We start from the raw sequence: 576,716 nt of genomic DNA on the forward strand, positions 1-576,716 counted from the left end.
GAGAGTAATGCCTGATTACTTTCAAAGGATCTCCAATTAGACTCACAGCTGACTTCTTATCAGAAACCCTACAGGTTAGGAAAGAATGGTGAAGTACAGTTCAAGTCTTAAGAGAAAAAAACTGTCAGCCCATAATACTGAACACAGCAAAGCTCTCATTTATGAATTAAGGTGAAATAAAGACCATCCACAACAAACAGAAATTGAAAGAATTTGCCACCACTCACCTAGCTTTACAAAAAATCCTTAAGGATGTGTTACACACAGCAACACAGAAGATGGTCATCATTATGAATGTGAAGGCAGAAAATCTCCCAGTAAAAATACTAAGCAAATCCAAAGCAAACGATAGGAATATTATGGGAAAATGGCAGGGTCCAGTTGTTATTTAACAAAAGTAACGTTGAATGCAAATGGCCTAAATTCTCCAAGTCAAAGATACATGCTGGATGAATGGATTAAAAAACAGGACCCATCAATTTGCTGCCTACAAGAAACACATCTCACCAACAAAGATACATGCAGACTGAAAGTAAAAGGACAGAAAAAGGTATTTTATGCTAACTGAAAGCAGAAACAGCAGGTGTAACCATCCTAATTTCAGACAAAATAGACTTTAACACAAAAACTGTTAAAAGAGACAGAGAAGGGCACTATGTAATGATTAAGGAATCAATTCAACAGGAAGATGTGACTATAATAAATGTACATTCACCCAATTTCACCTTGCTATTTAAAACAAATGTTAATGGATCAAAAAGGAGACATAGACTCCAATACAACAGTAATGTGGTACTTCAACATCCCACTTTCATAAATGATACTTATTCCTAATTTGGAATCCCAGTGATTGGTTCTTCTTGTGACCACATTAACTGTTAATGGAATAAAAACTAGCAAGACCATTGGTTATTTAACCCTACATGCTTATCCTCAACTTTGTACTTTTTTCTCTTGGTAAATTTCAGTTCAAGAATAATCAGATCCAGTTGATTATCAATATCACATGTTTCAAATTCTTAATTTCTTAGCTCTTTCCATATAATTTAGCATTCAATTGGTTTGAGATGAAGAAATTATATTTTTTAAGAAGTAACTCTTTAAAAAATAATCATGACTTGAGGACCAAAATTGTCTTGGCTTTGTTCATCATGGTACTTAAGTTTTGGGGATAGTGTGTGTTATGATATTTTGTGGCTACTATTTTTCCAGTGATTTAAAAACTAAGATACAAAAAGAAAATGATCTATATCTTGGGATCTATCCAGTTAGATGATAAAGCAATGATTGAGCTTAGCATTTTATTATCAAAATGCTGAATAAATATATTTTTAAAGCATCTTGTTGGGGTCAGGGTCAGACCAAGACTTGGGTCCTTATTTATTTATTTATTTATTTTGGACAGGCAGAGTTAGACAGTGAGAGAGAGAGAGACAAAGAGAAAGGTCTTCGTTTTCTGTTGGTTCACCCCCCAAATGGTCCCTACGGCCAGTGCGCTGCGGCCGGTGCGCTGCACCAATCCGAAGCCAGGAGCAAGGTGCTTCCTCCTGGTCTCCCATGTGAGTGCAGGGCCCAAGCACTTGGGCCATCCTCCACTACCTTCCTGGGCCACAGCAGAGAGCTGGACTGGAAGAGGAGCAACAGGGACCAGAACCCAGGGTGCCAGCGCTGCAGGCAGAGGCTTAGCCAAGTGAGCTGCGGTGCCAGGCAAGGGTCATTTTTATTTTTATTTTTTAGATTTATTTATTTATTTGAAAGTCAGAGTTACACAGAGAGAGGAGAGGCAGAGAGAAAGGCATTCCGTCCAATGGTTCACACCCCAGATTGCAGCAATGGCCGGAACTGCCCTGATCTGAAGCCAGGAGCGAGGAGATTCTTCCGGGTCTCCCACATGGGTGCAGGGGCCCAAGGACTTGGGCCATTTTCTACTGCTTTCCCAGGCCAAAGCAGAGAGCTAGGTTGGAAGAGGAGCAGCCGGGACTAGAACCAGCGCCCATATGGGATGCCAGCGCTTCAGGCCAGGGCGTTAACCCACTGTGCCACAACAGCCTCCAAATGTGCTATATTTGTTCAGAGAAGAAAATCATGGAGGGTATAAAAGTCACTCTTTCTTTAGCATATCATTATTTAGGACATAAAATTTCTGAGGTTGCTTGTGGGGAATCAGAAATAAATAAGACAAAGCTCCTTATCTTTAGAAATTCTCGTGTAGGATAAACATTAACAATAATCAATAATGTTATGATATTTACAACATGTTATGGGAAAGATTATTTGTGCCCATGGCGGTTGCGGTGATGTGCAAGGAAGGAGTCATGTAAAAGATGGCTCTGGAGAACAATCCCTTTATGTTTTAGAGGCACCAGGTCACTTATACATCAATCCTGACAGCCATCAGATACTGGGAAACTCTGAACAAAGGAAAAATCTTGTACTATGAATCAGCTGGGAGGATTCTCCAAAGGACTTGAGCATCATTCAGCATATCATCAGAGGTAGGGGCTCATTCCAAAACTCATATAAAATGAACTATTATATCACCGTTAAAGATCATTTGAGGCCTGCGCCGCAGCTCACTAGGCTAATCCTCCACCTGCAGCGCCAGCACCCCACGTTCTAGTTCCAGTTGGGGAGCCGGATTCTGTCCTGGTTGCTCCTCTTCCAGTCCAGCTCTCTGCTGTGGCCCAGGAGTGCAGTGGAGGATGGCCCAGATCCTTGGGCCCTGCACCCTATGGGAGACCAGGAGGAAGCACCTGGCTCCTGCCTTCGGATCAGCGCAGTGTGCCGGCCGCAACACGCTGGCCGTAGCGGCCACTTTAGGGGTGAACCAACAGAAAAAGGAAGACCTTTCTTTCTTTCTCTCTCTCTCACTGTCTAACTCTGCCTATCCAAAAAAAAAAAAAAAGATAATTTGAAATACAGTTTTAATTCACTCATAAATAAGAGCATCCCATTTTAAAATGAATTTATGATGCTAGTGATGTAAGTTGACATAATCTCTTTCTAACAGAAGAAAGTCACAGATTTAACTTCTCAGTGATGTGTGTGGCTATCAATAATTACGATGGGAGGAATTGCATTCCAAATCGAGATCGAAATATCATCACTTAATAGACCTTAATCAAGGTAGGAGAAAACATATATTTATATATCAGATAGAATTTAATCCTGTTGTTTTTAGTTGTTCTGCCATGCATTTTCAGAATATTATTTTTAAAGATCTTACTTTATCATTCTAAAAATACTACTACTAAGCATTTCTCAGTAAGCCTTACATCCCTCATAGGGTAGATCCTGTATGACACAAGGAATAATGTAAATGTACCTTGACAAGTGTAATGCTGGTTGGGGACAGAAATGAAGAAAAGAAATGCTTGATGCTACCTTAGAACTAGAAATATATTCGAGATAGAGTCAGTTATGAAGACATCAGTGTCTTATAGAATAATATGATTCCATTACTTTTTTTCAGAATTTAGCATATTAACTACATTAATGTGGTCTGCACTCCTCAAGGCAGACTTGAATGGAAGCATAATATTGACTCAGAACATTTTAGCTGTCAGGTTAGATAAAATAATTAAATTAGAATTAGATAAGAAGAGAAGAGCTTCAAGAATCCAACTGTAAATAATGGCAAATGGAAAAGCCCTTATTTGATAAGCACACATTTTATTTGTGTATGGAAATCTCATACTATATCTCACAATATGTACAATTAGTGTTAATCAAAAATTTGAATGTTTTAAAAGGTATGGCAAATAAAAATACTTGAAAAATAATTAAAAGCATATTAGAATATAGAACAAAAAAGAATGATTTATGGACAGAGGTTATCAAGGGAGACTCTTGCATCTTTATTCTCTAACACTTTTAAGAATGAGATGAGCTAGTACATGGCTAGTACATGCAGAGTATGACATTGATAAGACAGGCATCATAGGTTGAGTACAGTATGGGTGTCTTAAAGGAAGGTAAGAAGGTTCACTTTTTATTCAATAGGTAAATAGAGAGCGAGTGAATATTTCCAACCAGAGATGCTATATGATTGAAACTGGGCTTTAGTTGTATCGCTATTATATTAAGATAATAATAATAACAATAAATATTCTTTCTGCATTTTGTCTGATTAACTGTGTCAACAAACCTGAAAAAGTTTTCAGGAATTGTCACAATTAAATATTTAAGAAACTCAAGTATAGCCTTTCAAATAAAGCCTTCTTTGCAGTACTGAAGAATTGGAATTCTCAAATTGGATCTCTAACACCTAAGCTGTGAGGATCTGTTAGAAAATGAACTTCTAAGACAAATCTTCCTCTCCAGAATCCTAATTTACACCTTTTTCCTATAATTTGACATTTTGAATTAGGACTTATTTTTCTTATAAGAAATTATTCAAGATAAGGAATAACATTCTTATACAAAAAGGAAAATAAGGAGTTAAACATGAAATGTATACATTGTGTCTAAAAGAAAGTAATGGTACTATTTTTCAGCAATTATTTTTTATTAGCCATTCAGCATTTGCAACAGGAATACACTGAGTTATTTCCCTAAAGCAGATCATTTTTCTCTCCATAAAATGCAACTCTGAAGGAATAAGAATTTTCCTAACTGGGAATTGAAAGTCACATGTGGCAGTAAAGTTAGAGTGCTTCCTACAATACCAAAACCCCAGAATGCACAAGGCAAACCTGTCACTGCTAAGGTTGTGTGCATGCATTCAAAGCACATTGGTGTAAGAAGAAATTATCTGGGAAATTACTTATGCACAGTCACTTTAAAAAAAAGTATTTCCTTGACTTTTAATGGAAAGCCTTGCATAGAAAGGGATTAGGTGATCACGATCTTAGTTTCAAGTTAAAACTAGAGGTGCCAGCGCCGCGGCTCAACAGGCTAATCCTCCGCCTAGCAGCGCCGGCACACGGGGTTCTAGTCCCGGTCGGGGCACCAGATTCTGTCCCGGTTGCCCCTCTTCCAGGCCAGCTCTCTGCTATGGCCCGGGAGTGCTGTGGAGGATGGCCCAAGTGCTTGGGCCCTGCACCCCATGGCAGGCAGCGGCGGCCATTGGAGGGTGAACCAACAGCAAAGGAAGACCTTTCTCTGTCTCTCTCTCACTGTCCACTCTGCCTGTCAAAAAAAAAAAAAAAAAAAAAAAAAAAACAAACTAGAGGGATCATTAAATGCAGCATTCTGAGGCCGCATTTAAACAATGTGGTCAAGAGAGACAGGACAACTCTAGTAGTTCTCTCAAATAAAGGAATTGCAGTAAAAGTTCTTTGTCTAGTCATGTGTAGTCATTGCCTGGGCTTGGACATGGCCCATGATTGCTGCCATCTCTTAAGACAATGTTGTCAATTCCCTTAAGTGTGATGTCTGGGGAAGGAAGGTTCCTGCTAGATCCATTGCCCACAAGGTAAGGGGTAGTGCCTGGTCCGACTGTCAGCACTAAGTAGGTCAATGATTCATTTCTACATCTAAAGCCTCAAAAATGGCCAGTGACTGTGGCATAGCAGGTAAAGCTGTTGCCTTCACTGCTGGATCCAATATGGGTGCTGGTTCAGGTCCCGGCTGCCCCACTTCCCATGCAGCTCCCTGTTACTGCACCTGGGAATGCAGCAGAAGATGCCCCAAGAGCTTGGGCCCCTGCACCCACATGGGAGACCCTGAAGAGGTTCCTGGTTCCTGATTTCAAACCAGCCCAGCTCCGGTTGTTGAGGGAGTGAACCAGCAGATGGAAGATCTCTCTCGCTCTTTCTCTTTCAAATAAATAAATAAATCCTTTAAAAATTAAAGCCTCAAAAACAAATGCGAAACAAAATTTAAAAAAAAAAAAACAGTAAAAACCCCACAACTGGATAATCATGACTTATTCAAACTTACAGCCTTTCGCCTAAATAAGGAAATTGGCAGTCTAAATGCCATGCTCTTTGACTTACACAGCTCTTAAATATGAAGCATTTTGTGTCTTTTCACAAAGATAGGGAAAGAAAGAACAAATGTTCACAGCAACTCCTAACTGCCCTAAATGTTTAGAAACCACAAAACAGTGCACTCCTGTATTCTGCGGCAATACTTTGACCTTGGAAGTTTCCATCACAGATAGCTGACTCATGATATATCAAATTAGATTTATTAATAAGTTATATAATTTTATTTTCTAAAAGATTTGAGGGACCAGAATTGTGGTGTAGCAAGTAATGATGCTGTCTGTAATACCAGCATCCCATATGGGCATAAGTTCACGTCTCAGATGCTCAACTTCCAATCCATTTCCCTACTAAGGGTCTGGGAAAGCAGCAGAAGATGGCCTAAGTGTTTAGGCTCCCTGCCACCCATATGGCAGACTCCCATGAAATTCCTGACTCTTGGTTTTAGTCTGGATCCACCCTGGTGGTTGTGGTCATCTGGGGGAGTGAACCAGTGTGTGGAAGAACTTCTGTGTCTCCTTCTCTTTCTGTCACTCTGATTTTCATATGAATGAATGAATAAATAAATAAATATTTTAAAAATAATTTAAGTATGTGTCATTTTTAAGATACATGTGAGATACATTTCAAAGCAATACAGATAGTGTGAAATTGTTCATATTGTTACAGTTAATTAATTGAATACTTCTTTACATAGCAAACATGATCCCACATGTAACATCATTTAGAAATAGGTGCAACATGTTGGAAGTAAATATGTAGAGAAATTGCATTCATTGAAATGCTAAACTACATGTTCCTCAGTACAAAGAAATATAATAAAGACACTGTTTTTCTAAAATATTAAAAACACACACAAACAAAGTACATGAAAGCAATAGTAAAAAGAAATTCACCAAGTTGAAAAACCCGAGAAAGGAAAACGTTCCAAAGCTCATCTGGAATGGGTATAGATTATTGTCCCTTAACAATATATTCTCCAGAAATGCGGTACATTTGTTGAAAAGGACGCTTTCAGCCCACATAGCATTATTTTAAGAGTTCAACTGAGTTCATGAAACATTATTATTGATGAAAATGTCAGCTACATCCTGCCTCTGACTGACAGCATTGTTCTGTACTTTGCTTTCTACTGCAAAATACATAGTCATTTGTTTAACTTTTGCCAGAAAATTGTCATAGTCAAAAACATAAAGTGGAGTAGTCTTCATAATAGAGAAAATAGAACTTTCTCCATTGTTATGATGTTTAAATGAGTTAATGAATGGAAATACTTGACCTGTGATAAATGTCTATAAAGGGCCAACAACTGTTGTTCATCAAACCAGTGTTCTAAAAGTGAGGTGTGTGAGTCAGATTGTCAGTCTTGTTCTGCATATTCCAACAAGTGTATAACTTGATCTGGTACCCTATTTTCTTCATGTCTTAGATGTGGATTACAAGCAATAACATTTTATAATCAAAAGAACAGTGAGTAGTACTATGTTGTTACTGAGCACTTGAAATGTGGTCAGTCTCAATTATGATATGCTATAAGTGTAAATTGCATACTTGATTTTGAAGACTTACTAATCTCAACACAAAATGCACAGAATCTTAATAACTATTTATTGAAATGATATTTTGTCTATAATAATTGCATAAAATATAACACTAAAATTAATTTTACATTTTTATTTGTATTTAGTTACCAGAAAATTCAGAATATATATGGCTCATATATCTCCATTGGATGCCATTGGCTCAGAGAATCTCAAAGTTTTTTGTTTCCAGTATACTAAAACCTCGTTATTCTACTCTTAATTTTTAAAAAGTACTAAATACAACAAGCTAGAAAAAACTAAGAACATATTTTCTTTGCAATCACTCATATCTCAGATTTTCATTTTAAACTTTTAGGAATCATGAGATTGTGAAATCACCAGCCCATTCCTGAAGTTAGAAACGTCAGGGTTCAGTTGACACAATCTTTACCTTTTCTTCACATCTGAAAGACATTCGTAAAAACTGATTTCATTAATTCTGTTAGATAAATTCTTTTGATGGAATAACATTTCAATACCTTCATTCTATATTTTCCCTTATTGAAACATTTATGTTTATGTGAAAGTAAGTTTTATTAGAAAAATTAAAACTATTTGAAAGTTCTACTTAGTTAAAACCCTGGGTTGGAATCTTGATTTGTCTGTTTACCAAGCTGATTTACAATACTGACTATGTGTGTGTGTGTGTGTGTATGTGTATAAATAAATATATATATATATACATATGAATAGTTGTTGCACATATGTCATATATTATATATATATGAAATACTTGGGAAAAATCAGATATTCTTTACAAGTTCTAGCTCACATCAAGGCTTACTCAGATTCTTAACTCAGATTCCCTGAGTTATAACAAAAAAAATTAAAGATTGAAGTAAACACAAGGCTAATGCTTCTGGCTTTTCTGTAACCCATTTGAGATATGAGTATGAAACAGAGTGTTCTCTTGTTCTTCAAGAAGATGAAATGATCCACCTCTGGAATGAAGTGAGCCTTCAGTTGACTAGAGAATCAAGCTATCAATAGTATGAATATCCAAAGGAGACACCCGGTCTAGTTTGTATGACTTTTAAACGTCCTTTTTTTTTTCCTTTTCAACCTGGCAACAATTATCTTGTTATATCACAAAAACTGGATCTAGAACTCATTCGTAACCTCAATAGATATTTATGGAAAAGTTACAACATATCAGGAGCTGAGAATCTTTACATCTCTCTTCTTTATCTTACTCCAACATTAACTTATCCTGTCAATTTTGAATTTCAAATTCTTCTAAAACCCATTCCAAGTCTATTCCATCCTTAATGTTCTAACTTCTACTAATCTAGACCCAATCACTATTATTTAGCACCTGCAGTTTAATTCTTTACACCAATTCCAATGTTGTCTTTCTACAGTCTCCATAAACAAACAGTAGTGAAGTCATTTTAAATGAAAACTAAATCATTTGCTCCCTTGCCTAAAACTTTAATGTATCCTCATCTGCTTAGGAATTAAATTTGCAGGGCCAGAGTTGTGGTGTAGCAGGTAAAGCTGCATCTGCAAAGCTAGCATCCCATATGGGCATGAGTTCACGTCCTGGATGATCCAGCTCCTCCTGCTAATGGCCTGGGATAAGCAGAAGAAGTTGGCTCAAGCTAGGTCCCTGCCACCCACTGTGGATGACTCAAAGAAGCTCCTGACTTCAACTTGGCCCTGCCCTTACCTGGCCATCCATCGCAGCTCTCTCTCTCTCTCTCCCTTTCTGTGCCTTTGTGTGTGTGTGTGTGTGTGTGTGTGTGTAACTCTTTCAAATATTTTTTTAAATGTCTGTAAAAAAAGAAATTAAATCTCGGCTTCTGATCTTGGTTTGGCTTTCTATGGTCTGGCATCTGCTTTCTTCTTTATGTTCATTATGGTATTTCCCTTGTCCTTCAAATTTTGCTCATACTGCACAGTCCTTCCTTAACTATACATGTAGACTTGTTACTTAGTCACTGTCTCTGAATGCTGTTATATGTGGGTCACAGAAATTCAATCTCAGGTGTTATTTTCTAGTTTAATTGCTTGACTATTGCCTGTCTGTCCCAGCCAGAATTAAAACACCTGGAAATGTGAATCTGAAATATTTCATTCAAATTTTTATGTAAGTAGAAATTCAATAAATGTTGTTGAATAAGTGTTGAAAGCTACTTCAGTCTTTGTACCACATATGACTTTTACATGAGACTTGTAGCTGGAAAGATAATGCTTTTCATTTATATGTTGTTTTATTATTTTAAAAACACATTTATGAGCATTATCTCATTTATTTATGATCACTCTTTAAAACAAATAAACTTGATCCTTTTGTCATTTGTAAAATGTGTATTATTGAAAGCTATATTAATTTTTAAATTTATATATTTCACCATCTTAAATGCAATCAGATTTTTATTGTTTGTGTTTGCTTAGTTATTCAAGGAAAACTTATAGCATACTGCATAAGATACAGCTAGGACACCAACAATCTACATTAGAGTGCCTGGTCCAAGTCCCAGTCGCTATCCTGACTTCTGCTTCCTACTAATGAGCACCCTAGAAAGAAACAGGTGATGACTCCAGTATTTGGCTCCCTGACACCCATATGGAAGACCTGCATAGTGCTATTGGCCCTTGGCTCTGGCCTGACCCAGTCCCATCTGTTGTAGGCATTTGGGGAGTGAAACAGTGGATGGGGGATTTCTCTCTCTCTCTCTCTCACTCTCCCTCCTCCCCTCCCTGTGTGTGTGTGTGTGTGTGTGTGTGTGTATTTATATCTGTCTTTCTACATTTCAAGCAAGTAGATAATTTTTTACCAAAAAGTATTTGCCCTAACTCTATACCTTTACAACAAGAGAGTGCTATTTTTAGAATATCCAATAGAACTCTACTTAAAAGTTGAAAGAGAATTATCATTTGCAATTTCCCCACTTGTAGAATAACTTAAATTGAAGCCCATAGAAGGTGATTTACTTTTGAAAACTTTTTGCTAGCGGATTGAGGACTGAATTTCAGATCTCCTACCTAGTGTTCCTTCTCCATTACTATTCTACAATGCATAATTAATTTTTAAAATTTTGCTCTGATTCTAATTGCAAGTTATTTCATAGCATTTTCTACATCAAAGCTCCTGGAACCATCTGTATCAGGAAAAAACAAGAATAAACTTCTGTTCTTCAGTGACGTTATGTGAAATTTTGGATGCCATTTGACAATAAACACACTCAAAGAAATGTGGTTGTCTAACTGTCACTGTGTATAGTCAAATTCTACTCATTTGAATTTCCTAAATGTCTTGTAACCATCATTCCTGCTTTCATCTCCACCACTATGGAAGAGGTTCCCATTCTTTCTTATCTTGAATTTTCAAGTAGCTTTTAATTCATTTTAAGCCCCTAAAATTAAAGCTTAACACCATCTCCAAGCTCTTATTTTTAAAACAGCAATATTACAGCCCCCTTTAACATATTGCAATGATTCCTCAAAGGGTAGATTCCCCTACATGGTATGTAATATCTTTCAATATACTATTACTGGCCCAAAATTTCTTTTCTTTATCTGCTTACCAAATTTGTCATCTTTACTGACACTTGAGATTTGGCTCCATATGTTTACTGATAAGAATTTGCAATGCTTCTTGTAGATTTGGGTGCCATTTTTCTCTAATGCCATACAATATTATAGATACTTCCAGCATATAATGTATATAAGGTTGTTGTAATGTGGTTATTTAATCTACAGTTTTATCTCACTCTAGGGCCATGCCATCGATATTTTAAATAGCTTTATTTCCTTTACAAAATATTTTCTCAAGGTTAGGGGTTATGTCTTCTGCTTCTTTGTTGACAACTATCTTTGAGTTTATGCTTTTAGACTGCATTTAACAGTAGATGAATACATCTTGAAGTTGTGTCCTTATTATCATCAATTTTCTGAAATTCTTTCCTGATTACTTTCTACTAAAACAGACATGCTTCCTTAACATCACCAGAATGTAAAAGTACACATTATTCTAAAATGAAAATCAAGTGTATTTTATAAGTATTTCTTAAGATAAAGCCTATCTTAATTTTTTATTCTATTAATGCGCTGCTGATTTGGGCAGCTTTATGATTTTCATGATTTAATAATGCAATATTTACTTGATCTGAAATCTTCTGCACTATGGAAGAGTCATTTCACTGCCCATTTACTTCACATTCAAACTCAAATGAGTCGGCGCCATGGCTCACTAGGCTAATCCTCCGCCTAGCGGCGCCGGCACACCGGGTTCTAGTCCCGGTCGGGGCGCCGGATTCTGTCCAGGTTGCCCCTCTTCCAGGCCAGCTCTCTGCTGTGGCCAGGGAGTGCAGTGAAGGATGGTCCAAGTGCTTGGGCCCTGCACCCCATGGGAGACCAGGAGAAGTACCTGGCTCCTGCTATCGGATCAGCGCGGTGCGCTGGGTGCAGCGCGTTGGCTGTGGCAGCCACTGGAGGGTGAACCAATGGCAAAGGAAAACCTTTCTCTCTGTCTCTCTCTCTCTCACTGTCCACTCTGCCTGTCAAAAAAACAAAACAAAAAAAAACCTCAAATGCTGGGTTTTCTTGTGCACTGTGCAAAGTCAGGAGTAGAAATTTTCTTTGTGTTTTTAAAATGCATTTTAAAAAGTTGATCAAAAATAAAATAAGCTTGGAGATAAAAATGAAAAAAATCCCCTTTAAAATAAAATAAATATTATCTTCTAGATTAGACACCCAAATTTGATGATGATGCTTATCCTACAGAGTAAACTGAAATAGCACTCTGTACACATTTGGTTTCATCATATTTCTATATAATATTCAAATTCAGATAAAATAGTGACAAAATCATTTTCACTGAACATACATAGTGTTCTCAAAGGCCTATTTATAAAAGTTAGATGTTGAATCAACTCTTACTAACTTGAAGGCTTTGCAGACATATATAGAGATGCTGATACCAGCTCTCTGGCCTGGTGCCACCATGAGGTCTACTAATCACAGCTTACTCTTTACATGAGAAATAGCAAGGTTCAATGTTATGCTTAGACACTCCCCAGCAATACTGTCTCCTAAACAAACAAAATTTCAGTCCGTAGAAATGAATGTCTGTGCCCAGGGCTAAAGTGGAAATAGGAGTTAACTTCTAAAACACTGACAGTATTAAAGTGAAATATGTCCCAGAATGTGCCAAGAGCATACAATTTGTATCACGGGCTAATAAAAAGAGAGACAAAATGGTGAATGATGTGGCTCAGGTATTTGAGACCATTCAGACTATAAGATGCCTCTACTGGGGATCAGTTGCACCATCTGGTTCTGTAATATGTGCATGTTAGTTACTAAGTATTTCAAAATGAGATCTAATTTTGGAACTCTGCTCTAAAACAAAATTTGTGAAGATATCCAGCTGGAGAGATCCAGTGTTTTTCTGTTTAAATGAGTGGTTTGACTAAGACACCATAAACCAGGATAACTCGATGTATCAAATGGCCTTGACACCGATAAAAGTTGTTGATAGACAATGTCATAACACTGCTGAGGGTGGATTCTTTTCTGCACAGGCCTGTTTTTCACTCTGATGGCCCTCTAAAATCATGGCAAACATAAAAGATGCTCTGGCAGCAGACTCCCATCAGCATTGAATTTTTCTTTGTGCCCTTTATTATAAAATGTTTTCAAAGTCTTCTCACACTGAATGAGCCAAAAAATTAGCTCATGGCCTTTTCTGATAATAAGTACATTCACTAAAAACTAATCTGACATATGGAAATGAAAGCCTCATTACTTCCTTAAAGTTCCCTGGGGTACATCTTTATAATTTACTCAGTGAGAAAGACTGAAATTGAAATTCTTAAAAGATCACTCTTTTAATTACCCCCAAGACTAGCCAAGTCTGATTTCTAGAGCCATTTTCATCTTAGGCAATTGTATTTAATTCCATAGTAAGTCAATGATTGTTATTCACATTTAATGAAGGATTGGAAGAAATAAGTAATATAATAATAATAATATATGTACTATATTATGTATAAAAATAATGCACAAGTCTTTTTAAATGCACACAAGCTGTATTTTATCTAAAGGCAAATTTCAAATTTAAACTTTTATTTTTCATTTTCAGAAAACACTTTCAAGTAATGATATGAAGGCAAATGGTACTGACTGCTGTCATTACATAACTCAATAATTTTCACATTGGTTAATAATACATAATGATGGTGGTTATCAGGACCACAGATGGATGCTTATCCACATCAGCAAACGCAACCAAGCTCAACTGAACTCTAAAGAGAGTAAATGCTGGGGAAAACTAGGAGGTGGGTAAGTAATTTCTGTATGCACTTGCTGAGTAACTGATTTTTATTATGCAATTACTGTACGTGAGACACACATACACAGATTTTTACTTGCTATTTTCACCATGAAATGCTTACAGGCTTCTCATCTCAGAGTGAGCACAGAAGTAACACTGAGGAAACAAATGGGCACACTGAAATATTGTGAATAAAATAATCTTGAACCTCCTATTTACATCGACATTTACATGGTTTCTGAGAAAAAAATGGAAATAAATATGTCTATCCTTATTTCATTTGGGAAGATGGCAAGAGAAGATGATGTGGAGATCACATATTACATAATGAAGCTATTAGAAGTCTGAGACCCCTCCTTAAGAAGCTTTCAACATGGAAGATATTCATCACAGAAAATACCTGGTGTCATTTATACTACCTAGATGTGTTCAGCTCAGTACTAGCGGTTGTGTATATTAATCATCAATTATGTCAAAAGCTCCAGCCCTGATAATGATACCTGGAGCTATTAAACATTATTTAGTACGAAGATTTCCTTTCCTATGTTTCTGCTTTTCTGCTAGCACATGGAACCCTTGCTCCCTCTAAACTAGATGCCTGGCACATTCTGAGTATGTTATTTTCCGTGATTTATTTCATGTTATTTCGTCCATGGCTGATTTGCTTCTAATTCCACCTGTAAGTAGAGTCCCTACCAATTCCTCAAATGTTTCTCAAACTTTACAGTTCTTGTCTTGGCTTCCTAGATTGTGCTACCTTATCTCTGGGATAATTTTTTTAACTTTTATGTAATAAATATAAATCTACAAAGTACAACTTTTGGATTATAGTGGCTTTTCCCCCCCATAACCTCCCTCCCACCCACAACTATTCCATCTCCTGCTCCCTCTCCCATCCCATTCACATCTAGATTCATTTTCAATTATCTTTATATACAGAAGATAAATTTAGTATATATTAAGTAAAGATTTCAACAGTTTGCAGCCACACAGAAACATAAAGTGTAAAATACTGTTTGAGTACTAATTATACCATTAACTCACATAATACAGCACATTAAGGACAGAGACCCTACATGGGGAGTAAGTGCACAGTGACTCCTGTTGTTGACTTAAAAATGGTCACTTTTATTTATGGTGTCAGTAATCACCCTAGGCTCTTGTCATGAGTTGCGAAGGCTATGGAAGCCTTTTGAGTTTGCCAACTCCTATCTTGTTTAGACAAGACCATAGTCAAAGTGGAAGTTCTCTTCTCCCTTCAGAGAAAGGTACCTCCTTCTTTGATAGCCCATTCTTTCTGCTGGAATCTCACTCACAGAGATCTTTCATTTAGGTCTTTTTTTTTTTTTCCCAGAGTGTCTTTGCATTCCATGCCTAAAATACTCTCATGGGCTCTTCAGCCAGATCCAAATGCCTTAAGGGCTGATTCTGAGGCCAGAGTGCTGTTTAGGACATCTGCCATTCTATGAGTTTGCTCTGTATCCCACTTTCCATGTTGGATCATTCTCTCCTTTTTAATTCTATCAGTTAGTATTAGCAGACACTAGTCTTGTTTATGTGATCCTTTTGATTTTAAACTATCAATAGGATCAATTAAGAACTGAAACCAATCACTTTGACTAGTGAGATGGCATTGGTCCATGCCACCTTGATGGGATTGAATTGGAATCCCCTGGCACGTTTTTAGCTCTACCATTAGAGGTAAGTCCAATTGAGCATGTGCCAAACTGTACATCTCCTCCCTCTCTTATCCCACTCTTATATTTAACAGGGATCACCTTTTCAGTTAAATTTAAACACCTAAGAATAATTGTGTGTTAATTAAAGAGTTCAACAATAGTATTAAGTAAAACAAAAAAATAATTAAAGCAATATATATAAGTTGTTCCTCAATAGTCAGGACAAGGGCTGATTAAGTCACCGTTTCTCATAGTGTCCATTTCACTTCAACAAGTTTCCTTTTTTGTGCTCAATTAGTTGTCACCGATCAGGGAGAACATATGATATTTGTCCCTTTGGGACTGGCTTAACTCACTCAACATGATGATTTCCAGAGTCCTCCATTTTGTTGCAAATTTCATTTTGTTTTACTGCTGTATAGTATTCTATAGAGTACATATCCCATAATTCCTTTATCCAATCTACTGTTGATGGGCATTTAGGTTGATTCCAGGTCTTAGCTATTGTGAATTGAGTTGCAATAAACATTGAGCTGTAGGCAGCTCTTTTATTTGCCAATTTAATTTCCTTTGGGTAAATTCCAAGAAATGGGATGGCTGGGTTGTATGGTAGGATTATATTCAGGTTTCTGAGGAATCTCCTGACTGACTTCCGTAGTGGCTTTACCAGTTTGCATTCCCACCAACAGTGGGTTAGTGTCCCTTTTTCCCCTCATCCTCGCCAGCATCTATTGTTGGTAGATTTCTGTATGTGAGCTATTCTAACCGGGGTGAGGTGAAACCTCATTGTGGTTTTGATGTGCATTTCCTTGATTGCTAGTGATCCTGAAGATTTTTTCTCATAGAAGAATTTGGCAAAGTATCAGGATATAAAATCAATGCACAAACATCAACAGCCTTTGTATACACAGGCAATGCCATGGCTGAGGAAGAACTTCTAAGATCAATCCCATTCACAATAGCAACAAAAACAATCAAATACCTTGGAATAAACTTAACCAAGGACATTAAAGATATCTATGATGAGGATTAAAAAATCTTAAAGAAAGAAATAGAAGAGGATACCAAAAAAATGGAAAAATCTTCCATGCTCATGGATTGGAAGAATCAATATCATCAAAATGTCCATTCTCCCAAAAGCAATTTATACATTCAATGCTATACCAATCAAAATACCAAAGACCTTCTTCTCAGATCTGGAAAAAATGATGCTGAAATTCATATGGAGACACAGGAGACCTCGAATAGCTAAAGCAATCTTGAACAACAAAAACAAAGCCAGAGGCATCACAATACCAGATTTCAGGACATACTACAGGACAGTTATTATCAAAACAGCATGGTACTGGAACATAAACAGGTGGATAGACCAATGGAACAGAATAGAAACACCAGAAATCAATCCAAAAATCTATAGCCAACTTATATTTGATCAAGGATCTAAAACCAATTCCTGGAGCAAGGATAGTCTATTCAACAAATGGTGCTGGGAAAACTGGATTTCCACCTGCAGAAGCATGAAGCAAGACCCCTACCTTTACATCTTACACAAAAATTCACTCAACAGGGATTAAAGATCTAAATCTACAACCCGACACCATCAAATTATTAGAGAACATCGGAGAAACCCTGCAAGATATAGGCACAGGCAAAGACTTCTTGGAAAAGACCCCAGAGGCACAGGCAGTCAAAGCCAAAATTAACAATTGGGATTACATCAAATTGAGAAGTTTCTGTATGGCAAAAGAAACAATCAGGAAATGAAGAGGCAACCGACAGAATGGGAAAAAATATTTGCAAACTATGCCACCGAGAAAGGATTAATATCCAGAATCTACAGAGATCAAGAAACTCCACAACAACAAAACAAACAACCCGCTTAAGAGATGGGCCAAGGACCTCAATAGACATTTTTCAAAAGAGGAAATCCAAATGACCAACAGACACATGAAAAAATTTTCAGGATCACTAGCAATCTGGGATAAATTTCAAGAAAGGAAGCTTTGAAATTAAAATAAATAAGTTCAGTTTTTCAAAAGAGCTAATCACCAATGTCTTCTCCTTTGCTTGGTGGTTGGGGGTGGAAAAGACACAGTAATTATTAAGGGAAGTAAAACATAATGCTACCAGAATGCAACTAATTTAAAAATAACCACTTCAGTTTCTTTACACAGTTACATATCTGTAAGTGTACATGTGATGTAGGGAAGCAGGTAGTATTCGGTGGCAGAAATGAGCTGACTTCTGATAGCCATAGCTGAGCCATGGTTTGACAGCTGTAGGGGATCCTCAAAGCAGTGTGGATCACTGATGGACAGCTCTGACCACCACTCAGCAGCAGCACAGGCCTGCATTTGGCAGCTCTGAGGTGATCTATGGTGAGAAAGATTTGAGAGCTAACCACAAAAGGACCACTGTAGCCAGGACCTGCATAAGAGCCCAGACAGGCTGCATGACAGCCAAGCCTTGCTCCCACGACAGCTCCCTTTCAATGCCCATCTAAATTCCCCTTCCTTTCTGTGTACCACTCCCACATCCTGTTCTATGTACCACTCATGCCAGCCTTCCATGCATCACCAAGCCTCACTTCTCTTTCCATGCAGTGGAAAGCACAAGTTCCATAATGTTGTAAGCTTAGAACCATCCCAAGTGTAAATATCTAATATAATTGCAGTATATGCACCTGTGATGACCTTTAGGTCATTACAATGTAATTATAATAAAACCATGGCTGGCACTCCCACTCCCATTAAGTATCTCACACATGATCCTTTCAGTATGTTGAAAAAGAGCATGGGAATAGGCTATATTCAAGCCACACATCCAAAAATTCACCCTTTCTGAATATTCAATTAAGCTCCATCCCAGACTTCATCCCTTATGCCTCCAGATAAAAAAAAAGGACTGCATAGCTTAGTTGAGGGAGTTTTGCTTTCTTTTTCTTCCTTTTGAAATTTTATTTTATTTTCCTGAAAACAAAGATATTAATAGCCCATAGTAAAGGATTCATGCAATGATCATAACATACGGAAATAGGGGTATATGTCATTTACATAGTATGATTCAATGAAGCAATATTCATAATTATACATCAAATGATATGACACCCACACAATTTTTCACAATTAAAAGAAATCTGTGATATTTGTCTATCTGAGACTGGCTTATTTCACTTAGCATAATGATCTTCAGTTCAATCCATTTTGTTAAAAATGTCAGGGTTTCATTATTTTTATGGATGAATAATATTCCATTGTGTCTATGTAACACATTTTCTTTATCCAATCATCAGCTAATGATTGATTGGATAAAGATTGATTTCATATCTTTGCTATTGTGAATTGAACTGCTATAAGCATGAGAGTGCAGTTAACTCTTTCAAGTGCTAATTTCACTTACTTTGGATGCATTCCCAGGAGCAGCATAGCTGAATCATAAAGTAGTTCTATTTTTAATTTTGAGAGGACCCCCCTACTCTTTTTCCATACCTTGTCTATGTCTTCTTGTGCTTTCGCTTTTTGTTCTCTCTCTCTTTCTCCTTCTCTCTCCCTCCTTGCCTACATTTTTTCACTGCTCTGAATTGATCATGTATCCCTGCATATTCATACAACCACTTTGAATTTTTCATGCATGAAGGAAAGAACCTGGAATAAATCCCGCCAGGTACCCTTCTGCCCACCACACAAGTATCACAGAATTCCTCCAGAGGCCATACTGCAGAAGTCAAAATAAAGGGTTTTAATTTTTTTATGTGTAAGTTAGCATTTTTCCAAAAAAGGCCCCCAGGGCTTTATGAATTTAGCAGATGGTTCTAGACAAGGTAGCCCTATTCTTATTTTTGCTTGTTCACTTTTTTTTTCCCTCATCTCAGGAAACAAAATAGTTGTGTTTTCCTTTGTTTTGTTTGTTTTTGCATGGTTATTTGATAATTTTTTAAAGATTTTTATTTATTCATTTGAGAGGTAGAGTTACAGACAGTCAGAGGGAGAGACAGAAAGAAAGGTCTTCTATCCGTTGGTTCACTCCCCAAATGGCCTCAACGGTTGGAGCTGTGCCCATCCAAAGCCAGGAGCCAGGAGCTTCTTCCCAGTCTCCCATGTGGGTGCAGGGGCCCAAGGACTCGGGTCATTCTCTACTGCTTTCCCAGGCCATAGCAGAGAACTGAATTGGAAGAGGAGCGGCAGGACGAGAACCAGAGCCCATATGGGATGCCGACGCCACAGGCAGAGTATTAACCTACTGCGCTGGCCCCGGGCATTTGATAATTTGGCTCACCTGGTTAATCATCTGCCTGCGGTTCCAGCATCCCTTATAGGCACTGGGTTCTTATCCCGGTTGCTCCTCTTCCAGTCCAGCTCTCTGCTGTGGCTTGGGAAAGCAGTGGAGAATGGCCCAAGTGCCTGGGCCCCTGTACCTGCATGGGAGACCACGAGAAGCACCTGGCTCCTGGCTTTAGATCGGCACAGCGCCGGCTGTAGCGGCCATTTGGGGAGTGAACCAATGGAAGGAAGACCTTTCTCTCTGTCTCTCTCTCACTCTCACTGTCTATAACTCTACCTGTCAAATAATAATAAAAGAAATTCCTTTTTGCCTACTCAATTTCTAAAAGTTTCATTATTATTATTATTATTATTTTTGACAGGCAGAGTGGACAGTGAGAGAGAGAGACAGAGAGAAAGGTCTTCCTTTGCCGTTGGTTCACCCTCCAATGGCCGCCACAGCCGGCGAACTGCGCTGAACCAATGGCAGGAGACAGGTGCTTCTCCTGGTCTCCCATGGGGTGCAGGGCCCAAGGACTTGGGCCATCCTCCACTGCACTCCCTGGCCATAGCAGAGAGCTGGCCTGGAAGAAGGGCAACCGGGACAGAATCCGGCGCCCTGACCGGGACTAGAACTTGGTGTGCCGGCGCCACAAGGCGGAGGATTAGCCTAGTGAGCCGTGGCACCGGCTGTAAAAGTTTCATTATTATATGAACTGGTGTTGTTATTTGTGTTTTGCATATTGTTTTGCCCTGCTTGAAGATTTTGAAATGGCAATTCACTACATTTAAAGAGTTACCCAAAGAGGTATGCCAAACTTATTAGAGATTCATCAGTAGTTGAGCATAAACTAGTGCAGACAATAATGGAATGCATTAGTGTAATGAAGGCAGAAAGAATGAATTACATAATGTTAGTCGATACTCTAGAGACAAGTATGCTCTAAGGAGCTGATCAGAGTTGTCAGAAGTAGCTTTTCATGCTGCACTTTTTACTAAATAGCCCTATTACCTTACCCCCAAGTGATGTGGTTGGATGCCAATTTTTCTCTGAACATAGGTGCCAGTGGCATCCTACTTTACTTATTTAAAGAGAACAGTTTTTTAAAAGTTTTTTTTTTATTTATTCATTTATATATATCTATATAGAGAAAGGCAGAGTGACAGAGAGGAAGAGACACAGAGAGATCTTCCATCTGTTGACTTACTCCCCCAATGCCCGCAACAGCCAGGACTGGAGAGGCCAAAGCCAGGAGCCCATAAATCCAACCAGGTTTCCAATGTGGGTAGCAGGAACCTCAGCACTTTGTCCATCATCTTCTCCCTTTCCAAGTGCATTAGCAGGAAGCTCCCTTTCCAAGTGCATTAGCAGGGCTTGAACTGGCACTCTCATATGGGATGCACTTAACCCACTCTACTACAATGCTTGCCCCAAGTGGTAGTTTCAGTAATGATTAAAAACTATGGATTAGATATTTACATAATTTTTGTTAGTAAAAACAGCAAGAACAAAACACAAAACTTACCTAGAGAAATGGTTAAAATATTCATGATGCTTTGGAAAACATGAATTAGTAGAAATATGAATGAGACAGAGTGAAACAAATTATCTAGAGGTGCCTGGGAGAGTACAAACAATTATTAGTAGAATCATTGTGCTTCCATAGAAGAGGATCACTATTGCAAAGATCTTTGGGGCACATTGTATTTGATAGATGGACTGCATCCCAGGCACGCCTGGATGCCAGGTCACCCCTATAACTCTTATTTCCCAGAGTATTCCCGGAGTACATTAACTTAATGTACTCTGCTCCACTCTTTCTTGTTACTTAGAAGAAAATGTCATATAAGACTAAAATTCAGTTTAATCTAACAATTTTTATATAAAGTGCCAGTATGTCAGTCAGTATACCTATTAAATTAACAGTTATTCATTTACTCAGAATCTCCTGAGTCACTCAATAGTAAAGAACTAACCAAGTGCCAAGAATAAATATAGGTTAGAAGTTTTGGGTTTTTGTCTTCAAAGCACAGAATACAGATAAGAAGACAGATAAGTACAATGGTAAATGGCAGTGTGTTGAATGCTAACATATATTGTTATGGCAGTAACATATGATCAGACCCAACTGCTCCTGAGGAGTGATATAGGCACTTCTGGAGGGAATGACATCTAAACTGATCAAGGATACATGAGTGGTCACTGAGTTAAAGAAGAGTAAATAAGTTCAAGTGGACAGACATGTGTAGAAAGTCACAAAGACGTGGGAAAACAAGGCATGGTAAGACATGGCACTGCTGGTCAAAAAAGGATGCCAGAGAGTTTGAGTGATAACCAACAAAGTTTGATAGGCAATGAAGAGCCACGTATGACAAATCAGAAAGCACAGGAAAGACTGATTCATAGAGAAAATTTCCATATTATATATTAAGAAGAAGATATTATTAACTTTCACTAGAACAGGTTAAAGCTAAAGCTTTGAAAGTTCTTGTACAAGATTATACCATTTGCAAAAGTGTTACATGTTTGACTCAATCTAACAGAAGTTTCTGTTAATTATTAGTTAAAATCCTATGTTATAATAGATGTAGAATGCATGTAAAGCATTTTTCAAACCACTCAAAGTGTCTATCTAGATATGTGATAATTAATAGTGGCCCATTTCTCCAGAAAAAGCCTGTAATTGGCTTCAGGAAACTAATGCCTCTATACATGCACCAGTTGCAGATACATGAATATGTACATTTTGCTGGTTCTTTATGCTTGTATAATATTATAGTCATCAATTGTCCCTATCAAGGTCAAGAACCATACTGAATTCAATATTGCATTTAAAGCAAGGATCCTCTCCTCATTTCTCTCATCAGCTTTTTGAAAGCTTTAAAAGTCACTCATGCAAGAGGCAAACCATTTGATGCTTGAGTAAGATTAATTTCTAGGAAATATTTGCTGGATGTTTTTGCATTTAATTTCTGTGATAAAATAGAAATAGGAATCCTTGCAATTATCTATGACCCACCAGGCATTCTTCAATACTAATTTAAGAATCCCAGCTTAACCTTTTATCTTTTATATTTCTTTGTAATTCAACTATTCAAAATTAGATAATATTATTCTTAGTTCTTGGCATGAAGTAATCATTATTTGATGCCATGATTCATTATTTTTAATTTTAAAGTGTTTATCTTTACCCCTGATCCTAGTCCCATTCTTCCAACTCATAAATGTTCATACATATACTAAAGTTAAAAATAATTTTCTAATTTTATATGATTCTAATTTATATAAGTGGAGTTTCCCTGTTTATCTCATTCTTATTTTTAAATTTTTACCATGGTTTTAAAATCACCTATCATGTTACTTTTTATCAATTTAGGAATTTAGCATTATAGAGGAAAGCTGAGTTAAGCTTTGATTTTGCCACCAACTAGCTATGCATTTTATCAGTCTCCTTATGCTTCTTGAATCATTATAATATTTGTGACATTCATTCCATTCACTTATTCCCTTGAACGTTCTTGAATCCAATGATTGTCTTATAATGATGATTTTTGTGTACTTTATAAAATCCAAAGTTTTCACTAGCTCCAAAATATATTACCTCCAACATTTTACTTTGAAATGAATGAATTTATTTACTTAAACTTTAAAAGATTATATGGTGAACTATCATCTAACTACCACCTAGATTATTTAGTGAATAGCTTGCCATATATGTTTTATCAAATATGTCCCTATCTACCTGTCTATTCTTTTACCTATACAACATTTCCTCTTTAATTTTTGTGTCACCCAATTTAATTTTGTGGGATAGCTTTATGTCCACATGGATTGTAGTTAAATGAAACAGGAGTGCTCTGAGTTAACCCACCATCTCTTTTAAATTAAATAATCAGCTCCTTGTATACAAGGCTCTTAAAAGTATCATGGGAACCTTCTTCCAAGAAAATCAAGCATTGAAGAGACTGTGAAATGGTAGAGGGAGAAGAGCAACTCCTCTGAAGCACCATTAATCAGGAGGGAGAAAAACAGCAGGGAAGGATTTTACATACACACACACACATACATATATATATATATATATAATGTGTATATATATATATATATAATTTTTCATTGGGCAACAAAGATTAAATGATATTCCAGTAGCATACTTTGCTTTGCTATGACCTTTAGACTTGAAATGAGTGTATATATATATATATATATATATACACTCATACATACATATATATATATATTTATATATGGCTTTAAAAAGCAACCTCTGGGATATAAGACCTAATTTTACACCCACAATTCATATACTCTTCCTATCCACTACCCACTCACAATTTGTCTTACATCCATATTTAGCTCTTCAGGGGTTTCTCTAAATAGCTTTAGAAGATCACATTATCTAATCAATATCCATCTGAGGTAGGCTCATTACCATTTCTACACTTGAGGAAACAAATGTACAAAGGCTAAGCAGAGATATAGACAAGGTCATCTCACTCAAAATTACAAGTGACCGTTTTCTCTTTGTTCCAGTAGTATGCATCTATAATCTATTCTAATAATACATCTTGCCAGAAAAAAATGCAAAACATTCCCAGGACATGATCTATGATAACCAAAGCCTTGGGTAATTTAAGAAATTGAGAAAAGACTTAAATACATGGCAGGAGCCTGAAGAAGCCTAAGATAGGCCCATCAAACACTTCATGCAAGTGAACTGAATGATAATTGAGGTGTATGGAAAACTTAACTTATCGTCTCATCCTTTGAAAACTTCTCTTCTACTTATGAAATGCTCCCCACTGCTCATCTGTGTGTGTGTGTGTGTGTGTGTGTGTTGCCTGAAATTGAACATGTTCACGTTTTCAGCTACAAGGGCAGCTCAGGTATGGGAACATAAGCAAGGTGAAGCTGGGCAAACATATGCATTCCAAATGTTGAATTTGTGATGTTGAAGTAATAATGACACAAAAGAATAAAAGAGTGACTGGAGACTTATTTGTGGAGATGATGGTAGTGGTATTTTCAGGCTGTTGCTATGGCATGATGATTAAGATTTATCATCCAGTGTCTGGAGCTGATGGGATTGGTGAAGCAAGCTGTACTCTTCTAAGAGAAGAATGCTAGAAACTCACTGAAGACAGAAGGAAAATTATAGCATATGGCAACTTAGATCTACATAAAAATAGTTAATACATGGTGAATTGTTAAAATATTTGGCTTGCTATTTTAAACTGCATAATCAAAGTTTCAGAGTAAAAGCAGCAGCAATGTACAGGATTTTTATAACATACATAGAAGTAAATGTATAAATAATAACCGCACAAAGGCCTTGAAGGAAGAAATGGGACTTCATAATTGTAGGACTCTCATAATAAATGTGAATAATATAACTTGAAGGAAAAAGAAATACATGTGAAGATACTTAAAATATTTATGTTAAATGTGAATTATCTCTTAATTCCATTTTTCCATGAATGCTTTGAAAAACCTATATAAAATTAATGCTAATGCAATGGCCAGAGCTGAGCCGATCCAAAATCAGGAGCCAGGTGCTTCTTCCAGGTCTCCCATGAGGGTGCAGGGGTGCAAGGACTTGGACCATCTTCTAGTGCTTTCCCAGACCACAGCAGGGAGCTGGTTAGGAAATGGAGCAGCCGGGACTAGAACCAGCACTCATATGGGATGCTGGCGCTTCAGGCTAGTGCTTTAACCTGCTGTGCCATAGCACTGGCCAACTGTGCCTTTTCATATAAGAGATTTGAGCATCCATGGATTTTGGTATCCATAGTGGGTCCTGGATCCAATCCAGCATGAATGTAAAAGAGACAACTGCGTTTACTCAATACAGTTGGGAACTTAAGCCCACACGAGAACCTGCATAAGGGTGTTCATTATAGCTTTATTCATAATTGCCAACAATTCTAAACCACCTTCAAGAGATAAGTGGAAAAACAAAGTGATACATTCACTCGATGGATGTTATTCAGCTCTAAAAATAAATGAGAGATCAAGCTCTGAAAAGACATGGTGGGAACTTAAAAACATATAACTTAGTGAGAAAAGATAACCAGAAAAGTCTACATATAAGATTTCCAAATACAGGGCATTCTGTAAAGGCAAAATAATGAAGACAGTAAAAAGTTCACTGGTGGCCTTGGTTTTGGGGGGTAGGTAGGGAAGGACAATTAAGATTTTTAGAGCGGTGAATCTACTCTTTATTACTAACACTTTATCACTAACTTTGTTACTAACACTAACTACAGCGGTGGATACAAGCCATTATAGCTTTGTGAAAATGTACAGAATGTACAATACCAAGTCTGAATCTACATGTAAGCTGTGGACTTTGGGTAATAATGATGTGTCACTGCAGCTTCACCAGTAATAACGAATGTTCCACTCTGGTGAGAGGTGTTGCTAATTAGGGAGAGAGAGAGAATGTGTGTGGGGGGGGGGGTGTGGAGTGAGGGCAGGAGGCATTGCAGAAGTCTCTATACCTTCTGCCCATTTTTCTTGGAACATCACATGCTCTAATGACATCCAATAAACAAGAAAAATTTTTAAAAATTAACATCTTGTGGATCCTAAAGAAATGAAGTGGTGGAGTGAAAAAAATGCCTTCTTCATTGATGATATCTTAAGTTTCCTTATTGTTACTAATTACTTAAAAAAAAGAAAACTACCTACACAAGTAAAAGGAAAGCTTGATCTTGGACTACATTTCTTTTTTTAAAGATTTATTTATTTTACTTGAAAGTCAAAGTTACACAGAGAGAGGAGAGGCAGCGAGAAAGAGAGAGAGAGAGAGAGAGAGAGAGAGAGAGAGGTCTTCCATCTGCTTTTTCACTCCCCAGATGGCCACAACGGCCAGAGCTGCGCCGATCCGAAGCCAAGAGCCAGGAGCCTCCTCTAGGTCTCTCATGCAGATGCAGGTGCCCAAGGACTTGGGCCATCCTCTACTGCTTTCCCAGGCCACATCAGAGAGCTGGACAGGAAGTGGAGCAGCTGGGACTAGAACTAGCATTAACCTGCTACGCCACAGCACTGCTCCGCTACATTTCTAAGTCTTGATATTTTCATGTGTAGTCTCTTCTACTGTTTTTCTTGGGTATATAATTTATTCCAGCTACTTTACCAAATCTAATTGAATAAAAATACCATCAGATTCAAGTGAGAGAATCAGAGGTACACAGTGTGTTTATCATCAATCCTTTATCTGTCTTGTTCACTGCTATTTCTTATACCCTATAGTACCTAAGTGAGTGACTCATGCTGATTCAGTAACATATGATGAATGAATAAGAGGTATTATGGCAGTGTGTGTGTGTGTGTGTGTGCCCGTGTATAATCTCTCAAGTCGTGGTTTTGTTTTTAATTCTTATGAGCTCTTTATTCCTGTTTTCTCTTTGGCAGAAAGATATAAATATGAATTTTGGATTCAATATTAAATTTCTATATAGTAGTCATATGAACTCTAATAGTTTCCCCTGAGTCTCAGTTTTCACTTCAGTAAAAACAGATAACACTTACCAAAAACAGTGGTTGAAGGGTTAAATGTGATAATTTTCCTAAACATTTCTATTGCAGCTGTGGACTACAACTACATATTCCTTTAACACATATTTCCTTTCATTCCATTTTTGTCCTTGTCCATGACTGACTGTGAAAAAAAATTACCTTCTCCAGAGTCGCTAAGACAAGATCATATAAATTTCTAACTCTACTGGGCTTTTAGGTCACTGCACTCTTCAAGTTTCCTGCAACGTTTTAGCTCTCAATATATCTTCCACTTGTTCCATTAGTGTCTTGCCTTCTGCCTCCTGACTCACCCTAGTCTTAATTAACTCAGTTCTGGGATTTATCTCTTTGCTGACTCATTTTTATCTCCTAAAAAACCTTAGTCCTTTTACTTTGTGCACCTAGATTCTACTTATCTATTTTATATGTTTATTTTTTGCATAATACTGGTCTGATGAAGTAGTTATTTAGTTCTTCAAAATGAAGCATACATCCACTTATAAGAACAAATTTAATAGTGTAAGATCATCAGACACTCTCACTCTTACTATTTAAAAAAGTGTAAAGTGTCCTCAACTGTGATAACTGGACACCGAACATCTGAAATCAGGGAAGCTAGAAAGAGGGACTGAAATAAGAAAACATGTTAAAAGCAGAGAAGAGAGAAACAGCTTAATTACTTGAAGGCCATTAAAGGGAGAAGATTTGGGATCTGGGAATAAAAAATATACAGGAAATTGTTAAAAGTCTGACCAAATAACTGTTTCTACATGTCCTCTGCTATCTTCCTTGAACGTCTGAATAGAGAACTCCTTTTTAAATGATTTATTTATTTATTTGAGAAGCAGAGTTACAGAGGTGGGAGAAATAGAGTGATTGAGATCTTCCATCAATTGTTTCACTCTCCAGATGGCTGCTTTGGCCAGGGCTAAGTGGACCCAGGACCTGGGAGCTTCTTCCAGGTCTTCCATATGGGTGCAGAGTCCCAGTACTTGGGACATCTTCTGCTGCTTTCCCAGGACATTAGCAGGGAACTGGCTTAGAAGTGGCACAGACGGGTAGGGAACCAGTGCCCATATGGGATGCCTGCACTGTAGGTGGAGGCTTAATCAGCTAAGCCACATCTCTGCCCTCTAGAGAACTCTTAATGTTAAGATTGAAGATGTGTGCGACAAGAATGATTCTGTGTGAACTGAGGATATCCTGGCTGTAGCTGTAGAGGGGTGAAAACGCTGTGTCTGCACAGTTGATTAGAAAGCAAAATGTAAAATAATTTGTGCGTGTACACATGTGGATTTTTACTAATAATGGGATCTGCCTGTTACAATAACAAAGTAATGACTTGTAAGTCTCAATTAAAAATTTTTACTAGATTTTCTGTAATGCATAACTAATCTTGCAAATTTTAACTCAAATGAAAGTGTCGGTTCTAGAGAATCAGTATTTAGAAACCAGCTTCACTTTCTCCCCTCCACAAAACAGTCATTCTTAAAGTGATGTCTAGGAACTACCTAGTTACTGCACTCTGAGTGTTTACTAAAATGATGCTCTTTTAGAATGTTCTTATTTTCCAGAGTCACTGACCTCACTTATATGGGGGAAAAGGATTCCTAAATGTCATAACTAGGACTATCTCTTTGAATATTTGAACAAGAGTGGTGGAGAAGGGATTGCTGACCTCACACATCTTGAAAGGTAGGCGAATCCATTAGCCCAACAGGACAACATTTTATTTTTTAAACATTTTATTAAAATACAGAGCACAGACATACACACACACACACACAAATGCACTTAAGTGTACAGATGCATTAGTTTTTTGTCAGCTGATTACACTCATTACCAACACTTGCACTAAGAATAAAGCGTTAGTACCCCAGGAGTCCTCACTAGGGTCGAATATTAAGCTCAATTTCCTGAAATATCCCCATACTCAGTCTTGTGATGTCTTTGTTTTGTAATATTATTTGTCTCATTAGGTACTTTAGTATTCACCCAAACATTTGTTTATGCGAGGAAATCACCAAAAAGGCCCCATCCTATGTAATTTTGTAATAAAACTAAAGAGAAAAATCAAATCTTCATTATATAAATACTCATCTAATTAACCACTCTTCTCTACAGTACTCCTTCCATAATAAGTGAGGCTCAAAGACTTAACCTTAATGATTTTCACGCTGCATACTTGACCCCAGGTGGATATTAGTCAAGTTGATTACCTGGTGCACACCTGCTAGTATAATCAGGGCTAGAGTATGATGCTTTGATCATCTACAAAATGAAAAATAGATTAAGCCAAGTGTAGCATCAATTTGCAACAGTCAGAGGTATTTTGGGTGCTTGAAATTCATGCTGTCAGGGCATCAATTACTACCTTAATTTAAGAATATGGCCTATATTTTATGAATGCACACTTGTTTTCATTCTCTCTGCTTGTGCACATTCTTTGCTTTATTAAATAAATGACTAATCTATCTCCAAATACACATTTTCTTTAAGTTCAAATATTCACCAGAATTTACCTAGTCACTTCCATATCAGGCAGGAGATTTGTTTTTACACTTTGGTGTTTATCCAGTCCAGAATTGGGCAATCATAGCGACATGATTATAAATTTCATTGCCCCCTCTCTGCCAATCGTGTTTGCTAAAACTCCAACCAAAAATATACCTTTCCCGTGGATTCTTGATGCCTATCGGCACTGGTTGAGTCTTACTAGAGAAAATCTCATACAACTGTGCCAAATATGTTCATTGAATGGAGTCATCAATAAAAGTCAAGAGGACACTTGGGTGTGGCCAACAACTGTACAATTTTATCTATGAGGCCACCTTTCTCACAATTTTGATTCCATGCATTTTCCCTCCATTAACAACCAATCTCCTCCATTCATCCATTCCTGGGAATGACAATCTGGTCTCATACTTGATGTGAAAGTGGGAATCACCTTATGTAAACTGCTGCACTTACACGCCACCTTTGACATTGTTATCATCACCACCACCATCACCATCACCATCATCATCATCCTAACAGCAACAGCAGTAGCAACAAGATTTGCACCTAGCATGTTTTGTATCTCTTACAATGGGAAGTCAGTTCTACTGGCATCCCTGATTCTACCTTTCACTTTTTAAAAGCTTTTTATTTGCCTATCAGTTATTCTGGTTTTCCTTTGGTATAAATCTTTCTTCTGGTGAAACTGATAAGATACATGCAAATATACTTAATATTTTCAGGCAGTATATATACAGTTGTCCCTTTTTGTTCGTGGGAGATTAGTTCCAGGATCCCCCAAGTTTTAAAGTTTTGCAGACATTCAGTCTTTTACATTAAATGGCATAGTATTTGCATCTAACCTACACACATCCTCCTGGATATTTTAAATCATGTCTAGACTACTTATAATACCCAGACAATGAAAATACTATGTAAATAATTGTTGCACAGGTTGAACATACTTAATCCAAAGATTAAAAATCAGAAATGCTCTAATATCTAAACTTATTGAGAACTGACCACACACCACTAGTGGAAAATTGCATACTTGCCTTAATTATACAGGTTGCAATAAAAATATTGTATACAATTTTTAGGCTATATGCATTATATATATTATATATGAAATGTAAGTGAAGTTTGTGTTTGGAATTGTGTCCCACGGGGCTGGTGTTGTGGCACAACAAGTCAAGTCACTACTTAGAATAGTAAAATCTCATGTGAGAGACAGTTTGAATCCTGTCTGCTTCAGTTCCTATCCAGCTCCCTGTTGATGCATCTGGGAAAGCAGTAGAAGATGACCCAAGCAAATGGAAGTTTTGGATGGAGTTTCAGGCTACTGGCTTTGGCCTTGCCAAGACCTGGCTGTTGTGGCCATTTGGTGATTGAACCAGTGGATGGAAGATCTCTCTCTCTCTCCCCTCCCCCTCTAACTCTTCCTTTAAAATAAATAGATAAATCTGAAAAAAAGGAATCATTCCCCATCTCACGTTATTTCATCATATGTAAGTACATGAAAATATTAAAAAATCCAAAAGAAGTTCAACCTCTGAAACATTTCTTATCCTAGGGATTTCAGATAAGGGATACTCAACCTGTACTGTATTGTTTAGGGAATAATGGTAAGAAATAAAGGTCTTGACATCATCAAAGCAGTCACAGTTTCTTTTTCAAATATTTTCTATCTGTGGTTGGCTGAATACACGGATGCCAAACCTGAGATACAGAGGGTATAGAACAATATCTAAGAGCACAGATTACACTGTTATTTTGAAAGTTGTCATAAGAAAACATTGAAGAAGAAAGAAAAGTTTATAAATTACAAAAAGAAAATACATAAACTCAGGAATCCCACTGAACCAGAAAACCTATATATTCAACATAAGGAATAATTTATGCATTGTAGCATCATCTAAGATTATTTCATTATGCTGTTATTAATGCCTCCAAGATATTTCTCTGATAGTATATTAACGAAATAGTGACAAGCATCTTAAGCTACAATCTTGCTATAAAAGAAAATGGGGTGCTGGCATTGGCTTTACCCAATATGATAACGCCAGCCCCAACCCATCACTTCTAAGAAGCTTTATATAATTATTCCAGGTGAAGGTAAAATTTCCCCTTAAAATATGTGTAGTCCAGTTTATCTTAGTGTTGGTTGTGCTTTAGAATTGTATAGATACATGTTTTAAAGTCTCAAAGACAAGCCATGTCTAAATCCAATGACACCAGAATCTCTGGGAATAGATTGTAGCATCAGCTTCCCTCATGTCTAATGCATAGCCAACATGAAGGCTACTATTCCAGAATCATTCCTTTCACATTTGTTAATTACCAAGTTAGGGTTGAAATAGTTCATTTCACTTTATGTTTGAAATTTTTGAAAACAAGAGCTTAATATGGTGCTTCATGTCTAGTTGGCATTCACTATAAAGATGTTGATGAAGTATCATAGACTTAATGCTTGTGTCCTTCCAAATCAGCATGTTAAATGCCTGCCCCTAATATGGTGGTATTATCAGGTAAGGTCTTTGGGATATAATTAGAGTTAGATGAGCTTTGGGGGAGAGTCCCTCATGAATGTGATAATGTCCTTGTAAGTATTCTAGGACTTTCTTCCTTCTGCCATGTGAAGACACCATAAGAACAGAGATCTCTGCAACCTGGTGGAGGCCCTCACAAAACCTGGCTGCTCAGGGACTCTAATCTTGGACTTTTATCCTCTAGAACTGTGGAAAAAAATCTTCCTGTAGTTTACAAGACACACAGTCTATGGTAATTTGTTACATTTTATGACTAAGGCATAAATTGATAAAAAAAATAAGATCCATTTTTCATAATAAAGCTCAAAATCACCACAAAAGTTTTAGTTTTAAAAGACTTGTTTATTTATTGGAAAGTCAGAACAAGAGAGAGAGAGACAGAGAGAGGCATATCTTCCATCCAATGACTCACTCCCTGAATGCCACAAAAGCCAGGTCTTTGCCAGGCTGATGTCAGCAACCAGAAAGTTCATTCTGTCTCCCAGACAGCTGGGATGGGCTGAAGCGCCTACACTGTCTTCACCTGCATTAGTGGGGGCATTACTAGGAAGCTGGATCAGAAGTGGAACACCCAGACCTAGAATCAGCACTCCCATATGAGAGGCTGACATTGTAAGAGGTGGCTTAATCTTCTGAGTGACAACTTGGCCCCAGCCATATAAATTTTTAAATGAATCATCTTTTCAAAAAACATAGCATGTTCTTAATTTATAAAATCAGTACATAAATTAATTTAAAAAATATTTCTAAAGTAAACAAATACTGAACATTTGAACATTAATGTATATGTGCTGATGTGTTGATTTGCAAACTTTTCTTCATGTGGATATATTTAGTTTTGTCTTCCAATTGTTACTACATTGCAGAAGATCCTTTATTTATTTATGTTCTCCTGCAACCACTCCCCAATCTGACCTACTATTGTTAGTTAAGTATTTTAAAGATCATGTTTAACTACAGAATTTAAGTAATTGCCTATATATATATATACATATATGTAAATATTATGACACCTCAGTAAAATTAAGATTTTATTGCTGCAATGGCAATGTGGGTAACTTAGAAAAATGTAAATTTCATTTACCTTTAGGCACAAAAATAACAATATTATCTAAACTGCAAATCAAAGGTAGCATACAAATGTACCTTAATAACAGCAGTAGATGATTGACTTAAATTTTAAGTGATTTCAAACATTGATACCAGGGTAAAATATTCCAAAATCGTCCTTACTGAACATCCTTATGTTCCTCCCGCATACTCAGAAGAGAAAGAAATCACTATATAGTCAAAGTGAGTTTCAATACACATGTATGACCTGAATTCTCTCAGAGGAACAGGAATAAGAGACATCCATCATTTCCTGGGAACATACTTGCTGTAAAAAATGAAGATCTTCCACACTGGCTTTAGGTTATTTATTTCCTTATAGTTCAAGGTAAATGATGGAGGGGCACATATAAACTCTGTTTATGTGGTACTGTGGCATGTGTTTGTACATAATTGACCTGCATACTAGCAAAAAAACTACTAACTGCTCAAAAGACACTGCACTACTTCCACCTCCCTTAAAGTGTAAAACAAAGCAAAGAATTCTGAGTATATCTAACAAAAGAGAAGAACAGAGCTGACTAATGCAAAAAGAAAATTTTTTTTTATTTTTTTATTTTTTTATTTTTTTTTGGACAGGCAGAGTGGACAGTGAGAGAGAGAGACAGAGACAGAGAGAAAGGTCTTCCTTTGCCGTTGGTTCACCCTCCAATGGCCGCCGCGGCCAGCGCGCTGCGGCCGGCGCACCGCGCTGATCCGGTGGCAGGAGCCAGGAGCCAGGTGCTTTTCCTGGTCTCCCATGGGGTGCAGGGCCCAAGCACCTGGGCCATCCTCCACTGCACTCCCTGGCCACAGCAGAGGGCTGGCCTGGAAGAGGGGCAACCGGGACAGAATCCGGCGCCCCGACCGGGACTAGAACCCGGTGTGCCGGCGCCGCTAGGCGGAGGATTAGCCTAGTGAGCCGCGGCGCCGGCCAAAAAGAAAATTTTTTTTCTCACTCAACAATGGCCTTGAAGTTCAAGCAGTGACTTCAACAAATATCAAAACTTGATTCAAGTCATTTTACATTTTGCAAGTTTGAATTGAAGAACTTATTTTTCTACCTACATTCATTTTCCTAGACTCAGGAAGAGATGACAAAAATGGCACAATATATTTATAACAAATAGTTGATAGTTGTTTTGCCATCTTTGGCTTTCCATATTTTTGACAATTAGTGACCAATATGAAAAGCATAGACTTGGAATCATTGTTGGGGAGCTAGTTGTTGCTGACTCAGGAAAGTCAAATGTTTTATAGAAACCCTATCATTTTATTACGTGAGAGGTAGAAAAGAGCAACATAAATTTTGAGCTTTTCCAGTCATCTCTACTTTCTCACCAATCAGGGAGCTTCTGCTTGTTTAGAGTCACTAGGATGTTTTCTATGTAGAAAGAAGATAATGATTGAATGCTAAGGGAAATGAAAGATTGGCTATATGGGTTTCATTTTGGAAATTATATATGCTCAGAGAAGTAATCTTTAAACTTGTGTCAAAGGACCAAACACCTGATTAAATAGTAGTAGCTGATTTGGAACTCCTGGAAGCTTCAATTTCTCCAACTTCACAGTTTTAGTTCTGAACTTTTGTTTTTATATCACCTGTCTACAGATTTCTAATGGCACTCACCACAGTAACATTAAAACATTTGACATGAGGTGGGTGTTCCTTTCTACCTTTTTTCTAAAATATAAATCATGAGATAGTAGTGAGCAGTCTAAATCTCAGCTACTGCAGTGAACAAAGCTTTGAGAACAATCTCCAGGTGATCTCCTGCAGAGCCAGCTAGTCCTGAAGATTTTATGATTTTGTGACTATAGTAGGAGATGTTACAGTGCAAGTTCAACAATATGATCTTGCATGACTTCCTTCAATTCTTACTGACTGAAAATGAGCCTAAACTTAAAAGACCAGGCAGGACTGTCAGATTATAGGGACAGATGCTGCTGCATGTCAGAGGAGTTGGACTGGACTTCGAATGACAGCTACAGAGACTCAATTACACAATGCCCATCTCTCTCAGCACACACATTAAGGACCAGAATCTTTAATGGGATCTGTACTTGAAATAAAGGGGAAAGAACTTGAGCATGATGGCGTTCAGAAAACTTCCCCTTTTCAAATAAACTGTATTAAGACAAAGCTCCAATCAAATCTCTCTCTGTGTGTGTGTGTGTTTGTGTGTCAGTGCACTTGTGCATGGTTCATGATGAACTTTACCAACCACATTGTAATTATTACCATCAGCTGAAGTCTTCCACATCCAAGAAGTGTGATTCTAACATTTTAATAATTGACTGTGTCACCCACAGATGTCCTGTATGAGACCCCACTTTTCTTGCACTGGACTTCAGGACAAATTCTGTCAAACAGCATGGTCCCAACTTTGTATACTCCCATCTCATGGATAGGCTTGTTGGAGTTAGCATTCAGTTGAGGGATATTGTCCTTTTGCTTTTTCACCATTTGCGGGACACACGTAAGAAAGCAGCCCCATTACTGACCTGATTGCTCTGCACCAAGAAGACTGAATATGGGGTGTGAGCTGTTCACAAAAGTCATCAGAAATGTGAGGGACCAGCTGCCTGGAGATGATGGCCTAGAGGAATGCTGCAATGAAGAGAAGCCTGCATTTCCCAGGTAACTGGAATTACATGCATAGCTCCTTCCATAGATAACAGACCAGTTCCACCTAGTTCATTGTCCAGGCAGCCCAGGGTAACTTAGAAAATTCTACTCATTGTACCTAAATGATTGAATTTGGTTAATTGTTGCAGTAAATTTTATGCCATGTTTTTCCCATTTAATTCTCATAATTACCCCTTTTCCAATTATGGGAACTGAGGTGTAATATGACTATGTAAGTCTATTATGGTCACACAGGATGTAAGTGGTAGAGCATGTTTTTGTGGCAAGTCTTTGTAAACCCTGCAGCTATATGGATATAGAAGATGAACAGAAGCTCATTTACAAAATATTTGCCATTTTAAAATTTATTTTACAGTGTCCATGTACTACTATTGGTATTTTAAAAATATTACAGAAGTGAGTATTGACATGATATTAGAAAGCATTGCTGGATATGTCACCACAATTTGTCCCAAATGAGGAAACCTCAATATCTTACATTTATTAATATGCTCCTCCATGTTTCTAATTAAGAAATGCCAGAAGGCGAGCTAGGACAAGCAGTGCAACCAAGAGTAAGCCTCATGAGGGCCCTGGGTTAATTTATTGAATAGGTCACTTGTCATTAGTTTCAGGTTCTTTGAAAATATTTAATGGTCTCCCACTCCCTGTGTCTAGCCAAGATCCCTTGCTATGGTGCCCAGTGATAACTAGCCATCCCCAGAAATATCCTCATACCTAGAAGTTCCCTTCAAGTTCTCTTAAAATTTCTTTCTCCTAGGACCTTCCTAGCTACATGTGTTTCAATCCATGTAGGGCACCTTAAGAACCTTCTCACAAAGGAGACTCCTGCTTGTTGGTACAGAATAAGGCCTAGGATTCTGCATGTGTTCAGCAGCAGGCATTGCAAAGTACTCAGGTTACTTGCCCACCACTGGTAGGTGGTCACTTTCATGTAAAGCCCTCTTCATTACACAACTTAAAATAGCAAATCTGCCCACTCCTTATTCTTGGTACTACCTTTCTTCTCTGCAATTTTTAAACCCAAACTTCATATTATTAACTGAATAATTAGTTTTTCTTACTTTATTTTCTATTTCTTCCTATAAGGATGTAAACTCATGTGGCATAAATTTGTTTCCTTGTTGTTCACAGCCATGCCCATATTGTCTAGAGTATTTCTCAGCACACAATAGAAACTGAAGGATTAATTTGATGAATTAATGGATTATCTAAATTCTAGGGAGAATTAATGGCTTAGTTTGACTGAATCTCTAGGGTATCATGTATGGCAAAAAAGAAAACTGACAAAATAAAAGCAAATGCAATGATTAAATAGCAGGAATTACAAGCAAGATGGGGGATATTATGGATGAAAGGGTCATTGGATATCCTTTAGATGTAATCATTCAGTTGACTTCTATGTCTGCTAAGAGAATCTGTTAGTAATGACAGTCAGAAAGCTTCATTAACTAATTAATTTTTGTAAAAATAAGGCTCATATTCCTTCTATTCTTAGGTCATTTTTAATATGTGGATTTTTAATATTGTGGATTCCAAATTTTATAAATCTGATTATAGGAAACCATAGTAAATAGAGTCCAATTTTCTATTTTCAGATTGATTTGACTATTTTCCTGCCTGGCTGCTGCCTCTTCTTACCAATTCTTTATGAGTTAAATAGTTATTTTTATTATGAAATGTAGTATCCTATTGAAATCGGAGAATCTGTTCAGCTGAAAGCTGATTTATAGAAATCCCTTACACATCAGTTCTTAGGACAATGGTTTTCAATCATCTTTTTATGACTAATATTTTATCATGGCCCCATTACTTTCCTCAACTGATAGTAATTGGTAGAATGACATTTTAAAATACTCATAAATATATCTCATATGCGATATGAATTGAGTTAAAATAAAGGTACTATAATAAAATGTTTAACAATTTTAATGTATAAATATTAGCGCACAGTTATATAAAAATTTTAAATCTCATTTTCCTAATACATACCCACATTATCTAAGAGTTGGTACCCATTAGATTGGAACTTTTTACATCAATAATTCTTATAATCACAATGAAAAAATGTATAACTCTTATTAGAAGTTTGCAGTCAAGAGAAAAGCTAGCATTTCAGACATGAGAATACATATACCTTTGACAGCATGTAGGTTTGTGAGTAAACATATAGCATCTTGCAGTATGGGCACACATTGGCAACACTGCACTCTCAATGTTGCTCTATAGTAGCAGAGCCCTCCCTCCAGGCACCAGCATAGCCTGCTCAGGCATTCCTCATCCTCGGTAGGTTTGCCTCTATATGGGTTGAAAAACTGATTTTCATTTATTTTTGTTCCTGAATAGGCTTTTCTCCAGCTTTAATTCTCTGTACATCTTCCTCCCGCCAAAAAAACCACATTGTTCTTGCAGTGAAGTGCTTAGGATTTATAATGATGCTTTTGTTACCATCTCATAGGAAAGAAGACAAAGATAAGTTCTGAAAAGATAGGCACAAAAATTTCTTGATGTTTTCTCCCAAGTTTCCTCCTTCCTAATGTATCCTATACTTCTAATCTGTCGAACCTATATTTAAAGCATAGGACTTCTTTAACCTTCATATTCTTATTGCTGTTATAGGCTAACCATTCCTGCACCCATTTTTATGTTATCTGTAAATATTTTGTGACTTCCTTAGGAATAAAAATATAGTTTTTAGTTATGTTATAAGCAATGGTATGATTGAGAGGATGTGTCATAATAAGAAGGAGATTATTAAAGATAATGAAGTAAGGACTTGATCAGCCCTCACCCTGACTGTTGATGAGCAACTTGATATGTTATCCCTCTTAGTATTTTTTTTGTTTGTTCTACTTAATACTTTTGGTTGAATACTGTAATCAATACACAATTCTTCTTAAGTGCTGAAACTTAACTGAAAAGTGATCACTGTTAAATATAAGAGTGGGAATAAGAGAGGGAAGAGATGTGCAATTCGGGACATGCTCAAGCTGACTTACCTCAAACGGTAGAGTTAGAAACATACCAGGGGATTCCAATTCAATCCCATCAAGGTGGCATGGACCAATGCCATCTCACTAGTCCCAGTGATCAATTTCTGTTCACAATTGATCATAATTATAGGTCTAAGACCCAAAGGGATCACATAAACAAGACTAGTGTCTGCAAATACTAGCTGATAGAATCAAAATGGGAGAGAATGATCCAACATGGGAAGTGAGATACACAGCAGACCCATAGAATGGCAGATGTCCTAAACAGCACTCTGGCCTCAGAATCAGCCCTTAAGGCATGCGGATCCGGCTGAAAAGCCCATGAGAGTATTTCAGGCATGGAAAGCCAAGACACTCTGGAAAAAAAAAAAAAAAACTAAATGAAAGATCTCCACGAGTGAGATCCCAGTGGAAAGAACGGGTCATCAAAGAAGGAGGTACCTTTCTCTGAAGGGAGGAGACAACTTCCACTTTGACCATGGCCTTGTCTAAAAATTATCAGAGTCAGTGAACTCAGGGGGCTTCCATAGCCTTGGCAGCTCATGAAAAGAGCCTAGGTTGATTACTGATGCCATAAACAAGAGTGTCAATTTGTTAAGTCAACACCAGGAGTCACTGTGCACTTACTCCTCATGTAGGATCTCTGTCCTTAGAGTGCTGTACATTGAGATTTAATGCTATAACTAGTACTCAAACAGTATTTTTCACTTTATGTTTCTGTGTGGGTGCAAACTGTTGAAATCTTTACTTAATGTATGCTAAACTGATCTTCTGTATATAAAGAGGAACGAAAATGAATCTTGATGTGAATGGAAGGGGAGAGAGAGTGGGAAAGTGGAGGGTTGCGGGTGGGAGGGACGTTATAGGGGGGAAGCCATTGTAATCCATAAGATGTACTTTGGAAATTTATATTCATTAAATAAAAGTTAAAAAAAAAGATTGTGAAGTAAGGCTTTTAAAAAACATCTTTATAATTTGGGACATGCTCAATTGGACTTGCCCCAAATGGTGGAATTAGAATCGTGCCAGGGGATTCCAATACAATCCCATCACGGAGGCATGTTCCAACGCCATCTCACTAGTCCAAGTGATCAATTTCAGTTCACAATTGATCACACTGATAGGTCTAAGAGTCAAAGGGATCACACAAACAAGCCTAGTGTCTGCTAATACTAACTGATAAAAATCAAGAAGAGAGAGAACGATCCATCATGGTAAGCGGGATACACAGCAGACTCATAGAATGGCAAATGTCCTAAACAGCACTCTGGCCTCAGAGTCAGCCCTTAAGGCATTCAGATCTGGCTGAAGAGCCCATGAGAGTATTTTAGGCATGGAAAGCCAAGACACTCTGGCCAAAAAAAAAAAAAAAAAAAAAAAAAAAAAAAAACACCTAAATGAAAGATCTCTGCGAGTGAGATCCAAGTGGAAAGAACGGGGCCATCAAAGAAGGAGGTACCTTTCTCTGAAGAGAGGAGAGAACTTCCACTTTGACTATGACCCTGTTGGAGTAAGATTGAAGTCCGCAAACTCAAAAGGCTTCCATAGCCTTGTTAACTCATGACTAGAGCCTAGGGAGATTACTGACACCATCAACAAGAGTGTCAGATTGTTAAGACAATCATAGGAGTCACTGTGTACTTACTCCTCATGTGGGATCTGTCCTTAATGTGTTGTCCAATGTGAAGTAATGCTATAACTAGTACTGAAACAGTATTTTACACTTTGTGTTTCTGTGTGGGTGCAAACTGATGAAATCTTTACTTAATATATACTAAATTGATCTTCTGTATATAAAGATAATTGAAAATGAATCTTGATGTGAATGGAATGGGAGAGGGAGCGGGAGATGGGAGGGGTGCGAGTGGGAGGGAAATTATGGCAGGGGAAGCCATTGTATTCCATAAACTGTACTTTGGAAATTTACATTTACTAAATAAAAAAATCTGTAAAATATTTGAGGAAATTGAAGTAACATACCAGAGAGAAGAGGGAATGTAGTACTAAGTGATGACAAAAACCAGGTCCTGGGGGAAAAAAAAAACAAATTGTGTGCCACTTATTCTAAAAGTAAATCTTTATAACCTCTTCACCAGTGTATTTTTCTGTCTTCAGAACTAATAGTATACACTCCCTGCTATCAAAATGGATATTTAAAGCTCCTTTCAGATATATATTTTATCTACATGAATGTCGTGCTCTTTTTGTGCAATTTACGTGAATTGTATTTCCATTTTATGTTATCAGTATTTTAAAGTTTGGTTAACCCCTCTGCTTCTTAAACCAATTCTGGTAGGATCAAGAATTAGAAATTTTCTGCTATGTTTAGGCATAAATTTAGGATAGGATGATTTAACTGAGATGAGATGTATTCCTGGTTTTGGTGAGTGTTCAACTCCTTTAATGTTTTTCCTACTCTTCAATACAACACAAATGAATGAAGCTATTTTTCAAAGTTCCTGAAGGCATTTTCTCTATAACAACATAAGGCTTTGAGGATATCAAATAGTTCATATTTCTGGGAATAGAATACCTTCAACAACAATAACAACAACAAAATGGAGTTTTGCCACCAAAGTAACATTTGTTTTAAAATTAGTATGTTGTGCCAAGACAACAGTCAGGGGTTACTTTAGATAGGCTGTCACAAATTCTTAAAAGTTTGCAAACATAAGCTAATCCCTTGGATAGACAGAACTTTTGAAGTCACTTAAAATGCATGCAGTAAATTTTATTTTTTGCTTTCATACAATATGTGCTACAACTTAAAAAGAAAAAAGGTGTTACCCAAATATAGTCAGGGCCAGAACCTTCTGGGACACATTTTGCTACTTTTTGAATGCATGATAAATTGGTTGAGCTATGTAATGACAAACTTTCAAGAGATTAAGATCTCTACTAGGAATATTTCCCTAATCAATGAATTTCACATTTGTGAAGAAGACAGTAATCTGTAACTAGCCACTAAAAACAAAAACACAAAAATTCTTGGTGAACCAGTTTCTTCCCTCTCTCTCTCTCTTCCTTCATTTCTTTGTTCTTTCCTTCCTTCTTCCCTCCCTTCTTCCTTCTCTCCCTCCCTTGCTTTCTTTTCTCCCTCCTCCTTCCCTTCCTCTCTGCCTTTCTTCCTTCCTTCCTACAAAATCATTCTACCTAGAAAGAAATCTTTAATGGGCTTACACAGAACACATTTACCAAGTTAAAACTAAAACCCTAGTATGTTTGTAATCAGATTTTCTAAGAAATTGTTTTAACAAGGTAGCTTAAAAATCAAAACATGCCAGCATTTATAGCTTGGAGGAGTAATTAACAATAATTTAATAAGTCATTATCTGAAAGTTTACATTTCAAATATGGAGAGATTGCAATCAATGTCATTGACTCATAGAAATTTGGAATGCCCTGTGTAAAGAGCTTTACAAGTAGCCCAAATGGATTTGATTGTTTTTTATGAGTAAAAATAATTTAGTGTATTTTCAGCTGCAAAGTAATTGAACTATTATGACTAAACATCACAGATGTTTATATCTTTAGAGGTGGCAATATATATTATATAATGTATATTTGGAATGTTTCTAGAAGGCCTTCAGAATTGGTTTATGAGTCACACACAAAAGTTACCAGATTTTGTTTTTGAACACAGTAGTGCTAAAGGCAACCTCTTACCAATTTAAGGAAATACACCTGCACAGTTTTGGCTGACTCCTTAAATCTTGACTCTTATCAAGGAAAGATAAATCACTTTTGAGAATACTATGCCAACTTGACATTTTTCTGAATTGAGACATTAAACCTATTTTGATTTATGCTGGCATCTTTGGAATATGTTTTAGTATTTTTAGATGATTACTAGAAGAATGACAATCAGTTGATTCTTTCCTTCACTGCTTACCAGCCAATAGAGCTTTTCCATATTTAATCCTTGGTATGGAGATACATGGAATGTGTATGCTACAGATATATAATGTAAGCAAGCATTTTGCCTGTTAAGTTTTATATGTTTTCTCATAATTATCGATTATGTTAGCTATCAGAATATAATACTTTGAACTATTCAGACTAGCATCTTTTCAATAGAATTGCAGTATGTAAGGTGGGTAATAGAGGGGTAGGGCAAACGACTTTTTAATTTTTAGATGGTGGAAGCTAAGCGTTGAACAAATACATTGCAAGGAGAAAATGAAAATATATTTATCAAATTCATTTTTAATCTTTCAAACATCTTTCAGTGTGTTCCTTCTTCCTTCAAAAGTAAATTTCCCAGGGCCAGCACTGTGAATTGGCTGGTAGGGCTGCAGCCTGAAGTACCAGCATCCCATATGCACACTGGTTCCAGTCCTGACCCAGCTCACTACTATGGCCTGGGCAAACAGTGGAAGATGGCCCAAGTCCTTAGGCTCCTGCACCCACATGGGAGATCCAGAAGCTTCTGGCTCCTGGCTTCAGATCGGCCAGGTTCTGGCTGTTGTGGCCATTTGGGGAGTGAATCAGTGGATGGAAGACCTGTATCTCTCTCTGTCTCTGTGTCTGCCTCTTTTTAACTCTGCCTTTCAAATAAATAAATAAAAATAAAAATCTTTTTTTTTTGTTTTGTTTTGTTTTGTTTTTTACAGGCAGAGTTAGACAGTGAGAGAGAGACAGAGAGAAAGGTCTTCCTTTTTCCGTTGGTTCACCCCCCAACTGGCTGCTATAGCCGGTGTATTGCGGCCAGCGTGCTGCGCCGATCCGAAGGCAGGAGCCAGGTGCTTCCTCCTGGTCTCCCATGCGGGTGCAGGGCCAAGCACTTGGGCCATCCTCTACTTCCTTCCCGGGCCACAGCAGAGAGCTGGACTGGAAGAGGAGCAATCGGGACAGAATCTGGTGCCCTGACCGGGACTAGAACCCGGTGTGCCGGCGCTGCAGGAGGAGGATTAGCCTAATGAGCAGTGGCATTGGCCAAAAATCTTTTTAAAAAAGTAAATTTCGGGCTGGCACCGCAGCTCACTAGGCTAATCCTCCGCCTTGCGGCACCAGCACACCGGGTTCTAGTCCCGGTCGGGGCGCCGGATTCTGTCCCGGTTGCCCCTCTTCCAGGCCAGCTCTCTGCTGTGGCCCGGGAGTGCAGTGGAAGATGGCCCAGGTGCTTGGGCCCTGCACCCATGGGAGACCAGGAGAAGTACCTGGCTCCTGCCATCGGATCAGTGCGGTGCGCCGGCCGCAGCGTGCCGGCCGCGGCGGCCATTGGAGGGTGAACCAACGGCAAAGGAAACCTTTCTCTCTGTCTCTGTCTCTCTCTCTCACTGTCCACTCTGTCAAAAAAAAAAAAAAAAAAAAAGTAAATTTCCTATTCCTTCAAAAATTTAATAGGAACTAAAAACATTTCAAGAAAATTTCATTGATTCTTGAAATCTGTATTTTATCTATAGAAAACTGTTATTAGTTTAGTAAAACTACAATGATTTATTAAAGTCCTTTATTATTTCCAAAACAAAAAATCTGAAAATTTTTAAGTTAATTGCATTCAATTATATAAATCTTATTGCAATATAATAGTTCTTACCTTTTGGAAAATGTCTCCTAATCAGGTATGTTCACTCAAATCAATAATGGCAATCTCTGCTTGAGTATTATTATTGAAACAGTTACAACTAAACAAAATAAAAATAATTTCCATTTGAGTGTAAATGGCCATTGACGATCCAGTAGAAAAAAAAACAGGTCCAAGGAGCGTCCGTCTTTGATCATTTTGCAATGTGGAGCCTCCAGTATGATTTTGGGAAGTCCCTTCCTTTATTCAACACTATTTCATCACTCTTCTCCTATCTTACAGTTTGTAGCTCTTACTTTCTCATATTCTTTCCCTGACACAATATTCCTTATTTCATACAAAGCAGGTAAACTCTGTTTCCTATTTCCATTACCCTATTCAGCAAATCTAGGATTTTTTTTCCCGGTCCAGCATCTTCACCAGGCAATGTAGGATTGTAAATAACCCCCAACTTTTGTTCTGTCCGAATTATTTTATTCCCTATCATAGTAACAATACAGATGTATTTCAACAGGCATCCTCCAGGTTCATAATCTGGTGCCCATAATTTTAAGGAGATAATAAAAGTCCTTGAGGAGGAATTCTTTTCTTACCATTTAACACATTGATTTCTCTTCTCTACACTAAGGACCTTGGAAATAAATTGAGGGCCTCATTTCTTGGATCTTTTCATATTATCATTACATAGTTCTGAAGGTAGAATAGGGCAAATATCAGCAAGGTTTCTGTCTCAAAAACCCCTTCCAATCTTTGTCTGCTCCTGTCAAAACCTGAACAGGAACAGGGCTGGGATTAGAGTGAGCAAGAGAATCAGGGCCCTGTAAAAGCAGAGTTGGAACTGCCTTAATTTGCCTCATCATTTTTACATTAATTTTCAGTTTTAAAGTATTTTTTATTGATTTTTAACAACTCAAGATACATAAATGAGGCAATTGGCTCCTCATGTTACTCTTTTTCTGGACTTCTAGGGAGATAAACTTTTATGTAGTATCAGAGAGAAGACCTTTCAGCCTGAGGAAAGGGGCATGATATCATTGAGAGGGTGGCCAAATTTACTAATATTTTCTTGTAGGCAATGAGTTTTTTCCTGGCAAGATTTGTGACTATGCCACAGCGTTTATCTGACATAGAGGAGATTACACTTTTCACAGCCTGAAGCTAAGGAGAAACTAGGAAAGGACAGCATGACAATTGCTAATAGAAATATCAGTTGCTGAGGGAGGATGGAAGGAAGGAAGCCTGGGGGTAAAATTTCAAAAGGAGAAGAAAAGCAGAACAGGTACTGTGGCTACACTTGCCACTGCATCCGCTGTGCCTAGGCAAGGTAGTACTTCCTTCGTTCCTCTCAAAAGTGCATGTGCGTGTGTGTGTGTGTGTGTGTAGGGGGGTGTCTTCAAGATCAACTTAATAGTTTCTCTGTCATAAAAATGTGGTGTCATTTATTAGAAAGGAAAGATTTTAAATGCTTAAGAAATGCACTGTTTTTGACTGGTGGAAGCTGGCATGGTTCACTTTCAATGCAACAGCAAATCCTTGGAAGAAAATCCCCATGAACAGGACATATTGAATAAATGTAACGAACTGAACCGCAATTTGGTAGATGCAAACTTCCTAAAAATTTTGAGCATTCTTTTCAGATCTCAAAATACCTCAGCATTCAATGATTCTAGAGGGATTATGATTCTTTTGCATGGTACTGCATGAGTGACTGTTTAAAGTAACTGAACTTGTAATAAAAGCTCGTTAGGTGTACTGCATATAAACAAAACAGACACATTTGGGTTTATTGCTTATGCTCTAAAATTAACAGAGGCTTAAGAGAAAAAAATCTGGTCTAAGCAACTTAATATGATTGTTGAAACTGAGGTCCATAAGAGTATAATCAGCAAATATAAAAACAGAAGCACATAAAGAAGGTGTGGAGATTTTTTAGAACTCCTGAAAGATAAAAGATATTTGCCTATATTTTGAAGTGTAAATAATCCAGATTTTGAAATATTTCAACTCCTAATTTTAAACATGTCATATTGTTTAAATCACTGACTTCTTATAGGAATTATTTTAACTTGAGTCGTACTTTGTACTGTCCTGAAAATAGTATGCTTAATTATGTCTGTAAACTCAAAGTAGCTATCTTTTAAAAGAACAGAATTCACAAGGAAATCATTCATTTATGAAAAGGTCATGTAGACCTGGACAAAGACTATTTTTCAAGTGAACAGAATCTACTGCCACTCCTACCATTTATCCTGATTGTTTTCAGGAATGCATCACTAATAGTCTCCATTCATCTCAGGCTTTTAGAACTGATCCAAAATCTACTCATATGGGAGAGTCTATCATTAACCAAAAGCCTTTGCATAGCCCATTATAACACAATTATTTCTCATTATCATTCCAACAATATCACATTGATGACCATTTTGAAACAGCATAACTACCATATACTAAGGAGGTACAGAGCAAAGAATAAAATGCACTCAATGTTACTATAAGGAAAAGATGAAAAAAAGGAATGGTTGGAAAATCCACATTCTATTGATATTCCTCTCTTTCTACAGTAATATAGAATATCTACAATTAATTTTTTGATGATTCTCAAGTATGAGCCTTCTTGGAAATGTTGATATGGAGAAAGACAGAGGCAAATCTGTACACATTAATAAAATAAAACCTTTGTTTAGAGTATATTGAAAAAATAAATATTCATGATTTTAGTTTATTTTCTGTTGAATTTATTAATAATCTTTATATATATTTATATATGTATGGCTTTGAGCAAAGACAAAAGAAATACTCTAACTCATCCCTGATCATACAGTTGTAAGAATCAGCTTTTCTACTATCTTCTCAGCAGCAGAAAGACCAATCTTTTCAATAATACATTTCTTTCTGTACAGATTAAAACTTCATACATAAGGGCTTGATTATGTACAGAGAAAAGAGATAACTTTTCAACTAGCAATGGACCCTTATATTACAGGAATGTGAGTCAATTTTTTCTTAACCTAATTATATATACATTCATAAACATATGTATATAATTTACCCTGTACCATTTTATTATTTTAATGTATAAACCTTAGGTTTTTTTGTCCATTCTATTACAAAGTGAATAAAAATTGTATGGTTGCACTGAAAGACCATGCAATTCAATTTTGCTTATGTTTCCCAATAGTGCTCAAAATAAAAAACCAAAAATTTATATATAAAAATATTTCACTACCAAACCCATTAATCCTATCAAATGTAAACCTTTAATAATTTAAAGGACCCAATACATGATCTTAATAAATTGCATTTGATTTCATATTTTAATAAAATAAAGAAGTTTTGTACTGATATGTAGATGGTCTTGCAGCTTTCCCATAGGTACTCACAAAATCCTGACCTGCCATCACATTTCACAAGCATGTTAATGATAACATCACATTGACTAGCATTGTTGATTACTTCCACACAAGTTGGGATCTGTTAGAAATTAAACATAACAACTCATTTTGGTATTATAGGTATTATATCCATAAAAGGCATAACAGGCAGCATAGATCCACTTAGAGTTTTTGCTTTTGTTTTTGTTTCTTATCCTCAAGTCTATTTGGAGGCCCTGTCCCATACAGTGTGTGATCTTTGTTAAGTTCTTCTTAAATGTGTTGCCAGTGTCAAAGATACTGAAGACCTCCACGTTAGGTCATTCTCTTAACCTGGCTTATTTACAGAAGTCGGTCGCTAGGATTCTTCCAATTGTATTCCAGTCATCCACCACATCTGTGGGATGCATTAGGCACAGACGATTACTAAGGGACTTCTTTGAGAAGACGATGCTCACAGGTCATGGAAAGAGTTAAGGAAACAAACAAAGGAACAAACAAACAATGCTCACAGACATTCAACTTATCCCTTCTTTCTGTTATGATGTTCGTACTATTTTCAGCACATTTAAAATAACAAACCTTCTACCTAAGGTCTATGTTAGTCACCACATGCCTTAAGATTTACTAACCATTTAGTTACAATATACATAGAGCAAAATGTGTGTTTCCCAAACAGACATGATGCTAAAATTTATTTATTTCCTTAAATTAACACCATTGTGAACTACAAACTATGGTGAAGACACAGAACACACAACTCCAAATCAAGCTGTGGTTCACAAATAATTGTTTCAATGATAATATTAAATGAACGTGAAGACCTCACTTCTAGACTTAAGTCAGAGAGCCAAGTCAGCCTTATAAGGATTTTAATTAATTAAATAATTAATTTTAATTAATGAATTGTTATACTTCTCTAAAAAACAAGAAATACTGTAAGCCTTTCCTTACAATGACTGATTTGAACCTATTTTTCCCCCAAAGCATGCAGGTACTATTTTCAGATGCTTGATTATGGCAAGAAGGAAGAAAAGTAATGGTGTTTGGTGTAATACAAGCAATTTGTAGATTCAAGCATACAATTTTGCATAAAACATCGCAGATTAAAATAATATTGTAGATTTCAAGCTATTGCATTACAATTGAGTAATTGTCACAGGTTTTGTAAAATTTAAAACTCTAAGTTTTGAAGTGAAGCAATAAAACTAAATTCTTAAACAATGACTTTTACCTTCATACAACACAGAATAGCTAGTTTTACTTGGGTTGAAAAACTTATTTACAACTAACATTGATTGAGTCTTGGTAAAAGTCCAAAAACACACAAAGACAAATATCCCTTCAGCTTTCGGAAAGATGAGTGCGCATGATTGAGGTTAGAGATTTTCTTCACTGTGGCAATGCTAGTTTCTTATGGGGGCTAAGTATGCAGTGGATTCTTTACCGAATTCAAAATTGAAAGCACCAAAATACAATTTAGATCTACAAAATGAGATTTGCTATCTAATCCTCCATAATCAATGATTAACAATTTAGAGGCAGACTCGCAGCTAATGAAAGAAGGTTATAATTGGTGCTGTTCAGTAGCCCCTTTGAGTTGCCTTTTTAAAATTAGAGTTTTGTTTCCATTGAATCCAAGAACTCTTCATAAAATAGATAAATACATGTATCAAAGGAATCAAGTAAAAGTAGGTTAGAAATAAATAATCTTACAACAACTTTTTAAATCCTTTAATGGTTTAAAGAAAAGAAGACATATAACACTGAATGCTAAACAGGTCTTTTGAACTTCTCTTGGGAATTTAGATATCTATTTAATAGTATATAGTATATATATATTTATTTTTTTTACATTTTGCAAGTAGGACAGAGCTGTCTAAAATATCTCTTCATAGTTATGGGGATCTATCAGGAGATAGAATAAAATAAGATCTGAGAATGTTCTCAGTTTATTGGAGTATTTCTTTCTGCTTCAACAATTAGCAGGGATCATAAATTCGAAGCAAATCGTGGCTTTTCTGCCTCCGGGTCTGTGTTTAAGACTGAGGAAGCCTCTCTCTGAAGAGGGGCTGCTGGTGGAGGGGGTGCCGGAGGCACTCCTCGGTTGGGGGGAATGGCTCCGGAGGACATCTGTCGAAACAGGGTGACTCGCTGAGGGACAGTGCTCCTGCCCGCTGCCTGGAGGCCCGCGCTGTGGACAGCTGCCACGGGCTGGGGGATGGAGGCCAGGGACTCGCCCACAGTGGGATGAGGTCTGGAAATCAGAGTGGAAACCTCGTGCGGCAGCGAAGGCTGCGAGGCGGACAGGGGCCTGACCTCCCGGGTCAGGCTGGTGTTAGGAAGCGCCTGCGTGCTCCGGTGCACTTCGTTCTTCGGCGTGGCGCTGCCGGGCGTCTGCGGCTGCTGGGGCGGCTGCTGCGGCTGAGTCTGAGGTGCCTGGGGCTGCTGCTGCTGCTGAGGCATGAGTGACAACTGGGAGGCAGTGGGGGAGGCGTAGTGGAAAGTTCGAGTGGCCAGCGGGCTCTGTACAGGAGGACTGCAGACCGCAGTGGTGTAGGAGCAGGGCGAGAGGATGGCAGAAGGCTGGGGGGTCTGAGTGCTGGGGCTGGGGGAGTGCAGGTTGCTGTGAGACAGGCTGGTTGCTGTGTACACCGGTGGAGACTGGGTCCTCATGCGTGAGGTCGGGGTAGCAGTGGACGAGGTGGAATTCAGGGCTGTCATTTGAGGATAACTGATGGGAGCGATCGCCTGCACCATCTCCCTGTCATGTTTCACAATCTGCTTCAGGATCTCATTCTCCTGGTTGTTAAAAACACCAGTGTTCAGATCCTTCTGGAACTTTTGCAGAAGAATGGAGTTTTTCTTTCCTGTCAGCGAAACAAAGATCATCATTTAGAAAGCCTACGCGTGATTGAAAACAACACGGAGCCACAGTGGTTCCTGCAAAGGGAAGCAGGTCAGCGTTTCAGGGAAGAGGCATCAAAGCCAAGTACTCTCCTTCAGACTCCAACTAGCAATGTGGCTCTCACCGCTGCTGCTTTCTGTGTCTCTCTGGAAAACCTTTCTTACTACCCAAGACAAGCTGAAAGCCTGGAATGTGGCAAATGCCAACTGGCAGAACAAATACTGATATTTACCATAGGGCTCCTAGAATCAGGATTTGAATTTGAAGTTCCTTTTTCAAGACAGGACAATGGAGAATGGACAGCTATGTGGCAGTCACACTACAAACAACTGTCCGTAGATTATTTTATTTAGTGCCCAATCCTGTGACATACATGTGTCTGGAATACCAATTTAATGGAAAGAAGACAAGGATATGGAGATTAAAAACCGAAAACATGCTTAATAGCTTACAGGATGGAGAAGAGCAAAAGAGAAATCTGATCATACATCCCTGCTACAGGAACAGACCTGCTGCATTCTGCACTACCTGGGTGCTTAACAGAAATTCAGTCTCTTGGGTAGATGTGGTCCACTGGGTTACACCACCACTTGAGATGCGCACATCCCAAGTGGGAGTGCCTGGTTTAAGTCCCAGTTACTCTATACTTCCAATTCAACTTCCTGCTAATGTGCTTGGGAGTCAGCAGATGATGACCCAGATACTTTATTTCCTGTCATCCAGCAAACCTGGATGAGCTGGATGTAGTTCCTGGCTCCTGACTTCGGGCTGACCCAGCCCTAGCCATTGTTGGCATTTGGGGAGTGTACCACTGGATGGAAGATCTCTCTCTCTCTACCTCTCTCTCCTCTCTCTCTATCTCTCTCTCTCACTCTCGCAAATAAATAAATAAATACATAATTAACTAATTTTTTTAAAATAAAGAAATTGAGTTTCTCGGGCTTCACTCTCTTTTGCCGAATGAGATGCTGCATTCTACTAAGATCCCAGACGAATCACACGCACAAGCTTTAAGAGCACTGTGACCTTGGCTTTGATCTTTGCCCTATGCCGGTGGTTCTCAGTCTTAGCTACATATTTTTCTCATCACTGGAGCTTTATTGTTTTAAAGATTTATTTATCTATTTGAAAGGCAGAGTAAGAAAGGGAGAGGGAGAGACAGAGAGAGATATTCCGTCTGCTGGTTCAGTCCCCAAATGGCCACAACAGCCAGAAGCTTCTTCCAGGTCTCCCACCTTGGTGCAATTTCTCGGGCCATCTGCTGCTGCTTTTGCAGGCCCATTAGCAGGGTGTGGAGCACCCAGGACACAAACTGGAGCCCATATAGGATGGAGCCCATATAGGATGCCAGTGTCACAGGGAACGGCTGAACTTGCTATTCCACAACTCTGACCCATCACTGGAGCTTTAAAGAACACTAATGCCCAATTATCCCCTACCAATTAAACATGAATAACCAGACATGGAATCCAGATTTTGCTGCTTTATGTGCAGCCAGATTGAGAACCATGTCATGACCATTCCTTTTATGAGAGCTGTTAAGAGAGCCAAGGGCACACTGCATGGCAGGCTCTCAGTTCACCCCAGGACCTCAATAAGCATTAGCTCTGCTTCCTGCCATCTTCTTTGGAGGGATTTTCAATAACCAGCCACTTACTGGTAGAATAACAATGAGAATCAATAGTTGATTAAAATATGAAGGGAAAGGCAGTGGCTTTTCAATTACATCATTGATCCAATAAAACCCAAGCTAATATAGTAACTGCAAAGTGAATCAATTTGTCAAACCTCTAATAAAGTATCAAATCTAAGGTAAAAATGTATTTCTGAAGTGGAAATATGTGATTTGCTAGAGTGCATGCAATCATTTTAAATGGCTGCAAACTGTTCTAATTTCTCACAGTACCAAAACTCTTCTGTTAGTAATAGATACAAATGCTTATTCAGCATTCCCTCAACTAGCTACATTTATTACGAATAGCCATAAAATTGAGAAAGGTAAAGATTGCGTGAGTGATCAAAATTTAATAATCTAAGTATGTAAAACATACACAGTTATGATTTTATAAAGATCAAAAGCAAAAATGCTTGGTGCTTACTAATGAATTTCTTGAGTATCTGTCAAACATTTAAGGCAAACTTTCCTATAAAACAATTCAATTCAATAAGGCAGCTGAAAGTGAAGCTGTATAAAAATAACAGAAATTCTCTATTGAAATACCCTGTTTCTAAAACTTGATAAAAATGTCCAGCTGCTTTAGGAACAATTCAACTGCTCAGAAATTAGTCTGTCTCATATACAGGAACATTTATTCTTATATCACAAAACGTAGTTATTTTCAAGTAACGATGTTTTTGAGAGTCCCCGAGTACCATACTTCTTTATGGGCACCATCTCCTTGGATGCTTAAGTCCAGTTAAATATCTGGAATGTTAAGTGAGTATCTAATATCTTATCTCTAATGATAACATCCAAATAGTACCTTTACGTCTATCTTATACAGAGCTAAAGGAAGATGTGAAGTGCAGAAAAAACTGGCATATCATGCATCGGTCTGAAGTCCTTACCTTCAGCAAGAAGGAAGTAGCTGAAGTACCTCTGTTTCCTTCTAACCGATCCCAGCCCCACCTCCTTTGAGTTCATTAATTCCTTCCTCCCTCCCTTCCTTTTTTCAACAAAATTCATTGTGTACTGGGTACTGTGAATGTAATGGTGAATTAGACATGGTCTCTATGTCTCTAGAGCAATTACAAAAATAAAAGCACTTGCTGTCATGGGGAAACTTCAGTGGCTACAAGAGAACACATCCAGCGTAATCAGCTCTCTAAAGGGTGGGAGTTAAAAACGTCTACAGGGAAAGTGATACCCAAAATGAAATACTAAGGCTGAGTAGTGTTAAGCTGGGAAACAGGGTAGAGAAGGCTGAGGTGAGTGAAGAGGGCTTAGGTGTGGAAAACAAAAGCATACTACCTCATGACATACCAGAATGTTCCAGCACATCTAGAGAAGTTAATAGCAAAGCCAATCATTTTTAACTGTACTACAGCTATCATGCATAACTTTAAGCTAGCATAACTAAGAAAGTCTAATTTGTATGGTTCTTATTTGCTAGTCTTAAAACACTGCTGATGTTTGCAGAGTAAAATATCTACATAAGGCACTTCTATCAAGGCCTTTTCTGCTTGAGTCTGTATTACAAACATTGCAATGTTTCTGCTTGTTGAAACCAATTTAATGGAGAAGACTGATTTAAGTAAATTAGTTTTCAATACTTAATTTAAGAATAAAATATTAAATTGACCCAGAGAACACACAAAACCCTTGTGATAAAATTTAGTTTGTAATGTAGACTCATGCTATTGCATTTTAAGGTCTATGTTAAATCTATCCAGAAATGATGTCATTGTTTTTTTTTTACCTGAGATTCAAACTGTTTTGGTATCACTCGGAATATCAGATTGTGTAGCTAGTAAAAACAGACATGAATAAATGAAACCAGAATCTTTCAAAGAGATAGATAAGGCCTCAGATATTTCTAGAAATATGGCTACAGTGAAGTACTATTTTATTCAAATTAACAAGCAAGCTATAAACTATCACTTGAGACTTATGATTGTAAACATACATTACTTCACTAGATTACAACTGAATTGTGCATGAAGAAGACAATAAATTAGAGTACCTATTCGATCTAGTCGGTCAATAGCAACAGTCTCAAAGGCTCTTCTCATCATAGGGTATTCTTCCAGGACCTCATTGAAATTGTCCACCGAAAGGGAATAAAGACGACAATAGGTATCAGCTCGAACACTAGCTGTGCGGCGTCCTTTAGTCAGCAAACAAATCTCTATAAAAACAAGAAAGAAATACTTGTTCATTCATTTCCTTCTACAAGCTCTTCAGGTCTCCTACAATGAAAAAAATTCATGATGTGAGAAACCATGATCAGCATCGTTTTCTGTATTACCAGGAAATTCCTTCTGAACTGTCAATACTCAATATTAAAATAGCAATCTTTTTTCAACAGTTAAAGTTAGTTTTTGGTTCAAAAAGAGAGCAGATTTATCTTTCCTTCTTGCAATTCCTACTATAGTCAGATTGAAATGACAACAAAAAAGATGCAAAAGAGGAAAATAAAATATCCGTAGTGAAGTTCAAAGCAGGAAGAGGTTATAATCCCATGGAAATTTTGATGAGTTCCAGAATGTACAATGCTGATGGGATAATCAAGATGAAATCAAAGTGAGTCCGACCAGTGACTCAGAAAGTCTTCTGATGAAACCAAAGTGGACTAGAGGTTCAGATGAATATTTTATAGTCATGTCTTAATGTATTTTATATCTTCCCAGTGAAATCAGAATGAAGAAATTATATTCCAAATATACACAGGGGTTTCTATCTAAATGCCATCTAGGGATGGTTGTTTTTGGAAATCTACATTCTCAAAATATGCTAAACAAATTTTTGAAAATTTGGATTTTCTTACTAGCTAAATATATTATAATGAAATGTAGGTCTTGATTTTTTGTTTGGCAATAGATTGAAAATTTATCTTCAAAACAACAAAATTAAACAAAAAATGGCAGAGATATTTGTGAAATTCAAAGTATCCTTACAAAAGGAAATATATATTGAAATGATAAAATATCTAAAATCACAGTTACTTATGGCTAAATGCAAACTTGTAGTAACCAAGTCCTTTCAGAAGTTATATAAAGGTTTTATTAATTAGTAACTCAAAATCCATCAGCCCTTATCTTATCGGGTCTCCCCAGTGACTTCTTAGAGAGCAACAGAACAAAATAACCCCTCCTTCTTTAAAAGTCTTCATCCTCTTTATTCTATCCTGAATAACATAATTAAGAAATGATACACACTTAGCAATGAAAGAAGTACTTTCTCATAATAAAAGAATCTTAGATGTCAAATGAGTTTCCAGATTCAATATGAATGGAGCAGATGCTCCTCTGTGAATTAATTTTTTCTTGATATTATTTTGGAAATCTACTTATTCAGGAAACACAATCCTGTAGTATGGATTAGAGTTTTCGTGATATTTACTGTGTTTGTATCTTCGTGAGTATGTGTGTGTGCCTGCATGTGTGCTGGAGAGAAGGATGGGAAGAGAAAAAATTCAGTCACTTGTATCTCATACTATCCACCAGGTTTCTTAGAAATTATGTATACATTAGTTTATCCCTACATCAAAACTTTTTTGAACTGAGGTTTCTATTTGTATCCTAATTAATGGCTGTGTAGTGACATTTCAGTTACAAAGTTGTATCCCTCACAATCCTTGCTACTTTGAATTTTGAGGCCAGGAAAAATGATTTGCAAATGCTTATGAATACATTGATGAAACCATATGCACCAAGGCCCACACGAGATTCTACTTCTAAGCTTTGGGTAAGATAATATTGGTTCCCTTGCCAGCATCTCCCCTTTGTAATAGAACTTCCCAAATGCCTCACACAAATTCTTTAAGCAATACAACATGCCTCCAAGATCTTTGTATGATGTGTATAATGAAGATTTGTCAATACGTTCTTGAAGATAGACATATCTTTACTCATTACATAGAAAATTCAGTTGTTTTTGATTGTTCAGGTGATGCTAAATAGAAAATAAACACACACAAATAAAACTGAACTTCGGAAGAACAAGCTAAGTGTAGCTTAAAACTATAAATTTTTGGTAGTTTTTGTCTTGACAAACATTCTGTCAATTGTTCCATCTTTCTACTTTTCTCCTTGTTAGTTTTCTCTCTGAGAACACAGGTAAGAATTTCCTAGTGTTAATCACTGCTTCGGGAACCTTAGTACAAATGTACTTGTTAACAGATCTCTTCATTTTATGTTGTCAAGTGTACTAAAAATGAGGACTTGATATATTAAATTTAACGCAGTAAGATTTTCCCAGTTTCCTTCACAGAGAATTTACGAAATGATTAACAAGCTCCTGGCTAAGATGAACACTGTCAATAATGCACCCTCTCACAGACATATTAGAAAGCTCTGCTTCTGAATTCAATATCAGAAAGAGTGTGGCCTTGGAGATTAGACTTGGCCCAGCACACTATAGGTAAACTTTTAATAATCCTCACGGTATTAGGTATATCAATTGCCCAGTGTTGCTCTTGCTGACATTAGTTAACCCTGATTATAAGCACTTACGTCCACCTGACATTTCTGTCACCTATATAAACAGTCATTTTGTAAGGTAGGGCAAATGGCTTCAAGCATTTTGCAACTCAGAAATACTTTCCTGACCTCTAAACAGAGCATGACATTGCAGTGAAACAGAATTAATCATGAAGTCATGACAAAAAATTGTCTAAAAAATGTGCTTGAGTGTCTCCCATTGAAAGGGGAAATCTTCATTTAGTGCTCACCATGATATAGATCTTATCTGTTTATATACAATATCATGATATAAAAGTGATTCTCTTTTGTGTATGAAACTACCAATTTCCTACAAAATGTTGAGGTTTATAATCCAGTTTCTCTCAATTGGGTGCAAGAATAAATATCACTGTTTAGTTTCCTTTCTGTATTTTTATTTGTAATCTTTCTATGTTCATACTAGTGACCCAGTAAAATACCACCTCTGTTTGACTTGGGAGGTGGAAACATCTGGGTTAAATAATTTTCATATCAAAGCTGCCTGGCAGAAATACTCTAGGTGTCAAATGGATTTGATTAAGGACCTAAAGAAATTTAGACTACAACACAAAATAGATGTAAATTCTACACAACGTTGAGAGGTTTCACTTCTATAAAATTTTCTGAAAAGAAAATACAAATTTCCAAATAGGGATATTTGAAAGGACTGATTATATATTTACTGATGCTAATTGAAAACAAACATAAAAACCAGAATGCCCAAATTTTCTTTATCCTAAAAATATAACTGATGATTTTAATTCACATGAATACAGTTCTATTTGCACAATTACTAGTGTCTTCTATTGATTAAACCAACTGTTAACTGTGGTTGTTTAAATTATCTAAAGTTATCCCTTGTAAAAGAAAGGCCTCAGAATCAGCCCTTAAGGCATTCAGATCTGGCTGAAGAGCCCATGAGAGTATTTTAGGCATGGAAAGCCAAGACACTCTGGGGGGGAAAAAAAAAACAAAAAAACCACACAAAAAACAAAACAAAACAAAACAAAAAAAACAAAACCACACCTAAATGGAAGATCTCTGTGAGTGAGATCCCAGTGGAAAGAATGGGGCCATCAAAGAAGGAAGTAACTTTCTCTGAAGGGAGGAGAGAACTTCCACTTGGACTATGACCCTGTCAGAATAAGATCAAAGTCGGAGAACTCAAAAGGCTTCCATAGCCTTGGCAACTCATGACTAGATCCTAGGGAGATTACTGACGCCATAAACGAGAGTGTCAAATTGTTAAGTCAACAACAGGAGTCACTGTGTACTTACTTCTCATGTGGGATTTGTCCTTAGTGTGTTGTCCAATGTGAAGTAATGCTATAACTAGTACTGAAACAGTATTTTACACTTTGTGTTTCTGTGTGGGTGCAAACTGATGAAATCTTTACTTAATATATACTAAATCGATCTTCTGTATATAAAGATCATTGAAAATGAATCTTGATGTGAATGGAATGGGAGAGGGAGCGGGAGATGGGAGGGGTGTGAGTGGGAGGGAAATTATGGGGGGGAAGCCATTGTAATCCATTAACTGTACTTTGAAAATTTATATTTACTAAATAAAAAATTAAAAAAAGAAAGCTTTCTTCATTATTTGATGAATTCACCTTTTAAAATACATGTGTTCTTCAAATACTCTGCTTGTGGACTTAAAGACAACTCAGAAAACTTCTGCATAGAAAAAAACTTAAATAGCATAAAGACTGCAACTTACCCAGCACAAGCCTAAAACATTGTGCGTATGCTTTAAATATTAGCTCTTTATCTTATTTCCTTATACTCTTTCTCTTCTTCTTGTAATTTTCCTGGTGATTTTGGTTCTAATTCCTAGAACCAAAGATAAAGTATTGCACCAGGTATCAAGGCCCTCTCCAAATTTGGGACACGTTAACTGTCATCTCTCACATTCCATGTTCTCATAAACAATTATCCTAACTCCTTCGATTGTCTCCAGTAAGATGGTTTCACTCTCATGGACACCATTTCTTAATTACTTCAAGCAGGATTTATGTTTGTGGCTCCTCTCTATCCCAAGCATTTTGCATCTTAATCTGTACAACACATTACTGAACTTCTTTGTTTAGTGATATTTCTCTTATACTTAATTTTAAGGTGCTTAGAGAGCAGTGCGGCAATCATGGTTGAAATGTCTAGGCCTTGCCACAGATTTAGTCACATGGTATTTGGCTCAAGGAATAAAGAGCATTCAGCCTTTGACTATATTGTAAATTAAAAATGTTATCTCAAAAATAATGAATAACATCAAATGGAAAACATTTAAAAGGGAAATATGGAATGAACAAATTGGCCAATAAATGAAAAACAGAATGACTGTACCAGAGAGGACCTGTTCTTCATAAAATGATGTGTTCATATTAGAACATCGCTCATATATTCCATACAGCCATATATATTTCAGGAGAATTGGCTGTACATGCCAGAAGTCGCAAAGCCTGTATCTGGTTCCAATGGAATTTAAACATGCTTATGATATGATTGTTTCATTTTGTTAGATATATGGATGTTTTCATTACATAAGTTCATACTTTCCATTTCATTTAAAATTGTTACTTATTAATTTGAGAGAGAGATAGGGAGGGGAGGGAAGGAGAGAGAGAGGGAGAGAGAGAGAGAAAGAGAGAGAGAAAATGCACCCCTCTGCTGGTTTATTCCACAGATGTCCCTGGGTTGGGACAGGGCTAAAGCCATGAGCGCAGAACACAGCTCAGGTTTCCCGTGTGAGTGACAGAAACCCAATTACTTGAACCATCACCACTGTCTTCCAGGGTCTGTATTAGTTGGTATTAAGTGCTAGAATCAGTAGTAAAACTCAAGAACTCTGATATGGGTGGCAGACATCTTAATCACTATGCTAAATGTCTGATTCCTTCTTTCTTCTTCTTCTCACTTGTTCTCCTTCCTTAGCATGACAGTGTCTTTCATTCCCATAGTGATTCCTTCAGCTACCTAATATTTGTGTAAAATCAGCTTCATTGTTACATATACACTGAGATCTGATATATATTTGTATAATACTTCTTAGGCAAGTTAAAACAAATGATAGACTTTCTCCCAGTAATTTCATGAATAAATTTTTTAAAGATTTACTTATTTTATTTGAAAGGCAGAGTTATAGAGAGAGGGAGAGACAGAGGGAGTGATATTCCATCCGCTGGTTCACTCTTCAATTCCCAGAGCTGGGCCAAACCAAAGCCAGGAGGCAGGAGCTTCTTTCGGGTCTCCCAAGGGGGTACAGGGACCCAAGCACTTGGGCCATGCTCTGCAGCTTTTCCAGGAGCATTAGCTGGGGACTGGATGCAAACAGGAGAAGCCTGGACTTGAATCGGCACTCATGTGGGATACTGGTGCTGCATGTAGGGCTTAACCCATTACGCCACAGCGCCCGTCCCCCGTGAATATTTTTTTCAGTAGGAAGGAAATAATTACTGCTGGCTCCATGTTAGTCCATGTGATATATCAGAGTACTTCAAAAACTCATAGGAAAAAACATTCTGAAAATAGTCATGAATAACTTTCAAACATATTTGGCAGCAATATAACCTTATATTTTAAATTCCATTTTCCATGAACTTTTAGTACCCTCCCATACAGAAGATGGTAGGGGATCCGGTTTGTGATTGAGCCAAAAGTACATATAAAATACCAAAGAGGGGTAAGAACAGACTTTCCCTGTTTGTATTTGAATCTACTAGACCACTCCAAATTTTTCCTTTTGATTTGAAATCTACCAACACTCAACTGTTTAAAAGTTAATCAAACACCTTGAATTATAAATGCTTTTAAAAAGCAGACAGCTTTTTAAAAATTCATCAAATGATTTCAGCTCTTAGATACCTCAAATGCATTTTTTGAAGTGATATCTTGACAGCTCCGTTTTCTTTTGTGGCTTAATAGCTTAGACAAAATGAAAAAAAAAAATCACAGCAGATAAAATAGTCCCAGTAGTTAATATATTCACTAGATATTTACAAGGCAAGCCAACTATAGCAAAAGAAGTTGTTTCCAAAACATTTTCCCCAATTCTCAATTGTCTCTCTCTGTTTCTCATATACACATACAACCTCATATCAATCATAGCCACACATGGTAAAGATTTGAACATACATTTTCTTAGTTACTTTAATGTCAAAGTTAATGATCAACTCGTTCTGACTGAATTCTTTAATACTGTGCTTGCTACACTTTTTAAAAACTTTTATTTAATAAATATAAATTTCCAAAGTACAGTTTATGGATTACAATGGCTTCCCCCCCCATAACTTCCCTCCCACCCACAACCCTCCCATCTCCCGCTCCCTCTCCCATTCCATTTGCATCAAGATTCATTTTCAATTATCTTTATATACAGAATATCAATTTAGTATATATTAAGTAAAGATTTCAACAGTTTGCACCCACACAGAAACTTGTAAAGTTTTACACTTGTAAAGTGTAAAATACTGTTTGAGTACTAGTTATAGCATTAATTCACATCGAATTACACATTAAGGACAGAGATCCTACATGAGGAGTAAGTGCATAAAAATCATCTGGGTGTCTTGTTAAAAAGTTGATCAGCGCCCTTGTTGCCCTTGTTGCCCTTGTTGCCCTTGTTGCCTGTGCCTTTGGGGCGGGTGGCCTTCGTGCAGCCCACTCCCTGCTTTCCTGTCTGCATGCTTGCTGCACGTGGCTCACTCCCAGCCTGCTCTCTTTGTTATGGACCCAACTTAACTTTTAGGCTTCTCTTTTTCCCCTAAATAAAGCCCTTACTCTCCTGCTTATTTCTCTCACTGAATAAAATCCTTAAAACTTAAAAAAAAAAGAATCTGTATTTCTAAATTGCTAGTGATGCCATTGATGGCTTTTATTATCAATGTTTTTCTAATTGCTGTTGTATTGTATTTATTTTTTTATTTTTTGTTTTTTTTTGACAGGCAGAGTGGACAGTGAGAGAGAGAGAGACAGAGAGAAAGGTCTTCCTTTGCCGTTGGTTCACCCTCCAATGGCCGCCGCGGCCAGCGCGCTGTGGCCGGCGTACCGCGCTGATCCGATGGCAGGAGCCAGGTACTTCTCCTGGTCTCCCATGGGGTACAGGGCCCAAGCACTTGGGCCATCCTCCACTGCACTCCCTGGCCACAGCAGAGAGCTGGCCTGGAAGAGGGGCAACCGGGACAGAATCTGGTGCCCCGACCAGGACTAGAACCCGGTGTGCCGGCGCTGCAAGGTGGAGGATTAGCCTAGTGAGCTGCGGCGCCGGCCTAATTGCTGTTGTATTTAATTCTACTAGTAGATTGGGCATGTGGGGCAGCAGTTATGACCTTGATTATGATGCCCACATTCCATATCAGGGTGTCTGGTTTGAGTCCTGGATTCATCTGATTCCAGCTTCCTGTTAATGCACAGCTTTGGAGGCAGCAGGTGACGGCTCATATAGTTGGGTCCCTGGCACTCATGTTAGAAAAGGAGATGGGGTTCCCAGCTTCTTGTCTGATCTATTATAGTTCAAGCTGTTGTAGGCTTTAGAAAGCGAATCACAGTGTGGGAGACCTCTTTTGGTTTGCCTTTCTCTCTCACCTTCAAATAAGTAAAATAAATTAATTTAATTTTTTGAAAATAAAATATGATTTCACATTTAGGAGAAATTGAAAAAAAGTCAGCAAAAGGGAATGGAAACTAAAGGATAACCTGAACTCAAGTCAACAATGGTTGCCTGTTAACTACTACCTTGAAGGAACTATGGTGAATACAAAATAAGTGAATAATGTTGATCCTCTCTAAAAGAGTAGACAATGAACAACAAATTCCAGCATTATATTTTCTAAAAGTTTAGGAACTACTAAAAAGCTATTTTTAATTATACAGATCCAAATAATGCATCATTCATCACAGTATAGGACATTGGTTAGGTTTTCAAAGAAGAGTGACGATTGCATTGCATAGGTTATGAAGATGATGAAGACTGGAAAAAAAAAAGTAGGCAAGAGGAATGGAGGACATTAGGACCAAATAGTATGGTGAGCACCGAGAAACAGAAGAGTTTAGAAGAGGGGTTTATAGGGTTGTAGAAAGGACAGCCTCACAGCACGGCGGGAGTTTGGTTACGCATAGGGAATATTCCTCTAAGGGTAGGAAGTTGAGTCTTGACCTACATTGCTATTGCTGGGATCATAAGAAATGAATTTGTGTGTGAAATAATATTTTGGGAAATGGGTTTGTTTGGAATGGACTGGGGAGCTCTATCTACACATTTTGTCATGTATGGGAAAGGAACTCAACCTCTTTCTTTCAATTTTTTTTGTTTTGACACACTAATAAGGATCCATAATTGATTGATAAAATAAACTGGAAGGGATGTTCTTGGTGATTTAAAGATTTGTAGTATTTTTTCCACTTATTTGTAAGGTGTATGTGTGAGTAGTGGGGGTGGAGGGATCTTCCATCTGCTGGTTCAATTCCCATATGCCCACAATAGCTGGGTCTGAATCAGGCTGACAGGAGCTCAACCAACATTTCCCATGTGAGTGTCAGGGACTCAAGTACTTGAGCCATCTCCTGCTGCCTTCATTGTAGGTCTGGAAGCAAACCCAGGCACTCTGAAATGTAATGTGGGCATCCCAAGTTGCAAGGTAACTGCTGCTACCCATCCCTGTAAATAAAGTGGTTTGTGTTTTTTTTTTTTATTTTTTTTTATTTTTATTTTTTTGACAGGCAGAGTGGACAGTGAGAGAGAGAGAGACAGAGAGAAAGGTCTTCCTTTGCCGTTGGTTCACCCTCCAATGGCCGCCACGGCCAGCACGCTGTGGCCAGCACACTGTGCTGATCCGAAAGCAGGAGCCAGGTACTTCTCCTGGTCTCCCATGGGGTGCAGCGACCAAGCCCTTGGGCCATCCTCCACTGCACTCTCTGGCCACAGCAGAGAGCTGGCCTGGAAGAGGGGCAACCGGGACAGAATCTGGCGCCCCGACCGGGACTAGAACCCCGTGTGCCGGTGCAGCTAGGCGGAGGATTAGCTTGTTGAGCCGCGGCGCCGGCCCGTAAATAAAGTTTGATGACAATTTTTGGTATGAAGTAAAAGGGATTTGCCTGAACTAAAGCTGTAGAAGTGAGAACAAAGATGATCTCTTCTAAGACGCAATAAAATGAAGCTTCTACAGAGCGTGAAAATGATGGGGTATCCATGACTTTGAAAATGAACATAAAAGTGAACACTAGAAGCTGAGTGCCCTATGAGTTAAGATAAAGTTATTTTGGGGAAAAAAAATCAAAACTTTGGCATCCAGAGAAAATTTCATTTCATGAATCTCTTGCTGACATTTAAGTCAGTTGCTTCTTTCCAAAAATACCTATCAGAATCCGTGTGTGTGCATGTGCACATGCACTTGCCAACTGGTAAACTTCTATTTTGTGACTTGGAAAATCCATGCTAATTTATTTAACTCAGATTATGCCCACCCTAAAAATCATCATCCATAACCTGGACAGCAGCATGTATGATGGGTAGATTGAGAGTTTTTCCAATATTGATTCTGTATATCATAGTGTAAGTAACATATGTACATAATTCCCTCTTCTGGGGGAGATTAAAAGTAAGGAATGAATACTAGAAAAGTCAGAGAATGTGAGCTATGGGAATGATATTGTCCTAAAATTTTTTTTTTTTTTTTTGCCCAGTAGAATCACCATAGTTTCCTAAAGGGTATTCTTCCTTGCCATACAATCTGCCTCTGACACTCTTGGGATGGTTTCTTGTTTTCTTCCGGTGCTCTCATACAACAAGCTCAATTATCTCAGTTAATCTGAGCTCATCTCTGCTATAGAAGCTGAAATGCCTGACTCATGTACATCTTCATGCATGTCTTTTTAGGGCTAGCAATTCGTACCAGCACATTTAGTTAAAAGTCTGTGTCTTTCTCACGATAGATTACAATCAGTTCTTTACATGTGCATATTAGTAGCCATGTAGTGTCCTTAAAGTGAATAGGATAATAATATATTTTTCATATTCTTCTGAATAATCCAAGATACCAGTATTGTGTCCAGCTGGAAATGTCTTCATATAAAATGACAGCAAAAATTTAGCAAGCATATAAAGCAATATTAGTATCACTACTCCTCAACCAAGAAAATATCTATAATCACAAAAGAATTTTAATGAAGGTAAATATCAGGTGATCTTTTGTCACTCCAAGAAACACCATTCTATATAACAAGTAATGAGCACAGTCAAGAAAATAATTACAATCATAAAAATAAAACTGAGGTTCTAAATTAAAAGTTTTGTGTATGGGTTCAAAAATGTATTAATGGGGGCTGGCGCTGAGGCATAGCAGGTAAAGACGCTGCATGCAGTGCCGCCATCCCATATGGGTACTGGTTCGAGTCCTGGTTGCTCCTCTTCTGATCCAGCTCTCTGCTATGGCCTGGGAAAGCAGCAGAAAATGGCCCAAATCCTTGGGCCCCAGCACCCATATGGGAGACCCGGAGAAGCTCTCGGTTCCTGGCTTCGGATTGGCACAGCTCTGCTAGTTGCAGCCAACTGGGAAAAGAACCAATGGATGGAAGACCTCTCTCACTCTCTGCCTCTCCTCTCTCTCTGTGTAACTCTGACTTTCAAATAGATAAATGTTTTAAAAAAAGCATTCATGATAAATCACCAACATCATTAATTAGCTACTTCAGTTAGAAATACATATTAATCAATAGAGGTAAAATGTATATACAATTAAGGAATGTTAGTGATGGGTAAAATATTTTTTACACAATGATTTTGTTTGCATTATCTTATTCAGAATGAATTAAGTTAGAAGAAAAGTTTAGTTTTGAAATGAGGGACTGGATTCAGAGTTCTTTTTTTCCTCTAAAAATAATATTTTATTTAATTAATTATTTAAAAGGCAGAGTCACAAAGACGGGAGAGAGAGAGAGAGAGAGAGAGAGAGAGAGAGAGAGAATCTTGCATCTGCTGATTCACTCCCCCAAATAACCATAATGGCTGCCTGGGCTGAAACTAGGAACCCTAAACTCTATCTAGATCTCCAACGTGGGAGTCAGGGCCAAGCAGTTGGAACATCATTTGCTGCTTTCCAATGTTCATTAGCAGGACACTGGATCTGAAGCAGAATGGCTGGAATTTGAACTAACACTTTGATATGGGATGCCAACTTCATAGGCAGAAATTTAACCTGCTGTGCCACAACACAGGCTCCAGGAATCCAGAATTTTAGAGCCAAATTCCCCATCTTCTCATAGGAAGGTAAACAGACCCTGTATCCTGTTACTTATAATCTATAATAGTTAAAATAATTAAAAATGTCTTGAAAGATAAAAATTATACAGTTATATAATTCATTATAACACTACATTGCAATAAAAATATATTCATATTGATACTGGACTGCCCTTTTACTGGACTTTGCTGCAATGTCCCAAATATAAAAACCTGTTATGCTTCCCAATTTTCTTCTGGATGTTCCCATGTTTTGTGGTCTAACAATGTTTCTAATCACATTTTTTCCACATTCTTGAATTTTGTCATATGGCTGTTAATGTGCAGAGTGAATCTACAGCAAAGAACTACATGTCAGGCAACATAGGCATGTGCAAAAAAGAAAGAAAATCTAATTGGCAGAAACAACAGAGACACAGCAATGCTGTAACTTGGTGTATCAGAGCCCTTTGAGAGGTCCCTCAAACATGGAAATCTAGAATTAAAATTCATGCACCATGCTGTCTGATTCCAAGCCTCTCCATTCAAGACTTGCCTTGACTGATATTACCACAAACTAATTTCCTTCTATCTAATCTAATTTTTTTTAAATTTTTTTTAGTTTTTGACAGGCAGAGTGGGCAGTTAGAGAGAGGGACAGAGAGAAAGGTCTTCCTTTTGCCGTTGGTTCACCCTCCAATGGCCGCCACGGCCCGCACACCACACTGATTCAAAGGCAGGAGCCAGGTACTTCTCCTGGTCTCTCACGGGGTGCAGGGCCCAAGCACTTGGGCCATCCTCCACTGCACTCCCGGGCCACAGCAGAGAGCTAGCCTGGAAGAGGGGCAACCTGGACAGAATCCGGCACCCCGACCAGGACTAGAACCTGGTGTGCCGGTGCCGCAAGGCAGAGGATTAGCTTATTGAGCTGCGGCGCTGGCCTCCTTCTATTTAATCTAAAACTTTCCCTTCCCCCTAAATCTGATACTTATTCCCAATTCCTTACTGGCAAGTAATAATAATAAACCATTTTTCTCTTTTAAAAAGACCACGCTTATGTAGTTTGACTGGGAGCAGTGGGCAAGGGACCTGTAACAATATATCTTAAAAACAAAATTAAGTTGCATTAAGGATGTTAATTGAAAACAGAAAGGTATTTTGGTTTTGATGCACACCAGTAAATTAACTAAATGCCCTAATTTTGAATGCTTATTTACCAAAGCATATCTTTATTTACTATTTCTGCATCAGCATCACCATCCCCAAATCAAAAGATGGACAACAGTTGAAAATTCAGCGGACCACTATGAATGAAGAATAAGTTGAAAAGATAAGACAAATGCCAGAAAGATAATTTTCAATGCACTTACCTATTATTAACTGTTGGACTGTATTCCAACACACAGAACCAAATGTTCAGTTTCATCATCCTCAATCTACTAGTTGCCCTTGTACCAGAAGTGTCATATGGGCATTGACAATAGTGGTGATAAGGACATACTTTTGGTATCACATCTCTATAAACCTTCTTCTGAAAATCCAAGGTGGCCTACATGCTATTGCTTTATTTCTTTGCACATTTTTTGATCATCTTTACAACAGACGCTTAAAATTATGTTTTAGATATCAAAGCAACTATAATTAAACTCTTTGGGACATTTGCTTTAATTATGCAATCTTTTTTGGATAATCTCTTTGGAACATTGTAAAATGAATGTTAATCACTTAGTTAATGAGAGAAAGCTATTTAAACCCATTATAGATGCTTTCCAAAAACTCCATCTATTTTTCTTTCCCATTCAACTGTCAGGTATCTGTAATTGGTTTACCAGTTTAATTGAGCAATATAAAAATATCTATGCTACAAAAAGAGTCCACAGCATTTAAATGCAGAAAAAAATGAAAAAGAAAAACATTTATATTAGTATAAATAAATAGTATCCAATAGACAAATTATTATGACAGAATGTTTGATTCAATTAGAGCTTTTTGTTTTAATGTGTGAGGACAAGAAAACACTTGAGGGCATGCAGACAGTGAATGTAAAGAGGTTATCCTTTAAAGTTAGTTGTAGCACATGAAGTATATTCAAAAAGTTAATGGAGCAGTGATGGCTCAAGCAATTTGGTCCCTGACATCACCATGGATAACTGGATTGTGTTGCTGGCTCCCAGCTTTAATCCTGGCTCAATCTGGCGATTGAATACATATGGGGGTGAAGTGGTGGATTGAAGTTCTCAGTCTGTGTGTGTGTGTGTGTGTGTGTGTTTGTCTTCTTGCCTCTCAGAACAAAATTTTAAGAAAGTTCATGGGGAAGGAGTATTATGGAAATACTTTGATTAAAGGAATGATAAAAGAGTCATATGTGAGTAATGTTGAAAAGAATAGTTAAATTTCATTGCATTTTCACTGATACAAAAATATTTTAGAAGATGATAAGTGTATTGGAAACTATAAGGTCATTTCTGGATATTATCTGTGGTTAAGTACTGCAGCATTAATATAATATTTTTAAGTGGGTTGGGTTGGGTTAACCACCCATCTACTCAATGGAATTACTCATTATGCTGACAGTAATGATGCTATTGAGGATGTTTTTCATTATATTATACAGTGGCTTTTATGAGTAACCAAGAGATATTTCTTTCTTTTTTTTTTTTTTTTTTTTTTTTTTTTTTGACAGGCAGAGTGGACAGTGAGAGAGACAGAGAAAGGTCTTCCTTTTGCCATTGGTTCACCCTCCAATGGCCGCCGCGGCCGGCGCGCTGCGGCCGGTGCACCACGCTGATCCGATGGCAGGAGCCAGGTGCTTCTCCTGGTTTCCTATGGGGTACAGGGCCCAAGCACTTGGGCCATCCTCCACTGCACTCCTGGGCCATAGCAGATAGCTGGCCTGGAAGGGGGGCAACCGGGACAGAATCCGGCACCCCGACTGGGACTAGAACCCGGTGTGCCGGCGCCGCTAGGTGGAGGATTAGCCTAGTGAGCTGCGGGGCTGGCCGATATTTCTTTTTAATGTATGTAGGGAGTTCAAAAAGTTTGCAGAAAATACAATTAAAAAATAAGCATATTTTGATGTAAAAATACAATTGCATTTTTCATAAACTTTTTAAATTCCTTTCAAATTCATGAGTTTCTAAAATCCATGAATTTCATAGACATACAAATGTGTGTGTTGCATCCATACACACATTTGCAAGCACACACACACACACAGATCATATAGTGGTTCTGTTACCACAGGTCCTGCATCCACAAAGTCAATAAATAGCAGATCCAAAGTGTTTATAAAATTCTCCTATGTATCAAATGTGTACACTTATTTTTCTTGTAATCCTTTACTAAATAATATAGTGTAAGAACTATTAACAGCATTGAAACTTTATAATTGTTAGGCATAAATATTATAGAGGTGACTATCAGTATACATGGGGATGTGCATAGATTATATACAAATATTTTGCCAATTTATATAAGAAACCTGTGCATCAGATGATTTTGTTATCCAAGGAGGGGCCTGGAGATGAGCAATGAATGTATGTAAATACATAATCTTTTATTCCTTACAACTGGTCCATAAAGTATTCCTAATTTTACTAATGAACTTAGACTAAAAGACTTTGCTTAATCTACTTAATGCCAAATATTGAAATAAGAATCAACATTTCATTTCAGTTTTTGTGAAGTTGTGATTGTGATATCATTAAACTATGACAGATAATTGTTTTGGGCTGATTAAAATGACACTCACAGAGACAAGAAAATATTTGAATGTGCAGTAAGTCCTTTCTTTCCCAACAAATATTTTTGAAATGTCTTAGAGGTATAGATGACATCAATATAAAATGTATAAAGATAAAAAATTGAAGAAGCTAAAATAAAAATACATTTATTTGATAGCTAAGCAGGAGCAAAGTGATCCAAAGCACAGCTCCAAAGAGACTTAGCATCTGTGCATGGAAATGCTTGTTTTAACAAGTCCAACTGTGTTTTCTAACTATGCCAATCCTTCCCCTTGGCTAATGCAGAATCCAGTTTACAGAATATATCAAACTGCAGCTTTCTTGCTGAGAAGAGTTGAACACTGCTTTAATTTCCCAGTTGGGAGCTGGTATTTCATCATGGACCAGGCATATTAAGTTGTGTAAATGGAAAAACCACAAAGTAGGCCATATGGCAGCTTTTTTTTTTTTTTCTTTTTTGCAGGAGAGAAGAGACCTTCAAATCACACTGCTAAATCTGAGAATCATTTGATGTCACAGTCATTAGTTTGGAGATCTAGAAAGGAGATATCTTTATCTTTTTGAGTGTTCTTTCCTCTTTAAGCCTCATAAAGTAATGTACCCACTTAAAGTTGAAGAAACAATCTAGGTCAATCCTAAATCTATCACATTCTACCATGGGATTTCTACTCAATAATCGAGGGAGAAATATCTACTTTAAAATCAACTTTTGGAGTCCACATTTAGGATGCTACTACACTTTGGAAGAAACTAGAGATCCTTCAAATCATCAAAAAATGATTCCTGGGCTGAAGAAGTGGAAGTAGTTCCATATACTTTTTCTATAATATTGGGCACACTTTCCTTCAATTTGTCCTCATTATCCCAACTACTACATAACACAGTACTGCTCAGGTTTTACAGTCAGCTCAGAAATTACTTTATTCATTCATCCAACATTTTGCACTATAATCTAATACCTGGCAGGCTTCATTCTAACTGTTGCAAGTATAAAGCGAGATTTTTATTGTCATGGAATTAAATTCTAGAGAAAGAAATGAAAAACCTCAAGTGAGTAAGATAACTTGAATAATGATAACTGCTATGCAAAATAAAACAAAGTAATAGGATAGAATTCTAATGTGCATCTAGAATATATAATCAGTATAGTACTGTTGATGTGTAGAGAATTTCTGATACCTATTTCGATTGTTTCTTATTTGTTTGTTTAATGCTAGAATTTTCTTTCCAGGATTCTGTTTTCATCATTGCAAAATATGTAGAGGTTTCTGAAGCTTTGATTTCCATTTCCTGTTACTCAATGACATATTCATGACCTTATCTTCCCCTCCTATTGCTGTTCTGGCAAATTCTAGTCCAAATCCAGGCAAAGATAGCAATGCCCTTAGATCAGATGAGAATCCATCATGAGAACTTACATTCACTCCTTTAGAGTCACGGCCGAGGAAATCCCTGAGGGTTACCTCTTTCACAGAATAAGCACTTCTTTTTTGCCTGGAGTCCTACCTTCTTTCTTTTGGTGTTTTCTCAGGGGGCTCCAATATTTGGTTCAGGCACAGCAAGTCAACAATGCACATAGTTAATGCAAAGAATTGAACATTAAATGCAAAATATCCTTTTAAAATGTTATCCTCTAGGCTGTAAACAAAATTTCGCATCATCCAGTATCTTCTCTTTTTCTAATTCCACTCTTCTTTTATCATTACATGTTTTCCACTTTGAAACCAGTGGGAATTACATAGTTTCTTAGGTATTCCTGAAGTCCTACAGATTAAACAGTTTCACAACAATAAATTTTATAGGAAAAGTTAGTCTGTTTAAGAATTTTACTGAAGTTTTTCATCTCTCAGTTTAAAGGTATTTGTACTTTGGCTTCATGTTCATTTCTGTGGTCCCTGAGATAATTCTCAAGACTGTGACTGAAAAATGTAGCCAACAGCAATTATCACCAGATTCTCTTTCTTCTCAGCTTCAGTGACAAAAGGGCTTGCTCAAAGATGTTCCAGTGAATGCTGGCAGGAATGTTGAGTTTTGTTTCATTTCCTAAAACAGAACATAACCTCCAGCAAAATTGCAAAGTAGACATCTACAGCCATACAAAAAGATGGTAATTATGGCGAGACAAGTGATTCAGGGGACTTCATGAATAAAAAATGACCAAGGATGTGCTCAGCAGCATATATATCACATACTTGTCATTAGCTTCCCATCCTCTCTGATAAACTTTATATTTTTATCATTTGCGGAGACACACAAACACAAATTTAAGCTTCTTAAAAACTACACAGTTGGGCTAGCATTGTGGCTTAGTGGGTAAAGCTGCTGCCTGAGACAATGGCATCCCATATCCGTACCAGTTGGTGTCCCACCCTGTTAATGGCCTGGGAAAAGTAGTGGAAGATGGCCCAAGTGTTTGGGCGCCTGCCACTAGTGTGGGAGACCTGGATGAAGCTCCTGGCTCCTGGCTTTGGCCTGGACCAGCCCTGGCCATTGTGGCCATCTGAGAAGTGAATCAGCAGATAGAAGATCTTCCTCTCTCTCTTTCTCTGTAACTCTGACTTTTAAATAAATAAATTAAGAAACACTATACAATTAAGGAACTATATAATAGCTAAAGTTTTAGAACTACTAAATTTTCCTGTATAAAGTTCAGATTTGGGAAGAAGGGATTATGGTCAAGTTTCATTATTTCCTTGTTTGATTTTCAAACAATTCAAGATACAAAATGGCATTTTCAGGATGGATTTTCTCAAGTATAGTCATTTCCACTCGTTTGTCTTGCCTAAAATTTCCATTCAAGATTATGTCTGGAACACAAAGAATCATTTTGACATCTACAATACATATAATTCTTCTCTGTAACATCCTCTTGTTTTTCCACACCTGATAATATCATAATTTAAATAAATCAAGCATTGTAAGAAAATTAATCCCAATCTGCAACATAGTATCTTAGTAAATCTGTGTCCACAAAAAGAAAGGAAGTAATCAGACACCTGTGTGTCTAACCCAAGAAGTCAATCAGAAAATTCAGATGCCAAGATGCTCAAATGACTTATTTCAAATCACTTCTATAAATGGAATTATTGTTACAACCAGAATGCCTTTATCCTAAAGGAACTGAAGTCAAAAACAAAATAAGTACCATCAAGTCCAAGATGCTCATGAAGTGAAAAATCAATTTTTCTTTTGATCATTCCCTAATTAGATAATAAAAACATAAGTAAATAGGAACTGAACAAAAAATGAGCCGTTGCATTGTGAAATATATTATATTAAGAATTAAAATGCTATTTCTTTAATGTTTTTGATCTGTTTCGGTCTTCAAATAACTTTCTCATTCAAATCCAGTATGACTGCAGTAGCATAAGTGGCTGTCAATGACTTGATGTGATGGTACATCTTTTGAATCCTCTTTTCTTTGGGGCACAGACATATATCTCAGCAAAGGGAGCTATTAATGCAAGCAATTATAATATTATGTTGGATAATAAGGATGTCTATTAAAATGTGTCAATATGTTTATTACACCATGCAAAAATAGGTTGATGCAATTTTAAATAGCCCAGCTTTTTCTACTTCATTATTTTTTTTTTTTTTGCTGGACTATTCTGACAGGTAATTTTACTCTTCCATGTAAGTGTTTCCATAGATAATAGATAGGTCACACTTAATTGGAACATGTTTAAAATTAGTAAATTTAGATTATTTAGCAATAGGCTTGAAGAAATGTGTATGTATATGTGTGAAATGTGTTTCATAATTCATTTGAAGTGGTAGGAATCCTATTTTCTGAAATGTTATAGAATAACATCATTGGTAAACAACTTGCAGAAAATACAAAAGAAGTGCCTAAGAGTGATAGTTTAAGTCCTGTCACCATCAATTTCCAGGTCCATGTATCTTTTAGGCTTCTCATTTATGCAAGGGTATAACATAATGAATTTGATTTCTCTTAATTCTCAATTTATAAAAAATGTTTCTGGTTAATATAGCATATGAATTATACATTATGTATACTATATATACTATATACATTTCCATTTTCCTTCTAATACATTTTGGCAATTGATGTAGAAAAATGGTTAAAGAATATTTTGTAGTTATTTTCATCAAATACAGTATTATATGGTATATTTGAAATTATATATAACAATACCTAGTGTATTAAGAACTAGTTGCTTTAGAAAATTTGGATTTTATGAAATCCTAGAGTGTTATTACATGTTGTATATGTGTGCATGCATATGTTTGTATATACTCTCCATCCTCTGCCACACACACTTTGATTTAGACTTTCAGTGCTACTAAACTAAGACTAACACAGAAACAAGAGAAAATATGAATTGAGAGTTAGATTCTCCAGTGTTCATTCACCTGACTACAGCGTTGAATCAATAATATGAGGATGCTTCAAAATGTGTATGGAAAATGCATAGTATAAAAAAACCATGAGGTTCTGGCATTCCATAATGGCACTTGTTCAAGTCCTAACAGTTCCACTTCCCATCCAGCTCCTGGCAAGCCGCAGAAGATGGATCAATTGCTTGGTCCCTTCCTTGTACCCATGTGGGAGATCCAGAAGAAGATCTGGCTCCTGGCTCTTGGCCAAGCCCTGGCCATTGTGGCCATTTGGGGAATAAACCAGTGTATGGAAGACCTCTCTCTCTGTCTCTCCCACCCTCTCACTCTAACTCTGCCTCCCAAATAAATAAATAAGTATTTATCAAAATATTATGCATTGATTGGGAATTTGTTTTGCACTACAACAAATTTATAATGTAATTTCCCCATATACATTTGAAGTGTCTTAGTAACTTACTGAAGTCCTTTTTTAAAGATTCATTTATTTATTTGAGAGAGAGAGTTACAGACAGAGAGAAAGAGTGACAGAGAGAAGTCTTCCATCCACTGGTTCATTTCCCAAATGGCCGCAACGGCCAGAGCTGGGCAATCTGATGCCAGGAGTCAGTATCTTCCTCTGGGTCTCCCATGTGGGTACAGGGGCCCAAGCACTTGGGCCATCTTCCTTGGCTTTCCTAGGCCATAACAAAGACCTGGATAGGAAGTAGAGCAGCTGGGACACGATCCAGTGCCCATATGGAGTGCCACCCCCGCAGGCAGAAGTGTAACCTACTACACCACAGTGCTGGCCCCTTAGTAATGTCCTTTACAGATATATACTGCTTCATACTACACCAGCCCCTTTGTTTATGTTAACATTTAATCTTGTGGTACAGATTACAGGCCAGATAGGGTCCTAAGCATTTTAGATATGTTAAATCATCTAATTGTCCCAGGGTTGGGGAATCTTTATTCTGTCAAGGACCATATAGATTTTTTTTATTTTTTATTTTTTTGAAGATTTACTTTTATTTATTTGAAAGACAGAGTTACAAAGACAGGTAGAGCCAGAGAGAGAGAAGTCTTCCATTCTGCTGGTTCACTCTGCAACTGGCTGCAACGGCCAGAGCTGAGTTTACCTGAAGCCAGGAGCTAGGAGCTTCTTCCAGGTCTCCCATGAGGGTCCATGGGCCCATAGACTTGGGCCATCTTCTGCTGCTTTCCCAGGCCATAGCAGAGAGCTGGATTAGTAGTGGAATAGCTGTGACTCGAACTGGGGCCCATATGGCATGCCGGCACTGCAAGCTGTAGTTTTAACCTGCTGCATCACAGCGCTGGCCCCCATCTAGATATTTTTAACATTATTTGTGTTACAGAATTATCAATTTAAAAATCTGCCTGCTATAGGTTTATTGAATTTTCATCTTGCCTGAGGTTGCCTAGACAGAGCCAGACTCAATAATTTCACTGATATACGGCCTACAGACCAGACACTCCCGACTCTTGCAAGCATACCTCACGAGGAAGACATTACTACTGCCCCCATTTTACAGATGTGGATAAAGGAACTTGGACTTGACTTTCCAATGTCCATTGGCATCTCAAGCATCAAAGCCAACTCTTACACGCTTAACCAGTCTCTCCCGTCTCACTGCATTTCATAGAACTTCATGGGTCAGCTCCTGATAATTTCTACTTTTTTTCACTATCCATTGAATATACACTTGTAGATGATTTTTATTCACCAGAGCATGAATCACTACAAATATTATTTGATTCCATTTCTTTAAATGCTAAATGATTGGCCTAGAAAACATCCTCAATGATGACCATAAATGGAAATGCAGTCTTTCTTTAAAAATACTGAGGCCTCTAGAATAGACAAGGAGACATTTTAGATGCTCAGATTGCTACTCAAACAAAACAAGGAAGCTGGCAAAGAGAATACACGCACCGAGAGCCCCATTTCAGCAGAATTGTTGAGCTGGAAGCAGCTGTCTTAGTAAACTCATTTTACAGATGATGATCCTGAGTCTCTGGGTGTTAAACAAGTTGTTGCGGGATGTGCAGTTAGCTCCTACTGTCAGAGATTGAACCAGATACTGCTCAGTGGACAGGCCTGCACCACCACATCATGCTGCCTATAAATCCTCTTATAGTTATGATCCTAAAGATAGAATTTGGTAACTTAATTTATGATATTATGAAAGGAAAACAATAGAACAATGAAATATGCTTAGGGTCTGCAGACATAATCTTTTAAATTGCATGTGGTGAATCGTTCAGTAAGGGCGATCACTGACATAGATGCATAGCTTTAGCAATTTGGACCTTCAGACATGAAGGGAGGTTATATATTTAAGAATAAGTAGAACTGGGCATAGAATTAAAAAGCCTGCATTATTAGGACAGGTGGAAAGCCACACGGAAAAGGAGCAAACTAGAGAGAGAGTTGAAATGAGGACACAGTGAGAAACCAGCCATCTGTCCACCAGCAATGATGCACATAAAGTACCTGCAGGACACCACTGCCTTCCAAATGAACCTGTTCAAACAGCAGATTCCTAAGAGGATGCTGTACTTGTAAAGAACATTTGTTGGGGGGTATTTATCAAATGTGACTTTCAGAATGTTTTAACCTCCAAATGCCACAAAATAAGAAAGAATCCAAGAAATTCCATAGGTAAAAAATTTACTCTTCTTTAGGATAAAAGTGTGACTTTGAGAAAGTTAAAGAATTTTTAATTACTTCCAAATGTATACTAATGCCTGACAGTGGGTGGTAGGGCAGGTATGGTGGGAAGAATTGCTATGTTCCTAATGTTGTATCTATGAAATGCATGCACATAAATTTAAAAAGATAGCATTTATTGTTCCCATTGAAAGATGTTCTGTACTTTAGCTCACCTGACTCTGAATGATAGTGCGTATTTAAAAGGGTGAGAGGAGACTGAGATTATATTCAAAAGTCACAGCCCAGCTCTTTTCATGCAGTTGCTCTACTCGCTTACTTTACTGAAGTGTACCATTTCAGATAAACTTCTCTTATGTTTTCTCTCCTAAACTCTACAAATGCAATACACAATAGGGACCTTTAAATAAAGTGTCATAACAGGATAATGGTTTGCAAAAACTTTACCCAAAGCAAAGTACCTTGCTATTGTTAGCTCATTAATCACACCCGACTGTGACGAGAGATGAACAGATTTTGCTGAAGTAGGACAAGGAGATCTTAGTCAGCAAAGTTGTCCTGGGACTGTGAAAACCAAAATCGAGGCTGGAAAGCAAATGAATAGGAATAGGAAAAGAAGTACTCCAAAGGGAATCTTGAAATTTTTTCAGCATGTTTTAGTCAGTTCAGGCAGGTACACAAATTACCACAGACTGGGTGGATTATAAACAGCAGAGATTATTTCCCAAAAGAGGCTGGAGGTCTGAGGTCAGGGTAACAGGATGTTTGGGCTCTGATGAGGGCCTCCTCCAGGCTGCAGACTGACCCATTAGTGTTCCTTAGTTTAAGTACACTAATTCCATTCATGAGTGGCTCATTATCATGACCTAGTTACCTTCCAAAGATCTCAAAGGTCCTCCGAATAATCACAATGGGATTTTGTTTTTGTTTTTGTTTTTTGACAGGCAGAGTTAGACAGTGAGAGAGAGCCAGAGAGAAAGGTCTTCCTTCTGTTGGTTCACCTCCCAAATGGCCACTGCAGCCAGCAAGCAGCGCCGATCTGAAGCCAGGAGCCGGATGCTTCCTCCTAGTCTCCCAGGTGGGTGCCTTCCCGGTCCGCAGCAGAGAGCTGGACTGGAAGAATGCGGTGCCCCAACCGGGACTAGAACCCCTGGTACTGGCGCCGCCGGCAGAGGATTAGCCTAGTGAGCCACAGCGCTGGACTGGGATTGGGTTTTAAACATATTAATATTGACACACACAGTGATTCTATAGGAAGTACTAACTAAAGCATTATTAAAATATGAAGTCTAATTATTTAGTATACATTTATGACTTCTGTCAAGAACTTGTAGGAATTACAAGGAGGAGTTTGTTTTTATTTATTTGAAAGGCAGAGTTACAGAGAGGAAAAGGAGAGTCAGTGAGAAAGAGAGAAAAAGAGAGACAGACACACACACACAGAGAAGAGAGAGATCTCCCATTTACTAGTTCTCTTCTCAAATGGAGAAAATCAGGAGCCAGGGACAACATCCAGGTTTCCCGTGTGGCTAGTAGGAACTCGGCTGTTTGAGTCATAATCACTATCTGACAGGGTCTGTATTGGTAGGAAGCTGGAATCAGAAGTTGGAGCTGGGAACTTAACCCAGAAACTCCCATGCGGGATGCAGCCATCTTAACCACTACGCAAAATGTCTACCCCCACTACTATATATTTGATTGATTTAGACTCTAAATCTAAATCAATCAAATATATAGTAACTGTATTATCTAATTTCTGACAGTGAAACCAATTTACAATTAGACTAAAAAGTAAATTAAGTCTGATATCTCAGAGGTAGGTAATGCTCGGTGCTCATTGTTTAGTTTGTAATTTATTATTATTATCTGCATTGATTTCCTATCTTGAGTTAAAGACAGTGGGTTTAATGAAGGATTATACTAAAGTGAATTAGGGGATTTATGCTTTTCTAATTTTAGGTCTAGATAGAAAGAAGAAGAAATGAAGGTTAAAGATATGATAAGGGAAATATATTTATCCTTCCAACCATCCACCTATTCATTCATTGTACAAATTATTACTGAGTGTCGTTGATAGTCTAGGCATTGTATTTTAGGGCTGCAGGTTTGAACTTGAAAAAGTTGTGTTTAAATTCATAAATATCAGAATGTAATATGTAATGCTGACATAAAACAACATTTAAAACAATGAAATAATATGTTAAGTTTTGTGAAACACAAAGAGAAAAATCACTTGTCTGTGGAAGATGGAAAATATAATATTTGAAAGACTTTGAAAAAGATGAGAAGCTAAATCAATTGAAAATGAAAAGAACGAGGAGGAATTTTAAAAACAAAATGATCATTCTCTGGAAAGGCAAATTTCGTTAGTTTATGTAAGAACTGGTGGTCTTAGATGTTGGCCCAAAAGTGAATGAAAATGTAAACTGAGATTAAGAAAATAGGTTAGTCTGGACTCTACAGCATTTTGGGGATTTTGTTCAAACTTCTGGATATTCTTCTTCTTCAGATAGAAGGCAGGAGGAACAATCCAGATGGACCTCTTGGAAGAAGAATGGCTGTAGAATGTATGAAACACAGTGAGCATGGTGCCACAGCCGTCTCTTCTGAGAATATGATGATACAGGCATGAAATGGGAAATTTTTAACTTCAAAAAAGGACCATTAATTACTCTCAGATCACATATGGAGAGTTACTCAAAGAGAAATCTTAAAGAAAATATCACTTCAGGGGAGGGATTCTCCTTAGACTACATTTACTGGTGGGGTATATTCTCCTAAAACAGTTTTGCCTCCAGTTACGCTTTACTGAAAGCCTTGCTTCCTTCCACTTCCTGGGATATGCATACAAAAATTGGGGGAGAAATCTGACATTTTTATTACAAGAAATTTCTTTAACAGCATGTAGAGATTATTATTACAAAAGTTGGCATTTGAATAATACAAGTAAAATGTGAATATCCAAGAACTATGAGAATCAAAACTTAACAGTTTTCAAGACAAAGAATGTTTTAAATTTCAAAACAATGTTACATCCTAAAGTGAATCAGAACCTGCTAGATTCACTTAAGCATGCAAGAGAACCCTAGAATTTCCAATGAAGTCATTTTGTACCATTTTTAAGTAGATAAGGGAATTTAGGAACTAGGTAGAGATACTTTTTGAAGTGTGTAGGGATAAGATGTATTCATCAAGCTTAAAGAATATACTTGACTTCTAGAGATGTTATTTTAATAGGCTCAGGATGTAGTCTTGTTCTCTAATTATAAAAAGCTCAAAATGTAGTTTCTTGTGAATAACCCTGGGAATGGAGGAGGACCCACAATTATAGTAAAGAATTTTTGGGTTTCTACTTCTCATTCTCTTCTTTTGCTTTCCTACTAATTTATTAACCAGAGAAGGACACAGCTTGAAAATGAAATGTGTTCTTATGTTCATCCTGTCTTTCATATGTTAATATCAGGTATTTGGATTTAATCCTTTAGAACATGTTGATTTGTAAATAACTTTATAGTATCACAGAACTGTGAGGTGATGATGTCCACAGGGATTAACAGCTTTCGCACAATGATTTAGCAAAACTTCCTCCCGTGGTTGTATATTGGTATTTAAAAGTGGACCAAAGCATTCAGAAAGATATGTCAGAGCTATCTGATAAGTGCTGAAACAATTATTTCACTTAGCCTAGACTAAGATGATAAGAAATGAGGAAGCAAAAGCAAAAGAAAAAAAAGTCTATCAGAGCCATCATTATTCCCTGCTCCAGGCTTTTCCTCTCCACAAATGCAATGGGAACACTGAGCTAATAAAATTCTGCATTTACTGTCAACAGATGCCTCACACCTTCTAGAAAACCAGTATCAACTTGTAAAAATATGCAAAGTACCAGAGGCAGAGTAAATTACAAACTACAGATTGGCAGATGCTTTAATCTTCCTACAAGTAATGAACAATCACCATGACAGGGATTGCTTGTGTTTTTCAAATATATGGCTCTAATTGGAAAAAAAAAAAAAGTCAAATGATTTTTTGTCTGTTCAAATGGATTTGGGCTTAAAAATTCTAAATCCATATATCAGCCATGTAAAAAAATGCCTTGCAGTCTCCCCAAGGTTAGAAAAACATTGGCATTATTCATAATCGTCAAAACAGTATTTCCCTTCTGATAGGCTTGTTTCCCATCACAGTACATGACAGAAGATTTAGTATTTCCATCATAGGAAGACTATGGATTTTCCCAAAATGCTAAGCACCACTGATGATGTGGTTTCATATTTTTAGAAATTTGTGGGATTTTTTTTAAATCTTTCTAAAATACAAGAACCCACCAAAATAAAAGTTACACAATTTGAAGGAATTTGGTTTCTTTTGCTCTCTGCTATGACCCCATGCCTGTCGAATGTGCCTAATATACATCAAGCACTTATCCTAGGTTCCTTCTCTTCCATTCCTTCTTCATGATCCTAAGGTGGGACTTCTCTTATTTTGTTCTTTTGAAGTTCGCTGTTCTGTGCCTGATTATGTCTACTTATTCATGGTGGAAGAGTGGAAAGAATATCCCTCAGGCAACTTCTGGTTCTGCTTAACAGTACTATGAACTTATCAAGCTAATTTATGCAAATTTAAAATCAGAATAATGCAAGAATCAACCCCACTGATTTTAAAATTTAATATTAGACCACGAAAAAGTTATGGGTTGTAAACTTTAGCATGTTAAACTTAATTCATTATTATTATGATGATGATTATATTCTAACTGCCTTATAACATCTTTTTCATTTTTGGCATTTTAACTGAATTGAATTCAAAGCAATGCAGGCCCATTTTTTTTCTGTAAACTATCTGTTGCAGACTTGTTGCTTCAAAAATCTGGAGTCTACTGACAGCCACTTCACATCAACATAGTGAAAATATGGGTGAGGCTAAAAACACTGCATCCAAACAAGATAATATTTTACAGAAAATCTTGGAGAAGTGAATTGAGTTGAGTAAGTAAAAACATTAGAATATATATCCTTCACACAATTGAGTGCCAAAAAACACTCCTTAGTAAATATAATAAGAATCACACAAGGTAATTCTCAGTTAATAATGAAATTATACTAAATATTGATAACAGAAGAATAGACAGAAAATCTCAAATTCTTAAAACACTTTAAATAGAACAGTGCTCAATGTAGATATTTAAAAATACTGTGAAATTATGAAAATTAAATTGTGATGACAAATTTGTAGGAGGTGACAAGGTGGTACTTATGAATTTATACTATATAGCATTAATACATATATGAGAATGGAAGAAAGATAAAAAATCAGGAGTTAAAGCATCATACTTAGCAAAATAGCAAAAGAAGAGCAAGTTAATCCCAAAGCCAGAAGGAAGGTATAATAAAAATTATAGCAGAAATCAATAAAATAAAAACACAAGAGAAGAATGTAAATCAATGATACCAAAATCTAGTTCTTTGATAAAAGTGAAAAAAAAAAAATAACATTGAAGAAAGCTAAAACAGTTACTGGAAAGTATTAACTAGCAAAAACCACACAGTGAGAAATAGATATCAGAATAAATTTATAGCTGTTGTATAAACAAATTGCATTAGTAACAAAATGACCTTGCAAAAAAAAACAAAAACAAAAACAAAAAACAAACAAACAAAAAAAAACAACAAGGCCCAAGTGTGTTTTCACTAGCAGATTCTATCAAAGATTTAAGAGAGCAATGGTACTGATTCTCAATGATCTTTTCCAGAAAATGGAAATAGAAGGCGCTCTTCCCAATTCATTCTATGGAGTAAGTTAGCCTAATACAAAAACCAGAAAAATACATTAGAGAAATTAAAAGGTACAGACCGATATCTCTCATGAAGACTGACACAGAAACTGTGACCAAAATACTAGCAATTCAAATCTAACAATGCTTACACACTTTAATAAATAAAAATTTTTTTCAGATATGCTAGGCTAGTTCAACCTTCAAATCAAAAATCAAAGAGAAAAAAACCTGACGATATGCTTGGCAAAGGGTTAAAAAAAAACATTTGAAAACTTCCACTCATGTTTAAAACAATTCTCAGACAGGCTGGATTTGAAAAAAGTCTCAAACAGGTTTAAGAACATCAAAAATAAATTAAATTTCAATTAGTATCTGACCTAATGATGAAAACTGAATACTTTTCTCTTAAAATCATCATCAAGGCAATAGCAAGGATATCTTCCCTCTGTATTCTAATTCAATATAATACTAGACATCCTTGCCACCAAAATAAGAGACAAGGGAAGGAACTAACATGTACACAAATTGGAAATGAAGAAATAGAACTGCCTCCATTTCTAGAAGACAATAACATCTATGTGGAAAATCTCAAAGAATTAACCAAAAAACTCCTATAAGCAGTAATCGACGGATCATTAGATAAATGAAAACTATTCAAATGTTTAGATTATTTTAGGAAGATAAATTTCCACCCAATTAGAGGCTACATTTTTCAGCCTTCTCTAGACATAGAGATGATCCTATAACCAAATTCTGGGCAATCATATGTGAGTAACAGTGATGTTGTCAACTTGGGGGTACATATGTAACAGGAAATTGCTAGATTTTCATTTCTTGTATTTTCTCTACCCCTTCTTGTAGGCCATAGCAACACATGGTATAGGAGGATCAGAGCCTCTCCTGGAGATTAAAAACAAATAAAACAGAAGCACCGTAGTGGATAAATAGACCAATAAAATAAATTCAATCTGGGTCCCTGAAAAGTGTTGCAGAGAAAGATCTGTGCAAGCCTCCTGGGACTTTGGTGTGAGAGATATATCTTCCATCTGATTTAAGCCACAGTTATTTGGTTTCAGGTACAGAGGCTGAAATGATAGCCCAACCAATGCCAGAGTAAACCTTCATACATTGCACCTTTGACCCTGACATGTAAAAACACACCGTTAAAGACATTTGTATCTGAATTCAAATACAAGTATATGTTCAAAATCAACAATCCAACAATCAGACATCTTGGAAATTCTGACAAAGACACCTATCTCAGACCACTTAGGTTCCATCTCAGTTGCATTTTATATTTTACTAACCTCCAAAGTAAGAGCCATCTGTCAGCTTCATTTCTTTACTTGACTTTGTGATGACACCCGCCACACCATGCTGAATGAAATACATTTTTTTCCCTACAGCTCCTTCTCGTATGATATAATCTCCAGGTTGAAATACCTCAAATCTCAACTTGCTCAGCATGGCAGTCACAAAATTCGGATCTGCGTTAGCAAAAAGAGGCATTGTAGCCACTAGTTTCCGACAGTTGAAGTTGACTATCTCCTAAAGATGAAAGAGAAAACAAATTTAAAGGAGATATTAATCACATCTGGAAGAAAAACGTGCTAAGATCTAAAAATATGGCATAATATTACAATTCACAATCAGAATAAAAAATACATAAATTCTAATAATCCACACATCAAAAATCAGAAATTGGGTTTTGTATCCTTACACCTAGTGTTGTATATGAATATATTATTCAACAAATGTTCAATACATGCTCAGTTTGAAATATTAAATATTCAATGAAAGATTCAAATTTTTAAACTTGCCATTTGTTATTCTATATATGACATTAGAACTTCTATGTGAAAGAATTTTAGTCTTTCTTTAATCTTTCGTCTATGAAGGACGAAAGCAACATCAGTTCACATTGCCTATTGCCTATTGCTTCTATGCTGCTCTGTGTTGAACAACTGACTCCGCATCCACTAATAAGAATTCTAAAACAAAGGCCCAGATGACAGACAAAAACATTTTGATGTATCTTGTTAATGACATTTATATTAGAGCAAGGGCAATGGAGAGTGAAAAAAAAAGTGACAGAAAGGATATTGTCATCTAAAATTATGAATCCAATCTATGCCTATGATGGATTAGAGTATCACTCTTTCCAAAGCCTTGTATATCTCCACTGGAAGTCTTGATCTGCTCAGAGGCCATATTTTCCTGTCTGTTTGTTTCATTTCTAAGGTGAGGTTAATTTTTTAACGATTTTTTAAAATTTATTTATTTAAGAGGTAGAGTTACAGACAGTGAGAGGGAAAGACAGAGAGAAAGGTCTTCTGTCCATTGGTTCACTCCCCAATGACTGCAATGGCCAGAGCTGCGCCGATCCGAAGCTAGGAGCCAGGTGCTTCTTCCTGGTCTCCCATGTGAGTGCAGGGGCCTAAGCACTTGGGCCATCTTCTACTGCTTTCACAGGCCATAGTAGAGAGCTGGATTGGAAGAGGAGCAGCCAGGACTAGAACAGGCACCCATATGGAATGCCAACACTGCAGGCGGAGGATTAACCTACTGTGCCACAGTGCCGGCCCTGAAGAGGTTAATTTTAAATTAGAAGATCTGTATGTTTGATTTCATTCTGTAGTTTTCAGGTCCAGCTTAGACATACTCTTATCACATTGGGCCAAAATATGGATATGGAATTAATGATAACTTTGAAAGTCAGATGGGTGACAAGGAACAGACATTGAGAATCTTAAGTTTTACAGAGCGCTAATTCTCCGAAATGTCTTCACCACCGAAGCTCAACAGAGGTGGGAGCGAATTTGTGATGTCGCTTAAGAGGAACAGAAACTTAAGACACCTTTAAGAGGTGAGAAAAGGGCAAAAACAAATGGAACTGTACTAAGCACCAAATCAGGTGCCTTGCTGAAATGTGTTAAACAGTCTTCAGTTACAAGGCTTGCAGAGTTTCCCAGTTCTTCCTTCATAAAATGTATCATTCTTGAATAGGCAAAAAAAAAAAAAAAAAAAATTCCAGCTGAGATAGAAACCTACTTCAGATTGAAAAGTTGCTTCATTCTCAATAATACCTTGTGCATTCTGCAGACCAGAGAGGTTTCTCTAATATTATCGAAGATGATAAAATACTTAAAAGTCAGAAAAATAACAGAAACTGAACATAGCCAAGACAAGAGAAATACATGACTTATAGAACATGGTGGAGCATTATCCAACTTCCCGCAAATGCATAGTTGATTCCATGGTTGGCTGAATCCAGGGTAATTTTTGCTGATGCCAAATGGATGGCATGTGGGGATACAGCACTGTTCAGCATGTAGTGGGTGCTCAGTAAATATACATGCATATAAAAAAGCAGAGGAAGGAGGAAGGAGGAAGGAAGAGAGGGGTGAGCTTCAGTTGTGAAATAGAGAGCTCAAAAAGATTATTTTTGTTTTTGTTAGGAAGAGGTTGCTTATGATTCTTTTTTTTTTTTTTTTTTTTTTTTTGGACAGGCAGAGTGGACAGTGAGAGAGAGAGACAGAGAGAAAGGTCTTCCTTTTGCCGTTGGTTCACCCTCCAATGGCCGCCGCGGCCAGAAAACTGCGGCCAGCGCATTGCACTGATCCGATGCCAGGAGCCAGGTGCTTCTCCTGGTCTCCCATGGGGTGCAGGGCCCAAGTACTTGGGCCATCCTCCACTGCACTCCCTGGCCACAGCAGAGAGCTGGCCTGGAAGAGGGGCAACCAGGACAGAATCCGGTGCCCCGACCGGGACTAGAACCCGGTGTGCTGGCGCCGCAAGGTGGAAGATTAGCCTATTGAGCCGCGGTGCCGGATACTTATGATTCTTAGAATGCTTTTTCAAGTAAATGTTTGTGAAAAAAATCTCATGCATATATATATATATATATATATATATATTGTGTTTTTTACTATCCAAATTACCTCTATACACAAAACTACAGGAAGACTAAAGGTGAAGTGGAGTTTAAACAAGGCAGAGATATGTCATTAAGATGACAAGATGAGTGGAGAGTTAATTATTTCACATATAAAATGACATACAATAATAATGTATAGGAAAGTGAAAATAGGATTGCAGAGGAAAATAAAGATAATAAAATGGAGAATCCTTTCATCTATGGTCTTTCATATGAACTATATGGGTATTTTCGGGTATTTTCACTCCATTGTTCTATTTTCTATTTCAGAAAATATTTGTGCTATATGTGTATACATACATATATACATATATATATTTATTTTCATTTTAATAGAGAGAGAGAGAGAGACAGAGATTTTTTGAACTCCTGATTCACTCCACAAATAATAGTAGGGCCTAGGTCAGGACAAAGCTGAGAGTTCAGAACTCGATCCAGATTTAACACTAGTTGGCAGCAATCCAAGTGTTTGAATTTTCACCTGCTGCCCCCAGGGTGTGCACTGGTAGGAATATAAAATTAAGAGTGGAGCCGGACTGTGAGTGTGCCTGGGAAAGCAGCCCAAATACTTGGGATCCTGCCACCCTCAGAGGAGACCAAGATGGAGTTTCAGGCTCTCAGCTATGGTCTGGCCCAGCCCTGCCCATTGCAGTCAGTTGGGGAGTGAACCAGCAAATGGAAAATTTTCTCCCTCTGTTTCTCCTCCTGTCTCTTTGTAACTCTACCTTTCAAATAAATAAACAAATCTTAAGGAAAAAAGTGGAACTTGGATTCAAACCCAGACTCTCTGATAGAGGATGTGGGTGTCCCAAGCACTACTTTAATTGCTGTGCCAAATGTTTACCCCTAGAAGTGCATTTTACAAATAATTAAACTATTGTTTATTCCTATGATTACTTTTTTAAAGCAGAGACAGCAAAAGAGAGACAGACAGAGTAGCCACTCACTGGGTCACTCCCCCAAACACCTGTGGTGGCTAGGACTGGACTGGGCCAAATAGGAACAGGGAAGTCAATCCAGGTTTCTTATGTAGGTGGCGGGGGCCCAACTACATTAATCATTATTTGTTACTTCTCAGAGTATACAATAGTAGGAAGCTGGAATCAGGAACACAGCTGGGAGTCAACTCAGGTACTCCAATATGAGATGTGGACATCTTAACTCAGCTTCTAAGCTTCACGTAAATACTATCTGATTAAAGCTGCAAATTCTAATAAAAATATGATAGGGAAAGATACAATGAGACAGAAATGCCTTGATTTCTAAAAGTCTTTTTTTAAATTTTTTTGACAGGCAGAGTGGACAGTGAGAGAGAGAGACAGAGAGAAAGGTCTTCCTTCCGTTGGTTCACCCTCCAATGGCCGCCGTGGCCGGCGCTCTGCGGCTGGCGCACCGCACTGATCCGATGGCAGGAGCCAGGTGCTTCTCCTGGTCTCCCATGGGGTGCAGGGCCCAAGGACTTGGGCCATCCTCCACTGCACTCCCTGGCCACAGCAGAGAGCTGGCCTGGAAGAGGGGCAACCGGGACAGAATCCGGCGCCCCGACCGGGACTAGAACCCAGTGTGCCGGCGCCGCAAAGCGGAGGATTAGCCTAGTGAGCCGCGGTGCCGGCCCTAAAAGTCTTTAATCCTCTCAGAAAACTCAGTTATTTTGAGAATTAGTTTACAACAAAATCATGTGAGTATAGAAGTGAAGCACAACTTTTAAAAACTGTTCTATTTCCTCCTGGAACATTTATTAGAGAAACATATTTAATAAAGTTATTAATATCTTTCCATAAGTAACACAGGGCTTTTAGAGCTGCTACTACGTCAGTCACATCTTCCTATAGCACACCAACAAATAAAACACACAGTTATTAAGAGCTCTAATTTCCATCCGTTTTCTTTATGGCAGTTGTTACAATTAGCTCATTTATAGAAATGTGTGGGCTGAGTTATCAGCATTGTCCATATGCATTAAATTGGGAGAGCTGACTTGCTGAGGAAGTAAACAGTGGTCCTTACCTTCATAATGAATTAGCCTAGCTAAAGGTTCCTTTAAAAATATATATTACTTCTTATTTCTGGTGTGTTTCATAGCATCAGAAAGTATGGAAGTGCCAAAAACAAAGCAACAGACCAAAAAGCAAAAATATCACCACCACCACCACCAATGCCTACAGTGATAAGACAGTTTAAAAGGGACAGTGGAGCACTGAATTCACTAACAATGGTCAAAGTTGGAACAATCTGAGCAACAAAATAAATATAGTATTGAGAATAAAACAAATAACCAAAGCACACACAGGTGCAAATAAATGAACAAATCCAAAAGTGAGAGAAAAAAGATCAACATGTTGAAATTCCAAGTAACAAACAATTCATGAAGCTATTCACCCCTCAAGAAGATGAAGAATAATTCCAGATCTTTTAAGGGTAGACTGGGCAGAGTGACTTCCTTTAAAGGGTATGCTATGGAGAAGGACAAAAGAGTAGCTTTACTATAGGGAAACATGACAAGCAACACTTCAAGCCACTGACTCCATTGACCAATGCTATGTCAACAGTGGTAAGTCATGTCAACAACACATACTCTGGGTATGATGTGATGAGAAGAGCATTTTACTTCTGCAGTGTTCTCCCAAACTCATAATCCAAGTTCTATCTTGTAAATTAAGAGAAATTCACACAATACTTGACCAGTGCTGTTCAAGGCTGTCAAATTCAACAAGAATAGGGAAATTCTGAGGAAAGTGGCACAACCAAGAAGAGACACAATCATTAAATGCAATATGGTGCCCCAGTTGCAAACCTAGGGCAGAAAAAGGGACTTCACCTAAACTAAGAAAATCTAATAATGATTGGACTTCAGTTACTAATGATGTATTGAAGTTGGAAACAACAATCATTGTGACAAATGTATCATATTAATATTAGACATTGATATCCAATGGGGGAGGGGAATTATATGTGAGGATCTGAGAACCCTGAATTTGCAACTTTTCTGCAAACCTAATACAAGTCTAACATAAAAACCTTATTGCAGACATACTCACTCCTATTTAGATTTATGAAAATAAATGTGCCTTTTGGTCTTCGTATCAAAGTACATTTTTCCTCAAATTAATTCATCTAAAAGTAAGGTGAAAATTATCTTCAAATAAATACTTTACAATAGTCATATCATAGAGAAGTGTGATTATAAATATCAGATCCTGGATGTGTCTGTTTCTATTGCTCTAAGATTATTACATGAGTCTTTCAGTAAGAACAGAAAATTATCATATAAACAGCTTATATTTTTCAATATCAGATATATGCTCTGTTAAGTTTATTTTTACTAATGCAAAAATCTATAACTATCATGAAATTTGAAAGATAGTTTACTCAGTTAAGGATACTAAATGAAGAAAAAATTATTTATCCAAAGAAATTTATCCTTCAAATAAACATTATTATGTGACTTAGCATCAATGTAGTTTTTATTTTAGCGCATTTTAAATTGAAAACTTGCAAAAGGATGGTTTACAAATGTTTCTGTTTAAAATATGCAAATTATGACAGATACTAAATGAGATGTTATTAGAAATGTGTAATGGTATATGGGGACTCTGTATTTCTACTTCACAATTTTGGTTTTGTACATTTAAAAACTACACTGTAATAAAATGTGAAAAAAAGTTTTATGAGTTAGACAGTCAGAGAGAGACACAGAGAGAAAGGTCTTCCTTTTTCCATTGGTTCACCCCCAAAATGGCTGCTATGGCCACCGCACTACCTGAAGCCACAAGCCAGGTGCTTCCTTTTGGTCTCCCATGCGGGTGCAGGGCCCAAGCACTTGGCCCATCCTCCACTGCCTTCACTGGCCACAGCAGAGAGCTGGACTGGAAGAGGAGCAACCAGGACAGAATTTGGCACCCCAACCGGGACTAGAACCCGGTGTGCTGGCACCTCATGTGGAGGATTAGCCTAGTGAGCCGCGGGCACCGGCTGCCTTTTACTTATTTCAACAACCAAATACCAATAAAGAACATATGTTGCTCTAACTTTGACAGGATGTCAGTTTATTTCAGATATGAAAGGCTTTGCAGTTAACACTAGTTCCATTATATTGCTAAAGTGTCACAGAATTATGCATGCTTATTTTTCAGTCACAATGTAAGGAGTCCTGTTTATTTGTTTTTAAAGTATAACACCAACATAGTTAAGTACGAAAATTTTAAGTTTACATAAATCTTAACTGAATATTTTCAAATATATGCTCTCGGATAATGACCCAGATCCAGAATACTGCACAGAAAGCTTCGTTTTGCTTCTTCTCTGTCAACCTCGTTCTAGCTATCAGACCTCTATCACTTTAGAGCAGTATTGCTAACTACTGAAATACATGTGAATGAAATCACATACCATGTACTCTTCTGTGTCTTACTTCTTTTGCTCACCATTGTGTCAGTGTGACTCATAAATTGTGTTGCACAGTGACGGTTCATTTAGTTTTGTTTTAATCACAGGCTGTAATTTCTTTTATGACCATGTACCAATTTATTTATCCATTTTATTTTTCACGACGTTTGGGTTCTTCACAGTTTTAGGCTAATAAACTAAAGTTGTTATGCACATATTTGGAGAACATTATGCACCTCACCAGAATTTCTGGGTAATAGAATAACCATATATGGTTAACCATATTAGCAGATATTGCAAAACATTTTCCTAAATAGCACTTTATTTTCCTCTCATTCCCATAACATATGACATTTCAAGCATCCTACATCCTTGCTAATAGTTAATTTTATCACACATATATTTTAGCTGTTGGTGAGTACAGAGAGATGCCTTGTTTTGGTTTTCATTTTCTTATTTTATCTTAATTTGCTTTTCCCCATGCATAATATTGTTATGCATGCTTTATTAGGCATTTGGGTTAGATGATATTCTCTTTGGAAAGTGTCTAGTTAAAAGTTTATTCTTTGTTTCTACTGTAGAAGCTCTTTTTGTACCCCTCACAAAAAATCTGTTGGGATTACAATTGCAACCATTTCCACAACTGTTGCTTGCTTTTTGATTTTGTGATTATTTTGCTGGTAATTTATTTCCTAGTTTTACTTCCTAAGTGCCAGAAAAAAAAATGGGCTATGATACATTGATATTGCTTCTGGAGGGACTTATGTTCATCACAATGTGTGCTTTGGAATCATTTATACTTTGAGACCCCAGGGAAATTTAAGCAATATCTTTATTGGTTATTATAGAAACAGTAATATTTCAAGGTTCTTAATACCATTATACTCCTATATTGATTACCTAAATATCCCTGTGTAAAATACCATTTTGTGAAACATCTAATTCTGCTTCATTCTACATTATTATTATTCTAAACAGTATGTTTCTAAAAAGTTTTAAGCATGGTGGCTATAAATATAATTACCATGATTACACAAATGAGTCACCGTGTAACCTTAACAAAAGAGATGTTGTTCCACTGCTGAATTCCTACAAGCCAACATACCCCATCTTATAGGCAGTGCACAGCACACAAGACTTTCCATCTAAGACCTTAGACAGACATTCCAAAAGCTGGGATTCTCCAGATCTGGAGAATTTCACAGTGACTCTACAAACAAATACATATATTTCAATCTACATCTAGTAAAGCTTCAGCACCCAGACCATACTTTTTTCAAGCATGCTACTGATACCTTTTTTTTTCTTTCCAGTTCTGGAATAGTTATAGTCAAAACAGCAACTGAATGTGGTAAGGGGTTTCATTAAAGCTGGGATGATTAGAAGAATGAGTATAATCAAAAGAAGCAATGCCTTTTGAGTCTCTGCCAGTGTTCAAGTGTTGGTCCGAATGCTTTATAAAAATTTATTTATTTATTCTGATAAGAATCATGTGTATCAGATAATATTACTTCTCCATTTTACAGAAGATGTTAGATAATCTGCCACTGGCCACACACTTGAAAGAGGAAGACAGAGGAAGACGTACAGTTTGTCAGGCTGCCTGATTCCCTTATATAGGTGTTAACAGACAGAGAATTAGGGTTTTGATAAACTCTGAAAAGCACGTTTCCTTTGTACATACCTAGAATTACCTCAACCCTTGATGGCTTAGAGTAATTTTAAATTGGTTCTTTTGAATTGTATACATTTTTAAATTTTGATATGGGCATTTGTTAATGGTAAGGTGGTAAAGTTATAGTGAAACATTTACTTTTTTGAATTTCCCTAGAACAAGTTTTTTTGTTTTTGTTTTTATTTTATTTATTTGTTTTTTTAATGTGATTCTGGGTTGGGTGCTGAGGCACAGCTGGTTAAGCCGCTGTTTGGGTTGCCAACATCTCATATCCCACTGCCTGTTCAACTTATGCCTGTTCCACTTCCAGTCTAGCTAATGCACCAAAGGATGCACCAGGTGATGACCCAAGTACTTGGGTTCCTGCCACTTATGTGGAAGACCTGGATGGAGTTCTACACTCCTGGCTCAGCTTGACCCAGCTGGGGCTGTTCTGGGCATTGAGGGAGTGAACCAGCATATGGAAGATTTCTCTCCCTCTCCCCCAACCTCCCCATCAAATAAATAATCTTTAAAAAGTGTGAATCTGAATGCCTTTGTATGTGGCATTCATGTTCCAGTTTGCCATAGTTTCTGAAAAGTGCCATTTATAGTTATGTCTTTCCACTTTCTAGAATTAGGCAATCTGACTGGCTTTTCAAGGCAACAGAACTAGACATCTCTGGACTGTAAAGCAAGCAATTGCAAGAAAAGAGGGGAGATCAGTATTTGTTCTTTTCGTTTGGGGAAGGCAGGTCACGTCTTTTACCATATGGGACACTGTGAACAAACTAAAAATCCTCCTTTTGGCATGTCAAATTCTTCCCTTTATTTCTTTCTCTTAAATAAATGTTTCTGGCCATTTGTTTCTTCAATGCTATCTGTGGTTTTCCCTGCAAAATCCCCAAAGGAACACTGTAATTTAATTTGAGTATAAATAAGGAATATAGAAGGAAAGAAGAAGGAAACACGACTTGTGAAGCAGCCATTTGGAGCAGAATCCTTCACCTCTTATATTTTATTTATTCCTGAGGGAGGGTTAACCATCTAAGAATAAACCTATACTTGGTTTTATTTCTACACAGAAATAAATACAGAAGAAGAGAGTTGCACATGCAAGAAATGTGTTCTTCGGTCACAGAGCTAGACGACGTGTAAAGAAACTAACATACTTTTCCAGTCTCAACATGAGGCCTCCCAGTACCTGGATCAAAGCCATAAAAGCTTGTAATCTAAAATTAACCCCTAACTTTATAGTTTGCATTTTTTGCTTTAAAATAAAAAAATTCATCACTTTTGACACAATTGCTTTAGCCTGAAACTTTACTCATTTAAGACTAATACTTTTATGTATTATTACTATTTATCTTAAATGTATCTTAGGTTATTTACATTTTAATGAATTTGAATCCCACATTTTATACAGTGTTTTATATAGTATGCATACTTCTATAGGACATATGGAAGATAAAGCTGTCATGGGATGCTAAAAATACATGACTCTAGTTAAAAATATATATAATATACTGGGGCTGGCATTGTGGTATAGTGGGTAAAGCAGTTGCCTGGGATGCAGACATATCATATGGTTGCTGGTTCCTGTCCCAGCTGTTCCACTTTCAATAAAGGTCCTCGCTAATGGTCTGAGAAAGGCAGTGGAAGATGGCCCAGGTATTTGTGCCCCTACCACCCACGTGCATGACCCAGCTGAAGCATCTGGCTGTGGTCTAGTCCTTGCCAATATGGCCGTCTGGGGAGTTAATCTGCAGATGGATGATCTTTTTCTCCCTGTCTCTCCCACTCTCTTTGTAACTCCGACTTTCAAATAAATAAATAAATACATACATAATTTATATAAGGAGAATAGATTTAATGTATTTCATATATACAGTTTTAAGAACATAATGAACAAGGATTTTTCAAAGGATGAAATTTAAATGTCCAACAGACAGAAAAAGATGCTCAGAATCACTAGCCATCACTGAAATGCAAATAAAAAACAACATGAGAGTTCACCTCAGCCCAATTAGAATGGCTATCATTCAAAAATGAAAAATATAATAAATGCTGGTGAGGATGTGGGGGAAAAGATTCTCTAATACACTGTTGGTGGGACTGTAAACTAGTACAATGATTATGGAAGATCGTATGACGATTCCTCAGGAATCTGAAAATAAATCTACCATATAACCCAGTTATTCCACTCCTAGGAATTTACCCAAAGGAAATGAAATGAACACATGAAAGAGTTATCTGTACACCCATGTTCATTACAGCTCAATTCACAATCGCTAAGCTACGGAATCAACCCAGACGTCCTGACTGAATAAAGAAAATGTGCTAAATATATACTACAGAATACTCTTCAGACATTAAAAAATGAAATTTTATCTTTTGCAACAAATAGATATGACTGGAAACCATTATGCTTAGTGAAATGACAGTCTCACAAAGACAAATATATGTTTCTCTGGTATACGGCAGTTAATATGGAATGCAATGAATGTATAAGAATGAAACAGACATATTGTGATTTGATTGTTAATTTTAGCCCTTGTTTATACTCCCATGGAACTGCAGTGTTCCTACATTTTGCTTGCTGAATATTATGGATAGTGGTTAATTAAGCCTGTGATTATAGGGTGGGTTAAAATTATGTCTTTGCAAAAAGTAATGAAAAGTAAGTAAGGGTGGGAAGAAAGTGAACTGGAGGAAGGAGACAGAGAAGGAGGGAAGTGCAATTATCTTCTTAGATGTATTCCTGTGAGATATATGAAATCTGTTCTCTTTACACTAATTTTTTTTAAAAAAGAAACCAAAAAAATATGAGAACTTTCACACAACAAACCTGTCAAAGTGAAAATGCTCAGGTCAAAATAAAATTATAAAATAAAGTCAGAAAATGTGATAGACATGGTGCTGCTTATTTAACACAGAAATGTGATAGGAATCTACAGTAGTAAAAATACCCAAGTACTAATAACATAAGTGGAATACAGTCATAGAATAGGAATCTATACTCAAATATCCACTGTGAACACTAATTCAGCATAATCAATGAGATTAAAATGTGTTAAAATAAAATTTTACCTATCATAGTTACAAATATTAAAAATGTACAGTATACACTACTGATAAGAACATATAAACAGATTCTTTCCTATATCATAAGAGCGAGAGAGCAAGTCCTTGGGCTTTGGAAAGGGCAAGTATGCAAATAATTAATTAAATATAAAAGGTGTCTGACTTTTAATCCAGTGAATCCTCTTCAAACAATGTATTATACATACATAGATGCTTTTGCTGGGTGAAAAGAGAGGAAGATGTTTAATTATCACAACATTGCTTACAATTGAAAATATTTCTCAAAATGTTGTACCTATCCAAATATGAGGACCCTATTTTTTAATTTGTTTTGTTTGTGCACATCAAAGCCATTAAATGTAAAATTGCCTTTTAAAAAGGTAAACTTAGATGTGTTTGTTAGATTTATGAAAACAAGAAAATAAAAGCACTGTGATATGTATTCTAATATTTGACTGTTTAGTTTATTTTTAAAAATTAAATGATGCTATTGTAATAGCTATTTTTCACATATTACCCATTCATGCACATTGAATTTTTATCAATTTATATATCACTTTTGTTATACCAAGAAATAACTGGTTTTCATAAAAGTAAGTAAAATGAAATAAATCAATGCAGTATAAAGCAAAGAAGACTATAATGGCACATCCCATCCTTTCTCCCTCCCTGCCACACTCTCCCCTCCTTCCTTTCTTATTTTTCTATTAATTTTTGGGATAACATATTTTCAACTTACTTTATAATCATAAGCTCAGTTTTCCACGAAATAAAGAATTCAACAAGTAAAAAGTAGAAAGACCACTGTTCTTCAGGAGTATAGATGAGGGGTATAAACAATAAACAAATAAATAAATACAATATATATATTACAGAATATAGCTTGACCTTTATTATGTGTGATATAGCTTACTGAAGAATAATGGATCAGAAATTTTTGAAAACTGGAAGTTTAATGTACAAAACTAACAATCTTCAATGATCAACACACATTTATGTGTCAGGAAAATAAGACGTAGTTCTGTGTCTAACCAGAAAATCAGTGCAAAAACGTAAATGCAGAGAAAAATAAGATCTTTAAATACAATTTTTCAGAATAATTGTAATATATAAACATCCTATTAAACTTGAAGTCATTTTCTCTGATAACTCCATGAATAGACATAAAAAATATAGAGGAACAATAGGGTATGAGTGGCTGGATCTATAATTATATTAACAGAAAAGGTGAAAATTATAAACCTGGGGCCCAAGGATACCAAGAAAAGATGTTAATGGACTTGAGGTAGCTGCTCTACACTTGCTGCATTTAACAGGTGCATACTGTGTATATGTCTTATGTAAAACTTGTGGCAGCTTTCATTTGATTTCAAAGGGGCTATCACTAGAGAGAGTGTAGGCAACACTGACTAAATGCAGTGCTAATGAACCTGGTGATGAAGGCAGCTAACATTTACTGAATGATTTTTGTTTCCGATTTATTTATTGATTTATTTTGACAGGCAGAGTGGACAGTGAGACAGAGAGACAGAGAGACAGAGAGAAAGGTCTTCCTTTGCCTTTGGTTCACCCTCCAATGGCCGCCGCGGCCGGTGCACTGCGGCCGGCGCATCGCACTGATCCGAAGCCAGGAGCCAGGCACTTATCTTGGTCTCCCATGGGGTGCTGGACCCAAGCACTTGGGCCATCCTCCACTGCACTCCCTGGCCACAGCAGAGAGCTGGCCTGGAAGAGGGGCAACCAGGACAGAATCCGGCGCCCCAACCGGGACTAGAACCCGGTGTGCTGGCGCCGCAAGGCGGAGGATTAGCCTAGTGAGCTGCGGCGCCGGCCTCCTGTTTAATTATTATAACAATTCAATGGAATACTTACACTATAGACCAAATCAGTCTCAAAGAGGTCACCATTTAACAAAAATCACATAGCACTAGAAAGTAAAGCAATATCTACAAGTATGTGGTTTGTTCCTAGAGCTACATTTTTCAGTATGGTAGTCAGTAGCATCACGAGGTTACTTAATGCTTGAAGTGCGGCTATTGTGACTGCGAAATTAAGTTTTCAATTTATTTAATTTTGACTCTCAGATTAAAGTTAAAAACTCACAGTTCAGTTACTAGAAGATTTCAAATTAGAAAAACTTGGATAGGTTGAGATACTTTCTCAACTTACATTTTATGAAATCTACATACAGATGAAGTATTTTTGAGGGAAATGTGGCATTCAAATCAAGAATTAAAATATACTTTGGATTATAAGACTATATACATATATAATCTCAATTATATTTTTACATTGATTTTATCTTACAAATGATAACATTTTAGACATATGTGGTTAATAAAATTTACTATATTTCATAACAAGTCTAGTACCTGCTAATACTAACCGATAGAATAAATGGGAGAGTGATCCAACATGGGAAGTGAGATACTCAGCAGACTCATAGAATGGCGGATGTCCTAAATAGCACTCTGGCCTCAGAATCGCCCTAAAGGCATTCCGATCTGGCTGAAAAGCCCATGAGAGTATTTCAGGCATGGAAAGCCAAGACACTCTGGCAAACAACAACAACAACAACAACAAAAACAACAACAAACCTAAATGAAAGATCTCTGTGAGTGAGATCCCAGTGGAAAGAACAGGTCTTCAAAGAAGAAGGTACCTTTCTCCGAAGGGAGGAGAGAACCTCCACTTTGACTATGACCTTGTCTAAACAAGATAAGAGTCGGAGAACTCAAGGGGCTTCCATAGCCTTGGAAACTCATGACTGGTGCATAGGGAGATTACTGATGCCATAAACAGGAGTGTCAATTTGTAAAGTCAACAACAGGAGTCACTGTGCACTTACTCCTCATGTAGGATCTCTGTCCTTAATGTGCTGTACATTGAGACTTTTTTTTTTTATTTTTTTTTATTTTTTATTTTTTTTTATCTTTAATTTAATGAATATAAATTTCCAAAGTACGTCTCATGGGTTACAATGGCTTTCCCCCCCATACCGTCCCTCCCACCCACCACCCTCCCCTTTCCCACTCCCTCTCCCCTTCCATTCACATCAAGATTCATTTTCGATTATCTTAGTATACAGAAGATCAGCTTAGTATACCTTAAGTAAGGATTTCAACAGTTTGTTCCCACACAGAAACATAAAGTGAAAAATAATAGATGATTTTTTTTTAAATGATGATGAAATCAGATCAGACCTATTGTCATGTTTAATCCCAGTGAGAGTCAAGTTGGGAATTGATAGTTTCTTTTCTTTTTTTTTTTTTTAACAGAAGATCAGTTTAGTGTACATTAAGTAAAGATTTCAACAGTTTGCACCCCCATAGAAACACAAAGTGAAATATACTGTTTGAGTACTCGTTATAGCATTAAGCCTCAGTGTACAGCACATTAAGGACAGAGATCCTACATGAGGAGTAAGTGCACAGTGACTCCTGTTGTTGACTTTACAAATTGACACTCCTGTTTATGGCATCAGTAATCTCCCTATGCACCAGTCATGAGTTTCCAAGGCTATGGAAGCCCCTTGAGTTCTCCGACTCTTATCTTGTTTAGACAAGGTCATAGTCAAAGTGGAGGTTCTCTCCTCCCTTCAGAGAAAGGCACCTCCCTCTTTGAAGACCTGTTCTTTCCACTGGGATCTCACTCACAGAGATCTTTTTGCCAGAGTGTCTTGGCTTTCCATGCCTGAAATACTCTCATGGGCTTTTCAGCCAGATCCGAGTGCCTTTAGGGCTGATTCTGAGGCCAGAGTGCTATTTAGGACATCTGCCATTCTATGAGTCTGCTGAGTATCTCACTTCCCATGTACATTGAGACTTAATGCTATAACGAGTACTCAAACAGTATATTTCACTTTGTGTTTCTATGGGGGTGCAAACTGTTGAAATCTTTACTTAATGTATACTAAACTGATCTTCTGTAAAAAAAAAAATGAAGAAATTATCAATTCCCAACTTGACTCTCACTGGGATTAAACATGACAATAGGTCTGATCTGATTTCATCATCATTAAAAAAAATCATCTATTATTTTTCACTTTATGTTTGTTTGGGAGCAAACTGTTGAAATCTTTACTTAATGTATGCTAAACTGATCTTCTGTATATAAAGAGAATCAAAAATGAATCTTGATGTGAATGGAAGGGGAGAGGGAGTGGGAAAGGGGAGGGATGTGGGTGGGAGGGACGTTATGGGGGGGAAGCTATTGTAATCCATAAGCCGTACTTTGGAAATTTATATTCATTAAATAAAAGTTAAAAAAAATTGTCAACTGGGATTTGCGAACTTGCTGTACCATTCTACCAGCAACACCAGAGAATTTCAGTTGTTGTACATCCTCGCTAACCCTTGATATTGTCAGTTTGGTACATTTTGTCTGTTTCACTGGTGTGAGTAAATCTCACTATGATTTTAATTTGCTTTTTTGTCTGACAATGATGTTGAATATTAATATATGTAATTGCCATTTTGGACATATTTTGGTAAGGTGTTAAAATCTTTAACTTGATAGTTTTAAGTGGTAGGAATTCTTTTTTCCCCAAGGTATGTGATTTAAGTTTTTCAGACTAATGTTAATTTTATTGAACGTGGTCTCCAAAGTTGCATGTGATATTTGATTGTGGGATGAAAGTTCTTTATGCATTGACAGTACTTAATTAAAAAGGAAACAAAAAAAATTACTATATTTCATTTCACACTTTGTAAGGTTTATTTATTCATCTGAAAGACAGAGAGACAGGGAGTGACACACAGAGAGCTCTTCCATCCACTGGTTCATTCCCCAAATGACTGTAATAGCAAGGTCTGGGACAGTCCAAAGCCAAGAGCTAACCACTGCTGCATGTCTTACATGGGTGGCAGAGGCTCAAGCACTTGGGCCATCTGCTTCTGCCTTGCTAGGCCCATTAGCAGAAAGATGGCTTGGAAGTAAAATAGCCAGGGCTCAAACCAGCAATACATTATGGGATGCTGGCCTCTGCTATGCCCCAATGCCGGTCCCTGTTTTTATTTTTTTAAACATAGCTACTAGAAAATTTTAAGTCACATAAATGATTCATGTTACATTTTCACTGGACAGTGTACATTGCTGTAGAATCAGCATAATGTCATGGGCAAGTGGATTCAGAAAAAAAAAATGGTAGCATTCATTCCAGATTTTTTAAATCTGCATTTGAAATCTATTATTTGATGAAGCATTCCAAATGAAAAGCATGAAGCACATTTTTCCCTATTTATTTATAAGTTGAAAGAAAAGTGAAAGAGAAGGTGAAGCCTCCATAGACTAATAAACCTGATTTAGTTTGACCCTTGGCAACGGAAGATTTATATCTTAAAGCAGTATCTGGAAACAGCTATCCAAAATAATTTCACGAGACCTCCTGAGAATCTCCAGTGAGGTTACCTTCAGTCGTTACTTCAGAAACTACAACATGTAGTATGTGAAGCTAAAAAGTAAAAATTGAAAACTACAATTAAATATACTGAAAAGTATCCATCCACTTTTTGAGATAAAGGATTCTCAAAGTTTTTCTGCAGCTTCTGAGCCACCCTGACCCGCTACAAGACAGCAGCTCTGAAATGAGGGCTGAGGAGCCCAACACATAGCTTGGCACAAAGAAGTATCAAGGGTATGTTAAAGCTAGCAGGCACAAGGTAGTACCATTTTTGGTCAGTAACACAATATGACCAGGATTGTCCTCTGGACTTTGATTTTGGCTTTCAGGTAGACAAGTATCAAAATGGAAAAAAACAAAAGGGCTTTGACAACCTGCTAAAGAGGACATCTCCCCTCTTTACTTCTTAGAGGACAACAGTGATCCTTTAGACTTACTTAGGACTTTTTCCTAAAATACAATTTATGAGGCTCCAATTTAGACTCAGAGAATCTTTAGGGGTTGTGACTCAATCTTTACTTGCAACAAAATACTCTAAAAATAAGTACTTGGGTGCAGAAACCATGGTTCCTCAAATAAATCAGTCTCTGAAGGCACAAATATATATAATGGAGGAAGTTATAAGATAATTTGAAATGCAGTATCAGATTATTTTAATTAATTTATATTTATATTTATTTATGAGGCACAGACATGAGAGAAAAAGATATCTTCCATCTGCTGGATCATTCCCCAGATGTTATCAATAGCCAGGGCCCAGGATGTCATTGGACTTCTGTAAACTCCAGCACAATTTAGCTCTAGTTGTCTGTAGCAAGGTGTAAGAATTATTTGCAAAATAGGATTTAAACCCACTTGACATGATAAAAACTGATTTGCACTGCCCAGTACAGTAAATGTACATCCAGAGGTGTGTGGAACAAAAAAAAAATTTCCCAAACAGGGCCTCCAGATAGTACAGTGAAAAAGAAAGTTTAATTCTGAGAGAAGGTGATCTGGAGAATGTGATAACCACTTAGGTTTGGAATGCTATGATGTAAAATCCACATGAGTTCATTTTTACCTTTAACCATCCATGCATGACAGTATGTATACATCAGGACAGGCCATAAAACCAGGCAGGTGTTGCAAGAGACATCAAACACTCATTTGTCTTTGACTCTAGTCAGATTTTTATGAAGCACTGTAAGAGGCATGTACTAAGTTTTCCTACTAAAATTCTTACATTGAAGCCACAGTACCTCAGAACATAACTATATAGAGAGATATGGCATTTGAAGAAGAGATTAAGTGAAAATGAATGCATTAGTGTGGGCCATAATTTAACAACTTTGTCCTTTTAAGACTTCGTTAATTAAAGAATAAATTTGGACAAAAAAAAGACACAAATATAGCAGGCATCTGCAATCCAAGTAGAGAGGCCCCACAAGATACCAGACTGCCAACACCTTTATCTTGGATTTCTGGCCTCTTGAACTGTGAGAAAGTGTCTATTGGTTAGGCTGCCCAGTTTGTGAATGTTTTGTTATGGGAGACCTAGCAAACTAATATAGGTAATCATCCAGTATAGGTAATTGTGCTACAAGGATGAAGTCTTGGGGCCAGTGCTGTGGAATAGCAGGTAAAGCCGCCACCTGCAACCAGCATCCCATATGGACTCCGGTTCAAGAGCTGGCTGTTCTACTTCCAATCCAGCTCTGTGCTATGGCCTGGGAAAGCAGCAGGAGATGGCCCACATCCTTGTACCCATGCACCCATGTGGGAAGACCTGGAAGAAATTCCTGGCTCCTGGCTTCCAATCAGTGCAGCTCCGGGAGTGAACCAGCAGATGGAAGACTTCTCTCTCTTTCTCTCTCTCTCTCTGCCTCCGCCTCTCTGCCTTTCAAACAAATAAATAAATCTAAAAAAAAAAATGAAGCCTTCCCTGTGGCGGATCTGCCAAGATGTAGTGAGAGCACTGTTCTCACAGGCCATGGTAGAAGCAATAACTAATGGTGGCACTGTGAACAGATATGGAACACAGTCTACATACTTCAAGAGCTTCTCAGGTATTCAGTTTGGGGAGAAACAGATTTAAAAATGATAATTAGTTATCATTTTTCAGTTAGGACATTGAGAATTGAGTGTGAAGTATCAGGCACTCAGTAGTAGGAAGATGGAAAAGTTCATGGAGATTACAGCATCAGATACAGGACTTTATAAGGCCATTTTGTTAAGCTGTGGTTAAAAACATATAAATATATAATGTAATATTTACAGTTTCAACCATTCATAAATTTGTAATTCAGAATATATTTCCAAAGTTAGAAATCATCACTGCTATCTATACCCAAAAGATTTTCATCATTCCCAACAAAAACCCTGTAACCATTAATAAGTCTCACTTTCCCCCTCCCAATTCCTCCTAACCTCTATTGTACTTTCTGTCTGTATTTATTTGAAGATTATAGGGATGTCATAGTGGAATCACATTATATAAAGATAGCACTGATTTTTGAAGTTCTAGAAATAAACAAATATAATTCAAAGAGTTTGGAAGTGGGAACTGAGTAAGTTAGGAATATGAAAAAGTCCAATATTAAAACAAATGCACACTATTTTCTGAAAGAGATGGTGCTTGGTTAAAAAAATACGATCACAAAATAAATTACTCTTGCAATGATTTATTGTATACACTATAGGTATGAGGAATATATATTGTAACATATTTTAAAAGATTTACTTATTTATTTGAAAGTCAGAGTTACACAGAGAAAGAAGAAGAAGCAGAGAGAGAGAGAAAGAGAGAGAGAAAGAGAGAGAGAGAGTCCTTAATCCGCTGGGTCACTTCCCAGATGGCCGCAATGGCCAGAGCTGCACTGATCCTAAGCCAGACGCCAGAAACTTATTCCGGAACTCCCATGTGGGTGCAAGGGTCCAAGCACTATGTCCATCTTTCACTGCTTTCCCAGGCCATAGCAGAGAGCTGAATCGGAAGTGAGGCAGCTGGGATTTGAACCTGCACTCACACGGGATGACAGCATTGCAGGTGGCAGCTTTGTCCACTATGCCACAGCACTGGCCCCTTCATGTATTTTTAAACACTCATTTGGTATCCTAGTGCACAATCAATATTCTGTTTAACGTAGAGCCTTTGGGGGAAAGTGCACAATTTTTTCATCTTTTCATGAAAATCTAAATTGCGAAGATGCCTTTCAACAAGATTACTTTATAAAACTAGGTTTTATAAAATTCCTCTACACACATCTTATTTAGACTTCATGACAACCGTCTGACACTGAAACTTCTTGCTGATGTTTGGCATTGACCTAATAGAAAAGGCTCATATTTATGTCAAGTACTACAGGATTAATATAGCTCATAAAATTTATATATGTACATCTGAATATCAATATTGAGAATTTCTGGGAGGCTGGCGCTGTGGCTTAGTGGGTAAAGCTGCCGCCTGCAGTGCCGGCATCCTATATGGGCGCTGGTTTGAGTACCAGCTGTTCCACTTCTGATCCAGCTCTCTGCTATGGCCTGGGAAAGCAGTAGAAGATGGCCCAAGTCTTTGGATCCCTGCAACCACATTGGAGACCCGGAGGAGATTCCTGGTTCTTGACTTCTGATCAGCGCAGCTCCAACTTTTACGGCCAGTTAGGGAGTAAGCCAGCTGATGGAAGACCTCTCTCTCTCTCTCTCTCTCTCTCTCTCTGCCTCTCCTTCTCTTTCTGTGTAACTCTGACTTTCAAATAAATAAATCTTTAAAAAAAAAGAATTTCTGGGATAGTAATCAATATAAAAACATGCTACTGAGCACTTATTTCCTTCTGGATTGTTTAAAAAGTGGTGTACTTATGGTAAAGCATAATAATTTGAAACATATATACTGTTTGCTGGGGAAAAGAAACAAAGCTGGTCACTTCTACCTGGAATGGCTTTATTTCCTTTACTTTATAATCATGTGTACATACTGAAGGTGTATAAACACTGTGCATGGTTGGAACAGAAGAAGTATTTTTAAAATCTCAAGCTGACAGCACCTTGAGGATTTCAGAACCATTAAATAGTAGTTTCTTTCCTGTTAGACTTATTAACGTTTGACTTTCAGTTGATCCACATGTATATTTTGTTAAACTGTTGTTTGTGTCTGACACACATGTGCAGATATATCTTTTCTGAACGTTATATTTACTTTATCATTTTATTTGTTTGAAAGGAACAGAGAGAGAGAGATAAACCAGAGAGAGTCACGTGTCACACCATGGCTGTGCCAGGTTGAAGCTTGGAGCTGGGAACTCAATCTGTGTCTTCCACATGGGTGGCAGAGAACCACTGCCTGATTCCTTCAAGATATATATTAGTAGGAAGCTGAAATTAGAGTTGAATCAGAACTCAAATTCTTAACTCCATAATGTGTTGTGGATATCTCAAGCGGTGTCTCACCTACTATACCAACTGTCTGTCCCATGAGTCAGATATTTCTAATGTTAGTACTTTTTTTTGTCACTTGGAATGCTCACGTTACGTTGTTTACATGCTCATCTACCTCTATACCCCTGCACACAGTGCCAGGAAGGGACTTATTGGATGTCTGAAGTTATAGCAAAACCAAACTACTCCAAGACTTGGTATGTTTACAAATCGAGAGGATGTATAAATCAACATCATCATCATCATCATAATTATCATCACTTCTAGGTGCTATACATGATACACATTCCCTTACTCTATTCTGATAAGCAAGCTTCACAATTAAACAACAATATGGTTATCTTAATCCCTTGCATAATTTAAGAATGTTAAACTGTAGGTACATAAGTCAATTGCAGTGTATTTTAAACAATAGAAAATTTATTTGTATAAGCTAGACAAATATATCACACATATTCTCTTTAACATTTATAATTTAAAGTAACAGAATTTAGTACTATCTATTTTGGATTTACAGTTAGCACGTGGTGGAGCCTGCATACAGAATATAAGCTTTACAGAGCACAGGCATTTTTCTAATGTAAATTATTTTGATGGAAACCATTAACACTTGATTGTTGCAACAATCTGGGTTGCTCTTAAGTTTGGTTCTTAATTATCTTAGTTATTTTAGTTTGGCTTCTATTATTCAGGTTCCTTCTCAAATATCACTTAAAATAATATTCATGTTTACCATAACTGGAGTAGACATAATAGTTCCTTTTATAAAAAATAATAATAAAAGAAGCTTAAAAAGGGAAACTTCAAAAAGTCATGAAAAATTGAATTCAAAGACTAGTTTATTCTTCTGCAAAAAGTTTTTAAATCTATGCATCTAGTACATATTTTGATGATATTTTTAAGACCCTCTTTATGCATTCTCAATACTTTACAACAAAATACACATCTTCGAAATCTATTTTCTATGAACTTCTTGAAGCCTTCTGTATTTTAACTGTAGTTGAAAATATTTAAAACTATAACATAATGATTGTATAAGGAAAAGTTCTTTATTTTTCGATTTGTTTTTCTGCTCCTTGGACCAAAAGAGAAGGTGAAAAGAAATTCTTGTTTACCCTATTTTCTTTACTCAAGGTGACATCTTCTATCCTCTATGTCTATTCAAATTTCACATGTGCTTTCAGATAAGTACCAGCCCCTCCCTCTGAGGCCAGTGTAGTCTACTCCAGGCATGAGGAACACATTCTTTCCTCAACAATTTACTAAGTATAGTGTGCTTTACTCTGGCAATCAACCATGTATGATTTCTCTATTTCTAGTATTTTTAGTGATGGATTTTTATTTTTCTTCATAGTTTTTCCCCATATATTTATGTTTTGTTTTGAAAGCATAAAGCACTTTGAGACTGAAAACCACATCTTAAAAATTATCATCCCTGTTATGCCTTGTTGACTGTCTTGCATACATTGAGAAATAGATAAATTTTTGCCTATCTTTCAGAATCTAGGGATGTATGGAAAAAACTTATAGGCCAAACAAAAGAAGGAATAAATTTATAGGCCGATTATTTTCATAGGGTCAGCACATCCACATTCCTTAAGTAATTTTCCTAGTTTTTTGTTACTTATGCCTGTTACATGAGTATTTGGTCTTTTGAAAGATATTGGTGCAACTTTAGAATACTATAATTCTAGCATGTTTTACTTATTTTCAACTAAACACCTTTTTGGAAAGCATTTTAAAAACCAACAGGGCAGGCAATTTGGCAGGTGGCAAGCTGAGGTGCCACCTAGGATGCCTGCGTCCCACATTGGAGTGTGTGGCTTTGAGTCCTAACTCTGCCCCTGATTCCAGCTTCCTGCTAATGGACACCCAGGAAAGAAGTAAGTTCTAGTAGTTGGGTCCCTGCATTCTATATTGGAGACCCAGATTCCAGATTGAGTTCCTGACTCCCTGCTTTGTGCTGGCACAATCCTGGCTCTTTCAGACATTTGGAGAGTGAACCAGCAAATGGAAAATTCTCCTTCTCTCTCTCTGCATCTCAAATAAAAATAAACAAAAAAAGTTTTAAATTAATACATGTATTTTGAAAAATGATTTAGAATTGCATGACATAAATAAATATGAAAGTTATATTTTCTTGCATAACATTGTATTTGACATATTAAAGGTCAGAAGGACAAGATTATACTCTCAGCTCGATCCATGTTCTGTGAAGATGAAATATACTGACGTTCTATATTCTACTGGGACACATGATCTGTACCTATTTTCAGCCCACGGCTCTTCACACTTCATTGTTTAAAAATAGATCAGTTCTGAACTTTGGAGACAAGCTCAGAAGGGCATTAACCTCTTTCTTGACTGTTAAGTTTGCCATTTGCTCTAATCAAATCAGTGTAAGTCTGATCATGTTAAAAATAGCCCTTCTTATTTTGTACACATTCCAAGAGCCTCTCCTAAGCAGAGGAGTATAATTCACTGAGTTTTCCTAATTAGCTTTTGTTTTTAAATATACTGCCAGCATTTATTCAAGTATAGTTCAGTCTTGGGATCATAACGTTTCAATGTCAAGTTTGGGGTGCTAAGGCATTGTATCCAGAAAGCTGGCTCTTAAAATAAAGGGAGAATTTATTAGTAGATTGCTTGAGTAAATTACAAAAGGAATGAAGTGCATAACGGCTGGGCTTGGTGTCCCTTTTGTATACTGGTCTAATACTCTTTAACCATTCTCTCTGAACTTACACAGTCATAGGTGGTTACTTAAAACTCTATGTCTCACCAAACTGTAGGAGCCACGGCAGCTAGGTCTGCAGCCTTGTCTTCATTGAATCATAGCAGCACCAAGATTCACAATCTGCTATACACTTGCTATGTGCTGGCCACTTAACTAATTTTTTATATGTTTTGCTCACTTAATCTCTAAAATAACCCCATAAGTAGTTATTGTGATCACCTTTCACATTTCAAGGTGAGTAGACTGAAATGCAAGTAAGTAAGTTAAGAAAAAAGCCTGAAGCTGTATATCTACTTAGTTCTGGAGCTGGATTTAAATGGAATGGAGGCTATATTTAGCAACTCTGATGCTGCAAAGCCCCTCAGTTGTAGTTTTCCATTCATTATTTGTTACATAGCTGAAATAATACATGCCATTACCAACAGCATTGAGAAAAAAAATCACAGAAGGGATATGAACTCTCAAAGACAATGCAATTTTGAATATTTCTGAGGAGTCATGGAAAAATACTCCTAAACCTATAACAAGTGGATGGGAGGAGAAACTGGGGAAACTCAGGTCTGGCAACAATTGAGGTGAAGGGGAGGTTAATTAATAATAGAAATTAATTAAATACAACTTTTCAGACTCATAAATTTTGCTAGACACAGCCCCACAGCAACTAGAGAGTGAAGATTACCAATGATGAATATATCTCAGAACAAGTTATGATTTAAAATAGCAAGTTTCTGAGAACCACCTTAAGAATTTCCTAAATAAATTTCAGTTACACCTTCATATTCTTATATTCAGTTACTTTAGCTTACAGTGAACTGCAGATTATTTTAAGTTACTTATATATTTATTTTTAAAAAGACAGGCACAGAGGCTCTCCCATCTTCTGGCTCCCTCCCAAAATGCCTACCAAGGTCAGAGAAAGCTCAGGCTTAAGCAAGACAGGAACTCAATCAAGGTCTCCCAAAATGGGTGACAGAGAACCAGCTACCTGATTCTTCCATTTACTGCTGCTTTCCAGGGGTACACAATATGAACAACCTGGAATCAGGATCAGAGCTGAGATTCAAACTCAGGTACATAAAGTTCAGGTACTCTCATACAGGATGTGGGCATTCCTTTTTTTTTTTTTTTTTTTTTTTTTGACAGGCAGAGTGGACAGTGAGAGAGAGAGACAGAGAGAAAGGTCTTCCTTTGCTGTTGGTTCACCCTCCAATGGCCTCTGTGGCCAGCGTGCTGCGGCCGGCGCACCGCGCTGATCCGATGGCAGGAGCCAGGTGCTTTTCCTGGTCTCCCATGGGGTGCAGGGCCCAAGCACTTGGACCATCCTCCACTGCACTCCCTGGCCACAGCAGAGAGCTGGCCTGGAAGAGGGGCAACCGGGACAGAATCCGGCGCCCCAACCGGGACTAGAACCCGGTGTGCTGGCGCCGCAAGGCAGAGGATTAGCCTAGTGAGCCACGGCGCCAGCAGGATGTGGGCATTCTAAGCAGCATGCTAAACTTGATGTCATATGCCCAGCCCCAATTTTTCCATTATCGCTTTTTATTTTTGAGATTTACTTATGTATTTGAAAGGCAAAGGTACGGAGAGGCAGAAGAAAGAGGTCTTCCATCTGCTAATTCACTTTCCAGATGGCTGCAATGGCTGGAGCTGTGCAGATCTGCTGCCAGGAGCCAAGAGCTTCCTCTGGGTTTCCCACGTGAGTTTAGGGATCCAAGCACTTGGGCCAACTTCTACTGCTTTCCCAGGCCATAGCAGAGTGCTAGGTCAGAAGTGAAGCAGCAAGGGCTCAAGCCGGCGCCCACTAGGGATGCCTGCACTGCAGGTGGCGGCTTTATACGCTATGCCACAGCGCGGGCACCTCAGTTATTCTACAGTTACCTCCCAGAATCCTGAGGATTCCAGTGGAGAGCAGTATGCAGGATACAAGGTCTAGTCCAAGGATAAACAACACACAATTTCATCTGTAACTGTGCACCTGCTGCACCCTGAAGTGTCGCACCACTTAGATTTAGACAAGAGACCAGCACCAGTTGTTTGATAAGCCATTGACCATATTGTAGGAAGATCTGGCACAGCAGTTGCTTTAGTCCTTCTGGGCTGCTATAGCAAAGTATGGTAGAGCAGGTGGTTTATAAGCAAAATAAATTTATTTCTCACAGTTGTGGAAGCTGGGAAGTTCAAGCCAGGTGTTATCAGAGATGATGTCTGGTGAGAACTCAATTTCTGGTTCATCTATTACCATCTTTGTGCTGTGTCCTCACATGGCAGAAGGGATAAGGGAATCTCTCTTTGATCTCTTTATAAGGACATGAATTCTCATCATGACAATGCCACCCTAAAGACTGGCCCCAAATTCTAATAAAAACACCTCAGAGGTTAGGATTTCAACATATGAATAGGGGAAGGGGACATAAACACTCTGGCTATAGCAGCAATACAAGAGGAAAAATGTACTTTCTATCTAGCCCATGATGGTTATTAAAAAATAGTGGTTGGTTGGGGCTGGCCCTGCTGCGCAGTGGGTTAATGCCAGGGCCTGATTCGAGTATCAGCTGCTCTGCTTCTGATCCAGCTCTCTGCTATGGCCTGGGAAAGCAGTGGAGGATGGCCCAAGTCCTTAGGCCCCTGCACCTGCCTGGGAGACTCAGAAGAAGCTCCTGGCTCCTGGCTTCGGATTGGCACAGCTCTGGCTGTTGTGGCCAATTGGGGAGTGAACAATTGGATGGAAGACCTCTCTCTCTCTCTCTGCCTCTCCTCTCTGTGTAACTCTGACTTTCAAATAAATAAATAAATCTTTAAAAAAATAGTGGTTGGACAGAATTTACTTTCTATATTGTCATTCTACTTAAATACATCACCTGCCCCTCTCTGAGTTACTATACTGTGTACTAAGTGATTAATTCAGAAATCTGGAGAAAGTGAAAAAGAAAGTAAAAACAATCACATGAAAAATTAGGATGTCCTGGTACACAGCACATTCATTTAACACAATCACAGAAGAATCTGAGAATGAGAATATCCTTTTGTAACACATAAGGAAAAATATTGATCTCAGTATGATCTACAGGATCCTGTTATTTGGAAAGAGCTCTGTATCATTCTGATTATTGCTTTTCTTATTTAATACACGTGACACCATTTTGTTGACAAAATGCTCTCTCAGAGCTCTTACAATCAATGTTCTTTGAGATGATCAGCCAAGTATGTGATCCACATTGAACTTTAATTTGTTTATTTATACAACAGCTAATAATTACATATGGACTGGAGGGCTGAAGTTGTGGTAGAAATCAAGATAGAAACAGTCCATGCTTTTTTGGATCTCGAGTTCATCCATCAGAACAGACAATGAACAAGTAAATATTAAGGGTAAATAAGACAACAGAGTAACGTGTACATACCAAAAAGGATGATGTTTTAGAGAATGACATGCTAACTAATTCACGTTAGTTTTTCAGGGAAGGATTCATTGAGGAGGTAACATTTTTGTTGATATTTCAACAGTAAGGTTGAACCAGTCATTCATTACAGGTGTTATACAAATTTGCCTCTAACATATAAAAATGATAAATCACATAATTTCTACCAAAGAAATGAAATAGGAAAATGTTTTTAATAAAGTATTGCTTTTGAAATATAAACTACCTGAATTAATTTTATATGCATGGTGTGAGATTATTTTGGAGCTTTCAAATGTCATACAAATGAAATTGTTTTGCCATTTCACAAAATCAGGATTCTTTATATTTGACAGTATCCCAACACATTGAAAAGGAGCCTGGGGTATAAAATGGATAAAATATAAAACAGACTTGATTATAAACACAGAAGAATTTTCACTTTCCTTACCATAACATTTTGCTTTCTTTCCCTACATTAAAGCAATAGGTCATTAATGTAAATTTTTGAGAGTCTGAAGGTGTGACCTATCCATCACCTTTATAAGTTTCTGATTTCACAGACTTGTAATAGCTGCAATCACTTCTCTTAAGAATGCATTAGCACCTTAAATTATGTAGAATACTTTTATAAAATTGAGGCTTCTGGACAATGATATGGTTTAAAAGTCCAGCTAGACTACATGGTTGCTGACTGAAAACTGAATATGTTTAGCAATTACATGTGCTAAAATCAATATTATATTTTTACATTTTATTACAAAATAAATGCTAAGTAACCTGCCTTACCTTGGGAATATCTTAGTTTACTAATTTCACATTCATTTTATCAGTAATTAAATGTTGACTCTGAGCTAGGCACTTTCTAGACACTGTAATAACATACCACTGATAGAAACACCCCTTCTCATAAGTTTATGTTTCATCTTCTAGGTGCAAAGAAATGTTTGAAAAGTAGAATGATGCATTTTACTGTTTTTTAGATATTACTGTTGAGCTACCACTATGACTTGAATGGAACATGTATATAGAATACCCCAATTTGATAGACAAAGATACATTTCCCACTGTTCTACTAAATTTTCTTCAGAAACCATGTGCAGCTTTTTTAAACCCAAGTTTTATGTAAATACTGACTTTTATTAATTCTCTTCCATGTTGCTCCATATGCTCTTTTCTAGTAATGCTTTTTTCTTTCTAATAATCACTTAACCCAGTGCAACATTAAATTTAGACTTCATTTATGGTTCTGAAGCCAGAGTAGCAAAAACTGAGGGGTAGGAGAACAAATGGAGAAATGCTGTTTTCACCTTGTAAATATTTTAAATGTCTGACCAGTTCATACTTCCTCTACGAGGCACTCTAATTCTATTATGTAGGGTAATTTTTACTCTGGTTTTGATTCAAAATTCTGTTAAAAAAATCACTCATTAAATGTTTCATGAGTTCCTAATAAATCCTGGTCATTAGAGATATGAAGATATTGACAGTTTCTATCCTCAAAAAATTCATTGGTAACAAATAATAAATACAGTAATACAGATAGTGGTCAAGGACATTTTACAAAGAAGGTAAGATCTGATAAGAATGTTTAATAGAAAGTGAAAAGTACTCTGATTAGAAAGGATTGAAAATACACTAACATAAAGAAAGGCAAAGAAGCTATCAGTAGCAATTTTCCCCATAAAAATTGTAAAAAAAAATACACTATTGTGAGGCATTAATGTAAAAAACCGAAGTTGGAGGCTGGCCATGAAGGATCTGTATCACCTCAAGGAGCTTGGACTTTTTCCTGCAGGGGATGGAAGGTCAAGGCAGGGATCTAACAGTGACATTGTAAAGTTTGGTTTTGTATTTGTATGGCTGTGCTGCAGTGGGATGAATTTGAGCCACTGAGAATCAAGCCAGGGAGAACACTTGTGAGCGCATTTCCTATGTCAAGTTATAAGACGTTGAGACTCTCAGCCATGGAATGTGAATACACCAGAGAAGAAGCTGGTCATCATTTAGTGACTGAATGCAGTAGGACATATGTCTGTGCATGCGGGTAAAAGTGAGAGGTGGAAAATTTCCAGTCAGAGACAGAAAAAAGGACAGTAAATAAAATAAACAGGTCACAGAGAAATGTCTTTTTATCCCCATTTTATATTATATTGAGAATTTCCTACACGGAGGGCAACTTTCCAAAAGGCTGGATTTCTCAGGGTTCATTTTTACATTTATTTGGTCTATTTGTTTCTGTATTGCTGATGAGATTTTACACCAGGATCCTAACTTTCCCTGTCTCTGGAATATATCCTTAGTTTTATTTCCTGCCTTTTGATTTGATCTCCTCCCTGATATTGTCTCTTGAATTATCCTTGTCTCCAAGCTCTGACTTGAATCAAGCTATCTTTGCACCCTCTGCCTCCTGGAGAACCCAACCTGATTCCACTGTCTTGAGCTTCTGCCTTTTAGTGAAGAGAATTTGAATTTAAAATAAATTTTATATTCCAGCAAGATATAGAGCAAACTATCTTTTTAAATTTTTAAAATACAGCTAATATATTGCTTTCTTTAAGGCAAACAAAAGACATAACTGGAATATATTTTCAACACATAAAGGTTGATACATTCTAATTTGATTGAAGAATTTATAGGAAAATTAAGTTCATTAATAGTAGATAGTTAACCTTTTATTTTCAAAATTCCTAATAGGTAAATGGTACTTAAAATTATGTGAATAAATTTTTGTGCATGTAGAAATTTAGAAATGGCTATAAATAAGAGAGAAATTTGTTGTGTGAATATTTGAGTAATTTAAATTATGCTAAATGTATTAGGATTTTCAAGAAAAATTAAAAATATAAACTACATGGCCCTGGGAGTCAGGGAAAACAGAGATCAAATCCAGTCTGGTTTCTGGTCAAAGAAGGTAAAAATAAAGAAGTATTATTGGAACTAGATTTTGTCAACAGATGAGAGACATTTCTGGAAATTGTATGATGCAAGGATGAGAAACTATAATTGATTTTTGCAAGACAGCAAGTTGCACAATTTGGTTGCAGGCCACTTTGCAACATGTAAGGCAACAGTGAAAAGGAAAGAACCAAAGTGAGAATGCAAAAGAGCTGAAACATTAGCTTAAGCAGTCTATATTGAATTTATTTTTAGTGTGAAGATTGATTTTTTTGAGAAGAAAGGCAATCAGCTTGGGTACATAAAATATTAATCTGACACAGGTGTTTTAAGGGGTAGTTAGATAAAAACCTCAAAGGTTGGAAGGCAAACTAAGGGATAGTGCAGATAATATACTTGAGCAGCCTTAGGCTTGGATGACGGCAGAGGAGAAGCAAGCAAGGAAGGAGGTGTGGCATGAATGTTCCAGCATTTGGTGATGATATGTGCAACTATTAGACAGACAAGATTCCAAATAAAACTGAAGCTTTATATCCCAAGTTTACCTCAGAGAATGAATGCAAACTTTATGAACAGACTTTAAATAAGAAAGACTTAATAATGGAAGACAGTGATTTCATGAGATAGCTTACTGTATTCATGTATGTTTGGCCAAGGGGGATATCATGTAGTTTTTGGAATGGAAAGAAGATGCAAGGCAAAGAGACATTACTGATGTTATGAAGTGTTTTAATGAGGTAATAGCAAATGAATTGCTCATGGAAGATCAGTTTGTGATCAGGGTTCAAGAGATGATCAATAAAAAAGGAAGGGAGAGAGTAGAATTCAAAAACAAGAAAAACAGTTCAGGAAGCATAAGCCAGTGGAATACTGGGTAGATATGGACAATGAGGTCATAAGAAGGAAGTCTGAGAACCAGTGATGGAAAACAGAATGGTTCTGAGAGTCATAATTCATAGAACATTACATAATGCATTAAAAAGCAATTAAAAGCCTTTATACAAGAAATACTTAAAGGAGAATAAGGTCAAAAGTTATCTTCTCATTTAGTTCAGATTTTTTTTTACAGAATTTCTCATGAAAAGAGAAAATAATGATCATGTGTGATGGAGATTGAAGAAAATAATCCTTACCTCTCTCAGAGGATCATTCAGTTCATTGAGAATATTTTCCTCATCAAAGATTTTGCCTTGATATCTGTGTTCATAGTAATCATGTATCTTCTGACGCATATCAGCTGGTAACTTATGGAATGACATGTATTGTTCTACTTGCTTATACTGCAAGAAGAGGAAAAATAAAATTAGGAAACATCATTAGGCTATATGAAAAATTATTCAATACTCTGATGTACCATATGCACTAACATTTGAATACTCAGTAACAATTAAAAAAATGAGATATTAGAGTGGGCCCTTGGTGCAGTGGTTAAGGTGCCTCGTGGGATGCCCGCCTCCCTTACTGGAGCGCCTGGCTCTGCTCCTGCTAATATGTACACTGGGAAGCAGCAATAATGTCCTAAGAACTGGGTCCCTGCTACATGGGGGACCAGGATTGGGCTGTGGCTCATGGCTTTGGACTCACCTAGCCCCAGCAGTTGGAGGCATTTGGGGAGTGAACCCATGGATGGGAGATCTGTCTGTCTCACTTTGTCTCTGGCTTTCAGATAAATGAAAATAATAATAATAATAATAAAAATAATAATCCCTTTAAGAGGAAGGAAGTCATGTGCTAGGTTCTACTCCATCCATTCTGTGGTGCATATACAAAGCATTTGATTTCGGTAGCCATTTCCTATAAAGAAATAAGATACCATGGAGAGGAGGCATGAAACGATTTCAGAATGAACTTAAGGGCATAGTTCTAAAGAGCCAGTGACTGATATAAGGAAAAAAAAATGTAATCCTATATTTCTTTACTTGAGTTCTAAAAGTATGAAGTCATAATTTGGCTCTTCATTTGGAGGAAAAATCTCATACTTCTGATAGTGCAAAAGTTTTATCTTAGATCTTCCAGCAAAGGATCAGAACCTAATTAAATTTTGAATCTAGAGGCAAGAGAGCTTGGCATCTGTTTGCAAATCATAGATACGTTAAGCAACACAGATGCCCTAACAGTACTGAGAACTCAGAGAATATGTCAGGCTTCCAATTTAGGATATAGGAGAGTATCAGAGTGAGACAAGAGCTACATAATTTTATAGTTGTAGGTTAACTCAGATGTTGAACTTTACTCTGGCAAGAGAGTGTTAAACTTAATTTACAAAACCTGAGGATGTGTTTGCTTCATGGGAATGCAGATGTTTAGGTTTAATCCTAGATATGATTCTATTTTTAAGATTAATTTATTTTCATGAAACATGGGGTAGGGGTGTTGTAGGAGGAGGGAGAGAAATCTGTCATCCACTCGTCCACTCCTGAATTAGCTACAATGGCTGTGACTGGCCCAAGCCAAAACCAGGATGTTGGAGTGTCATATGGGTTTCCCACACGGACGGCAGAAGTTAAGGTGCTTGGGCCATCTTCTTTTGCTTTCCAAGGCCCATTAATAGGGAGCTGGATAGAAAGCAGAGCAGCCAGGACTCCAACCTTTGCTCAGATATGGGATGCCAGCATCGTATCCAGCAGCTGAGCTCACTATCCCACAATTTTCTTTTGATGTGCCTGCCTTTTTATATTTAAATACATATACATATACAAAGAGAAGTGTGAATTATTACCAAAGAGGCTATAGAAAGTGAAGACCTGTGAGATCAAAACTTGTGTTTTACAAAGATCCCCAGATGGGTCATGTACACATTCAAGCTTGGGAAGCTTTCTACAGTTGTTTCAATGCAGGTTGTCATAAGATCATCCTTTGTGAAAACTGAATTAGATACTCAAAAATTAGTTCATTGTGCAAATGGTAGAATTGAGCACAAATAGAAAAGCAAGTGGTAAAACTGAATAAAGACACTGGGATAAAAGTCTTCCCTCAAATAAAGCACACTTGATATATGTGGAAATTTTCCTGAAAACAGAAGATTGAATAGAAGATCTAGACGTTCTGACTCCTTGTGAATAATGATTATATATCTTTAATTTTTTCTTGCATACTTGCACACATTTATGTTGTTTGGACACTCCCATTTGGAGATTAGTGTCCTCCAAGAAATACCACTTTGACACAAGATTCCTTAATTTGATAACCATATTGCCCCCAAGGTACTTAACACATGCAGGTGTGGGCACTGTGGCACAGTCGGTTCAGTCACCATTTGGGATGCCCTCATCCCATATTGTACCACTTGTTCGAGTCACGGGTTCTTGGTTTCCAATCTAGTTCCCTGCTAGTGTACCTGGGAAGCAGTAGATCATAATACTTGAGTTCTTACTGTCCACATGGGATGCTTGGGTGGAATTCCTGGCACCTGGCTTTGGCCTGGCCAGGCCCTGGCATTTGTGGTCATTTGGAGAGTGAATCAGCAGATGGAGTCTTTCTCTCTTTCTCTCTCTGTCCCCATTTTTGTAACTTGAATTTCAAATAAATGAACAAATAAATCTTAAATCCTGCATACCTATGTACATCTGTCTGAGTCAACTTGATTATGATGCAGTAATTAGAGTGTAGGCACAAAAGCATCACTGTCATTATGTACAAGCTGTTTCTAGTACACAGTGAAGAATAAGTGCATTACTTTTCCCTGCAGCACTCAAAACCGGCATGTCTACCTTGTCGCTCCCCCTCTTCGTGGAGGAACGACACAAGACCCTGCGCTGTTCTTTCGTCTGCTCGGCCCTCCCCGGGTTTGCTGCTGGTTCTTCCCGGGTTGGCTACTATCCCTTCCACCTCCGTGGAAGGGCAGTTCCCCCTGGCCACATTCCCCACTTCCGCAGGGGAGCGGCACACCGCCGGCCGGCTCTTCTCGGGGGCTGCACGGGTTCCCTTAGATGTTCCCCTTAGATGTTCCTGGTGAATGCCGTCTCTCTCCTCCTTTATAGTCCTCCTCCGCCAATCCTAACTCGGCTGCCCACACGCCGAGTACGCTGCTCTCCTCCAATCAGGAGCAAGTCCTACAGTTTATTGGTTGAACTGGAGGCAGCTGCGTAGAAGCTGTTTTCTCCTCTCCCAGCACCATATTGTGGGAGAGCAGATGCATAGAATAAGTCTTAATTCCAGTAACAGTATAGTCCGAGTTGCTCCCCACAGATCCCCCTTTCTTTTTATTTTTTGGCGTTGATACGCGCCTGTCTTCGGTGTCCCGCGGCACACACTCTGCTCTGCTTGCTAGAGTTGCCACAGGTTCTTACAAGTCCTATCAATCAGGCAAACCGAATCCAGGTCCTCTCTTCGCCATGTTGTGAGGAGGTTTTTAGGCGCTGATGCGTGCCTGTGTTCGGTGCCCCGCAGCGCATGCTCTGCTCTGCCTGCAGGGGCTTACAAGCCCTAACAATCAGGCAAACCGAATCCAAGCCTTCTCATTGCCATATTGTGGGGAGGCTTATTGGTGTTGATTCGTGCCTATCTTCGGTGACCTGCAGCTCATACTCTGGTCGAGCTGCTTGCTGGTGCTTACCGCCTTAAATCAGGCAGACCGAATCCAAGCCTCCTAATTGTTATATTGTGGGGAAGCCTTACTGATGTTAATTCGTGCCTGTCTTCGGTGACCTGCGGCGCATAAGCTGCTAGCCGCCCAGGTGCTCATCGCCTCACTTAATCAGGCAGACCGAATCCAAACTTTCTCGTTGCCATGTTGAGGGGAGGCCTTTCTATTTCTCTATTTCTCTATCTCCGGGCATTCCTATTTCTCCCATTTTACTTCTATCTCCCAGCATTCTTATTTCTTCTCATTTTATTTCTAAACTTCTATTTCTCTTATCCCTGCAGCTTCCCGGCGCCTCGCCCTGACGGCAGCTTCATGGCTCCGCGCAGCTTCCCGGCGCCTCGCCCCGCCCCGAGGCTGCTTCTCGGCGCCTCGCCGGCTCTGAGCCGCTTCAGCCTCTCTCATCTGCACGGCTCGGCTTTGCGCGGCTTGGCTTCGCGCGCTCCGCGGTCTCCACGCCTTTCGTGTCTGCACCACGGCCTCGCGCCAGCCCCGTTCCCTATCTATTCACGCCCCGTGCTCTCTCTGCACGCGGCGGCTTCCGCGAGTAACACAGCGTAGCTTACGTGTCCGCCACTAGCATTCAATCTAAGTTCCCCGGGCTAGCCTGGCGAATTCAACCCAGCTTACGTCTCCGCCCCACGGTTTGGCTTCCCGTCCTTTGCTCCCCGGGCTAATCAGACGGATCCCAATCTGGCTCACGTTTCAGCTTCTGGTTTCAACTTTTCGCCCCCTATTCCCGGGCTAACTTGAGAATCCCAAAGTGGCTTTCGTGTCCGCCTTGGCCTGCCCCCCACGGCTTCAATTTCCCTAACATTTTTCTCTACCCGGTATGTTTCCCTAAGTTTTCTTCCAACAATATTCCTCCCTCATTTCTCCTGGCCTCTCCCCACAGTCCGCGTCCGAGTCTGTTTGTTCTAGCTTTCACTTTCGCTTTCGACCTTAGAGATTTCTCCCAGCTTCCCCCCGTAGTCCGTATCTGAGTCTATGCCTAGGCTTTCAATAGCTTCTTCCAGCACCCTTTTCGTCCGGCTTTTCCCTAGGCTGTTTGCTAGTCTCTCTCTCCGATATTTTCCCTAGGCTGTTTGCTAGTCTCTCTCTCCGATATTTTCCTGCTTCTTCCCGTTTCTTCCCTCCTAGGTTTCCTATCCGTCCTAGATTTCCTATCCGAGTCAGGTTTCCTATCCGAGTCACGGCACCATTATGTCGCTCCCCGTCTTCATGGGGGAACAACACTAAACCCTGCCTAGGCTTCATATCCGAGTCACGGCACCATTATGTCGCTCCCCCTCTTCGTGGAGGAACGACACAAGACCCTGCGCTGTTCTTTCGTCTGCTCGGCCCTCCCCGGGTTTGCTGCTGGTTCTTCCCGGGTTGGCTACTATCCCTTCCACCTCCGTGGAAGGGCAGTTCCCCCTGGCCACATTCCCCACTTCCGCAGGGGAGCGGCACACCGCCGGCCGGTTCTCTCTGGGGCTGCACGGGTTCCCTTAGATGTTCCCCTTAGATGTTCCTGGTGAATGCCGTCTCTCTCCTCCTTTATAGTCCTCCTCCGCCAATCCTAACTCGGCTGCCCACACGCCGAGTACGCTGCTCTCCTCCAATCAGGAGTAGGTCCTACAGTTTATTGGTTGAACTGGAGGCAGCTGCGTAGAAGCTGTTTTCTCCTCTCCCAGCGCCATATTGTGGGAGAGCAGATGCATAGAATAAGTCTTAATTCCAGTAACAGTATAGTCCGAGTTGCTCCCCACATACCTCACTCAGCGTGCTTCTGCAGCCACTTCTTGAGACCTGTGACTCAATCTCCCCGGCCCCTCATGCAGCTGCTCAACAGAAAAGAGAGCTCACTGGCTCTCTCTACAAGACTGCCAAGCAGCAAACAGCTGGACTAGAAAATTCCATCTTTATTTCTGGATACCTCTGTTATATCTTGTTTTTATTTCTGGCAAAAACCAAACAAATGAAAAAAAAAACAAAACAGTAATGGGGCATGTGATATACTGTTTAGGGTCTGAAACCCCACTAGAGACTCCCAGTGACAGTTTCTGCGTTAGTGTGAAACTAGCCTGCCCAGTTTTAAGAGTCTGCTTTGACAATTTTAAAGAGCCATTGAGAGCTCTGTGGGCGAGCTCTCCCCAGACCAACATTTCTTGCCTAGATCTTGGCAGTTCAAGCCAGAGGCTAAGCATTCTCCAAATGCCCAAAGTTTGAGCCCATGGGAAACTCATGCAGTGGAAAGACTCTGGAAACTCTGACGTCTGTATTCTTATTCTCTTGCTGCAGTGTATCCTTTGATTTAAATAAATGCTTTCTATAAGTATACTGCATGATTCTTGTTGGTTCTGCAAATATTTAGACTTCAGAAAACAATCAAACACCTTGAATAACAAGACTGCCACAGCTTTGGCACTCACTGCCTAAATGACTTAAGTGCTATCACTTTGCTTCAAATAAATCATTTATCTTTCTTTAAGATCTGTAGGTCTGAAGTTATCTCTGCTTACTTTCCTCAAAAAAAAAAAAAAAAAAAGTTTGACCAAAACAGCTTGGTGTCGTAAGAATGAGCTTTTCTGTCCCCCTACCCTGTCCCTGCCATGCACAACAGGACTTTGGGGAGAAGCACTAAAAGTCAGTATTTATTCACTTAGGGGAAATCAGTGTCTGAGCACAACAGCATACTCATCTAGGGAAAATACATTCTGCCCTTTCTTCATCTCTGCAATTGGAAAGCTAATCATTGCTTAGCTAAATACAAATGTTACATATAAATTTATTTTATTTTTCTGGAAAAAGAGAAGTAGTTTAGTCCAGTTATTTTCCCTCACACATGTTATTTAACACCTCTAATCAACCATAAGTAGGTGTTTGAATGAGCTTCCTTGTTCTTTCAGACTAAGTTCTAAGATAATTTCCTGTGATTTACTTGTATTAAGTAAAGTTCAATGTTTGAATCTATGTGACTTATTTTAACTATACCTCAATACATAATAATTACTGATTTAACAAATATTATTTTTGTGTGCCAATGGATCTCAAAGCATAGTTACCAAATTCCCAGCATCACCTGCTAGAAATGTAGTTTTTATTAAAATCTCTGTTCCACACTTACTGAATCAGAAACTGTACATTTGATATCCAGCAGTCTATGTGTTAACATACTAAAATTCCAGAGCTACTATTATATATCAAGTGAAGTATTAAGATATAGGGAGGCATATTGGAAGGTCAAAGAAAATAAATTCAGCTTTTGACAATTTAAGTTTAGGATGCCTATGAAACAGCCTAATGCCATGGTACATTCTTTTTTTTTTTAAGATTTATTTATTTATTTAAGCTACAAACAGAGAGACAGAGAGAAGGGAGAATAGAGAAGGGAAGGGAAGGGGAGGGGAGGGGAAGGGAGGGGAGAGGAGGGAGGAGAGGGGAGAGACAGGGAGAGAGAGAGATTTTCCATTAGCTAGTTCACTCCCCAATTTACCACAATGGTCAGGGCTGGTCCAGGCCAAAGCCAAGATCCTAGGGCGTTACTGGGGTCTCCCAAGTGGGTGGCAGGGGCCCAAAAACTTAGCCATTTTTGCTGTTTTCCAAGGTGCATTAGTAGGGAGCTGGATCAGAAGCTGAGCATCCAGGACTTGAACCAGCACTTTGATATGGGAGGCTGGTATTGCAAGCAGCGGCTTAACCCGTTGCATCGGACTTTTTTCTCCTTTTTGCCTTACATATTTTCTTTGAGCAATCTTTCCCACTCCTATGACTTCAGTTATTTTCAATATACCACCATTCCCCAAGTCAGAGAACTCTAGTAGAGAATTCACTCTTGATCTCCAGAGTCTTATGCTCTTATTCCCTTTAAATATACATCCTTGAAACATGTCTTAAGAGCACATAGTGGCCGGCGCCGCAGCTCACTAGGCTAATCCTCCGCCTTGCGGCGCCAGCACACCTGGTTCTAGTCTGGGTCGGGGCGCTGGATTCTGTCCCGGTTGCCCCTCTTCCAGTCCAGCTCTCTGCTGTGGCCCGGGAGTGCAGTGGAGGATGGCCCAAGTGCTTGGGCCCTGCACCCCATGGGAGACCAGGAGAAGCACCTGGCTCCTGCCATAGGATCAGTGCAGTGCGCCGGCCGCGGCGGCCATTGGAGGGTGAACCAACGGCAAAAGGAAGACCTTTCTCTCTGTCTCTCTCTCACTGTCCACTCTGCCTGTCAAAAAAAAAAAAAAAGCACATAGTAGGTCTAAAATTGAAGCAAGTTCTTCCTCCATGCTTCCTCTAACCAGCAGCCTGAGCTCTCTACTTGGTTTTAACTACACCCATCACTGAATCTAGAAACCTTTAGCTTTACCACTCACATTTTTAAATCTTTATCTGTTTTGCTATTTGGGAGTAAATTTTTAACATGATTTTTTTCTGAGTAGTTTTCCTTGAAACCTGGATCAAGCATTTGTTTAAATAATGTGTATGGTTTGTTAACAATGAAGATCACACACCCATGGGATTGGAAGTGAGACTGTAGTGCTGTTAACGAGGTTCTGGATGATGCTAGTGCTGTTATTAAGTGAACCACAGTAGTAAGGAGCTAGGTTCCATCAGATGAGCCATTTGTTCTCTTATAACATCAAGTGCAACAAATATTTCCCAGGCACTGGCTCTTTGCTCAAAAGCATAATTTATGATTGAATTGCTAGTATTCTCTATCAGACTATAGCTTTTTGAAAATGTTCAATAACTGATTAATGTGTTCTCAAATATTTTCAATGTAATCTATGTTGTTTAGTCTTTATTGAGAGCTAGCTTTCAAGCACTTTTTAAAAGTTCTAGGAAAAATATCATTTTCTTTAAGTTCAAATATATATGTAAAACATTTAATCTGATTAATCTATTTTATAAGACTGCTAATGATTAAATACAGACAAAGAAAAACACTTTTTCATTGTCAAAAAGTGCCTGGGCTTCTTTTTCCCCAAAGGAGGATAATATTCTCCTTTGAAAGACCGTTAACTTAATTAATGAAATTCTAACTTAAACATATTTTCATTTAAATTTTTTGAAATTAGATGGTGAAGTAGACTATTTCCTAAACTACGACAGCAAATACTCCTAAATCTAAAGGATAACTGTACTAGCCTATTCTTGAGTGCTGTTTCTTAGAGTGCAAGCTGACTGAGTTTGGAGTGATTAAAAATGGTGTAACTACATTATATAGTTAGGTGGAGTTTATTTTCACATTGTATTGTGTGTGTGTGTATGTGTAATTTTTCAGTGAAAAGTTTCATGTTTACTTATGTTGAACCTCTACTGGGAAGATATCTTCACTCTGCAATAAGTAAGCTTTTTAAAAATAATGTATTCCTGGAGCACACAATGCGGTGTAGTGTGTTAAGCTGTCACTGGGGACATCTCATCCACATTCCATGTCGGAGTACAGGTTTGAGTCCAATATCCTCTATTTACAATCCAGCTTCTGGTTAATGAACCGGGGGGTGGCAGGTGATAACCCAATACTTGGGAGATCCAATGGAGTTCCTAGCTCCGGGCTTCGACCAGGCAGTGCTCAACTGCGGCAGGTATTATGGGATGAATCAACAGATGAAATTTCTCTCTCTCAATCTTTATCCTCCCTCCCTTTCAAGTCAATAAATATAATAAGCATTTAAAACTAAAAAAATTAAAATATTGTGTTCCCAATATCCTTTTTCCATATCCCCAACCAACTTTTTAAGCTTCTAGTGATATGTGATGAATTATTTATGTAAGTTGTGTATATATAAATGCACTGAAAAGATTAACACCTTGAAACAAGATGTTTAAATATCTCCGATAGCGGCTGGCTTTGTGGCTGGCCTGTGACATCAGCCTCCCATATAGGCATTGGTTCAAGTCTGTCTGCTCCACTTCCAATCCAGCTCCCTGCTAATGCACCTGAAAAAGCAGCAGAAAATGGCCCAAGTCCTTGGGCCCCTGCACCCACGTGAGAGACGTGGAAGAAGCTGATAGCTCCTGGCTTCAGTCTGATCTAGACCTGGCTGTTGTGGCCATTTAGCGAGTAGACCAACAGATGAAAGATCTCTCTCTGTCTCTCTCTAACTCCGTCCTTCAAATAAACAGAATAAATCTTTATACACACACACACACACACACACACACATATATGAGATACTGTTTCTTTTTTTGTCAAAACATTTCTTAGCATTAATAATAGCTTGATATACATTTGTAAGTCTCTAGTTTGTTTTCAAAACAACTGACTTATAGCATTGTTTATGGCTTTCCAAGTCTAAAGCAACTGAATGTCTGAGGATACACACAATTACAAAGAGTAAATGTCATCTGGAGAAGAATTAAAAGAAAACAGTGAATTAATGACTCACCAGCAATTCATCATGGAGAACAACACATCTGATGCAAATAGCATCTTATACAATACTTAACTTTTGCCCTCCTTTGGAGTAATTTGTTTTTCAAAAGCAAACAATGCTAACAAAGATATTCCCTTAGTACCAATGAAAATTATGATTTTCCTTATTGCACAGTATACACCAAGTTAAATGAATGTTATTGTACTTGTAGTCTTATAAAAGTGTTATTAGGAAGCAATAAAGCTGCATGCACATATGTAAGCATAATTAACCAAAATCCATGCTTCAGATTCAAGTATTGATTTGTGTCTGTCTCATCATGAAACAATTTAAATTCCTATGTTATTCTAATGGGGAAAGTTCCATTATATGATCACTATAATAACCTTTGTTAAGTACCTGCCAAAAGTAATAAGATGTTATTAGAAGAAAGTGCTAGGTATAAAACTGTGGAATGAGGAAAAACATGCTCTTGATTTTGGTTTAAGTTAAAAATAAGTATTTTTAATTAATATTCATATGTGGAGAACTGATTTATTTTAAAAGAAATATATATACACAAGTATGTATGTATTTTTATATATACATATCAGCATATAGGATTATGATTTCTAAAGGAAGTTTTTATGTGTGACAAAAACTTAACAAGAATAATTTGAACAGGCAATGATTAATTAGTATTTATCATCAAGCCTTTGAATACAATCATGCCAAGGGAAAGTGAATATTTTCAGAAACTCATGCATGGGATTTATAAAAGTAAATGTATCTATACTCCCTCAATTCAAGTATGAAATTAATAGTCCCTGTTTGATCTAAATCCAATATGCAACTGGTTTTTCATAACTAAACTCTATTAATTTCCAAAACATATTTCCTGAAGTAATGAGAGAAAATGAAAAACTTACTATAAACCTAGCATGAATTATTAAGTATTTAATTAATTTAGACCCATTCTTCAAGGGAAAAAAAAACAACCTTGTCAGGGAAACATGTTAGTAATGGTTGACAGCAACTGCTTACCAGAAAATCAGGGACCTAGTACAAGATCAGTTGTTTTAGATACAACATGAAGGTGAGTCAAATCAAATGTGTTATTAAGCAAGGGGTAAGTCTGTTGTTATTTGCATATTAAATGTGGAAGTGGCACAAAACAAGAACATCTGTGAAATATGGCCAATAAATTCAACTACAAAAGGTTAAGAAATTTAAGTATTTACATAAACATTAATATTTTAAATAAGAAGGGACAAGAAAATATTTTTTGTCTTCCAAATATCTCGAAATTAGAGATCTCTGCACTCCACAACTGAAATATTGCTAGCAGCTTTAGAACTGTGGTTCTAAATCATTCTCAACACCTTCCCTTCATGGCCAGAGTTCACAGAACCTACTGAATGTAACAATCTTTTTCTGGATTATCATGGTAATCTTTATCAACAACGTGTTCTATTCTACACATAATGAGGTAGTTTTTACCTGGATAGTTTCATTTCTGAGTTGCTTTATCTTAGGGCTTCCATTTAACTTAATCTCTCATTTCATAGCTTAGAGCACTGGTTTCTACATCAAATTTTCCTTGCCATCAGTTGCTGGTGTTTAACTTTTTTCTTTGTGATTTAATGCATTTTTCACCGTAGGGATCTATTTTGCACACACTCACCTACAACCTAACTTTGGAGCCTTAGTTGTCAGACTGCTCAAACTGACCTACAGCGAAGTTCTTGTGTGTTTTTGGTAAAACCAGTAATAAAAATGTTGTTATATATTGAAAAATGTTATATATTTGAGAAGTTACAAAATTCAAACAGTCCTTTTATCTCTATGTTGACATCTATTTCCATAAGACTCGGTGATGTTTGTAAGTTTAATTGCTTCTGCCTTCTGTATTTACTCTTAGGAATAATTGTTGGCATAATCTCTGAAAGTCACTGATATAGAAGATAATAAATCAGCTAATTTTAAGAAATGATATTCCTTTTCAATGTACATGCAGCAAGTCCTACCCATTAATGAATTATGTATATAAAGAAGACCCCAAGGACTTTTGAAGTACCATCTGTGCCAACCAAGGCGATTCACTTATACTTAATATATAAAGAGGCATTCAGAGCTGAAGGGCACCACAGAGATAATTGTTTGCAATCCTCTCATTTCACACATGAGAAAAAGAAGCCCAGAGTGGCAAATTCATTTTCAAAAGTCTTCATATCGAGTTAGTAGGTGTCAGGAATGAAGCCTGGTCTCCAAATTCCTAATGCAGTCTTTTTCATCATATTCATGGTCACCTTACTCTTCCACATGTTTTATTATTTGATTTTTATAAATCCCTGAGTCAAGTTTTTATATCCCTGCTAACTATAATAATTAATAACATACAGAACAAATTTATTTTATGATTTTAGGTAAAGAAACATTTAAAAAAATGTGTGTGGGAAGGGAGAACTATTCCCTTCTAGAGCATTAGTGTGTGTTTCATCTGAACATGAACACGAACCTGGAGCCGGGTCACATCAAAACACTCAAGGGTCTTCAAAAATTTGATGGAAAAATGCATATTATAAAAAAACTGTGTGCAATTTTTCAAATTTTCTTATACAGAAATGAATTTATCTTTTAATTTAACTTTTCCAAGAATGTTTGAAAATCCCTTTGTAATTTTCAGCCCTATTTGGGAGTTTAACTGTCTTTCTATGTGGAGGCTATAAATGATTTTTGTCTATCCATCTATCCATCAATCCATCAATTCACTACTAATTTCCTAATTTGGGGTCACTGGCATTTTTAAATCTTATTTACATTTTCTATGATACTGATTTTTCATCTGAACACTACTTGGAACAGTTTTCATTTCACATTTATTCTGAGACTGTATAACTAAAAAATACCATTTATGAAAAACAAAATATATATTTAATACTTTATGTTTTCATGTGTATGAAACCACATAAAAGAAAAAGAATGGCTTCAGTGAAGGCTAATATGATACAGTCCACAAAATAATTAACATTTATTTCGGGCGGTGCCACGGCTCACTTGGCTAGTCCGCCTGTGGCGCCAGCACCCGCGGTTCTAGTCCTGGTTGGGGCATCGGGTTCTAGTTGGGGTGCTGGATTCTGTCCCTGTTGCTCCTCTTCTAGTCCAGCTCTCTGCTGTGGCCCGGAAGGCAGTGGGCCCTGCACCCACATGGGAGACCAGGAGGAAGCACCTGGCTCCTGGCTTCGGATCCACGCAGTGCGCCAGCCGTAGTGGCCATTTGGGAGGTGAACCAACGGAACAAAGACCTTTCTCTCTGTCTCTCTCTCTCACTGTCTAACTCTGCCTGTCAAAAAAAAATTAATATTTATCTCTGTAATGCAAAGAAATGATGTATTTCTTGATTGTCATGAATGTCTTGTGTGTATTCTCTATATTTGCCATTTCAAGGAAAAATATATAAAAATCCTTGTTACCATAAATATATGTCAATTTATTTAGAACGTTTAGACGCACAAATATATGGAAAATTCAGAGATGTGGACAGCATCATATAACACAGACTAACCTAGGTTCTCTCATTTTATTTCTATTTCTTACTAATTTATTGAACTACTAGAGGACAGCAGACATATAACTTCATCTAAGAGATAATAATATAAACTAACAGACAGCATTATGAATTATTGCTTAATGGTAAAATAACTTTCCTTTTAGGATGATGGGAATAACTAAAAATTCACTATTTATACGGCAAAAAGCATGTAAATAGCACTGTAAATAATGAGAAGGTTTTGGAAATGAGATAGTGGTAATGTTTGCATATCATGGTAAAAAAAGTCCATTAGATTTATCTGCAGAAATATGGAAATATATTCAAGATACATTATTAATTAGAAAAGGAAGAACTTTGAGAATAAATTTGAAGATTATGAATTAGTCTTTTTAAAATCTATGGATATTTAACAAAGGCTGAAAAAAAATTCTGGAATAACTTGGGATATTGAAGCTTAGGGGGATAATAATGTTCTCAATTGCTAAGTTATTTGTTATTGAAAATATTGGCAGTATATATGTTTTTCATCCTAAATAAATGTTGTAATGGTAAATTTAATTTTATATGCATTTTACCATAAATAAAAAACAACAGGAAAACTAAGGACCCCGATTTCAGGTCCCTGACATAGTAGTTATAAGAGAACTACTAATCCCCTGTAGATGTTACGCCCTTATTAAACCTGTGCTTCTCTTTCACAAACTATGAACATAGAAACATTCTGTATTTTAGTGGCAAAGACTTATAAGTAGCAAGACAGGGTATTTTGGGGACCAAGAGAAACATCCTATGGCTTGTCCAAAGTGAGGGTAATTCCTTCACATTAAGTAAAATTAGAAAAAAAATTAAATCCCATTTTTATCTTCAAGAAAAATGTCACAGTGAGATAAGTGTACTGTGAGCACGGTAATTATTAACAGCTATCTTCAGCTGCATTGAATCATACAGTGTTTTTCATTAGAGGAGAGTTGCCATGATATTGCAAAGTTCTTTTCAAGGGCTAAAAGCTATAATACTTACAAAATTTCTTAAAACTAATTTATGTAAGAATTGCAATGATAAGGTTAGCAGGTACAGAAATGAACACAGCCTGTTAATAAGCTGTGTTAATAAGGTGGATGGCCTGCAAAACCTGATACTTTTGAAGATAGTTGAATATTTTTTCTGAAAAATCTCAGAGATTCTTGGAACTGGTGGACATCTATGCCATAATAATAAATTCAGATAAGTTTCTTCACAACATCTTGATCCGCAGGTGCCCATAAAGTCATTATAGAACATTCAGGTTAAATCAATTTTCTAATGTCTACTACAATCTGTATTCAGATGAATTATATATTATAAAGATAAGGTCATCAGAATTTTGAGACAGAATTAAAGCAAATGCTACTTAGGAACTTTGCTTATCTTCTCAGTTCTTACAATCTTATTAAATAAGATGATTAACTGTGCTGATAGAAATGACACAAAGAATTCTTCAAGACATTATACTACTTGCTGTGCTGGAGTTCAAATACCATAGTCTGAAGCTATACATTGCACACTTTCAATTATAACAACTGATTCAAATGGTTATACTAATAACATTTTTAAAATGATTTTTCAAAGTCTACAACTAAATTTAAATTCCATGACAAAACAGGAAAACTGCTAATTTTTCATCCACTTAGAATAATGTGGGTTATTTCCAGGTAATAGAAAATATCCTTCATATTTTTCAGTAACATTTTAATATTACAATATAAAGAAGATCATCAGGTTTCTTTTGTAAACCAGTATTTTTGTTTTTCATAAAAAAGAATTATATTTGAAAAGCTGGTAGTAAAAATCCATGTAACACTGTATTTATTTACATTCTAAAATAGCACAATATGGTGTACCCCGAGAAAAGTTTTATAATCCATGTACATAACCCTACCTCTGTCAATTAGCTAGGAAAAAACAACTGCTATAGAAGTTGGCCGTGAAACTTCTAAGGACACAAACCAAACAGCGACATTATTTATTCATGAACCCCTTTAGATCTCCATATAGCATTAGGTATTTTTGTGAAGTTTCTCAGAATGCCAAGTGCATTTCCTTTTAAGAATATCAAAGCATTGTGTACAAATCTCATGGGTGAATGTACTAGATTAAAAACCTCTAGAGCTATCTGAATGATGCCAATATTACACCAAAGTCAGTGAAAAACTTTGTAACAACATGAAATTGTTTAATCAAAAAAATCTTATGGAAATTGACATTCCTAATTAGGAATTCACTATGTATACAGCAAAAAGCACATAAACAGCACTGGAAACCACACACCCTTTTAATTGAAAAGTTGTTCATACTTAGATCTGTTTCCACTTGAGATTCTAGTTTACTCTAGCAAACTGGAATCCAGTGATCTATCAGGAAAGAAATGTGGCAGGAAGAAATGCTCATATATGGTTTGATCTTTTTTGAATAAAACTTTATATAAATTTCATCAATTTAGACTAATAGTTGTAGCTACAGTGAGACAATTGAATTTTAAGATCTAGTTTTTGGAGGTTGAAATAAAAATGCAAAGGTTGTTAATCAAAGTATTTCCACAACCTTATTTATTCAATATTATTTAATTTTAATTGACAAATAATAATTGTATATATTGAAGAGGTTGATCGTAAGAAATCAATATATAAAGATAAAAAAGGGTTAATGGTATATCCACCATATTAAGTAACTGTCATTTATTTTGGCTGAGAAAATTCAAAATCCTCTGTTCTGGCTATTCAGAAATAAGTGTTTTTAACATAGTTACTTTACAATGCTATACAGAACATTACAAGTTAAACTCATTAGCCACCTATGCATTTCTCCAAAACACATTGGGTTGGAAAACAAGAGAGCTGTTGTATATCTTTGCCTCTTTGTAAGTCAGATTTATGAAAATAAAACATAATTTCTTTGGACCTCAGGTTTGTCTCTGAAGTTCAAATTAAGAATAAAATTGGGAGCCGACGCTGTGGAATAGTAGGCTAAGCTTCGGCTTGTGGTGCCAGCATCCCATATGGGTGCTAGCATTGGAAGTGGCTGCTCCACTTCCAATCTAGCTCTCTACCATGGTCTGGAAAAGCAATAGAAGATGGCCCAAGTGATTGGGCCCCTGCGCCTACATGGGAGACCTGGAGGAATCTCCTGGATCCTGGCTTTGGATGGGCCCAGCTCTGGCCTTTGAGGCCATTTGGGGAGTGAGCCTAGGGATGAAAGACTTTTCTCTCTGTCTCTCCCTCTCTCTGTCTGGCTCTCAAATAAATAAATAATTCCACAAAAGGAGAAAAGAAACAATAAAATGAGTAAAATCATCGAAAGTGTATTGTGATACATTAGGTTAATATGGGTGCTGCACATTGCTATTGGATGGATCAGCAGTTTTGAGTTCCAGCTACAGTAGTTTAGATCCAGCTCCCTGGTAATGCACCTATGGTAACAGCAGATGATGGCCCAAGTGCTTGGGCCCCTGCCACCAATGTAGGAGACCAGGATGGAGTTCCAGGCTCCTAGTTTCAGCGTGGCCCAGCCCCAGCCACTCAACCAGTTGAAGAGTGAATCAGCATATGGGAAATCTCCCTCTCTCTTTCTGTCTCTGCCTCCCTCTTTTTCTATCACTTTGCCTTTCAAATAAAATGAACAATTCTTTTTAAAACACAGTAAAATAAGGATACCTGAACAGGAAAGCCATCATTCTCTGCACTGAAAACATTAAAAATTTATGTTGAGAGCACTTAAGCTAAGAAAATATTTTTTATTACTGTTGCCTATATAGCATCAATTGTCTCAATGATAATTTAGCAACTAATGTAGAAATTCTAGTATTGGTGAGCCCTGTGCATATCATATTCAAAATGCTATTTTCTTTCTTCTGATTCTTTAGCATGTATGGATTTAGATTATGGTTAATATCTTAAATGTGGGCTGAAAATGAGTTACCATTTACAATGTTTTACAAAATAAATATGGTGGTTTCCTATTCTTTAAGTTAGATTTTGTTAGATTTTTCAGATTGCTAATAGAAGGAATAGTGACAATAACCGGATAAAGTTTATTAATTTTTTGAAGCTGATCATCTGAATGACTTGTAAAAAGAAGAGAATATTGAATTTTAGATTACTCCAACATATAACATCCTGGAGCTTGCATGACTGGGAGGCTATAATTCTGTTGCCAAGACGTCAGGAAGCATGAGTCATTCAATGAGGGAACAAAGTGTTCTAGTAAGAAAAACTTCCAGGCAATTAAGGCTTTTACCTTTTCTCCTCTTAAAAACATTTTAACATATTTCAGCATAATCATATCAACTGTGGATTTTCCTGATGTTTAAAGAATGCTTACCGCCATGTTACAGTATGTTTCAGTGGTTATCAAAATTCCTATGTTTAAAATATTTGAAATACTTGGTAAAAATTGTGGAGAAATTAAATGGTAAATGCAATTAAGAATAAAGGGTCAAGTTTGAGAGAACTGGAAATAAAATTCCACACTGATCATTTTCTTCTTGAGTATCAAGGTGTCATGTGGCTGCTGGGAATGACCTCATTCTGTCCTGGATACAGCCCTTCTATGGTTCTGTGTCTTTTCACCTCTGACCGTACAAGTGACCCCATCTTCTCTAGTTTCTTGGAACAGCTCAGCTCTACACTCCACTTACCAGATCACAAGCAAAACTGAAGTAACTCTCATTGTAGGAAATATGTGTTATCAACTGATCACAGTTTGGTGGAACACACAACAAGGGTTGGGAGTCCTTCAATCAGAGCCTTATCTAACTCAGTTGAAAGAGACATGAAAGGTTGTGCCACCAGTGGTGCAATTTTTTTCTTTAAATATTTACTGATTTCCTTGAAAGGCATTATGACAAAGGGAGGAACAGAGAGAGAGAGAGAGAGAGAGAGAGAGAGAGATCTTCCATCCACTGGTTCATTTGAAGCCAGAAGCCAGAAATTCCATCTTGACTCTTCCACATAGATGTCAGGAGCCTGACTACTCAGACGATCCTCCAGTGCTTTCTCAGACTCATTAGCAGGGAGCTGGATCTGAAGCAGAACAGCTGGAACTTGAACAGGCCCTCTGATACTGGATGGAATGCTGGTTACAAGCCTAACCTGCTGGGCCAGAATAACAGCCCCAGTGCTGACTTTTTAGTTGCTAAATATTTTATTTACCATTTTTCCTTTCCTTTCCTGATCTTGCTTGTAGATTTTTTTTTTGGTATTTCTTAATATGTTTCTATCTTTAATAGTTCTGACTCTGCTTCCAATTTTGTGGGTTTTTTCTTTTTTCCCAGTACCATCAGGGGGAGGGGTTTGGTTTGGAGATATTGTTTATAGCAAGGTGACCTCCAAATATGTGAGATATTTCTAGAAATAACAAAAAACTGATTCAGTGCTCTAATGATAAACCCACCACTTGAAAGTTGAATAAAAAAGTCACCACATTAATATGTAATTTAGTACTTATGTTCTCATGAGATGAAATAATTGAAATATTCTGCTCATATTATATTCATTTAATAGACATCTTGGATTCTCTTTAAATATCAATTAATAAAGCTATAATGCTAAAATTGAAGATCATTTTATTAAATATGCTGCTAATATTTTAGTAGAGGCTTTTTTTCAATTGCTGAAGTTTCCAAATTTTATAATAACTTAGGTAGTAGTATAGTGAGAGATATTTTAAAATGAACATACTATTCTAAGATAATTTCACTCAACATGATTTTTTTTTTTGACAGGCAGAGTGGACAGTGAGAGAGAGAGACAGAGAGAAAGGTCTTCCTTTGCCATTGGTTCACCCTCCAATGGCTGCCGCGGCCGGCGCACTGCAGCTGGTGCACTGCGCTGATCCGATGGCAGGAGCCAGGTACTTATCCTGGTCTCCCATGGGGTGCAGGGCCCAAGCACTTGGGCCATCCTCCACTGTACTCCCTGGCCACAGCAGAGAGCTGGCCTGGAAGAGGGGCAACCGGGACAGAATCCGGCGCCCCGACCGGGACTAGAACCCAGTGTGCCGGCGCCACAAGGCGGAAGATTAGCCTAGTGAGCCGCGGCGCCGGCCTCAACATGATTTAATCAATGAATGCTGAATGTGATCCTGTGTCTTATACTATAATATAAATATATGTTTGCCTCTGATAAGTAAAATATTCATGTGGTCAGATTAAAAAGCTAAAAATATTTTGAACCAGAGTGGTTTACAGTTGCTTGATTTGTCTATCAAAATTTGAATTTGTATTTCAAATTCAGACTATCAATACATTCATGTTCAAAATTCAAGAGTTCTTACCACATTTTAAAGAAAGATTCTGACTTCTGAAAGTGTATTATAATACTATTTCTGATAATATGGAGTGTAATTTTGTTTTACACGAGTTGCCTTTCATTAATAATGACAGATATCATCCATGTTACCAATTCAATAAATGATCAGATCACAATGAAAAAGTCAGAGGAAATAAAGTTGTTATTACATAAGTTTTACAAAATAGATATCTTAATATCAGTGATTCTTTGTTAATAAACAGACTATTCTACTAATTTTTATTTAAATACTCTTCATCACTCCTGATAAGATATAGCACATGAGCATTCTGGGTAAGGCATTCCAAGTTACTAATTAACTGATGATTTAATGGAAGGAGTATGTTCTTCCTTACCTTTTATTTATTAATTTATTTTTGCAACTTGCTGTTCTGTATATCTCCACATTCTTTAATATGTTACAGATATTACTACAGAGTCAGAACATATAATCCAAAGTCTCAGTGCTCCTCTTTTGCTTACCAAACACATTCAAATACCTTGAGTTTTTATATTTACTACTACTTTCAAAGTATGTGTTTCCTAGGAAACTCCAAGCACCTTCCTGCCTCCTCATCTTTGCTCTTGTATCTCTTGCATAAGCAATTGTTTCTTCCCTAAATTTGTTCTTTGTGTCCTACCTTTGGATAGACTTGGTAGCTCCTCACAGAGCCGCTAGTTACTCAATTCTTTTAGCAGCAATGTGACTAAATTCTCATTAATGAAACAAGACTAGAAGGGATGTGTGTGATTTTCCATGTTCTCCTTCTTTTTCATGAGCTGGAAGACAGAGATGTCCATGGAAACAGCTGCAAATATGAAAATAAGAACAATGTCCTAGAGCAGTGGTGATTTCTCCAACAGCAGCCGCAGCAGCATCTGAGATCTTATTGGAAACACAAATTCTCAAGATCCACCCCAGACCTCAAGAACCAGAAGCTCTTGGAATGGGGCCTGTGGATCTGCTTTCCAGGTAATCATAATGTACACTACAATTTGAAAATGTGTTGTCCTAAGGAACCAGGGAAGAACAACTTGAAAGAACCTGTGTCCACAAATGGCCATCTGGAGCAGAGCCAACCCACTGAACTGGTCTCTAATCTCCAAAGTTTAGCTTTTTTTTTGTGGAATCACATCTTCTTGAAGTCACTGAATTATTAGCTCTTTTTCACAGAAGCTTAACATTTTCCCTGAGCAGGGTGCTTACCATTTCAGCCATTAAAACTGCAATCTAAGGACAGAGACATGTAGGATCTCTGTCCTTAATGTGCTGTACAGTGTGATTTAATGCTATAACTAGTACTCAAACAGTATTTTTCACTTTGTGTTTCTATGTGGGTGCAAACTGTTGAAATCTTTACTTAATATATGCTAAACTGATCTTCTGTATATAAAGAGAATTGCCAATGAATCTTGATGTGAATGGAAGGGGAGAGGGAGCGGGAGAGGGGAGGGTTGTGGGTGGGAGGGAAGTTATGGGGGGGAAGCCATTGTAATCCATAAGCTGTACTTTGGAAATTTATATTCATTAAATAAAAGTTTAAAAAAATATAAAATAAAATAAAGAAAACAGGGAAATCTGTGAGAAAATCAAATGAACTGGAGAAAATGAATAAATGGTTTTGGATATATGGAAAAAAAAAAACTGCAATCTAATGGGTGTTTACAAGCTAGCACTGGATCATTTGCCTAATGCCGAAGAATACCAGACCAATCTTGTTCTCCTTTCATCTATTATAATACATTAAGTGACATTCATTTAAAAAAAGATTCAAATCTAATTTAACCAATGTTTTCTTACAAATTCTTACTAGATTATAATCGTATTATGCTAAAACTCAACATGGTCAATTAGGCCTAAAAGGTCCCACTTTCTGACTCTGACACCTCTGTAGCTCTCTCTGAAGCCTTCTCCCTGTGCTCCCCACCTTACTCATACTTTCCATCCATCTGTTCTTGAATCATGGCAAATTTTCCATATATTATTTTTCTTCTCCCCAGGTGGATCACTTCAATATCTTACTTCTATACACACTTTATGTCTCTTCTTAACTATAATTCCTTCTTCTCTCTGCCCCACTCCACTGCATCCCATATGAATAAAATCAAAGTCTAAAAGTATCTCATCATGCCTTCACATTTCCCTTTTCATTGTAAACTTTTATAATAGTGTGATGCTTTCTATGAATATTATGACTGGGTATTGTGATCATCTCTTCTCTACCCACTATAAGATAAGAAGCTTGATGAGGGATGCTTTCATATCTATTTGCTCACTATATTCCAGGCATTTAGAACTAGGTCTCACACATAATAAGTATGCAATAAATATGCATTTAATATAATAAAATGATAATGTGACACTCAATTCACATTATGTCTTTTCTCTGAAAATTGGATTCTACTTAATATAAAATAGTGCTTCCAGCGATTTTATTTATCAGAGTTGTCCCTTTGCTGAAGTTCCAGCTTACTTGGTGTAGATGATTCTATCAGTAAATGTTTATGAAGTCATCTGTTTTGGCTTGGGACATTATAATCTAGATCAGAAAAATACTATATCTAACACCTTGTTGCAATATCGTTTTCAAAAAATAGCCTGAATTAGAACATTTCATTGCTAAAGGGATGCAAGGACTCTTCTTTTTATACATAAGGTATAATCTCACCACTCCAACATGCAAAATTATTCTTAGGTGAACCACACCTGGGCTTATTTCAACATCTCTACCTCTGGGCTATTGGTACACTTGTTCCTACCTACTAGAAATCTTATTAAAAATCAAGATTCTTTTCTGGAACATTTCTCTTATGCTGACTATATCTTCCTGCTGATTCCTCATCTGTTCTTCAAAGCCAGTGTCCAGTGCATCCCAGTGATCTGGCAAACCAAAAGCAAGTTACATGCAGGGTGATTCTTGTCCACTGTGGTTTCTTATCAGATTAGTGGCTCCCTGGCCACCAGCTTTTGCCCTGTAAAAATGCTTAACTGTGTATTTACATCTTATGACATACAAGGGCCACAAATAAAAGTGAACACTTTAAAGAAAACTTCAGGAAGTACATTCAAATGAAAATTCCAACATTTCTAAAAGCTGAAATCTAAAGAGCAATAAACAAAAGAAAATAGAAAATGGAACTCTGGAAAAATACAAGAAGCTGCAACATGTATTGTAAGTGGTAAATGTAAACTGCAAAGACATGCGTGTAGGCTGTAGGACTCTGCACAGGCCTGAAGCTGTGGCTGCCTACAACAAAAGTCACGGCAATTTCCGCATGTAACATAGACTATTGGTATAGAAATTACAACTGAGGAAAATATGGGAGGTATCAAATTGGAAATCAGTGGTATCTGTGATTTACAATTGTAAAAATTATATTTTATCTCTTTTAAAAAATTAATAGCCTCCCTATTAAAATAAATCCCTTTGATTCAATCTTTATAACAATATTTATTTAACATAAGAATTACTTTTTCAGATGAAAATGGAAAATGTCATTGCTCTCCCAGGAGACTGATTTGTTAGCAGTTCCAGTTGCTACATTAAGGTAAAGTAAGAGTTAACATAGAGCTGCTTTCCTGAAGAGAACCTCAGATTTCCAGTCTTATGGCCTCCTTGGCTTTAAAACATTTGGCAGTACTACCTGAACATAACAGAGTACATTAAATTCACTTCCCAGGAAGCAAAAGTATATGGTGTAACCCAATGGAAAATCTAATTAAAGAATCATGTGGGAGTTGTGCTCATGGCATTCTCATTTGTAAAAGAAGAAAGCCTTTACAAATTATAAAGGAAACAAGTTAAACATTTTGTTCAATGCACATGGATTTCAAAGCTACCTCTCCATGCTAAGAATTATCCCAGTGAAAATCAGAGCATCAAACCCATTTTTCATTTTAGCACTGGATTGATAATGTTTTCCAGTATCAAGATTATTGTACCTTCAAAGTTCTGCTCTTCTGATGATGAATAATACCATATCCTACAAAATTAGTAGACCAAATGAGCAACTCAAATGAGTGCTTAAGTATATTTATATAGTGAAAATGAGCTGTAAAACAGGATGAGACTATTTTTTTTCTTTTTCTGTCTTAACTAAATAGTAGCATTATTTGTAAATGACCATAGTCTTTTCATTAAACTGTCACTCTTTGTTCAGCCATTACTCTGGTCATACAGAAGATTTTCTATATGTTTGCTTTTCTTTTTCTTTAGATCTATATATGCATTTTATTTCAGAGACAGAGAGACAGAGAGAGACACACACAGGAAGAGAGAGAGCTTCCATTCACTGGTTCACATCCCAAATGCCTCAGAAAACTGTGGCTGGGCCAGTCTAAAGGAAAGAGCTCAGAACTCAATCTAAGCCTCTTACTAGAGTGACATCTTTACTGCAGGGCCGAATGCCCACCTTTCGCTTTGTTTTGTTTTAGCCGAAGTCTCAGAATTAATGAGACCAGTGACAAACTCTTCCACCCACCTTTCTGACACAGTCATCACCTGGAGCAGAACACCTAGTCCACAAGCAGCTACAAATCCTAGAAGCACCTGGACAATACATCTGTTATTTCCAGGGAAATCAATCTCAGAAATCAGAAAGGAAAGTAGATTGAAAATGTAGTTTTTAAAAACTGATATGTGTTCAAGTAAACTAAACATAAATAAGTAGTTGTAAACAAAGAAATAAATAAATCAGCACTTTTGGAAACACCCAAGACTGTATGTTTGTACTTATGTAAGTAACAACAGTGTGGGATAGGCATCTGGTATAGCATTTAAGATACTACTTGAGATGCCCACATCCAATATCAGAGAGTCTGCGTTTGAGTCGCAGCTCTGCTCCCCATTCTGGCTTTCTGCTCATGTTATACCCTGCATGGCAACAGATGACAGTTTAAGTAGTTGGGGTCTTGCCACCCATGGGAGACCTGATTGGAGTTCTTGATTTCCAGCTTCAACTGGGACTCACTGGTCAGTAGCTGAGGGCATTTGGGATGTAAATCAGCTCAAGGCAGTTGTCTCTCTCTTTTAAATAAAAATACAGAAAAAAAATAAAAAAAATTTAAGGGGTGTTTCATATATACTCAATTGACAATATTCAGAAAAATTCAAATTATAAATTTCTATTCCTATCTATTTTAGAATAAAGGTTGAACACCTGTAAACATCCTTATCCTCACTGTCTCATCTGAATAATACTGCATCTCCAGGATTACTGTACTGAGGTTTCTATGTGTGAGGGTGAAATACATAATAGCAGAGATAAAGTTTCCATCATGGTGCTTCCATGCTTACTGGAGAGAGAGAGAGAGAGAGAGAGAGAGAGAGAGAGAGAGAACAAGCAACAGATGACCACAAGCTGGCACAATCAAGCAAGACCCCACAGCATATTAAGCACAAAACCTATGTAAAACAGTGAAAGAGGTACAAGCAAATAAGGGGTAGTGGGGCTCTGAAAACCACTTGGGTTGTTCAGAGAACAATGTCTAACTGGCAGGAAAACAAATTTGGCTGAGATTTTCCTAAATGTTTAAAAGCTGACTTGGGGTCAGAAATTTGGCTAAGCAGGAAAAAAAATGCAGCTTTTTATGCCCCCACTACATACTAGAGGGCCTGGATTCAAGTCTGGGCACTACTCCCAAACTCCAGCTTCCTGCTAATGTACATCCTGGGAGGCAGCAGGTGACAGTTCAAGTTCTTGGGCCCAGGATACCACCGTGGGATACTTGATATTTGGAATGAGTTCCTGCTTGCTGACTTCGGCCTGATGCAGCCTCTGCTGTTGTGAATATCTGGGGTAGTGAACCAGCAGAGGGGAGAGCTTTGTCTGCTTATCAGTCTCTCTGTCTCTGTGTTTCTGGGTCTGGGTCTTTTAAGCACATTAAAAAATATATAAAACCAACTGAGTATAACTCTTCCTCTGCCCAAATTCTTCCAGAAGGGCATATGTTACCAAGAAATACACCTCAACCATATAATCTGAAATCCACCATATTATGAATGGGACTTGAAGAGCTTGAAAAGAAAGCAGGTTTTGGTACCTATGTAGCCTTTTGTCTCAGAAGACACCACGAGCTTATTCAAATTTGGAGGATTAGGCTGAATAAAAAGGGAGAGATGAACTTCTACGAAATAAGGAATTACATGAAAGTTTCAATTATAACTATTATTTATAATGAAAGAATAAGAATGTATAGACCATAAATAAGACAGACAAGGTTTATGACACTACATTTTTGTATGATTACATAAAATTATATAATTCAAGAATAGGTTCATACATGAATAAGTATAACTCTCTTGTATGGTTGAGAGATTAGCTACATAAACTGAATTCAGATGAGCAAAATTTTATCATTCTGCCTTTTTGATGTTTAGACTTTGTATTTCATATCCTTGATAAACTGTGATTCAATATAATTTTTAAATTTATATAGCATGATAAATTATAGAAATCAGGTATATTATTATCTCAATGTCTTGTGCTCCACCAACAGAAAGTAGAGTCTATTTAAATAAGCCAACCTACACCTGCCTTGCATTTATATAGTGTTAGATTTATGCAGGAAGCTATTCAATGTATAAAAGTTATTTGGAGTTATAGTTTCCTCACATAATTAAAGCGATGCTTTGATAATATTAAAATTCATATTAAAAAGTTTTCTGTACAGTAAGTATACCAAGGTGAGCTGAAAATCTCTTACTCTAAATTCACAATGTATATACAGTGTATACACATGCTAAAAGTCTCAATAATTACAGAGAGAAAGCTGCACACATAAAGCTGTTATTAGAATAATTATTTGCCAGGAAGTTGATTGACAAGACTAGAAATAATAGTAAGCTTCCCAGGGTGCCCCCATTTCTGAACTAAGATGCAGTAGCATAAATACACCAGGTAATCAAAAGCTGTTTCATTGCATGAAAGCGAGATCAACTGCAAGCATGTCTAGAAAAGAGGGCAACCACCCACATTCAAAAATGAAGAAATGGTCTCTGTGGGGAGTTTTTCTAGATAGGTATTTTCTAACATGAATACCTTTGGTCAGGTATAATTTGAAATACACGGAAGGTTGGCAGGGAGGGCAGAGATGACATGTTAACTATTCAGGGTACACACATCTACACCAACAACACTTCAATAACATTGTTTCAATCAACATTTCTGGACAATTTGTCCAGGGCACTGTGTGTGTGTGTGTGTGTGTGTGTATGTATGGTGTACTCACTGACATTATTTGTATAGGAAGTTTTGAGATGAGAGAAAGTCTACAAATATGCAGATTGGGACTGACTCTGCGGCACATCATGAGCTGCTGATCTGAGTGACAGAGCACTAGTATATAAAATCCTGTCACACATGCAGGTTTACAGGTGTGAACAGCGACTCAAGGCCCACGATTCTTGGAGGCCTCAGTCTCATCCGTGTTATATAAACATGAGAAGACGCAGTGAGAATTTTCCTGTCTGCTTTAGTGAACAGATTTGTTTGGTGAAAGTGTTTGCTCTGTGGGAGTCCCTTCCCAGATCTTTTCAGGACAAGAGTGTGAAGAAACTGCAACCTAATACCTGACCTGTGGGAGGAACTTCCAAAAATGAACGGGTGACTTGATCAGCATAGACCTGATTGTTAATGAACAACTTAATACATTATCCCTCTTAGTAGTTTTTTTGTCTGTTCTACTTAATATGACTGGTTTAATTCTGTAATTAATACACAGTTATTCTTAAGTGTTGAAAATTAACTGAAATGTGATCCCTGTTAAACATAAGAGTAGGAATAAGAGGGGGAAGAGATGTATAATTTGGGACATGCTCAAGCTGACTTGCCCCAAATGGTAGAGTTAGAAACATACCAGGGGATTCCAATTCAATCCCATCAAGGTGGCATGTACCAATGCCATCTCACTATTCCAAGTGATCAATTTCAGTTCACAATTGATCATAATGAAAGGACTAAGAGTCAAAGGGAGCACATAAACAAGTCTAGTACCTGCTAACACTAACCAATAGAATAAATAAAGGGGAGAGTGATCCAACATGGGAAGTGAGATACTCAGCAGACTCATAGAATGGCAGATGTCCTAAATAGCACTCTGGCCTCAGAATCAGCCCTAAAGGCATTCGGATCTGGCTGAAAAGCCCATGAGAGTATTTCAGGCATGGAAAGCCAAGACACTCTGGCAAAAAGATCTCAGTGAGTGAGATCCCAGTGGAAAGAACAGGTCTTCAAAGAAGGAGGTACCTTTCTCTGAAGGGAGGAGAGAACCTCCACTTTGACTATGACCTTGTCTAAACAAGATAAGAGTCGGAGAACTCAGAGAGCTTCCATAGCCTTGGAAACTCATGACTGGAGCATAGGGAGATTACTGATGCCATAGACAGGAGTGTCAATTGGTAAAGTCAACAACAGGAGTCACTGTGCACTTACTCCTCATGTAGGATCTCTGTCCTTAATGTGCTGTGCATTGAGATTTAATGCTATAACGAGTACTCAAACAATATATTTCACTTTGTGTTTCTATGGGGGTGCAAACTGTTGAAATCTTTACTTAATGCATACTAAACTGATCTTCTGTAAAAAAAAAAAAAAAAAAAAGAAATTATCAACTCCCAACTTGACTCTCACTGGGATTAAACATGACAATAGGTCTGATCTGATTTCATCATCATTTAAAAAAAATCATCTATTATTTTTCACTTTATGTTTCTCTGTGGGAGCAAACTGTTGAAATCCTTACTTAATGTATACTAAGCTGATCTTCTGTATATCAAGATAATCGAAAATGAATCTTGATGTGAATGGAAGGGGAGAGGGAGTGGGAAAGGGGAGGGTTGTGGGTGGGAGGGACGGTATGGGGGGGAAGCCATTGTAATCCATAAGTCGTACTTTGGAAATTTATATTCATTAAATAAAAGTTAAAAAAAATTAAAAAAAAATCCTATCACATAGCTGAGAGACACACACATAGCTGAGAGACACACATATAGGCTATGAATCATACCTGCGAATATTTGAACAGTGGACACCGAGGTTTGACCCAGGCTAGATGAAGGCACCTCCTTGGGTTGGTGGAGGCAGGGGATTGCAAAAAATAGTCTAAGAAAAGGATGCATAAGTGCTTTTCTGTGGCCCACATAGGACCCATATAGAAGGCCAGCACTGCATCTTGGGTCCTGTGCAAGAGTGCCTCCTGGTGGAGAAGACACAGGATGGTGCTGAATTGCCAGATTCTCAGGGCTCATCCTGAGAAGGGCAGGTTTACATCAGAAGCTCAGAGGATCCCACCAGGAAAGCAGGACCCATCTGCAGACCCACCTAGTGCAGTAGCTCAGCACATGTACCTTCCCTTTCTTTTCTTTCTCATTTTGTCTTCAACCCTGATGAGAAGATACAAAGAAGCTCCTAGTAGGTTTATGTTGGGAGAGACAAGACAGCTTGCGGACAAAGCTGGCATTTGAAATTCCTCTTTACAGCCACCAGAAGGCCCGCATTGGATTGGGAAAGCATTTATTTGCCCATAACAGAGGAATCTCACTGTGTAAAATTAAAGAGATGACTAGAGGCAAAAATGCTATTGTTTTTCAGTTATTTTTGAAGTTGTGTTTGTTCAGAATGCCACTTAGAGTAAATATGCAACCCTCCTGGTAATCTGGAACAGAACATTAGTGGAGACACATTTTAGAAACCACCTCTCTCACAACAGAAAGTCTCTGAGAGAAGGAGAAAATGTAGTGGTCTGAAATGTAACAGAATACAAAGCATGATAACCCATGAAATCATCAGTATAAATTGTGATTTGTGTTAAAGTTTAATCTGCAATGTGACAGTATAAAGATCATCTCATATTTTTGGCCATGAGAGAGAAAGAATAATAATGACAATGGATAATGATAAGATAATGATGGTGAAAACATGAGAGCCCCATTAGATTATTAGTATTGGTATACTAAGTTATACAGTTTACTGTCTCATCATCTGAGGACCTTACACCACTGCTTAGGGTGACAGAACTACTTAGGACTGGGAGATTCAGATTGAACAGCTGTGTCCTTAGAAGTATTAAAAGACCCAGATTCCAAAGTAAAAATAGGCTGCATGAGTTGTAGTAAACTGGATTCGATCAGTATGTTACTATATAAAGTGACAGTAAATAGTATTATGTCTACAAATGAATTTTTCCTTGAATATTCATATACTCTTAATGAACCCTAAACATGCTTTTAGAGTTTGCTTGTTTTTCATAAAAACTCATGTTATTTCTGGGCACATTGGAGTTAAAATAATACCAATATTAATTGGGCACTGTGGTGTAGTAGGTAAAGCCTCTGCCTGCGATGCTGACATCCCATATGCTCCACTTCCAAACCAGCTCCCTGCTAATATACCTTGGAAAGCAGTGGAAGATGGCTCAAGTCCACGCTCCTGCTACCCACATAGGAGACCCAGAAGAAACTCTTGTCTCTTGGCTTCAGCCTGGCCTACACCCTGCTGTTGCAGCCATCTGAACAATATATATTTAATTTTCAATTCAGTTCTATAGGTTTGCTGTACATAGTGTTTGATTCATTTCAGCTTCTGTAATTTGGCTACTTTGTTTTACCTTTTATTTTTTTTTTTTGCTTAATTAGTGCAATTTGTGTTAGGTCTAATTCTCATAAAATTTAACATTAACAGTTTTAAAGTGGCAATTAGTCCATTCACAATATTATTAAATCAGCACTTTTAGTTACTTGCAGGACATCTTTACCCTCCCCAAAAGGAGCTCAGTAAGCACTCATTCCCCATTCCCCCCCTCCACCAAGTCCCAGGGCAACCACTGGTCTGCTTTATATTTACACAGTTCCCTGTTCTCAATATTTCATATAAATGTAATCATATAATATATGACCTTTATTGAGCTTTGTATCCACATTGTATCATGTATTAATGCTACATTTATTTTTATAGCTGATTAATATTCCATTGTATAGATATGGCACATTGTGTTCATTCATTCATTCATTAATTGATGGACATTTGCTGTTTTCCCATCTTTGGTTATTGTGCAAGTATTTGTGTACCTATTTTCAGTTGTTTTGTGTACATGTATAGGAGTGGAATCTATGTTTAACATTTTGGGAAAGATTAATTACTCTTATAGATAATGTTTGTCTTTAGATGTGTTGATATCATCTGTTACAGATGCCTTGAATTTTTTTTTTCAGGATTTATTCATTTATTTTGGAGATAGAGTTACAGAGAGAAGGATAGACAGAGAGAGATCTTCCATATGCTAGTTCACTCCCTAAATAGCCATAACAGCCAGAGCTGGGAAGAGCTGAAGCCAGGAGCCTGGATGATCCTCCAGGTCTCTCATATGGGTACAGGGGCTCAAGTACTTGGATCATCTTTCACTGTATTCCAAGGCCACTAGCAGAGAGGTGGATGGGAAGAGGAGCAGTCTGGATTCAAACCTGACCCATATGGGATGCTGGCTCCGCAGGTGGAGGCTTAGTCTACTATGCCAAAGAGCTGTCCCCAACATGTTTGTTAGATCTGTCCTGAATTAAACTGACTACAAAATGCATACAGTATTCTAGAAGCAAACTTTTTGACAGGTTTTGGTTTGGAGACCAACAAAACAAAGAGAAAACCAAAATACCTTTTGATCAACTCCTCCTGACTAAATTGCTTCAAATGTCAAAAAATAACAAAGGGTTAACCCTATATCCTTGCCATCTATCAAGTATTTGTAAGATCAATAACTCATTGACTTGAAGTGTAACACTTATGACATAGTATATTTAAATCCAATGCCTATGATTACATAGTTAACAAACTGAGTCCCAACTTAAGGCTGACTTACATAGCAAAACTAAAAAGATAAAACTGCTGGTGCCAGTGCTGTGGCACAGTGGGTTAACGCCCTGGCCTGAAGTGCCAGCATTCCATATGGGCTCCAGTTCTAGTCTTGGCTTCTTGGCTACTCTTCTTCTGATCCAGCTCTCTGCTATGGCCTGAGAAAGCAGTAGAGGATGGCCCAACTCCTTGGGCCCCTGCACCTGCGTGGGAGACCGGAAGAAGCACCTGGCTCCTGGCTTTGGATCGGTGCAGCTCTGGCCATTGTGGCCATCTGGGGAGTGAACCAGCATATGGAAGACCTCTCTCTATATATCTCTACCTCTCTCTGTAATGCTGTCTTTCAAAAATAAAATAAATCTCTAAAAAAAAAAAGATAAAACTGGTGACAATATTAATACAATCCTAGAAAACTGAAGACTTGTTTGTTTTTAAGAAATGTGCAGTGATGCTTCACAGAAGTAAGGCAGTAAGTTTTTTTTCTTTTTTTTATTAAGCAACATCAACTGAAAAGAAAAAAGCAACAGTGTAAGAGAAACATCAGATTTATCATGCTGTGGTCTTACCTTAAGTCCCCATTAAATTGGCCCAAATTCCTTTGATTATTTTCAAGTTTACTATTGTATAAAATTCTTCTGTCTTAGGCTCCTCATTCTCAACTTCAATGGATTCTTATTTTTAAAATAATGCTTAAAGCAAATTAAACCCTAAACCTTAAGGAAATAGTCTTTTCAATATCTCAGTAATTAAATACCAATTGACTCACTGTTAACTGTGGTGATATCATTATAATCAAGGGAAAAAAGTATCTAGATTTCCTTTACCCTATTGTAGGAGTAAATGTTGAAAAATTCTCTAAAAAAGACACAGCTGAAATGAAGTTAGTCTGAAAAACATTTGTGAGTCTAAGCTGTAATAATTTACTAAATGAAGTATTGTTGAACTACTTAAACCCTTACTTTTGGAAATGCTCTTTGATAGGGTTCATGTTATATACTACCACAATCAATGGAGTCTATTGTTATGCATTTGTTCAGTTATAAAATATTTGTCAGAATGTTACTGATGCATAGTCAGAAATATTAGTTCTTTCCAATTCCCCAATGTGTAGTCCAATCCAAAGTAATTCAGTATATGAAAAAAAAAAATCTGGTAAATAAATCATACCATATACTTTCTCTCTTTTGACAAAAGTTTAGAATAATAATCATTTTAATTAACACATTGTGCTTAAGAAAGAAAGACGGGGCCTGTGTTGTAGCATAGCAGGTAAGGCCACTGCTTCCAATGCCCACATCCCATACGAGTGCCAGTTCATGTCCTGGCTGCTCTTCTTCCTGTGCAGCTCCCTGCAAATGGCCTGAGAAAGCAATGGAAGATAGCCCAAGTACTTGGGCTCTGTCCCCTTTGTGCGAACCCAGATGAAGCTCCTGGTTTCAGCCTGGCTTAGCCTTGACTTTTGTGGCCATCTGGGGAGTGAACCTACAGATGGAAGATCTCTCTATATATAGATATACATCTATATATCTCCTCACTCTGTAACTCTTGACTTTTAAATAAACGAATCTTTTATTTTAAAAAAGGAGAAAGATAGCAGCAATGATAGCATTTTTTAACATGATGGTGTGGTGAATTATCTAGATATAATAGCAACATATATTCAACTGAGTATATGTGTTGTAATATAAATTATGGCTTTATCATGAGAAAAGGATCAAAGGAACATGTGCAATGGTTGCTACCTCATTTTATCACCTAACATTTCAGAGGATATAACAGACAAAGGCTTGTATTATATTGTTAAAATTGTTGAAATATAAGATGACATGAACCATATTTACACCTTATTTCAGCTTCAAACATTTCATACATAAAGTAGCTTTTCTGTAGATTCAAAATCTGTAGATTTATTTATTTATTTTTGATTTTTTTTTTTTTTGACAGGCAGGGTGGACAGTGAGAGAGAGAGACAGAGAGAAAGGTCTTCCTTTGCCATTGGTTCACCCTCCAATGGCCGCCGCAGGTGGCGCGCTGCAGCCGGCGCACCACACTGATCTGATGGCAGGAGCCAGGTGCTTCTCCTGGTCTCCCATGGGGTGCAGGGCCCAAGCACTTGGGCCATCCTCCACTGCACTCCCTGGCCACAGCAGAGAGCTGGCCTGGAAGAGGTGCAACCGGGACAGAATCCGGCGCCCCGACCGGGACTAGAACCTGGTATGCCGGCGCCGCAAGGCGGAGGATTAGCCTAGTGAGCCGTGGCGCCGGCTCTGTAGATTTATTTTTAAATTAGTTATTCCTGAGAGAAATCAAGAACTAACAAAAGCTATAAAGTCCATCTTGAAGAAATGCTGGCATACTAAAACAGATAGTGCTTTCTCACTTAAGACATTTTACCTATTATATTTTTGAATACGGGAGATGGCTTAATTAGGTTGAACACTAATTCAACCAGCTGATTGAGCTGGTTAGAGATAAAATAAATTACCTTCTCTTGATACTGCCGCCTTGAAGAATCCAAAGATTGGATTAAAGCAGTGGCATGGCCAACAAACATGGCGTAGCAGGTGGCCCCGACAATCATGCTCAACATGGTAATCCAGAGGTCAGACATGCTGACTGGGGCTTGGGCTCCATACCCAATGCACAGCATGTGACTCATAGCTTTGAAGAGCGCGTATGAATACTGCTTTCCCCAGGAATCATTCTGGAACAGGAGAGAAAAAGAAGACATGCGGAGCTATCAGGAAAATCTGAATAAAAATTACGTATGATCTGCACACAGAAGCATTATAGCACAGTGAATATGTAGGGGAAAATATGATGGAGCATTTATGCACATATTTCTCACTAACTGCTAATAAAAATGTGGGAAAGATCTACTGTTAGTATTTAATCAACTGAAATGCCTTCTGTGAAAATCTGTTAAAACAACTTCTTGATTAGTTTTAAGTTTGCTACTTTAAAAATTAAAATTCCTGAGGGACCATGGTGTTGAGTATAATATAAATGTGCCAAGAGTGAATGTTTATGGAATCATGTTAAAGTTTCAAGGAAATCTGGTCATTCTATAGTAATATATTTGCAAACTGAGAAATGTAGCAGATGGGTGTGAAACATATGAGCCTAACTATAAAAATCTTAACAAAACTATGGCATTCAAATTTTAAAAATCCTAACTGATATATCTGTGCAGTCCTTAATCCTCTTATCTTTTGTAAATGAAAAATAAACAAACATATTTTAAAATACAACTTTCATCATGAAAAGATTTCCCTGAAGCTCTGTCTTGGAGCAATATATTTCTTCAGAAATTAAAATGTAAGAATTGATGTTGAATCAATTTTGTGGTGTTTTGTAAAACAATAAAATGAAATTAAAAAGGCAAAGAATATCTTGGCAAATCTTCTGAAAATAAAAAGGCTGACTTCTGATATTACTTACTAGTTGTAGCTTCTGATGTATCCTAAGTTTACTACAAGATCAATTCTGTAGAAATAAATTGTCAAATATCTATTTCAAGTATTTTTGGTAAAACTTAAAGTGTTTTTTTGGTCCATTTGTATCAAATTTCCTTGTCTTGGGCTTAGACAATTTCTGAGTGTTGGTGTAAAACAAAAGTTTGGGGTCTCTAGTTCAACACATTGGGAAATAAAGGTGCTATTGAAGATAAGAAACTATAATGACTTTTCCTTTAAAAATGTTTTGCTAGTTATAACACATAAATAAATAATTGCCATAGAAAAGTAACTGCACAAACGGACAAATTATAAAAAAACTTTGGTGTCATAACTATACAGAATGCAATAAATAATAGTGCTACATTATCATTACATGTTGATTGATCATAAAATTGTTGGCTTACTTTTCTTCAACTCCATTTCTTAGTTCATCAAATTTTTATACAATTAGCAATTTCATTTTCAATGATATAAATGAAAGTTACATCAGTTGCTCTTGCCTAATACAAGATTACAAATAATTGATTTTTAAAATTTTCAGGAATATCTTTCTGTTGATGTAACTATTACCAGAGCTATTAAGAGTATTTGACAAGCTGTGACAACACTGAGACAAATTTTCAATAAATTACTTTTAAAATTTTAGTGCTTCTAAAGCTGATGATTCACATGGAAACCTTTCTCTATAAAGATTTAACCCTTTGTACAAACCAATTCCATGTATATTTGAATTTGATTTTTTGAATTTAATTTTCTGTTTTGAGAAAACTGTAGATTCTCATGCAGCCTGTAAAAAATAATATATAGAGAGATTTTATACAGATTTCATTCAGTTTTGCCAATAATCATCTTGCAAACTGCAGTCAATAGCACACCAGGAAATGCACACAGACAGAATCCACTGGTCTTACTCACTCATTAACTCCAACGTACATATTTGTGTGCATGTATATTTAGTTCTTTGCAATTTTGTTGCATTTGTATGTGTATTGTTTTATCACAACAGTCAACACATATAATTCTCTACACTGAATAATTCTATCAGAGCAAGGACCACTTATTTTGTCTTTATATTTAATTTAATGTTAAATACACATATTGGAATTATAAATATTCTGACATTTCCTATAACTTATTAGCTTTGTTCAAGAAACAAAATGTAATTTCGAGTTCGGGACACCAGCAGCAGACTCAACACACCAGCGCTGGAACGCGAGGTGAGCCGAACCTCAATAGCCAGAGAAACCAGCAGGCAAGCAGAGAGAGGAGACTAGAGGGAACGACCCCCGGGGTGGGGGTGGAAGTTCACCAGGCTAACTGGAAGAGAGAGAGAGAGAGAGAGAGAAAAAAAAAAAGGTGACTGGTACGGACACGGGTTTCTCTCTCTCCGCTCACCTCTCAAGGGCGAGCAAGACAAAGAGCAGGCGCCATCTTGGACATATGTCATAAGCAGAGCGACCTCAGGTCTGCACCGGCCCTGAGCCTAGCAGAAAAACCTGACTCTGGGTGGGGCGAATTAACAGGAGATTAGGACCTAGTAAATTTGTGGTGCTACTGAACTGAGACTGTGAAAAAAGAGACGGTGGGGGAGAGAACTCACGGAATTCACGTGAGCACTCTCCAGAGACGCTACAATTCCGTAACTTTGGCAACCCAGTGGGAGACTGAAGGAGACTTTGAGCCCACTCTGAGGGCCGAACAGATTCCCTGTGTGGTCCTTGGGAAAGAGCTTCTGATCTCTGGCTCCTGTGGGTATATCATTTGCCTGCTAACTACCTCCAACTTCGTTCAGCTGTGCGGAATTACTTCCCTTTTGAATCAAAAAAAAAAAAAAAAAAAAAAAAAAAAGAAAGAGAGAGAGAGAGATTTACCACGCCTAACCTGGGAGTGTCACCTTTGGCACACCAAACAGAGCTCTCAGGCCACACCCATCTCAAGCCCTAAGGCTCCATCAAAAACAGATAGTCCACTTAATCTAGAGTCATAGTATAACAAGAAAAAGCACCACAGTGAAGAAACCAAATATCTCCAATATGCCAAATAACAAACGCAAAAACCGAGGTAATAAAAACAAGGAAGTCACCATGACGCCCTCAAATGAAAAAGACACCCCAATTCAAGATTATGAAGATGATGACATAGAAGAAATGCAAGAAGCAGATCTCAAAAAATTGATAAGAACATTAAGAAGTTCTCAAAAACAAATTCTTGAACTACAGAAATCCTTAATGGACAAGATAGAAAATCTCTCTCGTGAAAATGAAATATTAAGGAGGAATCAAAATGAAACGAAACAACTAGTACAACAGGAAACTGTGATAGTGACTGAAGTGAAGAATTCAATAGATCAAATGAAAAACACAATAGAGAGCCTTACAAACAGAATGGGTGAAGCAGAAGAGAGAATATCGGACTTAGAAGACAGAGAACAGGAAAGGATACAGTCAGACCAAAGAAAAGAAGAGGAAATTAGAAATCTAAAACATATTGTTGGGAATCTTCAGGATACTATTAAAAAACCCAACATTCGGGTTCTAGGAGTTCCTGAAGGCATGGAGAGGGAGAAAGGATTAGAAGGCTTTTTAGTGAGATATTAGCAGAAAATTTCCCAGGTTTGGAGAAGGACAGAGAAATCCTAGTACAGGAAGCTCACAGAACCCCGAATAAACAAGACCAAAAGAGACCCTCACCACGACACGTAATTAAACTCTCCACAGTGAAACATAAAGAAAAGATCCTAAAATGTGCAAGAGAGAAACGTCAGATTACTCTCAGAGGATCTCCAATCAGACTCACAGCTGACTTCTCATCAGAAACTCTACAAGCTAGGAGGGAATGGTGAGATATAGCCCAGGTACTAAGAGAGAACAACTGCCAGCCCAGAATATTATATCCTGCAAAGCTATCATTTGTGAATGAAGGTGAAATAAAGACTTTTCATAGCAAACAGAAATTGAAAGAATTTGTTGCCACTCGTCCAGCCCTGCAAAAGATGCTTAAAGATGTGTTACACACAGAAACACAGAAACATGGTCATCAATATGAAAGAAGGTAAAGGAAGGAAACCAAGGAAGGAAACCTCACAGCAAAAGATCACAGGGAATTCAAAGCATATATTAGAACTTATCTTTGGCAAATGTCAGGGCAAAGTTACCACTTATCATTAGTCACATTGAACGTGAATGGCCTGAACTGTCCAGTTAAAAGACACCGATTGGCTGATTGGGTAAATGAACAAAACCCATCTATTTGCTGCTTACAAGAAACACATCTTTCCAACAAAGATCCATACAGACTGAAAGTGAAAGGCTGGAAAAAGATATACCATGCCAACAGAAATGAAAAAAGAGCGGGCGTAGCCATCTTAATATCGGACAACATAAACTTTACCACAAAAACTGTTAAGAGAGACAAAGAGGGACACTATATAATGATTAAGGGATCAATACAACAAGAAGATATAACAATTATCAATGTATATGCACCTAACTACAGGGCACCAGTTTATCTAAAAGATTTATTAACAGACTTAAAGGGAGACTTAGACCCCAATACAATAGTACTGGGGGACTTCAATACTCCACTCTCAGAAATAGACAGATCAATAGGACAGAAGATCAACAAGGATACAGTAGATTTAAACGACACTATAGCCCAAATGGATCTAACAGATATATACAGAACTTTCAATCCTACAGCTAAAGATTTTACATTCTTCTCAGCAGTACATGGAACCTTCTCTAGGATTGACCACATACTAGGCCATAAAGCAAGTCTCAGCAAATTCAAAAGAATTAGAATCATACCATGCAGCTTCTCAGACCATAAAGGAATGAAGTTGGAAATTAGCAACTCAGGAATCCCTAGATCATATGGAAATACATGGAGATTGAACAACATGCTCCTAAATGAACAATGGGTCATAGAAGAAATCAAAAGAGAAATCAAAAACTTTCCGGAAGTAAATGAGGATAACAGCACAACAAACCAAAACTTATGGGACGCAGCAAAAGCAGTGTTAAGAGGAAAGTTTATATCAATAGGTGCCTACATCAAGAAATTGGAAAGGCACCAAATAGATGAGCTTTCAATTCAACTCAAGGATCTAGAAAACCTACAGCAAACCAGACCCAAATCTAGTAGGAGAAGAGAAATAATTAAAATCAGAGAAGAAATCAACAGGATTGAATCAAGAAAAACATTACAAAAAATCAGCCAAATGAGGAGCTGGTTTTTTGAAAAAATAAACAAAATTGACACCCCATTGGCCCAACTAACTAAAAAAAGAAGAGAAAAGACCCAAATCAATAAAATCAGAGATGAAAAAGGAAATGTAACAACAGACACCACAGAAATAAAAAGAATCATCAGAAATTACTACAAGGACTTGTATGCCAGCAAACAGGGAAACCTATCAGAAATGGATAGATTCCTTGTCACATGCAACCTACCTAAATTGAACCAGGAAGACATCTAAAACCTAAACAGACCCATAACTGAGACAGAAATTGAAACAGTAATAAAGGCCCTCCCAACAAAGAAAAGCCCAGGACCAGATAGATTCACTGCTGAATTCTACCAGACATTTAAATAAGAACTAACTCCAATTCTACTCAAACTATTCAGAACAATCAAAGAAGAGGGAATCCTCCCAAATTCTTTCTATGAAGCCAGCATCACCTTAATTCCTAAGCCGGAAAAAGATGCAGCACTGAAAGAGAATTACAGACCAATATCCCTGATGAACATAGATGCAAAAATCCTCAATAAAATTCTCGCCAATAGAATGCAACAACACATCAGAAAGATCATCCACCCAGACCAAGTGGGATTTATTCCTGGTATGCAGGGATGGTTTAATGTGCGCAAGACAATCAATGTGATACACCACATTAACAGACTGCAGAAGAAAAACCATATGATTATCTCAATAGATGCCGAGAAAGCATTTGATAAAATACAACACCCGTTCATGATGAAAACTCTAAGCAAACTGGGTTTGGAAGGAACATTCCTCAATACAATCAAAGCAATCTATGAAAAACCCACAGCCAACATCCTATTGAATGGGGAAATGTTGGAAGCATTTCCACTGAGATCTGGTACCAGACAGGGATGTCCACTCTCACCACTGCTATTCAATATAGTTCTGGAGGTTCTAGCCAGAGCTATTAGGCAAGAAAAAGAAAGTAAAGGGATACAAATTGGGAAGGAAGAACTCAAACTATCCCTCTTTGCAGATGACATGATTCTTTATTTAGGGGACCCAAAGAACTCTACTAAGAGATTATTGGAACTCAGAGTTTGGCAAAGTAGCAGGGTATAAAATCAATGCACAAAAATCAACAGCCTTGGTCTACACAGACAATGCCATGGCTGAGGAAGAACTTCTAAGATCAATCCCATTCACAATAGCTACAAAAACAATCAAATACCTTGGAATAAACTTAACCAAGGACGTTAAAGATCTCTACGATGAAAATTACAAAACCTTAAAGAAAGAAATAGAAGAGGATACCAAGAAATGGAAAAATCTTCCATGCTCATGGATTGGAAGAATCAACATCATCAAAATGTCCATTCTCCCAAAAGCAATCAATAGATTCAATGCAATACCAATCAAGATACCGAAGACCTTCTTCTCAGATCTGGAAAAAATGGTGCTGAAATTCATATGGAGGCACAAGAGACCTCGAATAGCTAAAGCAATCTTGTACAACAAAAACAAAGCCGGAGGCATCACGATACCAGATTTCAGGACATACTACAGGGCAGTTGTAATCAAAACAGCATGGTACTGGTACAGAAACAGATGGATAGACCAATGGAATAGAATTGAAACACCAGAAATCAACCCAAACATCTACAGCCAACTTATATTTGATCAAGGATCTAAAACTAATTCCTGGAGCAAGGACAGTCTATTCAATAAATGGTGCTGGGAAAACTGGATTTCCACGTGCAGAAGCATGAAGCAAGACCCCTACCTTACACCTTACACAAAAATCCACTCAACATGGATTAAAGACCTAAATCTACGACCTGACATCATCAAGTTACTAGAGAACATTGGAGAACCCTTCAAGATATTGGCACAGGCAAAGAATTTCTGGAAAAGACCCGGGAGGCACAGGCAGTCAAAGCCAAAATCAACTATTGGGATTGCATCAAATTGAGAAGTTTCTGTACTGCAAAAGAAACAGTCAGGAGAGTGAAGAGACAACCGACAGAATGGGAAAAAATATTTGCAAACTATGCAACAGATAAAGGGTTAATAACCAAAATCTACAAAGAGATCAAGAAACTCCACAAAAACAAAACCAACAACCCACTTAAGAGATGGGCCAAGGACCTCAAGAGACATTTTTCAAAAGAGGAAATCCAAATGGCCAACAGGCACATGAAAAAATGTTCAAGGTCATTAGCAATCAGGGAAATGCAAATCAAAACCACAATGAGGTTTCACCACACCCCGGTTAGAATGGCTCACATGCAGAAATCTACCAACAACAGATGCTGGCGAGGATGTGGGGAAAAAGGGACACTAACCCACTGTTGGTGGGAATGCAAACTGGTCAAGCCACTATGGAAGTCAGTCTGGAGATTCCTCAGAAACCTGAAGATAACCCTACCGTTCGACCCAGCCATCCCACTCCTTGGAATTTACCCAAAGGAATTTAAATTGGCAAACAAAAAAGCTGTCTGCAGCCTAATGTTTATTGCAGCTCAATTCACAATAGCTAAGACCTGGAACCAACCTAAATGCCCATCAACGGTAGACTGGATAAAGAAATTATGGGATATGTACTCTTTAGAATACTATACCGCAGTAAGAAACAACGAAATCCAGTCATTTGCAACAAAATGGAGGAATCTGGAACACATCATGCTGAGTGAAATAAGCCAGTCCCAAAGGGACAAATACCATATGTTCTCCCTGATCGGTGACAACTGACTGAACACCAAAAAGGAAACCTGTTGAAGTGAAATGGACACTATGGGAAACGGTGACTTGATCAGCATAGCCCTGACTGTTAATGAACAACTTAATACATTATCCCTCTTAGTAGTTTTTTTTGTCTGTTCTACTTAATATGACTGGTTTAATTCTGTAATTAATACACAGTTATTCTTAAGTGTTGAAAATTAACTGAAATGTGATCCGTGTTCAACATAAGAGTGGGAATAAGAGAGGGAAGAGATGGATAATTTGGGACATGCTCAAGCTGACTTGCCCCAAATGGTAGAGTTAGAAACATACCAGGGGATTCCAATTCAATCCCATCAAGGTGGCATGTACCAATGCCATCTCACTATTCCAAGTGATCAATTTCAGTTCACAATTGATCATAATGAAAGGACTAAGAGTCAAAGGGAGCACATAAACAAGTCTAGTACCTGCTAATACTAACTGATAGAATAAATAAAGGGGAGAGTGATCCAACATGGGAAGTGAGATACTCAGCAGACTCATAGAATGGCAGATGTCCTAAATAGCACTCTGGCCTCAGAATCAGCCCTAAAGGCATTCGGATCTGGCTGAAAAGCCCATGAGAGTATTTCAGGCATGGAAAGCCAAGACACTCTGGCAAAAGATCTCTGTGAGTGAGATCCCAGTGGAAAGAACAGGTCTTCAAAGAAGAAGGTACCTTTCTCTGAAGGGAGGAGAGAACCTCCACTTTGACTATGACCTTGTCTAAACAAGATAAGAGTCGGAGAACTCAAGGGGCTTCCATAGCCTTGGAAACTCATGACAGGTGCATAGGGAGATTACTGATGCCATAGACAGGAGTGTCAATTGATAAAGTCAACAACAGGAGTCACTGTGCACTTACTCCTCATGTAGGATCTCTGTCTTTAATGTGCTGTGCATTGAGATTTAATGCTATAACGAGTACTCAAACAATACATTTCACTTTGTGTTTCTATGGGGGTGCAAACTGTTGAAATCTTTACTTAATGCATACTAAACTGATCTTCTGTAAAAAAAAAAAAAAAAAGAAATTATCAATTCCCAACTTGACTCTCACTGGGATTAAACATGACAATAGGTCTGATCTGATTTCATCATCATTTAAAAAAAATCATCTATTATTTTTCACTTTATGTTTCTGTGTGGGAGCAAACTGTTGAATTCCTTACTTAATGTATACTAAGCTGATCTTCTGTATATTAAGATAATCGAAAATGAATCTTGATGTGAATGGAAGGGGAGAGGGAGTGGGAAAGGGGAGGGTTGTGGGTGGGAGGGACGGATGGGGGGGAAGCCATTGTAATCCATAAGTCGTACTTTGGAAATTTATATTCATTAAATAAAAGGTAAAAAAAAAGAAACAAAATGTAATTTCATTATTTCTAATTCAAAATGCCTGTTTATGTATTCTATTAGTGGCTTTAGCTATAGGAAGATATAACCTTTTTTTTTTATTTGACAGTTAGACAGTGAGAGAGAGAGACAGAGAGAAAGGTCTTCCTTCTGTTGGTTCATCCCCCAAACGGCCACTATGGCTGGCGCGCTGCGCTGATCTGAAGCCAGGAGCCAGGTGCTTCCTCCTGGTCTCCCATGCAGACGCAGGTGCCAAGCACTTGGTCCATCCTCCACTGCCCCCCCCCCCCCGCAGGCCACAGCAGAGAACTGGACTGGAAGAGGAGCAGCTGGGACTAGAACCTGGCACCCATATGGGATGCTGGCACTGCAGGCAGGGCATTAGCCTAGTGAGCCATGGCGCTGGCCCCAGAAAATATAATCTTAAGGTACATTCCTTCTTAATAGTTGGTTCATTTAAAATTTCACATGGAAATAGCATTTAAATTTAATTTGTGTTTATAAGCTTGTAGATAATTGCTTTGAAATGTTGCATCCATTTCAAAAGTGGCATATGTAAACTCTAAGGAATTCTAACAACTCCTGGATGTTCTTATTGCAATGCACATGTATATACCTGTTTTTAAAATAATTTGTTGATAAAAATTATTGTCTGAGTGTTGCAGATATTGTCTTGTAACTTAGGTGGGAAATTTAACTTTTGTGTAGATACTGCGTTTATCTCCTTGAGTGTATAAAACGCATGCTGGAAATGATGGACAAGAAAGCTTTTCAGCATGGAAGCTACTCCTGCCTGCACAGGGACTCATTTGTCTCTCATATCACTGCTCTCACTGCTGCTGTTGCTGCTGCTCCTATTGCCATTGTGTATCATGGTTTAGCCATGATTTGGCCACATTAGGGACACATAACGTCCCAGGCTGCTGAGTCATGCATACTCAAATGTGTGACTTGCTGCAAGGTCCATTGTTTGGCATCTGTCTACCTGCTATGCCTGCAGGCAGAACCTGTGGGTACACTGCTTCCAATCCACAGCTCTTCTGCTCACATCCTCTCTTCCTAGTCTCACAAGAATAAACTTACAAAACAAAAGTCCAAAGGCAAATGATTAAAAATTTCAAGATGGCAATGTTGGAACACCAAAGCAAGCACAGGATCCTTCCGATATGGAGACACCCAGGAGGCTGTCCCTGCCTTTGTCAAATTAAGCATTAAATTATCTAAAGTTAATTATTTATTGAATAGGTATATTTGTTTTATTTTAAAGGAATTTAAAAATAAAATTTATAGATTTTTAAAAAAAATAGAACATGATTAAGTTAACAATACAAACGTCAGAAACTCTGGAATTCCATGAAGCTGATGAGAAATAAAAAATAACTAACCCCATGTAACTGGAAGTGTTAAGATTCTTAAAGTGACATTCATTGTTATTTATTTATGACATAAAAATTTTGCTGCCATCCTAAAAATGCCCTAAATTATAGTACCTATAAAATACAAGTGAATATGTATACAAATGAATACATACAGTGTAAAATAACATTTAATTTTAAGGCAAGAAAATGATTTACATATTGTATTATTTAGACAGTATAATGAACTCCCACTTTTTCTTTTGGATAATGATATTCCTGGGAATAAACTCAAGGTTCCCCAAATTCTAATTTTCCCACTGAACAAGAAATAGAGTACTCAAAGATCAAAGCAGTATGTTCTTCAGCATCTCAAATGTATGTGTCATACAAAATGGCACATTTAAATTCAAGAAATTCAATTCAGTAACATACCAGTCTACTAAAAATAAATTCAATACAAATAATAATACTACAAAATAAAGAATTTTTTTAATCCCTGTGATCCATTTAGATAATAATTAAGCTTGATTTCTTTCTTACTGGCTTTAACTTCTTTTCATTCCTGCAGAACTTCAAGTATGGAAACTTCCATCCTTGATGTGATCCTATCATGTACCAGTGTATGCTCAGATTAGGACAAGAACCAGGTCTCACTGATCATGTTCCAAAGTCTACACTGCATGATTCAATGACGATGCTCACCATTTTAATTCTTGTTGAATGAAAGGGTGAATCAATAATCAATTTTGACTATGACGTTAAATCAAATACATGAGGATTTACTTCCTTCACACAGGGCATAGAGAAGGCATATTGTTAAGTCATCTTGATATATTTATATGTAATGGAAGTAAGTTAAAAGTCCAATGAGGGTCAAGAGTATTGTTTGTTTATTTATTTATTTATTTATTGACAGGCAGAGTGGACAGTGAGAGAGAGAGACAGAGAGAAAGGTCTTCCTTTACCATTGGTTCACCCTCCAATGGCCACTACAGTCAGTGCACCATGCTGATCCCAAGCCAGGAGCCAGGTGCTTCTCCTGGTCTCCCATGGGGTACAGGGCCCAAGCACTTGGGCCATCCTCCACTGCACTCCCGAGCCACAGCAGAGAGCTGGACTGGAAGAGGAGCAACTGGGACAGAATCCGGTGCCCCTGTTGGGGAATAGTAAGTTGGTACGGCCCGCCAACTTACTTGCAGCCGCTTGCAGGCGGCTTGCTTAATAATTCCAGCAGTTGTAACCTTTTCATTGCATGCCTGGCGGCGCTATGCGTCTAGCCTGAGGTTAAATTGCAACTTAGTTCTCATAGCCCTGGTTCCTGTTTTGTTCTTGCTGTGTTCCTGTTTTCCACCAGTATGTACCTGTTATCCTGTTGTTTGGACACTATTTTTAGCATGCGTGCTATGATATATAAGCTTAGAGGTTCTGTTAGTGGGGGAGAGTAGAGAGAGAGTCAATCAGGAGTGTTAACGCCTGATGAACAATAAAAGCTGAAAAGCCGATAAGTGTCGTTTGTCCTTTTCTCACCCAAGAAACCGTTGTCGCGGGCCCTGGGTTGAGTCTGCTGGCCAGACTCCCTGAGACGCTCGCGGCATGCCCGGACCGGGACTAGAACCTGGTGTACCGGTGCCACAGGCGGAGGATTAGCTTATTGAGACACAGCGCTGGCCAAGAGTATCGTTTAATTTGTATTTGTGAGGGGAAGCAAAGTGTGGAACTAAAGACAAAAGTTTGCATCAGTATCCTAAAGTAGAGGATGTAGATAGTAGCCAATTTCTTCAGTTTAAAGAATGTGTATTTATGTTCATTTTTAATTATCTTTTTAGCTACACAAAACATATGCACACACTCTTAAGCCAGTAAAAATAAATACATATAAAATGTTTTATTATTTATTCAAACTATAGATAACTTTCCTATATTTTAATGTCCTAATATCATTCTCCTTTTATCTCCACCTACATCTCCTAGAAACCAGGTGTGGATATTTCTGTACCTTTACCTATGCTCATGTAGTTATAAACCCAGAAGCAAACACATTAATTCTGGCTTTTGTTTCCTAAGAAAACTGGACCATATTCCATGAATCTACCTGCATATTGGTTTTATTATACTAAAGTCCCTCCAAATAATCTAGTGCTCATAAAACTACCAGGTAGAAGAGTATTTTTTTGGTTCAAAGACTAAGATTTTCAAGATGATTTAAAAACGCATTTCCAGACTGTTTAAAAACGACAAAATATTATAAATTTTCAGTTATATATAATATTTTACTATGTGAAAATATATAGCATAGCTTTCTTTAGTAAGAAAAAATAATCCATTTTAACATTTATTTGCATTTCTCTGAATAGAGAATTTGAGAAAGTGTTTATATATTTCCTACTAAACTTTCTCATCTCTGATAAAATTCTCATTTCTCTTTATTATTTTATAATTCTTTTCTGCATATTGCATACCAACTCCAACTCATGTCATAAAAGATATCAATTCCTAATTTATAATTTGCCTATTGGTCTTTTGATGATATAATTTAAAGTGTATGGTTCTGGCCTGTGCCGCGGCTCAATAGGCTAATCCTCCGCCTAGTGGCGCCAGCACACGGGGTTCTAATCCTGGTCGGGGCGCCGGATTCTGTCCCAGTTGCCCCTCTTTCAGGCCAGCTCTCTGCTATGGCCCGGGAGTGCAGTGGAGGATGGCCCAAGTGCTTGGGCCCTGCACCCCATGGGAGACCAGGAGAACCACCTGGCTCCTGCCTTCGGATCAGTGTGGTGCGCCGTCCACAGTGTGCCGGCCACGGCGGCCATTGGAGGGTGAACCAATGGCAAAAGCAAGACCTTTCTCTCTGTCTCACTGTCTCTCTCTCTCTCACTGTCCACTCTGCCTGTAAAAAAATAAATAAATAAAAAAATAAATAAAGTGTACGGTTCTGAATTTTTGTGTAAAAAATACATAGGTAGTTTCCTCAAAAGCTGCTAATTTCTTGTGTCGATTAAAATTATCTCCCTAGATTTGAGATTATGACATGTGCATTAAATGCTTTTTTAAAGAAAATCATTTATTTGAAAATGAGAGAGAGAGGAAGAAAGAGAGAGAGAAAATTATCTTCCACTCATGTTTACTCCTCAAGGGGCTGCAACAACCAAGTTGGGCCAGGCTGAAGTCAGGAGCCAAACCATTGGTGGCAGGAGCCCAGGAGCCCACATACTTTGGCCATCATCCTCAGCCTTCCTTGACACATTAATAAGGACTTACATATGGGATGCTGGTACTACAATGCTGGTCCCCTAATTGCTTTTTTGAGATTTATTATTTTTACATCTACTTGTATTTACCTGTATGAACTTTTTTTCTGATGCATGAAACAATGTCCAAATTTTATTTTAAAAGGACTATCTCTTAGGTAGGTATACATCTCTGAATGAACTACTGGTCTCCACTGCCATAAAAACACTTAATTTTTAAAATATTGTGTCTACAAACATCAGCATTTATTTTTGGCCTCCATATTTCTTCACTCATCTGTTTGCTATTTCTATGTAGATATAGTTTAATAATAACTTTATAATTTATTTTCATATGTATATAAAATGAAGACGCCTCTCCCAACAGAATTTAAATTGAGTTACTGTGTGCAGGAATGTGCGCAAGTTAATAAAAATATTGTATGTTGGATAAGTGAGTATATGAAAGGAGGGTATATTTGAAAACTCTTCAATTCTAGAAAACACACACACACACACACACACATGCATTTCTCATAAATCACTGTAAGTTATAGTGAAGGCATATCAGAGAAAGAGGAAGGAACATATTCTTAAAAACACAATGATAGAGTTTGGGGAATCAGGATGTTTTCATTGCAAAACGATGCCCCATGGAACATTTTTTCAAGAGAGAATGACATGATCTAAACTGTTCTTCAGGAAGACTGATGAGGTCCAATTGTAGGTAATGTTTCTTAACCAAGGATGTCCTCCTGATTACCCAGGGTACATGTGGCAATATTTGCAGCTTGTTTGGTTTTCACAAATGAATGTCCTCAACACTCACAGGACAACTCCCAGGTCCCAGCACCAAAGGAATTATCTCACCCAAAAGTGCTGACAGTGTGATGCTGAGAAATCCTGATGAAGAGGATTGCTGTGACAATGACTAGAAGCTGAGGTCGGTTTAAGTACTGTTAAAAGTTTAAGAAAAGTGAAAGGAGAACTGAAATAGTACAAGAGCTTAAAGTGAGAGAATAAGATCTAAAGAAATTTAGCATATTAAATTTTTAAGAAATGGTAAAATATAAAGAAGAAATAGTTGAAGGAGGAATAACTAAGAGGTATAAAAAATTCTGAAAGATTCATGAAGTACTAGCCTTTTTTTATGGACAGAGTGTTCAGGTACAGGGCTCTTGTTGTTCTACAGAAAGAGCACAGTCACCTTTGGACATGGAATTCTATGCACATTGCTTACGTGTGCAAGGCGCGTGCCACACATTGGTTGGCAGCTGTTTGATTCTGACATTATTGCTAAAAGAATCCCAAGTAGATGAATTACATTTTATATCTCCTTCCTCCTTTTAAACTTCCTCCCTCCCTCCCATCATTGTAATCCCAGAAACAAAAGGCTCAGGCACAAAAACTAGATTGACTGAAATTAAGACCCACTTAGAACTATCCCTGGAAACAGTATGGTTATAACAAACAAAATGCATGTCTTCACATTTTACAAGGCTCCAATAATTACACTAGACAAAGTTAGTCTAGTTAGTATTCTTATCAGTACATCAGAAAAGGTGATAGAGAGGCTGGTTAAAAGTTTGCAAGTGGAACAAACAATGCTTTGAATCCTGGTAATCTGGCTCTAGAGACAACACTATAAGAACTACATTTGGGGACCGGCACTGTGGCATAGTAGGTAAAGCCAATAGGAAATTCCAGAAATAAGCAATTCATATGTTTACATAACTTTAATTGCAGTATATTGTTGCAATTGTTTTAATTTATGATAATTTATCATTGTTAGTCTCTTATTGTTATTCATGTAGTAGGTATAGAATCCAACAGTGTATACAAGGTTCAATACCATCTGCTTTTTCAGGTATTCCCTGTGGGTGATGGGGGATGACAAAGTAAATAAGCTTGCTCACTCCACCTGTCTACACTGTTACTGACTGTGGATCAGAGTGAAGGGATATTTGCCAATAAAAATAAGATTTTTTTTCTAGAGTGTCCCAGACATCCTAATATACAACATTCAAATTCAACCCAAAGCTTCCTAGTCTGTCGGCTTTCACATGAAATGAAATTTGATAATGTAGGGGACCTTGATATTTCATTATTTAATATCTTATTTAGTTCATTCTCATTTGTTGGCAGATATGAGAATGAGTATGGTGAGTAGGTAAAATTTTAGCAAAATCTGAAATACATGGATCACAGATTCATAAGCACATACATAAACTACTGAAGTACTAAAGAATCAGAGGGAAAATGAAGTGGTAAAAACATAAAGAGCATAAAGTCAGACAGAGAAAGAACTCTGCATAGCTAAGCAACCAAATTTGATCAGCGGGTGCAATTTACTTCTGCAATCACAGAAGAGACTTATAATTTGAAATAGAGATCATCAATGAAATAGAAAGTTGCATACTTGTATTACACTCTTCTCAAGACAAGGTATATGCCAGATCAAAATTTGAGGTCACAAGAACAGGTGTGGGTTCCAAAGGGTTTGTGTTCATTTGTGTGATAATTTTACTTTATTTATAAGAGAACCGAGTCAAAGCATTGAATAGCTGCTTCCCATCAATTTCACAGTGAAGTATAACCATGAATAGATTTGGAGAGTGAGATTTACATTGATTAAGAACTGAAATGTAGGGGGCCTGCACCATGGCTCACTAAGCTAATCCTCTGGCTGCGGCGCCAGCACCCCAGGTTCTAGTCCTGGTCGGGGCGCCGGATTCTGTCCCGGTTGCTCCTCTTCCAGTCCAGCTCTCTGCTGTGGCCAGGGAGTGCAGTGGAGGATGGCCCAAGTGCTTGGGCCCTGCACCCCATGGGAGACCAGGATAAGCACCTGGCTCCTGGCTTTGGATCAGTGCGCTGCACCAGCCGCAGTGGCCATTGGAGGGTGAACCAATGGAAAAGGAATACCTTTCTCTCTGTCTCTCTCTCTCTCACTGTCCCTGTCAAAAAAAGAGAAAAAAAGAAAAGAAAAGTAGGGGCTGGTGCTGTGGCATAGCAGGTAAAGCCGCTGCCTGCAGTGCCAGCATCCCATTTAGGCGCTGATTCAAGACCTGGCTGCTCCACTTCAGATCCAGCTCTCTGCTATGCCCTGGGAAACCAGCAGAAGATGGCCCAAGTCCTTGGGCCCCTGCACCTATGTGGGAGACCAGGAAGAAGCTCCTAGCTTCTGGCTTTGGATTGGCTCTACTCCAGCCATTGTAGCCATCTGGGGAGTGAACCAGCAGATGGAAGACCTCTCTCTCTCTCTGCCTTTCTTTCCCTCTGTGTGTAACTCTGATTTTCATATAAATAAATAAATAAATAAATCTTTAAAAAATTGAAATGGAATTATTTAATTTTAGAGGATTTTGGTTTGTTGTTTGATGTATGTTCCTTAGAATTACAGTGTTCATATATATATTACAAATACAACCATTTGAGAAACACCTTTGAGACAACCTGTGTCTGAGTTGGATGAAAACATTACGTGTGACTTTTTGCTACTGATAGATCAGCAAGAATACAGTAGGATCAACTTGTTAACTATTCAGTAGCAACATGTGAGCATGCCAATATGGCATGCTGGGAGTTAGCCCAAATGGAGATAGTGAAAGCAAAGAATATTTAGAATATTTCTTTTAAAAATTTATATAATAGAAGAAAATTTAAAAGTATATCTATATCATGCACTATTTCCATGGTACAGTGCAATTCAAAATAAGCCAACGTAGGCAGCAAGAAAGAGAGCCTAGCAAACACTGTGCATCTTTTGACTTAATGACCCATTTGAACCTACTGTATAACTTTAGAACTAAACTCCTGTTTTTAAATGTATTAGAATGTTATGAATTATTTTATCAATACAGACCATAGAGGCTTGTCTTCTTAGATTTCTATCAGCAATATTGATAGTGCTATTTCAAATTATTTAAATGCCATGGTTTTTAGTAATTTTTTAAATAATAGGTAGAATTAAAAAGGAGAGAATGATCCAACATGGGAAGCAGGCCACACAGCAGACTCACAGAATGACAAATGCCCTAACCAGCACTCTGGCCTCAGAATCAGCCCTTAAGGCATTCAGATCTGGCTAAAAAGCCCATAAGAGGGGCCAGCACTGTGGTGCAGTGAGTTAACACCCTGTCCTGAAACACCGGCATCCCATATGGGTGCTGGTTCAAGACCTGGCTGCTCCACTTCAGATCCAGCTCTCTGCTATGGCCTGGGAATGCAGTAAAAGATGGCCCAAGTCCTTGGGCCCTTGCACTGGTGTGGGAGACCTGGAAGAAGCTCCAGGCTCCTGGCTTCAGATCGGTGCAGCTCCGGCCATTGCAGCCATCTGGGGAATGAACCATCAGATGGAAGACTTTCTCTCTCCTTTCTCTGTGTAACTCTGACTTTCAAATAAGTGAGTGAATCTTTAAAAAAAAGCCCATGAGAGTGTTTCAGGCATGGAAAGGCAAGACACTGTGGCAAAAAATGACCTACATGAAAGATCTCTGTGTATGAGATCCTAGTGGAAAGAAGGGGCCCTCAAAGAAGAAGATACCTTTCTCTGAGTGGAGGAGAGAACTTCCACTATTTTTTAAAGATTTTTTTAAATTTATTTTTTGACAGATAGAGTTACAGATAGAGAGAGACAGAGAGAAAGGTCTTCCTTCCTTTGGTTCACCCCACAAATGTCTGTTACAGCCGGCGTGCTGGGGCCGGTGCACCACGCTGATCTGATGGCAGGAGCCAGGTGCTTCCTCCTGGTCTCCCACACAGTGCAAGGCCCAAGCACTTGGGCCATCCTCTACTGCCTTCCCGGGCCACAGGAAAGAGTTGGAGTGGAAGAGGAGCAACTGGGACAGAATCCGGCACCCCAACCGGGACTAGAACCCAGGGTGCCGGCGCCGGACGGGGCGCCGGATTCTGTCCCGGTTGCTCCTCTTCCAGGCCAGCTCTCTGCTGTGGCCAGGGAGTGCAGTGGAGGATGGCCCAAGTGCTTGGGCCCTGCACCCCATGGGAGACTAGGAGAAGCACCTGGCTCCTGCCATCAGATCAGTGTGGTGCGCCAGCTGCAGCCATTGGAGGGTGAAGCAACGGCAAAGGAAGACCTTTCTCTCTGTCTCTCTCTCTCACTGTCCACTCTGCCTGTCAAAAAAAAAAAAAAATTAAAATGAATCTTAATGAAGAATGGGATGGGAGAGGGAGTAAGAGGTGAGACGGGAGTGAGTGTAGGAGGGTGAGTATGGGGGAAGAATCACTATAATCCAAAAACTATACCTATGATTTTATATTTATTAAATAAAAGTTTTCTAAAAAATCAGATACATAATTTTACATATTGAGAAAATTTTTATAGCCAGTGCTATTATCTGCTTACAGATGTTTGCACTTTTGACATCAAGCTGCTGCAATACAGCAAGTTCAATTTTTTAACAGTATAATGTAGATATAGGATTGTTGCCATAGACAGTGATGATAGGTCATTTTGAAAGTTTGTCCTCATTATGTTCCCTGGTCAATTAATTCCTTGAGTTCTCCATGTACTTTTCCCTGTTTCACTAATGATGATAAAATGCAAAGTTTGCAATAACTAAAATTATAAATTAAAATGTAATGATGCTTAATATCATGGATTTTCCATTATATTTTCTTTAATATTGTTCCACTATTTTAAAATAAAAATTATACAAATCAATACATTGCATTAAAGTATGGCTTGTCCATTAAACCAACTTTTTCATACAAAGAATACTACTTAATACCACTTATGAGACAGGCCACGAGTTAGACATTATTTTAACATTTTAAGAGTGATTTTTCAATTATAAGAAGATTTTAAGCAAATCAAAATATGTTCATGCTGTCTCTTTGTATAAGTAAATATAAGCAAAAATATTTACATATGCCTACATATGACCATTAATATGTATATTTATATAAGTGAATCTGTATATGCATAAATAAAGAGGCACAACGGAAGAAATTAGTATACACTGAGCATACTCCTTGCAAATTCCATTCCATAACCTCACTACTCTTTAAAAAAATTTCTTATTTATTTAATTTAGTTTGAATATGACCTTGTCTAAATAAGATTGGAGTTGGTGAACTCAAGAGGCTTCCATAACCTTGGCAGCTCATGACAAGAGCCTCGGGTGATTACTGACCTCATAAATAAGCATGTTAATTGTTAAATCAACAGTGGGAGTCACTGTGCACCTGCCCTTAATGTGTTGTACTATGAGAATTAATGGTAAAACCACTACTCAAACAGTACTCTATACTTTATGTGTCTTTGTGGGTGTAGTCTGTTGAAATCTTTACTTAGTATATACTAAGTTGATCTTCTGTACATAAAGATAATTGAAAATGAATCATGATGAAGAATAGGATGGGAGATGGAGTGGGAGATGGGATGGTTGTGGGTGGGAGGAAGGTTATAAGGGGAAAAAGCTGATATAATTCAAAAGTTGTACTTTGGAAATTTATATTTATTAAATAAAAGTCGAAAAGAAAAAAAAAACCAGAACACTGAGTATTAAAAAAAAAGAAATGTGGAAAGGCACACACACATACATATGCACATAACACATACACAAATTTCTCATGTGCTGGTTCACTTCCCAAATGCCTATAACAACTAGGGTCAGGCCAGACTGGAGCTGGAAGCCAGGAACTCAATTCTTGTCTCCCATATGGGTGGCAGGGACCCAAGTACTTCAGCCATCACTTGCTGCCGGCCAAGGTCACATTAGGAGGAAGCTTGAATTGGGAGCAGAGCCAAGACTAAAACCTAGCACTCGATATGAGATATGAGCAGTCCAAGCAACATCTTATTTGCTGAGCCAAACACTCACCCCTCATAGCTTGTCTTAATGTCTCAAAACCTAACCTAATGTTATTATTACAGGCAGGGAATCCAAAGCTTAGGGAAATTAAGAATTCTGGTCAAGGTCATGCTGGAGGCAATACTGGAATTCAATTATAGGTTTTTCTGAACCACAGTATAAATTCTCTCCACTCAAAGATCATATATTTCATAACCAATTTATAGGAGTAAAAGTCATTAACAATTATAAAATAGAATTTTCAAGCATTTGAAAATATAACCATAGCATAGAAATTTTTTAAATTGTGTGTAATCTGAGCCAGCAAAAGGGAACATTTACTACACCTTAAGAAAATGTAGAGGAAAATTATCTAGGGTTTCTTCAGAGAGAATCCCTGAGGGAAAAGTCCCTAGAGAGTTGAGATCAATCAAGATAATTTGGCCATTCAGTTGTACTTCAATTTTGTGTTTTCCTGTTAGCCAAGAATTCTCAATGGGTTTTCCCTCCTTTCCTCAATCTTGAGAGCCTAGGATGGAGCACCTTATGCTGTTATTTAATAGGAACAGTCCTCTGGAAGGAAATCTTTGCCTGAGGGTCAATCCTCCAGAGTATGCAAGGTACAGCTGGCACAGGAAGACAGGTTCAATCTGAAACACTGCCATATGCTTTCACTCAACACGTGGACAAAGGAAAATAAACAACCATGCAATATTTCCCAAGTGCTATTATTTTAATGTATATGTTTAAATCAATTTTATGGGTTTTAGCCAAGCAAGTTGCCACTGATGATCCTCAAATTACTAGATCAACTTTTTTAATAGTTCTCTAATTTGAGGTTTGAGAACATCTGGAGTATGAAAAGCTACTGAAGCCAAAGTGAAATTAAAGTGAAAGAAACCCAAAACCATTTCTTTGCCTAGGCTCAAACTTCTGTTCTTAAAGAGAGCAACTCCCTGATACATAAAAAATGCAGAATAGTTGAATATAACCTGGAGGCTGGCAGGGATAGTTAGGGATAAAGAGAGTTTGCGGCCGGCGCCGCTGCTCACTAGGCTAATCCTCCACCTAGCGGCGCCGGCACACCGGGTTCTAGTCCGGGTCGGGGCACTGCATTCTGTCCCGGTTGCCCCTCTTCCAGGCCAGCTCTCTGCTGTGGCCAGAGAGTGCAGTGGAGGATGGTCCAAGTGCTTGGGCCCTGCACCCTATGGGAGACCAGGATAAACACCTGGCTCCTGCCTTCGGATAGGCGCGGTTCGCCGGCCGCAGCGGCCATTGGAGGGTGAATCAACGGCAAAAGCAAGACCTTTCTCTCTGTCTCTCTCTCTCTCACTGTCCACTCTGCCTGTCAAAAAAAAAAAAAAAAAAAAAAAGAGAGAGTTTGCATAACAGATATCAAATCAGAGTTAGGTAGAAGGAATAAGTTTCCAATGGTATGCAAGGTTGACCATACTTTAATAACCTGTCACATATTTTGTGAAGAATTAGAAGAAAGCAGCTCCCGGCCTTCAATCATAAAGTAATATCAAAGGAGAAATATTGATTACCATGGCATGCTCAGTACATATGTAGTGTAATGCTAGTTATAAATAAGTACAACTTATTATATTTATAAATAGTTATAAATAAGTACTACAGTGATAAACAGACACAACTACTATTAATAGTAATTTTTAAAAAAGATTGTATTTTCATCACATATGTGTTCCTTGGGTGTTTATTGTCAATTATTAGACCAAAATATTAAAAAATATGAATTTTTCTTTAGGGTACCCACAAAATAGTACAAATATGTGTTTCACCATATGAAAGAGAAAATGATTTTATTTCTTTCTAGGCAATTTACATATACGACAACTTATATAATAAATGGTACAAAGTGGAAAGAATTTGAACTTTTTATGAAGTTTATTTGAGAGACTTTACAAAAAAGGCCAAAATATAAAGATACTATAGATAAAAGGGCTAACATATAATAAGCTTTCTGTTTCCTCTCTACAATAGTTCTATAAATGTGCGATTGAAATTAATGCTTTATATATATGTTTTAATTTAACAAATGTTTTTATAGCACTTTCTGCTACCTGGTAAATTGTAGCCTCTTTACAAATACATAAATCATGAAAATGTTTATTAAACTCTAGTGTTCAGAAATATGCTTATTTACAAGGCAGAAATTTTTAAACCATAAAAAGAATACGTATGCTCATAAAAATTTTATTGGCAATATATTGCTAATGTTGAGGTTAGAAAGAGCTTGTCTATTATCTCAAAAATCATGCTCTCATCTGTGACAGACTCTGAACTATCACCTAAGTAATGGCAGAATTTGCCCTTAACAGTACCTTTCCATATAATTTGATGATGTGCATTAAACTCCTCTACTTTTTTGTTCTTTTTACACATAAATTTTCTAGTGGGATTGGGCTCCTGCTGATGCAGAGGTAAGAAGGCACAGTGAAACAAAATAAAATATTGCCCTTTAATCATTTTTAATAGTAGACTGACTTTCATCCATAGATGCACAGAGAGCTGGAATTGTGAAGGGTCTGGGAAACTTTTATCTTTTTTTATGGCCATACTGAATTTCAGAATCACTAAGATTATGAGACCAAAACATAAAATTAAAAACCAAATAAATAAATAACTCAGGCTATTCAAATTTATTTTAATCTAATATCCAGAGAATAATACATCTTAAAATCATGGTAATATTAAATTACTTGACCAAATTTTATCTGTTTTGTCAAAGAATTGTAAAACAAACAAAAATATACAGACTCACGCCCCTACTAGGTTGCAATTATTATTTTCATTAAATAATCATTTTACAATCAAAATAATGATAACACCATCAACAACAAAAACCCTAATTATGGCTTAAATACATCTTTCTAGAGTAAGAATCATATTAGACATGGTGATTATCACTGCACCTCTGTGGTGGCCACAACAGTCTTCATTGTACTCATTTTATTGATGAGAATAAAGCTCCGAGTTTCATCCATTTGCTCCAGTATCTCTCCACCAGATCTATGACCTATTGATTGCAGATATTGAATATTTTAAGCTGTGCCTTTATAATCTATATTCTGTACTCTGCTTACATATAGATATTTAAGAGGAAAAAAAATCAACCATGATCTGCTTAAACCATTTCCATTTTGAAAGTAACAGTGTAAGTCAAATTATTATTACAACACATCTGTGTAAAATGGTACAGCTATCCATTATGATCTGTATTGCTTGATAGTTGCCATTGAGTTATCCATGATAGATGAATACAATGTTATGAGAATAGTAGCTAATCATATTATACCAAAAAATTCTCCTTGCTAAAGTTATTTCAATAACTTTTAATAACGTTTAAATGAATGACATGAATTAAAAATGTTGCATTACTTTAGAAAAATGGCTTCACAGGTTTTTTTTTTTTTAAATTGATACACCAAAAAAGAAGGAAAAGACCCAAATCAATAAAATCAGAGATGAAATAGGAAATGTATCAACAGATACCACAGAAATAAAAAGAACCATCAGAAGTTATTACTAAGAGCTGTATGACAACCAACTAGGAAACCTGGAAAAAATGGACAGATTCCTAGAAAGAAACAATCTACCAAAATTAAGTCATGAAGATATAGAAAACCTAAACAGACTAATAACCAAGATGGAGACTGAATCAATAATAATGGTCCTCCCAATAAAAAAAGCCCAGGACCAGACATATAAAGAAGAACTAATTATATATCTTCTCAAGCTATTCAAAACAATTGAAAAGGAGGGAATCCTCCCTAACTCCTTCTATGAAGCCTGCATCATCTTAATACCTAAACCTGGAAAAGATGCAACAGAGAAAAAGAACTATAGAGCAATATCCCTGATGGACAAAGATGCAAAAATCTTCAATAAAATATTAGCTCATTGAATCCAACAACACATCAGAAAGATCACCCACCCTGATCAAGTGAGACTTATCCGCAGAATGAAAGTTTGGTTCAACATTCACAAATCAATCAATGTGATACACCACATTAACAGACAGAAGTCAAAAATCATATGATTATCTCAATAGACTCAGAGAAAGCATTTGATAAAATACAACATCCTTTCATGATGAAAACCTTAAGGAAAATGGGTATAGAAGGAACATTCCTCAACACAAACAAGGCAATATATGACAAAACAATGGCAAGTATCCTACTGAATGGAGAAAAGCTGAAAAGATTACGCATAAAATCCAGAATAAGAAAACGATATCCACTGTCACCACTGCTATTGAATATAGTCCTGAAAGTTCTAGCTAGAGCCATTAGGTACGAAAAAGAAATCAAATGGACACAAATTAGAAAAGAGGAAAGTCAAATTATCTTCATTTGCAGATGACATGATCCTATATATAAGAGATCCAAAAGACTACACTGAGAGATTATTGGAACTCATAAAATGAGTTTGGTAAAGTGGGAAGATATAAAATCAACACAGAAAAACCAATAGCCTTTGTATACACAGACAATGCCATGGCTGAGAAACAACTTGTAAGATCAGTACCATTCACCATAGTTCCAAAAAGAATCAAATACTTTGGAATAAATTTAACTAAGGATGTCAAAGATCTCTTCAATGAAAATTACAAAACACTAAAGAAAGAAATTGAAGAATATATTTAAAAATGGAAATTCTTCCATGTTCATGGATTGGAAGAATTAACATCATCAAAATGTCATTACCAAAAGCAATTTACACATTCACTGCAGTCCCAATCAAAATATCAATGACATTCTTCGCAGATCTAGAGAAAACCACGCTGAAATTCATATGGAAAGACAAGAGACCAGAATGGCTAAAGCAATCTAATACAACAAAAACAAATCTGGAGGCATCATAATACCTGATTTCAAGACATACTACAGGGCAATTACAATCAAAAAAGCTTGGTACTGGAACAAAAACATACTTATAGACCAATGGAATAGAATAGAGACTCCAGAAATTAATTCATGCATCTACAGCCAACTCATATTTGGTAAAGAAGCTAAAAGTCAGTCTGTGGAGCAGAGACAGTCTCTTTAACAAATGGTGCAGGAAAACCTGGATCTCCACTTGCAGAAGTATGAAATTAGTTCCCTACTTTACACTCTACAAAATAATCCACTCAAAATGGATCAAGGACCAAATCTATTACCTGATACCATGAAATTATTAGAGAAAAAGGAGGGAACTCTACAGGACATTAGCACAGGAAAGGCTTTTTGAAAAAGCCTCCATAGCACAAGAAATCAAAGCCAAAATTGACAAATGAGATTACATCAAGGTGAGACGCTTCTACATTGCAAAAAACAAAACAAAACAAAACAAAAAAACAAAACAAAACAAAAAACAACAACAACAACAACAACAAAAAACCACTCAGCAAAATGAAGAGGCAGCTGACAGAATGGGAGAAATTATTTGCAAACTGTACAACTGATGATAAAAGGTTAACATCCAGAATATATAAGAAGCTCAAGAAATTCAACAACAACAAAACAAAAAATCCAATAAAGAAATGAGAAAAGTACTTGAATAGGCATTTTTCAAGAGAGAAAATTCAAATGGGCAGCAGACACTTGGGAAAATGCTCAGTTTCACTAGCCATCAAGGAAATGCAAATCAAAACCACAAGGAGGTTTATATACATAGATGTCAACAAACAACAAATACTGGTGAGGATGTGTGTATTGGGGGGGGGGTACTCTGATTCACTGCTGGTGGGAATGTAACCTGGTGCAACCACTGTGGAAAACATATGGAAATACCTCAGAAACCTGAAGATACAGACCAACCATATGATCCAGCCATTCTACTCCTGGGAATTTACCCAAACCAAAAGATATAAGTACATGGAAGAGATATCTGTACTCCCATGTTCATAGAAGCACAGTTCACAACAGTTAAGATACGGAGTCAACCCAGATGTACATCAACTAGTGACTGGATAAAGAAATAATGGTATATATACACTATGGAGTGCTACTCAGCTGTTAAAAAAAAAAAAAACACTGAAATCCTGTATTTTGCAACAAGATGGTCATAACTGAAAACTATTATATTTAGAGAAATAAGCCAGTCGCAAAAAGATAAATATCACATGTTTTCCCTGATCCAATGCATCTAATAGAATGCCTGAAATGCAATGTATTTGAGTGGAATAGACATTTGGAAAACTGATGATTATTTACAGCCCTTGTCTTTTCCATTGAGGAACAATCTTTTGTTTGGTTTTGCTTTTTAATGTTTGTTTTCTTCCTATTCATACTATCTGCTGAACTCAACTATTTAGAGTAGGGCTAACTATATGATCACTAAGTAAACTGCTAATATATCATTGTAAAAATTAACAATGGGAATCCGAGGGATGGGGGGAGGGTTGGAATGTGGGCAGAACAGAGGGGAAGCCCCACTTTGTTCCTCAATCTGTATATACGGAATATATGAAACTTGTATAACAAATAAAAAAAGAAAAATGGCTTTAAAATCCTATTTACAAGCTAAGAAATAACTACACAAATTAGGAACAATGCATGTTATTAATACTAAAGACATCTTAAATAGCACACAAACAAATAAAGCCTTTCATTACAAGTAATGGTGGTACTTGCTATATTGATTATGAGGTCTAACAAGATAAGCCAAGAAAATCCTCGGCTATGTAGGCTCTGTAAAAGGCACGGTGTATTGAGCACTTATTTTTAGAAGCCTAACTCCCAACTTAAGGCTCTTATCCTATGAAGTGTATCATTGTATTTTTAGTATTAAGACTTCTGTGCCAGTTACTCCTCTGAGAGACTATCTTGCTTTGATTTCCAACTCCACATAAGCTTATACAAATTCCAGTTTTATAATGTGCAGACCCCCTGATCTCATGTACAACTTCACAGAAAATTTAAATACTGTAATAATACTTAAGAGAAGCAAACAATCTTAGATCAGCAGAATCATGCCAAATACTCTTCTACCAATAATTAGAAATGTTAAATTCCTAGATGTCATGTGTCTGACAAATCAACTCTCCACTCAAATTCCCTTTGAAGCTGTGTTGTGTGTACATGTGCATGTTCATGTGTATGACAGAGAAAGCAAGGGAGTGAGAGAGGCAATTTTTCTTTCAAGGCTCAGATTATCTTCTTTCACCCAGATACTTGAATTGAGTTATAGACTGATTTGGAAATCTATTGCAAACACAGTAATAAGAGTATTTGAATAATTTTAAAAATTTTTCTCCAGTGTTTTTTTCTTTTTTTTTTTTTAACTTTTATTTAATGAATATACGTTTCCAAAGTACGAATAATGGATTACTATGGCTTCCCCCCCATACCGTCCCTCCCACCCACAACCCTCCCCTTTCCCACTCCCTCTCCCCTTCCATTCACATCAAGATTCATTTTCGATTATCTTAATATACAGAAGATCAGCTTAGTATACATTAAGTAAGGATTTCAACAGTTTGCTCCCACAGAGAAACATAAAGTGAAAAATAATAGATGATTTTTTTTAATGATGATGAAATCAGATCAGACCTATTGTCATGTTTAATCCCAGTGAGAGTCAAGTTGGGAGTTGATAGTTTCTTTTCTTTTTTCTTTTTCTTTTTTTTTTTTTTTTTTACAGAGGATCAGTTTAGTATGCATTAAGTAAAGATTTCAACAGTTTGCACCCCCATAGAAACACAAAGTGAAATATATTATTTGAGTACTCCTTATAGCATTAAATCTCAATGCACAGCACATTAAGGACAGAGATCCTACACGAGGAGTAAGTGCACAGTGACTCCTGTTGTTGACTTTACCAATTGACACTCCTGTCTATGGCATCAGTAATCTCCCTATGCTCCAGTCATGAGTTTCCAAGGCTATGGAAGCCCCTTGAGTTCTCCGACTCTTATCTTGTTTAGACAAGGTCATAGTCAAAGTGGAGGTTCTCTCCTCCCTTCAGAGAAAGGTACCTCCTTCTTTGAAGACCTGTTCTTTCCACTGAGATCTCACTCACAGAGATCTTTTGCCAGAGTGTCTTGGCTTTCCATGCCTGAACTACTCTCATGGGCTTTTCAGCCAGATCTGAATGCCTTTAGGGTTGATTCTGAGGCCAGAGTGCTATTTAGGGCATCTGCCATTCTATGAGTCTGCTGAGTATCTCACTTCCCATGTTGGATCACTCTCCCCTTTATTTATTCTATCGGTTAGTGTTAGCAGGTACTAGACTTGCTTATGTGCTCCCTTTGACTCTTAGTCCTTTCATTATGATCAATTGCGAACTGAAATTGATCACTTGGACTAGTGAGATGGCATTGGTACATGCCACCTTGATGGGATTAAATTGGAGTCCCCTGGTATGTTTCTAACTCTACATTTGGGGCAAGTCAGCTTGAGCATGTCCCAAATTATATATCTCTTCCCTCTCTTATTCCTACTCTTATGTTTAACAGGGATCACATTTCAGTTAAATTTCAACACTTAAGAATAACTGTGTATTAATTACAGAATTAAATCAGTCATATTAAGTAGAACAGACAAAAAAACTACTAAGAGGGATAATGTATTAAGTTGTTCATTAACAGTCAGGGCTATGCTGATCAAGTCACCGTTTCCCATAGTGTCCCTTTCACTTCAACAAGTTTCCTTTTTGGTGTTCAGTCAGTTGTCACCGATCAGGGAGAACATATGGTATTTGTCCCTTTGGGTTTTTTTCTTACATACATAAACTTCTGGCTTTTGACTCTATCAGTTGACATAACTAGGAAAATAATTACTCAGGCATAATTCCTATTTCTGATGAACTACTTTCAATTTTCTAGAATCAGAATAAAATTACATGGGTAAATATTCCACAGTCCACCATGGTATTGCTAACCAAAGGAAATAATGTGAAACAACTTCCTGCTGAGTTTTGATGGATTCCATTTGAAATCATGCTAATGAGAATATTCTAGGTATTTCATGTTGGTACAGAGAAGAAAACTAAAGCATTTAACTTACAGGATGAAAGTTTTTACTGTATTCCTATATGATAAATATATAATAGAAAGACAAATGTATCCCAACTAATCTAATCCCTTGGTTTTAAGAAATGGAAACAGAAATCAACTTACACAGAAACAGAGAATCCCTAAGTCCTTCAGTAGAAGTTTTGGTTGTTTCCAGTTGTAATATTGTCTAATTTTAATGTTTCCCATAACTCTAGCCTTTATGCTTCTGAAGTATAACAGTGTTCCCTGAAGGCAGCACATCATTTTATACAATTCCTAGAGAAGACTGAATTCTAACATATTAATTCTAACATATTAATCAAGCATAATACCAAGTTTGCAACAAATCGGCAGGCATAACTGTTCCACACATGTCATAACTGTTTCTTGCTCTAACTTCTTTTGATGGGGAAGAAAACACCTCTATAGGTTACTGGCAAGCTAGAGAATGCCCCAATAATTAAGAGCACACATTTTTCCGTCAACAGACTGTTCAGGAAAAGAAGTAAATGTTCAAAGCTTAATGATTTCTCTTGTGCATCACTTCTATGACTCATGCCAGATTTTCTCTAGCTAGTTCTAAAATCATGTGTCTGCTGCAATGAGTCAATAGCCTTCCATCTTCGCATTTCATTAAGCACTAGTGACAGAGGTTAAAAAAATCATCTGGGTGTACTGGAGTATGTTTGTAGGTGTCCTTCCACACCATAGAGGTTAAGAGTGGTATAGCACTGAGGTTTCCATTATGTGCAAGTAAGAGGTTGCTGCTACTGTGCCCCTGGGTTCTGTGGACAGTAGAGCCTGAGGCACCAGTACAGGTTAGGGAAGTTTGTAAGGAGAAAAGTTCAATTTCATTGCAGATGAGATTTGGGAGTGTAATACCCAATTCTCCAAAAACAGAATAAAGTCCTCAGAATGGTCTGCTCCAAAATTTTCGCCTTCTGAGACACTTGGAATTATCTTTATTGGGTCTTTCTCTTTTAGGTAAGAAAGTAAAGTCGGGGCCAGCGCCGTGGCTCACTTGGTTACTCCTTCCCCTGCAGCGCCGGCATCCCATATGAGTGCCAGATTCTAGTCCTGGTTGCTCCTCTTCCAGTCTAGCTCTCTGCTGTGGCCCAGGAGTGCAGTGGAGGATGGCCCAAGTACTTGGGCCCCTGCACCCGCATGGGAGACCAGGAAGAAGCACCTGACTCCTGGCTTCAGATCAGCACAGTGCCGGCTGTGGTGGCCATTTGGGGGGTGAACCAATGGAAGGAAGACCTTTCTCTCTGTCTCTCTCTCTCTCATTATCTATATCTATACTTGTCAAATAAAAAAAAAAGGAAAATAAAGTCAAGAAAAATGTCTCTGGGAGGCTACTGCTTAAATGTTTATAGAGACTGCCTTGAAGTCAGTATCCAGATATTGTACTTCTGTGTCCTGGATGCCTGCAACTATCCGTGACCAGACAAGACTCATCTAACCCGTGTCTACCACACATAACAACTGTTTTCCTTAGAACCTGCTGAGTTTAGTATTACTTGAGTGGCTACATGTGGCTCCATTGGATGAATTCAAAGCTTCTAGGCAAAAGAGAAATTAAACAGTAGCCGTTTCCACTTTCCCAACCGAATACCAAATATTGAAGAGATTAGCAGACTTGAAAGTACATATTTATCAGAAAACAACCCATCAAACACAACGGCAACAATTGAAAAGAATCTTTTTCCCTCTCTCTTTCTCATACCCAGGCTCCTATTCCTTGTCCAATATGTAGCTCCAGGCAGTCTTACAGCATCAATTGACCCCAGGATATTTTAGGTCCCGTTTTTGGCTACCTCTATCATCATGTATCTACAACATAGAAGAGGACCTGAAATTCTTAACAAGCATGCTTGTCTTTTGTGTAGTTCTTGATTGTGATCCTTAATAACCGTGAGGTCAGGTATTTTCCCTGCAAGGTGGTGCTGAAACCAAATTATATTTCTGTGATCATAACTATGCATAACTAGATATTATCATCCTGTCATATTTTGTAAGCAACAGTTAATATTAGACTGACCCATTAGTCCTCAGGCTTTGATTTTGCTCTTTTATTTATAAAGCTGTATAAGCCGTTTCTAAATTACTTATTTTACTTTGATCTTGAATAGTAAGATATAGCACTTCTTCCTCCCAGTGGAAAAAAAAGTACACTTTTCTCAAATTTTTCTTGTACCAATTACTATAAAACACAAATTTAAACAATAAACCCCCTCAATTTAACTCCTTTCCATCCCAGTCTTCAGACATCCACCAATAAGTAAAATCATGCTACCCCATGCTATAAGTTTTTTCGCATCCTCAAATATTAAATCAAACCAATCATAGGAGTCATAAGAAGTTAGTTACGATGTTGCCCCTGTCTCTCCTGTCAGCAGCACTCTTTGACTTCACAAATCTCCTCATCAAAAGCCATAACTTCACTCTTGTCACAGTGATATACTGAAGATCCCCAGACACTCCCCTGTGCTTTCATATAGCTAGTTTTCTCTCAGTGTGATTTCTTGTCTCCTCTCCTTTCTCTTTGGCTAGTCACTTCTAGGAAGTTTTTCAAAGATCCACCTTCACCTGTCCAGTTCAGCCCTCATTGTCTGGTCCATCTTATTATTTACAGGGTCTTAGAACATGTGCTTCCATTTATCTTGGGATTGCACAGCACCATCTCTTTGTTTGTTTGCCTTCATCAGTATAACCAGAGCTCTTGAAGAACAGAGACCATATTTTAATCATCTTTGTATCAAAAACAGAGTTATTGATATTAGTGGAATTCAGAAAAGGTATATTTTGGGGGATGAAAAATTTTTTATCCTAATTTTAATTGGTTTTTAACAGATTCAATACAATTCCATATTTAACTGACAAAAATCAATAATCATGTATTAGCTGTTCTATAATGTTACCACAGCTACCCTGAACTTTGCTAGAAATGAAAAGGCAGATGCCTTCACCTGAACCACAAAGGACGCCAGAATCTCTCAATAAGATTCAGGGTATTTCCATTGTGATTGAAAAGTGAACGTTAAATTTAATGAAATAAAGCTGATGCCCTTAGCAATCTGATCAACTGTTCTCCCAACTGATATTATACAGCAGATGTCATAAACAACTTAGCATATATTTAAATATCAATATAAAATTGAAATATTACAAAAATGTTTCAAATTTCTTAGGTATTCTATTCCTTCATGAGCACTTCATAAGGGGGTCTGCATCAATGGTTATTATCCAAACTTACTTTCAGATATTTCATTTTCTTAAGGTTTATTGACTTATTTGAAAGGCAGAGTTACAGAGAGGCAGAGGTAGAGAGAAAGAGAGAGAGAGAGATATCTTCCATTTACTGGATCAGTCCCCAAAATGGTTACAACAGCTAGACTGAGCTGATCTGAAGCCAGGAGCCAGGAGTTTTTTCTGGGTCTCCCAGGCAGGTAGAGGGGCCCAAGAACTCAGGTTATTTTCTACTGCTTTCCCAGTTCATGGCAGAGAGCTGCATTGGCTAATCCTCCACCTGCGGTGCCGGCACTCTGGGTTCTAGTCCCAGTCGGGGTGCCGGATTCTGTTCCGGTTGCTCCTCTTCCAGGCCAGCTCTCTGCTGTGGCCTGGGAAGGCAGTGGAGGATGGCCCAAGTGCTTGGGCCCTGCAACTGCTTGGGGCACCAGGAGGAAACGCCTGGCTCCTGGCTTTGGTTCTGCACAGTTCCGACCACAGCGGCCATTTCGGGGGTGAACCAACGGAAGGAAGACCTTTCTCTCTCTCTCTCTCTCTCTCTCTCTCTCTCTCTCTCTCTCTCTGTCTAACTCTGCCTGTCAAAAAAAAATTTGAAAATTGAGCAGCCAGGATTCAAACCGGTGCCTATATGGGATGCCTGCCCTGGAGCCACACCACAGTGCCAGCCCCTCAAATATTTCTGTCATCATTTGATTGGCTTCCAGGTGGAAGGTAAACGTCTTTCAAAATGATTTATTTATGCTTTTTGAAACTTAAAGTATGGAGAGTTAAACTTGGAAACAACACTGTGATTCAAATACCTAATAGAAGTTGCTTTTTGGTTCCTATAGATGGGGATAACAAAATAAGTACCTAGGCTGGAGATTAAAAAAAAAAAAAAAGTATAGTCCATTACTCAAATGTAGAAATGTGACTAGCCTGGTGAAAACAGGGAGAACAAATCCAGTGAGTATAGAATAGTGGCACATATGTAAATACACCTATTTTTTTTATACAGCATTGTTATTTAGCTTCAAGTGCTTCCTGAACATCTTAGAAACAGAAACAACACAAAACAATTCTTCTCAGAACATAGTGTATCTGATAAGACTAGCAGCATGCTCCAAGAATAAAAATGGCAGAGGTTTCCTCAAATAGAAATAAAAATCTTTGGGGAATAGGGGCACTGAATCATACCCCTTCTTTTATGATTCCTTATTACTCTTGAACAAACAAAAAAAAAAGAAAAAAAAGCAAACATTTCAAGAAAAATTTAACTAATAGTTAAAATCTTTAACTATTATAAAACTTTGTTGCTTAATTTTAGAATTTCCTCGGTTCCAAAAATCATTCTCGATGTTTAGACAAAATAACAAAGAACATAGTTAGGTACACTGAAACCTAATTGTGTGTTACCAACAGTCCTGAACTACGTTTACACTGTATAAAGTCTCAAAATCAGCAGTGATTAGAATTTTCAGATGTGGTTTTCTCTTAGGCAGAGTGTACAGTCATTAAACATTAGTGAGTTGACTTTTTGATAGGAGGCCTAAGTGTTACTCAGTTGTGTACCCATTTCTAAGTGTAAAACCAATTAAACAAATGGCCATTGATAATTTATTGTTTGCCTTCTCCATTAATGCTATTTTTCTGTAATATCTCAGTTTCTGAAAAGAAAAAGCAACCACCAGGAAAGCCATTTTTTTTTATTAGCATCTGGTATGAAGTTAGGTCAAGGTCAGAGATAGAGGTAGAATCTTTAGTTATGTTTAATAGGTCCTGTAATCTTTGACCTTTAAACTGCTGTTTTATCATGTCATAACTATTAGATGGAAAGTGATCTTGCTATATCCAGTTTCACTTCTAAAATAAATACAAGGTCATTGCATTTGGAGGTGACTAAAAAGAATACAGTATAAAAATCTTAATTGTGACACACTGCACAAAACTAAGAATATTTTTGAATGTACTCAAAAATATAAATAAGTAGCATAGGTTATCCATAGTCAGCTAGAATCAATTTAATGTGGCCAAGCAGAGAAAAACATCTGTCTTAATATGAAAGCTTCCCTATATCTCATTTGTATAAAGGGGAAAAAAATCAAGGTCATGCTCAAGGTGTATGACTTAATGTTGGAAAACTTCAGTACTCCAAACACCTCCCAGAAAAAAAAAAAAAAAAGCTAAAGGAACAGGAATCATCAGGCAGATTTCAAAATCTACTGGACAAATGATAGGAAAGAGAAAAAATAAAAATTCTACATATACTGAGAGGCATATTTTACAAATTAAGGTTGACATGATTGGAGGTGGGCATAGAACGTCTCTTATTAGAAAGGTGTATAGAATTATCACTATATAAGTTTGAATCTGGAAAAGTGGCTGCCTCAAAATACTTAGGTGGCAAATTTGTGTGAATTACATCATAGAAAAAAATTTAAAAAGGTCTGTGGTTTGATTTTATAAACAGATCCAAATGCCTTTTGTCCTACTTATGTTTGAAGATTATGTTACCATATTTTGAATGAGAGATTAAGTTATCATTATGTATTCTGTGGATATTCAAACAACAAAAGGTGGGAAAACATATTCCTTAAACTACATTTCTTACATAATAAGTGTAAATGTTGGGATTAAATATGTTTGTTCCCTAGTATACACACCCCTATCTATTTCTCTTTTCTCTGTGTGTGTATTTATATACATATATTTTATATATAATGAGCAAAACTTTTATAATAAAATGAGGGAAAACAATCACCTATTCCAGAGTTCAGTCAATCCAAAGAATAGTGCTGATACCCTTAATTGACTGCTAATCTATTGAAGGGTGCTTTACATGTAGCATTTAAGACTAAGCACTCTGATCTTTTCTGAATGACATTTTGTTAGGAAAAGGTCATGTGTTTAGGCTGGCGAACCATGAGGAAAACAATAGTATATTTGTTGTTAAAATATGGAACCGATGAATCAATATAACTGTCAACAGCTGAGACCTAACATTAACACAGACGTGGAAAAGGAAGGCAAACACAATCGCAGAGATGGAAGCAAACACTATGCTTAAAGATGTTAGCCATCTGGGAATTGCTTCTTTGTGCAGAAGATGTAAATTTGTATGCCAGTTTGCCTATATAAATATCTATTGTTTTTGTGTAAGAATATTGTTTGCAGGTTTACATATAAATCTATAGGACATTGGAATAATTCAACACAGAAGCATTACTGGAACATACATTGCACACTTATATTGGAGTGACTCACCTTCTTCAAAGAATACTATGAGATTTATATAGGTATCTTTAGACTCCTTTCTTTTATGTGTCCCTCTGTGTTAGTGTCAAACATGGAGGACTTACCATTCTACCAGATATCCTTCTGGATGCTTTTAGGAACTTGGCATGAACTCAGGAAGCACAGAGTGTTGTACAGTATGACACTGTACAATCATTTGGTTAAACAAACCTAAAGGGCTAAGACCTATAATTTCATATCTGAAAGAACCGTGGCATAGGTCTTAGGAAGGGAGGTTCTCATAGAAATATTGCAGTAGTTGGCTGTTTGCACAATAGCTTCAGGTGGCTAATGGGAAGAACTTCAGAGGTAAGAAACCAATATCATCTTAGTCTGATACCCTCAAATCATGAGGAATGTGAGAGGAAGAAGCAAACAATAGCAGGCAAACACAAAATCCAAAGGAATGCTAAATTGGATGCCAGAGCAATCCAGAGTCAGAACTGCCTTAAGATTGTGAAGTAAAGATTTCTATTAGTAACCCCCGAAGTTTATGTTCAACCATACTTCCTTTGGTCCATACTCTGTATGACTGTCTACTCTTACAAACCTAAACATAAAAAAGCAGAGCCATTTCTTTTTCTTTAGTTCTTCATTGCTGAAGGCCCCCATGTCATGTAAGATTTTCTATGATGATTTTGTTTTATGTTTTCCTCTTGCTAATTTGTCCTTATTGGGGTATCAGCCATGAACTTTGCAATGGGTGGAAGAAAAAACAGTGTTTTCTCTCTCCACAATTATGGAGACTCTAACCTCTTGATCAACTTAGACCTATTTACTTCCCAAATCCAAATCTACAAATGCTCACACTCTAGGGATTAAAACTTCAATATGTGAATTTTGGAAAGACACAAACATTTAATCCACAGAAAATGTCAGTTTTATAACTTAATACTATTAAATAATTATGGCCATGTATACATATATGTTAACAGACATATTCTGCTTCATCAGTTTGAAACACTGATGCATTTAATACACATTTAACATCCAAAACTACCCATCTCATGAATAATTTTGGCTCATTTTTCTAAGCTAATCAAATCTCTTAGAAAATCATCTAGATAGAACAAGTTTTTCTTTTTCCAGCCACAATATATCCACCCAGACCAGCTTTGTCACTCGCAAAATTATTGAGCTGCCTGCCAGCCTCTTCTGCATTATTGAGGTATTAATGAGAAGAAACATTAGCTCAAGAAAGTGTGATAGGAATTTATGCTGCATATGATTTAAGAGCAAGAGACACAAAAATTCTACTCTGGCTCTCTGTCTCCTAAAATCCACTTCTGCAGTCTAACAGTCAAGGCCCACAGTATCCATCCCTGCCTGATTTTTTTAACTTATATTTAATAAATATAAATTTACAAAATACAACTTTTGGATTATAACAGCTTTTCCCCTATAACCTCCCTCCCACCCACAACCATCCCATCTGCCACTCCATTTCCCATCCCATTCTTCATCAAGATTCATTTTCAATTGTCTTTATATACAGAAGATCAATTTAGTATATACTAAGCAAAGATTTCAACAGTTTGAACCCACACAGAAACACAAAGTATGAAGTACTGTTTGAGTATGAGTTATACCGTTAATTCACATAGCACAACACATTAAAGACAGAGATCCTAAGCACACATTGACTTAACAATTGACATTTTGATTTATGACATCAGTAATCAACCGAGGCTCTTGTCATGAGTTGCCAAGGCTATGGAAGCCTCTTGAGTTCACCAACTCTGATCTTATTTAGTCAAGGCAGTAGTCAAATTGGAAGTTCTCTCCTCCCTTCAGAGAAAGGTACCTCCTTCTTTGATGGCTCATTCTTTCCATTGGGGTCTCACTCACAGAGATTTTTCATTTAGGGTGTTGTTGTTGTTGTTGTTGTTGTTGTTTTTTTTTTTTTTTTTTTTTTTTTTTTTTTTTTTTTGCCACAATGTCTTGGCTTTCCATGCCTGAAATGCTCTCATGGGCTTTTTAGCCAGATCCGAATGCCTTAAGGGATGATTCTGAGGCCAGAGTGCTGTTTAGGACATCTGCCATTCTATGAGTCTGCTGTGTATCCTGCATCCCATGTTGGATTGTTCTGTCCTTTTTAATTCTATCAGTTGGTATTAACAGACACTAGTCTTGTTTATGTGATCCCTTTGACACTTAATCCTATCATTATGATCAATTATGAACTGAAACTGATCACTTTGACTAGTGAGATGGCATTGGTACATGCCACCTTGATGGGATTGAGTTGGAATCCCCTGGCACGTTTCTAACTCTAGCATTAAGGGTAAGTCCGATTGAGCATGTGCCGAACTGTACATCTCCTCCCTCTTATTCCCACTCCTATATTTAACAGGGATTACTTTTCAGTTAAGTTTAAACACCTAAGAATAACTGAGTGTTAATTAAAGAGTTCAACCAACTGTATTAAGTAGAACCAAAAAATACTAAAAGGAATAAAGTAGTAAGTTGTTCCTCAACAGTCAGACAAGGACTAAACAAGTCATTGTTTCTCATAGTGTCCATTTCACTTCAACAGGTTTCCTTTAGGTGCTCAGTTAGTTGTCACCAATCAGGGAGAACATACTATATCTGTCCCTTTGGGACTGGCTTATTTCACTCAGTATGATGTTTTCCAGATTCCTCCCTTTTGCTGCAATTTTTTTTTTTTACTGCTGTATAGTATTCTATAGAGTACATATCCCAGAATTTTTTATCCAGTCTTCTGTCTTCTGTTGATGAGCATTTAGGTTGATCCCATGTCTTGGCTATTGTGAATTGAGCTGCAATAAACATGAGATGCAGACAGCTCTTTTATTTGCCAATTTAATTTCCTTTGGATAAATTCCAAGGAGTGGGATGGCTGGGTTTTATGGTAGGGTTATATTCAGGTTTCTGAGGAATCTCCAAACTGACTTTCATAGTGGCTTTATCAGTTTGCATTCCCACCGACAGTGGGTTAGTGTCCCTTTTTCCCCACATCCTTGCCAGCATCTATTGTTGGTAGATTTCTGTATGTGAGCCATTCTAACCGGGGTGAGGTAAAACCTCATTGTGGTTTTGATTTGCATTTCCCTGACGTCCAGTGATCCTGAACATTTTTTAGGTGCCTGTTGGTCATTTGGATTTTCTCTTTTGAAAAATGTCTATTTAGGTCCTGCCTACTTTTATATCTTTCTGATCTTTTAATTTCACTATTTCTCCACAAATCATTCAGTGTAGGCCAACCTCTCCTTACTCCCAAACCACCATTAGTAGAGTTCTTTCCAAGGAATATTTTTGTTCAGTATATTCTATGAGTGGGAAAGTTCTCTTCTCTTTTTACTGATTTTAATTCTATCTGTCCTTGAAAATTCAATTCAGTTTTAACCTCTTCCTTGAAAATGTTTCCTTAGAATTGCTACAAAAATTTTCATTTATTTGATAACTTACATGAATGACAGCTTCTCCTCCTGCCTCACTTGTTCAATAGCATACTTTCAGGGCTTTTCACAGCATCTGGTATGTGATATAGGTTCAATAGAGAGTTTATGAATATTTGAACTAAAAATTATCTTCAACTAAACAGTATTTTTTTATATTTTCTATTATAATTTCCCTTTACTTCCCAGATAAACGTATTTGAGAGAAAAGATTATGTCTACCAAATACTTATTTGCCTGATCTTTTCAAGTTCATTGCTTATAAACGGTGCTCCATAAAAAGCTGATGTTTTACTTTAAAGTAATAAAAACTCTAGCATTATGATTTAGAAGTCTATCCATATATTAATTGCCCTACTTTAAAAAATACACCAAGAAACCAAGCGCTAATGACTTCTCAAAAATTAGGGAACTGGCATTTATCTTCTGAGAAAGGTTACATAAGGCTCAGAATCAAAGTTAAAAAAGAAAAATTTCTTCATAAGTGAATTTGTAAAAATGGTCCAAAATTTGGGGATAACGTTGCTTTCAAAATAATATGGCAAATGATGCAATATAAAGCAACATATAGTATTAAGTTACTTCCCAAATTACATTTGGAGTATGTTTTCTTTATAACATATTTCTAGGATATATACTTTCACTGCTTATTGTTAACAATATTGAAAACTTTTACAGAAAATACAGAGTTGCAGTTTAAGCACATTATGTATATTAATAAATGTATTTATTAAGAAGAAATAAATAACTCAATTGCAGAATAAAATCTTTTTATACAGTCTATTCTAATATGAGATGTTATCCACATCTCATATTGTGCACATATAAGAGAACTTCAAAAAGTTCATGGAAAGTGGAATTAAAACATAAATTTTTGTGTGACCATTTTTTTTGTTTTTGGTTTTTTGACAGGCAGAGTTAGACAGTGAGAGAGAGAGACCAAAAGAAAGGTCTTCCTTTTCCGTTGGTTCACCCCCTGAGTGGCCGCTATGGCTAGTGCGCTGCCAGGTCCGGCGCCCCGACTGGGACTAGAACCCGGTGTGCCGGCACCACAGGCTAAGGATTAGCCTATTGAGCTGCGGCGCCGGCCAATGTGTGACTATTTTTTTATTTTTTTTGATATTTCTAATTTATTTATTTATTTATTTTTAACTTTTATTTAATTAATATAAATTTCCAAAGTACAGCTTATGGATTACAATGGCTTCCCCCCTATAACGTCCCTCCCACCCGCAACCCTCCCCTTTCCCACTCCCTCTCCCCTTCCATTCACATCAAGATTCATTTTCGATTCTCTTTATACACAGAAGATCAGTTTAGCATACATTAAGTAAAGATTTCAACAGTTTGCTCCCACACAGAAACATAAAGTGAAAAATACTGTTTGAGTACTAGTTATAGCATTAAATCTCAATGTACAGCACACTAAGGACAGAGATCCTACATGAGGAGTAAGTGCACAGTGACTCCTGTTGTTGACTTAACAAATTGACACTCCTGTTTATGGCATCAGTAATCACCCTAGGCTCTTGTCATGAGCTGCCAAGGCTATGGAAGCCCCCTGAGTTCACCGACTCTGATCATATTTAGACAAGGCCATGGTCAAAGTGGAAGTTCTCTCCTCCCTTCAGAGAAAGGTACCTTCTTCTTTGATGACACAATTCTTCTTAAGTGCTGAAACTTAACTGAAAAGTGATCTCTGTTAAATATAAGAGTGGGAATAAGAGAGGGAAGAGATGTGCAAGTCGGGACATGCTCAAGATGACTTACCTCAAACGGTAGAGTTAGAAACATACCAGGGGATTCCAATTCAATCCCATCAAGGTGGCATGGACCAATGCCATCTCACTAGTCCCAGTGATCAATTTTGTCGCTCCCCGTCTTCGTGGAGGAACGACACAGGACCCTGCGCTGTTCTTTCGTCTGCTTGGCCCTCCCCGGGTTTGTTGCTGGTTCTTCCCAGGTTGGCTGCCGTCCCTTCCACCTCCGTGGAAGGGTGGTTCCCCCTGCCACATTCCCCACTTCCGCGGGGGAGCGGCACATCGCCGGCCAGCTCTCTCGGGGGCTGCTCAGATGTTCCTCAGGTGTTCCCCTTAGATGTTCCTGGTGCATGGTGTCTCTCTCCTCCTTTATAGTCCTCTTCCACCAATCCCAACTCTGCTACCCACACGCCGAGTATGCTGCTCTCCTGCAATCAGGAGCAGGTCCTACAGTTTATTAGTTGAACTGGAGGCAGCTGCGTAGAAGCTGTTTCTCCCTTCTCAGCGCCACATTGTGGGAGAGCAGATGTATAGAATAAGTCATAATTCCAGTAACTTAGTCTAGTCCGAGTTGCTCCCAGTTGCTCCCCACAGATCCCCCTTTCTTTTTATTTTTGGCATTGATACACGCCTGTCTTCGGTGCCCCGCGGCACACACTCTGCTTTGCTTGCTAGATTTGCCCACAGGTTCTTACAAGTCCTATGAATCAGGCAAACCGAATCCGGGTCCTCTCTTCGCCATGTTGTGAGGAGGTTTTTAGGCGCTGATGCGTGCCTGTGTTCGGTGCCCTGCAGCGCATGCTCTGCCAGAACTGCCTGCAGGTGCTTACAAGCCCTACCAACCAGGCAAACCGAATCCAAGCCCTCTCATTGCCGTCTTGTGGGGAGACTTATTGGTGTTGATAAAGTGCCTGTCTTCGGTGACCTGCAGCCGCCCACAGGTGCTTATTGTCTTACTAATCAGGCAGACCGAATCCAAGCTCTCTCATTGCCATGCTGTGGGGAGGCCTTATTTTTCTCTATTTCTCTATCTCCGGGCATCCCTATCTCTCCTATTTTACTTCTATCTACCAGCATTCCTATTTCTCTCATTTTACTTCTAAACTTCTGTTTCTCTTATCCCTGCGGCTTCCCGGCACCCGCCCCGAGGCTGCTTCTCGGCGGCTTCCCGGCTCTGAGCCACTTCAGCCCGCGCTTCTCTCATCTGCGCGGCTTCCTGGTGCCCGCCCTGCGGCGGGCTCCCGGCTCTGCGCCGCTCGGCTTCGCGCGCACACTCCGCGGTCTCCACGCCCTTCGTGCCTGCACCACGGCCTCGCGCCAGCCCCGCGTTCCCTATCTATTCACGCCCCGTGCTCTCTCTGCACGCGGCGGCTTCCGCGAATCACACAGTGTAGCTTACGTTTCCGCCACCACCGGCATTCAGTCCAAGTTCCCCGGACTAACCTGGCGAATTCCAACCTGGCGGCCCACGTCTCTGCCTCTGGTTCCAGATTTTCGCCTTTTGCTCCCCGGGTTGACTTGAAGAATTCCAAGCTGGCTTACGTCTCCACCTCGGCCTGCACTCGCGGCTTCATCCTCCCTAACATTTTTCTCTACCCAGTATGTTTCCCTAAGTTTTCTTCCAACAATATTCCTCCCTCATTTCTCCTGGCCTCTCCCCACAGTCCGTATCCAAGTCTAAGTTTCTTATAGGTTTCACTTTCACTTTCAACCTGCAGTCCGTATCAGAGTCTAAGTTTCTTCTTGCTTTCACTTTAAATACTAACTTCTTTCCCACAGTCCGTATCCAAGTCTATGCCTAGGATTTCGATAGCTGCTTCCGGCACCTTTTCCATCGGGCTTTTCCCTAGGCTCTTTGCTAGTCTCTCTCTCTGTTATTTTCCACTTCTTCCCATTTCTTCCCTCCTAAGTTTCTTATCCGAGTCACGGCACCATTATGTCGCTCCCCCTCTTCGTGGAGGAACGACACTAAACCCTGCCTAGGCTTCATATCCGAGTCACGGCACCATTATGTCGCTCCCACTCTTCGTGGAGGAATGACACTAAACCCTGCCTAGGCTTCATATCCGAGTCACGGCACCATTATGTCGCTCCCCCTCTTCGTGGAGGAACGACACAGGACCCTGCGCTGTTCTTTTGTCTGCTCGGCCCTTCCCGGGTTTGCTGCTGGTTCTTCCCGGGTTGGCTGCCGTCCCTTCCACCTCCGTGGAAGGGCGGTTCCCCCTGCCACATTCCCCACTTCCACGGGGGAGCAGCACACCGCCAGCCGGCTCTCTCGGGGGCTGCACAGGTGTTCCCCTTAGATGTTCCTCCTAGATGTTCCTGGTGCATATTGTCTCTCTCCTCCTTTATAGTCCTCTTCCACCAATCCCAACTCTGCTACCCACACGCCGAGTATGCTGCTCTCCTCCAAACAGGAGCAGGTCCTGCTGTTTATTGGTTGAACTGGAGGCAGCTGTGTAGAAGCTGTTTCCTCCTCTCCCAGCGCCATATTGTGGGAGAGCAGATGCATAGAATAAGTCTTAATTCCAGTAACTTAGTCTAGTCCGAGTTGCTCCCCAAAAATTTCTGTTCACAATTGATCATAATGATAGGACTAAGAACCAAAGGGATCACATAAACAAGAATAGTGCCTGCAAATACTAAGTGATAGAATAAAAAAGGGAGAGAACGATCCAACATGGGAAGTGAGATACACAGCAGACCCATAGAATGGCAGATGTCCTAAACAGCACTCTGGCCTCAGAATCAGCCCTTAAGGCATGTGGATCCGGCTGAAAAGCCCATGAGAATATTTCAGGCATGGAAAGCCAAGACACTCTGGGGGAAAAAAAAAAAAAACCTAAATGAAAGATCTCCACGAGTGAGATCCCAGTGGAAAGACCATTTTTTAAAAATCCATGCATATCTGTGAAATTTGTGATAAGCCCTTTCAAATTGTCACACCAAAACAAATATGTATTTTAATTAAATTTCCATTAATTTTTGAAATATCCATACACACACAAAAAAAAACACACAACTTAGGTGTTATGCATAGGAAATTATCTGTATCATCATTAACGATGAAATATGTTTTCAGTCAAGGAGTTATTCTTATAATTCTATTTCACAATTGTAGTTTGTATATTTTGCATGAGAATATAATGAGATCAGGGAAGAAGACACTGGTGTCTTATTATAATTATAATTACCCACATATATATAATGCCTAACATATAGTGAATAACAAGGGATGACTGAAGACTGATGACAAACTTTGGAAAATGTCTCAATACAGGCGATAGTATGTGATCATTAACGTGAATTAATTTGCAGTGGCTCATGCCCACAATGAACAGCTTAGGCCTTCTTACCCTGCTTATCAGACAATTTATATGTGAATATAATGTGAATAATTCCAACTGCATTCATCGCTGTAATATTTAATTTAGAAAGAAAAATACTTATTGAATAATTTGATAAACTCAAAAAAACTTCCAATAAATACTTGGATGTAAATGACACAAATGCATGAAATAAATATAGGGAGAATTCTAAGCAACATATTAGCAATCACACCCATGTTTCAGGTACTATTTTTAAGTACCACAAAGTGATTCAGTAATTTTATCTTAGAAAATGGCAAAGGATATTTCAAAGAAATTTATAGTAATGGAAAGAGAAGGCAAATAAAATGGAAATGGAAATTTCGAGAAGGCAATAATCTAATTCCCACTGTGTGTGAATCAAGAAAATAGTACCATGCAAAATAATAAGTCATAGAACACATTTGAGTCATCTGGGGAAGAGTTTTGAGTTAATTTCATGTTGCAGAGTGTAAAATGAAGTAGATAAAGAGAAAAAGATTCCTGGCATTTTGGGCTAGACATATATCATGATTGGTTTTTATTAATTGATTAGGAGATTACATTAACAGGATGGCATGACATGTATTTAAATCAGGAGAGAAGGAAAGCTGATAGGTTAGAAGTTTTAACAGACAGATAATTTTTAACAGACAGATAATTGGGAGTGCCAGAAGAAGGAACACATACAGAACAAGTGGCAAAAGAGAACCTGATGATATGAAAGCAAAAATGAGGGACAATTATGTTGCTGTAATTCTATCTGAGTAAGCAAATAGATACTAGGTATTTCTATTCCTCAGCCTAGATGAACAAGATCCTTCTATGCCTTTTTCTCATCTACAGAAGGACTTTATCTCTCCATGCAGTAAATTCTACTTAACAGATTATTAGCAAAACTGGTTTAAAGAATATATGATGGATCTAAGAATGTGATTCTTTTTCTTCATTTTTAATTAACATAATACTTCTTGTGGCCAGTGCAATGGTGCAGCAGATTAAGCTGCCTCTTGAGATACCAACATCCCGTATGTGGGCTGGTTCTAGTCTTGGCTGCTTCACTTCCATTCCAGCTCCTTGCTGATGCACCCGGGAAAGCAGAGGAAGACTGGCCCAACTGCTTGGTTACTGCACCCATGTGAGAGATCTGGAGGCAGTTCCTGGTTCTTGGCTTCAGCCTGGCCCAGCCCTGGCTGTTGCAGCCACCAGGGTGTGAACCAGTGGATGGAAAATATCTCTCTCTCTCCTTTCTGTAACTCTGTCTTTCAAATAAATAAATGAATCTTTAAAAAATACTTCTACATTTTGAGGAGTACTGTGTAATATACCTTATCATTCTATCTCTTTAAAGTTCATTTCAGGGCTGTGGAATGGCCAGGCCATATAGGACCTTTAACTATCTAATATGATTTGCATTAATTATGTGAATTACAATTTATTTTTTTGCCTATAATGGTAGTATGACAGGCATATTCGAGTTGTCTTGTTATGCTTCAAATAAGATAGGGTTAGATTTCTCTTCCATACAAACATTTTCTATAAATTGACATTTAGGAGTAGTAAACTGTGATGTACTCAGCCCGGAGTATCTTGATATCTTAGAAATAGGCAGCTGTAAAATACTTTAGGAAAAAACAAAACAAGAAAACAAGAACAACAAAACCAAACCAGTGACTGTCTTTAGTAAGTGGCTCACTTGTGTATCTTTCTTATGTATTTATTTACATATATATTTATTTATAGTGATAAGTGGTTAAAAACTCAGGATTTAGTCTGTTAAAGCACAAAAATAGGCCAGTGCCACAGCTCAGTAGGCTAATCCTCTGCCTGTGGTGCCAACACACGGGGTTCTAGTCCCGGTTGGGGCGCCGGATTCTGTCCCGGTTACTCCTCTTCCAGTCCAGCTCTCTGCTGTGGCCCGCGAGTGCAGTGGAGGATTGCACAGATCCTTGGGCCCTGCATCCACATGGGAGACCAGGAGGAAGCACCTGGCTCCTGGCTTCGGATCGGCGCAGTGCGCCGGCCGCAATGCAGTGGCCATAGCGGCCACTCGGGGGGTGAACCAATGGAAAAAGGAAGACATTTCTCTCTGTCTCTCTCTCTCACTGCCTAACTCTGCCTGTCAAACAAAACAAAACAAAACAAAACAAAACAAAACACACAAAAATAAAAATATTCCACAATCTCTGCGTAAGCTTTGAGAGAAACCCTTTTGCCTCTTTCTAAAATATCTGAATACTTATTTTTTCCAACTCTGTTTAGCCATTCCTTCTAAAATATTCCAACTTCCCCTACAAATTAGCCTGCAAAGCTGAAAAGTGTTTCATTAAATCTGCTGAAATGGTAAATTTCGAACACATCACATATGAGGAAAAATTATTGCTATGCAGATTTAATTTTAAGGTTGGAAAACATAATTTGTTTTCAGATTCAAATACACATATCAAAAATATGGTTTCATTTAATTACCTTTGTATGTAGTTTATTGACTACAATGGTTGATAAAATCTTTATAACTAGGACACAGAGTAAAGTACTTGTAAATAATATTGGTCACCATTTGATATATCAGCTTGAAAAATATTTCTTTCAATCTAAGTATTTTTTTTTTTAAATTTATTTGACAGGTAGAGTTATAGACAGTGAGAGAGAGAGAGACAGAGAGAAAGGTCTTCCTTCTGTTGGTTCACCCCCTAAATGGCCGCTACCGCCGGCGTGTTGCGCTGATCTGAAGCCAGGAGCCAGGTGCTTCCTCCAGGTCTCCCACGCGGGTGCAGGGCCCAAGCACTTAGGCCATCCTCCACTGCCTTCCCAGGCCACTGCAGAGAGCTGGACTGGAAGAGGAGCAACAGAGACTAGAACCTGGAGCCCATATTGGATGCCAGCGCCCCCGGAGGAGGATTAACCAAGTAAGCTGCAGTGCCAGCCCCTCAATCTAAGTACTTAATAAAAAATTAGTAGATATTAGTAAAACCACTTGATTGAAATTATGACAGAATATTCATGAACGATTTATGTCATATGAAGTACTTAGGGAGTATAGCAGGTTTTCCTTAAACATGGCCCTGATACCAGATCCCTTCTTGCTATTACGTGGAAGTGGTTCTATGATTCCATTTTCAAAATTCAGAGCATTATCAGATGGAGAACGTGTTGGTCTTGGCCTGATATATCTACAGCGTGAAGGAGGGTGCAATTTGGAGTGTGATGGATCTTAAGTAGAGTTCTTGTTTGTCTTGTCATTAGCATTTTACACGGGGTCAAGCATTTGCTCTCTCTGAACTTGTATTCTCTATTTTTTGTGGATAAAACTTTTAGTATTATTAAAAAGGTTAAAATGAGATAATGAATGCAAAGTCTCTTGCTCACAGTAGACAATGGCAAATTCTTTTTAAAACATTAAAGAATATTACAATATAAATAATAATATTATAGAGTTTGATTTTTAGAGAGGCTTTTATCATTTTTAATTTTCTGCTGTCATTTTAATTTTTATGAATTTTTAAGGAATTTAATAATACATTAGGTTCTCAGGGTTACCACAAATGCATGATAATTGCTACAACACAATTCTCATCAATACTCATGCTAATGTGATGTGACATACATACAAAGAGAACAGATTCTCTGTAGTTCATAGAATTCTAAGAATATAATGATACTTCCCTCCCTCCTTTGCTTGCTGGTTCCTTCCTTTCTTTTTGAGATAGCATATTTTAATTTACATCACGGTCAAAGGTGCAATGCTTATATGTTCAGTTTTTCAGTTATTGCTAATGAGTTTGGACTTTCTTTTAAAATTTTGAAAAAAATTTAAAAATGTTTATCATCAAGAACTATAGTCCTTGTTTTTCTTTCTATCACAGTATCTGCTTTTTAATAATTTTAGTGTTAATTTGAAGCAATGCAGGCTCACTCAATTTTTAAAATTATTCAAGTCGCTCTGATTTATAATGTAGTTCTATAAATTTGTTGCAATAAATTATAGATGTAAACTTCGCATTTAAGTGTTTAAGAGCTACTTTGTACACACCTTTAATATTAATTTTGATTTCCTAGCGATAAAAGAAATTGTACATTTTTAATTAAACACTTAGTATGACATGTAACAATTTAATATCTTTCATGTATTATTAAATAAAGGTATTCTTGCCCCCTGGATCATTTGAAATTAAAATTTTGTCTGGTAATGATAGAGTAGACAGATATAAAGGCTGGTAGTTATATATTATACATCATATAACGCAGTATTTCATATATAAGCTGAAAGGAATAGGGGAAGGAATGATTAAAATAAAAAAATGGAAAAAAATTCTGTACCTAGTTGGAAACTGTTTTTTTTTCTACAAAATAAATATAATAGCCAAAAACTTGTGAGAAATTATTAAGGCTAAGTTACTATTTTAAAAGCTTTGAAATTATTTGTAAATATCACTCAAAATAAACTTTAAGGAGCATGAAATATAATTATCTTTATTTTACTGATGTTGAAAGAGGTCAATTTGCATTCCAAGGATCACAGAATTTATGAAAAAAAATATGGCAAATACATTCTCCAGATTTTGTTCCTAAAACTACCCCTTCTAGTTATGTATCATTGCATAACAAGACAGTCTTATTGGCCTGAAAAATATCCTTTTTTTTACTTAGGAATCTGAAATTTGGACCAGCATCAGTATGAATGGCTATCTCTGATCTGTGCAGCTTCATAATGTGCCTTTCCACTGGGTGAGACAATCCATTTCCAAGATGTCTCACATGGCCCACCAGTTGGTTCTAGATGCCTACTGAAATCTCTGTTGGAGCTGTTGGCTAGGAAAGGAGAATCTACTTATTTCTGAAAAGGGAGAGTGTGAGAACATGAATTGCTTGAGAAATGAGGAAAAGAGATATAAACAGTTAATGAATTGAGCTTTACATTGGCTGTACACATTTTGGGACTGAGGAAATAAAATGACAAATATGAGGTGGTGGCCAGAAAGTAAGATGTTCAAAGTTGAGATTCTGATTGGATACAGGCATTCCGAAATACCCTGGTGAAGACCTCAGCAATGAGTGTCTGCGGCAGAGTGGAAGAGAGTGTTCTAGGTGCTGGAAGATTCATGGATTTGGATACTGAAATCCTCAAGAAAGACAACGGTGCAAGTGGTGGATGCAGAGACAGTGAGCCTGGAGTTCAGACCTTCAAGGAACATGGGAAAGTAATTTTCATGAAGGGTAGGGAAGCATTATGGGATAGAATGCAGTAAGGGGTAGTAATTAAAAGAAATGACATCAAAGCTGCTGTCTTAGGAAGAAGGGAGGGAGGACAAGAGATTGTTCTGTAAACACGAATGTAAATTAGAATTGTGATGTAATTGTGCTCTAGCAGTTAAAACACTGGTTACGATGGTGATCTCCCACATTGGAGTGCCGGGTTCCATTCCTGCTGCCAGTTCCTGACTCCAGCATTCTGCTAATGCAGACCTCTGGAGGAAATGATGGTGACAAGCAGTTGGATTGACTGCAGGAATCTGGGAGCAGGGAACTATCAGACAGCAGCTCTCAATCTCCTTTTCTTTTTTTGCCTTGCAAAACAAAAAGAAAGAAATGAAATGAAGGAGGAAGAGAGAGAGAGAGAGAGAGAGAGAGAGAGAGAGAGAGAGGAAGGAAGGAAGGAAGGAAGGAAGGAAGGAAGGAAGGAAGGAAGATAGGAAGAAAGGAAGGAAGAAAGAGAAAACAAACCATTATAAGTCCAAAGACTGGCATAATAAAAAAAAAACAACTTGAAACAAAATCCCCCTAATACTTTATGTTTCTTGTAAATCCCTGCATAATTAAATGCATATAGAAAAACAAAACCCCAACATCCATCAAGTTCTCTGTTCTACAGTTAGGCAAACCTTAATTACAAGAGGCACAGATAATGACATCATCAAGGAGATTGACTCAACCAAAACAATCTGCTGCTTCGCTCTGAAAAGGAGGTGAGACCATGTTTTTGCTAATGCTTTATTTTCAGGCACAAAAGCATAGCTGATCCTGTTTTTTCCTCTTCTTCTTTTCTGTGGCTAGGTTGGTAAAATGTGCTCTGTACTTCACTAAAGGTTAAAATGCACCTTTTCAAACCATACAGTTTTCTTTCCTGAAGCAAAGCTAAAGTTGAAACATGCCCCTCCCTTTTTTTCTTTTTTGTGTCTGCAAGAGTTGATGCTTGCTTGTAGTGGGTTCTCAATTAATGTATGCTGAATGACTAAATTCAAACTGACAAATATCAATGCAGGGAGTTACAAAAGCTGTTGACTATTCCCTCAAACTTAAGATACGGCCTGATACACCATGCACAATATAAGCAAACGAACTGGTGTCCCAATGTCAGAGAAATACTGAGGTGAATCACTCACTCCCTGCAAAGCAGACTCATCAGAAATGATTTACTAGCAGGTGTCAAGGTGTAGTTCAGTGAGCGCTTTTCACTTTTCTTCTAGAGAGACTGAAAAGAAATGAATTCAAGTTGCGTATGAAGGATTTATAGACTTCATTTGAGTCATGTGACACAAAGTAGTGATTTGTGGAGAACACAGAAAAAAATTTCATTTTTCTAAAGATGTACAAGATGGGGCTGGCACTGTGGCACTGCAGCTAAAGCTGAACAAGATAGTGAGCTCCTAATCTTTGGCAACACCCCTACTGGGTCACTTGTGGTTTGTTCTTTAGCCATCTGACTCAGCATTATGATTATGTCCATCAAAAAGTCATATAGTACAGGAAGGAGCAACCCCCATAGCATTTGTAAGTGAAACACACTGTTACTTATTTTTTTAAAAAAAACTCTTTTTTTTTTTTTTGACAGGAAGAGTGGACAGTGAGAGAGAGACACACAGAGAAAGGTCTTCCTTTGCCGTTGGTTCACCCTCCAATGGCCACTGTGGCTAGCGCACTGCGGCCAGCGCACTGCGGCTGGCACACCGCGCTGATCCAAAACTAGGAGCCAGATGCTTCTCCTGGTCTCCCATGTGGGTGCAAGGCCCAAGGACTTGGGCCATCCTCCACTGCCTTCCTGGGCCACAGTAGAGAGCTGGACAGGAAGAGGAGCGACCAGGACAGAATCCGGCGCCCCGACCTGGACTAGAACCTGGTGTGCCAGCACCACAGGCGGCGGATTAGCCTATTGAGCCATGGCGCTGGCCACACTGTTACTTCTTGCATATTGAACAATGCTGGGTCAGGAGGAATGCACAGGCAAAGTGGAACTACAGAATTCTAAAATATGGAAAAGAAATTAAAGAGATAAGAAAATAGAGGAGAGGGATGGAAGAGAGGGCTGTATAAAATTCTTGAGAATTAGAACCATCATTATCCCCAATCATGGTCAAAGTCTGAACATCTTGGATTTGACTATTTGTGGGGAGCAATTCGGACTGGACTGAGTTACTGGAATTAAGACTTATTCTATGCATCTGCTCTCCCACAATATGGCGCTGGGAGAGAAGTAAACAGCTTCTGCACAGCTGCCTCCAGTTCAACCAATAAACTGTAGGACTCGCTCCTGATTGGAGGAGAGCAGCGTACTCGGCGTGTGGGCAGCCGAGTTGGGATTGGCGGAGGAGGACTATAAAGGAGGAGAGAGACGGGAACATCTAAGGGGAACATCTAGCTGAAGGAACACCTGTGCAGCCCCCGAGAAGAGCCGGCCGGCGGTGTGCCGCTCCCCCGCGGAAGTGGGGAATGTGGCCAGGGGGAACTGCCCTTCCACGGAGGTGGAAGGGATAGTAGCCAACCCGGGAAGAACCAGCAGCCAACCCGGGGAGGGCCGAGCAGACGAAAGAACAGCGCAGGGTCCTGTGTCGTTCCTCCACGAAGAGGGGGAGCGACATAATGGTGCCGTGACTCGGATAGGAAACCTAGGATGGATATGAAACTTAGGAGGGAAGAAACAGGAAGAACTGGGAAAATATCGGAGAGAGAGACTAGCAAACAGCCTAGGGAAAAGCCGGACGAAAAAGGTGCCGGAAGAAGCTATTGAAAGCCTAGGCATAGACTCAGATACGGACTACGGGGGGAAGCTGGGAGAAATCTCTAAGGTCGAAAGCGAAAGTGAAAGCTAGAACAAACAGACTCGGATGCGGACTGTGGGGAGAGGCCAGGAGAAATGAGGGAGGAGTATTGTTGGAAGAAAGCTTGGGGAAACATACCAGGTAGAGAAAAATGTTAGGGAAATTGAAGCCGCGGGGGGCAGGCCGAGGCGGAAACGAAAGCCACTTTGGGATTCTCAAGTTAGCCCGGGAATAGGGGGCGAAAAGTTGAAACCAGAAGCTGAAACGTAAGCCAGATTGGGATCCGTCTGATTAGCCCGGGGAGCAAAGGACGGGAAGCCAAACCGTGGGGCGGAGACGTATGCTGGGTTGAATTCGCCAGGCTAGCCCGGGGAACTTGGATTGAATGCTAGTGGTGGAGACGCAAGCTACGCTGTGTGACTCGCGGAAGTCGCAGCGTGCAGAGAGAGCACGGGGCGTGAATAGATAGGGAACGGGGCTGGCGCGAGGCCGTGGTGCAGACGCGAAGGGCGTGGAGACCGCGGAGCGCGCGAAGCCAAGCCGCGCAGATGAGAGAGGCGCGGGCTGAAGCGGCTCAGCCGGGAAGCCGCCGAGAGGCAGCCTCGGGGCGCCGGGAAGCCGCAGGGATAAGAGAAACAGAAGTTTAGAAGTAAAATGAGAGAAATAGGAATGCTGGAAGATAGAAGTGAAATGGGAGAGATAGGAATGCCCGGAGATAGAGAAATAGAGAAAGAGAAAGGCCTCCCCACAACACAGCAATGTGAGAGCTTGGATTCGGTCTGCCTGATTAAGTGAGGCGATGAGCACCTGCGGCGGCTAGCAGCTTATGCGCCGCAGGTCACCGAAGATAGGCACGAACCGACACTAATAAGTCTCCCCCACAATACGGCAATGAGAAAGCTTGGATTCGGTCTGCCTGATTAAGGCGGTAAGCGCCAGCAGGCGGCTCGACCAGAGTATGAGCCGCAGGTCACCGAACACAGGCACGCATCAGCGCCTAAAAACCTCCTCACAACATGGCGAAGAGAGGACCCGGATTCGGTTTGCCTGATTGATAGGACTTGTAAGAACCTGTGGCAACTCTAGCAAGTAGAGCAGAGTGTGTGCCGCGGGACACCGAAGACAGGCGCGTATCAACGCCAAAAATAAAAAGAAAGGGGGATCTGTGGGGAGCAATTCGGACTGGACTGAGTTACTGGAATTAAGACTTATTCTATGCATCTGCTCTCCCACAATATGGCGCTGGGAGAGAAGTAAACAGCTTCTGCACAGCTGCCTCCAGTTCAACCAATAAACTGTAGGACTCGCTCCTGATTGGAGGAGAGCAGCGTACTCGGCGTGTGGGCAGCCGAGTTGGGATTGGCGGAGGAGGACTATAAAGGAGGAGAGAGACGGGAACATCTGAGGGGAACATCTAGCTGAAGGAACACCTGTGCAGCCCCCGAGAAGAGCCGGCCGGTGGTGTGCCGCTCCCCCGCGGAAGTGGGGAATGTGGCCAGGGGGAACTGCCCTTCCACGGAGGTGGAAGGGATAGTAGCCAACCCGGGAAGAACCAGCAGCCAACCCGGGGAGGGACGAGCAGATGAAAGAACAGCGCAGGGTCCTGTGTCGTTCCTCCACGAAGAGGGGGAGCGACAACTATTGTTTATAACCATTGTGTATAGGCCTGGTAAACCATGGTCTTTCTACTTTTAATTTGTTGATCTCTTTATCTAGTGTAATAGAAAGCCAGTGATTATAAAGTAAATTTAAAATCTACTATCACAGGTGCCTGTGCTGTGACATAGTGAGTAAAGAAGCTGCCTGCAGTGCTGGCACCTCATATGGGCGCCATTTCTATGAGACCCAGCTGCTCCATTGCTGATCCAGCTTTTTGCTATGGCCCAGGAAAGTAGTAGAAGACAGCGCAAGTCCTTGGGCTTCTACACCCAAGTTGGAGATCTGGAAGAAGCTTCTGGCTCCTGGCTTCAGATTGGAGCAACTCCAGCCATTGTGGCCATCTGGAGAGGGAACCATCGGATGGAAGACCTCTCTCTCTGTCTGTACCTCTCTGTGTAACTCTTTCAAATAAATAAAACAAATCTTTTTAAAAGATTAAGAATGGGAATAGTAGAAGAAGGAGGAAGAAGTGTGGGGGCACAGGTGGGAGGGAGAGTAGAGTGGGAAGTATCACTATGCTTCTGAATCTGTATATATGAAATAGATGAAATTTATATACCTTAAAAATTTAAAAATAAATAATTAAATAAGTAAATCTTTTAAAAAAAGAACAGACAAAAAGCCTTCTATAGTGGCTGTACAGATGTGAGTAGATCCATATAGTGTGAGTCTAGGACAGACTAGGAGTCTGGTTTTCATTGCATGCAGGGTGTCAGTTTTCAGCTCTGATCTCTAACTATGAGAGTGATTGTTTTTAAATAAATTTTATTGTGTATAATTAAAGTATACAATGTGAAATTACAGAACACACAGAGATAGTAAAATTGTTACTATAGTGAAGCAAATAAACATAGTGATCATCTTACATAGTTAATCTTTTTTATTGTTTTTTTACACATGCACGTTGAACATCTCTATTATCATTAATAAAATCCTACTTCTAACATCCAGTATGCTACTTATCAAAACTCTGACATTCAGAGGTTAGTAGAGCTAAAGTGGATACAGTAGTCACCTCTGGAATGTGTCTTCTTTCATTCACAATAGTTATCTATTTAACCACAGCAGCAAAAAATTTTAAAAACAAATGCAGAAAGTTAGATAGTTGAACAAATCCCTTAGGTCTTGCAAATAGATGACTGATTTTTTTCCTAAACAATCAAAGATCTTAATAAAGACAACATGAATCACTAGAAGTTCTTTTTATAAAATACAACCTAAGCCTAAAGATAAACAAAGACCTTTCATGTTTCTTACTAAGAGGCCAACATTCCAAGAAACCTTGTTGTTATAACAGAAAAGTACCATATTATAATTTTGAACCTGTGTGTTTTTCAATCTTTTTACATTTAAAAATATTGTACAAATTTTAAAAACATTTTGTGCATTCACTTCAGGTGCAGACCATGTATACATATATACTATTTTTCTTGAAATCAAAGATATTAATATCACAGAGTGAGGGATTCATGACAATGATCATAATGTGGAGAAGGAAGAGCATACTGTCATTTATGTGTTACGATTCAATTAGGCAATATTTATAACTAAATATCAAATTATAGGACATCCACCCAATTTTTATACTCTTTCTATATATTAACTTCCAAAAAAAAAAAAAAAGAAAACATGTGACATTGTCAAAAAAAATAAATAAATAAAGTCCATTAAGAGGAGAAAAAGGGGCCAGGATTGTGGCATATCAGGTAAAGCCACTGCCTGAGACATCAAAGCCATAATCCCATGCCAGCACAGATTTGTGTCCCGGCAGCTCCCCTTCCAATCCAACTCCCTGTTAATGGCCCGGGAAAAGCAATGGAAGATGGCCCAAGTGTGTGGTCTCCTGCTACCCACTGAGGGACCTGGAAGAAGCTCCTGGCTTCTGTTTTCTAGCCTCAGCCTGGCCCAGTGCTGGCCATTGTGGCCATCTGGGAAGTGAATCAACATATGGAAGATTTTCTCTCTCCCTCTCTCTCTCTTTCTCTTTCTCTCTGTGTCTCTCTGACTTTCAAATAAATAAATAAATCTTTTAAAAAAAAGAGGAGAAATGTATTACTTAGACATTGATAACGTGGGATCTACTAATCAAAATTATCAGTGACATTTTCTCCCCACATTCATTACAAAGGAGTCCATTCACCAAAAAAAAAAAAAAAAAAAAAAAAAAAAGTGTATTGGAAATGAACTCATGCAAATAATACAAAATTAGTAATTATGACAGAGCTATTATTTGATAGTACCTTTCAAAAGAGAAAATTCTGCAGCAAATTAATGTTGCCATATGTTCAAATGTGCAGTTTTCAGATTTTTTTTCTACTCCATAGACACCAAAAGAAACCAAAATGTAGTTTCTTGCTAACTAGAACTCTTAATTACATGAAAGACTCCATCAGGTCAGCATTTATCTGGACTTCTTGAATTACTGCATGCATGCTGTAAAAAAATACCTGAAGCTTCAGCTTTCTTTTTATTTACAAATATTTAGCTGCCATACACAAAAATACACTATTATAATGATGTATAGACAGCACTTGTATGCAATCTGCTGTATGGTTTCTGTGAGTGTTAGTGGAGAAGACTCCTTATGGCACAGATCTGCTCATTCCCACAGTTTTTATTTCATGTTGGCAGTGAATTACTCAGAGTTTTAGGATTTGTCCAATCAGCTTTAACTAAGCCCAGCGCACATGGCCAATAATGAATTCCTCCCTTAAACACAACTGATTTCATGAAATGCTCCAGATGTTCCTCTTAACTCAAACATCTGCTGTGTATGGTGAGGAAGAGGTTCTGCATTGTATCACACCTGTGTGACTCGCTATCTTTCCTAACTGTGGGAAACTGGTTAAGCCCAGTGGATTTTGATAAAGTTCTCTGTACAGGAATCACCAATTATAAACAACAGGATCTCTAATCCGTTGGATTCTCAGGTCATGTTCCCAGCAACACTGACAACATTAGAAGTACTTGGAGGGAGAGAGCCTGTGCTTCAGGGTCCCACCCTTACTTCTGCCAGATCCACTAGGCTTTTGTTCACATACTTGTTTATCTGACATTTTGACCTTCAGATTTTGTTTGAATAAGGAATTCTAAGGCCAGCTATAAGCCAAGTGCCCTCATTTTACAAATGAGTAATCATAAATTCTCAATGTCTAGGTTTTAAATAGATATTTTAGTTCTCCAATAATGTATTTTCTTATTCTCCATTCATGTTCATGGAAAGTCCAGGACAACTCTGTCACATGCTTTCAACCAGAACACAACTTTCAGTCCTAAGAGTACCAAACTAATAAAAATGTCCATAAATAGTAAACTCTGCAGAGAACAGCAATTGCTTGGGGTTTCTTAGTCTATGTTGACAAAAAATAAAAGATACAATGTCAGGGTGCATCAGTTATCTATTGCTGAGTAATGCCTTAATCCTAGAAATGCCAGGATTAAAACAGCAATAGGGGCCAGTGCTGTGATATATCATGTAAAGCCACTACCTGCAGTGCCTGCATTCCATATGGGCACTGGTTTGAGTCCCAATTGCTCCACTTCTTTTCCAGCTCCCTGCTTTTGTCTGGGAAAGCAGTAGAAGATGGCCCAAGTCCTTGAGTCTCTGACCCAATGTGGGAGACCGGGAAGAAGATCCTGGTTCCTGGCTTTGGATTGGCACAGTTCCAGCCTTTGCAGCCACCTGGGGAGTGAACCAGCTGATGGAAGACCTCTCTCTCTCCCTCTCTGTCTGTGTATGTGTGTGTGTGTCTGCCTCTGACTCTCTCTAACTCTGCTTTTCAAATAAATAAGTAAATCTTAAAAAAAAAACAGCAATTAACATTTTTAAAACAGCAAGCATTTATTATTTCTCAGTTTCTAAGACTCATAAATCAAAGAGTAGCATAGCTGAGTGCTTCCGGCTCGGGAATGCCACTGAGAGTGTTCATCCAGAAGTCAGCCAGAGAAACAGCATCTGTAGGCAGGAGGATCCGCTTCAACTTTTCACATGCCTGTTGGAAAGGCAACACTCACTCTGCATAGGACAGCCTACACAAGACAGCTGGTTCCCCACCTGAACAAGTTATCTCAGTGAGCTAGAAGCCAAGACAGAGGGTGACCTACTCAGATGTGACAACCCATCACTTCTACGTCTTATTGGCAACACAGGAAATTCCTATTGCTATTTGGGAAGTTTTACATAAACATGTGACTACAAGGAAGCAGGGCCATAGGTAAGGGGTTGGCTACCACACAAGGTGAAAAATTAACACATCTAGTTGTGATCATATGAAAGACTTCCCAGGATGAAGTTAAACAGGCTAGAAGAAAAACAGAATAGATAAATAATAAAGTCCCAGATGTTAGGACACGTGAGTAAAACTGCTGCTCTGCCATTTAAGAGGGTGATACTACTAAAGGTTCCAGTTTACTCATTGTGAAATTGGAACTAGCAATGCATACCTTTGAATTGGTGAAGATCAAATGAGATGATGTGCACACTGGGTTTCCTAACATATGATAGGCACAATTATTAAAGTAAGGAATATGTAGAAATACACCCTTTAATTGGTTCTACAATAATGGCCAATGTTTACTCCAGCCCTAGCTACAATTACATGCATTTGATTAATAACTCCATTATAACTGTTGATAATAATTATGCATAGCTGTCAAATACTTAACAAGACAGCAATCACATGAAAGACTTCTGTAATAGTCTAAATATTCCTTGGGCCCAATAAACACATTTTTTGCCATAAGAAAAATGTTTACTGTTGTTGAACAGGAAGATGTATTTCAATGTCCAATCTGTGTGCATACTTACTCTGTGATTATATTTTAGTAAAGAACTATTTCAATTCAATAAGCTGATTATTTATGTTTTCACATACAGTAGTCTCTACAAATCTCATTGAAAAATAATTAAGAAGCATTTTCCTTATAATTTTAAATGCAGATTTTTCTCTTTCAGAGAAGAGGACACAAATTGAATTATAACACTCAAAGAAAATATGTCTCTTGAATATAATTCCATATACATATCAGAATGGCTATCCAAGACATTTAATAAAAAATTAGATGAGTAAACTACATATTGAGGAAATGTAATAAGCCAAATGATACCTTAGTATTCAACTTAAATATACACAGTAATATAAAGTTTTTATAAGCTTTTTCTTCTAGTAAATTTTAAAAATGAATAATGAGGGGCCAGTGCTATGGCGCACTGGGTTAACGCCCTGGCATCCCATATGGGCACTGGTTCAAGACCCGGCTGCTCCACTTCTGATCCAGCTCTCTGCTATGGCCTGGGAAAGCAGTAGAAGATGGCCCAAGTCCTTGGTCCCCTGCAACCGCATGTTAGACCTGGAAGAAGCTCCTGGCTCCTGGCTTCAGATCCGCACAGCTCAGGCCGTTGTGGCCAACTGGGGAGTGAACCATCGATGGAAGACCTCTCTCCCTCTCTCTCTCTCTCTTTCTCAGGCCGTTGTGGTCAACTGGGGAGTGAACCATCAATGGAAGACCTCTCTCTCTCTCTTTCTGTTTCTCCTTTCTCTGTGGAACTCTGACTTTCAAATAAATAAATAAATCTTAAAAAATTAATAATGAGTGTTAAAATGTTAAACTGTTAATTATGATGTTATCTATTGCTTTTTTTTTTTTTTTTTGACAGGCAGAGTGGACAGTGAGAGAGACAGACAGAGAGAAAGGTCTTCCTTTGCCATTGGTTCACCCTCCAATGGATGCCGCGGCCAGCGCACCACACTGATCTGAAGGCAGGAGCCAGGTACTTATCCTGGTCTACCATGGGGTGCAGGGCCCAAGGACTAGGGCCATCCTCCACTGCACTCCCTGGCCACTGCAGAGAGCTGGCCTGGAAGAGGGGCAACCGGGACAGAATCCGGCGCCCTGACCGGGACTAGAACCTGGTGTGCCAGCGCCGCAAGGCGGAGGATTAGCCTAGTGAGCCGGCCTGTTATCTATTGCTTTTAAATGCATCAAACTCAAACAATGCTTTTTTTAAAAAAAAGATTATTTATTTGAAAGGCATAATTATAGAGAGAGAGGGATAAATGAGACAGACAGACAAAGAATTTTCCATCACTGTTTCACTCCGCAAATGGCTGCAAAGGTTGGGCCAGGCTGAAGCCAGTAGTCTGGAATTCCATCTATACATGGCTCTGTTTTATTTCCATGCAGTTATTTCAAGTACTCTGTGTCATGGTACAAACAGAGCAACATTGGAGCAAAGAGCTCAGAGATACTGAAGACTTTCTCCAGGACAAAAGAAGACGAACCAACAGCATGCATTTCAATAATTATATCAGGGCCGGCACCACGGCTCAATAGGCTAATCCTCCACCTAGCGGCGCCGGCACACTGGGTTCTAGTCCTGGTCGGGGCGCCGGATTCTTTCCCGGTTGCCCCTCTTCCAGGCCAGCTCTCTGCTGTGGCCCAGGAAGGCAGTGGAGGATGGCCCACGTCCTTGGGCCCTGCACCCCATGGGAGACCAGGAGAAGCACCTGGCTCCTGCCTTTGGATCAGCGTGGTGCGCCGGCCGCAGCGCACCAGCCGTGGCGGCCATTGGGGGGTGAACCAACGACAAAATGGAAGACCTTTCTCTCTGTCTCTCTCTCCCTCTCACTATCCACTCTGCCTGTCAAAAAAAAAAAAAAAATTAGATCAGAAATTTTACATGGATAGCTAATTACTTCATTGGATATAAATGCAAATACATAGAATACTTCTATGTACTTTGTAGAAGAGATGATATTTAAAGAGATTAAAAAAGAAAGCTGGAATTAAAATAAAACACTAAATTGGATACTATTATATATGAAGCATCAGCCTCAATTTGGAATAAAAGCTGAGTCTTTCAAATAATAAAGACAGAAACATATATCAAAGAACTCAAGAATCACTAAGGGTGATTCTTTGCTTTGGTTTGCTTTGGTTACTCTTAAATGAAGTTATTCTGAAGGAAATCATGCTTATCTTCATCCCTTATATAATCACAAGTTCAATTAGAATTCAGAGAGGATGGCATTATGGCACAGTGGTAAAACCGCTGCCTGTGATGCTGGCATAGCATGCGGGTGCAGGTTCCAGTCCTGGCTGCTCACTTCCAATCCAAATCCCTGCTAGTGCGCCTGGGAAAGCAGTGGAGGATGGTCTCCTGCACCCACTGAGAGACCTTGAAGAAGCTACTGGTTCCTGGCTTTGGATCAGCCCAGCTCCAGCTTTGCAGCCATTTGGGGAAGTGAACCAGCGGAGGGACGAAGATCTGTCTCTTCCCTTTCTCTAATCTGCCTTCTAAATAAATAAAATAAATCTTTAAAAAAAATAGAATACAGAACCCCTAGCTTGGGATAATACTGCTAACAACAGTGCCTGGAATACAGCAGGCAGTCAATAAATGTTTGTTGACTGCTTGACATAATGAAAGAATAATTTTTTTAAACAAGAGGTCTACTTAATAACATGAAGTCTGTAATTGTTGCACCTAACATAAATACTTAGCTGCTCCCACCTTCATGACCAAAGAAACTCATGTCCCTTTTGTGGCTACTTCCCAATATTAGGAAATAGGTCAAATGTGTTTTTAAACTAGGCTGATCTACTTATGTAGGTCACCGTGTTCCTTGCTCTCCTCCAGGGACAGGGAGCAGCATCTCCCACCACTGGACCTCATTAGTTCAGGTCAGACTCACCATGCTCTTGTGAGAGGCTGTGTCCTGGCTACCTCAAGCTTTCATTACACCCTGCTGACCACAAGCCTGCTCTCCCCAAACCATTTACTTGTGGATTTAGGCATTCACTGAATTACTGCACCTTAGTACCTGGGGCTGTAGCTTTTTCTGTGAAATAGGGAAACAGCACTCCCTCTTCTGCGGTCTGCCCTAGCAGGGGTTCTCAAAGATTGGGAAATTAAGTCTCATTTAATTTTCATTTCCCAGAGAAAGAACCTTGGCACTCCCTTGGTTTATAAAAAAACCCTTTGTGATTTGGCTGGCTTCTGAGTATCTTACCAAAAATTATCTTGGTTCTCTTTCACTCCACTCTAGCCACACAAGGAAGTTTGGCTTTCTGTGGTCTTTTCTTCCAGCATTACCCTTCTTCAATCTCTTTGTATAACTAACTTCTTCACTTTCTTGAGATTCTGTTGGAATGCACTCTTTTTGAAGATGACATCTTCAAAATGATTCAAGAATGATTCTACCTTAAATAAATCTGGTTGACCCAGGTCACTGTAGTTTGTCTTCTTGTTTTAGATTTCTTAATAGGATTTGTGTTCCCTGACATTATATTTTATAGCTGTTTATTTTATGTTCTGTTTTCTTGCAGAAAGCAGACAACCATCAGGGTAACACTTTGTTTTATTGTGTATCTATTTTTTCCACTATGTTAGTGTGCATAAGAATAGTAATTCAATAGGCAGATGAATGGATAGATAGATAAGATTTAAAATATTCTAATCTGGATGTAAACTGATCTTGTGATGTGGGAAGGAGTGTCATACCTACATACATATACAATTTTCTTCCAAATCTGGCTCAGTCCACCCTGAATACTACATACTTGAAAATGAAGAACAGCTGTCGTGTATTTTTTTATAGTTTTTATTTTTTATTTTTGACAGGCAGAGTGGACAGTGAGACAGAGAGACAGAGAGAAAGGTCTTCCATTTTGCCGTTGGTTCACCCTCCAATGGCCGCCGCGGCCGGCGCGCTGCGGCCGGCGCACCACGCTGATCTGATGGCAGGAGCCAGGTGCTTCTCCTAGTCTCCCATGGGGTGCAGGGCCCAAGCATTTGGGCCATCCTCCACTGCACTCCCTGGCCATAGCAGAGTGCTGGCCTGGAAGAGGGGCAACCGGGACAGAATCCGGCGCCCCGACCGGGACTAGAACCCGGTGTGCCGGCGCCACAAGGCGGAGGATTAGCCTAGTGAGCCGCAGCGCCGGCTGTCGTGTATTTTTAAGAGGATGAATTTTTTTAATCTTATCACTGACATGAAGCTGATGTCACATAACCAATGACTAATAAAGGTATTTTTTTTTTATCATGGATATTTAGAGTAGGAAGCTTGAATTCCAGAACACTCCAATCATGTGTCTACAATGGATATGGATGCAATAATGCTCTAGGGCTTCATTTATTAATTGGTAGACAGTTCATCAGATGTTTCAAAGCAGTAAGCACCATGAGAAATGAAGAAATGAGGATATTAACACTGAGAAAACTCTTACTGCTCAATAGATTCTGCATGGTGAAGATCTGATGTTTTCCAGCAACATCATAGCTTAGATACAAATGCATTATCTTCTTCCTTGTAATAATAAAGAATTCACCAGGAAAGTGTTGACTTAACTTCTCTATCTTGTCTTTTTATTTTATTTGTATGTGTTATCTAAGCTTGTTCTTTCAGTTATAGTTGTTTGAAATTCATTATGTTATTGAAATAAACTTCCAAGCCAGTTAAATTCATACAAAAAATTAATGCAAGAAATCTGTTAAGTCCAGCTGAGATGCTTTTGTGGACAAATTAATTTTCTCCTATTTTACTCAGTTGTGTTTCACATTCATTGATTTTTTTTTTCCTTTTTCAAAATAGAAAAGAGAAATTCTATTGTTACCTGAGACTGAGGAGAAACCAATAGATGTAGTGGCAAAGTACATGTCCTTTTTTTCAACCTTATGAACAATGTATGATTAATTTCAGCAGCATGAAATCAATGGCCTGCTGGCTCTGAATCAGGCTTGCTAGTACTGTTTTCTTTAGAATACATATTGTTTTTTTAAAGGTAATAATTATGTAAAATGATACATAATTATATATGATTAAATAATATAAAGCTGACTGTATTAATACCCCCATACAAAGGAGCTTCAAAAGTGTATTGAAAGTACGTATGATAAAAAAAAACTATGCATGGAATTCAATTTTTTAATCAAAATAAACATCTTTCAATCCCATTGTTTCACATTTTTTAATTTTTAAATTTTTTTCACAAACTTTTTAAAATGGCTTTTATATGAATGAGTTGCTATATCTCAACATTTAAGGCATTTCCACAGTATAAATATTCAATTTCCTCATTATCTCTGGATATCCTTGAGCATACATTTCCAAATGATAATTGTTAGCTAACAGTGAGTCGCAGCTATTCCCTTGGGAAGCAGATGCTTTGTTACTAGATTCAAGGGGCTGGTTTCTGTCTAGACTTGTTTAACTGAAAGTTCATATGAACTTCCTCTCTTGCCAAACAATCAAAGGTTATCATTCCATTTTCAATTTTCTATAACTTAGGTGCAATGAAAATAATCAGCAACAAAACAAGCAGCTGCACACATTATGTTAGAAATGACGTGAGTTTTAGCAGAGTCAATTGTGAAATAAGCAAATTCAGATGCCTATCTAGAAGTTAAACACTGGCTCACTGCTTTTTCATCTTATTGTTTTCCAAATGGAAACTGACAAAAGATAATTTAATCTACTAGGAGACTTTATTATCATTTTAAAGATTTTTCTTATTATGAGTAATAAACTGAAATAAGTATTCATAAGGCAAGAAGTCAATGGTTTTCCTTTGTGTAGCACATCTCTTACTTGGAATGAAGTTCTTAACTTTATGAACAGGTTATAGTGATCAAGAAACCATTGATATCGATTTCTCTAGTAACTAACACAGTACCAAAAAATGTAATATACAGGAGTGAAATCGATATTTTGAGATTTGACTATTGTTTACAGCCCTTGTCTCTACTGTTAAGGAACAGTGTTATTTTTTTTTTCCTTTTACTATTTGTTGAACTCTTTACTTAGTGTAGGATTCACCTACACTCTGAGTAGATGAATCTGAGTATAAAGTAAACTGAAAACAGGTCATCATAAAAATTAAGATAAGGAATAGAGAGGAAGGAAGAGGAATGGTGGGAGCATGGGTGGGCGGGAGGGTTGATGGGAAGTATCACTTCCTTCCTAAATCTGTATGAAACACATGAAATTTGTTTACCTCAAAGCAAAATGAAGACTGGCCAATGATTCAAAAAATTTTCCTTTTCTTCTTTCTTATACCCTTCACTACTATGTGACTTTCTTCATGTCACTTCGGATTCTTTCACATACTTAGCATATTTAGGTCAGTGGTTGTGGCAAGAGGAAATAAAGATGACACGGAATAGAAGAAGAGAGAACTGTGGGGGAGTCTTCCATCGTAGGAACTCACTATATGTACTTATCTTGAAAATTATCTAAACACAAGCAACTTTCGCTACATAATTCAAGTCTGTCTAAGACTCCCTTGTTCCTAAAATGGAATGATAATCTTTGATTATTTGGAAAGAAAGGAAGTTCATACGAACTGTCTCACATCCACTTATCTTTTAAGCAAACTAATACAGTAGAAAGTATCAATCTGCTATTCTGTTGATTCCTAATTTGAAGGCAATGTTAATAGTTTATCCCTATTTACATCAATTCAAAAAAATATATTCCAAGCAAGATTCATATATATGAGAAATCCAGAAAAAGCATGAGGCTATAATTGCTTTTCTCTATTAAATGATTTTAGATTTGTGACAGTAATAAAAGGAAAAATGCTAAAAACCAGCACAGAAATGGAAAAAAAACCACAATGATGTTTAAACATATTTTTCACACATATTTTCAGTTCTTCTAATGGTACAGTGGATTAAGTTGTTTGCTGTAAATAATAACTTACAATGGCTCATCAAGGATGAAATTCTTCAGAGCTCATGAAATAGAATTGTATGGAAAAAAAAGAATTGCATGGTGGGTTCAGCATTAACTGAAGAGAAAAACCTGGATTTTATAACCAGCTCACATATTGGCTACTGATGCTTCATGCAAATGGAGGAACACTTCTTTAAGTCAGACATTCTCTGTAAAATATATATATATATCATATATATATGCTATATTCAATGTAGATGAGATAACATGTTACATATTACACTATACCTTTAAAATCTCAGAATGACTATAAACTAATGTGGGTGTGTAGGGGGTATGGATAGAAAACATAAACTTTCTGAAATTGATGTTGAAATGCAAGATATTTTGTTTCTTTACCCTATTTTGGCAAGTACACTTGTTAGATGAGATAATATCATGAACAGTGATTCTTCTACCAATTTGCTGTTTAAAATTTAAGAGCTAGTCTATGTAAGGAAAATATATATTTTGAACTTATGACTTGGTGTTGTAATACTAAGCCACTTTAACGTGGTCAAAGCCAATGTTAAATTTAAACAATATTCTTTATCCCTCTCTATTAAGGAATGGTAAGTAAAGTTAAATGTGTTCCAAAATGCATATATTGAAAATAAAATATCAGTTTAGAGTTTATTCCCATAGGATTATTTATATTAAAAAAATCCACATCTGAGAAGGAAGAGGACAGTATATAATGCCCTCCCTTGTGTGAGGAAGCCATGCTTTATCCAAGAGAGAGCAGGCTCCAGGTAAGCTTTCCTAACAGCTGCTGACCTACTTTATTACTATAACTCATAGGAAATACGATGCCTTTTTTTTGACTTGTCAGCAAATTAGTTACCATTGTTAGGACTTTTTAAAGAAACTTTTGTAAAGACAGTGTATTCTACTTAAAAAAAATGAACACTGTCACAACAGTACAACTTCTGATTTATAGAAGCTCAAACCTAAAATGCATTTTTAGATCTCAGGAGAGGGGAGATATATTTTAAACAGAAGAGCTTTAGCTTCATTTCTTAGTTGTACTATCTCAGTTATACTATTTCAACAACTCAATATCTAAGAAGTTGAATGGGATTTGCAAAACAAAAAGTAAGCCTATGTTAATTTTACCTTTATATATTTGCTGGAATATCCACAGATAACAGAATCATCCTAGGTTTTCATATTCTTACATTCCATATTCCATATTCCTTATATAAGGAGACATATACGTTTGGAAAATAGCTGTTACTGTGAGAAAGTTATATTCTTTGAGCTATAAGTGACTGAAGATCTTGATACTCATTCTGTGAAAGGTTCCTGATCCACAAACAGTGAATATTATTCAAGTAAAGTTCTTTTGATTTTCACCAACTCTGCAACGCTTAGACTAGTATGTAAAATTTCAGGTCATTCAGTTAGGTGAAATAAGACATATACAGAAAAAAAAAAAAAAGCATGTTCTCCAACATACTTGGAAGTTTAAAAAAAGAGAGAGAGAGAAAGAGAGAAGGAAAGAGAGAGAAAGAGAGAAATAGTCTGTTTGAACTTAATGTGATTAGCAGGGGCCAGAGTTGTAGTGCTGTAGCATAGCAGGTAAAGCCACTACCCGTGATGCCAGCATCCAATGTGGACGCTGGTTCCTGTCCCAGCTGTTCAACTTCGGATCCAGCTCCCTGCTAATGTCCTGGGAAAAGCAGCAAAAGACGGCTCAAGTGCTTGGGTCTCTGCCACTCACATGGGAGACCCAGATGAAGCTCCTGGGTCCTGACTTTGGCCTGGCTCAGCCCTGGTCACTGTAACCATCTGGGGAGTGAACAAGAGGATGAAGCTAGCTCTCTCTCTCTCTCTCTCTCTGTCTCTCTCTTTTTCTGACTGTAACTCTATCTTTCAAGTAAATGATTAAATCTTATAAAAGAATAGTGTCATTAATAGAGGCTGTAATGGTGAGGGGAGGAAAGATGAGGGGCTGAATAAAGGGTAACCAAATGCAGTCTGACAGATGTAACAGATTCTAGGGTTCCACAGCATGTGATGACTAAAATTCACAACACATTACCTACTGTATAAAGAACTAAAGTAGGCTCACAAACACAAAGAAAAGAAAATGGAAAGGCTAATTGCCAGGTTTGATAAGTTGATATTGTGTATATGTATTGAGACACTGTATTCTAGCCAACAAAATGTTTAAGGGTTATATGTTAATCTGACTTTTAAAAATAAAATAAATTTTAAACATTTGATATTGCTACTTGCAGCACGTTATACATAACTGACAGAAGGGCCCATCTAACTGAAGGGAAACTGGATACTGTGGAGAAAGTGTGTGGCTATTTGGTTGTTACTAAGTGTTCCTGCCACACTGGCGCAAAAGAAATTGAAATTATGTAGTAGTCCTTATTTTCACCATGGAGATTTTATCAGTGAGAACCATTTAGTCCTTTTATAGCTTTTTCTCCAGTATTCTTGGTTAATATGGTTCATACTTCTTATTTTTTTCTAGAAAATATTGTTATTTTAATAGAAACCAAGAGAATTAAAAGCTCACTGCATTAGACTTAATAAATCAGAAAATGCTGTACTTTAGCACATAACTTGAGCTGTGATTATATTTGAAAAATATTTTGGCATACAAATTATTAAATCAGAAACTATCCTAGGGGTGAGCATTTGGCCTAACCTTTAACACACCAGTTACAATGCCTGGTTTCACACTGTAGTACATGGGTTTGAATCCTAGCTGCGGTTCCAGATTCTAGTTTCCTGCCAATGTATACTCTGGGAGGCAGTGGGTGATGGCTCAAGTAATTGGGTCCTTGCCATAGATGAGGTAAACCTAGATTGAGTACCCTAATCTCATGTATGGCCCTGACCTACTTCCGGTTATTAAATACATCTGGAGAGTGAACCAGTAGTTTGCCTGTCTCTTGGTCTCTCGTGGTCATTCTCTCTCCCTCTCTTTCTCCCTCCCTCCCTTACTCCCCACTCCACCTCACACACAACAACAGCAACAACAAAATACCACGAAACAAAACAACACAAAAACATGTGCAAGGGAAAATACTTAAAATGCATGGTATAATAATTATTTTCTGTGGAGTACATAGATACCTGCAAGGCAAATGCTTTGCTCTAGAATACAGCATTTTTGAAGATTAATTAGACTAACTAGATTCCTTCAAATCACAATGAAATAAAAACAGTACAATGAGAAATCTTGTGTTGGCTTAAGTTATCTGGATTATCATATAGAGCTAGATTGGGGCCCATATCGTGGTGTAGCAGGTTAAGCTGCAGTTTGCAGCATCAGCATTTCAGAGCACTGGCTGGAGTTCCAGCTATTCCACTTCCAATCCAGATCCCTGCTGAAGTTCTTGGGAAAGCAACAGGAGATGGCCCAAGTGCTTGGGTCCCTGTTACACATGAGAAAGGCCCAGACATTTGGATATGGCTGAAGAGCCCATGAGAGGATTTTAGGCATGGAAAGCCAAGATACCCTGGGGAAAAAAAAAAGACCTAAATGAAAGATCTCTGCCAGTGAGATCCCAGTGGAAAGAACAGGGCCATCAAAGAAGGAGGTACCTTTCTCTGAAGGGAGGAGAGAACTTCCACTTTGACTATGACCCTGTCGGAATAAGATCGAAGTCGGCGAACTCAAAAGGCTTCCATGACTTGGCAACTCATGACTAGAGCCTAGGGAGATTACTGACGCCATAAACAAGAGTGTCAAATTGTTAAGTCAACAACAGGAGTCACTGTGTACTTACTTCTCATGTGGGATCTGTCCTTAATGTGTTGTCCAATGTGAAGTAATGCTATAACTAGTACTGAAACAATATTTTACACTTTGTGTTTCTGTGTGGGTGCAAACTGATGAAATCTTTACTTAATATATACTAAATCGATCTTCTGTATATAAAGATAATTGAAAATGAATCTTGATGTGAATGGAATGGGAGAGGGAACAGAAGATGGGAGGGGTGCGAGTGGGAGGGAAGTTATGGGGGTGGGGAAGCCATTGTAATCCGTAAACTGTACTTTGGAAATTTATATTTACTAAATAAAAAAAATAAAAAAGAAAAAAAAAAAAAAGAGAGAAAGGCCCAGATGGAGTTCTAGGTGCCTTGCTTCCATCTTGCCCTGCCTTGGTCATTTGAACCATCTGCCAGTGAACCAGAGGATGGACGTTCTCTGTCTCTCCTTCTACTTTCAAATAAATAAAATAACTATTTTTTTAAAAACTTGTATAAAAAAATGAAAGCTAGATAAGATTTCCCCTCCTTATAGTTTTGTAATGTTAATACATAATTTTACATATCAAATACTAACTAAATAATAAATCAGGAATGTTTTAATATAAATTTATTAGGATGGACAATGTCGTTTTCTGAAAACAAGTAATTTTATACAATATAATTCAGTGCTGTAATGCCACTAGTTTTTTTTTAGAATGTGTGCTATGTAATGAGTGATTCAGTTTGCTATTTTTTCTTTTTGACTTCAGTGAAAATTCTGTACAACATTTAAGCTTTTATTTCATATAAATGCATCATTTATTTATTAAACTCATGAGCCAGAATTATTTGAGTTTACTTCTAATGGTACAACATACTCTAGCAAACAAATTCAGACTCCACATGTGGGGCATCCCAAAAACCCTATATTTATAATGCACTTAAACCAAAATTTAAAACTATCACCAACACAGATATACTTCCAAGAGTTTTGCTGTAATACATGGACTCCCTGAGAGTAAGCCTGGAGACCTCAACCAGAGAACAACTGCTCCAGAATATTCTGTTTAGCCACACAAATTTCCTTATCTGTTTTGTAACCTCATTCCCTGAGTTGCACCAGCTATTTTATGTCCAGTATAAAATTGATATATGAGTTTAAAATAAAAATTTATATTTTTAATTTAAACCAAAAACTATCTCCAATCCCTTTCATTAAATGAATTAATACAACTTGAGTGACAGTATCACTACACCATGTCATGAAAGACGAGGAGAGTGGGCTGGGTCTGTGGTGGTTCCGATGCCCCTCTGCTAGCTGGTTTTTTTTTTTATCAGGGCAAGCTGCAGTTCATGTCAGGGAACTTTTGGAAGGGCCCCCACAATGGATTTTGAATAACAGGATCTGTTTAAAGAGTGCCAAAAAGGCTTAAGGTTTCTCTCAAAAGAGAAGTAATGGAAACTACAAATTTTATTTTATCAATATTATCCAAGCATTACGTGAACATCTTAAGACAAGTTGTTACCACAAACACAGTCCATTTCAATATATTACATGCCAAGTATACTCTGAAAAGTATAGATCCTGTATGAATGGCTCCTACATGTGTGTTTTAGTATCCTAAGTAGATACATTTGAAATAGTTTCGGATACAAGATTGGTTCCTGCTGCCACTTCTGTATTCAAACTTAGATTTTTCACATGTCTTTACATGGAATTGCCTCATGGGATGAATCAAAAATTAGACCATGGATTCTTTATTTTAGAATTATTTTAGAATTTAGAGTTGTCTGATAGTGTAACATTCTTAGAGACTTTCTCTGGCATTTGCTGGACATGGGCTCAGAAGACATGTTGCATCAATTTGGATGCAGGATAGATGATGCCTAAAGAATGAATCTGCCTATTATATCCTCCTTTCATGATAGCTTTAGCTTGCCTACATGTAGTTTTTATTGTACAATAAAAGATGCCAGCCAGTGGTTTTCTCAGCCTTCTGTAGATATGGAAAATATTTTGGAAATAATCATAAATATTTCAAAACTACATAAGCAGTGAAAGATCTTGATGGGGAAAAGATAGAAAGTATTCTTACTAAGATGCTGAAATCAAAATGATTTCCAATGAAGAAGAGCAGGGTCCAAATGGAAGACAAAGCTCTAACTATAGCCAAACTTAAAGCATTCTGAAGAATTCCATAATGGATGATTTGGAACTAAACTACTGAACACATTTCAGCAATTTTTTTAATGGAATACAAAAGAAAATGAATACTTTGTTTCTGTCAGCATATTGGGAAGTGATTTCATTCTGTAAAATAAGTTCTTCCTTATCTATTTTTATTATGATGCCTAATTCAAATTCCTTGATTACAAAAATTTAGAAGGGTTCTAAGAGGACCTAGAGATGGACAGGCACAGATATTTCAAAATTACTAGGTTTTTATTAGTATATTTATTAATTTAGATAAAAGGAATTGTAGTTTTTTATTAAGCTAGGAAAGATGAAGCATAATTTGTTTAAAATTCTCTCTGGGGCCGGCGCTGCGGCTCACTAGGCTAATCCTCTGCCTTGCGGCACCGGCACACTGGGTTCTAGTCCCGGTTGGGGCGCCGGACTCTGTCCTGGTTGCCCCTCTTCCAGGCCAGCTCTCTGCTGTGGCCAGGGAGTGCAGTGGAGGATGGCCCAACTACTTGGGCCCTGCACCCCATGGGAGACCAGGATTAGTACCTGGCTCTTGCCATCGGATCAGCACGCCGGCCGCGGCGGCCAGTGGAGGGTGAACCAACGGCAAAGGAAGACCTTTCTCTCTGTCTCTCTCTCTCACTGTCCACTCTGCCTGTCCAAAAAAAAAAAAAATAAAAAATAAAAAATAAATAAATAAATAAATAAAAAATTCTCTCTGGTCTTTAGAGGGACTAAAAGAGGCCATAAAAGCTAATAATAAAGGATTATCTCCTTTTGAAAGTTAAATTTTAATACATTTTATATGAAATATATTTAGTACTTCACTAGTCATATTAATAATTTCAGGGAAATTAATCAAGTGCCTAGTGAAAGGTTTATTTTATTCAATAGTTTTGGTATCCTGAAATGGAAAATATTAAACCAACCTACCAGAAAAACATAATAGGCCACCATGGTAAGGTATCTGCATTTTTAAGAAACAGTTAAAGAGTTATTTTAATGAGGAAATAATGAAGATCATGAAGGAGAAATTAAACTTTTTGTATAGAATGAAATAAGATTAGAAATAGTTAATATAGAATAATTATAGCAAGCAAACTACTAGCACCATAATTAAAAATATAGTATTATTATTGTGTTGACTTTGAGTTTCTCATCATAGTTATATATGAAAAGCTAACTAGAGGGATATGGATACATATACATATGTGTGTGTTTGTGTATAAATTTATGAGTATAAACATAGTTAAAGAAGCAAAAGCATATGTTTATAAAGTCAACTGAAAATAGATCTAAGTTAAAAATAAGAGTGGGAATACAGAAGGAGGAGGAAGAGGGGTGGGAGTATGGGTAGGAAGGCAGGCATGTGGGAAAGAATCACCATTTTTCTGAGGCTGTAATTATGAAGTGTATGAAATTTATAACCATAAACATTTATAGTTCTGGATATATTCCTATGGTCTTACTTATAAGGATGCAGTTTAGAAATTTGCCATGGGACATCAAATCCCCTTAAGGTGGGTTGTGAAAATACCAACTTAAGTGTTGAAGTGATCATATGGATAGGATTGAACATATGGCAATAATAATAGATATAATTAAAAAGGAGTGCATGCTCCAACATGGGAAGCAGTTCACACAGCAGACTCACAGAATGACAACCACTTTAAGTAGCACTCTGACCTCAGAATCAGCCCTTAAGGCATTCTGGTCGGGTTGAAAATCCCATGAGATCATTTCAGGCGTGGAAAGCCAAGACACTGTGACAAAAATGTCCTAGATGAAGGAACTCACTGGGTGAGACTCCAGTGGAAAGAAGTGATCATTAAAGAATGATGTACTTTTCTCTGAAAGGAGGAGAGAACTTCTACTTTGCTTACGGCCTTGTTTAAATACTGACAGAGTTTGTGGATTCAAATGGCAGCTCATGTCAAGAGTCTCTGGTTATCACTTATGTAATATATAAGAGTGTTAATTGTTAAATTAACAACAGGAGTCATTGTGCACTAACTTCCCATGTAGGACCTCTGTCCTCAAAGAGTTGTATTATAATTACGTCTAAGTGCTTGCAAAAGATGTATCATTCTTGGGTGCTTCTTTAAAGTTAATTAAGTTCCTAAAAAAAATTAATTAACTTTGAGATGCAAAGATGCAATGACTTTGAACAGGCTTTGTCTCAACTGTTGAGGAACTTTTTTTTTTTTTTTTTTTTTTTTTTTTTTTTTGTATCGTGCAGAATGCTGAACTTTTAGTACAGAGTTGAGTGTGGGTGGGAGGGTGGTTATGGTGGGAAGAATCACTATATTCCTAAACTTGTAGTTATGAAATGCATGAAGTTTATATTCTTTAAAAGATTTCTTTGGAAAAAAAAGACATAATAATTTAAAGGTAGGAGGTAAGAAAAAGAAGATAAATATATGCAATATCTAACCACACCATTCCTCATAAATAATTTAGTACTAAATCTAAATTTCAAAGAATAATTATTTTTTAAATATCGTTTCACATATTTTTAGAATGGTCAATATCATAGAGAGAGAGGATGAGACACATATATAGAGAAATATTATATCTGCTGGCTTACTCCCCAAATAGCTACAACAGGCAGAACTAGGCCATACCAAAGTCAGGAGCCAGGAATTCCATCTGGGTCTCCCACATATTGGCAGCATCCCAACCACTTTGACCATCAAACATTACCTTTCCAGCACATTGGCAGAAAGCTGGATCAGGAGCAAAGCAGCTGGAACTTGAAATAGCACTTTGATACAAATACATACATCAGAAGCAGAGGCTTAGTCTTCTGTACTACATCACCAGCCCAAGAGCAAAGCATAATTATAAAGCTCATACCCCATAATGATTAGTATACCCTGCATTTATTTTCATCTAGATTTTCAACTTTCACTTTCCCAATTCGATTTTGTTTTTAAGTGTCTAGAAAAACATCATTCTTGACACTCTTTAGTGTCAGTGTTCAAAGACTAACTTTAGAATGAGTTTTATCTGCAACCGTGATTACAGATTTTTTCAATATTTTTCTTGTTTTTATATAATTTATGCAACATAAGACATTGTAATGTGGGTTAGAGCAGAAAGGATGGAGTTATATATATTTTTTCTTAGTCATATACTCTATCTGTGTGACACTGAATTATTCACTTGACTTTTAAAAGTTTTAGTTTTCTGAACTATGAAATGGAGCATAATAGTGCTGATCTCTTTCTGTTGCTTATGTTAATGGAGTAAAAATGCATATTTAGAATGCCATATAAATGTAGGGTGCTTTTTTACTCCATTATAACTCTCTTTTGGTATCAGTACACTTTACATTTTTGTGTCGTAATGAAGGATTTCTTGAACTATATAACTTTATGATAGTAAAATATATCTTCAAATTCAAATAACACCATCAAGATTCTCTCTTGATACAAAATTTACCTTTTTATGGTTGTTATCTTCTTCATATGACTCTTTCACTATGTAAAAGTACTTCTGGTCTTTGTATTTGAATATATATTTAACTTTCCTGCCCTCTACATTAAATTTATACAAAGAAATATTGTCAAAACAAAGTAAAGTAAAAGTCAATTTCATAAGTAAATCTGCTTTCAAAAAGAAAAGTAAAAGGCTAAGAAACGGATTGCAACTTTAGGAAAGCTATTTTGTATAACATAAGGATATAATGTTGCATTACTTAAATGCAACACACACATGTAGCACAGGCAAACATATGTAAAGAAACATGAAAACGGCATTAAACTTTTTCTTCAACAAAATGATTTATCATTAGTTAAGTAACATACTGCCTTCCATCATAATTATACAATTATATGTAATTTATAGATACTTCAATAGTTCTTTTATTCTTCCAATGATTGCAATAGCTATTTTCTGACAGACACTTAGAGAAAATCTAAAATAATAAATATTTGCTTAATTAAATATTGGTTTGTGCCAATGATGAATCATCTTTTGTCAGTATTACTAGTGTTTTTGTACTATGCACTCAATAATTACTCAGATTTTAGAGCCACTGCATTTTTCTTCTCCAAAAATACCTTTATTACCACTTTACCACAAATTTTTGCTCCTAAAAATTAGTAAAGTGACAGATATATAATCATGGAGACATCAGAGACTTGAAAAGTGAGCTCAACAGACTGTTTTGCCATTTGTTCTATAGCCATAAAAACTCACAGAAACATTTCTCAAATAAACTGTTGATGGATCATGAAGTTAAAACAATTAATGTGTCAGGCACTTTATGCCTAGGCAACTTGCTGAGGTCTGAATGCATCTTCCAGCATTCCTGTGTTGGAAACTCAATCCCCAAGGCAGCAGTGTTGGGAGGCAGGATCTAATGGAAGATGTTTAGGTCATGAGGGCTCCACCCTCAAGGATAGATTAGCACCTCTATAAAGAAGGCTTGTGAGAATGGTTTCCCAACTTCTACTTTCTGTCACCTGAGAAACAATACTACTCCTTTCCAGATGGCATAACAATAAGGTGCCTTGTGGAAACAGAGACCAAACCTTCTGGTATCTTGATCTTGGGACTTCCCAGGCTCTGAAACTCTGAAAAAATGAATTTCTGTTCTTTATAAATTACCCATTTGCTCTGCTATTACAGAAGCCCAAAACAAACTAACACAGCACTGGAGATACAGAACAGAAGAAAACAGATAATCTCTGAATTTACATAATGGTGTGAGGGATGCAGAAAACGCAATAAATTAAAGTGGATATAGGTGTTGTGACATGCTTTTATGATTGCCACATAAATCAGTGGCATGATGTACTTCAAATGGTGATCAGAGAGGTTTCTGTAAGGTGCTGGTATTTAAGTAGATACAGATGAAATAAATGAGAGATCCAGGTGAATTCCAGATGCAAGTCAAAGGAAAAAAAAAGATTTAGAAACTGAGGTAGGGAAGAAGAAGGTGATTGATGGAAATAAAGTAATAAGACTCTTTGGCACATAACATAAACCCCTTCTTACATCAAATGCAAAGCCTAAGATACAGTTATTAGAAGAAACAAATTTATGACCTTAAGTTTTCTTTAAAATTCTACAATAAGGGGCTGGCACTATGGTGTGGCAGGTGAGGGTGCCACCTGCAGTGCCAGCGTCCCATTTGAGCGCTGGTTGGAGGCCCTGCTGCTCCACTTTGAATCCAGCTCTCTACTATGGCCAGGGAAAGCAGTAAAATATGGCCGAGGTCCTTGAGCCCCTGCATCCACGTGGGAAACCCAGAAGAAGCTCCTGGCTCTTGGCTTCGGATCAGCATAGCTCCGGACTCTTGCAGCCAACTGGGGAGTGAGCCAGTGGATGGAGGACCTCTCTCTCTCTCTTTCTCTCTCTCTCTCTCTCTCTCTGCCTCTCCTTTCTCTGTGTAACTCTGACTTTCAAATAATAAATAAATCTTTAAAAAATTCTACAATATAATTATAGACTATAATAGTAGAACAGTTTGCAAAAATAGCAACATTTTGTATTTCATTTATGTAGAATTTAAATATTTTGTAGAAATCTCAAAAATATATCTCCCATAAAAATCACATGCAAATGAATGCTTACAAATGCATTATTAACTTAAACTATGTTTTATTAAATATAATGCAAATAAAATGTAATTTAGGAGGAAAACAAAAGAGCTTACATAAAAAGAATATTTGTGTATGTTTATGTGCATAAGTATAAAATATTTACTATTGGTTCAATTGCTTTGTGACCACTGAGTATTGTACTATGTAGATCAAATATATACTCCTAGAACTAAATGAGTATGAGTAGCTATACAAGTCATATTTATATTTCAAAGGCTCTTTTATATTTATGTACATTTAGGTTTAAAGGCTACCATTTCCTTAAATTTTCCCTAGCCAAAGGGACTACCTGAAACATCATTGTATGCATACAAATCTCTTTGATTCTACATGAGGCAAATGTATTAATAATTTAACATTTCCTTTAATTCTGTCTTGAACACAGTGAATGGCAATAAATAAATAAATAGTTGAAAGGAGGATGAAATTATTCAAAGCTGTAGGCATTTTTGAAAGAATATTTGGTTATATATGAGTGTTTGTATCTTTGAAATAAAATATTTTTCAACATACCCTGAGTATAAATAACAAAATGGATGACATAACATATGCTCTACCAGGAATATATTATATCAAAGACATTTAATTGTAGGAAAAAATCACACTATATGATTTTATGCCCATGGATGCAAAATCTAGTTGTATTTAAAAATTGACAGAAGAGAAATCAGATGATTTGATTGTAAATACTGAAAAGCTTAGTATAAAAGCAGAGTATAAAATAGCATGAATTACTTACAACCATTTCATTGAGGGACACCCAGCAATCTGGTGGGAAATCCTGCAATAGTGGGACCAAGAACTGCAGACAACCATCCCAGTGACACAAGAGCAGCATCATGCCGATGAGATTAAAAATCCTCACCACCGCACTGGCAAGATCATACGTCATATGAAATATCTGTTGATGAAATTGTAAGACCAGTTATTATAATTGATTATTTAAACACATCAAACACACTACTGATGTCAACAGACACTACTGCAGATACTGATTTAACAAAAACATACAAAGAACTTTCAGAAATAGAAACACACTTTACTATGACATTGATGCTCTGCTGTATGAATATCATAACCAATTGTGGATTTTGCACAAGAGGGATGGCGTAAGTACACAAATACATGTTGTCAAACTTATTTGTTTTGCTACTAGGCTTTATTTACTGTCCTGGATTTTTAGGGAAGATGCTGATGTTTAATAACAAAGTAGCAAAAATGAGCAATGAATAGAGACCTTATCTGATTCTTAACCTTTATTAAGTTGACAGTCTGACTGAAGGACAGAGAAAGTACTCAAAGTGAAGACTATAACCACAAGAAGCTTATTAAACATGCAGTAAAATTAGGGATAAATAGCAGTTAAGTTTATAACTATGTGAATGGAGGTACTTTTTAAATTGTATATATTTAATACAAATAGTTACCTTTAATACAAAGTTATGTATATTTGATTAAAAACAATTGTGTAAGACTTCTTAAAATTGAATTCTTTCCATCAATTGTTTATGGTACAGATTTTTTTTTCCCTTTGAGGAATCCTTTCTTATTTCTATTTCTATAAAATCAAGTATGGTAGGCAAAATTATTTCAGAAAGCCCAAAAATGATGACACGTCAACATTCTCCACCAGTTTTAAAGTATAACATATATCCGGATGTACATTTTTCAAATAATTACAAGAATAGAGAACAAGAAAAATATTCCTCTCACAAGCAGGTTATAGCCTCCTCCCACCATCAATATGGTTTCTGCTTATACTTCACTACCTTATACTAGCAAAACAAACTTGAGAGCAGATTTATATTCTAGAATGAAATTTTCTTTTGATTGTTAGAGAATTGTTAATATAGTTAGCAAGTATACAGAAATACACATAGATATTGGATATCTATGGATATTTGGAATCATATTTTGTATAATTCACCAGAAGAATAGCATTTATTTTTTATTTGATTATTGTTATTTTAATATTTGACAGGTAGAGTTACAGACAGTGAAAGAGACAGAGAAAGATCTCCCTTCTGTTGGTTCACCCCTTAATGGCCGCCACAGCCGGCGCTGTGCTGATCCGAAGCCTGGAGCCAGGTGCTTCTTCCTGGTCTTCCATGAGGGTGCAGGGGCCCAAGCACCTGGGCCATCCTCCACTGCCTTCCCAGGCCACAGCAGAGAGCTGGACTGGAAGAGGAGCAAGCCGGACAGAATCCGGCGCCCCAACCAGGACTAGAACCCGGTGCCTATATGGGATGCCGGCACCGCAGGCAGAGGATTAACCTAATGAGCCATGGTGCCTGCCAGAATAGTATGTTTTTGAAATAGATGAACAAGATTAACAAATTATCTGAAAAAGCTTTAAAATCCCCAGAGTCATATTTTGATTTAGGAACTATATCTATTTAGTAAGACTACTATAGCTTATAAAATATGTTTGCGAAGCACATAAAAATAAATTTACAGAATATGTGCGATTTTGCTTTTCTGCAATCACCGAAGATGTTTTTAATTAGATGTTTTTCACTTCCATATTTTTCTATGAACATTAATTTTTAAACAGTCTTCCTTTTTACATTTTAATTAAAGTAAGCAAATAATTACTGTGTGGTAATGTACACACTGGTTTGAATGTCTTTTAAAAGTAAATAGGAAAACTTGGACTATAAAGACAACAGATCCCACATTCATACACATACACAAAATAATATATTTTGAAGCATTAAACTTTTTAACTTCCTTGAAGCTTGGTTTTGTATTTGACAAACTCACACTAATGTTGCTTAAGCATTATTTCATTTCTTGGCCACTGAATTTGTAAACAGAACTTGTACCAACATTTTCATCAGTAATTTCTAATTAATTTCTAATTATGCAGTAAAATATAGTAAAATGTTTTCTGCTTCTAAAGTAGGGAAAGAAAATCACTATGAATTTAAAATTGTTCTGTTTTCTAATATAATTCTATGTTGATATGTAGAAATATCCTAAGAAAAATTTTTCAAGGTGTGTTGTGGGAAAGTGTTGCATTGTTAGGAAATAGGGTAAAACTGCAGACTGTAAACTTCTGATACAGAAACCAAAGCTACCACTTTTGAGTCCAATTGTTTGAAGTAAAGACTGACTATGTGGGCCGGCGCCACGGCTCACTCTGCTAAACCTCCACCTGCGGTGCCAGTACACTCTGGGTTCTAGTCCTGGTTGGGGCGCTGGTTCTGTCTTGGTTGCCCCTCTTCCAGTCCAGCTCTCAGCTGTGGCCTGGGAAGGCAGTGGAGGATGGCCCAAGTGCTTGGGCCCTGCCCCTGCGTGGGGACCCAGGAGGAGGCACCTGGCTCCTGGCTTCAGATCAGCGCAGCATGCCGGCCACGGCGGCCATTTGGGGGGTGAACCAATGGAAGGAAGACCTTTCTCTCTGCCTCTCTCTCTCACTGTCTCAGTCTGCCTGTCAGAAAAAAAAAAAAAAAAAAAAAAAAGCCGACACCGCGGCTCAATAGGATAATCCTCCACCTGTGGCGCCAGCACACTGGGTTCTAGTTCCGGTTGGGGTGCCGGATTCTGTCCTGGTTGCTCCTCTTCCAGGCCAGCTCTCTGCTGTGGCCCGGGAGTGCAGTGGAAGATGGCCCAAGTCCTTGGGCCCTGCACCCGCATGGGAGACCAGGAGAAGCACCTAGCTCCTGGCTTCAGATCAGCGCGGTGCACTGGCTGCAGTGCGCTGGCTGCAGTGCGCCGGCCACAGTGGCCTTTGGAGGGTGAACCAACGGTAAAGGAAGACCTTTCTCTCTGTCTCTCTCTCAGAGAGACAGAGTTAAGAGTTAGTCTTAACTCTGCCTGTCAAAAAAAAAAAAAAAAAAGACTGACTAGTAAAATGCTCTATTATAAATGCTCTATGTAATTGCTCTCTCTATATATAAATGCTCTATATAATAATTTATATAATACTGTAGATGCTCTATATAAGTGAAATGACTATTATAAATGTTCTATATAACTGACTATGTGAAAAGACTACTAATTATAGATACACAAGCAGCAACCATCACTCAGTTACAAGCTTAGATTTGTAAGTACTAAACTAAGTTCCATTTTTAACATTTTTAGTAGAGTGCATTTACTTATTTATTTATATTTTCTACTTTCTTTTTGAGGAATTTGATTCTTTTGTGGAAGCTCTAGGTTATTATTTACTAATGATGATAATATATTCACCAAGTTCTTTAAGAAATTCCCTTTATATCTGAAATGTTCTCCAGAGGAACATAACCATTATTTTACAAAGAGGAAGTCGATGGATATATAAGGCCTTTGACAGCACACCAGCATTGCTTTTTCGTGTGTGTTTTACTTCCAGGTAATTCTATGAAACAACATAACAGAACATAATTCCTTATGGAAACTAATTTCCATTTCCATTCTCAACATCACAATGTTTGTGTAAAGTAATAGAACTAGTTTTATACGCCAACAGTCATATACAGATACTCAGATCATATAATTTTAATTTCATAAACAGCATCTTTTATAGACCGGTCTTTAATTTATATGTTCAAAAGTGATATATCTCAAAATATAACACTGGAAGAGGTACAAGCAAGTTGGCTATTTTGACAATGGTTAATATCAGAGGCTGATTTCAAATAGTCAAACTACATATCTCCATCTTGATTTATCTAGTGTACAAAGCATCATTATATATATATGTATATATATAATTACTTTTGATGCAAGCATGAATGCTAGTAGTTTCTGATCCCAATATGATTCCTCTTGAATGCTTACAGTTAATGTGCTTTGACAGGCATTGATTAATTATCAGTTCTTCTTCATCCAAGAGGTGGGCATCATTATGTGATAAATTCACATCTAAATCAAGTATTTTAACACTAATGCATGTAAATTTAACATAAAAATGACATGATATGTGACACCCAGTAAATTGTTCCTAAAGAAATGAAAGAGGAAAATGAAAGGGGTTAATAATGAAGCATAAGTCAGCTTTCATGATCTCTAGAGTGTGCAGTTTTTTTCTGTATTTCAAATCAAGGAATTAACACAAACAGGCAAGTAAACAAAAGGTTTATTATTTTCTACTCTCCAAGTAATCAGACTTGAAACTTGACTTTTGTATTCAGAATGTGGGTGGAAGAAAGGCCATTCTGACCCACTAAGTAGAACACTCCAAGTGATATTTACTGGAGGCAACTGAAAAAGAGAATTGAAGTAGAACTGTAAACATCTTCAATTTTCAAATGCTCTTTTCATCAAAAACCAGATTATCAAAAATGTCAGTGGAAGGCAATGTGCTTTACATTTGTGCATCCCAGGACATTTTGGTGTTTATCTGACTCAAGAAGAGGAAAGATCTGAGCACAAATTTTCACTGAATTTCTTTTATAACTGTAGCTACACAAGTGTGCCCAGCAGAGTCCAATAATTCAAAATAGGAATTAAAAGATGCAACATGAAATACGTAGAGGTTAAATGATAGGACATTTGTAAACTTTGCTTTTATAAAATCAGCAAACATGTCTTTAATCAAACTTTTTTTTTCACTCTGCCCCATTCCTATGAGAGTTAAATCTACTCTTCAAATGAAATAATGCTCTGGAGAAGATATTTTCCTTAAGAATCCCAAGTGTGTCCTTAATGTTTACAGAATAGGTCACCGCAAATATATTTTTGTAATATTTCCCCAGGAGAAATGTGCATTCAATTCTGTTTCTAAAGTTTCAAATACAAGCTATGCTGTATAACAGACAGCCATAAATTAGCTTTGTTCCTTCAAAAAAATTCCATATTCTCTCTTGATGAATGAAATCCAGGTATCTCTTAATGTCTTATACAAACATCCTGCGTATGAAATCAGTTCAGTGGCCTTCCCTTTTCCTTAACTATTTTTTCCACTCTGTTCCATCTATCCAAAAAATAAAATGTCATGCATTTACTCAATCTTCAACTTCACAGAATGGGATCACTTATGAGCTATTTTGTGTTATCTCAATATTAATCCAAGGCATCTAAAAGTATAATTTCATTAACACTAAGAGAATCGAATGGGACAGAAAATAACCCTCTTAATACAATATTATTTAACAAGATGTAAAACAAGATTAGACTCTTTTGTTTTCCTTTATTAATATGCACCTGCGTATGCTTTTAGATGGACTGTACTAATATATATGCCACTATGAAACAGATTAAGAAAAAAAGAGGAGAATAACATTTAGCAATTCGGAGCCTGTCATTCCTGATGTTTATTTTGGATGCAATATATAGCAGTTCTTATCAACAGTAGAAATCAATATTTTAAGAGCCCTATTATATGTTCTGAAATTTCTACCTTGAAAAATATTTATTCATCTTATCATGCTTTAGGTACAAAGTGAAACAGGTTTTTCTTGATGTATATGAGACTAAAGTTTTCCACAATAATCTCTTTTAATAGACAGCAATGATGGCAGTCATTGAACTGGTCATATCAGTCCCCTGCTATAAGTAGGATCTAATTCTGAATGACATGACAAATAACCTTCATGTTGCCATAAACTTCAGAGAAGTCAACCATCTGGACATCTCCAGTCTCTCAGCATCTGTCAATAGTCCAATACAGTTAATGACTGCATAGTCCCTCACAACTATTGTCCCATTCTCATGTTGCTGGGGGCTTTTATCCGGATTCTTCTTCCCTCTGTCTCTTTCCCAAACCCTTCTACATTGTCACTTACATCTCCTATACCCTCTGCCTTTTCGTAAAATGTTTTCTGTCCTCTTCTGCTTTTCCTAAGTTTTGTGGATCCTTCTTTCTCACCACCCACCACAGACAACTTCTCTGGTAGCTTTATCAAACAGAGTTGGCTCAATTATTTCACAACTCATTAGACTTAGCTTCTGATGGCAGTGACCGCACTTCCCAGCTCCCCTTTGGAAGCTTCATTATGTGTCCAGCTGGATAAGCAATTCTGCTTCTTTAGCATTCATTTTTTTGGCTATACCATTTAACAGCCTCCCAATCTACAACCATTACACTTCTCCATTTATTAAAGGCTCTTTTTCCATTGTATTTCTCTGCTAAATGCCAACTTCTGATTAATCAAAATAGCCATCTTCTTTGCCTGAGCTATGGAAGATTACTGGGAAGGAAATTATGTAGATGACAGCTACTAAGAAATCTTAAAGAAAAGCAGACTTAGTTGAGACCCTTCACGACAGTGTATTCTTTTCCCTGTTCCTAAAACCATCCTGACATCTTTTCCCACTTTTCTAAAGCCTATTGCTATCCTGCTCAGGTTTAGATAAAACTTTATCTTTTTCAGAGGAAAGTGAAATTCTTGTGTTTGAATTTTGCAATTCTTATTCTCATATTTTCCAAAGAAAATATATTATCTATAGCTTTTCTTAGTTTTTTTACCAATCTCCAAAAAATACATTTTTTATTTCAAACTAATATCTATAGGCCTTTCAATATCATTCTGATCTTTGTCCTTTCAGAACCTGATCAATGTATTCACAGACCCTCAATATTTGGTGAAAGCAAACAAACGAACAAAATACTTCTCTCCTATTAGTTAAAGGCAGATACTTTTGCAAAAGTGAATTAACACGAAAATTAAACTTAACTAAAAAATTAAGAAGTACATAACACAAGTTCATCGGCTATGCTCTTAGATGGGATGGCAATATCAAATTGTAATTTTACTTGATGTTTCTCTTCAGAATTGTTAACTTCATCTGCATTGGCTTTCCTTCAAATGTTAAGAAACAACATTTCTCAATTCTTCAAAAACTTTTTTTAAAGTTTTCATTTATTTATTTGAGTGACAGAGTTATAGACAGTAAGAGGGAGAGACAGAGATAAAGGTCTTCCATCCACTGGTTCATTCCCCAAATGGCTGCAATGACTGGAGCTGCGCTGATACGAAGCCAGGAGACAGGAGCTTCTTGGGTCTCCCACGTGGCTGCAGGGCCCAAGGACTTGGGCCATCTTCTACTGCTTTCCCAGGCCATAGCAGAGAGCTGGATCAGAAGTGGAGCAGCAGGGCCTCCAACCAGTGTTCATACGGGATGCTGGCACTGCAGGCAGAGGATTAACCTACTGCGCCACGGCGCTGGCCCCTCAAAAATATTTTAATTGAAAAAGACTCTTCACTTCCTAGATACGTCTATGAAATTTTATTTTGTTCCTTTATGTTTTTTTAAAAAAACTATAGTTTCTCAAATGAAACTCACTGACAGAGAACTGGCCTGCCCTAGGTGGTAAAGCAATTTTGTTTGGCAGTTACAGGTGCAAACTACCACTTAGCAAAAAGCAACATTTGAGTTCCTGAAGGGATGCATCAGCCATTGCTACTGTGTGTGTGTGTGTGTGTGTGTGTTTGTGTGTGTGTCTCCCCTTCCAACATGAGAGGAATAAGAAGATGTTGAAACTTAAGAAGAAGGGCCAGTGTTGTGGCTTTAGTGAGTAAAGCCACTGCCTGCAATGCTGGCATTTCATACGGGCACCAGTTCATGTACCAGCTGCTTCACTTCCAATCCAGTTCCCTACTAATATGGCTGGGATAGCAGCAGAGAGTGGCTCAAGCGCTTGTGCCCCTTCCACCCACGTGGAGACCTGGATGAAACTCCTGGCTCCTGTCTTTGGTCTAGTCCAGCCCTAGCCTTTGTGGCCATTTGGGGAATGAACCAGCAGATGGAAGATTCTCTCTCTCTCTCTCTCTCCCCTCCACAAATCTGCCTTTCAAACAAATAAAATAAAATCTGAAAAATAGAAAAAGAAAAGCAACTTAAGAAAAACGCATCTATTTGAGCAGGATATTGAAGTGGTACAAATATCTTATGATTGGAACTACAGTCATATCAATGCTCTGAAGTAAAACAAGCAGTATTTATGAACAACTAAGTGCATCTAAAAATAGTCACAGAACAGAGTCAAAATGACAGAAAGAGAGTTTACTGTGAGGGTATTATTTTGCTCAAGTTCACATATTTTTTCAACAAACATTCATGAGTACTGATAAACTTGTATGTGTGTATTAATTTTAAAAATGTAATATTTTAGTTGTAAAAAAATCTATGACACATCTTAGTATTTTTAAAGTATTATTTAAATTGATTACTTAGAATCTGTACACAACATCTATCTCTCACCTGCAGGGGATACAGTCCAAGATTCCTTTCTCCAGTCCCCTACTAAGTGCGTGAAACCAGCTCTGATAGTTCAGAATCCTATTCTTTCCCTATACATTTATGCCTACAGTAAACTTAATTTATAAATTAGGAACCAGTTAAATTTAATTTATAAGCTGGCGCCATGGCTCAACAGGCTAATCCTCCGCCTTGCGGCGCCGGCACACCACGTTCTAGTCCCGGGTGGGGCGCCGGATTCTGTCCCGGTTGCCCCTCTTCCAGGCCAGCTCTCTGCTGTGGCCAGGGAATGCAGTGGAGGATGGCCCAAGTCCTTGGGCCCTGCACCTGCATGGGAGACCAGGATAAGCACCTGGCTCCTGGCTTCGGATCAGCGCAGTGCACCGGTCGCGGCAGCCATTGGAGGGTGAACAAACGGCAAAGGAAGACCTTTCTCTCTGTCTCTCTCTCTCACTATCCATCTGCCTGTCAAAAAAAAAAATAAATAAATAAATTTAATTTATAGATAGGTGATTTTTATTTTAATTAATAATTAGATTTATAAATTAGGCACTACAATTTATAAATTAGGTAAGAGATTAATAGTACTACTAACAAAATAGCACAGCATACTGTGTAGAAGCTATGTGAATGTGATCTCCATCTCAGAATATTTTAATTGGACTTTTACTTTTTCAATTTAGGAAAGATTTTATGGCTACTTTAGTTTATTTGAAGGTTAAGTTGAACATAAGCTCTATGATATTGTGATACTGAAATGGCCGACCTGATAACCAGACAGCTACTGAGTGAGTAAGTAGTGAACACAGCGTGAATGTGATGGACAAACAGCACTTCCATGCCAGGCACAGGATGGAGTGAGATGGCTTGAGATTCCATCACACTACTCAGAGAAACAGGCCACTTCAACCAACATTTTAAGTTGTGGAATTCCCCACTTTAATACTTTCAGACTGCAATGACTGCAGCTTGATGAAACTGCAGGACAGTGAAGCCACAGACCAGTAGGGACTACTGTATTTGTTTCATGAATTTGCTACTGAATAATGCATAAGCCATTTCTAATCATACAGATTTTTACATAGGATTTTAATTCCAAACTGCAAAATAGTCAGGAAAATGTGGCTCTTTTGATACTGTGCTCTTTAGTTTTGCAAGTCTGAGGAAAATAAACAATCATGCATTGCTTAAAGAAATGAGAGAAAAAATGGAAAAATATTGCAACATGAATTTTTCGAGCAATTTTTGGTAGGAAATAACAATAAAAACATTTGGAAACCATCAAACACAATGCCAGCTGGTACAGGGTTGATGATCAACAGGTTACTTAGCAATGGATCTGTATGAGTGAGTGAGTACTAATGAGTACCTAGCAGCACAATCATTTCTACTACTGTGGTGAAGAATGGACTCCAAAAACATTGGCCTCATATTTATGAAGTTTGCTAAGTTCACAGATAAACAATAATAAATAGTTGACTTTTCAATTACTTTTGTGTTAAGATACTGTATATAGCTGAGTTTGTAACATTATGCAAATCTTAAAAATTTTGTCACCTGTAATCGTTGGAAACATTACACTGCATTGAACATAATACATACACTCATATTTTAAACTCTGAATAAATTTTGTGAATGTTAGAAGGATATAAGAAATTTATATCTAAGAAAAAGATACTAAATAATAGTTTTGGTCATATGCTGGGATTTGGATATGGTTTGAGTGTCCCCCAAAGTTTCACAGATTAGAGGCTTGGTTCCAAGGATTACGGTGTTAGCAGATGGCTGGACCTGTAAAAGTTGGCCCAGTGGGAGGTCCTTAAGTCAATCTGAGGCACTTCTCAAAGGAATGAAGTATTTCTAATCAGACTCTGGGTGAATTCTTTCTAGCACATTGATATAAAGCCTGAGCTTAACCCCACACAGTCCCTCCCCAGCTGCCCGTGTTGAAACATGATCACTTACTCACACATGAGCTCCTTGCCATTGCCATGACCATGATGTGACATGGCCGGCCATTAATCAGAACTGAGTCAGTGCCAGCACTATGCCTAGACCACAAAAACTGTGAGTTAATTAAACCTTTACCTAATAAGCAGCCTATCTCGAGTTCTTTTTGTTTTGTTGTTGTTACAAATGATGAAAAGCTGATAACAATCCTATAAAGATTTAAAAAATACATATATGTTCATTAAAGAAACACCTAACTTGAAAACCAGAGATCGGGGAACTTGTGCTGACTGTGTGTTCATCAGTTTCCTAAAACGTGCCTTAGCTTTTCCACCAGAAGAAATGAAACACAGCAAGATACCTCTAAAGTACATTCTGTGTGTAAAATTCCAAAATATCTTTACCTTAAAAACAAAATGTATAATTTTTAAAAATGAGGACACAAGACATCATAAATCACAAAAATAATAGCATTGAAGAGAAACTAGACACTAAAAGCTGTTTTATGAGAGCAGCTTCCCTTCATTCCTTGTTGGTAAAGAATAAAATAAAAATGTAATAAAAATAATGCCTTTATATATGTGTGTGTAGTGTAGGTCATTATATTTAGATAAATTTCCAAACGTCTTTTTTAACATTTCCAGCTTCCCCTCACCATTTTCATTTTGTAAAGGCCAAGTGCAAACACGCATACTGTACCATTTGCCAGGTGAAGAAAACAAAGGAGAGAAGAGAAAGGAAAACAGACTTTTGAAAAAGCTGATAACAAGATAATGCCTCTTCAAAACGCTTTATGCAGTGACCATCACAGTTACCTCACGCATTGGCACACCATCTTTTATTCTAGCCAGAAGAGCCAGTCAAGTTCAGAATACTCATTTATTTGAGTGGTTTTGTGTCAGGGCTGATTTGGAAAAGTTCACTGCCTTTGCAGATGTGTTCCAAAAAAATCACTAAGTGCATGGTTTTGGTATGCAGCCAATAAGCAAAATTGCGAACTTGGTGAAATCACACCTTCTCACATTTGATAAAAACTAACAAGGGAGAAAAACTTACTAGTGAAACCTTAAAAAGATTTAGTCATTCATTTGCAATGCAGAATTACAAAGAGACAGGGAGAGAGAGACAGAGAGAGATCTTCCATCTGCTGTTCACTCCCCAGAATGGCTGCAGCTTAGGAAGCTGGGCCAGGCCAAAGCCAAGAGCCAGGAACTCCATCTGCATTAGCAGGGAGCTGGATCAGAAGTAGAGCAGCTGGGACCAGAACCAGAGCTCCTATCGGATGTCTGTATCATAATCAGTGTCTTAGCCCACTGCACAACAGCAGCCCCGACACTAACTCTTGAAATAAACTAGTGTTGTCAAAGTTTCCATTAGCCCAAGAAACGTTTAAGAAAGATTCAACTTAATGATAAATTATATAATTTCAGATTCACTAGTTGGACACCTTCCAGAACTAAAATATATTATAATGCTTTATCAATTCATATGATACGGCACCTAGATGCCCACCAGGCCAATGGAAATGCTGAAATATGTAACTATTGGAATTCGGGAAAGCTTACTGCATAACCTAATTACATAGAAGGATGCGTAAAAGTAATATGCTTGTTGTATAAATTTGATTTTTCTTGTCAATGAAAATCAACTATTAAGTATTTGAAACCTGCAGAACATAACCTTAGGTGCTGAGTTCATCACTGCTTAGGGCATCTCATGATTCAGCTATACATTTTCTTTTATACGAGCTTCTCCTGTTTTAATCAAATATTCATTTTCTCTTGAGCTGCCACAGAGCTTCCATAATTGTTGCTTCATTCAACACATTTTATATTAGGCTGACTTGTTCACATTTATAGCTTTACAGAGAAGGGTGCACACTGTTCATGTTTGGTAATACTTTCTGTCTTTCTCTTTTAGTGATATTTTGTCTGAGTGAAGTCTAGATTGAAAATATCCTACTCATAGATAATTAAAGACTTGATTCCATTCCTTCTGGAATTGAGCAAAACTCTATCTTTCACCAAATATGGGTTCAATTTCTTTAGTTAAAAGGATGGGAAGTATCACTATGTTCCTAAATCTTTATATATGAAATACATGAAATTCGTATACCTTAAATAAAATTAAATGGTAACTTTTCGTGAGGACAAATGAAAACTTCCTAAATAGATATGTGTGTGAAGGGTAGGAGGCAAGTTACAGGTAATGACTTACACAGATGTCACACTGACCTTCAATTAAGCTCCCTTCCTATGTTCAGCCCCAACTTTTTCATTGTGCTACACCACCCCTTTGACTCCAACTCCACGAGTCTTAAAGATTTCTCTCTCAGACCAGCACCCATTTTGTTGCAGACTCTTCTGGAGCATATTCTGGGATGCTCTCTTATCTCCTTATATCATCCTTCTTCCTTCATCCCACTGACTTTCTTTCTTTCTTTTTTTCTATGACTGGTAGAGTGGACAGGGAGAGAGAGAGACAGATGAGTATGCATTTTAATATTCTTAAAAATTATTTCTGTCTGTGTTTTCCTCTCCGATAAACCCATGAGTTAGTTACAAATTCATTCTCTAAAGAATACTTTCTGTTTTGAGAGAATTGTTTTCATTGTTATTTGAATGTGGTATTTTAACAGACACTCTGAAATTTGAAGGTATGATGTGATCAATTATATTTGGATATAAAAAGTTGTTATGTGAAGACAATTAAGAAAAGAATAATAGGATGTTAGGCATATATATGATTTCTATATATAAGCTTTCAATATATAAGATTTCTACAGAAAGTTTGGAGAAAATATAGTTAAAAGATAAGCTTATTTTGGTGCAAACATTTTTGAAGTCTATGCATACATTTTTATAATATACATTTCCCACAAAGTTTTTGAAGACCCTGCATGTGTGTGTTAGAGGTAAGAGACTTTATTTATTTATTTTTTTCTGATAGGCAGAGTGGACAGTGAGAGAGAGAGAGACAGAGCGAAAGGTCTTCCTTTACCGTTGGTTCACCCTCCAATGGCGGCTGCGGTCGGTGTGCTGCGGCCTGCGCACCGCGCTGATCCAAAGCCAGGAGCCAGGTGCTTCTCCTGGTCTCCCATGCGGGTGCAGGGCCCAAGGACTTGGGCCATCCTCCACTGCACTCCCGGGCCATAGCAGAGAGCTGGCCTGGAAGAGGAGCAACCGGGACAGAATCCGGCACCCTGACTAGGACTAGAACCCGGGGTGCTGGTGCCGCAGGCAGAGGATTAGCCTATTGAGCCGCAGTGCCAGCCCCTAAAGATTTTCAATCTTAAAAATTTTGAAGATATTTTCATCTAAATAAGAATCTCATTTACTCTTCTATTTTTTTTATATTTACACCATTATTCACTTTGATTATTTAAATACACTAGTCTAAGGGGGGATAGTATCTCTTGAACGAGAAACCATTGTTTAATTAAGTAAACTTTCTACAATCATTTGAAATGTCAACTCTATTATTGAAGGATTTATATAACTTAAATTCATAAGTTCACATTTTTTCAGGGCTAACTGATTTGTTCCAATTGTTAATGATTTCAAGTGCCAATACTTGTTGCTTAAATTACTTTATCTTTACAATATATAGTTCACTCTCTAATAATTTTCATATAGTTTCACACTTGTATTTCAAAATATTTTAGAATCATTTTGTCACACCTTTATTCCATTCATTAACATATGTTGGACATTGTTAACACTGGTTTAATTCATAGATTAATATGAATCTATCATAGTTTTTTCAATAGTGTTATTAATAATTCTACATCCGTTCTGATCTTCTTTAAAAATACAGTCTACTTGGCACTCTGAATTAACATACTGTGATTCAAACTTTATCATGTAAAATTCCTGCTGAAAGGGCCAGCACCATAGTACAATGGGTTAAGCCACAACTTGGGATGCCTGCATTCTATGTAAGAACACCCTTTGAGTTCAGCCTGCTCTGCTTCCTATCCAGCTTCCTTCCAATGTGCATGAGAAAGCATAGGGAAAATCTCCCAAGTACTCTAGCTCCTGTCACCCAAGCAGGAGACTAGTATAGAGATCCTGGCTGCTGTCTTCAGTTTGTCCTAGACCTGTATGTTGGTCCATTTAAGGAGTAAACCAGGGGCTGGAGATAGTCTCTCTCTCTCTCTCTCTCTCTCTCTCTCTGTAGGTGAAAAATTAAATAAAATAAACACGAAATTTGGAGGGTCAAGCTTATTAGCCTAAGATATAAGTCCCTTCATCATCTGGCCACTACTTACCTCTCAAATCTAATCTATTTCACCTTTCTGTTTCTTTAAGTGTATGCATTCACATTCTTTTCTTTTCTTTTCCTTTTTTTTTTTTTTTTTTTTTGACAGGCAGAGTGGACAGTGAGAGAGAGAGACAGAGAGAAAGGTCTTCCTTTGCCGTTGGTTCACCCTCCAATGGCCGCCACGGCCGGCACGCTGCGGCCAGCGCACGGCGCTGATCCGATGGCAGGAGCCAGGTGCTTCTCCTGGTCTCCCATGCGGGTGCAGGGCCCAAGCACTTGGGCCATCCTCCACTGCACTCCCTGGCCACAGCAGAGAGCTGGCCTGGAAGAGGGGCAACCAGGACAGAATTCGGCACCCCGACCGGGACTAGAACCCAGTGTGTGGAGGATTAGCCTAGTGAGCCGCGGCGCCAGCCCACTTTCTTTTGATAATCTCATTTGAAAAACTTATTATTCACTCTTCTCACTAGTCTGGTTCATATAACCACTATGTTCAGTAAAGCATAATAATTTTGATGAAAAGGATCATATCTTACTATCCTTGTAATTAAGAACATTGCCATACGGTCAATTAAAAGAAAAATATATTGAGCAAAATAAAGAATGAAGTAGACAAATCTATTAACTATTAACAAATGCAATTCTATTTTAGGTAAAACAAATAACACTACTGATTGAAATCAAGGTGTCATTTCAAAACAACCTGTATGGGGGCCAGTGCTGTGGTGCAGTGGATTAAGGCCCTGACCTATAGTGCTGGCAACCCATATGGCAGTGGTTTGAGTCCCAGATGCTCCAATTCCAATCCAGTTTCCTGCTAATGTTCCTGGGAAAGCAGCAGCAGATGGCCCAAGTCCTTGGGCCCTTGTTCCAACGTGGAAGACCCAGAAGAAGCTCTTGGCTCCTGGCTGTGGTTTGGTCAGCCTTGGCCATTGAGGCTGTTTGGGGAGTGAACTAGCAGATGGAATACTTCTGTGTGTGTGTGTGTGTGTGTGCTTCTTCCCTATAACTTTGTCTTTCAAATAAAATAAATCTTAAAAAAAAAATCTTGAGTGTTCTTCAAACTCTGAATGATGTCAGGGAGATATTTATTTTTCTGTCAATTTTTCTAAAAACTAATTGAAATCCCTATCTTATTCTTGTTTATCTATAGTAATAAGTGTGTAGATTCTATAATAAGTGTGTAGAAAAACTAAATGACTAATGAAATTTTGATTACATATAATGAGTGTTTGAAAACAATTTTAATTGTTTTTTACACTGCCATATGCTCCATAATTATAAATTTGTTATTAAACAGAAAAACTTGTTTTCTGTGTTTTAGACACATGCTAGTTTTAAATAATTAAAATATCATAAAGTGGGTAAATTTTTATGATGATGTAGAATATTTTGAACTTTTGAAACTATTTTGAATTGACCTAAAAAATTAGTATCCACTGATATTAGATCTGACAACATAAACCTCACTCTATTTTAGAAGTTCCAAATATATTATCAATTTGAACAGACCAAACTTGTACCAGACACATAAGCTGTGCCAAAATCTACTCTAAAAAGTGGTATTTGGACACATTCTTATTAAGTTGGCAGAATTTAAACCCAATAGAACTCAGTATTTCTGACAAGTTCTAAATGGATGTGTCCTCAAGGTTACTATCATTATTATCTGGGCTTTCACCAAGCATTCAAACTCACAAATTATTCTTGTGTATTCTGCAACATTTATCATTGATTCTACCTATATAGTATTTTGGTTCATTGATATATTTATGCAGTATTAGAGCTCACAGAAGACATTTTACTAATTTCTTTAGAGAGGAAAACATGTATTTTATATTAGGACTAATAAGGAAGAAGAGTTTTAATATGTCCACATTTTGATAAACTCATTTTTCTAACTCTTAAAAAGAATCAGCATTTTCTCAAAAGTCTAATTTCTGTGCATATATAGAATGAGGTAGATATTAAAACTGTTAACGGGTTAAATAGCAATTAAAATATTTTAAAAGTATTTTTTAAATCACATATGAGAATAGCTATAGGACCATATTTTGACCCTTAAGGAGATACAAAAGCATGCTCAAGAATCCTGCAGATGTAGTCAATGCCCAAAGCTCCTCTAAGGATTTTAGGACTTCTAATATTTATTACCAAAGTTTATAGAAAGCCATCCTCTCAAAAAGAGTGCAATGGACTGAATGTTGAAGTCCCCCTGCCCCAAAGCCATCGCCACTCACCCACCCACCCACACAAATTTATATGTTGATTTCTAACACTCAGTGTGATGGTATTTGGATTTGGAGACTTCAGAAAACAAGTGGGTCCTCACGAAGGGATTAGCTCCTTTATAAGAAGGGACCTAAAAGCTTGTCTCCTCTCTGTTTCTGTCTCTACTATGAGAGGACAAGAAGATGGCTAAACCAGGAAGAGTGCCCTAACTGGATACTTACTCTGCCAGCATCTTAAGAATTTCCACATTCTAGAACAATGAGAAATGAATACCTCTGGCTTAAGCCACCTAGTCTATGGTATTTGGTAATTGTAGCACAAGCAAACTGAGACAGAAAGATAGCCATTTTACTTTTCATTAGAAAATCAGAAAAGATACATTCACTGAAGAAATTTAAATAAACATTTAGCTAAATGTATGGGGAAAATAAATCACATATTTTTAGTATTTAACAACCATGACGTTAAAAATAATTTATTGATAAAACAACTATGAAGTAAATGGAATGTAGTAAAATTAGTATTAAGTGAGTAGTATATATTAGTGTGAAATATATTTACAGTTCAAATTGAGATACATTGAATTTGGAACAAGTCTAAAGTTCCTAACAAAATGCATACTTATGTACATACATAAATACATATAGTTATAGGAAAGATGTATCCCATAGGAAGACTTCTTGCAGGCTCATAAATATATAAGAAAAATACTTCAATTTAATAGTCAAATAGCCTTGTTTCCAAGGGGCACTTCAAATCCTGGAGAATCCTCCATTTAGACTAGGTAAGTCTACAATAAAGGCAGATGGTATCGTGAGATCAGAATTTAGCATGGAATAAAACTGTCATTGCTGAGCCAATAAACACAAAGAAATGATAGACATTAGTAAATGCGTTTGAGAGTAGATTCAAAAAGTCAGACAGAAAAGAACGTCATGTCAAAGAGAACACAAACACCAGACTCTTCCAGCTTCCAGGAGACCAGTTATCTGTTTCCCGTACTCAGAGTCACTGTTTTGGTACGGTTCATCCAACCCAGAGATCCTAGATTCATGGTAATTCAATTAGTCAACAAGGATTTTTTTTTTCTTTGTACTTCTTCCTTTTCTCCTTCCTTGTTTTTCTATTATGTTCTAGACTTATTGTGATTCTTTTTTATTTAAGATTTATTTTATGTTATATGAAAGACAGTTACAGAGAGAGGTCTTCCATCTGCTGGTTCACTCCCCAGATGGGGGCAAAGGCTGGAGCTACGCTGATCCAAAGCCAGGAGCCAGGAGCTTCTTCCAGGTCTCCCATGCTGGTGCAGTGGCCTGAGGACTTGGGCCAGCTTTTACTGCTTTCCCAGGCCAAAATGAAAAGCTGGATTGGAAGAAAAGCAGCAGGGACTAGAACAGGCACCCATATGGTATGGCTGTGCTTCAGGTCAGGGCTTTAATCCACTGTACCACAGCTCCAGCCCCAACCTATGTTGATTCTTGACTGGTGTAAACCAATTAATTCCTTCTAAATGCCTTCCATGTCTGGGTTTCTTGTTTTGCCACTTTGTAAAGGTTTTAATATTAAACTTCTTTTTTCCTACAGTCTGCCTAAAACTTTTGCCTTGTTTCTTCTAAAATCAATGTGTGTCAAAAGCTCAATTTTCATGTTCCCCAAATCAGGCATAATTGGGAGAAGATGATAGAAAAAAATATAATCACATATGACACTCCCATCTAACATTTTTGTAATATGAATAATATCTGCATTTTCTTCTATGGCTTGATTAACAAATCAAAAAATGTAAACAGCATCAAAAAATTAGAAATAAATTCCTTCAACCAAATCCACAGTTAAACATCATTCTCTATTTTCTTCAGAAAAATCTATGAAAAAGCTTGTTCATCTTGACTATCAAATTGACTTTCTCAATTTCCACTCAGTACTTCAGTGCAAAAGTCTAGGTTTGCACTCACTGTTTTTTCTTGCCAAAGTTCACATCCCTCTAATTGTCATATCCAAGTATATTTTGCAGTTTACATATTCTTAATTTCTCTGTTGCTTTTCACACATTTGGTCATTAATTTGCTGAGACACTGTCAGTTTAAAAGACACCAATATTCCTAGAATATTTCTTTAAGGGACATCTATAGATTTGATTTTCATTGTTGTTAGCTTCTACTTAAAAACCATGTTTCCCAGGTCCTATTCCTAGATGACTGTTCTCTTTCTGCTCCTGCAAAAGCTCTTCCTATTGGATACATCCTCTCTATGTATGAATGCATGTACGTATGTATTTTACTATGAGCACTATAATCAAGCATCAAACTAAACTCATACACTTACTTTACTAAAAGTTTTCTATTTTGGTCACTTTAGTCAATGGCAAAGTCATTTACCTAAGAAGTTAAGAAATGTGGGACTTAACATTATTCCTTTTTTCTCCTTCGCTTTTTATTACTATTTTATTTCCAAAATATTTTGAGCTTCTCTCCCAGACCTAAGTTTTTTGACTACCAATAATTCAAATGTTCATCATTTAAACTAAATTATTATGATGATTTACAACAACCAAAGGATACATTCTTTTTAAAGGGTAAGAAAAATTACAGACAAACAAAGAGGAAATGAGGCAAATGAGGAGCCTGGGACCCTATCCAGGTTCACAGTGTAGTGGCAGCCAGGATGCAGTGGTAACTTGGCAATGAGAGACAGAAAGGTGCAGAAGAATGTGGGAGCAGAGTAAAAATAAACATCAGCTGTAGTGCTTCCTCAGGGATACCAGCCTACCAGCCTATATGTGCAAGTGCTGCATGCTTGGTCTAGCATTTTTATACTTAAGTAAAGCATCGCTACATTTAAATGTGTCAAAACAGAAATTTAAAGCTTATTAATGTTTAAGTATACATTTTAAACTTTTACTTATATTTTCACAAAATAATTTTTAGAAAGTTGTTTCTGGCATGGCATTAAAGTTTTTCCTTAACTGTAGATAAAAATATCTGAGGCCAGTACTGTGGTATAGTGGGTATAGCTACCATCTGCAGTGCTGGCATCCCAGATGGGCGCCGGTTCGAGTCCTGGCTGCTCCACTTCCTATCCAGCTCTCTGTTATGGCCTGGGAAAGCAGCGGAAGATGGCCCAGGCCCTTGGGCCCCTGAACCCATGTGGGAGTCCCAGAAGAAACTCCTAACTCCTGGCTTCAGATCGGTGCAGCTCCGGCCATTGTGGTCAACTGGGGAGCGAACCATCAGATGGAAGACCTCTCTCTCTCTCTGCGTAACTCTGACTTTCAAGTAAAATAAATAAATCTTCAAAAAAAAAAAAAAAAAAAAAAAAAAAAACACAACTCCCTCCTAAGGCCAGCTCTGTGGTGCAGTAGTTTAAGCTGCCATTTGAGATTCTACCCTCTTATATCAGAATGCTGGTCTGAGTCCCAGCTGCCATATTTCCAATCTAGCTTCCTTACAATGAACCTGTGAAGGCAGCAAATCATGGCCCAAGTAATTAGACTCCTGCTACTCATGTTGGAGACCTGGATGGAGTAATGGGCTCCTAACTTCAGCCTGGCCCATCCCTGACTGTTGCAGGCATTTGAACCAGCAGGTGAAATATCTCTTTGTATGTCCCTATCTCTTTGTCACTCTGCATTTCAAATAAATAAATTAAATAAATCTTTAAAAATATTTTATCCCTTGAACTCACATGTACCTTTCACAAAAATGGAAGAGCATAAATCCATCAAGGAATAGGAAACTTGAAGGGATACTTCATCCTTCAACTCAGTGCATCAGCAAAGTTGCTATCCAGCTTCTTTTTACAGAAAGAAAGAATGGAAGCCAGAGAGAATAAATGCCTTGAACCACAGATACACGAATCAAGGACTAAAATTCCTCATTCTCTTGAGGGATTTTCCTATTCATTGAACTGAATTTCTGGTATCTAGCATCTTAAATAAAAGAGAAAGGTTTGGGTCGAGACTTAGATTTTGCTGAAACAAGTTTAAATTAATTGAAATTCTACCAGTTAAACTTCTCACAATGTCTTTACAATTATGCATGTATTTTATGCAGGAGTCAAGCAATAACTTACATAAGGGAAAAGTGCTCATTAACGCATTTTTGTTCAGCTACAGTTTTTATTTGAACCTAAAATTAAAAAAGAATCTATTTTCTCTTAGAAATATCTGAGTTAAAATGATCAAACTCTAATGATTACAAAATTATTCATCAAAATTTATAATAAATACGAAATACCTATCAGAATTAACATGAAAAGGTTTATCTGCTTTGTAATTCAAGTGAACAATGTATTTTCAGTTGGAAACTAAGTTTCCAATTGTCACTGTGAAAAATAAAAAAAGTGCTTGTCTTCCACTGTGAACATAGTTGTAATGGTATTATAAAATATGTACACCAGATTTTACTTCAAGACATGATCCCATTTAATTCTAAATTAGATCAACCATTTCTCCAGACAACAATAAGTCATTTTTGTTACAATCTTCTAGATTTTACTAATACTTTTGTTTAAGTGTATAATTATTTACTAGGTAAATGTGTTCTTTATTGAAACAAGATAGAATAAAAGAAGTGGTTTGTGAGTCACCACTTGTTTTCCATTTGGGGGAGTATATGATATCATTATTATTCATATATGATAGTAAAAAACAGCTGGTAGGAAAAGGCTATTAAATGATAATTTTATTTTGGTGCAAATACTTTTAAAATTCTGTGTGCATAATTCCCAAAGACAGAATACAACTACAAATTAGAATGCATAGGAATCCTAATTACATTTTCATCAAAATGTTTTCTTTAATCAACTGAAAATAATTTATACTTACATAGAGAATATAAGTAGGAAAGAGAAAAAAGTAGGTTTTAGCAGAGTTAATAACGTATAGTTTTATTCTTTCTAACAGACAATGTGAAAAGAGGGGCTAAATTTGTAATATTAAGAAACAAAAATGTAATTTACAAATGACATATCTATGCATGTAGAATGAATTAAAAATAAAAATAACTATTGCTCACAGTCATATTCTCAGCATCACTTATTTTTAAACTATTACATCTCATCATTTTACCATTAAAAAAAGCTATGAAGTAATTAAAGTGACTATACATGCCCTTGTATGTCTTGACCTTTTTTTCACCCTCCCACAATTTTATCTACCGTCTTCACCAACTTACACTTTAACTTCCTCTAGGAAGCCTTACCTGCACCCATTGGGATTACTGTGCAATTCTGCTATATGTGTTCCCACAGGTCCCTTGGGTCTTAGCATTTGTCTTGCTATGGCATAATTGCCTGTTTATGTGCCTGTCCTCTTCATTAAATCACATGTTCCTTACATATACAGACTGCTTGTTGTTTTTCATTATATTCTTAGTTTCATACTAGTATTTGAGCTTAGCATAAGGTTTAGTAAATATTTATTAAATTAAAATCATAATTTAAAAAAAAAATTTGCAATGTCATAGATAAAGCTAGCTTACCTCCAGACTATTGGCCAAGATACATTTTATACCTCCTAAGGCATATTCAAATTAGTGAATTTAAATACGTAATACCTGTCTTAATTAAAAATACTACAAGTAGTATAAATCAGGAATGTGCTCATGGTAACACTTTGCATGACCCCAAAATTTTCAAAACTTAGCTAGAACATATTTTTTTTCAGAATTAGAAGATCTCTACATTTTATTTTTTTATTGCTCCTGGAGATTTACTTTGGATAAAATAGTTGGAAGAGAGATTACAATAATACATTGTACAAGAAGTTTGGAAAATAATTTAAAGGAGTATTTTATGCAGTAGGGTTCTGACTCAATCATAAACGTGCTTGCTCTCCAAGTCTGTAGAGCAGGTAGCCCTCTGTCCATATCCATAAACAGAGATGATTTTTTCATAAAAAAGAATATTCCCATGTGATAAATCAAAGTTTCCTTTTAGAAAAAAACAAGGTTTTTCTCCATCAAAATATCAAAGTCATACCAAATTTTTCTAGTTCTGCAAATCTGAAGCAACCAATCCTCCATTTAAAGCAGAAAGACTGTCTATTCCAAATGTTTGCACTTTGCAGATAAAAATTTCCAGCACTTATGTAGGGTTTCACCACAATGTTTAGCAAAGAATGCTTCAATTATTTGTGTTTGTTTATAGATGACTCCAATTTTATGAACCCACTCCATACCCAACCAGGAAATAAACAGCAACAAATAGTCTAACCAAACCATGTCAAGTGAAATCTATCTCCTGTCCTTTTTACCAGCTTTCCTCTATCCAGAGAGTAAGTGCTTGGACTTCAAATCAAACACATGTCGATCTGACTCCCCTTTCTTCCCCAGGCGACCCATCTTCTTCTGAGCATTCTTCATCATAGTCTTGGCCTTCTTCACCATCTTGACATCCCGAAGACCAGAAACATCACGTGGAGTTCGAGAGCAACTCCGACTCCGGACTATAGAAGATGGTGGAACAGATTCTTCCTGCTTTCTTTTCCTAGTGACACTCCGAGATCTTCTTGTTTGGACTGCGTAGTGGTCATTGTTTTATTATCCATGTCAACACCAAGACTAGCATCTCATTCTTCAAATCTGTCTTCTGAACCTTCTTAGCCACTCGAGGCGTCCTGGTTCCCTGTGTATTTTTTTTCTTTGGATTGAAGGATTTTCAATTTATTTTTTTCTCTAATTTGTTTTGCCAGCTGTTGGATTTCTACCATTTCCTCGTCTTCACTTTCAGAATCACTGTCATACTCCCCAGCAGCTGTTCTTAGCTCTTCTATCTCTAATTCTTCCAATTTCTTCATGATGGCAGGATCAATGTAATCGGCTATATTATGGCCTTCCCAGATCTCTGGTATCTTACCGTATTTTTCAGATGAGTTCATTAAATCCCAGTACTTTTGAAGATCCAAAATATAATCATCTCCCATTTCCAGCTCAAGATCTCATTCCCTTTTCTTCTTGGGCTCCACAATTTCCATTCTCCTCTTGCGTGCCACCACTCCTTCTGGGATAAAAGGGGGCCTCTCTTTATCATCTCTCTTGTTTGGTGCAGCTAAATGTAATCTGTTCAACACCTCATACTCCTTTCACTTTGGTTTCAACTCGATGAGCCAAAAGCCTATCACAAGCCTCTGTTTCAACTTTAATGACACCTTCCTCAGTCAGAGTGCTGGTCTCTATCACAGGGAATCCTTCAGCTAGGAAATCTACAAATATTTTCAGATCATCTTCAGAAAGTTCAGCTATTCTCTTCACATCACATTTGTTGGCAACAACTACAAGAGGCTTGTTGATAAAGAGAGGTCTTATATTCTGGAAGAGTTCTACTTGCTCCTTCAAACCATGTCCACACTGCTCAGACAAATCCATCACATACAGAACCGCAGCACGGAGGTGAGCCAAGGCTGTGATGGCCTTCATCTCAATGGTGTTCCGATCCTCCAAAGGGTGATTCAAAATCCCTGGAGTATCTACAACCTTCCAATGTAGATACTTATAATCCATGTGCCCAACAAATAGAGACTGTTGTAAATGCATAGGGCTGAACATCCACATCCGCTCTGGTTACCTTATTGATGAAGCTGGATTTCCCAACATTTGGGTACCCTTGTATTTGGATCAATGGTTGGCAAACGGGATAAACTAATTAGAACATATTTTTTTCAGAATTAGAAGATCTGTACAGTTTAGCCCTTTATCAAGATGATCCATGATTCAAATGAAAGGAAGAATTTTAAAGTAGACTATGAACATGTCACCGACACTGCATCAGGTTACAGAAGTAACACATTGTCCAATGAATGAATATTGATGAAACCAATAAAATAATTCAGAATGGTGATCTAAAGCTGCTTTATAGAAGATCTATATGACAAAAGAAAATACCTAATATGTGATTTGAGAAATCACAGGAAAAAGTCAGGAATAATTATCTTAAAATCCAAGGCAAGTGTTAGACAAAATAATAGAAAGGAAGCAAGTTTAAGGAAAACAAACAGCCTTCACTTCTGTGGATGAACAAGAGAGTAAGCTACAAAATGAGTGTCTGTGAAGTTATGATAGACAACAGACAACAGAAGGAACAATGGAATTTATTCTTAAAAAGCCATAACATTTTCACTAAATATTTTTCTGAGATCAGATTTTTTTTAAAGATTTACCTTATTTGTTTGAAAGGCAGAGTTAAAGAGAGGAGAGAGAGAGAGATCTTCTATCTGCTGGTCCCAACAGTTATTTTTAAGTTAAAGGATGATATAAGTACTGTGTAGAAATTTATTACAAATATACAAGGAAATATTAACATCCAAAAAAGAATATTATTCAAACGTTATAAATACATCTTACAAAAGAAAAACGCTTGAGGAATGGTGGATTTTATACTTACTACTTGCTGAACTCTACGTAGTGTAGGGTTAAGCTTGTGATTAGAAAGTAAATTGAAAGTCTGTCATTGTAAAAATTAATATACTACTTTAATTTCCTTTAGATCTATTCCTGGAGTGAGATAGCTGGGTCATATGGCAGATCGATTATCAATTTTCTGAGGAATCTCCATACTGTCTTCCATAATAGTTGTACCAGTTTACATGCCTACCAGCATTTTCTTAGGGTACCTTTTTCTCTACATTCTCACCAGCATTTGTTATTTTTTGATTTTTGAATAATAGTCATTTTAACTGGAGTAGGTGATACCTCATTATGTTTTTCGTCTGTTTCCATGATGGACAGTAAATGTACTGTATATAATGAAATGGACTTTTTTCATTTATTATTTAAGGCCCTTGCTTATATTCCTGTTGAACTATTAACTTTTCACATTCTACTAGTTGAACTCTAATTTAATGGAGCATTAAGCATTTGATTATAATGTAAAATAAATATATACTATCTCAAAAATTAAAAAAGAAAGAAAGGAAAATGGAGGAAGGGAGGGGTGGGAGGAAGGAAGGAAGGAGGGAAAGAAAACAGAAGCACTGATGGATGGCCAGAAAGAAGGAGAAAGAAAATAAAAACAATCTCTCTTCATAAAGAAAAAATAAATTTACTTTGCTAAATATAACAATAGCTTATGCTGGCAACTTTCTCTTTGTGATATAGAAAGAAAAAGGGGAGTCTACTATTAAAAATCATGTTTTCCTCTGTAATGTTGCACTGTAATTTTCCCTTATTGGCCCATTAAGAGGTTGCTCTCATGAATTTATCTGAATTATTTTTTACTGTGTTGAGAATTTTAGAGTTATGTCTTAAGGTAGTATATTTGAAGAAAATGAGAACACCATATTTTATATTTAGAAATCTGAGAAATCATGGTTCGATGCTTGACTGCAATTTCCTGAGTTGTAGGTGGTAAGTTCCTTGACCTCTCTTTGCCTAGGCTCTTGACGTAAAGGAAAGACAAAATCCCATACTTTACAAAATTATGATGATTAACACATACAAATTTTTCCACATGAAACCTGCATTTAATGAACAGTAATGGTTATTATTATTTTATTATACATTTTAATGATAAAAAGAATCTTGGCAGACACTTATGTGACTAAAATAACAGTGGCTGTTTTATTATTGGTTCTAAGCTCATTTCTTAATCTCGTTTCCAAGATCTATTTAAAAATTCTGCATTTATTTCTTATTTTCCTCATATTCACTGTGATTTAGTAAATCAATGTTTTTCAAAAACCTGTGTATGTAGTATGTTTCATTATCTTAATTTTTGAAAAATTCATATTTAACTTCCTAAATATTCTCTTTTCTTTGGGCCTTTTGTAGCTACACACACACACAGACACACACACACACACACACACACACACTTGAACATGTATATGAAGTTCCATATATATTTTTTTTCTTCAGCATGATTACTATCTAAGAGCTTATAGCTATGATGATAACTTTATTACTATCTTAGAGTAACTGTCATAAATATCTACTCTTTGATCCCAGGTTAACAAGTAAAGGATGTTTCACTCAGCTTTTAATCTTAAAATAGCCAACTGAAATTTTAAATACTCAGATTTTAACTTTAAAATAGCCAACAGAAAAATTAAAACTATTTTCCTCTGTAAAACAAGTTGTTTATGTTCCATTTTCTAAAATTCATGTAAAATGATAATGATAATAGAAGAAGGAGAATAGGAATAGGAGGAAGTAAAAGGCAAATATCAACAGCAGAAAGAGTCTAAATATACTCAGATTTATGCATTTACATTACATATTGATATCATGAACCAATTCAATTCATATCAGTATTAACAAAACTAACACTATATCATATAAACCATGAGATATATTAAGTCCTATGAATACTAGAATTTTCACTGAAATTTTATTTTCTTCAAATTTTTTTCAAATTTATTTAATAAATATAAATATCCAAAGTACAACTTTTGAATTATTGTGGCTTTCCCCCCATAACCGCCCTCCCACACACAACCATCCCATATCCCACTCCCTCTCCCATCCCATTTTTTCATCAAGATTCATTTTCTTTTTTGTAAACTGTTATTTATATTTATATAAATAAGTTTATATTCATATTAAATAAATATAAGTAAAATGTGTATACATTTATATATCTACATAAATATAAATATAAATTTCCAAAGCACAACTTTTGGATTATAGTGGCGATTTTCCCCCATAACCTCCCTCCCACCAACAACCATCCCATCTCTCACTCCCACTCCCATCCCATTCTTCATCAAGATTCATTGTTTTAAATTTTTTTTGACAGGCAGAGTTGGGCAGTGAGAGAGAGAGACAGAGAGAGAGTTATAGACAGTGAGAGAGAGACAGAGAGAAAGGTCTTCCTTCTGTTGGTTCACTCCCCTAATGGCCACTATGGCTGGTGATGTACCAATCCAAAGCCAGGAGCCAGGTGCTTCCTCCTGGTCTCCGATGCGGGTGCAGGGACCCAAGCACTTGGGCCATCCTCCGCTGCCCTCCCGGGCCACAGCAGAGAGCTGGATTGGAAAAAGAGCAACTGGGACTAGTACCCAGAGCCCCAACCAGGACTAGAACCCAAGGTTCCAGTGCTGCAGGCAGAAAATTAGCCAAGTGAGCCAAGATTCATTTTCAATTAGCATTATATACAGAAGATCTACTTAGCATTTACTAAGTAAAGATTTCAACACTCTGCACCCACACAGACACACAAAGTATAGAGTACTATTTGAGTAGTAGTTTTACCATTAATTCGCCTAGTACAACACATTAAGGACAGAGATTCTACATGGGGAGTAAGTGCACAGTGACTCCTGTTGTTGATTTAACAATTGACACTCTTATTTATGAGGGCAGTAATCACCCGAAGCTCTTGTCATGAGCTGCCAAGGCTATAGAAGCCTCTTGAGTTCACCAACTCCGATCTTATTTAGACAAGGTTATAGTCAAAGTGGAAGTTCTCTCCTCCCTTCAGAGAAAGGTATCTCCTTCTTTGATGGCCCTGTTCTTTCCACTGGGATCTCACTCACAGAGATCTTTCATTTAGGTCATTTTTTTTTTTTTTTTTTTTTTTTTTTTTTTTTTGGCAGAGTGTCTTGGCTTTCAATGCCTAGAATACTCTCATGGGCTCTTCAGTCAGATCTGAATGCCTTAAGGGCTGATTCTGAGGCCAGAGTACTGTTTAGGGCATTTGCCATTAAATGAGTCTGCTGTGTATCCCACTTACCATGTAGGATCATTCTCTCCTTTTTAATTCTATCAATTATTATTTGCAGACAATGCTCTTATTTACGTAATCCCTTTGACACTTAATCCAACCTTTTGATCAATTATTAACTTAAACTGATCACTTTAACAAGTAAGATGGCATTGGTACATGCCACCTTGATGGGACTGAATTGGAATCCCCTGGCACATTTCTAGCTCTACCATTAGGGTTAAGTCCGATTGAGCATGTGCCAAACTGTACATCTCCTCCCTCTCTTATTCTCACTCTTACATTTAACAGGGATCACTTCAGTTAATTTTAAACGCCTAAGAGTAATTGTGTGTTAATTTAAGAGTTCAACAATGGTATTAATTAGAACAAAAAATACTAAAAGAAATAAAATAGTAAGTTGTTCCTCGACAGTCAGGACAAGGGCTGATCAAGACATTGATTACTAATCAATGAGCTCCTCACAGAAAATAATGAGATATGCAATTAGTTTTATAACAGTTAATGATGATAATGGTTTCATATGGCATTTCTTATATCAGGAAGTGCAATAGCTAGTAACATTACATTTAACATTACATTTAGTGTTTAGTATTAAGGAAAACATTTTTTCTCCACATTCTGAGTCCCATGATTTTAAAAAATAAATTGCATTATTTACTTTACACTTTATTTGACTATTCCGTAGTTCATGTTATTTCCGTAAGTTTATTTAGTTAAATAAGGAAAATAAAGATGAATATATACAGCAATGATGGCTACATCAATAATGTTTTTACTTCAAACTTAGTTTCACTATAAAAAAAGTTTCCTTTCTCTGTTTTCCACATAAATTGCTTGCTATTTTTGATCCTTTTAAACTTGGGAATTCTGCAGCATTGTGTCCACACTTATTTTTAAAAATCATCTTTCTGAGGTGAGAGTTTGGCATAGCAGTTAATATGCTGCTTGGGACACCCACATCCTGTTTTGGAGTTTCTGAGTTCATGTCCTGACTCCACTTCCCTGCCCCGCTTCCTCTAATGTGTACTCTGGGAGGCAATAGGTGATGATGGCTCAAGTAACTGGATCCTATCCATCCACATGGGAAACACAGATTGAGTTTTGGGCCCTTGGCTTCTGCCTGGCCCAGATCCACCTATTACAGATATTTGAGGACTGAATCAGCAAATGGAAATTTCCCCTCTTTCCCATTTCTCTGCTTTTTAAAATAAAAAATAAATAAATAAAATTCTTAAAAATGGCACCCCCCTCTTTTAATAATCAACTTAATGGCAATATTTACATCTTAATGATCCTTTAATTCATATTTCCCAATAGAGCGACTGAGCAGCTGTGTAAATATAACACATCTCAAGAACAATTTCCACATTTGCAACTAGATTCCAGTATGGTGGCATAAATATTTTTGAGATCATTCTCTTTCAGCCACTCACTCGTGTTCTATGCCCTCTGACTGACACTTCATCATATCAGTTAGAACTCATAAACTTGCCACTTGATTACTGAGGGTGCATAACAACTTTCAAAATTTCTCGCTGTTAAAATAATAAAAGTTATGAAATTCAATAATTTCATCCTTAACAAAATTTGGAAGGTAGTCTATTGCAATCTGTAAGTCATCTCATTCCACTAATTCCCACCACACAGTTGTAGCTATAGTGAGACTTCAATGATGGATTGAGCATAAATTAAGCAGATGGCAATCTCCAACTAGATTCTCAATTTGCTTTACAATTGAATATTAACATTTTGCTAAAGATAAAAAATATTCTTGACTTGAGGATTTACACAACTAAAGTGATCCTTGTTTGTTAGAGGAAAGACTTATTCTTAAATTATTGATTCACTAATTTGAAAAGCAGAGAGAGAGATCTGCCATTCACTACCACTGGTTCATGTCTCAAATGCCAATAACGACTGAGGTTGGGCCATGCCAAAGCTGGGAGCCAGGAACACAATTCAAGTCTCCTATGTGGATGGCAGGAATCCAACTGAGTTATCATTTCTGCCTCTCCGGGTCTGCGTCAGTAGAAAGCTGGACTCAAGAACTGGAGATGGAAAAAAAAGCCAGGTACTCCACTATGGGACACAGACATCCCAGCTGGGTTAATTGCTAAATAAATACCCATTCCTAAACAAGACTTTTTTGAAAGCATAGACTTTAGATCACAAACATTAGAATCATTAGTGATCTTGTCAAGGTGAACATCAGTGTGTGACTCATTCAGCAGCACTTTATCAGAATCTAGGGCTCTACCTAAGGCTGCGTTTCGAATAAGCTTATCTCTTGCATAATAATGTCTGCTAATTTGTAGATATTTATTAACTTACAACTACTTTCATTCCAAAGAATTTTAAAGTAGTTTAAACAAAAGATAACTTAACAATGCATTAATTTAGTTGCTTAGCAGAAGAAGCCCCAGATAGTATGTAAAATAAAACACCCCATGAACAAAGCCACTTTTCTACAAGATGAATCACATATATGGCTATACATCCTTAATCACCAGTCCTGAGAGGAAATGAGGCAGGCCAATGTAAAATCTATCAAACATCATTTTGAAGGATAGCTATGTAATGCATGGAGTTTTCATAGCTGTCTTTGATTTTCTAAGCCAGTCTTATAACCTACCTTGTCTTTCACCTTTATATTCATGACTTTACAATTAAAGTTACTGAAATCTCCTATTATATTTATAACTTAATTTTATGCATTTTAGGCCAGTACTGCATTGGAAGTCACTGAAATTATTGCAAAATACTTCATTTTTGTTTGCTTTACTTTAATTTAGCCTTGCTTAACTTTGGAATTGCACAAGTAATATGTGAACACAATATTTTATAAAAGTTCAAATACTATAGACATACGAAGAATAAAAAGCCAATGTTCTCTGTCTCATTACTGTTGCCTTATATTTTTAGCTACACAGTTTATATACCATCTTTTATCCCACTATCTTCTGAAATTTAATGACAATCAACGACAGATTACATTTCCTAAAACACATCTGATTCATGATCTCCTACACAAAGATTTCCAATGACAACTCTCACCTACACTAAATTAATCATTCTAACCTATCTTTTAAAAGACTTATGCTTCCAGTCCCAGAGTGCAGAAATAAACCCTTAGATATATTTTTCTTATGACTAATTTATTTACATTGGCACAAAAATGTTTACACATTCCCACATATTTACACCTTCCCACAGTTTATATTTTTCCATGTGCATTCTTAGGGAAAGTCTGAAGCTCACTTATTAAAAGCCTGTTCATGCTTCTAAAATCCAATTCTAATATAAAAGTTCTTCAGTGGCTTTTCTTTATAAACTGTGCTTCAATTCTGTAGTTTTCATGTGCTGGTTTGCATTCTAAGATTTTAAAACATACTCCTCATGTATTTTTTCTAAATTTTAATAGCCTGGTAAACCTCTGGCCTTTTACATATGTATGTGTGTGTGTGTGTGTGTGTGTGTGTGTATATATGTGTGTTAAGTAACACATTGAGTAAAATGGGTGGAGTAGTACATCCACTGAAAACTCTCACAAGTTTGAGCATGTGAGAGCTAGCTGGAGAGATTTCATTTACATGAATGCCTGTCCATCTTCAAAGAGAGAAAGGATGGACATGTCAGAACTGGTGGTTTGTTTCGGAACTGAGACTCTCAAATGAGAAGGAAGGAGAGAGGTCACTCCATAACTTCTGGAAAATGCCTGAAATGCACATAAAACTCTCAACAAAGGCCAGGATTTTTTTAAAAGGCCCATAAATACATTACAGTTAAGTTTTTTAACTTGGATGTGATTCTGTTCAATACCATTATCACACCCAATTGTTCCCTTTAAGGGAACTTGCCCTTCATTTTTTAAATATTGTTTTCAGAGGCAATACACTATTAAAAATTACACATTTGGTCTAGAGATAACACTCACATTACAGGTAGCAATATGCCAGGTAAATTTTAAGAATTGTACTTCTATGTATTCAGAACACTCAAATCTGGTAGTTTTAGTATTCTAATGATTAAGTGAAGGCATGGAGTTGAATAATGTCTACAATTTACAAAACTGGGTTAATGACAAGAAAAGAATTAATAATCACTGCTATACTGCCGGACTAGGAACCAAGAGTTCAGTCAGAGATACATGAAGGCATGAGTTACAACAGGGATCATGGTGGTTTTGACCTCTCCCATTAGGAGTCCAGCAAAAGAATAACTGCAACAGCAGAAGATAAATTAACAATGACTACTGCTTATCACTCATGAACACCAACAATGATATAAGTACCTACATGTTGTATTTCTGTGAGACAAATGAGAGATTTAAAGAGTTTCTATCTCAACTATCACTTTAATGTAATTTTGTATCTAGGTGTGATTCTGGTTAACGTGTATTTTCTTTGTATGTTTTAATGATTCACTCAGACTAAGAAGCCACTAGATGCAGAATTAAGGAACAGAGTAGGATCAGACCTGAGAAAGAGTTTGATTACTGGTTGAAAGAGTTTGAGGAGGAATGAGGACTGCTTTCATCTGTGACTGAAAATTGTGGCTTGAATAGTGACTAGATGACAGATAAATGGGAACAAACATGAACTCCGACACACCAGCTAAATTAGAGAAAATAATATTGTTTTTTAAAGGATTTAAGACTGAAATAAGGATGTTCTTAGAGAAGCAATTCACAAACAGATCGACTTTTCTATCTTGTTCCTTGCCATGTATAAGTGATCCATTTCCTTTTTTGCAACATTCTTTTCTTCCGTCATGCAAATACAATAAATCAAGAATGCATGGCTTTGTCATATCAAGGTATGAATTTATCTTTGTCTGTTACCAACTGTAATTTTAAATATTTTACTCAAAAACTATTTTCTCATTTATAAAATGGGGATTATAAAATATCTACTTTTGGGGGATTGTATTGAGGATTAGTATAGATCCTTTAAAAAGTATATAGGCATTTCATAGGTGCTCAAAATGATATTGGTTAAACTTGCCATTAATGCATTTGATTGAATTAGTCCATATGTTCCTTCATGTGTTATCATTTATCTGATGAACTCTGACTACACTATAATCAAGAACTTGGAAAAGACAAAAAATCGGGACAAAAGTAAGTCATAAATTGAAGAGTTTGTGGAATTGCTGATTTCCCATGAGATGCAACGTCAGGAATTCGAAGAAAAGTAGGTTCACAAAGACTAGCAGCACTAAATGATAGGGAAATGGGCTTCATTCCCTACCCCACAACTTGAACCTGCCCAATTTGGTCAACTGACCTAGATGCAGATCCTCAATGGATGTAAAAGATCCTTTTGAAGATACCAATACTCTATGCAACTCTGTACAACTTTAAGAAACTGCCACACTTAAGCTCATATAGAAATTCTGGAGTTGGCATTGTTGAGAAATAACAAAAGAATAAATATCAAAAAGACTTTCCACAGCAACATAAGTGAGGATTCATTATTAAGTAAAACATGGTTCAGACTTTCAAAGAAATTTCAGAGTCTCAGTCAACCTCATAGAACCAGAATTTCTGGAAGTTGCCTTTTAACCACCAGCTCCCACCATTGTGTTCTTCGGCAAACTATACTTTTAAAATATTTTTATTCATTTATTTTACTGACAAATAAGAACTGTATATGATTACGGAGTGCAATGTGATGCTTTGACATATTTATACATAGTAGAATGATTCAAGTTAATTATCATATTAATCAATCCACCAACTAACAATTATTTGTGTGATAAGGACATTAAATATATATTCATTTTAGCCACTTTCAACTATGTTAAATATATCAATGAAACTATCTAAATTCTCACTTTCAGATTTGCATTGTTCATAATAACCAATGTGTGAAAGCAACCTGAGTGCTCATGGACAGATGAGTGGATAAGGAAATGTGTTGGGCCCCGGCGCTGTGAGTAGTGGGTAAATCTGCTGCCTGCATTGCTGGCATTCCCTATGGGTGCCAGGCTAGAATACCAGGGGTTCCACTTCTGATCCAGCTCCCTGCTAATGTGCCTGGGAAAGCACTGAATGGCCCAAGTCCTTGGGCCCCTGCACCTACGTGGAGACCTGGAAGAAGACTTGGCTCCTGGCTTCAGATTAGATGGAAGACCTCTACCTCCTTTTGTCTCTGCATCTGCTTCTGCTTCTGCCTCTCTGTAATTCTGTCTTTCAAAAAAATAAATAAATATTTTTGGAAAAAATAAATAAATGTGGTATAAATACAGAGTGAAACAGCATACAGCTTTTAAAAGTGGAAAATCTACAGAATAAACTTTAACCATTATTGCAGCATGTAAAATTTCCCTTCACTAAGTCATGGCTATACTTAAGCTACTAGGTATACCTATTTACTTAAACATCTTTAGATAATTTGTATAGTTTAGACATTAATGTTTATATGGCAGAAACTCGTGGGTGCATAAAATAACCTTTCTTACTTAAAGTAACTTTATTTTGATGATATCAGAAATGCAACTAGCTATAAATTACATTTTCAGGCTTCTTGCAGATTATATTAAATAATGGAATTTAAACAGATGTACTGCATTTCATTGTGGCTTAAGGGAAAGCCCTTTGTAAGGGATAAGTAAAGAAAGAGGTCTCTTTTTGCCCTTCTTCCTTCTCCCTACAGTGAAGATATGATGGTGAGCCCTGCAGTTTAATAGTTGATGTAATGTAACTTTGATAATGGATGCCAGGAACTGAGATTGGAGGAACAGAGACAAAGAATTGGCTTTAGTCCCTGGTGAAAACAGAACTGCCACTTAACCTCTGGATTTTGGTTATCTTAGGTCTCTGATAATACCAACTCCACCTGATCCTGATACAGAGCTTATAGTTTCATATGTTACTACTTTTATTTATTTATTTATTTCACAAAAAGAAGATTAAAAAGTGTTCAAAGTCACGGTGAATGTCAATATTTGGTGCAGAAGTGAGTATTGATTCTGTGCCTGGCCAAGAAATCTCTAGGAAGAAAAGCTGCTCAGAATGCCTGAACACCTGTGGTATATAGGGCACAGGTGGCAATTTGGCAACTGTTAAGTCTGGTCTTTTGAATTATGGCCAAAACTAAATTTGGATAAACTCATTATCCATACATATGTCCTAATTTCATGACAGAAATCCATTAGATGTAATTTTCTGCTTAGCTACTCTGTGTTATCACTTAATGCATTTGCTAATAAGGAGAGAAAACAGTTCCAGGAGAATATCCAAAATCTACTGATTAAAGTTTTTATTATAATGAAGGTTCTAAAGGAATTAGTTTGTTTCAAGTAAGTGATGACATGGTGTCATATAAACATCTTTTGTGCATGCCTGATTCCAGTTATTTCTACTAAACATATAATTCTCATTGATGTTATATTGTGAATAAAAGTATGTTCCTTTCCTCTCCTCATCACCTCCATTCCTCTGATTTTCTCCTCATGTCTGGGTACACAATTACAAATTTCAGGAAATCCCCTGAAAATATTGGTGATAATACAGGAAACAATCACAAAGTGAAATTTTCATCTCATTAGAAATGAAAACTAAACAAGAAAACATTCAATTGTATTCAAGTCCTCACAAGTAACTTCCTTTTTAAATGTCTAATTAATTTATTTGTATTTATTTGAAACACAAAGAGACAGAGACAGATACAGAGATATAACTCATCCACTAGATGATTACACAAATAACTACAACATCCAGGGCTGGTACAGGCTGAAGCCAGGAACCTGGAACTTAATTCAGGTATCTCATGTGGGTGACAGGGACAAAATCACTTGAGCTATCACCGGCCACCTCCCAGACTGTGTATTAGCAGGAAGCTAGAACTGGAGACAGTGTTGGGACTCAAATCAGGCACTCCGATATGGTATGCAGGTGTCCTACATGGTATCTCAACTGCTGCATCAAAAGCCTGATCCCTCTAAATTCCCAACAACTTGTGCAGTATTCATATTTAATCTAAACCAGACATCCAATGGGGCCTTAGATAAGGGACTGATTTCCAATTAATCCTTTTAGAAAAACACTTTTTTCTTTTTCCCATAGAAGAGTCAAACATTACTCTTAGGGAAGTCAGCAGAACATACACTATGGTTTTCAACTTTGCATATCAGGAAAGATCCAAGATGTCAAAATCCAGTATTCTTAAGGCATTAAGCTATATTCTCAGCAGAATGCAGAAGATGAAGAGCATGAGTAAATCTTGTCAGTAGTGATAATTCTATGCAATTAGAACCAAGCCGTCCACAGTTTTGGTTAAGTGATAATAAAAATAGTCATCATTTTTTATTATTTACCATATTGAGTTATATACTATTATATTCCTTTTTAAGTTAGAAAATGACACTTAAAGAATTTGAGCAAATATACTCAAGACTTCAAATTCTATGAAATGCATCTAAAGTTCAAACTCACATGCTCTGACTCCAGAGATCATATTATAAACTAGTAGAGGGAGTCAGAAGGCTTCACAGAACATTATTTGTGCATTAACATTCTGAACACCTCTCTACCTAATGCCAAACAAAGTAAAACAGAAATATGGGCCGGTGTCGTTTGCTCAATAGGCTAATCCTCCGCCTTGCGGCGCCGGCACACCGGGTTCTAGTCTCGGTCAGGGCACCAGATTCTGTCCCGGTTGCCCCTCTTCCAGGCCAGCTCTCTGCTGTGGCCCGGGAGTGCAGTGGAGGATGGCCCAAGTGCTTGGGCCCTGCACCCGCATGGGAGACCAGGAGAAGCTCCTGGCTCCTGGCTTCGGATCAGCGCGATGCGCCGGCCGCGGCGGCCATTGGAGGGTGAATCAATGGCAAAAGTAAGACCTTTCTCTCTGTCTCTCTCTTTCACTGTCCACTCTGCCTGTCAAAGATAAAATTAAAAAAAATAAAAATAAAAAAACAGAAATATGACTGCATTAACCACATTGAGCCCTTACTCACAGTGTATTCAACAGTAATTTTGGTATCTGAAAAATAATTGTGATTAACACACACAAACTGAAAATCTACTATGTAATATCAGATAGCTATTTAGGAATTTTATAATGGTAAGCATGTATTTCCCCACACTCTGCATTTCATGACTTTATTGTCTAGTGTCTCAAGCTTTTTAAAAATATTTCTTTTTCAATATCAAATACATTTTAAGAACAGCACAGTACATTTAAAAAGTCAATAAAATGATGTGAATTATGTAAAATCAGCTTCATTTATTTTCTGGTAAGAAAAATGTATGTTGGCCTAACCAATTTTTATATATCTAGGCTATTTTAAATTTATAAGACATATTCTATCAGCACTTAGCATTAGTGGATCATTCACAAACATAATCTATTTTCACAATGACTTTTCAAAGATATGTGCATTACTTATTTATGACTTTTTATTTATCCTGAATAAATAGACAAAATAATGCTATTTCTTGCTTCAATTTCTTTGGCTTATGTATTTTTAAATTTTAAAATAATGAAAGAATATTATTAACACATTACAAACAACAAGGTTTGGAGGCGTGGCCTGGGAAAGCAGTAGAGGATGGCTCAAGTCCTTGGGCCCCCGCACCCACATAGGAGACCAGGAATGGAAAACATTCTCTCTCTCTGTGTGTGTATGTCTGTCTCTCTCTCACTGTCTGTAACTCTACCTCTCAAATAAAAAAATAAAATCTAAAAAATAAAAATAAAAACAACAAGGTTTAAAAAAGAAAGCGGTAAAACAGAGTTCTATTACTTCTTTCAGGTGAGTAAGGATGTCTAGAAAGGTAAATAAAATCAAATTAGCATATTCAGTCAAGTTTTTAGAAAATTAAAGACTGACACCAGAAAATGTGGGAAAATTTATCCTGGAAGTCAGGCAATGTGTCTCTGCCTTTCAAATTAATAAAAATTCATTTTATATATATGTATATATGTGTATATATATATATATATATATGGATAAATGTATACGGGACCCACCACCACAGTCTCTAATATTCCATGTTCAAAGTTGGCTCAAATTTAATGTTTCAGTGGGGCCCTTCCTGAGCACCTAGATCCTTACTGCAAACTTTCTTTTTCTAACACTTGTCTAACAACCTGCTCTGCTCTGGTGATCCTCACATTCTGCTTTGAATTTTATTTACATATAATTTTTGATTCTTTAACATTATGTGATTTACTTTTATAAATTTTAGTTTATTAATTTTTTAGATTTATTTTATTTATTTGAAAGAGTTACAGAGAGAGGTACAGACAGAGAGAGAGGTCTTCCATCTGCTGGTTCATTCCCCAGATGGCCTCAAAGGATGGAGCTGCACTGATCTGAAGCCAGGAGCCAGGAGCTTCTGGGTCTCCCACGTGGGTGCAGGGGCCCAATGACTTGGGCCATCTTCTACTGCTTTCCCAGGCTGCAGCAGAGAGCTGGATCAGAAGAGGAGCAGCTGGGACTAGAACCTGCATCCATATAGGATGCCGGTGCTTCAGGCCAGGGCTTTAACCCACTGTGCCACAGTGCCGGCTCCATATGTGATTTACTTTTATAATGTTATTCCTGTGTGTTCCTCTGCTGAAATATAAACTTGACAAAAGTGGGAAACTTTTTTCTATTTTTCATTGATGGATCACAAATAAACACTGAAAAGTATTTAGTAGTAGCTGGAGAATCTTTTGTTAAAAGCCTAAACGTGGTATTGAGGAAAAATATGCAAAAATATTTAAAATTTTCATTTCTAGAAATCAATAACAAAAAAAGAAGAAGGGCTCCTTGTATTCTGTTGTAATACAACTATAATCACATAAGTCAATTGTAATTTTATTGAATTCTGTATAATATTAACTTAGAAAGTGTATGTTATTTGCATATTTCATAAAAATATATTGAAATGCCTTCAAGAGATACTAGAGCTCATAAAAAGCAATCGCTGAAACATGTTGCAATTATCTTCACATTGGAAAAAATGGAAGTGATTCAAAAACTACAAAGGTGTCAGTCCTGCTGAAAAATGTATGGTAAATCATAGAACATTAGGGAAAGTAAATGAGTCTGCATAACTATTTGATAAGTGGTATCAGAGCTACTGCTATTCCTCAATCCTTTCCTACATGTGATTTTTTTAATTTTTAATTTAATATATGATTTGATACCAAGTGTTATGTCCACAATTCTGTTAAAAAAAAAAAAAAAAAACAGAAAGCACATGACTCCACAGGTTACCTCAAGGGCATCACAGTTTATGTTATAAATTCAGTCCCTAAAGCCTTTCTTAAACAAGGCTTGTAAAAAAGTTACTGAATGCCAGCTACAAGTCATAGCACATGTTGGTCTCTAAATATTACATGGTATGTTGGGAAAGACTGGCATGAACCTCACTGACTCTGAGATGGGAAAGTCAACTCTTTCCAGGTGACCTTTCACAAAAACAAAGTTCACCAGCTGTGGGCTTCATGAAAAGCAAGATACTACGCTAGAATTACATCGTTGAGTAGGACTTCCATGGCAGAGAAGAAGATGAATAACACAAGTTGTAGAAATGTGAAGTCTCATGCCATTCTTGAGAAGAAATTATAGTTTGGTGTGCTTAGAAGCCAGGAGATGCAAGAAAAATATAAGCATTGGATCTTAAAAGACAGCTCAGGGTAAAAAGTCTTAACATTCATCCATGAGCATCCTGAGAGATAACAGACTAAGTTTTCTTCTGAAATCAATTGTGGATAACCTCTGAAGGCATTCAACAAGAAAAAAAAAATTCCAAGAAAATGTGTTTTCCTGATAATAAGCAGTGTGACAAGTACACAGCAAGCACAGGTCCACAGAGTATACTCTAAATTTTAGAAAACTAAATTCTAAATTCTGCTAATTAAAGAAAAGAAATTCTTCAAACCTAGTATGTTAATAGGTTATTTCTAACATTTATCTCTTTATAATCTAATTTTATTGTTGTTGCTGCTCTTTAGACAGGGGGTGGGAGTGGAGATAGAGAGAGAATACTTCCACCACTGATTCACTCCCCAAATGCCTGCTGGCCAGGCCAAAGCTGGGAGCCAATAAATCCATTCAAGTCTCTCATTTGGGTGGCAAAGACCCATTCACTTAAGGCATCATTTGAGGCTTACTGTGGTTTATATTAGCAGGAAACAGGATTTGAACTCAGGTACTCCAATGTGGGATGTCATCCTACTATATACAATAAAAACATGCCACTGTTGGTATTTTTTACTCAGTGTCAACTAACATACACATGTACACATAAAATAATCACATATTCAATAAACCATTTATAATTTTGAAACACATTAAAGATTCAGGAACTATATTTTTATTATAATTTTATAGTATGTGCATTATATAAAACAGTTAACGTTAATAAACATTTTCCCTTGAAAAAGTTCATTCCCACTGGGAAACCTGCGCTATGGATAGGGGACAAAAATACTGGCATCATGCTCACCTGGTGAAATTGAGGAGTCTTGATAATTTCAAAGAAAGCTAATCTCATATTTTAATAGTAATGTATTGCAGCTAAGACATCTTGTATAAACCCAGCCCTAACCAGACTTCAGAGCTGATAACAAGCAGAAAATTGTGCTATTATTTGGTGGGATTTTAAAGTGCAAAGAATTAGTAGTTCAGATAAGCCGGCGCCGCGGCTCCTTGGCTAATCCTCCGCCTTATGGCACCGGCACACGGGGTTCTAGTCCAGGTCGGGGCGCCAGATTCTGTCCCGGTTGGCCCTCGTCCAGCCAGCTCTCTGCTGTGGCCAGGGAGTGCAGTGGAGGATGGCCCAAGTACTTGGGCCCTGCACCCCATGGGAGACCAGGAGAAGCACCTGGCTCCTGCCATCGGATCAGCGCGGTGCGCCGGCCGTGGCGGCCATTGGAGGGTGAACCAACGGCAAAGGAAGACCTTTCTCCTTGTCTCTCTCACTGTCTACTCTGCCTGTCAAAAAAAAATTAATAGTTCAGATAAAACAAAATTATTGATGGATTCATTTGGAATAACTTGCAAAGATTCTGTAAACCAAATTGAAATTATAAAAATTTATTTTTAAAGATAAAATAGTTTATGAAATATTGTTATATGCTGTTTATAGAATAGAAATGAACAATAATCATAACATACCACATAGACACATGAGGAAAGGACTTTTTGATTAGTTGAGTGAATATAAGAATTATTATATTATCAACTTTTATCTGCTTGTTACAGTGTAGATTAAATAATCTGTAATTCATCTTTAAAATGGGATTTATCTGTATAAAAATAATTTATTTTATCTTTGCACATAATTTTGCCAAGTGATTAAGGCTACACAGCATGCACAATCATTAAGAAATCCTAAAATTACTGTCCTGGGCATACTACTCTTTTTACTCTTTTTTTTTTTTTTTTTTTGACAGGCAGAGTGGACAGTGAGAGAGAGAGACAGAGAGAAAGGTCTTCCTTTTTTACATTGGTTCACGCCGCAATGGCCACTGCAGCCAGCGCACTGCGCTGATCTGAAGCCAGGAGCCATGTGCTTCTTACTGCTCTCCCATGCGGGTGAAGGGCCCAAGGACTTGGGCCATCCTCCACTGCAATCCCGGGCCACAGCAGAGAGCTGGACTGGAAGAGGAGCAACTGGGACAGAATCCGGCGCCCCAACCAGGACTAGAATGTCAGGGTACGTATATCATTGAAAAATAAGAATATCTATTGATAATGCTCTGAGCTAACTCACACTTTTGCTTGGTAATTCTCAGGAAGGGGTGGTATAATTTTCTCCCCAATTTATTAAAATTCCTAATGACCCTTTTTCTGGAATTTAACAAAATTCACATCAATAAAGTTGACACTATGCTTTTGACAATTTTTTTTAATTATCTCACTCTCTACCCTAATAGCCAGTGTAACATAAAAGCAAGTGCTGCCAAAGCAAGTAAAATATCATGTATTGATGATGAGTAATATTTGACAACGTTTGGTAAGAATGCCCAAACTTGAATAGGTGGCAGCTATAATGACTGAGTGCCAGCAGAAGCAAAATGATGTTCAAATATGATTTTCTGTAGGACAGTATCTACTTTTAGAGAGAAAATATCCTAAATAATCCTGATTTCACCATTTTATACTCATATCTAATTTTCTAAACAGTGCAAAACCATCTGGAGTCAAGTTTACATTGGTTCCATTTTGTATTTCTATTTGTGAGTGGGTGTGAAGGGATAACAATTTAATCACCCCTCCATGCTCTTTTTCTGTCATAATTTTCCAAAATATTAATCTCCATCAGAAAAGTCACAATGCTATTTTAGAAATTGCTACCTTTTTCCACTGAGTCCTTTACATGGAAAGAATGAGGATTTGCCTTTTCTAGGAGAAAGAAGGAAGTTGAAATGTATTAGAGATTATTTCTCTCTTGAGAGAATTTGAGCCATGGCTTCTGAACTTTAAAACTGTTAAGGCAGATCAGTTTTCCAATGAATCGCTGCAATATTTACTGATATATTCAATGTTCTCATTTTCTTTCTGTGCCCACTTCATTGTCCAGCATGCACCTTGGCATGTGCGCATCTCCATTTGAAGACCACAAATCTAGAAAGGAGAAAGAATTGGTGGTCTAGACGAACCCTGGAGCCAGGTACCCCCATGTGGGTGGCAGGGACAGGACTCCCTGAGCCACTACCTGCTGTTTCAGGGTGTGTGCTTTAACAGGAAGCTGGAATAGAGTAGAGATGAAGGTTGAGCCTAGCACTCAGCTACAGAATGCAAGCATCTCAGATGTCTCAACTACTACGTCAAATGTCACACCTCAGAGATGCTTTCATTAGATGCCTCTTTCACCACCACTTCCACAAACATTCTGACCCAAACTAGTCCCGTCTCTCACAGTGACCCAATTGCCTGACTTATTTACACAAACACCAGTCCTAACGATTTAAGTCATATCACACCATTCTGCTTCACAAAACCCTGAGATGATTACCCAACTCAAGTTAGAATTCCGTCTTCACATTGATGAAAAATCACATGTGTCTACTCAACACTCGGAATGTCACATGTCAGAACTGAGATGTTCAAAAAGTATGAAGAGCACACTATATTTCAAAGACTTAGGGTAAAAAAAAAGTCTAAAACACTCTGCTAATAATCTATTTATCACCATTGGAAATATGATATCTCGCATTTAATGGAGTAAAAATTAATAGTTAATTTTATCTGTTTTTATGCAGTTAATGAACATTAAAACTATTTATTTTTCTCTTGGAAAATACTATTCGGGGTGTCCAGAGAGAGTTTCTTCTCTGACCCCATCTTCTATGCACTCTCCATATCTGAATAGGTGCTGGCCGCATGACTGCCTTGCTCTGCCTTCATTCAGCATACCAGGCTCACATCCATTTAGACTTCTATCCATCCAAGAATAACATGAAATTCCACTTAATGTAAAGCTGGAGAACAGTGGGCCAATTAGCCACCAATTTTTATTAAGCACAACGTCACACATTTTTCTAACCACTGGGATTATCATGATTAACACAAGAGACAGATGCTAAGTCCCTAAAGGATATGCATTCTATTTGGCATTTGCTACAAAGCCTGTCAAATGCAAATTTTAAAATTCCCATGCATTGCACATAATTGATTAAATGTCTAAAAACTCTTCAATTAAACAGTTGACTAATGAAATAAAAATATAACAAATTTGCTCCTTAAAATATTATTACCACATGAGTAAGGATGGACAATTCAAAGGGGCTCAGCAAAAATCAGTCTCTTTCCCTCATCTCTATCACATATAAAAATTTAACTCAATTTTATCTCCATAATATTTATCACATTTATCTTTATATGAGATTCTTCTCCAGTACTGTTAACTTGTTTATTTCCTTTACCCCCAAATAGATACAGGTCTACTATAGTTTATCATGGCACATGGTAAACACTTAATATATGTTTATTAAATGAAAACATGAAGAAAATGTCAAATATATTTAAAAAGCTATTACTTTAAGTGTTCTGAAAAAAATTATAATTGAATGCAGAATCTGACTTTTTGAAAGATTAAATCATGTGAATTTTTAAAATTATTTTCCTGTTTAATTTTTTAATTATTCTGAATGTTAAGCCAAGTGGGTATAATTTTTTAAATTCTGTCTGTTACAGAAAACACTTGTAAAACACTTCTTACAGAAAATAACATGACAATAAATTAATGAGAAAATGATATTTAAAGGACTATTAAATGTTAATACATTATAATTTAATGCATACATACAAGCATTTTATGTAATACAGAGTTTAAACCTTTAATTAACTTATGAATAAATTATAATTTAAGCAATAAAACATGATATAAAGGAATACATTTGGAGAAGCATTATAAACACTAGGACATTTAACAGCAAGTTAAGCCATTGCTTGGGACACCAGAATCCTGGATGGGCACAGTCCTGGCTTCTCCACTCCTGTTCCCGCTCCCTGCCAATGTTTCTGGGAAAGCAGCAGCAGATGACCCAAGTTCACTTGGGAGACATGGATGGAGTTTCTGGCTCCTGACTTAGGCCTGGTCCAGTCCCAGCCATTGAGCCCATCTGTGTCTCCCTCTATCTCTGTACCTCTGCTTTTCAAATAAATAAATAAATCTCTTTTCTGGGGCAAGAGGACGATTTATTTTTTAATTTCATGCTTCAAAATAATATTATACATATGAGGTACTATATAAACTTGCCTTTAGGCTATACAAATATTTGACTTGGGCTTTAATTCATCTGCTACATCTAGAGAAATAAAACTTGATCACTCCGCTTATGACCATGAAACAAACATGGAAATATATAAAAGAAGGCATTAACAGCTGGCATTTTTAAATTGATATACAGTGTAACTGGCTTGCCTTTCAAGTTGGTAAAACATGTTGTCAAGATATTATATACAAGTAATGCCTTTTTTATATAAGTGCTCCCATGGATTATTTAGTCATGACTCACATAAACAAAACTCCACTAGTAACATATATTTAAATGTATTTGTATCAGAGATCATAAGAACTGGAAAAACCAAAGTGAGTCTTCAAGATCAGAGGAATCTCTTAGTAGTTCATCTTTGGGCTTGATTAGGAAAAAAAAAAATCTCCACTGCATTTCACATCACACCTCTTAAAAATAAGAAGAGTTTTAATAGCTTAAGGCTTTTAAACTTATAAAGTTCATTACACACTAAGATTTCATTTGAAATATAGTTTATATCCAAATCAATCATTACATACACTGGCACATTAGCACGGAATCAGACTTTAAAAACAAAGTATTTCAGACTTTTAAAATTAGGCCAAATAAAAAAACTTCATGGTCTTCCATTCAACAAACTCATACCAAACACTCTTCATAGGATAAAGGCCAAGAAAACTTTACATATGCTACAAGATTACATGTATTTACATAGCTCTTTCTTCCCTAGATACTTAAAATATTCACTTAACACAATTTCCCACTTTAAGCAAGAGGCCAGATTACTGTCACAATGCTGTACTACAAAAACATATTTGAAAGCTATTGAGTGACCATCAAATATTCTTTCTATAAAAATGGTTTTGGTGCATCTGTTGGCAGATATCTCTCTAACAGTAGTTAAGAGAGCTGTTAGGGTATATGGTGCCTCATTCTAACCCTTCAGCACCCTTTCCACATTCACCACTGCACTTTACTAAAGTGTAACTTATTAAGAAAAATTCTCATTTCTTTTGGTAGTGCATTAAGTTGTTGACATATTAAGGGTTTGAATGTTTCTGGAACATAGGCTTCCAAAGGTTCAACTACTCTTCATCTTTGTATGTCTTAGGTGATGATTAATCTGATTCACTGACTTTAAACAAATCAATCTACTGATGTATGAATGCTAATATTCACTACTTTTCCCCAAGAGACAGTAGAAAACTTATTTTCTTGGCCTTCGCAAAATCTAAAAATGGAATGGGAATCCAATCTTGAATGGTTTCACTTCAAAGTTACTCAGTCGAGAACACTTGCTGGCAAGCACAATTATTTTGTTTAAGTTGCACTGATACTACCATTACATGACAGTGCACACAACAAAATAAATGAGATGGTGTCTGACTGAAGTATTTAGTTTTACACAAATAGATTAAATTCCCTAGTCAAATTTGTTTCAGACCAATTTAAACGTTAGCACTTTCTCTTATTTTATACCTGTAATTTAAGCAAGGTTTTAAGTTGAAATTTCACTATTTCTTTATCTGAAAGATAAAGGAAACAGGGACCTAGTGAGTTGGTGGTTTAGGAAGAACACTTGATGAAGATGGCTCACTGATTTTGGCTCAAGTATTGTTCTGATTAGCTTGTAGCTTACAGTGTTAGCTAGGATTTGACACGTTAGAGTTCCAGTTTTGATTATTTGAAAAATTTTTGTTCTTCCTCCCATTTTGCATAGCCTGCCACACAGCTGCTGACAAGTTGTAACCATGTCATATTTCTTTTTTCTTATGAATAGTCTTCAACTGAGAATTCTGATCCCTGGTCTTTTGTTTAAGCTGTTGTTGGTTCCTACTAATGTTTCTAGATTGAATTCTAGATTGAGGGGGTGGAATGTTACATTTCTCTGCACCAGCCCTCTTCAGCTTCTTTGCCACCTTTCAGTCTGCTTCACAGATTGCAAGATTCCCACCATCTGTCCTCTTCCTTGCTGACAAAGCCAAGGTAACTGGTATTGCTTTCTGACCTATCCTGTCTTTTTGTCTCAATACAGAAATTTTCATAGGCCCATCTGTTGAGTTCAGGCTAGAAGCTGAAACAAATATCTGTGTCTTCAAGTACACAAATGTGAGAGAAGTCACAGTGACTCAGCTCAGAACTATAGCAGCCACTGTCTCTCAACATAGAAGCCTCCCCGCCTTTCTAGGTAGAGGAGGCTCAGATCAAACAAAGCAGATAAACATGACTAGCTAGCCCCTAACCACCTTGGCGTCTCCAACCCGACGTCTACCTCCTTCCTCTACCTATAAATAAATTTTTAATCAACAACAAAAACAAACCGCAAATTCATAGGAAAAATTTACTATAACCATAGTTTTACAAGGTTACTTCAAAGAATTCATAAAATGGAATTAAATAAAAAGTTCACCTTGATGTAAAATTTTTTTGAAATTCATGCATAGTTGTTTACATAACATGCATTTTCCATGGATTGGGTTGTAGATTCCTACCATGTATTGAAAGTTTAATAAACAAAAAAAAGCAAATATAATAAATACTTATAGAGTATTAAGACAGATACTGAAGTACTGAAAACAGCATTAACATTGTTATATACATGTTTTTAGATACAACTCAACTGTTAAAAATCAATAAATGAGTAAGATAATGGATAGACTCAAACATTTAAGCATTTAGTTTTTCTTTCATATGTGAGAATTTTTTGTAAGCTAACCAAATACTTGATGAAATATTAGTTATCCAGTGAATAAATAAGGAAGGTGTATGTGGATTAGAACAACACTGTTTTGCAACTATTAGTGAAAAAAAAGGATTTAGGCAGTGACTGCCAACATCAAAAAGAGAGAAACATTATATTCCTCTTGATGGAAGCATATCACCATCATCTTTATTTCAGTCCTGCCAAAAACTCAAACCTGAATCCCACTACCAGTTTACAAGAAATATAGGGAAAATAGAACATTTTGAAATTGGCAAACTGTAGACCTTGAGAAACTCTGAAAGCAAATGAGTTGATTTGTTGAACAAATAGCAAGCAAAACAGAGAGAGAAAAAGAGACAGAATGGAGATAGTGAGCCAGAGATTGGTTTTAGATCTATGTTTAAACTAAAATGTATGTAAGAGTCACGTTATTTAATTCTGATTAGGAAAAAAAAAACTAATTTTTTAAGAAAGGAAGAGGAAACGCAAAATTTGAGCACTTAATATTTGATGAAAATAAGAACATATTCTTAATTAGTTCATGCATGGCAATAATTTTCATTTTTAATTATTATATTATCAAACATTTAATAATTAATTAGAATTTTATTTGGGATTAAGTTCATAATCAGATGGGGAGGGGAGTTAGTTAAGAATTTCCAAGTGTTAAAAACTATTAAAACTATATCAGAGTAAAGTTAATTATATCATTCTTTCTGTTTCTTGACACATTTCAAAACTTCCAAAATAAAAGTTTTTAAAAATCAATGCATAGATAGTTAGCTAAAAATTAGAAAACACCAATTAGAAAAGTATATGTGTAAAATTTATTATGTTATTATGTATTTCATATGCAGACACGTGTGTAAATATATATTCTTTAAGGTTAAAGAAAAATCATAATAATATTTTAATTTTTATCAATCCATCAGAATATTTATTGAGCACCTATTAGAAATAAGTAATAATGGAGCCAGCACTGTGGCACAGAAGGTTATAAAGCCATGGCCAGCAGAGCCAGCAATGCATATGGGCACCAATTCATGTCCCTGCTGCTCTACTTCTGATCCAGCTCCCTGCTGATGTCCTGGGGAAAACTGCCCAAGTCCTTGGACCCCTGCACCCAAGTGGGAGACCCAGATGAGGTTCCTGGCTCCTGGCTATGCTCTGGCTCAGCTTTAGTTGTTACGGCCATTTGGGGAGTGAAAGAGCGAGTAGAAGATCTCTCTGTCTGTATTTCTCTCTTTCTGTAACTCTTTCAAGTAAATACATAAATCTTAAAAAAAGAAGTAATATTAGCAAATCAAACTTGTTTAAATATGTTATTATTGCCTAATAAAAGTATCATTGGTATCACTATATCTTGTAAATTAAAATATAAATAATTCAAGGTATAATCTCACTTGTCTTCTTAGTAACAGATGATATAGTTTATGCAGCGGAATGAGATAAGATTGTCATTTATTAAGTAGGTCACATAAATAGTAACTGTAATTCAGAATAAAAATTAAATTTTTTATTACAGATTATACTTAAGTATCTGAAAAACATAGGTAACATAATTATCACTTTTTGTGTTAAGATCTAAAAAAACATTTTGGAAATAATTTTATTGTCATGTTTTAAGTGTATGTGTTCTTAAAACAACTTATATGTTTTGCTTCCAGGAATCTATAAGCAACTCTATTTTCCTATCTGTCAACTTAGTTATAGATACCAGTTATCAGATATCCATATCAGCCAAAGAAAAACAAAATCTATCTTAAATTTAATCTTTAAAATTTCTTTAACAAGAATGTAACACCATCAAAATATTAAAAATAATTGAGTATATTATTGCTTGTATCTCTGCATTTTCAGTTATTTTTTAAATAAAACAGAGAATAAATGCAGCCAACACAAATGCAAGATATGTTTCATCAATAAAAAAGGAAATCACCAAACAAATATAAATTTTAAATGCCTTATTTTATGCTATTATTTTATTTCCACCTTTATTTAATAGTTGAAAGACTTTAAAGCCTTTCCTCCGGGACAAGTTGTTTGACTAAAAGCACAGCTCTCCACAGAGATTTGTGTTTTATTACTACATCAATTACTATTCTTTCCGTTCATTTAATATTAATCTTAATTATTATCATAGAAGCTCATCAAGAATAGAAAATCCTTATTAGCTCTAAATCAACACCTGTAAAATATTTAAAACAGAAAGTGTTCTGCATTTAGCAGTTTCAGAAGAACAAGCTAATGGTGAGATTTCTTCATGAAAAGAAACATTCCCATGATCACCATCAACAATAGAGACACTGCCGAAATCAGAATTCAAAGCGATCAATAGCCCGGAGACAATGGAACAGGATAAAAGAGTATTTTGTAGATGGTGTGTTTCACAGGAGTCAATTAGAACATGAGTTATGCCATAAAGCTTTCTTTTAATAGATTACAGCCATTAGCATGTTTTATATAATTAAAGAAATGAAGTTGGACATCTAGATTTCATATTAACACAAACCATATTGAAGTGAACAATTGCTAGCTTATGTGGTGCTCTATGCTTTCTGCCCTTTTCCTTCACTTTCCATCTTGCCTATTTAATGGAGAGGAACACGTCCAAGTTCCAATTCATCACTGCTACACACAGCTTCCCTGTGATGCTGCCACTGGCACCAGCACCCTCCATCTGGCCCTAGTCTGAGCATGGTTTCCTCTACAACTGTTGCCAGTCTGTTGCCATGGCAGCAACTAAGAGGGCTAGGACAGAATGGGAAAGGAAAGAAGGAAAGCACACTCCATTTCCGTGCTCCTTGTTGAGATTCTGAAATGGTTCCAAGGTTCTACTGAAAATGCAATGGGGGGAAAAGAGCTTTAAAAAGATATCCATGTTATAGAAACACCTTCTCAAAAGGGAAATAAATGTTTGTTAGTGAGAAGCATTCAAGCCGGAAAACTGAGAATTACGGAGCACTCTCACATGGTCAGAAGGTGACACATGGATTACATGATTATCAAGGGATGAAAGTGATAAGGAGCAGATTTAGTCCTTTATTTATGGAAAATTAGAAAAGACAAATTGTAAGAGAAATTGTTAAATCAGTGTTTAGACATTCTTCGTCACTAAAAATCACACACTGATTCCTCAAATAACTACACCAATATTTGAATAAAAAATAAAAGTAATTATTTTCTGGCTACTTTATTATAATTCCATGTTAAAATAACCATTACTAATATTTAATTCCTCGTTTCAAATGACATAAACTCTCGCTTTTACAGGAAAATGTCCTACCAGAATTTCACCAAAAATTTACCTTAATTCTATGGATACTAAACATTGTTAGAAGCACAAACACACATTCTGAACACTGTCAGAAGTATATATCATGAACCAAAGCTTTAAAATCCCAAAGGTCAATGAAAATCAATGAATTCTAATCTTAGCTTAAAAGAGCCCTACAGTGAAAGCTCTCAGAAGTAGAAGTATTGGTGACTCTTAAGGTTTGCATGATGATTACTGAGCTGGACTTGTCCCTTGGAAGTTCATCTTGTCATTCTCCAGCCTTCAAGTAGGACTACAGGAAAATCCCAGACAAAAACTGCTGTGTCCTACTTTTGAAAGCCATAGGGAGTCAGATTACATCTCCTGTCTTTCGATCAAGACTATTCTCTACGTTCATAATTTTCATCTGTAGATATCGTAAATGACAGAAAATAGCTCTCCAAATTTTCCACAAATATTCAGAATGATTTCTGATTTTGTACTCATATTTTCTGGGGAAAATTAGAGAAAGACAAGGGTTGTGATCTACTAGCAATAATGACCCTGAAAGCTTCAAAAACACAGAGCATCCTCAATGAAAATAAAATGATATTTTCAAGCATCTTCATTCAAGATTAGACTTTATTCCATAGAAAATCTGGAATTTAATATCCATGTGAATGTTAGTCATAAAAATGGTTGGTTTTAAGGTATGATGAGTAAATTTGAGAGATTCATAGAATGTGAGTAGAATACACTGCAGTATTTAAATTGAGAAACAATGAGAAAAACCAAAAATCTTTTCATGACTCCAGTGGTTTAGCTTCCAGATTGAAGCTTTGTGAAAATCAACAAGGTAAAGCTGGTGAAAAAAATATTTTTATCAACATTCTCATTTGCCATAATTTTATTTACCCTAACATTCAGTCTACTTTTTAAAAAATACCACTATTCAGGTATTTTTGAGAATTGCTCAGTTGTTTGCTAACTCCTACCCTGCCGGAGGTATTTGGGTATATAGATACTTTCAGTATCTATAAATATGATTAACAAATATACTTTCTTCTTTGAGCCTTACAGATGACTGCTTTAATGCTAGTATTTGACTCATTTTCTCCTGAATTGTAACTATGAGAAATCCTCCAACAAATACTATTAGTAAGATCATTATATAATAAATATTTCAGAGGTGAAAGGAACAGAAGAGATTTGGTTGTGCCAGGGAGTGAAACACGTTTAGACTATATGAGTTACACTGAGCTGTACGTCATAGGTGTACTGAATGACAAAATTTGATTACACATGTTCGCAGGCTTGGGAAGACAGAAAAAAAAAAATACAAAAAGCACTTGAACAGCCAGAAGATTCCAGCTCTCCCCACACTTTAAGCCTAGGCTGCAGGCTGAGTATAAACTGCATTGTTCAGGTTCCCCCTTTTAAGTTTCCATTGCAGAATCATCTCAGTGGATGACCTGCATTTCCAGGATTTAAAGACTGGGCTTCATCTAAAATGATTCCAAATTGCAAGTCAGTGATTTCAATTTGCATTCAACTAAATGAAAATGACATATTCTAATATGAAGGAAAAATTGGCTGCATTACAGCTATTGACAGCTCCAGTATACTGCTGCTATGGTGATTTTTCAAAGTTTTTTTTTTTTTTTCCCCACTATAATGAAATACACTTTAGAATCTAAAAAAAATACAATCTTTGAAATACACTTTAGAATCTAAAACACAAAATCCCGGAATACATTTTGTTGTCGGATAAAACATTGCCCTTAGGACTCAACAAGGCCTGAGCTAAACACCCCCAGGCCTTATAGCAAAGCTGCATTTTGATTCTTGAATTGTCACACAACCTTCTAATCAATAATCCATAGTTCATAAGTAGAAGAATTATCTTGGGTTGTGGATATAAAAATTACCTTGTCCCAAATGGAATATCACCCTTTGTGGATTGATTAAGAAACATGAATTCTACCAACTCTCTTGCATCTGCCATTATTTTGGGAGATGACCATAGTACTTGAATAGGAAGATGTAAGTAATCTTCAAGAGACTATTGTCTTCCAGCAAAATCATAGGAGTTGATAGTGAGATGAAAAATCTGCAGTAGGTGTTTCAGGAGCACCACTGGAGGAGTGACTAAGAATGCATACATAGTAAGAACAGTAATACTTCAGTAAATCATCAAAAAAGAAACATGCAATCATAGGAAGTGATGTGCTTCTCAATTAGAGGCATATACACATGACATATGAATTGAATTGAGTGTTGAGGAAACATACTGTTATGTGATTAGTGTATAATCTCAGGAGGGCAGGGCCCTTTTTCATGAGATTTCCTTCTTTTTTTATTTGAAAGACATACCAAAATATGTTTGAAGGATTATATGTGACAGGGGATTCCAATACAATACCATCAAGGTGGCATGTACCAATGCCATCTCACTAGTCCAAGAGATCAATTTCAGTTCACAATTGATCACACTGATAGGTTTAAGAGTCAAAGGGATCACACAAAAAAGACTAGTGTCTGCAGGCCGGCGCCATGGCTCAATAGGCTAATCCTCTGCCTTGCGGCGCTGGAACACTGGGTTCTAGTCCCGGTCAGGGCACTGGATTCTGTCCTGGTTGCCCCTCTTCCAGGCCAGCTCTCTGCTATGGCCTGGGAGTGCAGTGGAGAATGGCCCAAGTCCTTGGGACCTGCACCCGCATGGGTGACCAGGAGAGGCAACTGACTCCTGGCTTCGGATCAGCATGATGCGCCGGTCGCAGCACGCCAGCCACAGCGGCCATTGGAGGGTGAACCACGGCAAAAGGAAGACCTTTCTCTCTGTCTCTCTCTCTCACTCTCCACTCTGCCTGTCAAAAAAAAAAAAAAAAAAACAAAAACAAAAACAACAACAACAACAACAACAACAACAACAAAAAAACCACTAGTGTCTGCTAATACTAACTGATAGAATAAAAAAGGGAGAGAACGGTCCAACATGGGAAGCAGGATACACAGTAGACTCACAGAATGGCAGATGTCCTAAATAGCACTCTGGCCTCAGAATCAGCCCTGAAGGCATTTGGATCTGGCTGAAGAGCCCATGAGAGTATTTTAGGCATGGAAAGCCAGGACACTCTGGCAAAAAAAAAAAAAAAAAAAAAAAACACCTAAATGAAAGATCTCTGAGAGTGAGATCCCAGTGGAAAGAACAGGGCCATCAAAGAAGGTGGTACCTTTCTCTGAAGGGAGGAGAGAACTTCCACTTTGACTATGACCTTGGCTAAATAAGATAGAAATCGGTGAACTCAAAAGGCTTCCATAGCCTTGGCAACTCATGACTAGAGCCTAAGGAGATTACTGACGCTATAAACAAGAGTGTCAAATTGTTAAGTCAACAACAGGTGTCACTGTGTACTTACTCCTCATGTGGGATATGTCCTTAATGTGTTGTCCAATGTGAAGTAATGCTATAACTAGTACTGAAACAGTATTTTACACTTTGTGTTTCTGTGTGGGTGCAAACTGATGAAATCTTTATTTAATATATACTAAATTGATCTTCTGTATATAAAGATAATTGAAAATGAATCTTGATGTGAATGGAATGGGAGAGGGAGCAGAAGATGGGAGGGGTGCGAGTGGGAGGGAAGTTATGGGGGAGGAAAGCCATTGTAATCCATAAACTGTACTTTGGAAATTTATATTTACTAAATAAAAGTTTAAAAAAATAAATTCTAAAGTGTATTTCAAAGATTGTATGTTTTAGATTCTAAAATGTGTTTCATTATAGTAGGGAAAAAACTTGAAAATCTTCTTAACAGTAGTATTTTGGGTACATTGTTTCAATAGTTTATAACAGTCAGTTTTCCCTCTCTTTTAGATTGTGTCATGTTCATTTAGTAGAACAGAAACTGAGGGAAAGACAGTGACACACACACACACACACACACACAATACAGAGTAAGAGAGATCATTCACGCATAGTATCACTCTTCAAATTTCCGTGACAGTCATGTCTGGGCCAGTATGAAGCCGGAAACCAGGACCTCCTTGCTGGTCTCCCACAAGGGTAGGCAGCCCCCAAGTACTTGGAACATCTCCTACTGTTTCCCCGGATGCAATAACAAGAAGCTGGATCATCCAGGACTCAAACCAATATTTGATATGGGATGCTAATGATCCAAGTGATGACATAACCCGCTGCACCACAAGCTGGTTCCAAGGACTTCTTTAACAGGTTCATTTTAAAATTTCTTCCTACTTCCTACTGATAGAAGCAAGAAGATTGATTACAAGGAGAGATCTGAAATCACCAGCCCCTCTCCATCAAGCTACCTATTCCATCCAATACCCCCCCCCATTTTCTGCTTTGGAAAACCCCTATATCTGAAACCATTGCCCAGAGCCATCATTGGCTGAATACTCAATGTACCTACTGACCACACATCCCCATGATGGCCTATAACTAATTACAGCATTATATTAAAAGTATTGTGACTATCACTTCTAGATCTTTTGGCTAAGATCACGTCTCAAATCACAATGGCTAACACTTCTACTTATGTAATACACATGACACCATGACACTTTTGAGACTTCCAAAAAAGGAAAACAAAATGGGTAGTACTCAGAACCCACCTCAAATACCACTCCTTATATATACTCAGTTCCTCCAGATCACATAAAGGGGTAAACCATGAACCACATTGGGTGCAATTCACCCCTTGTTTTTAAGGCTTATTTATTCATTTGAAAGGCACTGTTACAGAGAAGGGAAAGAAGAGAAAGAGAGAACTGCCATCCACTGGTTCACTATCCAAATGGCCACAACAGCCAGGGCTGGGCCAGGACAAGGCCAGGAACCAGGAACTCCATCTACATCTCCCCTTGTGAGTTTCAGGGGCCCAAGCACTGGGGTCATCTATCACTGCTTTCCCAGGCAAATCAGCAAGGAGCTGACACTGGATCTCAGTTTCTCCATAAGGACCAGTGCTCACATGGGATACTGGCATCACAGGTGGCAACTTAACCTGCTGTGTCACAAACATGGCCCCTGGATCTCCCTCTTGAGTGCGTTCTTTTGCTTTGCTAACCATAAATCTTCCTCCTCTGCTAACCTTTATCTGTCTCATCCAAAAATTGTTTCTTGTGTGGGAGACAACTTCCTGGACCCAGCCATAAGACAACACTGCTATAGAGCATGACTCATAGGAGATTCTTAAGAAATCTTTACTTGATAATATATAAGTGGCTGGAACACATAATCATCTTAAGTGGGTATAACAAATATAGTCAGGATTAGGCTGAAGTGTGACAGTAAATTTTATATAACAAATAATTAACAGAGGAAAAAATCTTTTACATCTCTCTCACTTAAGTTTTGGCATCTCATATGTCTTAGTCTATTTTGTGCTACTCTAACAGAATACCTGAGGCTAAGTAATTTATAATTAATAGAATTGTATTGGTTTATAGTTGAGGAAGCTTAGAATTCCAAGATCAGGAATTGTTCATCTGTCCAGGACGTTCTTGCTGCCTCAATTCATGACAGAAGGCAGAAGGCCAAAGTTGGAAAGAGAAGGCAGGATGGAGAGGGAAAGCAAGACAGAGATGCAAGAGGGGGGCAAACCTTTCATTTTACATTGAACCCACTTCCATACATTATTCCATTCATGAAGGAGATGTTGTTATGGTTCTGTCATCTCCTAACACTGCTTCCTAGGGGATTAAATTTCCAATACACCCTTTTTAGGGGGACACATTCAAACCGTAACACCAGGCCTGTTATGGTGATCAAATGAAGAACAGATAATTGATTCTTTTTATCACACTGTCACACTTCTTATAGTCAGTCCATCTCCTACCATCATAGGAACATTCTAGTCAAGCAAAAAGAAGAAGATACAGAAGAATAGATGTCCTACATTTAAGGACTTAATGATATCTCTGACTCAATCTTCAATACTGTTACATGGTCACATCTAACTATAAGGTAACTTACAAATGTATTTGTTATTGTTGGTTTCCATATCCAGTTAATATTTATGTAGTGCTATGGTTTGAACACCCTTGAAAAATCCATGTTGAAATGTGTCACTTTTGTAGCAGGATTGGGAGGTGAGCCTTTAGGAGGTGTTCTGCTCTCATAAATGAACTAATGCCGTTATTTCAGGAATGGGTGAGTTATAAAAGGTGAGGAGAGGCTGGTCACCTCTTTGTCCCTCTCTTTCCTCTCTCTCTTTTTTAACTCCCTCTCTCTCTGTTTTTCACATATTCTCTTGCCATGTGATACATTCTGATAGTTCATGCAGCAAGAACGCCCTCATAAGATGTAGACTCTCAGTCTTAGAATTCTCAGCCTCTAGAACCTGGAGCCAAGCAAATTTCCATTGTTTTTAATTTATCCAGTCTGCGGCATTCTGTTATTGAAGCAGCAAATGGACTAAGACAGAGGTCCTATTAAAAAGAAAAAGTAGAAAATAAATAATGGGGGACAATTAGCAGTTTCTAGCCCTCAACTCAGTGAAGCTTGGATTTAGTTGTAGAAGTGATATGATTTAAGCAGTTACTTAGGTTGAAGGAAAATTTTGGAGTTCACTTTATAAAAGTTAGTAACTTTATAAAAGTTAGTATCCATGAGTACACGCAATGCCTAGATGTTGGTTTCCAATATCATGCCCCCTGAGTTCCAAAATTAAAATAATTTAGGCAGTAAATAATGCAATATTAAATTATAATCTACAGTTTAAAATAAACATGTATAAGTCTATTATAATATGAATTACTGAATAATTTAATAAATATGGAATACAAAAATAGCTATGCAAAACTCAAAAAATAATTGATGCAGATCCATTCCCCTAAAGGAGATCCAGACTAACTCGCCCTCCATTAAGTATGGCTGATATGTAGAGATTTCTTTGGAAAACTAGAGTATGGTAAGAGGAAATGAGGGATTCTTTAACAGAGAAACTAATTTCAATTTATAATTAAAAACTACCACATCAGTCATTTGTCTCAGGCTAACATAATCAGAGAAAAACTGTATCAGTAGCACAACCCTGTGATGAATGTAAAATCAGAGAATGGTATTTAACTCCAACGGTCTTCATCCCCAATACTTACCTGTCCGATTATGAAAAAATACCAGATAAACACTAATTTGAAGTACAGTTTACATAACACTGTTTTCAAAACTGTCAAGGTCATAAAAAATAAGGAAAATCTGAGAAAAATGTCACTCTAGAAGAGCATAAAGAGACTTGAGGACTTGGGATAGTGTGGTTTTGGTTAGGATTCTAGAACATTAAAAGGCCATTAATGTAAAACTTAGTAAATACGAATGAGACTATGGACTTCAGTTAACAATGATGTATCAATATTTATTTATTGGGGTCGGTGCTGTGGTGTAACAGGTAAAGCAGCTGCCTGTAGTGCCAGCATCCCATATAGGTGCCAGTTTGAGTCCTTGGCTGCTCCACTTCCAGCTCTCCACTGTGGCCTAGGAAAGCAGTAGAAGATGGCCCAAATGCTTGGGTCCCTGCACCCACTGTAAGAGAGCTGGAAGAAGCTCCTGGCTCCTGGCTTCAGATCGGCCCAGCTCTGGCCATTGCAGCCATTTAGGGAGTGAAAAAGCAGATGGAAGACCTCTCTCTCTCTCTCTCTCTCTTTTTTTTTTTTTTTTTTTTTTTTGACAGCCAGAGTTAAACAGTGAGAGAGAGAGACAAAGAGAAAGGTCTTCCTTTGCCATTGGTTCACCCCCAACATGGCTGCTACGGCTGGCGCGTTGTGGCTGGCGCGCTACGCTGATTCGAAGCCAGGAGCCAGGTGCTTCTTCCTGGTCTCCCATGCGCGTGCAGGGCCCAAGCACTTGGGCCATCCTCCACTGCCCTCCTGGGCCACAGCAGAGAGCTGGACTGGAAGAGGAGCAACCTGGACAGAACCCAGGGCCCCGACCACTGGAACTAGAACCCCGGGTACCGGCGCCACTGGGGGAGGATTAGCCTAGTGAGCCATGGCGCCGGCCAGACCTCTCTCTCTTTAACTGCCTGTGCCTCTCTGTAACCCTGCCTTTCAAGTAAATAAATAAACCTTTAAAAAATTGATGTATTGGTTTGACAAATGTATCATACTACATAAGATGTTAATAAGTAGAGGAAACTGGGTATGTGATATATAGAAACTTCCTGCACTACTTTTGTACTTTTTATGTAAATGAGATTATGGAAATACAAGTATTAAAAATTAAAAGTTTACTTAATAAGTTATAATGCTAACGCTAGTAACTTCTGCAAAAAGAAATAGTGTTTAATTCATAACCTGTCAAGGTAAGAATAGGAAATTCATCTTCATATAACATTCTAACATCCTATGTGCCTGTGTAGTAACTGGCTGGCTTTCCTAAATCGATTCCCTCTTTTCACTCTCTATTTACAATTCTCTGTTTTCAAACCATGTACGAAGAGTATTTCAACCATATTTAATTTACTTTATATATTCCATTGGTCAAAGTATTTTTTTTTTTACAAAATGCTATTTGCTAGGAATACTTCAATTTCTTCTGAAGACTGAATGACTATGTCTTCTGGAATATGATATGGTTAATGCAGTCCAAAGTGCATGTGGATAGCACTTGTATCATATGTAGCCATTTTGTTTTTCATTTCCTGGTTTATGGTTTAAGCTCTAACTTTAAGCTCAAACATTGGAAAGATGGATCCTTAAGTCTACTCTCTATATCTAACTGGGCAGTAACATACTAGTGCATATAAAGCAACATCATTTTATTGACATTCAGCTAGTCAATAATTTAGGTAAAATGGAGAATTATGCAATATTATTTTTTCTGAGTCAATATTTTTAAAAAGTCACACATTATGCCTATTTTAAAGAAAACTAGTTCTCTTTAGAAACTGTTCTCTAAGACACATTTGGCACAGTGGTTAAGATTGTGCTTGGGATGTCTGCATCCTAGAGCGGATTGCTTAGGTTCATGTCCCAGCTCTGCTTCTGATTCTAGCTTTCTGCTAATGTGTACCCTTGGAAGCAGTGATGATGGCCCAAGCATTCGGGTTCCAGCCACCCACATGTGAGATCTGGACTGGCCTAACTGCTACTAAGCTTCAGCCTGATCCAGCCCCGTCCATTGTGAGCATTTGGAGACTGAATTAGCAGACATAAAATCTCTCCTGTCTACCTCTGTCTCACTGCTTTTAGAATAAAAACAAATAAGCAAACAGATATTTTAAAAGATATTACCCTAGAAAAAAATACTCAGGTAAAAGAGTAGCACTGACTTCAGAAAAACCATTATCACATTCACAGAAAACAATTAAAAAAGCATTTCTAAGTCCTACGGATAAATCTAGAGCTTACAACAAACTAGAAAATAAGGTTTAAAAACTACTCAATTTACCAAGCTGTGAAAGAGCAAGCTTAATTTACTAAAATATAGACAACAAGACAACAAGCAAAACTGATTGATATGCAAAGTGAGTGTGAGGGTTTAGACAAAGTCAATTAATATTTAATAGGAAAATACTTCCCTATTTATTAACACCAAATTACCAAAAGCTACCTCATGCCACATCATGATTATAGATATTAATAAAGTATAGCCCAATCTTTCAATAATTTGCTAGTCTGGTGAAATAAGAATTCACAAATCACGCCATTACTATATAGTATAATGCCAGAACAATCCTTAGCTAAATATAGCCTTATGCAGTCTCCATTGATGCACCTTTCAAAGTATTGTCAGAAATAAGATCATCAGAAAAACTCATCTCAAACTCAAGCAATCAGTGCGGTTTGATAGCATTTGGTTTAAATTGACTTATAGCTAAAAAGTTCATCCTGCAAGCTATGTATTTTTTTTAGCTTCCCAGAATGAGAATTTGAGACACATTTATTTTGGAGGATTTACTAGGCAGGTGCAGCTCTTTATTAGATACTTTCTTTGGATAAGCTGAACTTCTGATAATATCCCTTTAATTTTTAAGACTAAAGTTATTGATATTATCATCTATGATACAGAACATTTGGCACCCCAATGAGTCATTTTTTCTCCATCACAGCAGACTCTAATTATTGTGGGTAGAATCTTCACTCAGTTACCAGGCATCCCCCATTGGTTTATATCCATCAAGCAGGCAGCCCATTGATTTACACTGATCCAGCCTTTTCTTCCAACTCATGCCCCGCATCAGTCTCTTCACATTATCCAAGAAGTCAGCTGCTAGGCCTGGGCATGGTGGAATGGCAGCCAGATCACAGAGCTGTCAGGACCACAGACCACACTGCCTATTGGGAAAACGTTCTAATGGCACAGGAATGAATGGAGGATCTAAGTCAGGTAAGTAGGACTTGAAGAGGTCCTATCAAAAGTGCAAAACACCTATGATAAGCATAGCAAGAGAAGAAAACCCAAGAAACCAGAATCTAGAACTTTGCTGGTGTGAGCAATTGTGCGGAAAGACACAATCCTGTGAACAATTCCTTCAGGAGGTGAAGAGTCAAAATAACGTGTGAGGAAAGAGTATAGAAGATGAAGAATTCAACCTTGGGATCCTTTTTCAGCAGGAAAAATAGAAAACATGTGGCTATATAGTTAAGGACTTCGAACCAAGAAGTTGTTGAAGAAGGTGAAAGGAACCCTGGCTCATGAGAACCAGTGATAATTCATGATTAGCTTCCATAAAACTGAGTTCTCTGAACAAAGAAGCACCAGTAAAATGTTTTTGTATAAGATGCTGGGTGACCCAAAAGAGATCACAGGCATTTACACATACATAAATGGTAAAAGAAGGAAAGAAATATGCATTTATAAATCCATCCATCCATGCTTGCAATCCACACATATGAGACTATAGATGTACAAAATGCAAGATATACACATATAAATTTGCACAAACAGTACTAAAAATATCCCGGTGGCTGAGTGGTAGAGTAAGAAGGGAGCCATGAGGTGTGGGTATCCGATGCAATGATTAATACTCTGCTTCAGAAGTCCACGTCGCATACAGCAGCACCTGGGTTGCAATTATGGCTTCACTCCCTCTGCTCATGGACACCATGGGAAACAGTAAGTAATGGCTTAAGTGGGTGATGCCATACATGTTGGAGATTTGGATTGAGTTCCAGGATCCTCCTTGCTTTAGACTTGGCCAAGCCCCAATTATTGCAGAGGGAACTAAATGATGGGAACTCTTTCTTTCTCTCCTTCCCTCAGATAAAGAAATGTAACTTTTTTTTTATTTTTTTTATTTATTTATTTTTTTTTTTTGACAGGCAGAGTGGACAGTGAGAGAGAGACAGAGAGAAAGGTCTTCCTTTGCCGTTGGTTCACCCTCCAATGGCCGCCGCGGCCAGCGCGATGCGGCCGGCGCACCGCGCTGATCCGATGGCAGGAGCCAGGAGCCAGGTGCTTTTCCTGGTCTCCCATGGGATGCAGGGCCCAAGCACCTGGGTCATCCTCCACTGCATTCCCGGGCCACAACAGAGGGCTGGCCTGGAAGAGGGGCAACCGGGACAGAATCCGGCGCCCCGACCGGGACTAGAACCCGGTGTGCCGGCGCCGCTAGGCGGAGGATTAGCCTAGTGAGCCGCGGCGCCGGCCCAAGAAATGTAACTTTTAAAAGATGGTTTCTCCTTAGCAAAGAGAGATAAGCATTAAAATCAAATTTGCTGCCATAAATTATAGAATTTATGTGAATTATAGAAATCATAACTAATCCTATTACAAGAAATTTAATGCTTATACCTACAGAAATAAGAGCCAAAGCCTGACTGCTGGGAAATGATAATCTAAGTTTTTCTCCTAACACAAAAAGATGATGAAAAATCACAAACCACCATGCTGAGAATTTCAAGACGACCTAGGTGAGACCACAAGAAAATGATTAGCGGCCATTTGGGGGGTGAACCAACGGAAAAGGAAGACCTTTCTCTCTGTCTCTCTCACTATCCACTCTGCCTGTCAAAAAAAATCATTTTTTCCTCTTCTCTTCTCTCCTCCCTCTCTCTCTCTCTCTCTCTCTCTCTCTCACACACACACACACACACACATACACACAGTCCTTGCCAGAGATCTGTTATTTTGTCAGTACATAGTCCAAAAACTGGGCTCTAATGGTTCTGTTTTTCAAATGCTGCAATTTATGATTTTTTTTTTTTTTTTTTTTTGACAGGCAGAGTGGACAGTGAGAGAGAGAGACAGAGAGAGAAAGGTCTTCCTTTGCCGTTGGTTCACCCTCCAATGGCCGCCGCTGCAGCCGGCGCACCGCGCTGATCCTGGCAGGAGCCAGGAGCCAGGTGCTTTTTCCTGGTCTCCCATGGGGTGCAGGGCCCAAGCACCTGGGCCATCCTCCACTGCACTCCCTGGCCATAGCAGAGAGCTGGCCTGGAAGAGGGGCAACCGGGACAGAATCCGGCGCCCCAACCGGGACTAGAACCCGGTGTGCCGGCGCCGCAAGGTGGAGGATTAGCCTATTGAGCCACGGCGCCGGCAATTTATGATCTTTTGAAATGGAACATGTTATTTACTCAAATAACAAGCAGTGACTGCTATGCTAACTTGCCACAATAGTTTTTTGCCCCATAGGGTAAAAAATTTCTTTGGATTGAGAGAATTTATCACACATATTATCTAAAAATTATTTATTCTATAGTGTCTGTAAATAGCTAGTAAGAGGTTCAAAGTCTAATTACTCACTGAAACCAGTTTTGGAAAATCTCAGAGGGACCAAAGGGAAAATTACATTTTCTGGCTTTGTACACACTTGCTATATACATTCATTATAAGATGTATTTCTGGGTTCTTTTTTTGCGTTTTTAACTCTTACTTTCTTAAATGTGAAATAAAGTTATCCAGATGATTACAAATATTTAAAAGGGGGACTATGCTGTGGCATAGTGGGTAAAGCAGCCACCTACAGTCCTGGCATCCCAAATGGGTGCAGTTCGAGTCCTGGCTGCTCCACTTCTGATCCAGCTCTCTGCTAAGGCCTGGGAAAACAGTGGAAGATGGCACAAGTCCTTGGGTCTATGCACCTGTGTGAGAGACCTGGAAGAAGCTCCTGGCTCCAGCTTCGGATCAACGCAGCTCTGACTGTTGCTGCCATCTAGGGAGTGAACCAGCAGATAGAATACCTCTTCCTCTCGCTCTGCCTCTGCCTCTCTGTAACTCTTTCAAATAAATAAATAAATCTTAAAAATATTTAAAAGTAGATTTTTACCAGTTCTTTTGAAAGATTTGTTTATTTAAGAGGTACATATGAGAGAGAGAGAGAGAGAGAGAGAGAGAGAATGAACGAATCTTCCATCATCTGGTTCACTTTACTTCTCAAACGATAGCAACATCCAAGTCTGGTCCAGGCTGAAACCCAGAGGCTCGAACTCCATCCAGGTCTCCTGCATGGGTACATCTGCCAAAGCACTTGAGACAGTCTCTTCTGCCTTCTAAAGCACATTAGCAGGATGATGAATCAAAAGTGGAGCAGCCTGTACTCCAACTGCCACTCCAATATGGGATGTTGGCATCACAAATGGCAGTTTAACCTATGGTGCACAATTCTGGCCTGTACCAAATATTTGGTCTGGTTTATTGTAAGAATATGTGCTTACTCATAACAGTTAAAAATGGTTATCTATAGGGGCAAGCTTGTGGCACAATGAGTTAAGCCACCTCGTAAAACACATACAGCCTACATCAGAGGGCCAGTTCCAGCTCCCTGCTACTGCTCCTGAAGCAGCAGATACTGGCTCAAATACCTGAGTCCCAACGACCCACGTAAGAGTTCTGGACAGACTTCCTGACTCCTAGCTTCTAACTGGCCCTGCCCTGGCTGTCACAGCCATTTGTGAGTGAACCAGCATGTGTCCCTCTGTAATTCTACTTTTCAAATAAATAAATTCACCTTTTTTCTTTTTTTAGATTTCTTCATTCACTTGAATGGCATAATTACAGACAGAGAGAAGAGGAGACAGAGAGAGGTCTTCCACCCGCTAGTTCACTCCTGAAATGGCCATGATGGCCGGAGCTGTGTAGATCTGAGGCCAGGTGCCAGGAGCTTCTTCCAGGTCTTCCACATGGGTGCTGGGTCCCTAGCACTTGTGCCATCTTCTGCTTTCCCAGGCCACCAGCAGGGAGCTGGACTGGAAGCAGAGCAGCCAGGACTTGAATCGGTGCCCATATGGGATGCTGGCACTGCAGGCTGATGCTTAACCTACTACACCACAGCGCCGGCCCTATAAATGCACCTTTTTACAAATGGTTATCTACATTATCAGTGGTGGTAAGACTCAAATTCATTGCCATAAAACAATTATTAAAATTTTGGTGGAGAAAAGTATTTATGCATAATATTTATAAATATGGATATACTGTAATATTATAGAGAGCTATAAGCAGTTCATATATTCTAGATCCTCTGAATATATGCTTAGATTAATCCAATTTGTCAGGGCACTAGATCTCCATTGCTTTACTTAACCTGTTTCCATTGGAGTAGTAGTTACTGAATGTTACTTGCACATTGTAGCATTGGCCACATGATAGTTTGGTACAAAAAACAGCCTGATGAAACTCATTTTTATCTGCAGGAAATTTGTAATTATTGTTGATTACATGACATACTTGTCTCTTCATGACGATTCATTGGAGATTTGCATTCACTGGAGATTAGCATCTGGTCTTAGTATTTTTGAATCACCTAACAATTTGTTTGTATTTAACTTATAGACACAATGATTTACAAAGCTGGTCTCATTTTGTGATTTCATTATCTATTCTAAACATATTCGTGAAGCTGGCATTGTAACATAGCAGGTAAAGCTGCCACCTGCAGCACCAGCATTCCATATGGGCTCCAGTTCCCTTACAAGCTGTTCCACTTCTGATCCAGCTCTCTGATAATAGCCTGGAAAAAATGGCAGAAGATTGTCCAAGTACTTGAGCCCCTTTAACCATGTGGTAGACCCAAATGAAGTTCCTGGTTCCTGACTTCACCCTGGCTCAGCCCTAACCACTGTAGCCATCTGGCATCTGGGAAGTAAATTAGCAGATGGAAGATTATCTCTCTCTCTCTCTCTCTCTCTCTCTCTATCTCTCTCCCTCTCTCATCTGCTGGTGTGTCTCATTAGCTAAACTTACTTAACAGGAAGCTAGAGAAATTTGATAGTTTCCAATGAAAGCTATAATACATTTCCACAGAGTAACTTTGAATAGAAAAAAAATTATTACTTCATGGTTCTGGAAGCTAGATATCCAAAGTCAAAATGTCAGCAAGGTAGTTTCACCAAGGACTACAAAAGAAGCTGTTCTTGTGCCTCTATCCCAGGTTTAAATAGCTCAGACATTTCCAGGTCTGTAGATGGCATTCTCTCTCTTCACTTTGTCTTCTCCCTGTAACTGTCTTTCTGTCTAAATTAACCCTTTTCACAAAGATGTCAGCCATACTGGATTAGGGTCAATTCTAATGATGTCATATAACTGAATTACCTCTGTAATGACACTATTTCCAAATAAAGTCACATTCTGAGGCACTCAGAGTTAGGGCTTTTACAGACATTTTGGAGGGATACACAATTCAACAAATATCAGCAAGGAATTCCACTGATGTGGCCCAGGTAGTAAATAATACTATGATTTCTCTTATGTATTATATCTTAACTAAGAGACAGCTAGAAATCTTTATTTGATTCCATTTTGCAAAATTCATAAAATTTGATTCTTATTTTTAATTTGATTCCCCTAAATTATTACAAAAGTAACCTATTCAGAGTTACTTTTGGCTTTATTAACTTAAGCAACATTATAAGCCATTTATTTATTTAACTTTACTGTGTAAACAACTGAATAGTTATGTCCAATTTTAACTGGTTATAGAAATGATTATTAAAATCTTCATTCAGATTCTCCACTGTCTTAAAAACAATCTGTGCCAGATTTAATCATCAGAATTAAATCATGTGTTGAACTTTAAACCTGTGTACAATGAAACCATGGTGTAGTCCTCAGAATCAATCTCAAAGTACAAACATTAATCACTACTAGACTCCTACTACAATAACTTAAAACAAATGTGATTTGAAGTGAAAATGAATCTTGCTAAAATTCTCAACACTTTTGCACAGAAAATATTTGACTTAGCAGAAATTCTTAAAATGTATCTTTTCCTTAGTAAGCTGAAAAGACATTTTAAATATACGAACATTTAATATCCTAATATTAATGAAAGTAACATCTTCCCTAATTCAAAAAGAGAGTATACAAACTATAAGTTTATTGTAGGAAATTAAGCTTGCCTACAACAGATACGCAAATAAAACTTGGTTTGAAACTTACCTCAAATAACTGTAATGATGAGGATGAAGTATTATACAATGGTAAAACTATTAAGCCTTATACAAGCCCAGTGCTTCATTAAATAGTATTTTACATAAGATTAGGATAAATATCTTTTAAATAAATAAAAGAAAATTAAACATGTTAAATATCATGATTAAATAATGCAAACTAAGTTAAAGGGAAATATTATTGTGTCATTTTGTAAATGAAGAACTGGAGGATGATAGAGGCCAGTATCTACCCAAAGCCACAGAATTTGTCACTTGTGTAAGTTAGGGTTTATAGTCCTCTACTACACTGCTCTGACCCAGAAGCTCTCTGAAATTCTTAGTCTAGGTCTTCTTACACTGTGTTAACTAGATGTTTGGCTCCCCCAAATTCATTCATGGAAGCCCTAACCCCTAATAATATGGCATTTGATGGTGAGTATTTTGGGAGATAATTAAGTGAGGGTAGAGATGAGGTTACTATATTTACAAAGGCAGAAAGGGGGCTGCCTACTCTCTTTACACCAGGTGAGAATGTGGCAAGAATTAGCAGTCTGCAACCCTGAAGGGGCCCTCAATAGAACTCAATCAGGCAGACGCTGATCTCAGCTTTTCACACTCCAGAACTGTGAGGAAAACATCTCTGTTGTTTATAAGACATTCAGCCTCCATACTTTGTTGTAGCACCACACACTGTAGAGCCACAGACTGACTAAAACATATGGACTAACTTGCAGTGAGTCAAAGCATTCACCTGAAAGCAACATTTAGTAAATCCAAGGTTTTGCTAACCATTTCTCCCACTGTGAGGATCACTTGAGCTTCTCCTTCAGACTTGGCCCCACCTCAATTTCTGGGGTAAACTCACAGGGAAAGAGGAGCAAGTGGCTACTGTTTACCTGACATTGCGCAACTGTCCCAATTTTGGCAATAGGCCTCCCTGCCATGTGCTGTAGTAGACTTTTCATCCTGGTAAACTGGTGTCTTCAAGGTCCTTGCACTTTTCTCCTGTCACAATCCTACCTCCTCCTCATTTTGCAGGCTAGACTGCTATTCCTTCATCTGGGTCTGGTCACCCAGCTGTCCTAATATAATCACATGCTTTGATTCCTTGGATGTAAATATACACTCTTCTAGAAATGTCACTTCTTTTGATTTTTTTATTGCCTCTTTCACATATCACAATTCATCCACTGGACCAGAGTTTCTCTGGAGATTTTATGCCTAGATCTCCTGAACTGGCAACCACACTAGCCTTCCTCCTCATTCTCTTACCCTCTTATGGTGGGCCTTGGTTTAAGTGCTAGCCTGTACCAACCAATCTGCCATGCTCTGTCACAAAGGCATAATTAATCCCTCTGACCACCAGAAATACATTCTGTGTTGTATCCTCCAACTATCAGAGAAGGGAAGGGAAGCTAACTAAAATGTCTTTAGCCTAATTTAGATTCCAGTTCTCTTCCTGAAAATTTTCTTCCCATGCCCATGGTACACACACACACTGACATTCACATTATTTCAAACATAGATTAAGCTAACCTTCCTTTCAGCCCAGAAACTTCCCACAGATTATAACTACCTTTTCTTGTTTATTCCTCTGAAAAGTACATGAGGAGACTAGAGAAAGAATACATTAATTTTCTATCTTTATTGAATGACATGGAGTAGATGTTCAAGTTTAGTAATTCAAATTTCTTTCTTTCTTTTTTCTTTTCTTTTTTTTTTTTTTTTTTTTTTTGCCAGGCAGAGTTAGACAGTGAGAGAGAGAGACAGAGAGTTACAGACAGTGAGAGATAGAGAGAAAGGTCTTCCTTCCATTGGTTCACTCCCCTAATGACCACTAAGGCTGGCGCTGCATCGAACTGAAGCCAGGAGCCGGGTACTTCCTCCTGGTCTCCCATGCGGGTGCAGGGACCCAAGCACTTGGGCCATCCTCAGCTGTCCTCCGGGGCCACAGCAGAGAGCTGGACTGGAAGAGGAGCAACCGGGACTAGTACCCAGTGCCCCAACTGGGACTAGAACCCGGGGTGCCAGTGCCGCAGGCGGAGGATTAGCCAAGTGAGCCATGGCGCCGGCCAGTAACTCAAATTTTGAAAGGTTGCATGGTCACTAATTATGGAGATGGATCTAAATCAAACAATGTCTAATCCCAGAGTTAAGGCTGATTCTTTTAATGCCACTACCATATGAAAATAATGGCCAGAGCTGAACTGTTCCAAAGCTAGGAGCCAGGAGCTTTTTCCTGGTCTCCCATGTGGGTGCAGGGCCCAAGGAACTGGGCCATCGTCCACTGCTTTCTCAGGTGCATTAGCAGGGAGCTGGTGGAGCAGCCAGGACGCAAACCGGTGCATAAATAGGATGCCAGCACGCAGGTCAGGAGTTTAACCTGCTGAGCCACAGTGCTGGCCCCGTTAAGTAATATATTTTCAAAGGACACTTTTCCTCCAAATATATGTCTGATCTATTCTCCCCAAATCCTACCATAAATTGATTTACACATATAAATTTCTCTTTTCTGAGAATTATATATTAAATATTTCTATAGACAGTATTAATAATAGCTGATATTTCACATATACAATGATATGTCAAAAAGTTCTTGAAAAACGGAATTGAAACCTAAGTTTATTCTGAAGCCAAAATATTTTGAAATTCATGCATAGTTTTTTATAATATGAATTAGCTATGAACTTTTGGAAGACCCCTCATATTTCCTTGTATAATTATAATAAGTGCTTTATCCCAGGTCTGGCAACTAGCTCTATGTACCAGTACTATATACTAGCTCACCTTCACAACTGACTCTTATTAGTTGATCAACATTTTCACTAACACCATTCCTATAACAGAATTTTCATTTTCATTTTTTGTTATTCCAAGAAGATTAAGTAGACGGAATAGCAGACTTCATTATACTAGTTTCATCAATGTGGAATCCAAATCTCATGAAGGTAAATCTTGCAAAAGCTCCTGTTGCTCATTAAATGTTAAAAGTACATAAACATAAGAAAATCTTCTAAAACACAAAGTGTAAAAACACCAAAGAGAGCATCTTCTCTTTCCAGATTTTACCTTGGGGCCATACACTGTCATCTAGGATCTATGTCAAGATCATTCTCCCAACACGTGTTTGCTTGTGAATTTAAGTCTCAATGATAAGAGAACCATAAACCATGTCATTAAATTGAAAGCGTGTTTTCTGAAGGCAAATCTAATTGTGATAATAAAGATCACAAATGTGATTAGAAAAGTAATGTCAAGTAAAATTTGGCAAAGTTTCCATTATCTTATTAAATCCAAAACTTTAAGAGAGATAAATAGGATTAAGAAATATCGTACTCTTACTATGAATTCACAGTAAAGACTGGCATATAGTTTTTAATTTTAAATTTTTTAAAAAGCAGATAATTGCTTTCCATTCCAGTTATTCTAATATTTCTTCAAGTTCCTAAGATCCTTTTTCACTTATCACAAAGAAAAGCAATTTCCTCACAATGCCATAACAGTATGTTGTTTTTTTCTGGTTTCAAGGAATCCAAAAACCCCCTTCCTAATGTTTCCTAACCTTTCTTTCTTTTATTATTAACTAATTAGAAAAAGTAACAGATGCCTTCTCTTTCACCCCACTAAAAACGTAAACATTGCATTTTGCTTTACTTTTTCAATATATATGAACCAGTCACTATTTACGTAGACATTAAATAATGAGGGCAAACCAAAACCCCACACAAACCCAATTCTCACAACTGCATTGAACAATAGAGAGGTGGAGGCTGGCGTCAAAGTGTCTATGGAAATACAGTCTAATAGTGAGGTTTTTATTATCAGTGTTGCTAGGTATTTTATCTAAACAGATATAATAGAGAAGAATTAAGAGATGTATAATGAAATGAAGTAACACTGACCTAGGAGTCAGGGGATTTAGGTTGAATTTTGACCCCAGTGTTCATTGAACTGTTAATCTCAGCTAAGGATTTTGCTTCTCAATTTACTATTCTGAGCAGCAAGGTTAACCAGGTCGCACTCTTAAACCACTGGCTTAATTTATTTCTCAAAATACTCTGGACACAGTACACTCCTAAACACACTAAAAAATAGAGGCTTAATTCAGTGTAATATACTACCAAAATTTTTTACTTCTAGTAGACATAACTGATGTTACATGTTTAAATACATCATTTTGTAACTTTGGAAGAATAGCTGTGTCATATGCATGACATAAGAAGTGATATGGAGAATTTTAAGATAATAAATGAAAAGTATATAACAGTACTAACAATTTTATGTCCACTTGAAAGAATAAGTAAATATTTATATGTACAAATAATTCACTATCTAAAGAAATTGGCATCTCTAATAATTTTACCCAGTTATTTTTTTTTATTTTTTTTTATTTATTTATTTAATGAATATAAGTTTCCAAAGTACGAATAATGGATTACAATGGCTTCCCCCACATACCGTCCCTCCCACCCACAACCCTCCCCTTTCCCACTCCCTCTCCCCTTCCATTCACATCAAGATTCATTTTCGATTATCTTAATATACAGAAGATCAGCTTAGTATACATTAAGTAAGGATTTCAACAGTTTGCTCCCACACAGAAACATAAAATGAAAAATAATAGATGATTTTTTTTAATGATGATGAAATCAGATCAGACCTATTGTCATGTTTAATCCCAGTGAGAGTTAAGTTGGGAGTTGATAGTTTCTTTTCTTTTTTTTCTTTTTTTTTTTTTTTTTTTTACAGAGGATCAGTTTAGTATGCATTAAGTAAAGATTTTATTTAATGAATATAGATTTCCAAAGTACAGCTTATGGATTACATTGGCTTCCCCCCCCCAATGACTTCCCTCCCACTCGCAACCCTCCCCTTTCCCGCTCTCTCTCCCCTTCCATTCATATCAAGATTCATTTTCAATTTTCTATATATATAGAAGATCAGTTTAGTATACATTAAGTAAAGATTTCAACAGTTTGCACAGAAAAACAGAGTGTAAAATACTGTTTGAGTACTCGTTATAGCATTAAATCTCAATGTACAGCACACTAAGGACAAAGATCCTACATGAGGAGTAGGTGCACAGTGACTCCTGTTGTTGACTTTACAAATTGACACTCTTGTTTATGGCCTCAGTAATCACCCTAGGCTCTTGTCATGAGCTGCCAAGGCTATGGAAGCCCCCTGAGTTCACTGACTCTGATAATTTTTAGACAAGGCCATGGTCAAAGTGGAAGTTCTCTCCTCCCTTCAGAGAAAGGTACCTCCTTCTTTGAAGACCTGTTCTTTCCACTGGGATCTCACTCGCAGAGATCTTTCATTTTCATTTAGGTGTGTGTTTTTTTTTTGTTTGTTTGTTTTTTCCAGAGTGTCTTGGCTTTCCATGCCTGAAATACTCTCATGGGCCTTTCAGCTGGATCCGAATGCCTTTAGGGCTGATTCTGAGGCCAGAGTGCTGTTTAGGACATCCGCCATTCTATGAGTCTGCTGTGTATCTCACTTCCCATGTTGGATCACTCTCCCCTTTATTTATTCTATCGGTTAGTATTAGTAGGCACTAGACTTGTTTATGTGATCCCTTTGACTCTTAGTCTTTTCATTATGATCAATTGTGAACAGAAATTGATCACTTGGACTAGTGAGATGGCATTGGTCCATGCCACCTTGATGTTACCCAGTTATTTGTAACTTGAGATAAATTATTAAATTTTCAAAATAGTTTGAATGGCATTTTTGAGTAGCAAAACCTATTGTCGATCATATAATTATTTCCGATTACACTTCAGGTATTTCACAATGTTTCATGTACAAAATCCTATGGTGAATTTTATGAACAACAATGTTTGTGATAAAATTACAGTTAATGAACCTCTTAGGTACCTGGCCTCCAAAATGACTATAATCTGAAAAGTTCTCTTTGGATTTGCTCAATAAAATATCAAGTTCAATTTTAATGAATTTTTGTTAAGAAAAACAGAACTAAGTATTTCATGTTTATTAACTAATTTAAATATTGCACTCTATCTACATGGTGGTTTCTATTATTAACACCTATGTATGTCAGTTAATCAAACCGTTGGCTTGGAAAAATTCAGAATCTTTCCAGAGACCACAGAGCTATAAAATGTTCAAAACAGAGCTATCTGGACACCCCGAATCCAAGGAAGCATAGGAGCAAGGAAGGACAAAAAGACTAGAGGTGATGATGTAGTAGACATGCCTCTACAAAAATGAAACTATGAGCTTAAATGCCAAGAAATTTTTGGTGTTGTTTACTGATCTAAAATTAAGGAAATGCATATACACACAATTCTTCACAAGAAAAAACAGCAATAATCATGATTCTGAAAATTATATTATTACTTTAGTTGTGTCAAATAATCTATGGCAATAGTGAAAACAGAGTAATGCCTCATACATTTTCCTTCTCCTTTACTCTTGACTTTGGATTCATTAATTCCACTCCATAAATGTTCCTCTAATTTATTCTATTCTTTCCTCATATTCTCTTCCTTATGCCACTTCCATTGTAACTGCTCTTGTTCCCAACTTCTTCATTGAAATAAATTTTTCTTCTAGTTCTGAATTCTTGATTCCCTCACAGGTTATCTTTGTCCATACAACTGTATCTGGCTGCCTACTAGTTCCACTTCTTCAGAGAGGACTCTCAATTGTCTACAGAATAAAATTCAATCACCTTAGTGCAACCAACAAGGTATCTACTTACCTTTCCCTGTTCTGCTTTCTTTATACGTCCCCCACTGTCTCAAGTGCACTCTTTGTCAATCATACTTGACTACCTCAAATTTGTAACTCTCTGATTCTTTCTTGATTTTTTCAGTGCTAGAATATCTCATCTCATGTAGTGTATATGGTAGATTCCCACACTTTTTCAAATTCTGTTCCTATATGACATTTTTGAAGTGCTTTTGCTGCTCAAAATCTCACTCTCCCCTATATTTCCATTACACTTTGTCACATGATTTTTAGCACATATCTCACTTTAATTATTTGTTAAATACGATTTTCTTCACTAGTCATTAGACCCAACAAAGGCAGATCCCCAGATCTTATTCAGCTAGATAAAATACTAGATTCTAAAGTATTTGTGGTTTGAATTTGTTTTAATTTAATTTTATTTTAAAATTGTATTTAAGTTATACAAATTTCATGTATTTCACATATACAGATTTAGGATCATACTGATACTTCCAGCCTAGTCTCCCTTCTGGCAATGCTCCAGCCCTTCTTCCTCCTTCTTCTCCTATCCTCAATCTTCATTTCTATGAAGATCTGTTTTCAGTTTACTTTATACTCATAAGATTAATCCTACATTAAGGAAAGTGTTCAATAAATAATATAAAAAAAAAAACAGTTCCTCTAGCAGTACAGACAAGGGCTATAAAGGATCATCAAATCTCAAACTGTCAATTTCATGCCTATATATTACATTTCAGATACTCTTTTAGTTACCACAGATCAGGAAAAATATATGGTTTCGTCTTTTGAGGACTAGCTTACTTCACTAAGTATAATGTTTTCCATTTGCATCCATTTTGTTGAAAAAAAAAAAAAAGGATTTCTTTTTTTTCTTTTTAACCATCAAGTAGTATTCCACAGTGTATACATACCACAATTTCTTTATTCAGTCATCAGTTGATGGACATCTGGGCTGACTCCATATCTTAGCTATTGTGAACTGAGTTGCAATTAACATGGGAGTACAGACTCTTTCATCTTCTGATTTCATTATTTTGGTTAAATTACAAAGAGTGAGATTGTTGGATCACAGGGTAAATCTGTTTTCAGATTTCTAAGGTATCTCCATACCATCTTCCCTAATGGGTGTGCCAGTTTACATTCTCACCAACAATAAATTACAATACTTACCAACTTTTATTTTTGGTTGATTTTTGTGAGAGTCATTATAACTGGAGTGAGGTGAAACTTCATTGTGGTTTTGATTTTCATTCCTCTAATGGCTCGTGATCCTGAGTATTTTTTCATGTGTCCATCGACCGTTTGAATTTCCTCTTTCAAAAATCGCCTGTTCTTTTGTCTATTTCTTAATTGGATTGTTTGTTTTGTTGTGGTTCAGTTTCTTGAGCTCTTTATAGAGTCTGGGTTTTAATCCTTCATCAGTGGCATAGTTTACAAAGACTTTCTCCCATTTTGTTGGTTGCCCCTTCACTTTTCTGAGTGTTTCTTTTGCAATGTAGAAGCTTCTCAGATTGATGTAATCCCATTTGTCAATTTTGGTTTTCATTGCCTATACCTCTGGGGTCTTTTCCAAGAAGTCTTTGCCTATTCTTGCAGTTTCCCCAATATTCTCTAGTAATTTAATGATGTCGGGTCATAGATTTAGGTCCTTGATCCATTTTGAGCGGATTTTTGTGTAAGAAATAAGGTAGGGTTTTGTTTCATACTTCTGCATGTGGAGATCCAGTTTTCCCAGGCCTATTTGTGAAAGAGACTGTCTTTGCTCAAGGTACTGATTTTAGCTTTGTCAAAGATAAGCTGGTGCAGTATAACCAGTACTCAAACAGTACCTTATACTTTGTGTTTCTGTGTGGGTGCAAACTGTTGAAATGTTTACTTAGTATATACTAAATTGATCTTCTGTATATAAAGATAATTGAAAATGAATCTTGATGTGAATGGGATGGGAGATGGAGTAGGAGATGGGATGGTTGCGGGTGGTAGGGAGGTTATAGGGGGAAAAAGCCGCTATAATCCGAAAGTTGTACTTTGGAAATTTATATTTATTAAATAAAAGTTAAAAAATATAAAGCAAGCAAAAATTTGGTTGTGGATGCATAGATCGTTTTCTGGAGTTTCTATTCTGTTCTATTGGCCTACATGTCCATTTATTTTTCCAGTGCTAAGATGTTTATAACTGCCTGTAGTATGTCTTTAAATCTGGTATTGTGATGCTTCTGGCTTTGTTTTTGTTATGTAAGATTGCTTTAGCTATTCAGGGTCTCTTGTGTTTCCATATGAATTTTAGAATCTTTTTTTCTAGATCTGCAAAGAATGTCCTTGGTATTTAGATTAGGATCACATTGAATAGCTTACTGACTTTTATGTTAAAGCAAAGAAAAATGTTTTGAGAGAATACTGATCATTGTTGCAGCCTTCTGTGAGGGTACTTATGTTAGCTTACTGGATTTTTATATTTCAAACCTTTAATATCTGGCTATTAAAATTTGGTACTGCAAAGTATAGCCACTTAATTATAACCTAGAAATCATTCACATTCTCCTTTCAAAAAAAAAAACAGATTGAGAAATTATATTTATGGAGCAAAGCTTTAAGTATATTCACTCTAACAACCATCTATTCTTGGAATGAGAAAAAAATCTACCCTTGAATTAAAGCAAATAATCAGAGTGCTATATATGTTTTATTTTTATCACAGCATATGGCACTAAGGCACTTCTAAACTGAGTATTAAGGGATTATCTCACAGTATTTGTTGTCCTTCAGTCAAGGTGGTCAGAATCTCTCTATTATGTTCATTTGGACCAGTATACAGCGTTCTGAGTTGATTTTATAGAAAGAATATTTGTACTATGCACCATTTAGTTTCTTTAGACAGGGCTGAACCTGTACTTCTCCTTGCAAATGGAACTTGTAAGGAAAAATTCATGTAATTCCCTGAGATACAATCCAAAGCATAGATTCTCTTTTTTCATGTAAACTGTTCTCATTCAAACTGGCTGTGAGACAAGGCAGCCCGCATGACCTGGCTCTTGAGAACATGTCACTGATAGAGACAAATGAGTCTTAATGAGTTTAAGGGACGTTTGACAGCTATGGCTCTGAGCTCTGAGGGAAGTGCTGCTGCATTGAGGACACAATTCTAAATTGTGTCAGGTTCAAAGCAAGCATTGGTGAAATCGGTACAATTGGTGTCAAACATTTTTATTTTTGTAAACATTGCATGTTTGTTATACTAGAGCTGATTATAAAAATAAAAATCCTCATTTGTTCACTATAACTCAAAATCACAATCAATCAATTAAGAAAAAATGCAAAATCATCTCATGTAAGTTAAGGAATCTAAGTCAGTTCCTTTCTAAATCTCCTGAATTAAAACTTGTCCCAGGGAGCTGCCTCATTAAAATGCCATTTCAAGTTTCTCTTGATGTGACAAAAACCAGCCCTTCTTTTTTTTATTTTTATTTTTTGTCAAGGATTATAGGTTCAGTCTAACATGTATTTATTTGTGGTCCCAAGGTGTATGTTAACTCCTCAGTTTATATCCTAATCAGTTTACTCTAACATTTCATGATAAATTGGAAGCATTTTCATTATCAACATCCAACATGTGCTACCTGATGTGCCCATAGCTACAGGGGTATGCTAAGATTACAGAAAGGCTCTCCCTCCTGACTAATAAATGTAGAAAAAAGATCATTCTTTTTAGGGATCCAAATTTGGAGAACAGAGCCTGAGCTAGGCTTCAGTCCTTACTTAACACACAATAAACCATCTTTATGTGAAGCACAAAGTACACAGTCCTGCGTGGTGGCAATTCTCCCCAAAAACAAAAGTGCTGACAATAAGGTCAACAACTGACTAGAGTAGATTAGAGCAGTACAGTAGAGCAGGGCACAGTTTTGGAGGCTCAAAGCCATCTGGTACATGGCCAGTGAATGAGAGAAGAACAAGGAGAGCCACAATGCTAGCACCCAAATTTAAGATGTATCAGCAGAAAGTATTTGAGAGTCACAAGAAAATCCAGTTGTATGGCACATAGGATTCAGTTCTCAGCTACCTTCAGAGCAGTGCCCAGTATCCACACTATATACAGCATACCAATTTCTATAGGGAAAGTTACAAATCATGCACAGAGATTGGCATGGCCTACAGGAGTTTACTTTAGTTAATTTTTGCCTGAAGCTTTAGAGCAATCCTAAAATGACCCCAAAAAGGAGAAAGACAAATCTTGAAAAATATGTCAGAGACCAACCATTAAGCAATGGTCTAATAAAGAGGTTGATAGAGGAAGATGAAGAAGAAAATGCAGTTGTGGTTTAACAGCCATGAGAAAATTCTGTCTAAATAAATAAGAATCAGGCTCATCTTGAATTCACTGGTTGAGCAAATTGGTGGGTAAAAGGATTTTGGAAATAAAATAGTTAACCTGCTAACCTAACATTTTGAATTATTTTACTAAAAGTTCCATTTTAATTTAGTACAAGTATATAGTTTCCCTTCAGAGCAAAGCAAAGGCATTATTTCAAATAAACATTCCTTCCAATCTTAAAAATGCAATATGTGAAAAAAATTAAAAATAAAAATATTTGACAGTCACATACATTAATTACATGCCTAACTTGAAAGTCACTGAAAAAATAAGACTTAGCAACCCGATATTTTCAAATTAAAGTATCAGCATTCTTCTCAGTTTCACAATTTTACATGCTGTGAAATTAGATCATGCACTATAACGCTGGAAACAATAGCAGCATGACTGTATTCTATAAGAATGCAAACCACACAACCATCTAAATAATGGAAATGATCTTTAAATAAAAATAAAAAGATGAATGATACTTACACTGTTTTAATTTGAAATATAAAATTGTAGAATGTCTTACAGTACAAATATGAAAAACCTGTTTGGCTCTAATCTATACAATAGATGAGAATATTTAATAAATTCCTTTATAATATCTTCTTCGATGAGAAAACTAATATAATTTAGTAAATTACATTGTTCACTCATATGTGGAATTAACAAACATACAGATAGCATGAAAATGTGTGGATGTCACATAATTTCATATATAGATATTTTTAAATGTTGTCTTCACTGTATAATCCCCTTTAAATAATAATATACCTTTGTTTCCTCACTTCGTGATCCTTATCATGAATCCTACATTACATTATATTAATATCTCCACTTCCTAGAAAAATATTATGCATGTGCATTTATACAATATGAAGTGAATAGACCAAGTATTAAAAAATTAAGTCTAAAAACAAATACAAAAAAAAAACAATAAAAGTCATTATTTTGCAAAAAACGTTTTAATATCAAAACATTTTTCATCATTGTCTTTTCAGTTTATAAGTGGAAAAATGCAGGCTGCTGCAGGCAGTTGACACAGAAATTAAGATGCTACTTGGGATGCCCACATCCCATTTTAGAGTGCTTGTGTTCTAGTCCTGTCTCCAAGCCTGATTCCAGCTTCCAGCTGATGAACCTCATGAGAGGCAACACGAGATGGCTCCAGTGCTACAGTCCCTGTCACCTACATGGGGAATTGAGTTTCTGACTCTTGCCTTTGGCCTCGTTCAGGCTCAGCTGGATATTCCAGGATAGAATCAGCAAATGGGAGACAGTCATCAGACTGTCTCTGTGTCTTTCAAATAAATGAATGATTTTTTTCAAAATACAGCCCTAAATATGATTATAAACATTTATATATGAATATATATTAAATGCAGTTTATTTTTAAATTTTCTGATGATTTTATTCCTTTTTATAGATTTAAGTCCCCATATGGTATCATTTACCTTCAGACTAAGAAACTTCCTTTCCAATGTCTTGTAAAACAAATCTCTTAATTATGAAACCTCCCAGTTCTTGTCTATCTAAACCTTTCCTATCCACATTCATTTTTTTAAGAATAATTTCTATGGATACAGAATTCTTGTTGACAGCTTTTGTTGCTGTTTTTTTTAATTCTTTCATCTCTTCCCTTAACCTTAAAGGTATTATGCCATTGTTTCACTTTCCAATGAAAAGTGCACTGTCATTTGTGCCACCATTCCACTCTCTAAGGTAACTTACAAGGTTTTCTTGATAATTTTAGATTTCAGCAGATGTAATTTCCTTCCTTTGTATTTGTCATTTTTGGTGTTCACTGAAATTGTTGAACATGTAAGTTGATGTTTTTGGGGAAATATTAAGCCATTATTTCTTCAAAAGTTGTTTTTTGCCCACTTCTTTTCACCTCACTCTGAAATTCCAGCTGCATTATATTACCTCACTCATGTTGTCCATGAGACTATGTTCATCATTTTTCAAGTGTTTTCCCTGCGTCCTTCAGATTGGGTCAGTTCCATATTCAATTCAATTGACTTTGTTTTCTGTTGTTTCCAGTCTTCTCTTTAACCTACACATTGATTTTTCTCTTTCATTCTGAATACCATATTTTCAGCATTAGAACTTTAATTATTTTATAGTTTCTATTTCTCTGCAGCACTTTCATTCTGTGTGTGTTCATTATGTTATTTTCCTGTAAATCTTGAAAATCTAATTGCTACTGTAACATTCCTGTCTGCTATTGAAAGCAACTTAATCATGACATTGTCATTTTTCTATCAACTGCTTATTTTTGAGGATAAGTCAGTCACATGTTCATCTCACTTCATATATCCGTTGATTTTTAATTGGACAATGAGTATTAGTAATGATAAACTCAAAACAATGTGGATGTCGTTGTATTTCTCTGAAAGTACAATGCATTCCAACAGACAGTATACTTAGCTGAACTTTCTTATATTCCACATTCAGCATACTCTAAATTTTTGGTTTTATGAATAAGTTTTTCATAATATGCAACTTGAATGAACCTTTTGAAGACATTTTTCTAACTGCCCCATATTCTTCCTAAATGCCCCATAAAGAGCTTAGTCTGACTTTATCTATTTCATTTCTAATATTCTATAGGTATGTTTGAAGGAGTTACAATATTAAAAACACTGCATTCATATCAAGATGAACATTGACAAAATTATAAAGTCAATGTACATAATCAAACTGATACAGCCAGTATACATATATAAACATAAACCTATAAATACATATAGGAATCAAAATACGACTGTGAAGTTGATGAAGAACCCCCCAAAAAAGCCCTCCAAAACAATTTTTTTTTGACAGGCAGAGTGGACAGTGAGAGAGAGAGACAGAGAGAAAGGTCTTCCTCTTGCCATTGGTTCACCCTCCAATGGCCGCCGCAGGAGCCAGGTGCTTCTCCTGGTCTCCCATGGGGTGCAGGGCCCAAGCACTTGGGCCATCCTCCACTGCACTCCCTGGCCACAGCAGAGAGCTGGCCTGGAAGAGGGGCAACCGGGACAGAATCCGGCGCCCCGACCGGGACTTCAACCCGGTGTGCCGGCGCCGCAAGGCGGAGGATTAGCCTTGTGAGCCGCGGCGCCGGCCCCTCCAAAACAATTTTAAGATCGGTTTAGTCTTTGAATAGTTAGATCCAAATATTAGTTTGAAAGTCTCAGGCACTGTGAAAAAAAGATTACTAAATTACATGTTATTTTTTGCCAGGGATTTTCTTTCATTTCTTGGATGAACAATTATTTATCTTTCCCATCCTCTGACTTCCTAGAGAACCAAATTTGGAAAAATAAGGGTTATAAAACCGATATTTTCTATTTATAACCTAAATCTAGTATCAATAAATTTCAAACTCTTATAAATCTTTCTAAATATGGATATCTAAAAGGTCTATTAAGATATTTACTTTCAAAATTTGTTTTCAGTATTAAATCACCTTCTGATATACAGATGTTCATAAATCCTGTTTAATATATTTTCCCCTTCCTTGTTTCCACGTCTTTTATCTACATTTTATTTTCAAAGTATAAAATTAAGTTATGCATAATAGAAAACATAAAAAAACACGAGGTAGCAATACAGAAAATACTCATAATATCATTATTTAAATATAATCATTTCACAATACCATGTACACATGTACATACATATTTGCATAATTCTAGGCAAACCAAATGTATAGTTTTTCACTTGCTTTTACTTTCTTAATGTTAGAAAGTCTCAGTGTTTTTTAATTAAGCACGCACACACACATACACACACACAGGAAAGGTCTTCAAAATGTTCACACAAAATGCATATTATCAAACATTTATGCATGAATTTTTTACAACAAAATGAACTTAAGCTTATTTTTTAAGTACGAGTATCCAAATACACACAAATGCACACACACATAAAGAGGGGCACTTTAAAAAGTTTTATGAAAAATTTGCATTATCTTCTAATTCCAGTTTCCTATGAACTTTCCAAAGCCACTGTATACTGAATCTACATAAGGTGCTGGTTTGACAATGGAGAATAAGTATCCTTGAGAAACTTCTCTTACAGATGGAAAGAGTCACTCAAGTAAATCAATAATATAATGTAAGAAGTGTTACTATATTCTCAATGCCCAGCAGCAGAACAAAGTAGAGGGTAATCAATTATCTCAGATGAGAGGTTCTCTATAGTCAAGGTCCTGTGAAAAACAGGCAAAATACACAAATTTGATACTTTTATTGAGCTACCCAAACTCCACATTTCCTAATTGTAACAATTTGATACTAATAGCAATTTTTATACTTTATCAACATAACATTTTGTCATGTGATCTTAAATTCAAAAAGAAAAATATCCATAACATGAGATGATAAGATGTATTCTAGTTAATGGTCTCTCTTCAATGTAATAGCATAAAATTTGAATCCAAAGGAATAGCACATGTGATTCACTTGTTCTGATAAGACACACAAATACTTCTTAATGCTTTAGTTGGTACTCACAAGTATTTCATTAATCTTAAATATGGATCTTATACTGCTCCATTACAAATGCACACACACACACACACTCCACAAATGATGGTACAGGATGCTTGTTGTAGAAGTGAATCTACAGAGATTAATGATGATAATGGCACATGGTATTGATAAGGCTCTCCTAAGTGTTATTCTGTAAAGAATGTATCACATTCTTGGTTATCAAAGCCTTTATATATCATCAGATCTAAAAAGCTATGACACAGCATCCTCAGATAGCTCTGTTCTGCCTGAATGTGACATGTCTTGTACTTATAACCATCACACTGTCTCCATGTACAATCCTAGAACTAATACAACTCGACTCCTATTTTAACCTATCTCTAAATTTTGTCTAATTACCACTTCCTTAATAATGCTTTCAATGACCCTTTCAGTCTTGTGTAAGTGAGGCTGTTATGTTCTTTCACTGAATCTTGAATTTCTAACAACTACACTTATCACACTTAATTACCATTATTTTTTGGAACATCATTCCTAGGAAAAAGAAAGTTAAACCATGTCATAAAACACATAGAGTACCCAATAGAGTTTTAACTGTATTAACATATATTCAAATTCACAACCCCCAAACATTTTCTATAACAAAACTTACAAAATAGAACACTGTAGTTTACTGATATCTTTTTCCCCTTTGGAAAGGAAAAAAAATAGTATTAATAATGTATGGATAAAAAGAATTCTAAAAATGTAAGTTTGAATACAGGATAAATGGAATAATATAGATTTGGATCTTTTTCTTGAACAGCAGTGACTTTAAAATAAAAATGAACACTGAATTGTCGCTCTGTAACACAGACACTTGTGTGGACAGAAAAGTGTAACAATCTGAGCACTAGGAATATGTGATTAGCCTAGAGGTTAAGATGCTTGCGTCCCACATCTGACAACCTGGATTCCATTTCCATTTCAAGATCCTGACTCCATTTTCCATTTTTTTAAGAATTATTTATTATTTGAAAGCCAGAGTTACACAGAGAGAGAAGGAGAGGCAGAGACAGAGAGAGAGAGAGAGAGCAAGAGAGCGAGAGAGAGGTCTTCCATCTGATGGTTCACTCCCCAGATGGAAGGAAGTGGTAATGGCTGGAGCTGTGCAGATCCGATGCCAGGAACCAGGAGCTTCTTCCAGGTCTCCCATGCGGGTGCAGGGGCCCAAGGATTTGAGCCATCTTCTGCTTTCCCAAGCCATAGCAGAGAGCTGGATTGGAAGTGGAGCAGCCAGGACTAGACCCGGCACCCATATGGGATGCTGGCGCTTCAGGCCAGGGCTTTAACCTGCTACACCACAGCGCCGGCCCCTCCGTTTTCCATTTAACACAGGCCCTGGGAAGCAGTGGAGACAGCTCAAATAATTGGGTCCCTGCCACCTGTTTTGAGTTTCTGGCTCTTAGATTTGGCCCAGACGGGCCCAACCACTGCAGACATTTGGGTGTGAGCCAACACATGGGAAATTCTCTCTGTGTGTGTCTCTCTCTCTTTCTCTCTCTCTCATCTATCTCTATCTCTGTCATCTCTATCTCTCCATCTCTCTCTCTCTCTCTCTATCTCTTTCCTGTCTCTCTCCTGTTCTACTCTCCCTCTCCAATAAATAAGTCTAATGCACTATGTGTTTAAAACTTGACTAATCATAACAAAGATGAATTAACTAATACATTATTTTCTGTAATTCAACTCAAGCAGGAAAGAGCCAAAAAACTGGAAATGGAATACAAAAATAGACCTTCAATCAACTAATACTGAGAAAAAAGTCATTAAGTTTGGGTTATATTCAGTCAAAATGGTTTCACCCATGTTTTTCCTCTTAATCATCCACATGAAGACTGAAAAGACACATAAACATTGTGACAATAACCAATTCTTATTGGTTACAATTGTTACATTAAAATTTAGACAGTTTTGCTATGCTCATATACAGTATTCTTAATTCCAGAAGCTCATTTTGCTAGTTTCCCAATATATTGACTAATGCATTTTCTTTATATTTTGAACAATAGATATAAACTTATCACATTAGGTATGTGTCTCTGTTGTATGTTAGAATTTGTTTCTAGTGCCTATCTTTTATTCTTACAATTATCTGTTAATATGGTATTAATGCCATTTTTAGCCAAGGGAAACAGAACAATTTTTTTAAGATTTTCAGATTATCAGTTCATTCATGACACTGTTGTGCTTACCTTCTAAGGTGTTATTTGATGAATACTAAAGTGGTAACGATGAGCAGATGAGTAACAGTTCTGCTACATGACTAAGACATTCAAATAAACTTAACTAATAATCATGACATGCAAAACAGTCAGGGGAATCACCCAGAGATCCAAGCTGTCCTGTGTATTTTCCAGTGACAGGATTTCTGTTATTTTATGTTTCTTACAGAGCTGAGCTGAAATCAATCTTTACTGGAGTTTCTGGTAGCTATTACATCGAGATATTGAATGTATCTTAAAACAGAAAGCTCTGACAATTAAAGCATAGTGTATGTCCAGGCAACTAGAGACTTGTTCCACATAGAAGAGATTTGAGCTGTTTTTAGAATATGCTTGATTGAATATGAATATGTCCAACAAAAAATACAAAGATATATACCTGTATGTGCTTGTGTTACCATTCTAAAGATGTTTTTGACTAAAGTGAAATAGTGTTACATTTTATATAGAAAATTATTCCCAAAGTTGCTAGTTTGCCTCTCTGAAGAGTAACATCATGTTTTCATGTTCTTATTCATACAAGTCACAGAAAAACTTTTGAGTTGAGGTGACTACTCAGAAAGTTTGTTGATTCACTGAATTAAATACATCAACAAGAAGCAAGTACAAAATTCAAATGATGGTGCAGGCATTTCACACAAGGATTAAGACACTGCTTGGGACACCCACACCCCATAACAGAGTGCCTGGGTTCAAGACCTCGCTCTGCTTCTGAGTCCAGCTTCCTGATAATGTGCACACTTGGAGGCAAAAGTTGATGGTTCAACGACTTGGATCCCTGCCACTTACATGGAGATTTAGAATGAGTTTTGGACTTCTAGCGTTGGCTTGGCCCAACTCCCAGCTTTGGCAGGAATTGGGGATTTAACTAGCAGGTGGAAGAGGGATATCTCACTATCTCCCTCTTTTTCTCACTCTCTGGCTACCGGATGAATAAAATAAATATTTTCTAAATTAAAATAAAAACATATATACCAATAAGCTAAAATTTCATTTAAAACAGAAATATATAACAGTTACTATACAATATAAAAGGAGATTTTTTAAAAAAGATAATCTCAAATACTAGGGAAAAACAATGAACTTGTTTTAGAGTCCTAACTTCTTATATTAATCACTGACTTAGAAATAACCTCTCCTGAATTGTTATTTTAATTCTGTTATACAATTTTTTTGCATTCCATAAACATTTTTTTGAATTTTATTTAGTAAATATAAATTTCAAAAGTATATTTTATGGATTACAATGGCTTTCCCACCCATAACTTCCCTCCCACTTGCACCCCTCCCATCTCCTGCTCCCTCTCCCATTCCGTTCACATCAAGATTCATTTTCAATTATCTTTATATACTGAAGGTTGATTTAGTATATATTAAGTAAAGATTTCATCAGTTTGCACCCACACAGAAACACAGAGTGTAAAATACTGTTTCAGTACTAGTTATAGCATTAAATCTCAATGTACAGCACACTAAGGACAAAGATCCTACATGAGGAGTAAGTACACAGTGACTCCTGTTGTTGACTTAACAATTTGACACTCTTGTTTATGGCATCAGTAATCTCCTGAGGCTCTAGTATTGAGTTGCCAAGCCTATGGAAGCCTTTTGAGTTCACCGATTTTGATCTTATTCAGACAGGTCATAGTCAAAGTTGAAGTTCTCTCCTCCCTTCAGAGAAAGGCACCTCCTTCTTTGATGACCTGTTCTTTCCACTGGAATCTCACTTGCAGAGATTTCTTTTTTTTTTTCCAGAGTGTCTTGGCTTTCCATGCCTAAAATACTCTCATGGGCTCTTCAGCCAGATCTGAATGCCTTAAGGGCTGATTCTGAGGCCAGAGTGCTATTTAGGACATCTGCCATTCTATGAGTCTGCTGTGTATCCCGCTTCCCATGTTGGACCGTTCTCTCCCTTTTTTAGTCTATCAGTTAGTATTAGCAGACACTAGTCTTGTTTATGTGATCCCTTTGACTCTTAGACCTATCAGTGTGATGAATTGTGAACTAAAATTGATCACTTGGACTAGTGAGATGGCATGGGTACATGCAACATTGATGGGATTGTATTGGAACACCCTGGCACGTTTCTAACTCCACCATTTGGGGCAAGTCCAATTGAGCATGTCCCAAATTGTACTTCTCCTCCCTCTCTTATTCCCATATATTTAACAAGGATCAATTTTCAGTAAAATTTATACACCTAAGAATAATTGTGTGTTAATTACAGAGTTCAACCAATAGTACTAGAACAAAAAAAATACTAAAAGGGATAAAGTGTTACATTGTACACCAACAGTCAGGACAAGGGCTGATCAAGTCACTGTTTCTCATAGTGTCCATTTCACTTCAACAGGTCCCCTTTGGTGCTCAGTTAGTTGTCGCTGATCAGGGAGAACATATGATATTTGTCCCTTTGGGACTGGCTTAATTCACTCAGGATGATGTTTTCCAGATTCCTCCATTTTGTTGCAAATGACCGGAATTCATTGGTTTTGACTGCTGTATAGTATTGTATAGAGTACATGTCCCATAATTTATCCAGTCTATTATTGATGGGCATGTGGGTTGGTTCCAGGTCTTAGCTACTGTGAAGTGAGCTGCAATAAACATTAAGGTGCAGACAGCTTGTTTGTTTGCCAATTTAGTTTCCTTTAGGTAAATTCCAAGGAGTGGGATGGCTGGGTTGTATGGCAGGGCTCTCTTCAGGTTTCTGAGGAATCTTCAGACTGACTTCCATAGTGGCTTAACCAATTTGCATTCCCACCAATAGTTGGTTAGTGCCCCTTTAACCCCACATCCTCTCCAGCATCTATTGTTGGTAGATTTCTGAATGCGAGCCATTCTAACAAGGGTGAGGTGAAACCTCATTGTGGTTTTGATTTGCATTTCCCTGATGGCTAGTGATCCTGAACATTTTCTCTTGTGTCTGTTGGCCATTTGGATTTCCTCTGTTGAAAAATATCTATTGAGGTCCTTGGCCCATCTCTTAAGTGGGTTGTTTGTTATGATGTTGTGGAGTTTCTTGACTTCGTTGTAGATTCTGGTTATCAACCCTTTATCTGTTGCATAGTTTACAAATATTTTTCCCCATTCTGTTGGTTGCCTCTTCACTTTCCTGACTTTTTCTTTCGTAGTACAGAAACCTCTCAATTTGATGCAATCCCAAATGTTAATTTTGGCTTTGACTGCCTGTGCTTCCAGGGTCTTTTCCAAGAAGTCATTGCCGGTACCTATATCTTGCAGGGATTCTCCAATATTCTCTAATAATTTGATGGTGTCGGGTCGTAGATTTAAGTCTTTAATCCATGTTGAGTGAATTTTTGTGAGGTGAAAGGTAGGGGTCTTGCTTTATCCTTCTGCACGTGGAAATCCAATTTTCCCAGCACCATTTATTGAATAGACTGTCCTTAATCCAGGAATTGGTTTTGAAGTTATACGGGGGGAAAGGCATTGTAATCCATAAACTGTACTTTGGAAATTTATATTTACTAAATAAAAGTTAAAAAAAAAATTCTGGGCAATAGAATGCAACAATACATCAAAAAAATCATCCACCCAGACCAAGTGAGATTTATCCCTGGTATGCAGGGATGGTTCAATGTTTGCAAAACAATCAATGTGATACACCACATTAACAGACTGCAGAAGAAAAACCATATGATTATCTCAATAGATGCCGAGAAAGCATTTGATAAAATACAACACCCTTTCATGATGAAAACTCTAAGCAATCTGGGTATGGAAGGAACATTCCTCAATACAATCAAAGCAATTTATTAAAAACTCACAGCCAACATCCTGTTGAATGGGGAAAAGTTGGAAGCATTTCCACTGAGATCTGGTACCAGACAGGGATGCCCACTCTCACCACTGCTATTCACTATAGTTCTGGAAGTTCTAGCCAGAGCTATTAGGCAAGAAAAAGAAATTAATGGATACAAATTGGGAAGGAAGAACTCAAACTATCCCTCTTTGCAGATGACATGATTCTTTATTTAGGGGACCCAAAGAACTCTACTAAGAGACTATTGGAACTCATAGAAGATTTTGGCAAAGTAGCAGGACATAAAATCAATGCACAAAAATCAACAGCCTTTGCATACACAGGCAATACCATGGCTGAGGAAGAACTTCTAAGATCAATCCCATTCACAATAGCTATAAAAACAATCAAATACCTTGTAATAAACTTAACCAAGGACGTTAAAGATCTCTACGATGAGAATTACAAAATCTTAAAGAAAGAAATAGAAGAGGATACCAAGAAATGGAAAAATCTTCCATGCTCATAGATTGGAAGAATCAATATCATCAAAATGTCCATTCTCCCAAAAGCAATTTATAGATTCAATGCAATACCAATCAAGATACCGAAGACCTTCTTCTCAGATCTGGAAAAAATGATGCTGAAATTCATATGGAGCCCTCGAATAGCTAAAGCAATCTTGTACAACAAAAACAAAGCCGGAGGCATCACAATACCAGATTACAGGACATACTACAGGGCAGCTGTTATCAAAACAGCATGGTACTGGTACAGAAACAGATGGATAGATCAATGGAACAGATTAGAAACACCAGAAATCAATCCAAACACCTACAGCCAACTTATATTTCATTCCATAAATATTTTTGTATTATTACATGAGTTAATAAATGAATTAATGAGTTTTGCTGTTCTTCTAAATTCTGATTGAACTCTAAATAATATTTTCAGACAGACAGCAGCCAATTAAATTTGTCTATGCCTTGCAAACATCAAGGAAGTATAATAATAAAAAAATGTGAATTCAATCACTTTGGTAGTAGAAATGAAAATATTGTATGGAAAATCCCAATAGCTGATGAACTAAACACAAAAATCCTTCTATTTTATACTTCTTGTTTGCTTAGCAAGCCTTAGTTGTTTTTTTTTTCTATGACATAATCCTACTTACTACATAAATTCTCTTTGCTAAATAATTCTTAATACTTCATTTGTATCTCATTGCACATAACCGATTCATGAAACAGGTAGAGGAGAGTTGGAGGTTAAGTGACACAGGATAGGTTGGACAAGTTCATGTAGAAGCCAGGCAGAAAACACAGAGCCGTTGGATAAATGTGACTACATTTTCTAACTCTTGTAATCCAACTTCTGGTATTCCATGATTTTGAAATGGTTTTTAAAAAGAGCACCAAATATTTCCCCAGTTCCAAGAGTCTGGAGTAGCAGCATTCCGTGAAATAAAATGTGTTAGAATTAGCTTCTTTCTAAATGACTGCTTCCAGGTATTTGGCACCACAGTTAACACATTCCTTGGGATGTCCACATGGAATATCAGAGAAGCTGGGCTCAAGTCCCAGCCTTGCCTTCCATTCCAGCTTCCTGCTAACACACACCTTGGAAGGCACTGGTGATGGCTAAATTACTTAGATCCTGCCACCCACATGGGAGACCTGGATTGAGTTTCTGGCTCCTAACTTCAGCCAGGCTAGCCCCAACTGTTTCAGGAATTTGGGGAATGAGCTAGTAGATGGGAGGTCTCCATTTTTGTATCCCTCTTTCTCTCTATCTCTTTCTCTGTCTTGTTTAAGCTTTCAAGTAAATACAAATAAATACATAACAATTTTTATTAAAAAGTCAGGATTTGTCTTTAGAAGACACTTGTATTAATAAGGAAAATAATAATTATACATTTGATTTTTAATAGAAAATAGTGCAAAAGTCAAAGTGAATTAATTCCCATAATGATTCTTGAAAACAAGTTAGAAAATTAAATGTTTCTACAATCCTGTTAAATCTACAGGTATTGTGTTTTATGTGACATTGTTGACCATCACAGTCTACATGAAACACTCTTCCTCTTTCATTCATCTAATAAGATATTCTTGGACTTTCTGTTGAAACATAAACCATACTTCTCTAATTCTTCTTAAGTATTTTCCCTAACACATGTTAAATATATATATATATATATATATTTATATGTATATTCCTTAAAGTTCTCTGTATTCTCCACTATGCATTGCACTCTTTCCTTCAATGATGGTTTATACATTCCAATTTATATCCCTCTGTAACTTTTACTGTAACCTACACTATAATTATCCGATAGACATCGTTCACTTAAGATTTCCAGTGTCTTCTCAAAATTCAATGATCTATAAATACATGATTAATAATTTTTTACATCCAAGCCCATTTTTCTTATTTTCTTCTTGTTCTAATATTTTCCACATTAAATTCAAACTCCCCTTGGCCAAATTCTGACACATGAGTATCAAAAAAGCAATTTTTCTCAATATTTTCTTTGCAATTTATTTTACTTTTTTCCAGTACTACTTCAAAGTAACTAGCACTAAAAAAAAAACTCAATATTTAAATGTGATGAACACTTTCTAATCAGCTTCTAAATCTACACTTAATCACCACAGCCCAATATCCAAAACCTATACTGTGGCATTGAGAAATTCCAAAATAGAGATCTAAAGTGACTTTTTAGGCACATCTGTGTGACATCTTTGGCTTCAAATAAACTACATTGATATCCCTCCTAAGTGATTTTCCATTTCCCATCTTAGCTGTATCAATTAGTCCCTTTATAGTTCCACTTTAATCAATTCATACATAATTTCCTCCATAATATTTTATCTCAGCTCCTGACCATACCCAGCATGCATGTGGGTACTCACTGAAACAGCAAACACTCCACAAAGACACAGAGCCATACTCTAAGATAAAACCTATCACAGGGGAAAAAAAAAAAAAAAACTATCTCCACAAATACCTAATAATAAATGCAGCAATTCAAGAAACAAGAATAACAAAGACAGCATGATGCCACAAAAGAACACAACACTTCAATACTAGAACATGATGATGAAGATAGTAAAGGAATGCCAGAAAAAGAATTAAAAAATAAATCATAGGATTACTTAGAAGTAACAGAAGCAAATTCATGAACTAAGGAAATCCATACATGTCATGAATGAGGATTTTTCTCATAAATTAAAGAGAAATCAAAATCAAATACCAGAAAGGAACAATTCAATAGAACAAATAAAAAATGTGGTGGAAAGTCATAACAACACAATCAGTGAGGAAGAGGAAATGATATCTGAATTAGAAGACACATCTCTGGAAATTTTACAGTCAGACAAAAAACAAAGAAGAATAAATTAGAAAACCAAAAAGCAGTGTTGGAGATACATGGAATATTATCAAATGACTCAACATATGGGTTTTAGGAATTCCTGAAAGCATGGAAAGAGAGAATGGATTAAAAGGCCTATTTAATAAAGGAATTACAATTTGAAAAAAGGGACATCCAAGTAAAGGAAGTACACAGAACTCCTAGTAAACATGTCCAAAAAAGATCTTCACCACAACATATTGTAGTCAAACTCTCCAGAGTAAAACATTAAAAAAAAAAAAAAGATTCTAAAATGTGCATCACAGAAACACCAGGTTACATTCAGAGGATCTCCAATTAGACTCACAGCTGACTTCTCATAAGAAACCCTGCAGGCTAAGAGAAAATGGCGAGATACAGTACAAGTCTTCAAGAAAAAAAAACAGTCAATGCAGAATACAATATCCCGCAAAGCTCTCATTTATCAATGAAGGTGAAATAAAGACCTTCCATAACAGAAATTAAGTGTCTCAGGAAATTCAAAAAAATCAAAATCATACCATGCATCTTCTTAGACCACAATGCAATGAAGCTGGAAATCAACAATTTAAGAATCTCTAGGCCGGTGCCGAGGCTCACTAGGCTAATCCTCCGCCTTGCGGCGCCGGCACACCGGGTTGAAGTCCCGGTCGGGGCGCCGGATTCTGTCCCGGTTGCCCCTCTTCCAGGCCAGCTCTCTGCTGTGGCCAGGGAGTGCAGTGGAGGATGGCCCAAGTGCTTGGGCCCTGCACCCCATGGGAGACCAGGAGAAGCACCTGGCTCCTGCCATCGGATCAGCACGGTGCACTGGCAGCGGCGGCCATTGGAGGGTGAACCAATGGCAAAAGGAAGACCTTTCTCTCTGTCTCTCTCTCTCACTGTCCACTCTGCCTGTCAAAAAAAAAAAAAAAATCTCTAGAACATATCCAAACTCATAGATGAACAGTGGGCCACTGGGAAAATCAAAAGAGAAATCACACAATTTCTGGAACAAATAAAAATGACAATACAATGTATCAAAACTTTTTGGATACAGCAAAAACAGTGTTAAGAGGAAAGTTTATAGTTATTGGTGCCTACATTAAGAACTTGGGGAAAAAAAAGAAATTGGAAAGGTACCAAATAAATGAGCTACCAACACATCTCAAGGACCTATAAAAGCAATAAGAAACCAAACCCAAAATTAGTAGGAAAAAAGAAATAATTAAAATTAGAGAAGAAATAAAAAAAAGTAAAACAAAAAATGCAAATATCAGCAAAACAAAGAGCTGATTTCTTAAAAAATAAACAAAACTGACAAATCATTGGCCCATCTATCAGAAAAAAAGGAGAGAGAAGACCCAAGTCTATAAAATTAGAGATGTAAAATGAAATGTAACAAGACACCACAGAAATAAAAAACAATCATCTGAAATTACTACAAAAAGCTGTATGCCAACAAACCAGGAAATCCAGAAGAAATGGATAAATGGATAGATTTCTGGACACATACAAACTACTTAAATTGAGCCCTTAAAACATATAAAACCTAAACAGCCCAATAACATAGATGGAAACTGAATCAACATAGAGACCCTCCCAACAAGGAAAAGCCCAGGAATAGATGCTTCACTACTATATTCTATCAGACATTTAAAGAAATAACTCTGGGGGCCGGCACCGTGGCTCACTTGGTTAATCCTCGGCCTGTGGCACCAGCATCCCATACGGGTGTCAAGTTCTAGCCCCGGTTGCTTCCTCTTCCAGTCCAGCTCTCTGCTGTGGCCCAGGAGGGCAGCGGAAGATGGCCCAAGTGCTTGGGCCCCTGGACCCGTGTGGGAGACCAGGAAGAATCACCCGGCTCCTAGCTTTGGATTGGCTCAGCGCTGGCCATAGCGGACATTTGGGGAGTGAACCCACGGAAGGTAGACCTTTCTCTCCATCTCTCTCTCTCACTGTCTATAACTCTGTCAAATAAAAAAAAGCAATAACTCCAATCCTTCTCAAGCTATTCAAAACAATTGAAAGGAAGGGAATTCTCCTGAATTCCTTCTATGAAGACAGCATCACCTTATGTCCTAAAACTTAAAAAGATGCAACAGAGAAAGAGAACTATAGATCAATTTCCCTGATGAACATAGTTGCAAAAATCCTCAACAAAATACTAGATAATCAAATTCAACAACACTTCAGAAAGATCATCCACCCAGACAAAATGGGATTTATACCTGGGATACAGGAATGATTCAATACTTGCAAATCAATCAATGTGATACATCACATTAACAAACTGAAAAACAAGAACCATATAATTATCTCAATAGATGCAGAGAAAGCATTTGATAAAATACAACACCCTTTCATGATGAAAACTCTAAACAAATTGGGTATAGAAAAAACATTCCTCAACACAATCAAGGCAACTTACAACAAACCCACAGCCAAGTTCCTATTGAATGGGGAAAAGCTGGAAGCATTCCCACTGAGATCTGTAACCATACAGAGATGCCCACTCTCACCATTGCTATTCAATATAGTCCTGGAAGTTTTAGCCAGAGCCATTAGGCAAGAAAAAGAAATCAAAGAGATACAAGTTGGGAATGTTGAAGCCAAACTATCCCTGTTTCTACCAGATTCTACATATAGGGGATCCAAAAGATTCCACTAAGAGTCTACTGGATCTCATAGAAGAGTTTGATAAAGTTTCAGAATATAAAATCAAAACACAAACATCAATAAACTTTGTATTTACAGACAATGTCATGGCTTAAAAAATCCATTTTTTTTAAGATTTACTTATTTATTTCAAAGTCAGAGTTACACAGAGAGAGAAGGAGAGACAGAAAGAGAGGTATTTCATGCACTGGTTCACTCCCCAGTTTGCCGCAACAGCCAGAGTTGCACAGATCCGAAGCCAGGAGCCCGGAGCTTCCTCTTGGTCTCCCATGCAGGTGCAGGGGCCCAAGGACTTAGGCCATCCTCCACTGTTTACCCAGGCCATAGCAGAGAACTGGATCAGAAGTGGAGTAGCCAGGACTCAAACCAGTGCCCATATGGGATGCTGGCACAACTTCTAAGATCAACCCCATTCACAATAGCTACAAAAAAAAAATCAAATACCTTGCAATAAATTTTACCAAGGATGTCAAGACTTCTATGATGATAATTACAAAACTCTAAAGAAAGAAATGGAATTAGATATAAAAAATGGAAAAACCTTCCACGTTCATGGACTAGAAGAATCAATATCATCAAAATGTCCATACTGCCAAAAGCAATTTACAGATTCAATGCTAGTGATATCAATAAAAACACCAAGGACATTCTTCTCAGATCTAGAAAAAATGATGCTGAAATTCATATGGAAACACAGGAGACTCTGAATAGCTAAAGCAATCTTATACAACAAAAACAAAGCCAGAGGCATCACAATACGAGATTTCAAGACATACTACAGGACAATTATAATCAAAGTATTAGCCCACACATCTACAACCAACTTATCTTTGATAAAGGATCTCAAATCAATACCTGGAGCAAGGAAAGTCTCTTCAACAAAGGTGCTGGGAAAACTGGATCTCCACACTCACAAGTATGAAGCAAGACCACTACCTTACACCTTAAACAGAAATCTACTCAAAATGCATTAAAGACCTAAATCTACAACCTGATACAACCAAATTATTAGAGAACATTGGAGAAACCCTGTAAGACATTGGCATTGGCAAAGACTTCTTGGAAAAGCCTCCAGAGTCACAGTCAGTCAAAGCCAAAATTGACAATGGGATTACATCAAATTGAGAAGCTTCTGCACTGCAAAAGAACACTCAGCAAAGTGAAGAAGCAACAGACAGAATGGGAGAAATTATTTGCAAATTATGCAACTGATAAAGGATTAATAACCAAAATATATAAAAAGATCAGGAAACTCATCAACAATAAAGCAAACAACCAAGTTAAGAAATGGGCAAAGGACTTAAATAGGCATTTTTCAAAAGAGATATTCAAATGACCACAGACTCATAAAAATACACAAACCATAACAAGGTTTCACCTCACTTCTATTAGAGTGCATTCACATAGAAATAAACAAACAACAAATGCTTTTGATGATATGGAGGAAAAGGTACCATAATACACTGTGGGTGGGAATGTAAACTGGTACAGCCACTGTGGAAGACTGTATAGAGATGCCTCAGAAATCTAAATACAGACCTACCATATGACACATTCATTCCACTCCTGGGAATTTACTCAAGGGAGATAAAATCAGCATATGAAAGAATTATTTATACGCCCATGTTTATTGCAGCTCAATTCACAATAGCTAAGCTGTAGAATCAACACAAATGTCTGTCAACTGAAGACTGGATAAAGAAATTATGGGATACATACATCATGGAATACCACACAGAGGTAAATAAATGAAATCCTGTTTTTTATAACAAAATGGATGAAACTGGAAAATATGATACTTAGTGAAATAAGCCAGTCCCAAAAGGACAAATAACATATGTTCTCTTGGACCTGTGATAACTAATAGAGCACTTAAAAGGTAACCTATAGAATTGAAATTGATACTTTTAGATGCAACGACTTTGAACAGCACTTTGTCTCTACTGTTGAGGGAAAGAGATTTTTATTCATACTATTTGTTGAACTCTTTACCTAGTATAGAGTTAATCATACATGTATAAAGTTAATTAAAAATAGATCTTAGTAAAGAATGAGGACAATAGCAGAGTGAGTAGAAAGAGGGTGGGAGTGTGGGTGGATGGGTGAATATGGTGGAAAGAATCACTATGTTCCAAAAGTTGTACTTATGAAATGCATAAAGTTTGTATTCCTTAAGTAAAAGAATTCTAGGGGAAAAATAATTAGTAGCTTCCATTGCTAAAACATTCCATAAAGATGACACTTATTTTTTTTTTTTTGACAGGCAGAGTGGACAGTGAGAGAGAGAGACAGAGAGAAAGGTCTTCCTTTGCCGTTGGTTCACCCTCCAATGGCCGCTGCGGCCAGCGTGCTGCGGCCGGCACACGGCGCTGATTCGAAGGCAGGAGCCAGGTGCTTCTCCTGGTCTCCCATGGGGTGCAGGGCCCAAGCACTTGGGTCATCCTCCACTGCACTCCCAGGCCATAGCAACCGGGACAGAATCCGGCGCCCCGACCGGGACTAGAACCTGGTGTACCGGCGCCGCGAGGCACAGGATTAGCCTGTTGAGCCGTGGCGCCGGCCGATGACATTTATTTAAAAGTTATCTTAAACTTTTTTTAAATCTTTTTTTTTACTTTTATGTAATGAATATAAATTTCCAAAGTACAGCTTATGGATTACAATGACCCCCCCCCCCCATAACTTCCCTCCCACAGGCAACCCACACCTCTCCTGTTCCCTCTCCCCTTCCATTAGCTTTATATACAGAAGATCCATTTAGTAAAGATTTCAACAGTTTGCACCCACACAGAAACACAGAGTGTAAAATACTGTTTGAGTACTAGTTATAGCATTAAATCACAACGTAAAACCCACGAAGGACAGAGATCCTACATGAGGAATAATTGCACAGTGACACCTGTTGTTGACTTAACAAATTGACACTCTTGTTTATAGCATCAGTAATCACCCGAGGCTCTTGTCGTGAGTTGCCAAGGCTAGGGAGGCCTTTTGAGTTCACCGATTCTGATCTTATTTAGACAAGGTCATAGTCAAAGTGGAAGTTCTCTCCTCCCTTCAGAGAAAGGTACCTCCTTCTTTGATGACCTGTACTTTCCACTGGGATCTCACTTGCAGAGATCTTTCATATAAGTCTCTCTCTCTTTTTTTTTCCAGAGTGTCTTGGCTTTCCATGCCTAAAATACTTTCCTGGGCTCTTCAGCCAGATCCGAATGCCTTAAGGGCTGATTCTGAGGCCAGAGTGCTGTTTAGGACATCTGCCATTCTATGAGTCTGCTGTGTATCCCGCTTCGCATGTAGGATCATTCTCTCCCTTTTTATTCTATCAGTTAGTATTAGCAGACACTAGTCTTGTTTATGCGACCCCTTTGACTCTTAGTCCTATCATTATGATCAATTGTGAACAGAAATTGATCACTTGAACTGGTGAGATGACATTGGTACATGCCATCTTAATGGGATTGAATTGCAACCCCTGGCATGTTTCTAACTCTACCATTTGGGGCAAGTCCAATTGAGCATGTCCCAAATTGTACATCTCCTCCCTCTTATTCCCACTTCACTATTTAACAGGGATCACTTTTCAGTTAAATTTAAACACTTAAGAATAATTGTGTATTAATTACAGAGTTCCAATAGTATTAAGTAGAACAAAAAAATATTAAAAGGGATAAAGTATTAAGTTGTTCATTAACAGTAAGGACAAAGGTTGATCAAGTCACTGTTTCTCATAGTGTCCATTTCACTTCAACATGTTTCCATTTTGGTGCTCGGTTAGTTGTCACCAATCAGGGAGAACATATCAGTCCTTTGGGACTGGCTTATTTCACTCAACATAATGTTTTCCAGATTCCTCAATTTCATTGCAAATGACTGGATTTCATTGTTTTTTACTGCTGTATAGTATTTTATAGAGTACATGTCCCATAATTTCATTATCCAGTCTATTTTTGATGGGCATTTGGTTGATTTCAGATCTTAGCTATTGTGAAGTGAGCTGCAATAAACATCAATGTGCAGACAGCTTGTTTGTTTGCCAATTTAGTTTCCTTTGGGTAAATTCCAAGGAGTGGGATGGCTGGGTTGTATGGCAGGGCTCTCTTCAGGTTTCTGAGGAATCTTCAGACTGACTTCCATAGTGGCTTAACCAATTTGCATTCCCACCAACAGTGAGTTAGTGTCCCTTTTTCCCCACATCCTCTCCAGCATCTATTGTTGGTAGATTTCTGAATGCGAGCCATTCTAACAAGGGTGAGGTGAAACCTCATTGTGGTTTTGATTTGCATTTCCCTGATGGCTAGTGATCCTGAACATTTTCTCATGTGTCTGATGGCCATTTGGATTTCCTCTTTTGAAAAATGTCTATTGAGGTCCTTGACCCATCTCTTAAGTGGGTTGTTTGTTTTGTTGTTGTGGAGTTTCTTGATCACTTTGTAGATTCTGGATATTAACCCTTTATCTGTTGCATAGTTTACAAATATTTTTTCCCATTCTGTCGGTTGCCTCTTCACTTTCCTGACTGTTTCTTTTGCAGTACAGAAATTTCTCAATTCGATATAATCCCAAATGTTAATTTTGGCTTTGACTGCCTGTGCTTCCAGGGTCTTTTCCAAGAAGTCTTTGCCGGTGACAATATCTTTCAGGGTTCCTCCAATGTTGTCTAATAATTTGATGGTGTTGGGTCGTAAATTTAGGTCTTTAAATCATATTGAGTGGATTTTTGTGTAAGGTGTAATATGGTAGGGGTCTTGCTTCATGCTTCTGCACATGGAAATCCAATTTTCCCAGCACCATTTATTGAATAGACTGTCCTTGCTCCAGGAATTGGTTTTAGATCCTTGATCAAATATAAGTTGGCTGTAGATGTTTGGATTGATTTCTGGTGTTTCTATTCTGTTCCATTGGTCTATCCATCAGTTTCTGTGACAGTACCATGCTGTTTTGATGACAACTGTCCTGTAGTATGTCTTGAAATCTGGAACATTTCTCAATACAATCAAAGCAATTTATTAAAAACTCATGGCTAGCACCCTATTGAATGGGGAAAAGTTGGAAGCATTTCCACTGAGATCTGGTACCAGACAGGGATGCCCACTCTCACCACTGCTATTCAACATAGTTCTGGAAGTTTTAGCCAGAGCTATTAGGCAAGAAAAAGAAATTAATGGATACAAATTGGGAAGGAAGAACTCAAACTATCCCTCTTTGCAGATGATATGATTCTTTATTTAGGGGACCCAAAGAACTCTACTAAGAGACTATTGGAACTCATAGAAGAGTTTGGCAAAGTAGCAGGGTATAAAATCAATGCACAAAAATCAACAGCCTTTGTATACATAGGCAATGCCATGGCTGAGAAAGAACTGCTAAGATTACTCCTCTTCACAATAGCTACAAAAACAATCAAATACCTTTTAATAAACTTAACCAAGGATGTTAAAGATCTCTACGATGAAAACAACAAAATCTTAAAGAATGAAATAGAAGAGATATCAAAAATTGGAAAAATCTTCCATGCTCATGGATTGGAAGAATCAATATCATCAAAATGTCCATTCTCCCAAAAGCAATTTATACATTCAATGCAATACCAATCAAAATACCAAAGGCATTCTTCTTATATCTGGAAAAAATGATGCTGAAATTCATATGGAGACACAGGAGACCTCGAATAGCTAAAGCAATATTGTACAACAAATACAAAGCCAGAGGCATCACAATACCAGATTTCAGTTATCTTATACTTTAAAAATGTGACCATCACCTTCAGAAAACATATTTAAAGCATCTTGATAGCAATAATGAAAATTCACAAATCCCCCATCTGTACTTGCTTAAAAGACCAGTATGAACCTCATTTGTGGACTAGGGTTTCCTTCAGTGTAGTTTCTAGGAAACCATTCACAAAATCACAGCTGCAGCTAATTTTCATTTCCAAGGATTCTGCATTTGTTGGAAATAGAAAAGAGGGATATCATTTTTGAAAGCCAGCACAGAAACTGAGCTACATCATCTTAAGCATACAGCTCTTAATAATTCCCAGAATAAGGACTCATCATTTCTATTCTTAAGTAAAATCCTGATGCAGACTAGAATTCTATAACAGCTTATTATATCACTCTACTTCACCAGACTACATTTTGAATAGTCACTTCATATTATGTGATATGCACATCTGTCTAATTGCTTGATTGGTTATTGTAATAAAGAATTAGTAAACACACTAATAAGTAACTAATCAATAACCAAAGAGTGAAATACACACTGTGCTCTTTTTCTTACACCTACAAGTTTATATCAAGCACACAAGCAAGTAAATCCACAGGGAGATTTTCATAAAATCTGCCTCTTTTTTTGATTTCACGAAAACTGTATGTAAGAGCTCAAGTCTCCAGACAAAAATGAACGATATCTCAAGATACTAACATAACTCTCAATGTCACTACTGAAATGATATCTTTCAGAAATTATAGAGAAGATTGCAGATGAGTAAAAATTTTCTTCATTTCACAAAAAGAAAGTTAAAAATTGTTTCATAATGGCTATTGTTTATTCAAGGTATAGTCAATACCATGATATGAAATTACATTGCCATAGGACATTCAATTTCATATCATGTATTCTTTTTAGCAGTAATACATATTTCTAGCCATTTCCTTTTTTTAAAAAAAAAAACCTATTTATTTGAGAGGAAGTGAGAGAAATACATAAAGAGAGACACTGATGGACAGAGTGTTCCCATTACGTAGGTCACTGCCCAAATGCCTAGAATAGTTGGGGCCAATCTAAGGATGAAGCAGGGAGCTAGGAACTCAATCCAGGAACCAAATTACTTGAGTCATAACCACTGCCTCCCAGGATGTATATTATATAGAGACTAAAGTCAGTAGCCAGAACCTGGTATTGAACTTATTCTAGTATATCAGCCCCCATCTTTTTGTTTTCTAACCTTACAATTCACTAACTGTGAAGGATGATTTTAAGCAACTGTATTTCAGATTTATAATAAAAAAGAATAATTTGGAACTTATGGAGAAAAATTTTTGAACAATGACTATTTTTCATTTATTTGTAAGGTTGAAAAACACCCTGGCTGGTTTTAAAAGATAATTTTATGTTATGTTTGTAAGTTTCCAAGATAGCAATAGATTAAGAAGCATAAAGCCATTTGTTTTTATTTATTTTATTTATTTTTATTTTATTTTATTTTTTGACAGGCAGAGTGGACAGTGAGAGAGAGAGACAGAGAGAAAGGTCTTCCTTTTTGCTGTTGGTTCACCACCCAAGTGGCCACTACGGCTGGCATGTTGGGGCCGGCGCACTGCGCCGATACGAACCTAGGAACCAGGTGCTTCTCCTGGTCTCCCATGCGTGTGAAGGGCCCAAGGACTTGGGCCATCCTCCACTGCACTCCCAGGACACAGCAGAGAGCTGGAGAGGAAGAGGAGTGACCGGGACAGAATCCGGCACCCCGACCAGGACTAGAACCTGTAATGCTGGCGCTGCAGGTGGAGGATTAGCCTATTGAGCTACGGGGCTGGCCAATAAAGCCATTTGTTTTATAATAGAATGGATCCAAATAATGGAAAAAAATTTAAAAGATGCATAAAGTGATGTTAATTTGATATTTCTTACTTTTTTTTCCCAAAATTTAACTAGATCTCAAGATTATCCTATATTCAAGAGAAATGCAAGAACCAGATAGGTTTTCAGTAGAAACTGATTTATCCTCAAATTTTGCATCTGAGCTTCAGCTAAGGGAAAGACTGGTCTATAAATAACATCTTTAGTGAAATCTATCACATTTCTCTAAAAAACTGAAAAGGCTTCATTAAATCTGACTTATCCATGACTTCAGCAGCACTACATTCTCTTTTTAAGGTTTAAGCAATATTCTCCATCTATTAAACTGAATTTATAAAATAGTTGTTGTCAGAGTACAGCTTTACAAAAAGGAGAGGGGGCAAAAATAGGCAGCAATGAACTCAATATAGTAGTCAAAAAAATTAACAGCACTTTTATTTCAACTAGCAGTGTTCCTTTCCAATGTTGTAACATCTTATAACTGTGGAACTAAAAACTTACTATGTCTGTGTCTGCATAATATTATTTCATAATACTTATTTAGTGTGTCCATATATAATATAATCTAGTAAAAGCCTTGCCTTGAAATTTGTCTCTAATGCCTTTGATGCAGATGCTAGATTCTATCTGGCCCTAGTCTCCCAAATTTTCTCAGTCTCCCACCCTTGGTTTAAAATTTATTTTCAAAGCAGCCTGTTACTGAAATTAAGGCACTAAATTGAGCGAGTGGCGCAGACAGCCCCATATAACCCTTGATCACAACTCAAGAGGCTATGTTATCACCTGCACATAGTATCTTGATGTTCTCTGGGGTTTTTGTAAGAACACAAGCCCTAAGCAAAACATCACTGACACCTGCAGATATTCTGAGTGAAAACCACCTTACCATTATCAAAATTCCCTAAAGAACACAATTTCATCACCAAGCAAAGGAAGGCCATGAACAATGGACCAATCAGAAAACTGCACAGGAGTTGGTCATACACTTAAAAACCCCAGCTTCAATATCTAAAACCAGCTACCCTTAACTCTCCAAAAGCCTGGGAATAAATCCACTGGTTCCTGGCTCCTTGCTCTGTGCTTTAAAAATACCTACTTTTTCTATAGGACTGTATCAGTAATTGGTTTGCTACATATTGGGCAAGCAGGCCCAGGTTTGGGGTTCTAAAACACTTGAATAAACAGAATGGATTTCTATGAAGATGTCATTCTTACATTTAATTTTGTATTGGAAAGGTCACATCTGAAACATTTCTTACCAGCTCTTTGCTTTAAAGGAGAAATTGAAGATAGTTTATTTAAAAAAAAAATAAGCAGGCTTTGAAAAAGCTTAGATGCATGCTATATTTTTCTTATCCACTCAAAAATAGCATTTATGTTCTAGGAGTTAAATCTTAGGATGCTCTGATTGCAAACTTTTTAGGCTTAACACTAGGATAATTACCAAGGAGTAGTGTTAGAGGTCAATTTTGTATCAATACAACAATAAATGTACTCTGTGTGATATAATACACGTGAAAAATGAAAAGCACTGGAAATACAGAGCCTTCTAATGGCAGATGGAGATATACATATGGGGATATTTTCTTAAAAGAAGATAAAATGAGGATTATCACAACAAAATTAAGAAAGTCAGGAATGCAATCTTCAAATAGGTCAACCTGGTATGCACCAAGTGCAGAGATGGGCTTCTCCTTAGCTTCCCTTATCTGCCTAAAGACAGACATTCCAAAAAGAATGTAACTGGACACTTTTGTAAGATGGTTTAAAAACATCGCCTCTAGTCCTCCCAGTAATCCAGGATTGTGATTTCCTTTTACAGATTAAAAACCAGAATCTCAATTAAAATAAAAACATCACAAAGAATAAAGTTCTGAAGCAACTGAGACAAAAGTTTTTTATACTTCTTTATTCATTTGAAACGCAGAGTGCTAGGGAGAGGGAGAGACAGAGGGAAAGAAAGATCTTCTATCTCCTGGTTCACTTCCCAAATGATCGAAACATCAAGGACCGGTTCAGGCCAAAACCAGGAGCCAAGAACACCAGCTGGGTCTTCAATATGGGCAGCAGAGGCCCTAGTAATTTGGACTATTTACTGCTGCTTTCCCCAGCAGATCCACAAGGAGCTGCATTGTAAACGGAGCAGCCAGGACTCAAACTGGCACTCCAGTACCAGGATGCCCCATCACAAGCACCAGCTTAGCCTGCTACTCCAAAACTCTAGTCCCCTGAAATGAGATGTTAACCCAGTTCCTCTGCCCTCAAAGTCTAAATCCTATAATTAATTTTATATGCATCTACTTCCTATTTCATGAGTTATTTTCCCAGTTTGCATCTAGATTAGATTAATATTCATTTTGATTTGTTACTAGGTGTTCTTAAAACTATTAACTAGAGGTTAGATAAAGTAACTTTTTTTTTTAATTTGTTTATTTATTTGAAAGTCAGAGTTTCAGAGACAGAAAGAGATCTTCCATCTGCAGGTTCACTCCCCAGATGGCTGCAATGGCTCAGGCTGGTTCAGCTGAAGACAGGAGCCAGGAGCTTCATCCAGGTTTCCCAAATGGGACCCAAACACTTGCGTCATCTTCTATTGCCATTTCCAGGTCATTACCAGGGAGCTGGATTAGCCAGGACATGAGCCAGAGCCCATATAGAATGCCAGCCTCACAGGCAGCAGCTTTACCTGCTATGCCATAACACCAGCCCTGAGACAGATTAACCTTTTAGTTGTGAGTTTACAAAGACATCTGGTGCCTGGGCAAAAATATTGACCTTTCCATTAACCATATACACCCTGAGACCCAATCATATATGTAGCAAATTTGTTATAGTGGGAAAGGTAATTTGTTGATTATTCAAAGCTTAAACTGATTAATTTAATTCCATTCTGTTCCACAAAGACAATTCCAATAATTGATCACATCTGGTAACTCACAAATGCATCTCCCACCCAATATAAGTAATTTGAACAATTAAATTAAATGTGGATGAACCTGTAGAAAGTTCTTAACCTCCTACTTCAAATGCTTATCCAAATAACTGTGTCATGACACATAGAAAAGTCAATGGAAATCTTCTTAGCTGTATTAGGGTGAAATCTTAAAATTACCAATTTTGTTGTGAATATGCACTCTTTTATGCCAGCTCCATTTTATAAGAGGAAATTTGCTTAACGTTATCTTTATTCATTATCAAGGATCATATTTCATACACAACATGATTTTTAAGTAAGCTTTCCATAATCATCAGTAGTAAGGAACATGAGATGATAAAAAGGAATTGTCTCAAACAAAACAAGGAACAGGTGGTAGCCTGAGCTGCATCTGTCATTAGTCTATAGAGAGGAAAGAGAGAGAAGACAGCAGTAGATACACAAAAAGGGATTTGGAAGGCACACTGGAGCTACATATTTGTATTTGTTAAGAACTATTTTTTCTTCTGACCTATAAAGTAAAACTACCTTATATAATAGTCTAACGTATAATTATCTCGTCAGAAGAATATTCTGTGTATTTTGGTCAAATTAAATTGTACTACACTTCATAAGGAGTCGAAGATATTAGAGAAAGACAATGAAAAGGTAAATTAAAATTGAACTGTCAGTTTTAAGGCCCCATGCAATGAAGCACACAATAAACTCATGGGCGGTGATCCACAATGTAGATATTTTCTGCTCTGATATTCCTACATTCCTATTCCTACATTTCCTAATGATCTGACAGAGGAATAATAGCAAATTCCTTAAGGATTTTTTTTATCTGCAGAAAGTAATGAGAGCAATGAATAGAAGAAGTGTCATCATTAAGCTGGTATCTTTCCCAGCAGGACAGCAGGCTCTACTCACTTGATGGCCTAGCATACCCAAAGGATTTTTCTCTATAGGGTATATTTATATGAATAATGACACCTGCTCTACCATTACCAGACGGTGTTTGAATAGGGAAGACAGGTTCCTTGAGTAGTCATATCTTGCATGCATGAGAATTAATTTATTGTGATATGGTTAAATAGCTGTAAAAATAAATATAAGCATTCTATTTATTAACTTTACTCTCTGAGTACAATTAGCTTAATTGGACTTGATACAGAACCTTGAGAGAAAATTAATTTGAAGAGTATCCTCACTTTGGTAACAAAATAAAATTTAAGTGGGTTCTCAGCATAAATTGATATGGTATTATAGAAGCAGCAAAATCTGAATGCTGCTATTTCATTGTGTTTTTCTTAAACTGAATACCTCTTTCCCAACAGGTTACTTCATTATTCTCTCTTCAACAGAGGCCAGTATTTATTCTATCATCCTAACAATGGAATTACTAAGATTTTCTTTTCTGCCCTAATCTAAGATTCTATTAGCACTGAGCAGTATATCGCAAACCTTAATTATATATATAATCATATTTGACCTCTTTTTTAAAACTCTGTAATTGACTGTCTCCACTCAGAATGAGAGAGGTCTAATAAACTTAGTATAGGGAAGTTAATTTCATTTGAAATAATAACATTTTCGTCATTATTCTGCTGAAAAGTCTGAAAGTTAATACTGAGAAACTTACTTTTCATTACCCAACTGTTTCTATTACCAAGTCCTTCTGTATTTCATAATATGTAATTTTAGGGAAATTATGAAAATTCATAAGTACATTTCCATATGTTTTAAAATAGAATATTAAATTTTGCACTGTTTAATAGGTCTCATGTCAAAGGGCAAGCATAGTTTTAACAATCAAAATCTAGAATACCAAAAGAGTTTGTTTTATTTGCTGGCACAGCACAAATCAGTAATCACAAGATAGAAACTGATGGCAAAATGTTACAAGACAAAGAAAGGAGAGGTGTCCGTGCAGTGGCTCAGTGGGTTATGCTGGTGCCTGCAGTGCCAGCATCCCTATGGGCAAAAGTTGGAATCCTGGCTGCTCCACTTCCTATCTAGCTCTCTGCTAATGTACCTGGGAAAGCAGCAGAAGATGGCCCAAGTCCTTGGGCCCCTGGCACCCATGGGGGAGACCTGGCGGGGAAGCTCTTGGCTACTGATTTAAGCCTGGCCAAGCCTCAGCCATTGCAGCCATTTGGAGAGTGTGGATCAGAGGATGGAAGATCTCTTTTTGTCCTTTTCTCTTCCTCTTACTGTAATTCTGCCTTTCAAATAAATAAATAATTTTTTTAAAAAAAGGAAGGGGAAAAGAAAACTAAGAATAAAAGGGGAAGAAGACTGAAACAGATCAAAATAAAAGATTCCTTTCACTCGAGGTCCCCATGCTGAGTGGAACTGTCCATCATAACAGCTTCCTTCTGACTCTGGGGCGGGTTCCTCTCTGTGAAGGAAAATGTCTAAGCAGGAACTTTCATGTTTCTTCTGCAACTACTAGGACCTTTACAAGAGTAGAAATCTGTGAACAAAAGCAAATTAATAAGGTGGTGAGCCATATGCCTGCAGTGATAGTGGCTATCCTCTTTCCTTTATTGTTATTTTCTCTCTGACAGATTGAAGAGTAAAGAACCCAGGTCTACTATCTCATAGAGAAACTGAGTTGCAGCAAATCTGTCCACTTGAGGCTTATAAATGTTTTATAAATTCATACTATTGTTGCTAATACATAAAGGAATTTCCTTAATTGCTTTCAAAATTATGTGTAGTGTACAAAAGAATCAAGACAATCTTGACATGCTAATTGAATTAGAATGGAATTAAGATTGAAATCTATTCATCTACTTACAAAGCAGAATGTTTTTCCTTTCGTTTTGTCTTTCTGTCTTCTTGCTACATCTCTTCCTTTTCCAAATAATTTTTCAACACCTACTATGTGCCAGAAACTCTACTTGGCTCTGCTAATACGAAAATAAAGTCTCTTTCCCATGTAAAGGAGTGCAGGAATCTGGCAATAAACCAAGCAACTGTCTTGCATTGTGGAAGTGCTGTGCTGAATGATCATAGAAAGGAAAGAGCTACAGGAAGAGAGCACTGGTGCTCACCTTTAGCTGGAGAAAGTAAGGGGTCGCACAGAGATGCCTACAGAGCTAAATGCTGACATGTAGAACTAAATCTCCCTCTGCTCTTTTTTGTTGGTGTTGTTTGTTCGTTTGTTTGTTTTGAGCAGACAGACAGATAGTGACTCTAATTCTGGTGTCAGCACTCCTTTGGGTTTTTGTCCCATGCCAACAAAGAATGAAGGATGCAAACAGGAAGTAAGGTAAAAAGCGGATTTTGTGGATAAGGAAAAGGCAGAAAGAACTCTCAGCACCCAGAGGGGCTCTTAGACCAGAAAATCATTTGGCTAGAATAGTTTTACAAAGAGTTCCCATCTGTTGGTGTACTCCGCAAATGCCCACAGTGGCCAGAGTTCAAAGCCTGGAGCTATGAGCCCAATCCAGATCTCCCACATGTGTGGCAGAAACATAGTTACCTGAGCAATCACTGCTTCTTCCTTGGATTTGCATTAGTAGGAATCTGTGATAAGGAACCACAGACATAATTGATATCCAGGCACTCTGCTATGGGATATGGGTGTCTTACTGACTAGGTTGACCACCTAGTCCCAGAGCTAAATGTTAAGGATTAACACAGGTTATCCAGACACCAACAGTAAAATACTACAAGAGAGTATTTTTGGCTAAGAAAAAAGTGCAAAAAACTTGGTGACAGAGAAGAACATAGATTTTAAAAAAGAATGATTTCAAAGAAACATTCCACGGGAAATCTTGATGAAATGAAAATCCTTACTGAGCACAGCACAGGCCAACCAAACAAGGGTAAATTTGATTTCTAAGACTGACCTCATTAAAATGGTCATTTTTATTGTCCTTTTTAAAAAAAATATTTGAAAGGTATAGCCACAGAGATGAAGAGACAGACAGAGAGAGACAGACAGAGAGACAGAGAGACAGAGGGAGGTCTTCCACTTTCTGGTTCATTCCCCAAATGCCTGCAACAGGTCTGCACTGGGCCAAAGCTAGGAGCCAGAACTCCATCCTGGTCTCCCACATGGGTGGCAGGGGCCCAAGTACTTGGTCCATCTTCTATTGCTTTCCCAGATTCATTATCAGGAAGCTGGATTAGAAGGGTTACCAGAACTTGATATGGCATGCCCGTGTCCCAAGCTACCACTTAACCCACTGTTCCCAACACCGAACTATACACAAATATAAATTCTGAATTAAGTCGTCTTGGTATAAACCTTAAAAGCCTGTCCCATTTTCTTGCATTCAATTGGGCTATATACTTAAGCATATACCATCCCTACTTTACTTTCATATGTAAAACTACATACACAAAATGACCATGGTGCCTAAGATTTTCACTAAGAACCTGAACAAAATCACACTTTCAGTAAAAACTTGAAATTACTATTACCTTTATCTATAAAAGATCTGTCTTTATACTACACTCATATATAGCTGGAGTTTTTTGTTTTATTTTTGTATCTGCTATATACACTTCTTTGGTCATCATCATCACTAGTAATTGTACAACTAAAAATCATATTGCGAGCTTTTTCTTCTTGAGCTACTTCATGGTAAACAGATTTATATATATATATGTATATATATAAATCTCATTTTAAGTAAAAGTTTCTTTTTTTCCTTTTTTTAAAAAATGTTTATTTATTTTGAAAGGCAGAAAGAGAGAGAGAAAGAGATCTTTAGTCTGATGATTCACTCACAAAATGGTTGCAATGGCCGAGGCTGGGTCAGGCCAAAGCCAGGAGCCAGAAACTCCATCAAGATCTTGCAGGTAGATGCCACGTGCCCAGGCACTTAGGCCATAATGTTCTGCTTTCACAGGCACATGAACACAGAGCTTGGATCAGAACTGAAGCAACTGGGACTCAGTCCAGCACTCTGATACGTGATGCCCAGCCCCAGGCAGCATCTTAGTTCACTGGGTCACACCCCCAAAGCATTCTTATGGGTAAGTAGAGTTACTGACTCTATACATAAGCAGAGTTCTATAATCAACACAATATACTCTTCCTTGAATAATTTACAAAAGTTACAGGGTCTTGGGTTAAATTTTCTGATCTCACCAGTTTTTTTGGGTAGAAGAAATCAGAAAGGATAAAAGTTGAAAAGAAGAAGGTAAACTGTGCTTCTTTCTTGCTTTAACAGGTGCACTAACAGCATCTAACCCTCATTTATCATGATTAAGATCCTTAATATAGATAAAGTAGCTTAGATGATTTCCTTATGCAGAAGAGCCATTCATCATTTATTAACTACTCTTATTGTTGTTACCATTGTTTTTTAAAACCAATCATATTTAGCAATCTACCACCCATTAAGCTGATAGGAAAAATACTTATTGCACATTATATTTAAAGTTTTAGAAAAACTATCACAATCAAAGAATTGTTTATTCAAAACAACTTCACTTTTTCTAAATAGCTTTATTTTGAAATTATGTATGTCAGGGCTCAGAATATGCTAACTAAATTATGGCACCTTAGCATAATTAGTATTTTTAGCTCACGGAAATTAAGAAAACCACAGAAGCAGGAAGTTCTCTTTGACCTTCCCCTTTCCCCATTCTCTTGAAACTAGAATTTGCTTTATTTCTTCTTCCCTGCAGAGGCATATCAAACTTGGGATGGTCATTCTCTGGGTTCTGTGTATCCTGAAGGCCCTCCTCTGTTATGCTTCTAAAGGGAAGGAAAGTCACACAGAGAGACGGGAAAGAATGTGAACAGATAGGCCTTGATGAGTTTCCCCAGTTTATCACTCTTAAGGCAAACCCTTTTGTCCTCCAGTCATACTTCAATGTGGCTGTCCATGAGAATACACAGGTTCCCCCGGGAAAAACCTGGGTCCTCATCTCTCTCTCTCTCTCTTTATTTATTTTTTATTTTTTTTAAATTTTTTCACAGGCAGAGTTACACAGTGAGAGAGAGAGAGAGACAGAGAGAAAGGTCTTCCTTTTTCCGTTGGTTCACCCCCCAAGTGGCCACTGCGGCCAGCGCTCTGTGGCTGGTGCACTGCGCTGATCTGAAGCCAGGAGCCAGGTGCTTCCTCCTGGTCTCCCATGTGGGTGCAGGGCCCAAGCACTTGGGCCATCCTCCACTGCCTTCACGGGCTACAGCAGAGAGCTAGACTTGAAGAGGAGCAACCGGGACAGAATCCTGCGCCCCGACCGGGACTAGAACCCGGTGTGCCGGCAGTACAGGCAGAGGATTAGCCTATTGAGCCATGGCACCGGCTTCTCTCTCTTTTTAAAGATTTGTTTATTTATTTTTAAAGTCAAAGTTAAAGAGAGAGGAAAAAACAGAGATATTCCATCCACTGGTTCATTCCCCAGTGGACACAGCGGCAAGGACAGGGCCAGGCCAAAGCCAGGAACTATAAGCTTCATTTCGGTCTCCCACATGGGTGGCAAGGGCCCAAACACTTAGGCCATCTTCTGCTGCTTCCCTCAGGCCATTAGCAGGGACCTGGATCAGAAGCAGAGCAGCCAGGACAGGAACTGGTATGCACACTGGATGCCCATGCAGTGGTTTAACCCACTACACCACAATGCTGCCCGCCTGGGTCCATCTTCCTCCCTCCCTCCTTCTCTTTCTTCCTTCCTCTCTCCCTTTTTTCTCTCTTTCTCTTTCTAAAAAGATTTATTATATTTATTTGAAAGGCAGTTACAAAGAAAGAGGGAGACACAGACAGAGAGGTCTTCAATCAGCTGATTTACTCCCCAAATGACCATAATGGCTAGGGCTCAGCCAACCAAAGCCAGGAGCCAAGAGTTTCTTCCAGGTCTCCCACCGGGATGCAGGAGCACAAACATTTAGGCCATTCCCCGTTGCTTTCCCAGGTGCATCAGAAGGGAGCTGGGTGGAAAGTGTGCAGCCAGGACTGGAAATAGTGCCAATTTCTGATGCTGGAGCTACAGGCAGCAGCTTAACATACTACACCATGACACTGGCCCCACGGGTCCTCATTTCTAAAGGCTGCTGTGTCACACAAAACTAGCATTTTTAGTTCCCAACTAGCAATTGTTATGTTGTCCTCTTGTTAATCTGTCTTTTCTTATAAAGGTGTCGGACATGAATTTTGGCATGAGTGATGAAAATTTTATCCTCTACATTTAATATGCCATATGGAACAAAAAGATTTATGTTTTGGAAATCCATTTTGAAAATTCGGAGATGTTAAGAAGATTGTTACATATGGCTGAAAATCTGTTTGATATGTGAAACCACAAGATTTCTCTGAGTTCATTCTGGAAACTTATTGCAAAACATTCAAAATGTTAAGCTTTATGTTTAATTATTAGATTAACACTTAGATTTCTGTTTTGGTCATTAATGTTTTACCTTAGAAAGTTCTTTTATAATATGAGATTTATTTACTATTCAGAGTCTTTCCTTATTCATATAAAATCTAATATTCACCTTTTAGCATATAACTTTAAATCTGATGTCTTATTATTTTCAGTCAAAGTTTAAGACTAGAAAGTGTGGGTACACACCATGGCACTGGAGGTCAAGCTGTGTCTTGGGACCCCTGCATTCCAAATCAGAGTGCAAGTTCAAGTTCTGGCTACTCAACTTCTGATCCAGCTTCCTGTCAATGCACCTGTGAAGGAAGAGTATTATGGCCCAAGGACTTGAGTCCCTGCCACCCATATGGAAGAACAGAGTGAAATTCCTGGCTCCCAGCATTGTCCTGGCCCAGACCTGGCTATTGCAAGCATTATGGGAGTGCAGCAGCAGATGAAAGGTCTCTCTTTCTCCCCTTCTGGCCCCCTTCCCCATTATGCTTTCAACTAAATAGATAAATAAATCTTTTTAAAAAAAAGACTAGAAAATAAAATTTTAATTAGTTTATATTTTTCCAAGGATCATGGTCCTTTTATTGTTATTACTTGTTTAGTGACCAAGAAAATAGAATATTTTCTTATGCTTATATGTTTTTAAAAGATTTATTTGAAAGGCAGATTGCCAGAGAGAGAGAAGAGAGATTGACACAGAGAAAGGAAGAGGAATCCTCTATCCACTGTTTAACGAATATAATGGCCAGGTCTGTGCTAGACAGAAGCCAATGGTCAGGAATTCCATCCTGATCTCCTTTATGGGTGTCAGGGGCTGCCTCCTCAGGCACATCAGCTCTAAGCTGGATGGAGTGGAAGTAAAGCAGCCAGGACTCCAACCAGCACTCCAATATGACATGCCAACAAGCAGCAGCTTAACCCACTGCACCACACCAGCCCCTATGCTAGCATATTTTTACATACAAGAGATAGCTGATTCATGTAACTTGATAGAACAAATCAGCAGAGATTTGATTCACAGCAGCCCACTGACTGAAGTAATGAAATTGCTGGTATTTTCCAAATGCATTAGCTAAAACTGTGCCATAAAATGTTAGCATGCAATGAAGCAGTCCTGTCACTGTTTTTAATTAACAAAGCCAAATGAATATTTATCCTTAATTACGTGATTGTGAGTGTTCTTTAACCATATTTAATTCCATCTGATATTCCCTCTCTGTCTCTCTGCCCCTTTCTCTCCTCCATTCTCCCTCTTATCTCCCTACTCCCTTTCCTCTCTCTACCTCTTTGTCTTCCTATTTCCCCCACCCAAAGGGTTATTTATACTGCATCCTTGAAAGCTGAAACAGAGGGTTTTTTTGGAGTCTCTGTTTCTGTTTCTTTCATTACACATTTTCCTAGATTCCAAATCATCTAGAGGGTGGAATCCCCTCACACACTGACTTTTCATCTTACCATCTCTAGGTCTGACAAACAGGCAAATCGATTGTTCAGTCTTCCAGCAGGGGCCTGTGTCAAGGCATAGCAGGTTAATCAAGCATCTGTGGGCTGGATTGAGCTTGGCTGTTCCACTTCTAATCCAGCTTCCTGCTGATGCACTTAGGAAAGCAGCAGAAGATGATCCAAGTGCCCGGGCCCCTGCCTCTGATGTGGGACACTAGGAAGAAAATCCTGGCTCCTGGCTTAGGCCTGGCTCAGACCTGGTCTTTGGGGTCATTTGGGGGAGTGAACCAGCTTATGGAAGATTCACTCTCCCCCTCTCTCTCTGTTTCTCTTTCATTCCCTGTGTGTCCTTTCTCTGTAACTCTGCCTTTCAAATAAATAAAGGTTAAGATGCTGCCTGCAGCATTGGCATCCTGTAAGGGTACCAGTTTGTGCCCTGGATGTTCCACTTCCAATCCAGCTCCCAGCTATTGGTCTGGGAAAGCAGTAGAAGATGGTCCAAGAGCTTGGAACCCTGCACTCATATGGAAGATCCAGATGAAGCTCCTGACTCCCAGCTTTGGCCTGGCTCAACCTGGGCCATTGTGGCCACTTGGGGAATGAACTAGCAGATGGACGATCTCTCTCTCTCTCTCTCTCTCTCTCTTTCTCTGTGTGTGTGTGTGTGTAACTAGCTCTCAAATAAATAAATAAATGAATCTTAAAAATTATTTTAAGACTTTCAGCAATAGGTTTTTTACTAGCATACTAGATTACCAGTTAGGAGAGACATATACGTGAAATCTTAATTAAATCTGACATAAGGCAAGCTATTTTTTGCTTCATGGTTTACACAGAGTTACAGGCCACAAATCTTTATTGCTAGATGACTAACCCATTGCTTAGATCATCTAACATTTACTCCCATATCACATCCAGCCAGTTTTAAACTGGATAATTTAACTGGCCTAGCCAAGAACAAAAGAAGAAAAAACAAAACAAAATGTAACATCAACAACATCAAAACAGTCAGCAATAAACATTCATATGTGAAAAAGTCAACTAGGGATTAACTCCTTGATTTTCATTACCCTTATTCCAAAGTTTTTGATGTTTATACCACAAATTTACAAATAAATTTTATATGTAAAGACCTGACTGGAAAATTTCAAATTTTATGTCTTCATTTGCCTTATGGCAAGTACCTTCCTTTTTTTTTTCCCCAACACATTGATGTTGTGTGCCTTTGTATACAGACAATGATGGTGATATACTTATATTACTCTTATCAATTGCAGAAATGTATTTATTCCCTTTTAATAGTGAAATTCATATATCATGCTTCAACGACTGTGGATACAGAATTTCAGAAACCAGTAACTGACTCAATATTCGTTAATTTATTCAACAAAATCATAAACACCTGCTATGTGTCTGGCATAAATTTAGTTATTGTGAATACAGTTTTAGTCAGAAGTCCTTGTCCATATGGAGGGATTTTATAGTGATATGGATAAGAAAGAAGAGATTTCTTTTTATTTTTTAAGTGCAGAAAAAGTAGAATAGAAATGGGTAGTAGGGCTCTATTTCTTTTTTTAAGGCAGTCAGGAAATGTTAAAACATAACATTTGTGCAAACATCTGCATTAGCATTTGCTATGTGCTATGTTGAACAAAATATATTTGGCATATAGATATTCATGTTTAGGGGCTGCTGACAGGAATTTACTAATTTTAAGAACTGTGTATGTACCTAATACAACCATATCTGTGAATATAAATGACTATTTAAATTTCCCAAAATAACCTCAACTTTTAAACATTTAAAACTAAAATTCATCATCTTTCCCCAAATCTAGTATTCTTTTCCCTTCTTCTTCCCATTCCAACTTAGTAAGGAGCACAACCACCTACATATGACAGTTCAAAAATCTGAACATCATTAAAAAGTCTTCTTCTAACTTAACCCCCACAGCTGACTAAGGTAACATTCATCATAAAGCTGTTTACCACCAAAATTCCATTGCTAATAGTTTCTAGTAGAAATACATCTCACTGTGAACTCCCTTTCTTGTTTTTGTATCTTAACTTTGTTAGTTTGGTCATTTTTCGTAGAACTAAAACTAAAAGAAGAGGGAAAAAATGGTTATGTTTCAGAAATAAACTTGTGAATCGTTTTCCTAGTGTCATCTCTTTCAGAAAAAATAAACCTCTTCTCTCTGTCTCTCTCTCTCACTGTCCACTCTGCCTGTCAAAAAAAATAAAAAATAAAAAAAAAAAAAATAAACCTCGTGCACTGAGAAGGTTAGGATGCCTGATTTCAGAGATCTGTTACTGCTGACGGCTGACATTTAGCTTTCAGAAATTATATCCAAAGTAGTAATTTATGGGGCCAGCAGCGTGGCACAGTGGGTTAATCCTCCTCCTGCGGCACCGGCAACCCATATGGGTACCAGTTCTAGTCCTGGCTGTTCCTCTTCCAATCCAGCTATCTGCTATGGCCTGGGAAAGCAGTGGAGGATGGCCCAAGTGTTTGGGTTCCTGCACCCACATAGTAGACCAGGAAGAGGCTTCTGGCTCCTGGCTTCAGATCGGCACAGTTCCAGCCGTTGTGGCCATCTTTCTCTCTGTCTCTCTCTCACTGTCTGCAACTCTACCTCTCAAATAAATAAATAAAAATCTTTAAAAGAAAAACTAAGTAGTAATTTGTAAACAACCTGGACCCCAGGCACTCTGATATGTGTCATGGGCTTCCCAGACAGCATCCTAACCTCTGCACCAAACTCCCAGCCATGCCTCCAGTCTTTAAATAACGAATATTTCTGAAGAAAACTTATTTTCAAAATTGAATTAATGTAACTTCACAGTTATATTAACATATACATCAATAATTAATATATAAATTTTAAAATGAGCTTTATAAGAATTTTCTAACATAGAATTTAAGTCACAGCATTTTTCTTATGTATAAGATCTAGTATTCTTAAACACTCTTAGAAATACAAAACAATACATCTATTCTGTAAAATTATTTTGATGAGAAAAAGTAAAAGTAAAAATTGTGACAGTAATCCTTTAGGGATTGATATTAAGTACCAGCATTTGTCAAAAATCACATCACCCAAGGATTAGGCTGATGCAGATGCTCTTCTGTCTCCCATCTCTAACTCCAGGTAACTGAACAAATTCCTGTGTCTTCCTGCAGTGGTGAGACTTACATTATATCCCATGATTGGCCACAACAGAGTGAAGTACACTTAGCCTCCGGAAAGGAAGGCAGCTTCTCTCACCAGCATGATAAAGGAATATTTTTATGTTGCCATTGTTAATATTTATCTTGTTTCTCCTTTTGCATGACTCATCAATATGTTCCAAGAAGCCCAAATGGAATAAACAAAGTCTAATGCAAGCCCACATTAGTAAGGCAAAAAGTACTCTTTGGTCACCCATGAGTACGTTAGGGAGGTCAACACCAAGCTGGGAGAACATTCTGACAGTGATTAGGTGGTTCCTTCTTGGCAGTAAATATAAACTGACTTTATCATCAGGCTTGACAGTGAGACCTCTGAAGTCTTTTGACCTAATAAACAGCACATAGTGTTCCTTTCCTGTTGCTGTCAAGAAAAAGAAAATGCACCAAATCACTCCTCTCCAGTGTGCTTACAGCCACATCACAGTGTTTCCAGGATGCGTTAGTTAAGAGTGGGAGATAGTGAGATAACTATCCTATAGTGTCACTCTGCTCTAAGCTCATTTTGGAGACTGCATGACTTCTACATAATAACTCATCACTCATGAGCACTTACTTGGTACAGGCAATATTCCAAGTTAACTGCATGTACTAACTCACGTCTCAAAACACCGTTAAAGAGATACTAATAACTCAATTATACAGATGAATAAAACAGAGACACAGAGAAAGTAACAAACTTGGCTAAAGCCACACACCTAAAACATAACCTAGTCAGGATTTGAATCAGGTACTTTTGCTCTACAAAAGAAGAAAAGAAAAGAAATTTTCATTATTCTGACATGGGAGGAAAGATGGTGTGGTAATTATTCCATTTACGACCCTTATCTTCTTCAGTTTTCTGGTGAAGATGAAAAAAAATTGTTGTATTTGTGCACCTTTTTGAGTTCTAAGATTCTAAACCTCAGGATAGTCTCTCTAGTTTTAGCTACAATTAACTAACTGAATCATTGGTTACTGGTTAATTTCAAACCACGTTTATCAATTTGAATTGATTTTTATGATGATGAGTATAAGGTCTATGTCCAGATTATTTTTTTTCTTCATGCATATATCCAATTGTTTTATTTGCTGAAAAGACTACTTTGCTGCTTTGTCAGAGATCAGTTGCCTATTTTTATGTGAGTTTATTTATGGGCTCTCTATACTGCTCCATTGATCCATTTGTCTCTTCTTTCATCACTTCCAGCTTTATATAATAAATGGTAAAGTCAGGTAACGTCAGTTCTTCAACCAAACATTTTAAAATGTTGAAAATCATAAAGTGTTTAGGGTTTATATGAAAATAAATTGATTGAAGATAAAAAGAAAACTCAAGTGCAGATATAAAGGACTGAAGAGTTTGGGAAAGTGAGATTGATCATAGAACACAAATGGGAGTTCATTACTTGACTGACTTTTGGTAATTGCGGTCTTTCATTTTTCATGGGTGTCATAAATATCTTAGAGAAAGAAAGTAAATAATAGAGGATACTAATTAACTGTCAATTTTCAGTTAACTCATTTATCATGATATTCATATAAGTCAGCTTATTTTATCATGTTCTAACTCAAAAATATTGAATTTGGTCAGGAAAATTTCTTTTCCTTGAAATAACTTTTTGTGGCCGGCGCCACGGCTCACTAGGCTAATCCTCCGCCTTGCGGCGCCACCACACCGGGTTCTAGTCCCGGTCGGGGCTCCGGATTCTGTCCCGGTTGCCCCTCTTCCAGGCCAGCTCTCTGCTGTGGCCAGAGAGTGCAGTGGAGGATGGCCCAAGTCCTTGGGCCCTGCACCCCAAGAGAGACCAGGATAAGTAACTGGCTCCTGCCATCGGATCAGCGTGGTGCGCCGACCGCAGCGCGCTGGCCGCGACAGCCATTGGAGGGTGAACCAACGGCAAAAGGAAGACCTTTCTCTCTGTCTCTCTCTCTCACTGTCCACTCTGCCTGTCAAAAAAAAACAAAAACAAAAACAAAAACAAAAACAAACAAACAAAACTACTTTTTTCTCACATTAGACTTCCTTGAACTGCAATCAGCACATATAGAATGATTTATAGAAATGCAGACAAATTGTTTTAATTCCAATAGCTGAATTCAAACAATTAGTGGAGTATTACAGAGGGATTTGTATTTGAATAAACATTGTCAGAGAATAAGGCTTTGTCATAAATCTTTGGTAATGTCTACTTCAATGTATATGCAAAAAAGAAATTGAAGATTTAGAAGCAAAGTAAAGTTGTCCTTTGGTGCCTGGAGGCTTCATTGAGCAATCAGTAGAAAAGTCTTCTTAGTTCTTTAAAAATGTATTGCAATCTACTGCTCTATTGCAGTTTTATGAAAATAAAGTATATATAACTTTTCCTACTTTCAGAATAATAACATTATTAGTCTTTACAGGCACACACAATCCCATTCTGTCAGAGACAGTCACACAGTCACAGAAGCATACACATATATAACATATGGTACAGAGTGTGCTGCATTCATATTAGGAAACGACAGGTTTTCTCATCTCAATCTCACTCACCCTTGATAGTGCGCCATATTTAGCAAGACAGTGAAGCTGGTAAATCTCTGTAACACCTGGGCAGAGCTCCAATGGGAATACCCACATGTTTAACAGATGGACAAGGAACCTCATTTAACCTCGCTACTGCCAACACAAAGATTCAGTGAAGCAAAAGAAATGTGTTCTGGGCTTTGTCGATGGTAACAACAGGCTAGAAATTTCCATTATTTTTGTTCCTCTATTTTCCCTAAATTTAGAGCATTGCTGTTCTCCCCTGACCCTGAACCAGACACCATGTGAGGTACATTAAAACCTGCAGACATCTTAAGGGACCCTGAAGAGTATTTCAGGGGCAGTTTGCTAACAGGTATTCCTTAGTGGAGTGAAAGTGTGATGCCTCCTCAAGTGCCTTAAAGCCCCAGGTCTCAGAGAGGAAAAGGTATTCCCTCTCTGATTTGGTGGCATTGGTGCCATTATCCTTCTTTGCTTTTAAGTGGACAATATTGAATCAAGTCATTATAATATAATGATTCTGCCATTCTAATTCCATGTAAACTTCTGCTTCAGAGATCATGTCTTTGAGATGAAAGAAGGATTACTTTACTAATTCAATCACAGAACATGAAAATGTGAATGAAAGGAACCATTGACAATTTCCTGACTCATAAACTGAAGGTGAGATCTGGAAAGCAGACCTAACTTAACATAATGACCAAGTTAGCCAACTTTTCTGCATCCTAGTTTTTTTCCAAAGTCAGACTGAATGGTTGCTAAGAAAAATTCTAACCATAGCACTATCTGATTTTTAGGTTATGAAGCCTCATCTTCAGCAGCATCACAAGGGAATTTTCTAGAGTCTCATAAATAGATAAATAGAAAAATGTTCTATACAGATTCTCTAACTGCATGCTAGAGATGTCTTGTTAAGCATTCCACATCTGACATTAACCAGATCCAATTTTTCCTCACCCCAAATAATCTCCCCCGTCACCTTCTCTTCTTTCAATTATGATGAATGGACAGAAATGACATCAGTGTGAGTATACAGGATGGGATGAATCAGTCATGACAAAGAAAGATATCTAGAAACCTTAGCCTGAAAAATGTCTGGGTTAAACCACAAAGTGGTAACTCAGTGCAGAAGTGAAGGTGAAGTACCCATGTGGCAGTGGCTATAATAAGAGGTTTTTGATGTGGAATGAATTACTTGGGGAGAGAAATACAAATAGTAAACAGGAAACAGAGAAGGGAGACAGATTTTAATTCAAGTGATAGAGACCAAAAGATACTGAAATTTCGATATATATAAATTCCTAAAAGTTAAAAAACTGAAACTTTTTTTTAATTTTTTTTATTTATTTGACAGGTAGAGTTGGACAGTGAGAGAGACACAGAGAAAGGTCTTCCTTTGTTGGTTCAACCCCCAAATGGCACTGTGCCCATCCAAAGCCAGGAGCCAGGTGCTTCTTCCTGGTCTCCCATGAGGGTACAGGGGCCCAGGCACTTGGGCCATCCTCCACTGCCCTCCCGGGCCACAGCAGAGAGCTGGACTGGAAGAGAAGCAACCAGGACTAGAACCCAGCGCCCAAATGGGATGCCAGCGCCACAGGCAGAGGATTAACAAGTGAGCCACGGCACCGGGCCCCAGCCTGAAACTTTTTAACAAATGAACTATCAGGACCAGTCATGCAGGAGAGAGATTCAATTCTCAGGACTGCATTTCCAAGCGTGGTTACATCAATCTGAATCTGGCCTAGTGGGTAGTTCTGAAGACAATGGAAATGAATTATAAGTTAAGAATTACTCAAACACCCATTTCATCTAATGTTTTAACATGTTTTCTCTTTTCGTTATTCCATATTTAAATTTCAATTAACCATTGTGTAATTCTCAAAATACACTTGAGGTATAAAATAGTAAAATGAGCATAAGCTTTGAAATCCTCTAGTCCTGCATCCTATTCTGGCTCTACATCTTAAGAACCCATGATTTTTACAGTGTTTAACTCTGTGTGAAACAATTTTTAAACAATTGGGAGCAGGCATATGGTACAGCAGTTAAGATGCTGCCTGGCAGTGGAGGATGGCCCAAGTGCTTGGGCCCCTGCACCCACATGGGAGACCAGGAGGAAGCACCTGGCTTCAGATCGGCGCAGCGCCATTTGGGGGTTGAACCAACGGAAGGAAGACCTTTCTCTCTGTCTCTCTCTCCTACTGTCTAATTCTATCTGTCAAATGGAAAAAAAGATGTTGCCTGGAACACTTCTATTCCACATCTGACTGCCTGAACTGGAGTTCTCACTCTGCTCCCAGTTCTGGCTTCTGCTAGTGCACTCTGGGAGGTGCAGTGACGGTGCAGGTAGTTGTATTCCTGCCACCCATGCAGATGCAGAAGATTTGGATTGGACTCATGGCTTCAGCATAGCCCAGCCCAATCTACTATGGCCACTAGGAGGGTAAACCAGCAAACGGGAGATTCCCTCCACACCACCCACCCCAGGACTCTCTCTCTCTGTGTCTATCTCTCTGCGTTCCAAGAAAATAAAATAAATACATTTTTTAATTAAAAAGAATAATCAAGAAACAATGGCATTCTGTGTTCAGTATTTTATGGAAAGTAATTGCATTTGTTTCACTGAGGTTACTGAGATAATTAAATAAATCAGTTCATGAGTGATGCACATATTAGCTGATAAAAATATTAGTCATTCAAAATTTCCCTATCATAATAATTATACACAATGATAATGCCTTACAAAAAGACTGAAATCTATATGTAATCGATACGACCTGATTTGTCATTCAAGATACATTCAGCTGACCAAACAGGCGTGTCAAGGAATAGTTTGTGTACTTAGTCATGCATGGATCAACAGTAAGCATGGACACAGGCATGAAATACTAAGTGGCAAACAGCAACCGTACAGCTGCTGCCTATTCAGAACAGGGAATTAGAACAAGGATTGACATTTTCCCCTGCCAAATTCAATTTAGTGGCAGTTTTTAAATGACAACACCCAGGAGGTGTTGAGGTTGCCCCTGAAACTTAAGAAATTATATGGTAAGTTCTCTCTTGCATTATGTGCATTTTTTTCATGGAAGTGAGTACATAATTACATCAGAGATACGTACTTTAGAAAGGGTTGCTGACTCGATAACTAAACTGGAGTCACTCTAGAGCTTAATTCATCGTCTAATACAAATTTAGGAGAACATCACAAGATGAAAAAGAGCTAGAAAATAAGAGGTGCTTAATGTTTTCCTCAAAGCAAAGTACTTTTATCTGCTTAGTTGTTAGCTTATTCATTTGCTAACCTTAAAAACATAAAGATACTTCTTAGAGAATTCAGGTACAAATTCCTGAGGCTGCCATTTTCTTTCTTTCTTTCTTTCTTTCTTTCTTTCTTTCTTTCTTTCTTTCTTTCTTTTTTTTTTTTTTTTTTTTTTTTGACAGGCAGAGTTAGACAATGAGAGAGAGACAGAGAGAAAGGTCTTCCTTCCGTTGGTTTGCCCCACAAATGGCTGTTACGGCCAGCATGCTGCACTGATCCGAAGCCAGGAGCCATGTGCCTCCCTCTGGTCTCCCATGCGGGTCTCCACTGCACTCCCAGGCCACAGCAGAGAGCTGGACTGGAAGAGGAGCAACCCGGGACAGAATCCAGCGCCCCAACTGGGACCAGAACCCAGGGTGCCAGTGCCGCAAGCGGAGGATTAGCCAAGTGAGCCGTGGCGCCAGCCAGAGGCTACCATTTTAAAAAGGAGATCCAAAGATAATCACTATACATTTGGTTTGGAACAGTTTGAAATTCCTACAGTCTCTGGCAGTTACTCAGAACATCAACCGGTGAGCTGCTTTTTTTGACTCAAAGGGAAAAAGTTCTGTGATGTTTTAGATGTTTCAGATGATGGATGCCATTGCATAAATGGTTATATCGTTGATTAACAAGTCTCTTGCAGGCAGATTACACAGAATGATCTTCAATTCCACTACTTTCTTGTATATATTTCCATGCTACTAAAATACATGTGAAATTTAATTCTTTGCAGCTCTTAACATGAAAGCTTCCTTTCTCTCTTTTCAAGGGCACACAGAGATAATGTGCTTATAAGAAACGATAATTAATATTTGCCTAAGTCAACTGAGAACTCAGCATCTACTAACTTGCATCTAGAACTAACTAACTAACTACTAACTTGCTCTAAAAGCATCAAGCCAGCAAGAATAATTAATGTCATACGCTTAGATTAGTGATCTTGTCATTTTATCTTGACTTATTCTATTAAAAAGTCACAGTTTGGAGTACAATTTCCTGATGTTTATATTTTTCGTATCCCCTCAAAAATCAGCAAAACAGCACCAAAAAAAAAAAAAAACATGAAAAAATGCTTTATTTCAAATAATTTTCCCAATTCTCTCTCTTTTTCCAAAACTCTCTTCTCTTAGATATTTTGTATAGTCTGGATCAAAATGCATTATGTTATATTCTGAAAATCCCAGTATGTTCCCAATATTTAATACTAAAGAAGCGTACTTAGAATTCTCACCTGTGACGAAATTTTAGTTGCTACAGGAACTTCAGGGCCTATAAAATGTTCTTTTACTTGAAAAATTATACTGAGTAGGAGAGTACCCACTAGGGGATCTCACCAGAAATTTACAGGCCAGCTCACCTGGAAGGAAAGGTCTTAACAGCATCTCACTTTGAAGCTATCAGACTGGAAACAGTTGGAGGAGACAGAAATTCACTTAGCTGGCAGTTCCTGACCTGAGAACTAGCAAACTGTTAGAAACTGAACAAACCCCCTACTGTCAAGAGGTTTACAATTGATGTAAGAAAAAAGGGTTTCATGCACCATACAAGATAAATGTCAAATGAGCATTACAGAGAGTGGGGGATACTGGGGACTCCAGAAAAAAGAAAGCTTTATGGGTTATAGACTTTAGAAAATGCTCCCCACAGGGGAAAAAAAAAAGCAATATTTAAACAGGGTTGTGAAGAAAGGCTAAACCTTTTCAAACAACCGAAATTGTTGTCTATGAAGAAAAACAGTGGAAAGCCAGTTAAGGGACTCTAATAATAAGAGAATCTCAAGTTCTTTACTTCTCTCCTCTTGGTATGTAAATAAAATTGAAATTAATAAAATAAAATGTAAGAGATGGGTACAAAGTTGGAAGGAATATATATATATTTTCTATTTATGACTTTCTATTATCTAGCTAACTATCAGGAAAACTTAAAAACAGAAAATGCTTCTGCAAAGTAGAGGGTAGGAGTAAGATTCACACTGAATGGTCCCCATTTGGTGTGGGCACGCACATCTAGATTTTGACATGTGTCTCTATGTCACTTGATATGCATTCATGAGTTGGTATGTTTTCTATGGATTGAGACAAAAATATAATGAAGTGTCTTGATCCATTGTACAAAAGTGATTTCAGCAGTGTTTTATAAAATAAGAAATGGCTTCTTTGGAGGTTCAGATGCTAGAATATAATCTCAAATCAATAAGCAGTCCATCTGAAAATTTTGGATAGACAACCAATAGTGCAGGTTTTACCGGATTCTGTCATTAACTTTTAGGGCCCTTGTTTCTCAGTTACAAAACCAGGAGCTGGAAGATAAATTTAACCCCATCTAATCTTAATCTTTTTCAAATGGTGAGATCTCAGGAAACCAAATCATCATTCCTGCCATAAATATGCATAAATTTAAAATAAGTAAGGTCCTTAAATATATTCTTGAATAAAGCATATGATCTTTTGAACAGGGATTTCATAATATCTATTTCACTACCCAGAATCTTTTAAAAAATTAGTTGAATTTCAGTTATTTATGATTATAATACCTGGGAATTTTAGCTACCGTGTTATTTTTTCCTACTAAAAGTAGTTCAAAAGACATTTATATGATCTGATAATGCATGTGTAGTTTGCAAATACAGGATGAGAAAGAATAGCATATGTGCTGCTATGGGCTGAGCTGTGTTCTCACCAAATTCATGTGCTGAGGTCCTAACCCCCTATATCTTAGACTGTAAGCATACTTAGAAACAAGCTTTTTGAGAAGTACCTAAGTTCAAATGAAGTCTTTAGGGCAGATCCTAATCAAATATGAATATGGAGGGAACATTTGGACACACACAGAGACAGCATGGATGTTCATGCACCCAGGAGAGACCATGTGAGGACACAGCAACAGGGACACCATCTGCACATCAAGGAGAGAGGTCTTAAGAGGAATCAAACATGCCATCACCTTGGTCTTGGGCGTTTGGCCTCGAGAACAGTGAGGATATATATTTCTGTTGTTTAAGACACCCAGTCAGTGTTTGTTATGACAGTGCCAGAAAGCTAATACATGCGCCTTTCTCACTTTCCATTTATCTAAAATACTTGTGAATTTGGCTTCCTCTTGCTGAATACTTTTGTGATTGCTGATTGAGAAAAAGTGCCAAAGTTTCTCTTTATTTCTCTTCTGATTAAGATAGAACATTTATTTATAACTTTTCAATCCTCTTTTCAGATTCTAGTGCCTGAGATGCAGCCTCTCCAAGTGTTCATTAAATCACTGGCAAATACACACATACACAGCTTTGATGCAGTAGCACAAAAAGTTGGGCTTTTTTTTTTTTTTTTTTTTTTTTTTTTTTAGGAGACAGAGATAGAAGGAAGAGCTCTCCTCTGCTGGTTCACTCCTGGACATGCACACAATGGCCAGTGCTGGGCTGTGTTTACAGCCAGGAGCCAAAATCTCATTTAATTCTCCCATAAAAGAAACAGAACCCAGTTTGATCCATCACTGCTGTCTCTTAGGATCTGCATTGGAAGGAAACTGGAGTCAGAAGCCAGAGCTGGGAATGGTACCTAGGGACTCTGATTGAGATGCAGATGTCTTAACTGCCAGAGTAATTGTCCACACTTGGGTAAGTATATTTTATTTCATTTCTTTTTTTAATTATTTATGTATCTGAATGGGGGAGTTAGAGAGGAGGAGACACACACACAAGAATCTTCTAGCTGCTGGTTCACTCCCCAAATGTCCTTAAGACAAGCCTGGGCAAGGCCAAACCCAGGAGCCTGGAACTCCATACAGGTATCCCACATGAGTGGCAGAGCCATAAGCACATTGGCTATGGTCTGTTGGTTTCCAGTAGCTTTACCAGAGAACTAGATTTTAAGTGGAGCAACCAGGACCAGAACAGGTACTCATATGGGCATCCCAGGTGGCAGTTTAATGTGCTGTGCCACAATGCTGGCCCCTCATTTCACATAACAATGAATGAAAGATGTTTTTATTCATAGTGTTCAAAGGCAATCTGTGCCTACATTATCTCAACATGGTTAAACTGGTTAATTCAGTCAAACATCTGTCTAATTCAATAGGGAAAAATAATTAAGATGGTTATGGAATAAAATGTGCAATTTTTAAAACATAATTGGATGCCTTTCAATTATTTTATAGGTTAATTTGAGACGCATACATTTGCTGAAGGCCTCTCATTCTTTTAGAAGTGGTGGAAGGCAGGGAAACCCCTGCAGGGGTAGGGGATCTTGGTTCTGCATAGGGCCATCTGGATATTTATAATATCATTCCCAGGCCATACAAAATTATCAACTTAAAAATTAGCCTGCGGGGCCAGCGCCGTGGCACACTAGGTTAATCCTCCACCTTCAGCGCCGGCATCCCATATGGGTGCCAGTTCTAGTCCCAGTTACTCCTCTTCCAGTCCAGCTCTCTGCTGTGGCCTGGGAAAGCAGTGGAAGATGAGCCAAGTGCTTGGGCCCCTGCACCTACATGGGAGACCAGAAGAAGCACCAGGCTCCTGGCTTCAGATCGGCGCAGCTCCAGCCGTTGCAGCCATTTGGGGAGTAAACCAACGGAAGGAAGAACTTTAGCTCTAACTTTCACTCTGTCTCTCCCTCTTACTGTCTGTAACTCTACCTGTCAAATAAATAAATAAAAATCTTTTTAAAAAATTAGCCTGCTATAGATTTACTGAACTTCAAGTCCTGTCTGCAGTGGCCTTAGCTGGGCCAGACCAAATGATCTCACAGGCCAAACATTCCTCACCCCTGAAACATTAAGTGATAACACAAATGTACATCTATGTTACAATGTTATAAGTGTACATAAATGTCATAATATCTAATATACTATAAATGCATTTTCCATTTTATTGGTGCCAGAGATACCTTTTCAAACCTAATTCTTTTTTTTCTCAGACACTTTCCAAGTGCACAGTTCAAAATTTATATGGATCATAGCTACTCCAGTGGGCAGACTAGTTGCTAATTTGTTTCCAGCACTTTTCTGACTAAACTACGTTTTTAAAAATTACATTAAATGCAATCCAGTAATAAATAGAAATGAGACACTTTAACAGGAAAGGCTGTTGCAAGATGACGTAACCTGGTTTCTAGTTCTTATCGATAAATGTTGGATTAAAGCAATGGCATATCTTCCAAGAAGCTTTTATAAAATTTAGTATTTATTTCATAGAATTTTTAAGATGGACTCCAAACACAACATTAAATGACTGGATTTGTTATGGGGAAAATCAGATAGATGACTTCCTGTATGCAATTTATCGCTGAAAGTCTTGCCCACAAAATCTTTACTGCCAGAAAAACCATTAACGTGGTAATCAATTGTGGAGTGTCATGCCCAAAGGAATAGCATAAAGAAAAATGAAACCTTGCCAGTTATTGAAAACACTCCCCAATAGTATTTTAAAATTAGCTAGTTGTATGACAAACTTTCCATATTAGTTATTGCTTGAAGCTACAGTGCTAAGCATATTTTTCAAGAAAAACAGCCTCAGGTTTTCCATCTGATCACTGAAATACAATACAGTGTTCATAATTTAACAGTTTTCTTAGCATTTTCCAAAAACCAATTTGGTGTAAATGCTGCACATTTAAAGGCAAGACAATCATTAAGATTGCTGTTATAATATGGTAGGACTTCCTTATCTGTGTTTCCTTATCATGGTTTCAGTTACTTGGGGTTGATTGTGGTCTGAAAATATCAAGTGGAAAAGCACAGAATAAACAGCTTGTAACTTTTAACTTTTAAGCTGCACACTGTTCTGAGCAGCATGATGAAATTTCACGTCATTTCGCTTCACCTACCCTGTATAGACTACTTGCCCATTTTCAGTCAATTCTATTAGCAAGTCCATTTTCAGTCTCTTGGTACTTGTGGTTAAGTAACACTTATTTTATTTAATAATAGCCTGAAAGTACAACAGTAGTAATGCTTATAATTTCATTACATCATATTGCTATAATTTTGTTTATTAATAGCTTTCATAGTTAATATTTAATAATCTCTTATATTGCTCTTATAGTATATAGTTAATAGTTAATCTCTTACTGTGCTTTATGAATTATATTTAATCATAGGCACAAAAAAAAAAAAAAAACCATTGTGTTTATAGAGTTCAGTATTATCCATGGTTTCTGGCATCCAGAGGAGTCTTGAAGCTTATGCCCAGTACCTAAGGGGGGATTAATGTAACAAAAATTAAGCAACATCTAAATACAGTTTAAACATCAGGAGCAAGTATTTAGCACAATAGTTAAGATGGCAGATAGGATGCCTGTGATCTGCCACAACAGAGCATCTGGGTTGGAGTCCCTGCTCCAGCTATCTGATTGCAGCTTCCAGATAATGCAGACATTGGCAGTAGTGGATTATGGTTTAAGTAATTGGCTTCTCCCAACCACACAGGAGGCCTAGACTGAGTCGCCCCCTCCCCCCAACTATCCTCCTTCCACTCCCACTGAAATTTGAAGAAGGAACTAGCGGTTGGGAGCACCGCTGTGCTATCTCCTCCCTCTCTGTTTCTCTCTCTTCTTCTCCCTCTCAAATAAATACACATGTTTTAGATAAAATAAATGAAAATGATTTATGGAGAAAATGTAATATAATTAATTTTTAATAACAAAAAGAGGCTAACTCTTCAAACAGGTGTTTTTTCCATATGTAAGAATCCTACCTTGTCTGAATTTTCAGTATTTTTATTATTCAATGCATGTATCTTTGATTCCAGTTCTTTCATCATAATTTCCAAGGCAATATTCAGGGGTTTTTGTGTAATATTTTGTACCAGTAGTGAGTATCCACAACCAACAGCAATGTAATAATGAAGTCCAGTTGTGTGTCCCCATCTCTACAGACACATCCTATAACTATTTTCCTTCATGTACCTCGCCTTATTAAAAGGCTTTCATGTTCCAGATGTGTGAAAATGCAATGCATTGATGATATAAAAATAGGTTTCTGTCCATTCACTGCTTTAAGTACAGTATGTCCTCTGATCCTTACTTTTTGTAAAAGTTTCATTTTACATGCTTTTAAAGCAAATATTTTGGAGTTCTTTCCCTCCTTTTCACTATTTCCCTTATATTAATTTGTCTATTTTGAAAATTCAAAAACTGTCAAATATTTGGAAGCCAAGCAATACTTTCTCTAACAGCCTAAAAAGATTATGTCAGAAGAGGTTTTCAATTCCAAATACAGAGAGAAATCTTAGCTGATACTAAAAGAAGATACGTGAATGCCAGGGTTATTTTTTAAGTTTTCCAGCTTATTTGATAACATAAATATAGTTTTGAATCACAATCAGTTTAGGGTTTTTTGGTAGTATCTCAGGTCATTTAGATCATGTGTAACTAAATATCCACCTTGCATTTATGTTTTATAATATATATGAGTTGATCTAATGAGAAAAAAGCAACATACAGATAAGTAACAATAAAGGCATTTTTACTTTTCCAAATTAATTTAACAGTTCCTAATTACTCATAAGCTGATTAATGTAGGACACAAATTTAATCTAGAATGAGAACCAACTAGCCAGTCAAAAGGTTTGGAATGAACTCTAAAATGATGCTTCACAAAATCATTAAAATGAATTAAAAACTAGAATGTAAGTGATTTTCAAAGTATAATTTATAAACAGAACCAGGGTAAGTAAAATTTTACCAAGAAGCCAATGGTCTGTACTTTTCTAAGTGATTAGACCAAGCTTACTTCCTAATAACCTATGAGTTAGATGTTTCCTACCCCTGATCACATTTTACAGCTGTGGCTAAGTCAGGGAAGATAAGTTAACAGTCTCTCATTTGGTGCAGCTACCAACCAGCAGAGGCAGGATTCCTGCCCAGGCAGTCTGGGTGGCAATTACACACTCTTAACCATTCTGCTAGTAACGTCATTATTCAGCTTTCCAGTTAGGAACATCAAAGAAAGTCTGTACTTTTGACATGCTAAAAAGATCCTATTAATAAATAGTAGTATTGTAAGAAATTAGGAAGCCAGGCATGTAGGTGACAAAGCATGTATTAAGTACTGTTCTGTGCCCTACTGATAAATGATTCTTCAAAATGTATTAATAATACAAAGAGAAAAATCACAAGTCATATGTTCACAGAAGCTAAATATAATCAGGCTTTTAAAAAATGATACAGTTGAGCTAATGAATGCTTTAACAAAAAGAATTAGCAGCAATATGTAAATCAATGCTTTCCCAGATGTTTAAAGAATAGCTGAAAGAGTAGCAACAACAACAACAAACAAACAAACAAAACTAAAGGTGCAACTTCAAAATGTCATACATAATTTGCAAGTATGGGCAAAGCAGAATATGGCTTCGCAAGTTGGCGTTGTGGCACAGTAGGTTCAGCCATGGCCTGCGATGCCAGCATCCCATATTGCAAGCACCTTTTCAAGCTCCTCTGCTTAAGGTTCAGCTCCTTTCTGATACACTTAGGAACGCAGGACCCCTGCCACTGACATGGGAAACCTGGATGGAGTTCCAAGCCCTTGGCGTCAGCCTGTCCCAGCATCGTCCATTGTGACCATTTAGGAATATGAACCTGCAATAGAAGATCTCTCTGTGTCTCTCCCTCTCTTCCTCTGTCACTCTGCATTTCAAATAAATAAAGTAAATATATTTTTAAAAGGGGGAGGTGGCAAAATGGCTTTATAAACAAGTTACCCAAAGTCTGCATATAAATAGTAATTATAATTTATCAACAATCTGTTTCTACTAGGGTATAAACAGAGAATAAAGGGTAATTATCTGTGCCTCTACAAATATATAAATATTGATTTTACTTTGCTATATTTTCAGGTATATTTTCTGTTATACTTCAAAGAGATAAGAGGAAAGTATTAATAGTGCAACATTTTTATATGTAAGCTTATTAAAAGGCATTGAAAATAGAAAAGCAGAATATCTTACTGTACATAATCTTAAGTGCATAATCGTAATTAAACAGACATAAAACCAAGACAAACATTTACCTACTAGTTGGCATATGCTTGAGACAGGTGTTTGAGGTATGTAAGGCTTGAAATTAAATGGGTTCTCTATTAATCTGTAATTATAGCAGTTAATGACCTCAACATGTCACTTTAATCAAAATTAAAAACCATGCTTTTATTTACCTCTGTAATTCTTTTCTAGAACTTTCTCTAAAAATGTACTTGAGAACTATTCAGTGAGTTATCCAGAAGAATAATTTCTGTAACACTGTTTCTAATAACAATGAAATGGAATCGATCTAGATGTCCATAAATTAAGGAATAATTAATTATATTGTGTAGAAATGCACAATAAAAATCTGTGTCATACAAAATATTAAGGCAGTTCTAAGACTAACATAAGAAGATGTTCATAATTACTACTAAAGAAAACTTTCTGAATACTGTGGGTAGCTTGATCTAAGTTTTTTTTTAATTGAACAAAGTTTATAAAGATTTATATGTTTTAAATAACTGCATAGAGGCCAGCGCCGTGGTGCAGTAGGTTAATCTTCCACCTGCGGCACTGGCATCACATATGGGTGCTGGTTCTAGTCCCAGCTGCTCCACTTCCAATCCAGCTCTCTGCTGTGGCCTGGGAAGGCAGTTGAAGATGGCCCAAGTCCTTGGGCTCCTGCATCCGCTTGGAGACTGGGAAAAAGCTCTGGCCATTGCGGCCATTTGGGGAGTGAACCAACAGAAGGAAAACCTTTCTCTCTTTCTCTTCCTCTGTCTGTAACTCTACCTTTCAAATAAATAAATAAAAATTTTTAAAAATAAATAACCGCATAAACAAAGAACATTAAAGTTGTATGTATTAAGCAATTCATAATTATTATTTCATTCATAAGAAAGATGAAGTAACTTTGAGTTGCATTTGACCTACCATTAAGATGCCAGTTATAACACAAAAGTTCCAAGCTGGAGCGCCTAGGGTACTTTCCAAGCTCCAGCTCCTGACTCCAGTTTCCTGCTAATGAAGACCCTGAGTGGTAGCTATAGTATTTGGTTTCCTGTCACAATGAAGGAAACCTGGAATAAGTTCCCAACTGCTGGCCCCAGCCCTGGCCATTGCAGACATCTGAGGATAAGAGCATGCTGTCTCCTCCCAGCTCCCCTCTCTGTCTCTCAAATAAATAACTTTTCAAAGATTTATTTGATTTTATTTGAAAGGCAGAGCAACAGAGTGAGAGTGAAAGTGAAGTAAGAATGAGAGTGGGAGAGCGAGATCTTCCCACTGCTGGCTCACTCCCCAAATGGCCAAAATGGCAGGGGCTGGGCCAGGCCCAAGACAGGAGACTGGAACTCCATCAAGGTCCCCAACGTGAGCAGCAGAGGCCCATGTATTTAAAACAGCTTCCACTGCTTTTCCCAGGTACATTAGAAGGGAGCTGTATTAGAAGCAGAGCAGTTAGGACTAGCACAGGTGTTCTGATACGGGATGCTGGCATTGCAAGCCACGGCTTAACTCACTGCACCAGAATATAACCCCATTATAACATTTTAAATGCTGAAAAAAGAGCTTGAAAGAAAGATGATCACTTTCATTTTTCACTTTTTGGTATAGTTCTATTTAAAATCTATTTTAAAAGAAATGCCATTATTAAAAAAGTGAATAAAAATTAAAAACAAAGTTAATTCACTTTGAAGATAATAAGACAATTTAGAAAGAGAAATTTAAACAGAAATCAATAAATCTAAGTAAATATCATTCACATTTTTTACCTGTGTGTGAATAATGAAATTTATATAAAGCAAAACTAAAATTCATAGAAAAGCATATATATTATCATGTTGTTGAATTTTTAAAAATATAAACTTTTGGCCGGCGCTGCGGCTCACTAGGCTAATCCTCCGCCTTGCGGGAGCCGGCACACAGGGTTCTAGTCCCGGTCAGGGCGCCGGATTCTGTCCCGGTTGCCCCTCTTCCAGGCCTGCTCTCTGCCGTGGCCAGGGAGTGCAGTGGAGGATGCCCAAGTGCCTGGGCCCTGCACCCCATGGGAGACCAGGCTAAGTACCTGGCTCCTGCCATCGGATCAGAGCAGTGCGCCAGCCGAAGCACACCGGCCACGGCAGCCATTGGAGGGTGAACCAACGGCAAAAGGAAGACCTTTCTGTCTCTCTCTCTCACTGTCCACTCTGCCTGTCAAAATATATATATATATATATATATATATATAAACTTTTACCTCAAACTTTCTCAAATATTATACAGAGATGAAAATGTTAAAAAAGCCAATTCTTTCAGCTTATGGTTCCACATTCAAGAACACTGTGACTCCTCTAGTATTTAAGCATCCATTACCACAAAATTAAGTCTCACATTCCATACATTAATAACTTTTCTTTAGATTTGAGGCTAGCAACAAAATGAAAAATCAACAAATGACTCTTGTTTAGGACAATGAAAAGGTGCGTGTAAAGAAATTCAACCTGGTACAAGACACATGTGTGGGCACACATAAACACACACATGTACATCATGACTAAGATGATGTAAAGAAAAACACAGGCCGGCGCCGCGGCTCAATAGGCTAATCCTCCACCTAGCGGCACTGGCACACCGGGTTCTAGTCCCGGTCGGGGTGCCGGATTCTGTCCCGGTTGCCCCTCCTCCAGGCCAGCTCTCTGCTGTGGCCCGGGAAGGCAGTGGAGGATGGCCCAAGTGCTTGGGCCCTGCACCTGCATGGGAGACCAGGAGAAGTACCTGGCTCCTGCCTTCGGATCAGCACAGTGCGCCGGCCACAGCGCGCCGGTCGCGGCAGCCATTGGAGGGTGAACCAACGGCAAAGGAAGACCTTTCTCTCTGTCTCTCTCTCTCACTGTCCACTCTGCCTGTCAAAAATTAAAAAAAAAATAAAAAAACATTAAAAGATATGAACAAAAATATATAATTGCACAATCACACATTCAGGAGCTGGCATTTATCCTGAGAAGACCCATTAAACTATTGTGGTCCAGAATATGGAGTCAGGTATGATTTAATGATGGGACATTCTGAGAAATTTGCCATTACACAATTACATTATTGTACAAATATTGTGGCATGTACTAATATAGTGTAAGACAGCTATAATGTCATTACATGACATAATTTTGTGGGACAACCACTGCTCACTGAACATTATTCTGTGGCCTAAGTCTAGGAATTTGGAAGGAGTATAATTTATACCCTTAATGAAAAGTGGAATAGGCAGACACTGAGGGCTCTCAAGGAGGTGGGAAGTTGGATCAAAGACTCTCAGATTCTCACCAGACAGGACAAGAATAGAATCTCAAGCAAATAAATCAGAAGAAAACCCTTCCCACAAAAGCAGATGACCTATCCAGGCCTGGTTTTGAAGTGAAAGAGGATCAGATGACATAGCTATAAAGTTGCAGAAGAAGAAAACATAAGGGAGAAAAGAAAACACAATCCCAAAAGGACAACAAAGTAAAAAAGAAAAAAAAAATCAGAACTGGCACTTTGGCTTAGCAGGGTAAGGCCACTGTGACGCCTGCATTTCATATAGGCGCACCAGTCTCAGTCCAATCCAGCTCCCTGCTGATTTTTCTGGGAAAGGATTTCCCAACTACTTAGGTTCCTGCACCCACATAGGAGAGTTGGAATAAATTCCTGGCTCCTGGCTTCAGACCAGCCCAGCGCTGGCCTTTGTGGCCATTTGTGGAGTGAATCAGGGGATGGAAGAACTCTCTCTCTCTCTCTCTCTCTCTCTATCTCTCCCTTTCAAATAAATACATAAATCTTAAAAAAAAAAAACACTAAAATAAAATTATAAAATAGCTGTCAAAACAGAAACAACAAAATGTTAGGAATGAATTCAAAAGTGCATGTAAGCAAAGCAAATGAAGATAATCAAAATCTCCAGAGAATATATTTAAAATCAAATAATAAGAAAGTACATATGAAATTGTAGAGTGTGCTAAAATGATAAGTAAAGAAATATACAGACTTCAATACTTAGATACAAAAAAAAAATTATGGGAGGTTCCTTGCTGTGGCTAAGCCGGGTAAGCTGCTGCCTAGGGTGCCAGCATCCACATTATATGGGTGCCAGTTAGACACCTGGCTGCTCAACTTCAGATCCCTGTGATTGGGCCTGGGAAAAAACAGAAGATGGCTCAAGTGCTTAGGCCCCTGCATCTTCTGGGAGATCCAGAAGAAGCTCCTGTCTCCTGCCTTCAGCCCAACTCACCCCAGCCATTGTGGCCATCTGGGGAGTGACGTCTCTCACTCAATGTCCCTCCCTCTCTCTCTGTGACTTGGCTTTCAAAATTAAAAAACTTAAAAAATGATGGTAAATTAATTAACTAAGCAACTGATATAGGGTGTTAGGAGAAGAATAGAGGACTAAGACGGAATCAAGTAGAAAAAACAAATATGGACCAGCGCCGCAATTCACTAGGCTAATCCTCCCCCTATGGCGCCGGCACCCCAGGTTCTAGTCCCACTTGCGGCACGGAATTCTGTCCTGAAAGCTCCTCTTCCAGTCCAGCTCTCTGCTGAGACCAGAGGGAAGCACCTGGCTCCTGGCTGGGGATCGGCGCAGTGCGCTTGTCGCAGTACACCAGCCCTGGCAGCCATTTGGGGAGTGAACCAATAGAAAGGAAGGTCTTTCTCTCTGTGTCTCTCTCTTTGTCTAACTCTGCCTGTCAAAAAGAAAAAAAAAAAAAGGAAAAAAGAAATATGATTAACAGTGGGTATTAAAATGATTATATGCAATACTATATGACCAGTTTGATGTCCTCAAATTTTAAAATGTAGGTAAAAAGATGTATTTGCGGAAAATAACATAAATGACCAAAAGTGACTCAAATAAAAATAAAATTTGAATAACAATTTGAAAATTGAATCATTACTGAAAAAACTTTTAAGGAAAAAAAAAAGGAATTAGGGAAGCTGTAAGAAAGAAAGATACCCAATTTTTAAAAATTTTTACGAAAGTAGACAAGAATACTCTATATTTTGTGTCTCACATAATATTGATTCCAAACACAGAAAAGTTATTTTGAGATAAGAAATCTCAAATAGTGGTAAATATACAAAAGTAACAAACCAAAAAGATTAATTAGAAAGAAACATAAGACGGCAAGACCAAGTTGTTATTTTTCAAAGAATACAATATAAGATTGGTTCAGCATTAAAAAACTCTAAGAACATTAAAAATTCTATAAGAACCTATACAACATATTTCATATTAAAGGGGTAGAGTGGTATATAGTTATCCAAGTAGATGTAGAAGGGGCATTCAATAAAATGCAACAACCAGTATGTGATGAAAATTCTTAGCAAAGTGAGAATAGAACACTTTCTTGCCCTTAATAAAAAGTACTGACAAAAAGCAGCATACATCATATTGATTAGGGAACTTTTAAAAGCATTATCTTTAAAGTAAAGAACAAGAAAGAATACCTACTTTCAATGTCTTTATTCAACACTGTTTGTGAGGTCACAGTCCTTGCAACAAACATTAAAAGAAATAATAGTAATCAGGAAGAAACAGAACTCATTAGCCATGAATAGGAATATTTACTGGGAACCTCACAAATATTTTTAGAAATAATAAGAATATTTGGAATGCTGTTAGATTTCAAAACCATATACAAAAGTTAATTGTATTTCTACATACATTTAAGAGTAAAAGTTTAAAGAAGATACTATTTAAAATAGCAACAAATATTAGCTATTTGGAAACATACTTAATGAAAGGTATAGAAATGATTTATAACACTATAAAAATTTTACTCAAGTGGTAATAAACAAGACCTACATTAATAGAACATTTTTCATAGCTAAGAAAATTCAATAAAAACATCAATTTTCCTCTAATGGGTGAGTACATTCATTACAATTTTCATCCTAAGAGGGATGGAGGGAGAGACAGAGAGGGAGAGAAAGGGAATTGATGATGAGCTACTTCTTTAAATGTTGAAGCAAATAGCTCAGATATATCCAGTAGGGAGGGATCAAGTGGACAACCTAGGCTTACATGTACACTAGAAGGCCACAGTAATTAAGACAGTTTGGTATTAACATTTATAGGCAAACACACTAATTAAGGGTAAGATTAAACCAAAGAAGAAAGATAAAACTGGCCTATCATTTAGCATATGAAAATCAATTACAGATTCAAAATAACATAACTCATCATGAGAGACATGTTTTAAATTGGAAAAAAGCAATGATTAAAAAGATATATGCATAAAGTCACTAATGTATACAAGGAATCATTAATAAATCAAATCTCATCAAATTGAGAGCTTCTATACATTAAAAAGAAAACTAACACGATTCAGAAAAGTGTACAAAAGTACGCTGCAGGCTAACTGAAGACATTTCCAAAATGTGTAACTGTATCTTTTACTATAACTCCTATGGATCAGTAAGGGCAAAAAATGACAAGATACTCCAGAAACTTGAATGACCCATTAGTGGAAAATATACTTAACCTTATTAGTAATCAGAGAAGTGCTAACTGAAACCAAAACTACATACTATTTCAAGTCAAAGGGTGATAAACTAAAAGAAGACAATATCATGTTTGTGAGGATGTGAGACAACAGGGATGCTCTCCTGTGTTTATGGAAGAACAGTGTAAAATTTCTTGGAAGACAAGAAATCATTTTACAAAGCTGAATATGAATATATTCTGGGACTTGAAATTCTATTCCTTATGTATTTCCCTGTGGGGAGCAACTGGGAGCAACTCGGACTAGACTAAGTTACTGGAATTAAGACTTATTCTATGCATCTGCTCTCCCACAATATGGCGCTGGGAGAGAAGAAAACAGCTTCTACACAGCTGCCTCCAGTTCAGCCAATAAACTGTAGGACTTGCTCCTGATTGGAGGAGAGCAGCGTGCTCGGCATGTGGGCAGCCGAGTTGGGATTGGCAGAGGAGGACTATAAAGGAGGAGAGAGACGGCATGCACCAGGAACATCTAAGGGGAACATCTAAGGGGAACATCTAAGAGGAACATCTAAGAGGAACACCTGTGCAGCCCCCGAGAGAGCCGGCCGGCAGTGTGCCGCTCCCCTGCGGAAGTGGGGAATGTGGCAGGGGGAACCGCCCTTCCACGGAGGTGGAAGGGACAGTAGCCACCCAGGGAAGAACCAGCAGCAAACCCGGGGAGGGCCGAGCAGATGAAAGAACAGCGCAGGGTCCTGTGTCGTTCCCCCACGAAGATGGGGAGCGACATTTCCCCTAGTGCAAATCTTGTAAATGTATACACGACATGTAGAACAATACAGAACATGTATAAGAAAGAACACAATAACAAGTACAAAATTTGGAGTAATCCAAAAGTCCATCAACAAAAGAATGGGAAAGATGAATAAAAAGTTGCAGCTATGTTGGAAAGAAAGTGAACGGAATTCTCCAACTGCTGCATTTTCCCCCTTTGACCTGTTGGGGTTTCAAGGAATATTAAAACTCAGAGTACAGGCCGGCGTCGCAGCTCACTAGGCTAATCCTCCGCCTTGCGGCGCCACCACACCGGGTTCTAGTCCCGGTCGGGGCACCGGATTCTGTCCTGGTTGCCCCTCTTCCAGGACAGCTCTCTGCTGTGGCCAGGGAGTGCAGTGGAGGATGGCCCAAGTGCCTGGGCCCTGCACCCCATGGGAGACCAGGATAAGTACCTGGCTCCTGCCATCGGATCAGCGCGGTAGCTGGCCGCAGTGCGCTGGCCGCGGCGGCCATTGGAGGGTGAACCAATGGCAAAAGGAAAACCTTTCTCTCTGTCTCTCTCTCTCTCACTGTCCACTCTGCCTGTCAAAAAAAAAAAAAAAAAAAAAAAAAAAAAACTCAGAGTACCTTCAATATGGTATTATCTCAAAATAGCAGGATAAGGTGGGCAGTCTATACAGGTCTATGGGAGTATCTTAACATCGTCTTTTAGTTTTTTAATCTACTGTGACACATTGGCCCCTTAACTATTAAGCCTTACAAAGAATCCAGTTATAGTAGCTACAATTAATATTGTAGCTAGCCAAGGGTGAATGTATTTAATAAACCATAAGGGAATCTCTGTGTCATACCATATGCTATTCCAGAGGATGCATATATCCTTGCCCTTCAACATTCTTCAGTCTAATAACAGAGACATATTTGTAAGCAAAATGTCAGTAAGTTATCATACATTATAATATACGAAAGAGCAGAGAGGAAGAGCCAATTAACTGTGCCTTTGAGGGTGAGTGAAATTTTGCAAGAAATACGAGTAAGTTGCTGAAATTGCATGGTTCCACTGAGAAACAGAGAAACTGTGTGAAGCTGGTATAAAAAGACCTTGGCATGAGAAGTCAGCAGAAGTTGAGGCCACAGTAAACTGAAGTCTTATCAAGAAGGGTACTATATATGATGCTAATAGGTTGGGATTACAGCCTGCAGAAGATGAAAAGACAGTAAGTAAGAGAATGAAAGTTTGTGTTTTATAATGATTTAATGGTAGCATAGGCAGTATGATAAAAGGAGCTGTGACCCTTTTAAATGTCCTCTCCAGCATTCCGTCCCTCTGTAACTTGAATCTTTTGCTTACAGATACATATTCTGGCAGGAAATAGCCATGGGAATGTATGGAACACAAGACAAAGGGCACTGAAGTAACTCTCTCTCTCTATGGAAATATCTATGAAAATATAAAGTCATATATCTGTGTGACACTCTGGCCTCAGAATCAGCCCTAAAGGCACTCGGATCTGGCTGAAAAGCCCATGAGAGTATTTCAGGCATGGAAAGCCAAGACACTCTGGCAAAAAGATCTCTGTGAGTGAGATCCCAGTGGAAAGAACAGGTCTTCAAAGAGGGAGGTGCTTTTCTCTGAAGGGAGGAGAGAACCTCCACTTTGACTATGACCTTGTCTAAACAAGATAAGAGTCGGAGAACTCAAGGGGCTTCCATAGCCTTGGAAACTCATGACTGGTGCATAGGGAGATTACTGATGCCATAAACGGGAGTGTCAATTTGTAAAGTCAACAACAGGAGTCACTGTGCACTTACTCCTCATGTAGGATCTCTGTCCTTAATGTGCTGTACACTGAGGCTTAATGCTATAACGAGTACTCAAACAGTATATTTCACTTTGTGTTTCTATGGGGGTGCAAACGATTGAAATCTTTACTTAATGTACACTAAACTGATCTTCTGTAAAAAAAAAAAAAAAAAAGAAAGAAATTATCAATTCCCAACTTGACTCTCACTGGGATTAAACATGACAATAGGTCTGATCTGATTTCATCATCATTTAAAAAAAATCATCTATTATTTTTCACTTTATGTTTCTGTGTGGGAGCAAACTGTTGAAATCCTTACTTAAGGTATACTAAGCTGATCTTCTGTATATTAAGATAATCGAAAATGAATCTTGATGTGAATGGAAGGGGAGAGGGAGTGGGAAAGGGGAGGGTTGTGGGTGGGAGGGACGGTATGGGGGGGAAAGCCATTGTAACCCATGAGTCGTACTTTGGAAATTTATATTCATTAAATAAAAGATAAAAAAAAAAAATAAAATAAACTGCAAGATGTATTGACAATTTAGGTCATACCAACAGAATAAATAATCACGAATTTTAAAAGAAAAAAAAATATATCTGTGTGACAATCACATGACCGTAGATAAAGAATGGAAGCCCAGGCCAGTGCTGTGGCTCACTAGGTTAATCCTCCACCTGTGGTGCCGGCACCCCGGGTTCTAGTCCCAGTTGGGGCACCGGATTCTGTCTGGGTTGCTCCTCTTCCAGTCAGCTCTCTGCTGTGGCCTGGGAGTGCAGTGGAGAATGGCCCGTCCTTGGGCCCTGCACCCGCATGGGAGACCAGGAGAAGCACCTGGCTCCTGGCTTTGGATCAGCGCGGTGCGCCTGCCGCAGCGACCATTGTGGGGGGGTGAATCAACGGAAAAGGAAGACCTTTCTCTCTGTCTCTCTCTCTCACTGTCCACTCTGCCTGTCAAAAAAAATTTAAAAAAAAAAGAATGGACCCCAAAGTCTAGAACTAAAGTTTTATTAAAATATATGCTGACTTCATACTGAAATGATGCTTGAAAGTCCACTTCAATTTGATCTGTGTTTCAAGAAGATATATTAATATGTATCAGTATATATAAATATTCATATTTACATATTTATAAAGATGTTATACGTATTATAAATAAACTATATTATAAGTATATTAAAACACATAATTTATCTACAGTAAATGTATCAATAGCTAATATCTCTTCCAAGTCCAAACTTCTTATGGTGAAACATTTTTCTTATGGTTTCATGTTATCTGATTTAATGATATAAATAAAATTTTCTTTTATTAAAATATCAAACTCTACTTCTATACACTATAATTAGCTTACTAATTTTTTTTATTAGACAGGCAGAGCTAGACAGTGAGAGAGAGACAGAGAGAAAGGTCTTCCATCCGTTGGTTCACTCCCCAAATGGCCTCAATGGCTGGAGCTGCGCCAATCCGAAGCCAGGAGCCAGGTGCTTTTCCTGGTCTCCCATGTGGGTACAGGCGTCCAAGCACCTGGGCCAAACTCCACTGCCTTCCCGGGCCACACTCCACTGCCTTCCCGGGCCACAGCAGAGAGCTGGACTGGAAGAGGAGCAACCTGGACTAGAACCCCGATGTCCATATGGGATGCTGGTGCCGCAGGCAGAGGATTAACCAAGTGAGTCACGGTGCCAGCCCCAGCTTACTAATTTAATGGAGACTAAAGAGCATAATAGATGACTAGGGAATAACAACATAGCCTTTAAATTATACACTTATTTGTTTTACTATAAAATACATAAATTACTTCTGCATAAATAAAAGGTATGTGTGCATAAAATAACTGCTACAAAACTTACAATAATCAGAATATTCTTTAAGATTATTTTTGTCTAGAACAAAACGTGTAAGTATGTACAGTAAAATTGGCTTCAATTTACATTTAGTAATAATAATAACACACCAAGTAAACTTTTTTTATATATTTATTTATTTATTTGAAAGTCAGAGTTACACAGAGAGAGGAGAGGCAGAGAGACAGAGAGAGAGAGAGGGAGAGAGAGAGGTCTTCCATCCAATGGTTCATTCCCCAATTGGCCGCAACTGGAGCTGGAGCTGTGCCGATGCGAAGGCAGGAGGCAGGAGCTTCTTCCAGGTCTCCCATGTGGGTGCAAGAACTTCTGCCATCTTCTACTGCTTTCCCAGAAAATATCAGAGACCTGGTTCAGAAGTGGAGCAGCCGGGTCTTGAACAGGCGCCCATACGAGATGCCAGCATTGTAGGCAGAGGTTTTACCCACTACACCACAACGCCAGCCCCAAGTAAAAGATGTTTAAGAAATCCAATCAGTGCTTGTATTGTCACTGACTTTTTCTCACTGAAATTTAAAACTTATCATTAACTTCTTCATAATATACTGAACATTAATTGATGTATTTTCCTCAATCTGACATTTTAAATAAGAAGCATAAATAATCTTAGAACACACATTTTGTACTCTTCCAGTAGTATATCAAAGAGGAGAAATGGTTCCTCTTTCTACAAACGCAGCTAGCTTTGATAACAGTGAGGGAGACTGTTTTTGTCAAAACTTTTCTATTTTAGCCAAAAACATGCAATAACATGGACAGTCACTTTTTAGTAGATGAATTATCATGATAAAGTATTTGGGAGAAATACATACAAAGCCAGAGCTTTTCAACCTTTAGGGAAAGTTGGACCTCTTCAAAATTGAGGGAAAAAAAATCACACCTCAGAAGTATTTCTTAACACCCATGTTTACACATACAACTAAATGTTTGTAAACAAAGGTTCTTAGAAATCATGTACTATTTCAAGCCTATTCTTGAGTTTAAGACCGTTAAAACACAGAATGACAAATTCCATCATGCTAACACGGGTGCTAACTGATCACCATAATGTTTCTGCTGTCTTGATTTAATTTTCCAAGTCTTCTCCATCTTACCCAAGAAGCATTTTCATTTTCAAGAATTAGATCAAGTCCTAATTTCTTGAGGAAATCAACTTTGATTATCAGTGTTCTCAAAACTTCACTGCCAAAAATTATCTGTATTATTCATATACTTATTAGCCTGTAAAAAATATTCGAAGTTTTTGACAATGAACATTAATTAAACCCCTTAAATCAGCATGTTGTACTCTTACAACAATTTTCATTTCCAGTGCCTAGCTTCAAGGATGGGACTCAACACATACTTATTTAAACTATTTTAATTTTATACATAAATGTAACTTCATTGATTTATGTCATCCCAAATATTATGAAACAACCCCCATGGAGCCGGCGCTGTGGCGTAGCGGGTAAAGCCACTGCCTGCATCCCATATGGGCGCTGGTTTGAGACCCGGCTGCTCCACTTCCGATCCACCTCTCTGCTATGGCCTGGGGAAGCAGTAGAAGATGGCCCAAGTTCTTGGAACCATGCACCCATGTAGGAGACCCAGAGGAAGCTCCTGGCTCCTGGCTTAAGATCGGCACAGCTCGGGCCATTTTGGCCATCTGGGGAGTAAACATTAGATGGAAGACTCTCTCTCTCTCTCTCTCTCTCCCCCGCCCCCTCTGTGTAACTGTGACTTTCAAGTAAAATAAATAAATCTTAAAAGAAAAAACATTAAATTCTTATCTTCTGAGACCCAGTACGAATAAACTGCATCCTGCTTTCTTGTATCACATTGTATTATTTTGTGTATTCTTACAGTCTGTTTGTGTGCTTTTACCCAACTTTCCAGCTACACTGATGAACCGTCAAAGCAAACAGCTCATGTTTCAAAGCCATGGGCAGCAGCTAATGTCATTGATAAATATAATAGACATTTCTCTGCCCCAATCCACTTTCAAAAGCCTAAGTGAAAATGACATCAAAAAAACAGGAAGTACTTAGTTTTATGCATTCTGTGCGTTCCAAATAAAATATTAAGAAATACATATATTTACTTTAGGCTATCTTCAATTGGCAGGTATCCTTAATGAATATTTCAAATAATTAATTATTTAGAAATACATGCATTATTGGAAGACTACTTTGGGTAATTTAACTTTAAAATTTCTCAGTGAACATTAAAAAAATTACCATAGCAATTGTCACCTCTAAATTAGTATGTTTACACTCTGTGGTAGAAATGTACTCAAATATGTGTGAGGGTATTGTAAGATAATCTTCAGTGTTATAAGCACTTCAAATTCAAGTGCAGGAAAAAATGATTACTGTGATAAATTCAGTAATGCATTTTTAAATTTAGCTTTTTAGCCTCAGGTTTCTTCTTGCTGTGTAGAGCTAGTCAAGGAAAATGATGCACCAGTAGCACCCTTGATCCTGATCTTTTCAAATGGCAGGGCAATTAGTAGCAGCAGGCATCTGCTGTTCAGGTACCACTGATCACTGATAATCAGGAATCCTCTAGGACCCCAGACTGCATTTTCCAATGGTCCTTCTTCACCATCTAATCTTGCAAATTAGAAGAAAGTCTGGATTTTCCTTCATTTACTTATTCATGTTACATTTAAATATCCAACTCATAATTTTCTAGCAAAATATTAATCTATCATGAAAACAAAATCAGCGATAAACTTTCCTGAAAAAAGGATATATTTGTAATAAGCATATCTTAATAGAAACTAAGGGTCTTTCTATTTTGTAATAGTAGGAACATGCTAGGCTGTTCATTTACAAGAGCTGCCTTGAGGGGAAAACAAAGGGAAAGGGGAAACTTGAAGTAGATCACTTCTCCCCATTAACAATGCTTAGAGGTGTAAGATTACGCAAGTTTCTTGCTATTGATAAAGCTTTCAAATCTAGTGGCCTCTCAATTATTTAGGGACTGATTATTCAGTTTGTGGGCCATCTTTTCAGCTCCGCCTCTTTCTCTTCGAATTGCTCTATAGCTACTTCCTTAAACACAGGAATGCTAAAAAGCTGATGAAGACAGAGAAGTCAAAACAGCTTTTTTAAAAAAATGGTACATTCCAGGAGTACAGTCTAGGAATTTCAGTTGTACCCCTATATTTTTGAAGTTTCAATGTTTTGTGTTACTCCATTTCAGACAACACAGTCCATTATCTCACCTCACCTTACACCCGAAAATTATCTTCATACAGAATGTACATATTCTCATGTATATCAATGTAACTATATTTCCATGTCAGTCCTTTATTCATAATATTTTACAAAATAGTATCACTTTTGTTGAAAGCAATAGTGATTAAAGGTATTCTAAAATAGGATCAAAATTATCTTCTATAAAGTATGCCAATCCTTTAAATGCAAAATGTATTATTTATTAGTTACAACATGTGGGATTTAAGTAATAAATATAGGCAAACACAAATCTTAATCTACAAAGTAACTACAATTACCTACAAATACAAGGTAGTATACAAAGTAAGTAACAACATGTGATACACAATGTTACATTTTTCAAATGTAACATTATTTCTCCTTGGGCCTCATGAAAATCTTAAGATTTCATGGATTATGAATGGTGTTTGAGAGATTTAAAATAATTTCTAAAATCTCACATGACCAGAATTCATCACAGCCAAGTCTTCTCAATGTCTTCTCAATCAACACATCTACAGGTATGTACCACTCTATGTTTCCAATGTTGCATAGCTTTTACTCACTTTTATAATTTTTTGGCCCAACTCTCAGGTTCCTAGCTTGACACACACAAAGTAACTTGGCACAAGGGACATTAACCTCCCTGTGCTCTGAATGCTGCCTGTGGAATCTGTGTGAACACATTGTGTGAACATATTTCCTCAAATATGTTTTAAAATGCATGTTAGTTATTTTCTGTGATATTTTTGAGTCTGTCACATGCATTGTAAAATGAAGTTTTGTTAATTATTTTTGGAACCTAGTTACTAAGCACAACATGTTTCCTTGAAAAATGTGTATATACTTTTAAAAATCAACTCAGAACTGGATATTTATCCACTGGTTTATTTAGTTCATAGATAAACAGTGAAGTATGTTTCAAAGCCTTGATATCAGAGGGGGGAAAATAAAATCAAGTTTGTTAATTTAGATTTAATTTTCCAAAGTTGATAAATTTCCCCTATATTTCAATTTACTTTTCCTATTCTGGGCTATTTTTGTTTCCACTGATGAGTATCTGAGTTAAAAGGCATCAAATCTTATAATCAAATTTCACTGTCTTCTTCCTAAGAAAGACACTATAAATAGTGATGAATATAAAAGCATCCAAGTAGTTAAAATAATCAAATTTACACTAATTGTTTAATATAAGTCTTTTAAATATAAGCACTTAAAAGTCTTCCTGATAATTCTAGGAGTGTTATTATGGTGAATCACAATCTTTTAAGGGAAAAAAAGAGAAGAGAGCTCAGAGAAATGGAACTTAAACTTGATTTATTGCATGTGACTATACATCTGGCTCTGGATCTTTGATTATTTTTCCAAATATGAACCAAAAGCAGAAACAACATTGGGATATGTTTTATGCCTTAATTAAAGAAATGCTTATTTCAAACACACAATTTCATAGATATGCCAGTGTAGGTACAGATTGCAGCATTTCATTGTGAGTCTCCAGAAAAAAATTAAGAAAAATATTCTCAGAGCACCATCCAGCCTCTTCTCATAGCTCTCAGCCAAAGACAAAAACTGATGTAATTTGTTAAGTGCTTAATTAATAAATCTATATCAATGATGATTAAAATATAATCTAATTATAAAAGTAAATATGTTTCTCAAAATCATCAAACTCATTTTAAAGCCATGCACAAGAGGTATGGCTTAGTCTCTTTTCAGCTATCTGTGCCATGGTTTCCTTCCACTCACATGAAGGAAGATGAGTTTGATCTGCTAATCCCATTCTCCATTCTCTCCTCAGGAAATTCTGACAACAAACAACTCTCCTGTGGTGACAACTTACAAAATGGCATTAAATGCAAGTTATTCTATTCAAAACATTACTGTTATTTACCAAAAGGGATTTGGGAAAACAGACAAGCTAAAAGAAAATCTTTAAGAATGATTTATATGATTTTCTTTTATTTATTTTACTGAAAGGCAGAGTGTCAAAAAGACAGAAAGAGACAGACTGAGAGAGACAGAGTATGCATTCCGTTGATTCATTCCCCAAATGCCCACAACAGTCAGAGCTGAGTCAGACCAAAGCCAGGAGCCAGGAAGTTAATCAAGGTCTCCCACATGGGTGTCAAGGACCTAATCACATTGAAGTATCAAGTGATGCCTTACAGGGAGATGGCATTGGAAGCAGAGCTTGCACTCAAACCCAGGCACCTGGATATGGACGCAAATGCTGACCAAATGCTGACCTCAAGAGTGTTTTCGAAAGTATAACTCTAAGTAATTTTAAATACTTACAAATGAAAATGCCCAAAAGGTGTGTTTGGAAATGCTACTTAATGTGATTTTATTAGTACATGTTGTATTAATTGCATATTTCATAGAATATCGCACTGTACTCCATAAATAGGTACACCATAAATAAGTGCAAGTATTATCCATTAATCAAAAGACACATAAAACTCTTGCTGAGGGCCTGCATTGTGCCAAACCGGCTAAGCCACCATTTGTAGGTAGCCCATATCAGAGGGCCAGTTTGCATCCAGGTTGCTACACTCTAATCCAGCTTCCTGATAATGTGCCTGGGAAAGCAGCAGAAGATGGCCCAAGTGCTTGGGCTCCTGCCATCCATGTGGGAGACCAAGGTGGAGTTCCAGGCTCCTTGTCCAGCCCTGGCCATTGCAGCCCTTTGTGGAGGGAACCAGCTTGATTGTTCTCTCTCTCTCTTTCACTGTGTGTGTGTGTGTGCACTCCTCTTTGTAACTCTGCCTTTCAAATAAATATAGCTTTAAAAAAAAAAGTCCACTCCTGTGAAGAGTAAAAAATAGATAAAATTATTTTCAAGTTTTTTAAAACATATACTTGGTTTCTAATAACAATTTTTTAAAAGATGGTACTTTTTCTCCAAAGGCTTGCATAGGTCAAGCATGGACAAACTCACAATTCAAATTCAAATTACAATTATTAGGAAACAATAAACTTTGGGAATAATTCTTCACAAAGCAATTTTTTTTAAATAGAAACTAACTTTATTTCTCTGGAAGAAGCAGGTATTGATAGCTGGGGCAGCAGCCGTGGCGACAGGCTGGTGGGACGACACAGACAGCATGGGAGAAGAGCTGGGGTCAAGGAGGGAGCAGTAGCTCCTCCAGGGCAGCTGCCCCCCTTGGTCTCCTCCCAACCCTGGGGCCGCTAGCCCTGGTCCCTGCCAGAGAACAGTCTGGCACCTCTGATCTGTTTCCTGAGCCGCCTCGGGCTATTTCCAAGCACAAGGTCCCAAGACCAGCCAAGTCTCACAGTGCATAGGCTGCGAGGCCACAGGTCACATTCTCTCCGACACCCCAGCCTTCTGCCAACGACTCCCTGGGAAAGGGCCCAGCCCTTGGGGTGGGAGTAGGGGGACTTCCAGGGGAATTATATAACCTGTAACACATGAACCACTCATAATACATGAGGAAGGCCACTTTTACTATATTACTGTTTATAATAGAAAACCAGAAAACAATGTCAGATGATCAATAAGGAGCTTGAGAGCAGTTCATGCTATTCTAAGTGCTATGACTGTCCAGGAAGTATTAAGTTAAAATAACAAGTCAGGATGTGTCGCTCCCCCTCTTCGTGGAGGAACGACACAGGACCCTGCGCTGTTCTTTTGTCTGCTCGGCCCTCCCCGGGTTTGCTGCTGGTTCTTCCCGGGTTGGCTACTGTCCCTTCCACCTCCGTGGAAGGGCGGTTCCCCCTAGCCACTTTCCCCACTTCCACGGGGGAGCGGCACACCGCCGGCCGGCTCTCTCGGGGGCTGCTCAGGTGTTCCTTCAGATGTTCCTCTTAGATGTTCCTGGTGCATGTTGTCTCTCTCCTCCTTTATAGTCCTCTTCCACCAATCCCAACTCTGCTACCCACACGCCGAGTACGCTGCTCTCCTCCAATCAGGAGCAGGTCCTACAGTTTATTGGTTGAACTGGAGGCAGCTGTGTAGAAGCTGTTTCTCCCTTCTCAGCGCCATATTGTGGGAGAGCAGATGCATAGAATAAGTCTTAATTCCAGTAACTTAGTCTAGTCCGAGTTGCTCCCCACAAGGATGATTAATAACTCATTGATACGGCTCCTATGTGCTCAGGACTCTGTTGAAATAGTTTACTTCAGTGGTGAGTATTTGACCTAGCAGTTAACCCCTGGTTAGGATGTCCACATTCCCTATGTGACTGGCTAGGTTTGATTCCCAACTCCACCAGATTTCCCACCAGGGCAGACCCTGGGAGGCAGCAGTGATGGCTCAAGCAATTGGGTTCCTATCACCCATGTGGGACACCTGGACTAACTTCCTGACTGCTAGGCTTCAGTTCCCCCTAGTCCCAGCCATTGCTTGCATCTGGGGTGTGAACCAGAAAATGGCTGCTCTTTCCCTCTAGCTGTCTTTGTCTCTCTGTGTGTGTCTCAAATAAGAAAGAAAGAAAGCAAAGAAGGAAGGATGGGAGGAAGGGAGGAAGAAAGGAAGGGAGGAAAGGAGGGAGGAAAGGAGGGAGGGGGAGGGAGGGAGGGAGAAAGGGAGTAAAGGAGGAAGGAAGGAAGGAAGGAAGGAAGGAAGGAAGGAAGGAAGGAAGGAAGGAAGGAAAGAAAATTATTCTTTAAAGTTTATCTTGGAACTCAGCTAAGATTTAAATCTTTTTACATCGATAAAACCTTGATCTTTGTTCCAATCTATACTGAAGCTCTATGAATAGAATGGAGAGAAGGTCATGAAAAGACACCCTATTGACTCCTCCAGTAAATCAAAAAGACATTTGGTTGTTTGAAACGAATCAACCTATTCCATTTTTTCTTATCACCATAAGCATGTAACAACCATAATTTCAATATACTTAGAAATGTCATCTACTTTAATTCTCCTCCCAAACATGTCCTAAATACTTCAACAATCATCCTAGTCTTGAAGATACCTATGATGAAGACACCACTGTGCAAATGTTGGTATCATTTAAAAGTTAAAACTTGGGGCCAGTGCTGTGGTGTTGCAAGTTAAGCCTCTGCCTGCAGCATGGACATCCCATATGGATGCCAGTCCATGCCCCAGCTTCTTCTCTTCTGATCCAGCTCTTTGATTACTGCCTGTGAAAGCAAAGGGAGATGGCCCAAGTGCTTGGGTCCCTGCACACACATGGGAGACATGGAAGAAGCTCCTAGCTCCCTGCTATTGATCCTCCCAACTCTGGCCACTGCGGCCATTTCGGGAGTGAACCAGCGAATGGAATACCCTCTCTCTCTGTAACTCTACCTCTCAAATAAATAAATAAAATATTTTAAAAAACTAAGTTAAATTAAAAAAATACGAAGTTAAAACTTAACAGGGGCTAAATATGACATCAGAGATAGGGAAATTACTTGTCAACTGCTAAATAAACACTTGTCAAATGCTAAATAAGTATTGAAGAATAGAAGGAAATGAAGGAACACAGATTATATTTAGGAAAGGAAACTCAACAGGATTTAGTAGTTGATTAGATGGATAAACTGAAGGAAGGGGTCTAACTTAAGTGCCTGGTGGATTGTACCATTACTTGAGACAGAACTAAAGAAGAGGAATAATCTTTAGGGGATTAAAAGAGTTCATCTTTTAACCTATTGAGCTTGAAGAAAGACACAGTTTTTTAAGTCAAGTTAGAAACATTCATCAGATTACTAGACACAGAAGTCTGAAGCAGAAAAGTGGACGAGAATGAAATTATTTTCAAGGTCATTATGATTGTCATAGTAGTAAAATATTATTCCTTCCTGATATCTGCTTTCAAAAATGGTTTTAGCACTTAACAGGTAGACATAATGTAAACCAAAAAAACAAAAGGAGAGAATCTATAATTAGTCATGCCAACATTCTCAAATAATAGAAATAATGAGAAGGAATGAGAAACCTCTTGTGATTGTTTCACACATAGACTCTAACCTGGATTAAAGTTGCTCCCATTATATGTCTAATGAGAGCCTAAGCAGTAACAACCTAGTAACAATTAACATGACTTGTAGCCAGATCTGAATTTGTGATTACCATTTTCCAATAAAAACAACTATAGAATTCCCTGGACAAATTGCAGTCACTGGCTGCGGGAGAGAAAAATACAAGATGTATCTAGAGCATTGTGCAGAATCAAATATGGAAATACTAAAAAAAAATGTTGAGGACATGTCAAATAGACATGGGAGCCATCCTCAAACAGCTGGTTAAAGCTGAATCAATTTGAGCAACGACAAAAAAAGACAGTAGCAGAATATTAAAAATCAACAAATATTCACGAGTTCAAACTGACACAAACAAATCAATGAGTTAGAAGGCGAAAATTCTCCTTACAGAAGAATTTCAAATATTAAGTATCAAGGAAATATGAAAATTGCCATTGGAATGCCACAATAATATTTGCTGCAGCCAAGTTCCACTGAAGAATGATAAATCAATGGATCAGCTTCGGGGAATAAACTGAGTATTTGCATAACCTAAAAACGTATCCCCCCTTAGGTATCAGCACAGTGGCACACTACATTAATTCTCCGCCTGCGGCACCGGCATCCCATATGGGCACCGGGTTCTAGCCCCGGATGCTCCTCTTCCAGTCCAGCTCTCTGCTGTGGCCCAGGAAGGCAGTGGAGGATGGCCCAGATGATTGGGCGCCTGCACCCGTGTGGGAGACCAGGAGGAAGCACCTGGCTCCTGGCTTCGGATCGGCGTAGCTCTGGCCATGGCGGCCATTTGAGGAGTGAACCAACCGAAGGAAGATCTTTCTCTCTGTCTCTCTCTCACTAGCTGTAACTCTACCTGTCAAATAAATAGATTAAAATCTTAAAAAAAAAAAAAAAGTATCCCTCAAAATAATCACTAATTAATGTGGTGATTTTACTCATGTCCACAAATTCTTTGATACCCCTCCCTCCAGGTGACAGAGATTAATATTTTTTGCCTTGAATATGGGTTGTACTTAGTGACTTTCTTCGAATGAACAGAATATGGAAAAGGAAAAAATAATAACTTTACAGTAAAGGAATTTAAGCAAACACAAATATAATCAAGTGACTGAGGTTATTATCACTAGTGATAACATTGTTAATATCACAAACCCCTAATAAGGTGCAATGAGAAGAGCACTTCACCTCAGTGGCAATATTTCTTAAAAAAAAAAAAAAAACTGTAACACAAGTCTAATCATAAGAAAATATATAAATATATGCAAGAAAGAAGTTCCACGATATACCTGACCAGTCCTCAGAGTATCAAAGTTGCAGGAAAGCAAGGAAAGATTGAAGAACACATCCCTACAGAGACGTGATAACTAATTGTGGTGTGATATCCTAGATTAATCCTATAGCAGGAAAAGGGATATTAGTAAAAAAGCTGGTGTAATCTAAATAGTCTGCAACTGAGCTAACAATATAGTCCCAAAATACAAAGTTCCAAAGTTAATTTTTAAGTTTTGATAAATATAAGTTGTTAACATTTGGAGAAGCTGAGTGGAAGCTATATAGGCACTCTAGATACTATTTTACATGTCTTCTGTAAATCAAAAATTATTTCTAATTTTTTAAATTCTTCCACTGTTATCAGAAGACAAATTTGGAGAGCCTCAGGGAATTAAACCTTGTGGATAAATCAAAATATACATAAAGGTACTTCAAAAAGTTTATGGAAAGTGGAATTTAAAAATAATTTTTTTCAGTGCAATAAATGTAAAATCCATTTCATAACATCCACTGTCATAACATCCATTTTCCATGATCTTCTTGCAGGTCTCTTACATACAACTACATTTTTATGTATAAGTATACAAATGCATACTAGCTCTCTATGATGTAAATTAGTTCTGTAGTCAAAAGAGAGTGAGGGTCAGAAACATAAAAAGATGACCAAGCGAAATTCCAGTAGCCTATCTCTCATACTTGAGCAGAGTGAGAGAAAATCATTAGTTCAATCATTCTCCCCATAATATTTGCCCCCTCAAAATTATCCTTGTAATTTCTCTAACAAATCTACAACACCTCATAAAACAAAACAACAAAGGAAGTACAATGAATGATCTATTCATTCATTTAACCTATTATTTACTGAACATTTGTTACATACCAGGCATCATTCTAGATTCTAATATACCAACTCTAGTTAAAATTGGAATAGACAATTCACAGAGCCTAACTCAATCACTGATGTTTCAGAAGAGAATAATGAGGTCTCTGAGTTCACGTGATTTAACCAAGGTACAGGGTAAGAAGTACACAAGAAACCAGTCTCTTTTTCAACAACTTTCTCTTCAAGGCAAACAATGATTCTAGATTGAAGGGAGACACAGGAGAGGTACAAAATGCACTTGGTTCCTTTGTTATAAAGAAATACTTCTCCAACCTCAAGGGTTGATTTGAGCTCATGATTAAGATTCATTCAAACAGCTATGGCTTCTAGAACTCTATTCCAGGAATTTGAAACTCACACTGTTTAATCTTCATAAAATGCTTGTTAGATAAGTCCCACAATTATTCTGTTTCTTTTTTCTTTTTTCTTTTTTCCTCCCAGAAGCAGAAAGTCAGACTTCTAAAGGTTAAATGCTTTTCTAAGCTCATTTAACAAGATAGTGACAAACTGAAAATAGAAGTCTCCTGACTCTTCAGGCTTGCCTTACTTCACCTCATGTTATAACACTGAATTAAATTCTACTTTTCTGTAGTATTCTCACTATCAGGAAAAGGTGTTCTGAGTCAGCGTAAAACATGAAAGATAAACTCTAATGGAGTTACGTAATAACAATGAAACTCAAAACATGAATATTACCAAACACTACATTCAGAGGACCTTTCCATTGATTTCCTCTAATGGCCAAGTTTCTTGGTTTCTCCCAACCTGATTTTCCTAACCTATAAAAGGGATAAATAATACCCACTTTTATAGTTTATAGTTGGGATTATTTGCTGTAACACATTTGAAATGCTAGCATAGTAACTGAGCATGCTTAAGTGGAAGGTTAAGCTTGTGATTATAAAGTAAGTTGAAGGTATGTCACTGCAAAATTTAAAAGAACAAAAAGAAAGGAAAGAGGATGAAGGGTGGGAGTGAGGGAGGAAAAGAGGGGGGATGGTAAGTTTCATGATGTTCTTAAAACTGTATATATGCAATGTATGAAATTTTTCTAATACATTTTTAAATTAAAAAAAATTATTGGCCGGCGCTGCGGCTCACTAGGCTAATCCTCCGCCTTACGGCGCCGGCACATCGGGTTCTAGTCCCGGTCGGGATGCCAGATTCTATCCTGGTTGCCCCTCTTCCAGGCCAGCTCTCTGCTGTGGCCAGGGAGGGCAGTGGAGGATGGCCTAAGTGCTTGGGCCCTGCACCCCATGGGAGACCAGGGTAAGTACCTGGCTCCTGCCATTGGATCAGCGCGGTGCGCCGGCCACAGTGCGCTGGCTACGGCGGCCATTGGAGGGTGAACCAACGGCAAAAGGAAGACCTTTCTCTCTGTCTCTCTCTCTCACTGTCCACTTTGCTTGTCAAAAAAAAAATTATTATATTTCTGCACTCACATTAGTCTCAGAAATCAAATTTAGAATAAGAGATAATTGAAAAAATTTGTATAATAAGTCTACATGACTACAATAGGGAAAGAACTAAATGGTTGCTAAATTAAAATCTCTGAAAACATTCTGAATGCCTGTAAATAAACCTTGCACTTACTAAACAAAATGAATATAAAAATTTGAATCTTGCCAGCGCCGTGGCTCACTTAGCTAATCCTCCGCCTGCGGCGCCAGCACCTCGGGTTCTGGTCCCAGTTGGGGCGCCGGATTCTGTCCTGGTTGCTCCTCTTCCAGACCAGCTTTCTGCTGTGGCCAGGGAAGGCAGTGGAGGATGGCCCAAGTGCTTGGACCCTACACCTGCATGGGAGACCAGGAGAAGCACCTGGCTCCTGGCTGGGGATCCGCCAGCATGCCAGCGGTAGAGGTCACTTGGCGGGGGGGGGGGGGGGGGGGGGCATGAACCAACGGAAAAGGAAGACCTTTCTCTCTGTCTCTCTCTCTCTCTCACTGTCTAACTCTGCCTGTAAAAATAAATAAATAAAAATAAAAAAATAAAAATTTGAATCTTGATTTCTCCTATAAAAGTCAAATTACATTATTTATGACAATATAAGAAAAATTTTATGAACATCTTAATGACTATGGCTTTTAAATATTAATATTTGAATAACCTAAGAAAAATCTATTTTCCTTACCAATTTTGAAATTCATTATTAGGAATAACTACAGAAGACAACTAGAGTATCTTAAAGTTAATTCTTTTTCTCTTTTCAAGAACACTAAATAAAATATTCTAGAATCTTTATATATATGTTAAATGATTTGTTTTTCTTAACTTTATTATTTAGTAGCACTAACAAGCTTTGTTCTTTTTTTTTTTTTTTTTTTTTTTTTTTTTTTTTTTTCTTGACAGGCAGGATTAGACAGTCAGAGAGAGAGACAGAGAGAAAGGTCTTCCTTCCGTTGGTTCACCCCCCAAATGGCCACTACGGCTGGCACAGCGCAGATCCGAAGCCATGAGCTGAGTACTTCCTCCCGGTTTCCCAGTGGGTGCAGGGCCCAAGCACTTGGGCCATCCTCCACTGCCTTCCTGGGCCACAGCAGAGAGCTGGACTGGAAGAGGAACAACCGGGACAGAACTGGTGCCCCAACCAGGACTAGAACCTGGAGTGCCGGCGATGCAGGTGGAGGATTAGCCAAATGAGCCTCAGTGCCTGCCAAGCTTTGCTCTTAAGTATGCTAAATATCCTTTCAATTTTCTTTCAACTACCTTATTTGAAAATACAGTTTTCCAAACACAGTGGAAGGGGAAATGCAAATGATTTATCATTAACTACAAAACTTTAAAATCACTGGGTTTGGGAATGATCTTGTAGCATAGTTGGCTAAGCCTCATCTGTGAAGCCAGCATCCCATATGGATACCTGTTCAAGACCCAGGTACTCCACTTCCCATCTGGCCCCTTGCTAATGCACCTGGGAATGCAGTAGAAGATGTCCCAAGTATGATTGGTCTCCTGCATACATGTGGGAGACCTGGAAGAAGCTCCAGGCTCCTGGCTTTGTTCTGGCACAGCCACAGGCGTTGCAGCAGTTTGGGGAGTAAAACAGCGAATGGAAGTTCTTCCTCTCTAACTCTGCCTGTCAAATAAATAAAAAAACAAAAATCTTTAAAAAAAATGGGTTTCCTGCATTTTTATTTCCTTTGAAAATAAGTTATGTGACTCAGTTTTGATCACAGTTTTTTTCTTTTTTGAAAGATTGATTTATTTGGAAAGTGGCACTACTGAGAGGCACAGGCAGAGAAAGAAAAGTCTTCATTCCCCAAATGGATGCAATAGCCAGGGCTGCACCAGACTGAAGATGGCAGCCAGGAGCCTCATCCGGGTCTCCCACATGGGTATAGGGGCCCAAGCATTCGAGTCATCCTCCTTTGGCTTCCCAGGCCCACCAGCAGGGAGCTGGATGGGGAGTGGGACAGCCAGGACTTGAACCAGCACTCATATGGGATGCCGGCTTAATCTGCTGTGCCACAGAGTCGGCCCCAGATCACAAATTTCTGAGGAGAAAAGAAATGCAACATTTAAAGAACAAGCATGAGTTATGCAAAAACAGAACTGTCAGGGAGTAATATGGGTCAGTTTGTGGACAGGAAGGATGCTTCAAAAATTACCAGTCACTGTGATGAAAGAAGGGTACTAATAATCTTTATATTTTCAGAATTCACCATTAAAATCTAGCTGTGTCCATATTTAGGCATTCACATTTTCCTAATTTTAAAAAATGCACCTGTAGCAGGATTTTTTCCTCTAAAAAGACAGAGCCAGCTGGAGAGAGAGACAATTAAGCCTGATTGGATGACTCAGCAATAAAAATAGGAAGCTGGCTGGATGAGAAAGGATGAGCTACAAAGAAACAGATTGTCAGGGAGGGTATTCTTTGAAAGAAGGAACAAGGCAGGGAAATAAGCCCATCAACAGAATCCAAGGAACTAAGGTTAAACTTTTCACTGTTAAAATTAAGAGTAGATAAAAGGAAATTTTATTCATAGTACAACAGTATATGAGGCTTTATAATTGTCAACATGTTGTGCTTTTATAATTGGTCAAAATATCAATAATCATACCAAAGCTGTAGTCTAGCATAATAAAAGACAATCTAGGCTTTTCTTCTACTAGGTGATACCACTCTGCTCTTCTCTGCATCAAGGGCTGGCGCCGCGGCTCACTAGGCTAATCCTCTGCCTGCGGCGCCAGTACCCCGAGTTCTAGTCTCGGTTGGGGCACCAGTTCTGTCCCAGTTGCTCCTCTTCCAGTCCAGCTCTCTGCTGTGGCCCGGGAAGGCAGCAGAGGATGGCCCAAGTGCTTGGGAGACCAGAAGGAAGCACCTGGCTCCTGGCTTCAGATCGGCGCTGAACGCTGGCCATAGTAGCCATTTGGAGGGTGAACCAACAGAAGGAAGACCTTTCTCTCTGTCTCTCTCTGACTGTCTAATTCTGCCTGTCAAAAAAAAAAAAAAAAAAAGAAGAAGAAGAACTGGCACCTTTTGCTGTGAATGTATCTCAGCTTTCTTCCCAGTGGTACACTCCTTTCATCACTCAAACTCCACCAGTTTCATGATTTCCCCTATCCAGAGAAGAGTTATTTTGGCATTCAGATTGGATCAGATTCCTGTCATAATATACCACTTTTCAATTACAGTCTGCTCCTACCCAACACACAAGAATGTATTTATTTAGTTTCAACATTTTTAATATTTATCTATCAGGCTCAAATGTAAGATCTGTAAGATCTATAAGAGGAGGGGCTGGCACTGCGGTACAGTGGTTTAAGCTGATGTCTGCAGCATCAGCTAAGTCCTAGCAGTTCCACTTTCGATCCAGCTCCCTCCTAATGCACTTGGGAAAGCAGCAGAAGACAGCCCAAATCCTTGGGCCCCTGCCACATGGAAAACTCAAAGGAAGCTCCTGGCTCCCGGATATGGCCTGGCCCAGCACCGACCATTATGGCCATTTAGGAAATGAACCAGTGGATGGAAGGTCTCTCTGTTTCTCCTTCTCTTTATGTAACTCTGCCTTTCAAATAAACAAATAAACCTTAAGAAAATCCATAAAAAGAGAACTATATCTGTCTCCTTGATTCTAAACAGGCACTCAGTAAGTATTTGTGGTAGAAGCCTTCCCAAAATAGAAATAGAAGAAAAAAACCCTTAGCCTGGGAATGGAATGTGGCCATTATCTGCTTGCCTGTAACTGTTCCAGCTTCTGCTTGCTAGCACAGAGCAATGGTTTTAACCCTTGCCAGACAGTGTACAACTCAGTATGTGTGTTGAATATTAAGTGTATTAACAAAAACTAGTTAAACATTATCAGTAACTTTGTAGGCATGCACAGTATTGTATCAATTCCTATAGCCATCATATAACATTAAAATACCCAACCAAATGTGTGCACAAAGGCATACGAGAGACAAAAAGCTAAAAACATACAAAAAATACTCATCTTTGTTCAAGGCTCAGTCTTTTGGATAATAATCCAACTGAGCCTTATGCCAACATGATAAAAGAGTACTACCTGTTAAAGGCTTGATGTTTCCCCTCTAAACACAGTTCCTGCTACATATTCATTATTAACAGTTATGAATTCTGGAAAGAAACTAGCTAGGGTGAGATGCAACCATGTCTTCCACTAATCAGTTCTATTATTATGGACATACACCTTTTGCCTCTATGTATTGTAGTTGCCCCTAAGATTACTTCATCTCTGAGACCCTAAAATTTAGTAAATACTTTCTGTAATACTCTTTTCTTAACTTCTACAAGAAATTTCTAAGACACCTTAATCACAAATACCATATTGTTATTATTCCTAATTTTCTTCCCATCCTCTTATTTCTGTAACCCAGATGGGGTTATATCTCCCAGTAACTGAAATGACAAATCCATCCTATTCTACTTCTAATCAATGATGAGACCATTTAAGCATTCATTCAACAAGTAATGAATATAAATCCACCAAATCCTAGAAGCTATTTTAGTTAAAGCAGACAAAGCAACAATCTCAGCTCCCCCAGAGCTTTCATTCTTTGGGGGCATGGAGAAGGAGATAAATAATGGGATAAAGTATGAAGCTGGGGTGTTATGCAAAAAAATACAGGACAGAGCAAGATGAGGAAAACATGGAGAGAAGATACTATATCACATAGAGTAGTTAAAAAATATCTCAGTGATAATTTAACATCTGAATAGTGATCCACAGGAAAGAGAAAGAATACTGGTGAATGAACATTCCAGGTAGAAGAACTCATACAAAAGCCATGTGTTGGGGTAGACTTGGCAAGTTCTAGGTGCAGCAGAGAAACTGCCTGTGTATAGTGACAGTAAACAAGGACTATGTAATAGAAGATGAGGTCATAGAGATTGCAGACAATCTGAGACCTTTTGGGCCTCTTCTTGGGATTAGAGACCACTGAATGGCTTAAAGCTGTCAAGTGACATCGTTTGGCTTAACTCTCAATAATCTGCTCTAGTTTTGCTGTATACAAAACTTACTTTAATAGAGCAAGAGTAGACAAACAGAAGTCATTTAGGCAGTGTTACAATAACCCAAAGTAGGAGATGATGGTGGCTTCAAAGAGAATGTTTAAGGTGAAGCTGGTTAGAAGTGGTCAGACTCCAGATCTACTCTGAAAATGCAGCCAATGGACTAGATGCACCAACTAGAATCAAGAGTATCTCAGTAAGCAATGGACTAGAGACTGTAATCGACAGGGATCAAGGACTGCAACCACTTCACTTGCATGACAGAGTAAGCAGAGGAAATGAGAAAAGTCAACACTTGGAAGGACTGTAAGGAGGCCGTATCTTCAAGTACAAACTAGATTTTGGTTTGAGAGGGAAAAAAGTGAATGGAATATATAGAATAATTGGAGAACAGAAAAATTTCTTTGATAAAGAGTCCAAGCTCCACAGAATGCATTGGAAAATATGGAGAATGAGGGCTAGAGAGGGGAATAAGATAAAGTTGGAAGACAAGTAAGGAGCTCTCTGGCGATAAAAAACCCCTGGTTTTGGGGCTTCTTATGTTTATGCAGGCAAGCAGGAATGTGAGGAACACTGAGATTAGTCCAGTGGCATTTCAGGCCAACTGGGGTGAGTAATGGATCTATGAGTGAGCTCTGGGAGAAGGAACCTGTGACTCCCTGAGAAGATGATGAGGCCTGTATTCCCTCCTTGGTCCTGAAGGTACTGGCCAAAATATTATCCTTGGTTTTCCTCGTGGAAATGATTAATAGTGTGTAGCAATCTGATTCAGAGGCTACCTATTTGTATCAGACAATCATTTATCTACATGAATAGTTAATGAAGTTTGCCTTTTCCTACAGCATTTGCAAATATAAAGAAGGCCACCCTTTTCTTTCATATATTCCTGAAACCCCACGCCACTACCCTCTGCAAGCTTGTGCCTACATATGCTACAAGGCAGAATCTATTTCATCCATAATGCTGTTGCTCTTAATTAGATGAAAAATGAACCAAACATGGAACTCTCTAATTAAAAGTTTAACCTCGAAAATCATTGACTACGAAAGACTCTCTGCTGGAAAGGAAAATTTAAGAAAAAAAAAAAAAAAAGAAAGCGAAAACCTTCCAGTTTTTTGGAAGTCTCAAAGAGACATGGAAAAATGTATGACAATAACACTTCAATCATATGTAACAATTCAATAGAAGTAAAATAAATTTGAAAAATTTTATTGAGATAAGCATTGACTTCAGGACATTTTGTGAATACTACATATATCTAAACAGGATGAATAAACATTTCATTGCATTGTTAACCAATGATCTATATATTTTGTGTGGACTTGTATATAAAAGACATATTTTCAACAAAAAAGAATAAAATTTAGAATAACAGGCAAAAGTTTTGTGTTCATAATTCATAAAATACCTTTTACATTCTAGTCCCTGTGTTCAGACCCTATCCAGTTTCTTTACAAAGATATTAGCTCATTCAGACCTCAGAGTACTCTCTATGAGTCATCTATATTACCCACAATGTACAGATAGAGAAATTCAGGTTTAGGAAGGTTACTGAGCTCATTTGAAGCAGAAGCAAAATTTTAACCCAACTATGAGTATATATCTACACCATACTGCTATCTGTAAATTTTATGAAAATTATGAAACACTATTTATGTCAATCAGATGTAAGCATCTAATAATGTTTATTTGTTGAAAATAATTATATAACCATCAAGACCAGCAGTTCTGAATATTACAATGAGTGGCACTTCTTACAGGAAACACTCTTCAAAAATCTCACCTGTTTTCTCATTGAGAATTCAGGACTAAACTATTGACTATCAACATCCTATAGGAGGCACACAGAGTAACAAAGAAATTAACCCATAAGCTTAGCTATTCTTGGGATTGGCATTGTGGCTCAGCAGGTTAAAGCCACCGCCTGCAGCACTGTCACCATATATGGACTCAGCTGCTCTGCTCCTCGTCCAGCTTCTTGCTAATGTGCCTGGGAAAGCAGAAGAAGATGGGAAGATGGCCTACATGCTTGGGTTCCTGCACCCATGTGTGCCCAGAAGAGACTCCTGGCTCTTGACTTTTGCCTGGCCCAATCATGGCTGTTCCAGCCATTTGGGGAGAGAACCAGAGGATGGAAGATTCCCCTCTCTCTCTCTGTCTCTCCTTCTCTCTCTAGAACTCTTTAAAATAAATGTAAATATTTAAAAAAAACACTAAGCCATTCTTAGTGTCAAAAAAGCAAAGATGCATGGTAATGTGAAGGTAAATGTAGAGGAGAAGCAGTGTTAGCTTTAGCTCATGAAATCTCTTTCTGAGAAGGAAACATCTGAGTTAAAACTGGGGAAGCACATAAAACATCAATGAAACTAGTCAATGAAAAAATTAAAGACCAAGTTTCAAGGAATAAAAGTCTAATAAAGCTAGTAAATGGCTTTCAAAGGGGGAGAACGATGCAGAATGGGTATGGAGAAAAGCCAGATAATGCAAGGGCCAGCCTTATTCTAAGACATTGAAAGGTTTCATTCAGAAAAACTGAAAACTTAAGGAGTTCCAAGACCCAATTTAGCAGAAGAAGAAAGAGAGAGAGAGAGAGAGAGAGAGAGAGAGAGAGAGAGAGAAAGAAAGGAGGGAGGGAGGGAGGGAGGAAGGAAGGAAGGAAGGAAGGAAGGAAGGAAGGAAGGAAGGAAGGAAGAAGGAAGGAAGGAAGGAAAGAAGGAGGGAGGGAGGGAGGAAGGAAGGAAGGGAAAAAAAGGAAAGAAAAAACTCTCAGAGAAGAAATAGTTTATGTTATGTGAAAAGACTGGTAAACATACATAGAAAAAGTAGTTATGAAAAATGGTTTATGAATTTCAAAATTATTTTACTCTAAGGTAAACTTATCCTTTAAGTACTTTTTTAAAAATTTTATTTATTTACTTATTTAAGACACAGACAGAAACAGCTCTCACCCACTGGTTCACTTCCCAAAAGTCCACCACAGCATGGACAAAAGCTGAGAGAATCAGGAACTCAATTCAAGTCTCCCATAAGAGTGGCAGAACTCAATTACTTGAGTCATCACTGCTGCTTTCAAGGGTCTTCCTTAACAGGAAACTGGAGTTAGGAGCTGGAACTGGAGCTAGACATGATTTAGCTACTAGACTGAATTCCCAACCTAAAAAATTTACCTTTTGTTTCAGTTTTTCTACGATGTTTTCAAATGTCTATGCATGACTTGAAGACATATTCTCATGTTTTGTTTATTTAACATAAGATATATATATATGAATACAGAGACATATGTATATCATGTCTGTCTCCCTCTATACACACACACACACACACACACACACACACATATATATATAAGTCAAAATGAATCTATTCATTTGCTTGCACTTCTATGTCAAATATATTTCTCAAACTCCTAAAAGATGATTCCAAATAAGATGACTATGCCTTCAGGCAGTAAGGAATACAATTCTGTAATTCTGGTAATTCTGACTTCATCTTGTTCTTTCTGTCTGGATGACAGGTTTCTTTTTGGTAACTGACATTGAAATGTAGAACCTGCAAAATCAGCCATTTATCTTTCCAAGTCACTAGAGGCCTGCACAGCTGAATAGCAGGAATGTCGACCAAGTCACACATGTCATGTTTTCTTCAGAATAATCTGAGTATTATTGCATGTGATCAGTTTGTATCATGTAAGAAAGATGTACAATGCTCTCTCTCATCCTCTTGACAATCTGCCTTTGCCTGTGCCATCACTCCAAATGCTCCTCTGTGAATTAGATGCAGCCATGGTGAGGTTTTTCTATACTTATCTGGGGAACTAAGAGATATTTTCATCAACTGTTGTTTATGTTCTATATTTCCAGCCACCATGACATGAAATTGTAACAACAGTTGATGGCAGATTTTTTTAAAGTCATTTACTGTCAAAATAAAAAGGTAACATGTCTACTTTGCATTGCACATACAAAGTGACTTAAAATTACTCATGGAAAATGAAATTAAAAGATACTTTGCATTTTTTATGAACTTTCTGAACACGATCTGTATTCTTTAAGTAGAAACTATTTACTTTATTTATAAAATAGGATATAAGAACTTCCTATTAGGGCTGACATTGTGGTGTAGGGGGTAAAGCTGCCACCTGTGATGCCAGCCTCCTGTATGGGCATCAGTTCATGTCCCCACTGCTCCACTTCTGATCCAGCTCCCTGATGATACACCTAAGAAAGCAGCAGAAGATGGCCCAAGTGCTTGGGTCCTTGCGCCTACATGGGTGCAAGATCCTGGCTTCAACCCAGTCCTGGCTATTGCAGCCATATTGGATGCCTACTCTGTTTGCAAAGGCTTAAACTTCTATGCCACAGCACAGGCCCCATATAATATTTCTTCTAAGAATAAGCACTCTAGGGTTGTGACATTCATATTCATTATCAATTTTAGATAGATGCCTTCATAAAAACATCAAATTTTACTTATGGACTTTATACACATATAATATATGGATTTCCACACCAGAGTGAAGAACGGGCAAACCAGTCACTTCTTGTACACTTCTATCTACAGGAAGCACAAGAACATCAGTGGCATAAACATGTAATAATGGGCCAAGTAACTCACATTTGCAACACAGTTATTTCTCATGGAGAAATAAATTAGCCCAGTTGTGTCAAAATAGAGCATGTCTAGAGGTGAATTTAGGAGAAGGGAAAGGATAAGGAAGAAAGGAGAGAAAGAGAGAAAGGGGAAGGGAGGGGAGGGGAGAGGAGAGGAGGGGAGGGGAGAGAGGAGAGGGGAGAGAAACCAAAGGGCCAGCTTTGAGGCACAGTAGGTTAAATTACAATGCCAGCATCCCATATTGCAGCACCAGAACTCCAATGCAGCTCCATGCTAATGTGCAGAAAATGCTGCGCCCAAGTCCATGGCCCCTTTCACCCCCTTGGGAGTTCCAAACGGAGTTCTACGTTCCTGGCTTCACCCTGGCCCAGCCAGCACATTGTACCCATTTGGGAAGTGAAAAAGTCTAAAGAAGCTACCTTTTTTTTGTCTCTCCTTTTCTCTCTGTCACTCTGCTTTACTAAATAAACAAATAAACCTTAAAAATACTGACAAGTTTGACTCCTTAACAGTACTCTTTCACATGGCATGTATATGCTCCCAAACATCCAAAGCCTGAACTTAAATCACTTAGGTTCTAGTGCCACTTACCAAGAACACTTATTACTATCGCTGTTTTAAAGTATATGTTTTCATATGACTCTCAAGAAATAGTTGATTTCAAAAAAAATCAAAAATGGAAAATAAAGATAAAATAAAATCTACAAAAAAATGGAAAGATCCTTTGTGATTTTTTTGTACACTTTGGTGAACAGAAACTAAGTATGCAATTCTGGATAAAAGTATTTATTAGTGGAAAAGTGATTGCTTACTACCTTATTAAGTAGATACATCATGAATATAAACCTACAAAGAATAATAGTTTAAAAGAGCTCCAACATATTTGCTTTCACAAAGCAAATCACAGTGTTATCTGATTAACTGGGAGAAGAACAAGATAGGGAATACTAAACCTGGAAATTAATATTAGAGATCATCTAATTCAATTTTCTATTTTCAGAGGTGAAGGAACCAAGACAAGAGAAATTAAATTATGAATATTTTCCAATCAAAGGACACTTTTACTAATTTGATCATAAAAAATTACTAGGTTCAAGAAAGCAGAGGCAGGAAAGTATGATGGTCATTAAGTAAAAATAACCAAGATTGAAAACTAATTTTCACTGGAATGTGTTTTTCAATCTCTCACAGTTCCATAATGACTGAAATGTTATTGTATTACTGGATCATTTTTATTCTCATTATATGCACAGTGCATTATTTAAAAGAAAGTGCTGTATGTATTACAGTATATTTAAACATAGAGGCTGAAAATGAAATATAAAAAATACACCACACTATGTAGGCAACAGAAATAAAGGCCATTTTAGAGACATCACAGCAGCAACTCTCTATTTAATTTTATTTAAAGCTTTTATTTAATGAATACAATTTTTATAGGTACAACTTTAGGAATATAGAGGTTTTTCTCCCCATATTCAGCTTCCCTCCACCAATTCCTTCCCACCTCCTATTCCCTCTCCCAGCCCATTTTTCTTTAAATTCGTTTTTAATTAACTTTATATACAGAAGACCAACTCTATACTAAGCAAAGATTTCAACAGTTTGTACACATACACACACACAATGTAAAAAGTACTGTCTGAGAACAAGTTTTGCAGTTAATTCTCATAGTACAACTCATTAAGGTCAGAGGTTTTACATGAGGAATAAGTGCACAGTGACTTATGTTGTTCATTTAACATTTAGCACTCTTACGACGTAAGCAATCACTTGAGGCTCTTGCCATGAGCTACCAAAGCTATGGAAACCTTCTATAACCACAAACTCCGTCAGTTTTTAGACAAGGCCATAAGTGAAGTGGAAGTTCTCTCCTCCCTTCATAGAAAAGTACACCTTCTTTGAAGATCACTTCTTTCCACTGGGGTCTCATTCACAGAGATCCTTCATGTAGGATATTTTTGCCACAATGTTTTGGCTTTCCATGCCTGCATTGCTCTCATGGGCTTTTCAGCCACATCCAAATGCCTTAAGGGCTGATTCTGAAGTCAGAGTGTTACTTTAAAAAATTGTCATTCTATGAGTCTGCTGTGTGGACTGCTTCGCATGTTGGAAGTTCCCTCCTTTTTAATTCTGTTTATTCTTATTTCCATGCACTAGATGCTATTTATGTGATCTCTTTAACACTCAATCTTATCTACATGTTCACTTTAACATGTAATATGATCACTTTAACAATTAAGATATTTTACAGCTGTTTTACAGTTACAAACTTTCACTTCCCTCTCTTATTCTTCCTCTTATTTTTTACTGAGATATATTTTAATTGACTTTATATATATATATATATGATTAACTCTATGTTAAGAGTTCAACATATAATATGAAGAAGAGAAAATAAAAGAAAAAAATAAATAAAAAATAAAATTAAGAAAATAAAAAGACTGTTCCTGGGCAGTTAAGACGAGGGCTGTTCAAGTCATTGAGAAGCAACTCTTTAGGAGGACACAGCAATCCAAATTACGCATAAACATACCAGCAAAGCTTTAAAGTACAAATAACAAAACTTGGTAGAACTCAAAGGATAAATCAACTAGTCCAAAATTATGGCTCAGTAATTTAATATTCCTGACTGAATAATTAGCAACTCAGTCATAAAACAATTAAAATATAGAAGATTTAAAGAACTCTTTTAGTAACTGAATTTGTTCAAAGAACCATTTAAGTGACTTTTTATTCATATGATTAGACTGTAAATTACTTTAGAAATTAAACTATTTTGTGACCTGTTGTAATCTATATGCACAGCATTAGTCTGAGTCCGATATATAGTAGTTATTCAACCAATGGAAGATAGGATGGATATGTTAATGAATGAATGAACAATGCTGTTATTGTACCATGGAAAAATAGAGACAATTTCCTCTATTATGACCTCATTAGTCTGCCAGAGATTTTCTTAAGTGAAAAACATCTATGAGAGTAAAACAAAGAGTTTAAATTGATCTGTGATTTTCTATTGGAATAGATTAAAATTTAATGCAAGATATTCACAGAGTGACGTAGCAATCCATTTAGAACACAGCCTGTCTCCATCTCTCTGTTACTGCAGCCACTGAATCAGTGTTAATTAAGCCAATAACTTCCAAGGTACAGGGTAGGATTGCTCGTCTTCACTTGGTTGCAGCTAGGTAGGGCCATATGTTAAATAATAACAAAGGCCAAATAGTTGTAAGAAGTGATATGTATCACTTCTAAGTCAGCTAATTTAGATCCCAACTCCTTGGGCCCCTGCACCGTGGGAGACCCGAAGAAGCTCTTGGCTCCTGGCTATGGATCAGTGCAGCTCTGGCCATTGTGGCCATTTTGGGAATGAACCAGCAGTTGGAGGACTTTCTCTCTTTCTCTCTCTCTCTCTCTCTCTCTCTCCTTCTCTCTGTGTGTAAGTCTGACTTTCAAATAAATAAATGTCTTTTAAAAAAAAAAACTATGAGGAATGTTGATCAAGATTTCTAACTCTTAGAGGAAGAGGAAAACATTCCAAGAAAAGCATCTCTTAAATTCTAGGAAATCTGAATTTTATTTTACAGCCTTACATCTGTAACAATTTGAGGAATTTTTTATTAATTTTATTAATTTATTAATTTGAGGAAATTATTTTTCCTGTATTATTGGGAAAAAATTGAAATATTTTGGGAAAAGTTAAAGAACATAATTTAGGAAACAATGTTTATAATGTAACTATTATAAAAATTATATTACATTGAAACTACTTTAAACTTGAATATTTACTGTCTATATCAAATAAAGTAACTGAACAATATGAATTATCATCCTGAGATTATTATTAGGCACAAAGGAAAATAATTAATCTAATTGATGTATTTGGTTCTGTAAATTGAGTAAGGTATTTTCCTAATGTGCTAGTGTTTTATCTTCAATTTAATAAACTATTTCATGGTTTTTTTTATACAAATGATGTTAGGTCTATTCTTCTGTTTTGTAATACAGAAATGAAATGATAAACCAATTAATAGAGAGATAAAATCAATAGGTCTTCACCAAATAAGTGGATCACACTGGTTTCTTCACCTTCAATATTCCATCCTTCAGTTCAAGGAATAATAGAACATATAGTACCTTGCATCTGTGAAATGGGACTTCCACGGCCCTTTGCTAAGGCTCTGCTGTGTGTGTGTCTGTGTATGCGTATTCTTAAGGGCAGTATAACAGGGATTTTCAAAAAGCTCATAAAAACATGTAATATGGAAAAACACGTATGAATTTAAAAGTAGTTTTGGAGCAAAACAAACCTAACTTCTTATTCCATCAAATCTTTGAAGCACTGTATGTTTATTTTCTCTCATAACAAAATGATTAAGGTATTTTGCTGACACTCTTTGTTAGCAAATTTTTCTGAAAGTAAAGGTGATAGAGGAGGACATCAGAGAAGATTACGCTCCCATATGGTAAAGGTGATAAAATGAACGCATAGTATTAGCAAGAACTTATTTCTTAGGAAACAGGGAAACACACTGGTTTCCTAGAAGGAAATAAAGAGAGTTGTGGTCCTCTGATTTCTTACTTCCTAGAACTGGCATTGTTAAAAAACCCGAGATTCCATGTAATTTCACCACGGGTTGCTTTTCCCAACAACAAGCATAAAGTAACAACAATAAAAAAATCAAGCAGTCCCACCACTGAAGAGACTTTTTGTAGAAAAATAATTTGCTTTTGCTGGTGGAATCTTTTAACACATGTATTCTTCTAGCCTGGATTGAGCAATAGCCAAAACAGCTACTGATGTTAGAAGTGATCCTGTGCGGGAATAGAAACTGTGTGCTACATAGAAAAGTGAATATAATATAGATGTGTGGAAAATGGACGACAAATGAAGTATTTCACATGGGGCTGGGGTATTCTTTAACTGCAGAATAACTGATCTACTGTCGGTCACTAAAGTCCCTGAATGCAGCTTGGTTTCTGGATATCAGCTACACATTCCTTATCAATCATTTAGCAATTTTGATAACCACATTTCCTAGTCAGGCTCTTTAAAATCAGAAAGTGTCCATTAATAGGAGAGAGAGACAGACAAGGATGTTAAGGGGAATTGCTCTTATTTTTGTTAAATACTCTGATGGCAGAGTTTTTAAGACTATCTAAAAACATACTGTTCTTTCTTCTAAAAAAAAAAAACTTTCAACAGTTAGAGATCTCATAAATTTGTATGATTTGAACCAAGTAAATGTCCAAAGTCTAGTATGAGAAAGTCACTTTTAAATCTCAAAAAAACTTAATACTTTGAGTCTATTTTCATTTATTTGAAAGGAAGGAGAGATAAGGGAGACAGACAGAGAGAGAGAGAGATTGAGAGAGAGAGATTGGTTCTATCCTCTGATTCCCTCTCCAAATGCCTGTAGCAGCCAGAGCTGGGCCAGATCAAAGCCAGGAAATAGAAACTCCAGTATTTCAGTCATGTGAGTGGCAAGGACCCAAGTATTTGAGCCATCATCTGCCATGGAAAATGAAATTAAAAGATACTTTGCATTTTTTATGAACTTTCTGAACACGATCTGTATTCTTTAAGTAGAAAATATTTACTTTATTTATAAAATAGGATATAAGAACTTCCTATTAGGGCTGACATTGTGGTGTAGGGGGTAAAGCTGCCACCTGTGATGCCAGCCTCCTGTATGGGCGTCAGTTCATGTCCCCACTGCTCCACTTCTGATCCAGCTCCCTGATGATACACCTAAGAAAGCAGCAGAAGATGGCCCAAGTGCTTGGGTCCTTGCACCTACATGGCATCCTGCCATTTTCTAAGGCATGCATCAGTAGGTAACTGATTAAAAACAGTGGCATGACTCACTTCCTGGCACTCCAACAGGGGATGCGGGCATCCCAAGCAGAGGTTTAATTCACTGTGCCATAATACCCACCCCCAAACTAATATTATTTAAATGTGTTTCTTTTGTTTGTAAAACTCAGAAAATCTCAGATTTTAATAAAGCTGGCATTAATGGCCTTTTTTTTTGGTTTCAACTGACTAATCAAGGATGGTAATCATCTGGCCCAAACACCACTACTCCCTACTACTCCTACTCTACTACAAGACTGTGAATCAATGAAATCTTCTCAACTGAATTGAGATACAGCTATAGAATTATTCTTTAACTCTTTCAACAATTTAAACTAGATAGGAATTCACATCTGTGATGATTTATTTCCTTTTCCAACTCCTCCATAAAATACAAGATCCCTTTCTCAGTGGTTGTTTTTTACCTATCTTTGGATTCAGATAATATAGCTCTATACCTTATATGACTGATTAAACATTACATTTGATAATAAAATAAAGATATGAGATTCACATGAGGAGTCAACATATCACCTGTTGTCTTATTTTTATTCAGTTTGTTGGTATATAATTGCATATACAATGTTTAGCTGGTTCTATAAAAGCACACATTTAAGAAATGTGATAGTAAAGAGAATATTTTATCTTTTAAGAAACTTTTCTGTAAGTTCCATTTCCCATGAACTTCTTTTAAAATAATTTTTTTAAATAATTTTAATTTTTTGAAAGGCAGAGTTAGAGAGAGGCAGAGGCAGAGAGAGAGAAAGTCTTCCATCAACTGTTTCACTCCCGTAACAGCCAGAGCTACTCAGATCCGAAGCCAGGAGCCAGGAGATTCTTCCCAGTCTCCCACAGGAGTGCAGGGACCCAAGCACTCGGGCCATCTTCTACTGCTTCCCCAGGCCATAGCAGAGAGCCGGATCAGAAGTGGAGCAGCTGGTACTCGAACCAGCACCCATACAGGATGCCAGCACTTTGGCTTCACCCACTATGCCACAGCGCCAGCCCCCAGAATACTTTCAATAGTGGTAGTATTTTACTGGAATGAGTGCCTACCGAAAACTTTTTTCATCTGAAGTCATAAGAATAATCTAAAATCAAGTCACTGGAAACTTTTAGAATGTCTGAAAAATTATACATCTAAAAGGAAAGAGAGGTGGAATTTGTAAAATTCTCAACACCTAAACATAATTAAATTTTGTCTTTGACATCAGATAAATATTGATAACTTGGCACCCCAAAAGTCACCAAAACTGTGATTTTTTTTTTTGGTGGGGGGACTTGCTGAGGTCCTCCTGCCTCCTCTGCCAGCCCATCTAAAATGCCCACATCCAGGTTACACATCCCTCTCATACAAATTCATACAAATGCATTCTCTCTGATTGTGACACACATATTTATTACCAATCCTTCCGTAGCAAGAATTACTCTTAATAATAGCCTGCATAAGTGTTATCCATTAATGGTTTCAAGTATATATAAAATTTTATAGACTACTCATTAAGCTGAGAAAGTCTTAGAATGTTAGTAAATCATTCCCCAAGGAACCATTTTGTTCATTAATGTCTTAATCCCCAAGAAAAGTTTGGAAGCAGAAAATCAGTCATTAGAACTTCAAGAATTAGTGTGCTGTACATTGAGATTTAATGCTATAACTAGTACTCAAACAGTATTTTTCACTTTATGTTTCTGTGTGGGAGCAAACTGTTGAAATCTTTACTTAATGTATGCTAAACTGATCTTCTGTATATAAAGAGAAACGAAAATGAATCTTGATGTGAATGGAAGGGGAGAGGGAGTGGGAAAGGGGAGGGTTGCGGATGGGAGGGACGTTATGGGGGGGAAGCCATTGTAATCCATAAGCTGTACTTTGGAAATTTATATTCATTAAATAAAAGTTAAAAAAAAAAAGAACTTCAAGAATCCATTACTCATAACCTGGCCTTTCAGTCAGGATACTGAATACATATACCACATCAGAATCTATACAGGTTATAATATTATTCTAAAGTCAGTAATTTATGTGAGACTCAAATATCACAAACCTAGAAACTAACTCCTCCTCAATATGTCTTATTAGCATTCTTTGGCAATTATTGTTATTACAAAATTATTTTGCTCTGACAATAAATATACACAGGGGGAAGATGCAAAAGTATTCTTCAATCAGATTAAAAATTTTCTAAAACTACACTTCTCTGAATTTCAGAACACTAAAAAATTGGAAAGCGTTTTAATTGTACAGTATTATTAAAACCTGTGAATTCAAATGCTTGTGATGCACTGCTAGTCAACTGGAAGGAGTTGTTCTGAATATAGTTCCTTCTTAATATCATAGAAATGAGTATTTTCACAAAATAAAGAATTACTTCCAACACAAGAAACTGTCATCCCCACAAAGTTAGTTGATTCTCCAACGGTTAATATCAGGCACTCTTAGGTAATCCTGGATTCTAAATTTCCAAAGGACATGCTACCATAATCCAAATTCTATTCTTTACTCTCCAGTGCAATCTAGATATTAAAAATGCAGAAAATTTTATTTTTCATAGATTATGTGAAAGAACTGATGAATTCATTTGATAGGATAAGTGCATCTCACACTAATATACTCTTCAAACTTTCGATTTTAAAATTTGCAAAACACTTTCATCTGAATTTTCCATTTAATTATTAAAACAATTATATAAGCCAAGTAGAAGCCACCATTCACAATTTCAAAATGAAAACAGTATCTGGGAGTGACTTATACTTGTAATGCTTTTTCTCATTCCAGAGTTCTGGACTCCCTTGTTTTGTATGTTTACGCAACTCAAATTTCTAAAATAGAAATAGCATTATCATAACAAATCTCATTTGAAAATCCTTTTTGATTTCAGCATTTCTGATTTAGATATGATTATCTCAAAATAGCTACTATTCCTTCGTTAACAACTTTAAATTATCAGGAGCCCTGCAACTAGTCTAGAGAATCTATGTTCAATGTCTACTTTTGTTTTTTAAGATCTAATAAGAAAAAGACTTTAGCTGTTTTATAAAAAAAATGGCCTAAATGGTAGATTTAACTCAAAAATAGCCACCAGAATTATATAACCAACCAAATGTATTTCCTTTTCACACTAAGACACGACTCCTCTAATACACAATCTAAAGTGCATACATCAGCAAGACAGAAACAGAAGTCAAAGTAGGTCTTGCTCAGCCATTACCCAGTGCAATTGAATGTTTCTAATTTTATTCATTCTTCAGCTTTCATAACACAATTATAATGCCTCATAAAGCTGACTTTCTGTGACAATTTCTGATATATTTAAAATAATATTTTTTGCCCAATTAAATAGGAATCAATAGTTTCTTTTGAAATAATGCTGGCATAATCTTATTTTCTAAAGTATTTCAAAACAATGAAAATTCCTTTGACATTGTCTCAGACTAAAGTGAAAGACTGATTTGTTGGAAACTGGCAATAAAAAGGCACACATTTCCCTTTGTGATTAGATAACCTTATTTAACATTTCCTTCAGAGATGAGTTTAATTTTGCTTCATTATTTGTAAGAATAAAACATTCCTAGGAATCACTATGTCATTTTCCAATGTATTACACTGTTCTTGTTTATAGACAGATGCACTATATACAAGACCAACTGCAATGACCCGTTCAACAGATAATCACTTGGATAATTAAAGTAACACATGTTCATTAAAAACCATTCTGGTGGTTGAACTAGAATTTCAAGTTTGAACAAGAAGCACATCACAAATTGTGTTTCCAATATTCATGAGCCAATGACACTCACAACTTTAATTCAAACAGCACATGCATGAGCATAAATATTTTGTCTGCAGGCACAATTAAAAGGAAAACTAAGAAACTGACAAGAAACTTCAGATAAATATAAAGTCTGAATATATTTTTTCCTAAATCTGACTGATTCATTTGCTGCTTGATTCCTACAACTGGGAAGAAGTAATTCATATAAATAGTAATAGTGCTTCCAGTATTTTAAAGGGCAGTAACTAAAATAAAAGGCCAAAGTTGAGTTTTCTTTTCAGATTTTCACACTTTAAATTGGTAGAAACATTTAGAATAATAGCTTGAATTTCTATAAAAGTATGTTCAACAATAACGTCTAATTTAAAACTCAAGACAATTCTATGATATTGGGCAGAAAAAATGATTTTGTTCATTCTATCAATGATTAATTTTTATGTGATTCCTGAATTTCCTGACAATATTTCCCATGCTTTTTGACTTAGAAAGACATATCTTTTCACACTTACTTTTGAAAGTGGCCACATTTAGTATGTATTGTATATAAACACTCTTCTTTTTTCTACCACATACTCATGTGCAATGTTTCTCTTTTTGTCTATACCATAAATGTTTCTAATATGAGATTCAAGACGCTCTGTTGTTTTACTTGTCTGTTGTCTTGCTTACTTCTTCTATTGAATTAAAACCTCCTCGAGGGCATAATTTAATTCATTCACTGAGTATTTCTGTGGCTCATTATTTCCCAAACACTATAGAGGAAAGCAGCCTCTCCTGGAGTTCAACTCACCTTTAGAAATTCATACTTCAAGAGAAGTTGTAAAAGTTTGTGCCAGATCCAAAGTTAGTGCCAGATCTATTTGTCTGAGACTAGTTATCTCCATCACAAAGAAGTAATGCTTAAGTTAAAATATGATAGACAATTTAGTGCTGGTGAAGAATTTAAAAAGGTGTATTTGACCAACTAAAGAGGTTAAAACAATGAGTTTGCTAGGCTCAAGTGACAGACTTTCAAAGGGCTTTGATATTGTACTTAAGCCTAATGATAATGAAAAGTTACAGAAATATTTTAGACAGGTGAGTGATATAGTAATGTTTATTATTTAAAAATACCACTGTTGGGTGGCTGAGAAGACAAGAAAGGGTGAATCAGTAATAATATCCAATTATGGGTTTATTCTAGAAATTTAAATGAGAAACAAGTGAAGATTTTTTGAATAAAGGTGATGATGATATGAGGATGAAGTGAAAGTCTGAAAGGATTCAAACCACATTCAAGAAGTAGAATTAGAATTTGCCTATTATTAGTTTTGAAGATTGAAAGAGAAGAAGCCAATGATATTCCTTCAATTTCTGATTTGAGCAATAGATACTAAGAGAAACAGGGAATTGAAGTAAACTGAACATGCTGAGTTTGAAGAGCTCATGAGATGTCCTTATGTAGATGTCAATTAGTCATGTGAATATTGAGGCACCAGTGTGACAATTTTTAAAACTCTGGATATGGGCCGGCGCCGCGGCTCACTAGGCTAATCCTCCGCCTAGCGGCGCCAGCACACCGGGTTCTAGTCCCAGTCGGGGCGCCGGATTCTGTCCCGGTTGCCCCTCTTCCAGGCCAGCTCTCTGCTGTGGCCCGGGAGTGCAGTGGAGGATGGCCCAGGTGCTTGGGCCCTGCACCCCATGGGAGACCAGGAAAAGCACGTGGCTCCTGGCTCCTGCCATCGGATCAGCGCGGCCAGCCGCAGCGCGCCAGCCGCAGCGGCCATTGGAGGGTGAACCAACGGCAAAGGAAGACCTTTCTCTCTGTCTTTCTCTCTCACTGTCCACTCTGCCTGTCAAAAAAAAAAAAATTAAAAAAAAAAACTCTGGATATGAATTTGTTTATTTTCTACACATAGCAGGCAAGGTATAGAAAAACTTGAAAAACAAGAAAACAGATTGCAGCACAAAAGTTTACTGATTCAATCTTAAAATTGAAGGCCAAAACATTTCAAATTGGAGCTTATATTGACATTAAACTGAAATTTCCATGTCTGAAGTACCGGGCTTAGGGCCGGCGCCCTGGCTCACTTGGCTAATCCTCCGCTTGTGGCGCCGGCACCCCGGGTTCCAGTCCCGGTTGTGGCACCGGGTACTAGTCCCGGTTGCTTCTCTTCCAGTCCAGCTCTCTGCTGTGCCTGGAAGGGCAATGGAGGATGGCCCAAGGGCTCGGGTCCCGGCACCTACATGGGAGACCAGGAAGAAGAACCTGGCTCCTGGCTTCAGATCGGCACAGCGCGCCAGTCATGGCAGCCATTAGGGGAGTGAACCAACAGAAGGAAGACGTTTTTCTCTGTATCTCTCTCACTGTCTATAACTCTAATAATTTTTAAAAAAGTACTGGGCTTATATACCTCTGCTACTGGACCTTGATCAATAGCAATTAAAATGAAGTCTCTGGCAGGCGCCACGGCTCAACAGGCTAATCTTCCGCCTGCGGCGCCGGCACCTCGGTTCTAGTCCCGGTCGGGGTGCCGGATTCTGTCCCGGTTGCTCCTCTTCCAGGCCAGCTCTCTGCTGTGGCCAGGGAGTGCAGTGGAGGATGGCCCAAGTGCTTGGGCCCTGCACCCCATTGGAGACCAGGAGAAGCACCTGGCTCCTGGCTTTGGATCAGCGCGGTGCGCAGGCCGCAGCACACCAACCGCAGCCACCATTGGAGGGTGAACCAATGGTAAAGGAAGACCTTTCTCTCTGTCTCTCTCTCTCTCACTGTCCATTCTGCCTGTCAGAAAAAAAATAAATAAATAAAGTCTCTTATCTCTAACACACGCATGCAGGGTCTTCAAAAACTTTGTGGGAAACGTATATTATAAAAATGTATACACAGACTTCAAAAATGTTTGCACCAAAATAAGCTTATCTTTTAACTATATTTTCTCCAAACTTTCTGTAGAAATCTTATATATTGAAAGCTTATATATAGAAATCATATATATGCCTAACATCCTATTATTTTCTTAATTGTCTTCACATAACAACTTTTTATATCCAAATATAATTGATCACATCATACCTTCAAATTTCAGAGTGTCTGTTAAAATACCACATTCAAATAACACTGAAAACAATTCTCTCAAAACAGAAAGTATTCTTTAGAGAATGAATTTGTAACTAACTCATGGGTTTATCGGAGAGGAAAACACAGACAGAAATAATTTTTAAGAATATTAAAATGCATAGTCATCTATTTTTTTTCTAGAACCATATTAGCCAAGCAATTAGCTGATTCTAAAAGAATGTAAATGAGTCCTTTCTAAAAAGACAGTTTTGGTATTTTAGTGTATAGAACCCTGAAGTAATATAACCAATAGAGGACATCTAGTGGTCTTTAGCAGAATTAATATTTGCCTGTAGCAAACACCAAGCAATTCACACAGGTGTAAGAATATTGGTGCTGGCACAAGTACTAATATGAGAAAGATGTCATCATGAATACTACATTTATAAATACTATAGACACATATCAAGTTAAGTCCTCCAAATAATTTCCATACACCTCATTTCATTTCTACTTTATAACTGTTCTATTGTTTGTAGGCATAAATAAGTCACTTTATGTGATTCTCCCTAAATTAGATAGAAAATAAAGACACAGTTGGAATAAACACCCACACACTTTTAGTGTAAGAGTCATTCCACACCACCAGAAACATCAAAGTTTCCAAAATAACTGACATTTAAATTATGAAACACTTCAAAATAGACTTCGTGGAAAGCTTTATCATATTTTATAAATCGAAACAAACATTTCAAGAGTAAGAGTACTTGGTAAACATAAACCATATATCCTGCTTGACACTAACTGTACACAAAGAAAAATGTAAACAAGTGCTAAGTCTCTCCTTTTACTGGTCTTACAGCTCTATCCATAGTAACTTACAATCCCATTCACTTGGCACCACTCTAAAATATAAATCTACCAACATGTTTCAGTAACACTTTCTTGAAGAAGCCTATCATTAGCACAAATTCTGTAATACAGTGACAAAATCACCCTGGATGTGGACACCTACTGTGTTAGGCTGCTACCACCTCTTGTCTCATTGAGATACACTCCTCTGCCTGGCCCATTTATTATCTTGAAACTTCAGACTGCAGCTTTAAAACTCAGTTCAAGTATCTTTGAAGATTTCTTCTCATGCAAAATAAACTGCATTGTTCACTCCCACTTTTACATATGCTCAAGTTTTTCTTTCCTACAAAACTTACAGACGCTTTGTGTTATTATATGCAGCATCTGCACAGAGACTACTCAATGAGTGTTTGAGAGTGAAGAATAAATATTCCCTAATAATTAGTGAATGGATTTTTAAAATATTTATTTGTTTATTTGAAAGGCAGAGTTATGGAAAGGCAGAGACAAAGAGAGCAGAGAGAGAGAAAGAGAGAGAGACAGATCTACCAATCTTCCATCCATAGGTTGCTGAGCTGATTAGAAGCAAGGAGCCAGGAGCTGCTTCTGGGTCTCCCATGTGAGCGCAGGGGCCCAGGGACTTGAGCCATCCTCCGCAAATTTCCCAGGCCCATTAGTAGCGAGCTGTACCGGAAGTGTAGCACCCAGAACTGGCACCCATATGGGATGCCGTCTCTGCAGGCAGCAGCTTTACCCGCTATGCCATAGCGCAAACCCCAGCTGACGGATTTTGAATACAGAGAACTGCCAGGACTGTCATGTAGTTAGTAGATAGGCATGCTCTGATTATAAGCCTATATTAGGATACAAGGAAATTCAATACCAAAATTTGACATTAATTCTTTCCTAGAGATGTTTATGCCCAGTAAAATGAAAGGAAAATGCATGCTACTAAGCATCATAAACAAATGTATGCCAAGTAGACAAAATTTTTCAGTATACAGATTTTTGACTATTATAGCAAAGTCAACCAATGTAGCATATTTCATGGAGATAAGTTTGAGTCTGATTTTTAAAGGAATGATAGAAAAAAATGAGTTTCCAAATCTGAGGTACAGCACAGGCCAAATTACAGAGCATAAAGAATAATTCTCTGCAAGAAGCAACATAAAATTAAAAAACAGAAATGAACTGTTGGGTGCAAATATGAAGTGACAATTGTGAAACCGGGGAAGAGTGTGCTGGAGAGCCTTGAAGGCACAGAAAAGAAACATAGATTTGATGTGATAGGCACTAGGAAGCCACTCTAAGTTCTAACACAGGTCAGACTTAGAAAAACACTGATGTCGCCTATGGCAAGTCTTAGAATTCTATGTGCTTTCCTAAAAAGGAAAGTGGTTAGAATATGTATTGATAATTATAGATAATTCATAGCATGAATTAGCCTCTACTGTAAACCAATTAGAATGTTATAATTAACCAAAGAGAGAAACTGAACTCTGCAGCAGTTCCCCCATGGAAAACATTTCCTTATTAAAGCTTTGTTGTTAAACATAATTTGGGTACACGTATCTATCCCTCAGTCAATACAAAACTCAAATATTAATTGCTAGAAGAGCATTGTAGATTCCACACACATTTTTCATCTAAAATTGCTACAGACACAAGAAGATCAAGCCACAAGCCCTCTTTCCTGTATTTAGTTAATTGTTATCTGTTTAAAATCTACACAAGGGAAGTCAGAGATACAGGAAATGAGAAATAATGTTTATGTACTGCAAAGCTATAGTTATTAAATATGATTTCCTGCAATTTTCTAACCTTATCCATGAAGAATTTATACTTTATTTATGGCACTGAAACCTACAAATAATCATAACAGAGTGTTTTTTTTAATTAACATTTCCTAAATCCCAAAAGTTTCAAGGGTCATCTCCCTTTGATAAAATGATTTAGATCAGCAGCTGTGGCATCTGAGGTTCCTAGAATTCTTCACTCTTACAAACCAAATAATCTCCCATTTACTAAGCTCTTTAATCTACTCTTAATCTCTTCAGTGGCTTGTGATTCTCACAAATTGTTAATAATATTCCATTTAATTTCCGGTGATTTCCTCACCATATGTCTCTTTTAGGAGGATCATACAGAATTGGTTTCCTTGTGATAGGTTACAAAATAGCAGTCTGGCTTAGATCACCAGCTACTTGATATACAACAACAACATTAAATTAAGCGAATTTTTTTCACCAAAATACAATAGTGCGAAAGATCCACCTCAATTTTCTGAAAATTACTGGAAAACATTATTCTGATCTTATTTATCCAAACTGTTGCTGACTTTCATCTTACCTGGTTTTATATATATATATATATATATGTATATATATACATATATACATATATATATAAAATTTTAGTGCAGTGTGAGATAACTCTGTTTTTGCATCATAAAGCCATTGATCTTATAGTAGGCTCATGAAAACAACCTCTCTCCTATCTTCTTAACAAAAATAATTTAGATAGTGTTGTTCAAATCAGTTGCTTCCTCTTGTATTTGCAATTATACTTACCTTTAGAAATGATACAAAGGCTAAATTTTAAATTTTCTGTATTTCATTAATAGTATTTTCCCAATTTATCTGGCTTCAGGACTTTTTATTTTTCAGTTGAACTAATTCATACCACTCCCTCCCCCTCCTCCACCAAAAATCTATTGTTGAGGATGGACGAAGATGGAAGCAGTTTCCTGTAGAAGGCAGCCACTTTCCTTGGGAATGATTCATTTAGAACACTGGCAGCTTCCAGACTTCACACATTACTTCCCCAAATTTGCTGAATTTAGCACTAGCCAGCTTGGTACTAAAACACTCAGAACTCAAAGACATGTGGGTGAACTCACATCTTCCTTTGCAGTTTTATTCCAAAAGCTCACTGAGCTACTTCTGATTTATTTGTTGTATTTCTACTTGTAAACACATCCTAGTGGCATTTATAAAAGTCAGGAAGATTTGCCAGTTTGGGAATCATTCAAGTTTCTTTGTGATTAAGGTTTGAATCATGTACATGGAATAATGAATTTGTATTATTTTCTGGAATATGCTTTTATTTCTTCCCTGTTTAACAGTATCATCAATATACATTAAATATCCATGTTACATGATATTATATATGTGTATCATATAATCAAGAAACCATTTCTCACCTAAATGAGATTGTGGTTCATTTATACCCAAGATCTTTTATTTATGACAAATATCTTGCCAACTCACAACTCTCTCCTGAATGTGCATGGATACCAAATGTCTGTGAGTGCATATTAAATTACATTTTACATTAAGGATACCAGTGAGTTGATGCTCCTGAATTATATTATAGCATCTGCAAAACACCATCATTTTGCACAGATCTAGGTGCCCATGACCACTGCCAGGAACCAAAGGACATTAGTGTTAAAAGAGTGTCCTCTTCTAGGACTGCATGCCCTGCCATTTTATCTGATAGGATGCCATCTGTTCATCCTGCTGCCATTCTCTAGGGGAACTGGGTTAAAACTACAAGACATTAAAAATAGTCACATTGCCTACTGTATTTTTAATTGACTGGTATTTATATCAGTGTCTTTTCTCTTGCAGGCTATTTAAAGTATTTTTGTGGCCTTATTTTAAGAGTTAACTTTGATTCTTTTTACATGGACCACAGTCTGAGATAAGAGAGTTTTCTACAATTTTTTGCATAACCTCTAAAATGGCAGAGTATAAAGATACTTATAGCAAAAAGACAACATGTTATAGAGAAAACCTATAGAGTTTTATAGTTAACAACATGGGCTCTAGAGCCATCTCACAGTAGCTGGAATCACAGATTGATCTCTTAAGAACTGTGGGAATCAGAGCCAGGTACCTTAATGTATTTAATTGTCTTCATATGCAAAATGTGAAACAATTTTGTTTAATTGGGTTGTTAGTAACATTCAGTGAGAAAATCCATATAAAGGATCAAATCTTTTACTTTACAAATAATAAGCTATCACTAACACTATCTGTTATTATCCAGAATCATGTTGGTTTGATATTAATCTAAAATTAGTTAAAAAAAAAGTTTTGAGATCCCAATATTTATTCTGTTAGATGGGATTTGCAAAAATTTAATCCAGCTTTGCAAATCTACTTCATTTGGTTTTAAATATATTCTGCATCCATATTTTAAGAAGAATCCATTTTTATGCTTCTTCATCAGTGTTTTGTTATTGCATGTCACTGCCTGAAATGCTGTGAACCAAGTGCAACTGACAAGCACACACAAAAACACTGCTCAAGTCTCACAGGAGGAAAACAATTTTCATTTTTTAACTTATTTAAAAGCATAATTCATCTTAAAAATGCCAAAAAGCATATCTGCAGAGAAGAAAGCAACAATCCATAGCCAGTATATTGCTTTCATAAGTGCTGGCATAGGCATTCTGGAGTATATGTGACTCTCATTTTTATGAAGACAATAAAACACAGGTTATAATTAATACAAAAAGATAAACAGAAAGAAAAGAAAGTCTAAGAGGTTAGTATAGTACACCTTATTAAGATCTTTTGAAATCCCAATTAGCTGAACCCTTTCAAGATCCACTTACCGCCTAAGGACTACAGATGCCCTGTTCAACAAAATATGGGCTAGATTGGCCAGATTCACCCCACTCTTCACTTGACTATTTGTGTAATAATTCCCTTCCTGCGTGTGATGCTTTTAATTATTATGAAATGAACTGATAGAAAGTATAGTAATTAACTACTACAGGCAAGGTATAGCAATGGGCCAAAGACTATACTAAATAAAATACAAATCTTTACATACCCAACACAGAAACACTCAAAGAAACCATGTTTTATTCCAACATAAATTCACTGAAATTTCAATTTTAGAAGAAACATTACCATACTAACTCATAATGGTGCACTAGATTAGCAATCAGACCCTACACATTTTTGCCAATGATGGCATTTTATGTATTCATCTTAGTTAAGAAAAAAAAAAAGAAAAGAAAAGAAATCCCAAGGTGGAAGAGAGGTTGTATTGATTAGGATCTAAAAATGTGTTTTTTAAAGTGATTTGTTCAAAATGTGCCAAATAGGCATAAAACAATTGTTTTATAACTACTGATTTTTTTCAGCTGATTCAAATCCAGTATTGATCAAGTCTTCTGAATATACAAATGTATCATTTACTTACAAGAAACAGCAGTCAAAGAAATTTTTCTTCTTAAATCTCATATAACTCATCACACACAGCATAGTTCACTTTAAAACAGTCATAATGAATAATCATATACTGGCATTAAAAAAAGGAAAAGATGTGTCTTACCTCTTCCCACTGATGTATGTATCTAATTAATCTTGAAAGTCGTAATAAACGCAAGAGACTGAGAATTTTTGTAAACCTCACAATGCGAAGTGCCCTGGCTGTCTTGTAAACTTCTGAATCCATTCCTTTTTCTACAATAAGAAAGATATAATCCACTGGGATTGATGAGATGAAGTCAACCACAAACCAGCTTTTTAAATAATTCATCTTGATTACTTTAGGGTCCAGGATGATTTCAGAACTGTCTTCATTGACAGTCCCAGTCCTAAAATTCATGATCAAGTCCAATAGAAAAACTGTATCTGATGCCACATTGAAAATAATCCATGGTGTTGTTGTCTGTTCTGTAAAGAATGTGATTCCAACTGGTATGATGACTAGATTTCCAACCATCATTATAAGCATTATTAAATCCCAATAAAACCTACAACAAAGAAAAATCAGATTTTAAGATGTAGAAAATAACCAGCCCATTCCGCCCCCCCCAGTAAAAAACTATTACTCATTCACTGTTAAATATATGAGAGTTAAGAAATGGTTGTGTCATTAGTTATGCACTTAGATCTAACTAATCTGATAACTAACATGGTCCTTAAGAAGATATTAAGATTAGAAAATTCTAAAAAATTACTTGATACAATACATCACAGAAATGAAACTCAAAAACACTCATACCCTCATTTATCTACTAAAGGGGTATTAAGCAACCTCATGTAGAGTTGATACAAAGAAGAAATATAAGTCTAGAAGCACTACCTTTAAAAACAAAAGCAAAAAAAAATCTGCCTTTGGGAAGACTCTTTAAAGGTATTTATCATCCAAGTTTAAATAGTAAATAAACAGAGTATTTTAAGAGTTTTGATACTACCAATTTATCTACAGATTAAGTTAACCATTAAATCTAGAATAGTCTGTAACTCAAAAGATTTATCTTTTTTTTTTCTGTTGTTTGAAATAAGAAAACTAATTTTGGCCTAATACTAACCACAATTGAACAGATACTAACTAGTCAATACTTCAAACTAGAATCTGCCTAAAAATAAAAATTATCACCATTTTGTTGAGTAACTACTTTAAATACATTACAAATATTTCCAATATGTAATTAAAATTTGATTTAATATCAAGTCTACATATGATTGCTGTGTTTTGAAAATCCTTATCATGACTCATTAAAACTGAAAGGAAATTAGAAACTTTCTCTAAGTTTGTGTAACTTAACTAAATTTATCAGAAATAACTATTATTTTCTTCAGATTTCTTTCAAAGTCTATTTATACTTAGGTAAACTGATTAACACACTATTTATAGTTCTTACAACATATATTTATAAAAAGGAAAAAAAGCAGTCAACTAGCACAGTTGTTCAATCATGAAATAGATTCCAGAATTACGAGTTACTGTATCATAGGCATAGGTATCATCTTCTGGCACTTTTGCTTGTAATTAATATAAATTTTTGTGATTCAAATATCTGTTAATCCAGATATTTTGTTTTGTGTTAATTCTCCTGCTTAGATCATTTGAGCTATATTTTGATAAGATATATATATATAAAACATTCAAAGTTATTATCATGCCTAATGATGATTGACTTCTATGATAAAAGTAGCAGTAAAAGAAGGAACAAAAATACGCCCTCTCCCACCTTGTCTCCATCTCCAAGACCACGTAAAAGAAGACAAATGTTGGTCATTTTGAAAATATCATCCATATGTCTGTCAAAACTTACCTGTATATTTGTAAACAAGAATACAAATACCCATATCAGTCATATACCATGAACTAGCAATTTAAATAAAACATGTCTTCTATTTTTTCTCCTCATCAAATGGACACACAAAATGTTTCATTCAATACACTAAGGGCAGAGGAGATGAAATATTTTAACAGCTACTTCAGAAAGACAAAAAATCACTGAACTCTAAAAAGGAAATCGTATGTATCCTGATGATATTTCATTTCTGAACACTCTTATTAGAGTCCTGTGTGCTTCTTTCTCTGCCCTCTCCTTGAAGCCAGCTATGTCCTTGGGTGTCATACACAGCCCTTTCATTCTGTATTCTACACATGCCCTTTGGAAAATATCTTACATTCATCCATATCTTTAAAAGTCAATTTGTAACTGATGATTCTAATCTCAAGTTCATTCTTGGCTTCTAAAGCTCCAGATCCTCATAATTAGCTGCTTATTAAAATTATCCCTCTGCATATCTCACACTCATCCCACACATAGTGCCTAAATTTGAACTCATAATCTCCGCTCCTACATCTATTCCTCATATGTTCCCTATCTCAGGGCACAGAACAACTGTATATGTCATTTGCAAGCCAGAAGCCTTGCTGTTATCTTATGTAACTCATGGTCATACCTCTACCCAATCTCCTATCCATAAATCACCAAGGTTGTTTGGTCCTAAGCATGCATTGTATTCATCAATGTGCCTCTTATGAGTCCCACTACAGCTTTCCTCATTCAAAAAAATTTAACAGCTGTTTAATAAAGATTATTGAAAAGATTTTTTGGAACCCAATACAGAGTGTTTCAAGGCTTCAATAAATTGATATATGCAAATATTTACATTAATAATAAATAGTGACATACAATGCCTTACTTACCAAAAGATACAAAATCTCATGGGAAGCCCAAATGACACTGGAAAATATTTCTATAGACAACTTTGTATTTTTGTAATTAAGATAAAAGCATTTTTAAGAGAAACTAATATTATGCACCTCTTACAGATAAAAATGCCATCCATTCTTTTTTTTTTTTTTTTTTTTTTTTTTGCCTGGCAGAGTGGACAGTGAGAGAGAGAGACAGAGAGAAAGGTCTTCCTTTTTCCGTTGGTTCACCCCCCAGTGGCCACTGCGGCCGGCACGCTGCAGCCAGCGTACCGCTCTGATCTGAAACCAGGAGCCAGGAGCTTCTCCTGGTCTCCCACGTGAGTGCAGGGCCCAAGGACCTGGGCCATCCTCCACTGCACTCCCAGACCACAGCAGAGAGCTGGACTGGAAAAGGAGCAACCGGGACAGAATCCAGCGCCCCGACCGGGACTAGAACCCCGTGTGCCAGCACTGCAGGCGGAGGATTAGCCCATTGAGCCGCGGCGCCAGCCCATCCATTCTTTATTATAGCAATAATGTTTATCACACCATAGCCTTTTATTGGCAGTACCTAATATGGTCTGAAGTCATTATCTCCACATCAATAGGAAGTTCCATCAATCTTTCTAATTTCCTTATAAAGTATCATTTACTCTATTTTACAGACATAAACATAGATCTGTTTGTGACTTGTCTAATACAACACTTGTGTGAACACGAACTCCTTTCTTAGGCAGCTTAAGAAAACTCAGTTATCACCCCTTCTATAGGTGTAATATAACTCCTGTGTTTTAGGTAATAGATATATTCTGGAAGATTAACCTCATCAAAATGAAGACTCTCTCTCAAGATTCATTTATTTATTTATTTATTTATTTGAAAGGTAGAGTCACAGATAAAATGAAGGACAGAGAGTGAGACAGATCTTCCATCTGCTGGTTCACCCCTCAGATAGCCACAATAGCCAGGCCTGGGCCAAGTTAAAGCCAGGAGTTTCGTCCAGGTCTGACATGGATAGCAGAGAGACAAACACTTGGTCCATCCTCTGCTGACTTTCCAGGCCACTAACAGGGAGCTGCATTAAAAACGGAGCAGCCAGAACATGAAGTGGCACCCATAGGGCATGTCAGTGTCACAGGTGGTAGTTATATCCTTTACACCATGATGCCAGCCCTGAGAATGAATCTCCTACTCAATTGCCAATATATTTCTCTTCCTGATTCTGTCCTGAACGTTCCTCTTGAATACCTCGGCTCTGCTTTTCTCTTAGCTCTTAAATGTCTATATCTTACACATTTTAGTACCAAACTGTCTTTCCTATGCAGCACATATTTCCATTCTCATTATCATCACGCTGGATCAGTCAGCGGTACATGTTAGAGGTCCTCATGAGCTTCTTTTCTATTCTTTCTGATCAATTCTACCCACCAGACCCAAACCAACAGATGACTCTCACTTAAGTAACAACAACTTGGTCTGATTTTGAAGATATTCCATGATATGGCCTGCTTTTCTCTTCCAGCCCCTTCTTCCAACAATTTATAACCACCATCTTATGTCTCAGACAACACAATATTTGCTCGTGTTTTTCCATCATGCATATCCAGGTACACATACAAGAGATATTATTATTTTTCCATTCCACCTATTTCTCTACTTATTAGTATTATAATTATACTTCAAATACATTCCAGCAATGAATTTCTTCATTTTTGTGATTTTTTTCTGTTTTAATAAACTATCTAATAGAGCAGTTTTAGCTTCAAAGTACAATTCAGTATCCGATTTAGAGAGATTTCCTCTAATCCCTACCTTGACATATACATAGCTTCTTCCAATATCTACATCCACCAGCACAGAGGAACATTTTATTAAAACTGATAAACCTATGTTGACACAGCATTATCCAACAGAGTCCACAGTTTACATTAATGGTTGACTGTTGATGTTATTTATATAATCTATGTGTTTGGTCAAATTTACAAGTTTTTTTTTAAAGATTTATTTATTTATTTGAGAGGTGGAGTTAAAGACAAAGAGGGAGAGACAGAGAGAAGTCTTCCATCCACTGGTTCACTTCCCAAATGGCACAATGGTTGTAGCTGAGTGGATCTGAAGCCAGGAGCCTGGAGCTTCCTCCAGGTCTGCCACGTGGGAGCAGGAGCCCAAGCACTTGGGCCATCTTCTGCTGCTTTCCCAGGCCATTAGCAGAGAGCTGGATTGGAAGAGAAGCACCAGGGACACAAACTGGAGCCCACATGGGATATCACGCCATAGGAGGAGTCAACCTACTATGCAATAACGCTGACCTCATAAGACAAGTATTTATACGAGTAGCTCCACTGCCTTAAAAAGCTTTGTACTTACTACTCGCAATTTTATTTTTTTATAAATCTCAGAGCAACATACTTTTAAGCATCCTTATTTTAACTTTTGTTATAATTTGTTTTTGTTTTCTCCATCATTACTATTTAAGTTCATTGAAATTCAAAACTGTATCTTATTTTCTATTTACCATCCACCATAATGTAGACAGTATCTAAGATAACATTTGCCAAGAATACATGTTGATTTTTTAAGAAAGATTTATTTTACTTATTTGAAAGGCAGCATCTCTCCAAATGGCCACAATGGCTAGAGCTGAACCAAACCAAAGCCAGAAGCCTAGAACTCCACCCAGTCTCCCACATCAGTGGTAAGCACCCAGGTACTTGGATCGTCCTCTGTTACCTTTACAGGTACATTAGCAGGGGGCTTGAATGGAAGTAGAGCACCTGGTGATTCAAACAGGCTTTATGATATGGGATGCCAGCATGCAGACGTTGGCTTAACCGGATGTGCTACAATGCTAGCCCCTTAATTTAACTTTTAATGGAAATACACATTAGTGGGGTAAAGAAAACCTTTTATAATAAAACAAAGAGCCATTAGTAACAGAATACTTTAGCTTAAATAGGAAACAGTTTAGAAACATATTCTTAGACTAGACACCTGATGTGACATACTGTAAAATCCATTTACTTCTATTCATCATGCCCCAGAGACTGTATTTGCAAATGGTCCTGGTCAGGGGCTGCTGTTGTGGCCCAGTGGATTAAACTCTCACACCCGTGTGACACAGGCATTCCATCAGAGTGCTGCTTCAAGTCCTGTCTGCTCTAATTCTGATCCAGCTTCCTGCTAAAACACTTAGAAAAGTAGCAGATGATGGCCCTATTCTTAGGTCCCTGGCACCCACATGTATGGAGTTTCTGGCTCCTGGTTTTGACCTGGCCCAGCACTGGCTGAACCAGCGAAGGAGGTCGCTCTCTCTGTCTCTCCTTATTCTTTTTCTTTCTCTTCCTCACCTTCCATCTTACTTTACCTTTTGAATAAATAAATAAATTTTAAAATTAAAAAAAAAAAAAACTAGCTGGACTCTGAGGGCAAGCCAGGCTTCAAAAGCTAGCTCATTAGCTGCATGGTCTGGGGCAAGATATTTAATGGCCGTGAACTTCAATTTTCTTCAACTACCATGAGAGTCGCTCTGCAGGAGGACTTCATGCAATAATGTATGCAAAATGTAGACTGCAGGGCCCATTATATAAAAGGTAGGGATAAATCAAAGACAAAAATGGTAAACTGGGTGTTCTGGTTAATTCCTGACATGGCACTGGACATATAGCGGCTCATATTTTATCCACAGTTCAAATTAAATGATGCAATAAACGTGTCCCACCCATTCATGATTTAGATTCACTCCTGAAAGAAACAAACAAGAGTCAGCCTTGTAGTGCAGCTACTTAAGACCCCACTTGCAATGCCAACATCCCATAGTAAATGCTGGATTGAGTACCAGCTACTCCCCTTCTCATTCAGTTTCTTGTTAAGGCAGCTGGGAAAGCAGCAAAAGATGATCCACATACCTGAACACCCGACACCCAAGTAGGAGACCAGATGTAGTTCTAGGCTCCTGGTTTTGACAACAGACTTGGCTGTTGTAACCATTTGGGAAGTGAACCAGTAGATGGAAGATCTCTCTCTGTCTCTCCCCTCCTCTCACTCTGTAACTCTGGTTTTCAAACAACTAAACATTTTTTTAAATAAATAAATGGCATTCCCAAAATATAAATTCTTCTGATATTTTGCTAGGAAACATAGGACCTCCTTTGCAAATCTTTAGTCACAGTGTGGTTTTTCTCTGAACTGACACTGGTCTTAAAATTAGTGGTGCTTGGGGCCTGGAATTGTGGTGCAGCAGGTTAAGCCACCGCCTACAACACAAGCATCCCATATGGACATTGGTTCAGGTCCTGGGACAGCCCTGGCATTGCAGCCATTTGGGGAGTGAACCAGTAAATTGATGCGCTCACACTCACTTGTGCTCTTTCGCACTCTCTCCTCCCTCTCTATGTAACTTTGCCTTCCAAATAAATAAACAAATCTTTAAAAAACTTAGTGGTGCTCCAAGAGATTAATAAACATCACTAGCTGTTTATTCAGAGAAACATTTTATTCAGAGAAACATCCTCATGACATAAACTGGACTGTATTTCTAGATATAAACCATACATTTTGCTTGCATTTATACAAACTCATTTACCATTATAAGTAAATAAACAAATAAATAAGTAAATATTCTACATATTCTGCTGGATGTACTTTTTATACAAATAGTCCTCACTATCATGTTACAAATTTATGTAAAATTTATTCAGACTACTATTAGTAGTCTGATAATTGGGCACAAATGTTCTGAAGAATAATATGAGGTTGGTCGGTGCCGCAGCTCACTAGGCTAATCCTCTGCCTTGCAGCGGCGGCACACCGGGTTCTAGTCCTGGTCGGGGTGCCGGATTCTGTCCCGGTTGCCCCTCTTCCAGGACAGCTCTCTGCTGTGGCCAGGGAGTGCAGTGGAGGATGGCCCAAGTGCTTGGGCCCTGCACCCCATGGGAGACCAGGATAAGTACCTGGCTCCTGCCATCGGATCAGTGCGGTGCGCTGGCCACAGCGCGCCGGCCGCGGCAGCCATTAGAGGGTGAACCAACGGCAAAGGAAGACCTTTCTCTCTGTCTCTCTTTCTCACTGTCCACTCTGCCTGTCAAAAAAAAAAAAAAAAAAAAAAGAATAATGAGGTGCTGCCACTTACATTTATTTATTTAAAAGAGAGAGAGGGAGAGAGTGAGAGAGAGAGAGAGAGAGAGAGAGAGAGAGAAAGAGAGAGAGAGAGGTTTCATCTGCTTATTCATTCCCTGCATGCCTGTAACAGCCAGAGGGCTGGGCAAGACTGAAGCCCAGAGCGTGGAACTCAATATCTGGGTCTCCTATTTGGGTGTTAGGGAACCAAGTACTTAAACCACCATCTGCTGCCCCCTAGGGTATGCATTAACATGAAGTCGGGTAAAAAGCAGAAGCTAGAGCAGCTCATATTTTATATGAGCTATAAATCAAAATCATGTATTCCAATACAGAATTCCAAGCCAAATGCCTGCCCCTGAGATGCCTTTCTTTTACATGATGTGTTGTCTTCCCTTTAAATGTGGCCTTCTTCTGTACAGTCCATGGCACTTCTCCTTTCTAAATTTCAGCAGCCAATAACTGAACTTTGATCTATGTGATCTCAGTCTCCACTGTCATCTTATAAACGTCACTACTTACACAAAGAGTATTCACATTGGGATTGAGATAAAACATATGCCTCTGCTAAACTTTGCAAAGGAGTTTCTTGGTTGGATCTATTATTCATTTTAATGACTTGAGAGATATTTGACAAAGACTTATTTATCATACATGGAAGGGGAAAGGAAAGAGAAGAAAATCAAGACAACTCAAATATTGGCAATTTGAAGTAGAAATAAGCTGAATTTCTCAATACAGTAAAACCTTATTAATGTTCCTACTGGAAGGAAAGTTTATACTATCTTATGGGAAAATTGAATTATACCATAAAGACATTTACATGCTTTCCCGTAAACTAGCAATGTAACCAATGAGAACATGAGATGGGTGAGTGGTACACTTAGCTAATCATGGAGTGATTTTAAAGTAAGCTAATAAAGTAGAGACTCAAATCCTATGAAAGTAATAAGATCTGTGCCAATTCAGGCAAACAAACACATTTTGTTACTACTCTCCACGCCTGTATTTTTATATTAACAAGAACTTACTTTCCTCAGTTCTATTCTAACTCTGCTTCCTATGCCAGTAATACATTCATTCTACATTACTGCATCCCATCTAACTTTTCTGCTCTCTGCTGACTCTTTCTATTGGTCTCATCAGCCCCCACAGGGCTCATTAAGGTACTAATGAGAACACCTCTCAAATCTATCAGTGTTCTTAATATTTGTGATGGGATTATGCAAATCTTTAATAGGGATATGCAAATGTCCAATGAATGCAAATATACAAATGCTCGAATATCCCAAGGGAACAATCCTCTAAACAAGTTTAAATCCAAACCAAATAATGTTATGACCTCAAAATAATTTGCTGGATATTTAAATAAATGTCTATTTGTGGTGCCAGTGTGTAGCATAGCAGGTTTAAGCTGATATACCAGTGAAGCTGGCATCCCATATAAATAGTGCCAGTTCTGTCTCCACTGCTCCATTTCCTATCCAGCTCCCTGCTAATGCACTTGGAAAAACAGCAGAAGATGTCCCAGGTGCTTGGGCCCCTTCCACCCATGTGGAAGGCTTGGGTAGAGTTCCAGTCTTCTGGATTCAGCCTGGCTCAGTTTCAGCCACTGCAGACATCTGAGCAGTGAACCAACAGATTTTAGAGTAATTCTGCAACTCAAATAAATAAATAAAAATGTAAAAAAATTCTATTTATGATTGCTTTCATCCATCCACTCAGCATGAATAATAATTATTCTTGACTTCTCTCTCTGCTCAGCTCTGGCATTTAACCACTTGCCAAGCTTGTATTTCTTCAAAGATTTCCATATTGTACTTTCCCTTTTGTTCCATTGCTATCATCTTGGATGATGTTCTTATATCATTATTCAGGTTGCTAATTTTCCTTCTACCTACCCATTAAATTGCAACCTATCCATGTCCACCACACTCTCTTTTTGCAAAACAAAATGCAATGATTCAAAATCCTCAAACATGTGTTCTAATTATATAATCTTGAAGTTCATTTAGTTTTGTACATGCACCATCTAAATTCAAAAATACTCTGCTTTTCAGACGCCTTGTCTTTGCCATTTCCCAAGGAATGTCAATTGAGATTTTTTTTCCCTAATGTCCAAACTCAACCTCTACATATCCTATAATTACTTCAATAGTCAACCGAAATTACAGATCCTTCAAAGAACTCCTTTTTTCACCTCATTCTCAAGTCAACTGGAGTTTATTTAATTCCTACTTCAAATTTGTTTCTTAATTTCTCTGTAATTTCCTGTATCTAATGGCACCTACATTTAGGAAACAGTTTATCATAATACACTATCAATTATTATTTGATAAGGGCTGCTAAATAAATAATATCTGAAAACACTGTTTTAGCTCTTATTTCCAAACTTCGTTACACTTAAAGTGCATAGAAAGTAGTATACTTACTGCCAATTTACCAATGATTAAATGTGAAGTTAATCACCTGTGTATTAATGAGGGCTGTATATGTCATTATAAAATTTTAATTAATATACATGATTGGGGCCAGCATTGTGGTTAAGCTGCCACTTGCAAAGCCAGCATCCCATCTGAGCACCAGTTCCAGTCTCAGCTGTTCCATTCCCAGTTATGTTCCTTGCTAATGTGCCTTGGAAAGCAACGAGAAATGGTCTGAGTACTTGAGCCCTGGTTACCCATGTGGTAGACCCAGATGGAGTTCTAGGCTCCTGGCTTCAGCCTGGCCCAGCCCTGGCATTTACATTCTTTTGAGAAGTGAACTGGCAGGCAGATCCCTCTCTCTCTCTCTCTCTCTCTCTCTCTCTGTCTCTTTCTCTTCCTCTCTCTCTCTAACTCTGCTTTTCAAATAAATAAATGAATCTTCAAAAATAAAATGTATGATCACATGTTATTTTGGACAGTTTGTAAATAAATTAGGCACAAGCCTTTTTGAATTCTCCCTGAGTATTCGAGTTATGATGTACATTTTTAAAACTGTTCTAATCTTCTTGTTTCACATAGCAGGAATAAAGATGTTTTCAAAAAAGGCACTGTCATTATGTCATTCAAATTCACTTCAAATGAAAGCCAAAACTTTCATTGTACAACACCCAAACATCCATTTACCTCTAATTTTTACCCATGAATTATATTTCTATACATCTACAACTATAATCAAAGAATACAGAATTGGGCAGAACTCCCTTAGCATTAAATTTATCTATGCTGCAGTATTCTATTTTTATGATGACATGGTGATTTTCATAAAAAGAAAATCCTCAATTTATAAATGGTCAGTACAAAGAATGTAAAAAAAAAGTTCCTTTCCTCATAGTTAAATTGAGAATTCTTCAAAAAGCTCAATCTTAAATTACTCCTTAGTATCTAAGCATTATTATTTGATTGGCAATGGAGTGATTTTTTTTAACTTTTATTTAATGAATATAAATTTCCAAAGTACGATTTATGGATTACAATGGCTTCCCCCACATACCGTCCCTCCCACCCACTACCCTCCCCTTTTCCATTCCCTCTCCCCTTCCATTCACATCAAGATTCATTTTCGATTATCTTAATATACAGAAGATCAGCTTAGTATACATTAAGTAAGGATTTCAACAGTTTGCTCCCACACAGAAACATAAAGTGAAAAATAATAGACGATTTTTTTTAAATGATGAAAATTGTGTTTTCTATGTATAAATCTCTGCACTGTATTTCTTTATGGAAAAGCACAATATTGTCAGTGGTCTTGTTCTCCTCAATACAAATGTGTTCTAGTACCATTCCATCTAGCATAAAAAGTTGAAGGGCTTCTTGAATCTCTTTCAAAGGAAGGACTAAAAGAAAGTTGACATTAGATTATTTTACTGGTATGGTAGTCCCATGATATAGACAATGAAAATGCTTCTATTTTCCAGAATTAATGTCCAAATGGATTGAGTAAACTTAAGTCTGTGAAATATTTGTGTTTTATGGTATTTTTTAAATATGTTTATAATCCTGACTTCTAGATAATAATTTATATTACTGAATCTAGACATGAGGGCCAAAAATACAAGAAACATTATTCAGGTTGTAGATATTTTACAGGCGTGTTACTTGATATTCAAATCAAAGGGATAATAAATCATATTATCTAAACCTGATGAAAAGAAAACTAACAGCATTGAGTTAAGACCCTTTTTTTCTTTTAAGTTCTCATACACAGGAAATAATATAAGTTGATTTTGACCCAGCTACCAACTTCTATGTTTGTACTCCTTTCACCATACTTAGGATCTGGATAAGTGATTCAAAATTTTAAGAGTAATATTATATAAAGAAAAATCTCACAATTTAGTAGTTTGGCAATATCCACATACTCACCTGTCCTTATCAATCATCCATATAAGGAAATAGTTTATACAACTGTTTTCACTAGATAAAGGATAAGCACTGAAGAGGAGTAGGCCATGGTGCTGCAGATAAGCTCAATTGCTAGCCTTTTGTCTCTCTGTCTCTCAACATAGAAACCACTAAGACATTGCTTATATTCTCAGAGAATCAATGTGATAACTAGTCTATTCCTACACCCATAGAGTAGCCCATGACCTCTAAATAAAGGTGCTATGCAAAGGGGTTTCTGAAGTCATTTAACTAATGTATTGTCAAAGTCAGTTAGGATGCTCTATAGGCAAAAAATTCTTGAGAAGCATGGGTCAAGTTTAGCACCAAATATTCTCTCCAAATAGTTATATCATAACCATTCCAACAAACATGGCATTGTTTGTCCTCTACACAGCAGATATTGTTCGCAGTACTACAATAAATATATTGAAAATTACACACAACTACTGCCCTCAAGTTCCTCCAAAATTAATCAGAAAATGAAGACTTGTACTTGAATATTACTAAATGATAACTAAAGACTTGTTAATTAATAGTATACAATAGATACTCTGGGTTTCCAAAGGAGAGAACCAACTGGTCTTCTGTTCAGGGTATGTATTATTATTACAGAAGTTCAAATTATTTAGCATTTGCTGGAGAGTTCCTGGAATTTCTTATTTATTCATGGCACAAACAGTAACTTATTAACAAGATGTATTGCTTCCTAGGCTTGACACTGTCCTTACAAAGAAAATTAAATACAACCTAATTTCAAGGAGACATGGTCTAGGGAAAGTAAACAAATTAATAATGTCTTATGGAATATAAGTCCTATGATAGATTTTTATAAAGGACACACAAAGGAGACTGGTCACATCTTCTGTGGGATAATGGCAGAGTGATAAACAGGATCTCACTAAGTCAGTAAACTGATACCCTATTTACACCATTACAAAAACTTATTTTCCAAATATTCATTTGGCATTACACCAATGCTAGTCCCCAGGTTGCCATATAAAAACCAAGAGGAGAATTAGACCCACAATAGAGATAAAAGGATTAAATGCTGTGAAAGCTGAAAGTCTAGTGGAATATTTTTCTGTTAATGTTTTAACTGTTGTAATGTAAGACAGATCCAAGCTACACCAATAGTTTTCTCTTAATATATTTTAAAGTCCTTTCTGCTCAATTAAAACATAGGATCACGGACAAGGACAACCAAGAATGTGATCCAACAAAAACCTAATTAAACAAGAATTAAGTTCAATTTATATTTATAAATTTTATGGCACTCTTTATTTCAAATCCTTTCTTAAAATTAACCAATACTTACTTATTTTAACTCTAGGAAGTTAAAGATTACTCACTATAGATTTTTGAACCCTGGTATGCCATTTCCATTTAGTTTATGTTTTCCCTCTAAAACAGTAATGTTTAAAAATGTTATTTTGTGCTTGAACTGCATTGAGGCTTTCACTCACTGGCAGCTGCGTATTTTCTAAGCAGCAGAATGGGGGAAGTGTCAAAGAAGAAAACGATTCTTTTAGAAGCATATGTTTCCAGGTCTGTAACAAATATCAAGGGTGTGTGGGCAGAATAACATTTGCTATGGAATATTTAAGAGTTGTGGATTGAGTTTCTTTATTATCTAGGCAATTCACACAAACACAGGGACAGAGTTTCAGCAGAACTCCCAGTACAATGAGGAATTTTCAGTCACAAGTCAATCAAATGAATGCCCACTCCAGTTCACTTTAGTCCTCATAACGAACTCCAATGTGCATGTATCCCTGTAGGTGTAACTAGAAATATAGTTTTGTCCCCTACACTTTTCATCCCTGTCACCATAAAGCAATAATAATTACTAAACCATTTTGTTCTGTTTCAACAGAAAATTTACTCATAATATAATGCTACTAAAGGATAACAGATTCCTATTAGTAAGTGGAAGTAGAAATTGCTTTTTAGTGTAGGCCGGTACTTGGAGAAATTCCTTAATATACTAATTAATTTACTAAGCGCTGCCAACATCTTTTTGTGATGTGTACAATTCCATTAATTTTTATAAGTTATAGCTTCCAGATTCCCATAATGTAAGTGACAGGATGTGTATCTGGTTTTCTCAACAGCTATCAAAGCAAACAACAAAAACAGAAAATTTGTGAAGCAATAAAATCTCAAACTTTTCTTGGTACAAGAGAAATAACTGGGTAGAAAATACAAGGATTCAAGAACTGAACTTGTCAAAAATAGCAGCTCTTGACATAATATTATTTTTGATATTACTAACACAAGATCAAAATATCAAGACCTTATGGTATCATATAATACAAAAACATTAAAAGAGAAATATGAACCTGTAGAACATGGTCATGAGTCTGGGGTCACATCAATCTGCTCTTAATTTAAAATTGTCGTAAATGTTTTCATTCACGTTCTTTTCCAATCTCTGCGAACTTTTCCATCACTAATACTCATTCTAATCATGCAATCTATTTACTTAGCCCTTGCTTCTCCCTTTTTCTTCACAACTGCTCCCTGAGCATAGCTAAATACTCTTTTCTGTACTTTCTCTATACTCAAGAGGACGATCAACTCCCCCAGCACAATTCCAAGGTCTTCAAGCCATAGTTACTTCTCTCCTTTCTCTGAACCTGTACAACACATGAACAATAGAATGAATTATGCCTCAGCCAGCAGCAAGCAGTGGCACCACTAGAATAACTTTTTAGGTGGCAATATAGGAAAGAGGTTAATGATGTTTACAAGGAATTGAAGTAAAATTGCTTCTCTAACCAATGCACTGTTTTTGCTTATCATTTTAATTACTAGTCAATAAAAAATATCCACATAGCTTAAAGATAACTATTCTTCACAAAGCATTACAAAAACACTTGATTGGGCTTACATCATCATAAGCCACTGATTAGTGCTTCTAAACAGGATAAAAACTGTGTCTTATCCTTCTGTTGTTTTTAAAGAAAGCAAGCAACAGTGCTATGGAACGGTAAGCTGTAGATAGGCATTCATACAGTGAGTGAAAAAATGACCTCAGGCTTGGTCGGGTGTCCCAGCAACACAGCCCCTGTGTTACATCTTTTCCTTCAGACATGTTATACTCTCTAGTTTCATTAAACACGTGGACAACTGTTTTCAAAGGACTAGATCTCCAACCACTCTGAATGTATTGTGATCAGGGATATACATCTATCTCTGTTCCCAACTGTATCTCCATTTACTATTTTTTTTTTTTTTTTTGCAGGCAGAGTGGACAGTGAGAGAGAGAGACAGAGAGAAAGGTCTTCCTTTGCCGTTGGTTCACCCTCCAATGGCTGCCGCGGCCAGCGCACTGCGGCCAGCGCACTGTGCTGATCCGATGGCAGGAGCCAGGTACTTATCCTGGTCTCCCATGCGGGTGTAGGGCCCAAGCACTTGGGCCATCCTCCACTGCACTCCCGGGCCACAGCAGAGAGCTGGTCTGGAAGAGGGACAACCAGGACAGAATCTGGCGCCCCGACCGGGACTAGAACCTGGTGTGCCAGCACCGCAAGCCGGAGGATTAGCCTAGTGAGCCGCGGCACCAGCCTCCATTTGCTATTCTAAAATGGTGTTTGCAATAGTACAAACTTTCTAAATATATACTGACTAAATGAATAAATGATTACTCAGCATTTTAATAAATAAAAGCACTGCATTGTTAGCCTGGTAATCCCTTGAATATTTTATTGTTTTGGAAACTTCAATATCATGAAAATACAGACACACTGTAAGACATTCAGAAAAGAATAAGAAGCAAAAGCTTACTATGGAAATGGAAACTCTAATGTATGAAAAAAATGCTTAATAGTTTAAACACTGAAGCATACTTGAAAGTTAAGTATAGACTTCCATTGGTCAATATGTAAAAAAGAGGAGGAAGATCCACAAAGTTCAAGAGTGGTCAGTCCCACAAATATGGAGAAAAGAGTCACAATGGAATACACTAAGAAGTTTATTGATATGTTTTTCAATCATGAGAGCCTCTGAGGTTTCTTACACTTCTCATGAGACCAGAGTTTAAGGGTTATTCTCTGATCTACAACTTCCCCAGAGACCCATTCTGGTCATCTTGGGGTGAACACTGCCATTCTTATTGCTTGCTGAAAAACAAGCATCCAAAGGAATAGTATTCATTTCATATCCATTGATCTTACATTAATCCTCCTTTGAGTGAAAATTGCATGTCACATTTTAAAAGAAATAAAATCATTTTACATTGAAAAACCCCTTCATATGGAAAACTGTAGGTTTTTCCAAGAAAAATAATGAACTGAGACAATATAATTACTAGCACAGTATCAAGCATACTGTAGGATCCACAAAAATATTAGCAGAGATGTATGCTATTAAAATTTATATCACACTGAATTATAGAATATGCATTGAAAAAAACTCATACACATGATACATATATATATATGAAATATTCTATAAAATCTAAACATTCAAGGATACTCAATTATAACTAGATGAAATTCTAGGAATAAACACACCTAACATTTGTATGAAAATCAGCTTACAGCTCTATTTTTTTTATGTTTCAACAGAATTATTTTGATTTTGTATTTTTACATGCAAAAAATAATGCTTCTCAAGACACAGCCTTTCCACAATTCTCCTTGAAAGCATTAAGTGTAACTTAATGAAAAAATAGCCATTACTTATTATCAAAATAGTCATAAATACAAAATAAAATGTTTACATAGATATTACTGAAATGTTTACATAGATATTACTGAAAATGCATTAGCATCCTAGACAGTAGATCCGTAATTTAGACTTCAATGATATCCACTTCTAAATTCTGACCTTTATGGATTTTAGAAGACAAGCAATCAATTACATTGAGTAACAGGAACCTGATTCATTAAGCATGGTATTGGCTTTTCCTGTAATATTTTCCAACTTAATTGTTTTTTTTTCCTTAAGCCAACACTATAAAAAACTGTTCTACATTTAAACCAAAACAGTAACCTACTGGTATCTCCCTTTGAGTTGTATTAGTGTTTATTATTGGACATAGCAAATATTTTAGTGTTTTAAAAAAGGAAAACAAAATTACTTAAGAAACGTATTGTGGCATGTACAAAAAATGATTAATGCAGAGGCACGAAGTTTCTGATATTTGATATTAACCAGACCTGTAATCTTGAGAAAATCTGGGTATCTGTTTCCTTCCTCATAGAAAGTGGACCTGGAAAAGTTCTAGCAATCTTCTCTAATCTAACAGTTTTATTCAGCAGGAGTTAATTGCATGCAAGAGAAAGAAATGGAGAGAATTGACCTTTTAATAAATAACATGAACGACCGGCACCACGGCTCAATAGACTAATCCTCCACCTGCAGAGCCGGCACACCGGGTTCTAGTCCCGGTTGGGGCGCCGGATTCTGTCCTGGTTGCCCCTCTTCAGGCCAGCTCTCTGCTATGGCCCGGGAGTGTAGTGGAGGTTGGCCCAAGTGCTTGGGCCCTGCACCCCATGGGAGACCAGGAGAAGCACCTGGCTCCCGGCCTCGGATCAGCACGCGAGCCACAGCGCGCTGGCCGCGGCAGCCATTGGAGGGTGAACCAACGGCAAAGGAAGACCTTTCTCTCTGTCTCTCTCACTATCCACTCTGCCTGTCAAAAAATAAAAAAATTTTAAAAATAAAAATAAATAAATAACATGAAAAATAACTCAAGGAAGCAGAGGTGAAAAGGTGTAAAAAAAAATCTGATGAGGGAAAAATAATTATGATGTGGAATTGTCTGGATTTAAAAAGAAGTTAAAGCAGTTAAATATAACTCTCAGGTCTTATGCCTGAGGCTAGAAAATGGTAATGTGAACATTTTGAGAATAGATGGGAGGGGGTATGAATTCCGTTTTGGAGATAATGGGTTTGATATGTTTCAAATTCACTTGGCGGAAAACAGTTGGAACTTAACTGTTCTAGAACTCAAAGGCAATGCCAGAACCTGGGAAACAGCTTTAGCAGTCACAGCATAGATTTGAAAATTGAAACTATGAAGGAATACAAGTCCTTCAAGGGATAAATTAGAAATAGAAAAGAGAATGAGCTAAAGTCATAGTAACAGGCCAAAAGCACTCAGGGCAAAAGAAGATTTACCAGCAAATAAGTCTGAGATGGCAATCTGTGATACAAGGAGACAGTGGCTTAGAATGAGGAGTATATGCAGACCCCTTTCCAAAACTGATGGTGTTATCAATCTAGATAATCTGATGATTTAATTCTTATATCCTTTTTCCAAACTTAATAATTAATACTTTTCTCTGCCACTTGTTGGTACCTTTGTAACAGGTTTTTCTAAGATTTAAATTCAATATTTCCTAAGATTCACTTTCAAGTATTAACACATATTTGCTTAAGTCTGTCACTCGAGTAGACTGCAATAACCCAAGCCAAGAAAGGGAAACTAATTATGTATTATATTGATCAGCATGAAATGATGTTTGAATAGCTCACCTAAACCTGATGCTACTGGCATATTTTTGATTACACTTTTTTATTTTCTATGCTTTACCAGATATCATGACAATGTTTAAGTAAATGAATGAAAATGATTAAAATGTAATCATGACCAATTCAGGTGATAATTGATAGAACACAAAACAGGTTGGAGATTCAGGATAGGGGAAAAACTATTTCAGGTACTTCAGTGAAGTGACAATTTAACTGATCGAGCTAAATAGTGGATTTTGATAGCTGAAGATGATAATAAGGCTAAGGAGATAATTTCAGATGAAGAAAATGTACTAGAGAAGCACAGAGGGAGTGAATTCAGCAACTATATCTTCAGTATCTGACAGGTCTGACATATAATATGTGAGTCAAACCCATCTGTTGTATTAATGAATGATTTAATAACACAATAATAATACAGGTCTTGGAAAACCACGTAAGTCAATTAGATGTAGAGTGCATCAAGAGAATAGAGATATTTTGGGTTCCTGGTAAGATGATTGTTTGCCACACATTTTCAATGGTTATCTAGACTGACTGAAAAAATTAAGCTCAAACTACAGGAACCTGGATTTAAAATAGCCAAATTATTGTAAATTGTGGGTAACAATAAAGTATAATTCCTTATATATGATACTACAGACACTTTAAGGAAAGAAATAGGAGAATACACAAAACTTGGAAAAATCTTCCATGTTCACAGATTGGAAGAATTAATATCATTAAAATGTCCATACTACAGAAAACAATTTATGGATTGAATGCAGTCCTAATCAAAATACCAATGACATGCTTCTCAGAACTAGAAATAATGATGCTAAAGTTTATTTGGAAACACAAGAGCTGTACCATCAAAATACCAGATTTCAAGACATACTACACGGCAGTCACAATCAAACTGTCCAGTACTGGCAGAGTTTATTCAACAAATGGTGCTAGAAAAATTGGATCTCAACATACAGAATTGTGAAAAAACACCCCTATCTTACACCTTATATAAAAATCAACTTGAAGTGGAACCAAAATCAAAATCTACAACCTGATACCATCAAATTCCAAGAAAAGAACATTGAAGAAACTATGCAGGACACTGATATAGGCAAAGACGTCTTAGAAAAGACTCTGGAAGCACAGGCAATAAAAGCAAAAATAGACAAATAGGATTATAACAAGCTAAGAAAGTTCGGCACTTCAAAGGAAACACTCAACACAGTAAAGAGGTAATCTATATAATGGGAAAGATGTTTGCAAACTATGCAACTGATAAAGGATTAATAACCAGAATATATAAAGAGCTTAACAAACTCAACACAAACAAACAATCCAGTTAAGAAATGGGTAGAAGAGTGGATTCAGATGCAGAGTAGGGAGGGGAAAGAGTACAGTCTCAGGGAAGAGTTAGGGAGAAAACAGCAGAGGAAGCTCTATGTAAATTGGACCTATACGGAGGGTGAAGACACGCACAACTTAGGACCCCACTAGCTGAAACCCTCCAGACCAGCACTGGAGAGCAAGGTAAGACCAGACTGAAGCAGTCCAAGCCACTGACAAAAAAGCTGCAAGAAGAGCCTAGAGGGAATTCAACTTGGAGCCCCGTGGGGGTAGTATACCTGCCAAACTAGAGGAGAAAAAACAAAAGTGAGCAGCATGTTTTCTCTCTCCCCAGTCATCCTGTAAAGGCATCCTGTAACAAGCTGACAGAGAGCAGGTGCCATTTTGGACATACACAACAGCTGCACCATCTCGTGTCCATGCCAAGCAACCAGTCAAGTAGAGACTCCTGACTCTGGTGAAGAGAACAGACAGGGGGCTGTATACTGGTGACTATGATAGGATTATGTGCCAAGACTGTGAAAACACTGAGGCTGCATGGGAGGACTCAAGGTGTGGCTGGGACATTGGGCAGTCACTGTGGGAGGCTCCACACAATCAGGGAACCCTGGTGACCTGGTGAGAGACATCGCTGGGGAATCTGAGCTTATACTGAGGACTGCACAGATCCCTTTGTGTGATCCTTGTGGCAGAGTGGACAAATAATACACTCACTGAGGCTTGTAACAGGCAAGAAAAAAACCTCCTCTATGATTAAAAAAAATTACCATGCCAAATCTGGGTGTGTCACCTCCAGGTGCTTCACCCTGGAGTACTCTACAGAGCCCCCTGGCCACTCTCATCACATGCCTCTAGGCATTCTCGGAAAGCAGACACTCCATAAGCCATTCAGACATAGTTCAATGATAAAAGTTACTGAAGTGAAAAATCAAAGAAGAAACCAAGTATCCCCGCAAATACCAAATAACAAATGCACCAATCCAAGAAACAAGAACAAGACATGACACCCCCAAAAGAACACAATACCTCAATACTAGATTGTGAATATGATGAGACTGAAGAAATGCCAGAAATAGAATTCAAAAAAATTGATTATAGGATTACTTATAAGTAATCAGAAGCAAATGCATGAACTAATGAAACCTATATATGACATAAAAGAAAATTTCTCCCACAAAATTGAAATTTTAAAGAGAAATCAAAATGAAATCTTGGAAATGAAGAATTCAATACAACAAATAAAAAATACAGTGGAGAGCATTAACAAAATAATCAGTAGGACAGAAGAAAGAATATCCAACTTAGAAGACAATGCACAAGCAATCATACAGTCATACCAAACACAAGAATAAAGTTAAAAACTCAAAAACACAGTTGGGAATCTACAGTGTACTATCAATTGACCCAAAACACAGGTTCAAGGAGTTCCTGAAGGCATGGAAAGAGAGAAAGGATTAGAAGGCCTATTTAGTGAAAGAATTACAGAAAACTTCCTCAATTTGGCAAAAGAAAGGGACATCAAAGTACAGGAAGCACATAGAACTCCTAGTAGGCACGTACAGAAAAGATCTTCACCACAACATACTGTAGTCAAACTCTCCACAGTAAAACATAAAGAAAAAATTCTAAAATGTGCACAAAAGAAATGCCAGATTACTTTCAAAGAATCTCCAACTAGACTCACAGTAGATTTCTCATTAGAAACCCTACAGGCTAGGAGAGAATGGAGAGATATAGTCCAAGTCTTAAGAGAAAAAAACTGTGAACCCATAATACTAAACCCTCCAAAGCTCTCCTTTATGAATGAAGGTGAAATAAAGACCTTACATGACAAACAGAAACTGAAAGAATTTGTCACCACCTGTCCAGCCCTGCAAAAGATGCTTAAGGGTGTGCTGCACACACAAACACAGAAAAATGATCATCACTACAGAAGAAGGTAAAGGAAGGAAAGCTCCAGCAAACATACAAATGAAACCCAAAGTAAAATATAAGAATATTTATGGAAAAATGGCACGGCAAAGTCGTTACTTATCAATAGTCACCTTCAATGTAAATGCCCTTAACTCTGCAGTTAAAAGACACAAACTGGCTGAATGGATTAAAAAACAAAACCTATCTATTTGCTGCCTACAAGAAACACATCTTACCAACAAAGATACATGCAGACTGAGAGTGAAAGGATGGAAAAATATATTCCATGCTAACAGAAACCAAAAAAGTAGACTTTAACACAAAAACTGTTAAAAGAAACAAAGTAGGATACTATGTAATGATTATGGATCAATTCAGTGGGAAGATGTGACTATTTTATAACTATTTTATATATATATATACACATATATATATATATACATATATATATATATATATATATATGCACCTAATTACAGGTAACCTGACTATTTAAAAGAAATGTTAAGGGATCTAAAAGGAGACATAGACTGAAATACAGTAGTAATGAGGGACTTCAAAATACCCCACTTACAGCAATGGAGAGATCAACCAGACAGAAAATAAGCAAGGAAACAACACAGTTAATCGACACTATAGCCCAAATGGACCTAACAATGTACAGAACTTTTCAACCTACAATTGCAGAATACACATTCTTCTCATTTGTTCATGGAACCTTCTCTAGGACTGACCACATACGAGGCCTAAAAACAAGTCTCAGCAAATTCAAGAAAAAATCAAAATCGTACCATGCATCTTCTTGGACCACAATGCAATGAAGCTAGAAATCAGCAACTCAGGATTCTTTAGAATATATGCAAACACATGGGGACTGAACAATATGCTCCTGAATGAACAGTTGTTCATAGAAGAAATTAAAAGGGGAATCAAAAAATTCCTGGAAACAAATGAAGATGACAACACAACATATCAAAACTTATGAGATACAGCAAAAGCAGTGTTAGGAAAGTTTATAGCAATTGGTACCTACATCAAGAAATTAGAAAGGCACCAAGTAAATGAGCTATCCATGCATCTCAAGGATCTAGAAAAACAACAGCAAACCAAACCCAAAACTAGTAGGAGAAAAGAACTCATTAAAACTAGAGAATAAGTTAACAAAACTGAAACTAAAAAGAAAATACAAAGGATGAGCAAAACAAAGAGCTGGTTTTTATAAAAAATAAACAAAATCCACACACCTTTGGCCCAACTAACCAAAAAATAAGAGAGAAGACCCAAATCAATAAAATTAGAGTTGAAAAAAAGAAAATGTAACAACAGACACTACAGAAATAAAAGAATCATCAGCAATTACTACAAAGAGCTTTATGATAACAAACTGGGAAACCTAGCAGAAATGGATAGGTTCCTGGACACATACAACCTACCTAAATTGAGCCAAGAAGACACAGAAAACCTAAACAAACACATTACCAAGTAATAAAGACCCTCCCAACAAAGAAAAGCAAAGAACCAGATGGCTTCACTGCTGAATTCTACGAGACATTTAAGAATAACTAACTGCACTTCTTCTCAAGTGATTGAAAACAATTGAAAAGTAGGAAATCGTCCAAAATTCTTTCTCTGAAGACAACATCACCTAAATTCTTAAACCTGAAAAAGATAGAACAGAAAAAGAGAACTACAGAGCAATTTACCTAATGAACATCGACACAAAAATCCTCAACAAAATACTATATAATCAAATCCAACAAACATCACAAAGATCATTCACCAGTACCAAGTGGAATTTATTCCTTGGTATGCAAGGATGGTTCGATATTCACAAATCAATGTCATACAATCACATTCACAAACTGAAGAACATGAACCATATGATTATCTCAATAGACGCAGAGAAAGCATTTGCTAAAATACAACACCCTTTCATGATGAAAACTCTAAGCAAATTGGGTACAGAAGGAACATTCCTCAACACAATCAAGTCAACTTACGACAAACCCACAGCCAGCATCCTATTAAATGGGGAAAAGTTGGAAGCATTCCCACTGAGATCTGGAACCAGACAAGGATGTCTACTTCCACCATTACTATTCAATATAGTCCTGGAATTTTTAGCCAAAGCCATTAGACAAGAAAAAGAAATCATAGAGGTCCAAATTTGGCATTAGAAATTAAAATATCCCTATTTGCAGATGACATGATTCTATATATAGGGGATCCAAAGGACTCCACCAAGCGACTATTGGAAATCATAAAATACTTTGGTAAAGTAGCAGGATATAAAATCAATGGATAAAAGTCAATAGCCTTTGTATACATAGACAATGAATGCCACAGCTGAAAAAGAACTTCTAAGATCCATCACATTCACAACAGCTACAAAAAAATCAAATACCTTGGAATAAATTTTACCATGGATGTCAAAAATCTCTATGATGAGAATTATAAAACATTAAAGAAAGAAATAGAAGAAGATACAAAAAATGGAAAAATCGTCCATGTTCATGGATTGGAAGAATCAATATTATCAAAATGTCCATACTGCAAAAAGCAATTTATAGATTCAATACTAGTGATATCAGTTAAAATACCAAAGACATTCTTCTTAGATCTAGAAAAACTGATGCTGAAATTCACAATGGAAACACAAGAGATCTCAAATAGCTAAAGCAATATTATACAACAAAAATAAAGCCAGAGGCATCACAATACCAGATTTCAAGACATACTACAAGACAGTTGTAATCAAAACAGCCTGGTACTGGTGCAATAACAGATGGATAGACAAATGGAACTGGATAGAAATGCCAGAAATCAACCCACACATCTACAACCAACTTATCTTTGACAAAGGAGCTAAAACCAATCCCTGGAGCATGGACAGTCTTTTCAACAAACGGTGCTGGGAAAACTGTATTACCACATGCAAGAGTATGAAGCATGAACCCTACCCTATACCTTACACAAAAATCCACTCATAATGATTTAAAGACCTAAATCTATGACCTGATACCATCAAATTACTAGAGAACATTTGAGAAATCCTGCAAGACACTGGCAAAGGCAAAGAGTTATTGGAAAAGACCCAGAGGCAGTACAATCAAAGTCAAAATCAACAAATGAGATTACATCAAGCTGAGAAGCTTCGGTACTACAAAATAAACACTCAGGAAAGTGAAGAGGCAACCGACAGAACGGGAAATATTATTTGCAAACAATGCTATTGATAAAGGATTAATAACCAGAATATATAAAGAGATCAAGAAACTCCACAACAACAAACCAAACACAGTTAAGAAATGGGCAAGGACTTGAACAGGCATTTTTTCAAAAGAGGAAATTCAAATGGTCAACAGACACATGAAACAAAGCTCAGGATTACCAGCCATCAGGGAAATGCAAATCAAGACCACAATGATATTTCACCTCATCCAAGTTAGAATGGCTTTCATGCAGAAATCAACAAACAACAAATGCTGGCAAAGATCTTGGAAAAAAGATAACCTAATCCACTGTTGGTGGGAATTTAAGTGGTAAAGCCAGTGGAGATACCTCAGAAATCTGAATATAGTCCTACCATACAACCCAACCATCCCACTCATGGGAAATTATATAAGGGAAAATAGCAATACATACACTAACATAATTCTATAATTTACTTCTCCATAATAATATTTATTCCAAAATTAAAGAAAAAATTGCATAAACAGTACATTTTATAAAACAAATTTAAACAACTATTTATAAACCTCAGTTACTTTATGTTAGTAACTGATACCTATGAATGATAGATGAAACTTAATGGTCCTGGTACTGTGGCGCAGCGGTTTAAAGCCCTAGCCTGCAGCACCGGCATCTCTTATGGGTGTCGGTTCGAGTCCTGGCTGCTCCACTTCTGACCCAGCTCCCTTCTAATGCACCTGGAAAAGCAGCAGAGGATGGCCTAAATCCTTGGGACCCTGCACTAACATGGGAGAACAAGAGGAAGCTCCTGGCTTCTGGCTTCTGATCGGCTCAACTCCAGCTATTGTGGCCATCTGGGGAGTGAACCAATGGATGGAAGCTCTCTCTCTCTCTCTCTCTCTCTCTTTCTCTCTCCATCTCTTCCTCTGTCTCCTTCTCTCTCTCATCTATATATATATAAATTTGCATTTCAAATAAATAAAATAAATCTTTAAAAAAACTTAAGTTATATTATAAATCATACTACCAACTTATTTTTAAAATCACAAGTACTTCAGTTCCTTGAATATCTGATAGAATGTGTAGGTAAGCATGAGTTTTTAAGTGCATTCTAATCAGAAAACCCAAACCTATTAATCATACTTAAGAAAACACTTTCCATATATTTTCTTTCCTAGCTCCCACCTCCATTTCCTATAGTTCTGTCATTGTCCATGTTGAACTTTCTACTTGAAATGCCTGCTCTCTCCTCTCTCACCATCCAAATCCCACCTCTAATTAAGATCCAGCTAAAATGCTACCTTCTTCAATTAACTCTCTCAAATATCCCTGCTTGAAGTAATCACTCTGTCCAATTAACCCTAATGTTCATGATCAGCAAATCATGCTCAGTATTCACTGGATTAGCAGACATCATGCATATATATATTATTTTATTAAAGTATTTTATATATTTGCTTCATCACCCATGCCCCATATCCTTACTAGATAAGGATTATACCTAGCTCTTCTTTTAGTCTATTTTGGTACCTGGTACTTGGTACACTGTTTGTCTGTGTGTGTGTGTGTGTGTGTGTGTGTGTAGTTATAACTCAATATTTATATGTTAAGTAAATTTTGATAAGTGCAGTATCTTTGATGACTAACAGTTACGTAGAAAAAAACTGTTGATAACTACTTATAATTTAACATATTCATCTTCAACAGTAAAACTGTATAAAGTCTTCATCTGTAAATAATAAACATCAAAACTGTATCTTTTATGTGACTGATACAGTTTTTCTTAAGAGTTATCACTAATATAAAATGAAACAGAGGCATTAGAAAACCTCTTATTATAATCAATGATTTTTCTCTTTGCAAAATCACTAAAAATAAGTTAGGAGATACTACAGCTTTTAAAAAAACGGATTTAAAGTATATAATCCTCATAAGATAGATATTTACTCTGAGAAAGTAATCAAATCCTTTTGTTAATACTTTCTGAATTTCAATAATGTCAAAGGAAAATAGGATGGAGGGTAAAGAAAGAGATAACATAACATACTGAATATAAATTATTCAACAGTGCAAATACATGCATAAATTGGTTTTACTATTGGAATGCACTTGACCAGTCCTAAAACACCATGGGAATTGTGGATTATTAGGCTTGAGATACAAGCCACATACCCACTGTGCATAAACAAAAGTTGCCTTGTTCATGTATTTGTGCAGAAAATGATGGAAGCTATTTCATTATACTTACCTACAGAATTTTGAGATTTAATTGCTTATGTCATGATAATGAAATTCAAAAGCTAAAAATGATAGTGAAAGCTTCCTTAGGCCTCAAGAAGCTTGAATAGTCAGAAGGACATTTTTCAGAGTCTACTTTTCTACAAGAGCATTGCTAGTATTTCTAGTTATATTGTTCATATTTATTTGCATGCTATAGAATATTACCAAACCACTTTGGAATAAAAGAACTGAATTACATCAAGAAATTAAAAACTGCTTAGGGATTTAAGTCAGAATGACAAGATAAAGCAGAATTATTTTGCTTTTAAGTACTTGCTTTAGGTCCAAGTGCTTGGAATAGAAGATTGCCATATAAAATAATTCAGAAATACAAATGGCACCATAAAAATGAGGAAAACTATTATACAAAAACCAGAGTTTTTAATTGGAGAGGCTCTGTAATTTGCTTATTATACTCTACTCAGTCATTGGTTTGCTAAAAGATGGCTTTGATTATCTTTTACCTAATAAATCTTTATTTTAGAATACTCTTCAATTTTCAGAAAATTACAAATATAGTACAGTGTTCTCCCACCTATTTGTGCATCTTACAATGGTCATAAATAATAAGCCAATACTGATATATCACTATTAACTAAAGCCCATACTTTACTCAGCTCTCCTTATTTTTGTATTGAATGTCCTTTGTCAGCTCTGGAATCCTATCTAGGGTACCACATTATGCATACAATTTACCTGTCATGTCTCTTAGCTCCTCTTTGCTGTGACAGCTATCAAACTACTTTTTCGTTTGATGACCTTGAAAGTTTTGGAAGTATTAGTCACTTATCTTGTAAAATATCTCTCAAAATTGGCAATTTTTTCTAATACTTTTCTCATAGTTAGGCTGGGGTTACATGTGGGTTCTGGGTTCTGAGAAGCCAGGCCATAGAGGTTACAGTGATCATGTCAAGTGTATGTACTATCAACCTGACTTTGTAATGTTAATCTTGATCACCTAGCTGTGGTAGTATGGTCATGCTTTTTAACCCATTCTTTGAAATAAATCAATACTTAAAGGCTCCAATTAAGGAATGGGGAGTCATAGTCCACTCTTCTGGGGGTAGAATATCTACATAAATTATTTGGGATTCATTTCCATTTGTTGACTCAATCATTTGTTTATATGAGAATGGAGTCACAAATAGTTTTTTTTTTTTTTATTTTGGATTATAACTCAACACTTTCTTCAGTTGCTCAATTTGTTCCATCTTTATCCACTGAAAGCTCTTTAGATTATCTTTCAAATTTCACCCAGGCATCCCTAGTTACTAGTGACTTTTTTAAGTAATGTGATTCTCTGCTTCTATCAGCATCACAAGTGAGCGTTAGAGGTGACAGAGAACCATGTTTGCCTTCAAACAAAGATTTCTATGGCCGCAATCAACTGATAAGACATTCTAAAATAGAAACCACTCCCCCCAAGAAATAGTCACAAACTTGAATTGATCCTCTCTACCACAAAAAGGCACAAAAATATTTCCAGTACTAATATAAATATATATATACTTCCCAAATTATCCCCCATTATCTATTTATTTCATATTTTAAGTGAATTTTATTTTAAAGTTTCAGGTAAAATAATTATTCCTGTTTGACAAAAAGAAAATCACACTAAGCCTTTTAGTTAGAATACTGAGCTTTCCAAAGGATAGTCATGCTTTAAATTTTAATAAAAATGCTAATCTTCATTGACTTCTAATTAATATATATATACCTTTAGTTAAAATGCTTGTTATGAATTATGTTAATTAGCTCTTTGGAATGAATACACAATGATTTTAAATATCTCCAATTAGAATTTTATCATTAAAACTATTTAACGGAGAGAACTCAAATATCTGTATTTTTAAAGAACTGAGAAGTAGCAATAATTATCTGTACAATAAAATATTAATGTATAAAATATGGAAAAATGCACTCAACAAAAATACACTTCTAACTTTATTATCTTTTATTTATAAATATAACATATTTAGCTATAATTTTGTTTATATTATCAATTCAGAATTTTGTAAAGATGAAATAGAAGAAATGTGAGTTATACAAGTACAAATAATAGTGCATTTTATTTCATATAACAAAAAATGTGTGTCTTCCTTCCGGAGAAAATGTAATATTAAGTATATTTTATACATCTCATGTATGATGTTACCAATTCACATTTTTCAATGTCATAAGTGCTATTTCTTAATATAGTTTAGAGTACAATAAAAGTCATGTGTAGAATTTAAAATAAGAGAGCAAAACGTTAAATGCTTTTTTATTAAGAGATGTCTGAATATGAAAACATTTTCTATATGCTATATATAGGTGACCCATAATTTAAAAATTCTCAAATAATTTAACATTATCTGTTGAAGTGAAATGGACATTATGAGAAACAGTGATTTGATCAGACCATGTCCTGAATGTTGATGAACAACTTAATACTTTACCCATTTTAGTACTTTTTTGTTCTACTTAATACTATTGGTTGAACTCTTTAATTAACACACAATTATGCTTAGGGGCTTAAATTTAACTGAAAAGTGATCCCTGTTAAATATAAGAGTGGGAATAAGAGAGGGAGGAGATGTACAATATGAGACATGCTCGATCTGACTTGCCCCAAATGGTAGAGTTATAAACGTGATAGGGGATTCCAATTCAATCCCATCAAGGTGGCATGTACCAATGCCATCTCACTAGTCAAAGTGATCAATTTCAGTTCACAATTGATCATAATGATATGAATAAGAGTCAAAGGGATCACATAAACAAGACTAGTGTCTGTGGATACTAACTGATAGAATTAAAAAAGAGAGAACTATCCAACATGGGAAGCGGGATACACAGTAGACTCATAGAATGGCAGATGTCCTAAACAGCACTCTGGCCTCAGAATTAGCCCTGAAGGCATTCAGATCTGGCTGAAGAGCCCATGAGAGTATTTAAGGCATGGAAAGCCAAGACACTCTGGCAAAAAAAAAAAAAAAAAAAAAAAAAAAAAAAAAAAAAAAAACACAACACTCTGCGAGTGAGATCCCACGTGAGTGAGATCCCAGTGGAAAGAACAGGCCATCAAAGGAGGTATAACTTTTGTCTAAGTAAGATCAGAGTCTGCAAACTCAAAAGGCTTCCATAGCCTTGGCAACTCATGGCAAGAGCCTAGGGTGATTACTGACGCCATAAACAAGAGTGTCAATTTGTTAAGTCAACAACAGGAGTCACAGTGCACTTACTCCTCAAGTAGGATCTCTGTCCTTCATGTGTTGTCCAATGTAAATTAATGCTATAACTAGTACTGAAACAGTATTTTTCACTTTGTGTTTCTGTGTGGCTGCAAACTGTCGAAATCTTTACTTAATATATACTAAATTGATCTTCTGTATACAAAGATAATTGAAAATGAATCTTGATGTGAATGGCATGGGAGAGGGAGCGGGAGATGGGAGGGTTGCGGGTTGGAGGGAAGTTATGGGGGGGAAGAAGCCACTGTAATCCATAAGCTGTACTTTGGAAATTTATATTTGTTAAATAAAACTTAAAAAAAGAAAATGTAAATTAAGTGTCAATATGATTTTCTTGAAAATATGGTTTTTTCACCTTGCTGGAATCAGTACTTTCATTACTTCTCTGAATTTTATCAGATACATCTTGGGAGAGACATACTGCCACATACACAGCACCCATACAATATACAGTCCAATACTAGCTTGGCTCCTAATTCAGATGTGACATGAAACCAACTTTTTTCCCTTAAGATATTTTAGAGCCACACCCTCTCTCTCTCAAACTACTAGTCATATTATGTCTACCTCCCACTCAGAAGTTTTACACCTGTTTCTGTCCCAAATACTCAGAATGGATCACTGAAAACGTTCATTTTCTACCCAGTGAGTCACTAGTGATCCTTCCTTCAAACATATCTATCAGCCAAACCAAGGTGCATTGAGGCTACTGTCTTTGTACACATGGTAATGCTGTACTGTTGAGAAAAAAAAATCACAAAATCATGCCAACAAAGACACTAGAGATTAACAGTCATCTTAGTACAGCTCCAATCACCCAGTTGCATCCAAGCAATTGTTCACATCCTTTCACTCTGAATTATTTCTTTTCTACTGTTATATATAAAAACTTTAGTCAGAGAAATACTGTCATTTTAGTGTGAATATATTTCAATATAAATACTACTAATGAATGATTGATGTCAGATCCCTTTCTGTTTTAATGTAGAGAAACTTAAGAACGAAAGAGAAAATTCTACAGGAAAAGTCTGTGAGCAGACAGCAGATTATCCATACTCCACAACTTTGCCAACACTCAGCTATTGATAAGTAATTGGATCAAGACAAATGAGAGTGGATTTTGGCAGTGGTTAAGACACACACTGGGATACTCACATTCCATGTTGGAGTGCCTGGATTCAAATTCAGGCTCTGATGTCCATTACAGCTTCCAGCTAATGGATATCATGGGAAGCAGCAGATGAAGGCTCAAGAATTTGGGTTCCTGCCACCCACATGAAAGACCCAGATTGAATTCCTAGCTCCTGGCTTCAGCCTGGTCCAGCTCTGGCTGCTGTGGGAAACTGGTAAACCAGCAGATGGGTGATTCTCTTTCTCTTTCTCATTCTCTCTCTCTCTCTCTGCCTTCCACCAAGTAAATATATATATATATATATATATATATATATATATATATAACTTTCAAAAATAAGGGTTTTTTTTAGGAAAAGGAGCTCTCTAATGTATCCCTTCTTGACATGATTTATAAAGTATGTGTGTGTGAATGTGTCTGTGTATATTATAACATACTTGGACTTCAAACACAAGCTTTATTTCCATAAGATTTATTTCTTGAAGTACCACTTGATTTCAAGTTTTCATATATAGTATCTTACTGCATAGCTTTTCCATTGTTATTTGCTTTGTCTCAAATATTTGTCTATGAAACCATAGGGAAAACAACTAGAGTTTAATATCATCTTATAATTACATTAAAAGCAATAATATTAGAACTTGCTCTAGAAAATATACAGAAAAGCAAATATATACAGACATTACATTTCATTAATCATACACATTACAGAGCATATTAAATAAATAAGCAATTTTTAATTGTACTTTCACCATTTTTATTTTTGTTTGCAAATAAAACAGAAGAAAATTAACATTTTCTTAGCAAAATATTTGAAGAATATTGTAAAATAAGATATTAAGACCACCTAGATAAATGTTAGTAGGAAAAAACAAAACCAAAAGTAATCAAGACATAAATTCTTTGGGAAGAATTTGAAAAAAATTGCAGAGGAAAGAACAGAATGGAATAAACAACCAAGAAATACACTGTAGTCACAAGATAATGGAATATAAATTATAAATAAATTCACAGAGAATGTAAAGGAATGGTCATTTGTGTGCTAAAAGATTCTTTGGAAGTATTAATCTTTAATGGGAATATATTCAAACATAATCACCACAAAGATGCTCAAATTTGCAATACATATTACAGAAGAAATATATATGCAGTATGATCTTTGAGAGGTTAATTAGTATCTATTATCCATCTGTTGCTCAATCAATGAGTCTCTACAACCCATATATACAACAAATACTGGTGAGAAATTAATCAAATGTTAGAAGTATCTGTCAGGTTACAAGTGTCATTCGTCAGGTGCTTAGTTCTATTCCCATATATACCTGAAACCACCGGTCACCCAGCTAACTCCTATTGGTATTTGAATTCTAATTTCAACTGCAACATTTTCATAGACACTCTCCTAACTCTTGTTAATTTTTCTTTTTTTAAGCCCCATGTTCTTTTTTCTTTTTTATATTTATTTGAAAGACACAGTTTCAGAAGAGAAGGATATTCTACCCAAGAGTTCACTCTCCAAATGACCGCAATGTCTGGAGCTGGGCCAAGATGAAGCTAGGAGCTTAGAACTCTATCCAGGTCTCCCACATAAATGGCAGGGGCCCAAGAACTTAAGCCACCTTGTGCTGCTTTCCCAGGCTTGTTAACACTGCACTGGATGGGAAGCAAAGCAACCAGGATTAGAAGTGGCACTCATATCCGATGCTGGCATTTTGGGAAGCAACTTAACCCACTAGGCCACAATACCATTCTCCAAGCCCCAAGATCTATTCTTCCGTATGTTTCCCTGTAGTTTCTCATGATTTTTACTAAATGCCTCATGAAATTGATCGTAAGTTTATTTTTAAAAAATCAAGCATGATGTCTACTTTTTTCACTGTTCTATCCTGGGCCTACCTCAGTGATTGGCACATACTAGGTGATTAATAATCATATGGAGTTGAATTGCATAGTGTAAACTTAGAGGATTTCTCAGATCCTTTCCTCCTAAATGCTGCTGCAGGTTATATTATTAATATAACCAGTTTAATGCTTCAACGTAGTACCATTTCTCAGCTCAATTCCTAAAACAGATAACTAGGTAGGATTGTCTATTTAGCTTTAAAACTTCTGCTTTGTGTTGGTTACAACATGTGCAAAACAGAAAAACATGGAAGACCATAATACATATACTGAGAAACATGCCAAATGTGCTGACAAGAAAATGTGCCAAGTTGAAAGACAGAAGTGGAGCCACAATAGAAGCCAATGGATAGGTCATAATAGTGAAAATAAGAAAGGGAGAGGACCTCATTCATGGTATGATGAGGAAGAGGAGGACAGATTCGAGAAATATATGTCATGTAGAGTAAGTAATTCAAAGTGACCCTGATTTTGTGTGTGTGTGTGTGTGGATGTGTGTGTGCACATATGGGTGTGCCTGTGTACCAGGGCCTGAATGACTCCGGGGAGAACAAGTAGGAGTCTAGGATAATGATAGTGGGTAGAGGTAAGAATCATTGATATTCACTGAATTCTGATCGAAATATAACCTGTAAAGTGGATCTAGCCATTAGGTCACAGGTGCCAAAGTAAATGAAGGATGGCTGGATACGTGGTCCACTGTTGAGGACTATGGCCTGTGATGGAACAAGTCATGATTCATTAACATGTAGGAAATGATAGTTCAAGACAGAATAATGGAAGACATTTCTAAAAGAACATATACACAGTGAAAAGAAAAGGGGCCTTGAAGATAGACCGTGAGGACTACCAACATTTAAGCTAAATGTGAGAGTTAGAGCCCAAGAGGGAATTTGAGACACTGTTGGGCAGAGTTGAAGGGAAAAATATCAGAGAGAAAATTAAGTCAAGGAGGGATATGAACTACCACTAAACAATTATATTAAATAAATTTTGGGAAGTGTTAACTAGGTTTGAAAATAAGGAGGTAAAATGATATAAGATTTACTCATTTTGCTTAGTGTGTTTCATTTCATTTTGTTTCATTTTGTTTATTTGATGTTTCCAAAACAGGGCTTGAACAGAAAACCAGGTAATACATGGTTAAGGGGTAATGTCAAGCAAGGAAGACAGAGTGAGTCTAAGTTCCTGTATTTTAAGACTTCAAAGGCAGAAGGTAAACTACAGAAGTAGAAAACACAACTATGAGCCAACAGTTTATTTTGCTTTAGTTAAACTGAAATGGTTTGAGCATGTTTCTTATGGAGAAAATATAAAATTACTCAATTGGGGAGGATAAATGATTAAATGCATTTTTTAGTGTAAATGTAAAGTTTTTTATTATTATTTGATGTTTCTTTTCTTAATTTTATTTAAGTGATACAAGTTTTATATGTTTCATATATACAGATTTAGTAACATAGTGGGACTTCCCCTCCTAACCTCCTTCCTGCCCACAATCTGACCCTTCTTCCTCCTCCCTCTCAGATGAAATGAATTTTTAATTATCCATTATTACAGGCAATGCTGATCTTGATGACAGGTGATAACATTACTCACCTCTTAGTGCTATTTTTAAACAGAAAAGTTTCAATAAGATGTTCCCTAATTCTCTGGTATGTCACACCCTCAAATTCTGGTTGGGATTCAGATTTCTCAGGTTATTTCTATAACTCTACAGTTCTAATAAGTAATGGTTATTCACAATATAATTGTCTTTGGATGCAGTAATTTCCTTAGTTGGAATATCCTGCCATCTGACCTCACGAAACCAGAGAATGTCCTGAGGTTCAATCATACTGCAGTTATGGGAAATTCCTTGGGCATTTGCCACATAAAACCTCATGCATTACTTCTTGTCTTGTTCAGTTGCTTTTTCCTCAATGGAAGCTACATCTAATTATAACATCCTTAAATTTTCCAAAACAATTTTAATCCATTATTATCCAAATGAACTCCAATTTATAATCTACCTAATATATAATATTTATAGGGTGTTAGATTTTAACCTAATGGCAAACACTGCCCTTTTGTGTAACCACTATACCCCTCTTCAACAATATTTTTCCATATACCTTTCAATGACTTCCTCATAAACACAAGTTTTCATTGCTATTTCAATTTAAGTAGTCTGCACATTTTGGTAAATAAACTCTACCATTCAAAAGGGGACAGAAAATACCAGGAAGTTTGCTTTTTTTTTAACATGTTTGTGTGGATAAGAACATTCATACTTCAAGATTTACCTTGAGGTGCTGGCACTGTGGCATAGCATATAAAGCCACCCCAGGCAGTGCTGGCATCCCACATTGGCGCCAGTTTGAGTCCTGGCTGCTCCACTTCTGATCCAAATCCCTGCTAATGTGCCTAGGAAAGCAGTGGAGGATGGCCCAAATCCTTGGGCCCCTGCACCCACGTGGGAGACCCTGAAGAAGCTCCTGGCTTCGGATCAACCCAGCTCCAGCCATTGTGGCCACCTGGGGATGAAGATCTCTCACCAGCAGAAGAAGATTCATTCTCTCTCTCTCTCTCTCTCTCTCTCTCTCTGTCCTCCTCCTCCTCCTCCTCCTCCTCTCTGCCTCTGCCTCTCTGTAACTCTGCCTTTCAAATATCTTATAAATCTTAAAAAAAAAAAAAAGATTTACTTTGAACTCTACTGTCAAATATTTAGCTCTTTGGAATAACAAATGAGCATCTGAAATAACTAGGCTTTGGTATGTAGGATCTATTCCAGCATGATGAACTGGAAATGAAATTGTCTGAAAACTGTAGCCAATATTTGGCTAACAAGAAAGAATTTCTCTTTTGAGACTATCAGCTAAATATGTGGGATTAATACAGCCAAGACAATAATAAACAATTTTAAAAGTATATTTCATATAATGTCAGAGAAAAACACTGGGTTATTGACTCAGTATTCGACTTAGTGCCTCCAGGTCAAAACATAATAGTTAAGATCCTGGACTCTATACAGGACCCTGGGTTCAAATAACCAGTTCTACACTTACAAGTAGACTGAACACCTAACTTTTAGGTAGTATGGTTTTCAAAACTTCAATCATATACAAAGCCATCAAGGTTGCACTACAGACTTAGCGAGACAATACAAAGGGTACTTCAAATAATTCACAGAAAAATGGTATTAAATAAGTTTATTTTAGGGAACTTTTTTTTTTATTTAACTATGTGTGTAATATTATATTTTGGCCATTTTTTGTACAATAGCCCATTGAAAGCATTCTTTTCCCATGTGACCAGTAAAATATTTCAAAAGCAGTTTTTCTACTAAATTTATGGAAAAATAATTTAAGCAGATACTGCTTAAAATCTCTATCTATTGTGGACATTGAAGCCAACGTAGACACATTCATTTCAATGAAAAGGATGGTTTTTCAAGGCATTAAAGACATTTCATGAACTTCATTCTAATTCAGATGAAGTAATAGAATTATCTCATGTCTAAGTGTTGGACATGAAAGAAATTTAAATATGTGGGCATTCAGCTGGTTTAAATAGTTGATAAAAGAAATAAAAGTGAAAAAAGTACAAAAGTGCATATTTTAAAATCACATTTACTGAAATTATGATTCTAGAAAAGAATCCTATTTTCAAAAGTCATTAGCTTTTAAGTATTACCTTACATGGCTGTAAATCCTAATCATTTAATGCTTACAGCAACATGTTTATGGAAGCTGTGAGACTGATTTAAGAACACGTTTTGGTCACTACTATCTCTTACTGTTTGCCAGCAGTAAGCTCTCACATAATTAGGGCTGAATGCACTGCACTTTTAAAATTAAACCAAGCCTCTGGGAAAGAATCATGGAAATAGATGGTTAAAGGACACCCAGGCAATTAACAAGTATGAAGTTAAAAATTGAAGATAGGAAAGTAGGTTAGGAGCTTTTCTCTTTCTTTCTAACATGATTTGTTGATACAGAAGAAATATCTATCAGTTTTATTTTACATAGGAAAGATACAAAGGTTTAGTCTACATTTCAATGAATAAGAAATTCCTTTGTTGTTTTCAGTGGATGCCTCTCTGTTTTAAGTAAACAATTCTGAAATAATTTGATCTGACTTTCAAAATAAACCTGAAAATAGATTATGCTTTCTGGAATCACAACAGTGAAACAATAAACCAAAAAGGATTTAAGTGTTTTCACCATTATCAGAGTAACTGGTTTTTTAAAAGTTTATGGTTTTGTTGTTGTTGTTCATTTAAAATGTGGAGGGAAGGAAGGGAAGAAAGAGATAGGAGCTGGGGAGAGAGACAGAGAAAGAGAGAGAGAGAGAGAACTTCCATTCATTGGTTCATGCCCCAAATGCCCACAATAGCCAGGTCTGGGTCAGACCAAAGCCAGGACACCAGAATTCCATCCAGATCTCTCATGTGGGTGGCTAGGACCCAAGAACTTGAGTCATCATCTCTGCTTCCCAGGATGTGCACTTGCAAGAAGCTGGAATGGAAGTGCAGCAGCCAGGATTAAAACCAAGCACTCCAAAATAGGACTCCAACGTCCCAAGTGGCAGCCTAACAACTGAGCCACAATGCCCACCCCAAATAACTGCTTTTTGCTAACATGTATACAATAGTATTTTATTTGAGGTTTACAAAAACAAAACAAAACAAAAAAAAAACTTGCAAATCAAATAGTAAAAATATCTAAAATTTTAGTTACAGAATTAAAGAATTTTGATAATTTTGTACATTTCCCTATTACATTTCCTTCCCTCTGTTAGAAGTATACCCATGGCCGGCGCCGCGGCTCACTAGGCTAATCCTCCACCTAGCGGCACCGGCACACCGGGTTCTGGTCCCGGTCGGGGCGCCAGATTCTGTCCCGGTTGCTCCTCTTCCAGGCCAGCTCTCTGCTGTGGCCCAGGAGTGCCGTGGAGGATGGCCCAGATGCTTGGGCCCTGCACCCCATGGGAGACCAGGAGAATCACCTGGCTCCTGCTTTTGGATCAGCACGGTGCACCGGCAACAGTGCACCGGCCGTGGCGGCCATTGGAGGGTGAACCAATGGCAAAGTAAGACCTTTCTCTCTGTCTCTCTCTCTCACTGTCCACTCTGCCTGTCAAAAAAAAAAAAAAAAAAAAAAAAGAGAGAGAGAGAGAGAGAAGTATACCCTTAAATGCTTATTTCCTTCATTAAAGTAAAAACCACTTGAAAGGCTGAAATTTACTTTCATTCTTTTTTATCTATGTCTCTAAAATGCCCTGAAAACACACTCAGGTCCCAGTAAATAATTACTGAATGTTTGAATTCATGTCTCAATTCTATGTCTTTTAGATAAACCACTATTATTTCATTATTTGTGATTGTATATTAGTCAGTAACATGGTAACAAAAACAAAGTGAAAAGGGAATTTGATATTTATTAAGTGTTGGCTATACTCTAGGCACCTTTTGATTTTATACTATTATAACATCCTTAAAATTATGACTTTTTTTTTCAAAATCTACAGCTTCAAAGAAGTTGGACACCTCTTATTTCAAATCAACAAGTGAATGTGGGGAGAGTAGATTTGAATTTATTAGTCAACATTTATTCTACTACATAATGCCTCATTTCTGTAGGAACTGGATTAACCAAATAACAAAAAGATTTGCACCTCTGAAAATTAGCAGCCTCAAGTTTTCACCCTTCAGAAGAGATGGAAAAAATACATCCAAATCAAGTTTTAAAAGGAGTTAAGATTCTGGCTTTTCAGAAGCTTGATCTTGGTTATTTTCTCATGAGAAAGATGCATTAAATTGCTTTGTCTTAGTATTATTGAGGCTTTGCCTCAAATGCAACTCAGATATATGAATGAAACAGACAGTAATATTATACAGTTCTTTGACTATATCCTAATTTTCTTTTTTCAAAATTAAGACTCCACCTTTCCTCACCTTCTTTTTTGGTTCGGAAATAAAATATATACAGAAAGCCATGTGAAACAATGATTTGTTCTATGTGAAACACACTTGAAGTCTCCATCCAGTATAATAGAGTTGACGATTTTCATAGGAGTTGCTTCCTTGGATCTTTCTATGGTTTCAACATGATTGTGTGTACTTAAATTGTGTAGTTTAGTGTGCACCTAATTACATTTTTAAATTTAAATATCTCTGGGGCAGACAGTGTAGCACAGCAGGTTAAGCTGCTGCTTATAATGCCCACTTCTCATGTCAAAGTGTTGGTTAAAGTCCCAGGTACTTCACTTCCAATTTAGGTTCCAGTTAATGAATTTGGGAAGGCAGTGAATATAGGCCCATGTGCTTGGATCACTGCCATACATATTGAAGACTCAGATGGAGTTCTGGACTCCCAGCCTCAATCTGGCCCAGACCCAGCTGTTGCAGCCATCTGTGGAAAGAATTAGTGAACGGAAGATTCTCATTCTCTCTCTCTCTCTCTCTCTCTCTCTCTCTCTCCCCTTCTTCCCACCCCTCTCACATTCTATCTTTTAAATAATAAATAGGTAAATAAATCTTTTTACAAAAATTAAGTATTTTTAATCTGCAAAGTCTCTTCATCTCATTCTTTTCTCTTAGTATTGGTCCGTTGAAGACCCTGAATAGCAGGCTCATCAATTTTCCACACTAAATTTTTGTGATTACACTCCTGAGAGTGTGCACTTCAGCATGTTCCTCCATCCTCTGTATTTCTTGATAACAGTACCTGAATCCAGGGACCTGATCAGACTTGAATTCTATCCTATTGGCAAAACTACTGGTGGCTGTGTGTTCTTCCATTAAGAACACAACAATGCCTTGTTTTACTCGTTTTACTGCTAACCACTGATACTCAGTGTCTAGACGCATTAACTGATTAGAAAATGAAAAATCAAGATTTTCTGTTTGTGTAGTAATGAAATTATTATCTTAATGCATTAGCTGAAATAATTTTATAAGTACTTTCCCTCTTCTATTCAGTTATATATTTGTTTAGAACATATGCAAGGTTGGATAAAAATCTTCATTCTTTCCTTGTATTTACCCAAGTTTCAAGGTAATAAATTTGGATCCCTATGAGCTTCAGCAGGCAATCATTTTTCTACATTATTAGGAATTCAAAATTAAACATTGTACATTCAAACTAACTGAAATACACAACTTTTGTGAATTCCATTCTTGCCTTCTTCAAGTGGGCTCTCAATTGCTTTCATTGTTATCCTGGTAGTGTTTGATAGCTTCCTCACGATCTGGTAAGTTAAGTTGTTCCCGACTCTTAACATATTTCTTGCCCCAAACCTAGGACAGTAATTTCTACTCTTCAAATGAATGCAGATTTTTTTGTGCAAATTTCATCCTAGTTTCAGCTGCTGTACCAGTAAATACCTGAGGACTATCTGGGAGGGCACCATTCTCAAGACTGTCAGATACCCATGCTTATCACTGCCTTCTTCCTCCTCCACAGATTCAAAAAACAAAGATCTTGCACTTGTGGAAAGTTTGTCTCAACTTACTTATCTTTTAGGATAGCTTTGCTATATAACTTTTCTAAGGTTTTTCTGTTGTTTTGCTATTTGGCTTTACTGTCTATTTGCTCTGTCTAGATAGATAGGTATAGATAGATATAGATAAATATTCAAAAACTAAACTACCACTTTCATTACTCTCCTTTGCTTTGAAAATTATGTCAACTTCAACTTTTTGTGTCATGTTTTATGATATTCCTTCCATCAACTTATCCAGGACCAATTTAATAGAGCTCCCTCAGAAAAATTTTAACTGGAAAATTTTTCTTTAAATTTAGCAAAAACAATTAAAAATACTGGTTGGTATAGTTAAAATTCAAATTAATCCTCTACCAAAATATTTCTCAGGATTTTGTTAATTAAAACTAGGGGAACATGGAGTTAGTATCTCATTCCTGGATAAACAGGCTTTATATGGGCACTGTTATGTCAAGTAGCACAATTTGCCAATACAAGAAAAAAATACACAATAAATACCAGAAAGTAATGTCATTCTTTCAAAATATCACTGCTGAAGGGGATTCTCACTATCAATTTTATTTTCATTGAGATAGCATTGATTCCATATGCAATGACATTGTAATAGTTTTTATAGGATTGTGAAAGAATAGCCATCCCAAGTGTAATAGACTGAATGTTAATGTCTTCTCCAGAATTCATATATTAAAATTCTAACTCCAACTCAAATGATCATGTTGGGAGGTGGGGTCTCTGAAACGTGACCAGGTCATTAAATGAACTGAGTGTCTTCGTAAAAGCTTTGGAGGATATTCCTTCCACCTTCCGAGTTTATAGCAAAATGATAGCTAACTATGAGGAAGGGGACCCGTATCAGACATCAAATTTTCAGTGCATTCATCTGTGACTGCTTAACTTCCAGAACTGTGAAAAAATAAATTTCTGTTGTGTATTAGCCAACAAGTCTGTGATAGTTTGTTTAGCACCTAGAATTAACTGAGACACTAAGATATTATCTGTCACCTGCCTACCTTCTCTCCTTTCTTCCTAATTTAAAATAATGGCATACAAGCAAGCAGTAAAACAAAAGTAATTAATAAAAGTTTGCATGGGTACCAGCATTGTGACACTGCAAGTTAAGCCACTGCCTGGCCCCGTTCCAAGAGGAGCTGCCCATTTCTGATTCAGCTCCTTGTTAATGTGCCTGGAAGGCAGTGAAAGATGGCTGAGTGACTAGGCTCTTCCTATCCATGTTAGAGACCCAGGCTTCTGGCTTCAGATTGCCTCAGCCCCAGGCCATTGCCTTTATTTGGGGAGTAAACCAAAGAATGTAAGAGATCTCTATCTCTGTAACTTTGCCTTTCAAATAAATAAGTAAGTCTGGATAAATATGTATTTACTTACATGGTTTCAAATCTTAGCTTTTCAAGATAACTCAATTGCCTATACATTCTCAAGAAATTTTTTTATACGTAGGGTCAAATTGACCTTTAGAAAGGTGGTGACAGGGGCCAGCACCATGCTGCAGTAGGTTAATCCTCCTGCGGTGCCAGCATCCCATATGGGCACTGGTTCTAGTCCCAGCTGCTCCTCTTCCAATCCATCTCTCTGCTGTGGCCTGGAAAGCAGTAGAAGATGGCCCAAGTGCTTGGGCCCCTGTACCCACGTGGGAGACCTGGAAGAAGCACCTCGCTCTTAGCTTCAGATTGACGCAGCTCCGATCGTTGCAGCCATTTGGGGAGTGAAGAAGGAAGTGAACCAGTGGAAGGAAGACCTTTCTCTCAGTCTCTCCTTCTCACTGTCTGTAACTCTACCTCTCAAATAAATTAATAAAAATCTTAAAAAAAAAGACAGAAATGTGGTGACAGTTTTCACAATCTTTGGAGTCATATGATGGAAAGGTCTGCTTCACAGTGTGATTGTTAGTCACTAATATTTTTCTAGAAATTTCTATTTCAGTTGTTTTTTCATTCACAAGTTTAACCAAATTGTGAATTTAACCTATAAACTGATAAAAATGAGTTTTGCTCAAAAATCTAAGTTGATCACCACTATTGTTCAAATTTCAAATTGTTACATATGGTTTACTTATGGGTTTTTGTGATGAGTAGTATTTTTCCACTATATACATCCTTAATCATAAGAGTGTATATATTGGAAAGTTATTGATATATTTAAGATATCTACACTATATTCAGCCATTTTACTGAACCAGCAGTTAACTATTCTTATCATTTATCATTTGACCCAATATACTCTTTGAGGTAGGTAAACATCCTTTGCAAAAGAGATTTAGCCTCCTCTGACTTCGAGTATATTTCTAGTTATAATGTGTGCCTTCTCACATTCACTGATCCATTCAGAACAAATCTTCACTAGACAATCCCTGCTGACTAGATATCCAGCTTCAAAATTACACTAGCTGGTTGACAGGGAATTCTCTCTCTCTCTCAAGGAAAGTCTTTCTAGCTGAAGCTCTCATTTTAAATGACTTATCCAAGCGAAAACCTATATCCTTGTATCTTCCATACACTGTTGTTAGTGTCTGTACTTCTGCATTACACATAAAGGAAGTTCAGGACATCTTAACTTGGGCTCCAAAAATAAATGTGCTTGAAAAGAACCAAAAAGTGTCTTGGAATCATAAACACAACAATGTGAAGATATGCACTTTCCCAGGGCACAGTTCACAATTTTAATTTGATTTTTTGAGATATTCAATGAGCCTTGAAATCTAAGGGTCACTAACACAAATGCATAACCCCCAAATGATTAGTTTAATCAATACTTATCACCAACAGATTTTGGAGATTAGTTATAGTATGCAAAACATACACAACCATCACTACATGTTTCTACCATATATTTCCGCTATTTTGTGTACTTTAAAATATATCTGAAACTCAGACTAAATATCTGCTTTCAAACTTCATCCTAATTCACTTCTATAGTTACTAATGATAAATACCAAATTTACTTCTCACAGAAAAGACATTTTTAAAAATAATCAGTTAAGCAATGAATCACTCTTCTATAGCAAAAATAAAGAAAATGAGTTATCCCTAAAAAGACTGAACATACAATTTCAATATTCATTTCTCCAGCCTCTGCTCACGTCTCTCAAGAAACCATCATATATTCTCTTTTTTTAAAAATAGGCTAAAACATTCTGCAAGAGTGATAAGTGACATCTGCTCCAAAAATCATCTAAGAAGGATTTTTAAATCCATTCTGTCAAATTTATAATATTTTTCAAATTCTTAATTTCTAAATAACAATCTTTCATACACTATTAAATCTGACAATTAAAAAACAAAATGGCAGAATGTAGTGGGTTATGACTCATCGTATTTGGCTCAGATATAACACTTAACTTGCTTGAAATCACAAATGGTTTAACTATGCCACTTTCTGATGAAAATGAAGATTAACTGGAAGGAGTACATGCAACTCAATGCAATTAGAATTTTCCCTAAAAGGTTATTTTCAAATGTTCAATATTGTAATATTCTATACCAGTTTAAAATACAAAACAATTATATCAAGATATTTTTGCAGAGAGAAAGAAATACGAGTTTTCCAATGCTAACTGCAGCATGAGCAGACCTATTTCACATATCACATACAAAAAGTCCCACTGCACCTCAGGGCTTCTATTGCCCACACTTCTGTAATGGTAAAAAGAAAACAGCAGGAGCAAATTAGCCTAGCTGTTAAGAACTCTACCTCCCATATCAGAGTACATAGGCTTGATTCTTAGTTCCAGTTCCTGAATTCAGCTTTCTGCCAATGCATACCTGGGAGGCAGTGGTGATGGCCCAAGTAACTGAGCTCCTGCCATCTACATGGGAACAGTGGATGGCATTCCCAGCTCCTGGCACCCAACTTCAACCACAACCTATTCCTTAATTTTGTGGGCATTTGGGGATTGAACCAATGGGCAGCAGCTCTTCCTTTCTATTACTATTTCCATTTCTCTAACTCTCAAATAAGTAAAACTAAACAAAACAAAGAGGGAAGGAGGGAGGGAGGGTGAAAGGATGGAGGAGGAAGGAAGGAAGAAAGGGAGGGAGGAGGAAAGGAAGGGCGTCCCATTGTATCACCCTTTCTTTCTTCTTTTTTTTTTCCAGGCAGAGTTAGAGAGAGACAGAGAGAGTTATAGACAGTGAGAGAGAGAGACAGAGAGAAAGGTCTTCCTTTCATTGGTTCACCCTCCAAATGGCCACTAAGGCCGGCACACTGCGCCAATCCGAAGCCAGGAGCCAGGTGTTTCCTCCTGGTCTCCCATGCAGATGCAGGGCCCAAGAACTTGGGACATCATCCACTGCACTCCCTGGCCACAGCAGAGAGCTGGACTGGAAGAGGAACAACTGGGACAGAATCCGGCGCCCCAACCGGGACTAGAACCTGGGTGCCAGCGCCGCAGGTGGAAGATTAGCCAAGTGAGCCGTGGCGCCAGCCAATATCATCCTTTCTTCACATATGCATTTGGTTAAGTTAGTTAAGATTTTCGGTATATATATTTAGAAAATGTTTTCTTAAATAATGCACATGGCTTAATTCTGTTTTAATTTTACTTTCATAATAGCACTAAGTGCAGAGCATAACTGCAAAGCATTATATGTTAAATATCTACAAACACATAGCATATACTATATGCACACTATATAGAAATATAAAATATGTATCATACCAACCACTCAACTAGAGGGATATATTACTTTCCTCATTTCATAACTGAGAGAATTAACTCCACTACTGATGTGGTAGAGTCAGAATTCTAAAACAAATAATTTTCAACAAAATAAATGTTCCTTCACAATAATATAAAAAGACTTTAAAAAATACATGAAAACTAGAATTAAAAGATAAGCTTATTATGTTAAAAAGGAAATCCGTATGTAGTTTTTCCATAATACATATTTTTCAGAAGCTTTTTGAAGACCCCTTGTATAAATAATCATTTTTGGAAGAGCAGTACTAAACAATTGAAAAAAACAAAAAACTTGCCTCATCCCTTTCACTCTGTATACTCACTTCTCAATTTCAACCACCCTGCAATGCTTCTTTTGACATCTGATTCATATTGGAAAGAGATATGAAAAGCTATCTTTATTTATTAGCTTCCTATTAATGGAAGATGAATATTTTGCTTATGTATACCATCCAGCCCACAATTACTTTTTCCTGCCTTCCCAGTACAGACCAGAATATTTCCTTAAATCAAATCAGCTTTTTTATATTATTATGATCACTAAAATATTATTCACTGCCCACTCAAATAATGCACTGCAATCAACCCCACACACATTCTGTATACATCTTTATATCATTCTCAAATTAATATAGGACCTTTTTGGTTGTATTCAATGTATACTACAGTAATTTACATGAAATTGTTAGGTATCCTCTTCAAAATAATCTGTGAAACACCTGTTAACAGTACTTTTTAAATGTCACCATCAACCCAATTTTTCTCTCCTTAAGGCATTCCTCCACAGACTTTATTTTCCTACAGAGTCTAGACTGGTTTTCTTCAAAGCCAGTAAACTCTGGCTTTGTAAAGTCCTCTTAGCATTTAAAGTCCTTAAGGCATTCCTCCACAGACTTTATTTTCCTACAGAGTCTAGACTGGTTTTCTTCAAAGCCAGTAAACTCTGGCTCAGTAAAGTCCTCTTAGCACTTTCTTTCAAAGTCTTTGTGTTAGATCCCATTTCCTGTCTTCAATGTCCTCATGTTGGTGCAATTCGTTTTTCTGTAGAACTTCATCCAACTACTATTTCTAAGAAATAGTACATGGGTGGTAAATATAAGACCTTTAAAATTTTTTTGCTTATCTTTATTTATTTGAAAGGTAAAGAGACACAGAGAACTCTACTATTTGTTGATTCTCTCTCCAAATGCATGCAACAGCCAGAGCCAGGGTCAGGTCGAAGCCAGGAATCCAGAACTCAATGCAGGTCTAGCACATTGGCTGACAGGGACCTAGGTACTTGAGCCATCCTTGCTGCCTCCCTGAGTGTGCATTAGCAGGAATCTGGATAGTAAGAAGAGCTGGGACTTGAATCCAGGCATCCAATATAGTATGCAGGTACTCCAAGTGGTGTCTTAACCACTATGCCAATTTCAAATATATATATTAGAGTTCTTGAATTTTGAACATTAGATTATGTAAAGGTATAGAATTCTTTCATAAATCACTTTCCCTCAGAACTTGCATTACTTTGTTCAGCTGTCATTTGATTTACAGTATTGTCCCCAACTTCTTGACATGAAACTTCCTCTGAAATGCTCTGATACGTGTGGTCTTTGCTCTTATGATGGTGCTAGAAACTCTGAATTTTTCAGAACAGACATTTCAGATGCTGCTATCTGGAAAATTGTTTAAAATGTCTCTGCTAATTTTCTGTGTCCATTTTTGCTCTTTGTTCTCAAGCTTTTGATAAATTTGACCCTATGAGTTAATCCTTTATTTTGTTCTATTTCCTTTTCCTCCTATTCTCTTTTCTCCTTGCCCTAATTCTGAGAGACTTCCTTGACTTTATATGCAAAATTATTCCATGCAAGAGTGCTTTCTTAATCTCTTGCTATTCTTTTCATAGTATCCTGTTCTTAATGTACACATAGAATAACTTTCTGAAAATATCATGTACAGAGTATTTTTTCTTATACGACTGTAAATTATCTCTATCTCAAATGCCTCTCTATCTTCTTCACTTTCATTTGCTATTTACTTTAGTCTTTCATGACAGAAGCTTTTCTCCAAAATTTGGTCACCTTTTGCTTTCAATTCATATTAAACAATACATTAGCTGAAACATATAATTACAGCCTCTATGGATGTGTGTGGAACTTTCTGGAGAGTGATAAGGTAATAAACAAGACCTTTCACTTGAACAGTAAAATGTCTCCCAGTAGAGGTATTTTTCTCCAGTTTCCTGCCTGGGGAGAACTGACCTGGCTCCAAGCACTCAAATATCCACAATGAGAGTTGTGTATTCACTAGAGACTCTTGTTTAATCCTATTTTTCAGCTTTGTTTTCCTGGAACTATTTATTAACTGATAGGATCATGTCCTGAAACTTTCAGAGTTCCAATGGGTGAAGGATTATGGAAGTAGAATAGCCTCCCCACTAGCTTTCTATTCTTCAAAATGATTTTCAAGTCTTTCATTTCTGTTGTCTCTTCTTTCTTCTACTAGTCTATGTGTCAATTTGTTTTTTTCATATTATTTTGAAGTGGCTTCAAGAAGACAGAAGTATACATGATTAGATTTAATGCACCATGCTTCCATGAAGGTTTGGAGAGTTGTTTATGCTGGAAGCCTTATTGTTTATAAGGTTAAAAAAAGTTGGAGTGACAGAATTAACACTCAAAAGAAATGAATTTGCACCCCTGTTCTCATTATATATCAGTGTCACTGTATTCATGCTGCTTAATGTCTCAGCAGTTTTATGGAAATACCTGCATGTTGGGCAGGGAGATATAATAATTAGGACACACAATTCTATTTGGCATGGAGGAGAGGCTACCAGGTACTACTGGAAGGGAAGGAAAAGCTTTCACTTCCTTAATCTGGTCTTTCGATTAAATGTGCACACACACTGGCAGGAGACAAATTATTTGTCCATTAGCCAAATAAATATTTATTAAAATACTGTTACAATGAACCAGCAATTTCAACCTCAAAAGAAATTAAAACCTAACTTTGCACAAAAGCTCACATAAGTATACTTATATCAGCAGGGCCCATACTGGAAAAGTACAGACAATCCAGACATCCAGTCACCAACCAACAGACAAAGGGTGATATATCCATACAATGGAGTATTACTAAGCAAAAATAAAGACATAAATAAAGATACATGTTACAGCATGGATGGGCCTTGAAAAATTAACTGAAAGAAGTCAGTAAACAAGAGCTATATAATGCATGATTCCACTGATACAAAAGGTCTCAAATTTTGTTTTGTTTTTTAGAAATCTACAGACAGAAAGCAGATTAGTCACTGCTTAGGGCTAGAGTGAGAGGTTTGGAGGAGAAAGAGAAGTGAGTGCTAATGGGTGTGATAAAATGTTTTAAAGTTGATTGTGGTGATGGTTGTACAACTCTGTAAACATATTAAGAAATGCTGAATTGCATACCTTAAGTGGGTGAATTATATATGAGTTATTTTCAAAGCTGTGAAGAATAAAACACCAAGAAAGCCTGGCAGAAAAAAAAAGTCTATTATGTGCATTTTTATAGCATACAGATGTAAAACTGAATAAGACTGATGAGTTAACAGGCTTTAAATTCTAGTGGAGGGACATACATAAAAATAATTATAAATTCTGATGATAGAAAATAAAATAATCACCAAGACACTGTCATGGCCTAGATAGGAAATGAGCGTGATTAAAGCTATTGCATTGAAATCTAAATTATGAGTAGGAACTAGCTCAGTGGAGTGATGAAAAGTAAGAGAATTTCAGGCAGTGGAGTTAAATGTCACATCAAAATCTTTGTGACAAGGGAGAACTCAGTTGGTTTTAGGAGTTGAAAATTTTTCCACATGACCAGAACACAGTTCTGGAGTGAGGGAGTAAGGAGTACGTAATGAGGCTGAAATTACGCAGGGTCTTGCCATTCATAAAAGGTTTGCCAAACACATTCTAAAGTCATAGTAAAGGGAAGGCATTGTGGCACAGAAGGTTAAAACTGCAACACTGGCATCCTGTATCAGAATGCCAGTTCAAGTCCCAACTGCTCTGCTTCAGATCCCACTCCATGCTAATGTACCTGGGAGGGCACCCAAACATGGTCCAGTTGCTGGGCCCCAACCACCCATGTGATAGACCTGGATGAGGTTCTAGACTCCAGGCTTCATATGTTGCAGCACTTGGGGAGTGAACCAGCAGACAGATCTGACTCTCTCTCTCTGACTCCCACCCTCTCCCTCACTCTCCCTCCCTCCTCCCCTTGTGTGTGTGTGTGTGTGTGTGTGTGTGTCCCTCTGTAACTCTGCCTTTCAAATAAATAAAGCTTTAAAAAATTAAAGTAACTGTAGCTAACTATAGGGTTTTACATATTATAATAATATTCTTAAATTTACTTTCTTAAAAAATATTTTATTTATTTGAAATTCAAAGTTTCAGACAGATACAGATCTTCTATCTGCTGGTTCACTCCCTGAATGGCCACAAAATCTAGGCCTGATCCAGATGGAAGCCAGGTGCCAGAAGCTTCTTTCAGGTCTCCCATATAGGTGGTGGGGGCCCGAGTACTTGGGCCATTTTCCACTGCTTTCCCAAGCACGTTAGCAGAGAGCTGGATTGGAAGTGGAGCAGCCAGGACTCGAACCGGCTCCCATATGGGATGCTGGTGCTGATGGTGGAGGCTTCATCTGCTGTGCCAGAGTGATGCCCCAAGATTTGCTTTTTAAGAGCGCTCTTACAACTCTGTGATGATAGGAATAAAGGACAATTTCTGTCATGAAACAGTTTATGTCCATCTTAAGAAAAATATCATCCTTGAAGAAACTACATCACTCTTGTCATTTTAGGAACTGGCTGAAGTGTTGTCAATATTCATTGATAAAGTCAATAAGTACACAACCTCTAAACTGCTCATAGTGAGTAATTCCATCCTTTAAGACTTGTCCAGAATACAATGAAGAATAATGTACAAAGATGTTTGTTGCATCACTATTTATAATAATGAAAAATGGAAACAAATTATGAAAGTTCAAAATTTATAAATAATTGTTAACTCTGTGTTTGAGTAGAATTACCTTATTCTTTGAGCATAGCAACTAATTTCTTAAAAATAAAATCAGGTCTACTCTGGGGGCTGGCACTGCAGCACAGTGGGTAAAACAGCAGCCTTGGACACCAGCATCCCACATGGATACCAGTTCAACTGACTCCTGGCAACTCCACTTCTGATCCAGCTTCCTGCTAGTGGCCTGAGAAAAGCAGCAGAAGATGGCCCAAGTCCTTGGGCCCTTGTCACCCACATGGGAGACCCAGAAGCTCCTGGTTCCTGGCTCCTGGCTTTCAGCCTGCCCAACCAGCCATGGTGGCAATCTTCGAAGTGAACGAGTAGTTGGAAGATCTCTCTCTTTCTTTCTCTCTCTCTTTCCCCTCCTTCCCTTTCCTTTTAACTCTCCCTTGTTCATTCTTCCTCTAACTCTGACTTTCAAATAAATCTTTTTTTAAAAAAAATCGGTTCTACATAAAGAAGATTGTCAAGTTTTACATACAGGGCATGAACGATTTTGCTTCTTTATTTTAGCTAGTCAATTAACAGGTGAAATAGAGTGACAGTCTGAATAAATTCACTAATGAACTTTGAAGTGTCATGAAACAATTTTTGTGAGTAAAGTATATCAGGTAAATGCTCAAGTCAGAAATAATCAACATTCTCTCTCTCTCTCTCTCTCTATATATATATATATATATATTTATTTATTTATATAGATATGCATAAAACTGTTTAGAAATGCCTCTTAAATAGTGTGTCATATGCACACCACACATGCAAGTACACAGAAATGGAATGAATACAATCATGAAGGTTTATTTTGAAAAAAAAAAAAAAAACAGGGAATTCCAGGATGCACCTGGGATTCTCTGATTTTTTTTTCCTTCTGGAAAAATTATGGTAACGTCTACATACCTTCACAAAGAAAGTTATTTTCCAAAGAAAAACAGTTAATGTAAGTGAAAATAATTTTTTCTAGTGCATGTATATTGTCTCCTTTGTCACCACTATCTCTGTAACTAAAACATGGAATCTCAGCCTAATTCATAAAGCAACTGTCACACAGAGCCAGTGTTATGGTGCAGTGGGTTAAGCCACACTTACAATGCTGACATCCTATCCTGGAGCTGGGTTTGAGTCCCAGCTGTTGTGCTTCTGATCCAGCTCCACACTAATGTGCCTGAAAAAGCAGCAGAAGATGGACCAAATACCTGGGCCCTTGCCACTTACATCAGAGACCAGATGGAGTTCTGGGCTCTTGGTTTCAGCCTGACCCAGCCATGGACATTGTGGTCATTTGAGGAGTAAACCAGAGGATGAAGATCTCTCTGCTGCTCTCTGCCCCACATCCTACTCCCCCTTCACTATCACAAATGAATAAAAAACAAATCATTTTTTTAAGAAGAAAATTCGCTACAGTCTCTGATAATGTCTAATACCCCAAGAGAGTGCTAATAATCTGCCATCACTGGCATTTTGCTTACAAAGTTGAAAGTCTTCAACTTAAATCCAATTTCTGTCTCTCAGTAATGAACTGGATTATCTGACAAACACAAGAATTAAACCAGAGAGGCAAGATGCTGCAAACCACATCAAAGGCATTTTGCCAATATCATGCTCATCTTGGGACACAGGATTATTGAAAGGAATAGTGCAAAATTTCAAATATTGTTTAAATTGCGTTTTGGTGATGTTGTTTGGATTTTGGATTTTGATCAAGCATATACAACTGAATTCAATTTTGCTAACTGTACCTATAAGAGCAATAACATATCTTCCAATGTCTGTAAACTTTTCTTATTATTCAACAGGAAAGTTCATAAATACAATTGCACATAACAAAAAATGGTTGGCAAAGTGCATCTCTCCACTGATTCTCAATTTATAACAAGCCCTCAAAATTGAGTTTTTAAAATTTTACCTACTTATCTTTATTTGAAAGAGAGAGATACAGAGAAAGAACTCTTCCATCTGCTGGTTTATCCCCCAGGGCTGGGCCAGGCCACTACCAGGAGCCAGAAATTCCATCTAGGTCTCCAACGTGGAAGGCAGGGGAGTCAAGAATTTCAGCCACCACCTGCTGTCTCCCAAGGTTCAAGTTAGCAGGAAGCTGGACCAGAAGTGAGGCCAAGATTTCAAACCCAGGCACTCCTGTATGACACGTACTGTTCGAAGATATGTCTCATGCCCTGTGCTATTCGTCCACCCTGCCAAAAGTACACTGAAAAGGAAAGTAGCTTAGGGGGGGAGAAATGGAAATCATCTTATAAAATTTTTACAGTATTAATTTTGTAATATCTATTAAATGTAACATACTACTGAAATTATTTGCCCAAATTTACAGCTTTACAACTTGCATGTATACCAAGAAAAATAACTGAATAAATTTATACCTGCAAAACTTACAAATAATTTCACTCTTAATTTTGCATAACAGTTGTTGCTAGGGCCACTAAGCATTTATATAAGACATAAAAAAAGAAATCCTTAATTGAATTTATATGACATTAAAAAACATTATGTTAATTTTGGCTATGCTGATGCATAAAGCAAATAAAGCATTGCTGGGAGAATGCAAAGGGCATTCAGCACAAACATAACAGTAGACTAATTAGTCCTTAAACCCAGAAGGTTGATTTTTTGTGTGTGTGTGAGACGCTCCAGGAAACATTTTCTCTCTGATGAACTGGGTAACGCTGATGAAGCCTTCCCTCCCTAATGAACACATCAGTGACCTCTGACATCAGTACTGCTGGGGATGCAGTGTGAGGCACAAATAGGAGCCCAGAAGTGGCATTATCTTCAGGAAGTGACTCTTGTCTCCAGTCTCTAGGGCCCGTGAGTACTTACGACACAATAAGCTTTTCACACAGTCACTCACAGTAATGACGAAAAAACAGCATAAGAAATAACAAGTAAAGATATAAATTCTCTTCCCTTATGAGCAAGATGTCAGCTGGCAATATACATGAGAAAGGAGAATTATTTTTTTTGAAAACCCTTATGTAAGCATGATCCAACAAAATATTATCAGAATCTCCAAAGTAGCAGATAGTCTAATGATAATTTTTCTGAGCTAAATTACTTGCAAAATAAAAACCATCTACGAAAGTATTTTAAATATTTGCTAGATCCATTCAAAGGATTATATTATAACTATCAATTAACTGTGAAAGCACTATGGTTGACCAGTGTCACTTTTTTTATTAAATGAATGAGAAGTAAAATTGTACATAATACATCATCACTATCAGTAATCTTAAAACATTTGTATTTAACCTCCAAGTCAATGTGTTGTGCATGTGTTGTTCACATGACATTCAATGAGATGGAGACTATGCTCCCATTACACAATTATCAGTGTGATTTTTCTCAGTAACTATCTGCATTTTCCCTAGCTTGGGGGTTTATATATGGTGACATAAATTCTCAACTCAGCTAAGTCTAACAGTACTAATACTATCAGACTTCTCATTACTCCCTGACGGTTTCTAACACCATCCTCTCCTGAGAAAGAAGGGAAATACTCAAACAGCATCTCTGCCCTACTTTCACAGGAGGTAAGAGAAAGCAACATGCCAGACACTCTGGCTTTGGCAGGTGAAAGAGGTGCTAGCTAGCTCACTGGAAGTCTCAGTGGAAGCATAGTTCTGACCGTAGATGGAAGTGGAAAGGAACCAGCCTTAGCAATTGTCCTGAGAAGGGAAACTAGAGCATTAGCCACACTGTTAAAGTCACAACATACCCTGGCATGAATAGCTCATGCTACCTCAGTAGTAACGGGGTGGCCAAATGGCAGGTTCAGTATACTTACTTGTCCATGCAAAGGCTTAAGAAAGTGTCAAGGAAAAAAAATCTAGCTATCATTATTTCTAATATTCTCTCTCTCATGGAAATTTATTTGAAAGTGTCACTCCCTCGATTGCCAAATAATTAATAAACTTGAGTTTGAAATCTTAGGAATTGTGACACATCACCTCCTTGAAAGTTTTTTCTTCAGGAAAAGACATGAGGCAAACAGAGATAAATAAAAATATTAAAACGCATTTTTCTTCTTTAGGAAAAATAAATCATGGCCAGAATTTTTGCTTTGGTACTTTTGCTTTTTCCATTACATTATCTTGACATAGTATGTTTTAGAAAATCTTCTATTGGCATTTAGATCATAAAAAAATTAATGAATATTAGTCAGATACAAATGTTTTCTGAATGTAAATAACTCCTCAAGTTTGCTGTATTGCTAACCAATGCACATAGCAATTATGAGTTTAAAATCTATTTTTTCAGATATCTTCTACTTAAAATCTAAATGATAATAACTTATGACTGCCATTTTCAGTTTTTTCTGCTTATGCAAGAGAAAAATCAAACTTTCAATCTACTCCACAATGGAGTTTGTTTTAGAGTAACAGCTCTTTTAAGCCCTCTCCCATTTCTCTGAAATGGCTAAAATTGAATCGCTGCTTGATTTCCATTTGTTCAGCAACAGTGTTTCTTTTTAAAGAGATAGTCCATCTCATAAGACTTTTTTGGAAAAAGATGAAGCGTCTTTTGAGTGTACTAATTTGTTTCATTCAAAAGATTTTGTCATACCATTATAATTCCTTAAATGTGGCCCTATGTCTCTATACTATAAATGAAAGAAAGTTTAATTACTTGATGTCTGTTGGTATTTTGAAAAGTACAGTCCTTCTCACATTGCCAAAGAAATCTAAATATCATGTTATTATTTATTTGGTGGACAATTAAGTAAACAAATATAGCGTTTTATTTGCATGCTAATATTGAATCCCCATATTTCTGGAAATCTCACTATTTCTGTAATTAAGACTAGGGCTATTTTCACATCACACATTTTAAAATTGTCAAATGAGTTGCAAGATATTCCCGTTGATGGATGAGGAAGAGAAAGTATTCTACACTTGATTCCAACCTTAAAAATGCTAAAGAGCATGACAACCTAACATGTCTTAGAACAAGGTCACATATAAGAAGTTTGCCTCTTTAAGTATCTTCCTAATGGAGGAGACATGTTTGATTACTCATTAGGCCCTCTCAATAAGAACAGTCTTTCAATCAAACTCTTAATTATCCATGGACTATGTCATCAGGTTTTCTCTGCCTTTGGACTATATTGTCTGTAAAGTACCTTCGACGAAACTGTACACTTCCTGAAATCCATTCACTTCACACATAAAGAACCAAAGTTATTTGTTTGTGAGATGATAAATATCTCAGAGACAGGCAAAGACAGTTACCCAAAGCTCTGTGTGGCGGCAGAATGGATTTTCCATGGACAGTGCTATTCAGTACTGCGGACAGCTCTCAGGAAGGCGTGGGGTGGGTGGCACTTTCCCCTCAGTTTCTAAACACAATTAAAAGTCATGCTTCCTCGTCCTGTAATATTTGTGTGCTTTTTAGCGGACGCCTATTAAACTGCCTGGAAGGCACACATGCTCCTCCACTTGGCTTTTTCTCCCGAGGAGTTCAGCAAAATAAATAAATAAAAACCAGCCCGAGTCGCTAGTTTGGGATTATTGGGGAGGGGAGGGGGGGGTCCAGCCTTACTCGGGAGCTAATACAGCGTGGCTGCGGGGTGTGCAAACGCTAATAAGAGGATCTGCTTCACGACCTTCATCTGACAATCTCCAAACACGCTTTGAACTGAAGGATGACACCTAAGATCGAGAAACATCTCCCTGTGAATTCTCCAGAGCAGAGTTTTCCTGCGGACCACTCTCCTGCCCTTCCTCCCGAGCTGGGGCACTGGAAGGCGATTCTGAAACAGACCTGTGGTCAAGGTCAAGAAAGGGAGGGTGCCGCCTCACTCCAGCACAGGGGCTCCGGAAACGCCCCCTGGGTCTGTCCAGGAGCCCGACGCTCCCTGTCACGCCCCAGCCCAGCCTGGCAGCGCCGGCTCCACCGAGACGTCTCAAGTCCGGGACTACCCCAGTGCAAACCACCCTTCCCCAGCCTGCGGCTCCGCGGAAGCCCAGAGAGGCGGCCCGGTGCCCCCCGGGGCAGGAAAAGCAGATACAGGCTCCCCGGGGCTGCGAGCGGCCGCGACAGCCAACACCTGAGGGCCACGGACTCCAGTGACCCCATCCCCTTCCCGAGCCCCAGAGACGGGAGGCGCCCCGGTCTCGAGGGAGCGGCGCGAGGAGCGCCGACCGCCCGTCGCCTTGCACGGCCACCTCCAAGTAAAAGTTTCCCCGGGTCCACTGGGCATCCTCGCGCCGGAGGTCACCCCGGCCTCCACCCCTCCGCCGTCCGCCCTCAAAGTTCACGAGGCCAGGAGGAGAGCGGGACCCCCGGAGCCCCGTCGCTCGGGCCCCCGCGCGACGGGGAAAGAGTTGCCGGAGAGTCCGGCCGGCTCGGCCTCGGAAGCGGCCGCCGGCGGCGCCACCGCGGCCGCCCGCGCGCCCTCCCTCCGCGTTCCCGGGGCGCCCACTCCCAGCCGCGCGCGGGGAAGCGAGTTGGAGGGCGCGCCCGGCGGGCGGGGTGGGGCGGCGCCGGGGAGCCCTCACCTGAAATCGCTGTAAGGGTGGATAATCCAGAAGCCTGCAGTTTTAACCCTTTCCTGCTCCTTCTCCACCGCCTTCTGGCTCCCGAACATGCGGAGGGAGAATTTGTTGACCCCGGGCTGCAGCATGGAGGTGAACTGTCGCTGCATGAAGCCGTACTGCCGCCGCGGCCCCTCGGCGTCCTCCAGGCCCCCCGCCGACTCTTCGCCGCCGCCGCCGCCGCCGTCCACCTTGAAGCACACGGAGTTGCCGTGCTCCTTCGCGCCGGCCCCGCCGCCCCCCGGCGGGGTGCCCAGGCGCTTCTCGGCCGCGGCCGGCCCCGCGCCCGTCGCGGGCGCCTTGGCGGGGAAGACGCTGTTGCCATCGTCCCGGCTGTTGGACGAAGAGTTGGGCTTGCCGCCTCCTTCCATGCCCGGAAGACGCGGCCGGCGACGGCGCGGGCTCCAGACTCGCCGGCAGCCCGGCGCCGGGGGCACGGAGCCGCTGGGGCAGGGGCCCGAGCCGGCTGCTGCCGAGCCCCGCTGCCCGTCGCGGCGGCGGCGGCGGCGGCAGCGGCAGCGGCAGCCGCTGCTGCTCCTGCTGCTTCCCGCCCGCGCCGCTGCTCGCTGCGCGCCTCGCTCCCGCCGCCGCCGCTGCCCTCAGTGGCTGCGCTCCGGGCTCCGGCGGGGCTGGTGCCGACGCTGAGGCTGCCGGAGCGAGGCGAGGCGCGGCTCAGTCAGCGCAGCCCTCGCGCGCCAGCGCCTCCGCTCGGCTGCCCTCTGCTGGCCACCGAGGGTGCGTCCCCGCCCGCGCACCGCGACACGCTCTGCCTGCTACTCTTGCTCCACTTCTGCCCAGCGTGACATTGAACTCAGGAGCCCCGGGAGACCGCGCTGGGCACCCGGCGCGAGAGGCTCGGTGTAGGTTCGCACGAAAGAGGAGGAGGAGAGAGCGTGAGCACCTGAGCTCAGCGAGAGTGTTATTCCGAGAGAAATCAGCCTTCTAAAACTCACTGATACCCAGTGTGGCTTCCTATTTGAATGTGACAGGGTTATGGGAACAGGCTGATTCGCCTGTAGAGATAGGGGTGCGTGTCAAAGTGAGGCTGGACAATGGCACACAAATTTCACTGCAGAAGGGAAGTTGGGTGCGTGTGTGTGGAAAGAGAGGGGCTGGCCGGAATAGCCGGGCCCCTGCCACCCTGGGTAGTCAGCCGCTTTGGGGCTTTTCAGATTAAGCCTCTTCACCTAGGGACAGACAACTGACCTCCTTACCCTTATCCTTGTTTATTCTCGCGGAGCTCCTTAAGCAGGGGTTGGGATATTTTTTCCCTTCTTGCCAAGGCCACTCACATCAACGCACATGCAAGCAGGACCAACAGCCACCAAGACTGAGAGAATAATGTGTGACAGAAAGCTCGCTTAAGCTGACCTATCTTTTTAGATAAATTACGCAATCAATACAACACAGAAAAGCATGGGTGTGGGCCAGTGTGCACCTACAGCAAGCTAGGAAGTCGAGACGTCTTAGCATCTAGTTAAAAATGTAATCACCATTTCAAATGGGAGGGAACTATGCTCCAGTGAAACGTGTGACGTGCTACTGATGCTGAGAAAAGCATTCTCAGATTCCTCTTATTCCCTCCGTGTCTTCCAAACCCGCTGGATTAGCTAAAAGAAGCACAATGTGCTGCCAAACTCACGAGTCACTCAGCAGGACGGCCCGGGAATCTGAGGAGCTTCAAGACGCCTGAATGTCCCTAAACAGCTGTTCCAGATACAAGCATTGCCTCCCTGCCCACAGCCTCTGCAGAAGAAATCTTCCCTGGCCCAGAGTCCCCGATGCCCCGAGTTCCAGTCAGCTACAGCACATTTTTCCTGCAGGGAAGGGCACCTCACGGAGGGGTTCTGCGGCAGGCTGACAATGGGTGGTGGGAAAATGAGCGTTTTCCTGAACTGAAAGTGTTTTCCTGAAAAATTGAGAAGTGATTAGGCAACTAACAGTGGAGGAGGAGTCCATAGAGACAGAGACAATCAGATGCCTTCGTGGGGGTTAACACAGGCTGGGAGAGGAAGCAGAGAAGCAAGAAAACAGCAACTAGAAGCAAGATACCAGGAGCCATTAGGTCAACTCTGTCACAATTCTCCTTACCATTCTCCTTAGAACAGTCTCTACTAACTCCTTATTCAGTGAGCTATGTCCTGACTCAGACACCATCTGTTTTCAACAAACCGAAAACCAGAGTCCTACGAAATAAGTATAGGTGGCCGAAATTTCATGGTAAGAAATAGGGAAAACAGGGGCCGATGCTGTGGTGCAGGGGATTAAAGCTCCAGCCTGCAGTGCGGGCATCTTATTTGGGCACCGGTTGGAGACCTGGCTGCCCCTCTTCTCATGCCTGGGAAAGCAGTGGAAGATGGCCCAAGTCCTTGGGCCCCGGCACCCACGTGAGAGACCCAGAGGAAGCTCCTGGCTTGGGGTCAGCTCAGCTCTGGCCATTATAGCCATTTGGGGAGTAAACCAGCAGATGGAAGACCTCTCTCTCTCTGTCTCTAACTCTCTCTGTAATTCTTTAAAATAAATAAAACAAATCTTTTAAAAATAAAAAAGAATAGCGAAAATATAAACTATACCAATGTAGGAACGCTGGAAATCCAAGAGGTCAGATAAGGGTAATAAGTGTCCGAGGCAGAAGGCAGCCACAGGGATGGATAGAAACAAACAACATCTAAAGCACACCTCTGCCAAAGACATGTGCAAGTACTCACACATTTTTCTTTATTCAACCAAGACATTACCCCACTTTTCTCCCATTCTGAATGCCTCTCCAACCCCCTCTATTTTCAGTCATGAGTCTATGAGTGTGGCAAGGTATATTTTAATATAAAATTTAAACTATAATATTTAAAAATAAGCCATCTAAAACACGATGCAAATTTTAAGTTTCTCTTTTCTTTTAGCCAATCTTTCTATTTGTTCTCTTTCAAATTGATTTTAATGATAGCAAGCAGTTAATTTAGCAGAAGTTTTTCTGAGCTTCAATGTTTGTACGAAATATGACAATTACTGAAAACAAGGTCTCAAAATAGAACTGAAGTGTCTAAAAAAGATCAAAACTTATTAGCTGCCCCCAAAATAGCTTTTGGATCATATTTTATTCATTTCAAGTCAAAAAGTGAAGTTTGAAAATGTATATATCAATATATTAACTTAAAATCATGAACAATATAAAGTCAAGATTCTTCACTTTCAGAACGTTGATTTAAAATGATTTGAATGAGTACTCAAATAAAAAATTTCCTTAGGAAGAAGAGAGGCCTTGCAAGAAAATAGGACTAGGGTGAAAACAACGGGAGTATGATAGCAATGAGAGAATGACAGAGAATGAGAGAGCGGTGAGAGAAACAGAGATCCTGAACTTTGAAGGTAATCTCTTCTTAGCACATTTCTGTGTCTCTTCATCAACAATCTATCTCATACTAAAATCTACTGAGACAAACTAAAGTGTTTTTTCAAAGTAACCTTAGAAATTGGACAACCATCCTGTTTGACTCTGTCATTAACTACCCTTAACATCCAAATGCTTTAAATTTCAGGAGTATGATTTCTGAAGACTTATCAGAGATTATCAATTATGAATTCATTTCCTAAGAATGTGTCAACAGTAGTTGTATGGTTGCAGTTAAGCATATACAAAAATTATGCATCCTTTTAAATATTCCCTGTCTCCTTTAATACTCTGCTTAAGATCAAATTTCAGACAGCAGCAGATTAATATGAATCTAAAATAAAATCTCCATGCAGCAGGCACAGCACATGAAATGAGACAAAGAAGATATATGGGTGACTTGAAGTTTGAGAGCTTTTTGGAAAATTCTCAGGGAAACTTAAAGATTTAATGGCTAAAAAAAAGTTTCAGTACTCTTAGTAGGACAGAGATATATGTTAAATTCATGTTTCACATGTGAGGAAATGACGTCAGAAAGCCTGTTTCCATTGGTGAAAACAATGATAAGACACTGGAAAAAATAGTTCACCCAATAGAAGCAAACAGGCAGAATTGATGATCTATCTGAAAAGCAACCACCAGTATTGTGCTTTATGAGAAACACTAGAAATATTAAAGTGAGAATGAGGCATTCATACTCAGCATTTCTGTGGGGCACATTATTCTCAATTGATAATATGGTCTCTCTGAAAACCCAAAAGAATCAACTAGATACCCATCATAGAGAATAATAAAATTTAGAAAGTTAGTATAAAGAAAATATGGATAAATTAATATTTTTCCTAAGTGTAGTTAATAAGAAGACAACATAAAGAACAAAGATTCTTTTCACAACTCCAACTATAAATGAAAATGAAACAGTGATAAACTTGACATGTTTGAGATCCATAGCTTAAGAAAAATAATTTCTAGAAAAGGAATGAAAACATGTTTCAATAAATTAGTATATATTCTTGTCCATAATATAAGGGCTTAATAATATAAAGATTTTTGTTGTGCTCAAATTGATTTTTAAATCTCAAACAAAATTGTGTAATTCATGTCTTTCTTGGAGGGTAAGCATGAAAAAATGTTTTTAAATTCATTTGGATTCCATTTTTTTCTATTACTAATAAGATATAGCTTAAAAATGAAAATAATGAGGGAATTTTCAAAACATAGAGCTTCTATGGCTGTACTGAAATAATCAGGTAAGCTAATATAGTACACTATAAGTTACAGGGACCAGCACCGTGGCATAGTAGGCTAAGCCTCTGCCTGCAGTGCCCGCATCCCATATCAGCACCGGATCATGTCCTCTCTGCTTCTCCAGCATCTCCATTGATAGCCTGGAAAAACAGTGAAAGGTGGCCCAAGGACTTGGCCTTCTGTATCTGTGTGGGAGACCCGGAGGAAACTCCTGTCACCAGGCTTCAGATCAACCCAGCTCCAGCCATTGCAGCCATTTGGGGTGTGGACCAGTGGATGGAAGACCTTTCACTCTGTCTCTCCCTCTCTCTGTAACTCTGCCTCTCAGATAAATAAATAACATAATATATATATACATATATATATATATGCCAGAAACATGCTGTCATATTGGTTGCAGCTCAAAGGTGCCATTTCAAGACAATAAACAATGGATATGTTGTGTAGCAAATGGTCCTAGATTAGTTCATGATTTCTGAATAAAAGGAAGGTCCAATACATTCCCACATTACTTCCTAAAATGAATTTAAGGTGGTATAGTTTTGTAATGTAAATACTAAAGTCATGATCAATTTAAATGTAGGTAAATGATTATAAAAGCAAATAAGCCTCATCGTGTTTGCAAAAAAAAATATTATCTCCATAGTAAACTCTAGAATGGAAAGCTTATTAACATTAAAATTTTGCATTGTGTTTATGTGGCAGAGCTACCTCTTCACCATGGTGGCTTACCTGGCTTCAAAGTCACCTGACTGAAATCTGTTAATTGAAACATTGCACTTCTTATTGTAGTGAATTGTACAAACATAATTTTAAACTCACTTCTGGGCATTGAAAATCATTAAATGTCTGATCACCAGATCAATTAGTGAATGAATAAGATGAATGTGGTAGGGCTAAGAATTTGCCAGTACTTAATGGGTAAATTTTAATTTCCTTTTTTAAAAAGATTTATTTATTTATTTAAAAGTCAGAGTTATAAAGAATGGGGGTAGGGAAGGTCTTCCATCTGCTGGTCCACTCCCCAAATGACCACAACAGCCAGAGCTGAGCTTCTTCCAGGTCTCCCACGTGGGTACAGGTGCCCAAAGATGTGGGCCATCTTCTACTGCTTTCTCAAGCCATAGCAGAGAGCTGGATGGGAAGTGGAGCAGGGGCCAGCGCTGTAGCATAGTGGATAAAGCCACCACCCCATATGGGCGCCAGTTCAAGTCTTGGCTGCTCTACTTCTGATCCAGACCTGGAGGAAGCTCCAAGCTCCTGACTTCGGATTGGCGCAGCTCCAGCCATTGCAGTAATTTGGCTAGTGAACCAACAGATGAGAGCAATCTCTCTCTCTCTTTCTCTCTCTTCTCTCTCTCTCTCTCTCTGCCTCTCTATAATTCTTGTCTTTCAAATAAATACATAAATATAAAAAATGGAAGTGGAGCATCCAGGATGTGAACCGGCGCCCATATGGGATGCCAGCACTGCAGGCAGCGGCTTTATCCAGTACACCAGAATGTGGGCTCTTTAATTTCCTTTTTAAAATCATATTTACCTCTAACTAATGTTTCAAACACATAGGATGGTGTGGTCGAATGAGAAGGCCATGCCCAGATGGTGCTGGCAAGCAAGTGTCAGTTACTCAGGAAATGGATTCAGAACCCACCTGGCAAAGGAGCCTGCCTAGCAACAGGCAGTGATTGGTTACAGCATAAACTGTCCCTTGACTGGATTGGCTGCCTCGGCTATATAAGCTGCTGCACCAACTGAAATAAATGAGTCTGTGAGCTGCTTGCCTCTAGCCTGATTTCACCCAGCTCCCAGTGTCTGTGTTGTGACTCCACACCTCTTGCCCCCACTGTGCTCCTCCTCTCAGAACGAATCCACCTCAACAGGATGGGTATTGTCACAAAACAAAACAAATGGTCAATGGTCATCTTTCAGTCTGAGAGCTGACTTTTCTACCTTTTTGGCAAGAAATTTTAGAGAGGTAGATTCTTTGTGGCACAGTGGATAAAGCCACCACCTGTGACACTGGCATCCCACACAGGTGTCTGTTGGAGTTCTCATTGCTCAGCTTCTGATCCAGCTCCCTGATAATGTGTTTGGGAAAGCAGCAGAAGATGGTCCAAGTGCCGGGGCTCCTGACATCCATATGAACTCTGGATGGAGTCAGGTTTCTGGCTTCAGCCTGGCCCAGCGCCAGCCATTGCAACTGTTTGTGAAATGAAGCATCAAATGGAAGAAGGTCTCTCTTCCTCTCTCTCCCTCTCTCTTTCTCTCTACCCCACTCTCTCTGTAACTCTGTCTGCAAACATAAAAAAATAAATCTTTAAAAAAGAAAAAAAAATAAATTTCAGAGAAAGTATAGAAATGAAATTGCATATGGTTATAAATGATATTGGTTTGCCTTTGAATTAATTAGAATACATAAATCGGATTAGAAGACCACGATTATTATGATTCTTCTTAGTAATTGACAAAACTCTAAAGATCAAGGTTCTGCTTATCTATTTATTTTGTTACCCCCAAAAGTGGCAGTTACTGTACACTGATCCATTCATATTACCTCTTCTTAAGACTTTGTACACTTTTAAATATTAAAACAAATGACCTTGAAGAATGGATAAAGTTTTTGGCTGAACAAAAGGAAATTTTGAATCTCACAAAAGGATAATCATGTTTTGACTTCATTGGAGTTGAGAAACAAATTAAACAACATTCTTCTATTGACGGCCTATTAGGGAAATTCATATTTCTATTTTAGTAAAAACAAAACCAAAAAATCTAATATAAATAAGTTAATAATAAAGAAGAAAGCAAGATGTTGATTTTATCTATAATCTCTTTCTTTGAAGTATGGTCTTTTTTTTTTTTTTTTTTTTTTTTTTTTTTTTTTTTTTACAGGCAGAATGGACAGTGAGAGAGAGAGAGACAGAGAGAAAGGTCTTCCTTTGCCGTTGGTTCATCCTCCAATGGCCGCCGCGCACTGCGGCTGGCATACCGCACTGATCCAATGGCAGGAGCCAGGTGCTTCTCCTGGTCTCCCATGGGGTGCAGGGCCCAAGCACTTGGGACATCCTCCACTGCACTCCCTGGCCACAGCAGAGAGCTGGCCTGGAAGAGGGGCAACCGGGACAGAATCCGGCGCCCTGACCAGTACTAGAACCCAGTGTGCCGGCTCCACAAGGCGGAGGATTAGCCTAGTGAGCCACGGCACCGGCTTGAAGTATGGTCCTTTCCTAACTTCATATGTTTATAATTGAGCTCCAAACACAAACTATGCCAGACTCACTCCCATCAAAATTGTGGGTGCTCAATTCCAGCAAAGTCATCCAGGTTATTCTCCCAGAAAACAAAATCATCAGCACAGACTAGGAGAGAGAGTAATTATACCTGAGCATCCCATGACAAAAATGTAGACATACAAGTCCTATTGTCTTAGTTCATTTTATGTTGCTATAACTGAATGCCTGAAACTCAGTAATTTATAAGGAATAGTGGCTTGGTTAGTTCACACTCCTGGAGGCTGATAACCACAAGAATTTGGTTGTGGCACCTATTAAGCTTCTGGAGAATGTATTCTTGTTGCATTATAAGAGGCAGAATGCATCTCATGGTGAAACAGAGCAGGTTGGCATCAACTTAAATGTTCTTCCTCCTGTGAAGCTACTGGTCCCATCACAGAGTGGAGCGTGAGCCCACTCTAATTACTTTCAAATCTAATTCTTTCCCCATTTCACCCCCTTCAACAAAAGATCACCTACATCTGAATTTAGGGATTAACTTTCCAACACATGAAATTTGGGGGGACACAAATTCAAACCACAGCACTTACTTTCTGTAGCTGGAATTAATGGGCCACCATCATTTTTGTGTTGAGATTCTGATCTCCCCTAGACTATTTAGATCTCTAGTGTACATTTTCTATGTATCTCTACAATTCAATCTTTGCCTCTCTTTTTCCTCTTGGTGTCCCAGAAGCTTGCCCATGGACTATACCAGCGGAGCTTCCATATAATCTGACTGCTCTCCACCAATATGAGGTACCATTAACAGAAAGGGAAAAAGGACAGGGATTTTATTTTCCTTCTCCCACTTCCTCCCTTCCTCATCATCATTCTATCCTTGGTTGCCTTCTTCTTTGGCTTTATTAGTAGTTACAGTTTGTGCCATATTCACTAATAATTTCCTGTTCCTTGAAACTTTAGTTGTGGTAATAGCTTCCTGATTTGGCTAATTCCAGTGTGATTGCTTCACCTTTCTTATCGGTCCCCTTAAGTCTGTCCATATCTCTGTAAATAGCTCTTTTACAAAAACATTTCCAATTAAATAAGCTGAATATGCCACCTTTTTCTTTCCAGGACCTTTCTCTATGTATTTCTCTTAAATTTCTTTGTCAGAATTGATATTTCTTTCTTACACCAAAGGACTTAGAGATCAATTGATTAATCAATCTTTATATTAATTAAAATTATTTAGCTAGTTTTCATTATGGATATATGTGAGAATGTTAACTAAAGATAAATGCATGCTTCAATATATGTTTCCAGGAATTTATTTCACAACACTTGCTTCTGTTTTTTAAATTACTCTTTCTGAAAAATCAACTATAAATCTAACATTGTCTCTTCAGGCAAACAAAGTATGACTTTATCTTTTTCTTTTTACTTCTCCCTTATGCTCATTTTGTGAACAATTTCTATTTTCTCTACATTCTGATTCTGAACACTTCTTATTACCTCACTTCTTTATAATCTAAACTCAAACTCGGCAGCCAGAGTAAATCTTTTACAACAGAAGCCAGGCCAGGTAATTCCTCTAATCCCAATCCTCTCAGGGGATGGCTGTCCCAGTAAAAGCCAATGTCTTCACAGTGACCTCCTAAATCCTGTTACCCCTCTGCTTCCATTGCCTGCCACCACCTCCCCCAGACTCTACTTTGGTGGCACAGACATGTTTGCTCTTCTTTCTACTTTCCACATGCACTTCCACCTCTAGTGATGTCCCAAGCTCTTCCTTATACCTGCAAAGGTTTTCTCTCAGTTCAAATAACTGCGTATTTTATGTGATCTCAGTGAAACATTCTTTGTTTTATCAAAAAGATAACCCCTCTCATTACTTCCTATATCTCTCTTGCTTTCTTTTTCTCCACTGCACTTGCCACCAAGTAGCATGATGAATATTTTAATTCTTTGTCTATGGATTCTGTCTCACCCATAATAATATGACTCCCTATATTAGAACGATGACTGACCTCTAATCTCATTCAATGAATTGTTTTAGAATGAATGAAATTACGAGAGCATTTTTTGCCTTCCCAAGGCAAGAAATTTATGACAAACTAAAACTGATCATAAATAACTACATTATTATTTTGCTTCTTACTTTTGATAGAACTGATTAAAGTCTAGAGAGTCCTCTGATCTTATGAGAAAAATTCAGAGTATTTCTCCTTCTATCTTTATTTAATTTTCCTATGGAAATATTTCATTGTAAAGCCAGGATAATCCCATGCTCTATAATAAAATGGTGATGAAATTACTGAGAAAATATTATAATTGTAATCAAGTTACTTAATGCAAGAGAGAAATAACCTTAAATTTTGACAGTGTTTTTCTAGATTAAAAGAATATATATCCATATATTATTACATGAAGGTTGACTAGAATCTGGGTAAGCAAAATCTCATTCATTAGCAGAATCTTTAGAAATGTAACTTTCTAGTAAAAATTCTGTGATAGCTTATAATGACCTGCTAGAAGTTCAGGGGTTGGCCGGCGCCGCGGCTCAATAGGCTAATCCTCCGCCTGCGTCGCCGGCACACCGGGTTCTAGTCCCAGTCGGGGTGCCGGATTCTGTCCCGGTTGCCCCTCTTCCAGGCCAGCTCTCTGCTGTGGCCCAGGAGTGCAGTGGAGGATGGCCCAAGTGCTTGGGCCCTGCACCCCATGGGAGACCAGGAGAAGCACCTGGCTCCTGGCTTCAGATCAGTGTGGTGCGCCGCCTGCAGCGGCAGCCATTGGGGGGTGAACCAACAGTAAAGGAAGACCTTTCTCTCTGTCTCTCTCTCTCACTGTCCACTCTGCCTGTCAAAAAATAAGTAAATAAATAAATAAAAAGAAGTTCAGGGGTTAACAGTAGATTGCAATTGGACCTTCAAGTGTATAATAAGTGAATGAAAGGCCCTTACGTATTAGCAGCTTTGGAGGTGGTTAAAGAACAAAAATCAGGTCATTCACCCAGGATCATTACTTACAAAACTACTCAAAAGTAGCAAGGCTTAAGAATAAAGCAAATTGGTCAGCCCAAGGGCAACCAGAAGAATCAGAAACTCACAGGTTCACAGATTAGCAGCATGAGAAGTTGCATTAGACAACTAGATTCTTTGTCTTAGAATTCAGTTGAACTAATTGGTAGTGTGGTTCATGAACTAATGAAAAACACTTTTTATTTCTGTGGTGTTAGGTTGACTTTTGCGGTGATAACACAAATTGAATATGATGGCAAGCAGTATCTGGAAAATTGGTAAACGAGCCACCAGAGGCCCATTTGTTATAAAGGCTAAGAAGCTTCTTAGGAAAACCCATACTGAAGAAAGAATCCAGGGATTATGAACCTGGCCCACAAAAATAACCACTAGACAGGAAAAGATACAGTGATTCTGAGTACAGTGTATTATACATTATTTCTGCCTGCTCTCACATACATCTAAGTCTCCAAGAGAAAGAAAATGAAAGAAGTGTTTCATTATCATTTATAAAACATAAGGGCAGTGGATTAGGAGGACCTTTATGACAAAGTGTAACACTAAAGGGAAGAGTATTACTTTTGATAGTCTACACCAACTCACAAACATCCATATACTCACCTGCCACTCACAGTACCAGGAAGCTTCATCGATACAGTGGCTGCTGGTAGCAGAGCAGTGCCCACTGAAAGGAAGTAGAGGCCATGGGCTCCAGTGCAGATGCCTTGCCAGTCATTCAGAGGAGGTTCACCACATGGTTGTTCCTGACTAGCAGGGCAACAGCACTTCAGATAGTGGGCTGTTTTGTGAGCAAAGGCAAACATCCTTTGGGGAAAACCAAGAAAATGTAATCAGTAGGAAAAGAGATAAGAACAAAGAAAATTTCCATTTTATTTCTAAATATGATCTTAGATTTACCCACTAATTGGTGAAGAATATGGAAATTTTGTCTATATAAGGAGTGGTATTCCTTCTTCTCAAACTGCAGTCTATATGAAAATAATTTCTTAAGTAAAAATCTGGATATATTTGTATTATCATTAAAAACATTGAGCATAGTTATTTTCTATCAAATGCAAAAAGTCTGGGACAATAAAATAGCATTATAAGTTTGCCCTTTGATTATTTTACTTAATTAAGAAGGGAGTAATAACTCTTCTTCAAATGTGTGTATGCATTTAAAGCACAGTAAGTAATACCAAGTCTATGCTCATTTATTTAGACTAAGAGAAGAGAGTGATTAAGCAATGATGTTGACTCAGTGATGTATTACTTCTTGGCATCCACTTCTTATATCTAACAACCTTCTGATTTTATTTTGAGTGGAGACCTCCCTGCTTATCAGCTATTTTGGTGGCATACTGCATTAACCATTGTCTCTGCCCCCACGAAATCACAAATGAAGTGTAGGTTCTTATAAGACTAATCCCTCCTCTCTACACTCCAAGAATTAGACACATGACCTGAGTGCTTTCTGTCCTAAGATTTTGACCCTTGAGTAGAGTATCACCCTAAGGAAACAACAAAATGGAGTTGATTTTGCTTGTGTATTTCATTTATCCAAGCCACATGAATGAGACTAGTGAGCCCTTCCTGCCTCAAAACATTCTGGGGCTACTTGGTTTCTGTACTCTCCAAGTTGGTTTCTTCAGCTTTATCTTCAATTGTGTCATTTTTATTTTAGATTGTTTGTGTAGCTTGTAATAAAAAGTCTTGATACAGGAAAATTATGTCAGAAGAAATGTGCACATATATACCATCAGGGAGATGTGGGGTAGTTGAAAGTAGTGATATTGCCAAGACAGCAAAAAGCAGTTAAGCTTCCATTCATATCCTAGTAATGGGACCAAAAAAACTTGTAGTACCAGGAGGTGAAGTAGCAATAACAGCTAATTAAGTGCTCGCCTGCGGTTACTTAAAACCCATCACCCACCTAGAACAAGATTCTGGAGAACCAGGTAATTGTGGTTATGAAATAATATAAACACTACCAGACATTCCTCTTTTACTATTTTCATAGTGCTAGTCCCTATTTGAAAAATTTCTTTTGGTCATTAAAAATTTCTATTATTAGCATTTCCCTACTAAAATGTAAAGTCCCTGAAGGCAAAGCCATAGTAAAGTTTGATCACTAATCTCTCCAGAGTTCCTGTGCTACTTGGCATGTATTGGAAAGCAAATTAAAACAATGTACAATTATTAAGCCATTAAACCATTGTCTTGCAACTTTAAACATGCCCTTCTGTACTTGGATAGATCTTTGATAGTCTCAGATCCGTATAAGCCATATTTCTCTTTTCCCAGAAAGTTACTGATATGCTCTACCAGAACAGCATGGTAGAGGGGTACTGGAAAGCTGGAAGAGAGAAAAGACATGTTTCTTCTACTTTTTTCCTGCTCCTCTCAATATCACACAACAGTGTTTCTTTACTATAGCATTGATAATGTTTCCTTTATTCTAAAGATTGGTTTATTTATTTGAAAGACAAAAACACAGAAAGAGAAAGAGAGCGTAAGTTAATGAGAGAGATTTTCCATCTACTGGTTCACTCCCTAAGTGGCCTCAATGGAAGGAGCTGGGCCAGGCTGAAGCCAGGAGCCAAGAGCTTCTTCCGGGTCTCTCACAGGGGTGCAGGGTCCCAAGGACTTGGGCCATCTTCCATTGCTTTCCCAGGTAAGTTAGTAGGGAGCCTGATTGGAAGTGGAACAGCCAGGCCTTGAACAGACACCTATATGGGATGCTGGTGCAGCAGGTGGCATCTTAACCTACTGCACCACAGCACCAGCCCCGACATTGTTTCTAATAGGAGCACTTTTTCCCAATTTGTGCCCCATCACCTTCCCAGGATATTTTTCAGAGATACCAGCACCAGCTGATGAGACTGCTTCTTCTGAGGGCAGAACACCAGCCTCAAGGGAGGATGAAGAAAGCAGAAATTTCAGTCCTTATATTATACAGTGTCAATACACAAGGATCTTAGTTATGACAGCAAAACTATGAGTTTAATGAACAAAGAACTGAATAAAGTCAACACAATAGAGGATCTAGTTCTTATGTGCAATTTCCAGACTTGAGACTGTTCAAAAATCCCAAACTCCTTGTAAGAAGGAAAGACTGGCTGCTTTCCAAGAAGGACTAAATTATAGACCTTGTTAGATATTTTGGGAATTAGTCCTCTGGATTTGGGAGACACTCTGCTCCTTACTCTCAATATTGGTTTCCTCTTATTTCTGCATGTAGTCATTCATTGAATCCTTTTCTTCTTTTCTAGCAACTGTCTCCAAACAATCCCAATTGCTGAAAGTTTAGACAAATGTATTGTCAACCAGTGCAATGTGGAGTTAATGGTAGTACAGAGAGCACAAGCAGAATTTAGTAGGCCGTGTGTGTGTGTGTGTGTGTGTGTGTATGTGTGTTAGAAGGCCCATGAATATCATTATTTTCTGAGTTTCAGTTTGTTGCCAAATGTCCCTGTTAACCCAAGATAGTGGCTCAGACTTACTGCTGTACTTACTGCCAAGTGTGCTCTTAGACTCATAACTTATCTTAAATTTTTCAGTTTTTAAAGAAAGTAGAACATAGTTAATATTTGCATTAGAATACATTAAGGAGAGTTTGGTAGCTCTGCCACAGTCACATCTAATGCTGTGTGAAACACATTATGCTATAAATTCAGTTCTCACTGTAGTGCATGGGGAAATTTGCCAAATAACCAGAAATAACTTGCAGTTTTTTCTTCAATGCATTTCAGAAGTGATGCATATAACACTTCCCCATCAAGGAAACAAAAACATTCACCAGTAAAACAGATCTCCTGAAGCAGGCATTTTGTGCACTGGGTTTGACACTGCAACAACCACATCCTATACTTCATTGCCAGAGTTTGAGTTTGAGCTTCAGCTCTTGATTCCAACTTCAGACTAATGTGTGTGGGAGACCCAAACAGAATTACAAAATCCCAGCTTCAGCTTGGCCCAGCCGTGGCTGTTGCAGGCGTTTTGGGAATAAACCAGTGAAAGGGAGATATTTCTCTCTCTCTCTCTGTCTCTCTGCCTCCCCTCACCCCCTTTTCCTCCATCCCTCCTCTGTCTTTCTATCCTTCAAATAAATTAAATAAATAAATAAAAATTAAACATCAAAAATAATTCCTGGACATGAGAAGAGGAGACACATAACTTTATCAAGCCTCCAATGAGAATGGAAGAAAGAGGCAACGCTCAGCCACTGCGTGTACTGGCTGGAACTTCAAAGACACAAAAAATCATGAAATGCGGTTGGTGAAGTTAGAAGAATAACATACAAAATATTCGTTAAATATGTAATGTTGAATACAAATAAGATTAGGAAGTCCTGCGATGCTGTTGAGTCTAACATTTGGTAAAATGGTGAAAAATTAAAAAACACAAAGCATAAATCAGAATAGCAACAACATTGATGAGTTTTACTTTGTAAAATATTATTTTTAAATTAAACAGTGTATGACTGAAAAGATAGTACCTTTGAAAATATTTGAGCAAAAGCATTTATATAGTGAATTATGAAAATCGCTTACAAATAATCATCAAAATAATTAGTATTTTATTTGCTTTTTAAACTTAAACATTAATATTAATATTTTATACTATCTACAACATGGAAGCTTTAATTTTTACAAAGAATTGTGTTTTTAAAACAATTTCATCAATCAATAAGTTAATATTCAAAAATTAAGTAATTTAATGTTTTGTTGTCCCCTCTCTCTGATAGAGTGGTCTACATCTTATTTTTTTAAATATTTATTTATTTATTTGAAAGTCAGAGTAACAGAGAGAGAGAAGGAGAGGCAGAAAGAGAGAGGTCTTCCATCCGCTGGTTCACTCCCCAACTGGCTACAAAGGCCAGAGCTGCATTGATCCAAAGCCAGGAGCCAGGAGCTTCTTCCAGGTTTCCCACGTGGGTGCAGGGGCCCAAGGACTTGGGCTATCTTCTACTGCTTTCCCAGGCATGGCAGAGAGCTGAATTGGAAATGGAGAAGCCAGAACTCCAGCTGGCACCCATATGTGATGCTGGCACTGCAGGCAGCAACTTTACCTGCTCACTGGTAAAGTGGGCCAAAGAACTGGCCCACGGTCTGCATCTTAAGTACATCATTGGCAGAAGCACCTGAGTAGACTCTAAAGCTGTAGAATAAACTATATTGGCAAAAAGGTAGCATCTCTTCCTTAGACATTGTTCTCTTCCAATCAAAATTTTAAATTAAAGAGTGTTGTATTAATTATCAAGAAATAGGAACCCATGTCTCTAATAAGTGTTGAAAGATGCAGAGCCATTGAGTCCTAGAATATGAAGTCCCAACTCTACTCCAATTTGTCCAGAAAATGGATGGATCCGAAAGAACAGCAGGCGACTATCAGGAGTTGAACTAGATGTGATGATCCCAATGTAGCTGATGCTTCAGTTAAACCTCCCCACCTGGGTAAATCACAGCCTCTGGCACATGGCATCCAATGGTTGTTGTAGTGAATTTTGTCATTTCATGTTCCAAATGAAACAAGTCCCCGTATCTCCAAATTATTTTTTTATGTTTTGTGCCACAGCATTTGCTACGTATGTTCTGGTACAATCTGCACTAAACAAAAGCATTGTAGACGTTCACAGATATTATGAATTAAAAAAAAATTAAACAGAGAGCTCTATTCTTAGCATATGTGTCATATTAGATATATCTATGATTCATTTGACAACCATCTACCCTAGTATCTTCTCATAGTACTAATTTGAATTCATCAGTATTTAGCATCTTCAATAAACTTTATGCTGGATATTAGTCAAGTTCCTCTCAGATAAAATTACCCTTGTAATTACAATTGCCGTATATTCCAATTCTCTATCTCATTATTTATTTATGTATTTTTCCAATGACACAAAATTGTGAAAAGCATTTGCCTCATGCTTTTAACTGGATTCAATACAAAAGTAGGAACAGCTGATTCAGATATTGTGAGTCTGATTTAAGCTTTCATGAAATCATAGTGTGCTAGATGAAGACTTGTGTCCCAACTCAACAGGAATTATAGTAGTATTTGTCTTTTCAAAGGCATCATTTATCCAAGGGAAAAAAGAGGCAGGCTTCCAAAGCATTAGTGACTGCCAAGAACCTGAAGTGCACTTTGTGAGGGGTAGTTCCTGCTCAGTATTTCCTGACAAACTGGGGATTAACATAGTGCATGCATCGATTTAATTTTATCTGTTGTGAGGATGAGTATTTTTAAATGATGTCATTTAGAAAAGAGGAGTGATCAAAGGAGATGGGAAGGATGGGAGACACAAGGCAGAGATATTATGAAAGAAGAGTGGGAGATATTATTGTTCTTCTATCAAGACATTCTTGGTTTTTTATTTCGTTATTCTATAACATCACCAAAATCATAATCTTTAGACAATGTAGGAATTAACAACTAGAAATTTAACAAGAAACACTAACAAATTTTAATTTTTAACCAATCTTGCATTTGAATAGAGTAGAATACTATTAATAAAAGTACTTATGAAATGTCCAATATTTATTAAATACCAGCAATGTTCTAGGTTAGGAATGGGAAGTACTTAGCAAAACAAAACAAAAGTGTTATACCATCTACTAATGTCTTTTAACATTGCTAATGAGTCATGGCACTGTGCACCATTGAGTCCAGCTAAGGCCTCAAATCTCTTCTTTTTTTTTTTTTTTTTAAGATTTTAGTTATTTATTTGAGAGGTAGAGTTACAGTGAGAGGGAGAGACAGAGAGAAAAGTCTTCCGTCCATTGGTTCACTCCTCGAATGGCCGCAACGGCCCATGCTGTGACGATTAGAAGCCAGGAGCCAGGAGCTTCCTCTGGGTCTCCAAAGTGGGTGCAGGGGCCCAAGCACTTGGGCCATCTTGTACTGCTTTCCCAAGCCACAACAGAGAGCTGAATTGGAAGAGGAGCAGCCAGGACTAGAACCGGCGTTCATATGGGATGTTGGCGCCGCAGGTGGAGGATTAACCTACTGCACCACAGTGCTGGCTCCTTAAATCCCTTCTTTTAAAAGAAATAGCATTCTGGGAACTCTGGGAAGACTACATATAATTACAGATATCAAACCATGTAACATCTATTTGTCCTTTCTCTTCAAGATGAAATATTGAATGCAAAATGAAATGTCTCATTTTCATCCACACTCTTGCCCTCCCTCTCTCCAATAACTTCATCATTAATTTATTGGGAGGATGATACTGAGATACAAATAAAAAGGAAAGAAGACTTTCACAAAATTAATTTGAGCACTCAGAATGTTTAATTTCTGTGTTTCCGGAATCAAGCTAGCTTATGTAAGTACTCCCATTTAACCACAGTGTATTGCTGCTATGTTACAGGAAGCTAACCATTTCCATTTCTTAAATTCTGTTCATTAAAAATGCTTTGGATGCTTTGAACTTCCTATAGCAATCACAAAAGAATTAGGTCATTCCAAGTTACAATTCTGCATTTATGAAATTGTCTCCAGAACTTCCTTTCACGGAAGAAATCTGCCTTTTCCATGGTATCTGTTGATTCTGGCATTTCTCAATCTATTTTCTAAATTTCAAAGTGTTTTATTCACTCTCTTTGTATTTAATAAATTCCAGACTTGGGATAAACAGAGGTTCCAGAGCCTGGGATTAATGAAGCAGGATAAGAACAAATAATAATTTTATCTTCTCTTTCTTGGCAAGGACATCCAGTAAATGGAAATTCTGTGCAAACAATAGAATATAATAGCATTGAAAACATTATGTACATCACATACACAAACATGCTTGTGGTATTCATGAAGCTACTGTTTCTAATTTTGTGTTGATTATAAAACATGTTTAATAAACAATGGGTTGTCAGAAAATACTATGACAAAACTGTTAGAAATCTGATAGCCACTTCCCAGAGCAACAGAATTCAGAAATACTAAATAATTTTTTCCACTTCCAGCTTTTCTAGCTAGGGTATCTGAGCCAAGTAAGTGTTTTTTGAGGAAAGTTTTCTAACCTACTCAGAAGGCCTTGCAATAAATGCACAGGTAGAACTATCTCTGGGATAGTTCTGACATATAAAAATGTTAAAATTTTCAGTTTATTATAACTATTTTTTCAATAGAAAGTAAATAAAATGAACTCTTTCTATACATACACACATATATATGCAAAACACACACACACGTGTGTGTGTGTGTGTGTGTGTGTGTGTATGTTTGGAATACTTGAGCCATAAGTCAGATATATTTCTTTGTTACATATAGATCTTCAGTTAATTAGTCAAACCTAGAACTTAGAAAATGAAATAGGGTTATATATGCCACGCCAAAAATAAATAAATAAGTAGGTCAATCTATTAAGCTTACAAGGCCACAACAGAATGACATTAGCAGTATCTTTACTGGCCATCTCAATGGCATCATTCCGTCCTCCTAAGTGGTATATCTTTGTGATTAATCAGCCATTTCTCTTGAGGGGAAAAGCGCTTTGTAAATTTCTGTTCTTTCTCCCTTGCTTAATTTTGGGCAGTGCACAAATAATGCTGATGCCACTGAATAAGAGGTATTACACTAATATGAAATGGTCTATGAAGTATCCGAGCATGATAAATGCGGTGGAAATCCCTAGTCTTGTACTTTATTGTAATGGTGGCTGATCTTGTTTATTACATTATCTCCCCCACTCTTTTTCTGAACCTTGAAATCTTTCTCAGTCACTGCTGCACATTAAGAACACTGCTCTTTGTCTGCACTCCCACGGTACATTCTCGCTTTCTCTCCCCCTTCCCGAAAACACTCACAGACAAGTACTTCCTTGTAGTGTATGTGTTGCCTCTAAGTCGGGTTTAGTAGAATTCTATAAATACGGACAAAGCCTGGGAGTGCTGGCAAGCTGAACATGATGACCATGTTCTTCCTTTTGTACAATGAGGCTTTTAGAACTCTACACATATAATTTGTTTTTTCATCTCAACTACTCTATGAAACACATGATAAGAACTAGCTAATTTGAAGTCAGATGATATGGATTCAGTTTCCACTCCCAGTGTGCAGCTGAATGACTTTATTCTTGGTGCCATCTGTAAAATTGGGAATGTAATGTGTATTTTTCAAGATCATAGTAGTGATTAACTGCAGATATGTTTAAGGTATACAAATATTGTATGTGTCATTAAAATGTCCCTCAGTAGGTGAGAGCTCCATTTCCACTTTCCCACTTAACTTCCTCTCCTGATTGACTCTATCTTTTTTAAAATCCTGCTATCTTCCTAGCTTTTCTAATGCAATTATATGCAGTGAATCTTCAGTAACAAAAATGAGACAAGAGCCTAAATGTATAACCTCTTGCATGTGTGGGTTACAGACATATTAGCAAAGCTATTTGTATAATGTATATATGAGAGAAGGAGTGGAGTTAGAGGTTTTCTTTAAATGGAGGAGCCAGATATCCAGTAGATTCTAATAACTAATAAAATCAAAACTTGTAGCAGGACATGGATGTGCCGCCTCTGGCTGAAACTAGGCCTGATGGAACTTGTCATTTTTCTTCCTCTTTAATTTTTGTTTCTGTATCTGTCTACTGCCTTTTGTCAAGCTTGTGCTATTTAAAAATGTAACACAAGAATGATCTCTTAATCTTTCTCCTCCCAACTCTAAACCCCTTTTTCCCTCCTTCATATTTCCTCTTGTTTTCCAACATCTATGTTCCAGGAGAGCACCTAGGCAAATTTAGTTTTACACAATGAAACCAACCATATTTAATGTAAAAAATGGATACTTTTTGCACATTCTTTGGAAATGAATGAGATTAGCAAATTTTTTCCTGTTCATTCTTGTACAGAAAATAATAATGCTTATATCTCTGTGAAATATTTCACAGGTTGCAACAAATAAGGCCTGCACTGTAGCAAAGTTCCATGGGACTGCTGTCTGACTGAAATTAAAAGAACCAAAATTAATACTATGCGTACAAGGGAATCAATTCTGATTTTAGTAAATATTTAAAATTACAGTCTCAGGTCTTCCATGTCAAAAACTTGAAATCATTCTCAATTGCACTTTTTCCTTTACCCAGGAAGAACAATTGATGGGCAAGCCTTGTTTTCTTTAAATTAATTCATTGTAGAAATGTTTATTGTGATCTGTACTGTCCGAAGCACTGGGCAAATAACATGAACAAAGGAAAATCGATGACATCATACAACTTATGTTCTGTTATGTGTGTAGGGGTGATGAAGTTTGGGAAAACCAAGCGAGTGAAGTAAACAGGATGTCAGACAGTTCTAAGTGCTTTAAGGAAACACTGATGAGGAGGAGAGTGTATAGTGATAATGAGAAGGATGGAGAGCACCTCACTGATCAAACAGCCAGATGGGGATTAGAATCCAGGGATGAAGAATGACCTGGGAGTCCCTGGGCTTCTGGTGATGACTGATGTAAGTGGGGATAAAGGAAATAATGAGATTTTTACTGACACACGAGGAGAGAGGGTTTATTGCAGGCAGCAAGAAAAGAAAATCTGAGGCCTGTTATTGATTCTGGCAGACAGTGACGGGGAAGCCAGAGAAAGACATTTTATGAAAGCATGCAGAATTCCTAGATCCGTCCAGGACGCTTGCAAACGGAAGTTTCTTTCTCAAAACTGTCTCCTTCTCTCCATCTATCCTTACTGCTGTTCTGGTGTGGGTTCCGTGTAGCTTGTGTCAGGGCTTCAGAGACATCATCCTCTGTGTGGTCCTGCGGGAAGAAGGTTTCTCCTCTTGATATTGCATCACTCAGCTGGCTTATGTGACCACCTTCTTCTCACTGCCTCTATCTCACCACCTCCAGTTCCTCTCAAGCAATCGTAAGATCTGCTCTGCAAACAGAAGCAAAAGCCTTTGATGTTCTGACTAGCAGAGGTAATGTGGAAAGGAAAAGTCCAAAGCCAGACTGAGGACAAACCGATAGCTTAGCTTAACTCACAGTTTGGGAAGGTGTGGTGGTCCATTGGTCTTCTAGAAGTAGAGAATTTGCACTGATCTTGACAGCGAAGGGAACTAAACATTAACATTTTAGTCAAAAATACATCCTTACATTGCATTTTAATAATGTCTCTTAAGTTTACATCACAGAAAGTGTTACACATATGCACAGGTATGGAGAATGGTATAGAGTTGTGTATCCCAACATTACCTTCCCACCCCTTACCCAGTTTCAAAATTTGTCAATCTGTGGAAAATTTTGTTTCTTTTATACTGTTAATCACTTCCTACCAAGATTGTTTAAATAAAACATCAGACTCCAAATAGTGTCACTCATAAATGTTTCTTTGTGTGTCCCTATAAGAAAATGAATTTTTAATTTAATATAATTATTATATTTCTATCTCACCTAAAATTTTGATCCATTATTTCATTACGTCTGGAAAATGATACTAACATAATTTAATGATTCCTAATTCTATTAGCCAGCTCTAGTATTTTAAAAGAATGAACATTCCCCTAACAATCTTTGTTATACCTCATCAAGAAGAAGAAGAACTAATATAACAAATTTGATTCTCTTCACTTACCAGCATCAATATAATATGTTGGTTCACTGGCATCTTTTTAAAGTGGACAATGAGTTATGTTTTTATTTTGGGGAGCTTTTCTTGACAGGTCATTCTAGGTTCATACATTTAAGTACAGTTGATACATACCAATCCATTGCAATCATTACTATTATCTGCTGTGCAAACTGTTCCATTGTTGGCCAGAGAGTGCTTTCTCAGACTGACTCTGAACTCTCTCAGTCTTGCCTTTTACAGACTGTGCTAGTTTGCTTTTTGTTTGCTTGTGTGACAACTTGTTTCATATTAACTCTATATATCTCCTACTTCATGTCTGAAATCAGAAATTTCTCTGAGAGCCCTGATTCTCTTAAGAAAAAAATCTGTTTAGATCCATATTGCTCCCCACCTCCCCCTGGAAGAGATATGATGCCAGACACTTAGTAATTCTTTCATAACTTTTATTTATTTCTTGACTAAAACCACCTCAAATCCAAGATTTATTTTTAATTGAAGCTTATTTTAAGAGAATATATTCTCATTTGAGGCTTTAGTGTATATTTGATGTGGACTAGAAGTGAAAAGTAGAGCAAAATATTTGTACAACCCAAGTTATGCTCATTGTTAAAAAAGACTTTACTGCTTATTACAATACCCTTGATTCTACAATTCCAAATGCACAAGAGGAAACCTAGACATCTTGTTCTTATAGAAGCATTTTATTTATTGAGCCATCATCTACCACCTTCCCAGGTTCATTTAGCAGTGAGATGGATCTGAAACAGAGCAGCTAAGACTCAAACTGGCTCGCTGTTGTGGGATGCTGGCATGGCAAGCTGTAGTTTAACTCCCTGTGCCACAACACTGGTCTCTGCTGATTCTTAACAGAATCTATCTTTAAAAGTAAAGTTTGTGTAGAGTCCTGGTTCACAGCCAGGAAGAATCAAAGCAACCTTGGCTAAAGGAGGGATTCCAAGGCTGCAGTCTCCTGAGGCAGCCCTCAATGGTCTGTGTGAAACTGAGGATTCCAGAGACTGGGACTTGAATATCAGAAATCTGGGGCAGGTTTTGCATTTCATGACTGCATAGACTGGGTTATATGATATGTTTGGGTGACATGTCTTAGAGTACTACAGTTGTAGATTATTGATATTCACAGTTGCACCCTGAATCTTTTACTGCTATCCCAGTTATTTTTTTTTAACTTTTATTTAATGAATATAAATTTCTAAAGTACAGCTTATGGATTACAATGGCTTCCCCCCCATAACGTCCCTCCTACCCGCAACCCTCCCCTTTCCCACTCCCTCTCCCGTTCCATTCACATCAAGATTCATTTTCAATTCTCTTTATATACAGAAGATCAGTTTAGCATACATTAAGTAAAGATTTCAACAGTTTGCTCCCACACAGAAACATAAATTGAAAAATACTGTTTGAGTACTAGTTATAGCATTAAATCTCAATGTACAGCACACTAAGGACAAAGATCCTACATGAGGAGTAAGTGCACAGTGACTCCTGTTGTTGACTTAACAAATTGACACTCTTATTTATGGCCTCAGTAATCACCCTAGGCTCTTGTCATGAGCTGCCAAGGCTATGGAAGCCCCCTGAGTTCACCGACTCTGATCATATTTAGACAAGGCCATGGTCAAAGTGGAAGTTCTCTCCTCCCTTCAGAGAAAGGTACTTCCTTCTTTGATGACCCATTCTTTCCATTGGGATCTCACTCGCGGAGATCTTTCATTTAGGTGGTTTTTTTTTTGTTTTGTTTTTTTTTTTTTTTTTTTGTTTTTTTTTTGTTTTTTTTTTTTTTCCCCAGAGTGTCTTGGCTTTCCATGCCTGAAATACTCTCATGGGCTTTTCAGCCGGATCCGCATGCCTTAAGCTATCCCAGTTATTGGGTCACCTTTACCTATGTACTGCAAATACATCATCTCTCATTTAGAAAGCAGTATATTAATACTCTTTATAGGAGGGATTTTTGAGAGGCAATAAAGCATGTGAGAAATACTAGAGAGATAGGCATCATATAATATTCATGTACATTGATATATATTGATAGAACAATCTCCTTTGTAGCTTCTCTACAAGTCATAAGATACCACATTACCCCATTCCCTGTTTTTTAGATCTTATTTTTTTGTGAAAAAAATTTAACAGATATATAAAAATTGTGCATATTTATGGAATAGCCTGTAATGATTCAATGCATGTATACGTTATGTAAAGCCCTGTTTGGGTAAATATATATGCCTTCTGACATTGCCCCTTTCTCAATTAGAAGAGAAGAATGCAAACTGCATTCTTCCTGGCTCCTGGCTTGGCCTGGCCCAGCCTTGGACGTTGCCACCATTTAGGGAGTGAACCAGCAGATGGAAGATTCTCTTTCTCTCCCCCTGCCTTTCCCTTCCTCTTCCTCTTCCTCTTTCTCTTTCTCTCCCTCTCTCTCTCTCTCCTTCCTTCTTCCCTTCTCTCTTTGTCTTTCAAATAGATACATCTTTGGGGAGAAAAAAAAGAAAGCAAAATAACACATGGGACATTGCTTTGTTGTCATGTTCTTTAAGGATACTCTTTAATAAAAATTCATGTAAAAGTGAAATGAAAGACAAGCTTATTTTGGTGTAAAAATTGTAAAATCCATAACATGTATTTTCCATGAACTTTTTGATGTACCCTCATCCATATTAGCAGATATTAGGTTAAGGAACTACTTGGCTCAAAATCTGATCCTCTTGCTTTTCTCATAGCACTTTAGATTCTCGGCTAATAGATAACAGATCATGAAGAAGAGGCTTTCAAAGAAAGGAATTGGTTTTATAATTTAAAAATGAATCTCCCAACATCACTTTTGAACATGATTAAGAAGTAACTCTCTGAAATTTTTTGCTGTTCTTTTCCTTTCTTTTCAATACTACTACCAAACCTAAACACTCATTGGGTAGTTTTATAAAAAACAGTTATTCATGAGATAAATCATTTACTTTATTTTATAATTGTGTTAAAGATTTTCCAACTAAATACCCATAAATATATATTATTAAACTGTGGCCTAGTAATGTTCATCTTACTTAAGTGTACAAAGAAATATAAAAATTTCTTCCCAGTGATTGTGAGTTTAAAATAAATCCTAATGTGACCTAACACCAAATGCTTGCTACACATAAAATTACTAAAACAATTTTTACTGAATACCTGGCAAAGTTTTTCTTGCCCCTAAATACCTTTTCTGAGGATAGAATATAGTTGCCTTAATAAGAACTGTCACTTAATACATTTCCCTCAGGGCAGAAGGAAGAATTCTGTGGTTTGCCAGAATGTATGAATTCAGTAGTGGAAAATTCTCATGTGCATTAGACTTAAAAAACATCATATCTACTATTTAACAACACAAATAGAAAAAGTAGTTCACTATGTGGCATGCTGCAAAGTTAATTCTGCAGTATTGTGGTAATGGCTGTTTTTGTTTTAAGCCCATACTTTATTTTTAGTTCATTTTATGTATTTATTTTGATCAACCAATAGCAAAATTACCAGAGTCAAAAAATTTTTCACATAACCTTTTAATTGTGTACAGCAGCTGGGCTGTGGCATAGTGGGTAAAGTCACCACCTACAGTGCCGGCATCCCATATGGGCACTGGTTCGAGCCCCGGCTGCTCCACCTCTGATCCAGCTCTCTGCTGTGGTCTGGGAAAGCAGTGGAAGAGGGCCCAAATCCTTGGGCCCTGTGCCCATGTCAGAGACCTGGAAAAAACTACTGGATCCTGGCTTTGGATGGGTAGAGCTGTGGCCGTTGCTGCCATCTGGGGAGTGAACCAGTGGATGGAAGACCTCTCTCTTTCTCTTTCTATGCCTCTGCCTCTCTGTAACTCTGGCTTTCAAATAAATAAATAAATCTTAGAAAAACCAAAGTTGTGTACAACACAAAATATTCAATAGAAATGAAAACCTTCCAGGACATTTCCTTTAAGGAAGATATCAGAAACATATTTTTTATATTTTTGTATTCCTTCCAAAATCTGACAAAAAACCTTGGCATTATATCTAAAATAAACATAAGATATTGAAGGGTAGAGGAAGGATGGTACACTGCCTCAGAGCTTTGGAACCCAATAAACGGCACAGTGAAATTGCTTGGGTTTTTCTTTGGCCTTGTATGTATCCCAGACTGAGATCCGAAGAGCCTGAGAAGCAGAAAACATCAACAGAGGCAAACAAACAAAAAATCAATAACAAAAGTATGATTTCTAAAGAACCAAGAAAAAGACCGTCTAATAAAATGGAAACTTTCACACAATAAACTCCAGGCAAACCTCACAGGAAAAAATGCTCTATGTAGGTTCCATGTAGGGAAACTAACTTCCTATCCTAGCTAGGCAGTAGCAAGGCTTTTTGGGGTAGCGACAGAGTAGGGAGGTGGGCAGCTGGGAATTTCATTCTTACCAACCAGTAATGATCCACACTTACCTCCTCTGCAGTGTCAGTAGAGATTGTGTAGTGTTTCTGGATTCCGTAACCACCCAACCCTGATAAGGTGACTCCCATTCTCCCCACTTGGGTGATGTCCAAAGAAATTCAGTGGAGAGTCAGAGATGACATCAGCCCTCAGTGGCAGTGAGGATATTTCACTGGAAACCACTGTGGCAATTGCAGTTCCCACCACTCTCCAACCACAATAAGGAACCAAACTCTCACATGTATCATTTATCATTTGAAGATGCATGAGCATCTGAGACTTTTACCTCCACCTGCTGATAATTAAACATGCTCATCTTTTTTGTTTCTAGAACAATATTAGAAAAAGCCAACTAAAACAGAATTCTTAAATAATATCCTGAGTCTCATAATACACAAATACAATATTACACACTGAAAATAATATTTCGTACCAGCAGCTAGGAAAATCTCATACTTAATTAAAAATAACAGATGCTAACATTGAGAACTTAGAGTTACCTAACAAATATTTTAAGTAAAACATAATAAAAATAATTCAACAATTAATTCTAAACATGCTTGAAACAAATGAAAAGCTAGATTAAGCAAAAAAGGAGAGAAAGTTTTGGAAGTAATATGATACAAAAAAGTCAATGAAAATTTTATCATTGAAAAAAAAAGAAATTACCAAAATAAAAAGCTCAGTGGATGATATCACCTGCAAAATGGAAGAGAAAGTATAAAGAATCATTTTGGACATGGACATAGAAAAGAAATTAAACAGTCTGTACAAGAGAGAGAAAATAGATTGTAATTAAAAAAAAGAACAAGCCTGAGATATTTGTGAGGCTATATCAAAAGATAAGAAGGTATTGCAAAAATTTCATGGAAACTAGAATTAAAAATGCTTATTTTGGTACAAATTGTTTTTTGACATCTGTATGTTTTTTTCTGTAATATGCATTTTCTATGTACTTTTTGAAGAGACTTCATAGAATTTTCATTTCATTAGAATTATAGAAAAAGAAATGAGAAGATTAAAAAGTGCTTGAAGAAATAATAGCTGAAAAAAATCCCAAATTTTGAAAAAGATATAAACCTACAGATTTCTGTGCTAAAAGAACCCAAAGCAGCAAAAATTTTTTAAAATTCTGTTTTAAGATACATCAGAATTAATTTTCAGAAAGCTAAAAAGAAAGAAAGAGATATTACATGTACTCAGAGACACTCTACTTACTGGTGAAGATTAGCGAAATGACAGTGGATTTCACATCACAAATCATGGAAGAAATGGCATTTTTCAGTGCAGAGAGAGAACAGTCAATTCAGAACCTTATAATCAACAAAAATACTCTTCAGGAATAAAAGGTAAATTAAGACATGCTTTGGTAAAGAAAAGCTAATTGAAGTTATCAACAGAACCAGTCTAAGAAAAAGTGTAGGAGCCGGCACTGTGGCTCAGCGGGTTAAAGCCCTGGCCTGAAACACCGGCATCCCATATGGGCGCCGGTTCTAGTTCCAGCTGCTCCTCTTCCGATCCAGCTCTCTGCTATGGCCTGGGAAAGCAGTAGAGGATGGCCCAAGTGCTTGGGCCCCTGCACTCCCATTGGAGACACAAAGGAAACTCCTGGCTCCTGGCTTCGGATTGGCGCAGCTCCGGCCGTTGAGGCCCACTGGAGAGTGAACCAGTGGATTGAAAACCTCTCTCTCTCTGTCTCTATCTCCCTCTGTAACTCTTTCAAATAAATAAAATAAATCTTAAAAAAAAAGAAAATGTCTAAAAGAATTTCTCTAGACATAAAGTAAATGATTAAAGAAGGAAACTTCAAACTCTAGGAAAGGAGGAAACACAGTAAGAAAATCTGTTAAATATTATTTTTTTCCTTTTTTAGCATTTATTATATTATATATAATGTTTCAAACAAAAATTATAACAATTAAGAGGTTGTGCTTGTGGCATAATGGGTTAAGCTGCCTGCTACGCCAGCATCCCATATAGATGTTTTTTCATGTCCCAGCTACTCCAATTCTGATTCAGCTCTCTGCTAATGTGCTGGGAGAAGCAACTGAAGATGTCTCAAGTGCTTTAGCCCCTGCCACCTACGTGGGAGACCTGGATGAAGCTCCTGGCTTTGGCCTGGCCCAGCCCTGATGGTCGCAGACATCTGGGGAGTGAACCAGCAGATGGAAGACCTCTCTGTCTTTCCTGCTCTCTGTCTTTCAAATAAATAAATAAATAAGTCTTTGTAAATTAATGCAAGTAGAAGAAATATTTAAGGTAATTATAAAAGAGGGGGCTAAAAAGATGTGAACAGAGATAAGTTTTCCCCATTTTATAAGAATTAGTAAAATGACACCAGAACAGAGTGGTACATTATGTAAATATATTATAAAACAGATAGAAGTCACTAGCAAAACAGTACAAATAGACACACTCAAAGGCACTATAGATGAATCAAAATGGAATTACAAAAACTTAAAGTAACCCTTAGGAACATTGCGAACGGAACTCGAATTATTGAAAAACAGAGAAAAAAAGATAAAAAAAAAAGATGGTGGATTTAAGCTCTTACATATCAACTGTTGAAGTTAATATAAGTGCTGTAAATACACTAAAACATAATACAAAATATTGGTATATTAATAAACATGAGCCAATTATATATTGACTATAAATAGCTCATTTAGAATATAACAATAGAGCCATATTAAGACCTAAAATTTAATAAAAAATACTAGACAAATGAAACAAAATTTGTAAGGGGCTGGAGCTGTGGCATAGTGGGTTAAGCCGCCATCTGTAGTGCCGGCATCCCATGTTGGAGCCAGTTCAAGTCCCGGCTCTCACTTCTGATTCAGCTCCCTGTTAATGCACCTGGGAAAGCAGTGGAAGATAGTCCAGCTCTTTGGACCCCTGAACTGATGTGGGAGACCAAGAAGAAGCTCCTGGCTCTTGGCTTCAGCATAGCCCACCGCAGCCCTTGCAGCCATTTGTGGAATGAACTGGAGGATGGAAGATCTCTCTTTCTCTCTCTCTCTCTCTCTCTCTCTCTTTCTCTCCTTCTTACTCTGTAACTCTGCCTTTCAAATAAATAAATAAATCTTCAAAAAATTTGTAAGACTACACGAGGGAAACATATAGCACTAAACTGTAAACAATAAGAAAGGGAAAATGGGGTGGGCATTGGCATAACGATAAAGACACCACTTGGGATACCCATATTAGATGTCAGGGTGCCTGGGTTCAGGTTCCAGTTCAGTTGCGAAAGCCTCCTTCAGATTTAAAACAACTAGGAAGGAGCCAGCACTGTGGCATGAAGTGTAAGCTGCCACTTGGAAAGCCAGCATCCCTTATTGCAGTGCCAGTTTGAATTCTGGAATGCTCCATATCAGATCTAGCTCCCTGCTAATATGCATGGGAAAGCAGTGGAAGATGGCCTAACTACTTGGGTCCCTGCCACCCACATGGGAGATTTCTCGATGGAGTTTTTTTTTTTTTTTATGGGAAAATAATATTACAAGATATGTTTATTTTGCACAAAAAATTTGAAACCTATGTATAGTTTTTCGTAATGCATGCTATTCATGAACTTTCCCCCCTTTTTTATTGTTTAATAAATGTGAATTTACAAAGTGCAACTTTGGTATTGTTGTGGCTTTCTGCCTCCCCAACCTCCCTCCCTCCCGCGGCCCCCCCGCTCCCATCCCGCCCTTCATCAAGTTTTCATTTTCAATTACCTTCATGTACAGAAGATCAACTTAGTATATACTAAGCAAGGATTTCAACAGGTTGCACTCACACAACCGCACAAGGTATAGGGCATTGTATGACTAGTAGTGTTGTTTTTAAGTTTCATAGTAAAACACATTAAGGACAGAGATCGTACATGGGGAGCCTGTACCCAGTGACTCCCGTTGTTGATTTAACAATTGGCACTCTTATTTATGGCATCAGCAATCACCCGAGGCTCTTGCCGTGAGCTGTCAAGGCTATGGAAGCCCCTTGAGTTCACCAGCTCTGAACTTGTTTAGTCAAGGCCATATCACAGTGGAGGTTCCTTCCTCCCTTCAGAGAAAGGCACCTCCCTCATTGATGGCCTGTTCCTTCCGCTGGGGTCTTGTTAACCAGGATCTTTCATTTAGATTGTTTTTGCCACCGTGTCGTGGCTTTCCATGCCTGTGAGACTCTCATGGGCCTTTTAGCCAGATCCGAGTGGGTTTAGCCAGATCCAAGGGTTGATTCTGAGGCCGGAGTGCTGTTTTGGGCATTTGACATTCTATGAGTCTGCTGTGTGTCCTGCTTCCCCCACAGGATCATTCTCTCTCTTTTAATTCTATCCTTCATAATTTGCTTACACTGGTCTTGTTTGTAAAATCTCTTCGACACTTACCATTTCTTTTTTGATCGGTTGTGTACTTATACTTATCACTTTACCAAGTGCGCTGGCATTGGTACATGCCTCCTTGATAAGATTGAGTTGAAATCCCCTGGCACATTTCTAGTTCCACCATTGGAGGTAAGTCCGAGTGAGCCTGTGCCGAGCTATATATCTCCTCCCTCTCTTATTCCCACTCCTATGTTCAACAGAGATCACTTTTTCTGTTAATTTTTAAACACCTAAGAATGATTGTGTATTGATTACATAGTTCAACAAGTGGTATTAAGTAGAACAAACCGAGCAACAACAACAACAACAACATACTGAAAGGAATAAAATAGTAAGTTGTCCTCAACAGTCTAGACAAGGGCTGATCATGTCATTGTCTCTCATAGTGTCCATTTCACTTCAATGGGTATCATTTTAGATGCTTGTTTAGTTGCCATCGATCAGGGAGAACATTTGATATTTGTCCCTTTTGGACTGGCTTATTTCACTCAGCATGATATTTTCCAGCTTCCTTCATTTTGTTGTAAAAGCCCGGATTTCATTGTTTTTTACTACTGTATAGTGTTCCATAGAGTACACATCCCATTGTTTCTTTATCCAGTCATCCGTTGATGGACATTTAGGTTGCTTCCATGTCTTAGCTATTGTGAATTGAGCTGCAGCAAATATTGAGGTGCAAATGGTTCTTTTTTTCTCCCCTTTAATTCCATTTGGGTAAATTCCAAGGAGTGGGATGGCTGGGTCCTGTGGTAGTGCTACATTCAGGTTTCTGAGGACTCTCCAAACTGTCTTCCATAGTGGCTTTACCAGTTTGCATTCCCACCAACAGTGGATTAGTGTCCCTTTTCCCCCACATCCTCGCCAGCATCTGTTGTTGGTTGATTTCTGCATGTAAGCCAATCTAACCGGAGTGAGGTAAAACCTCATTGTGGTTTTGATCTGCATTTCCCTGATGGCTAGGGATCCTGAGCATTTTTTTCATGTGTCTGTTGGCCATTTGGATTTCCTCTTTTGAAAAATGTCTGTTAAGGTCCTTGGCCCATCTTTTTATTGTGTTGTTTGTTTTCATTCTGTGGTGTTTTTTGATCATTTTATAGATTCTAGTTGTTAATCCTTTTTCTGTTGTGTAGTTTGCGAATAACATCTCCCATTCTGTTGGTTGCCTCTTCACTTTCCTGACTGTTTCCTTTGCTGTAACGAAACTTTTCAATTTGAGGTAATCCCATTTGTTTATTTTATCTTTGATTACCCGTGCCTCTGGGGTCTCCTCCAGGAATTCTTCGCCTGTTCCAATATCTTGGAGGGTTTCCCCTATGCTCTCAATTAGTTTCATGGTGTCTTGGTGCATCTCTAGTTCTTTGATCCATGTTGAGTGGATTTTTGTATAAGGTGTAAGGTAGGGGTCTTGCTTCATACTGCGACATGTGGACATGCAGTTTTCCCAGCACCATTTGTTGAAGAGGCTGTCCTTGTTCCAGGGGTTGGTTTTAGGTCCTTTGTCAAATGTAAGTTGGTTATAGATGTTTAGATTGATCTCCGGTGTTTCCATTCTGTTCCATTGGTCTATCCATCTGTTTTTGTACCAGTACCAGGCTGTTTTGATTATAACTGCCCTGTAGTATGTCTTGAAGTCTGGAATTGTGATGCCTCCAGCTTTGTTTTTATTATAAAGGATTGCTTTAGCTATTCTCGGTCTCCTGTTTCTCCATATGAATTTCAGCATCATTTTTTCTAGGTCTTTGAAGAATGACTTTGGTATTTTGATTGGTATTGCATTAAACTTGCAAATTGCTTTTGGGAGAATGGACATTTTGATGATATTGAATCTTCCAATCCATGAGCATGGCAGGTTTTTCCATTTTTTTGTGTCGTTTTCAGCCAGCTGGGGAGTGAACCAGCAGATGGAAGATCTCGATGGAGTTTTGATCTCCTGGCTTCGTCCTGGACCAGCCCCAGTCATTTGGGTCATTTAGGGAGTGAATCAACAGATAAAAAAATTCTCTCTCTCTCTCTGTCACTGTTTCAAATAAATAAATAAATTTTTAAAAAACATAGTAAAAAATAAAAATGATGATAAAATATCAGCCTCAAATTAATCAGTGATTCTTTGTGACATGTCTTAAATCTGGTTCTCCCAAAGTAATTTAAGATTAACTAATTTAAGATTAAGATTATATTTTATTTATTATTGAAAGCACCCAGGAAAAAGTCACAGAAGTACTTGCTTAATGCCATATGACAAGCAAGGAAGTACGATTCTTTGTCATCTTAAACTCCATGTTCTGTATCACACTGCCATCAATTCACATAAGAAGAATAAAAAAGTGGAAAAGAGATTGAGGGACAGCAAAATGAACAAGGCTTCCTTTACAAGGTGACCTATGCCCAGCTCTTCCTGTTATAGAATAACTTTTTAGCCTAATAATTCCCTAATTCATTCAATTAATTCTTGAATGCCTCCTATATCTTAGCTGTAACCTGAATCCAACCAGTTCTGAGAATGTCATGGGGATTGAGGGACGAATATTGGAAAAGTTATGTTTTCATAAAGTGTATATTTCCTATGGAAAGGAGTAGATAATCAATAAGTAAATGAGTAAAATATATAGTATGTCATATATTGATAAATGGGTAATCAGGGGAGATCCCAGAAATAGAAAGTTATCTGAGAAAATGTGAGGAGGACTTTCAGAGGGATGGCACAGTCAGTGTTAAGGCAATGTTCATGTAGCCAGGACACGCTTATTATGAACAAAGAGTTACTACAAAAATTGAACAAGGAGAAAAGGGAGAAATATTAACAACTGAGCTCAGCAAGATAGCTGTGACATGGTTGCAGTGAGTGTAGGCAGAGAGGGCTATTATTTTTTCTTTCAGACAGGAAAAATTAAATTTTTTTAGCAAAGAAGTGACATGATCTGACATTTCTTATGTCTTATTGAGACTTTAATTTATAGCAGAGATGGAGCATGAATCCTGTTAAGCAGCTAAAGTAAAGTCCAGGCAACTGTGTATAATCAAAAGGTATTTGTACCGGTGAAGAGAAGTTCTAAGACTCTAAATATTTGCCTTGAATGTCAAGTTAACATGACGTGGAATAAGTGAAAGGGGAGCAGAATGAGGTAATTACTTAAACTGCTGCCTTTTTGCTGGCATACCATATGGCTACCAGTACCAGTCCCAGCTGCTCCCCTTCCAATCCAGCTCCCTGTTGATGGCCTGAGCAAGCAGCAGAAGGTGGTGCAAGTGCTTGGGCTCCTGCCAGAGGTGTGGGAGACCCGGATGAAGTCATTGGCTTCGGCCTGCCCCTGCCATGGCAGCCATTAGGGGAGTTAATCAGTGGATGGAAGATTCTCCCTCATCCTCTCTCTCTCTCTCTCTCTGTCTCTCTGTCTCTGTGTGTGTGTGTGTGTGTGTGTGTGTGACCCTCTTTCTCTTTGTAACTTTGCCTTTCAAATAAATAAATAAATACATAATAAAAAAAAAAGAGGGCCGGTGCTGCGGCTCACTAGGCTAATCCTCTGCCTTGCGGCACCGGCACACCGGGTTCTAGTCCCGGTTGGGACACCAAATTCTGTCCAGGTTGCCCCTCTTCCAGGCCAGCTCTCTGCTGTGGCCCGGGAGTGTAGTGGAGGATGGCCCAAGTGCTTGGGCCCTGCACCCCATGGGAGACCAGGATAAGTACCTGGCTCCTGCCATCAGATCAGTGAGGTGCGCCAGCCGCAGCGCGCCAGCCGCGGCGGCCATTGGAGGGTGAATCAACGTCAAAAGGAAGACTTTCTCTCTGTCTCTCTCTCTCACTGTCCACTCTGCCTGTAAAATAAATAAATAAATAAACAAATAATAAAAAAAAGAAATTCTAAGGAGAACCCAGACTTCCTGGGAAAGAAGTGCTGGGAAGCAAAGGGCAGATAGTTTTGTTGCTAATGATTTATAATGCAGCTTTGTATCTCTTCAGGAATAAATCCATCATGAGTTCAAAATAAATAAATGTAACTGCTGTTGTATACATTCCCTATTCTATCTTTACACTTTTAGTCTTTCCTCTCCACTGACTTATTCCTCCCTCTTTCCCTAACTTATTTCCTCTCTTCCTTCCTCTCTAAATCCCTTCCTTCCTTCCTTCCTTCCTTCCTTCCTTCCTTCCTTCCTTCCTTCCTTCCTTCCTTCCTTCCTTCTTCCCCTCTCTCTCCTTCCCTTTCTTGCACTCTCTCTCTCTTTCTCCCCTGCACCCATCCCTATCTCTGTCTCTTTAGCCTTTTTCCTCCCTTTCTACTTCCTTCCTCTCTCCCTCCATGAGGATTTTCTCTGTTTTCAGGAACCACGGTAGTCATGAATATGTAAGATAAAGACTGAGGATAGTACTGGGGTTGAATGTCACTTTCAGGAAAACATCCTGAAGTGTGCACTCAAAAATCGAAGTGAGGAGGCCCTGTTGGACAACTTTCATTCATCATTTTGTTTTGCCTCAATTTCCTTTTCCTTGTAAAGAGATAGTAAGAATTTCAGACAGTGATGTTTCTACAGTGGTTTTCATATACACCATGTGATTTGTTTAGACCACCAAGTTGCTCAATTATAAACCAATTATGTGAGAGCTATTTCCTGAAAATATAAAAGCATTTTAAATTCAGTTCTTCTAAATTTCTCTTGTTTCTCTTATTCCCAATTATTTTTTTAACAGGCACAGTTAGACAGTGAGAGAGAGAGAGAGAGAGAGAGAGCGAGCTTCCTTCTGTTGGTTCACCCCTCAAATGGCCGCTGTGGCCGGCGTGCCACGCTGATCTGAATCCAGGAGCCAGGTGCTTCCTCCTGGTCTCCCATGCAGGTGCAGGGCCCAAGCACTTGGGCCATCCTCCACTGCCTTCCAGTGCCACAGCAGAGAGCTGGACAGGAAGAGGAGCGACCGGGACAGAATCCGGTACCCCAACCGGGATTAGAACCTGGAGTGCCAGAGCCACAGGTGGAGGGTTAGCCTAGAGAGCCGCGGCGCTGGCCTCTTATTCCCAATTATTAACAAAAAATCCTAGTACATTCTATTATTATTATGGAAATAATAGCTAAAAGTTATTTTTCTAATACATGGTTTTGACTTTAAAATCCTCTTAGAAACTGTTAATTTGCTATGATATATCACTATACTTTGCTCCCTACATTTAAAAAATATAAATGAAATAATGAGTCTTGTGGAAACATATAAAAGTAGACTCTTTTAAAATCTTTTTTAAAAAAATGTGAGATTCAGAATATGAATCTTGTTCTGGCTGATTTGGCCGCCCGAGGTTAGAAGCAATGTTGGATCCCCTCCAACCTGTCCACCCCTAGCCTTTGAGCCTTTGGAGTATCCAGTAGGTCAGGGCTTATGACTCCAAGTGAGTAATGCAGTGATACTCAAGCTGTTGCAGATGGGATGGGAATAGCAAAAACCACGCCTCTCTAATTACATGTATTAGCCCTCTAGCATTGGAATGCCTTCTAAAGTTTTAGGGTTGGGGTGGAAGCTGAATAACAGCATGCAAAACACAAATCTGCAGGAGCTGACAATTTTGTCCCAGATTCTAGCTGCCAGACGGTCTCTGCCCTACTCTGATGTCAGCATTGACAGCCTGCCTACCTCCTGTGGATGTCAAAGCTGAGGTCAAGGCCAAGGGAAGTGAACAAGCTGCCAGCTGATCTAAAGAAAACAGGTAAGCACATCAGGAAGATTATAAGAAAGACTCCATAATTGGCAGAAATGTTGAGAGAAGCTATAGGTTATGACATTAGTGGAAATCTATGAGATCGCTCATAGATCCTCAATGCTCTCACAGGATAACAAAACAATCAGTACTTGATGAAAGGTCAGCATTTTATGGACCTACTTCCTGTCTCCTATACTTTTTTTTTTTTTTTTTTTTTGGACAGGCAGAGTTAGATAGTGAGAGAGAGAGAGACAGAGAGAAATGTCTTCACCCATCAAATGGACGCTACGGCCGGCGTGCTGCGCCCATCCAAAGCCAGGAGCCAGATGCTTCCTCCTGGTCTCCCATGCGGGTGCAGGGCCCAAGCACTTGAGGCATCCTCCACTGCCCCTTCCTGGGCCACAGCAGAGAGCTGGACTGGAAGAGGAGCAACCTGGACAGAATTTGGCGTCCCAATTGGGACTAGAACCCGGTGTGCCGGCGCCACAAGTGGAGGATTAGCCTAGTGAGCAGCGGCGCTGGCCGTCCTGTCTCCTATATTTCTTAAATGCCTTTCTTCTTTTAGACTTTACAATATTTTTATTTCTTTTTTTATTTTTATTTATTTGACAGGTAGAGTTATAGACAGAGAGAGAGGGGGATAGAAAAGTCTTCCTTCCACTGGTTCACCCCGTAAGTGGCTGCTATGGTCGGAACTGAGCCGATCCGAAGCCAGGAGTCAAGTGCTTACTCCCAGTCTCCCATGTGGGTGCAGGGGCCCAAGCACTTGGGACATCCTCCACTGCACTTCCGGGCCACAGCAGAGAGCTGGACTGGAAGAGGAGCAGCTGGGACTAGAACCGGCACCCATATGGGATGCCGGTGCCGCAGGTGGAGGATTAACCAAGTAAGCCACAGCGCTGGCCCCAAAATATTTTTATTTCTAAGAGGAAATTTTTATTTGGATGTACTTTATGAACAACGAATGCTGTGTTACTTAGGAACTAAGCCATATAAGACTTTGAACAATTGAAAATAGTAAAGTTAAACCATAACAAAATCTTTAGAGACGTTAAACTCCGACTCAGTTCATTTAAGCCTTCATTAAGCCTTAGTAACCAAAAAAAAATATAGCAGTAAAATTTTTAAGAGGGTTTCAAACCTGAAATACAATTAAAATGGAGAACTATAGAGCCACAATGTAGAATAAGGTACTAATATTCTGAGTGGATTAAATTACAGATGCAGATATAATACAATCTACATCAAAATAGTAGTAGTGGCCACCAAGATCGTTTCATGTTCCAGGGCCTCTTGTAATTGCTTTCATTTACACTGGTCATTTAATTCACAAAACAAGCTTTTGGCTAGATAAATATGTTTGCTTGTTTAGAGAAGCTGCTCATCTAGTAAGTGGCTAATCTCTCAAAACTAGAATTTCTGAGAGAGGACATTACTCTGAATACTAACTTTTTCTGTATTTCTTTATAATTGACTCTGAAAAGATGGTCCAAAGTATTGAAATAATGTAGAGTGAAATCATAGGTTGAAATATATGGTGATAAACTAAGGAAAGTTAATTGTGGAAATCCACTTTGGTTTGCAATTTGTTTTAATAATTAACTTATATTTAAGGCTTAAAATATTTAATACTCTTTCCACAAATTCTTCAAATTATTTAGGAAAGAAGGTTTGATACAACTCCAGATACATAGAGAAGATGTACAATGCAATACAATAAGCATTATATAAATATATATCCATGTATGTATATAATGTAAAAACTATACATACATAGTAAAAACATTATATACACATTTCATGAACAGTAACATATGAATGCTAGCAATTATCTTCTTCACAGGATGAAAAGGCAGACACATCTTCCAATGAAAATAATAAAGTCATAATTCTAGATCATACCAGAAAAAAAACTTGTACTGTTAGAGTTATCTATTTAATACATATGAATTAATTAATCCTGAAAAAATTAGATATATTTTATGGTTGAACAAATATGTTAGTGATGTTGAGAGTCATTGCCCTCACTGTGGAAAAAAAAAGATAGAGATATGAGATAAAGGAACACAAGAAAAAAATTTTGAGAATCAATTGGAATCGTCAGTTTCTGCATAAAAACCCGATTTCCAAAATATGTGTGTGTATATGCACATATATGTGCAAATGTGTGTGTATGTAGATGGGTGTGCTTGTGTTTATATGTGTGTGTATATTTTGTCCTAAATCTGCCTTCTGGAAGAACTCAGAGGCAATGGTGCCAAAGTAAACTAGATTGTAAATTTAATATTATTCCTACCAAATAAGTCCTGGGGTTCTAGGAGAAATGGCTACTTAGAGGGCTGGGGAGGAAAGGTAGAAGATGGATTGGGAAATCTGGTTGCACAAGAATGTAAGGAAATACTGGGGAGTGTACCAGAAGATGGAGGGGGCTCTCTTTCTCTCTTTGATCTCGTCCTCTAACTTCACCTTTAAAATAAATAAATATGCACTATCCCACTGTTGGTGGGAATGCAAACTGGTTAAGCCAATATGGAATCAGTCTGGAGATTCCTCAGAAACCTGAATATAACCCTACCATACAACCCAGCCATACCACTCCTTGGAATTTACCCAAAGGAAATGAAATTGGCAAACAAAAAAGCTGTCTGCACTTTAATGTTTATTGCAGCTCAATTCACAAAAGCTAAGACATGGAATCAACCGAAATGCCCATCAACAGTAGATTGGATAAAGAAATTATGGGACATGCACTCTATAGAATACTATACAGCAGTCAAAAACAATGAAATCTGGTCATTTGCAACAAAATGGAGGAATCTGGAAAACATCATGCTGAGTGAATTAAGCCAGTCCCAAAGGGACAAATATCATATGTTCTCCCTGATCGGTGACAACTAACCAAGCACAAAAAATGAAGCCTGTTGAAGTGAAATGGACACTATGAGAAACAGTGACTTGATCAGCCCTTGTCTTGACTGTTGATGTACAATTTAATCCTTTTCCCTTTTAGTATTTTTTTGTTCTAGTTAATACTATTGGTTGAACTCTGTAATTAACACACATTTATTCTTAGGTGTTGAAATTTAACTGAAAAGTGATCCCTGTTAAATATAAGAGTGGGAATAAGAGAGGGAGGAGATGTACAATTTGGGACATATTCAATCGGATTTGCCCCAAATGGTAGAGTTAGAAATGTGCCAGGGGATTCCAATACAATCCCATCAAGATTGCATGTACCAATGCCATCTCACTAGTCCAAGTGATCAATTTCAGCTGACAATTGATCACACTGATAGGTCTCAGAGTCAAAGGGATCACACAAACAAGACTAGCGTCTGTGAATACTAACTGATAGAATAAAAAGGGGAGCGAACGATCCAACATGGGAAGCAGGATACACAGCAGACTCATAGAATGGCAGGTGTCCTAAACAGCACTCTGGCCTCAGAATCAGCCCTTAAGGCATTCAGATCTGGCTGAAGAGCCCATGAGAGTATTTTAGGCATGGAAAGCCAAGACACTCTGGTAAAAAAAAAAAAAAAAAAAAAAAAAAAAAACCTAAATGAAAGATCTCTGCGAGTGAGATCCCAGTAGAAAGAACGGGCCATCAAAGAAGGAGGTACCTTTCTCTAAGGGAGGAGAGAACTTCCACTTTGACTATGACCTCATTTAAATAAGATCAAAGTCAGCAAACTCAAAAGGCTTCCATAGCCTTGGAAACTCATGACTAGAGCCTAGGGAAATTTCTGACGCCATAAACAAGAGTGTCAAATTGTTAAGTCAACAACAGGAGTCACTGTGTACTTACTCCTCATGTGGGATCTCTGTCCTTAATGTGTAGTCCAATGTGAAGTAATGCTATAACTAGTACTCAAACAGTATTTTACACTTTATGTTCTGTGTGGGTGCAAAGTGATGAAATCTTTCCTTAATATATACTAAATTGATCTTCTGTATATAAAGATAATTGAAAATGAATCTTGATGTGAATGGAATGGGAGAGGGAGCTGGAGATGAGAGGGGTGCGGGTGGGAGGGAAGTTATGCAGGGGAAATAGCCATTGTAATCCATAAATTGTACTTTGGAAAATTATATTTACTAAATAAAAGTTTAAAAAAATAAATAAAATAATATGTAAATTTTTAAATTTATATCCCCAAAAGGGATATAGGATACACTGGTGAAATCTGGTTCACTTTGAACATCAAAATAAAGACATTAATAAATTATAAATTTATTTGAAAAGGGATAGATAAATAGAGGATCAAAGAGGAGGATCTCTTGCCATTACTAAAATAGTACCTAGTAAGATGTAATTTTGCACTGATCCTAGCAAAAAATGGTGCCAAATCCGGGGAGAAATTTCATCAGAAGAGATTTGACTGTCCAATTCATTGATAATATTATAATAATAATCCCTTGGGTTTTTTGCTTTTTCTCATTTTTATGTCACACCTCCCTATACTTTGTGATTCTGACGGTCTCTTTATCTGATTCCCAGATCTCTGAGGGGTAGGGATGAAATTAAAAATCTTGTAGATGCCGACATATTGGATAACTTTAACATCATTCTTACAAATAAATCATGTTTTGTTATCCACGGATAAGTAATATTGGAAAATGACCTTTTTAATTGGCTGTTCAATGAGATAATTTTTAAAACAATTTGATTTGGACTTTCTATTTTAATTGAAACTAATATTACTTTCAAATTGTAATTTTGTGTTTAACAAAATGAGTTCATAATTGCAAATATGACCTTTGGCTTATTACTTGAAAAAAACTAATGAATCATACTGAATTTTTTACAATAAAGAATTTTCCTGAAAAAAATGCTATGTCTCAAATTTATAGCCTTTACATCATATTTGATTTTTATATGTAAAACACACACACACACACGACTTCATGAATTTAGTAGCTTGCTCTAGGAATGGAATTTTTTTTTTATTTTTTGGATATGTGTGTGTTCATGATTGGCATTTGGTTTTGTCAATTGTGCAGCATCATAGTAAACATTCTGTAAAATCTAGCTGTGGCAAGTTTTACTTTGTTACAAAATCATTCTGCATTGCATAATCCTGTTGCATTTACTCAACATTTTGTATAACACTTATTTTTTTTAAAGATTTATTTATTTATTTGCAAGTCAGAGTTACACAAAGGAAAGAGAGAGAGGTCTTCCACCTATTGGTTCACTCCTCGGTTGGCCACAACGGCTGGAGCTGTGCCGATCCAAAGCCAGGGGATAGCAGCTTCTTTCAGGTCTCCTACATGGGTGCAGGGGCCTAAGGACTTGGGCCATCTTCTACTGCTTTCCCAGGCCACAGCAGAGAGCTGGATTGGAAGAGGAACAGCTGGGTCTCGAACTGGCATCCATATGGGATGCCAGCACTACAAGCGGTGGCTTTATCAGCTACACCACAGTGCTGGCCGCGCAAAACAGCTTTCTAAGGACAAAGGCAGATTTGAATTCAGATTAATTTTATAAATACTCAATTGAAAAATGAATTATATCATCTTGTGTTTATTTTTATTCTCAATTATATGGTAAACAATAGAATCAACTGAATGTGGCTTCTGGCAGGCAATATTATTCCTAGTCATTCATCTAAGGATTTCGATTCCTTTCAGAATGTTTGGAAAAGAGTTCCAGCAGAGCTCAGTTAACACTGCTGTTCTAGATCAGAACCTGGATGAAGACTAATAACCTATTCAATTAGTATCATAGACATCCAGCTGAAATGGATCTGGTAACCAGGGGGAAGTTCCAGTCGTAGAAGAATATTTAGAATATTTATTCCAATTATTAGGACAGGGTGTCAACAAATTGCAGTTAAAATTTCAACACATTTCATCTTCAAAATAAAACAGTCATTCCTTAATTTTCTAGTCCACCATGTATGGAACTTAGAAATTGTCATATCATACTAAAAAGTAAATAACTGAATGAACTAAAAATTCAAAAGCTTCTTTGAGAGGCTGGTGCTGTGGTGTAGTAGGTTAGGCCTCTGCCTGAAGCCCCAACATCCCATATAGATGTCATTTCAAGTCATGGCTACTCCACTTCTGATCCAGCTCTCTGCTGATGGCCTGAGAAAGCAATGGAAGGTGGCCCAAGTGCTCGGGCACCTACACCTGCGTGGAAGACCCGGAAGAAGCTCTTGGCTCCTGGCCTCCTGGCTTCAGATTGGCCCATCTCTGGCCATTGTGGCCAACTGGGGAGTGAAGCATCAGATGAAAGACCTTTCTGTCTCTCTCTCTCTCTCTCTCTCTCTCTCTCTCTCTGTCTCTCTCTGTAACTATGTCTCTTAAAGAAATAAGTAAATCTTAAAAAAAAAAACTTCTTTGAGATGTGAGGTCATGGGGCAAACAACTATCCCCAAATTGGAGACATGGAAAAGTGGTTACAGGGAATGACAACACATCAAACAAGAAACGTGTGAGCAAAAACCACATGGGGATGAATGTCAAAGCTGGAAAATCTTAATTCCCATTGATGAATTGCTAGAGGGGTTTTGCTGCCTGAAAGAAACATACCTCACCAACAAAAATAAGGGAGACTTCTGATGAGCTTTTTAGTAGGCTAGAATTGGCTGAATAAAGAATTCTAAGCCTAAAGATATCTCAATAGAACATGAAAAACTGAAAACCAAAGAGAAGGAAAGATTGGAAAAAAATAAAGAACAGAATGTCCATGAACTACAAAATTGTATAATATGTGCATTATGGTAATGCCACAAAATTTAAAGAGAAAGAAATAGAAGAAATATTGGAAGCAACCATAACTGAGAATTTCTCCCAAAATAATGTCTGGCACCAAACTGCTGATACAGAAATCTCAGAAAAAAACAACCAAGAAATATGATACATCTAGGCATAACATGTACAAACTTTAAAAAATTTGAAAGAATATAGAGGGGTAGAGCTAAAGAAACAGTTTGCCTATGGAAAAGCAAAGATGAAATTTATGCCCGACATTTCAGAAAGCATGCAAACAGCAAAATATTCAGAGTGTTCAAAGAAAAACATGCACCCACCAATCTGGGTTTCTGTGCCCTGTGGAATTACACTTTAAAAGTGAAGAAAAACTTTTCTCAAACAAAAATTAATCGGATTTTTTCTTTTTGTCAGTAAACTCCCTTGCAATTAATGTGAAAAAACTTCTTCAGAGAAGGGAAAAATAATACAGATCAGAAACTATGCTCTACACCATGAAAATAAGGACATCAGGGAAGAAATGAGTGAAGGTAAAATAAAAATTATATTGAATTTCTTTATTCCTATTTCTTATTCCTAATTTATCTAACAAATAACAGTTTGTTCAAAATGATAATTGCAACAATATATTTGATTGTGTGTGCCATATAATACTTATTATATATATGTTTATATATTTGTATGCATTTATATAAAAGTAAATGAATGGCAGCAGTGATAAAAGGGGTTAAGAAATGGAATTTTATAAATATTGTGTGTATTACAAGATTCTTGCACAGGCCATAAAGTAGTGTAGTGCTATGTGAAAGTTGATTAGGTATGGTTTTAAATATGTATTGAAAACTTGAGGGGAACCACTATAAAAAAATAAAAAATTAGAACTTATGTACTAAGAAAGGACAAAAGCAAACCCATTATATACTGTATAAAGAACTGGAAGAGAAGAGTCATTGGATCCAAACACAAAGAAAAGGTAAGGAAATGGAAAGGATAGTTGTCTTATTTTTATGGTGTAATCTCTGTATAAGTGTTGAAATATTACACAGTATCCCATAAAATACAGGAGAAGCACTCCAAGGCATTGACATAGGCAAGAAAATATTGAATAAGAGACTAAAAGCACAGCGACAACAGCAAAAATAGACAAATGAGATTATATCAAACTAAAAAGCTCTGCCCTACAAAGGGAAGTGTCATCAGAGTGAAGAGATAACCACATAATGGGAGAAAATATTTGCAAACTATGCACCTGACAAAGGATTAGTATCCAGGATATAGAAGGAACTAAACACTCAACAGCAACAGCAAAAAACAATTTTGTTAGTAATATTCAAATTATTTGATAGACATTTCCCAAAAATAGAAATACAAGTGATCAACAGATATATGGAAACATGCTCGACATCACTAGCCATGAAGGAAATGCAAACCAAAACCACCATGAAGAATCATCTCACTCCAGTTGAAATGGCCATTATCAAAAAGAAAACAGGTTACACAAAACACACACAGTTGTTAATGGTAGCTTTATTCATAATCCTGCAAATTTAGTAACAGATAAGATGACCTTTAGTCAGTGACTGGATAAATAGTCTGTGTTCATCCAGACATTGGAATATTGTTCAGAGTTAAAAAGAAAAAAGCTATCAATCCAAGAAGACATGGGAAGAAAGTTAAGCGTAGATTACAAAATAAAATAAGCCTAATGGAAAAGGCTTATATGTGTGTGATCCCAACCATATGATGTTGTGTATGAAGGAAAACTATGTACACAATGGTAATATCAGTGGTGGCAGGGGTTAAGTTGAAGTAAGATATGAGCACAGATGTTATGACAGTGAAACTGTTCTGTGCATGATTTTATGTGTGATTATAAATTTGTCAAAAATCCAAATTTAAGAATTTGCAACTCCAAGAGTGACCTGAGAACTGTGTATGATAATTATATGTCGGGGCAGTTTCATGAATTATCACGAATGTGCCACTGTGATGCTGCCAGCTCTGCGTCTGTGGTGATGGCAGGTTTGTAAGGGATCTCTGCTAAGAGAAACCTCGTCTAAAAGTCATTTATTTATTTAAAAAAGAAAAGAAAATGATGTGAGCACATTAAAGTGCTGTTAGGTTTTATTTATAGGTTATTTCTTCAATGCATATTTAGTAAATATTTTCAACTTATGAAATATTGTGTTGTGATAATTGAGTCAAGGATGGTAAAGAGAGTGTATAAAATAAAAAAAAAGTGTGAGATAAGAAATATTGTTCTGCTGAATTATTTATTTCACATTTATAAAGCTCTGAGAAATCCCACTATCACTGAATATTTGTTTGCTATCCAGTGACAAAAATTTTGATATGAAAATCAGGTTAAAATAAATGGTTTCCAATGAACAAACAAGTTGAATTATTTTAACATGCCTCAAATAAGTCATCTGTTTACTGAAATTCATGTTTTACTTAATACTCCTTGACATTTAAGAAGACATAACCAACTGGTTAACATGCAATAGACTAACTTGTTCTCTGAGAGAGGAAGATGTTGATTTTTCTACTCCTTTTTGATCTAAGGACTAACATTTCAATTGCACAGACTCAGAATGAGTTGAATATACATGTTATTTTTATGAAAAAACTTTAATTCATAGACATCTGTCCTACAAACATATAACATAAGAAGCCATTAACTCAAACCTCACAGTCAAATGTATTGCATTGTGTTAATTGCCAGGAAAGATGACTCAAAAATAAATTCCTACAAATGAAATAAAAAGTTCAGTGATTTCAAAGCAAGCAACTGAAATGGTAATTTACAAAGGATGCCACAGCCACAAGGAAATATTTTGATTTGTCTTGCGGTCTATTTCCTGTTTTATCTAAATTTATCATCTTCAGATTTTTGTAGAACCAAAAAATTAAAAATGATGTTGATAATGACAGTTCTCTTTTTAAATTTTCAATGGGTTGCTTCTTGGTGTTCATTACAGTATATTTGGATTATACAGCAAATCATTTTCATTAAATTACATAAAAATTTGCCTAGATAATTCCTTGAGATTGCTAGGTATTCTTGTATGTGGCCTACTTAATATTATTAACCATTCATTTATTAACTATTATTCACTTGTCAATATTATAGGACTAGAACATATTATAATGAAGAGAATGCATTGTTCTCCACTTTTTAGAGTGATTTAGCTTGCTTTGTGCTGCAATAATAGAATGGCAGAGCAGAAAATTTACAATGAGTAGAAATTTATTATTTCACAATTCTGGAGGCAGGAAAGTTCGTGATTAAGGGACTGGCATCTAGCAAGATCTTTGTTGCTGCATCATTATATCGCAAAAGACAAAAAGGCAAAAGAGAAAAAGATGAAGCCAAACCCACTTGTGAGAGTGTAGCCCTTACGGCCTAATCACATGTTAACACTGTTCAAGTGGCAATTGAATTTCAACATGAGTTTTGAAGAGGACAAAATATTCAAACAAAAACAAAAGTTAGTCTAGTTTGGAGATAGACTAAATAGAAAAGAAGTCAGTTTTTTTATGAATTAGGAGCAAAACAAGATGTTCCTTTCAGAAATATTGTGAAAAAAATTGAATTACTGTGATTAAAAATTATCTGTAAATTAACCATTTGAGATTCCCTGAGCTTGATTTCTCTTGTTATTGAGCAGATTTTGTGATCCTTGCAGGTGCATTTTCTGTGAGTTTAGTGCCAGTTTTTAAACACTCATGAGGTTAGGGAGTGGGAGAAGGGTAGTGATAAAAGGGAAAATTAGGAACTTGTTAGCACAGTATGTTAGGTGTTCCTCCTCTTCCTTCTTTTGCCTTTCTACCTTTAGGCAGTCAAGAAATTTGATGAATTGAGATCTGTGAAGCCAATTGCTGCAATGAAGTTGTCCCAAGAAACGTTCCTGGCAAATGTCCCTGGCGTTGAGCAAGAGCTGCATTACATCTCTCCCCACCTAGTGCAGGGCAGGAGTTTAGTGTCTGCTGCCTGGGATTTCTGTTTGAGCTGAAGATTTATTTGGCACTACTGAACTCAAAAGAGCCTAAAAATAGTAATTGCTAGTATGCTGTACTCACAAAATGCAGATCCTATGTTAACTGCTTTATAAAACAAAGGCCCTTGGGCTCATGAGCCTTCATCAAGAAAACAGCTCAGAAAATCTAATCTCTAACATGTTTATGGAATCCTTACATGACTTAGGAGGATATTATTTAATTTATTGATTAGACTTGAAATAAACTTATTTTCTCTGGTAACATTAACTGTCTTCAGCTGAAAACACAGATTTAGCCAGAACCAAAATATTTACCCTATACAATTCATCATGTCTCATCTGGAAGAGAAAGCATCACGTGAGTAAAAAGTACTTGATTTGAAAGCCATGGTCTTACGTTTCCAGGGTCACCCCTCCTTTTACTAATTAGTGCTGGCACTTAAGTAACAATCTTGTCTGTAAAAGGGTTAATAGCATGAGATGACTATCTACCTTTCTGGATATTTATAATAATACATACAAAAGCCTTTTTGAAGATTTTATACACACATGTACAAACATATGCATAGAAATGGAAATAAATTTAAATGCAAATGGAAACTGCTTTGTTTAAAGTACTTATGTGGGGTAGAAATCATTTTTTATTGAATACCATGGAGGGACAATTCTTTATAAGGCTTTTTTGCAAAGCTGTATTTGGTCACTTAACTAGGAATAATTTGTTCCTAAAAACCCAATGTTTAATTACACATTGAGTGATGCTATACTAATTTATGTACTTGTTAGTATGTTCTAGCTTCTAGATTCCCTCTAAAGAGCTAGAACTATGCTTTATTATAAACAGGAACTCGGTAACTATGTTGATAATCTATTGTTGGATTCAACTTTTCAAAGGGCCAAAGGTAGCATGTGTTCTCTAAATTAGAATTTTATAGATATGTGTGTGTATATCACTTGTAATGTAATGTAATGCATAAGGAAAGTTTTTAGTTTTTGTTATTGTCACTATCATGTGACAATATTTATTGTAATCCTTATGAATTTTGGAGGCAGTTGTCTTACCCAGTTCCATCCAGTCTCTCAACACGGATACATAAAATGTTTCAGACTTTTACCCAGATAGTCTAATTATTCTAAAGTAGAATTCAATGAGTGACAACTGTCTTATCATCTAAATAGTGTATGTTCCCAACTAAGCAACTATTTATTATCTTGTTATGATTCAACTTGTATGATTCTTTTTTGATATAGTAGAATATATAGTAAAATGCAATCTTTTCATTATTCAACCAAAATTTCAGACAAAAATTTTAACAGTTTCTGCCATACAGCTGGAGGTATATTATACATGATATTCGATGTTTTAAATTATTTTTTACTTACCACAAAGTGATCTCCAAGTGTTAAAACTGACATTTTTACTCATATATGTCCTCGTGATATAGGTAGAGGTTGTTTTTCTAAAAAGATTCCATAAAGAGGAAATGGCATTATTGAGATGCTCCATGGTGGGTCTAAAGGCCAAAGTCAGTGGACACCTGAGGAGAGCGTGTTTTCCAGATGCTGCCATGACCTAACTGAGCATCCCATCCTGGGCAAGAGGAGGCAGTACTCTGAAACTCAAGCCTGAGGGGACCCCACATACCACAAATGCCACTGCAGAAAGATGTTATGTTTTGTTTGGGACATATAAAACAATTTTTGGAAAATTCCATAACAATTTGGGTTAGGAAAATCACAGGAGTTGGACACGGAGCTGTACTGCACCATGCAGATATAAGGATCTGCGTGTGTGAGTGTGTGAGTGTGTGTGTGAGTGTGTGTGTGTGTGTTTTAGAGAGTGGTGGGATGAGAAAATTACAGCCTTTGTGTGGGAAAAACAGAAAGAGTGACTGCCTTTGTTCAAGGTTCATTGTCCCAAATCTTTGAATGTGGGTGGCAGAGCTGGAACTGCCTGGAAATCCTGAGTCAGAAAATTGGAATGATGGGGGAGGAAGTTGCTCTTGCTAGCTCTTTAGGGTGTTTGACCAGCCCAATATCTGTCACGGTTTCAGGCAGGTCCTGTCCTCAACACAGGCTCTGCCTTCACCTTGCCTTGTCAATAGAGCTGCTCCATCAGAATCACTTTCTAGGTCCCAAGGTCTATAACCAAGGTATTTTTGGATGAGGGTGGAGAAACGAGTCTGAGCCATGGGAAAAGTTTGATTCACATCTCTTACATCCTTACGAACATGTGTGTTTGTCTCTTGCCCTGAAATATATGGATATTGGAAGACAGCCTGTCTCACTTAGTCCCACCCTCACCAAGTCAAAATGAAAAAACTTTCAAAAGTCTTATGTGGGGCCAGCGCTGTGGCGTAGTGGGTGAACCTGCCGCCTGCAGTGCCAGCATCCTTTATGGGTGCCAATTCGAGTTCCAGCTGCTTCACTTCTAACCCAGCTCCCTGCTTTGGCCTGGGAAAGCAGTAGAAGATGGCCCAAGTCCTTGGACCCCTGCACCCTGATGGGAAGAAGCTCCTGGCTTTGGATTGGCGCAGCTCCAGGCATTGTGGCCATCTGGGGAGTGAACCAGTGAATGGAAGACCCCTCTCTGTCTCTCTGCCTCTGCCTCTGTGTAACTCTGTCTTTCAAATAAATAAATAAATATTTAAAGAAAAGTCTATGCATCTCCCAGAGAACACAAGGATTCTTCTAAATGTTGGAGGAAAATCACATCAATCTACTAAGAAGCTTCCCAAAGTGTAAAATTGCTGAGTAACTAACAAGAATATGCTAAACCAAAGAAAATCTCACAAATCTACTTTCATTATGAATTTACATAAGAATTGATAGGTTCCTGGAAATTGATTTAAGTCTTTCCTATTTTTAGATGAGAAATTCGAAGTCAAGAAGACTGCAGGAATTTTTCTTATTGATCTTTTTATTCAATACCTGTATAGTGAGCCAGGTAATAAGTGCTAAGTGCATCACGAAAGCAGAATTGGAGGATGTAAAGTAAGATGGAAATTGTAGTTCAGTTATAATGGTCAGTTGAGAAGCAGAGGCATTTGAAAAGAGATATAAATAAAGGAAAGAAAGTCATATGAGCAAAGAGGGGATGAGTTCTGAATACAGAGAGAACTGCAAATGCATATCCCCGAAACAGAAAGGAACATGTCTGTTGTCTTTGTTGAGATGGCAAGCAAGGTGCAAGGGCAGTAAGAAATAGGATTATAGAGGTATCCACGGCCACATTATGTGTGGAATTTCAAATTCTATACTGACTCTAATGGGGAGAAATGGAAGGCCACTGCTATTGACAATGACGCATTTTGATTTATGAGGATGAAGGCTACAACGTGACAGAGACTGGAAGAGGCAAAGGGCAAGCTAGGAGCCCAAGCAGCATACAATACTGTAAAGGTAACATGGAGACAAAAAGTTCTTTCTACACACTTTAGTTCCTCTGTGAGAGCTAACAACTTCCTTGAAAAGCAATACATCTTCATTAACTATTTTTTTATATATTTGATATTTCCCTCCAAAAAGTAATTGTGTAGGGCAGGATGCACCTCTCTTTTTCTTCACTTTATTTCTAGTGGGGAAAGCAAGCTTGTTAAGATGGTTTAAAATCACAACATTTTCTATTGTTATTGTTAATATAAAATGCAGAAAGCTGACACATTTAGGTGAACAATGTTAACAAAACATTTTTATTTTCTAGAGTACCCTTTGGGAGTACATTCAGTTAAACAATTTGAGCCTTCTGTCCATGTATTTATTTATGTATTTTTTAATTATACTTTAAACCCCACCATAAATGTGTACATTACTCTACAGAGCACTATAAGCCACATATTACAAATAATTTATCAAAACTGAATAAAAATTGAATTGTAAAATCATGTCCTCTGCATCCCTGGAGCATAGGCATAGCACTTTGGACAAAAGATCCAAATCGTGGAATCTGTCGTTTAAATTACATGAAAAGTTGATAGCTTGCCCACTGCAACTCTAAGGATTTGAGCAACCATGCCAGGAAGAGGCATCTTTGTGCATGACTTCTGAGATTTTAAGGCCTATCTCTAACACAGAGATAAGAAGTACCACAGGATGGAAAAGGCTGAGTTGTTGAGAATGGGTGAGAGAAGGGAAGGAAACAGAAAAGAGAAACTATGAGACTATCCAAGGTAGCTTTGGGCAGATGGAGAAGTGACCTGAACAGCACAGACATATCTCTCTTCATCTCTTGGTTCTATATATTCCCAAATATCTAATCATGACTTTGCTTCTTTCTGTATTATATTATTCTTTCTGTATTATGTTATACTTTATATGTTTTTCTAGATATTGAGGGCCTGTCTCATATGTTTTCCCCTCCTAGGTAATGGCATCCCCATATACCTTCATATATTCATGCCTATATATCTCTATATGTGGACAGATGTGAGCATTACTTATCTATCTCTATCATCTATCTACTGCTATCTATATTTTTGGAATTATTATTGGAATGTTTCATCCAGCACATTGACTTAGTAGGATTTATGCAGCACACTCTATATATAGCTTTCTGAGATCAGGAAAGGACATTCAACTGCTCCATATAGAGAATTATTGTCACCTCCTGTGCCTTCGTTTTTCCATTACTTACTTGAATATGGATATAGATATGAAATAGATGTTTAATTTGAAAACTGTCCCACATGTACATGAAAAGATAGAATATTCCACATTGACTCCAAAGGCAAAATGACTGAAATTTCTCATTACATGCACAAACTAAATACAAAGTTGGAAACTCCTAAGAATCCGTGTGAATCAGGCAGAAAGTGCACAATTCTCTGCTGCAAGTCATTGTAGTCTTCTCATTCCAATTCATTAAGCAGCTTATGCTTGAGCCAAGAAACTGCATCAACACACAGATTGATTTTGGCCTTAAAGGTTTTTCTAGTCTCTAAGAAAGTACACAGAAATCCATAATAAGCCTAGCAAATTTTAACAGTTTTTGCTACTTTTCATAAATGTGAATTTGGTTATCTCCTCAATTCTGTTTTCCCCAAGATGATCACTCTAGTTTCTAATTATGATACCATTAAAAGTAAGTGAAAGAGGACCACCATTGTGGCAAAGCTGGTTAAGCCATGGTCTGCAATCCCACCAGCCAATATGGGTGCCAGTTTGAGTCACAGTGGCTCTAATTCCCATCTAGCTTCCTGCTAGTGTGCCTGGGAATGCAAAATATAATGACCCAAGTACTTTGGCTCCTGCCACCCACATGGGAGACTGAGATGAAGCTCCTGGCTACTGGCTTCATCCTCTGAAAGTCTGCCTTTCAAACAAATAAATTAATCTTAAAAAAAAAAGGTAAATGGAAGAAGAAACATTGCTCAGAAAGGTATGTTTTTGATATACATCTTAGAGGAAGTTCATGGTTATATCTATATTTAGGATTTATTCTGTAAATTATGAATTCTATCAAATTTTATTAAAATACAGAAAAAATATAATATTCCTAGATCCATCATTCAGCTTTATCAGCTCTTAAAATAATACCACCAATGCTTATTTTTCTTTATAAAGCTAAAAATTATAGACTTATTTGAAGCTGTGGGAAGAGAAGACTTCAAAACTTTAAAGAAAAATAAAATTATAGGATAAACTCACAGTAGTGCATAAATAAATTATAATCCATTTATAGTGTTTTCATAAGATACATTTTCCAATTATAAAATGTTTTTAAATAATTAAATATTATTTGTTACAACTGCACTAGTGTAGTGTTGTATACTCTCAAGTCTTGATAGTGGCACACATTACATGGATCATTCTGTAATTTACCTTTTTTCCTTTTTGGAAAAGATATACAAAAAATAAATTAAAATGCACACATTTCTCTCTCTTATTTCACTGAAATCGTTCTGTTATCTCTCTACCTTTTGTCTCTTCATCATTTTTCTTTTAACTGTATTCTTAGATAAATGCAAGACTTCTGTCTTTAACATTTACACTTCTTACTCTTCCCTGTTTTAATTTCTGCATTTTTTTGCCATGCATCTCAGATCTTCTCTTTTATAATTGTTAGCCCTATGTTGCTGTGGATTCGTTCTGAGAGGAGGAGCACGGCGGGGGCAAGAGGCGCGGAGTCACCACACAGACCCTGGAGTTGAGTGAAAGCAGCCTGCAGACTTGTTTATTTCAGTTGTTACAGCAGCTTATTTAGCCGAGGCAGCCAATCCGGTGAAGAGGCGGTTTATGCCCTAACCAATCACTGCCTGTTGCCAGGCAGGCTCCGTTGCCAGGTGGTTTCCAGGTGGCTTCTGAAGCCATTCCTGAGTTAACTGTCACTCCCTCACCAGCAGCCATCTTGGCAGGGCCTTCTCATTCCACCACAGCCCTATATTAATTTTTTATTATTTTCTTCTGGAAATGACTTTTTTTCTTGTTCTTTAGTCATTCTCCTTTAAAGCAATCAATTCTGGTTTAATAGGTATACCTTTTATTCGTATTAATATAGTATGAAGTTTATACTTTTTTTGTTTACTCTTATTCTCCAAGTAATTCCTGATCCCTTTACCATTAGTTGTGCTGTTTGTTCATATAATGTTTTCAATTCTACAGTATGAATTTTCTTCACGTACGTGGTGATCCTTATGGTCAGCTCTTGTTTATGAATGAAGGATCAGGTTAATTAATACAAGTGTTTAGTGTAGAAATTGTTTGTCATTGGATCAGCTATTTTTATTAATAGTTGACAGTTGCTCTGCACATATGATAGAGTTTCAGCCGCCAATCAACTTCATGGTAAGCCACACAGGGAAAAATCAGCCCTTTTAATGGTCTCCAGTACCAGTACCACAACAAGCAGAGCTTTATTCTACTGTGCCAAGGCTCATAATTGGAATGTCAGTCTTTCCTATATTTTCATAAATCTCTCTCTCTTTTAAACATTAGATCAGATCAACTCTATATCATAACAACCATTTTTTATTAGTCATAATTTGTACGAGAAAGGAGTAGAACTGACTGGCTATTCCCACCAATTTTCCTAAATTAAATACTATAGAAACTGTCCAATATGTTTATTGTTGGGTCAAGATGGAAAAATGTTCTGATCTGTGAACAGAAAACTCCCATTTGCAAATTCAAGGTCTTTGGGGACACTCTGCCTTATGGTCTATAAGGTTCTTTTGCTGATAGGTGTTCCCTTGTTTAAAATGGTTATATTTCATTGAAATTGAAAGCAAAATAAAATCAGCAAACAGATTACTTGTGGAGCTTTTTACTGCCTGAAAAATAATGTATATTGCTTTCAGCATCCTGAGTAATAAATTTTTATACCACTAAGGACATTTTACCAACCAAGTTGCTCAGAATCACCCTCCTTCAATCAGCCTCACATCCAACAGCCACATAAGCTTCCTGCAAGCTCACTTCCACGCTGATAGATTGGCTGCATTCCAATGTCCCAGGGTGGAAGATTCTGCCAAATTATCTCAGGCGAAGAATGCTTTGTAGGTGACACTGATGAGACAACTTGAGAAGCCAGCCGTGATGTGGGTGGAAAATGTACGCTTCACTTTGTGTGGAAGGTTGGACTTCGTTGGCTCTCAGCTGCCCTTAAATTTGGAATGGAGCATGCTAGTGATGTTCTCTCCTTGCCAGCTCTCAGAAGACAGGAGTGCACTCTTATTTAGGTTTTCTACTCACTTCCATTCAATTATTATATATCCTGCTTCCTGGAAACAGAATAAGTCAACATCTAGCCCCTGGAAACATGATTATAGGAGTGGGTTTGGCATTTGAAAACATTTGTGCCTCATTTATTTGGAACTTTCATTTTAGTGGTCAACTTTGTAGATCTGCACATAAAAACCCAACTGCAGGATAATCCATCTGAATTAGATGTAACATGAACCTCCTCCATTGTGCTAAATATAAGTAGTTTGTGATATTTTGAAAATGAAACTCCTCCCAGCCCCAATCGTAGCAGTGAGTGGTGTGAAATAAAAGTTTGTGATCCTGTGCTATCCTCAACCATGCCCTTCTTACTGCGTCACTGCTCTGTCATGTTCATCCTTAATATTTTAGTCAGATAAATTTAAATGAAAAACAAATATTTGATTTTTATATCTTATGCTTAAAAATGTCAGGGAATGGAGTAGACATTTGAAGTATTGGTTAAGATATCACTTGGGATGTCTGCATCCCGTATTGAATTGTCTGGTTTGAGTCGCAACTCCACTCCCCATTCTAGTGTCCTGTTAATGCACATTCTGGAAGGCAGCAAACGATGATGAAAGTATTTGGGTCCTGGCCATGCTTCTTTCTCTCTCTTTCTCTTCCTCTCGTCTCTCTGCATTTCAAATAAAAAACTTAAAAGAATGAAGAATTTCTGTTTCCTCTGATAGAATTGCTCTCCTAAACCCTTTCAAACTCATTAAAACAAACCTTGCTTTACTTATGCTGGAAAATTGTAACTCTCTGGCAAAGTCAGTTCCTCCCAATATGTTCACCAGATTGGAAACACGAATTTTTTTTTCCATTATTATGATTACTAAATGTATCTTCATAATTTCAATGCAATCAACTGTGAAAGGGTCTCAAATGTTTTTGAGAGGCAGAGAAATGGTGACAGAGATAGAGCTGTTATAGAGATATAGAGATAGAGATAGAGTACAGAGAAAGGGAGAGGCAGAGAGACCCTATCAGCTGCTTCACTTTCCAAATTCCTGAAATGGCTGAGACCAAGCTGGACTGAATCCTTGGAGGTGTGAATTCAATTTGGGTTTCTTTTGTGGGTGGCCAGGACCCAACCACCTGAGCTTTCACTGGTACCTCCCAGCATGCATATTACCAAGAAACTAGAAGATCTGGAACAGGTTACCACCCAACCCAGGTGCTCCAATATTGGACTGAGGCATCTTAACTGATGTTTTAACTGTTAAGTCAATGGGCCCAACCCTGAGGGGTAGCCTTGACAAAATAACACAGAAGTAATTCAAAAGATTTATTATAGTAAATCATTCTATACATCTGAGAATCAATATAACTAGAACAAGGTTGTTTTTTATTCAAACTATACTCACAAATATTACTGGAAATATTTAGTACACTAATGATGGTCTGATTTTCTTGTGCATTTGAGAAATAATTTTTTAAACTACCTATCAGACAGAAATAGAGAGATAGACATCATAAATGTAAATTTCTTCTTCCTCCTCTTCATTCTTAGTTGATAACTGACTTATTTTAGGTATTTTTGTTTTCTTAACATGTTTATTCACTTTCTATATTTTTATTCTGTTTTAAACTAGTATTAAAATTATACATTTTATGGGATGCAGTGTGATGTTTTAATATATATATATCTACCATGTAAAGATCAAATCAGTATTTAGCACAGCCATTACTTCAAACATCTATCATTTCTTTGAGGTGAAAAACTCAGAATCCTCTCTTCTTGTATATCTGAAATGTACTCTACAATATTGTTAACTATAGTCATTCCACATCCTGTGATATAAAATAACAAGTTTTATTTCTCTGATTTAACTGTAATTTAATATTCAGTGACCAACCTCTCCCCATTGTCCTTCCAGCCTCTGGTAACCACTACAATGCTTTAATGAAGAATAAAATTCTGTCATTTACAGCAACATTCATGAACCTGGAGGATATTATGTTAAAGGAAACAAGCCAGGCACAGGAAAATACTATCTGGTCTCATTCATTTGTGAAATCTAGAAATCTGACATCATAGAAGTGTAGAGTAGAGTATTAATACTGGAGGCTATTCACTTTAAAAGACTCCTGCCCAGTGTGACAGAAACATCTGCCTGATTTAATCCACAGGACATCAGGAAGATCTTGGAGATTGGTTTTTATGGGACGCAGGTGACTCTCTGGAGAAACACACGTTTTCTTCAAGATTATGTGTTCCTGAGTTACTCTTGAGTGTTTGAGGAGCATGGATAGTGTTGAAGCACCAAAGGAACAATGGTTTACTGCTTCACATGGACAATTATGTAGATGGCAAGCCCTGATGGCTCACAGAGAGAGGACTGACAAGCTCCATACCCCACACGTATACCAGCCAGTGTCTCACCATTTCATAACTCTTTTAATCATCTGTTTGAGTCCCCTGCATATTCTTTGTTTTCTGCTGCATGTTTCTGTGTGGAAAATAAATAAATGCAAGGTGTCTGGCATGTAACAAATCTTCCCAGGCAGGCAAATCAATTAATTCACAGGCTTTTATTGGGATTCTGCTCCCGGGCGGTCCCATCAGAGCAACAGAGCGGGGGCCGGGGAAATTGGGCATCAGAGATTGGGAGGGCTCCTTTTGTACATTCAGGGCATGGGGGTTTAAGGTTGAGGCGGGTCTGATCCTCATTGGTTGACCTTTAGGCACCTACAGGGACCTTGACAAGGACTTTTCTTCCCCGGAAGTACAGGTAGGGACTTCTCCATTCCCGGAAGGATAGGCCTTCCTTCCATGCAGATCCCAAAGCTATCATCAAAGGTCAACCAATGAGGATCAGACCCGCCTCAACCTTTAACCCCCATGCCCTGAATGTATAAAAGGAGCTCTCCCACTCTCTGATGCGTGACTTCCCCAGCCCCCACTCTGTTGCTCTGATGGGACCGTGGAACCTCGCCCGGGAGCGGAATCCCAATAAAAGCCTGTGAAGTAATTGATTTGTCTGCCTGGGAAAATTTGTTACACACCGGACACCTTGCAATAAGTTCCTATAAACAAAACAAACTTGGTTCTTGGTCAGTCTTTAAAGCATGTATTTAATTATTTGAACTTAAATATTGAAATTTTTGATGTTTCCCTCAGTTATCCAGATGTGGAGCATGAAGAAGAAATATGTCCTAAACTGGAGTCATTCCATTAGCTGTGTAGTCAAAGGTAGACAGTGATTTGTCACCACATGAGAAGAGGTAAGGATGGATTCATGGTAGACGCAGGCTTTACAAGGAAAAGTCAAACTCTTTTGCAAAACTTTCATTGAAACACAACTAACTGTTTACTATGAGTGTCTTTACATATTATTTAGGCTGATACAACCTAGCTCAGTGAATAATAAATAGCTACTCTACATTGAATGCCTGCTATTAGTCAGACAATGTGTTCAACACTTTATAAACATCACTTCACTAGCCTGGAAGCATTTGTTACTATCAGCATAACAAATGTATTCTAAATGTGACTCCTTCATGGAAAGCCATCTCATTAACACCACTTTCCCAAGCCAAAGAAAATCCATTCTACCTGGTGCTTGAATAAAATGAATTATTTATTAAAGAATTAACAAATGAGACAGTGTCAGAACACAAATAATACAGTAAATTATAATAAAATCTTCACTAAGGAATTTCTATTTCTCCATAGTCACTCCTTAAGCCATTGTGTTATCTCTCTCCTGACATCGCTGCCAAAAAAGTTCTCTACCCATTTGATCTTTCTCCACCATTAATATCTCCACTTTCCATTTAATTTTATTGAATTCTGTTCTGATTCTTATTATTTATGTTCATTGGCTTACTTTTAATGCATTTGGTTTTTTTTCTTTTCTAGTTTCTTAAGGTGGAAACTTGCATTATTGACTTTATATCGTTCTCCTTTTCTAAGTGATGTATTCAATGCTCTAAATTTCTCTCTAAGTGTTGATTGCATTGGGTTCCATAAATTTTGACTTTATAGTTTCATTTCAATTAGTTTAATATATTTTAATTCCAGTTTAGTTTTTAAGAGGTGGGAGATTAAAAAAAAGTATTTGAAATAAAAAGAGAGAGAAAGAGAGAGAGAGATCCTTCACCCACTGCTTCACTCCCCAAATGCCTGCAAGGACATGGATGGGGCCATAACCACTTCTCCCAAAATGTGAATTAGCAGGAAGCTGGATCAGACTGGGAAGTGGGATTCAATCCAAGGCACTCTGATATGGGATGTGGGTAGTGTCCCAAGCGTCAGCTTAACCCACTGCAGCACAACACCAGCCCTTACTGATATATTTAAAACTCAGAGATTGTTTCTTCAGACAAGTCTTACCTTTTAATAGGCACATTAAAGGGCATTAATTAGTGTTACAATTTTTAAAAATTTCTAGCATTACTTTTGAGTTCTTAGAATTTCCACCTCTCTGCTTACATGACCCATCTGTTCTTGAATGCTGTCTATTCATTATCAGTGCCCTTAGCACATTAACTGTAGATTTCTAAGAAAATTTTAGTTTATGATTCTAACATCTCTGCCATGTCTGATTCTGATGCTTGTTCGGATCTTCAGATTGAGTTGTTTTTGTTTTTGCCATTTAGCACATGTTATATTGTTTTCTTAATAGAGAAGCTATACCAAGTACAAGGAAATTATGTCAATAGTCCTTTAATAATATGATGATAAGGAGGGAGATGAAGGGAACCATTCTATAATACTATGATTATATCTGAGCCTTTTGGTGAGTTTATACCTCTGGACTGTGAACTTCACACATGATTTTTTAGTTGTTTTGTTTCTTTAAGGTAGTACTAAAAGGTTGGAGGAACCTGGAGGTGGGCATTTCCCTGTGCCTAATTCAGGTGGATCTGAGAATACTGCAGCAGGATAGGCTCTAGTTTCTCCTAAAGACAGGCTTTGTGAAGAACAGAGTGATCTGGCATCTTTCAGAAGGGTTCCTTTTCTTCCTCCCTCTGTCAGAAGCACAAGGGGATTTTCCAGCCTTGTTTATTGTGGAAACCTGGTCAAATTCCTGGAGATAAGTCTCATAGTACTGTGGGTCGTCATCCCACGTTATGAGTTTTTTGGGAATTTTTAACACTCAGAGTTGTCCACACTGAATCTCCAGAAATTCATCAGTTATAAATCACCTTTTCCTATTGGTTCCCACAGGGATTTCCAATTAGCAGTCTCCTTTCCAGCAAGCCAATTTCTCTCCAACTTGTAGGGCCGTAGTTTGCCCTGTGAACTTCCTCTTATAAGGTTCTGCTATGGTTTGAACATGGTTTCAGTGTTTTCCAAAATTCTTGTGCTGACTTTTAATCCCCATTGTGAAATATTGAAAGGATAAATGCTTAATTAACCTATGGTGTTAAGAGGTAGGACTGTTGAGAAGTAATTAGAACTAGATAAGATCGTTAGGGCAGCATCCCCATGCATGCAAGACTTGGGAACTGGAAATTTGGAAATTTCTTTATATATTTAAAATTATGTCCAATTCTGGTGTATAGCACATGTGATGGGTATTAATACGTTCATTTTGTTAATACTAGCACAAAACCACATTGATGTGCACAACTTTGCACAAGGAAGGGGAAAGAGCTTTGCTGGTCTTAGTATATGTCTCCAGTAAGGTTAATGTGCCAGCTTCTGGAGCTATAGTAGTTCTTCGGTTGAGGACATGGTGAAGAAAAGAAGCCTAGAGCGCTTAATCAGATTCTTCAGTTTCAGAATTTTGAGTCCTCTGTGACAATGTAGATATTATTTTTAATATCTTTAAAATTATACTTAGGAAGACTATTTTCTTTCTAGTAGTACATTCATTATCAATGTAAATTATCATTCTGGCAACTCTGTTATTTAATTAGAGCATCTCACAGTTCAGTCAATTGGACATACAAAGTTAAATTGCATATCAGTTTAAATCACACTATCCAGGGGGCGCTGTGTTGCAATAGGTTAATCCTCCACCTGTGGCACCGGCATCCCATATGGGCACCGGTTCTAGTCTTGGCAGCTCCTCTTCCCATTCAGCTCTCTGCTATGGCCTGGGAAAGTAGTTGAAGATGGCCCAAGTCCTTGGGCCCCTGCACCAGCATGGGAGACCTGGAAGAGGTTCCTGGCTCCTGGTTTTGGATTGACACAGCTCCAGCCGTTGTGGCCATTTGGGGAGTGACCAATGGACAGAAGACCTTTCTCTTAGTCTTTCCCTCTCACTGTCTGTAAATCTACCTCTCAAATAAATAAATAAAACATATTTTAAAAATAAAAAAATGCTCTATCCAGAATTGTCATAATTTTTAACGGAGAAATTCAGCATGAATTGTTGCTTAGGTTCTGTCTGAGAGGCGATATCATGCATTCTCATCAGCCAACATGCACATAGGGTTAAAGAGAGATTTATGGACAATGTGGCAGGTTGGAGGCAAAAGACAATGGTTTTAATCCCCTAAAATAACATTTTGCAAGGGTGTAGAATTATTTCACCATTTATTCTTTTGAGTTCTCAAAACAGCAAAGAAATCCACATTCAATTCAATTTGAAAATATCTCAACATCCAACATGAGTTATATTCAGCTTATTTAGTTCTATTTTTTTTCTAATGTGGGCAAATATAAAGAAACCTCAGTTCTGACCATGGATTTGCTAGGATGAAATGGATATGGGTAGAATAACTTTAGTGAATTCTGTCAGAAATTAATAAAGCACTGTCCCCTTTCTACCTTGAAGGGGACGTACAATGTTTATAACATCCCCAAATCAAAGAAGAAAATTGAATTGGTTACTGTCTACCTAAAACAGAAATCTGGCATTCTAATCAGGTACAATTCACTTTTTTTGGCTCTACTTGCATCAGGAAAGAATTCTTACATTATCTTATTACATGATTGACATGTCTCCATTCCAAGCTAGTATTTCCATATGTAGAAATATTACTTACGGTCAGCTAATTCTCTGCCTACGGTGCCGGCACACCAGGTTCTAGTCCTGGTCGGGGCACTGGATTCTGTCCCAGTTGCTCCTCCTCCAGTCCAGCTCTCTGCTGTGGCCCAGGAGGGCAGTGGAGGATGGCCCAGGTCCTTGGTCCCAGGCCCTTGCAGCGCGCTGGCCGCAGCGGTCATTGGGGGGTGAACCAACAGAAAAGGAAGACCTTTCTGTCTGTCTCTCTCTCTCACTGTACACTCTGCCTGTAAAAAAAAAGAAAGAAAGAAAGAAAGAAAGAAAGAAAGAAAGAAAGAAAGAAAGAAAGAAAGAAAGAAAGAATTACTTACTGGTGTCCTTATAGTAATTGTTGATCAAAATATTATTACAGTTTCCTTATCAATGGGATAAATGCCAGTTAGTTTTGTAGGACATTGTGTCCACTTTGTTCTAGGAAATTTGCATAAATACCATTTGGTTCAGGAAATTTGGGGACTAATTAAATTTAATTAATTAATTAAAGAATCTTAGCAGGTAAGCCATTTTGAAGATTTTACGAGCAAGGAACAATTCTAAAAATAAACTATGATACAGGAATGGTTTATCTTCTCCATGCCTATTTCACTGACAGAAAGACTTCTGGGAAAAAGGAGAAAGTAGAGTGCACTTAGTTCAAGTACAAAATCCTGAATCTCACATTTAAATGGACATTCAGCACTGCACAGTGAGCCCAGCGCATATCACGCAATTCACTTTGTTATTTTTTTTTGTTAAAGACAGACCAACAGATCCCCCTCATTTATATATATAGATAGATATAGATCTATCTATCTATCTATCTATATATATATATATATTTACTGTGGGGAAGAGAGACACAGACACACAAACACATACACACACACAGATAACTTATCTGCTGCTTCATTCCCCCAAATACTTGTATGGGTTGGGACTGGGCCTGACTGAAGTTGGAAGCTGGGAACCCAATCCCAGTCTCCCAAATGGGTGACAGGAACACAGTTACTTGAGCCATCACCACTGCCTCCCAGGATTTTCAATAACAGAAAGCTGAAATCAAGAGCCAGAGCTAGATATCGAACTTAGGCACTCCGCAGGGGACACAGGTGTCTTAACTAGAGTTTTAATCACCAAACTAAATTCCTATTCCCTTCTCAGTTAATTCTTTGTCTCACTTTACACTTTCTAAGCTTTGCCAAATTTTCTAGTTTCTTCTAGTGCCCATTTTCCCATGTGTAGGTGTAACAGTTTATGTCTACATTCTTTACAGTCCCCTTATCTCTTAATCAGTGAGGTAATTCTCTTCTACTAGGAATCCTATTGCATGCAAAGTCTTCACGAACATCTTATTTAATCAATTGTTCTTACTGTTTTGCTTCTAAACCACCTTTATCTTAATGGGAATTAAAAGATAAAAAGCTAAATCTACCTTTAATTAATATCCAATCACTTTATTTGGAACTCAATGTTACCTATGTTCCCACTGGTTTTCTCATGAGAGAAATTTCCTTGGGAGAGCTGTGTATAAGGTGTGTGCATGTATGTAGGGGTTGTAGAAGATGTTGAATTTATTTCCTCCAACTTTTGATCATCTTGAGTAGGTCAAAAAGGTTTCTGGGTTTGGCTGTTTTTTATACACAACTTATTGTTCCAGATTATATGCAATAAATTATGAAGTAGGGGTCAGTGCTGTGGCTTAGCAGGTAAAGCTGCCGCTGGCAGTACCGGCATTCCATTTGGGGGCCAGTTCGAGTCCCAGCTGCTCCACTTCCTATCCAGCTCTTTGCTATGCCTGGGAAAGCAGTAATCCTTGGGTCCCTGTACCTGCATGGGAGACCCAGAGGAAGCTCCTATCTCCTGGCTGTAGATCGGCACAGCTCCGGCTGTTGCAACCATTTGGGGAGTGAACCAGTGGATGGAAAACCTCTCTCTCTCTCTGCTTCTTCTTCTCTGTGTGTGTGTGTGTAACTCTGACTTTCAAGTAAAATAAATAAATCTTTAAAAAATAAAAAATTATGAAGTATATGATGTAAGTTTTCATATTGTGTTTCATTTTTCACTGTATACTTGTGGCTTATACAGCCAGGGATGTGCCAAGCTGAAGACAGGAGCTGAAAAATCAACTCAGGTTTCCCATGGTGGGTGGCAGAACACAAATACTTGAGCCATCATCTGCTCCATCCCAGGGCGAGCATTATCAGAAAGCCGGAATCAGATGTGGAACTAGGCCATGAACACAAGTACTTCAGTGTGTGCTGTGGGTTCCCCATGCAAAGTCTTTTTTTCTTTTAAGATTTTATTTATTTGAGATGTAGAGTTACAGACAGTGAGAGGGAGAGACAAATAGAAAGGTTTATCCTTCTGTTAGTTCACTCTCCAAATAGCTGCAATGGCTGGAGCTTCACTGATCTGAAGCAAGGAGCCAGATGCTTCTTCCAGGTCTCCTATGTGGGTGCAGGGGCCCAAGCACTTAGGTCATCTTCTACTGCTTTCCCAGTCCACAGCAGAGAGCTGGATCAGAAGAGGAGCAGCCGGGACTAGAGTTAGTGCACTTATGGAATGCCGGCACCACAGGCAGAGGATTAACCTATTGTGCCATGGCACGGGCCCCGCAGAGTCTTAACTACTAAGTCATACACCTGTCCCCTCTTGTCTCTTTTTAAGTGCCCTGTATCAGAAGCCTCCAAACCCATCAGAATTATCCATGCTAGAATACTTCTTGCTACAGGATTTTTATTACTAGTACATTCATCTAAAAAATATTTATTGAACATCTATGCTACATCAGATCACCTTAGTGCAACAGATATAGTTATGAACCAACTAAGGGTTTATATTCTCATAGAAGAGGCTAGTAACAATAAACAAACGATATCACTTTATCTTGCTCATAGTTTCTTTTTTCCTTATTAAGCATAAAATATGCATACTACTTCAACTCTGAATTTTTAACCTTTGAACTTGTGTTTTCTGGATACTGGGATGATGATGCTGGGAAGAAAATGCTGCTCCAAGAATTTTTTTAAGTCTCTAATTGCAAAAAAGCATGATACTTCCTGAACAATATCATTAAAATCCCCTCAGAGCTGGAACAATACTGTGTAATGATATCAGTCACAGTTTTAAACAGGTTACATTGGATAGCAGGGGATAAACACAATCAATGCTTAATTTTCTCAACAAGACAATCAGATGCAATTGACCCTAAAATCTTTAAGTGGGTAATTCTTTTTTTTTAAAGATTTATTTATTTATTTGAAAGTCAGAGTCACACAGAGAGAAGGAGAGGTAGAGAGAGAGAGAGGTCTTCCAACTACTTCCAACTACTCCCCAGTTGGCTGCAAAGGCTGGAGCTGTGCCAATCCAAAGCGGAGCCAGGAGCTTCTTCCCAGTCTCCCACATGGGTGCAGAGGCCCAAGGACTTGGGCCATCTTCCACTGCTTTCCCAGGCCATAGCAGAGAGCTGGATCAGAAGTGGATTAACCAGGTCTTGAACCAGTGCCCATGTGGGATGCTGGCACTGAAGGTGGTGGCTTTTAAGATTTACTTATTTATTTGAGAGGCAGAGATATGTACAGAGGGAGGAAGAGGCAGAAAGAAAGGTCTTCCATCCACTGGTTCACTCCCCAAATGGCCACAATGGCTGGAGATGGGACGATATGAAGCCAGAAGCCAGGAGCTTCTCCAAGGTGTCCCACATGGGGTGCAGGGGCCCAAGCACCTGGACCACCTTCCTCTGCTTTCTCAGGCTGTAAGCGGAGAGTTGGATCAGAAGAGGAACAACTGGGACATGAACCATCGACCCTATGGGATGCTGATGCTTCAGGCAGAGGTGTAGCTTACTACACCACAGCACTGGCCCTGTGGGTAATTCTAAGACTGGAATTGAGCCAGAGCAGGGATATCCTGTACAACTCTCCTCTGTCTAAGCTAATTCCTTCTATTCATGGGAGTGGAAGGATTAGTTGATAATCTGTGTTCCCTCCCTTGAATAAAGAAATATTGATAATCCTATTTTGTAGCTTTCTAGTGAAAGAAGACAATAGATGCCTTCCTTTTACTTTTTGTTTATCTTCAAAAGAGAATCCTCAAAAAACTTCCTGATGCTTTCCATAAGAAATCAAATCAGACAATGAGCATTCTGAGTCTTTAATCATGAATAACCCAGACTACCGACATTGAGTTTGGTGTCAGGAACCTGCTATGAGTTAACTATTGGAAGTGGAAAAAAATTTAGATTTTTTTTTTGGTTTTTTATTTACTATGCATCCAAGTTTTGACTGTTAAAAATCAGGACTACACAAGCAGATATCAGTTTAACTCATGTAAGTATAAGGCCATGTATCATATGCAATTAAGTTTTCTATAGTTTTTTGGAAGACATTGAAGACCTCAAACACTTACAGACTATTTCATGTTAGCTTGGCAAACATAAAAGTTCTGGATTAGACATCTTATTAGTGATTCAGTCACTTCAGAAAGAAGTGGGTTAGGGATGGGAAGACCATTACTACTGGCTACCTAGTGAAATTTTTGCAGTCATTAACCCTGCAATTAAAAGGCTGAGAACTTCAGATCATATTATAATAAAATGTATTTCTATATATTTAAAAATAGCTTCAGTGCAGTGAATATTTCTATTGTTCAAAAATATGAGTTCATTAATTCTAATGATTTCTAAAATTATATTTGCTGGCAAATATAGTGGTTGAATTGCCGGATTCAAAGGGAGAAAAGAGTTCTCAAATTTGTTCCCAGCATAATAGCTATCAAAATATTCACAGTATGCTTCTGCATATATGGCCTGAAGCTCATCTATTTTGTGCAGTTTCTAAGACAGAATCTCAGCTAGCTCTGTGAAATCATTTAACTGTATCTGAGTTTCATGCATTGATGCTTATATTCCTGTAAAGTAGTACAAGGTTTTTAGAAATGAAAAGAATTAATAAAGCCAGTTATGTTGCAATTAAATATGGTTTTGCGCTCTGTAATGTGTGTATCCACACTCTACACTTTAGAAACAAAGAGCAAGCTCAAGAATTGCGTCGTATCCAAATGAAACCACTTTATAGCTGAATTAGCATTTTTCTGCCTCTAAATGCATGTAGCTATTACATCCAATATGTCTTTCTGGAGTTCCAAAGCAATATATTACACAATCGTTGGGAGTTCAAAGTTAAAGATAGCACAAAAGTATTTCATCTGAGCAGCAAATGATCAGAGTAATTCCAGTCAGAGCCAACATCCGTCTTGAGTTTAAAATGTGCCAAATGCATTGTTGTACTTGTTATTTTAAACTTTGACTGAATGTTTATATTTATCCATAAATAAACATAAATTTTTTTACAATCAGGCTTTTAGAGAGATGAGAGAGAAGAGAGAATGGAGATGAAAAATAAAGGACAAAGAAATGAATGAGTATTTCTGTATTGCTTTCAAAATGTGAAAATACACACATTCACACAAATACATCCATGTAATTACATATGTATATATCACATAGAATGGCATATGTGATGCCCTTCTGATGCTATTATAATTACAACATGAAGGAGGAACAAATTTATAGCAAACATTCCTTCTTTGTCTCTTGACTTCATCTTACTACTATATATTTCCTTAAACTACTCATGTTTTCCACTCCACCATGTAAATCTGTCAATTAATTGGGAAAAAATCCCTTTGCATTCCCAAATTTGCATTTTAATTTTTAAATTTTTAAAAATTTTAACTGACACTTAAAAATTGTACACATTTGTGGGGGACCATGTTTTGTTTCTATCCATGTATACACTGTGTAATGTCCAATCAAGGTAAATATACCCATTTCCTCAAATTTTTAACATTTCATTATGATGGAAATATTAAAAGTATTTTTTTCTAATTTGTTTAGAGAAATCTATAGTCACCCTACCTTGCAACAGAACACCAGAACTTCTTTCTGGGCATAATTTAGTCCCTGTTGATCAACTTTTTCCCACACCTGCACTATATCCAGTTTCTGGTAAGCACCATTACACTTCTCTATGCTCTAATAGTTTTGTTCCCATAATAGAAACCTTTTAAAGCATGACAGAAAAGCTCATTCTATCATGCATAATTTCATACTTAGCCAGATAGCTAAATTGGTAAATAAAGAATCAGATTTTTCATATTAACCAAATCCACCCCTGCAACATTAGATCATGTTATAGTCAAAATAATACTACTTAGAAGAGTTTTGAGGATGACGGATGTCATCAAGAACTTCATTATTGCCCACCATTGCTCTGTTAGAAGGGCATTATTTACATTTTATGTATAAGGGAACCAAAACATAAGAGGTTAATTACTTGATCTTCATCCTAATCCAAACTTTAACACTTAAGGACATCACAGAGGATGAAGTGAAGAAGTCCATTCTTAAACTGAGACTGAATTCCATTGTGTCTCACCCAGCAACCCTTATCATTTCGACTATTGCATCACCAGTATTTTTGATGCATCATCGTATTTAATTAAGTGTCAGATATATCTATAAGAAGAATAGCAACAGTATATTCATGACAGAGTAATAGCATTTAGGAGCTTCCTCCAGGTCTCCCATGTAGGTGCAGGGGCCCAAGGACTTGGGCCATCCTCCACTGCCTTCCCAGGTCATAGCAAAGATCTTGATTGGAAGTGGAACAGCTGGGCCTCGAACCACCTCTTATATGGTCAAACCAGTGCCCATATGAGAAGCCAATATTGCAGGTGGTGGCTTTACTTGCTGCACCAACAACACTGATCCCTATTATTCTTACATTTAGTCCTCATATAGTGCTTGCTTACTACCAAAAGATATTCTGAAAATATTAGTAATTTTATTAAAAAAAAAAACCTGCAATGTAGTTAGATTGTCTCTTTTTTGCAGATTAGAAAGCCAAGGGTAGAGGCCAACGAGGTGGTGCTACAGGTTAAGCAACTGATTTGAGATGCCTGCATCGTATATCAGAGTGGTAGTTGGAATTCCAGCTCTACTCTGCTTCTGATTCAGCTTCCTGCTAATATGCCTGGGAGGGTAGCAGAGAATGAGCAAATACTTGGGCCCTTGTTATCTCAGAGGAAGACCCAAGATGGAGTTTCTGGCTTCAGGCTTGGTCTGGCCAAAACCTAGCTATTGCAACCATCTAAGGAGTAAGAGCAGATAGAATATCTCTCTCTTTCCTTCTCGTTCTTTCTCTCTCCCCATCTCTGTTGTTCTCCCTTTCAAATAATAAATAATCACTTTTAAAAAAAGAAACAAGAGCAATCGGTTGCCGAAGTTTTTTTGTTGTTGTTGTTAACAAATGTTGTAATTAGCATTAGAACCCCAAAATGACCTGTGTTTCCTCCATATCTTCCACAATGTGGCACAAGGGGCTAGGAGGATATCAAGTGAAATATGCCTCATTTGCCTTGATTTGTGAATGTTTCTTCTCATGTTTTACCTATAGATCGAGTGTATCCTGAGATATCTACTTCAAAACCTGATAATGGGTGCCAGCAGGCATTATAGCCCAAGGAGTTAAGCTGCCTTGTGCAATGCTGACACCCCATATAAGAGCCAGTTTGAGTCCCTGACGTTCCACTTCCAATCCACCTCCCTGATAATGGCCAGGGAAAAGCAGCAGCAGAAGACTCAAGTGTTTGGGCCTTTGCCATCCATGTGGGAAACCCAGAAGAAGCCCCTGGCTTTAGCCTGGTCCAGCCCTGGTCATGGAGCCATTTGGGGAATAAACCAGCAGATGGAAGATCTCTCTGCGTCTCCATCTCACTTTATCTCCCTCTCTCCCTTTCTCTGTAACTCTTTAAAACAAATCAATAAATAAATGTTTTCTAAAACAATTTTTACTAAATAATTTGATAAAATTCTTAAAACAACATATATAAATCATATAAACACCTGTAATTATGCAAATTCTTCCTATTATATGTATAGATTTTAAATTGTTTACTTATTAGAGCATGTCGAATGTAAATTATATCCCAGTATAACTATTTTAAGAAGTTCAGAGGTATAAAGTGCTTGTTTCATGAAAGGAAGCAGAGTCTAAAAAGCCAGCCCAAACAAAACAGCCATCATAAAATAAAAAGAAGAAAAGCACCAGGCTATGCTTTTGAGGGAGCTGAAAAAGATAGGAGTCTGAGTAGCTTTTGATAGCACTTAGCAAATAAATCAACTGTGGACCTATTACTTCCACATTTCTTAAGGTGGTGGAAAAAATGACAAATGACTAATTAGTGAAGCAAATGTTAAGTGATTTTCCTACTATATGTAGTTACATGCAAAACTGATAAAAAATCTTAAGCTACTATTGATAGAACTCAGGTTAGAAATGACAAGAGAGAATCAGCTTGCTTCAGAAATATGGAATGAAAAAACAATAACAAATTAGAAAAATAAATATAGCACCGTAGTACAAGGGGAAGACAAATAATATTAGGTATCAAAAAAGATTAATAGTAGTTTTCTCAGATAGTTTAATCTCCTGAAAATTGTAGGTATTTATTTGGGTTCAGTGAGTGATGAATAGAGGGCTAGGAACTAGTCTTGGAAAAGTACCAGCATTCAGGATACAGAAGAGTAGGGGGTGGCCGCAGAGTGGACTGCACCCCATCACCCAGAATCTGATCATCATGGCAGATCTGCATCGAGCTGCATCACCAACTCATAGAAAAGGGAGTTATGCCAGATTAAGGGCACAAATGGAGTGCAAGAATTGGGAAAGGTCAAGGGGCAAACAAATGTCAAAGACTGGGTCCAGTTAAATGTTGAGCACTGTACGTGACAAGACCAGAACTAACTGTATAAAAGGAAAGAGCATAAGACAGATGTGCCAGGAAAGTCTCACTTTCACATCACAAGGCATTCTCAAAATATTTATTAATTCTGAATAACAGCCAAGCTAAACGATATATGCAGAAATCAAAGCAAATGAACTATGTAACACAGATCTTGATAGTATAGAATATGGTGAAATGAAAATAATACCTAGTTGCAAAAATATTTTAGTTAACTTTTGTTTATGAATAACAAGTTAAACCAATGAAGGCATGTAGTGAGCATTTTTTAAAAAGCTATTAATTTGTCTTCTTTAAAACAAGACTTAATTAGTAATATATAATAATTATGTGATTTATTTTACTTTGTGAAATTTTGGCAAAAATAATTTAAGGTGATTGTTTCACTCATTTTTCTTAATTATAGTATAACTGAATTCATAGAAAATTAATTTGGTTCAAAGACAGGTATCAAGTTACAACCATAACTCTAATTATTGGGATACATTGCAGAAATTACCTTATTTAATGAAAGCAAGACTAATCTGTTGGTTAATTTTAAAAAGCCTGTTAAAGGAAGGAATCATACAATAAAATTTTCTGTTACAGAATTGCTCTCAGTCAATAAATGACTCCAGTACTTCTGTAAGATTTTTGAGTTTCAGGTTGATAAATGGAAATCATTTCTGTTGGGCTCACTCTGATGATTTTTTGTCCTCTCAAATTTCACACCAGCTGATAAAGGTTGTGCCAGTGGTTTTAGAGCTAATATCTTCCTGTTGAACATGGATCTTCTGACTGAAGTAACCTATGGTCTGCTCTTCATGGCCCATGCCCATAATGAGCCATCTACAGTTGATTTCAAATTTTGTTCTCTTTAAAGTGGAATGAAGGCCTGACCCTAAACCACTTGAGAAACAATCTAAAACTGCAGCCTTTTTTAGTGTTTAATGGTTTTTCACTCACATTTAATTTAATAGCAACTTAAAAACAACTTACTTTCAAGTTTTTCCAAAGTATTCAATAATGTTTTGAAAGAAGCAATTTTCTGAAGTATTTATTGATTTTTCATAAGTCTGCATAATATGTTTAAATCATGTATTTGCAGAACAAGTGCAACTGACATAAATGATTTTAAGGACAAAAGTGAACGGACTCTAACTTTAGTTAACAATATATCTTTACTGCCATGAATAATACTGAGAATTCTTCCTGGTTTGGGCAGTGTCCCACACTGTTGAGTTAGGTCAGTTGTGTTAGGTCTTGGTCAGTCTCCCCTGCAGTTAAGATGTGAGCACATCTAGAAGGTGGTAAACGACCTGGATCCCCTTTCTGTTTAGAAGCAGTGGCTGTAGGAGTTGATTTCTGAATGAGTCCAGCACAGAGGCAGCAGCCGCAGAGAGCAGAGATGCTCATATTAGGCTGTCAGCTACTAACACTCACTTTCAACAGCTCCAGGGTGCCTGACTGTGTAGACTCCCAGCAATGCAATGCTTATACCTACCAATAGGTACCTTATTTTGGCCAGGCCTTTCCCCATGAGACAAAAATCTTTAGGAATAAAGAACTGATCCTGAAGCCTGTGTTTCCAGAACAACTCAGAACTCCAGTATTTCATGTCTAACAGTACTTTTCATCAGGCCTATTCAAGTTTCTTGCTGGATCAATCTTGCCAAAGACAGCCTACTACAAAACTACATGTTTCTCTAGGACTCAGAAGCTTAACGTGTGGACTGGGGCGACCACACAATGTTCGTGAGACTCCTCTTGAGTGCAGTGGAATCAGATTTGGGAAGAGTGTGCAGGTCACATTCAGAATTCTGCTTGCATTCTATTGCTCCAGTTCCCCCAAAGTTAAGGCAATCTTCTCTCCAATCTTTCTGCTTTGGTTTCCTGGAGGTCTTGTGAGCTATTTTATATTTTAGATAAATAATTGTTTTGCTTAAATTGCTAGAGGATGCGGTTATAGGAAAGTAACAATCCTGACTTATGCACTAAATAAGCCTCTATGCAACAGATAAGGATGTAAGTCTGCAGGGCTGCTGGTGAGTGAACCCTGGTTGTGAATGTTCAGTGTATAAGAAATATCTGTCAGTTTGTTTTTAAGGGGAATAAAGAGACTACATTATATTAAGCAACTTAAGTGATAGATGAAGAGAGCTTCCAATATTTTTGGTGATCATGAATGCTTGGACTTTAGTTATTTGAATTTGTGTCTGATGGTGACATGGAGAGCTAGATGGAGATGCTCTGGTAGAGTTGTAGGCAAATTTGTAGCACAACAGAAGAAATTGTAAGATTATAATTTAAAATGAGGAGCAGATGGGGGTTGTGAAGCAGAGGGTTAGGCCACCCCTTGGGACATCTACATCCCATGTCTGAGTAACTGGTGTCCAGTCCTGCCTACTCTGCTTACCATTCAACTTACTGCTAATATGCATCCTTGGAGGCAGCAGGTGCTGGCTAATGTGCTTGGGTCTCTCCCACCCAAGTGGAAGACCTGGATGGAATTCCAGGCTCTTGACTTCTGCCTAGCCCAGTCCTGACTGTTGTGAGCATTTGAGAAGTAAGCCAGTGGATGGAAGATCTTGCTGTCTGTCTCTCTTTCAAGTAGATGAAAATAAAATGAACATGGAAAGTATAAAATGATAATATTCTCGATCTTTTTGGCCAGTACAGAAAATAACTATAAATCATATAGCAAAACCAGAAATCTGCACTTCTTTTTTAGAAGATTGATTTATTGTAAAACTCAGAAGCGGAGTTGCATTGAAGCAAAGTGGGCTAAGCCTCCCCTTGCAACCCAGGCATCCCATTTAGGAATGTTGGTTCCAGTTATAACTGTTCCACTTCCAATCCAGCTCCCCGCTAATGCATCTTGGAAAGCAGCAGCAGATGGTGCAAACATGGAAGACCAGGATGGAGTTCCAAGCTCCTTGTTTCTGTCTGGGCCAGCTGTGGCCATTTTTCTGCTTTGGGTAGTGAACCGGCAAATATAAGATCTCTTTGCCTCTCCCCCTCTCTCTGTCATTTGTTTTTTCAAATAAATAAATACATGTAATTTTAAGAACTCAAGGAGTTTCGGTGCTGGCATTGTGGCATAGTGGGCATAGTTTTTTTATATTATGTATTTTAAAAATATTTAGTTATTTACTTGAAAATCAGAGTTACTTAGAATGAACACATGCACACACACATACACACACAGAAATCTTCCGTCCACTGTTCACTCCCCAAGTGACCTCAATGGCTGGGCTGGACCAGGCCAAAGCCAGGAGCCAGGAGCTTCATCTGGCTCTCCCACATGGGTGGCAGTGGCCAAAGCATTTTGGCATCTTCCACTGCTTTACCAGGTATTTTAGCAGGGAACCAGAACAGAAGCGGACATGAACCGCCACCTATATGGGATGCCGGTATTGCAGGTGGAGGCTTTATGGGTTATACTGCTATTCCACAGTGCCGCCCCATACACTTTAGATTTTCTAAATGGCAAAGTCAATAGCAAGGAATACAACACCTGTCAATGTAATTTTAATGCACACTGGAATTTTCTAACTATGGTTGGTTTTATATATTTCCTTCTTTTGCTAATCAAGTAATCACATGACATTTCTTTCTCAGTTTTTTTCCCCACTGTGGGTTTTTTTTGCCCTTTGAATTGGTCTGTCCTTGCTAGAGTACACAAATTCTCAATATTGAATGAATAAGGTTTTATTTTGATTAAGACTTTTAATTAAAGATAACGTGGCAAATAATGAATTATTAGTATTTGAGGAATTAATTTTGTGATTTTCTGATAAAAGTATGAATTATTTTACTATAAATTTTTATGTTTCATAAAGTAATACCAAATTATTGTTAAGTGTTGAGAAAGAGGTAAATGAAAATTTAGCATTAGTTCAAACTTATCCCAAGATTCTTTGAGCAACGAAGTTTTATTTGATATTTCCAAAATTAGTAACTATTCAAAATACTGGACACCTTCAGGACATTAGAATCAAAGAAAAAAATGCTCTGAGGTTAATTTCCATATTAATGACATTGGAAAGTGCCTATTATGACAAAGAAATTTACTTACAGTGGTGAATTTCCAGTAGATCTACACTGTCCAAATTCTATTAATGTGCTTTACTAACAGTAACAATTTAATGACTATTAAAAGAAAAACTGCAAAGCAGAAATCTGTTTCCACTAGCATAACTATGAAGGCCTCTAAATTAGCTTTCTATATTGTATGCTATTTTCTAACTCAGGCATGCAACTGTAACTATTTTTATTTCTGAGCTATTTTAAAATTGAATATGAATAAGTCTAAGATTTTCTGCTACTTATTTTTTCAGAAAATTATGGTAATGGCAAAATATTCCAACTTGTCAGCATTGAGTATGTTTTCCTTAGTAGAGAACACTGACCTCCATGCAAAACACAGACGGCATTTGCCTCCTTGAATCTTCTAGCTGACTTTTCTTACCAACTTCACCGTAGTCATTAATTATCTGCGTTAGCAAAAATTGAATGCAAATAATAACAATTCTGTCATTAACTTCAGCTAATATACTATCATGAGCTTCTGGTAATATGAATTCAATGTCCAAAAGTTCACATTTAAAATAATGAAAACACAATACGTGTGCTACCTCCCAGTGGCTGTGGGTAGGAACTGCTCTATTAATTGCAAAATAGAGGTTGAAGCTGGTAATTTTTCTTTTGTACTCTTGAACACACTTATTCAAAAGTAAATATTTTTGAAACACCAATGATGAATTGCAATTAATATAATGAACTTTTGGGGGAGAAGTGATTGAAATAATGGAACCAGGAATATTTATTAAATAAGCTGACATTTATATCACTGACAACAAAATAATTTTTAAATGCATTATAATAAATGTTTTTAATATTTAATATAGCACTGTGCTTTCATTAATTATTTACTAATTATATATTTGTTTGCAGCACACAAATTTTTATAACAGAATATTATTAAATAGATTATGACGAGAAAGGATGAAAAACAAAAGACAAATGAAAGAAATTGAGAGACCTACAGGGAATTAAAAATATGGAAAGACACTGAACAATTTATTTTAATGAAAAATTTTATTATAAGAAGAAAATATGCTCTTCCATTTTCTAAGCCTTTATCTGTATTTATGGATAATGTAATAGATTCTTAAGAGTGCTTCCTTTCTTAGCATTATAAAATAGTTTTTAAAAGTTGACTTCTATGAATAAACATTAATGTATAGCATCATTATTAGGACTGGAAACTGTCCCCCCCCAACTAGATTATAAGGGAAAGGACTAAGCTCATAGCCCTCTAATTGAGGACCAACCCAGGGTACAGACGTGGCCCTCCCTACAAAGGGAATGTCACAAACTCTTAGTGAATTAGAAAGGGTCTTAAGCCACATATGACAAACATGGCAAAGAGTGAGAGTCCTTTCTCAAGCTGAGCTTCAATATACTCAAGATTAAGATTAACCTGAGGCCAAATTTCTCTATGGAGGAACTGTTTTTAAGAAAGTTATTCTACCTCTGCCTGAAACCTCCATTACATTGGATCAGATATCTTCATACTATCCTACTTTTGCTTGACTTTGAATTTATTTTTATCTGAAAAATCTGTATGTTAATCACCTGTTATAACCCATAGGATGGTAATTAATCAATCACTCATTAAACTTTATTGCAAATCTTGCAGTGGGGAGAGCATTTACCTAGTGATTAAGAAGCTGGTTAATGATAGAATTAAAAAGGAGAGAACGATCCAACATGGGAAGCAGGATACACAGCAGACTCAGAATGGCAGATGTCCTAAACAGCATTCTGGCCTCAGAATCAGCCCTTAAGGCATTCAGATCTGGCTAAATGGCCCATGAGAGTATTTCAGGCATGGAAAGCAAAGACACTATGGCGAAAAAATAAATAAATAAAAAAAGGCCTAAATGAAAGATCTCTGTGAGTGAGATCCCAGCAGAAAGAACGGGCCATCAAAGAAGGAGGTACCTTTCTCTGAAGGGAGGAGAGAACTTCCACTTTGACTATGGCCTTGTCTAAATAAGATCAGAGTTGGCGAACTCAAGAGGTTTCCATAGCCTTGGCAGCTCATGACAAGAGCCTCGGGTGATTACTGACGTCATAAACAAGAGTGTCAATTGTTAAATCAACAACAGGAGTCACTGTGCACCTACTCCCCATGTAGGATCTCTGTCCTTAGTGTGTTGTACTATGTGAATTACCGGTATAACTAGTACTCAAACAGTACTTTATACTTTATGTTCTGTGTGGGTTCAAACTGTTGAAATCTTTATTTAGTATACACTAAATTGATCTTCTGTATATAAAGGTAATTGAAAATGAATCTTGATGAAGAATGGGATGGGAGAGGGAATGGGAGATGGGAGGGTTGTGGGTAGTAGGGACGTTATAGGGGGAAAAAGCCACTATAATCCGAAAGTTGTACTTTGGAAATTTATATTTATTAAATAAAAGTTAAAAAATATAAAGCAAGCAAAAAATTTGGTTGTTGATGGATAGATCGTTTTCTGGAGTTTCTATTCTGTTCTATTGGCCTACATGTCTTATAGATGTGTCTGTGTTCTTATGAATCTTACCTCATAGTACAATAATCAGTAATCACTGCATTTTTGTTAATCTGCAGATTCAGAGCCTCTCATTATTTTGAGATATTTCTTGAGTTCCAGGCAGGAGAATACATTAGGAACACTATTTTTTTTTTAGAGATTCATTTGTTTATTTGAAAGTCAGAGTTACACAGAGAGAAGGAGAGGTAGTGAGAGAGAGAGAGAGAGAGAGAGAGAGGTTTTCCATCTGCTGGTTCACTCCCCAATTGGCCGCAATGGACAGAACTGTACTGATCTGAAGCCAGGAGCCAAGAGCGTCTTCTGGGTCTCCCATGTGGGTACAGGCGCCCAAGGACTTGGGCCATCATATACTGCTTTTCCAGGCCATCGCAGAGAGCTGGATCGTAAATGAAGCAGCTGGGTCTCAAACCAGCACCTACATGGGATGCTGGCACTGCAGGTGGCAGCTTAATGCACTATGCCACAGCACCAGCCCCAGGAACATTTTTGTTCAGATTTTAGCTTTGTAAAAAATTCTACTTACTTCAAATTAATTATATTCTGAATTCATGTTGTCCAACTTTTAAAATTCTGGCTCCATGTCTCTCTTTTCTAATATTATAAATTTTTCTTTTTTTTCTTTTCTTTTCTTTTTTCCCAGAAGCCTAAATTTAATTTGCCCAATAAGACATATGCTCTTATTGTTTCTTTGCCTTAACTGACCTCACTAACATGGTACACTTATTCTACAATTATTGCTATTTCTCCACTGTATAAATGAATTCCAAGTCTTGACTCACATTTTTCCCAATTCGCTTGCTGCCAAAGTTCTAGTTTGCCATCAAAAATATTTTAATCATGAATAATCATGACTTTTGCATTCCAGTCCCTGCTCTCTGAGAAAAACTGCTCTCCAGCAGGAAAAAAAAAAAGTCCTGGAAATTCAATAGAGAGGTTATGCTTGCCTTAATCCCAATTGTCAACTTCTTAACTGATATTCCCTATAATTGAGACCTCTTTTATGAAATATTATATAATTCTATAACCTGTACCATTTTATCTCACCTGAGGATTCAGCCTAGTAGGATCCCCAGGTCAATATTGTTTTACTTTTAAAGGGTAAAGCCATTTCTAAATTTTCTACAATTTCAAAGGAAATACTGGGCTCTATAACAGTATTTGTTAAACAAATTAAAAGAAATTTTGTTATAGTCCATTTTGTGCAGCAAACACAAAATACCTGAGACCAGACAATTTATAAAGAAGATAAATTTATTTCGCACAGTTCTGGAGGCTGAGAAGCTCAACTTCAGCATTATCAATAAAATAAAAATAAAACTTCAGCGTCCATTGAAAGGCATCTTGCTGTATCCTCACATAGTAGATGGCAGAAGAGTGAACTTTTCCTGCAATCCATTTTGATAGGGGCATTAATCCACTTATGAGAGGGGAACTCTCATTAATCAAACAATCGAACATTTCCCACTAGGCTCTACTTCCCATCACTGCTGCTTTGGGAATTACATTTCCAACTTTGTGGGGATGCAATCAGACCATAACAAATACCAAAATCTTGCATGAGCCAAGGGTGAGCCAAAGCCTAAAAGAGACCTGAATTCAATGGGTGTGACCTCAAGATCAGGAAGAATTTTCTTAAAATCAACAGCAAATTTACTTCCACACTCAATGTAAGGCACTTGTTGACTGCATACATCAGAATAGTGGCTATAGTGAAATTTTAGATTACTGAGATAAAACTCTACCTATGATAATAATATGATCATATTGCAAGTGTTGAAAAATTAGCACTGGCAAGATGATCAATTAAATGATATCACAGATATAAAACTTCAATTTTATTCTGTAAGTAACTGGGATTCTGTACAAGGTTTCCAGGCAATGGAAATCACAACAAAATTTGTGTTGTATACAGATTGCTCTGCCAAAATTGGGCAAAATTTGTGATAATGATAGAGTCAGAAAGACTAGTTTACATGTCACTTTACTAGTCCTGGATAGAATTGAACTTGAGTCTGAATTTTGGCAGTTTAAGTAAAGTTAATGAGAGAATATTGATAAATTTTTTGAAGATAAAAATAAGTACTTAACAGCAATTCTACTCTTAGGTGCATATGCAACAGAGATGTTTACACACAGTCACAAAAAGATATGTATAAAATGTTTGTAGTAGCATTATAAGTAAGAGTAAACTGTAAATAATTCAAATGTTTCTGTAAATTGTGGATTTTATACAATGGATTATTGTGTAGAAATTAGGGTAAAAGAAATCATTGCTAAGTTACAACAGCATAGATGAATCTCACACTTGCAATCTTTAGCAAAATAATCCAGACATAAAAGAGTATTTATTGTTTAATTTAATTTATATTAGGTTCACAAGAGGCAATTTATCTATTGTATTAGAAGTCAAATCAATGATTAATTACCTTGGTGTATATGAACGGGAAGGAACAATAAGGTTGATTCTGTTCCACTGGTCATGTGTTATTTCTTGCTCTGAGTTCTGGTTACACCAGAGATTTACTTCGTTACAAATAACTTAGTTACACATTTATGTTTAGTTCACTCTTTTCCATATGTGCCTTACTTCAGCAAGCACAATATCAAAAAGTCAAAATGGCAAAATGAATAACTGGATATGAGGCGAGAATGAGTCATAGAAATTGGAGTTAATCATTGAGCCATTCACTTATTAAATGCTTATTGAACTTCTGCTATGTGCACTATGTGTGATAGACATATACATAAAAAGCTGTGGAAGTTTTTATTTATACTTTTGGGGATTTCAAACTGCTGTGTTGAGATGGTATTTGAATTACAGATTAGAAGACCTGCGCCGTGGCTCACTAGGCTAATCCTCCGCCTGCGGCACCGGCACACCGGGTTCTAGTCCTGGTCAGAGCGCTGGATTCTGTCCCGGTTGCCCCTCTTCCAGGCCAGCTCTCTGCTATGGCCCGGGAGTGCAGTGGAGGATGGCCCAAGTACTTGGGCCCTGCACCCACATGGGAGACCAGGAGAAGTACCTGGCTCCTGGCTTCGGATCAGCGTGATGTGCTGGCCTCAGCGCGCCGGCCACAGAGGCCATTGGAGGGTGAACCAACGGCAAAAGGAAGACCTTTCTCTCTGTCTCTCTCTCTCTCACTGTCCACTCTGCCTGACAAAAAAAAAAAAAAAAAAAAAAGAATTAGAGATTAGAGGGTTGAGTAGGGTCTCATCACTCTCATGTAGAGATCACAAATGATGGCTTTATAGGCAAAGGGAAGATTAAAGCAAAACATTGCCTATTAAAGGTTATTTGAAGCATAAAGAAATTGGATGGCAGATTTGAACTTTACTAAGCAGAAATTGAAAGTGCTTGAATATTTTTTGAATGGAAAAATCATAAATCATACATGAAATATTTTGGATGGATAAGACTAGAGTCTTATCTATTATAAAGTCTTGATATTATAAAGATAATGATAGGAGCTTTGAATGTTTGTGCTACCATTATGCCAGGATATATGCAAAAAGCAAGAGAACTAACATTATGAAAGCGTCAGGCTTTGTGAAATTCAGCTGTTGATTGGATTTGTGAGTAAGGAGAGACAAAATACCCTGTTACTTATGCACCTGCTTAGAAAGGGCTGTTGGATTTCCCCACAAGAAAAAGTAATCAAATTGAGGTTAAAATTCAAATATTTTTATTTTAATAAGTAATCTCAGTGATTTTATGAAAACTAATTTCAAATCCAGGCTTTCTCAAATATACCAAAGTGAATGAAATTGACAAACATCTTGTGGGAATTAACCTGAAAATGAGGTTTGAAATATCATAGATTCTAGTATTTTAATATAATACAAAATATTAAAATTTCCTAGAATTAAATAGGAACGTATGAAGGCTTTGAATGGGAATATATCAAGAATACACTAAATGCATCTCCACTAGCAAAGAATTCTGAGAATAAATCTGTCTTTGTTCTTTAGAGTAAGCAACTGAACTGTAAATATACTTTGAATTTCTTAAAGGCTTCTGCCAAGCTGAGTTATTTAGTAACTTTGTACCTCGTGAAAAGTCTCATTTTCTTTTTTCTTTTTTTATTTATTTGATAGAGTTAGACAGAGAGAGACAGAGAGAAAGGTCTTCCTTCCTTTGGGTCACCCCCAAATGGCTGCTACGGCCAGAGCTACGCCTATCTGAAGCCAGGAGCCAGGTGCTTCCTCCTGGTCTCTCATGCAGGTGCAGGGGCCCATGCACTTGGGCCATCCTCCACTGGCCTCCCAGGCCATAGCAGAGAGCTGGACTGGAAGAGGAGCAGCCGGGACTAGAACTGGCGCCTATATGAAATGCTGGCGCTGCAGGCGGAGCATTAGCCAAGTGAGTCATGGCGCCGGCCCCCGAAAAGTCTCATTTGCTATAAGGAAATAGACAAGATGCTCACCAACTTGTATCCATACCTTGTCTGAGAAAAGAGTTCAGCTTTCTGATGAGAACATGAACAAATAATCCAGGTGTAGAGCAAAACTTTTCAATTATAATCAGCAAAGAAAAGTAGCAACAGATTAATGGTGAAGTATGAAAAATATCAGAAACTGCCTATGCTCTTCATCATTAGTGACTTTAGTTTTTGGGATTCTCAGGCGAAGTCAAATATTTATTTAAAACAGTTACCTAGTTCTCCCAGATTCTCTCAGATGTTAGTATTCCATATCTGAAATTAATATTAGACTACTTCAAGTCTTGTGGTGGTTATGGAGGACTGAAGGATGCCAACATATACAGTGAGTTTAGTTGCAGGAGTGAAGTAGATCTGTTGGGAAATCTGTTCTTTTGCAGCAGACAACGTCTTCTGTTCATTGCAGAAGAGCCATAACCTCATCTCTCAGCCTTGCTCACTGTGGACATAACCACAAGACATGAGCTGGTAAAGAGGATAGAGCGTGAACTGGACCTTGTGTTCTTGACATACTCAGAAAGATTGTGCAAGGAACCTCAGAATCCATGGTAGATATTATCTTCCCCAAAATGGTCAAACTATTATCAAATATCACTTTTCACTTTTTATATTTCATCATCAGTATAGGAGGGTTCAAGTTCCTTTTGAATACCAGTATGCTGGGATTGCAGTGTGTCTCCTGGTGGTTTAATTTGCCTTTCACTAACGAACAAGAGTCTACTACTGAGCCTATTGCCAGGGCTCTTTGCCATTTATTTATCTTATTTGCTGACATTTCTGTTCATTTGGCAAACTTTGGTTAGATTACTTTTATTGGGTTCTAAGAGTGCTTCATGTATTCTGGATACTTGCTTTTTGAATATTTGTTTCGTAAATATTTTATTCCTACTTAGAATATATGCTTTATTTTTAGTGTTTAAGAATTATTTTATTTATCTGAAAGGCAGAATTGAGAGAGAAAGAGAGAGAGAGAGAAGTGAGAGGTCTTCCATCCACAGGTTCACTCCCAAAATGGCCACAAAAGCCAGGTGTGGGCCAGGCCAAAGCCAGTAGCCAGGAAATCTGTCAGGGTCTCCCAAGTGGGTGTAGGGGCCTGAGCACTAGGGCCCTCCTGCCATGCTATCCCAGGTGCATTAGCAGGGAGCTGGATTGGAAATGATGCAGCTGGGACTCAAACCAGCACCCATATGGGATGTGGGCGCTGCAGGCAGCAGTTTAACCTTCTACGGTACAACGCCTACCCCAGAATATGTTTTAAATTAAAGTAAATATAATTCATCAATTTCATTTTATTTTTCAGCTTTTAAAACTCTTTTAAAAATTCATCCAATGCAAAACAAAATTGGCTCATAGGCTTTTATATAAAATTTTACAATTTTACCTCATACACCTATGCATTTTGACTTAATTTTTCTGTCTCTGATACAAAGATAATATTAATTTTTGTATATGAGGATCTAATCTTCTACCAACACATGCTGAAATGTCTGCATTTTTCCCCTCATATTACCTTGGTACCATTGTTTTCCATGCATGTATGGTTCTATTTCTGGCACTCTATTTTGTCCCAGTGCTGTATATCTATTTTATTTCAATAGCACAGCTAATGATTGAAACTAGACCAGATCCTTCAAATTTATTTATTTCTATGTATTTGCATCTAAATTTTAGAATTAAGGGCAGGCATTGTGCCACTATGTGTGAAGCCATTGTTTTGGATGCATGCATCCCATATCATAGTGCCAGTTTGAATCCCAGCTCCTCCACTTCTGATCCAGTTTCCGGCTAATGCTTCCTGGGAGGCAACAGAAGAAGGATCAAGTGCTTGGACTCTTACCATTCATGTGGGAGATTTGGACAGAGTTCTTGGCTCTTGACCTTGACCTGGCCCAGCCCTGGATGCTGTATTTTTGGTATGAGCCAATGAATAGAAAATTCTCTCTTATTCTCTCTCTACCCAGCCCAGCCTCTCCACTCCACATTTCAAGTACATGAAAATGAATAAACATTTAAAAATTAAATAAAATTTAAAGTGAGAGTTGCCAGTCTCTATCAAAATTAAGGAAAACAAAACAAAATACCCAGAGATTTTGACGAGTTTCTTAAATCTATAGATAAGTTTGGGTGAATCAACATTTTAACAATATTGAATGCATTCTCATCTCTTTATTTAGGATTCTAAAGCTCTTCTCAAATATATTTTATGGTTTTAAAGCACAAATCTTGGACCAGGTGTTTAGCCTATCAGTGAACATGCCAGTGTTGCACATCTGAGTGATTGCTTTCAGTTGATTTCCAATTCTAGCTCCTGACTCCAGCTTCCTGCCAATGCAGATCCTGTGAGGCAATGGGGATGGCTTAAGTAACTGGATTTCTTCCATCCATTTGGGAGACTTGGATTGCATTCCTGGCTGCTGGCTGCTGGCTGCTGGCTGCTGGCTGCTGGCTGCTGGCTGCTGGCTGCTGGCTGCTGGCTGCTGGCTGCTGGCTCTAGTTCCAGTCCAGTACCAGCTGTTGTGGGCATGTGGGGAATGAACTAGTGGATGGGAACACACACTCTCTGTCTTCTCTCAAATAGACAAAACTAAAAACAGTAGATTTATTGCTAAGTATATCATAGGTGTGTTGATGATATTGTAACAGATATTGCTTTAATTCAATTTCCAATTGGTCCTTGCTTACATATGGAAGTACATTTGGATTTTTGTATATTAACTTTGTAGCCTTTAAACTTGTAGATGACTAACATACTTTGTAGCCTTCAATGTGTTTGTTAAAGCTATTTTCTATTTTGGTAAATTTTTCTAACTATTCTATGTTGGGTATGTATGATGTGAACAAAGATATTTTTATTTCTTTTCAATTTTTCCACATTTTATTTATTTTTCTTGCTATAACTGCAAGTATAACTTGCAGTATAACATTGACTATAACTAGTCAAAATGGCCATGCTTGACTTGTTCAGTGTTAAGTAGAAAACATTCTCTAATTGGTGTAATATTGTAGTTTCTCATTTACAACAATGTTCTTTGTTAGTTTGAAGATATTTCCTTGTGTCTGAAGACTGCTGATATATTTTCATAAATGGATGTTGAATTTTGTGAAATGATTTTTCTGCACTTACTAGAAATTTGCATTTTTTTCACTTTTAGTCTGTTATATGATGAATTAAATTGATACATTTATGTATGTTTCCCCAATCTTACAAGCCCAAGTTTGATTTTATTTGACCACAGTGTGTTTTCCATATTGGTAAATAAAATTTGCTGATAGTTTGCTGGGGATTTTTTCCCTCTATATTCATAAGGGTTATTGATCTGTACCTTTCTTTTCATATTATGACTTTGGTTTCGGCATTGCAGTAATGCTGGTCTCCAAAAATAAGTTCATAAATGTTCCTTTTTCTTTCTTTTACAAAGTAATATTTACTTGAAAGGCAGGAGATAGGAAAGAGAGAGGAGAGAGGAGAAGGGATAGGGGAGAGAGGGAAGAGGGGGGAAAGAGAGAGAGAGAGAGAGAGAGAGAGAGAGGTAGGTTATCCATTTACTGATTTATTTCCCAAATGCCTGTGACAGCCAAGATAAACCAGGGGCCTAGAACACAATCTGGGCTTTCCACTTAGATGGCAAGGACCCAGGGTTTTGAGGCATCACCTTACCATTATCTCTCCAGATGCATGTTAGTAAGAAGCTACAATTGGAAGTTGAGCCAGGAATTGAACCAAGGCCCTGTAATACAAGATGCAAGCTTATCTTAAGTGGTTTCTTAACCACTGCACAAAACAGCCATGTCTAATTTGCTTTTTTAAAATATTAGAATTAGCATTATATTTTCCCCTAATATCCTATGTAATTTACCTATGAAGCCATATATTCCCATAGATTGCCATGAGAAGGTTTTTTAACTCAATTTTCAATTTCTTTAATACTGTTAAAAAACTTAATTGGTTAGTGCCATTGTTTTGGGTTCCCACATAAGCAAAACAGAAACAGAAACTTCCAGCTCACCTCTAACCAGGGATATTTCACTTTAAAAATTGCATATTTTTGTCTTGCTTCTGCAAATGCATTATGAAAATTTTCCCTCACATCCTCTTAGTGGATGGCTAAACTGTTCTGGCCTAACAATGCCTGGTTTGTGTGTCTCCATCTGCTCTGATGAATTTTAAAATTGTAATGTACCTAAATTATTTATAACAATATATGTAGAGATAGTCATGTAATCTATTTCTTACTAATTTGACCCATTTAGATTATGTATTTGGCGGGAATTTATCCATTTCATCTAGTTGATTAAAGTTAGTGGCATAAAGTTCTTTCTAGTATTCTACTTTTATTTCTTTTTTAAAAGATTTATTTATTTATTTGAAATGCAGAGTTACAGAGAGGCAGAGAAAGAGAAAGAGAGGTCTTCCATCTGCTGGTTCACTCCCCATATGGCTGCAGTGCTGGAGCTGGGCCAATCTGAAGCCAGGAGCCAGGAGCTTCTTCCAGGTCTCCCACATGGGTGCTGGAGCACAAGTACTTGGGCCATCTTCCACGGCTGCCCCAGGCACATTAGCAGGGAACTGGGTCAGTAGTGAAGCAGCCCATACAGTATGCTGGCACTGCAGGCAGCCAGCAGCTCTACCCACTACACCACAGTGCTGGCCCCTCTATTTTTATTTCTAATACTGGCAAATTATTTCTAGATCTGCATTCTAGAGTTTTCAAACAACACCTTATATGTCTTGGGGTCTTGGTCAATAAGGAATTTCTTCTTCTTCCAGAGATAATAGACCTCTGCTTCTTGTCCATGCAGAATCCTGGGGTGAGCCCTTCCCATTCCTCTCACAGGAGCTGGTGGCCCTGCTTCAGTTCCTCCTTCAGTGGCAGTGTGCTCTTACCCGGAACTTTGGGCAGGGCAGTCTTGGCCTTCCACCAACCGTGGAATGCTGTTGCTTGTTATGTGGCGCAAGGTTCATGATGGGACCAAATGTTTTCCTGCCAGTTCCTCAGAAGCACACTTTTTTTTTTTTTTTTTTTGGACAGGCAGAGTTAGAGAGAGAGAGACAGAGAGAAAAGTCTTCCTTTTCCATTGGTTCACCCCCAAATGGCCGCTAAGGCCGGCGTGCTATGGCCGGCGATCCGAAGCCAGGAGCCAGGAGTCTCCTCCTGGTCTCCCATGCAAGTGCAGGGACCCAAGCACTTGGGCCATCCTCACTGCCTTTCTGGTCCACAGCAGAGAGATGGACTGGAAGAGGAGCAACCGGGACAGAATCCGGCACCCCAACCAGGACTAGAACCTGGGGTGCCAGTGCCGCAGGTGGAGGATTAGCCAAGTGAGCTGGGGTGCCGGCCGCACACAAAATTTTTGTATTCCCTATCAATATTATTCATCTTTGTATAAGCTTGGATACCGCAGGGCTTTTGTCATTTCCTAATGGCGAATGTCTTGCTTTTTCTACCTTTCCCTAGAATTGGATTTTTTCCCTGACCAAAGGAGGCAGAAGTGTGTTCTTCCCCTCCTCCATTACCTTAATAGTTTTTTTTTTATAATGAATTACTTACCTATCTTTTTAAAAAAAAGATACAGAAAGAAGAATAAAGAAAGAGACACAGAGTTTATTTACTCCCCAAATTGCTGCAGTAGCTGGGGGACTGTGCCAGGCTGAAACCAGAAGCCAGGACCTTCTTCCAGGTATCCCACATGGGTGCGGGGGACCAAGTATGTGGGTCATCTTCTACTGCTTTCCCAGGAGCATTAGCAGGGAGCTGGATTGGAAGTGGAGCACCTGGGACTTGAACCAGCACCCATATGGATGCTGGCATTGTAGGCAGAGGCTTAACCTTCTATGATACAGTGCCAGCCCACCTTAATGCTTTTGATTTGCATGAATCGGAAAAGTGGGAAGGGATTTTTATCTGTGTGCCACTCACAGTGGTAGTTGGAAAACAGCATAGGCTGTCTCAGGTGTTCTGAACTTCCCCAGTAGTTTTTCTGAACACACAGAATTGTTCTAGCCTAGTGTTAAAAGTTCTGTCGTTTCTTTTTCTTACCCATTAGTTTGGCAACCTCCTCTTCCTCTGAGGAAGCTCTTCATAGGCCCCTTAGCTTGTACTAGGGACATTCTACCATTTGTTCACCTTTTGTTCATAGGGTGTTCTTATACACTGAACTCTGATGATTTTGATAGGAGTTATGGTTTTGAAGACATTCGAGTGTTTTGTGGGGTTAGAATGAGAATCATGCACCCTGCAGTTTTCTAGAACCTAGGAAGCTGAGAAAACTGTTGTAAAAGTTTCCATTGCTGGACTCTCTCATACAGTCACCAGATGACTTGCCAGTAATTCTGCAACATGTAATTTAATTATGTTTGCTTCATCAGTTTCTTGATCTATCATATTGATTTTTAGAAAATGACTTTCTGTGTACACAAAAAGGACAATAAAATACATTGAATTAAATTGTGATATCTCTTCAATGTGCCATTGAACTTGTAAAAGTCAGAATAAAATAATAAATGTCATGAAATTCTACAATATTGGAACTGGGAAAAACTATTAATGTCCGTGATCATGGCGGTGGAGTTACCAGTAGAGATGCAATCATTCTCTAAAAAAAAGGCATCCAAGGCCCAGAAGGTTATTCTGATGAAAGGGGGAATATTGTGTGATTGGGCTTTTTAATGCAGTGCTTGGAAGATTTGTACCACTGTCCTGAGTATTGGACTTCAAATTTAAGAACAATTTAGCATACATCAATATGTAAAATAAGTAAGCAGATGTCTCAAATGAACTATGTAGACTATCATATACACAGAAGAAAATGTAAATAAATTTACTTTTGTTTGTTAATAAAATACCTGCTGTGTTTGGTTTCTCATGATCTCCAATCTAGGTCTCTGCCTCTGGCCTGTCTTTTAACAGCAGAAATAGGGTGAAAGGAGAGGACATATGAAAATTGCTATAATGTTTATTTGGTAAGAGAGGAAGCAGTCAGAAGTTACAAATAATTTTTAGTTGTCTAGTTAAAGTGATTGCCAAAAAAACTGGTGTGAGAAACGGATGGGGAATGTAGGCTTGCTGGCACTTCTGAGGAAAGTATTGGGCAGTCATTCCTCATAAGTTTATGTCAACTGAGATCATCAGAATTTGCCTGCAGAGTAAAAGCGTTTATTCAGAATTAGCCCAGAGAAGCAGCCTGTTAGACAAAAGCCTGGGTAGACTGCTCTGTATGTCTCCATGAGGACTCAGAAAATTATACATTTCTTCATGCAGAAAATATAGTTTACAAGACAGATTTTCCTATTGTTTGCAGTGAGAAGGGTACCACTGTGACATACAACAATCTTAAACACATAATATGAAGGAGTAGGTACATTATATGTTCTGTTTTGGTGTTGTCTACATGCAGGAGGAAGCAAGTATTGAGTTAACAATTTTCCTGTAATGGACCTGGGACATGAAGTTGCCTTCCTTCTTGCTGCTTCTCTTTGGCTGGCTGGAGCACGTTCCCTTGGTTGGGAGGTGAGGGGTGGTGCTGAGGTACTGTGTGGTGTTGTCACAGCACTGGCTGATCTGACTCATTCAGTCCTCTGTAGTTCCATTTGTCCAAGAAATTTTAATCAGTTCATGTTGAAATTTCAAAGTTTTTGAAACTTTGGAAGTTCTAGAAATTTTAATCAGTTCATGTGAGTATTCTCTGTATGGTCATTATCTTATAAATAGCATATTGAAATAAAGAAATTCTTTTTAATTTATTGTCATGTGATATACCAACTACTATAAAATAAATGGGAAGAGACGCTTCTGAAAACAATAGGTGAAGGGAACAAAGTTTCAAGAGGCTTTGTACACTGTTTAAAGAAAAAAAAATAAATGAAGTGCCCAGTATTGTGTCATAATGGGTACAGTTGCCACTTGGGATGTTGGCCTTCCACAGGGACATGATCCTGGCTGCTCCACTTCCCATCCAGGACTCTGCTAATGGCTTAGGAAGCAGTGGGAGAGGACCCAAATGTTTGGGTCCCTGCACTCAGTGTGGGAGACCTGGAAAAAACTCCTGGCTTCTGACTTCAGCCTGGCACAGTACTGGCTATAGTGGCCATCTGGGGAGTAAATCAGTGGATAGAAGAGTCTCTCTCTCTCTCTTTCTCTCTCTCTGTAATTCTGACTTTCAAATAAATAAATAATGAAATCTTTAAAAAAAAAGAGGTCATGAGTTTGAGCTGACTCCAGGACCTTGGGTTCCCACATGAACAAACTGAAACTGAACTCGATGAAAACAGTAAAACAAAGCTTAAGCTTGATCACTCAGAAACTACTAACTAAACTCCATTGAGCTATAATAAGGGACTTTCTACTTTAATCAGTCAAATATAGTTCATTGTCTTGCTTCCACAGACACTTTATGCAAATTTCCCCTTGAGATCAGTTGGCAGAGTCCTGAACCACATGGGGTCTGGTACTGCCCAGTTCATGAATAACTGCTCAAGTCAATTCTTTATTTATCCTTTTAATGTGCCTAACTTTTTCTTCTAACACCTAATAACTTAAATAAGCACAGAACAATAAAACACTTATTAAACAAACTAATTTTTCTTTCAGATTTTTCTGAGACTCAGAAGAGAAAACGAGAACATTTCATTGCCATTGGTACCTTCTTCTATGTAAAAAGTACTTATTAATGTCAAACAACTGTGCACAAGCCTTTGTGGTTGGTGTTTTCCACTGTTTTGTAAATTTTAGAGAGATTGATTAGACTTGCTTTCCAATATTCACTTGAGCAAAATATGCTGAATGTGGTCAAAACATGCCATATTTATGTGTGAAAATTAAAATTAAAATATGATAAATCAAAAGTAATCTCTTTCTTGTATATTGAAATAAGTTGCCAGAAATATTTTAGCTTGCTGTTGATATAAAATGATGATTTAAAAACCAAAGGAAATAGCATATAATATTTCTTGAAGGAAAAAGAAAATAACAAAATAATTTCTTCCTTGTGTATTTACAATGAGAATATTTGGAGAAAAAATAAAGATGAGAAAGAAATTTACTTCTACACACACAAAAAAAAGAATGCTTTCCAAAAATAAGTCAAAATATTTAACAATTTTATTTTATTTTAATATTTGTTGACTTTCTTTTTTTTTAGAGTTAAAGCTCAGGTTTCTAGGAGAAAAGTAACAAGAATTGGTGCTGAAAGAGAGTCATTTTGTGCCAGATTCAAAAACTACTGCAATAAACTAAAAACTGGTTGATTTGAACAGAGGGATCAAAATTCATGTCCTGACTGAACTCATTAAAATACCTCATGAAAATATATTTTTTCAAGAATATGAAATCATAAAATTTATTAGTGACATTTCTCCCTTGTGCTTGGTTTAATACATTACTCATTAAAAGCTGCAATGTTAAGTTGTGACTACTGGGTTTAATATATTCAATATAAAGTGTACTATTTAGAATTAGAGAAGAATGAGGTGTAAGGCAGTTCAGAAGTTCTCATTCATATCTTTGTTTTATTTATAGAAAAACTGAAGACCATGATATTCTTTTTAGAGGACCATGATTAAGAAAGTTACTTTTGACAAGAAGTAAATTTCTTTCCTTCCTTCTGCTATGCAGAGATCATGGAAATAAAGTGAGATCTGTAATTTCTTCAGTTTAGCATCTTAATTATATAGAAAGATAAATAGATATAGGCTATATGGATATACAACTACATGATTATTTTAATGTTTAGTGAGGGGGTTTTATTTCTCAGTGACTCTGTTTCATGCTCTAAATACAAAAATGAATTAATCTTAATGATCCGTTGGGAAAGGCAAATAATTTAGTTAAAATTATAATTATTAACACTCATTTCATCTCATCATTTGAATTATTACCACACCAATGTCAAAAAATAAGGAGTTATTAACCCTGCTTAAGAAGATCACATGACTTCCAAGTGAAAACATTGCTTAAATTGAATTTTGAAAGATTCAAGAAATAAACAGGAAAGATTTGTCATTTAATGAGGAAATTATTTAGTGAGGGACTACCACACAAAGGAACCACAGAGTTGTGAAACACCAGACTGAGTTGAATAACAATTAGTAGCTTTTTATGCCCAGCATTCAAGGTGATGAGAGATGGATTGCTAAGAGATGAGGCTAGAGAATGAGGCAGCAGCTATCTTGCTGGATGCAAAGAATGTCTCCTTAGCACTTCTGAGCATTTCTAGAAGGTAACACAAAAGCAAAAGCACATTGGAATAATTCAAGTATAGAAGGAAATTTGCTCTGTTTGTAAATTAGAGAACCAAATTTAGAAGAAATGTGGAGAACAAACAGAAAAGGTAGAGAATGGAAGAAAAGATGTAAGTTAGGAGGCTGGTATAGTAACATGGATAATATTATTTATCCTGTATTCACTGTTTATAGTATATTCTTTGTATTTTTCTGTGCCCCCTGAGCTTCATGCTGTGATATGACTTGTTAAAACTACTCAGAATATTTTTTTCAAGTAAATATTTGTACCAGGGTACTTCAAAATATTGGTTAATAGGAAGGCCTACATCCTGTTTCCAAGTGTCAGGTTTGAGTCTATGGTCTGTTTTGCATTCCAGCTTCCCACTAATGTGTACCCTGGAAAACAACAGTCGATGGATCAATCAGTTGTTCCCCTGCTACTCACTGGAAGACCTAGACTAAATTCCTGGCTCAAGGTTTCATCTTGACCCAGCACTTGCTATTATGGGCATTTGGGGAATGAAGCAACAGAGATCCTTGTATCTCCAATTTTCAAATAAAGTGAACAACAAAATAAAAATAAAAATAAAAAAGCTAAAATCAATTTTGGTGCAAAATTTTTGAGATAAAAAATTTTATTTATAATGTACAATTTCCATGAATTTTAAGACTCCTTGTATAGATGTATATAATTATAAACATATATATATGCCTACAAGTATTAATATTAAGCTCATTCACCATATGATTTCTTTAAGTATCTGTAGTCTAGGCAGATTTTTTATTAAAGAATTCAAATATATTATCTGGAAGAAGCCAGTTCCTATCTAACCTCACCGAAATGACATAATAATGAATGAATAAGGTCAATAACTGATTTTTACTCCTTTAAATAAAAAATCCATTAAAATAAGATAGTATAGTGCTAAAGTTCTGACCATCACCAATGGCATTTATAGAAGTTTTATACAAATACATAAAAGTTAAAGAGGCAGGAAGAGCTAGAGGCAAAATATTTTAATGAAAAAGGGATGAATTGAAATGCTCATAAAAAATAGTTATTTAAAAACACGATGCTACCCACTGCCCTGAGAATAGTGTTCAACAATTACTTTTCCTAAACTGGAAATTGGTGGCACTGAGATTATTACCAAAAGGCAACTTGAAAAAAAAAATTCTAATTTACAAAAAAAAAAAAATCAGTCTGGAAAGAACATTTAATTTTTTATAGCTGGAAGAGACTGATTTCTAATGTGATTATTAAAATGGGTAAAATATTGAATTTCAGCATCTCAAATGTTTTTATTTATGAAGTACTAATTATACAACTTTTTCCCCAATTTAAACGTTAAAAAATAAAAAGGGAAACGATAGTAAGTTGCCACTTATTCTGTTTGATAGACCATTCTTTCATGTCATAAAAAGAACCATAAATTCTATTATATTTAGAACCAAATATTTTTCAATAACATGAATAATAATGTATCTGTATTATTCTGCAACGTATTAATTACTAATACTGAAACAGCATGTTTTTCCACTAGGAATATAAACATTCTCTTCAAAATTAAGCCAGATACCATACTCATAAGACTGTGATTCTTGGGGCTGGTATTCCCTGCTATGTACCTGGGAAAGCAGTGGAAGATGGCCTAAGTCCTTGGAACCCTGTAACCGTGTGAGAGACCCAGAAGAAGATCCTGGCTCTTGACTTCAGCTTGGCCCAACCCTGGAAGTTCTGGCCTTTTGGGGAGTGAACCACCAGATGGAAGATTTTCTTCTCTGTCTCTCCCTCTATCTCTGTAATTTTGACTTTCAAATAAAAAATAAATCTTAATAGAAGACTGATTCTTAGTAAAATGTCATGCGTTTCCACATTATCTATCTATCTATCTATCTATCTATCTATCTATCTATCTATGTCTGAATCAACTACCTTGCAATATTTACTTTTTCATGCTCTTATTTTTGGAACCAAAAAGTATTGCATACCTTTTTCCTAAAATTGAGAGTTGAGATATATAAAGTAAGAGGGAAAATCATCTCTCAAGTTTTTTTGTGTGTGTGTTCAGATTGGTGCAGGCTTTTGATGAAGTGGTTAAGACACCCCTCAAGATGCACCTACTGCATGTTGGAGTGCCTGGATCCTCCACATTAGATCCAGATCACTGGTAATGTACATTGTGGGAGACAGCTGATGATACCCAAGTATTTTGGTTCTTGCCACTCATATGGGTGACACAAACTGAATTTTGGTCACCTGCGCAGACATAGTTGCTGGGAGCATTTGGGGAGTAAATCATTATATGGATGATCTGCTTCTGTCTCTCTTCTCCCTCCCTCTCTCTTTCTCTCTCTCTCTTTTTCTCTGTATTTCAAATATAGTAAAAATAAGTAAATTCATCAAAAAGAAATATTTCAGTGTTAAGATGTTTGTTGCATACTTAAGACCCTCTTGCTAAACTGAAAATGCATTTAATTAAGTGGAAAGGACAGTAAAGCTTATAGCAAAAAAAAATAACTGAGTAAATATCTCAAAAATTATCACCATCCTAATAAAAAAAAATCAACAAGAAGTTGCACAAAACTGGGGTATAATGAATACTTTGTCCTGTACAGATAGGGGGAGAAATGCTGCTTTTATATGGAATTGACTCCTTTTATAGATTTTCATGAACACGATGGCATCACCCTTTCTAGATTTTCTTCCTCTAATGCATTTGAACTTAAGCTCACCTACTTGACATGAGAGGCTAGATTTGTTAAGAAGGTTGTGGTGAAGTATGGTATAACAATCATATGGTTAGCCATACAAGGTAGGTGCACAAGAACATTTACCCTTGATTGGAAAGGCTAGAATAAACTAGGTAGCAGCTTAAGTGCTCAATGAGATTTAGAGTTTTGAATTACTACTATTGGTGTGCTACATTTGGTCTTTCAAAAATAGTACAATACCAAATCAAAATATTATTTTTTACCACATTAAGGGCAGACATTGTTCATCAATTTACATCATTTGATAAGAAGAGCAACAACATCCTAAAGGGATTTTGTTTTCTATTATATGCCTTCAAATACCAAATGGACAGCATAATAATGATTTCTGCATCATGCTTTTTTTTGTTCAATTATTCATGTTTGTTTTGCATAGTAAACTACCCCAAAGCCTACTGACTTAACACAATCAACATTTATTATTTTGCACATTTCTGAGGGTTGACTGGATTATTCTTATTGTGTAGCCAGTTTCTCAGAGCTGGATGCTCTATGAGGAACTCATTTACATGTATGATCTTTCAGCAGGGATGACAAGCATGGTCAGTATGCATGGGTAGCTGATATCTCTTTAGAATGTGGTCTCTCATTCTAAAGGCGTGTAGCCCAGTATAATTCACATACTAATGGAAAAGAAATCAAGAAAGTCCCAATTTCCAAGTACACATTTTCCTAAAGTATATTTTTCTTTTTTTTAATTTTTTTTTATTTTTTTTCTTTAATTTTTTGACAGGCAGAGTGGACAGTGAGAGAGAGAGACAGAGAGAAAGGTCTTCCTTTTTGCCGTTGGTTCACCCTCCAATGGCCGCCGCGGCCCGCGCGCTGCGGCCAGAGCATCGCGCTTATCTGAAGCCAGGAGCCAGGTGCTTCTCCTGGTCTCCCATGCGGGTGCAGGGCCCAAGCACCTGGGCCATCCTCCACTGCACTCCCTGGCCACAGCAGAGAGCTGGCCTGGAAGAGGGGCAACCGGGACAGAATCCGGCGCTCCAACCGGGACTAGAACCCAGTGTGCCGGCGCCGCTAGGCGGAGGATTAGCCTAGTGAGCCGCGGTGCCGGCCCCTAAAGTATATTTTTCTAAAAGCATGTACCTGTGTTCTATCACAACAACTTTAGTTATTATGGGAGACACTGCAACTAACAACTCAATGAAACATCTGTTTTGCTTCATATAAACCCAACTTTAATACTGTTCTGAACTCTTAGCAAAAAGATACAGTATTTCCCCAAGATAGAGAAAGGTTGGATCAGTGTGTTTTAGTTAAGAGTGTTTATCATATTATATATTTTGTATGCTGTTGTTGACAGAATAAAAATGCCTGAATTATAAAGCATAGAGCCTGTGAATATGTTACCTTGCATGGCAAAAGGGACTTTTAAATGTAACTACATTAAAGATCTTGGGAAGATTGTCACAGATAAATTGATTGAGACTAATGTAATTGAGTACCTTTAAGTGAAAAAGTAGTCTACACAATCAGTACCAGAGTCAGAAAGAGACTTGGAGGTACTTTTTTCCATATTTGAAGTTAGAGGATTGGGCGACGAGCCATGGAGTACTATAATCCTGGAGGCTTGGACAGGCAAGAAAATTGCTCTCCTTTGGAATCTCCAGAAGAGACACAGCCATGCTCAAAACTTGATTTTTATTCCAGTAAAACCCGTTTGACTTCTGAGTCCTAGAAAAAGCAAGGTAACAAATTTGCTATTTTAAGCTACCAATTGTGTAGTAACTTTTTGCAGCAGAAATAGGAAACTAATGTATGTATGTCTATTAGTAAGTACTACTACTTTTCCTGTTCCTGGTAAAATTCAAGAACATTAATTGCAAAGTAAGTAAATAAGAATTTTTTTCCATTAAATTTGCTATTCATTGTATCTTGCATTGTTCTGTTAAAGGTATTCAATAGGTGATATTCAGATAAACCAACCATCACTAACTCATCTTTAAAATAATCCTGCTGTTTTCTATCAGCCTCAGTGTTACCAGCCTGTTTTCTCTTTCTTCATTCTAAACTCACTGTACTAGTAGATTTCATTATTTCCTGCTGTGACCATAGCAGTAGCCTTCTAACTGGTCTTTTTAACTTAGGTTTTTGTCCAATCCTATTTAGTTTGACCATTGTTGTTGTGAGGTTTATCTCCCTTAACTGCTATGATTAAATCCCTTCTCTTCTGAAAATATCATTGGTTACACATGACCATGGAAATAACTCAAAGTTATTTAGATAGACAAAATGTTCTATAGTGTAAACTGGGATCATTGAAGTGCTTCAGGAAACTATTTTCACTACTACTCTTAGCTCAGGAATTCTTTTTTAGGGGATTGGAAATTTCTTTATGTCACTTGTTTGATGAATATTTTTGCTTGTTACTAAATTCTATATTGGTTACTATTTCAGCACTTTAAATATATATTCCATTGTTTTCAACTTCCATTGTTTCTGTTAAGAACTGGGTTAAAAGGCTTATGGTTGATTATTTGAAGGTAACATTTTTCTGGCTCAGGGTTTTTGCATGATGCATTGTCTATATGTCAGCAGTTTTACTACAGTGTCCCTTGGTTTGCTTTTCTTTGCCCTCATGCTGAAAGAGAACTACATTGTTTCTTACATCATGACTGGAAGGCTCCTATTATTTGGAGGAAATCTTAAGTCACTATTTCTTCGTATATTTCTTCTTCTTCTTTTTTTTTTTTTTTGGACAGGCAGAGTGGACAGTGAGAGAGAGAGACAGAGAGAAAGGTCTTCCTTTGCTGTTGGTTCACCCTCCAATGGCTGCCGTGGCTGGCACGCTGCGGCCGGCGCACCGCGCTGATCCGATGGCAGGAACCAGGTACTTATCCTGGTCTCCCATGGGGTGCAGGGCCCAAGCACTTGGGCCATCCTCCACTGCACTCCCTGGCCACAGCAGAGAGCTGGCCTGGAAGAGGGGCAACTGGGACAGTATCTGGCACCCCAACCGGGACTAGAACCTGGTGTGCTGGCACCGCAAGGTGGAGGATTAGCCTAGTGAGCCGTGGCGCCGGCCTCTTATATTTCTTGTAAGGATCATCTGTCTCCTATCATTTGAAACTCCAATTAAAAATATAGTATTTTCACCATGTTCCATATGTCTTTCTTTTACTTTTTTTCCCTATCTCTTCATTAACGATTTAGTCTGAATATTTTCTTATGAAATAGCTCCCAGTTTATTTAATTATATTCACTGATATCTAGTATATCTACCTAATGAGTTTGTAATTTCATTTGTTGGTTTTTTTGTTATTTGATTTTCCTTTCATCCATGTGGCTCCCGATATTTCTCATCATGTGTTTAGTTTGTCAAAAGTATGTGGTATATATGCACAATGCAATTTATTCAGTCATAAAAATAACAAAATACTGTCATTTGCAACAAAATGGGTAGAACTGGATGTCATTATGTTAAATGAAATAAGCTAGGCAAAGAAAGAAAACTGTAGGTTTTTTCTCATATGTGGAAGTTAAGGAAAATTGTTTTGAACTTAGATTAGTGATTACTAAAGATTATGAAGGCGAGGGGAGGGAGCATGGGAGGATGTTGAATAACAGATACCAGTACCAACACACAGTCAGACAGAAGTAGCGGATTCTAGTGCTCCATAGCACAGTGGAGCCACACTGGTTCACAATAATGCAGTTTTTTAAAGATTTTATTTATTTGTTTGAGAAGTAGAGTTACAGACAGTGAGAGGAAGAAACAGAGAGAAAGATCTTCCTTCTGCCAGTTCACTCCCTAAATGGCTGCAACAGCCAGAGCTGTGCAGATCTGAAGCCAGGAGCTAGGAGCTTCTTCCCAGTCTCCCATGTGGGTGCAGGGGCCCAAGCACTTGGGCTATCTTCTACTGCTTTTCCAGTCATAGCAGAGAGCAGGATTGGAAGAGGAGCAGCCGGGACTAGAACCAGTGCCCATATGGGATGCCAGCTCCGTGGATGGAGGATTAACCTACTGTTCCACAGCACTGCCCTCCCCCAATAATGTATTATATGAATCACTAAAAGAGAAGGATTAGTACACTCCAAACACAAACAAGAGCCAAGGAAATGCAAATACCAACTATATGAATCCTGCATTTAATCAGTTGACTGTATACAAATATTGCCCTGTAAACCATAAAAATGCACAAGTATTAGGTGTTAATCAAAAAGCTAAAATTAATATGAATTATTTAAAACTCCAAGTTTAATCACTGTAGTAAGTCAGTATCTTTTAGCTTACTTTAATTCTCAGTTTTTTCTCTCAGTGTTAAGACAGCTCTTGATGTCTATATGTCTATATTTTATTGAATGACAGATTTTTTACATGAAAAACTGTAGCGGTCATTTGAGGGCTTGAATGATGCTATTTTCCTTCCAAAATTCTCAATTTTTCGTTGGTAAATTAGCAGAGATATACATCACCGTAATTAAAGTAGAAATTATAAATTTACTTAATGCTGGGATGAGGTTCTACAAGGAAATGTATATTTCTAGTTCAGTGCTACTAAAATTTCCAAATGGAAGTCCAAAAAATGTCCTCTTATGCAGGGCTTGAACTTTATAATTTGCTTCATCATTGTCACACAATCTCTCTTTGATGCTACACCTATTGCTTCAAAGAGCTATGAAACAGAAAACCAAAAGTCTCAGTGGCATGCAACATATATAATTTATTTCTCATGCATCTGTAGGTAGTCTTGAAGCATAGCTTATTAGATGCTATGCTTGTCTGAGGAATCTTTGCCACAGGTAGCATGAGAAAAGAAACTAAGAAGACACATTTTTCAGAATGATCAGAGACAAAATAGAAACACATAACTCTTAAGTTACAGGTTGAATTTAGCACACTATCACTTTTTCATGATTGCATTGGCCAAAACATATTACATGGTTTAATAAGAGTGGTTAGAGGGAGAAGAGAAACATTGGGTTATGAGTGAAATATATCAAAGATATATTTTAAACTTATTATTATTTGCATCAATTTAAAAAAAAAAAGAGGGGCCAATGCTGTGATGTAGCTGATAAAGCTGCTGCCTGCAGTGCCAGCATCACATAAGGGGTCCCAGCTGCTTCACTTCCAATCCAACTCTCTGTTATGGCCTGAGAAAGCAGTGGAAGATGACCCTATACCTGCATCGGAGACCCAGAAGAAGTTCCTGGCTCCTGGCTTTGGATCAGTCCAGCTCTGGCCGTTGTGGACATTTGGGAAGTGAACTGGTAGATGGGGAAACACACACACACTCTCTCTCTCTCTCTGCCTTTCAAATAAATTAATAAATTTAAAAAATTATTGATTTTATTTGAAAAGTAAAGTTACACAGAAAGGGAGAGAGAGAGAGACAGAGAGAGAGAGAAAGTCTTCCATTTGCTGGTTTACTCCCCAGATGACTACAATAGTTGGGGCTGGTCTGATCTGAAGCCAGAAGCAGGAGCTTCTTCCAAGTCTCCCACATGAGTGGCAGGGGCCCAAATACTTGGGACCACTTCTGCTGGTTTTCCCAGGCCATTAACAGAGAGTTGGATTGAAACTGGAGTAGCTGGGACTTGAACCGGCACCCATATGGGATGCCCGTGTTGCAGGTGGCAGCTACGATTCCACAATGCCAGCCCCCTTTTGTATCAATTTCATATATCAGTTTAGAAATGTATATAATACAATCCAATATCTATCTTCTTTTGTTTTAGAAAAAGCATTCTAACATACAACATAGAATCTAATTTTTTATCTTCACTAGGTTAAGTCATATGTTGATTCAAAAATTCAGTTAAACCCTTTAAACATCAATACTCCTACCCAACAAACATGCATCTATACAAATGAAGATACAATGTTTTCTTTTGCTTTTTTGATATTTCCAATGTACTGACTCATTCTTTAGTGGCAATTTCTGTACCATCCAACTTCCACTTAGAAATATGTTCAGTCTTGTGAAAAAAAAAATTGTAACCAAGAGAGAAATTTTATTTCTAATATTAGTACTAACAAAATCCAAGTTGGAAAATGTTCTTCTAATATAAAAATAATTCTATTATCGTGTTGAAATTCATTTATATTAGTATTTAGCATTTAGTTTTATGACTCTTTCAATGATGACTGCAAGGTACAACAGAAATCTAATGAAATAATTATAGCATACTTGATTATTTCAATGTTCAATTTGTATCTAGAAGGTGTCAAAACAATGTATTATTAATAAAATTAACATTTTAATTTCTGGACTGCTGTATATGGAACTTAGAAGTCACCACTCTGTCCTAACTGAGTTAAAACTGAATTGAAAACGTATCCACTCTTCTTAGCCTCATTAGAGAAGTGGAACAGCTGCTGCATCACATTCTGGGAAGAGAGACGGACAGCTGCAGAGAATCTTCAGTTACTCAAGCAGAAATTCATGAGCAGAAACTTTCCAGGGTAGAAAAACTTGAAGTGTAACAGAAAAAGTGCTAGAGGAATAGGATGAACAGGCCTGAGAGACAACATCTCCAGGGAATCTGGTTACAAGTGGATCCTTTGACTTTTGTTTTACCTCCAGAAGCTTTGCCAGATACAGTAAATAACGGGAAAAGCTCTTCAGGCTTCTGGCACACAAGATAAAAAGAAACCATCACACATGGTACCACTGTGTAGTGATTATTTATTTATCTATTTATTTATTTTGAAAGTCAGAGTTACACACACACACACAGAGAGAGAGAGAGAGAGAGAGGGAAAGAAAGAGAGGGAGAGAGAGAAAAAGGTCCTCCATCTGCTGGTTCACTCCCCAGCTGGCCACAATGGCTGGAGCTGCACCCATCTGAAGCCAGAAGCCATGAGCTTCTTCCAGGTATCCCCTGGGGTGCAGGGGCCCAAGGACTTGCACAGTCTTCCACTGCTTTCCCAGGTCAGAGCAGAGAGTTGAATTCAAAGCAGAGCAGCCAGGCCTCGAACCGGCGCACACATGGGATGCTGGCACTACAATTAGTGGCTTCACCTGCCACGCCACAGCACCAGCTGCTGTAGTGCTCTCCTTAACCAGGGCTTCACTTTGTAGAAACTATGTTATTAGAACCTAACCTTCCTGGGAGGAGGGAAATACTAAACTCTGCTGCCTCCAGCCATATTGTACCATCTAAGAGAGGAAAATACTGAGAAGTATTTGTGAAGTTCCCAGCCCATGGTCAGAAGTTCCTGTATGATTGGGTCCTAATCACTGCACAAGAGAAGTCCTTCCTTTTCTCCACACCTTACTGCTTTATTGCCAAACATCTGTTCAGTGAAATTTCTTTTACCCAGTATACCATTTTTGCCTTTCGACAACAACAAATGAGGCAAAGGAAGAGGCAGAAAAACATGGTTAGAGAGACTAACAAAGGATCAAAATAAGAATAAGATATTGCTGGTATCAGGGTTTTCAGATAAAGTGAAGGAGGCCAGAATAATCCATGAGGCAGTGTATTAGGGTGTTGCTGTGGATTTGTTCTGAGAGGAGGAGTGCGGTGAGGGCAAGAGGAGCAGAGTCACCACACAGACACCAGGAGTCAGGTGAAAGCAGGCTAGAGGCGAGCAGCCCGCAGACTCGTTTATTTCAGTTGGTACAGCAGCTTATATAGCCGAGGCTGCCAATCCAGTCAAGGGGCGGTTTATGCCCTAACCAATCACAACCTGTTGCCAGGCAGGCTCCATTGCCAGGTGGTTTCCCAGGTGGTTTCTGAAGCCATTCCTGAGTAACTGACACTTGCTTGCCAGCGGCCATTTGGCATAGCTTTCTCATTCTACCACATTAGGGTGAGACCTCAATGTGAGCTCATGTTTATCCTAACATAGACAAAAATGGTTGCACAAGGAAATATTTTAGGTAAGTGTATATACATGAATAACTATACACACATATTAGAGACAATACTAGAATCACTGGGCTCACCTAATGTCCAGATCTTGGTTTTTAATGCTATTCTCATTAAAAGAAAGCAGAGCTCTTCGGGAAAAAAAAGGGTGATTCTAGGACTGGGAAATGAAGTACACAAGATTCACCAGGAACATGTATACTGCCAGAAAGTTTTATAATGGTTCAAAAAGTAATACCTACAATGATAAAGAATGTGAAAACAATCCAGAAGTCAAATGAAATGGCAAATGGTGGGGCAAAAAGCAGGAAAACAATTACTGTATGATTGAATTATAAACCAAAGTATAAAATTTATATCCATTATTACATGATGATCAATAAATATTTGAGAAAGAGAAGAAATAAATCTCCCAGGTACAGAAATTCCAAGTAATTCATGTCAATTCTTTGTCCATAATAGAAGCAGCACAACACTCTACTTCTAAATTATGATACATCCATAGCGACTTCCTGATGTAGAGTACAGTACAAAAAGGGGTTAAAGAGGGAAACCTGACACACTACCTATGCCATATCTACCATGACACATCATGGTGACAGTACTTACCTTTGGCATGATTTGATTCAAATGATATTTTAGTTGTGTGATTTTTCTCCCCCCAAAAAACAAAACCCCAGTCTACTCATAAAAAAAACATCAGACAAATCCCAGCTGAGACACCATCTACAAAGTACCTGACCAGAATGCCTCAAAACCATCAAGGTCTTCAGAAACAAGGGAAGTTTGAGAAAGTTACAGGAAGTTGAGCCTAAGGGAACACAAGTACAATGTGGTATTCTTGAGACAATTCTAGAACAGAAAACAGCATTAGGTAAAAACAGCAGAAATATTAATAAAGCATGGACTCTGCTTACAAAACTGTTGGTATTGTTGTATTGGTTTATTAGTTGTAAAAAATGTACTATGCTAATGAAAGATGCTATAATAGAAGACTTGGATATAAGGTAGTTAGGAAGGTTCTGTACTATCCTCAAGTTCTTTCTTAAATTCAAAATAGTTTTAAAATAAAATTGGTTAATTAATTAAAATGTCTTCACCTTATTATCGTGATGATATTGTAGAATATTGGAAACAAGTTTTCCTGAGATCTTCCTAAAAGAAATACATATGTGTACATATGTATGCATGTGTGTGTGTTTGTGTGAGAAAGAGAGAGAGAGAAAGAAAGAAAGTCAAGACCTACAGAAATAATAAATAAGCAGAATAACATTGTATTTCTCTAGGTACATCAGTAAAAATTGGAAGTCAATGAAACAATGCTTTTACAGTTTTAAAGGAAAATGCTTCCCAAACTAGATTTTTTATAAATTTTTGTAAATACTGTCATTTACTGCTAAACATCGAATGATTGCCTTATTAAAATTAAAAATTCTCAGAAAGCTAGCTGCTTGAATCTTTTGTCACAAGTCACGATCACTGTGTCAATAAAAAGGAAGAAGCTAAATGAAATGAAAGACACTGGCTCCAAGATACAAAGGCTCTGACCCATGACAGAGAAGAAGAAAATTCTAGGATGACATTTGTGTAGCAGGTCTAAAGATCACCTGTGCGAGACACAATCAGGAAGACAGAGGGTTTCAAGAGGAATATCGTTGATGAAAAAAATGTATGTAATAAATTTCAAACTGTGTTATATTAAGAGTTTGGGGACTATTCAATGACACAGAATTAATCAACTAAAAAGGCAATTATGACTTCCAGACTATCAAAAATAAAAGCATCACTAGAATCTTGGTATTTAGAAATTTGGGGGCAGGTATTCAAGGAAACAGACAGGTACAAAGTGCTCTGCAATGAACAGTGAAATTCAGAATGGGAAGGATGGAGCAGGGACTTGCATTTGAGGCTCTAATCTCTTTCAGAGCTATTCAGCTTCCTACAGTAGGAACATGAAATTTCAATCAATAAATGTAAATACAGTTGAATATATTGAGGTTTAATAACCTAGTGTCAATCTTTAAAGCACAGATTCAACTTAGAAAGGAAACTTAACATAATTAAGATGTCAGTTCTTTACATTTACCAATAAGATATGCAGAAAATGAAAATAATGATATACATTCTAAAACTAAGTAAAAAGTAGAGGAGGATATATTTCTTTATTAGGTAGCTAGTAAACAATTAGTTCAAGTGTGAGACTACTGTTTAGCAACAAATCTTATTGAAAAAGACTGAAAAATCTCCCGTGATTCAGAAGGAATAGAGATCGCATCATTTGCAGCATACAAATTTAAATAGCTGTGAGTGATCTTCTAAGTGAATTGAAGGAGTTGTAGGGAATCACACGTGAAATGACAACTAAAGAGTACTTCAATGCTTTCTTTACCAAATTGGAGCAGTACTCTTCTGGATGAAGCAAACAAAATACTGTCCTCAAAATATTGCAAAGATCACGTTTTTGTTTGTTTGTTTGTTTGTTTTTTGACAGGCAGAGTGGACAGTGAGAGAGAGAGACAGAGAAAAAGGTCTTCCTTTACCGTTGGTTCTTTCCATTTGGTTCACCCCCCAATGGCCGCTGTGGCCGGCGCACCGCGGTGATCCGAAGCCAGGAGCCAGGTGCCGCCTCCTGGTCTCCCGTGCGGGTGCAGGGCCCAAGGACCTAGGCCATCCTCCACTGCACTCCCGGTCCACAGCAGAGAGCTGGACTGGAAGAGGAGCAACCGGGACAGAATCCAGCACCCTGACCAGGACTAGAACCCGGTGTGCCGGCGCCGCAAGGCGGAGGATTAGCCTAGTGAGCTGCGGCGCCAGCCGAGATCACGTTTTAAAAGTTCATTTTGTCTCAGAGAACTTCATACAGAAATTTCAACCTACTTGCATTTCCATTATCCCCCAATACAGTATACAACAACCAGAAATAAGTGCTATTTAAGGTAATTATATATGAAAGCTAAGGAGGAAATAGTGAAGCAATTAATCACAGCCTCAAAGAACCATGAAGATATATAAGCCAGAAAAGTATCCAGGGAGAGATGAGGTTTAATTTGTTATGTGTATAATTGTTTATGAAATGATCAATATGGCCTTCATATCCTCCTTTTGCAATTGTAAAACTACTGCTTAATAAGAAATATCCTTGCACACTACAACCCTCTAAAATTTGTCAGTGTCTTATCTACAATTGAAAGCATAAGTTATACTAAATTAATTATATGACAGGTAAACAGAAGTTTTTAAATCTTTAGATCCATTTCATGTTGGGAAATACTACTAAATATTTGTGATTTTATTATGTAATGTCAGACTGGAGTGCTTGTATTGTTTCAAAGTTTCTGGTAGGGTTATCGATCACATAGCTACTCTGATCTCTGAATGCTCTCAAACATTACTTTTCTAGATGCCAACACTTTTTATATCTATATTATATCTATATAATATTTATATATATAATAATATCCATATTGTTATGGTTTTGTTGCAGTAGGAAGTGAAAATTTATATGTATATCTTCTCTTCGAGGTAGGTTCCACTACTCATCTGTAGATATCCAGAGGCAGAGAAAGAGATGGCAATGGAGTTAAAAGGCTAATGTGTTTAACACTTATAGTTAAGTTAGGGGCTCCCATGGTAACTAAAACAAATGAGTTTCATTAAATTGCT

The 576,716-nt window shown here is 37.4% G+C and overlaps 1 protein-coding gene and 2 pseudogenes across 3 annotated transcripts; all 3 read right to left on the reverse strand.

Annotated features, from left to right (window-relative positions):
- Positions 1 to 47,269: 47,269 nt before the first annotated feature.
- HCN1 (hyperpolarization activated cyclic nucleotide gated potassium channel 1) lies at positions 47,270 to 470,625 on the reverse strand. Of its 3 annotated transcripts, NM_001082063.1 has the most exon segments (9): positions 49,199 to 50,798; positions 54,520 to 54,684; positions 84,075 to 84,315; positions 115,812 to 115,958; positions 149,798 to 150,016; positions 228,210 to 228,371; positions 412,783 to 413,206; positions 470,082 to 470,271; positions 470,400 to 470,472. In NM_001082063.1, coding segments are annotated over 9 exon segments (2,469 nt in total). In that variant the 5' UTR covers positions 470,443 to 470,472; the 3' UTR covers positions 49,199 to 49,920.
- Positions 251,278 to 274,751, reverse strand: LOC103349655 (GTP-binding protein 4 pseudogene; annotated as a pseudogene).
- LOC149122382 (proline-rich nuclear receptor coactivator 2-like) lies at positions 274,882 to 296,671 on the reverse strand (annotated as a pseudogene).
- Positions 470,626 to 576,716: the final 106,091 nt, after the last annotated feature.

The sequence above is a fragment of the Oryctolagus cuniculus genome, chromosome 14 (genome assembly GCF_051225735.1).
Source record: "Oryctolagus cuniculus isolate XC-2025 breed Fujian yellow rabbit chromosome 14, ASM5122573v1, whole genome shotgun sequence".
Classification (NCBI taxonomy): Eukaryota; Metazoa; Chordata; class Mammalia; order Lagomorpha; family Leporidae; genus Oryctolagus; species Oryctolagus cuniculus.

Coding starts and splice junctions, on each gene's coding strand:
- HCN1 (XM_008262038.5), bottom strand. CDS start 470,488: ATGGAAGGAGGCGGCAAGCCCAACTCTTCGTCCAACAGCCGGGACGAT. Junction 54,685..84,074: donor AGATGGCTCTTACTTTGGAG/GTTAGTAAAATA, acceptor TTGTTTTTATAG/AGATTTGTTTGCTGACTAAA. Junction 50,799..54,519: donor TGACCGACTAGATCGAATAG/GTACTCTAATTT, acceptor TTTCGCTGACAG/GAAAGAAAAACTCCATTCTT.